The 517,500-nt window shown below is 33.4% G+C and overlaps 4 protein-coding genes across 6 annotated transcripts in view; 3 read left to right on the top strand and 1 right to left on the bottom strand.

The window, feature by feature from the left end:
• LOC145268286 (kelch-like protein 9) overlaps positions 1–13,066 on the top strand; it is a 109,300-nt gene extending 96,234 nt beyond the window's left edge. For both annotated transcript variants that reach the window (XM_080123692.1, XM_080123693.1), the window contains exon 4: positions 11,340–13,066. In XM_080123692.1, the coding sequence (XP_079979818.1) occupies positions 11,340–12,985 (1,646 nt within the window). In that variant the 3' untranslated portion in view covers positions 12,986–13,066. The remainder of the gene's footprint in view (positions 1–11,339) is intronic.
• Positions 13,067–160,967: 147,901 nt separating this feature from the next.
• LOC145268285 (BTB/POZ domain-containing protein 6-B-like) lies at positions 160,968–188,133 on the top strand. The gene is made up of 3 exons (XM_080123691.1): positions 160,968–161,124; positions 167,272–167,734; positions 186,809–188,133. The coding sequence occupies exons 1-3, from the start codon at positions 161,016–161,018 to the stop codon at positions 187,839–187,841; spliced, it is 1,605 nt and encodes a 534-aa protein (XP_079979817.1). The 5' UTR covers positions 160,968–161,015; the 3' UTR covers positions 187,842–188,133.
• A 22,546-nt stretch (positions 188,134–210,679) lies between these two features.
• LOC145268284 (cilia- and flagella-associated protein 337-like) lies at positions 210,680–387,810 on the bottom strand. 2 transcript variants are annotated; one of them, XM_080123687.1, is made up of 26 exons: positions 386,045–387,802; positions 382,168–382,641; positions 376,915–377,052; positions 373,108–373,326; positions 362,921–362,977; positions 360,006–360,091; positions 355,017–355,109; positions 347,251–347,343; positions 341,653–341,773; positions 333,173–333,242; positions 327,544–327,738; positions 324,860–324,902; positions 320,239–320,344; positions 311,887–312,044; positions 297,965–298,073; positions 294,717–294,823; positions 282,181–282,284; positions 276,610–276,670; positions 263,125–263,224; positions 259,576–259,738; positions 254,662–254,813; positions 243,594–243,738; positions 233,052–233,180; positions 226,354–226,496; positions 222,715–222,836; positions 210,680–210,860 (listed from the first exon to the last, which is right to left on the bottom strand). In XM_080123687.1, exons 2-26 carry the CDS (start codon positions 382,471–382,473, stop codon positions 210,719–210,721), a joined length of 3,162 nt encoding a protein of 1,053 aa, XP_079979813.1. In that variant the 5' UTR covers positions 382,474–382,641; positions 386,045–387,802; the 3' UTR covers positions 210,680–210,718. The 2 variants fall into 2 exon arrangements, with proteins under 2 accessions (XP_079979813.1, XP_079979814.1); XM_080123688.1 differs by lacking the exons at positions 210,680–210,860; positions 222,715–222,836; positions 226,354–226,496; positions 254,662–254,813 and having other exon boundaries at positions 386,045–387,810.
• An 18,401-nt stretch (positions 387,811–406,211) lies between these two features.
• On the top strand, positions 406,212–492,470 carry LOC145268283 (ras-related protein Rab-1A). The gene is made up of 7 exons (XM_080123686.1): positions 406,212–407,161; positions 469,234–469,306; positions 475,366–475,413; positions 478,782–478,829; positions 481,184–481,279; positions 483,594–483,725; positions 490,389–492,470. Exons 1-7 carry the CDS (start codon positions 407,139–407,141, stop codon positions 490,584–490,586), a joined length of 618 nt encoding a protein of 205 aa, XP_079979812.1. The 5' UTR covers positions 406,212–407,138; the 3' UTR covers positions 490,587–492,470.
• Positions 492,471–517,500: the final 25,030 nt, after the last annotated feature.

Below are 517,500 nucleotides of genomic sequence, written 5' to 3'. Positions count from 1 at the left end.
CTTCCAGGTTTTCCTCCTGTAAACTTGATCTGCTACTACAATTGTTATTAACTCAAGAACTCTCATTTCAATGCAACCATACTGTAAAAGTCTCATGTTTTGTAAGCATCTACCCATATTGTCCAAATTAGATTTTTCTCTAAGCTCATCATGTCTCAGCCAGGACTTGCATTTTGCATCCATCTTGTCATTCTCATACTTCTTTCCATGCCTGTCCGTAACACTCACTGATCAAATTTCACTTAAACATGTCCTTAACACTTTCTGGCCATGTTTCAGTTCCATACATCATCACACTGGATCCAAATTCCAAATAGATTCTTTTCTTAGTCAACAGAAATTTGACTGTCAAGGGATCAAAGTTCAACGATTTGACCTTTGAAAATTTTACCAAACTTTTCCGCCAATTTTGGGTCTAAACACTTGAAATTTTAGATGTAGGTTACTTGGACATAAGTCAAACTTTTTAATTTGATTTGAGCCCAAAACAATAAATGTTAAGGGGTCAAAATTGGGGACAAGGTTAAAGAAAGAGTTACTCAGACAATTTTTGGTTTAAGCATTTGAAATTTTACATAAAGTGTATTCAAACATAGGGCAAGCTTTTTAATCGATTTTTGGCCGAAAATTTGGCTGCCAAGGGGTCAAACTTTAAAAGATTTGACCGTTGCTGTCTCTAGCAAACTATTTAGCCAATTTTAGGTCAAAGCATTTGAAATTTTACATAAAGGGTATTCAAACATGCAGCAAGCTTTTTAATCAGTTTTTTGGGTGAGAATTTGGCTGCCAAGATGTCAAAATTGAAAGAGTTGACCTTTGCAGACTCTACCAAACTCCTCTACAAATTTTGAGTCTTAACACTTGAAATTTTAGCTGTAGGTTACCTGGATATGAGTCCAACTTTTTAATATATATATATGTATATATATATATATATATATATATATATATATATATATATATATATATGCACATAAAGTTATGAACAGTACATAGGGCTCTAGCAAAGCCGGGCTGAACTGCTAGCATATATATAAATTGTAAGGCGTAATCATGTTGACACACCGGCTCTCATCAGATAACCGAAGTTACCAGATGAGCGACCTTTTGGGAATTCTAGGCGCTATATTGTTGCCAGTCATCTTGAATCTCCACTTTTAACAACACTGACTCGGGAGTAATGTGGAGATTGCACAACTCATGTTACAAAAATTCCATGTGCAGGCAACCTTACAGTGGGTATCCATAGTCTATCAAGACTGAATTAAGCTTCTCTCTCTCTCATATATGTATATATATATATATATATATATATATATGTGTGTGTGTGTATATGAATGAACCCTTTTCCGGATTCAACGGCCAACTAGCATCGTGTGTGTTTGTATGTATGTGTGTGTTGGGGTGGAGAGGGCTCCTGAAAGCCATGGTGAAGGCAACCTTTCTAGGAGAAGCAAATCTCTAATTTAAAAAACCATAAACAGGGAGACCAGTACCCACATTAAGCTGGTCTGCAGTTTAACTTGTTGCTGGCTATCTTGCTCTTGCTTGTTGCTGGATCTCAACATTTTGAACTGAGAGATGATGTTACAGAGTCTTAGCTTTGTACTGTCGTACAAAGCGAAGACTCTGTAACATCATCTGTGTATAGATACTCCCTCAGGGATTTGTCTATAAAAATAATCCTGTGGCGATGGAAGTCATTTTTGGGCTCATGGACTTTAAGTATCTGAGGGAGTAGCACTCGTCTGACAAGACGGTGCAATCATCATTTTTATATATACATATATATATATATATATATATATATATATAACCCCTACAGGGCAGCTCAGGTGCACAGGCTTGGGGTTGAGATGCAGCTGTAACCAATACCTGTGGCGTTACCCGTGTTTTTGTCTAGTGGTCGAATTCGTCGTCGTCGTTCGCTCTCCGGTTCCGCTTTCGAATCAGCTTCCAAGCGGTCACCTGGGCTATCTGTGAAATATATTGCATTCAACAAGTGTGTTTTCAAATAAAGAAAAAAAGTCAAAGCTTAATTGGTTTTTCTTAACATAAAATAATTATTGCTTTGGACTTTACAAATAATAGTTACACGCTGGCTTGGTCATGCAATCAGGTGGCTGGCAATGTTTTCTTTCTTTTACCAAGTACTTCGTCTTTTCTACTGTCAGTATACGGGGAGGTCAGAGACACGCGTATCCGAGACCTGTCGGCCAGGCGCGTGGCAACAAAAGTCTGTCTCATCCTCCCCTTGCCTCGTTTTATCAATATCGCTAGCTGTAACCCTCCCCCTCACCTTTACAAATATGCCTACAAGTGGCGGTCAACCAATCAGCGGCCGCACCTTTGTTCGGAGGGGGGGGGGCAGTAAGGGCCCGCTTGGTTGCAGAAGAGAAAGAAAAGAAAATAATAAAAAGTGACCTTTACATTTATCGAAGCAAAAGAAAAGGAAAGAAGAGATTTTCCTCTCTCATCTTCTCTCCACCCACCCCTCTCTCAACACGTCAGTAAAGGGGATAATGTTTTTTCGCCAGGAATGCGAACCGTCACGTCCAATTAATCGCAAAGGTTCCCATCATGCATGTCAGCCCGCATGGTCCCTCAACACACGAGTCCATCTATTAATTTTCGGAATTATCTTTACGACTTATTCTGGCGTTGACACACGCGGTGGTATTTATTCCCAAGGGGAGGGAGGGTCATTTTTATTATCCACCAAGAAACAGACATATTCTGTTTAAAACAACATCAAACCATCATCATCATCATTAGCACCCAGCTATGCGAATTCTCCTGAATTCATGTCAATGGGCCACCCAGACTACAAGCTGTTCTTTAATCAACTCTCCCGACATTGCCCGGTCCACATCGGGTCACATATATATATATATATATATATATATATATATATATATAACATTATTTGGATTTTTCAGATTACTGTTCTTATCTTGTCCGTTATTCTCACAATGTTCTGGCCAATGTAATCTCGCTAAGCGTTGTGAGAATAGAAGAGCAATCAAAATAATACGTATCAATCCTCATCTCAAAAGTTCAAAAACATATATACAGGGTGTTTTATATATATTTATTTATTTATTTTGTATTTTTTTTTTTTTTTTTAGGAATGGTGAACCTTAAATTGACAACTCTATCTGTTTTACTTGCAAAATTAGCAACTGTCGGTTATTTTGTGTTCAGCTTGGTTTGGCAATTCATCATGAAGAAACTGACACCCAAACAGCATTTTCAAATTTTAAATAGTATAATCAATATACCGAGAGAAATATTTGGTGAATGAATAATTTTACGAAATGGACCTGTCACTTGGCCATCTTGTCCATGTGATTTTCTTTGGAGATATGGAAAGTCCCATGTCTACACTAATAAACCAGACATAATAGACCACTTTGAAAACAACTTGATGCATTATTGCCAATATACAACCTAATTAATTTATGAAAATTAAATCTCTAAATTACACCATATATGCATGAGTTACAGGAGCCATGTGTCTAAAATTGTATTTAAATTATAAATGCCAAAAATTAATCTTTAAAAAAGTCATTTGTATGATAAAAATATTTTTCTGTGTTTTATTTTAATTTAAAGTTTGCAGTCTTTAAAGAAAACTGACCCTTGTATACATGTATTAGTATTGTGATGATTAATTTGAATCAGGAATCTGAAAAAAAAATCAGAACTTTTCGAGGTATCGGTATCTGAATTGGAGAAATATTGTCCTTATTTCCGATTTCAAAAAAGATTCTTTGGAAAAAAAAGTTCTTAACACTTTTAAAATAAATTTTTTTGAAATGAAATACACAAGTATTTATTTATCTATTAGATTATTCATTTATAACATAAAATTAAAAAAACGCCAAAGACTGCAGGTGAGGAATCCCATTCGCAGATGTAGCATTGACTCTTGAGTTTAATTTATTTATTTGTTGCTGAACTATAGTAAGCTATGTAAATATTCTAGATTTCACTTCCCTATTCCTTAATCACGTGCATTTTTGCACCTATATGCTAAACGTGTAATGACACTTCTCAGAGAGTTCACAATTTAATATTAAACGATTTAAACTGCTGGATAAGTTTTATTTTATCAAATTCTTGGATAGAATATATTAAAGGGAAACATTTAAAAGTTTATCAAATTAAAAAAGAAATTATATCTACATTTCAAAGTAACACCACCACGCCTTCTAGAAAATGAGATTCTACATTTTTAGCTAATTATGTGTGAATACACTGAAAAAAAATTTTTTAGAATTTAGAGGAAGAGTTACGCCTATAAATTTTACATAAATTATTCCCTATTTCGGACCATTCTAACTTTTAGGGCAGTTAACTAAATTTTCTACCACTTCCCTTAAGCCTGAACAATAAAGTCATATCATAATTAATTGCTTTAGTTTTTGTATTACCACTTGAACTTATGGTTAGTAGTAGGAAAGAAACATATCTTTTTTATGACTTTTAAAATTAATATATTTTGTACTGAAGGTTGATCAGAAACATTAATATGGCCAAGATTTAAAACACAAAATTGGTTACATGTCCTTGAAATGCTGCCTGGTCCAAAAGATGTGATCATTTTACATTAAATTTATATATGAAACTGATTTTTGTTATTTCATTTTATTATTACCGCTAAGTTTTTCAAAATGTTTACATGTAATCGTTTAAAAATAGAGAATCGCATCTTTCTTTTTGGGTGAATTAGCATAGCATGCAGAGCTATAATATCTTATTTTCTTTCAAAACAGTTAAAATTACCAGTTGATAAAAAAGAAAAGGAAAACGAGCAGCCATATTTGAAAAGCACCAAAAAATGTTTTAAAATGAAATAAAAATATTTTTTTTGTCAAAAAAAAAAAAAAAAATGTTGATAAACATTTATTCCAAATGATAAAATAAAAACTAAATATGAAAAGATTTATTTTAAAATTTACAGTGCAGGATTATTTTCATGAAATTATCTTTTTCTGAGACAATCTAGCATTTTCGAGAAATTAAAAAAAAAAAATTTTTTTTTCTTTCAGATAAATTCTGTGTGTTTATTTTATTTATTTTTTGTGGGGGTTACTTTTTTAAGTGATTACGCAAGGTTTTACAACACAGCAAATTAGACTTAGGGTTAGTGGTTAGAAATTTAGTGAACACAAAATTAGTGGAATTTTTTTTTTTTTTTTCATTTTTTTTTTTTTATTACATTTTCACCCCAAACAAGGCACATTGCCACTCAGGTGTAGGGGGCTACTATCAGGGTCAGCAACTACTGGGGCACTATATAGGGATTTGGGCAGCAAGATGTCGGTTCACGTTGCACTTGAACTTCTGCATGTCAGTACAGTTAGGGAAGCAGGATCCTGGAATGGAATTCCAGAGTCTAGCAGTTCTGGGGAAGAAACTACTGGAGTAGAAAGATCTTTTACATCTAGGGATCTCTACTGTGTGGGGATGGGATTTAGCTGCTGCCTTTTAAATGTTAATCGATATTTTTTAAGTTTTAAATTTAGAAAATAAATTTTTAAAATTTTGGTTTTAATATTAATGGTACTTATAAAAAAAAAATTTTAATTGAAATTAGATTTTAAATTTAATAAAATCACCACATCCAATAAATAAAGGGGGGAGGGGTCACAACGTGAACTCGTAATGTATATATATGTTTCCACTTCCGGTTATAAAATAGATGAGTATTGGCTGAAGAGAGCTTGATATGGGTATCTAAAATGCTCCCTAATTATCGGGTTTGAAACCGACGGTACCAATGATTTATCTCCTCTAAGACTTTCTGTAAACAAAATATATATATATATATAGTAATTTATAAAATATATATGGCGATTAAGCTACACTGAATATTCCGCGTAATTATAGTTAAATATATATATATATATATATATATATATATATATATATATATATATATATATATATATATATTAATGGTGGGATGATTACTCAAAATGGAAATCGGAAAAATTTGAACTTTTTGGGGTATTGGAATAAAAAAAATGTGTGCCTATTTTTCGATATCAAAATTGATTCCTTTAATTATCTTTTTTATGTGGTTTTGATTCAAGAAAAATACTCTACTGCTGGTAGTAATAATAAAATAATAAATATTTATTGATTTAAACTTCCAGTAAAACTAAAAACTATGTAAGTGTGTTTTCGCGTTTGAGAAAACATATGCACATTTAAGATGTGTTTTTACGGTAATCAGGACAAAATAACCTTTTTATAGTTAAATTAATTGGAGATTTATAAGGCATTAGAATCTGTAATTGTATCGTAATCGGGAATTTAGTACAGAGTTTGCAATTGTATCAAAATCATGAAAAAATGTTGGAATTATTCCATCACTAATATATGTATCTTTAGCCAACATTTTTTCTCTTAAGCATATTTCATTAAATAAAATAGACGTTTTTTGTCTATTAATTTTTTTTTCCGATCCTTTCCATCTTGTAAATGACAGTCTTCACTTCTGGTAGGAACTGGCTGATGTAATCACTATATTTCTCATAAGTCTGACTACTTTCCAATCCTTTAGGATTCTTCGTCAGGTACAGATTAATCTGACTGGTTGTGAACAATTTATATACTTTTTTCCCCTTCTTTTTGGTTAATTATTGTATTTTTCATTAGTTAATTATTTTATTTTATTTATTTTTTTATTGGTTAGTAATAGTAATAACAGAAGTGAAGACTGTTATTCAGAAGTTGGAAAGGATCGGAAATAGAAGCAATGGACAAAAAAACGTCTATTTTATTTAATAAAATATATATATATATATATATATATATATATATATATTGGTATATTTTGGCAGCAAGTCATTATTCAAGCATATCTGATTGAACACAGATGTACCGCTAGAAAGTATTTGAGAAGAATATGGTTGGAAAACAACTTTTGGGTGCCATTTTATACAATATGCCAGCTCAAAAAAAAAAAAAGACCACTCGGTGAATTGAAAAGACATCCCAAAAACTTGGAAAAAAGAATAACTTTGTTGTATTCAATTAGACATGCTTGAATATATATATATATATATATATATATATATATATATATATATATATATATATATATATACATATACTTGTTTATTGTTATATAAACATGCTCACATCCTGCTGCTACAAATAGCCACTTGTTTTAATCAAACAACAGATATCATCAGGCAGCGACTTGACTATTCAAAAGTTCAATGAATAATAGTCAATAATAGTTGAATAGTCAAGTCGCTGCCTGATGATATCTGTTGTTTGATTAAAACAAGTGGCTATTTGTAGCAGCGGGATGTGAGCATGTTTATATAACAATAAACAAGTATTATCAGCTCTTTTTATTGAGCACTATCTAACAACCTCGTTGAATTCATTAGTCCATTACTTTTGAATATAAAAAAACCCGAGTATATATATATATATATATATATATATAGAGAGAGAGAGAGAGACATTATAATTTAAATGTTTAGATGTAACAGCTATATTCATTCCAAAAAAGAACAAAATTGCATCATGTTCTGTTCAAATCTTTAACGGCCATATGACATCAAAACATCTCACTCTCCATTTCACGATGCTACATACATTTTTGAATTGCCAATGGCCTTTTTCATTCTGAAATAGAGACAAACACATCCTTTTCACATCACAAACAAATGTATAGTTTCAAATATTGTACCTATTTACAATGCCTCCCCATGGGACAGAGTTAGACACCAGGGTCGTTTTTTAACGCGGAAAAAAGGTAGAAAAATATTTAAAAAAATGTCTCAGTCATGAAGGACTGCTCCTCCACCGAAAGAGAACAAGAAATGGAAGTGCAGCATCTGAAGAACAGATACTACACTTTGTAGGCCAAGTAATGATGTTTTATTTTCTTCAAATTATTCATCCCGAGGCGGTCTTAAAATAAAGGTGAAATGTTCATGTTTTATTATATACTAGCAGGGGTACCCGGCATTGCCCGGGTGTTTGTAGGTGTGTGTGGTGTTAAATAAAAAACAAACAGGGGGGGGGGGATAGGATCAAACCCAAAACCCTGCGGGGGGAGTTTGAAAATAAAATCGCCCAGCCAGAATGAGTTAGTGAAAGATGTTTGAAAGTCATCGAGCGTTACGACGACGACGATGTAAGCATTGTTATAAGCGAAGTAAGAAAAGAAAACAACGTTTTAATTAAGCAAGGGGGGGGATAATCAAAACATTAAAAAAAACACAAAAAAATCTAATGTAAGGCAAACGAACGATGAAAACAGAAAAACGAACACGTGGAAAATGGCTTAAATAAGCCTGTTTCGATATTAAAATTAAAAAAATCGGTGGATACCCGGGTGTTTTGGGGTGTCGCTAAGAATAAGCAAAGTAAAAAAAGAAAAAAAAAACAGGAAAACGAACGTTACGTAAAAAATGGCTTAAATAATAAATTTAAATTTAAAAAATCGAAAAAAAAACAAAAACATCTCACACCACGATTCGAACCCAAAACGTTTAGATAATGAACAAACACGCTAATCAACTGCGCTAAAGCGACGTAGATGAAATGCGTTCGGTTTTTCAACTATTTAAAGTAAATAAGTCATGACGTCATCTGACGCATGCGTAAATCGGTCATCGTTACGAGAAACCCGTTTTTGTTGAACCCCCCCTGTCGAAAATTGTCGATTTCGGAGTGAAAAAGTTAACGTTTTTGGCCAGTTTTTCGATATTTTTCAAGCGAAGGATGGGGCTTCGATAAGATACCAAGTTTGTGAATTTTTGTCGCGTCTGTTTTAAGCAGACACACAAACATACATACATTTTCGCTTTTATATATATATATATATATATATACACACACACACACACACACACACACACACACTGCTTCACTGGGAACAACTCTCATTTTTATGGTCATCTCAAAAAAATAGGATCAGTTCTATTTACTATACAAACATACAATTTTTTCGGCCCTTTATTGATATTTTTATTTATGATAATTTTCTGCATTTTTTTTTTTTGTTATTCTTATATCAATGGGGCACTCCTCATCATTAAAAATATACATAAAAACCAAGTAACAAAAAGTCACATTGACTTAGAGATAGCTCTTCTTACTGACAGTCCGATACATTCACAATTTATCTCCGAATGGTTGAGATAAAAAAAATTTTATTTCAACCATTCGAAGATAACATTTAACAGCATGCAAATGAATAGATTGACTGAAGTAATGGGAAGCTTTAAAAGGGAGCAAAAAAAAGGAATATCTGCCTTACTCACAGCAAAAAATGCTAGTTTTATTTTGGTGTCTCTAACCCCCCCCCCTATTTTTGCTGATGAGAAAACTTTGTTTAAAGAAAAACTTTTATCAAATTATTGTTCAAGACATATTGTCTATTGCAGTAAAAAACAATTTCCGAAACAATCGTATGCTCGAGTTGATCTTGTTTGTTTTTTCCTTATGAAACTGATTTTTAATTCACAATTATGAATAATTTTACTCAATATTAATATCGCTCTAGGATACCTATACCTATTGAGCTTATTATATATCTAAAGTACAATGGGCACCGTTTTCTTTTAAAAGTATTAATACATTTACTAATACATAAAAATAAACTTTGCTCTTTGGACTCCAAGTCTAATTTTCTATAAAATATAAAACGTTTATTTATATATATATATATATATATATATATATATATATATATATATATAAAATGATTTTTATGGGTATATACTTTTATTAAATATTTGAATAATACTGAGAGCTATGCTATTATTACTAATTGTTGAGCTATTTTTTTAATAGTTTTAACATATATTATTAAAGAAAAAGTCTGGTACAAAAACTAAAAAAACTCTTAAAGTTTTTTTTTCTCCTTTACTCCAATTCACTGTGTCAGTAAAAAAAAAAAAAAAAAAAAACACACATTAAATAAAGGCTAAAAAAAAAGGGGAGAGAAGTAGAGATATTGAAAAACATACTCTACTAAGGCATCTTTCGTCCGATACTTTTCAAAATAATCCTCAGCGATAAGGGACAACATTGCTAGTAATTTACGTTTTTTTTTTAACATGTTTTTAAACGATGTTGCCCTATGTTGCCAATGATTATTTTTAAATGTGTCTGTTCAAAGATGTCTTAGTAGAGTCTTTTTTTTTTTTAATCTCTCTACTCCTCCCCTTCCCCCCCCTTGTTTAATGTGTTTGTTTTTTTTTGTTTTTTTTGTTGCTGTTTAAACATTGAATTGGAGTGAAGGAGAAAAATTTTTGAGGTGTTTTTTAATTTCTGTTTATCACACTTTTTCTTTAATAACATATATTAAAGCTATAAAAAGAATACCTCAGTTAATAATAATAGCATTGCGCCTAGTATTATTCAAATCTTTAATATGTGTGTGTGTGTGTGTTAATCATTTACTTGAAACATACTCGGTTTGTTTATACTAATTGTAAAGAATTAAAAAATCTTTCTCATAAGTAAAGTTTTTCTATAATGAAAACAGATTTTGCTTTTATATATAAATTTAGAAAAAAAGATCCAAGCTCAATGAATACCTTTTTATTGGTTTCCAGAGCATATATAATGTAGTATAATAATTCTCCGATGAAATAATACATTTCAGCTTTGAAAATCAAAATAAATCTTTAGTTATCTCACAATTTTCAGATAATTACAAAACATTTAAAAAATCTATTAAGGTGTACTTGTGTAATATACTCCCCACCCCAGAGTGTATATTTTATGTTTCCATATACATCACAGACCGCCTGAAACGCGCGTAAACGATTTCAATGACTTAGAAACATTATTACAATGATCCAAACATAACTCTCAATGAAAAACCAAGACACGGAATAATAAAATAATGTTAAAAAATACACATTGTTGGTGACTACTCCCTTATTTATATATATATATTTATATATATATATATATATATATATATATATATATATATATATATATATTAGTATTGGGATAATTAATCAAAATGGGAATCAGAAAAATTTGAACTTTTTGGAGTATTGGAATAAAAAAAATTTGTGCCTATTTTCTTATGTCAAAAACGATTCTTTAATTATCTTTTTTTATGAGATTTTTATTTAAGAAAAATACTCCACTGCTTGTAGTAATATTAAAATAATAAATATTTATTGATTTAAACTTCCAGTAAAACTAAAATCTATATAAGTGTTTTTTTTATGTTTGAGAAAATATATGCACATTTATAAAAAAATATATAAAATGCTGTTCTTTTTTGCAAATGCATGACATGTTGTATTATAATGTACTACTGTTGTTCTTTCTTGCAGGTCACAAGTTCCATGTGCACCGAGTGATCTTGGTGTCTTGTTCTGATTACTTCCGTTCAATGTTCACTGGTGGGATGAGAGAAAGCCATCAGAAGGAGATCGAACTCAAAGGTGTCACCAGCAAAGGGCTTGACAAAGTGCTAGAAATTATCTACACATCCACAACAAGTTTGGAAGGCGATGATATTTTTGATGTCATCGCCGCAGCCACCCACCTGCAAGTGACTCCGGTCATAGAGTTCTGTGAACGCAACTTCCTCAGTGGCATGACAACCACAAACTTCTACGATTTCATAAACACAGCCAAACTTTACAGCATGAACAATGCTCTAAAACAGATTGATGTCTTCATCGCGAAGAACCTGATGCAAATTGCCCGGGAAGGTACGCTGCATCTTCTGACTTATGAGCAGATGCTGAATTGCTTGAATAGTGAAAATTTAAGTCTTAGAGAAATAGATAATTTCACTATTACTTGGGACTGGTTGCGACAGGACAGTGCGCACGAGAGCCATGCGGTCAGTCTCATGAAATTGATCCGATTCCCATTAATTAGTCCATCTGATCTGGTGCAGCATGTCCAAAATGTGGACATGATGATGACCAATTCTGAACTCCGACAAATGGTTTTAGATGCTCTTAACTATCATGTTGTACCTCATTCACAACCTTTAATTACCTCCCTCAATGTCCAGCTACGTTCATTCGTCGAGAGATTAGTAAGTGTCGGAGGGAGAGAGATACATCCAAACCCATGTGTCCACGATGAAATTTTCATTTTTGACTCTAAGATCACGGCGAACAGTTTGCTGAACCGCCAGGAGATCGCTTCCCTTCCCAGCGCGCTCAGTCACATGCAGGTTGTCGTCTTCAATAACTTCCTGTACGTTCTCGGTGGTTGCACGACACAATGTGCACATGGGGAATCCGCTGTGAATCTTGTCCTGCGATACGACCCCAAATTTGACAACTGGTATCAGATCTGCCCGATGTTGAACAAAAGGGCTTACTTTTTTTCAGGGGCTCTACACAACAAAATTTACGCAGTCGGCGGCAAGTACAAAGATGGCAGTCTTGCGACGGCGGAATGTTACGATCCTTCCGATAACACTTGGGACTTGATCGCCCCGATGCCCATGTCCTACCATGCTCATGCGGGGGCGGTTTTTGGCAATTATATTTATGTTTCAGGTGGTTATAGTGGTAATCACTTCACTCCCGACATGCAACGGTATGACCCGCTTACGAACCAGTGGGAGGATATGGCCACAATGCTCACGCCTAGAGGCTGGCACGTTATGTGCGTTGCTCAGAATAAACTGTTTGTCTTCGGAGGCTGTAATCTTAACGCAAACCAACAAGCACAACCTGTGATGCAATCTGAATGTTACGATCCCGCTGTTGACCAGTGGACAATTATTGCTCCGTTGTCCATCTCGCATAAAGAGGCTTCTTGTGTCGTCTACAATGATCAAATATATGTACTCGGTGGCTATAATGTTCAGACAAAGACTGGCCAAAAGTTAGTTTCCCGGTTTGACGTCTACACTGGTATTTGGGAAACCGTTGGTGCTTTGCCCCGTAGCCTTACAGGTGTCGGCTACTGTACCCTAAAGTTACCCTCATATAACATTGATGATATATGAGAGTAATAGGAAAGGCATTTTAACTATTTGTTTATATACACACACATATATATATATATATATATATATATATATATATATATATATATGTATATATATATATATATATATATATATATATATATATGTATATGTATATATATATGTGTGTGTTTGTATATGTGTATATAGATGTATGTATGTGTGTATGTATATATATATGTATATGTATATATATATATATATATATGTATATACATGTATATATATATATATATATATGTATATATATTTTGTCATGGGATGTAAGTAAGAATTTAGAAAGAAAAAGAAAAATGGGGGAGGGGGGGGGCTGAAAGGGGGAAAAAATCTGATCTTCTCACTCTCTTTACCCGAATATACAAATTGAATAATTTTAAAATGAGGAAGAAGAAAAAAACAAAAAACTGCTGTGAAATGTTTGTCCTGCTGTACTTTTTATCGTACAAATTACAGGTTGTGTAGGATTTTCTAACTGGCATAATATCAAAGATCCAGATGGGTGAACTAATGTTTGGAATAGGAAGCAAAAGAATGGGATCTCTCTCTCTCTCACACATACATACACACACACACAGTCTGCAGTATATATATACATATACATACACACATATATATATATATATATATATATATATATATAAAAACCTTGTTAAATTCATTGGTCTTTATTTTTTAATATTCTTAACCTGGAATAATATATATATATATATATATATATATATATATATATATATATTCTTCCCATCCTTGAAGCTTTATTTATTCAAGCACATAAATCTACCATCAACCAAGCTCAGTACAAGAGTGGAGAAGTAATATTAAAATATTTGTAAAATGTTTTATATATTATTAAAATAATAATTATTATTAATAATAATACGCTCTTCTTTTTGGATTTTCTTTATAATTGAGCACTCTGCTGGATTTCTTCCCCCCCCCCCCAAAAAAAAAAAAACTGATTATATACATTTTCTCTCCTCATCCTTGAAGTGTTATTCATTTGAGCTCATAAACCTACCATCAACCAAGCTCAGTACAGCGGTGGCGAACAAATATTAAAATGTTTGTAAAACGTTTTAAGTCTACTTTCTCAATAAATTCACTAATTTTGGCTTGTAACATCATGTGCCTAAGATCGACACATGTGTAGTTGAAAGCACTTGCAATTATACCGGGTTCCTGCTGACATTGAAACATAGCATCAGATCAGTGATCTGCCAACTGGAAAGATTGGATCAAAAGAGAAATGAACAAGTTATGCTTTCACTTCGTATATACCATTTATTTATGACTCAAGATTAAATCTTTAGTTTGGATCTGGCCAACTGAAGAGTCCAAGGGACGTTGAAATTTGAGTCTTGGATTTTTACTCTGTGGCTTTCATGGTTTTTCTGGGCTGCAGTGTTGTCTGCAGTTTTGTGGAAAAAACAATTATATCATATCTTACATTCAATGTAATGTATAATTTAAGTTTTGTCTGAAGTAATAAGTATGTTTTCTTGGTTTTTACATAGCTGTAAAGTATATATTTTACTGAAATATATGAATTAAATAGAGCCTTTTTCTATTAAGCCATATATATATATATATATATATATAATATGGGTATATGTTATGCTGCTTCTTTTTATTATCAATACTAATGTTTTCACAGGTAATATCACTAATGAAAGGATTTATTTAGGCCATAGGCCTGGAAACAAAGAATACTTCAAAGTGAAAAATGAGACTTGTTTATTTCCAGCCCCATAAACTAAAATCCTTTAGTTAGTGATGCTTGTAAAAAATGCAGCATATTACATAATATACTGTCAGAAATAATTGCCTATATATATAATATAATATATATATAATGTTATTCTAAAATAGTTACTGCTCTAAACAGTTAAGAAATACAGGAAATGTATACATATTTAAATATATACTTTTTACTTGATTTACATAAACATTAATGTGTCACTAGATATCCATGAGCATGTTTCAGTCAGCCATTTAAAAAGAAAGAGAATATGCAAAGAGTTCAAATTACCTTCTAGAGAGCACCCTTATCCCTGAGTGGCTTCCTGGCTTTGATAAGTGGTGACCACCGTATAAAAAAAAAATCCTCTCTTCAACCTCTCCGAACAAGGATTTATCAAGAAAACATAACATGGGGATACTTAACCGTACAAGACCACTCTGACACAATATTACAAATAAGATAGAATTCGAAGTGGAGCAAGATATACTTTTTATTTGTTTTGTGGACACCCTGTATATATAGATTATTTGTTTTTCCATAAGCATTATTATGTCGCTACACATTCATGAGTATGTTTCGGTCAGCCAGTTACTAGTAACTAGAGACCTCTTCAGGTAAAATTGCTTATACAAAAGCTTAGTCCGTACATAAATGTATACACACACACACACACACACACACACACACACATAAAAAAAGAAGATTAATTCCTTTCTCCCTCTTACTTTTTGTGCAAGAAACTGGAACATACACACACAAGAAAAAAGCAAATCCTATTTACTTACAAGGAAAGTGTAGGGAGACAGGGAGCGTCATCATTTTTATGCTTCCAATTCCATTCAGAAATCTTCCTAAGATGGGAACAAGTTGTACAAGTGAATTTGACCGCCAAGTCTTGTCTGTTCTTTACCTCTTCATTGCTTTTTTTTAAAAAACTTTTTTTTACTCGCCTAATTTTTCTCAATCTATGATCTTCAATGTTTTGCGTTTGTTAGGTTTTGACAAGTGGTCACATTTAAATAGGACTTGCTTCTGTAATTATTACAGGACAAAACAATTTATATAGTATATCGGTAGATTTAAGAAGGCTGTGTCAATATAATGCAAGAGGTTGTGAGCACTGAGACGATTCTAAAAAAAAAAAAAAAAATGAGAGTAACAAAACGATAAAGACTAGGGTTTTGGTTTTTGAAAAAGGTATTATCCTTGGAATATCAGAAATAACATTGATGCTGTAGAACATATGAATAATTGAAACAGAAATATTAAGTAAAAAATAAGAATAAAATTATCATCCATAAATACCAAAACACCATGTATTGGCTTTTTTTTTTTGTTTTTTAATGTCTTTTTATCGCGTTGTTTCTTGTCATTGAGTTGATATTTCTCGCCTCTTCCAGCCTTCTCAGTGTTGATGTCTCTTGCATGACATTGTCACGGATTTCTGAAATCTTTCTCTATGCTTCAAGCAAACTACTCTTAGTTTATATAGCTTTATTAGTTGCTATTTTTATAACGGGAGTACTCAAAATATATATATTATTGATGGGATGATTGCAATATTTCCCCCCGATTCCGATACAGTTATGGATTCCATATTAAATTCCCGATTCTGATACAATTACCAATTCTGATTCTTTCTAAATCTCTAAATATTTAACTATAAAATTGTTATTTTTACCCAATTACCGTAAAAACGTGTTAAATGTAAAGATATTTACTCAAAAGTAAAAACAACTTGTTAGGGTGATCTATAGATTTTTGTTTTACTTGTAGTTAAAAATGACTGAATATTTATTATTATTTTATTATTATTATAGCAGCAGTGGAAGATTTTGTTTTAACAAAATCAAATTAAAAAAAAAATTAATGGAATCGTTTTTGGCATCGGAAAATATGCACAAAATTTTCCGATTCCAATACTCCAAAAAGTTCTGATTTTTCTGATTCCGGTTAATCGTCCAAACATATCTTAATTAAATTGGCAGTAATATCTAAAAAGTTTATTATTGCTGAAAATTAAATTTAAAGTAATTCATAACTTATGGTGATCGTCTGAGGAAGTTTTGAGCTGGTTTATAGCATTACTTCAAGGGAGGAATAGTAAGTGTATGTTTGACATGAATTTATAGTACCTATCCATTTCCCTGAAATTATTGGATAGTGCTCTAGAAGTAATGGAAACTGAAACGCATATGACTAAATTAGAAATTGACATAGTGAAATTAGGTAAAACAATACTAATTAAATACATCAATAAATATTGGACTAGAAAAAAATAGAGAAAAAAACTTTGATATTATGATGGGTTTCTCTGATTCTGCTCAGATAACAGACCTTGAGGGTCTTTCTTAAGGAAATCAATAGTAAAATACCAGGTATAAGAGAGGGTCGTAATAGAGATGATGTGCTATTCTTTATTGCTGGTGATAGAAATTTAGAAAGAACTAAATAAATGTTTCATAACCTCTTTAAAGGTATTGATCTAAAAATAACTATTGATACTAGCAGGACCTGTGGAAATTCCACAGTTGCATTTTTCAGATGTAATATACTGCTGCTGGGCATTCTGCATGAATGGAAATCCTATGATATTATTGCAGCCCTTTTGTTAAAACTGTAAAAGTATTTATCTAAGTAATCTGGTTAATGTAGTGTTGGAATTAGTGTTGGGACGATTAATCGGAATCAGGAATCAGAAAAATTGGAACATTTGTTGGAATTGGAACAATTAGTGCCTATTTTCCGATGACAAAGCGATTCTTTTTATATTTGATTTTAAAGCAAAATCTTTGATTGCTGGTAATAATGATAAAATAATAAATATTTATCGATTGTAAAATAACAAGTAAAGCTAAAATCCATAGATCATCCTCCACAAGTGTAATTTTATGTTTAGGAAAATATCTGCATATTTAATTTGTTTTTATGGAAATTAGGGAAAATAACAATTTTATAGTTAACTATTTAGAGATTTATAAAGAATCAGAATTGGGAATTCAGTACAGAATCAGGAAATATATTGGAATCATCCCATCACTAGTCAGAATATATCTGGTTATTACGGTTTATCTTATTCTTATAGGAGTCTGTGACATATGTCCATTGTATGGATGCCCGATGCGAACGGAAGCCCAACGATATTATTATACCATCTTTAGACAGAACAGATCCTAGCCAGAAGACCAAGAAGTTTAGTTTGAAGTACAGCCCAAAAGTGACATTTTTGTTTTATTTAATTTTTTTTTTTAGATTGCATCTTTGGTGATTCTATTAAAAAGGAGGAAAGAAGATAACATGGTACGAAAATTAAATTAGCATATCTATATAAATTAGCATATCTATATAAATTAGCATATCTATATACTAATTTAATGTTTGTAGTATGTTATCACCTTCTATCCTGCTTTTTAATAAATAGGATCTCCCGATTGAATAATTTATAATCCAGAAATGTTGACACACATACGTATGTATTACCGTATTAATATATAGATTGACCATAAAGTAGTAAACTTTACATATGTGTGTGTGTGTGTATGTTTGTGTATATATATATATATATATATATATATATATATATATTGCCAATGTTAAACAACATGGACTGTTTTTGTTTGAGTAGACTGTTTTTTGAAATTTTAATATTTTGGTCAAGTTGGTGTATATAAGTTCTATGAGTGTTCCCATTTTTCTTTTTTCTTTTCCCTCCGAGTACTTTCGATTTGATTAATAATTTGCATGTAATTGCATTCACATGCACACATCTCATCACTACAGATGCTCATTTTGAAGTCATAAATTACTAGCAATTAAAAAACAAATTATTTTATTCAATTTAGGCAAGCAAAATTATCATAAGTCGCTACAATATATTTACTGTTTCAGTCTTAAAAGATATCGCCAAGTGACAATAAATCTCCTGCCTTACTCAAGACCAGTCATTTAATTATTAAATCAGGCTGTCTGAAAATACTGGCTTCCTGACCAAAAATGCACCAAACATTGATATTGTCTTTTTCCTTCTCCTTTAAAAAAAAATCAATCATGTTCTACAAAGTCAAAAACACAAACAATTTTCTTTCTACAAAATAATCAAACTGAACATCATCAGTAATTACATGGCGATATAAAGAACTTGAAGAATTTTTTACAGAATCCGAAATTAATGCATTTTGCATTAAATAACTCTAAAAGAGTTGATATGTGATGAAACGAAATCAATAACTAAATTACCATCAGAAATTTTTAAAAAATTGACAAATTCACTTACATCTGTTCCAAGAATTTAACAGAAACATTAGTTAAGTATATGATCGCTTCTGAGATGGCATGAACCCTTATTGATACCAAGTCATGAGCACATATATTAATTATATTAATAATAATAATAATAAAAGCATAAGACAGTGTTCAACCACCTTTACAGGTGCAATCCCATAGTCATCTAGACCGATGAATACCAACAAATAAAAGCATATATAAACTCCATGGAAGAAAATGTTGTCATCTTGACTGCTATTCGAGCAGCGTTTCAGACGATGTAACCTAACTTTCTTCAGGTTTAGTAAGGACCTGTGGCATAATGGATAACATATTAAGTAAAATTCATTTCTAAGTGACACAAACTTGGAGGTTGAAGGTTCAGTCCTCAGTACAGGTGATACTATAAATAACGTGGTGAATTGCTTAAAGACATTCGCCTAGTTATGACAAGTAGAGCGAGAGAATGCTACCCTTGCGAATTAAATAAAGGGTTCCGGTTGAAATTCTATACGAATTCCCAGAAATGATTGACAGAAAAAATTTCAAAGTTCAACCAGATACACCTGAAGAAGGTCGAAAGTTACATCGGCCAAAAAGTGAAAATAATACTCAACATGAGAACAGTAGTCCAAAGAATCCAGATTCTAGAAGAAAAAAGAATATAAAAATATAAAATTAGAGATGCATACAATATATACAATAAATCTACTAATGTGCAAATCCATATATATATATATATATATATATATATATATATATATATACACACACATATATATACTAGCAGTTCCGCCCAGCTTTGCTCGGGCCTTATGCACTGTTCATAACTTTATGTGCATATGTATATATTAAAAAGTGTGAATATGTATGGTAATGCCTTTCTATAGGCTTCCTTAATTACCATAGAAAAAAGTTGGTAGAGACCGCAGACGTCAACTTTTTTTAAGATTGACCCCAATTTTGACCCCTTAACATTTATTGTTTTTTGCTCAAATTGAATGAAAATGTTTGACCCATGTCCAAGTAACCTACATCTAAAACTTGGCATAGGAGTTTGGTAGAATCTGCAAAAGTCAACTCTATAAACTTTGACATCTTACCAGCCAAGACCGAAAATTGACAGAGTTATTTGATAGGAAAGTATACACAGACAGACAGACATACACACACACACACACACACACACATATATATATATATATTCTGAGTGAATATATAAAATGTATACTTTTTAAGGTGCATATTTCATATAAAATCGGCAAAATTGTCACAAAGATTTATTATCGCCTGTATATTCGAGTTACCACAAAAAATCAGTCCACAATCATGATATTTTTTATTAATATATAAACTAATATTTATATCTACTTTTTCAATAAGTATCTTCCTTATACATGCAATGAAAATTTACAGTACGTAGGTGTGTGTATGTATATATGTATATATATATATATATATATATATATATATTACATTGACAAGCTAGTTCTCGTCAGATCACCGAAGTTAAACAACACTAAGCCTAGTTAGTACCTGATGGGTGACTATTTAGGAATTCTATGCACTGTTTGTGCTCTCCGCTTATCTCGGCATGGTTTCAAAGCTTCCTGAGCCTTCACTTGCCACTGGTGTTTAATAGTGCTGTGGGAGTGGGTATCCATAGCCTATCAATGCTGAAGGAAGCTATCATATATAATCAAGAAGTAAAAATTAAGTTTACAAGCCAAAAGCTCCTGTAAATTTAAAGAGGATATCGATATTAATATTTATATAGTGATCCCAACCAAGTTAAAAAAAAAAAACTCAATTCAACCCAGATAGGAAATAGAGCTTGTCATAAAAGAACACAATTAAAAACTATTAATTATAATTTCCAAAAATTTATTGCTTGACAGGATACTCAAAAATATCTCTTTTTTTGAGTATCCTGTCGAACAATAAATTCTTGTAAATCATAATTTACAGTCTTAAATTGTGTTCTTATATATATATACATATTGTACATTTCGGCATATAAGGCGACCATTAGATAAGACAAGGTACAAAATTGGAGAAAATTTTCATAAATTTATTATATATCAGTTGTATAAAATGACTTGACTTCTAAATCACAAAACCATATTTGTTTAGCCTAGGCTAGAGATTACAACACCTGGTATCTTATGAAATATTAGTTTTTAGAGATGATTATTTAACTTTAAGGGTCGTCTTATATGCCAAAATATACAGTGTGTGTGTGTATATATATATATATAAGTTATGGCTAGAAGTACATAAATTGTTTTAGAACATTATTCTAGAATTCATGTCGACAATAATCCGGAGTACAACCATTTCATTTGGAATTATCATATATGCCAGTTATCAAACACTATTAATTTTATGTTTTCACCCTTTCAATTTATAAAGTTTTCTGATTAAGGCCACATCGATTCTATTATATTGTTCCATACACTTGGATATGAATCTACAGAAAAGAAAAGATGAAGTTGAACCGGAGAATGCGAAATTGAGTTGCCAATCTACTTACACAGATGATTTTATTATACTATTGTTAGTTATTTCATTTTTAGTAACCAATTTTTTTTTTTTTTTTTTCAGCATTGCTTGTGTATTATATAAAAAAAAATAATATTAATTAACAAACAAGGTACCCAATTCTTTAATATCAATAAGTTTAGCAGAAAAAAATGTATATAAACAATTCCCGTCCCTCAAATAATGGACTAATTCAAAATAAATTCTTTGCAATTTAATTTATTTACTATTTATTTAAATAAATATATTTCGCATGTATTATATTCAAAAAAAAAAAAAAAAAAATAGCACCAGAGCAATATGCATAATACAAAATTAAGACAACTTGTAAAATGTTTTACTTTTTTTTTTTTTTGGTTTACTGTTATTTTTTTAATGTTGAAATGATGTTGTTGATTTATTTTATTTATTTATTTATTTATTATGCCATTTCATTTTTATAGGGATTCTTTTCCAAAATTCCTCCCATGTTGAAATCAACAAATAAAGAAAAACTCTGTACGATTTACATACTCCTAATGAAACAAAAATATCATATTTCAAAAATCATATTTTTAAATAAGAAAATCAAATTTTATGAGTAACAGGAGACCAGCTGTCTTGTCCATCATTTTGAAAACAAACTTAACAAAAGAGAGAAATAACTCAATAGTTCAAATGTGAAAGGTTTATATTATAACTAGCAGGGGTACTCGGCATTTCCCGGGTGTGGAGAGGTTTTATGGTAAGTGTATTGAGTAATGGAGCCCCCCCCCTCCTCAAAAAAAATTTAACCAACACCCTGAAAAAATAATGAAAATAGCAGCGAGTACCCATGTGAGCGGGGTGGGGGGATGTAGTAAGCAGGCAGGCAGATAAGCTTGAACTTGTAAAGCTAAGAGGAAAAAGAAGTGAAAAAAAAAGCAAACGGCTTAGTCGCCGCACCCACCGTGATATAGGATGCCGACGCCGTTCAAATTAAGCTTCGTCATTGCAAGGCATATGATGACTTTGCAAAAATATCGACAAAAAAACGGCCCAGTTGACGGTGAAAGAATTAATGCTTTTGCCCAATTTTCTGATATTTGTCGGCCATGAGACCGAGCTTTCAAACTATTCCAATTTTGTCAATGTTGGTCGCGTGTGTCAAAAGTTTTAGCGAGACATACAAACATACATCCATACATTCACACTAACAGACAGGTAAGATTTATGTAATAGATTAGCGGGGGGTACCCGGCGTGGCCCGGGTGTTTGTAGGTGTGTGTGTTTGAAAAAATAGTGTGTGAAAATCGGGCAAATTAAATACACACATGACCCCCGTTCTTAAGTCGTAGATATTATCATTTAGGCGTGATATAAAAAGTTTTAAGAAGAAGCGAGCCAAGCGAGAAGGCCGACGAAAAAAGCCTTTTACAGACATATACAAAAAAGCGAACATACATACATACACATTTTCGCTTTTATATATATATATATATATATATATATATATATATATATATATATATATAAACTAGTGGGGGGTACCCGGCGTTGCCCGGGTTTTTGGGGGTGTGTGTGTGGATTTGGGTAAATCAAAACACCCGGGTGTTTGTGTCAGGAGGGGGGGGTAAATTAAAAAAAAAAGTTTTGGTAGGTAAGTATGAAGGATCGAACCCAAACCCTTGAGTCGAAGTTGGAAATTAAAGTGTGAAAAAAAACATGCGACGTTAACTACTGTGCCACCACGAAATACTAACGGAAACATGTTTGAATTTATTTAAGTATTTAGAATTGACAGGTGCCTGCATTTAATTACTTAATGAGATCAACTTTGACTGCGGGGCAGTATTTTATTTACTGCGAGAAGGTTTTTTTTCTTTTTTTTTTGTTTCCACAAGATGTTTGGGGGAAACCAGCTCCCCATAAAAAAGGGATTATCCAAATTGAATAGCAATTGTCTGATATAAGGAAACACTCCACATTGATCGCGACCGGAAAATACTGTCAGAATTAGTTTCGATTTTATCATACGCAAAAGCCTAACCCGCATGTGGCGAGTGAAAAATGTTGAATATTTATCTTTTCAAAATCGAGCAAATTAAATAGACAGGCGACCCTTGTTAACTCGTAGATATTATCATTTAGACATGATATAAAAAGTTTTAAGAAGTGATTCGACCGATCGCTTCTCGGAAAGAAGCCTTTCTCGGACATACACAAAAAGTGAACATACATACATACACACATGAAGGACTGAACCCAAACCCTTGAGTGGAAGTTGGAAATTAAAGTGTGAAAAAAAACATGCAGCGTTAACCACTAGGCCACCATGAAATAGTAACGGAAACATGTGTGAGTTTATTTAAGTATTAAAACTTGGCAGGTGCCCGCACTTAATGAGGTCAACTTTGACTGCGGGGCAGGATTTTTTTTTTGTTTTTTTCCCAAGATGTTGTGGGGAAAACTAGCTCCCCATAGAAGAGGATTGTCTAAATTGAATAGCAATTGTCTGATATAAGGAGAAACTCTACATTGATCAAAGCTGATTGCTTTTGGATGTTTCCGGAAAAATGCCGCCAGAATTAGTTTCACTTATATTATCCGAAAAAGCTTAATGCACATGTGGCGATCGAAAACTGTTGAATATTTATCTTTTCAAAGTCGAGCAAATTAAATAGACAGGCGACCCCCTGTTGTTAACTCGTAGATATTATCATTTAGGCACAATATAAAAAGTTTTCAGAAGTGATTCGACCGATCGCTTCTAGGAAAGAAGCCTTTCTCGGACATACACAAAAAGCGAACATACATACATACATACATTTTCGCTTTTATATTTATAGAAGATGCCTACAAATTCCTATTAATCTCTTAAAAATGATTTTCTTTATAAAAATAAAACTACTTGATCAATTTATGTGAGCTCTGGAATATGATATTTTCATTTCGTCATGGGTATGTAAACTTTAAGTTTTTTTTTTGTTTCTAAATATAGGAGAAATTCTGGACAAGACCCCTCCTTTTTTCTTTCTTTTTTTTTATTTATTTATTTATTTTTTTTGCGCATTGATTCATATAAAGTTAAGATGCCGTTGTGACAAAACCATGCCATAAAGATTCTGAATGAATGTTTTTTAAAATTTTAACCAGGTACATACATACATGCAGACAAATGCCATTTTTATATATATATATATATATATATATATATATATACATACAGAGTGAGAGAGAGAGGGATTATTATAAGGGAAATATATATCTTATAGTTAACTCGTACCTGATATATAAAATTACTAGCCTAGGTGCCTGGTGTTACCCGGGTGTTTGGAGATGTGTGTTGAAAAAAAAAAGTGGAAGTAGGTGAGCAGGCTCAAACCCGTACCCCGAAGGAGGAAAAGAATGTGAAAAAACATGACGTGTTAGCTGTTGCATCCATCACCAAACCGGAAGTGGCAAAGGTTTGAATTAAGGCTAGTCAATCAAAAAAAGGGGATGACTTCCGAAAATATCGGCGAAAAAAGGACCCCCTCCTTGTAGAAAAGTGCCCAGTTGAGGGTGAAGGAATTAATGTTTTTAGCTAATTATTCAATATTTGTCGTCCAAAGGGTTGATCTTCAAAACAATACTGATCTTGTGAAACTCTGTCGCCTCTGTCAAAAGTTTTAGGCAGACATACATACATACAAAGATACGTTTAAACAGACAGGTGAGATGTATATTATAGATGACAGCCTGCTTTTAAAAGTGAGACCTAAATAGCATTTAAGCTGATAAACCAAACTTTTATTCTTGCTAGCCAATTTTTATTTGTTATTGTTCTACCATGTTATTAGCAATAAATTAATATCTATCACTAATTTATTAAAAAAAAATTACTTAATCCGGTTGAGTAGTTTGCTAATTCTTAAGCATCTAAAAAAAATAAAGGAAGATCATCTAAGGGGAATAACTCTTATTTGTTTAGTAAGAGTTAGCCTTCCTATTTGCTTTGATTTATCACTAGCGGGGGCAGGGGGGTACCCGGCGTGGCCCGGGTGTTTGTAGGTGTGTGTGTGTTGAGGGGGGGGGGGATCAAAACAACCCTGTTTGAAAAAAAACGTTGGCCAGGTGTTTGGAGGTGTAAAAGAAAAAAAGTTTTAGTAGGAAAGTAGGCTTGAACCCCGAACCTTTGACGTGGAGATGGAAAAGAAATGGAAAAAAACCCTGGGACCTAGCCATCTCGGCCACAAAAAAAGAGGAATGAAAAACCTCTTAATTCAGTTTATAAAATGAAATTAATAGGTGCGAGAACCTTAAGTCGCGTGATGTTTGACCTTGAAACATGACGTGGCTGCAAGCCAGTTTTCGCTTGTTTTATACTGAAAAGCGAAAGATACATGGGACGCTCTAAAAATCTGGAAAAAATAGCACATGGAAGTTGAGCAAATTAAATAACAGGCGACCCCCGTTGTTAACTGGTAGATATTATCATTTAGATGTGATATAAAAAGTTTTAAGAAGGAATGAGCCGACTGAAAAGTCCAGCGAAAAAAGCCTTTTACAGACATATACAAAAAGCGAGCACACATACATACATACGTACACACACACATTTTTGCTTTTATATATATAGATTACGGGTTATAGAACATAGAAATATTTTAAAAATTGAATATAATGGATCCCGGATAACATACAAATGCTTAATTATTCATAAATTTCATATTCATTCAATTTATTAAAATATATGTGTATATATATATATATATATATATATATATATATATATATATATATATATATATTTTTTTTTTTTTTGATAAAGGAGGGAGGATTGTTCGAGATACTAAAACTTATATTAACACCTAAGTTATATGCTTTTATGTTTGTTTGTGTTTTTGCTACTGTGTTGCTTGGCTTTTATCATGTGTATCATTCATTCACATTGCTGTTTCTTGCATATTTAATGTTAATTATTTGTGTATTGCATTTGCTGATACACAATACACAATCAGACTATATATGGCATAATCACATTGACACACCGGTTTCCAATAGATCACCCATGTTCAGCAGCGTTGAGCCTGGTCAGTACTAAAATGGGTGACCATTTGGGAATTCCAAGTGCTGAATGTGCTCTCTTTTTTTTTTGTTTACATAGAGGTCACCATTTATCAAGGCCCAGGAGCCACTCAGGGATAAGGGTTATTTTGTGTACAGTAATCAATGGGATAGTGTTGCAGTATTCATTAGTATTGGAGATTTGATAAAGTGTCATTACTTAAGGGGGCGGTTCATCAGGAATTTGTTTATGTTGGACTTGAAGACATCCATGTTGAAGTCAGGAGGGAAACAAGCAAGCGGTAGAGAGTTCCACAGGCGTGCAGTTCTAAGAAAGAAGCTTTGTTCATGGAATCTACGTTTTGATTTAGGCACAGATAAAGAGCGGGGATAATTAATGACTGGTTTCAGCTAGACGAGTGTTTATCGTGAAAGATTGGCTAGGGGGGGACCAGAGATTGGAGCTCAGCGGGCACTTGCCATGGAAATAAGGAACGATAAAACAAAGATAAGCTCGCAACGTCTCTTCTGTGAATCTGTTTATCTCAGCATTGTTTTCTGTCATCTTTGACTTCTTGCTACTGGACTAAAGCAGTGCTGATTTAGGAGAGGTGTGGTTGGTAATTGTGCAACCCTTGCCTCACAATTACATGCACAGCTATTGTTACAGGGAGTATCCATTGTCTTTTGAGACTTAAGAGGCAATGATATGCGCTGATGTTGATACATAATTGAATCCAATGGTGAACTGGTTATTTTGATGTGCTTTTGTGTTTTTTTTTTTTTTTTTTTTTTTAATTTGTGATTAATCATGCATAATATGACTTGATAAGAAATCTATTCAAAATACGATTTGTACGAATGTTCATGTCACACGCAGTTGCTTACGTTACATCGTGCGTGATTGTTCGTGAATTTGCAAATTAACATCAATATGATTAGTTTAGTAGATTTACAAGACGAGACAAAAGAAAAGGGAAGAAAAATAGAAAAAAAAGAAGGCAATAGAAAAAAGATAGGGGAAAAGAGAGAAGGAGATAGAGGAGAAAAAAAAGGGAAGAAGAATAAAGAGAAGAGAGGTGGAGATAGAAAAAAGAAAGGGGAAGATAGAGAAAAGAGGAGATAGATGAAAAGAAAGGGAAGAAGAATAGAGATGAGGAGATAGAAAAAAATATAGGAGAGAAAAGAGAGGAGGAATAGAGAAAAAGAAAGGGAAGGAGTAGAAAAGAGATAGGAGAGAAGAATAGAGAGAAGAGAGGAGGAGATAGATAAAAGATAGGAGAGAAAAAAGAGTAGAAAAAGAAAGGGAAGAAGAAAAGAAAGGAAGAGATTGAAAAAAAGTAGGGGAAAATAAAGAAAAGGGGAGAATAGAGGAGATAGAAAAAAAGAAAGGAGAGAAGACAAAGAAAAAGAGAGGAAAAGAATAGTTAGAGAAGGAGATGGATAAAAAATGTAAAGGAAGAAAAATGTAGAGAAACATCAGTATGCACAATTAATCAACCACGTTAAACATGGAGGAAAAACATCCCAATGAATTAATGGCCAGTTCACCAGTATTCAATAAAATGTTTTTCTGTTAAATGAAAGCTAAAAGAAACCGATAACCAACTATACACAAATTCAACTTACCAGCATTCATAATAACTAGTTTGCCGGCTGTGCCTATTTGTGCCAGTTCAGTCAGAAGTTGCACTCTTTCAAGTATTACCTCCTCTTTAAGGAGTTGGTTTTGTACTCAAGCATATTTTATGCTGACTGAGCACTTTGTTCCAGCTGGTTTTGCTAATCTGTGCATAGATTTTCCTGCCCAAGGAGCCGTTATTTTGGGATGGTGCTTCCTAGATATTGGAAGTGTTCCATATTCTTCAACTGAGTGTTGTCAGAGACAATGGTCGGGGGGGTTGGTGGCTTGTTTCTTACGCAGTTGACAAATACCTCCAGCTGATTGTTTGAGTTCAAAACTGAAAGTGTACAATGTAGTGGTCCTCCCATCCCTCTTCTACGGATGTGAGACTTGGCCACTGTACTATAAACACATGAATTAAAAATTGGAAAAATTCCACATGCATGCATGCGATATATTCCATCCTTGGAATCCGTTAGCATGACTGTATTACTGATCTTGATGCCCTAGGCCTAGCCAAATCATCAAACATAATATATGCTCATCAGGACCCAATTACAGTGGGTGCATCATGTGATCCACATGGAAGAATGCTGCATGCCAAGGCGCTTGTTGTACAGAGAACTTCAGAAAGAAAAAAGAAAATATGGCCAGACAAAAAAAATTCTACAAAGACACCATCAAGACCAATCCACAGTTGTGTGAACTTGGACCAAAGGAATTGGAAGACTGTGCCAGTGATTAATCAAACCGGTAAACAACCATCTGCTCATCGCTAAAAGTTCTTTGCTACCAGAGATAAACGCCACAAAGCATCAACAGTAGTGATACAGGCTACAAATCTTCGGTGCTCCTACTGTGCCTCCAGCCTGGGGTTGTGCAGCCATCTCCAAAAACACAGATGAGTTGCCAAAATGAAGCGCCTTCTTCAAACATGATGAACTACCAACAACAAGAGGTTAGTTTTATTGCCGATTATCTGAGCCGTCCACCTTCAATGGCGATCGTTGAACCCAACCAGAGTGCAGCTGATTTTCCTCACCAGAATTCAGTATGCTGTCCTGTTTTGTAAATGCTAAAAAAACTAACCTTTATCCTCAAGTGGCCTTCAGGCCTTGATAAGTGGTGACTCCCTTGTGCAAAAAAAAAAAAAAAGAATGATAATGAATTATGTACAGGGCTAATTTACTAGCACTGCAATTAGCTGGGTTCGTATCATCCGAGAATAAGTACATGACAATCACTCTAGCTAGGACAGCCTTTCTTTTGTTGGAATCAAGTATGATTTGATTTGATGCTAAGAAATTCACCCTCTCAGGCATTACCTCCAATTTCAGGAGAGGGATGCTATTATTGATTACTTACCGGGGAATGCTGACGAGTCTGCTCTCAGTTATTTTTGTACCCAAACAAGATGCCCTCCCCCCCCACACACACACACACTCAGAGGAGCTGTTTTTCCCCAACTTTCAACCTTGTGTTATATCTTGCCGCTGAGGGTATTCTCATTTATTTTTTGTACACGACCATAGTGCTCCAACCTCCCAGTCTTGTGCCACATCTTGCTGTGATGGGAATCAAGGAAATCTACAGTTCTTGTCCAGAACTACCCCTGTATTAAAAAATAAGAATTTAGAAAAAATTTTATGCTGTATGTATCCATGACAAAACGAAAATATCATATTCCAAAAATCATGTAAATTGATTAAGTAGTTTTATTTTTAAATATGAAAATCAAATTTTATAAGTAACATAAGAGTAGATGTCTTGTCCGCTATTTTGAAAAAACAAAAAAAAAAAAACAAATTGAGATAACTCAATACTTAATACGTACTAGATTTATATTGTAATGCTAACGATTTACCATTAATCTTTTATATATGATTTTCTTTATTATAAAAATAAAACTACTGGATTAGTTTATATGATTTTTGGAATATGATATTTTCGTTTCACCATGGGTATGTACATCATGTTTTTTTAATATACAGGGAATTCTGGACAAGAACTAAATTCAGCAGTGCCTATTTCTCCAACATTCAAAATGACTGTTAAAATTAATTGACATCACTTTGAAAACCTCGAGACTGTCCTGCTTGTGAGCAAAATGAGATATTTAGTTTGGTTTGTTCCAAAGAGATACACATCCCCCCCCACACTTTTTTTTCTTTTTTAAATACTATAGAGTCACCACTGATAATGGGTGATGACAGTAGAAATTGGGTAGGAATTGATTTATTTAAGTGGAGAGTTCATAAAAAATTTGTTTATATTGGACTTGAAAATGACCACGTTAGAGTCAGCAGAGAAACAGCTCGGCGATATTGTGTTCTACAGACCAGCAGTTTTGCTAAAAAAAAAGAGCTCTGATGGAATTTTCGTTTAGTTTTAGATACAGATATATATATATATATATATATATATATATACTAGCATTTCAGCCCGGTGTTGCCCAGGTGTTGGAGGTGTATGCTGAGCAAAAATAACAAAAAAAAAAAGGGGTAATTTTTTTAACTTTGACCCCTATTATGACCCCTTAAAATTTGTTTTGGGCTCAAATCAAGTTATTAAGTTAGATCCATGTCAAAGGAACCTATATCTAAAATTTCAAGTGTGTAGACCCAAAATTGTCGGAGGAGTTTGGTAGAGTTATCAAAGGTCAAATCGTTGCACTTTGACCCCTTAACAACGAAATTTCTGGCCGAAAACCGATACATCGATTTTCCTAAATCTCAGTACCCTGTATATCAAATTTCGAGTCTGTAGACTTAAAATTGACAGAGTTATTGCGTAGGGAAATGTACACAGCCAGACAGATACACAGACACACAGACACGTTTACTTTTATAGATATATAGATTATATATTCTGATATGTATATTATATATATATTATGTACATTATATATTATAATATATATATATATATAATGTATATTATAATATGTATATATATATTATTATATAAATATATATTATTACATAGTAAAATGCAAACATGAAAAGTAATATGGCTAAGATTTAAACATGGAAAAGTAAAAGGACTAGTTGTTAAAACTGGAAAAGAAAGACAAGTATTCTAGTAAAAATATAAATCTATAACTGAAAATATTGCAGCATTTAAGAATTTTTTAAAAAGGTCAATTTAACCTTATATAATCAATTAATACTGCAATATTATAAGTTATAAATATATTATATTTTTACTAGAATATCTTTTTTTCTTTTCCAATTTTAACAACTAATCCTTTTACTTTTCCATGTTTAAATCTTAACCATGTTACATTTCATGCTCACATTTTTCTATATAATCCATGATTTTTCCGGCCTTTGCTTTGAAATAATATTTTCTCTCTGTTTCACTTGTGATCTGTGAATTATTAGCAACAATACAGCTTAGTGACAGATCAGGACAGCGGTGAATTATAAGCGACAGTTTTTTTTTATATCCTGTTACACCATCATTTCCACCGTTCCCAGCCGATTTAAGGTAGCATAATATCATAATATATATATATTATATATCATAATATATATATTATATATCATAATATATATATTATGTATCATAATATATATATTATATATTATAATATATTATATATCATAATATATATATTATAATATATATACTATATATTATAATATATATATTATAATATATTATATGTATGTTACCTTTAAGAAAAATAAGGCTATCAAGATGATAAAAGCTCTACCGGATAAGGCATGCAGTTTATATAATCTATATATATATATATATATATATATATATATATATATATATATATAAAAGCAAAAATGTGTGTGTATGCATTTTTTCGTTATGTTCGGCAAAGGCTTTTTGCGGCTGGTTCTCAGCTTGTTCGTTCATTCTTATAACTTTTTATATGCTATCGAGATGATAATATCTAACAATTACAAAACGATGTCGTGAAAATCTTTTATTTCAGCCACTTTTATCTTACAGAATTCATACTGTGAATTCATTTTCTCTCTACTGCTCCTCCTGCTACTGCGATGGCATGAGATTTGACCTAGAAACCCACCTGGGTTTATAAACACTTATTTTCGACTTATCTGAAGTCACTGCCTTTGTGGTGTCGTCCTATGTCATCAGACTATTAACCTCAAGGCTTTGGGTTCGAGCCTATCTTCTTCTCAAAACTTTTTTTGCTGTTTTTATTTTTTTGTTCATTTTTTTTAATATTTAAACAGGGTTATTACTTTTAGTTTCCATCTACCCCTGCCAACACACACACACTTATTTTTTGCGAAAGTGTTTTTTTTTTTTTTTTGTTCCCAGATTTTTTTTAAGAAGTTTTAACATTGTTAATTTTTTTTGGGGGGGGGGGGGCTCCACTCCATCACGTTCGCGTTTTCTGTTTTAGTTTTTCTAATTTTAAGAAAATTTTAACATCATTCGTTTGGATCACGTTCGTTTATTGTTGTTTTTTTTTATAATATTTAAACGGGGTTATTACTTCGCTTATTCTTTTGTTTTGATTTACCCACCACCACCACCACAACACACACACCTCTGGACACCGCCGGGTACCCTCACTAGTAAATAAATAAAACCTCAACCCGATTGTACAGGGATATTCTGGAGAAAGACCTCCATAAATCTGCAGATTTGTGGGAACAATTTCGTGTTTCAAGACGACAATGATCCCAAACATACTGCCAAACTAACCAAAGAATAGCTTAAAAATAACGAAATTGATGTTCTTATTTGGCCCAGTCAATCTCTAGACCTTAACCCAATTTAAAATTTGTGGAAAATATTGAAGATCAATGTTCACAAGAGGAATTCACAAAATATTCAACATCTAGAAGAGTTCTGCAAAGAAAAATGGTGCAAAATACCTGCAAATCTTTGCAAAAAAACGTGTGCAACTGTAGAAAGCGACTGGAAGCTGTTGAATGCAACAGAGGCTATGCAACCAAATATTAAATTAATCTCTCCAATACTTTTGCATTTGTTAATTTATATTTTTCCTTAAATATAAACATTTCTAAACTTTGATTTAGTAATTACTACCCCAAATATTAGTTAGAATAATAATAGGAATATACTAACCAAATTTTAGGTAAAATCTTGAACCCTAATTAGAGTTATGGAGAAAAATGTAATGTATCCAATACTTTTGCATGGCACTGTACATATATATATATATATACAGTAGAACCCCAGGATATGGCATTAATCGATTCCGACGTTTGGATCGTAAATTGAAATCGCCATATGGCGGGGCTAAACAAAATTTTATACAGTACATATTAAAATTAGTAACAAAATACAGTACAATATATAATACACATAACATTATAAATAACACCTTCAGGCGGTATTCCACATCATAACTTGGAAAAAAATATTGTGAGGCTACTGTATCCTGGGGTTTTACTATGTATATATATATATATATTTATATATATAATATTAGTAATAAACAAAAGTGTCCAATTAAAGAAAAATAAAGTTGAAAATTTTTTCTGCTGTAGAAGATCTATCAACAGTTATCTTTAGGCAAAGATCATCAATGCTGAAGTGTCCAGCAGATTGGGACAGGAGAGAGACATGAGGCGTCTTTCTTTGTTGCTTGTTGGGTTCCCTCTGCTGCCTGATCCTGTCGTGCATGCTGATTGGTCAGTATGTGACCAAATCTCCTAGGAAGGACATTGATTCACAAGAGAAGATAAGTCTTTATTTTATTTACAACTGCTACACGTTTTAGCTGGCACTCTTAGGATTAAATTATTTGTTATTTTAAGTATGAAATAATGATAGCAGTAGTTTTTCAGGATGGCTCAACTTGGATTATTCTTTGACCACATGAGGCTATTTTTGACCTTTTTACCCTTGAGCCATCCTAAGTATGTTTTTACCCTTGAGCCATCCTAATTGAAGTGACTTTAATTTGCAGTCATTAAATGGCATTCATTTTAAGATTTGAAGATAGTCCAAGTATATGGCATAATCACATTGACACACCGGTTTTAATTAAATCACCAAAGTTAAGTAATGTGGAGCCTGGTCAGTACCAGATGGGTTATCATTTGTGAATGTTAGGCGCTGTATGTCATCTTCCCAGCTGCTTATGAATTTGATATTCACTTGGAGCAAGCCAGCATAGATCGCCTAGCACTAATAACATTACTGGTTTGGTTCCTTAAGAGTATAATGACTACAATATTTAAAACAAAACCCAGAGTCAGTGGTAATATATCTTGTTTGGTGTAAATAGAAGTAAAATAATTTAAAAAAATGAAAAAGAAAGAAAACTTAAAAAATTAGTCTATAATTTGCCTTTATATACACACACACACACACACATACATACATATATATATATATAAATGTAATTTGTCAGCTTATGTGCTATTTAGGTCCAACTTTTAAAATCTGGTCAACATAATTTTATATATATATAATATATAATATATAATTTTATATTGAAATACACAGCAAAAATCTTCTATTCAATTTGACTGACAAAAATGCTTTTACTTTAAAATTATAATAGAAAAGACTATTTTTGGTAACACGGACAACTTAATAGCACTAAAAGGATTTCATTTCTTTGAGTCATAAAGCTTGGGTTATTTTATTTATTTGTTTTTTATTTTTACTTTAAAATTGTAATAAAAAAGACTATTTTCGGTAACACAGGCAACTTACTAGCGCCAAAAGGATTTAATTTCTTTGAGCCAAAAATGTTTTTTATTTGTTTTTTTTATTTATTTATTTATTTTGCTTTAAATTGTAATAGAAAACAATTCAAATAGCATCTGATGATATTTTCTGATCTGCAGTGACTTCATAAGGTTTCCGTTCAAAATTCTGTGTAGATTTCCAAATTTGACAGAATGATTCGGAGTTCAACAAGATACACCTGAAAACAGTCAGGAGTTACATTGGCTGAAATGTAGCCTGAATAACACTCAAGATGAGAACAATGGTTCGAATAATCCAAATAATAGAAACTAGTGGGGCCTGTGAAAATTCCACAGGGGACTCATTCATATGTAATATATTGATGTTGGCATTCTGTAGATGTTCAGTGTAAATGGAGACGCTCTGATATTATTGTAGCTCTTTTGTTAAAATTGCAAAAGTATTTATCTAAGCTAGCATGAACGCCTGGCAAAGCGTGGTAGTAAAGTACGCTTAAATATGATATTTTAATTCTTGCAGATTTTGTATATCTTATTATAGACTTAATGTTCTATCGATTTTTATATATTATAAAGTGGCGATTTAAAAAAAAATATATATATATCCATATGAGTTGGGTGCATTAGCTTGAATCAAAACCGAAATAAAAACTTATAAAAAAATATATGTATATATATATATATATATATATATAACTACTTCATTTACTCACATAAATTTAATATACGAAAGTATAGATTTATGCGTAAACTTTAAGTATTTACTTCAACAGTGCTCAATACGTAGGTAGAGCTAGTTAGTAATTTATAAAATATATATGGCGATTAAGCTACACTGAATATTCTGCGTTTCATCCACTATAGGATTCGTCAGGCTTATGCGCATAAGCCTGACGAATCCTATAGTGGATGAAACGCAGAATATTCAGTGTAGCTTAATCGCCATATATATTTTATAAATTACTATATATATATATATATATAACTTGAGTTCCTTCAGTCAAAATCGAAACTGAAACCAAAACTTATGAAGAGTTCTTGATAAAATTATTTATAAAAAAACAACAACAGATTACTGGAGTGCCATCAGCTATAATTGAAACCGAAACCAAAACTTACGAAGAATTCTTGGTAAAATTATTTATGACAAGAAATGGAAGTACATAACAATTAAATGACCCGGATGTAAGTGTGAAAAATAACACACACGCTATCGTATTAATATATGGATTGTCGATCCTCATCTCAGAAATTCAAAATCATTACACCTTGTACTTTTTACCAGAATCTTTTAGTTGAGGTTTGACATATGGAATTGCAATTTAGAATCTTATTTTGGATTTTTCTTTATGTATTTTCACTTGTCTGATGGAGAAAACCCAAGATTAGTCAAGAATATAAAGGTTGAGTCGACAATGAAACCTTATTATCTGACCTTAGTAGAAAATATGTTAGTTATCTAACTTGGGCTGATATTATTCACTTATGGCCAGGTAGTGCTGGGTTTTTGTGTTGCATACTGGGGGATGATATATGGAAAAAAAATTATGCTTCATACCTTTCTGACCAGACGTCCTTTGTCTTTTTGCTGCTGGACGCTATGATGACTGTCCACCATACTGACACATTAAGACGATTGAGACATACCTGGTTTTTCTTTTTTGTGAAACACAGAACAATGACTTTATATTTTATGAATATAAATTTAATTCGGATATCTCTGTGTTCACTGGAGTCTCCTACGTGTGTACATGTTGTGTTTGTCTAGCCTCGCTTCCCGGTCTTTTGAGTACGTCTGCACACTTTGGTGACCAAATCCAAACTCTCTGCTCTGTTTTTGGTAGTTGGTTGGTTGTTTTTGTTTTACGGCATATCAACCTTTTCAGGTTATTTAATACCAAATCTAGTTATTTTGAGGAACGATTTTTAATGGAGTATATTTTTTTTTTTTTTTAAGTCAGATTCTATTTAACCCATAGTTGGGACCCTAACAGGTACTACCACTCCGGGTCAGAGTGGACCTGGGAGCAATGGCAATTAAAGAGTGGCTCCACACTCCCCAAGACCCGCAAGATGGGGCCTCACCATCAGATATAGTTTTAGGTCATATCCAAGACTGTTTTTAACCTATCAATTCCAGTGACATAGCCGATTAAAGGACATGTCTCGTTAAACGAGAAACAAATCAACGCAGACCAGGCACATGTGCAATTGCATTCCATAGCCAACTATCACAACAACCCCACCCGTGTCTCTCTATCCCCACAACCAATGCCTGGTTGTCGTAATAAACTTTTGTAAACACAGAAAAATTATATTTTGTTATTGAATGTGGCGGATATTTCAACAAGCACGTTTCACTAAGGTACAGAGAAACTGACAGATAGGAGCATATACATTCATACGCACGAAAAAACGTGCTATGCAAATTTATACATACATTTATTACACTCCTTTGTAATACAACTATGTACTTGAAATTTTCCTCAAATGGTACCGTTGACTCAATGACAGAAACTTTTTTGTTACTTAATGAGCCAAACGGCAAGAGTCAGTAGATACTAAACTGTTCACATTTCGGTTGGGAATTTGAGTCAGTGTTCTAGATTGGATGCAAAGTCTAATCATGATATCATACTTTCATACTGCTTATGTTTTGTTTTGTTTTTTAAACTCTTATTTCCTCTGAGGATTGAATTTTCAACCTCCAGTTTTAAGTGACACTCTTCTGGAGGTTGAAGTTCAGTGGACCTGTGGCGTAAGGTAAAATTCAATTTTAAGTGACACTTTTCTGGAATTTGACGAAACATGACTATAACATACAAGATGAGAACTGTAGTCTAAATAATCCACTTGGACTTTGTTGGTTGAGATTTGGTGTATACAATTGCAATTAGAATCTTATCTTGGATTCACTTTTTTGTGCATGTCTGATGGAGGAAATCCAAGATTAGTTAAGATGCAAAGGTTAAGCTGGCAATGAAACCTTGTTATCTGACCTCAGTAGGAAATACATTGGTTATCCAGTGATTTTTGACACAATAATTCTTGTAGATCTGCATATTTTTTTTAACATGATATGCCTAATTGAAATTTTCCGTAAATGATACCAGGCAATGACAGAAACCTTTTCTTTTTTCTTTTTTTTTTAACTTAATGGATCAAACGACAATATTTAACAGAAACTGTTTGCATCATTTCAGTTGGGAATTTGAGTCAGTGTTCTAGATTGGATAAAAGGTCAAACCATATAAAATACTTTCATACTGCTTAGGAGGTTTTTTTTGGGGGGGGGGGTTACACTGCTTAGGAGTTTTTTTGGGGTTTTTTTTTTACACCCCAAAAAACAAGGCACACTATCTCTTAAACACACTTGAAACCAAATCTACAGGGACACTATGTAAGAAGTTGAGCAACAAGATGTCTGTTCACATTAAACTTGAACTTCCGCATGCCAGTACAATGAGGGAGGCAGGAACCTAGGAAGGAATTCCAAAGTGTATCAGTTTGAGGGGAGAAACTCTTTAAGAGTAGAAGTCTTTCTAGCATCCAGGGATCTCCAAAGTGAAGGGCTGTGATTTTGGTACTGTTGACTCACTGACAGAAACTTTTTTTCAACTTAAAGGATCAAATGACTATAGTCGGTGTCATGATCAAGTGTATGTGTATATGCAAACTGGAGGAAAGGATCGTATCAATCACGATTCATCAGAAACATGGTATTGATGTGATTACAGACGCTTTACTTGCTCAGTGTCTTGGCTGGCTTGGATATGTACAGTATACCAGCTTTTTTTTATCAACTCTTATAATGTATCCTGGATATCCCAGATATTATCAGGAAGCATCGTAGACTGAACAAGACATGGTACGAAGCAATCTGGTTGCATACAAACTGACCGATGCCACTTCTTTTGGTTGAAGTGATTGGAGAGTAGGTGCCAGATGTTGCTTGTTCTTATTTATTTTTTTTTTTTTTACACTTATCAAGGCCTGGAGGCCACTCGAGAATAAGGGTTAATGAGTGTACAGTAGTTATTGGGACAATATAGTTATCATTAGTAGTGGAAATTTGGTAAATTTGATTACTAAAGAGGACGGTTTATCAAGAACTTATTCACGTTGGACTTGAAGACGACCATATTGCAGTCAGTTAGTAAGTAGGAAAACAAGAGAATTCCATAAGTATGCAGTTCTAAGAAAGAATCTACGTTTAGGCTTAAGCACAGATGAAGAGTAGGGGGGTATATATAGTCTTTGAAGTTTTTAACCTTTAAAACTATACAAAAAAATATTTTTTATCATTCGTTAGAAAACCATCCAGTCAGTAAGTTATTTAATCACCTGCAATCACTGCATCAACTCGCTCTCGAATTTACTATAATACCAATAATTTCTTTTTCAAGGGATCATCAGTTGTTTACCATGAAACACTGTTTCGGGTATTTAAAAACAAAACAGTATATTACATCATGGCTCCCCAGCAGTGTTGATCAAACGCCACCACCCTTAATCTTAGGAAGAAGACATGTTACAAACATTTGATCCAATTTCATATTCTTAATTGCAATTACTAACCTTTTCATATTATAAAAATGAATTTCTTACCTGTGCGATTTATCAATTTCCACATTTAAAATGGATACATTTTTTGATTTTTTGATTTATCAGTCTTGTATTTATAAGATTAGGATTAATCCATTTAACTACTTATCACCCCCACTATGATTAGTATTTAGTATATTTACATTCTTATTTATTTTAATTATATTATTTTAATTTTTGAGATGAGTAATTTCCTGGAGTTCATAAAAGTCTGAGTACCCGCTTGAAATACCAAAACCAATTGAAGAATATAAAGTGTTAAATTAAAACTTTGTGATATTCAAAAAAAAAAAAAATTTTTTTTTTTTACAAGCCAAAATGTTTATAAATGTGATGGTATACAGCATAACCATGTTGACACATTGGTTCCTGCTAGATCACTGAAGTTCAGCGATGTGGAGCCTGCTTAGTACAAGATGGGTGACAATTTGAGAATATCAGGTGCTGTATAAACTCTTCTTATCTCGATATTGTTTCCAGTTGTCCTGGACTTTTCCTTGCCATTGGAATCATGCAGCGTCGATTCATGAGAGGTGTGGTCGGAGATTGCGCAACCCCTCGCTTCACAATTACCCGCGCAACTACCTTTGTACATGATATACATTATCTCCCAGGAAAGAATGGAGGTGATAAGATATGTAGTTAACTTTTTTTAACCTAAAAAACAGTATTTCCCCCTATCAAATTAACTAAATAAAATTGTCACATGAAAATATCAAGTAATTTCTAAAAAAAAAAAAAACAAATTCTGTAATTGTTCTCCATTTTTTTTTTCTTGATTGGTCTTAAAGTCAGTGTGTTAAGCATGAAAAGCAATTAATGCCACACATCTTACGCTTACTCTGTTATTTATTTACTTTTTGTGATAAATAATCATCAAATTCTCATCAGGCTTTAGTATATTAGTATATTCAATCTTACCGACAGAGTATCAGAGCTGATATGCCAGGCCTAATCCAATCCTAAGTACGGCATAATCACATTGACACACCGGTTCCCACTGGATCACCGAAGTTAACTGTTGAACTTGGTCGGTACTAAATGGGTGACCATTTGGAATTTCCAGGTTCTGTATGTGCTCTCTGCTTATCTCGGCATTGTTTCCAGTCGTCCTGGACTTCTCCTTGCCACCGAACTCAAACAGTGCCGATTCAGGATAGGTGTGGTTGGAGATTGTGCAACCCTTGCCTCACAATTACACACGCTACTGCCCCTAAGGGGTATCCTTTGTCTTTCGAGACTGAATGAAGGTATTGGATTGGATTGGAATCCAACCCAACATGCAACAGTTCTAAAATACAGTTATTTAAGAGTAAGATAGACAGGGAAAATCCATTCTTTCCTTATCCTCCATATTTTTTATGGCCTTGTGCCTGATTTGTAAATGAATGTTACAATTTTGTGCATTAATCTCTATTTCTACTGTTATATAAAAGTCACATTGTGTGTGTGTGTGTGTGAGTTCCTTTCTTATAGGTTCTGAAACGGCTGAACCTATCTTTTGCAAATTTCACACAAAGGTAATTTATGTTTCTGGCAGTGTTCTCTGCCAGTAGATATGCTTTGTACAAAAATTCATCCAATAAGTATCGATAATCAAAAAAAAAATCCGATATTAAAAATAGCTTTTCTTCATTTATAGATAAAAAAGAATTTTTTACAGGGGAATATTTTACGTTACACCGATACAACCTTGGCTGGTGTAACGTAAAATATTCTTCTTTTTTTATCTATAAGAGAAGAAAGACTATTTTTAAGATTGTCAAGCCCAAATATCAGCTGACGTGATATTGTAAACAAACACAGACGGAATTTGATGAACGACATTATCATTGTTATTTTTATTTATTTTTTTTTTTTTCCAAATTAGTCCACCGGGCAAATTATTTCTCATAATATATAATAATCAATAGAGGATTGATTCTATAATAATACATATGCAATCTGCATAAATTGAAATATCATATTTAAGCGTATTGTATGAGCGAGCAATGCCAGGCGTCCAGCTAGTTTAACTATACATCTATGTTGGCGAATAGGAATAATTTATCATTTTCAAATAATCGTCATCATCATCATCATCATCATCAGGAATCCGCCTGACTCTTTTATGCTATCTCGCTCTATCCGCCATCACACCAGGTAGGTGCATTGTGAATCCTGTTGTGTTAGTTGCCTGACACAGGTTCTGTGCAGCCTCCCAACTGAACCGCATCCAAATTTTGGCATCCGCAAAAGATCACCACCGACACTTTCATTCTTAGCCCTCTAGCAATAATTAGCAAGTCTGTCTGTCTGTCTGTCTGTCTGTCTCTCTCTCTCTCTCTCTCTCTCTCATTCTCATTCTCATTCATATATCAGGGGTGAGATCTGAGGAAGAATAATGCATACTTAAAAAAGCATAAAAACCCTAATAGGATTACTGATTGTATATTCTTGGATCCTTTTGTAAATTCAAGGTTGAATTCGAAATATATTTTCAAGAAATCAAAAATATCCTCCTTTGGATGAAAACGGTATAAAACGTATGTAATATATAAATAGTTTGTCTTTATTGTCTTCTAATTGAATAACCGTTTTCTTTTTCTTATACATTTTAACGTATTTTTTCTTTTATATAATGGATGAACACGTAGCATTCTGGATGAAAAGACTCTTTCCAGTTTCTAGTCAATTTACTTCTGGTAGTTTCAATTCTTGGTTTCTTTAGTTTTTTTTTTTTTCCTGGACAACACCGGGACAAGATCAAAGTGTAGTATCTGTTCCGGCAGATACTGCAAGCAAAGACCAGATGTGGGGGCAACCCCACATGCCTGACCTTTAACCAGCTCCCATTTCCCACCTCTCGGGAGCTGGTCCCCTTTTTCCCTTCCCCCTCCCTTCACTCCTCACATTAAAAATCGGCCTTGTGCCTAATTTGCTCGGTGGGGGAGCAAATAAATACCATCTGTTCTTCAGATGTTGCACTTCAATTTCTTGTTCTCTGTCAGTGGAGGAGAAATCCTTCACGACTGAGACAATTTTAATTTTTGTTCCTTTTCTCCACATTAAAAAACGACCCTGGTGTCTAACTCTGTCCCGTGGGGAGGCATTGTAAATAGGAACACCGAGACACAAGTTTCGTTAGTATAATATATAGATTCGGTTCAGATCATATTAAGTTTTGTTGAACATAAGCTGTTTTTCTCCCTCTGGTATTATAGTGAAATATGTACTCTTTTAATTTGTTTCATTTTTGCCTTCTTTGGCATCTTTTTAATCAATTTAAATTTCTATAATGAGCAAACAAACAAACAAGAACCACTGCATATTTATGTATTTAACTTTGTGTGTGAGTTCTTTCCTCATAGGTTCCAAAATGGCTGAGCCTATCTTTTGCAAATTTTACACAAAGGTAATTTATCTATCTGGCAGTGTTCTTAGATATGTTTTGTGCAGAAATTCATCTGATAAGTATTGAAAATCCAAAAAAAATTTGATCTTAAAAATAGTCTTTCTTCTTTTTACATGGGAATATTTTATGTTACACTATGTAACCTATTCCCCTGTAAAAGAAGAAAGACTATTTTTTAAGACGTCAAGCCAAAATATCAGCTGACGTGATATTGTAAATAAACACGCGTCCCAATTTGATGAACAACATTTCACTTTTTCTCTATAATTACTGAGCTGATTTGGCTGAAATTTTGTAGATACCTTTTGATATAATAAGGTATTGCAACCTAAGTATTATGGTATCCCTTTGATTAATAGGGATTAGTCATCACCTAAAAATTGTTTTTTTTTTTTAACGTCTTATATCAAGTGGCTTTATGCTGTGTCTGGAGCGGTTTCCATAAAAAAAATATTTGTATTTGGATTCTTTGGACTATTGTTCTAATCTTGAGTGTGATTTTCAGGACGTTTCGGTTGATGTAACCTCCAACCTTCTTCAGGTGTATCTTGTCGAACTCTGGAATGTTTCTGTCAAACTCAGGAATTTGTAGTAACAGCAATGCGTATCAAGAGGAGATGGACAGTTTAAGAGAAACTCTTCACCGGAACAACTAGGTTAGGCATGATATCTGAACCAGACACAAAAGACACCACTCAAAAACTCACCACAGTTTGTATACCATACATGAAGGGCTTCTATGAAAAACTTCAACAAATATCTAATCCATATGACATCAGGACAGTAATCAGGAGTGATTCAACTCTCTGGAAACAGCCTGTGAGAATCAAACCCCCTACAGAAAAAAAACATGACTAAGAACTGTGTATATGAAATCCCATGTAAATGTGGAAAACTATACAGAGGTGAGACGTGTCGTCCGTTGAAATTACGGTTAGAAGAACATCGAAAAGTTGTAGTATGTGGAGAGGTTGAAAAATCGGGTATAGCTGACCACATCTGGAAAGAAAAGGGAAACCATCTACCATTATAGAATGAAGTAAAAATTATAAACAGAAGAATGGTAGAGAATAAGACGACTCAAAGAAGCAACACATATGTTAAGGATTAACCAATTACTAAGTAGACCTAGTATGGAATTTAATACAATATGGAAACTGTTAATTATAAATAATATATACAAGTAATAAGTAAAAACATTAATCTATATATATATAAAAGCCAAAATGTTTGTTTGTGTGTGTGTGCGTTTTCGTGTATGTCCGAGAAAGGCTTTTTTCCGACGCCTTCTCGTGGGTGTTGCTTCTTAAAACTTTTTATATCACATCTAAATCATAATATGTACAAGTTAACAACGTAGGTCGCCTGTCTATTTAATTTGTCTGACTTTCAAAAGATAAATATTCTACATATTTGGATCACCGCATGTTGCTTTCACTTTTCAGTATAAAAACAGCAAAACTGGATTCAAACCGTATGTAAACGTCACCGTCAACTATCCCGCAGTAAAACGATTTGGCCTCATTAAAAACTGGGGAAAAGCGTGATGTTTGACATTCACTTTTTAATTGCTCTTACATTGACTGTCGCTGTAGCGCAGATGTTCAGGCTCAACCTATGGGCCTCAAGGCTCCGGGTTCGAGCCGACCTATCACCAAGCCCCCCCCCCCCTTATATATTTTTTCCATTTTTAAAATCGCTGTTTTTTATTGTTATATTTTATATTTAAACAGGGTTAAGTTTCCTTTTTTTTCTTCTTTATCCCCCCCACCTCCGAATGTATACACCTACAAGCACCCGGGCAATGCCGGGTACCCCATGCTAGTGTATATATATAGCAGGGAAACGACGTTGCCCAGGATTGAATGATGATCAATATTTCAAACTCCTATATTTTTGTCATCGAAATCCGTGAAATCGCCTGGGGGGAAGCTTCACATGCCTGCATGCAGTAACTTAGTCCAAAATATATGTTATTCTACATTGCACTCTAGAGAACCTACTGTTTCTTTTATAAAATTCTTTATATAAAAACTTCTTTCCAGTTAACGAAAAAAAACATTAAGAAACTTATGTGTGAGGTTTGAACCTACAGATCACGTCATGCAAAAAATAAACAAAAAAAAAATACATGTAAATTTTCAAGTCTTATAAAATTCTATGCAGTTAATGAAAAAAAAGTTAAGAAATTTATGTGTGGAGTTTTAACCTACAGACCACGTAATGCAAAAAAAAACATTCTATCAACTTACCCGCAGTAGAATTTTCACGACCCATTGTTCTATCATTGTTGCTAAGCAACGACATGGAAAAAATGGCTTTACTGATGATAGATAAATTAAAATAACGGTTTTGATTATCGGTAATTATCAGGGGTATTCTGAGACAAAGCTTAACTAAGATCACTTCCAGACTTATATACTGAAGTTCTGTAAATTCTAAAGAAAATCTGTTCAGCCATTTCAGAGTGTATTAGGAACAAACTCACGCACACAACTAGAAATAAAAATAGATTTAAGGATCCTAAAATTTGTACTAAAATTTGTCCGCAATGACTTGTTTTGCAGTGGTTAGAGTACTAGGAAAAATCATTTGTAAAAAGTAATATTCTCCTGAAGGTTAAAGCTTCAATTCTCAGTGTGGGTGACCGAAAAATACAATTGCGAATTACTTAGAACCTCTATCCAATCATGGCTGACAGAACAAGAGCATGCTACCCCCATGAAGTAAATAAAAATTCCATCCAAATTCCTGAGTTAAACAGAAACATTCTCAAGTTCGACAAGATACACCTAAAGCAGGTCGGAAGTTACACCGATTAAAGCGTTGTAAAAAATCACACTCAAAATGAGAACAGTAGTCGATGTATCCAAATAATACGAATAACCAATCTTCATATCAGAATTTCAGGAATATAGCAAAAACAAAAGTATATAGCATCTTTATTTTAGAAGGTTGACATAAAGTCCTCATTCTAAGTCCATAGCTTTTACCAATTATTAACGGATGGTAGTTCATCCTAAGAATTCCAAAATATTTTTATAATTAAGATATTTGCCAAGAAGGCTGAATCTGTTACTAAGTTTGTTTGCATACAGCCTACCCTTTACATCGCTTGACCAATCACCAAACTTGATATAGATATTGGTTTTATTTGGAGTTGATTTAATTTTAGGATATTTAGATCACCTTAGGTCAATAATCTTAGTTCTGTTCCTTGTTGAGATTCATGATTTAGTCCGTATCATAGCAAATAAAGCTTCTTCATCTTATATGACCTTAGCCTTAAAAAGTATGGTCAATTTTGACAGAATTTCAGCTTTTCAGCTTGTGGTCGGACAGCTGACTTATCTTCATGTCTACTGGTTTACTCATTTTTCTTTGTACACCCTAATTTTAATATATCAATTTGCATATATCTCTATTGGTACCTTATTTGGTAAATGTAGAGATAATCGGTTTAAAAAGTTTCTTAAAAATATTTGAATAAAAATAGTGTGTAGGCGATAATACACACATTCATATTATGACATTAAGAAAATATTGGAGTTAAAATGAATACAGTATTACCTAATAATAGGAACAAAAGAAGCTTAAAGATTTCTTTTGACTTGAGCAATGCAAAAAAAAGAAAAAATCCTCATTTAATATTTAAAAAAAAGAAAAACAACACAAAACCATTTTATCACTTGTACACAATTTTTCTATCACATTATATTTAGACCTTCGACTTTTACATCTACCTGTTATTCTATATTAGATCTTATAAATTCCTTAAATTCAAAGGATAACTAAAACGTTTTTTAAAGAGGAAATATTAGTATGACCATGCACCCCACCTCCCAAAAAAACACCCCCTTCCATTTTGTGTGTTTGACAAAATATGTCAGTTTAGTTGTAATATTTTAGGGACCATTGGAATATTGTGCTTATTTTGTTTAGTTTGGATCCAAAATATCGGTCAAATTTGGGTCAGATTTATTGATAAACAAATTGAATAAAATGATTGATAAAATTTGGATCAAATTTATTGATCATTTAATCTGAAATAAGCAGTTTAATTTACTTTATAATATTTTATACATATGAAGTTTTGTTGAATGTTTTATTGACAATATTGTTAAATTATCAACTAGTATGTTTCAACATCTTAATATTTTTATTTTAAATTCTGTTAAACCTGTTTTGTTTTGTTTTGTTTTCTGTGTGTGTAAAATGAATGTTAGTAGTTTATTTTATGACAAGTTATTTTTTAGGTGTGAGGAGGGCAGTGTATAATAAAAAGGAATTTAAGTATAAATATTTTTGTATATATATAAAAAAATCAATATGGCTGCCAGTAATTAAAACATTTAATTAAAGTTACATTTTCAACGTTTTAAAAGTAAGTTAGAATTTTATTTCAGGACAGGAAATAATTTTGAAGACCAGTAAATTTAATCTGAAAATTGGGTGAGAATCAAGCATGTATTCAAAGTCTTTATACTGCAATTAAACATGTCAAAAGCTATATTCAATAAAGTAAAACGAATTTACTGTTAAATATTTAAACATTTTATTGTTTGAAAAAGTCGATCAAAAATCTTTCTTTTTTATATATTAAATTTCTACCTCTATTTTATTACATTCTATATTCAGCCCAGTCACGGTTATCATTTTTTTTAGCCCATTTCTCCTCACTCTACTCTGCTTCTTTCTTCCGTCCCTTTTTTTTTTTTTTTTTTTTTTTTTTTTTTTGCTTGTTTATTTTCATTACTTACTATCGAATATATTATTTCTAAAAAATATTTCTGAAAGAAAATGTAAAGATAATTTAATGAATTATAGCAAAATTTGTTAATTTTTATTTTTTATTTATTAATTTTTTTTTTAGGAGGGTTTAGATTTTTTGGTTTGTTTCTTTAAGATTAAAAAGGAAGCATTTTGTTTTAAATAAAACAATTTCCCTTTTTTTTTTTTTTTGTTGTATTAAAAATATCTTGAATATTTTTGATATCTGGATGGAACTGTTTGTTTTTTTCTCTATAAAATGAAGGTTAAGATTTCAAAAGACTTGGACTGTCAAAAGAAAAACAAAAAAAAAAAACAAATGAATAATAATAATTAAAAAAAACTAATAATCAAAATAAAATAAAACGAACAAACAAAATACACACAACTACAATGAGTTCAAGAAAAAAAAAAAAACACAGACTGATACTTGAATTACTCAACATTTATTGCTCTCACCTGAGCCAAGTTTTCAAAATTCCACATGTAAACTAAGTATGAACTACATGCTTAGAGTTGTATATACATGAAGACAAACATTTTTTTAATCAATTTTAAAATCAAATATGAAATCAAAGACAGAAAAAAGACAAAATATGATCTTTTATTGGTGTTTGATTATTATTGTTTTTTTTATTTATCATTAAAACCAAAAAGGTCACATTGACATTAACAAGTACAATCTGGTGATGATATTCATGTTCTTTCAGATATCTGAACACAATAAAAACTATTTAAAAAAAAAATATATATATATATTAAAAAAAATCAAAATAACAAAATTCTAATTATCAATAACTATTTGCTTTCTTATTTAAAAAAAATTCTTTTCTTTTTTTTTTGTGGTGGTGGGAAGCAGTGTTGTTAAACGTTTTATTTTCTTTTTTTTTTCTTTTTCTTATATATTTATGGAACTTTCGTTCCTTTCAAGTATGTGGTTGCTGATGTGTCCTCTCAAAGATTAAAAAAAAAAAAAAAAAAAGGACCTGATGGCTATTTGCTAAAAATCCAACATTATAAAGAGAGATTCAAAGGTAAGTGTAGCAGACAGGAGGAAAGGTGGTGCTCTCCCTTATGTATTAGCATAGTAGCCAATTATATATGGGATAGTCACATTGAATCACCAGTTCTCATCAGATTGCTGAAGTTAAGCAATATTGAGCCTAGCCAGTACCAGATGGGTGACTATTTAGGAATACCAGGCAATGTATGCACTGAATGTAGTTGACACTTCCGACAGCTCCTGCATCTCACCTGGCTTCCAGCTATCTCAACCCTGTTCTGCTGCTGGATCAGACTGGTTGGGACAAGAAAATAAGATTGACTGTCAGTTTGCCTCAAACTCTACCTTGGACCCAGCAAGCCATTCTCTCCCTAATTTTCCTCTGCGGACAGAAATCACGCTAGATGATCTGAAGATCATGCCTTCCCAAGTATATGATATTATAAAAAACCTAGACACCTCAAAAGCATGTGAACCTGACCTCATCTCGGCTGTGCTATTAAAAAAATGCTTCGCTGAGGTCACTCCTGTTCTTTCTAAACTCTTTAACAAATGCCTTAACGAATCTTGCTTTCCTGGCTACTGGAAAACTGCTTCTGTGGTACCAGTTTACAAAAACCCTGGCGAAAGAACTGACCCTTTAAATTATCGCCCAATTAGCTTCCTCCCTCTTTTTGCCCAAATATTTGAGTCCTTAATTAATCAAGCTCTAGTCCACCACCTTACAGCTGCTAAACTTCTGTCAGAATACCAATATGGATTTAGATAAGCCCGTTCTACTGCAGGTATTTTAACTGTAATCTCTGAACGTTTATATCAAGCACTGGATAAGGCAGGAGAGGGTAGGGAAGTAGCCCTTGATATATCTAAGGCTTTTGACAGGGTATGGCATGAGGGTCTTCTGATGAAAATTAAATCCTATGGTATTACTGGACGAATGCTTAGCATAATTAGATCCTTCTTAAATGAGAGAAGAATCCAAGTTGTCCTCGATTGGCGTACATCCAAAAAATTTGATATAAATGCGGGTGTGCCTCAAGGATCGATTCTTGGACCTTTGTTATTTCTGATATTCATAAATGACTTACCTGATAAAATTGTCTCTGAGATGGGTATATTTGCCGACAACACCATGCTCTATAGCAGGCACATGGGGAAAACTAATGAGCACATATCTAAGGTAATGGCCGAAACCCTAGAGGAAGACCTTCAGTCTGTAGTGGAATGGGGTCAAAAATGGATTGTAATATTCAACCCTGCCAAGACAAAGCTCGTTTCCTTTAATAATTACAGGAAACCTTACCAACCATTAATAGCTATGGCTAGAAATACTTTACCTGAGAGCACTTTGGTCAAGCTCCTTGGCTTAACGTTCACAGGAAACATGAGTTGGAATAGATACATCGAGATCATTGTTAAGGCTGCTGCAAAGAAGGTGGGCTCTCTTTATCGTGCTAGAAAGTTACTTACGCCTGAAAGTATCCTGTACCTCTACAAAGCCACCATTCGCCCATGTATGGAGTACTGCTGTCACATTTGGGCTGGTGCATCTGCTACTAGTCTCTCACTCCTGGACAGGGTTCAAAAGAGAGTAGCCAACCTTATAGGTCCCAAACTGTCATCTAAACTTCAGCCCCTGTCCCACCAACGTAATGTTGCATTCCTCTGCCTGTTTTACAAGTATTTTAATGGTGGATGCTTTGACGAACTACATGCCCTCATACCCCCTCGGCGAAAATACCCCCGACAAACCCGACAAGCAGTGAAGACCCACCCCTACACAGTTGTGATCCCTAGATGTAAGAAAGCCTTTTATTCTAATAGCTTCTTTCCCAGAACTGCAGGACTTTGGAATTCTCTTCCGGTTTCCTGCTTTCCCAACTGTACTGACATGCAGAAGTTCAAATGTAATGTAAACAGACATCTTGCTACTAAACTCCCTACATAGTACCCCTGCAACTTAGGTCCCTGATAGTAGCCCCCTACATCAAAGTGGCAACATGCCTTGTTTGGGCTGAAAGTGTGATAAAAAAAAAAAAAAAAAATTTTTAAGCATATAAATTGGTCAAGTATTTTTATTTGTATAAAGAAAATCATTTTTGGATGATTAATGGGAATTTGTAGACATTACAACATATATCTAGTAAATAGGAATTATTGTTAAGTTATCCCCTTTATTCCTTGAAATTTTTTTTCCGAAAGGGCAGACGAGATAATCACTCTTTGGATAAATTTTTCTTATTTAAAAATAAAACTAGTTGGTCAATTTATGTGATATTTTGGAATATGATATTTTCGTTTTGTCAGGAGTACAGACATCATAGTTTTTTTTTTCTTAATTTTTGCTTTTTCAGTGGACAAGAATCCAATTTTACAGTCCCCACAGAAGATAACTAAATAGAATTCCCCAAAAAAGCTCCAACCTAATATGTCTCACATGGTCTGCTCACCTCCAGCCTCTGTCCCATCACTGCAACGTTACATCTCTGTGCTTTTTTTTTCCAAGTTTTTCAACAAAATGTGCTCCAATGAACTTGCTGCACTTGTGCTCGCTCAACGTAAATACTCCCCCACCCCCTGCCAACCCGACAATCACCAAAATCCCACCCCTTCACTGGAAAATGTTCTCCTATGATAACTTATTACCCCCTGTGAACAAGCGTCTTGCTGTACAACTCCCCACTTAGAATGGCCCCATAAATTCACTGTAGGCCCTTATGTCTTAGCAGCAGTGGTTGGGGTAAATGGAAGTAAAAAAAAGGATATATATATATATATATATATATATATATATATATATATTGATCAAATTATGTTTTTTTTATTATTCTTGCATAAAATTCCTCAAAAGCTTAAGAAATAAAAGAAAAAGTAAAGTTCCAGAAAATTTTACCTTTATGTTTCGGAATGTTTGACTATCTGGACTTCTATTTTTGTTTTTGATATTATTTTCACAGCACAACATCTTGACTGGTGTAACCTCTTTAAGGGCATCTTGTTAAACTCAGAAATTGGGTTTGTTTTACAATCCACAGAGATTCGAAAAAGTGGTGAAAGTTCAAATCTATAACAAATAAATGTTATCAAAGGCAAGATAAGTTACTCTTCTACCTATCTGGAAAATCTTTTTAGTGCTTTTGCTCACTTTAAAATGTTTAATTAGTTCGAAAAACAAAGTGTCCAGCGTTTACATGAGAGCAAGAAAAATAGCTGCGTTCTTGTCTCGTAAAATTCAAAATTTTGAAAATGAGTTAAAACTAAAAAAATTATACAAAATATTGCTAGAAGCCCTCCCAATCTATGTTACCATGCCATATATTCAAAGCACACATTTGGCCCCTGAGGCAGACCCTCCCTACCTCTTACTGCTCTCAAATAGATAGTAATCTTTGTAGCCTCAATTCATTACGTGTGGAGATACTGATATTTTTGCTAGACTAACAGGGTTTCTTGGAGGACACCATGTTTTGGGTAGCTAAACAGATTGCTTCTCTTACAATACTTAACATACACGATTTCTTCTTAATGTTAGAGGGAAATTTACCTCCAATCCTACACCTATTTATCTCTATATAAATAAAATGAACTCATTTTTTCCCGTCGGATTTTGACCTTAATAGGATTAAAAATCAAGATATTTCATGCAAATATAATATGCACAAACGGCAGAACAATATCTGAGGTGTGTTATAGGCTTATTATTTCTCAAATTCCTCGATAATCTTAGATTTCTATACTTTTTCTGCTGAGAAGTCACGGCCAAAATCGGTTAAGATCAATGGAAGTGGTAAAATATTTTCTCTCTAATAAATTCCTCCTCCCCCTGCCACCACTTAACACCGTTTGGGGATCGTTCACAAGGAACAGTTGAGGAGAGAACACCGGTTTGGCTTCGTAGTTCTTTCATGTGAAGTTATTTAAAATCACTAAACTAAGCTGCAGTGCTCTGTGGCGTAGTGGTTAGCGTGCTGGACAATTCCCATTATATTTTCACGTTCGCGCCGACCTACCGTAGTCGTTTTTTTTTGTTTTTTTTTTCCTAAACAACTGGAATGGACTTTTCTTGGTGGCCGAACTGTTAACGTTGCAGATGTTTGTTTTTTTTGTTTTTTTTTCACACTTTATTTTCCTACTTTTACTCATGACTCCGGGTTTGATCCTTCCTACTTACCTACCATAACATTTTTTAAAACTCCCCCCCCCCCGTCCCGGAAACAAACACTCGGGCAACGCCGGGTACCCCCGCTAGTTTAGAATAGAGCAAAACTTTAAATTAAGATACATCCATGCGGTTACGCATATGGTTACTCTTTTCAGTATGCTGGACCCAAAGATCTTGTCAGGTTATCCATCTTGTAGGAGAAGGAAAACTATGATATTAAAACTCAGTCATGGTCAACAACCTTCCTAGAACTGGTGACTCTAACAAATTCCTCGGTTTGCAAACCTAAATTGCTTAAGGAGTAGATAGACTGGCTTTGACACTCCTTCTTTATCACTTAGCCAGACACAGAGATCTAATACCAGGGACTCACCAGAGGTTTTTGATTAGCTTGGCAACATCACGTACAGATATACGTATATCACATAGAGTCCAGTCAGAATAGTAATGTTCTTTCCTTTGATTTAGAAAACCTGCAGCTTTAGACATATCCATTTTCTTCAGGCCTTAGAAGAAAATATCTAGTTATAGTGATAGACACTTCCAATTCAGTCTTTTCTAGTGAGAATATTTCCCACATGTGTCTTCTCTCCTGCAAGTTGGTATTTTTCCGATATATTTAACTGCTAAGTCCTCGAGAGATTTCTTGAATTTACTTGAAGTGGATTTCTCTCAGTGAGATACGAATTCGTCAGGTAACTTAGACACAATCATTTTAGCATAATAAACTTCGCCAGGTAACTTACACGAGTTCACTTCAACATTTTAACGTCCTGTTTAGTCAGAGAGAAGATAGCACATCAACACATTTCAAGTGTCCAGTCCGAACTGCCAACTTCAGCTTAAATTTTATCACAAAATGCAGGAATGCACAGATCAATCGAAAGGCAGAAATTAGTCACATCACCAACAACATCAGCAGTAGTGAAACACACTCAAGAGAAAGGAAGAAGAGGAAAAAAAGAAGGAATATATCCCCCCTCCCAAATTTCTACATATGTGCTACAAATGATAAAGTAAAACCTGAGCCCTGCAACTTTTGCTAATTTACTTAAAAACGTAATAATAATAATAATAATAATAACTAGCAGGACCTATGAAAATTTCACAGCATCATCTTTTATATGTAATATATTGCTGCTGGGCATTCTCTGGAAACCCACAATATTATTGTAGCCCTTTTTTTAAACTGTAAAGTATTTATCTAAGTAATCTGGTTAATGTAGTGTCAGAATATATCTGGTTATTGTAGCTTATCTCCAATATCCTTACAGAAATCTGTAACATATTTCCATTGTATAGGTGCCTGGCATGAACGGATACTCCACAATATCATTATACCATCTTTAGACAGAACAGATACTACCCTTGGATCCTAGTCAGAAGACCAAGAAGCTATATTCTAGTTTCAGATATGGCTTAAAAACAACATCATTTTCTTTTTTTTAATTTTTTTATTTTACATTGCATCTTCAGTGATCGGGAGATCCTATTTATTAAAAAGGAGAATAGAAGGTTATAACATACTATGAACATTAAATTAGCGTATGCATATACTAATTTAATATTCGTAATACGTTATTACCTTCTACGCTCCTTTTTACAAAATAGGACCTCCCAATTGAACAATTTACACACGACACATGTAGGCATGTGTGTTAAAGGTACCACGGTATTAATACATAGATAAATGAAATTCTCCTGTTTTTTTTTTTTTTTTTTTTTTTTGCTGCTGTTGTTGTTGTTGTTGTTGTTGTTGTTTTTGGTGTTGTTGTTTTTTTGGGGGGGGGTGATTACATGTAAAGGGCCTGAAAAAGGTAGCATTAAAAAAAAAAAAAAAAAGAAATGACACAAACGAAAACCATAAACTTTATAGTGGGAGATCACTTTCAAATATAAATATAATGTAAAATGATCACCCATTTCCAGGCAACTAGATAATCGCTGCCACAAATAATAAAGTAAGACTCAAGTCCTGCAACCTTTGCTAATTTAGGTTTTAAAAAAATAATACATGAGATTCTACTGTTAAAAAACAAAACAAATAAAACAAAAAAAAAAAAAAATATTTACAGTGGAGAATCACTTTCGAATATAAATATAATGCAAAATCTAGCTGATTAGATAGCGCTTCTCAAGACTGACCCTTTTGAAAACTAGAACATGGCTGGCCATTGATCCAGGATTCGTCTTGCGGAAAAACAAAACTAAAGGTCATGGCATGTAGATCACAGATGAAGATGAGAAGGAAGGAGTAGTCCTACTACAAGATGCATAAATGAGCCAACCCATATGATTATGGTCTGATGTGTAGTAGTTTTTGTAGAGCATCGGAAAGAAAGGTAATAGAGGCATGGCTACTATCCTTTAATAATATGAGTCCGTGTTTAAAGAGTCAAAAAAGTAATTATTTCATTTATAACAAATTTTAACTCATTAGGTACTGGCATGAGGATACTTTTTACTGCAAGTAAACTTTGACTAAATATTGAAATTAACAGTATTCACGGCCCCAAATATGATCTCCTCAGTATAGCTAACTCACAGACTTTTACAAGGAATGGTGCACCTTGCTTCAAAACCTAGTAGGTGATGCATTCTTTTCTTCCCTGCAGCCTCTTTCCCACATAAGAGACGTGAGCCTGTCTCTGCACTATTTATATTTTCATGGCAAGAACTCGTCTGGACTCCAATCTATGCCCCCCCCCGCTAAACTTTCACAAAAAAAAACACTCAACTAGCTACAACCACTGTCAACAGTTTCTCCCACTCTCTATCTGTGCTTAAATTTAAACTCAGATTCCACAAACACAGCTTCTTTCTTAGAACTACCTGCTTGTGGAACACAGTTCCATTGGTCTGTTTCCTGACCAACTACAGTATGGTAGCCTTCAAATCTAATGTAAACAAGTTCTTGTTTAACCGTCCCCATAAATAATCAAATCGTACCTAACTTACGCCATTAACAATTACAACACTACCATCTTACATTCATTAACCCTTATCCTTGAGTGGCCTTTGGGCCTTGATAAATGGTGACTCTCTTGTAAAAAAAAAAGTGATGTTTTCTCAAGTAACAGCAAGAAGCTGGATACTCCACCAGACTAGATGAATTCTTGTCCTGGAATTAGTAAGACCAAGAGATCACAAGAAAGATACGCTATAATATATTTAAAATGGTCAATTGGATAGAGGGAAGTAATATTCTAAACTTTTTTACTAACTTGGTGTTTGAGAGGTAAAAGAGAACTTAAGATGGAACATTCGAATATCTGTGCATCTCATACAGCGATCAAGTGTTATACAGGGATCAAGTGTTAGCCCCATGAAGGCAACTCCTTGATTTTTGAGAACTTTGAAGTAAACTGGAAAAGAAAAATGGGGGGAAAAAATAATGGAAAAGAAAAAAAGAAAAATGGAAAATGATATTTATATGGAAAAGAAAAATGGAAAAGAAAAATTGAAAATGATATTTATATGGAAAAGAAAAATGGAAAATGATATTTATATGGAAAGAAAAATGGAAAAGAAATATGGAAAATGATATTTATATGGAAAAGAAAAATGGAAAAGAAATATTGAAAATGATATTTATATGGAAAAGAAAAATGGAAAATGATATTTATATGGAAAGAAAAATGGAAAAGAAATATGGAAAATGATATTTATATGGAAAAGAAAAATGGAAAAGAAATATTGAAAATGATATTTATATGGAAAGAAAAATGGAAAAGAAAAATGGAAAAGAAATATGGAAAATGATATTTATATGGAAAAGAAAAATGGAAAATGATATTTATATGGAAAGAAAAATGGAAAAGAAATATGGAAAATGATATTTATATGGAAAAGAAAAATGGAAAAGAAATATGGAAAATGATATTTATATGGAAAGAAAAATGGAAAAGAAAAATGGAAAATGATATTTATATGGAAAGAAAAATGGAAAAGAAATATGGAAAATGATATTTATATGGAAAGAAAAATGGAAAAGAAAAATGGAAAATGATATTTATATGGAAAGAAAAATGGAAAAGAAAATGGAAAATGATATTTATATGGAAAGAAAAATGGAAAAGAAAATGGAAAATGATATTTATATGGAAAGAAAAATGGAAAAGAAAAATGGAAAATGATATTTATATGGAAAGAAAAATGGAAAAGAAATATGGGAAATGATATTTATATGGAAAGAAAAATGGAAAAGAAATATGGAAAATGATATTTATATGGAAAGAAAAATGGAAAAGAAATATGGAAAATGATATTTATATGGAAAGAAAAATGGAAAAGAAAAATGGAAAATGATATTTATATGGAAAGAAAAATGGAAAAGAAAATGGAAAATGATATTTATATGGAAAGAAAAATGGAAAAGAAAAATGGAAAATGATATTTATATGGAAAGAAAAATGGAAAAGAAAATGGAAAATGATATTTATATGGAAAGAAAAATGGAAAAGAAAAATGGAAAATGATATTTATATGGAAAGAAAAATGGAAAAGAAATATGGGAAATGATATTTATATGGAAAGAAAAATGGAAAAGAAATATGGAAAATGATATTTATATGGAAAGAAAAATGGAAAAGAAATATGGAAAATGATATTTATATGGAAAGAAAAATGGAAAAGAAAAATGGAAAATGATATTTATATGGAAAGAAAAATGGAAAAGAAAATGGAAAATGATATTTATATGGAAAGAAAAATGGAAAAGAAATATGGAAAATGATATTTATATGGAAAGAAAAATGGAAAAGAAATATGGAAAATGATATTTATATGGAAAGAAAAATGGAAAAGAAATATGGAAAATGATATTTATATGGAAAGAAAAATGGAAAAGAAAAATGGAAAATGATATTTATATGGAAAGAAAAATGGAAAAGAAAATGGAAAATGATATTTATATGGAAAGAAAAATGGAAAAGAAAAATGGAAAATGATATTTATATGGAAAGAAAAATGGAAAAGAAAATGGAAAATGATATTTATATGGAAAGAAAAATGGAAAAGAAAAATGGAAAATGATATTTATATGGAAAGAAAAATGGAAAAGAAATATGGGAAATGATATTTATATGGAAAGAAAAATGGAAAAGAAATATGGAAAATGATATTTATATGGAAAGAAAAATGGAAAAGAAATATGGAAAATGATATTTATATGGAAAGAAAAATGGAAAAGAAAAATGGAAAATGATATTTATATGGAAAGAAAAATGGAAAAGAAAATGGAAAATGATATTTATATGGAAAGAAAAATGGAAAAGAAATATGGAAAATGATATTTATATGGAAAGAAAAATGGAAAAGAAATATGGGAAATGATATTTATATGGAAAGAAAAATGGAAAAGAAAAATGGAAAATGATATTTATATGGAAAGAAAAATGGAAAAGAAAATGGAAAATGATATTTATATGGAAAGAAAAATGGAAAAGAAAAATGGAAAATGATATTTATATGGAAAGAAAAATGGAAAAGAAAAATGGAAAATGATATTTATATGGAAAGAAAAATGGAAAAGAAAATGGAAAATGATATTTATATGGAAAGAAAAATGGAAAAGAAAAATGGAAAATGATATTTATATGGAAAGAAAAATGGAAAAGAAAATGGAAAATGATATTTATATGGAAAGAAAAATGGAAAAGAAATATGGAAAATGATATTTATATGGAAAGAAAAATGGAAAAGAAATATGGGAAATGATATTTATATGGAAAGAAAAATGGAAAAGAAAAATGGAAAATGATATTTATATGGAAAGAAAAATGGAAAAGAAAATGGAAAATGATATTTATATGGAAAGAAAAATGGAAAAGAAAAATGGAAAATGATATTTATATGGAAAGAAAAATGGAAAAGAAAAATGGAAAATGATATTTATATGGAAAGAAAAATGGAAAAGAAATATGGAAAATGATATTTATATGGAAAGAAAAATGGAAAAGAAATATGGAAAATGATATTTATATGGAAAGAAAAATGGAAAAGAAAAATGGAAAATGATATTTATATGGAAAGAAAAATGGAAAAGAAAATGGAAAATGATATTTATATGGAAAGAAAAATGGAAAAGAAATATGGAAAATGATATTTATATGGAAAGAAAAATGGAAAAGAAAAATGGAGAATGATATTTATATGGAAAGAAAAATGGAAAAGAAAATGGAAAATGATATTTATATGGAAAGAAAAATGGAAAAGAAATATGGAAAATGATATTTATATGGAAAGAAAAATGGAAAAGAAAAATGGAAAATGATATTTATATGGAAAGAAAAATGGAAAAGAAAATGGAAAATGATATTTATATGGAAAGAAAAATGGAAAAGAAATATGGAAAATGATATTTATATGGAAAGAAAAATGGAAAAGAAAAATGGAAAATGATATTTATATGGAAAGAAAAATGGAAAAGAAATATGGAAAATGATATTTATATGGAAAGAAAAATGGAAAAGAAATATGGAAAATGATATTTATATGGAAAGAAAAATGGAAAAGAAAATGGAAAATGATATTTATATGGAAAGAAAAATGGAAAAGAAATATGGAAAATGATATTTATATGGAAAGAAAAATGGAAAAGAAAATGGAAAATGATATTTATATGGAAAGAAAAATGGAAAAGAAATATGGAAAATGATATTTATATGGAAAGAAAAATGGAAAAGAAAATGGAAAATGATATTTATATGGAAAGAAAAATGGAAAAGAAAAATGGAAAATGATATTTATATGGAAAGAAAAATGGAAAAGAAAATGGAAAATGATATTTATATGGAAAGAAAAATGGAAAAGAAATATGGAAAATGATATTTATATAGAAAGAAAATGGAAAAGAAATATGGGAAATGATATTTATATGGAAAGAAAAATGGAAAAGAAATATGGAAAATGATATTTATATGGAAAGAAAAATGGAAAAGAAAATGGAAAATGATATTTATATGGAAAGAAAAATGGAAAAGAAATATGGAAAATGATATTTATATGGAAAGAAAAATGGAAAAGAAATATGGAAAATGATATTTATATGGAAAGAAAAATGGAAAAGAAAATGGAAAATGATATTTATATGGAAAGAAAAATGGAAAAGAAATATGGAAAATGATATTTATATGGAAAGAAAAATGGAAAAGAAAATGGAAAATGATATTTATATGGAAAGAAAAATGGAAAAGAAATATGGAAAATGATATTTATATGGAAAAGAAAAATGGAAAAGAAATATGGAAAATGATATTTATATGGAAAGAAAAATGGAAAAGAAAAATGGAAAATGATATTTATATGGAAAGAAAAATGGAAAAGAAAATGGAAAATGATATTTATATGGAAAGAAAAATGGAAAAGAAATATGGGAAAATGATATTTATATGGAAAGAAAAATGGAAAAGAAAATGGAAAATGATATTTATATGGAAAGAAAAATGGAAAAGAAATATGGAAAATGATATTTATATGGAAAGAAAAATGGAAAAGAAAAATGGAAAAGAAATATGGAAAATGATATTTATATGGAAAGAAAAATGGAAAAGAAAATGGAAAATGATATTTATATGGAAAGAAAAATGGAAAAGAAATATGGAAAATGATATTTATATGGAAAAGAAAAATGGAAAAGAAATATGGAAAATGATATTTATATGGAAAGAAAAATGGAAAAGAAAAATGGAAAATGATATTTATATGGAAAGAAAAATGGAAAAGAAATATGGAAAATGATATTTATATGGAAAAGAAAAATGGAAAAGAAATATGGAAAATGATATTTATATGGAAAAGAAAAATGGAAAAGAAATATGGAAAATGATATTTATATGGAAAGAAAAATGGAAAAGAAAAATGGAAAATGATATTTATATGGAAAGAAAAATGGAAAAGAAATATGGAAAATGATATTTATATGGAAAGAAAAATGGAAAAGAAATATGGAAAATGATATTTATATGGAAAGAAAAATGGAAAAGAAATATGGAAAATGATATTTATATGGAAAGAAAAATGGAAAAGAAAATGGAAAATGATATTTATATGGAAAGAAAAATGGAAAAGAAAAATGGAAAATGATATTTATATGGAAAGAAAAATGGAAAAGAAATATGGAAAATGATATTTATATGGAAAGAAAAATGGAAAAGAAATATGGAAAATGATATTTATATGGAAAGAAAAATGGAAAAGAAATATGGAAAATGATATTTATATGGAAAGAAAAATGGAAAAGAAATATGGAAAATGATATTTATATGGAAAGAAAAATGGAAAAGAAATATGGAAAATGATATTTATATGGAAAGAAAAATGGAAAAGAAAATGGAAAATGATATTTATATGGAAAGAAAAATGGAAAAGAAATATGGAAAATGATATTTATATGGAAAGAAAAATGGAAAAGAAATATGGAAAAGAAATATGGAAAATGATATTTATATGGAAAGAAAAATGGAAAAGAAATATGGAAAATGATATTTATATGGAAAGAAAAATGGAAAAGAAATATGGAAAATGATATTTATATGGAAAGAAAAATGGAAAAGAAAAATGGAAAAGAAATATGGAAAATGATATTTATATGGAAAGAAAAATGGAAAAGAAAATGGAAAATGATATTTATATGGAAAGAAAAATGGAAAAGAAATATGGAAAATGATATTTATATGGAAAAGAAAAATGGAAAAGAAATATGGAAAATGATATTTATATGGAAAGAAAAATGGAAAAGAAATATGGAAAATGATATTTATATGGAAAGAAAAATGGAAAAGAAATATGGAAAATGATATTTATATGGAAAGAAAAATGGAAAAGAAATATGGAAAATGATATTTATATGGAAAGAAAAATGGAAAAGAAATATGGAAAATGATATTTATATGGAAAGAAAAATGGAAAAGAAATATGGAAAATGATATTTATATGGAAAGAAAAATGGAAAAGAAATATGGAAAATGATATTTATATGGAAAGAAAAATGGAAAAGAAATATGGAAAATGATATTTATATGGAAAAGAAAAATGGAAAAGAAATATGGAAAATGATATTTATATGGAAAAGAAAAATGGAAAAGAAATATGGAAAATGATATTTATATGGAAAGAAAAATGGAAAAGAAATATGGAAAATGATATTTATATGGAAAGAAAAATGGAAAAGAAATATGGAAAATGATATTTATATGGAAAGAAAAATGGAAAAGAAAAATGGAAAATGATATTTATATGGAAAGAAAAATGGAAAAGAAATATGGAAAATGATATTTATATGGAAAGAAAAATGGAAAAGAAAATGGAAAATGATATTTATATGGAAAGAAAAATGGAAAAGAAAAATGGAAAATGATATTTATATGGAAAGAAAAATGGAAAAGAAATATGGGAAATGATATTATATGGAAAGAAAAATGTGAAAAGAAATATGGAAAATGATATTTATATGGAAAGAAAAATGGAAAAGAAATATGGAAAATGATATTTATATGGAAAGAAAAATGGAAAAGAAATATGGAAAATGATATTTATATGGAAAGAAAAAATGGAAAAGAAATATGGAAAATGATATTTATATGGAAAGAAAAATGGAAAAGAAAATGGAAAATGATATTTATATGGAAAGAAAAATGGAAAAGAAATATGGAAAATGATATTTATATGGAAAGAAAAATGGAAAAGAAATATGGAAAATGATATTTATATGGAAAGAAAAATGGAAAAGAAATATGGAAAATGATATTTATATGGAAAGAAAAATGGAAAAGAAATATGGAAAATGATATTTATATGGAAAGAAAAATGGAAAAGAAATATGGAAAATGATATTTATATGGAAAGAAAAATGGAAAAGAAAAATGGAAAAGAAATATGGAAAATGATATTTATATGGAAAGAAAAATGGAAAAGAAATATGGAAAATGATATTTATATGGAAAGAAAAATGGAAAAGAAATATGGAAAATGATATTTATATGGAAAGAAAAATGGAAAAGAAATATGGAAAATGATATTTATATGGAAAGAAAAATGGAAAAGAAATATGGAAAATGATATTTATATGGAAAGAAAAATGGAAAAGAAATATGGAAAATGATATTTATATGGAAAGAAAAATGGAAAAGAAATATGGAAAATGATATTTATATGGAAAGAAAAATGGAAAAGAAATATGGAAAATGATATTTATATGGAAAGAAAAATGGAAAAGAAATATGGAAAATGATATTTATATGGAAAGAAAAATGGAAAAGAAATATGGAAAATGATATTTATATGGAAAGAAAAATGGAAAAGAAATATGGAAAATGATATTTATATGGAAAGAAAAATGGAAAAGAAATATGGAAAATGATATTTATATGGAAAGAAAAATGGAAAAGAAATATGGAAAATGATATTTATATGGAAAGAAAAATGGAAAAGAAATATGGAAAATGATATTTATATGGAAAGAAAAATGGAAAAGAAATATGGAAAATGATATTTATATGGAAAGAAAAATGGAAAAGAAATATGGAAAATGATATTTATATGGAAAGAAAAATGGAAAAGAAATATGGAAAATGATATTTATATGGAAAGAAAATGGAAAAGAAATATGGAAAATGATATTTATATGGAAAGAAAAATGGAAAAGAAATATGGAAAATGATATTTATATGGAAAGAAAAATGGAAAAGAAATATGGAAAATGATATTTATATGGAAAGAAAAATGGAAAAGAAATATGGAAAATGATATTTATATGGAAAGAAAAATGGAAAAGAAATATGGAAAATGATATTTATATGGAAAGAAAAATGGAAAAGAAATATGGAAAATGATATTTATATGGAAAGAAAAATGGAAAAGAAATATGGAAAATGATATTTATATGGAAAGAAAAATGGAAAAGAAATATGGAAAATGATATTTATATGGAAAGAAAAATGGAAAAGAAATATGGAAAATGATATTTATATGGAAAGAAAAATGGAAAAGAAATATGGAAAATGATATTTATATGGAAAGAAAAATGGAAAAGAAATATGGAAAATGATATTTATATGGAAAGAAAAATGGAAAAGAAATATGGAAAATGATATACTCGAGTACTATATGGAAAGAAAAATGGAAAAGAAATATGGAAAATGATATTTATATGGAAAGAAAAATGGAAAAGAAATATGGAAAAAAAGAAAAATGGAAAATGATATTTATATGGAAAGAAAAATGGAAAAGAAATATGGAAAATGATATTTATATGGAAAGAAAAATGGAAAAGAAATATGGAAAATGATATTTATATGGAAAGAAAATGGAAAAGAAATATGGGAAATGATATTTATATGGAAAGAAAAATGGAAAAGAAATATGGAAAATGATATTTATATGGAAAGAAAAATGGAAAAGAAATATGGAAAATGATATTTATATGGAAAGAAAAATGGAAAAGAAATATGGAAAATGATATTTATATGGAAAGAAAAATGGAAAAGAAATATGGAAAATGATATTTATATGGAAAGAAAATGGAAAAGAAATATGGGAAATGATATTTATATGGAAAGAAAAATGGAAAAGAAATATGGAAAATGATATTTATATGGAAAGAAAAATGGAAAAGAAAAATGGAAAATGATATTTATATGGAAAGAAAAATGGAAAAGAAATATGGAAAATGATATTTATATGGAAAGAAAAATGGAAAAGAAATATGGAAAATGATATTTATATGGAAAGAAAAATGGAAAAGAAATATGGAAAATGATATTTATATGGAAAGAAAATGGAAAAGAAATATGGGAAATGATATTTATATGGAAAGAAAAATGGAAAAGAAATATGGAAAATGATATTTATATGGAAAGAAAAATGGAAAAGAAAAATGGAAAATGATATTTATATGGAAAGAAAAATGGAAAAGAAATATGGAAAATGATATTTATATGGAAAGAAAAATGGAAAAGAAAAATGGAAAATGATATTTATATGGAAAGAAAAATGGAAAAGAAATATGGAAAATGATATTTATATGGAAAGAAAAATGGAAAAGAAAAATGGAAAATGATATTTATATGGAAAGAAAAATGGAAAAGAAATATGGAAAATGATATTTATATGGAAAGAAAAATGGAAAAGAAAAATGGAAAATGATATTTATATGGAAAGAAAAATGGAAAAGAAATATGGAAAATGATATTTATATGGAAAGAAAAATGGAAAAGAAATATGGAAAATGATATTTATATGGAAAGAAAATGGAAAAGAAATATGGGAAATGATATTTATATGGAAAGAAAAATGGAAAAGAAATATGGAAAATGATATTTATATGGAAAGAAAAATGGAAAAGAAAATGGAAAATGATATTTATATGGAAAGAAAAATGGAAAAGAAATATGGAAAATGATATTTATATGGAAAGAAAAATGGAAAAGAAAAATGGAAAAGAAATATGGAAAATGATATTTATATGGAAAGAAAAATGGAAAAGAAAATGGAAAATGATATTTATATGGAAAGAAAAATGGAAAAGAAATATGGAAAATGATATTTATATGGAAAGAAAAATGGAAAAGAAATATGGAAAATGATATTTATATGGAAAGAAAAATGGAAAAGAAATATGGAAAATGATATTTATATGGAAAGAAAAATGGAAAAGAAATATGGAAAATGATATTTATATGGAAAGAAAAATGGAAAAGAAATATGGAAAATGATATTTATATGGAAAGAAAAATGGAAAAGAAATATGGAAAATGATATTTATATGGAAAGAAAAATGGAAAAGAAATATGGAAAATGATATTTATATGGAAAGAAAAATGGAAAAGAAATATGGAAAATGATATTTATATGGAAAGAAAAATGGAAAAGAAATATGGAAAATGATGTTTATATGGAAAGAAAAATGGAAAAGAAATATGGGAAATGATATTTATATGGAAAGAAAAATGGAAAAGAAATATGGAAAATGATATTTATATGGAAAGAAAAATGGAAAAGAAATATGGAAAATGATATTTATATGGAAAGAAAAATGGAAAAGAAATATGGGAAATGATATTTATATGGAAAGAAAAATGGAAAAGAAATATGGAAAATGATGTTTATATGGAAAGAAAAATGGAAAAGAAATATGGAAAATGATATTTATATGGAAAGAAAAATGGAAAAGAAAAATGGAAAAGAAATATGGAAAATGATATTTATATGGAAAGAAAAATGGAAAAGAAATATGGAAAATGATATTTATATGGAAAGAAAAATGGAAAAGAAATATGGAAAATGATATTTATATGGAAAGAAAAATGGAAAAGAAAATGGGAAATGATATTTATATGGAAAGAAAAATGGAAAAGAAATATGGAAAATGATATTTATATGGAAAGAAAAATGGAAAAGAAATATGGAAAATGATGTTTATATGGAAAGAAAAATGGAAAAGAAATATGGGAAATGATATTTATATGGAAAGAAAAATGGAAAAGAAATATGGAAAATGATATTTATATGGAAAGAAAATGGAAAAGAAATATGGAAAATGATATTTATATGGAAAGAAAAATGGAAAAGAAATATGGAAAATGATATTTATATGGAAAGAAAAATGGAAAAGAAATATGGAAAATGATGTTTATATGGAAAGAAAAATGGAAAAGAAATATGGAAAATGATATTTATATGGAACGAAAAATGGAAAAGAAAAATGGAAAAGAAATATGGAAAATGATATTTATATGGAAAGAAAAATGGAAAAGAAAATGGAAAATGATATTTATATGGAAAGAAAAATGGAAAAGAAAATGGAAAATGATATTTATATGGAAAGAAAAATGGAAAAGAAATATGGAAAATGATGTTTATATGGAAAGAAAAATGGAAAAGAAATATGGGAAATGATATTTATATGGAAAGAAAAATGGAAAAGAAATATGGAAAATGATATTTATATGGAAAGAAAAATGGAAAAGAAAATGGAAAATGATATTTATATGGAAAGAAAAATGGAAAAGAAATATGGAAAATGATATTTATATGGAAAGAAAAATGGAAAAGAAATATGGAAAATGATATTTATATGGAAAGAAAAATGGAAAAGAAATATGGAAAATGATATTTATATGGAAAGAAAAATGGAAAAGAAAAATGGAAAATGATATTTATATGGAAAGAAAAATGGAAAAGAATATGGGAAATGATATTTATATGGAAAGAAAAATGGAAAAGAAATATGGAAAATGATATTTATATGGAAAGAAAAATGGAAAAGAAATATGGAAAATGATATTTATATGGAAAGAAAAATGGAAAAGAAATATGGAAAATGATGTTTATATGGAAAGAAAAATGGAAAAGAAATATGGGAAATGATATTTATATGGAAAGAAAAATGGAAAAGAAATATGGAAAATGATATTTATATGGAAAGAAAAATGGAAAAGAAATATGGAAAATGATATTTATATGGAAAGAAAAATGGAAAAGAAATATGGAAAATGATATTTATATGGAAAGAAAAATGGAAAAGAAAAATGGAAAAGAAATATGGAAAATGATATTTATATGGAAAGAAAAATGGAAAAGAAAATGGAAAATGATATTTATATGGAAAGAAAAATGGAAAAGAAATATGGAAAATGATATTTATATGGAAAGAAAAATGGAAAAGAAAAATGGAAAAGAAATATGGAAAATGATATTTATATGGAAAGAAAAATGGAAAAGAAATATGGAAAATGATATTTATATGGAAAGAAAAATGGAAAAGAAATATGGAAAATGATATTTATATGGAAAGAAAAATGGAAAAGAAATATGGAAAATGATATTTATATGGAAAGAAAAATGGAAAAGAAAATGGAAAATGATATTTATATTGAAAGAAAAATGGAAAAGAAATATGGAAAATGATATTTATATGGAAAGAAAAATGGAAAAGAAATATGGAAAATGATATTTATATGGAAAGAAAAATGGAAAAGAAATATGGAAAATGATATTTATATGGAAAGAAAAATGGAAAAGAAATATGGAAAATGATATTTATATGGAAAGAAAAATGGAAAAGAAATATGGAAAATGATATTTATATGGAAAGAAAAATGGAAAAGAAATATGGAAAATGATATTTATATGGAAAGAAAAATGGAAAAGAAATATGGAAAATGATGTTTATATGGAAAGAAAAATGGAAAAGAAATATGGGAAATGATATTTATATGGAAAGAAAAATGGAAAAGAAATATGGAAAATGATATTTATATGGAAAGAAAAATGGAAAAGAAATATGGAAAATGATATTTATATGGAAAGAAAAATGGAAAAGAAATATGGAAAATGATATTTATATGGAAAGAAAAATGGAAAAGAAATATGGAAAATGATATTTATATGGAAAGAAAAATGGAAAAGAAAAATGGAAAATGATATTTATATGGAAAGAAAAATGGAAAAGAAATATGGGAAATGATATTTATATGGAAAAGAAAAATGGAAAAGAAAAATGGAAAAGAAAAATGGAAAATGATATTTATATGGAAAGAAAAATGGAAAAGAAAAATGGAAAATGATATTTATATGGAAAAGAAAAATGGAAAAGAAAAATGGAAAATGATATTTATATGGAAAGAAAAATGGAAAAGAAATATGGGAAATGATATTTATATGGAAAAGAAAAATGGAAAAGAAAAATGGAAAAGAAAAATGGAAAATGATATTTATATGGAAAGAAAAATGGAAAAGAAAAATGGAAAATGATATTTATATGGAAAGAAAAATGGAAAAGAAAAATGGAAAATGATATTTATATGGAAAGAAAAATGGAAAAGAAATATGGAAAATGATATTTATATGGAAAGAAAAATGGAAAAGAAAAATGGAAAATGATATTTATATGGAAAGAAAAATGGAAAAGAAATATGGGAAATGATATTTATATGGAAAAGAAAAATGGAAAAGAAAAATGGAAAAGAAAAATGGAAAATGATATTTATATGGAAAGAAAAATGGAAAAGAAATATGGAAAATGATATTTATATGGAAAGAAAAATGGAAAAGAAATATGGAAAATGATGTTTATATGGAAAGAAAAATGGAAAAGAAATATGGAAAATGATATTTATATGGAAAGAAAAATGGAAAAGAAAAATGGAAAAGAAATATGGAAAATGATATTTATATGGAAAAGAAAAATGGAAAAGAAATATGGAAAATGATATTTATATGGAAAGAAAAATGGAAAAGAAATATGGAAAATGATATTTATATGGAAAGAAAAATGGAAAAGAAATATGGAAAATGATATTTATATGGAAAGAAAAATGGAAAAGAAATATGGGAAATGATATTTATATGGAAAGAAAAATGGAAAAGAAATATGGGAAATGATATTTATATGGAAAGAAAAATGGAAAAGAAATATGGGAAATGATATTTATATGGAAAGAAAAATGGAAAAGAAATATGGGAAATGATATTTATATGGAAAGAAAAATGGAAAAGAAATATGGAAAATGATATTTATATGGAAAGAAAAATGGAAAAGAAATATGGAAAATGATATTTATATGGAAAGAAAAATGGAAAAGAAATATGGGAAATGATATTTATATGGAAAGAAAAATGGAAAAGAAAAATGGAAAATGATATTTATATGGAAAGAAAAATGGAAAAGAAATATGGAAAATGATATTTATATGGAAAGAAAAATGGAAAAGAAAAATGGAAAATGATATTTATATGGAAAGAAAAATGGAAAAGAAATATGGGAAATGATATTTATATGGAAAAGAAAAATGGAAAAGAAAAATGGAAAAGAAAAATGGAAAATGATATTTATATGGAAAGAAAAATGGAAAAGAAAAATGGAAAATGATATTTATATGGAAAAGAAAAATGGAAAAGAAATATGGAAAATGATATTTATATGGAAAGAAAAATGGAAAAGAAATATGGAAAATGATATTTATATGGAAAGAAAAATGGAAAAGAAATATGGAAAATGATATTTATATGGAAAGAAAAATGGAAAAGAAATATGGGAAATGATATTTATATGGAAAGAAAAATGGAAAAGAAAAATGGAAAATGATATTTATATGGAAAGAAAAATGGAAAAGAAATATGGGAAATGATATTTATATGGAAAAGAAAAATGGAAAAGAAAAATGGAAAAGAAAAATGGAAAATGATATTTATATGGAAAGAAAAATGGAAAAGAAATATGGAAAATGATATTTATATGGAAAGAAAAATGGAAAAGAAATATGGAAAATGATGTTTATATGGAAAGAAAAATGGAAAAGAAATATGGAAAATGATATTTATATGGAAAGAAAAATGGAAAAGAAATATGGAAAATGATATTTATATGGAAAGAAAAATGGAAAAGAAAAATGGAAAAGAAATATGGAAAATGATATTTATATGGAAAGAAAAATGGAAAAGAAATATGGAAAATGATATTTATATGGAAAGAAAAATGGAAAAGAAATATGGAAAATGATATTTATATGGAAAGAAAATGGAAAAGAAATATGGGAAATGATATTTATATGGAAAGAAAAATGGAAAAGAAATATGGGAAATGATATTTATATGGAAAGAAAAATGGAAAAGAAATATGGGAAATGATATTTATATGGAAAAGAAAAATGGAAAAGAAATATGGAAAATGATATTTATATGGAAAAGAAAAATGGAAAAGAAAAATGGAAAAGAAAAATGGAAAATGATATTTATATGGAAAGAAAAATGGAAAAGAAATATGGAAAATGATATTTATATGGAAAGAAAAATGGAAAAGAAATATGGAAAATGATGTTTATATGGAAAGAAAAATGGAAAAGAAATATGGAAAATGATATTTATATGGAAAGAAAAATGGAAAAGAAAAATGGAAAAGAAATATGGAAAATGATATTTATATGGAAAGAAAAATGGAAAAGAAAAATGGAAAAGAAATATGGAAAATGATATTTATATGGAAAGAAAAATGGAAAAGAAATATGGAAAATGATATTTATATGGAAAGAAAATGGAAAAGAAATATGGGAAATGATATTTATATGGAAAGAAAAATGGAAAAGAAATATGGGAAATGATATTTATATGGAAAGAAAAATGGAAAAGAAATATGGGAAATGATATTTATATGGAAAGAAAAATGGAAAAGAAATATGGGAAATGATATTTATATGGAAAGAAAAATGGAAACGAAATATGGAAAATGATATTTATATGGAAAGAAAAATGGAAAAGAAATATGGAAAATGATATTTATATGGAAAGAAAAATGGAAAAGAAATATGGGAAATGATATTTATATGGAAAGAAAAATGGAAAAGAAAAATGGAAAATGATATTTATATGGAAAGAAAAATGGAAAAGAAATATGGAAAATGATATTTATATGGAAAGAAAAATGGAAAAGAAAAATGGAAAATGATATTTATATGGAAAGAAAAATGGAAAAGAAATATGGGAAATGATATTTATATGGAAAAGAAAAATGGAAAAGAAAAATGGAAAAGAAAAATGGAAAATGATATTTATATGGAAAGAAAAATGGAAAAGAAAAATGGAAAATGATATTTATATGGAAAAGAAAAATGGAAAAGAAAAATGGAAAATGATATTTATATGGAAAGAAAAATGGAAAAGAAATATGGAAAATGATATTTATATGGAAAGAAAAATGGAAAAGAAATATGGAAAATGATATTTATATGGAAAAGAAAAATGGAAAAGAAATATGGAAAATGATATTTATATGGAAAGAAAAATGGAAAAGAAATATGGAAAATGATGTTTATATGGAAAGAAAAATGGAAAAGAAATATGGGAAATGATATTTATATGGAAAGAAAAATGGAAAAGAAATATGGGAAATGATATTTATATGGAAAGAAAAATGGAAAAGAAAAATGGAAAATGATATTTATATGGAAAGAAAAATGGAAAAGAAATATGGAAAATGATATTTATATGGAAAGAAAAATGGAAAAGAAAAATGGAAAATGATATTTATATGGAAAGAAAAATGGAAAAGAAATATGGGAAATGATATTTATATGGAAAAGAAAAATGGAAAAGAAAAATGGAAAAGAAAAATGGAAAATGATATTTATATGGAAAGAAAAATGGAAAAGAAATATGGAAAATGATATTTATATGGAAAAGAAAAATGGAAAAGAAAAATGGAAAATGATATTTATATGGAAAAGAAAAATGGAAAAGAAATATGGAAAATGATATTTATATGGAAAAGAAAAATGGAAAATGATATTTATATGGAAAAGAAAAATGGAAAAGAAAAAAGAAAAAGAAAATGGAAAAGAAAAATCCTTTTAACTAAAATGAAAAAGAATATGTTTATTTACAGGAATTTTTTTTACATATATATATATTTTGAAATGAATAAAATATGTTTATTTATAGAAATAATTATACTGAAAGTCAAATTAAAAAAAAATTTTAAGATAAAAAATTAAATTAAATAAATAGAAAATAAAATCAATACATGTAAACTTAATATAGGTTAGAAAATATAAATTGTTTATATGTAATAAATTCAATACAATAAACATAATCAAAAGAAAAATTGCATTTATCTAAATATAATCAAACAATATAAATATGAATCCAATAGATGATATTGACAAAAAATTAACTTTAAAAAATTTTTTATTACATTTTTACCCAAACAAGGCACAATGCCACTTTGATGTAGGAAGCTACTATCAGGAGCATAAGTTGCAGGAATACTATGTAGGGAGTTGAGCAGCAAGATGTCTGTCCACATTACACTTGAACTTCTGCATGTCAGTACAGTTGGAGAAACAGTAACCCGGAAGGGAATTTCAAAGTCTAGCAGTTCTAGGGAAGAGACTATTAGAGTACAAGGCTTTCTTACATCTAGGGATCTCTATTGTGTTGGAGTGGGACTTTGCTGCTTGTTGGGTTTGTGGAGGGTATTTACATCGAGGGGGTTCAAGGGCTGGTATTCATCAGAGCATCCACCATTAAAATACTTGTAAAACAGGCAGAGGGGTGCAACATTTTTGAGGCAAACTGAAGGGCAAGCAGGACAGAGGTTGAAGCTTAGATGACAGTTCAGGACCTATCAGGTTGGCAACTCTCTTTTGAACCTTATTCAGGAGTGAGAGACTAGTAGCAGATGCACCAACCCAAATGTGACAACAATACTCCATACATGGACGAATGGTGGCCTTGTAGAGATACAGGATACTTTCAGGTGTAAGTAACTTTCTAGCACAGTAGAGAAAGCTCACCTTCTTCACAGCAGCCTTGGCAATGCTCTCGATGTAGCTGTTCCAACTCATGTTCCCTGTGAACATTAAGCTGAGGAGTTTGGGCGAAGTACTTTCAGGTAATGTATCTTTAGCCATAGCTATTTGTGGTTGAGAAGGTTTCTTGTAATTATTAAAGGAAACGAGTTTAGTCTTGGCAGCATTGAACGTTACCTTCCATTTCCCCCCCCCCATTCCACTACAGACTTCCTAGAGGAAGACCTCCAATCTGTAGTGGTATGGGGTTTTCCCTCCATTGTTTTGGATATATGTTCATTCGTTTTCCCCTCGTGCTTGTTATAGAGTGTGGTGTCATCAGCAAATATACCCATCTCAGAGACTATTTTATCAGGGAGATCATTTATCAATATCAGGAATAATAAAGGTCCTGCATTTATATCATATTGTTTGGACCTACGACCATCAAGGACAACCTGGATTCTTCTCTTATTTAAGAAGGATTTAATTATGTTGAGTATTCGTTTAGTAATACCATAGGATCTAATTTTCATGAGAAGACCATCATGTCAAAATCCTTAGATATATCTAGGGCTACTGCCCTCTCCTCCCCTGCCTGATCCAAAGCATGGTATATACGTTCACAGTTAAAATATCTGCAGTAGAATAGGCTTGCCTAAATCCATATTGATTTTCAGACAGAAGTTTAGCAACTGTGAGGTTGTGGACTAGAGCTTGATTAATTATGGACTCAAATATTTTGGTGAAAAGAGGGAAGAGGCTAATGGGGCTGTAATTTAATGGGTCAGTTCTTTCACCAGAGTCTTATAAACTTTTGCCAGAATTCTTGAAAACTGTTACCACAGAAACAGTTTTCCAGCAGTCAGGAAAGCATGATTCATTAAGACATTTGTTGAAAGGTTTGGAGAGAACTGGAGCAATCTTGGCGGAGCATTTTTTTCGTAGTACAGATCAGGTCGAGCATTTTTTTAATGGTATAGATCAGGTCCACACGCTTTTGAGGTGTCTAAGATTTCTATGATGTCATGAACTTGAGAAGGGGTGATTTTCAGATTATCTAGTGTGGTTTCTGTCTGCAAAGGAAAATCAGGGAGGGAGTGGTTTGCTGGGTTCAAAGTAGAGTTTGAGGCAAACTGAAGGGCAAGCATGTTAGCTTTCTTGGTTGCCGTGCAAAAAAACCTTATGATTATTGGATAATGGGGGAATTGTTAATTGCCCATTATTTACTACACTGTTGTAGATTTTCCAGAAATCATGAGTTCCTAATTTTAACGCTGCAATGTGTTTTCTGGTGGTTTCGGTATATTCTCCGAGCTGTCGCTACTTCTTTCTTACAATTATTTCATATATCTTTATTCATCCAGCCCATTTTTATCACTTCCTTCCATATTTACCTTTGCCTTCCCCTGTAAACTGTTCTTGCTACCTCAACTGTTCAGATCTAAGCCTGTCTTTAATCCTCACATCTTTTTAATTGTCAAAATGTTTGAAGGTGCCTTGGTATCTTTCAGCAAAACCTCCGATAGCTAGTCTCCAGTCTTCCTGTATTATTTAAACTGTATACATTTTTGGTGCAACCACACTTAGCATTCACATCATCAACCTGGAACTTCTGACTGCCAAGAAACTCTTTGAAAACATGTAACTAAATAAACATCAGTCGCTTTTTGTATTATTTGGATTCTTCAGACTACTGTTCTCGTCTTGAATGTCATTTCCACAATGTTTTGATCAATGTAATCTCTGATCTTCATCAGGTGTATCTTGTTGAACTCGGGAAGAATGGACAGAATTTTGGACAGAAACCTTTATTTACTCCACGGGGTGGGGTAGGGGATAACATGCTCTTTTTCAGTCAACCATGACTGGATAGATATCCTAAGTAATTTGCAAATTGTATTTGTCAGTAATCCACACTGAGAATTGAACCTTCAACCTTCAGGAGAATATCACTTTTCCAACTGATTTTTTTTTTTTTTTCATGTACTCTAACCACTGCGCCACGAATCCTTGTGAACCAATCCTCATCTCATGAATTAAGAGACGTAATTTTCTTTTTGTTCACACCAAACAAGGCATATTGCCAGTTGGACGTAAAGGGTTACTACTTGGGATCGTGTCTACTGAGGACTATGTGAGGAGATGAGTAGCGAGATTTCTGTTCACATTACATTTAAGTTTCTACATGTTAGTACGATCAGGGAAGCAAGAAACAGGAAGAGAACTCTAAAGTCTAGTGGTTCAAGGCAAGAAACTATCAGAGTAGAAGATCTACGGACCATTTAAAAAAAAAATTTTTTATACATAGGAGAGTCGCCACTTATCAAGACCCAGAGGCCACGCGAGGATAAGGGTTAAAGAGTGTACACTAGTCAATGGGACAATATCATAGGAATCATTAGTAGTGTAAATTTGGTAAATTGTATTACTTAAGGGGAACAGCTCATCAAGAACTTGTTTATGTTGGACTTGAAGACAACCATATTGTAATCAGCTGGAAAGCAGGCAAACTGAAAACAGTTCCGCAGGTGTGCAGTTCTAAGAAAGGAGCCTTGTTCATGGAATCTACGTTTAGGTTTTGACACAGATAAAGAGTGGGGGAAATTATTGAGAGTGTTTTCAGCTAGACGAGTGCTTCCTGTGAAAGTTTGGCGAGGGGGGATCATAGATTGGAGCTTAGATCAGCACTTGCCATGAAAATAATGATAAAGCAGAGACAGGCTCGCAATGTCTCTTCTGTGAGAAAGAAGTTGCAGGGAAGAGAAAAGGGCATCTTTTAATAGGCTACAAAGTCTATTTTGAACTGTCAAGGCAGAATAAGTCCTTTCTAGCAGCTCCTTCCCAGATGTGGCAACAATACTTCATCTTTGAACATACCTCGCTCTTATATAGATAGAGAATTGCATCAGCAGTGAGCTATCTACTGGATCGATAGAAGAATCCTACCATTTTTCCAGCGATCTTGGCAACAGATTTGATGTACGTGTTCTTTTTCAGATCAGTAGTAAAGGTCAAGCCCAGAAGCTTGTCAAAACATGAGGCCTCCCCAAGACGAGAGCCATTCATTTCAGTTGATATCAGATAGGGATAAGAGCGTTGATGATGTAAAGATAGAAGATTGGTTTTAGATGCATTTAAAGTAACTAGCCAATTGTTTCCTCATTGCACCATGGCTCAAGATCAGAGGAGAGAGCATCAGAGAGAACTTGGTCGTTTATGACCTTTGATGTGCTGCCATAGATGGTAGTGTCGTCAGCATAAATATCTACGAATGATCTAAGGATGTGATTTGGAAGATTATTGACATAGATCAGGAAGAGAGTTGAACCCAGGATGGACCCTTGAGGGACTCCAGCATTAATACTGTGAGCTTCTGATTTCTGCTCATCAACCAATACTCTTAGGAAGCTATCAGAGAGAAATGATTTAATAACTGAGAAGACATTTCTAGCTATACCATAGCTGGAGATCTTGTGAAGTAGACCTTTATGCCATACTCTATCAAAGGCCTTTGATATGTCAAGAGCAATTGCCCTAGAAAGGAAGCCTCTGCCAAGAGATTCGCTAATCCTATGAAATATAACTGTAAGCACATCTGCTGTAGATCTAGCAGAACGGAAACCATATTGCATGTCATTTAGAAGATTATTTTTGCTGAGATGGTTGACTACTCTATTTAACACAGATTCCAGCAACTTACTCATGACGCAAACAAGACTTATTGGTCTGTACTGAGAGGGAGATGACGATCACCTGAATTCTTAAATATGGGGCATACTGACGAGATTTTCTAGATTGTTGGGAAGCAATTCTCCTTAAGACAACGCTTAAAAAGCTTTGTAAGTATGTGAGCTAGTTCTGGTTGAAGCTTTTTCAGCACTATAATTTGAATGCCGTCAGGGCCAGTAAAGGGGTGGGATTTTGCTGCTTGACGGGCTAGTCGGGGGGGGGGGCGGGGTATTTATGTTTAGGGGACACAAATGCTATGAGTTCATCATATCACATTCCATTCTTGTAGAAACAGGCACAGGGATGCATCATTGCAGTGATGGGACAGGGGTTGGAGCTTGATTGATAATGAGGTGCATATTAGGCCGGCGACTCTTTTTTTTTGGGGGGGGTCTTGTCTAAGAGGGACACACTAATCGTAAATGCATCAGCCCAATTCTCTGTACATGGGAAAATGGTGGGTACTCTGAGGAATTGTTACATGATAAGGGCTGTCCCCTTTTCATGTAAGTATAAAAATAGAGAGATTTAGTTAAAATTAAAATGAAATAGAATAGACGAAATTCGAACCTCGTAAATTAGGTTTAGAAATAGATTACGAGAGAGAATTAGAAAATGGAATGTAAAACAAACCATTGTTTAGCTTAGAGATAAAATAGTTTCAAGAAAAGAATGTGCGTTGTCAATTCTGTTATGAAAAATTCAATTGAGGAATGCAACTACAAGATAATTTAATAAACATGTTTTTAACATATTGGAAATATAGGTTACTGGGAATATAGGTTAAAATTCCTTTTGTAAACAAAGGAAAAAGTTTTGGACACACATGTCCAGAACACATGAAAGAAGACACATGTTTTAACATGTGTATGACGTCATGGAAAATGGGAAGTTCTAGATATAGTTAGAAACTTGAGAGATCTGAGGGAGAAACTGAGAGAGAGTCTGAGGACGAGAGACGACAGTCCAGACATGGGATTCGAACGTCTAGAAGCGAGACGGTCACTTTTGAAACTTAGAATGTGAAGCTTTGAATTCTTGACTCAGAAAACCATGGCCGGTCGTGAGAAGAAATAAACCCATCATGTGTTTTTATAAACGTCGTCTTTGTGTTGTAATTCTACCAAAAGGTAAAGTGAAAATTGTTATTATATGCCTTGTATATCATGTGTTTTAAAATGTCTTTACATACACGTCTCGACATCTCATATCTATAATGTGAACTCTACATCTCATATCTACACTTCTAAGTACAAACATTTTAATATAAATATGAATCTCTTTACAACATCTGTCTCTCTAAGACACAACAACATCCCTCTTAATAAAAGACTCTCTCTAAGACTGCACTTTAATAAGACTCACTTTTAACAAACGAACAATATAACAACAAGAATAATAATGAACTATATATACTAGAGGTTGTTATCATGATATGCACTGTAATAACCTCTGGTATACTATTCCAGGGAGCAGAAACAGGGCGGGGAATACTGCCTTTCCTCTGATGTGAGGAAAGCACCTGTGGTATGTCTTTTGTTAAGTCCCTGGAGACTATGATTTGGACTTGGGGTTAAAAACTTCTTGAAATATATATCTAAATTTCTGTTCATGATGTTTCTGAATACTGGTTTATTGCCAATAACATGGCACAACAATAAAATATGATAATTGGATAGTTAGATTCAAAGCTTGAGGCGCAACTTTTAAAATTCGGTTGAAATTATTTTGTAAAAATAAACCTTTATTCATTGTATTCATACATGTATGAAATTATTTCGCTATTCATAACAATGTCATTGGATATTACGTTTCTGAATTTTGGAGATGAGGATTGATAATTTCGATTAATCAGACTGCTGTTCTCATCATTAGTGTTATTTTCACAATGCTACAGTTGATGTAATCTTCGAGGTACTAGTGCACTTATTGATTTGTGCTGAAATAATAACGTTATTATTTAAAAAGACATTCTTAACATGGTAGGGGAGGATGTTTTGTACCTATTCTATACTTTAACCTTACAATTGAATAAAAAAACATATCATAAAACTTTAATTAAACTTGGAAATACGATTTTAAAAATAGCTCGGATCAGTAAGTGCACTAGCACCATCTTCGACCTTCTTTAGGTGTAACTTGCGGACTCGTGGCAAAGTGGATTTTCAAGACTAAGATCAATAGTCATCTCCTGTCTTTGCAATAACCAGCTTTCGTTTTTGTTAGCTTCTTACATAAAATGGCTTCATGCCTTGACTCGAGTGATTTCCATAGAAATAAACCTCACTTCCCACATCTGTGTGTATCCATTTGATTAGCATCTCTTCACAACAATCCCTAACTATACGATCAATTAACTACAGAGATTGCCTTATCATTCCTCTATTTACAGTTCAGTACTCATAACAAAACTAGATGTTAATTTTTTCACAGCTTCAGTACGTGTGGAAGAGATAGACACATGTTTGTCTGCTCGTGAACGTTTCCCCGTTTCCAGATCAATCAGTCATCAGCGAGTTCAATCAGTATAAAACAGGTGCGTTTTTGACACTGGCCAGTCACTTAGAGTTTACTACCAAACTCATAGATTTTCCAATAGCCTTGCCTCTAGAATTGATATCAGACGACATGATGCCATCGTCATGATGATGATGAAAAATTTTGGGTAGTAGCAGACAAGAAGTTTTCTTGTCCATTACCAATTTACAACAACAGCAGCAGCAACAATAGTGATGAAGATTGCCAGGTTCATTACTGCAGCAGGACTCTTTCTATGATGATGATGAGCGGAAGTAGCAGCATGAGCAGTATGCATCCAATCGTGCTGGGGAGGGGGGTCTTTCATCCCAGCGACAACAATGAGTAATGCCAAGAATATCACAGATACTGCCATTAGTCTTATAACTCACAGAATCAATAGTAGCTCCGTTCCTATCTGCAACTAATAGCAGCAATCATTCCATTTATAACTAGTAATAATTTTCGACCCTGGCACCATCACCACTATCTACAACTGACAGCAGTAATCCTGATCTGTACGTCTTCCCACATCGTCGTCCTCATCATCATTATCATCTGTTTCTATCCACAACTTGTAGCAGCAGCAACCCTGCCCTCTAAGACTAGCAGCGGTTTCCGATCCTGGCCGCAGCAACTTTATCATTATCGTCATACACTCAGGCAGTATTAAAGACGTATTCATTTCAAATTAAAACATAAAGAAAAAAAAAAATACTCTTATCTCCGCGTTAGTCCACCTGATTTTATTGTCATCATCCATCACATTTTCCATTCATTTTTTTTTCCTTCCTTTCTTTCTTTCTTTCTTTCTTTCTTATCTTTGTGTGCGTTTTATGGTATACTTGAACATCGGATCCTGTTACCACATCTTGCCAGATGGTGAGCTTAGAGAAGAATGATTTAAAATACAGCCATGTTTATAATTATTTTTAGATAAGATTTTTGAAAATTTGTCTGGTCTTATTTTACTTATTTTTTTTATTTCAATAAATATTCGGTCATTGATAAATAAATAAAAACATAATTCAAGTACGCATTTATCAAAGTTTTGCAAAAGCAAGCAAACCACGAAATCTTGTCTTATCCTTTTTTTTCTTTTCTTTTTTTTTATTGTTTGTTTTCAACATCTTGTCTTGGCAAGATCAATTCTTAGATTCTTTGAAAAAGAGGGTTTGGTAATTGAGCATTATGCGGTAAAAATAAATAAATGAAATAACAGCTTCGAACTTAATTTTACGAAAAGTTCGATAGATTTAAAAAGTTAATTATATTTTAGGTAAAAACACAAAAATGAGAAACTTTAAAAATAAATACAGAAGAAATATGAACGTGTCAATACTCCCAGGCATCTCCGGATCAGGACAGTTGTTTATTTTTAAAAACATGATATTAATGGAAAATTATATTTGCCCTACAAATATATAACTATATTCTTTTGAAAACACTACCTTTCCAAAAGAAAGTTTTAGATGTCATATATTAAATAGGTCACAGTCACCTATATTTTCCGAAATATACTTATAAGAAAATATTGCATTTAGAAACGTTCATGAAAATAATTATAACTATTATCAGCCATTTTTTGGTCATGTGTTCGCAAATATGTTTTTATAATTCACGTTTGACTTGTTATACTTGCCTGGTGTTGCCCGGGGGGAAACATATTGACGTAAAAGAAAGATTTTAAAATATAGTTACGTTTACATTTTTTTTTTTTTATGAATGCAGTTAAAAAAAATGATTTATCTTTTATTTTTCATTTTATTTCCATATATATTCGATTTTATAGTAGATTGAAATTAATAAGTGAACGTATATTTATAAAAGTTACGTATCGACGAGAAACTTATAAATACAAAACTGTTGTTTGTTTTTTTTCATTAATTCAGACAAGGTACAATTTAATTCTGCTCTTCAAGTTTTCTCACTACAAATAAACTTTTATTGGTGTTTTTATTATGGGGTGTCTAGCTACACATTTATGGGGACAATAAAACAAAATAAACGCCCTTTTTAGCCTTTTTAACATCGTTTCGTTAAATATCAAGATATTCTTAAAGATAATTTGAAGCTGAAACAGTAACAAAACAAGCAAAACCAAAAAAACTAATTCTAATGACTTCATTATGTACACGGTTATTCTAACAGTTCGTGATGTAGACGACTATTTGAATCAATTCCTTTGTAAACAACTATTCGTAGACGCCTGTGGGAGGCAATTTATTGTACACGCCTATTGTAAGAAATTAATTTTTGCAAACTATTGTTTATGATTCTTCGTAGATGACTGTTATAGGCGATTCTTTACAGACAACTATTATAATCAATTGTAGACGACTTATTTAAACAATTGTAGACGGCTATTGTAAACAATTGTAGACGAATATTGTGAACAACTGTTGACAACTATTGTAAACAATTGTTGACAACTATTGTAAACAATTGTTGATGGCTATTGTATACAATTGCAGATGACTATTGTGAACAATTGTTGATGACAATTGTATACAATTGTTGATGACTATTGTATACAATTGTTGATGACTATTGTATACAATTGTTGATGACTTGTACACAATTGTTGACATAAAGAATTGTAGCTGTCTATTGTAAACAATTGTTGGCGATTATTTTTTACCCTTGTGGACAACTATTGTTGGCAACTATTGTAAACAATTAGCGACAACTGTTGCGAATATTTGTGGCCAACTATTGCGAACAATTGTTGATGACTGTTGTAAGCAATTGTAGATGTCTGTAGAGGACTAGGATATATAAATCCTAATCCCGTTACAGAAGAAAATAATGAAACGAATGGAATGAAGGAAACAAAAACTCAATTGCTGGATAAGATGAACGTGTCGTTTATTTACTGTTGAAAGAATGAATGTTTTAGATATAACACGTGTTCATGTCCGCGCGGGTGTAACCATCGTTTGTTGCGGGACCGGTAGTATAGAAAGAAAAAGGAAATGTGTGTTCATCTCACGTTTGGGTCACTATGTAGTGTAAAATGGAAATGATAGTCCAGCATGTAGACAAAGAAAAGGATAGAGGGTTGACATGTTAGCAGTCAGCTACGCGAAGGTATTCTCAGGGACAAGTTGTATATATATATAGAGAGAGAAAGAGTGAGAATGTCAACCCAGTGCATGGAGAGAGAAAGCATATAAAGTGTACGTACAGTCTGTTAGCTTTTTGTCCCACATAGTAGCGAGTGGCATAGACCGCTCACCTTGGAAGGCGAGTTGGAAAAGGAAGAAGCAGCTTATTGATCTTGCTTTTATAATTGTTTCCGGTGGTCTTTTGCGCATGTGTGGATTTCCTTTGAAAGGGAAAGTGACGTTGCCCATGTGTGCGTACGTGTGCACGTATGTGTGTATGTTAGCGTGTGTGTGTAAACACGTGAATGTGAGTGTATATACGCGTACATGAATATATGTACGTGTGTGAATGTGCGTGCGTATGTTTGTATGCGCGTATGTATATGACAAGTAATATAGCTTGAGATGTGAACACGTGTTTTTGTGTGAAACTAGAAAAGGCTCGCGCATGTCTATTGTAAACAATTGTTGGCGATTATTGTACACACTTGTAAATGCCTATTGTAGACACTTATTGGCGGTTATTGTGTAGCGACTAGCTAACCCTAATCACTCGTCACATTAACAAAAGAATGCATATGGTCGGAATCTATTCATCACAGGGACATTTTGTTTGTGTCACTGGACACCCATGCAAATCTGTACTGTGTAAGGAAACGTGGTTGTAATGCGTCACCTTGACACACAAACTCATGGTACTACATTTTTATCCCTTTGTTTATGAATATGGTAAACAGGTTAGAATGCCAGTATATAAAGATTAACACGCCAAAGTTTAAACAGTCCAGAAAACACCGGTAATCATCACCACTGCCCATGGTTATCACATATGCCGAACTCTATCTATTCAGATGTAAAATAGCATCAACACGAATACCAAAGACAAGAGGGAGTTCTCCCAAGATACTATTGTCACCATCTGTAATGCCGCTGGAATCTAACTCTGAAGGACGGTTAAGGACTACCAAATTCAGACAGCCATTCCGCAAGTCCCAGAAATGATTCCCCGATCTACAGACAGTCTTCTGCAGACTGAATAACCAGCTCAAAATTATCACAATGTGTACTCAACTGCTAGTACACAAATCAGTATGGGTTAAAGTGTCAGATAAAAACTGCAAACGAACAAAATATTCTATTTCTCATTAAGGAAGCTAAAGCCAGTAATAATGTATGAATATTCTATGCCTACAAGCTATTTCTCCACAGTATTCAACGTTCGTAAAATTTTCTTTGTTAAATTACACTAACTTGATACCTTCCTCAATCTCAAAAGATTTCTTCAATCACTTAAAAACTATTAGTCATGCATTCACAATTAATTAATATTCTTTTGCCACTCGAAGGATGTTCCCAAATCTTTGCCTTATAAAAGATATCCATCTCACCGCATCATTAACAGGCGCCAATCTTTTTAATTTCCTCCATGTGAGGAGACAGAGTACATTGAAAGGGGACCTCTAACTTGCACTGCTTGCACTAAAAAAAAATGATTTTCTTCTGGTTAATAAAAATTATTTTAGACATTTGTAATTGTTACAGAGTCGTACGTGTTTTGCCTACCCTCTCAACTTTGTCATGAATTCAGAGACTGGTCGCCATTTTTAACATAGCCGGTTGTGAAAGGCTATTCTTTGAAGACAACTATTGCAGACAATTATAAGCGGGTTTGTCAGGGATATGTATGTCGAGGGGAAACAAGTGCAATGAGCTCATCAGAACATATTCCATTAAAATATTTGTAAAACAGTCACAGGGATGCAACATTGCGGCGATGGGATAGGGGTTGGAGCTTAGTTGACAAAGTGGGACTTATTAGATTGAAGACTTTTTTTTGGACCCTATCCAAGAGGGAGAAGCTAGTGGTAGATGCACCAGCCCAGCTTTGGCACTCGATACATAGGCGAATGGTGGCGTTGTAAAAGTACAAGACACTCTCAGGTGTGAGTAGTCTTCTAGCTGGATAATTTTATATGTTATATAAATTATTTGTTGAATGTTGTAAACGAATCATCATAGACAACTATAATAATATATATTATAATATATATATTATGCAGTTTGATATGCATTAATTTGCATATCAATGAATTAGCAGCCGTAAAAAGACATTATAAAAAGACATTATAAAAAGACTGAAGGTGAGAGGATAGTGAAAAGTGTTTGGCCCAAAAGATATGAGATGTGATAAAAAGCTGTAGGGGAATTTAGGCAAAGAACACTGGTTTATATAGTCGCTGGGGAGGGACTTCCCTTGACACACAGACACAAGAAAAACGTGTTTGAGTATTGAGAAGGGAAGCCATGTTAACACCCCGTGGGCATAACACCCACAGGACAAAAGACAGATATTTCGGCCTTGACAATTATAAGAAATATGAGACAAAGTAGGACTTTAACCACTTCTAGGTGAGTACCAAATTATTGTTGTTCTGTATTGTTTTATGTTTGTCAATTTGTAATAAAATGTGTATTTATATACTTGCAAACTATCTGCATTTGTTAAGGAGTTTAAAATGTGATTTGGTTGGATCTTATGAAAAAGAGTTGTCACTTTTAAATAAAGAACTTAAGATGTTATTAGGTTGGATTTTATGAAAAGAGTTGTGGGAACATGATGAGAATTAGCAGCGAACCGGATGTTAACGCATCCACCATGAGAAACAAAATGAAAAATCGTCATTTGCACAATAAGATAACCACAAAATAATTATCGACCAATGGCAGAGCTCCGCACCTAAAATAAACACCTCAAATATCACAGTAACTGGGAGCCGGTTTGCCACTATAAAATGAGGGGACCAAAAAGAGGAAAGAGGAGATTTGCCCTGCTGCGTCAGTGAAAGCACAGACGGATTCTCCCACCCGACCTAAAGAGATGAAGAAGAAAAAGAAATAAGGCACCAGTGAACTGAAACCGACTACGCTCTCATGTTATGGGCCAAACGCCTTCAATTCTAAACAATGCCTAATTCACACAAACCAAAGAAGAGATGAGGAAAAGGAAGACGAAGACGCCGGGCTGCTAGCTGCTGATGAAAAAGTCACTCGCTTTCCAGTTACAAGCCAGGACACGCATCATCGACAGCAGGATGGCCGGCCTACCCTAACCCTTTCCAATGTCCAAAAGATAAGTTACATTTTACGAACATTCATTCCTTGTCAATTCATACATACCTACAAACATTTTACGAACATTCATCTTCTTTGTTAAATCACATTCCATCCTACGAACACTTTGCCTCTCCTAATACAAATTGTTGGTAGTAAATAAAGTCGGTTCTCAACCTTCAATATTCGTCTGTCTTTAATTATATGGAGTCAGAATCTACACTCTTCCAACGTTATTCATTTCATGTATTCTTGGTTGTGGCCTCCATGGCATCCTTTCCTACCCCTAATCCTTTTTATAAAAACCGAGGCCATAGAGTCATTGCTGTTAAATAAAAATTTTTAAATACAATTAGAGCTGTATATATATATTTACATATATATATATTTATATATACATATATATATATATATATATATATATATATATATATATATATATATATATATATATACACACACACACACATATATATATATATATATATATATATATATATATATATATATATATATATTACATTTGTCATGTAGTGAGTAATGAGTACTAGCTATGTCTTACCATATAGTGAGTGCTAGCTGTGTCTAGCTATGTAGTGCGGACTAGCTGTCTGGAAGCCCTGGGTATTGGTTTATGGAAGATAATCTGCAATGATCATAGGGCGTGTAGTTTGATATGCATTAATTTACATAGCAATGAATTAGCAACCCTAAAAAGACATTATAGAAAGACCAAAGGCAGAGGACAGTGAGAAATAATTGTCATGAAAAATATGAGACATGGTAAAAAAAAAAAAGTCATGTGCATACTAGTAGTTATTTTTTTTTTTAATTAAACCACAACTTCTACATAAAGGATTGTTGTGAACAATTTGTTTTAGCCAACTATTATATAAAAAAAAAAAAAATGAGATTTGAAGATAACTATTGTAAACAATTATTTTGTAAGCACTTATTGTAAATGATTTTTCTGTAAATGATCGTTGTAAGCAATTAATTATAAACAATTCATAGCAACTAGTTATTGTTGGCATTTACATTTTTTTTTTTTTAACTCAAAGCTTCTTTAGGTTTTTAGATTTGTATGGCTAGGTTTCCTTTCTCTTATCTATTTGCCTGCCTGGTACCAAAAGTACTTAAGCTTTTATGCATTTTTATTCTCATAAAATTTATATGCTAATTAACATATTGCAAAATAGATCTTATAATTTTATCATTATTAAATTTACTTATATATATTATTAATATTTCATTTTTTTTTTTTATAAATTACTATAAATAGTAACTGTATTGTATCAACATTTTGTTACTGGGGACGTGTTATTTTCCACTGGAGAGCCATGTATTTTACAGCTGTTATGTTTTTAAACTTCTGTAACAGCTACATGGTAAGCAGCTAATAATCCCCGTTTTCTATTTAACAATTTTAGTTAAGTTTTTTTTTTTTTACATCCTTATATAGTTGAATTCTATTTTGTAATTGTAGACCTTTTAGAAGGCTTATGCAAATGCTAAGTCTACGATAGGCTAAAAAAAATTAGCGGCGGGGGGGGGCGGGATTTAAACTGCATTTTTAATTTTTATTTTTACATTTCTTTTTTACTCAAAGCTTCTTTAGACTAATATATATATATATATATATATATATATATATATATATCATTTGTCCAGGGGTCAGAAAAATTTTGCTATTTTACAAGCTCTTTTTCTAGTTTTTATAGTGCAGCAAATCAACTGTCTCAAACTTGCACTGTTTTGTTTGGTTCAATCCCTTGCTTCAAGTTTTCTTTCGCCGGCTAACTTTCCTGCAATTCAAAGTGTCTCTCTGTGATGGGTTATCTAAAACGATGAGCACTCCACATAACTAATTCATCCTCAGAATAACCTCTATGCTGGGCAAGTTTAGTGCTTTCAGCAAATCCGCCAATCCGATTTGTTGGATTTGGTAAGATTTCAATTTCACGTACCAGGTCTATCTGATCATGAACTAGCTTCAGGGTATTCTCATCTGTGGTAGATAATAAACTGAGGCGCAAGATGAATGAGCATAATATAAAAAAGGTTCAAATCTGCTACGAAATTCAGGAAACGACCTTGTTGTACTGCTCCTGCTGTTGGGTACTACATTTAGTATTCATACGAAGTGCATCTCGATGTAAAAATCTGACGCCAAACTACCATGAAGAAGTCAAAAAGGAAAGAAGAGAAAAAATAAGTCGAATGAACAAAGAAAGAAAAGGAGTAGCTTACTATTATGCATGTTTGTCTTGTACATCGATTTGTAATGTACCACACATCAAGTACCATCTTTTTGTAGAAATGACCATCAATAACCACAAGTTACGCTATTGTAAGCATTGCATGTAACATCCTTCCGGCATACAAAGGGTAGCTCCACACTCCCCAAAGCCCACAAGGTGGGGCCTCACCATCGGATATAGTTTTAGGTCATATCCAGGATCTCTGGTCTTATGGGTGCTCATTATACTATATAATTTTCTGATAGCTTCTTCCGTGTTTTACGCTTTGAAAAAAGTCAAATTCAGTTTCTGAAGGTCAACCTGGTTTTAAAAAAAGCCAAATTCTCAAAATTTGACTTTAAACAACCTTTAACTTCCAAACCGTTTTTTGGTATTTTCAGCTTAGCTTTTAATTATCCCAAGAACACACCAGTAATGACCAAATAATCAGTGTAGAGTAGCTTCCAACCAAAACTCTATTGACAGTGCCTCTAAAACTATAATGAAGAGTAAAGGTTTAAAGTAGTGATGGGACAATTCCAATATTTTTTCGCAATTCCGATACAATTACCGATTCCGATTCTTTATAAATCTCTAAATGTTTAGCTATATAGCTGTATTTTTTTTTTCCGATTACCATAGAAACACACATGTTAAATGTGCAGATATTTTCCTAAACGTAAAAATATACTTGTGGGGGAAGATCTATCGATTTTAGTTTCACTGGTGGTTTAAAATTAATAAATATTTATTATTTTATCATTATTACCAGCAATGGAAGATTTTGCTTTAAATAAAATTAAATAAAAAAGACAATTAAAAGAATCGTTTTGGCATAAGCAAATAGACATCGATTTTTTTCCGACTTCCGATTCTGATTGCTCGTCGCAACACTAGTTTAAAGGCAACTGGTAAACTCCAACCTTGGTATTGGAGCTATCACTGCACATGTCATCTACCTGCATTCTACTGTATACCTTTGGTACCATAGTATCTTTCTGAGGATTCTGTTGAAAGATTTCTTCAGGTCTATGAATGGCATGTACAATTTCTTTTTTACTGCTAGCTGGTGAGAGGGAAAGTCTATTGTTGTAGAGAGAGAGAGAGAGTGAGAAAGTCAATCCAGTTTGGCGCGCATCTCTCACTGTTAGCTGATGAGAGGGAAAGTCTATTGTTGTAGAGAGAGAGAGAGTGAGAAAGTCAATCCAGTTTGGTGCACATCTCTCGCCGTTAGCTTGTGAGAGGGAAAGTCTATTGTTGTAGAGAGAGAGAGAGAGTGAGAAAGTCAATCCAGGCCATGGAAAGAGAAAGTGTATAAGGTGTACGTACTGTCTGTTGGCTTTTGCCCCACACATAGTAGCAGGGAACGTGACACGCATGGACACGCGCCCCGAAAGGGAGCGGTTGGTCCGTCGACCGCTCAGCTCGGGAGCCGAATCGAAAAGAAGGAAACAGCTCAAGTCTCTTGCTTTTGTAGTTGTTTCCGGTGGTCTTTTGCGCATGTGTGGATTTCCTTTAAAGGGAAGTGACGTTGCACATGTGTGCGTTTGTGTGCGCGTATGTGTGCGTACATGTGTGCGTTCGTGTGCGCATATGTGTGCGTACATGTGCGCGTATGTGTGCGTACATGTGTGTACGTTCGCGTGTGTGTGTATGCATGTGAATGTTAGTGTATGTACGTGAACATAAATATATGTACGTGTGGGTACGTGCGTGCATATGTTTGTGTGCGCGTATGCGTATGACAAAAAAAGTGGCTTGAGATGTGAATGCATGTTTTGTGTGAGACTAGGCTCGCACAACCCTTTCTTTTATTTGTTTCTTCATGAAATAAATTCTAGTTCGTTTATTTCAATTTAACGCGTTGTTCGTTCCTTTCTCAATTCAATTTATTTTACCTATTTTGTACGACTGGGGGATATATATAATATAACCATCAGTCCGCTACAAAGTTCTCCGAAAAAAGAATTCACTTAATTTATCAAGTAGTTTTTATTACAGTGGAAAAACAATTTGTTATGACAACGAGTTGAAGGTAGCTAAGTTTGAATTTTTAGACCACAAGGAAGAAAGGGGGCGCCACAGGAAGATAACTCAGTCTAAAGTCTCCTCATGTTAAATAATAGCTTCTCTTCCTTCCTTGTGGTCTAACAATCGAAACATGGCTAACTTTTGCTCGGTGTCATAACAAATTGTTTTCCTGTAAAAAAAAACAAAAAAACTGCTTGATCAAATTAAGTGAAATTTTTTTTTACAGAGAACTTAATTCCATAACGGATCCATATAATATAACTTTTTTTCAATATTTTCATTTTTAAATGTCTTGATTAAACTGTACAAGTACCCAATAAATCGCTCCACAACAGAAATAATGAAGAACAATAAAGGTGAAGAAACTGATTTGTTTTGTCACCATTTCCGGTAGCGCTACACTGGAAGTTAGGAAGTAGGTTAGCTGACTATTATCACAGAATTTCTAAACCTAGTAGGTCTCTCACTGTCTGCCAAGCTTCAGACCCTGTTTCATCATCGCAATGCTGCATCCCTTGTTTTATAAATACTTCGTCTTGAGCGTAGAACCATTCTTGTGATGCAAAATTTAGTTGTTCTAAGCAAAGGAAATGGCAATATCAATCCAGTCAGAGAAGTTTTTCCAAGTAAAGATTTAATCCAGTCAGGATCAGCAGAACGTAGTGGTTCTTTCATGTCAAGATGGAAATTATCACTGAAGAATTCAAAGGAATTCATTACATTCTATAAAACGATTCTAGCATCGGATTGGTTCATTTCTTATCACTTCTGGTTATATATATAATTGCTCAAGTCTTTGTGGTCATATCCTCTTTACATGCCCAAACTATTACAACACTTCCACGGAACTTACAGCGCTTTTACCCCACCCCCTCGATGCAAACATTCCAACCCACTCGACTAGCAGCAAAATCCCACTCCTTCACTGTTGAGTAAATGAGAGTTGTCTCCCTCTGCACAATGACAAATCGTAAAACACCACCACCTTTTTTTTTTTTTATCAGACTGCTTGTTCTTGGAATTCTCTCCCTGTTTCCTTTACCATACCAACATGCAGAAATCTAAATGTAATGTTAACAAACATCTTGCTGGCCAGTTCCCTACAGATTGCCCCTATAAAACTAGCCCCTATCATAGTAGCACCTCATGCTTCAGTGGTAGTATACCGTGTTTGGGTCGAATAAAAGTAAAAAAAAAAGTAAAATAAATAAAAATAAAAATGTTTGAATCAGTGATGAGGTGAAATTTGTCAAATGGGATTTATACAGGTTTGAAATATGTGACTGTTCCTGCTGTCTACAGAGTGGAACGATAAATTTGTCACCCTAAAAAAAAACAACACTACAGCGTTATTTTAAAACTTTTATTAAAAAAAATAAATTCAGGTAACTTGATTATGTAGCAGAGCTGGCATCTATTCAATGTAGCCGCCTTCAGCCTCAATCACCGCCTCAATACGGGTCTGGAATTGGGAGCATGTCTTTTTCACAATCGCCAGTGGGAGCTCAGTGAATACTCAGCGAATAGCGATGATCAGGCTGGCTTTGGTGTTATGGGAGGTCATGTTGGTGATGTTCTCAACGTATGACCAAACGAAGTAGTCCAGCAAGTTCAGGTCGAGGGAGAAGGGGAGCAAGTGAGAGAAGGGTGGAAAGTTATAGCACTCTTTCTGAAGCCAAGCCTGGGTCTGTTTGGACTTGTGGGTCAGCGCCAAGTCCTGCTGTTACACTCAGGGACTGCTAGTGGCCAACTGATTGCACCAGGGGATCACCACACTCTTCAGCACATTTAGGTACATTTTAGACTTTAAAGATATGAGGTAGCATGATGTAGGCCCCTTGTAACCATGGCTAGAAACTTTGGTGAGCTGTGCCCTCATGTGTTAAACTGTCCAGATTTGCATTTTGGGGGTGCTGGCAATGGTCCTGTTGTCATAACTTGGATCGGTAGAGAGCATGAGTTCTACCAGCATACGATCTTTAAAATGTGTTTTCAAATTACTTATTCTTAACCTAAGTAATCTGTAATATGAACTATTTACACATGGCCATTCGTGAAACAGCAAACATAAAAAATATGATGCTATCCATGTATTAATTTTTTAAATTTTGACCTCTTAGCAGATTCCCACTACTTATGTTTACTACGCTATAATCACATTGACTAATGTATACTCATTGACCCTTATTCTCGAGTGGCCTCTGGGCCTTGATAAGTAGTGATTCCTGTGTAAAAAAAAAAGCCCTTTTTCTTGATGAAAATGGATTAAAATCTTTTCCACATGGTTGAATATCCTATATACCAAATTTCAAGACTGTAGATAAAAAATTTGTTGAGTATATAGGTTGAGAAGTGTCCTCACACACACACATGCACATTCTCACATTTTTAGATATATAGATTCATTTTTTTTTTTTAGCTGACATTGCAAGAATGGCTCTAGATTCAAAACATATTATAAGGGCAAAGAAGGATTCTGAGATAAACTACATTTTCTGAGACATAAAAAATAGTAAGAAAAAGGATGAGAATTTGGTAGGAAAATCTACTGTTTAAAGGGTTACAAGGAAAACAGAACAAGGGAATAGAGTAGCAAAGTGTATTAGCAAGAACATCCAAATGAACAACCTCGGTTAGTCTCCACCTGAAGTCGACTCCCGCCTTACAGCCTTGTCTTCCAGTATTTTATTGTATGTGGATCAGTTCATTTGTAGGTAACACAGAGGTGTGAAAGGGAGAGAAGAGTGAGCAAAGGCGAAAAGCTAGAAAGAAAACAACACATATATGGATAATGCATACAATAAACAGGTGTTGAAGTCAGGGCCATGTAGATATGTGTGCATGTGTTATTGTAGCCATGTTGAGTCCATGGAGCTTCTAGTTGAACACCGAGGGTGGACGGTCCGGGTGGGCGAGTGTGTGTGGAGGGTAAGTAGATTAAGTATTGCCCTTTTTATCAACTTCCATCACATACACAGCTCATCTGAGCGATAGTCACTGATTGGCAAGCAAGAAAGGAAGTCAGTGCCGAGCTTAGAAACCAAATGCAGATTCTAAATCGTAAATCGTGAGCTGTCACCGTTGCAGTTGTCTGTAAGCGCTACTGTTGCTATGTACATATGCAATCACAATATATATATATATATATATATATATATATATATATATATATATATATATATATATATATATATATATATATGTCGCATAAGCCTGATGAATCCTAGCGTGGATTAAACGTGGAATATTCTGTGTAGCTTAATTGGCATACATATTTTAGAACTTACTACTATATATATATATATATATATAAGAGCAAATAGTTAATAAAACATGTTAAAAAACACTTTGAAAAAGAGTTAAAAACATATTTAATCTGAAAAGGAAACACTTAATAAGTAGATAGTTCTTAATCTGCGGAGTTTCAAAGAAATACTTTCCTTCTCATCAGAGGGTAGGAATTAGCAAAATGCGGGATCGGATATTTTTTTCATGAGTTTTTAGTTTGGTTTTGATTCAAGCTAATGCACCCAAATCATATGAACATATTTTTTTTTTATTTTTGAAATTGCAACTTTATAATATATAAAAATCGATAGAATATCAACTCTATAATAATATATATGAAATCTGAAAGAATTAAAATATCATTTTTAAGCATACTTCATGACCAAGCTTTGCTGGGCGTTCATGCTAGCTTAGATAAATACTTTTGCAGTTTTAACAAAAAAAGCTACAATAATATTAGAGCTTATCCATTTATACTGAACATCTACAGAATACCAACATCAATATATTGCATATGAATGAGTCCCTTGTGGAATTTCCACAGGTCCTGCTAGTTTACATTAATTTAGGAATGTAACTTTAAAATTATCATAACAATTTATTTGACAACTTAAAAATAATGATCTGTAAAAACAGCAGGTGATTATCTTAGTGATGTATACTAATGACGTCAGTTTGAAGGCGGGGGATGATCTTTTTGAGATACGTGGAAATTAGTTAGAGAAAACAGTTAGAGCCAAGAGAGAGAGACAGAGAGAGACAGAGACAGAGACAGAGAAAGACAGACAGACAGACAGACAGACAGACAGACAGACAGACAACAGATCGTGATGGCTCCGAGTAGAGGGGGTGGGTCAGAAATGGCAATAGCAGCTTTCAAGAGAAAAAAAATACATTCTAGATTAAAATTGCTAAAAGTATTTCAAATTGAAGCTCAAATATAAAAGAACAAATTAAATTATGATCAAGGAATGTGGTGCAGTGTAAATATAAAAAAAGTCAAAACAATAAGACAGAGTGAAGGAACAAAGTCAGCGACATATTTCTGCCATCGGCCATACCAACCAAGTCACACACCACCACCTCTACTAACATGAAGTCTTTCATCTGTCAAATTATCATTTTGTAAAATAAATAAACTTTGTTGATTTAAGAAGTTGTTGATTACAGAATGTATACATTTTATAAAAGTGCATCCATAAAATATATAGACGAAGCATAACAAATATACCACAATTTTGTATAGAAATGAATATACTTTGATATCGATCAATCTATATAATATTCTGCTTGTCTCTTCCTTATTTAGTCTGTACGTTACACTTTGAAAAAGGCTGAATACAATTTTTGAAGGCCAAACTGTTTTTAAAAAAAAAAGCAAAATTCATAAAATTTGGCATTAAGATGGCTAATCTGGCAAACATGGACAAGAATGTGACAGTGACTTCCCTTTGATGTAGCTTCATTTTCGTATATTAATGTAATAATATATATATATATTTTTTTTTACAAAAACTATCAGTCGTTCTACTCAAAGTAGCTTAATTTTCGGCTATATTATTTCCAAACAGAAAATTAAGTATGTAATATTGTTTTTGCTTAAAACGACAAGAAAAAAAAAGAAAAAAAGAAAAAAAAGAAAAGAAAAAGAAAAAAAAGGAAAAAGAAAAACAAGAAAGAAAAAAAGAACGAAAAAAAAGAAAGAAAAAAGAACGAAAAAAGAAAGAAGAAAAAGAAAGAAAAAAGAAAGAAAAAAAAAGAAAGAAAAAAAATGATAATTGTTATAACAGTGTGAGAAAGGAACATAATAATTTCGACATGCAGTGGCTCTTCATTTAAAAAAGAAATCACAAAAAAGGGGAGCGTTCACAAAAAGGGAACATTCAAAAGAAACAGAGCAAAAAATAGAACATTGTCTGTTAAGAGGTGCTAGACTGAAGAAATAAATTAAAGATTGTCTCTTACAATGTTATTTTATCATTTGTATTGAACTATGTAGCACAGTATCACTTTCTGTTTATTAGTAGTGATTAAAAATACAATGGACTCTAGTTTCATAGGAATGCTAATAAACTCATATTTGCTGCATGCTATTAATTTTTCTGTCCAAAAGCTAAATTTTTTACGCTATCCACAAAAAAATGAGATTTATCAAAACACATTTGTTTATTAAATATATTTCTCATTTTGTGGAATTTCCATGTATTTTGCTAGTTTATAATATGTTTCAAGTGTCTGAAGTAAGCAAAGAAATAAAAGAAAATTTTTAAATGTTTCACCACTTTTATGATGAATGAGTGTACTTTTTAAAAGTCTGCTACCACTCCTCTACGGGGAATTTCTGTTATGAACTTTGGAAACCAATTACTAGTTTCCTTTTGTTAATTTGCATTCCGGAACGAATTGAAAAAATTGCAAATATGATAATCTGTTGTCAGAAAAAATGAATATCTATTATAATATTATAATATATATATATGAAATAAAATGGAGGTGGAAGGACCTGGATACTCAACGTTTCGCCCGATTTATGCGGGCTTCTTCAAGAGGGATGGTCATTGACGAGAGAGTCGGAGGATTGGGGCTATATATAATGATGGGGGAGAGCAGCGTGTTTTCCTTATGTAAATTAGATGTCATATATACATGTATATACATTTTATGAGAGAAGAACTAATTAGAGTAAACTAGTGTAGTGGATTACGTCTAAAAGATAAAATATCGTAGAGATTAAAAATTGTGTTTGGAAATATAGCGGTGATAGATTAAATAAATAAAATGATACGAGATTACGAAAGAATCGTTTTTTTTTTTTTTTTTTTTTTTTTTAAATTAGAAATAATTGAATTGGGATAAAACAGCGCAGTAACTTAAAAGATGGTATTTAAAAATAAGAATAGGAGGTGATAAAATGGAGTCTAAAAATAGATAATGATAAAATACAGTAAATAAGTAAAATAAAAATAAAATTAAGTGAAATTACGAAATTTTTATATATATATATATATATATATATATATATATATATATATATATATATATATATATATATATAAAAATTACACTATATGCGTTAAAGAAGTAACTAAAGCACTAGAAGGTTTTATTATGTCTATGGTAAATAAATATAAATTAGCACAGTCTACGTTTGATGCATGGAAAAATAGTATACTTGAATGCGTAAATGAAAAGGTTAAACATATAAAACAATTTAAACATCCTAGAAAAACCAATCCTCTTTTAAAAAATTCAGAAATACGGGAGGAACTTAAAATACTTCAAGAAAAGTTTGTAATATTTCCGATTGATAAAGCGGCAAACAATATAGCTTTTATATGTAAAAAATATTATATACAACGTTTATTGATAGAAGTAGGACTTATAGGAAACGTTTTGGACACTTATAAAGTAAGTAATAGTAATTTAGATAGCATTATTTTGAATAATAGTATTATTAGTGAAAAAGTAGGATTAAAGTTAGAAGACAAACACAAAATCTTCCATGTATGTATTGGATACCTAAAATGCATAAAAATCCAGTTGGTGCTAGATTTATTGTAGGTTCAAAGACGTGCATCACTAAACCTTTAAGTAAAGCTATATCTAAAATATTTAAATTAATTATAAATCGAATAAATAATTTTCACCTAAAAAGTAAATTCTATAGTAATATAAATCTATTTTGGGTAGTAAATAATTCCCAACCAGTGAAAGAAAAATTAGATAAAATAAATTCCAGAATAAAAGCAAAATCTATAACTACTTATGATTTTAGTACGCTATATACTAAAATTCCGCACGAAAAACTTATAAAAGAATTAAATGATACTGTAGATTTGGCTTTTGAAGGTGGAAAAGGTAAATATATAGACTTTTCAAACTCTAAAGCTTTCTGGTGTAAAAATAAAAATATCAAAACTAATGTTTCTAAAGGTATTTTAAAAATACTTGTAAGTCATCTTATTAAAGAATGCTATTTTCAAATAGGAAATAATATATTACTCCAAACGATAGGTACCCCAAGGGGATTGGATCCTGCACCATTTTGGGCAAATTTGTATTTACATAGACTCGAGTATATATATATGTCATCACTATTAAAAACAGATATATCTAAAACATATAACTTTCATGGATGTAGGAGATTTATAGATGACCTTATATGTATCAACGATAATGATGAATTCGAAAAAAATAAACATCTTATATATCCAAACGAATTAAAATTGAATTGTGAACATAGAGGACAACAGGCTACATTTCTGGATTTAGATATAAAAATTGAGGATGGGATTTTTCTTTATAAAATATTTGATAAAAGAAACACTTTCCCCTTTAAAATAGTACGTATGCCCCATAAAGATAGCACCTGCCCTGTTTTTGTGTTTTATGGAACCATTATGTCAGAGTTTTTGAGAATAACTCGCGTTACTTTAAAACTAACAGACTTTATACCACCAGTTTCTAGTTTAGTAATAAGGATGATAAAACAAGGTGGGGATAAAAATAAAATATTTAAACAGTTAAATAAAGCATTTGTTCGTTATCCTGATGCTTTTGAATCGTTTAAGATAAACCAGACTAAATTAATAAAGGAAACCCTAAACTATATTAGCAATGTATAAAATGTATTTATAATTACATGCAATAAATTTATATAAAAAAGAAAAAAAAATGTATATGTGTAAAAATATTTTTAACCTTTATATATCTAATTTTAAATAAGAATGTAAATATACTAAATACTAATCATAGTGGGGGTGATAAGTAGTTAAATGGATTAATCCTAATCTTATAAATACAAGACTAATAAATAAAAAAATAAAAAAATATATCCATTTTAAATGTGGAAATTGATGAATCGCACAGGTAAGAAATTCATTTTTATAGTATGAAAAGGTTAGTAACTGCAATTAAGAATAGGAAATTGGATCAAATGTTTGTAACATGTCTTCTTCCTAAGATTAAGGGTGGTGGTGTTTGATCAACACTGCTGGGGAGCCATGATGTAATATACTGTTTTGTTTTTAAATACCCGAAACAGTGTTTCATGGTAAACAACTGATGATCCCTTGAAAAAGAAATTATTGGTATTATAGTAAATTCGAGAGCGAGTTGATGCAGTGATTGCAGGTGATTAAATGACTTACTGACTAGATGGTTTTCTAACGAATGATAAAAAATATTTTTTTGTATAGTTTTAAAGGTTGAAAACTTCAAAGACTATATATATATATATATATATATATACATATTGTGCCAGTTGACACGGTTAAGATTTGGATTAAAAATTGTTATAAAAATAAATACAATTTAGGCGCGCAGTATAATTATGATTATGTTGGCGCGTAAAAAAAAAACAAAAAAAACTCCCACGCAAATTCCGGCGTGGCCTTATATATTAAATCGACTCAAAATGAGCGGATGTAGTACAGAGCACCCCACGTGATGTTTCTGTCCAATGGGATTTCTCCAAGGACATTTTTCTAAACTTTTCTTCTTAAGCTCGCTGGGAGCCGGTCCAAATAGTATTTAAGCACACACAAACATCAAATCTCTCTCTCAACTGCATTCTCATTCGGACGTTCCACGCGTGTTACTATCACTCTTCCATTTTCACCGTTCCGCGCGCTTCATACAATTTCACAGGCGAACATTACCTATTGCCTCTCTTAACATGTTTTAACATATGAACAGTTCAATGAAAAAAGACATTCTCCTTTTTTTTATATGAACACTTAAAAAGGACTTCTGAACTCATTATAAAGAGAATTATATTTTATTTGTTAATAGTTGGTTTCTGTGAATAAACCTCCATTTGTTTTGCATGTAAGTCTTCTTTTTTTATTTTTATTTATTTGTGGAGGAAGTGAGTTCCTAAAAAGGCCTGACGACCCTCACAAGTTGGTGACCCGACTTAGAACATTACATGCACAACGGAATCTCCTTACAAGCTACACGTGGTTTCCTAACCTACTTGCTATATCATGCGTGCGGTAACACTCAAAGGAAGTAAAAAGACGACGCGAATCTCAAGGGATGATACAAGCCGTCAAAGGAAGCGTGGATCTCAGTACAATATAGCAACAAATTAGTGAGTTATGCCGATAGGCGCTATAAAATCGAAAATTAAACGAATCATGACTCAGCGTCAAAATAGCACTTTTGCTCATCAGGCACCCCCCAACAACGAGTTGGTGATAAATAACGTGTAATGAACACACACAGCTACAATTCAGCCGATCCAAACGTGAACACGAGTGTGTAAAACCCCTCGGAAAATGATCTACTACAATCTCGAACTTCACTCGGCAGTTTAACAGACCTCAGAAACACAGACCCTAGCAAAAGCAACATTTTTTTTTTTTGATCACGATTTCAAGCTTTGCGTACTCGAAACAAGTCAACCGACAGTTTAAAGGCTTTAAAATCACTTTCAAACGGAAAACAGAAAAATGGAAATTCCCCGTGCTGAAACACCTCTGGCTACATTAACGCTAAATATACCAGTTTTTAATCCCACCAATATAAAGACGTGGTTTATCCAGATCCAGGCCCTTTTCGACGCAAAACAGATTACATCTCAGCGAACCAAGTATTGTTATTTGGTTGAAAAACTCCCGGTAGACGTCGTCGAAGAGGTGACTGATTTATTGGAGAACGTACCAGAAAATAATCCATACGATAAACTTAAGGAGGCCATTTTGAGACGGACTGGCTTATCAAACGAGACAATGTTACGCAATCTCTTCACCCAAGTAGAATTGGGAGATCGCACACCGTCGCAACTTTTACGATACATGCGATCATTGCTAGGGGACAACAAAACAAAATGTCCGAAAATATAATGAGAAGTTTGTGGCTGGATAAACTCCCAGACACAACAGTACAAATTCTGGCACCCACAACGGAAGAGACAAGCACTGAAAAGCTCGCCGACATGGCAGACCGAATTCATGAAAATCTGAGGAACCGCAAAGTAAACTCAGCACAAGCACAGCCAAAACAGATGACAGACGACGAAGTAGCCGGACTAAAAACTACGGTCGAAAATCTCACTCGTCAATTGCAGGAATTAATGCAAATAAACCGTCGTTACTCATTTAATAAACAACCTAACTACCGAAAACGAAGTTTTAGTAGAGGTCGAAACAACACACGAGAATGAGCGAACAAAATCTGTTTTTACCACAAAAAATTCGGCACAGAAGCGAGGCGCTGCACTTATCCTTGTTCTTTTAAAAACAAGAACCAGGGAAACGATCATTCCAGCCAGTAGTGACGACAACTGTCGCTGGATTTTCCACTAAAGGTCGTCTATTTTATATTCGTGACAGTAATCACGGATATAACTTCTTAATAGACACTGGAGCCGAAATAAGCATGATACCACCGCTACGTAAACAGAAGCTACTCTACAGCCTTACCACCTCCAGGCAGCTAATGGCACACAAATACCGACATACGGTGAAAAGTACTTAAGCGTCAATCTCGGCTTGCGTCGCACATTTTCATGGATTTTTACCATAGCCAACATGGCGACACCAATATTAGGAGCAGATTTTCTAGCACGATTTAATCTATTGGTAGACATGACTAATCGCACACTGACTGATAACCAAACAAAAGTCGTAATTAAAGGTATCACCACAAGATACCAGTCTACTGGGATTAGTTCTGCCTTACCTGAAGAGACATACATTCGTCGGCTGTTTCAAAAATACCCACAACTTACTCAGCCATTCAAAGTCGGGATAATATTAAACAGGCATTATATTAAAACGAATAGACAACCCGTCTACGCCACCCCCAGACGTCTGAAGCCGGATAAGTACAAAATCGCAAAAGACGAATTTCAACGCATGTTACAACAAGGAATTATCCGACCTTCCAAAAGTGCGTGGTCATCTCCTCTACATATGGTACAGAAATCAGACGCGACAACATGGCGTCCTTGCGGCGATTTCAGGAGATTAAATGCACAAACCATACCGGATAGATACCCTATCCCACACATTCACGATTTCGCAATCGGACTGCAAAATGCCATGGTATTTTCCAAACTGGATTTAGTAAAAGCATATTACCAAATACTGGTGGCGGAAGAAGATATCCATAAAACAGCACTGACCACACCATTTGGACTTTACGAATTCGTCAGAATGCCATTCGGACCTAGAAACACTTGTCAAACCTTCCAAAGGTTAATAGACGAGGTTTTTAGGGACCTTCCATTCGTATTCGCATACGTGGACGATGTCCTAATTGCTAGTAGAAACCTCGACGAACATAAACAACACTTGGAACAAGCTTTCCAAAAACTGTCCCATTATGGTTTAAAATTAAACTTGGACAAATGTATTTTCGGTCAGCAAGAAGTAAATTTCCTCGGACATTCAATTGATAAGGATTGTATATCACCATTACCCGAAAAAGTAAGTGCCATTACGAATTTTCACAACCTACGTCTGTTAGACAAGTTCGTCGCTTCATAGGTGTAATTAATTATTACAGACGATTTTTACCCAACTGTTCCACAATCCTTGCACCGTTAACGTCATTATTGAAGAACAAAACGAAAAACCAACAATTAAAACTGGAAGGATCAGCTTTAAAAGCTTTCCATCAAGCTAAAACTGCCTTAGTCAATTTCACAAAATTGAATTATATTAAGGACAGTGAAGAATCGAAAGTTACACTTACAACAGACGTATCAGACATAGCTGTAAGAGCAGTTATACACCAACTGACAGGGGATACAATGACCCTTATATCGTTTTTCTCAGCCAAACTGAGCAAGACACAGACAAAGTACAGTACCTTTTCAAGAGAGCTATTAGCAATTTATTTGTCAATTAAACATTTTAGACATCTGTTAGAAGGAAGAAACTTTTGTATTTACACTGACCATAAACCGTTAACGTATGCACTGCATACACATGTAGATAAATATGGCCCAAGAGAAATCAGACATCTTGATTATATTGCTCAATATTCCACAGACATCAGATACGTCAAGAGACAAGAAAACGTCGTGGCGGACGCATTATCACGAGCTGCAATAACTTCGCTAAATTCCAGTTCACTGAGTATGGAATTAATTGCACAAGAACAAAAGACGGACGAGACACTCACTGACGTACAACAGAAAACGTCTTTTGCAACTGAAGGAAATGCCCGTACCTTTTAGTACAACAACATTTTATTGTGATACAGCAAAAAAAAACAACCACGTCCATACATACCGCCAAGCATCAGACGACATGTTTTTCAACATTTTCACAATTTATCTCATCCAGGCAAACGAGCCACTGTAAAAATAATAGCAGACCGCTTTGTTTGGCCGAATATGAATACAGATATTCGAAATTAGACCAAGACATGTGTATCTTGTCAAAAGAATAAAATACACAGGCACACAAAGTCACCGCTGGTCACTTTCAGTACGCCCAATGCTAGGTTTACCAATATCCATGTTGACTTGGTGAGGCCATTACCCCCCTCAAAAGGACACACCCACATTCTCACCATAGTCGACAGGTTCAGCAGATGGCCAACAGCCATACCCGTGAAGGACACATCGGTGGCGACAGTAACTGGAACAATACTAAAACACTGGATAGCGATTTTTGTCCACTGGCCGAAACATTTCAAGGAATACATTACATATTAAAAAGGAATACATTACATATTAAAAAAAAAAAAAACTTTTCTTCTTAAGCTCGCTGGGAGCCGGTCCAAATAGTATTCAAGCACACAAAAACATCAAATCTCTCTCTCAACTGCATTCTCATTCGGACGTTCCACGCGTGTTACTATCACTCTTCCATTTTCACCGTTCCGCGCGCTTCATACAATTTCACAGGCGAACATTACCTATTGCCTCTCTTAACATGTTTTAACATATGAACAGTTCAACAAAAAAAGACATTCTCCTTTTTTTTTATATGAACACTTAAAAAGAACTTCTGAACTCATTATAAAGAGAATTATATCTTATTTGTTAATAGTTGGTTTCTGTGAATAAACCTCCGTTTGTTTTGCATGTAAGTCTTCTTTTTATTTTTATTTATTTGTGGAGGAAGTGAGTCCCTCAAAAGGCCTGACGACCCCCACAATATATATATATATATATATATATATATATATATATATATATATATATATATATATATATATATATATATATATATATATATAATTAATAATTCATATAACTAGATCTGTCTAGACTGTTAAAAACCGAGTAAAAGTTATAGTCCGTTGACTAGGAATGAGTGCTTTATGTCAAACTGATGGGGGAATGTGGTTAAATTTGGGCTCATTTTTACATTAAACATTAATCCCTATTAATCCCTAACTATGCATTAAATAGATACCATAATACTTAGTTCTTTGCACCTTAAGATCCATACAAAACTTCAGTCAGATCAATGCAGTAGTTTCCGAGGAAAATTGGAACAAACAGACAGACAGACAGACTAAGAGAAATATAATATAGATATTTTATTTGATAAAAAATAAAAATAAATAATTTTTTTTGTCATTCAAGTATTCTTTTATAAAATCAACTGAGTATTAAAAAATCTTTGAAAACGAAATGTTTGTTTTTAAGATTTTCAATTTTTACATTACAAAATGTTTTCTAAGATGTGAAACACTAGTTGTATCAGAATTTTTGTAGGAATTTTTGACACCCCTAACACGAAACTGCGAAAAAAAACCAAAAAAAAAAAACCGTAATTTCTCTTTTAAAAGTGGGTTGTTTATTTTCTTTATGGATTATACTTCCAAAATAAACTATTAAAATTGTTTTAAAAGTAATAGAAATTTTTTTTTTTTAAAACAGTAATGAAATTAATTGAATTTTACGAGCTCAGTATTTTTCAATTTTTAAACTTTAAAAATCTATTAAAATTTTTCTATTGATTCAATTTTTACAATATTTTCAGTGTCAATGTGAAATGTTATGCTCTTTCCAATAAACCGAATATAATATTTTAGACAAACGTTTTTTTTTAAATTCACGCCCCACCCCCATTTTCAAGTGTCTATTAAAAAGTAAATAATTAATTTACTCACCAAAGTTTTATATATCACAAATTGAAGATAAAAGATCAATAAATAATATATTCAAATTTAAAACAAAAAAGTAGTGTTTTTTTTAGAAATTTACCTGTAAAGTCCGAAGTTTAAAACCTTTTTTAAAAAAAAACAAACACGTTGCTTGTTTTTCCTTTTTTTTTTTTAAATGAAACCTTGGCCTTTGCTCCTTTAATTGAAAAAAAAATTAGGGTTTGAATTACATTTTTCGAGTAGTTATAAGCTTGGAAAGACAGGGGGCCGAATTAATTCACGCCTCCCCATTTTGAAATGTCTATTAAAAAGTAAATAATTAATTTACTCACCAAAGTGTTATATATCACAAATTGGAGATAAAAGATCAATAAATAATATATTCAAATTTAAAACAAAAAAAGTAGTGTTTTTTTAGAAATTTACCTGTGAAGTCCGAAGTTTAAAACCTTTTTTAAAAAAAAAAAACACGTTGTTTTTTTTGTTTTGTTTTTTAATGAAACCTTGATCCTTGGTCCTTTAATTGAAAAAAAAAAATTAGGGCTTTTTTTTTTTTTACAAGGAGGTCACCACTTATCAAGGCCCGGAAGCCACTCAGGGATAAGGGTTATTGCATGTACAGTACATTGTACATTAGTGTTGAGATTTCATAAAGTGTCTACTTAAGAGGGCGGTTCATCAGGAATTTGTTTACGTTGGATTTGAAGACATCCAAGTTGTAGTCAGGTGGGAAACAGGCAGATGGAACAGAGTTCCACTGGCGTGCTGTTCTAAGAAAGAAGCTGTGTTCATGGAATCTACGTCTTGATTTAGGCACAGATAGCGAGTGGGGAAAATTTTTGACAGTGGCCAGACGGGTGTTTTTCGTAAATGATTGGCGAGGGGGGGGGGCAGAGATTGGAGCTCAGACGAGCACTTGCCATGGAAATAACGGTAAAACAAAGACAGGCTCGCAACGTCTCTTCTGTGACAGAGACGTTGCAGGGAAGAGAAAAGGGCATCCCCCACTAAGCCACGAAATCTATTTTGTACTCTGTCAAGGCAGGATAGGCTGTTTTTAGCAGCTCCTGCCCAGATATGGCAACAGTATTCCATCCTTGGATGTACTTGGCTTTTATATAGATAGAGAATTGCATCAGTAGTTAGATATCTTCTGGAGCGGTAGAAGGAACCCACCATCTTTCCAGCGACCCTGGCAATAGACTTGATGTACGTGTTCCATTTCATATCAGGAGTGAAGGTCAAGCCCAGAAGCTTGTCAAAACATTGAGCTTCTCCTAGGCGAGAGCCATCCATTACAATTGATGCCAGATGGGGATCAGAGCGTTGATGGTGTAAAGATAGGAGCTTGGTTTTAGATGCATTAAAGGTAACCAGCCACGTCTTCCCCCACTGAACTACACGCTCGAGATCAGAGAAGAGAGAATTACATTTTTCGAGTAGTTATAAGCTTGGAAAGACGGGGTGGAATTGTTCAATATTTTTCACAAAATTTCTGACACACCTAGTGAAACACACTACTAATTTTGATTATTATAAAGTAGATGCAGTTGTGGTTCTTTTATAGAATTGTGGCTCTTTCAAGACATACCGTTTTTAGAATCTTATATATATTTTTGGATTGGTGTTTGCAAAGTATTTTCTGACTACAATTAACGTTCAAAAGTTGAGTAAACCTAAGATTCTACTTTTTAGGCGATAACGTGTAAACACGCAAAAAAACTTTTAAAAGTTTTAAGTTACCGTATAATGGAGGTAAGCAAAACCAGATAGCTTCTGGCAAGCCATTTCCTGTCTCTTCACCTGATATTTTATGCAACCATTTTTTTTTTTTGTTTTAAATACAGGGTGGAACGATAAATTCATCTCCCTAAAGAAAACAACACTACAGCTTTATTTTAAAACTTTTATTGAAAAAAATCAATTCTGGTAACTTAATTACGTAGTAGAGCTGAAATCTATTCAGTGTAGCCAGCTTCAGCCTCAAAAACTGCTTCAATACGTGTCAGGAACTAGGAGCATGCCTTTTCCACAAGCGCTGGTGGGAGCTTGGCAAATACTCAGCAGATGGCAACGATCAGGCTGGCTTTGGTGTTGTGGGAAGTCATGTTGGTGATGTTCTCGACGTATAACCAAATGAAGTAGTCCAGCAGGTTCAGATTGGAGGAAGAGGGGGGGTGTCAGTGAGAAAAGGGTGTAAAGTTGTAGCACTTCTGATTGTCGTAGTGGCCACCTGATTGCACCAGGGGATCACCACACTCTTCAGCACATCCAGGTACACTTTGGTGTTGACTTTCAAGATGTGAGGTGGCATGATGTGGCCGTCATGTGAAACCACACAAAAACCATAACCATGGGCTGTCCGATGTGTTCAGCTGTGCTTAACTGTCGGATTTTGCATTTTGAGGATGCTGGCAATGGTCCTGTTGTCATAACTTGGATTGGTAGAAAGCATGAGTTGTACAGTGGCACATCTCCGATCTCGCTCGTTGAACATTGTATTACTTTCAAACATAATAGAAGGCTCTTATCGTTCTTAGGATTTGTACACAACTTGAAAACTTGTAGATGGTCTGCAGCAGCCACCTGGTTGCACCAGGAGATCACCACACTCTTCAGCACATCCAGGTACACTTTGGTGCTGACTTTCAAGTTGACTTTGAAGATGTAAGGTGGCATGATGTGGTCCTCAAAAGCCAAACCAAAAACCATAACTGTGGCTGGAAACTTCATTGAGCAGTGCCCTCAAGCGTCGAACTGTCCAGATTTGCATTTTGAAGGTGCTGGCAATGGTCCTAATTTGGATCAGTAGAGAACACGTGTTATACAGTAGTACATCTCTGATCTTGCTTGTTGAACATTGTGTCCCTTTCAAACATGATAGAAGGCTCCTATTGCTCTTGGAATTCGTACACAACTGGCCAACTAGTAGATGGTCTGCAATGAAAAAAATAAAACGGGTTTTTATCAGACAGAAATAGAATCATACCATCTTTTCTAGGGCGACAATTTTATCATTGCACCCTGTAAACCTTTTCTTTTATAAACAATAGCTTTCAATTTTTTTTTTATGGAAATTGCTCCAGACAAGGCATGAAGCCACTTGATGTAAGAAGCTAACAAGAATGAAAGATGGTTATCGCAAAGAGAAGGAATGCCTATTGATCTTAGTCTTTAAAAGGAAAACAGTCAACAGGAAAAGAGTTCTGCAAACCTGCAGTTCTTGGGAAAAAAAATCTTCTGGCGTAGGAAGCTGTATTACAATGAGGTATCAAAATAGTGAATTGATGGAGACCACTAGACCAACGAGTTAAATGAGCTGGAACAAAGGAAGCAGGAAATAGATCAGACAATTCTGAAGAACATATGCTATAACAGTTTTTATAGAAAAGATGGGGACCATCAGCATCACGTCTGTGCGTGTGTGTGTGTGTGTGAGAGAGAGAGAGAGAGAGAGAGAGAGAGAAAGAGAGAGAAGTTGCAAAGAAGAATATAGGGTTGAGCCAATCAAATTACAGATACATTTCTTCACCTTATCAAGAACCTTCAAATGCGGCAAAGATTTGCTAGCCTAAATATGACAACAATACTGCATGGTCAAATAGTAGATTCGTAGAGGTAGAAAATAACCTTAGGTGTGAGAAAGTGTCTAGATATTAACAAACGAAATAAACCCAGCTTCATCATGGCGACAGTGAAATGGAACATGTAACAGTAGTTTTTTTGCTTTGTTTTTTTTTTTTCATTATTTAATAGTATTTTTATTAATTAATACTTTGTAAATAGTTTAAAAGTTTAAGATGAAGACTGAGGAAAAAACATTTTTAGTTTTGTGTGCAATGAAATTGTCTGATTATGAAATCAAATGTAGGATGTTATCATCATCATCATCATCATCATCATCATCATCATCATCATCATCATCATCATCGTCGTCATCGTCGTTGTTGTTGCGACGTCGTCATCGTTGCGTCGTCGTCATCGTTGCGTCGTCGTCATTGTTGCGTCACCATCGTCGTCGTCGTCGTCACCATCATCGTCATATTCGATTTAATGTCCATTTTACATGCTGGCTTGCCGTGGACAGCTTTAAGGAATTGACTTTCAATATAACCTATCTCTGACCAGGTTTTTATTAATCCCTCTTTCTATCAAGTTCATTCTTATTACAATACAATATGCAGTGAGAAAGAACACAGCTACTACCTGCTACCTTAACTATTCTACCTCTACTGACTCTAGAACTTTCATCCATCCTTTAAATGTGGCCAAACCACCTAAGTTTCCTGCTCTGCACACATCTCTGTACTATCAAGATTTAATTTTCCTCTGAAGTCATCTAAGACTGTCTAAGACCCAAATTACACATCCATCATATCGTTCTCATATCATTTCTCACCATGCAATGCATGTCTTCAACCCTCATAACCATATCTCGCATTCATACATTATCACACTATGTACACTTATATATCAGACTCTTCCCGAAAGTGGTAACGCTCTGCTGGTTAGTAATAACAGATGTTCCCTGAACTTACTCTTAAAAGTAAAAAATTCAGTCTCCTTGATCTTAACTCCGTGGTCTGCTGGAACAGCAAAATCTACAATATGGCAGGACTTTTCCTTCTTGTTAACTATTATGACATCCGGTCTTCTTGCTTGGATGGGTTTATCCGTTTATTATGTGCTATAGGATCTTGAGACCTTTCTTTTCCAGTACTGCTGCCGGTTTGTGCTTCTACCATTTGTTTGCGTATTCAAGATGCAATTGTTTGCATAATTGCCAATGTACTGCCTTCACCACTTGATCGTGTCCATTTTTATATTCTTTTTGGGCTAGTTTGCTGCATTCATTTATTATGTGATTTATTGTTTCGTCTCTTTGTCCGCAAAGTCTGCATTTTGTGTTGTCTTGTGTCTTGTCGATCCTTGTTTTGATATGGTTAGTTCTAATTGTATTATCTTGTGCAGCTGTTATTAGTGATTAAGTTTTGCTGCTTAGTTTTCCTTTTTGTAGCCATTTCCAAGTGTTTTCGTTAGTCTCTTCTTTTGTAATCCTTATGAATCGTTCATACAACTGTTTCTCTTTCCATTTTTCTTTCCTTGTCTTATTCCTCATCTATTTTTCTATCTTGTTTGTTTCTTCCTTGTCTTTTGCTGCAGTAATTATTCTTTTGGTGTATTTTTCTAATCCTTTTTTTTTTTTGTGTGGTATTTATACAATCTTCTGTACAGACCAGCCCTCTTCCTCTGTCTTTCCTTTTCACATATAGTTGGTCAGTATCATCCTTTGGGTGTAGCGCATTGTGCATGGTCATGAGTTTCTTGGTCTTCTGGACGAGATTCCTTAGTTCTTCTTTGGTCCAGCTTATAAAGGGTTCAGAGTATCTTATTAATAACACTGCACACGTGTTTATTCCTTTAATTAGGTTTTGGCTATTTAGTTTAGTTTCAAGGAGTTTTCTTGTTCTTCTGGGGTATTCATTTCCTATTTTCTCTTTCATTTCCATTGCTTTAATGGTGCTCCCAAGTATTTGTAGCTATCATGTTCACCTAGTGCCCTCATTTCTGTTTGATGGGCAGTACTATACTTTCTGTTACTTCCCTCCTCATGGTCAGCAATGCACACTTTTCCATACTAAATTCCATTTTAATATCCTGGCTAAAGATTCTGGTCGTGTTTATTAGTGTTTCTAATTCTGTCTTTGTTTTTGCAAACAGTTTTAGGTCATCCATGTACATTAGGTGGTTCATTCTTTCTTCTGTGTTAGTGAACTTGTATCCAGCATGGCATTTTCTTAGGATGTTGTTCAGAGGCATCATGGCTATAATAAACAATAATGGTGATAAGGAATCACCTTGGAAGATTCCTCTTTGTATGTTGATTTCAGTTATGTATTGTCCATTAGCTGTAAGTTCAAGTCTCCATTTTTTTTCATTGCATTTTCTATCAGGTTGGTTATATTACCTGATACCTTGTACATTTTCAGGCATTCTATTATCCATGCTTGTGAAATTCTATCATATGCTTTCTTATAGTCTATCCATGCCATGGCTAAATTCTTTTTTCTACTTCTGACCTTCATTTCGTCTATGTATAATAGGTCATGTGTTCTTTTTTTCCTTTTTGGCATCTTTTCTGTTCCCTTGGGAGTAGTTCGCAGTAATGAAGGGACTGATAAATTTGTGCTCTCAGTTGTACTGTCAATATTTTCCACATTGTAGATAGACAGGTTATAGGCCTATAGTTACTGGGCATGGTTCCTTTTGTGTGTGTCTTTTTGCACCTGTGCAGCTTTGGTCATTCATTCTCATACATGTGCTTCATGAATGCATATTTTCAGTCGCTGAACTATCCTTTAATTTAGTGTTGATGCTTCTACCGCTCCAGAAGATATCGCACTGCTGATGCAATTCTCTATCTATATAAAAGCCAAGTACGTCCAAGGATGGAGTACTGCTGCCACATCTGGGCAGGAGCTGCTAAAAACAGCCTATCCTGCCTTGACAGAGTACAAACTAGACTTTATGGCTTAGTGGAGGATGCCCTTTTCTCTTCCCTGCAACCTCTCTCCCACAGAAGAAACGTTGCGAACCTGTCTTTGTTTTATCATTACTTCCATGGCAAATGCCTGTCTGAACTCCAATCCCTGGTGCCCCCCTCGCCAATCTTTCATGATAAACACCCGTCTAGCTGAAACCACTGTCAAAAATTTTCCCCACTCTTTAACTGTGCCAAAACTAAAACGTTGATTCCATGAACAAAGCTTCTTTCTTAGAAGTGTACGCCAGTGGAACTCTCTTTCATCTGCCTGTTTCCCTCCTGACTACATCTTGGATGTCTTCAAGTCCAGCATAAACAAATTCCTGATGCCCCGCCCCTTAAATAAGATACTTTATCAAATCTCCAATACTAACGATTACTACGATACTATCCCATTGATTACTGTACACGCAATAACCTTTATCCCCGAGTGGCTTCTGGGCCTTCATAAGTGGTAACTTCCATGTAAAAAAAAAGAGCATGTATTCTGTCATGATCTGGTACTCTCCAGTTTAACATTTTTCGTAGAGTTCTCTAGGGCTTCTTTGCTGATTTCATTCTCTGTTCCTTTGCTGATTTGCTGTGATTTTTTTCAACCATTCTGCTTCTCTATTACGATCCGTTCGTTCTTCCCATATCTAGTTCCAGTAGCGTTTTGTTTCCGTTGGGTCTGGTTGTTCTGTTTTTATTTCCCCCCCCCATTTACATTTTGGTAAAATTGGCTTTCATTATTTTCAAAGTCCTGTTTTGCTTGCACTGTTCAGATTCGTATCAGTACTGTCTTAATCTCACCTCTTTTGCTGCTATTTTTTCTTTCACTTACTGTTTCTTGTTGAGCCTTTCTACTTTTCCATCCTTTTCTAGTTATTTTCATCTTGTTTATCACTTTGACTTCTTTCTTTAGTTTGTTGATCTGGGTTTCCAGCCTCAATTCTCATCTAGGTTTTCTTGGTTCTTTTGCTTTCTCAGTCTTTTTTTTTTTTTTAACTTAATAATAAGTGTCTTGGCATCTGCATAGATTAAATTATTTAAGTCTGTAATAGTATCTGCTGGGATGCATGGAAGGAGTTTGTTCACCTTCTCTGTTTCGGTTTTTTAGTTTTATTCCACTCTGGGATTCTTAAAGATGGAAGCTTTGTTTTTTCCTCGTTCATAAGTTTCTTGATGTTTTCTACTTCAGCTAATTTATTTTCGTTATGTTCTATTGTTTCATAGGTCTTAGTCTCCATGTTTCTTATATCCCAAATTTGCAGTACTTCTGCTTCTGTAGTTCCTGTTTGGGGCTTCTTCAAGGGGCATTTCCTCGTCTGTTACATCATTTGCCTTTTATTGTATTTCATTCAGTTCTAGATTTGAAAGCCAGCCTCTCTTCAGGATAAGTTTCGCTTGGTATGCAATTTTTTGTTCTGAAGTATGATAGTCACTGGACAAGACCTGTAACTCTTTCATCCATTCGCGATATCCTGGGTTTTGGGGTGACTTCTGTAATAGCATTCCATTACCAAGCTATTATCTTTTTTTGCCCATTTCTTCCTTCGGTTTTTGGGTCGGTGTTATTTTGGTTCTCCTGAGTTTTTTCTGCATTGTTTTGGTACCTGAAATTAGAAGGGATACTTACATGGTCTGTGTAGGTGTTATTGTTTCTGAAATTATTATTATTATTATTATTATTATTATTATTTTTTTTTTTTTTTGTGTGTGTTATTATTATTGTTATTATTGTTGTTGTTGTTGTTGTTGTTATTATTATTAATTTATTATTGTTATTATTATTGCTATTATTGTTATTGTTATTATTATTATTGTTATTATTATTATTATTATTATTGTTGTTGTTGTTATTATTTTATAACTGTTATTTTTATTATTATTGTTATTATTTTTATTATTATTATTATTGTTATTATTATAATTATTGCTGTTATTGTTATTATTATCATTATTTTATTATTATTGTTTCATTTTGTATTTATTTATTTATTTTCATTGCATTTTCACCCCAAACAAGGCATATTGCCTCTTTGATGTAGGGGGCTACTATCAGGGATCTAAGTTGCAGGGGTACTATATAGGGAGTTTAGCAGCAAGATGTCTGTTCACATTACACTTGAACTTCTGCATGTAAGTACAGTTGGAGAAGCAGGAAACCAGAAGAGAATCTAGTCCTGCAGGTCTGGGGAAGAAGTTATTAGAGTAAAAGACTTTCTTACGTCTAGGGATCTCAACTGTGTAGGGGTGGGACTTTGCTGCTTGTTGGGTTTGTCAGAGGTATTTTCGTTGAGGGGGTACAAGTGCTTGTAGTTTGTGAGAGCATGCACCATTAAAATACTTGTAAAACAGGCAGAGGGATGCAACATTTCGTTGGTGGGACAGGGGCTGAAGTTTAGATGACAGTCAGGGTCTATTAGGTCGGTGACTCTCTTTTGAACCCTGTATAAATTTTACAAAGTAAGGTATAAAAATTTAATTTAAATTGGATCAAAAAATTACCTTAGATTTATTTTATGTAATGTACATTTTGTTGCAATTTAAAAATATTATCTTTCATCTGGCAATTAATAATATAGATATAAAATTTTCAATGATTTTTTTTAAAAAGTGCAACAGAATGTACATTACATAAAATAAATCCAATGTAATTTTTTGATTCAATTTAAATTAAATTTTTATACCTTACTTTGTAAAATTTATAAAAGTGCACTTTGAAGATAGACTGTGTTTATCGAAAGAAAAGTCGCTCATAATTTTATATCAATTAGATCTTCTTGGAATTTAAAATTTCCCTAGTTTGTAAACATTTCGTTAAGAGAGTTAACCAAATGTCTTTTATTACTAAGACTATGTCCGAATGTCAAGTCCTCAAAACCACGTTTAAGTGCCTAAAAAAGTAGAACGCCCACAACCACACAAAAATTTGATTTGTTTATTCTGTAGTAAATAAAAATAATGTCCAATTATAAAAACTAGTTTGACTTTCTTATGTGTTAATAATTAAAAAAAAAAACATGGTAAAAAATTATTAAATGCTCAAAAAAGAATAAATGCATTTGATCTGAAATATAATGGGTAACAGTTTTTTGATAAACATCGCTCTCCAATTTCTAATTAAAAAAAAACAAAAAAACTCGTAATCAAATAGACTATTTCTGTTTCGCCCAAAATTTTAAATAGAATAGAAATGATGAAGTTGGATACCATTTAGAATTCAAGAATTAAATGGTTGGGGGGAAGGGGTTAGTTTTGTTCACCCCAATCAAGGCATATTGCCACCTGGATGTAAGAGGCTACGGTTATTTGGGATCATGTATGCAGGGAACTTATAAAAAGGTTAGTGAGATATCGTCTCACATTTCATTCTTCATGTCAGTACAATCAGGGAAGCAGGAAGCAGGGAGGGAGTTCCAAAGTCTAGTAGTCCAAAAATAGAAGCTATTGCAGCTTTTTAGCATCTAAGGACTTCTGCAGTGAAGAGTTTGTGTTTTGAATTTGTTGTTAAAGTCATGAATTTTGATGATGATGATGATGATGATGATGATGATGATGATGATGATGATGGTGGTGGTGGTGGTGGTGGTGATGATGATGATGATGATTCACTTCATTTTGAGATCCATCGTTAGGCAGTGTCCAAAGTACCCCTCAAGTTCACATCGGAGCATGCCTCGCTTAAGGCACAATCTGTGAGGATGTGTATGATAGTCTGCACATCAGCGCTGCAGGGATACTGAGCATCCTGTACATAGCTCTACTTGTGCAGATTTTTACGTGTTTTTGGCAACTTTTACTCAAGCCCAGTTGAGTGTTACCCACTTTTTCCGGGGGGAGTTCAGAGGTAGCTGGGAGGTCTTCTTTTGGTACCAGAAAAGCCTTGTTGTTGTCTTTGACTGATTCATTACACCAATACAGGCAGAAGGACGCTGGTGTTGTTCGTCCAAGGCCTGTGACAATGGAAAAGCTCTTGCAGGATGGTAGTTGCTGCAGCACCTCTTGGTAGGGGATGGCAATTGTCATTGCTTTGCTTGTCACACTCTGCCTTCACTATTGCCTCTCGACAGATCTGCATCAGAGTGATGCCGGACATTCTGTAAACAAATGGAAGGTTTGTCGATTTCAGGTTGCCAATAATCATCCTGTATGCTTTGTTGAGCTCAACATTAACCTTTGCAGCAGAACAAGCCCCATGTCGCTACACAGTATTTCACTGTCGAGTCACACAGCGCTAAAGCTGACAGGCGTAGTGTCTGTGCCTTGGCTCACCAAAAGCTCTTAGCCAGAGTTAAATTTTGATAAAATGGCATAATGACTAAAATTTGCCACTTCTGGCTAAGAATATGATAGATGACATTTTAGCCATCAGCCGGGAGTTTTCTCTCAGCACCAAAACATACAGAGCCTAGAGGATTGTTCAAAGGTCTTGTTCCCTTTTGACTGTGGTAGATGGATAGTACTGTGTAGTTCTAGGAGGTCCACCATCCCAGCCAGAAAAACAGTAGAGAGATAAGTTATATGTATGAGAGAGAGAGAGAGAGATTAAGACAGAGAGAGAGATTAAGACAGACAGACAGCTCGTCTTGTTACACCCTATACCATGTGCACTGCTCCTCCCCATTATTGAGGACAACTCTCAAACACGTTCGACTTGCCTGAAATTTAACAGCCAAAGAGCAAGAAAATCCTATTCAGGTTTTACATAGTTTCGTTGACTTCCATTCTGAAGATCCTTGACCTTTAGAAATGTCACTTAAATTTTTCCACCGTAATTTGATTAGACTCACCTTTTCTTCTTCTCTGCATTTTCTCTCTCTCTCTTTTCTCCCCTCTCTCCTTCTGTCACACACACACACACACACACGCACACAGACACACACACGCGCACACACACACACAGACGTTGTTCATCTCAGTCTTTTCTATAAATACTATTATAGCATGCATTCTTCAGAATTATCTGATCTATTTCTTGATTCCTTTGTTCCGGCTCGTTTGACTCGTTGGTCTAGCGGTCTTCATCAATTCCCTGGTTAGATACCTCATTGTAATACAGCTTCCTATTCCAGTAGCATCTTGTGGAACTCTCTTCTTAATATTTTCCTCCTACCTATAACCTTGTTTTTTTTTTAGACCAACGTCAATAGGCATCTTCTGTCTTTGCAATAATTAGTTATTTCGTTACTGTTAGCTCTTTACATCAAATGGCTTCATGCTTTGTCTGGAGCGATTTCTACTTTAAAAGCCCTCATTATGTAACAATAGTAGAAAGTTATATATATATATATATATATATATATATATATATATATATATATATATATATATATATATATATATACTGTATTAACAAAACCAAGACTTCAAAAAATGAATTGATAGCAACAGAAAGTGTATTTCATTTTAAGTTACAATTGTTTCATACCAGTCGGACAATTATTTCAGGCATTATGGCGTTTGAAAATTTTCACATAACCAGCATTTCTTCAGACTTCTTGAATAAAAAAACACTCTTGACAATAGAACATTGTTTAAAGAAAATTCCCTTAACGGAAATGAAGCATGCGAAAACATTTACCCTGGAGTCATCCTCCGTCAAATATATATATATATATATATATATATATATATATATATATATATATTACTTGGGAGTCACCACTTATCAAGGCCCGACGGCTACTCGAGGATAAGGATTAATAAATGTAAGGTGGTAGTTTAGTAATTGTTAATGGTGTAAATTGGGTAGAATTTGATTATTTATGCGGACAGCTCAACAAGAACTTGTGATTGTAAGAACAAGTTATTGTAAACTATTTTTCTTGACAACCAACAGATGTCCCTTGTTAGGATTTATAGTAAACCCTGTGGTTTAATGTATGCCATAAATTGCATCCGTAATGAGATACATCGAGTTACTTACGTGTAAGTGTCTAACTTTGTCGATTGCAGAATAAATATATATACCCATTAAATCCTTATCCAAGTCTTTAATTGATATTCAATACCCAATAATACTTTATAGAAGTACAAATGGTCGGTTATTTGTCCATGTTGTGTAAAGAGAAAAACCGCCATCTTGTTAGAACAGAGAGAGAGAGAGAGACAGACAGAGAGAGAAAGAGAGAGAGAGAGATGGGAGTGGCGGTAGAGATTGAAAATAAAATAATCTTCTTACAAAATTATGAAGAGAAATGGAAAGTCTACAGGAAGGAAGGAGCAGAGGAATTATGTTCTTTCTTTTTTGTTTTTACATATGCATGAAGGCCCAGAGGCCACTGGAGGATAAGAGTTAAAGAGTGTACAGTAGTCAATTGAACGATATAGTAATGGAAATTCGGTAAATTTGTTAAGTTAAGTGGAACGGCTCATCAAGAACTTGTTTACGTTGGACTTGAAGGCAACCATATTGTAGTCAGCTGGAAAGCGGGCAAACGGATATTCAACATTGTTTAACATTAATAAAATAATACTCCCCTCCGTTCTGAAACAGTTGTTCCATAGCCGGAAATATCACGTGGAATCTACTAAATTCTTAGTCAAATTGTTGTGTTTTATATTAACAGTTTAGCACTAGTGTTATTCAAGTATTGATTTTAGCTTATCCAGGTAGAATAGTTTGAAGCACAACTTATATCGCTTTTCCACCATCCTCGCCCCCCCCCCCAAATCGACAGAGATTAGACCATTCCAGTACTGATCTTGTTACATAAGAAGGACTGTCCCCTTCTTATGTAAGTAAGACGGCAGACTAGATAAATGATATTAGGAAAAGGTTAGAATCGAACCCTGTAGGCAAGTGTTAAAAGATAATGTATAAATTGAAATCCTAGGAATGCAGTCGATTGTTAATTCTTTTAGAAAAAACTGGATATTAAATATGTCAGTTAAAAGAATGGACAATGCCAGTTTATAGATAATGATTAAAAATAGGTTAGGTATTGAGCAATTAAAATTGGAAATTCTTTGTTTGGCGAAAGTGTGTTTGGACAGACATATGTAAAAATCCACATTAAATTTACACACGTTGGTTAACAGCACACCTCTGACGTCACAAACAAAGAAGATTCTCGATATATTGAGATGAGGTTCGAAGTTAGGAAGATCACAATCACAGTCACAGTGATAGAGTCAGTTAGAGATGAGAGTTGGGAGCGACTTAGTGGAACTGATCCCCTTAGAGGCGAAGGGGGAGAAGAGTAGACCATGTAGTCATATAAGTTTGAATTCCTTATATCATCAATCGGCTGACAGATGAATAAAGAAATCATCTAATATTTTGTAACTGGTTGTCTTCATGTCGTCATTCTCGCCAAACTTTCACAAGAAACACTTGTCTAGCTGAAACCACTATCAATAATTTCCCCCACTCTTTATCTGTGCCTAAACCTAAACGTAGATTCCATGAACAAAGCTTCTTTCTTAGAACTGCACGCCTGTGGAATTGTCTTCCGTTTTCTTGCTTTCCAGCTGACTACAATATGGTTGTCTTCAAGTCTAACGTAAACAAGTTTTTGATGAGCCATTCCACTTGTTAACAAATTTACTGAATTTCCATTTACTAACGATTACTATATCGTCCAATTTCTACTGTACACTCTTTAACCCTTATCCTCGAGTGGCCTCTTGGCCTTTATAAATGTTGATGCCTATGTAAAAAAAACAAAAACAACTGAATGGTAAGCGTGCTTTTATCACCATCATTAATGAACTTTGTATAACTCCCTCCTCAAGTAATGTGTCCCCTCCTCTATGTTAACAAGAACTGTATAAATGTTCCAGCTCCGTAATAATAATATGATGTCCCCAAGAATCGTCATAGTCATCGTCGTGTGTGTAACCTATATAAATGTCACGTAAATAAATGTCAAGTATAAGGAAACTTCTCTGTAAATGTAATTGACGCGAGAAGCCCAGCGAAAAAAAAACTTTCTTGGACATACAGAAACGTATGCACTCATTTTGCCTTTTATATATAGACTAGGGGGGGGGGGTAACCGGCGTTGCTCGGGTGTTTGTAGGTGTGTGTAGGGGGGGGAGTAAGTAATAACCCTGTTTAAATATTATAAAAAAGACGATGTTAAAAAATCGGAAAAACCAAAACCAAAACGGGAAAAAAATGGCATAAATAAACCTGTCGGATCGAACCTGCAATCTTAAGATAACAACGCTGTGTGTATAGGGGGGGGGGGTAAACTAAAGAATAAGCGATGTAATAAAAAAAAACGGTGCTCGGGTGTTTAAAGGTGTAAAAGAATAAAAAGATAGTTTTGGTCGGGAGGCGGGATTGAAGACAAAAGCCTTGACGCACAGGTGGAAACAAAAGCCAACCACTTAACCATCTCGACCACGAGTGAGAGTAATTGATTAGCGTGTTACGTGTTAAGTTAAGGCTTATAAAGCGAGTGAAAGAGGTTTGATTGACAGGTAGACACTAAATGAGGTCGTCGCGGGATCGTTACGATGACGTGGCAGTATTTTTAGTTTTTGCTTCCCCAAGATGATGATGGGGGGAAGTAAAGCAGTTCCCCAATTAAAGGGGATTGTCAAAATCGAATAGCAATTGTCTGATATAAGGAGAAACTCCATATTGATCAAAAGCTGATTGCTTTCTGGACGTTTCGGCACGAAAACCGCAAACACAAACTGTTGGAATTTAGTTTCACTGTATTTATACTAAAAAGCAGGACAAACAGGGGACAGAGCGAAATAACACAAATCTTATAAAAGTTGATGTAAATAAATCTAGACGCAACGCGCATTCGCAAATCGTAAATATTATTATCTAAGGGGTATATAAACACTTCTAAGTGATAGTACCCCCCCCCTCGAAAATGGCAGGAGAAAAAGCCTTTTCGAGACATACAAAAATGTGTACGCCGCATTTGCCTTTTATATATATATATAGACTAGGGGGGGGGTACCCGGCGTTGCCCAGGCGTTTGGAGGTGTGTGTGGTTTTGGGTATATCAAAACAAAAGAATAATAAAAAATCGTTGCCCGGCTGTCCGCATAAATAATCAAATTCTACCCAATAGTTTTGGTAGGTAAGTATGAAGGATCAAACCCGAACCCTTGAGGCGAAGTTGGAAATTAAAGTGTGAAAAAAAAACGTGTGACGTTAACCACTGGGCCACCATGAAATAGTAATGGAAACATGTTTGAATTTATTTAAGTATTAAGAATTGGCAGGAGCCCATATTTAATGACTTAATGAGGTAAACTTTCACTGCGGGGCAGTATTTTATTTACTGCGGGGCAGCTTTTTTATTTTTTTTGTTTCCTCAAGATGTTGTGGGGGGGGCAGCTCTCCATAAAAAGGGGATTGTCCAAATTGAATAGCAATTGTCTGATATAAGGAGAAACTCCACATTGATCAAAGCTGATTGCTTTTGGACGTTCCCGGCGATCGCACCGGGAACGATGTCTTAAGCTTTGTTTCACTTTTATTATTATACAAAAAAGCCCAATCCACACACAGCGATCGAAAAATGTTGAATATTTAGCTTTTCAAACTCAGGCAAATTAAATAGACAGGCGACCCCCATTATTAACTCGTAGATATTATCATTTAGACGTAATATAAAAAGTTTTAAGAAGAAGTGAGCCAACCGATCGCTTCTTGGAAAAAAAGCCTTTCTCGAACATACACAAAAAAGCGAACATACATACACACACACATTTTCGCTTTTATATATATAAACTAGCGGGGGTACCCGGTGTTGCCCGGGTGTTTGTAGGTGTGTGTGTTTGGGGGGGGGGGGGTAAAGCAGAACAAAAAGGAAACTTAACCCTGTTTAAATATAAAAAAAATTATGTCAAACTTCTTTAAAAAATAAAACAAAAAACAGCGATTTTAAAAATGGAAAAAAAAATCTTTTGTAGGTGTAAAAGAAAAAAACAAGAGGGATTGGTGGCAGGTAGGCTCGAACCCGAAGCCTTGAGGCCAATAGGCTGATGACATACACCTGTGCTATGGCGACAGAAGAAATGTAAGAGGTTAAAATTAGCGATTAAAAAGTGAATGATTTCAAATTGAGATTAAACATCACGCTATTCCGCAGTTTTTAAGTGCGTGTTTAATGAGATCAAATTCGCCGTTAATTTTACTGTGGGATAGTTCTTTTGAATTTTTTTTTTTTACCCAACTTTGTCTGGTTTTGTTTCCCTAACTTGTTGGGGAAAACCAGTTCCCTGTTTATTAGGAGAGTATCCAAATGAAAGCAATTGTCTGATATGATGGTGAAAAAACCGACATTGACTAAATGTCCCGTAGGCCGAGAACTGCGCCTTAGTTTCATCAGTTTTGCTTTTATACGAAAAAGCTGAATCAAGACGAGATGGGCTGAAATAGCAAGAATTGTGTAAAACTCGCTGTAAATAAATCTAGCCGCAACGTGCGTTCGTAATTCATACATATTATGATCTACAAGGTATATAAGAAGTTCTAAGCGATAGTAACCCCCCCTCCCCCGAGAACCCCCCCGAAAAAAAGCCTATCTTGGACATGCAAAAACTTTTGCCTTTTATATATATAGATGTCATTAAGTCAGTTTTTTCTTTATCTGCATATTATATAATTCTTCTCTTCTGATAAGAAGCATTTAGCTTCGAAATGTCATGGCCTAAAGAGGTTTTTTTCTTAATTTTCCTCTTATTGTTCTGATGATATAATAAAATTATATGTAGCTTTTATTCTCTCTTTCATTTAATATTTTTGTTTGCTCCTCTTAATAATGTTGAGCTTTTTTATCTTGATAAGTTTTGCTTTGTTAAAAATTTACTCTTTGATAGCATAGCAGTATTATATATATATTATTTATTTGTTTTTGTTTTGCGATACTTTTGAATGAAATTCAATTATTTATATGAAAGTACATTTTTACTTAAATGCAAGTTGGGAATTATTTTCTCTTTTGCCAATTTGGTGTTAGCAGTTAATTATATTTTAAAAAACAATATATATATATATATATATATATATATATATATATATATATATATATATATATATTGTACAACAGAGTCTGGAAAAACTTTAAAAAGTGCACAAAAATCAGTGTGTACAGAGCCGTAGTACTCTCCACCTTCCTGTACAGCTCTGAGTTCTGGACAATTTACCGCCACCAATTACGACTCCTCAAACGCTTTCATCAGTGCTGTTTCCGCAACATTCTCAACATCCACTGGAGTGACTATGTCACCAATGTTGAGGTCATCGAGCGGGCGGAAATCACCAGCATCGAGGCCATACTGCTGAATTCACAGCTATGCTGGGTCGGGCACATCTCCAGAATGAACGATCATCGCCTGCGCAAGATAGTCCTATATGGCGAACTCTCTACTGCCATCATGACAGAGGGGGCACCGAAGAAAAGATATAAAGACTCTCTGAAGAAGTTCCTTAGAGACTGCCATATTGACCACCTCCAATGGTCTGCTCTTGTTGCTGACTGTGATACCTGGCGACATACTGTCCACAAGGCTGTCGCCTCCTTTGAGATCTCCCGCACAGAGAATCTGCGGGAGAAGTGCTACAGGAGGAAGATTCGGGAAGCCTCAGCAGCCACACCTGACGTGACTTTGCTTGCTCCGCATCAGGCTTTTCAGCCACAAGCATGTTTGCAGTCAACGTGGACAACGCCCTTCATAGAATTATCATTGTCGAAGTACTGCCGAGAAGATTATATATATATATATATATATATATATATATATATATATACTAAAAACGGAAATATTAGTCCCTTTAAAGTCGTCTTTAATTTTAAACACTTATCATAAGCAAAATTGTTTGGTAGTCAAGTAAGACAGTTGACATTCTATTTTGACATTTATTCTAAAACTAAAACTCCTAGTAAGAAAAAGGTTAAATTCACCTTCCGCATCCCCGGGTTTACAAAGCCATTTGGTGGAAGTGACGTCAGACAAATTTTTAGCTATGGATGACCAAAACTATATAAAATGTATCTTTCTTTAAGCAAATATAAAAATAGAAGTTTTATTTAAACAGTCTTTATTTGAACTTTTATATAACCTTTCTAATAAAAATATGTTTATGAACTGTTTTTTTTTTTTTTTAATATTTATGAACAGTTTTTTTTGTTTTGTTTTTTTTTTAAACACATTTTGTTTAAAAAAAAATTATGAACTGTTTTTTTTTTTTTTAATATTTATGAACAGTTTTTGTTTTATTATTTTTTTTTAACACATTTTGTTTAAAAAAAAATTATGAACTGTTTTTTTTTTTTCCAATAATCAAATGAAATGAGATTTTAATAGTCATCTGCCAGAATCCCTTCACCGACATTTACCATAAATTTATTTTTTCTCAAAATATTTTGTGTTCGGAAAAAAAAAAAATCCGTGTATTACTTATTTGTCATGTTATTTGACTGAGAAGAAATTGACGTTTTTTTTATTTTTTTTATTTAGTTATTTATTTCATTTTCAGTGAATTTTATTCAGATAGAAGAATTAACGGTAAATGTTTCATTTAGGTCCACCTCCACAATTTTCTTTAAAATGACGACATTTATAGGTTTTCGACTATGTTGAATACGAAAATCGCATTGAAATGTTGCAGAGATAAGTAGTTATCAAGATAGAAAAAATGCATTATGCACGGTAATTTTGGTGGCCATTTTTTTACGCGCATGCGCGCGCGCCCTAAGCAATCAGAATTTTACACGAAGGAAAAAAAACAAATGGTCGCCAAAATTACCGTGCCTAATGCATTTTTTTCTATCTTGATAACTACTTATCTCTGCAACATTTCAATGCGATTTTCGTATTCAGCATAGTCGAAAACCTATAAATGTCGTCATTTTAAAGAAAATTGTGGAGGTGGACCTAAACGAAACATTTACCGAATTAACAATTTTGTTTTAGTAAGAAGGATAACAAAACATTTTAGTAAGAAAGATAAGGAAATAGTTATTCGTTCTTACTAAAATAATAACAGGGGAAATACATCTTTTCTGGTAATAATAAAAATAAATTTTGTTTCATTTTTTTTTTTTTTTTAGTTTCCGATTCGATCTTTAAGTTTGATGGACGCAGACGATTTTTTTTTAGATGTTATTTGCCCAGGGTATTCCGATATCGACGTTTACTCAACTTTTGCTATAAAAGTTGTATTTTTATACTTTATTATTTATAAAAATTACCAACACCTGATGTTTGGAAAACTGTTCATAATATAAATTTCATTATAAAAGTTCTATTTTTGTTTGAGAGAAAAAAAAAAAAAGAAAAACAGTTTGTAAACATATTGGGGAAAAAACAGTTCATAAATATAAAAAACAGTCCATAATATATTTTTATTTTATATTTTTATTATAAAAGTAAAAAAAAAAAAAAAACCCCAAAAAAACAATACATGATTAAAAAAAAAAAAATTTCATAAACATAGTATTTAAATTTTTATTATAAAGGTTATAGTCTTGTTATAAAAGTTCAAATAAAGACTGTTTGAATAGAGCTTCTATTTTTATATTTGCATTTAAAAAAACAAAAAAGGTACATTCTATACAGTTTTGGTCGTCCGTAGCTAAAAATTTGTCTGACGTTACTTCCGCCAAATGGCTTTGTAAACATGGGGATGTGGAAGGTGAATTTAACCAAGGGAAAAGTGCAGCAGTTATATCGCCTCTGTGGTTGAAAGATAAGTGTCCACTATCCTCAGGTACAGAAATGGAGCATGTAGATAATGACGAATTTGTATGCAGACAGTTCGAAAGTTATAAATCAAATTTCCTGGTGTTGAAACGTCACTAAGTCATGAGAAATAAAGGTCATGGAATTTACAGGGCTTCTGAGGGTTCAGTTTACGAACAGAGTAGGTTAGTCGAAAGTATATGTAACAAGTGAATAAACAGTGCTTGCGTTGGATGGGAAGACTGCCGGATATAAATGATAAGGTTAAACTATATTGTGACAAAAAAGGGGAATATAATAATTGTTACATAATATGTTGATATCTGATTAAGTCAGAGGCACAGATAATTGTTTCAAATAATCTCACCAAAAGAGGCTGAGCTGTTAAAAGACAAAAGAGAGCAGTTAAAAGTCCAAACAATAGACTATATTAACTTATGTTGTCTCGAATAATCTTGTCACATGGGGTTGATCAGTTAAGAGATGAATAGGACATAGAACTATGATGCCTCCGTTCAATCTCAAAAGACAAAGGATAACCCCTGTGGGGGCAACTGCGCATGTAATTATGTCGCAAGGGTTGCGCAATCTCCAACCACACCTCTCCTAAATCGGCACTGTTTGAGTCCAGTGGCAAGGAGAAATCTAGGACGACTGGAAACAATGCTGATATAAGCAGAGAGCACATATAGCACCTGGAAGTCCCAAATGGTCACCCATCTGGTACTGGCCAGGCTCATCGTTTCTTAACTTCAATGATCTGACGGGAACCGGCGTGTCAAATGTGATTATGTCATATAATTATAGAACTATGCAAAGGTTACGCTAATTAGTTTAGTCAAGGAATTAGGAGAGGAAGCTTTAACAAAAAGAAAATTAATTGGGAAGTCGGCAAAAAAATCTCTGATCAACAGAGTACAAGGAAGGAAATAATAATGTTATGAGAAAAAAAAGCACACAATGATCTAAAAAAAATCATAATGATCTAAAAAAAACAAAACACAATGATCTAAAAAAAAAAAAGTGGTGCTTCTACACTATTGGGACGAAATTTCAGAAATCAAAGAAGAAATCAAGAAGGCAGAAGATTGGAAGGATTGGAGAACACTGGTTGCCAGGTCATCCTTAATTCCTAACGTCATCCAGATCACAGGACAGGTGATGATGAAATGGCGCTACTACACTATTGGGACGAAATTTCGGAAATCGTAATCCTGAATTTCACATGAAAACAATGGTATCTACATATTTCTTGTATTTTTAAGATGATTATCTCCCAAAATTATGAAAATCGCTAAGGTAGAAAATTATTTATTAAAGAAAAAAGAAAAATGGAATTTGATAAAAACGATCGTAAAACAGAGAATTCAAAAGGGAGATAATTTTCCGTTTTAGTTTAAAACAAGATGGCAGAAAATTTTCACCTGCTAACACGATTAAAGTTGTTTTGTTTAATAATTCAATAATATTCGGTTACTTTCAACTGCATAATTTGGAAGCTAACATTGTAACTTATTAGAATTGACAAAAAATCAGTTGAAATCATTGTTTTTTTATCTGAAAACTCCATTTATATTGACTACCAAATCTCGTCCCAATTCTGTAGAAGCACCAAAATTAATGAATCTTGGAATACAAAAAAAAAAAATAAATAAAGCATATCTGTTATGAAAACTGTTGAGTTAAGCAATAAACTGACTTTATTATAAAAATACAAAAAAAAAAAATGCCCCATTAAAGTTTGGGGGAGCTATCGACACAGGACCAACAATCATCAAAGACTGTTTAATAGAACTTGGATGTCGTCTTGCCTCAATTTAACTGGTCTTTTAACCTATAACCTATTGTATAACCTATTGTTAACATTCAAAACGCTAATCTTGGACAACCGAGCTGAAACATTTTCAGCGCTGATTCAGTCAAATTTCTTAAAATACAAAAACTACATTCTTACTATTCAAATAGTTAACTGAGTTTTTGCCCTTTCCAATGTATTAAAACGTTGTCTTTAGATATTTAGAACAATATGTTGGAATTCCTTCTTTTTATTTTCACAAAAAAAAAAAAGAAAGAAATAAAAAATAATTCTGAGAAAGAACGGTAAAATGAAAAGGTCGAACAAACTATGCACTGACATTTCAGTTGGGTTAATTTACTCATGTTTTTTTTTGTTTGTTTGTTTGAACTTTTGAGTTTTTTTTATTTTATTACCTCGGTGCAGGTTTTATTAAATTCTTGTAGAGGTATGTAACAGAGCCACTGATATATTTTTAGCAGCAGCAGCAGTAGCAGCCGTATGACGTGCATACAAATATGACCTTGCTGGTGTGCGAGCTTATGTTACAGCAGATGGAAGAGGAGGTAAAGAAAAGCGGAGAAAAAAAAAAGGGACACACGTGGGCAGCAAGCAATGGAAAGGCATGTATGCAGCAACAGTGATCAACTATGCAACCAGACGATTTAAAAGCATGAGTAAGTGCGAGAGGAACTTTCAAAACCATATGCAATGCATTATTTTAGAAAGTACCATGAATAAATATCTTTTATTTCAACTAGAAAAAGCTGAGTCAGATTTCTTTTCTCTTGTTTGTTCCTTTGCGATTGTCTCTGCATGCAACGTGTGGGTCTGTGTTAGCATGCAGTGCCAACATTACGAATGGTTAGAAATTCCATGTAGTGTTAAATGAATGCCTCGTTAATATGGAAGAGAAGAGTGTTCATTTCTGAAGAAAGAGTGAACGTTTTGTTTGTAAGAAAAGCAAGTATTCATTTATAACACACACGAATGTTGAAGCCAGGCTCATATATTGAACGAATTGGGTTACAAAACTGTCTCATCCACCATACTCTCCAGACCTCTCACCCACTGACTACCATTTTTTCAAGTATCTCAACAACTTTCTGCATGAGAAATGCTTAAAAACCTGCAATATCAAAAACGCCTTTGGCGGTTTCATCGCCACCAGAATGCAAGATTTTTATGTTATTGACATAAATATACTTGTTTCACATTGGTAAATGTGTGTTGATTCTGATGGTGTTTGTTTCGATCAATAATTTTTTGTTTAAGCCAAGATATGTTCATCTGAATTTAAAAGTTAAAAACAAAATAAAGTTGTTGCGGTTTTTAACTTTTAAATTCAGATGAACATGTCTTTTGTAATGAACATAATAATGTAATGAATATATATATAAATAGAAAAATAAGGACTATCCACTTATCTAGTGTTTCCTTTTCAGATTAAATATGTTTTTAACTCATTTCAAAGTATTTTTTAACATGTTTTATTAACTGTTTGCTCGTATATATATATATATATATATATATATATATATATATATATATATATATATATATATATATAATTTTAATTGTCTTCCGTTTTCCTGCTTTCCAGCTGTCTATAATATGGTTGTCTTCAAGTCCAACGTGAACAAGTTTCTGATGAGCCGTTTCACTTAAGTTAACAAATTTACCAAACTTCCATTACTATTGATTACTATATTGTCCTTTTGACTACTCTACACTCTTTAACCCTTATCCTTGAGTGGCCTATCGGCCTTGATAAGGGGTGACGCCTATGTAAAAAAAAAAAAAAAATATGGTAAAACTGGTAATTAGTAAAAACTTGAAGAGAGTGCTCAATGCTATTGCAGAGCAAATACGTGTTTTATTTTTTTATTACCGTTGGATCGTAAACATGGTTAAATGAAACATATGTAGCCAAACAGATAAAACGGTAATAAAAAATAAAACATATATATATATATACATATATATATATATATATATATATATATATATATATATATATATATATATATATATATATTACTAATTCCTGCCCTCTGATGAGAAGGAGAGTATTTCTTCGAAACTCCGTGGATTAAGGACTATCCACTTATCTTGTGCTTCCTTTTTAAAATCAAATATGTTTTTAACTCTTTCTCAAGATGTTTTTTAACATGTTTTATTAATCATTCGTTCATATATATATCTTTATTATTGATTAGCAAAGACCGTATCCATTCAGCTACCGTTAACCGTGTGAAATAACATTGAAATTAAACATTTTATTTTTAAATGTTATTTTACGTCAGTGAGAGTGATCTAATCATTATATGATGATCCATGCATAAGAGCTAAATTGACTGACTTGATAATTCAACTGAAAGGGCTCAACGATAAGAAACGAGCTTCTTAAAGGGGCTGGCATAATTATTTATTATAATAATTAAATATCTACAGACACTAGTGTTTCATCCTTTTGGGAATCTTCAGTGCAGTGTGTCACGATTAACACACACACACACACACACACACACACACACACACACACACACACACACACACACACACACACACACACACACACACACATATATATATAACAGATTATTAATTAGAAGTTATATGCCCTTTGTTTACATTTTTTTGGGGCGTATTATTTGTAATTATTAATATTATTATTTTAAATATTTAAATACTTTTTAATATTTTTACGTGCGTAAAAGTAAGTTATCCATAGAGATGCATGTTCCGAATTAAACAAATGATACTTAGAAACATGCATGTCTGTGGATAACTTACTTTTTTGCAAACAGGTTTTTCAGTTGTACTCAGATCCAAAGGAAGCTTGAATGATCTGTGAGCTGTTCGATCTCCAGGGAGTAAAGTTGCAGTGATTCCAGAACTTGCTACAGTTAAGGCTATTTCATTTTCTCTGCCTGAGTTTGGCCAGCAATGAATTGGTGGCAAAAGTTTTCTAGTTCCTCTTGGTGCATATAAAATATGTAATCCTCCTTTCATATCGGTCACTTGCTCAATGATTGTTCTATATGCATATTGTTGGTATGGCAAAAGTTCCAGCACTTGGTCATCTTTGAATCTGGTCATCGAATCTATATCATATGAAGTTCTCACAGAACATCTGTGAGTTATCCACTCCATATCGATGAGTTTCAGGTAACCCAGATTTGTAGAGCTTGTCCTCTCCCATGGCGATCACATGGTCTTCAATAACAATTAACACAGAACTATATATTTCTTCGTTAAATCCTATTTCTTTACGGTCCTGGATATGACTTAAAACTATATCCGATGATGAGGCCCCACCTTGCGGGCCTTAGGGAGTGTGGAGCCACCCTTTAATTGACATTGCTCCCAGGTCCACTCTGACCCGGAGTGGTAGTACCTGTTAGGGTCCCAACTATGGGTTAAATAGAATCTGACTTTAAAAAAAATATATACTCCATTAAAAATCGTTCCTCAAAATAACTAGATTCGGCATTAAATAACTTGAAAAAGGTTGATATGCCATAAAACAAAAACAACCAACCAACCTATTTCTTTCTCAGGGAATCTTTGTTCTTGCTGATATTTATAGTTCTTCTCAGATAAATCATGCTTATATTTCTGCCACAATGCTAATGGATTACTTACTTCACAAGTTTTAAGAATTATTGCAAAAAGGATTCTTAGAGAAACAGGTTTGTGTGTGGCACTGACGCCTCAGCCATAATTCTGTCCTGTTGATTGTGATTTTCTAATAAATTTAGGGTCAAACAGGCTTTCCTGTAATTGTCAACAGTTTGTCCATCAATAGTTCTTAGAAAGGTGCACAGAGTCAACTTTTCCAATTGTAGTGTCAAATTTTACACCTGGATCACCCTCAACATTAGCCCTTCATTTTCTCCTGTGGCATATGTAGTTACTCCATGTTTAATAAAATGGAGCCTGATTATACATTAGAATTTTCGCAAAATTATCTCATTCACACAATTTAAAAGTGAGTAAGAGTTGTGTCTTTTGAATTTAGGGTGACTTTGGTAGCATTTTCGTTTGTGAAATAATCCCTCTGACCGTTTTCAAGATGAACTGTAAACTGCTGGATTAGAGGAAGCCTTTCATGAATAGGAAACCCTAAAATACACCAAAATGCTTCATTAGTGCTGATATATCGCGTAACTTCCTGACTAACATTTTTTGTAAGGAAAACATGGCGTCTTTAGATCCCTTATTTATTTAATTGCAAATATATTTAATATACCAGAATCGCAAAAATAAACATTGATTCGGTGAGCATTGAATGTCTTTGAAAGTAAGGGAGTAATCCAGCTATTGTCAACCTCATGCGTGCCAACCATAGTTTCAAAACCACCATCTTCAGACGATCTTCTCTTATAAGAGAGATATCCTCACTAAACTAAGTTTCAAGTAGAAAGTTTTTAGGATATCTTTTTGTACATTGGCCATCAACCATGCAAGGTGAATTTCTATTGATATTACCACAAGACCCATGCACCACGTGATTATTTCAAATAAGGTTGGCTTAGTTTGTATATCAGTTAACTCAACTGATATAATGGAATCAATTTGATTGGAGTTGACTTTCCTGGTAAGCTACAATAATATATATATTGGCTACAATATAATTGGTCTTTTGGCCAAGATCCCAACTAGGAAGCCTCCAAGATCACTGCCCCCTCCTATCTGCAATTTTTCTTTTCATCCCTCACTCTAAATCTCATCCATCTTGGAGAGAAAGAAATCAATCACTAACGCTCCATCCCTCACCCACAAAATTTTCTTTTCTCAATTTCGTCCCATCTATAGAGCATCCCCACTTAGAGACTGGCCTGCAGGAGCCCAGGTTCCTTTACAAACAGAAGTGAAACAGGCGGTCTATCAACTAGACAGGGTTGGGGAGGTCCTACTAACCACTTTTGTATTGTTTCTTCGCCTGCCCTCGACACAAATGAATTATTGTATCATCATTATTGTTATCTTTTTTGTTTTTACACGTAAATAAAAAAAATAAACTAAAAAAAAAATGTTTTAAAAATTGGGTTCTAAGTAGGACGTCCCCCAATATGAAAGGGTGAATGCGGTATTATGGTAAAAGAAGATACTAGCTAAGAGGAATTTTTTGTTTAGTTCTGGAGTGACAAGGATAACCAACGACCCCCATTTCTCCTCCCTTTTGAGTTGGCCTTGTGCCTAAGTTTTTTGTTCAGTTGAAACTTACATTGTAATTTTAGCTTGAATAAAGAATTTAATATCTCAAAGTGCAGATGCTGCACTTCCATTTCTTGTTCTCTTTCGGTGGAGGAGAAATCCTTCACGACTGAGACAATTTTTTATTTTTGTACCTTTTCTCCACTTTAAAAAACGACCCTGGTGTCTAACTCTGTCCCGTGGGGAGGCATTGTAAATAGGTATAATAATATATGCACATGAGGCAAGTCTCTCTTTTGCCACTCAGTTGTGTGCATGTAGTAGAGGGCCAACGATTTCTGACTTGTTTATCAGATTCATCACTTTGATTATCTTCAAGTGAAAACACCTTAGCCAATAGGTCTTGTTGATTGGTGTATGTTTATCCAGGTAAATGTTAATTTGAATTTCCTTCCACTTTGGATTTAAAGTGAATGTGATAAAAAGCTCTGGGTTTGCATAATTTCTGACATTTCATCGCGTCTTGCATCCTTCCAAGCATATATGGTCGACTACCTGTGAAGCTAGTGGGTAAAATGTATATCTAACCTGTATCTCTTCCTTATTATTCTTTGTTATTTATATGATCTTTGAAATGTATGTAGGAATCTACTTTTAGTTTGTTTTGATGAGTTTTTATATATAAAAGTCTTTCTGCTGCAACTTTCGTAAATATATCAATTGCAAACTGATGGAAAAGATTTTGACTTCTCTGAAGATGATTGAAGGAATTGTTTCTGATCATAAAATGGTACACATAAAAATCCATACATGAAACATATTTTGTGGTATTTCAAAACTGTGGGATCCCCAAACAGTATCCATCTTCTCCATATACAAACAGTAAGGGATATTGAAGGTTGTCATAAGATCTGTGAGATTCACACATTTCAGCATGTTATCTCTTGAATGAAGAATTATATCCCGATTACCAAAATTTTCATCAGCTATAAAAGGTGCCACTTCGTTATATGTTGGTAAATTACATCGCCTAACATGCTCATTGAATTTTTTTTTTAATCTGCATTAATAACTACTCAAAACTCTGTTGATGAACTTTTCTCGATAGTTGTTTTAACGTTAAATGAGGTGTTTATCATAAAAACATGAAGCAGAGACTTGGACCACATATGCTCGTCACGAGAAAAGACTGAACGTCTACCATCTCCAATGCTTGTGACATATCATTGGGCATCAATTGGTGGGATAGAATCACCAATGAAGAGGTGCTAAGGCGTGCCGGCAGCCGCTCCTTGTTCCAGACACTCAAGATACGACGATTGCGCTGGCTTGGACACCTGCGTAGAATGCCCGATGGCCGTCTCCCTAAGGATATCCTCTACAGCAAACTGGCAAATGGATCAAGAAGCCGTAGTCGCCTGGTGCTATGATTTAAAGACGTGGCCAAACAGGATCTGATCGCTCTTGGCATCGATGTGAATGTGTGGGAGGAGCTAGCCGAAGATAGACCAGCATGGAGGCATGCCTTGAGTAAGGGTGGCGCAGAGAAGACAAAACTAGTGACTACGTTTACTGTTGCTTGCATTAATCTTTCGTAGATTGCTTGCCATTACATCATAAAAACATAATTTGTGATTCGATAAAAGATATTTGTAATTGTAAAAACAAAAATACACACATCTATTAAAAATCATTTTGAATCAAGCGAGATGTAATGTAAGAATTATAACAAAACAATTATTTTTTTTGTATTTCTAAATTATTTTTACTCAAAAAAATGTTTTAATTCTATCAATCAAATAATAAAAATATCTTTGAAAAGTAAAGAGATTTCATTTCTATGCATTTGAAATTTTCAAGAAATCATTTAAAAATATTTGTAAATAAATATGTTTGTGAATAAATAATTCCAAGTGATCTATCATGGGGGAAAAAAAAAAGAATTTTAATTTTATTTTCAAATGAATAATTTAAAATTCAGTATCTGCTCTTTTCTCATCAATCACAGAACAAATCCTTTTCAACTGAGGCAATCTTCATAAAATTGACCTTGTGTTTTATTTTGGCCTACTCTATCTATCTCATTATTTAATTGTTTTATTTATTTAATAATATTAACTGACTCGCAATTTAAAATATAAATGGCCTTTTTTATCTCTATATAAATAAAATGAACTCATTTTTTCCCGTCGGATTTTGACATTAATAGGATTAAAAATCAAGATATTTCATGCAAATATAATATGCACAAACGGCAGAACAATATCTGAGGTGTGTTATAGGCTTATTATTTCTCAGATTCCTCGATAATCTTAGATTTCTATACTTTTTCTGCTGAGAAGTCACGGCCAAAATCGGTTAAGATCAATGGAAGTGGTAAAATATTTTCTCTCTAATAAATTCCTCCTCCCCCTGCCACCACTTAACACCGTTTGGGGATTGTTCACAAGGAACAGTTGAGAAGAGAACACCGGTTTGGCTTCGTAGTTCTTTCATGTGAAGTTATTTAAAATCACTAAACTAAGCTGCAGTGCTCTGTGGCGTAGTGGTTAGCATGCTGGACAATTCACATTATATTTTCACGTTCGCGCCGACCTACCGTAGTCGTTTTTTTTGTTTTGTTTTTTTCCTAAACAACTGGAATGGACTTTTCTTGGTGGCCGAACTGTTAACGTTGCAGATGTTTTTTTTGTTTTTTTTTTCACACTTTATTTTCCTACTTATACTCATGACTCCGGGTTTGATCCTTCCTACTTACCTACCATAACATTTTTTAAAACTCCCCCCCCCCCCGGCTCGGAAACAAACACTCGGGCAACGCCGGGTACCCCCGCTAGTTATTAAAATATAATTGAATTACAATAAGTTGTTTAGAAATATTGTCAAAACCACTATAGTTGACTGAAATAGGATTTGACCAATATTTAAATAATTTAAGATAAAAAAATGGAAGGGTTAAACTAAACGCCTTTAAGTAACTTTGATATTTTATAAAAATCTGTTAATTAAAGAGGACAAGAAAACTCAGCCAGAAAATAATATCCAATAGTTTACCATTTTTAGCATAAATTATTTAGATACTAGCAGGAGTCGTTAACCGGTGTTGCCCGGTAGTAGCATACACCCCCAAACCCGGCATAAAAATTTCAAATACGGTTGTTATTTTTGTTGTTGGCCAAATATTAAAAAAAAAAAAAAAAAAAATTAAATTACTAAGGTCCGTACTGCCAAAATAGCCTAATCAGTTGTTTTATTTTTTTAATAAGTGTAATAATAATATGTAATAATAATATGTACCTCCAACGCTCGCCACAGCTTTAACCCCCCCCCCTGTATGTAACACTATGTAAATGTAATTTAATATTATCATCCTAACTTTTCTACCATTTAAAAGTTTTAAATAAACTACTAATAATTTTTACAAATTTTTTACAGCATACAAAAATAATGAAAATGCGAGACAAAAATCATTCCTATGTAGTGATGTTTTTGAAGCCATAGACATACCCATGTTTAAGAAGTCTAGAAAAAATATGAATCTTTACATTGAGTATGCATTTTTGGTACAGCGCTATTTGCATATAGGGTTTTCAGGTTAACTTCAAGTTTCACGCTAATTTTTTGAATACTGACAAAACACCCTCCCCTCCCGAAGGTGAAAGTGGCTTTGTAAATAAAAACAATAGCATTTCAGCACGGTACTAAAAATACATAAGTATCAAAGTATTCTTATGTGCATCTATATCAAAAACCCTTGTAAAGTTTTTATTTTTATTTTTTTATTTCCATTCTTCGGGACCAGGTGCGTATGCAGACCCCACAATTTTAATGAACCACCACTGTTCAAAATGTAACATACGCCCATTTTTGATCCTTGATACCTCTTCTATCATGTGGTCTGTTTAGTTTAATAGTAAACCATATAGGAGGCTATTCGTGTACACACACACGCGCGCGCGCGTTTAGCTTCATTATATATATATATATATATATATATATATATATATATATAGTGAAAAATATATATAATTACTAGCATGGATACCCAGCGTTGCCAGGGTCGACATGAAGTTCTGTTTGGACACACCTGCTATACTAAGAATATTGACCAGTTTTTCATTATTATATGTCAACTCCATCGTTACCCCAACAAAAATTTCAAAAATAAAAGAACGAATGAAAACACGAAAATTGCCCCCCCCCCCCGGAAAAAAATTAGAAGTACGTGACAAACTCTTCACGGGATATTTCGGCAGAAGGGATGCGAAGAGAAGCTATTCTCCGGATATTGAAGCACCTTTTATGACTATATTCCAGTTTAAGCGAATTTCTTTAATGCTGCCTCTGTCTAGAAAGATTTATTAATACGGTCTGTTGCAACGAAAACAAACTGTAAATAATTCAGTTTCAAAAATACCAAAATAGAATTTGTGTTAACCGAAATACACGTTTTTATGCTATAAAAAATGATGAGTTATGACTTATTGTGCTATTAAAAGAAAAAAAATTAGCAGTTACGATGTCAAAAAAATGTGAAGAAAAAACTGTCAAAAAAACGTAAATGAAAGTTTTTTTGTTTTTTTTGTTTTTGTTTTCAATAAAGAATTCATAGTTGAATTGGATTTTTTGTTTATTTTAAAATAAAATTTCACTGGATTGCGAAATCACGGAAATTATTTTATTTGAACTGATTCCAAAAATAATGCTTGAAAGTTTGTGTGAATTATTTTTAGTTGGATTATCCGCCGAAAAAGAAAACAAAAACAAAAAGAAGAAAGTTAGCGTCCAAGGGAAATAACTCAAAACTCAAATAACTGAAATCGGTTTATAAAAAAAAAAATCGATGTGGGTAAAAATAAATTAAATTAAATATGTTCTCAATATAAATCAAATTTAAATAATAAACTTAAATAGAACACTTAAAAAAATCCTCTCACTATAAACAATAACTAACACACTGCTATTTAATAATCGATTTCCCTTAATGTAATATGCAAATGATGTCATCTCTTAATCGCCTATTTTGCAAGAATAATACTATATATAGGAATGAATGAATTGTTAAATTAATTTACCTTTTGTATATATATATCAAATTGTGAACAAACAAACAAACAGACAGGAATACGAATTTATATATATAGATTACTGCAATTATTTTTAATTTTCAATACCAATTTTTTATCCTTGATACCTCTCCTATCATGTGGTCTATTTAGTTTTATAGTAAACCATATAGAAGCCTATTTGTGTATATACTCGCACACACACACACACATGCACACACACGCGCACACGCACACGCACACACACACACACGCACACACACACATGTTTAGCTTTATTTATATATATATATATATATATATATAATTATAGTAATAATAATATATTTATATATATATATAATTATAGTAATAATTATATATATTTTTCACTGTATATATATATATATATATATATATATATATATATATACAGTGAAAAATATATATAATTATTACTATAATTATTTTTAATACCTACAGTGTTCTATCCTTTCAGGAATCATCAGTGCAGGGAGTCACGATTATTGCCAATCGGGAGGCCCAAACCTAGCACGAAGCAATTTCTGACTCCATTAGCAAGGAACAAACTACTCAGCCAATGTTAACCGTGGCAAGAATATAGTGGAAATTAATATTTATATAAATCATAAGATGTGTTGAAAAGAAATCATGCGTCATTTTTTTTTTTTTTTTTTTTTTGTTCACCAAACTTTGATGCATCTAACCACGATTGATCATTTGCTTGATGAGGGAAAACGTTGTTCGGTAATCTCTGTTGCTAACCCTAATTCCAGCATAACAGGCAATGTCCTAAATAAAGCTCTGCGATATATCACAACTTGTACAGCACTCAAAATGTCTGCCATATGAATCCATGTTTGAAATTTTTTAATTATAAGTACACAGAAGATATTGCCAAGTCAGCTGCAAAGAAAGTAGGCTTCCTCTACAAAGCTAGAAAGTTTCTCACAGTAACCTATATCTCTCCAGAGTCACCATTCGCCCGTGCACGACCCATTCCTTCACTGCAGATGGCCCTAGATGGTGGGAGGTTTTCTATTTCTTATTAGCTTCTTTCCTTGGACTCCTTGCCTCTGAAAATTCCTGATAGACTGCTTGAGTTGCACTTTGCTTCTCATATGCAACAAACACACACATTGTCCAAACCCACTCTAGCAAATAATAATAAAATTTCAGAAAAAAAAACAATAACAAAATAACCTTCTCTTTTGCAGCTCCTTTTCACAAATATCTATAGACTTAGAACAAATAAAATCCTTTCTCCCAGAATGCCGGGTGATTTTTCTATTCTAATAGCTTCTTTTCTTTCCACTGCCCAACTTTGGAATTTCTGACCATACCAACAAGTACAAATTAGTCCAGCCGCGGGGGAGGGAGGGGGGGGGGAATGTATTTTCCTTTTTGATTTTGGTATGATGCTTGTCCTGTGCAGTTCTAGGAGGTTCACCATTACAGGCTTTGCCTTCTCTCTCATTGAAAAGGGGTTAGTTTATTGCTATTCGTCTGAGGCTCCTCTAACCCTTATCCTAACACTAACCTTTCGCAAAAATATCTGTAGACTTAGACTAAACCTCGTGATATAAAATCCTTTCTCTCTAAAAGCCGGATAATTTTTCTGCTTTGATAGCATCTTCCCATTCAACTGCCTAACTTTGGAATTCCTGACCATACGAGCAGGCACAAATTTAAATGAAATGTGAATAACCATCTTGTTCCAAACTATAAATGTAACTATAAATTTAATTGTAGCCCGTTATACATCAGTGGCAATATGCCTTGTTTGAGGTGCATAAAGTAAACCTTAATTTTACTTTCAGCAGCCTTGTAACTCTCACTTCTCATAATTTTGTCCTTTAATTCTCACGTTTTATGAGTGTTGTTTCTGACAAAGCGGGAAGAATTGCTGTTTTCTGGGTTGGAATCTATCCATATGACATTAATTGTTAGTTAGCTTTGGGCTTTGAAGTAGGATTTTTTTTCAGCTCCTTACATCAAGTGGATTCATGCCTTGTCTGGAGTGATTTCCATAAAAAAAAAAAAATCTAATTTATAGAACTCATGATGTGTGTCTATTTGTCTGCTTTCATTTTTTTCAAAGTGCATCTCCACCGAGACACAAAGTCCTAGAACGATATGGGGCAGGTCAAGTGATTGTATTTTTTGTAATACCGTTGTTTTACATATATAAAAGTCGGTAAAAATAGCTGCTTAGGGGTCAAAATTAGAAAAAAAAATTGAACTTGGCAGGTGTAAGTCGACTTATATGCATGCACAAAATATCTCATTCCTAAGTTAAAATCAGTTTATTTTTAACTATTTTTTATCTGTCTGACGATAGCTCAAACGATAACAACTAAGGTTGGGGCGCTAAATGTTTTGATTTCAATTCTAGCTGATGGCACCCAAGTCAAATTTTTTTTTTTTCTAATTTTGAAATCGCTATTATATATTGGGTACAGTATATTAAACAATAGAGAATTGGCTCTATGATAATGAATATGAAATATGCATAAATTAAATTATAATATTTAAGGGTATTTTATGACCAGGCAATGTTGGGAGCCCTGCTCATAAATAAATATATTTTTTTTTTAACTTTTATAATCTCGACCTTTTGAAAGATAGTGTAATGCCTTACAGTGAGGTAGATAGTCAAGAAATAATGTCCAAAAGCCTCCTTCTGGTGTATTTTATACGCACACATAAAAATTATATTATTGTAATATCATCCTTAGTTAATTGTTATAAAACAGCTCCAGTCTGGCAGACTGTTTTATAATATTTTAATTTATTTATACCAATAATACTGTGCGGTCTGAGTTTGTGTCTAATATATATATATAGTATTAGAAGTTTCTTTAAAACTTTTAAAACTATATAAAAAAAAAATTGTCCTTCGTTGGAACATTATTTTGTGAGTAAGTCAATAATCTCCCGTATTGCTGAATAGTTTTACTTACATGAACAAACAATAATAACAATGTTCTTAAAGGGATAATCAGTTGTTTTCCGTGAAACACTGTTTCAGGGATTTAAAAACGAAACAGTATATTAAATCATGCCTCACCAGCAGTGTTGATCAAACACCGTCTCCTTTAAAACACATGAACAATATATATATATACACACATATATATATATATATATATATATATATATATATATATATATATATATATATATATATATATGTAAAATGTTTTTGACCTGTAATGGAGGTATGAGACGAATGGATTCGCCAATCATTTTTATAACCAACGGCTGTGCTAAACAACCAATGAAAACGTCCCCAAAATTATTATAAAAATTGTCGAATTTTGGATTCAATCAGTTCGCCGTTTACCACGTCACGGACTGCATTTAATTCTTGGCCGCCATCTTGGTTACTGATCTGAACTACGCCGCCATCTTTGTTCAACACAATATCTCAGAACTTAAGAGGTTACCTACGCGACAGACCGCATTTGATTCTTGGTCGCCATCTTGGTTACTGATCTGAACTATGCCGCCATCTTTGTTCAACACAATGTCTCAAAACTTAACAATATATATATATGTAAATTTTATTAGCAAAAAATAGGAAAATGCGGCAAGGCATGTAAAAGACAAAAGATATTGAATCTATATACCGTGATATTGGAGATGCGCCACTGTACAACTCATGCTCTCTACTGATCCAAGTTATGACAACAGGACCATTGCAAGTACACTCAAAATACAAATTCAAATGGTTTAATAGCTGAGGGCATAACTGAAAGAAGTTTCCAGCCATGGTTATGGTATTTGGTGTGGTTACAAGTGAGGGCCACATCATGCCACCTCACATCTCCGAAGTCGGCTTGAAAGTCAACGCCAAAGTGTACCTGCATGTGCTAAAGAGTGTGGTAATTCCCCGGCACAATCAGATGGTTACTGGCAGACCTTGGGTGTGGCAGCAGATTTGGCGCCAGCCCACAAGTCCAAAGAGACCCAGACTTGGCTTCAGAAGGAGTGCTACAACTTTGTACTCTTCTCTTACTGGATTACCTCCTCCCTCGACCTGAACCCGTTGGACTACTTCGTTTGGTCATACATCGAGAACATCACCAACATAACCTCTCACGACACCAAAGCCAGCCTGATCGTTGCCATCTGCTGAGTATTTGCCAAGCTCCTGCCAGCGCTTGTGGAAAATGCATGCTCCCAGTTCCTGACCCATATCGAGGCAGTTATTGAGATTAAAGGCGGCTACATTGAATAGATGTCAGCTCTACTACATAATCAAGTAACCTGAATTGATTTTTTCAATAAAAGTTTTAAAATAAAGCTGCACTGTTGTTTTCTTTAAGACGACCAATTTATCATTCCACACTATATTCTGTAGGCGGCTGAGAAACCACAACTAGATTTTGGGTTGAATAATCTGCATTTTTTTGAAAATTATTTTTGCTTGGTAAAATTTAATGCTTATCACAAAGGTGACATTGGTTCAGTGGTTAACGACACAGATTGATGACCTGTGTGTCACAAGATCGAATCCAGTTCGTTCCACCAAAAAATCACATTCACTTAGGATGTTGGCAACCTTCATGTGGTCTCCATCGTGTACCCGATGTCTTTATAAAAATAATTCCGACTAGATAATGAGTAGACTATTAAGGGATTCCTAACTTCCTTTCTTTCTCCAATTTTTTTTTTTTTTCTCTCTTCTTTCAACACTCAAAAAAAGAAAAAATCTAATCTTTAGTCAATTGTTATAGACACGACTTCAATAAATGGAATCTGTTACACTGAAAGCATTAATTCTGATCAGGGATCATGTCAGCATAAACTTAGCATCAGTCGATCGATCAAGTAACTTTAATTGGTAAAAAAATAAAAAAATAAATAAAATAAAATAGCAAAGTGCATTGAGCCATGCAAAAAGACAAAAGATATTTGCATCTATATATGCGATCTGGATGTTTGTCAAAGTTGAATGCAAACCCTTGAGATGGTAAGCATAATGATAACCTCTTCAGACAGATTGTTTCAAAGATCTGAAATAATATTGTGATCTCTGTATTCGCGCTTAGTATTTATAAAAAAGGAAATACGTTTTACTGTTATTTAATTCATGTCAATAATATTTTAACTTATTCATGCCAATAATATTGTAGGGCTTGAGTATATATATATATATATCATACTTTCGAGTAATTGTGCCAAGTCTGGGGTAATTGCACCAACTAGCTAAAAGTGCTCTTTTGGCAACCACGCATATAAAGAGCACTTTTCTTTAGTTGGCACAATTATCCCAGATTAGGCACAATTACCCCAAAGTATGGAATATATATATATATATATATATATATATATATATATATATATATATATATATATATATATATATATATATATATACATATATATATATATATATATATATATATATATATATATATATATATATCAACACAGGCTTCACAATATTATCAGTATGAATAAATTAAAATATTGACATGAATAAAATAAAAGTAAAATATAATTCCTGAATTCGTGAATAAATAAATAAATATAATAATCTACTACCACTCATGAAAATAAATAAATTAACAACTCCCAAGGAATGTCACCCCTATTCCCCTTCCCTTCCCCTCACCTATCTTCCTACCCCCAGCAACACTAACCTAAACACCCAGCTGCCGACCCGACCTCTCCTCCTCTCTCACATCCCGCCCCTACAGTAGTTGATGGACGCAGCCCAGTAGCGACTCAAGTGACCCAGAAAAGCAGAAACACCCACACATCAACAGAAAAAAAGAAAAAGAAATAAATAATAGTAATAATGATAAAGACAACATAACAGAGAACAATAAAAAAGCTCATGCTAAAACAAGTTATAAACCAAAAAAAATAAATAAATGAAATAAAAATAAAGACAAATAAATAAAAATAAAAATAGCAAATTTATAAACATGTTAATTACCTAATCATACCATACATAAATCCCCTACTCACATTTGCCCCAAGGCCTCACATAGCTACACAACTTCCGGCCCTTCATCCAGCATGCTTTGAATTGACCTGTTAAGCACACCATTTGAAAAGGGAAAATTTTTCCAAAATTAATAATGGAATATGTCGCATAGACTTACAAGTAAGACATTTTACCATACAACTGAATAAATATATATATATAAAAAAAAAAATATATATATGTATGTACTTATTGATTTGTAAATCGCCACTTGTTCTCGTCTCCTCTTACCAACAGCGACTATAATTCATTCCTCGCATTGTGACAGCCTTCTAAATCTCTTTTACACACACACATATATATATATATATATATATATATATATATATATATATATATATATATATATATATATATATATATATAGTCATCCACATACAGTACTATTTCACTATTTCACAGCTCATCAGTGCGGATAGACAAGCAACCATCAAATGATTATGATATGTATATTTTGTGGGTGTCATGACTAGATTTGAGGTGAATAATCTGTAGTTGTTTGCTTGGTAAAATTTAATGCTTATCATGATAAAAATATCAGGGAAACCAATGCCAACAATAGAATCTTTGGATTCATATCATATGATGATGATGATGATGATGATGATGATGATGATGATGATGATGATGATGATGATGAATGCTTCCTTCCTTTCTCTCCATTTTGTCCTTATTCTGTTCTTTTCTTTCAACACTCAAAAAGTAGAAAAAGCATTGTGGACGCCTTCTTGGCCATCCTATAACGCTCACTTATTTTATTCTGTCCCTCAGTCCTCATTTACAATGAGCGATGTTTCTGACAAAAGGGAGAAAATAGCTGTGCACTAGGCCAGCACTGTTTTATTCTGAGCAGTTGCTTGAGATGTTCTTATTTTCCCTTTCCTATTTCTATCCTTGTGACCATGTTACTAATAAGGGTGCTGGAGATAAACTGAAGAAACAAAACAAGATTAAGCCCAGAACTCCAACTTCCAACTTAAGCCTCCCTACCAGATCTCCTTCTCTAGCGTCAAGAGTTTACATTCTAACATTTCAGAGGTTGAAATCTAATTACAGGACCTATTGTTCTTGTGCAAAACATTGGACAGACTGTTTCCCTAGATTAAAGGATACTCAAACTTGTCATCAAAATCTGACCCCCAAAATCGTCATGGGCATGGAATATATGCATACATTAGAAATGGCTTTCCATGTGATAACAACATCTTCAAAGAAAATCCTAATTTGCCCTATATGTGCTTCAAAGTAGCACTTGCTTGCAGCACCGCATTCATATTTGCCCTCTATTGCTTCCATAACAGCGGATTTACTATCATTGAGGGTACCTCTGAGAAAATTGACCAGATTCTGTCTACCCATCCCTCGGCTAGCATTCATGTCTGCAAAGACTTGGCTAGTTCACTTAAACAAGATGGATGATTAGGAGAAGTACTATCATGATTTCTCAATCGCTTATAACCTAATACAAATTGTGAACGAACCCACTAATATGCCCAACTCCGACAGACAATATGTAAGTCTCCTTGACCTTTTTCTTACAACTTGCACAGAAATGTGCTCATCCTCCATTCTGCCTCCATTGAGATCTTCTGGTCACTCAGTCATTTCGGTTAAGATAAAAACAAAGCATAATAAGTACTCAAAGTTCAAAATAGACTTTGTAGCTTAATGGGGGGATGCCGTTTTCTCTTCCCTGCAACCTCTTTCCCACAGAAGAGATGTTGTGAGCCTGTCTCTGCTTTATCGTTATTTTCATGGCAAGTGCTCGTCTGAGCTTAAATCTATGGTCCCCCCTTCCGTCAAACTTTCACAAAAAACACTCGTTTAGCCAAAACCACTATCAATAATTTTCCCCATTCTTTATCTGTGCCTAAACCTAAACGTAGATTCCATGAACAAAGCTTCTTTCTTAGAACTGCACGCCTGTGGAACTCTCTTCCGTTTGCCTGCTTTCCTACAATTGACTGCCTTCAAGTCCAACATAAACAAGTTCTTGATGAACTATCACACTAAATAATCCAATTTACAAAATTTCCACTACTTCTGTATACCCATTAACACTTATCCTCGAGTGGCAGCCAGGCCTTGATAAGTGGTGACTCCTTTGTAAAAAAAAAAAAAAGGTTCTCAGATGTACTTTTCCATTGTACTGTGTATCGATATTCTATGGCTGATTGGAATAACTTCCGAATATTTATATCAGATATACCTCTGCACTTCATGTTAAAAAAGAATGTGTCCTTTATAGTATCTGACCTAATTATTGGTATAGACTGCTTCATACCCTCCAAAAAATTCCAGCAAAAGCCCAACAGTCAGCTGTGGTTCACCCCAGAATGTGCCACTGCCATTGCGCACAGAAATCGCTATTTCCATTGCATCCAACGTAATGGACAGTGTGAAACTAAAGTCACTTTTAGGACTGCCAGCAATCACTGTAAGAGAGTAATAAAGAATGCAAGATTTTTGCATCCTCAGTATGTCAAATTTAAAGTAGCTGAGCAGCAACTTGGTTCCCACCAGTTTTGGCAAATAACATACAGGGTCCTGAACAGAAGCATGTCCTCTATCTCTACTATAGTCAATGGATCTGAAGTAATTTTGTTAGCATATGACAAAGCAAAACTTTTGCCAAAAACTTTTCAGCAAATTCTACACTTTGTGATCAAGGCTGCCTACCTGCCCACCCCCGTATTTCCTCCTGTGACTGAAAACTCACAATGCAACATACAAATATCTGTATATGAGTTTGCCAAATTTATCAAAAACCTATATTTCCAGTAAACAACTGGCCAGACAGCATTCCAGTCATAGTGCTCGAAAAAATTAAACCAGAACTAGCTCCCATATTTACAAAGCTGTTTAAATTTCACCTTAAAGAGAAATGCTTCCTAACACCCTAACTTTATCATCTCCCAAATCACATTCTTAGATCATTCATAAACATTTATGCAGACGACACCACAATCTACTGCAACACTTCAAAGGCCAACAATTACCAAGATTTTTCTGATTCTCTTTCTTCTGATCTTGAAAACATGGTGCAATGGAGAAAAGGGTGGCAGGTGAATTTTAATGCATCAAAGCCCAAGCTTCTCTACATCCATCATGACCACTCTGACCCCCATCTGGCCTCAATTAAAATGAATGACTCTTTGGAGGAAGCTCCATGTCTTGACAATTTCTGATCTGAAATGAAACACATACATCAAATCTGTTGTCCAGATTGCTGGAAAAATAGTTTGATCATTCTACAACTCCAGTACGTATCTCACTGCTGATAAAAAATCCTCTGTCTGTATAAGAGCCAGGTGCATCCTAAAATTGAATACTGTCACCACATCTGAACAGAAACTGCTCAGCACGCCTTATCCAGCCTTGACAGAGTTCAAAACTGGTTTCAAAACCTAGTAGGTGATGCCCTTTTCTCTTCCCTGAAATCTCTTTCCCATAGAAGAGATGTTGCAAACATGTCTCTGCTCTATCGTTATTTTCATGGCAAGTGCTCTACTCAACTCCAATCTATTGTCCACCTTTGTGAAATTTTCACAAAAAACACTCAACTAGCTAAAATCACTATGTACAATTTCCCCCACTCTCTATCTGTGCTCAAATCTAAACACAGATTTCATGAACAAGGCTTCTTTCCTAGAACTGTCCACCTGTGGAACACTGTTCCGCTGGCCTGCTTCCCAGTTGAATACAACATGATAGCATTCAAGTCCAATGTAAACAAGTTCTTGTTGAGCTGTCCCCATAAATAATCAAATTCTACCTAATTTACACTATTAACGATTAATAAACTATTACCTTACATTCGTTAACCCTTAAACTCGAGTGGCCTTTAGACCTTAATAAGTTGTGACATCCAACTCAAAAAAAAGTGGGGACAAATGGAAAAATCTAAAATGGCTATGTGTGGTTTTACTAGAATTGAAATTTAAATATTTGAATTTATTTGAAAATCTGTTTAAAAAAAAAAACAGATAACAGGATGCAGGATTTCTTTTCAAGTTAATGAATTATTTATTATCTTCTTAATCCAATTTTTCAGCCTTCATAAAGCCTTCCTCATGGTGACAGAAAACATGATGATATAAATAATTATGTGAAAATATGCTTTCTCTGAGATAAAAGTGTTGTTTAAGTGCAAATTTAAAATTTAAGTTTAGTAAGCCAATTCAACACAGATTTTTTTTTAATTTACAAATATTTACTTGTTTAGTTTCAGCCAACTAATATATAATCTTACCTGTCTGTTTAAATGTCTGTATGTATGCATGGTTTGTATGTCTCACAAAAACTTTTGACAAAGGCGACGGATTTCACAAGATCAGTATAATTTTGAAACTCGACCCTTCACACAACAAATATCGAAAAATTGGTCAAAAACATAAATTATTTCACCCTCAACTGGGCACTTTTCTCCAGGGAAGGGTCGCTTTTTTTGGCTGATATTTCCAAAAGTAATCGCCTCTTTTTGATTGTGTAGCTTTAATTTAAACCTAGTTTTGCAATATTTTTGAGTTATAATGAAGGTATGGTCCTTTACAGTTGGGAGATTCTATTTATAAACGATGCTGCTAGGAACTGACAAATCAAATTAATTCACATTCTACTACCAACCAATCAGAAACCAGAATTGCTCCATAGAAATTTAACCTTTTTCTTTAACAACCTTGCATATGTTTCCTTCATGTCAACACGGGAAGAATCTTTTGCTCTGTAGATTCCCACATCCTGTCTGCTCATCCTTCCGCTAACATCCACATTTGTGGTGACTTCAATGTCCACAATGTGGAATGGCTTATCCACTCGAACAAGACAGATGATAAGGGGAGATTCTGTCATTATTTTGCCATTGCCTATGACCTCCCCCAGATTGTTCACGAACCCACCCATGTGCCTAATACTTCCGGTCAGTACGCTAACCTTCTAGACCTTTTTCCCTCAACTTCCTCTGAGCTATGTTCATGTTCCGTTCTGTCTCCTCTGGGATCTTCCGACCACTTGGTTGTATCAGTTAAGATAAAAACGAAATGCAATAAGTCTTCAGACGTACCTTTCCACCATACTGTATATCGATGCTCTATGGCTGACTGGGATAGCTTACGTACATTTATATCTGATCTACCTCTGCATTCCCTGTTTAAAAAGGATGTGTCCTCCATAGTATCAGACCTGACCGAATGGTTAATTATAGACATAGACCGATTCATACCATCCAAAAAATTCCACAGAAATCACTTTTTCCATAGCTACCAACAGAATAGATGCACTGAGATTAAAGATGCTTTCAGGACTACTAGCAACCACTGTAAAAGAGTAATAAAAAACGCAAAAGAGATATATGCTCAGTCCATTAAATCCAAAGTAGCTGGCAAATAGCAAACAGGATCCTGAACAAAAGTGTGAGTTCTATCCCAACCATCATCTCGTCAACATCAGACAAGGCCAAACTATTTGCCAAAAACTTTGCAGCTAATTCTACCCTATGTGACAAATGCTATCGACTCCCAATATTTCATCCTATATCAGACAACACACTATGCAACATACAAATATCTGTGCATGAGGTCGCTAAGCTAATCAAGAACTTTGATTCCAATAAATAAATGTACGTAAGCTATCCCCTGACGGCATTCCAATTATAGTGTTGAAAAAGCTTCAACCAGAACTTGCCCCCATACTTACAAAACTGTTTAAGCGTTGCCTTAAGGAAAAGTGCTTTCCAACACCCTGGAAAACCTCATCAGTATGCCCTGTATTTAAGAATTCAGGCGATAAGTCGTCTCTCTCTCAGTATAGACTAATAAGTCTCCTGTGCGTCATGAGTAAGTTGCTGGAATCCATATTAAATAGAGAAGTAGTCAACCACTTCAGCAGAAATAACCTTCTTAGTGACATGCAATATTGTTTCCGTTCTCCCAAATCTACAGCAGATGTGTTAACGGTTATATCTCATAGGATTAGTGAATCTCTTGATAAAGGCTTCCTTTCTAGGGCAATTGCTCTTGACATATCAAAGGCCTTTGATATAGTATGACACAAGATTTCCAGCTATGGTATAACTGGAAATGTTTTCTCAATCATTAAATCTTTTCTCTCTGATAGGCTCATAAGAGTAGTGGTTGATGGGCAGAAATCAGAGGCCCTCAGTATTAATGCTGGAGTCCCTCAGGGGTCCATCCTAGGCCCAACTCTCTTCCTGATCTACATCAATGATCTCTCAAAACACATACTTAAATCATTCATTGACATCTATGTTGATGACACAACCATCTATGGCAACACATCAAAGGCCATAAATGACAAAGTTCTCTCTGATTCTCTCTCCTCTGATCTTAAGTGTGTGGTACAGTGGGGAAAGATGTGGCTGGTTGCTTTTAATGCATTTAAAACCAAATTCCTATCTTTACATCCTCAACGCTCTGATCCCCATCTGGCATCAATTGAAATGGATGGCTCTCGTTCAGGGGAAGCTACATGTTTTGATAAGCTTCTGGGATTGACCTTTACTCCTGATCCGAAATGGAACACGTACATCAAGTCAGTTGCCAAGGTTGCTGGAAAAATGGTAGGATCCTTCTACTGCTGATGCAATTCTCTATCTATATAAAAGCCAAGTACGTCCAAAGATAAAGTACTGCTGTCATATCTAGGCAAGAGCTGCTAAAAACAGCCTATCCTGCCTTGACAGAGTACAAAATAGGCTTTGTAGCTTAGTGGGAGATGCCGTTTTTTCTTCTCTGTAACCTCTCTCTCACAGGAGAGACGTTGCGAACCTGTTTTTGTTTTATCGTTATTTCCATGGCAAGTGCTCATCTGAGCTCCAATCTCCGGTCCCCCCTCGCCAATCTTTCACAATAAACACCCGTCTAACTGAAACCACTGTCAAAAATTTTCCCCACTCTTTATCTGTACCTAAATCAAAACGTAGATTCCATGAACAAAGCTTCTTTCTTAGAAGTGCACGACTATGGAACTCTCTTCCATTTGCCTGTTTCCCACCTGACTACAACCTGGATGTCTTCAAGTCCAACATAAACAAATTCCTGATGAACCGCCCCCTTAAGTAAGACACTTTATCAAATCTCCAATACTAACATACTGTACACACAATAACCCTTATCCCCGAGTGATTTCCGGGCCTTGATAAGTGGTGACTACCTTGTAAAAAAAACAAAAAAAAAAAACTCAAGAACTGTCTACTGAGAACCAGTCACCTCCAGAATTTGTATAGAACAACTAATCATCGGAAATTGTTCTGAAACTAAACATAGCTTTCAACTCAAGATTAAATGTAAACTAAATTATAAATAAATTAAATAAATCAACTTTAAATAATATTTCTAAATAGAACAGTTAAATAAATTCTATTGCAACAAATGATTAATAATATCGAGCTAATTAGTAAAATAGATTTTCTTTAATATAATATGCAAATGAGGATACTCGTTGAATGTAGATTTGTTTTGAATACATAATATATACAGAAATAATGCTGGAAAAAAAGTGTGCATAATTCCGTTTTCATCCGTTTTCAATATGAAAACTAATTTGTGAAATAGTGTACCTTTCGTACATACTAATTAAATTGGGAGCAAACAGGGAGGAATACGACATTTTAAAATATATTTTAATTACATGTTCATCCCAAATAAGGCACTGTACCACTTTGCTGGAGGGGGCTACTATCAGGGACATAATTTGCAGGGATACTATGCAGGAAGTTGAGCAGCAAGATATCTGTTCACATTATACTTGAACTTCTGCATATCAGTACAGTTGGGGAAGCAGGAATCTGGAAGGGAATTCCAAAGTCTAACGGTTTTGGAGAAGAAACTATTAGAATAGAAGGCTTTCTTACATTTAGGGATCTCTACTGTGTAGGGGTGGGAATTTGCTGCCTGTCGGGTTTGCATTGAGTAGGTACAAGGGCTTGTAGTTCGTCAGAGCATCCACCGTTAAAATACTTGTAAAGCAGGCAGAGGGATGCAATATTTCGTTGATGGGACCGAAGCTGAAGCTTAGATGACAGTTCAGGACTTATCGGGTTGGTAGTTCTCTTTTGAACTCTGTTCAGGAGTGAGAGATTAGTAGGAGATGCACCAGCCCATTGTGACAACAATATTCCATACATGGGCGAATGGTGCCTTTATAGAGGTACAGGATACTTTCAGGTATAAGTAACTTTTTAGCATCGTAGAGAGAGCCCACTTTATTATAATCCCTGTTTTCTATTTCCAAAATTTTAGTTAAGGTTTTCTCTTTTTATCCTTATGTAGTTAAATTTCGTTTTAAAATTGAATACTTTTGCAAAATCGGCTTATGTAAGTGCTAAGTCTATTCCTATTTAACAATTTTAGTTAAGGCCTTTTTTTTTTTTTTCATCCATATATAAATGAATTCTCTTTGGTCATTATAAACTTTTCAGAAATCGGATTATGTTGGTGCTTAATCTGCGATAGGTTAAAATTAATATTTTTCCTTCCGGGGGGGGGGGAGGATCTAAACTGCATTCTCTATTTTTTTTTTTGCATTTTTTTATTCAAAGCTTCTTTAGACTCTCTCTCTCTCTCTCTCTCTCTCTCTCTCTCTCTCTCTCTCTCTCTCTCTCTTTAATAATTAACGGCACCTATAAAACTTGTGCAATGATTTATCACCTCTATGAAACTTCTATAATAATTTATGACACCTATAAAACTTGCATAATCATTTATAATGTCTATGTTTAATTATTTATTACCCTTATCAAGCTTCTGTAATAATTTATGACACTTATGTCAACAAATTATTTTTGAGCTGCTTGTGTATATGTGATATATGTGATATCAAACACAAACTTCACCAATTTGGGATTGTACTATCATAAACTAGACTTTTTAGCGGATTAAAAACGGGGGTGGGGTATGACTTAGAATGGGTGCTTTATGACAAATTGATAGTTGAATGCGGTAAAATTTTTGCTCATTTTTTGCATTAAATACTAATCCCTATTAAGCCTTAACATTGTATCAAACGGATAACATAATGCTTTCGTTTTTCTTTTTCTATTTTTTTTTTTTTTTTTTTTGCAAAACTCAATTTTTGCTACTTCCGTCCTGTTGCAATATTTTTGACTCATGATGGGGTAGTTATTTAATTGCCGCCCACATCGGCAATATTTGGCACAAGGCCTGGAAAGTGGGAACCCCGCAGGCTCCCCTAAAGGAGGGGCACTCCTGGAGTCTTAAAAATTGCCCGAGTAACCCCGTCAGCATTCCTTGGTCGGGGCGCCTCAGGCAGCAAGCAATAAACTTGCCCCACCGGAAAGCCCGGTGGCAAGGCCTGGGAGGGTGGACCTCCTAGGTATTACCCAGGCGGTGTACCTCAGTCCAACAGGTGCTGAGCCGGTTCCCGGCCCCTCACCTGTTGGGCTGAGTGTCAAGTGACGAATCCTTGACGTGTACTACCCTGTCTCACTGCAGCCGAGGCCGCTAGGAGACATATCCCATCACACTGGACGTATAATGGGGTATGGTCCCTCACAGTTGGGAGATTCTACTTATAAACGATGCTGCTAGGAACTGACAAATCAAATTAATTCACGTTTTTCTACCAACCAATCAGAAACCAGAAATGCTCCATAAAAATTGAACCTTTTTTCTTAGCAACCTTGCATATGTTTTCTTCGTGTCAACACAGGAAAAATCTTTTGTTCTTTGGCTACAAAATTATAATGTCAGGAACCTGTAATAAACAACTCTCTACTGAGAACCAATCATCTCCAGGACGTATAGAACAACTGACCATTGGAAACTGTTCTGAAACTAAGCATGGTTTCCAACTCCAAACATTCAAAAACTGTTTTCATTAATAATTAATTTTCTACCTGATCTTTTTTTTTTTTTGTAATTTTTGGATATGTTCATCACTATTACATGACAATTAAGTAGATACCATTAATTTTGCTTGAAATTCAATATTTCAATTGTCGAAGTTCAATATTATAAGGGAGAAGAACCAACACTTGTACCTGTGCACATATGGTTAAAATAACAATCTGTTTTTATAGACTTATGGTAAAATTTTCCTCGTATTCACTTTTGAACTTTTAATATACACTTTCTCTGTCTGTCAGACACATGGGCATTTAATCTCGTCTTTACTAAACCATTTAAGTTATTTATTGAATGGAGATGACAAATAAGGTCGATAAATATATGTTAGAAAAAAAACATTGTCATTCAAATTATTTGTGATAAATATCCTGTTTTATAAGCCTGTGTGGAAAATTATTTTCACTATTTTATTTTGTCCCGTCTATCTTTTCTTCTTCCTTCCCTCTCTTTATGTTTCGTTCTTCCTCTTCCTCTCCTACATCATGTGATTCCATTCTGCTCACTGATTGGGCGAGCCTCTCTTTGCACACCTAAATCTTCCACATGGGGTATTTTTGAAAGAGAAATATCAGTTGCTGATTCTACTCCGTAAGGAAAGGAATTGTTGATTCTACTCCATGAGGAGAGGGGTTGCTGACGCCTTCATAATGAAAGGAGCGATATAACATTATTGTTTCCAGGGAGCTTTACTTGGTTGAGGAATGTCCTGGAAATGCAACCAGCTCCCTGCAAGAATAAACGATATCAAACGATAGGCACATGGAAACATCAACAGGTCGATATGAGTCTTCATTGCACACAGGTAGCGTTTCCATCAGCAATAAATGGCAGGGACCGCACACTGAAATTTAATGCTTGTATAGAAATAGCGAATAAATGCATTTTTATCAAAATATAAAAATTTATTTTATAATAATAACATAATAATATAATAATAACAATGTTATAATAATAACAATGGAGGACTAGATTTAGTCGTTGACCCATACATGTGGCCAAACTGCTATGGTTGTGCGTCCGTTCCTACAAGGTGCAAGCTTCAACTGTTTAAAACAATACAATCATATTAAATTCTATCTTTCTTCATTGAAAGAGATAAAAAGGGAGTGAGAGAGAGAGACAGAAAGAGAGAGAGAGAGGGAGAGAGAGATAGAGAGGGAGAAATATGCGTTTCATGCAATGTTTTGTTTTTCAAATTCACCTATCCGCATGCAAACCTGACCTTTCTCAAAAACTTCTGACGCTGCCAAATTTTCATAAATACTTGTCAGTAAAACCTGGTTGATATATTCTAACATTTTCAAAATCACAAAGCACCTGCCTGATAGATCTGCACTTCAGCACAAGTACAGAGCAAGTTAGGCACAAGGTTTTATTAATGTATAAGCTTTCAGCTTCCCCAAAACGGGAGGCCTTCATTGTGCGACAGCGATGCTGGCAAGTCATCTTACTGATAAGACGAGTTTAAGTTAATTGACATATTTTTTCGAGGTCTTGGGCAAAGAGAAAGAGACCTGAAATCTCTGTGGACAGCTTCTCTGTTTTGACAAATGGTTGGAAAGAAAGGAATTGCTGATTTAACTCTGGAAGATATGTCAAAGTCACCTGACATGTTGGAACGAGTCTCAGGCAAATTCAAGACAAGGAATTTGTGAGGGAAGCAACTACTCTGTCTTAACTAGGCATTAAAATAGTTGGAAATATGTGGCGAATTATGAAGACATTAATATCCAAGGATAAAGGGAAAACACAGGATCCGTAGTGGTGGTTTTTAAGTTACTGGAAACCCTATTTCGGACTTCGGCCCCGAATTCTGAACTCTTATAATACCTTTCCACTATGAGGGGAAGATTAAAAAAGGATTATTCACCCTTTGGTTGGTGTTACCTTAGTCGGAATCACTTGGAAGTGTTGCAGTCGCACGCATGAAAATCCATCCTGCAAAAAATTTTTGTTAAAGAAGTAAATACAGTTTTGTGGAAGAACTGATTACTGCTTAAAAAGGAAAATGTGATGATTATTCTAAAGAGGACTCGGAATAAAAAAATACACATTCTAAAAAGGATTTATAAAAACTTTGATTTGTCTTCAGTAAGTGAACTCCACCCCTCACCTCCTCCTCCCTCTCTCTTTCCCTCTCTCTCACTCCTTTTCCCTCTCTCCCTTCTCTACCCTTTCGAAAATGTTATGATACAAGGATTTCGTTTGAACCCTCAGATGGGACAGACATTCATCAACCTATCTATGAGAACAATGCTTGGTCTGATAGTAGATTTGTAGAGATAGATAATAGTCCTAGGTGTGAGAAAGTGTTTTACGGCGATAGTGAAAACTGACTTTACGTGAAGTAGAAAAAGCAATGGATTTTATATATGAAACACAAGAACGATTTGATGAGAAAGAAAAAACGACAAGTTTAATTAATCTCACATTTCAGTTTGAGACAATACATTTGTGCAGCTATATTTGCAGTTAAAATAATCTATGTAATATTCTGCATGTTCCTTTCTTAGTTAGTCTGTACGTTACGCTGTGAAAAATAAGTCAAATACAAATTTGATGGCCAAAAGCCAAATTCATGAAATTTAGCTTTAAAAAGCAACCCCGGACAAAAATATGACAGTGCTCACCCTTTGATGTAGCCTCGTTTTCGAATACCATTATAATAATTATATATGATCATAGTTGTAATAGATTGAGAAAGGAACTCACAGTAATTTTGAAGCACAGCAGTTCTTCACCAAAGAAAACTGTCAGTGAAACGTGATATGTAAAAAAGGGAACAAACATGAAATTTCCTTAGAAAAGAGGTTCTCAACCAGGGGCAAATTTACTCTTAGGGAGTAAAAAATTATAAAGTCGGGGGTAAATAGTAGCTGAAACCACTGTCAATAATTTTCTCCACTCTTTATCTGTGCCTAAATCCAAACGTAGATTCCATGAGCAGAGTTTCTTTCTCAGAAGTGCACAACTATGGAACTCTCTTCCGTTTGCCTGTTTACCACCTGACTACAACTTGGATGTCTTCAAGTCCAACATAAACAAATTCCTGACAAACCGCCCCCCCCTTAAGTAAGACACTCTATCAAATCTCCAATACTAATGATTACTATAATACTATCTCATTGATTACTGTACACGCAATAACCCTTATCCCTGAGTGGCCTCCGGGCCTTGATATGTGGTGACCCCCATGTAAAAAAAAAAAAATAGTTGAAGTACCTGATAATTTAAAAAATAATTATATCTTTTCATATCGTGTCATGTCTAAGAAATGTAATACAAATTAACTTCATAATTTTCTATTTAGAAAATTTTTTGATTTTCTTTCTTTTTTTTTTTTGTGATACGAATGTATGATATTTTTTATACAAAAACTAAAATTCTAAACAATAAAAAGGTTCTTTTTTGACCTTCTTGTTTTTCGGTTACTTTATGATGGCTATGAATATTTTTGTACAGGAGTAGAGGGTAAATGGAGAAATATATAAAGGCGAAAGGCATGGAGGAAAGGTCGACAATGGCTGCCTTAGCATATTATTTATATAATATTCTGCATGTTCCTTCCTTAGCAAATCCGTACGTTACACTTCGAAAAAATAGGCCAGACACAATTGTTGAAGGCCCAACTGCTCTAAAAAAAAAAAAAAGAAGCCAAATTTACGACATTTGGCTTTACAAAGCCAATTTAGCAACCCTGGACAAAAATATGAGAGTGATCTCCCTTTGATGTTGTTACATTTTCGAATATTATCATAATAATATATAGTCATTTTTGTAATGGTGCGAGAAAAGAGATCATGGTAAATTTGACATACAGCAATTCTTCAAAGAAAGGATTCAGCAAAATATTATGTCAAAAAAAAGGAACTGCCGAAGAAGACAGGGCAATAGATTACAGACTTTTTCCTATCAGGACTTTCACCTTGATAAAAATCATTTCTTTCAAGTTCTACTTTTTTTCTTCTTCATATTCTTTTCTCCATTGAATGTTTCTCTCTTTAATGTTGCGAGTATAAAGCTAAGAAGAAATACCTTCCGCAGGACATAGCGAATAAAAACTTTCTTCACCTGCCATGTTTGTTACTGAACTATTTTAGCATGCCAGTGACGTTAATAATACAAAAAATCCTTCTCCAAAATAATAATAATGTTGTTAATAATAATAATAATAACTAGCAGGACCTGTGAAAATTCCGCAGCAAACTCTTTCATATGTAATATATTGATGTTGGCATTCTGTAGATATTCAGCGTACATGGACACGCCCTGATATTATTGTAGCTCTTTTGTTAAAACTGCAACAATATTTATCAAAGCTAGCAGGGACGCCAAGCATAACCTGATCATAAAATATGCTTAAATACGATATTTTCATTTCTACAGATTGCATATATATTATCATAGAGTCAATTTTCTGACGATTCTTACATATTATAAAGCTGTGAGCCAAAAATAAAAAAATATATCTATATGACTTTGGTGTATCAGCTTGAGTCCAATCTGAAACCGAAACTTATGAATATATATATATATATATATATATATATATATATATATATATATATATATATATATATATTTAAAGGAGATTAGAACAATAGTCTAAAGAGCTGAGTGTATTTTAATGTAACAGTGAAATTACTAGTTTAATTAAAATACAGGAAAGAGAAAGTGCTCGTTGTAATTTAGATATATAATAAGCTCGATAGTTAAATGTCCTAGAGCTAATTCAATATTAAGTAATGTGATTGACAATTTAAAATTTGAAAATCAAATTATAATTAAATTAAAAATCCGTTTCATAAGAAGGAACAACAACAAAATCAATTATCTGTACGATCGTTTCGGAAAACAATGCTTTTTATTGTGGTATACATCAAGTTACGTACAATAATTACATATAGTTTTTTTAATAAGCAAGGTCTCCTCGTCAGCAAATTTTGAAGGGTTTTTATTGAATTTAAAAGACACTATAAATAATATATATATATATATATATATATATATATATATATATATATATATATATATATATATATATATATATATTCTTTTATTAATATTATTTTTTCCTTGTACACACTTTTTTGTGAATTATTCCATGGATTTCTGCCTTTGGATTATTATGGACCATCTTCTTCCAATTACGGGATTTCTTTGCATTTTACTTGTACAAATGGAAATTCTTTTAACTTTCTTGAAGTTTTACATTTGGATTTTAACCGTCACTGGATTTTTTATCTTCCCCCAGACTATCCATTAATGTGTAATCACCTTTTTCTTTACCATATTCCCTCTGCTTAACTTATTTTGTTTTCAAGTAAGATCTTTGACTTATTTGTTGTTTCATCAAATACTTCTGCATGCAAAATCCGATCCTGCATTTTGCTAATTCCTACCCTCTGATGAGAAGGAGAGTATTTCTTCGAAACTCCGCGGATTAAGGACTATCCATTTATCTAGTGTTTCCTTTTCAGATTAAATATGTTTTTAACTCATTTCAAAGTGTTTTTTAACATATTTCATTAACTGTTTGCTCATATATATATATATATATATATATATATATATATATATATATATATATATATATATTAGACATTAAGAGGAGATTATAGATAGATATATAAATTCCCGTTCACATACACCTTTCAGGATAAAGCTAGAACCCAGAATTAGATAGAATCGAGCAATTGCATCGACATATATATATATATATATATATATATATATATATATATATATATATATAACTTGAGTTCCTTCAGCTAGAATTGAAACCGAAACCAAAACTTATGAAGAATTCTTGGTAAAATTATTTATTACAAGAAATGGAAGATTAAAACATCAAAAAATCACTTAAAAATATATATATGGAAGTGTGACACACAAAATAACTCACACGCTATCGTATTAATATATAGATAATAATAATAATAATAATAATAATAATAATAATAATAATAATAATAATAAAACAGCAAAAACAAACAAACAAAAAAAAACACTCACACATATTCTCCCTTTATCCTACTACTAACCCTAAGGTGGCAATATGAAAAAAAAACAAACAATTTTTAATCTCTTAGGATCTGCCTTATGGTTTCTTTTTTTGTTTTTTTTTTGTTTTTTTGTTTTTGTCGTTGAAGTTATTTATCTTACGAGTCTATCATAAACTTTTTCAGCATACCGATAACATTAATAATACAAATATTTTTCTCCAAAATAAATTTTTAAATTTATCCCTATCATTAATGCTAAGTCCAGATGGCAATGGAGAAACATATAAAATCTTTTACTAACTATCTCTTTGATAATCTTTTCTTTTTTTTTTTGTCATTGAAGTTGTAGTGCCCAGCTAAATCAAGTCACTTGTCATGTGAATAGAAGAATCTATATGGCCAGAATTTATTAATTTCAGGAATAACTTGATTTTGTCACCGGTCACCAATGCAAATCTGTATTGCATAAAAGACACAGTTGTAATGTATTATTTTGACACACAAATCTACGGAACTATATTTTTATATCTTCACGTATGAAGGCAGTAAACAGGTTGGAATGTTCTCAAAACAGGATATAAAAGGCTTAGCCTGCCAAAATTAAATCAGTCTAAACAATGTTTCCGCGAGTCACCATTGTCACCATCCATGATGTCGCTCACGTTTAACTCCATCCAAAGGATGTTAAACCGCTCCAAGTCCCAGCAACGATTCGTGATCTTCAGCCACCTTTTCGCAGACTTATCACCATTCGGATCTCAACTGCTTACACAAAAAAGTAGCACAAATAAAAGTGTTATATAAAAATTGTAAACGGACGAAATACTCTATCCCTTACTAAGAGAGCTACACAAACAACGATGAATATTCTATGCTTACAAACTTTTTCGGTGCTACTACAGAATTAGGATGAGATTTTCGGAAATTGTAAAACTGAATTTCACAGGAAAACAATGGTATCTACTTATTCCTCATATTTTTAAGATTATTATATCCAAAAATTACGAAAATCGATAAGGTAGAAAATTATTTATTAAAGAAAATAAAAAATAGAATTTGATGGAAACAATTGTAAAACACAGGAGAGTTCAACAGAGAGGTAATTTTCTGTTTCGATTTAAACAAAGATGCCGGCTATTTTTCATCTGCTAACACGATTAAAGTTATTTTTTTAATAATTCAGTAGTATTCAGGTAATTTTGACTGCATAATTTGGAAGCCACCATTGTAATTTATTAGAATTGATGAAAAAAATCAGTTGAAACCATCTTTTTTTTTTTTTTAATTTGAAAACTCCATTTATCGACTACAAAATCTTATCCTAATAATGTGGAAGCATCGATTTTTCTCCCTAGTATTTTGCATTCATAAAGTTTTCTTCGTTAAATTATGCTGGCATTAATAGCTTCTTCAGTCTCAAAGGATTTCTTCAGTCATTAGAAGCTTTGTGGAAGGGACAGGATGGTCTGCTTGTGTGATAGATGATCCCGTCCCCGTGTGTATGGTGAATATATTGAATGGTAGAAGCATTGATAAGCAAAAGGTTGCATAATGATGACGAACAACATACCGGTATAAATCAGCTACGGAATGCAATTTATTTACATAAATATACATGAGAAATATTAAGAATACAGATAGAAAGAATGAGAGTTCGTTGAGAATAAAGTTCGTTAATTGCGATTGGTAGCTGCGAGAGGCTGACGGTTAGTCAGAACCTAACATGTAACGAAGAGTCGCTCCTGTTGGTGGCCAATGCCATCAACAGGAGCGACTCTTCGTTACATGTTAGGTGCTCGAGAGTTCAACGTAAAAGAGAAAGAAATATGACAAACAGGAAGTCACATGGCTAGGTCGCTCTCTGGTTATCAGAGTTAAAGGGCGACAATCGAGTTAGCCTGGGAATTTCCATTCCCACAGCTTCCAGTAATACGTTTACAATTATGCAATATATCTTTTTCTACTTATGAAAAAAATACATATCTCACCACATTATTAACGGACCCAATCACCCACATGGGGAGACAATGTACATGCAAGAAGGACTCCGATTTACATATAAAAAATTTACACAAAAAAAATAATTTTCTGGTCAATAAAAATTGTTATCTTAAATGTTTGTAATTGTTCCTGAGTTATCTATTTACTGATTTTTTTTTTTTTTTTTTTTTTTTTTGTCTCTTGCTAAAGAAAGTAGTTTCGATCTATGCTCTCGACTTTGTCATGAATTCAGAGACCGGTCGATCCCCCTTCCCTCTACAAAGTTATTTGTGACTAAATGTCCTGTTTTACAAGCCCACTATGTTTATTACTGAACATTTTTTTTAGCGTGCAAGTGACGTTAATAATTCAAAAATCTTTCTCCGAAAACAGCCCCCCCCCCAAATACACGCACACATTTCCTCGCGTACCCCTATCCTCAATTCTAAGTCCGAGTGGCAATACGAAAAAAAAAAAGATTTTTTTTTTTTTTTTAATCTCTTACTATCTGTCTGATGATTAGTTTATTTTTTGTGGGTCGGCCATTTTGTTCGAGATCATTCAACATTTACAGATCTTTACAGTTCAATTTCGCCGATTGATCACAAATTCTTCTTGATGCTATTAATAATTAATTGTATTTTAACTAAGAGAAAGAAAAGTGTGTCAAAACTAAATCAATTCGTCTTTCCCAGTTATGTGCCCTTGGTTCGTAAACACCGAAGCCAGCAGCAGGAGCTGCAGTGGTGCATGATGGGATTGCTCTCTCGCCGTGAAAGGCGCTCAACACCTATTTTCCTGTCACTCTGTGGTTGTACGCCTTTCGAACGAATCGCAATAGCCACCAAATATTTCAGAGGTAAAAAAAAAAACAAAATGACACACAACTTGAGAACTGAAATTGCTTGACCCTTCTTTTGTGGCCTTGTTCATTTTTTTATGTACATATATATGTACCATCTTTGTTTCTATGTCGTAACGTACACTTCTTGTTATGCACGAACACACAGACACACTACACACTGGTGATATGTAACAGTTAAAAACCTCACCGATTTTTTTTCTTCTAATTTTACTTATAAAATAAGCGTTACAATTAGTTGCGTTTAAATTATATTTGCATACTTGTTGATTTCTGTGTAATTTGTTTTATTTTTGTTTAAAGAAAAAAAGAAGAAAAAAACTAAATTTAGAACATTCTTCATTCGAAAAAGAAGTACTCATTATTTATGAATACAGAAACGAAAAAGTAAAAATAATGAGTTTTTTTATTGGTTTGATTTTGTACTTTAGTTTCTGAATGGGTTACTGAATTTGCAGGAACCATATAAATTCTGTTATTTATTTGTGCGATTTAAACTAAACAAACAAACAAAAAAGTAAATGATTTCTTATAAAGGATCTAAGATCTTCTGTTGTTGTTTAATGTTTATTAAGTCGAGAGGAAAAGGAAGTCGCTTGCAGTTGTTTTTATTTTGCGAAGTGGGTTTCTTATTTAGATCAGTGGCTGGCTCTCCAGGGAAATACTCTGCCTCTGAACCATAATCAACTCGCTGCTTTCTATTCGCCAGTTTGAAGGCTCCAAAACCACTTTCGAATTCCCAGCGGAGTTACTTATGCAGAATAATACGGACCGTACTATTTTTATTTTATTATTTTTTTTTTTTTTTTAGATGGGATTTTCAATTTTGAACGGTACCTTTTGTTTAATCAATTGTTAGGTGAAAGTACAGAATAGTTACAAAACGTCCTCCCCATGCTAAAAATGTGTTTCTAAATCGCATTATTTCTGCACAAGTATCCACCCCACCCCCACCGATCACACACACAAAAAAAAATCGCATACAAGAATTGTAATTTGTTTGAAACATCGAAGTATATGGTCATTTATTTATAGTATAAATACTCATATATTTATTTGCCAGTAGTTATATGTGGTTTGTCGTTGTACAACTCATCAGCGTGGCTAAATATATCGAGATTCGAAATTTGTCAAAATCAAAATATATATACTAGACCCTTTTTTTAGCATGTTAAAAAGTGGGAAAAGTCAAAGCCTGTTGACTTAGAATGAGTGATTTATGCCAAATTGTTGTTTGAACATGGTTAAATTTGTACATTTTTTTTTTTTCATTAAATACTTATCTCTAATTGTGCATCGTAAGGATACCATAATACTTAGTTTGATGCACATTATCACGAAGGTCCATACAAAATTTCAACCAAATTGTCCAGTAGTTTCCGGAAAAGTGGAACAGACAAAGAAATATAATATGAATATGTCGCATTCAATATCCATTGACAAGGGAAAATTCTTGCCAGTTAGGATTTCTGTAGAATGCGTTCCATTCAGAAACATTTCGAACAGAATAAACACATGGATCATCACACGCACACACACACACACACACAAATATTATCTTCTCCGTGACAAATTCGAATGTGATTTAGAAGCCTTTAATTTGACGAAACTAAATCACTAGAATAAAAGTATAGGAATATAAGTATTGTGGTTCCACTGGTTCATATCTACATTAGGATCACAGGTTAAAAAAAATCATGTACGGAGGCCTCTAATTAATAAAATAAACACAAACAATAGCAAAATAAATAAATAAATGTTGCTTCTCTTATTCAATGTAGTGTCTTTCGGACATCCGTAAAAATTATACACACTTTTAAATTAGACACAAAATGATGACGTCGCTAACACTGCGTAAAACGTTGGCGATTTTACGCAAGAATTAGGAGGTGCTTACAGATTAACCATAATACTCCACTTATGATGATTCTTTGGTTTAGTAGTGTAGTGTAGTGTACTGAGTATTCCTTAATCAAAGAAACATCGTCTTTCTCGGAGGAACCGTTGCTCTAAAAAAATAAAAATAACTAAATTATTTTGTGAAAATCGTAAATAAATCACCAGTTTTGTATTTAAAAAAAAAAAAAGTTAAATTTATTATAATTTTTTTTTATTACATAAATGTTAATTCATTGTTGACAAAAATATAATTGTTCTTTTGGCCATTTTGTAGTATAATCAAGAAAACGGAAAAGTGGTCAAAAACTTTAGATATACAACAAATAAATGTTACCAAGTGCAAGATAAATTACTCTTCTACCTACCCAGGATAAATTTTTTGTGTCTTAACTTATTTTAAAGTTTATTGCCTTTGGAACACAAGTAGTGCCGGATGTTTGGCTAGAACAAGGGGGGAAAAATGCTTAATATGAGATGGTTATCTGGGAAGTCACGATAATCGCTCTAAAACCGAAAATTAAACAAAATACTAGTAGAAACTGGCCTAATAAATGTCACCAATCGTGCATAAATGTAATGTTCTATCATGTTCTTATAAATTTTTCACAAACACTTGCTTGTAAATAAAATATTTTTAAAGCAAATATCTGTATGTGATGTTGCCAAGCTAATCAAAAACCTTGATTCCAGTAAAGCAACCAGTCCTGACGGTATTCTGATTTTAGTACTCAAAAAGCTTCAACCAGAACTAGCACCCATACTTACAAAACTGTTTAAATGTTGTCTTAAGGAGAATTGCTTCCCATCACCCTGGAAAATCTCATCAGTATGCCCTGTATTTAAGAATTCAGGTGATCGCTCATCTCCCTCTGTACAGGCCAATAAGTCTCCTGTGCGTCATGAGTAAGTTGCTGGAATCTGTGTTAAATAGAGAAGTAATCAACCATCTCAACAAAAATAACCTTCTTAGTGACACACAATATGGTTTCCGTTCTGCTAGATCTACAGCAGATGTGCTTACAGTTATATTTCATAGGATTAGCAAATTGCTAGACTGAGGCAACCTTTCTAGGGCAATTGCTCTTGACATATCAAAGGCCTTTAATAGAGTATGGCATAAAGGTTTACTTCACAAGATCTCCAGCTATGATATAGCTGGAAATGTCTTCTCAATTATTAAATCATTTCTCTCTGATAGGTTCATAAGAGTAGTGGTTGATGGGCAAAAATCAGAAGCTCACAGTATTAATGCTGGAGTCCCTTAGGGTTCCATCCTGGGCCCAACTCTTTTCCTGATCTACATTAATGATCTTCCAAATCACATCCTTACATCATTCCTAGACATTTATGTTGATGACACTACCATCTATGGTAGCATATCTAAGACCGTAAACGACCAAGTTCTCTCTGATTCTCTTTCCTCTGATCTTGAGCATGTGGTACAATGGGGAAAGGAGTGGATGGTTACTTTTAATGCATCTAAAACCAAGCTTCTATCTTTACATCATCAATGTTCTGATCCCCATCTGGCATCAATTGAATTAAATGGCTCTTGTCTTGGGGAGGCCTCATGTTTTGATAAGCTTCTGGGTTTGACCTTTACTCCTGATCTTAAATGATACACGTACATCAAATCTGTGGCTGCTGGAAAAATGATGGGATCCTTCTATTGATCCAGTAGATATCTCACTGCTGATGCTATTCTCTATCTATATAAGAGCCAGGTACATCCAAGGATGGAGTACTGTTGCCACATTTGGGCAGGAGCTGCTAGAAAGGACTTGTCCTGCCTTGATAGAGTTCAAAATAGACTTCATAGCCTCATTGGAGATGTCCTTTTCTCTTCGCTGGAACCTCTATTTCACCGAAGAGATGTTGCGAGTTTGTCTCTGATGTATCATTATTTTCATGGCAAGTGCTCGACTGAGCTTCAATCTATGGTCCCCCCTCGCCAAACTTTCACAAGAAACACTCGTCTAGCAGAAAACACTATCAATAATTTCCCCTACTCTTTATCTGTGCCTAAACCTAAATGTAGATTCCATGAACAAAGCTTTTTTCTTAGAACTGCATGCCTGTGGAATTGTCTTCTGTTTTCCTGCTTTCCAGCTGACTACAATATTGTTGTCTTCAAGTCCAACGTAAACAAGTTCTTGATGAGCCGTTTCACTTAAGTTAACAAATTTACCGAATTTCCATTACTGACTATTGCAATATTGTCCAATTGACTACTGTACACTCTTAACCCTTATCCACAAGTGGTCTCTTGGCCTTGATAAGTGCTGATGCCTATGTAAAAAAAAAAAAAAAAAAAATTGGGAATTATACAAGTAGGTTGGTAACCCATAGAGTGAATGTGGTATCTGGGGTTAATATTGAAAAATTGTATGACACTCCCTCCTAGAAAAACCATTAAGGCAGCCGTTCTTAACCTTTCCTACATCCACTGACCCCCTCCCCCATCGGTTTTATATATTTCTCCATTTATCTCTACTCCTGTACAAAAAAATTAAAACAAATTCATAGGCATCATAAAGTAACAGAAAAACAAGAAGATCAAAAAGAACCTTTTTTATTGTTTAGGACTTTAGTTTTTCTATAAAAAAATAGTACGATACATTTGTATCTCCAAAAAAATAAAGAAAATCAAACGTTTTCTAAATAGAAAATTATGAAATTAATTTGTATTACATTTCCTAGACATGACACAATCTGGAAAGAAAATTATTGTTAAATTATCAGGTACTTCAATTACCCCTCCCCCGAGTATATATTTTTTTTTACACCGTAGGGGTAAATTTACCCCTCGTTGAGAATCTCTGCATTAGGGCTTCATGCCTAAGGCAATAAGTAGACTTTTAATCTTGTTGTTGGCCTTCGGGCCAGGATCAAAATGTAGTATCTGTTCTGCAGATGCTGCACTTAAGATAATTTGTACCAGTCAATGGAGGGGAAATCTTGGGACAATTATTATTTTTGGTAACCAGAGTGCCCCCTTTTTGCCTACTTTTAGGGGAGCTGGTTTTTACCCAACATTAAAAGCGGCCTTGTGCCTGATTTGCTTTGGTGGGGAAGCAAATAAATACAATAAGTAGACTCTTAATCTGTATTGACACAAACAGTATAAATTGTTTAACTATTTGAAATTTGTAGATAAACATCATTATAATTGTACCTTCTTTTTTTGTCTAAATAAAATACTAAGCTGAATTAATCAACGTTTGTTTTCCTAAGTTTTTTTGTTTTTTTTACTATATATTTTAATCTTAATCATACAAAAATATATGCTCAAATATTCCTCAGTTTTGGGATTGCACTATGTTAGAATTAAATTTACCCCTGGTTGAAAATCTCTGAATTAAACCATATCTAATTTTATAGTTGGAAAATGCAGACACATCGGTTATGTACTGATTTCCCCTCTTTTAATCATAATCACACAAAAGTATATGCTAAAATATTCCTCGGTTTTAGGATTGCATTATGTTTAAAGAAAAAAAACTCCCATTTGAATTGCTCTAATTAGCCACAACTTGCAATTAACTCATTAAATGATTCGTCTTTTACTAAATTTCTATCGATCTTTTGCTGTCTGTAGTTTGAATACCCTGATTTTATTGTATACTAGTGTGGGTGCCTGGCATTCCCTGGGTGTTTAGAGGGATGACTTTCGAAAATATTGTCGGAAAAAGCGACCTTCCTTGTAGAGAAGTACCCAGTTGAAGGTAAAAGAATTGATGTTTTTAGCCAATTTATCGATATTTGTCATCCCAAGAGTCAAACTTCAAAACGATACCAGTCTCATGAAAATCCGTTGCCTCTGTCGAAAATTTTAGGCAGACATAAAAACATACATACATTTAAACAGACAGGTGAGATTTATATTATGGAAGGGATCCTGATATTTCATCCCTCATGTGCCTATTGCTTAATGTCATATTCTTTTTGTTTACCTTGCACCCTTCTGATGAGAAGCATTAGACTTTGAAATGCCCTGGCATAAAGAGCATTGATAACATCTATTCCCATTTATGTATCTTCCTTGTTGAATGCATAATTATATCTAGTATATATTTTAGTATTGTCGATATTTTTTCCTCTTGTATCTGAGCTCTACTATGCATGTTGAGCTTTTTATCATCTTGATAAGTTTCCATTTAAAGAATCCTTCAATTTGATCTTTGATCCCCTCATATAATATATATATATATATTTGCATTAACATTTTTAAAACGATTATTTCAGAGTTGATGGCCAAGGCGACCACCATGTCTGAGGGAAAGCAGTGCACACCGATAAAACAAATAAAAGATGAAGAAGTTAATCAAGAAGTGCCACAGAACTATGTACATCAGAAGAATCCACCAAAATCTTCAAAGACACAATCCGAGGTGAACACAAGTTCTAATTGGAAGGACAGGGCTTCCTCCCCAAAGACATTACCTACCTCAAAAGCCAGCCAAGAGGTTAACTGGCAAGCGTCCATGACTACAGTGAGGGCACGAAATGCTGTTATGTTCAATAATCCTTTGATGTCAGACGTACGCTTTGTGGTCGGTTCGACTACGATATGTGCGCACAAGTACGTGTTGGCAACTGCAAGTTCCGTGTTTTTTGCCATGTTTTACGGAGCCATGGCGGATCAAAATAGTTCCAATGAAATACACATTACGGATATACAACCGGATGCATTCTTAAATCTACTGCGGTAACTATGATTTGTCTTTATTATTTTTACTTTTTCGTATTTGTAATTTTTTTTAACCAGGATTATAAATATTATTAGTGCTTATTTAGAATCAAACTTATTTTAAAAAACTAAATTACAGAAAAATCTTTGTGATTTACGCACCCATCACGGAACAAAGATGTCATATTCCAAAAATCATATAAATTGGTCACATTTTATTTTATTTTATTTTTATATACAAAATCATTTTTTTTTTACTAAGTAATTGTAGCCATTACAAAACTGATTTGGATCTTGAGAGTTTGAATTGTTTCCCCCTTATTTATAAAACACTAGCGCGGATACCTGATGTTGCCCGGGTGGACATGAAGTTCTGTTTGGACGCAGCTGCTATATTGAGCAACCCCCATAAAAGAACGGAAGAAGTAGAAAAAATTAAATGAATCAAAACTTTTTTTCAATCGAAATAGCAGCGAGTGCCTGTACAACTGCAAAAAAAAGAAAAAGAAAAAATTAGCCATGGCAAGCAGGCTCAAACCTGAAACACATAAGAGGAAAAGAAAAGAAAAACATTTCTGGCAAACGCTTTTGCCCACCAGACCACGACAACTTATGACATCATGACCTCACAAAATAACATTTTTAATCATACTTTCAATTTGCCATGTGTACATGGCTTGTAATCGCGAAAAGTGACCCTCCCTCTTGCATGAAAAGGTTCAGTTAACTACCACAGAATTAATCTTTTTCTTCTAATTTCCACATATTATGTGCCCGAGGGATTGCTCTTTCAGATGGTACCGGTTTTGACCCGGTCCAATGCAGCTGACATAACTTTTAAGCAGACATATGAAAATACAAAAACATGAACAAACGAATGTTTGAGATTTATGCCCGGTTGTTTAGGGTGTGTGTTGAACAAAGAAAAAGTGGTAGTAGGTAGGCAGGCAGGCTCAAACCCGTACCGCGAAGGAGGTAAAGAACATGCCAAAAAAAAAAGTGACGTTTTTGCCATTGCGTCCATCGCCAAACCGGAAGTGGGGAAGGTTTAAATTAAGACTAGTCAATCGAAAAGAGGAAATCACTTTTGAAAATATTGGCAAAAAAGACAGCCCCTCCTTGTAGAAAAGTGCCCAGTTGAGGATAAAGGAATTTATGTTTTTAGCCAATTTTTTATATTTGTCATTTGAAGAGTCGAGCTTCAAAATGATAATGATCTCGTAAAAATCTGTCACTTCTGTCAAAAGTTTTAGATATACAAACATACATACATACATACATTTAAACAGACAGGTGAGATTTATATTATAGATGACGGATCAAAACATAATGTATCGCTTCCTTATAAAATTTAATCTTCTTAGTGAAAAAAAAACAAAATCTACTTGACCAATTTACATAATTTTTGGAATATGACATCTTTGTTCCGTGACAGGTATATACATTATAAAAGTGCTTCAAACATGTTTCTGTTTTTTTTTTTTTTTTTTTTTTTATTTTGAAAATAGGTTTAATTCTCGATAAGCACCGAATTATTTTACTTAAGTATTGTGGACTAGTAAGGGTTCAGAAGAAAGACAAAACTTGGTATTTAGTCAAGACAAAATATATTGAAAAGAAAAGTGATGATGATGATGATGATGATGATAACTTTCTGTCTCATGAGACAATGGCGATCTCACCTAGTCTGGTGCAGTGCAGCATCTGCTGTGGCTATACAGTCTGTGTTGTTTTTATGCTTACAACGAAGCTGGAGTGACCTCTCCAGATGCAGGTCTGAGTGAGTGATAAGAAAACCTATGTTTGCTTAGTAGGGTCCTCCTCTTGGTGTGCAGAGAGAGTCTGACGGAAATGCAAGCCAATTTAGTCAGTGCCAGCATAGCTACAGGTATTGCCAGAAAGGTGTTGCAGAGCTTCACCATCTGCCTATCAGAACTCCAAGCCAGATTTTTGACAGGGTATACTCCCTTAGCCTTTGCTTTTCCCAACGCATCTACAAGGCAGTAGAGCTATTTGCCTATAGCTGGGGGGTTGTTTTAGGTGCACCAGAGCACTGATGGGTCTGTGTGCTGCATGTTTGGGAATCAGCTGCCTCAGTTCCTTGCAGTTCATCTTGTGCCCACAAGGTGCTATATGCTAGCAATAAATAAATTAGAAAAAAGATATTATGAAACGAGAATTTAAATTGAAAATACTATTTGAAAAAATAGCACGGTAACATAAGTTTGGTTGGTTGTTTTTGTTTTACGGCATATCGACCCTTTTCAGGTTATTTAATGCCGAATCCAAAGATTCGGAAGAAAAATTTTTTAATAGAATATATTTGTTTTCAAGTCGGTTTCTATTTAACCCATAGTTGGGACCCTAACAGTTACTACCACTCCGGGTCAGAGTGGACCTGGGAGCAATGTCAATTAAAGGGTGGCTCCACACTCCCCAAAGCCCGCAAGCTGGGGCCTTACCATTGGATATAGTTTAAGGTCATATCGAGGACTGTAACATAAGTGTATAAGCACCCAAATAAATGTTACCAAAGGCAAGATAAGTTACTCTTCTACCTAGTTGGATAAGTTTTTAGTGTATTTAATGTAAAACTTTTGTTTATTTCGAAAATTAGTGTCGAGCGTTACACAAGAAAAATAACCACATGATATCTCATGTCTTTGAAATCTTGACAATGACTTAAAATTATAGAAAATAATGTTAGAAACCCAACCAATAAATGTCCTCGTTACATTTATTGGGTGGGTTTCTAATAGTATTTTGTATAATTTTTTTTTTTTTTTTTTTTTAACTCATTGTCAAGACCATTTTTTTCAAATCTGTAAAACAAACCTGTTTTCTTTTTAACTGAGGATATCTAAATAATAATAATAATAATAATAATAATAATAATTAGGCGGTTCGATAAAGAATATCATTGTGATGCATTTTGTAAATTTTTACCTTGTTTCCATCTTAACATTTTTTTTTAAAATGACTACCTCCTAAGGTTTTCGAATATGCTGAAAACGAATATCACATTTAAATTTTCTGCAAATAAGTAGCTTTCCAGTATTAAGCAATGTCATTTCTTATATTATTGCTGCCGGCCATCTTGGTACACGCATTTGCTCATAGTTTCTCGAGGTTGTGATTGCACGCTCGTGCTTACCAAGATGGCCACCAGCGATAACATAAGAAATGACATTGCTTAATATCCAGAAAACTACTTATTTGCAGAAAATTTAAATGCGATATTCGTTTTCAGCATACCCTAAAACCTATAAAAGTAAACATTTTAAATGTTAAAGTGGAAACAAGGTAAAAAATTACTGTTTTATTTCTTTGTCTACATAGTTGAATTTTCAGTAAAACAACAATAGAAATTACGAAAATTACCATCAACTGGTGAATATATAGTTGTTGCTTATCAGGATTCATGGTATCCTGGTACTATGAAAGCTACATCGAGGATTCATGTAGAGTACGATTTATAATTGCATCTCAGAAAGTAGAGGGTATATTTTGGGCCAGATAGAGAGGATTTACAAAATTGAAAATTGGACTGGTCCCAAAATGCATAAGTTCTGGTCGATTATGGGAATTTCCATCTTTTACAGAAATCCAAAATCTATATGAAAAATTTTCTTCGATTTATTTCTGAGATAATTCATATCTACTCAATTTTTTCTTTTCTTTGAGGGGAGTGGTAAATTCCGGCCATGAATGCTCTTTAGGCATTCAATGGCTACACCTCAGATTAAGCTCTCCTTTGGTGAGGAGGCAGATAAATACTTACTCTCAATAAAGCTATCTTTAAATACCAATATAATACTTAGTTTTGTTCATGAATAGACACTCACTATATGATACCATGACCCCCCCAAAATATATAAATTTGTACATCTGAATTTATCATTCATGGCTTATGGTAAAGAGATACATCAAATTTGACTGCATAATCAGAAAGAGCACGCAATTTTACATAAGAGTGCCAAGTTTTATGAGAATAGCTTGGAAAATAAATAAATGGTGGTGAAATTACTGAATTTCTTGAAATGTTGAGTATCTGTAATTTAGCCCATTTTTTCTAAAGAAAAATGTCCACGGAAAAGCCTAACTTTTGGTACTTAAAATTCTCATAATTTTTTAAGGTATTTGCATAATTCAAATGGTTTTAAGCATCTTTTACATAGCTCTTTTCATGCAAGTTGATAAAATAACAATTATCTAAAAAGAAAAAATCAACTTGTAATGCTATTTTTCTACTTCCTTTTGCAAAACTTAATTGTGTTCTGCAAAAGCAAAAACAACAACCCACCTTTTCCCCCCTTTTCTTTCTTCTCATTTGCCCTTTCTCTTTATACATCCCTCACTTCCTGACTGGTTTCCTAACTTAAAATGTACCATATATTAATACTGTAACCCTTTTTCCTCTCCCATTGTAAAACTCATTCATGTTCTGCGAGGCAGGGAACAAAAAAACGATATAATCCACTATAAAACAACCAAACCAAACACTACAAACTAGCAATTGAAGATACAAAAAGCTTGAAGAATAAAAACCTTCTACAAAATAACTGAATGCAACATAAATACTAGTTCCAAAATGACTGGATTCAGCATTAAATAACCCGAAAAGGGTTGATATGCCGTAAAAAAAACCCAACCAAACCAAAATCTGTTGATCTCTTCACTGCTGATGCAATTCTCTATCTATATAAGAGCCAGATACGCCCAAGGATGGAGTACTGTTGCCACATCTGGGCAGATGCTGCTAGAAAGGACTTATCCTGACTTAATAGAGTTCAAAATAGACTTTGTAGCCTCGTAGGAGATGACCTTTTTTCTTCCCTGCATCCTCTTTCTCACAGAAGAGATGTTGCGAGTTTGTCTCTGCTTTATCGTTATTTTCATGGAAAGTGCTCGACTGAGCTCCAATCTATGGTTCCCCCCCCTCGCCAAACTTTCACAAGAAACACCCGTCTAGCAGAAAACACTATCAATAATTTCCCCTACTCTTTATCTGTGCCTAAACCTAAACGTAGATTCCATGAACAAAGCTTCTTTCTTAGAACTGCACGCCTATGGAATTGTTTTCCGTTTTCCTGTTTTTCCAGCTGACTACAATATGGTTGTCTTCAAGTCTAACATAAACAAGTTCTTGATGAGCCGTTCCATATAAGTTAAAAAATTTACCGAATTTCCATTACTAACGATTACTATATTGTCCAATTTCTACTGTACACTTTTTAACCCCTATCCTCGAGTGGTCTCTTTGCCTTGATAAGTGTTGATGCCTATGTAAAAAAAAAAAAAAAAAAAAAAAAAAAAACTCTTTCCTTGTTAGTCGTTTTCTATTCTAAATTCATTCTCCTAGAAAATGCTTGATTGAGCCAGGATTGCTTCATCAAAAATTAAATACATGGAACCTTCAGCAATTATAAGAATGGTTAAAATTTAATTCGAATTGTAAATATTTTCAATTTTCAAAGGGTTTGCAGAGAGGTAGTTATATGTCCTTTATGATCCCTCTTCTCTTCTCTCCAGCAACCCTTTAAAATACTTAAAAGAAATTTAAATTTTGTCTGACCTCCGTTCATCAGCCCCAACCACCCAGCCCATCCCACACCTGACTAAAGGAAATAAGAGTATCAAATGGATTATGACAATGGAACCTATGGTTAAAATTTCATACAAATCTGAACTGTTCAAATTTTCAAGGTGGGTGGTTGTACTCCTTGTAAACACCCTCACAAACATTTAAAATTTTCTGAAGGAATTAAAATGTTGGGTTCTTGCTCAATTGGTGTCTAATACTTTCAAAATCAAATTTCATTGGCTCACTTAGCATTATGGTGTGTTCATGTTCACTAATGGGCCAGTGGACTGAAGTTCAATACTCAGCCACGTCAGACTAAAAACTTTTTAAAAATGGTACTTGATGCCCTTTTGCTAAGCACTCCGTATTATAAGGGAACTAGCATGTATACCCGGCATTGCCCGGTGAACACAAAGTTTGATTTGGACACACCTGCTATACTAAGGATATTGAGCACTTTTATCAATACCCTGACAAAAATTGCAAAAATAAAAGAACAGAATCGTTCAAAAATAGAAGTAGGTGACAACCCCACCCCCACCCCACCTATTCCAGCAGAAGGGATACGAAGAGAAGCACTTTTGTTGCCCGTGTGCTGGAATTCCCCCCTCTAAAAAAATAATAAATAAATTAATCAAAACAGCTTTTCTTTTAATCAAAATAGCAGCAAGTGCCCGTGCAACTGCAAAAAAATAAATAAGAAAAAATTAGCCACGGTAGGCAGGATCGAACCTGAAACACGAAAGAAGGAAAGAAGGGAAAAAAGTTACCAGAAAACGCTTTTGCCCATCAGATCACAACGACTTATCACGTCATCAATCTGCAAAATAACGTTTGTTACACGTGCATGACTTGTGAAAAACACGCTGCAAAAAGTGACCCCTCCCCCTCTTCCAAAAAATGGTCCATTTAACCACCACAGAATTAATCTTTTTTCACATATTATTCATCCGAGGTATTGCTCTTTCAGATGGTGCCGGTTTTGACTTGTCAGATGTGGCTGATGAAAGTTTTTAGTAGACATACATCTTTCCTTTATATATAACTAGCGGGGGGGTACCTGGCGATGCCCGGGTGTTTGGAGGTGTATTTGGTGTTAAATAAAAAAGAACCTGGGGGGGGGGATCGAACCCGAACCCCTGAGGCGAAGTTTGAAAATAAACTCGGCCAGCCAGAATGAGTTAGTGAAAGAAGGTGCGCGGCCGGAAGTCGTCAAGCGTTACGACGACGATGTAGGTTTGTTTGTTATAAGTGAAGTAAAAAAAGAAAACAACGTTAACACTAAGCGGGGGGAAAAAAACACAAAAAAAACTAACATAAGGCAAACGAACGATGAAAACAGAAAAACGAACACGTGAAAAATGGCTTAAATAAGCCTGTTTCGATATTAAAATTTAAAAAACGGAAAAAAAAAAAAACCCATCTCACACCACGATTCAAACCCAAAACGTTTAGATAATGAACCAAGGCCTTAACCAACTGACCTAAAGCGACGTACATGAAGTTTGTTCGATTTTTCAACTATTTAAAGTAAATCAGGTCACGACGTCATCTGACGCATGCGTAGAATTGGTCATTGTCACGAGAGGACCGTTTTTGTTGACCCCCCCCCCTGTCAAAAATTGTAAATTTCGTGGTGAAAAAGTTAACGTTTTTGGCCAATTTTTCAAGCAAAGGATGGAGCTTCGATGTGATACCGAGTTTGAGAATTTTCGTTGCGCCTGTCGAAAGTTTTTAGCAGACATCCAAACATACACACAAACATACATACATACATTTTCGCTTTTATATATATATATAGACTAGCGGGAGATACCCGACGTTGCCCGGGTGTTTCGAGGTGTGTGTGGTCGGGCGGTGGGGAGGTGGTGGGTAATCAAAACATAAGAATAAGCGATGTAAAAAAAACTAACGTAAGGCAAACGAATGATGTTAAATGTAAAAATGAGAAAAACAAAAAAAGAAAACGCGAAACAGAAAAACGAACGTTAAAAAATCTGAAAAATAAAAACCCTCCAAAAAAAAACACGTGAAAAATGGCTTGAATAACCCTGCTTCAATATTAAAATTTAAAAAATCGAAGAAAAAAAAAGACATCTCACACCACGATTCGAACCCAAAAAGATAATGAGACCGCACTCTAAGCAACTGAGCTAAGATGACGTCGCCAAAATTGTGTCGCTTTTTCAAATATTTAAAGTAAATCGTGTTCCGACTTCGTATGATGCATGCATAGAAGCAAACTCGTCATGAGAGGACGGTTTTTCAAATTTAAATGTGTTAAGGGCTTGGGGACTTTTGTGGTTAAATGGGAGGGAGTGGGTGTGGGATAAATGAACTTAGTCATTTCTTTTTTTGCATGGTGCAGAACTCAAATTTACATATGTTGAGGCCTAAAACTGCACTGTTTGTTCATTTTCACCAGGATTTGACGTCCCCTGGGGACTTTTGGGGCTAAATGGGAGGGGGAGGAGCAAATGCTGAATTTAGTCATTTTTTTTATGCCTGGTTCACTGCACTCACGGGGGACCATGCAAGCTTCACTTGTTAATTATATAAAGTGAATGGTTGGAATTTGTGTTAATTGATTTATTTTTTTACTTTTAGCTTCGATAAGTTATAACTGTTTAAAAAAAAAAAACTTACTAATGAGTTACCACTTATAAAGGCTTAAGAGCCATCTGAGGATGAGGATTTTTTAGGGGTTGCTTGTTCAAAGAGAGGTAATAGATCGAATTTTTTTTAATATGACTTTTAAGCAAAAACGATATTACTTATTTAATTATGTCGAAAATAGTAATATATCCAAAAATCATTAAAATTTATCTGGTAGAAAGTTATTTATAGTTAAAAGTAATTTTTACGGAAAATTGGGGAACATTGCATTTTTCAGATATGTTTTAGAGTAGAGTTTGAAGATTGCAAAAACAGGGGGCATAACTCAGAAAGCCTATTTTAGATTACACCGTAATAACCTCCAACATGTAGTGATATCAAAAGACATTTATTTTACTAAAAACACAATAGCAGTTGATCTACTTGATGAATTTTCATAATTTTTGGATATACTACTATTTTCGACATGACAATTCGGTATGTAATATTGGTTTTGCTTAAAAGGACATATTTGAAGAAAAAAAAAATCAATCTGTCGACTCTCTTTGAACAAGCACCATTTTTTGAAAGTCACAAAACTTTAAAATACAATTTAAAAAACAAAAATTTCTTTACCCACCTGAAATACCATTATGTATTAAAAAAAAAAAAATTAAAGAAGAAATAAAGAAACCAATCCAACCGAATACTACTGCAAATAACCTACACATAAGGACCTACAATAAATAATCTTTTAAGGCATTAAATGATCTAACAGGATCAGTATGTCGTAAAAAAAAAAAAAAAAAAAAAAAAAAAACATTTAAATGTAAAATCAACAGTTACCTGAGATCTTCCGTACATGTTTAATAGGAGTGGCCTCGATCAAGTGGGAATTCTGAGCATGTTTGCTCTCCTTGCTCAATGATGTTTCCAATAGTTTGGCCATGTCAGGCAAATGGACAATGGGGAGGGGGGGGGGTCACAAAGGATATTCTATACAACTTGCCCCAGGCTAGCAGGAAGGTTTCTCCTACTCTACAAGGATGTCAGCAAACAAGACATGAGGTGGCATCAACCACAGCAACCGGCTATATCTCAGTGGCTGTGCATCAACCCAACAGGCTGGAAGTCTGTGGTTGAAGGCCACAGTCACGGAAAAAGTGCTGCGGAGGCATGCTCCAAAAGGAGATGACACCAGCAATGGAGGAAGAGAGGGGAAAAAATAGATGATAAAGGGCTGCAACAGACCTCTTGCAACCAGACAACACCCACATCTGCGACATTTTCAATAGAGCATGTTGATCCAGGTAGGCTCTGCACAGTTACAGCAGACAATGCAATTTGACAATGAACTAATCTGAGGTGCAGAACTTCATTGTCCCTTGAGACACACAGATGCCATTCCCCAAAACTTGGAGGGGAGACAAAAACTAGCAGCTATGGTTTCAAATGATCTGAAATAAGAGCAAGGGGAGACTTGATTCCAAATATTTCTCATATATTATATCTCTCCTCTTTTGTAAATAGAGTACAACTATGAATGCCTCCAGTATCAAATAATCTTTATACACTGAAATTTACTTTATGTATGAAAACCAAAGAGGGGAGATATAACATATGAGAAATATTTGGAATCAAGTCTCCCTTTGCTGTTATTTCAAATCATTTAAAACCATAGCAGCAAATTTTAGTTTCCCCTCTGTTAAGGCCATGGGTTTTGGGGAAATATCAGATATTTTGTAATTCATATGCAAAACTAGGACAACAAATGACTATGATTGAAATATTAGTAAAGGTGCAGTATCTTTTCACTCACAAAAAATCCTTTAAAATTACCACTATTATAGGTTTTTGAGGGTGCTGAAAATGAAAATTATGTTTAATATTCTAGGAAGAGAATAGTTTCCAAGGCATGAATAAATTATAGTTTTAAAAGTGGGGGATCACTTTTCTATACTAAATTAGTGTAAACTGAACACTACTATAGCCACCTGGGGGGGGGGGGGGGGCTCTGTTATTTTTTTTTAATGATGGTGTTTATTTGGTAATTGTGCCAAGAATAGGCTCTAGATGATGAATAATCCCCTTAATGTGCGGCAAATGTCACATAGCCCACTACACAATTCAGATCATTAGCTTCATTTGTTAAATTCTGATCAATAGTCACTGAGATTTGGAACTTATAAAATTGCCAAAAAGGTGGTACATGTTATCGTTCTCTCTATCTATAACTATCAATACATATATATATATATATATATATATATATATATATATATATATATATATATATATATATTGTTATTGTTTTTTTTTGTTTTTGTTTTTTTGTTTTTTCAAGCGATACATACGGTTAATATTGGCTCCGCCTCGGAGCTCATTTTTTTTATTTACTTAAAAAGTCGACCTTTTTAATTTGGACATATATAACATTTTTATTTATTTATTATTTTTAAAATAGTAAAACTGTTTTAAAAATAATAAATAAATAAAAATTTTATATATATATATATATATATATATATATATATATACTTATAGCCAAACTGAATATTTAAATGCTCATATGTTTGGTTCTATGGGATGAAACATGAAAATTTGCAGGCTTTTTGAAGATTATAATACTATTCTATGGTTAAACGTTTATGACAATTGGTAAAAAGAACCTATATTTTCTAAACCAATAAAATATGCCCAAATTTGCCTAAATTTGTATGCATATAGTATCCTGGCAAGCCAGCTTTAGTTTTGCTACTTTAGGATAAATTTTGCTTAGGATTTTTTTTTTGCTTGGTTATTTCCCCTGTGGCCTTGCCAGGTCACTAACATATATAAATATATTATTTAGTGGTGTGATGATTCCAATACAATGACTGATTCCGATTTTGTATAAATCTCTAAATATATAACTACAGAGTTGCTATTTTTCACGATTACCATCAAAACACGCGTTAAATGTGCAGATATTTTCTTAAGCGTAAAAATATAGTCATGGGGATGATCCATATATTTTAGTTTTACTGGTAGTTAAAAATTATACATATTTATTTTTTATTGTTACTACTAGCAGTAGAAGATTTTGTTTTAAAAAAAAATAAAAGGAGACAATTAGAAGAATCGTTTTTGGCATCAGAAAATTAGCATAAATTTTTCCAAATCCGATACCAATTCCAATATGACCAAAAGTTCTTTTTTTTCTCATTCCAATTACTCATCCCAACGCTAATAAATATATATATATATATATATAATGTACTAGACTACCCATGACCCATTGGGTCAGTATATTAGCTATGAAATTAATGTATGAGCGTGACACTTGCGACGTAAAGAAAATAGTTTTTTGTGACATTACAGAAACATTTCCATGAAAGTATATTAAAATGAAAAAAGAATATAGCTAAATGTCTATGAGTCGTTCTGTTTATTATAATTGATTATTTTTGAAAAAAAAAAATTTACATTTACTGAATTATAAGTGGTTTGCCATACTTATAGGTAAATGTGCACTGAACAGATACCATAATACTTAAAGTTAAATTCAAATTTTGGTATATCTTTTAATTTAAACGCAAAAAAAAAACAATTGGGATGCTGAAAACATACACAGTAAAACAATACGTTTTATTGTTGCGTTGATTATTTATTTGTAAATATGTTTTTTTTTTAATTTGCGTTACAAATAAATAATCAATGCTAGAATAAAACGTATTGTTTACTATGTACATTTTCAGCATCCCAATTTTTTTTTTTTGCATTTAAATTATCCAAATAAACAATTGCTAATACTTTCTGCTTTTTTTTTTTTTTTTTACATTGTTCATTTTTGTATTACGTTATGGCTTTATGTTTATGTATGCATGTGCAACCAGAAGTAAACCGGATGTTGTGTTACAACACTCGTTACAAGGTCATTTGAGTTTTATAATTTTATATATATATAATAAATTCCACAGCCAAATAGCGTTGCAGCCCACAAGAGCCATGACAGTCAAAGAACCGGAAGTCCAAGATTCGAGTTTCGCCCTCATTTGGGTTCATCAGTTAGACACATCCGAACTCAGGATTCGAAACCCGAGCCTCTTGCATGCAAGGCAAGCACTCTACCAACTGAGCAAACGCCCTGCACACAAGAATTTCTATTAACCAACACAGATCAAGCAAACCGCCCCTTGTTGAGACGTAGTAGGTTCATTTAACAGTCGGATTTCGGCGTGGTTTGCTTGATCTGTGTTGGTTAATAGCAAGAGGCTCGGGTTTTGAATCCTGAGTTTGGATGTGTCTAACTGATGAGCCCAAATGAGGGCGAAACTCGAGTCTTGGACTTCCGGTTCTTTGACTGTCATGGCTCTTGTGGGCTGCGACGTTGTTTGGCTGTGGTATTTATTATATACAATCTCTCATATTCTGAAAAATCATATATATATATGAATGATGGAAATAGTATTCCGACAAAATAGAGAAAATAAAAAGGAACAAACCGTATTATGTGTTCATCAACATTTCGTCTTTATTTTGAGACTTCCTCTGGATGAATGAGATTAAGAAACAAAAATACCAGTACAAAATATTTGAAAATGTTTCACGTGCAGTGTGACGCAGTTCTATTTCAGAGAAACGGAAAAAAGACGTTGGAAATTCAAAAAGGAGGGGGAGGGCTGGCGCTGTTAAAGAGAAGAAATTTTAGTGACGTCATATAGTCGCTAATGTAATTTTAAAACTATGAACGCAAGTTAATATTCTTATTGGGAAAAAGTTTACTTATTATTAGTGCACTATTAAACAACGTGGAGGTTTCTATAACATAGCGTCATTAATAAGTAAACTTTTATTAAAAGAACATTATTTAACTGTAGACACAGGTTAACTTTCTCACACCATTCAAACACCCCCTGTAATAATTAACACATAATCTCAATCAATAAATTACATAAAAAACACTCATTTTATTTCAGTTACAAACTTATATTTGAATTTCAACAGATATATCTTTTTCCCCAATAAGAATATTAACTTGCGTTCATAGTTTTAAAATTACATTAGCGACTATATGACGTCACTAAAATTTCTTCTCTTTAACAGCGCCAGCCCTCCCCCTCCTTTTTGAATTTCCAACGTCTTTTTTCCGTTTCTCTGAAATAGAACTGCGTCACACTGTGCACATGAAACATTTTCAAATATTTTGTACTGGTATTTTTTGTTTCTTAATCTCATTCATCCAGAGGAAGTCTCGAAATAAAGACGAAACGTTGATGAACACATAATACGGTTTGTTCCTTTTTATTTTCTCTCTCTCTCTCTCTCTCTCTCTCTCTCTCTATATATATATATATATATATATATATATATATATATATATACTAGCAGGGAGACTTGACATTGCTCAGGATTGAATTAAGATCAACAAATGTTCCACACTTCCAATACTTTTATTGTCATTGAAATCAGTGAAATTGATTATTTTTCAATCTGATCGATTGATTGCCTGCTCTAGTCAGGAACCTATCACAATACACTGAGAGAAGGCTCCACATGCCTCTCCACAATGATTCAGTCCACAATAGATTGTAGTCTACATTGGACTGTAGAGAACTTACGGTTGATTTTATAAAATTATTTCACATAATGGCTTGAATTAAAGTTAAAAATGCAAAAGTCAAGTATCATGGTTCAGCTGTGCTCTAAACAGAGCATTCATTTTGAACGTGCCCCTGTCATATCAAAGACCCTACTTTGGATTTTATCCTTTGGGCCTTTTTGCTTGTGCAGTGATAAAACTTCTCAAACTCACTTGTGATGTTAAATTGTATAAGGGTGTTAACTTTGATCAAAACCGGACTCTTCCTTCTTTAATTGGATTTTTCAATAATCGATTCTTATCTAAGAACATTGCCATGGGCATAAAGTACATTTGTGTGAAATTTAAAAAAAAATTAGACCAGCCGTTTCTGAATCCATAGGAATGAACTCACACACACAGTCACAAAACGACATATATATATATATATATATATATATATATATATATATATATATATATATATATATATATATATATATATATATATATACAAAAACAGATGAGTATTGGCTGAAGAGAGCTTGATATGGATATCAAAACGGTCCCTATTATAACGTTTGAAACCGACAGTACCAATGACTTATCTAAACTTTCTGAAAATAAAAATATAAATAGTACGCTCTTATTTTCAGAATTTTATATATAATAATAGAGCACTCTGCTGGAATCCTTTTTTTCCTAAAAATATAACTAATATAATTTTTTAAATTTTTTTATTTTACTTCAGTCAAAGTTCTCAGAAATCAAGGCCCACTACCTGGAACTCTATATGAGATACATAGATATTTGAATGTTTCATTAAAGTTCTTTATCTCTCTAAGTTAGTAAAGAAATTGGGAATATAATTTACCTCTCCCCAATTAATCATTTTTATATGTTGTAATATATCTTTTGTTTTGGTCTCTTGGTCTTACTGGATTTCAGGACTAGAATTTATCTAGTCTGGTGGAGTATCCAGCTTCGTGTTATTACTTGAGGTAACATCACTTTGAGAAGGTGCACCATTCCTCGGAAAAGCTAATGTGGGTTAGCCATAGTGAGGAGATCTTATTTGGGCTGCGAATACTATGTGATTTTGAATATTTGGTCAGGGTTTACTTATAGAGAAAAAGTATCCTCATGCCAGGTTGTTCTGACAGACTCCTGTACAGAGAGACCTTAGATATTCGAGGACAGTGTCTAGTAGGCATTCAAGTTCTCTCTCTCTTCTCTCTCTCTCTCTTCTCTCTCTCTCTCTCTCTCTCTCTCTATATATATATATATATATGTGTGTGTGTGCATGTGTTAAATAACAGCATTCTCTGATTAGTTATACCTTTTTTACTTTTCCAATTTTTCTAAAGATCATTTTTTTGTTAAAATCGAAAAGATAAATCTATATTCCATACGTATCACAAACGTTTTCGATTCTTCATCTAATCGTCTCTAGGTGACAAATGGAAATAAACTAAAAAGCTGAAGAAACGAAGAGAATTACAAAAAATAGTGTAGAAAAATGCTTGTGAATTCTTCAAAGCACTAAAAGAATGGTCTTGCATTGTTCCAGGAAATATGTTGACAATTTGAATTTTTTTGCAATGCTAGAATTTTTTTTATGTAGGCATCACCACTTATCAAAGGCCAGAGGCCACTCGAGGATAAGGGTTAAAGAGTGTACAGTAGTCAATTGGACAATATAGTAATCGTTAGTAATGGAAATTTGGTAAATTTGTTAACTTAAGGAGAACGGCTCAAGAACTTGTTTATGTTGGACTTAAAGCCGACCAAATTGTAGTCAGCTGGAAAGCAGGCAAATAGAAGAGAGTTCCACAGGCGTGCAGTTCTTGTTCATGGAATCTACATTTAGGTTTAGGCACAGATAAAGAGTGGGGGAAATTAGTGATAGTGTTTTCAGCTAGACGAGTATTTCTTGTGAAAGTTTGGCGAAGAGGGACCATAGATTGGAGCTCAGACGAACACTTGCCATGAAAATAACGATAAAGCAGAAACTCGCAACATCTCTTCTGTGAGAAAGAGATTGCAAGGAAGAGAAAAGGACATCCCCTACGAGGCTACGAAGTCTATTTTGAACTCTATCAAGGCAGGCCAAGTCCTTTCTAGCAGCTTCTGCCCAGATGTGGCAGCACACAGAATAACATTGTATTGTGTTAAGCATTTGACTTCATGGTATCTGATTTATTTGTTGGGAATTTATTTTTTACTATTGGATCTTCAGTCTGACATTCTAGCAACTGAGCTCTTTGGACTTTCTTATAAATGAAACTCAAAACATACCTAAACAAAATAATTAAAGCTTTGGCGTCGCGTCATAGATTAACATTAATTCAAACCTAAGTGATAAAAATTAAATGAATAAATGTGTAAACATTATGAATAGCATTGGAATACTAGTAGGGCGCCATAATAAAGCATATGCATTGACTTTGGGATCTTCAGGCTTTTAAAAAGCTCTTAAAACAATGAATTAACAAAAACATTATAGCTTTGACGTGACATCATAGATTTTTGATTTACATCATGTTTGAAAATATTAATTCAAACATAAACAGGGCCCTGTCGGTGGGGCATTAGAATACACCGACTGCCCCCCTGCAGAGGGTAAAAGTCCCTCAATGGGGGTCCTCGATATGACTTTAAACTATATCCAGTGGTGAGGCCCCAGCTTGTGGGCTTTGGGGAGTGTAGAGCCACCCTTTAATTACCATTGCTCCCAGGTCCACTCTGACCCGAAGTGGTAGTACCTGTTAGGGTCCCAACTATGGGTTAAATAGAAACCGACTTGAAAACAACAAATATATTGTATTTAAAATTTTTTCTTCAAAATCTTTGGATTTGGCATTAAATAACCCGAAAAGGGTTGATATGCCGTAAAACAAAAACAACCAACCAACCAACCAAACATAAACAATAAAAAATAAATAAATAAATAACTCAATAGATCAACATTAATAAAAGCAGTTCAAATTATTTTGATTGTCCAAAACAATTTATTTTTCTTTAACTATGTATTGGTGTTAAAGCAATTTAATATTTAATATATACTGGAATTTGTGCCAAGAGGGTCCATAATTCTAGTTGCTATAGAAATGGAATTTTCCAAAAGTAAAAGAAGAATTATGGAATATTCCGCCCCTCCTAATTATTTGTTTTACAGTCTATTTGAATTTTATTAGTTTTATTTTATTAATTTTTCTTTTCCGTGAATATCATTTATAATTCTTTTCCATGAATATTATTTTTTTTATTCTTTTCCTTGAATATCATTTACTTATTCTTTTTCCATGAATATCATTTATTTATTCTTTCCATAAATATCATTTATTTATTCTTTTCCATAGATATAATTTATTTATTCTTTTCCATAGATATAATTTTTTTATTCTTTTCCATGAATATAATATATTTATTCTTTTCCATGAATATAATTTATTTATTCTTTTCCATGAATATAATTTATGTATTCTTTTCCATGAATATCATTTATTTATTCTTTTCCATGAATATAATTTATTTATTCTTTTCCATGAATATCATTTATTTATTCTTTTCCATGAATATCATTTATTTATTCTTTTCCATGAATATACTTTATTTATTCTTTTCTATGAATATACTTTATTTATTCTTTTCCATGAATATCATTTATTTATTCTTTTCCATGAATATACTTTATTTATTCTTTCCATGAATATCATTTATTTATTCTTTTCCATGAATATCATTTATTTATTTATTCTTTTCCATGAATATCATTTATTTATTCTTTTCCATGAATATCATTTATTTATTCTTTCCATGAATATCATTTATTTATTCTTTCCATGAATATCATTTATTTATTCTTTTCCATGAATATCATTTATTTATTCTTTCCATGAATATCATTTACTTATTCTTTTCCATGAATATCATTTATTTATTCTTTTCCATGAATATCATTTATTTATTCTTTTCTATGAATATCATTTATTTATTCTTTTCCATGAATATCATTTATTTATTCTTTTCCATGAATATCATTTATTTATTCTTTTCCATGAATATCATTTATTTATTTATTCTTTCCATGAATATCATTTATTTATTCTTTCCATGAATATCATTTATTTATTCTTTTCCATGAATATCATTTATTCATTCTTTTCCATGAATATCATTTATTTATTCTTTTCCATGAATATCATTTATTCATTCTTTTCCATGAATATCATTTATTTATTCTTTTCCATGAATATCATTTATTTATTTATTCTTTCCATGAATATCATTTATTTATTCTTTCCATGAATATCATTTATTTATTCTTTCCATAAATATCATTTATTTATTCTTTTCCATAGATATAATTTATTTATTCTTTTCCATAGATATAATTTATTTATTCTTTTCCATGAATATAATTTATTTATTCTTTTCCATGAATATCATTTATTTATTCTTTTCCATGAATATCATTTATTTATTCTTTTCCATGAATATCATTTATTTATTCTTTCCATGAATATCATTTATTTATTCTTTTCCATGAATATCATTTATTTATTCTTTTCCATGAATATCATTTATTTATTCTTTTCCATGAATATCATTTATTTATTTATTCTTTTCCATGAATATCATTTATTTATTCTTTTCCATGAATATCATTTATTTATTCTTTTCTATGAATATACTTTATTTATTCTTTCCATGAATATACTTTATTTATTCTTTTCCATGAATATCATTTATTTATTCTTTCCATGAATATCATTTATTTATTCTTTTCATGAATATAATTTATTTATTCTTTTCCATGAATATAATTTATTTATTCTTTTCTATGAATATACTTTATTTATTCTTTCCATGAATATCATTTATTTATTCTTTTCCATGAATATCATTTATTTATTCTTTTCATGAATATCATTTATTTATTTATTCTTTCCATGAATATCATTTATTTATTTATTCTTTTCCATGAATATCATTTATTTATTTATTCTTTTCATGAATATCATTTATTTATTTATTCTTTTCATGAATATCATGTATTTATTTATTCTTTTCATGAATATCATTTATTTATTCTTTTCCATGAATATCATTTATTTATTTATTCTTTTCCATGAATATCATTTATTTATTTATTCTTTTCATGAATATCATTTATTTATTCTTTCTATCAATATCATTTTTTTCTTTTCCATGATTATCATTTTTTTTATTCTTTTCCATGAATATCATTTTTTTTTTCCATGAATGTTTTTTTTTTCTATGAATATCATTTTATTCTTTTCTATGTATGTCATTATTTCCCCTTATTCTTTTTTATTTTATTTTGCAGATATATTTATTGTGATGAAATCCAGCTAAATGCTGACAATGTTTGGTCTACTTTATATGCAGCAAAGAAATACCTGGTCCCTTATTTAACAAAAGCTTGTGTGCAGTACATGGGTACCACCTTGAGCGCTCGAAACGCATGTGTTTCCCTTAGTCATGGATTATTTTTTGAAGAGGAGGAATTAACACAACGATGTTGGGAGGTTATCGATGCCCAGGCTGAAGAAGCTCTCAAATCTGATTCCTTTTGTGAAATTGACCATGCAACACTTCGCTCAGTTCTAGCTAGAGACACTTTAAATGTTAAAGAATTATCAATATTTAATGCCGCTTGCCAGTGGGCAGAAGCCGAATGTATTCGGCAAGAACTTCAAGCCAACCCAGAGAATAAAAGAAATGTTTTAAAATCAGCAATTTATTACATACGTCTTCCTGCCATGTCGCTGGAAGATTTTGCAAATGGACCTGCACAGTCTGGCATTATCAGCTTGAAAGAAACCACAGAAATATTCTTGCATTTTACAGCTCGTAATAAACCTCGTCTACCATTTATTCATCATCAAAGAACTGGGCTCCGACCACAAAAATGTCGACGCTTCCAATCCTCGGCTTATCGGAGTAATCAGTGGCGCTACCGAGGTCGTTGTGACAGCATTCAGTTTTCTGTGGACAAGCGAATATTCATTGTTGGTTTTGGGTTGTATGGCTCCAGTAATGGTGCTGCAGAGTATCAAGTGAAGATTGAATTGAAGAAAAATGGTTCTATTCTAGGGGAGAACCATACGAGTTTCTTCTCGGATGGTTCTAGTTCTACGTTTCCTGTTATGTTTGAGAAGCCAATCTCTGTAGAGGCGGACATGTTTTACACAGCCAGTGCTGTCCTGGACGGAGCTGAGTTGAGCTATTTTGGACAGGAAGGAATGGCTGAGTGTCAGTGTGGAAAAGTGACCTTTCAGTTTCAGTGTTCGTCTGACAGTACAAACGGTACAGGCGTTCAAGGCGGACAGATACCCGAAATAATCTTTTATTGCTGACCTCTATGAAACGTTCAGCATTGCTGACCTTCGATTTAACACACATGACAAATCTCGATGATTTAAATCCACACATTTAAAAACAAACAATTCATCCTGACAAAGGAAAACAGAATCTCATTTTCATTCAATATTTAATGTATTCGTCTCCCGATTTATGGCGTAATCATCAAAAAACAAAAAGACGCAGCAACTATTATCATAAGGAATCTATGTAATAATTCTGCATGTTCCTTTGTTAGCACCAGGAACACATTTAATAATACATTATTCAAGATTCACCAGTACTAAATCATATTTGAAACATTTTCATTGTCTAACACTCACCCTTCTCCTCTCTCTTTTTTTTGATAAGTGATTTACCAATAGATTGGGAGGGAGGGAAGGAGGGAAAAATCACCCATTATATTATAAAAATACATAGTCCATATAATATATATATATATTTTTTTTTTCCTTTTTAAAGGGTTATAATATAGAATTTTACTTGATTCTTCGTATTTATTATTAATTTGCAAAAAAAAAAAATAAGTCGAGATATACACAAAATAAATATGAGGGGAGAAAATGCTAAGAAGAAACAAAAGGGAATAAATAGTTCGATACGAAAAAATTTATTCAAGTATAAATTTATTTGATGAATTAAAATATCTGAATGAAACCCTGAAATTCTTAAAAATAAAATAAAAAGCAGCAAACATTTTGGGATGATGTTTCCAATATTTGCTTTTTCCAATTACCATGGCATTATTCTATAGAACAACATCATGGTAATTTCAGTTAATTTTTTTCATATTTATTCCTTTTTGAATACTTCAAATTCCTTTCTAATGAATATCATTTTCACTTTAAAAGAAACTATTATTTTATAAACAGGGTGTCTTAAAAAAAGAAATTCATTCACACTTCAACTGCTATCAGCGTTGTCTGAACAATACCGTCATCGATCTGGACATTTGCAAACATTATTCTTCAATTACATTTGTCTTCTGTATTCAAAGTTATTCCATTTCACTCTACGTTCATAAATAACGGTTCTACTATCATTCGAAGTGTGAGTACATTTTTACATTTTTTTTTTTTTGAGACATCTGGTATAAAGTAGAGTCAGTCAATTTACTGTTTCTTTGACGTTTAATAACTTTTTAATACAAGGTAGAAAATTAATTCTGTTTCGTAAGTCAGTTATGGCAAACGGTCTGCATTTTTAAAAAAGAAAAAAATGTTTTTCTAATTAATTCTAATATTTCTATATTTAATTATTCTATTTTTTTTTTTATTAGTTACATTTAGAGGAGGAGGGTAGGACTTTCTACTCTCTCACTCAGATCTTTTCCCACTGTCACTCATAAACATCAGGAAACATATTTAATAAAACATTTTTTTGATATTCACAGGTACTAAATCATATTTCAAGCATTTTCATTGGTTAATACTTCCCTTTCTCCTCCCTTTTAATGAATGATTTACTGATAAATTTTGGGGGAAAACCCTGATTGTATTATAAAAATATATAGTCTATATAATATATATTTTCCTTTCTAAAGACTAATGCTATAGACATTTACTTATTTGTATAAACACCAGAAAACCCATTTAATAAAAGATTTTTCCATATTCACTGGTACTAAAATCATATTTCAAGCATTTTCATTGGCTAGTACTCCCCCTCTTCTCTTTTTAATAAACAATTTACTGGTGAAGTTTTAGGGGTAAACCCTGATTATATTATAAAATATATAGTCTATATTATATATATTTTCCTGTACAAAGACTAATACTATAGAAATTTACTTCATATTTATTTGCAATAAAATAAAAATGACAAACTCTTTCATCTCTTATCTTGTTCCGACTAATTCAATCCATGCAACCTCCTTCCTTTTATTCCGTTAATACTCATACTCTCCTCTTTCAATCGACCAATGAGATTACCAATATAATGTTACAGGAAATATATAAAGACACTTTGGCTTTCAGCATAAGAAGAATGCTAATGCTAAAAGTGCATATGGTAATTATTACAGAGTAATAAATGTTAATATTTTTCATTATGGAATTAATTCTAGTTAAAAAGTGATTAAGGAGAATTAGTAGAATTCAGCCTTTTTCTTTAATTGGCATCAAAGAAATCTTATCGCAATTTTTTTTTGTTCTCTTCCAGAATTCCTCCTATATTTAGAAAAAAAGAAAGAAAAATCTCTGACGTACGTACTCCTGACTTAACGAAAATATCATATTTCAAAATCTACATACATTGATCAGATACTCTTATTTTAAAATAAGAAAATTTAATTTTATAAGTAACCAAAAAAACGGCTGTCTTGTCCACCATTTTTAAAACCATCTTTTTTTTTTTTTTTTTTTTTTTTTTTGAATGATGGAGATAACTCAACAATAATTCAAACTTGCAAAAATTTATGTTGTAAATACAAATTCGCATTAAACACTTTAAAATAAATTTTTTTTTTATAAAAAAAAAAAAATTAACTACTTGATCAATTTATGTGATTTTAGGAAGGTGATATTTTCGTTCTGTAAGGGGTATGAACATCATACAGGGTCTGTCTTTATATCAATACAGGCTCATATCAACTTGTTTCTGTTTAATAAATGCATCGCAAATGTTGATTTCTAATGACTACGGTTTATTAGAGAAAAAAAAAAAAAAAGGCAAAAGCATTTTCCACTGTTCACCAATAAGAGCTATTGTTAAAATAGATCTGAAGATGGTCGGAGGTTACATCGGCCGAAACGTTGTGAGAATAATCTCCATGATGAGACAATCCAAATAATCCATGTTATCAATCTTAAAAAATCAGAAATATTATAGTATTTTAATGTTATATGAACATTAGTGTATGGTCGATTATCGGGAATCGGAAAAATTGAAACTTTTTTGGGCATCAGAATCGGAAAAATTGTGTTTATTTTCCGATGCCAAAAACGATTCCCTTAATTATCCTATTTTATTTGATTTTGTCCAAAACAATATTCCACTGCTGGTAGTAGTAGTAGTAGTAGTAGTAGTAGTAGTAATAATAATAGTAATAATAATAATAAATACCAGTACTTGTACAGTTTAGTCAAGACATTAAAAAATGAAAATATCGGAAAAAGTTTAAATTGTATGTATATTGTTATAGAACGAAGTTCTCCGGGGAAAAAAGTTTTTTTTTTTTTTTTTTTACAGCGGAAAAACATGTTTTTATGAAAGCGTGTTGAAGGCGGCCATCTTGGATTTATAAAAAAAAATTTGTTTGAATTTTAGAAATAACAAAGGAAGATAACTCCAGTTAAAGCGCTGACACCCCTTCCCATCTTTAATACTAGCTAAATCGAACATTTTGCTCGGTATCATAACAAATTGTTTTTTCGCTGTAAAAAAAAAAATCTACTTGATGAAATACAGTGAAATTTTTTTTGGGGAACTTTGTTCCATAACGGATACATACAATTCAAACATTTTTCGATATTTTCATTTTTTAATGTCTTGACTAAACTGTACAAGTACCTAAATACCTAATTGATTTTAAACTATCAGTAAAGTTAAAATTCATAGATTACCCCCACAAGTATATTTTTTATGTTTGAGAAAATATATGCGCATTTAACATGCATTTTTTTTTTTTTTTTTTTTTTTTTTTTTTTACTGTAATCAATAAAAATGATAACTTTATAGTTAAATATTTAGAGATGTATAAAGAATCAGAATCTGTAATTGTATTGGAATCGGTGAAAATATTGGAATCGTCCCATCACTAATGATCACACCACAGTATTTGTAGATGACGCATACCATCTTGGTTTTCTTCAAGCAAAGTCTGCTGACGGTTACTGACACCCCTATTTCGAATTTGTGTTTATAGGACCGTTTCTCACTGAAATAGATAATTGAACACTAAAAATAATTAAACTGCAAAAAAGTCAGACTTTCTTCAAGCAAAGTCCTCCAACGGTTGTTGCGGGCCTTTCAGACTAAGAGTTTTATCTCTTAGTCTGATAGGCCCGCAACAACCGTTGTTTCATAAATATATTTTTATTATAAACTAGTGGTGGGGGGGGGTACCCGGCATTGCCCGGGTGTTTGTAGGTGTGTGTATGGAGGGGGGGGGGTAATTAATAATCCTGCTTAAATATTATAAAAAAGACGATGTAAAAAAAAATATCCAAAACGGAAAAAAAATGGCATAAATAAACCTGTGTAGGAGGCGGGGGGGGGGGGTTAAACTAAAGAATAAGCGAAGTAATAAAAAAAAATGTTTGGTCGGGAGGAGGGATTGAACCCGGAAGCTTTGACGCGGAAACCAATGCCAAGTACTTAACGGTCTCGACCACGAGTGAGAGTAATTGATTAGCGTGTTAAGTTAAAGCTTATAAAGCTAAAAGAGGTTTGATTGACAGGACGACGCTAAATAAGGTCATCGCACGATCGTTATTTTTAGTTTTCACTTCACCCCAGATGATGGTGGGAAGGGGGGAAAGCAGAGCAAAAGCCGAGAAGCCAACGTTTTTCACTGTATTTATACTATAATGCAGGACGAACCGGACACAAAGCGAAATAGCGCGAATCTCATAAAAATCGACGTAAATAAATCTATACGCTACGCGCTTTTCTAATTCCTAGATATTATAATATAGGACCCATATACACCGTTTTAAGCGATAGTAACAACCCCGGGAACGCGTGCGAAAGAAGCCTTTTGAAGACATACATGAAATGATCACACACATTTTGCCCTTTATATATATAGATGTTCAAATAAAAACTATTTTCTATTTTCTTTAATTTCAATAAATCACTTCTTAGTCTGACAGGCCCGCAGCAATTGTCGGGGGAGTTTGCTTGAAAAGAAGGCAAATTGTTTTTTTTTTTAATTTAATTTTTTTTTTTTTTAATTTAATTATTTTTAGTATGCAATCATTTATATCGCATGAGAAACGGTCCACTGGATGATGTCTTACAAACACAAATTCGGAAAAGGAACGTCAGCAACTGCTGGGGAACTTTGCTCGAAGGAAGCCATCATTTTTTTGTATATGATCCATCAAGTGTCTAGTATCCAATAATTTGATCCATGTCTCATTCTTGAGAGTAGCTTTTCTGGATTTGCTGAGAAAGTTGACCAATAAGCGCATTCATGTCCAGCCAGTGCCAAATGTCGGCATTAAACAACTGCAAATATGTGTGGAGAGCAATTATACAACATTTTGCTTGTCTCACCAAGATATGCATCATGATGCTGTCTACCATTTTTCATGTATGATCTATTAACTTACTTAGATTGAGCAACATTTACTTAAGCAACATTGAGTCTTGCCTGTGCCAGATGGGGTGACCATTATGTTATCTTTCTTTGGCGTATACTTGTGGCTTGGGATTAATTGTGGATTTGATATTCCCTTTAAACTTCCTCCTTCAGAAGAAGCTGGCATGATCTAACCCCAGGCCTGATACCACACCAGGTATTACCAGTTTGTTGAATGATACAGCATTTTTTAGGTGGTCTTGCCATGATCTATCAAGTTTCTTTAACTGATCAACATTTAGTGTTCAAGAATCTGATTTAGAGATTAAGATGGAGTCGACTGATGTCTTGAAAACTTTGCATTTGTCTTGAAAGCAGCTTTCTAGATTTTGTTGAGATTACCGATGCCTAAAATTATTCTTAAATAGCTATTGTATGTATATTTTATGTTTCAGGAAGCAACTAAAGTTGTATAAACCATGAACATCACAGAAAACAAAAAATTTCTAAGATAACATCACTTTTGGTAATTTTAATGTTTTACTTGTTTTAACCTAAAAATCAAATAACTACACTTAGTTTTCTTGTACAGACTGACTCAAAAAAAGTGAAAAAATAAATAAAAATATGCTACCCACCCTTGGAATTCTTAATAAAATTCAGATATTTTGCTTTTTTGTTATTTCTTTAAATTAGTCATCCTGAGAAGATCCTGAAATAAATATAAAACGTTGAATATATGATTAATTTTGTTTCCCCTTTGCATATATATATATATGTATATATATATATATAGAGAGAGAGAGAGTATATCTCCTAAAATTAAAAAATTTTGAACCATTTTTTTTATTTTTCTTGCCGGATGAGATCTATTATGATCGAAACAATCTGCACATTGTAGCAAGATATGACTGTATTTACATAAAGAATACTATATATATATATATATATATATATATATATATATATATATAGTAAGTTAGGAAAATATATATGGCAATTAGGCTACACAGAATATTCCGTGTTTCATTCTCATGAGAATTCATTGGGCTTATGCAAAAAGTTGTGGTTATCGCAAGTTTATATACACGCACATGCTATTGAATTTTCTAGTTAGCCAATCAGCTTCCTAGTTGCCACTGTGCCAATTGGCGGGCACTTACAGGACAAAGGCACAGTTGACCTCCGATTCACCCCTTCTCTTTGCCTGACGAACTCTCACGGGAATTAAACAGAATATTCTGTGTAGCTTAATTGCCATATATATTTTCATAACTGACTACCTAGCTCTACCTATGTATTGAGCACTATTAAAGTAAATACTGAAAATTTACGCATAAAATTATATCTTTGTATATTAATTTATGTGATTAAATGAAGTAATATATATGTATATATATATATATATATATATATACACACACACACACATTAGAATATATATATATACACACACACACACACACACACACACACATTAGAATTTTCAGAATGGGAGAGATATAATTAATTCGATCGGATGTTGGTTGATTGTGGAAATATATATATATATATATATATATATATATATATATTAAGAGGTATATGTGGTAAAAAACAAAGATAAAGAGTCATATATATATGACTTTCTTAAAGTTATATTTTTGGATTTTACCGTCACTGGATTATTTATCTTCCACCAGACTATCCATTCACCTGTAATCACCTTTTTCTTCACCATATTGCCTCTGCTTCACTTTTTTTGTTTTCAAGTAAGATCTTTGACTTACTTGTTGTTTCATCAAATACTTTTGCATGCAAAATCCGATCCCGCATTTTGTTAATTCCTACCCTCTGATGAGAAGGAAAGTATTTCTTCGAAACTCCGCGGATTAAGGACTATCCATTTATCTAGTGTTTCCTTTTCAGATTAAATATGTTTTTAACTCATTTCAAAGTGTTTTTTAACATGTTTTATTAACTGTTTGTTCGTATATATATATATATATATATATACGAACAAACAGTTAATAAAACATGTTAAAAAACACTTTGAAATGAGTTAAAAACATATATATATATATATATATATATACACACACACACTAGCAGACATACCCGGCATTGTCTGGAATTGAATGATCAACAAGTGTTTCACACTCATATTTTTATTGTCATGAATATCAGTGAAATCGCCCATTTTTCAACTGAATTAATTGCTTGCCTGCTCTAGTTGAGGACCCATCGCAGTGCACCAGGAGGAGGCTTCACATGCCTCCCCACCCCACCCCCACAGCGACCCAGTCCACTATGTATTGTAGTTTACATTGCAATCCAATCGTTTGGTACAAAAATATATTGGTCTATGCCAGACTTGGCCACCAAGTTTCAGGCATAAATGTCCAACAGTCTTTGTTATGGTGCTGTTCAGTGATGTGGGGTGGGGGCACTTTGGTGATAGTCTCATTGGTAGGAAGTGTGATGCTGAATTAGTTTTAATGCCTACCAAAGCAGGTTTAGTTCGCAAGGGAAGGCCAAGAAAAAACATGGGAAGAAATGATAAGAATGGACTTGAGAGAAAGAGGGATGAATAAAGACCTGGCCTGAGATTGATTGATTTTGTTTTGTTTTTTTGTTTTTTTCTAAAAACCATCTAATATATGTCAACATGTTAAACCAAATATGATGATGAGTAACAATCCGCAAACTCTTGCTGAAGTGATGATGATCATCATAGCCAGAATCAGGGCAGTGCCAAGAAAAGAGTGTTCAGTGAGGGTGCCCAGCGTTGCTTGGGTGTTTGTAGGTGTGTGAAAAAAAAAGGTGTTGGTAGGCAAGCAGGCTTGAACCCGTGACGCAAAGGCGGAAAAGAAAGTAAAAGAAAAGCTGAGAGTTTACCGCTGCACCATGATGCGAGCGGAAGTGTAAAATGTTCAAATTTAGTGATGAAAAAGAAATGAGTTCACACACATGCAGAAATGAATATCTGGCTGTAGGCCAGTCAAGTTTTCCGCTTACCTGCCGTATTTGTTTCAACATGATGTTGGGGAAAACCAGCTCCCCCCGAAAGGGGAGGAACTCTCAAATGAATAGCAATTGTCTGATATGAAGAGTTTCCCCTACATTGATGCAAGCTGATTGCCTTTAAGACATCCCGGTCAGGATGGCTAGGCTGTTGGATTTACTTCAATGAGTTTCGCTTATTTATACGAAAAAGACAAACACTGGTAACCAGGGAATTTTTTAAAAGTCGATCAAAGTAAAGATAGAGACGACATCCGTTTTCAAATCAGAGAAATTATAATCTAGGAAGTATGATGAAAGTTCTCCAAAATAGTAACCTTTTCGATAAACCTCAACAATGAAGCCTTTCTTAGACATACACGAATGCACGCTCCCATTTTGCCATTTATATTATAGACTAGTGAGGGGAGGGTATCCGGCATTGCCCAGGTGTTTCGAGGTGTGTGTGTGCTCGGGCAGGGGTGGGAGGGGGTGTTAATCAAAACATAAGAATAAGCGAAGTAAATATATCCAAAAAAAAAAATTAACATAAGGCAAACGAACGATGTTAAATGTAAAAATGGGAAAAACAAAAAAAGGAAACGCGAAACAGAAAAACGAACGTTAAAACTTCGTTAAAAAATCTGAAAAATAACCCCCCCCCCAAAAAAACACGTGCAAAATGGTTTAAATAACCCTGTTTCAATATTAAAATTTAAAAAATCAAAAAAAAAAAAAAAGAAGACATCTCACACCACGATTCGAACCCAAAATCTTTAGATAATGAGGCCTTGTTCTAAGCAACTGAGCTAAGACAACGTCGATGAAATTGTGTTTTTTAATATTTGGAGTAAATCATATTCCGACATCGTATGACGCATGCGTAGAAGTGAACTTGTCATGAGAGGACAGTTTTTGCTGACCCCTCCCTGTAGAAAACTGATGATTTTAGGGTGAAGAAATTAATGTTTTTTGCTAATTTTTCGATATTTGTCGGGCTAAGTTTGAAATTTTAAAATGATACCGATCTCATGAAAATCCGTGACCCGTGTCGAAAGTTTTTGCGAGACAAACACACATACATGCAAACATACATGCACACACACATTTTCGCTTTTATATATATATATAGACCAGCGGGGGGTACCCGGGTGTTTGGAGGTGTGTACTCTTAAACCAAAAAGAAACACGGGGGAGGAGGGGGGGGGGTAAAAAAGTTTTGGTAGATAGGTAGGATCGAACCTGAAGCCCTGAGGCAAAGTTGGAAAATAAAATGTGAAAAAAACATGACACGTTAACCGCTCGATCAGTAAAAAAGAGTATCCGAAAGACGTTTTAATTTATTTAAATAGGAAGAGTATTGACAGGTGCCGGCACTTAATGACTTAATGAGGTCAAGTAGAAGAAGTCGCGGAGTTAATATTTTCTGCAAGCTTTACGATGACGTTAGCAATAGCTATTCAGCAGTTAACATTTTCTGCGGGACAGTTTTTAATGAGGTCAAAAATCTGGTTTGTTTTTACCCAACTTTGGGGAAAACCATCTGCCCTGTTTATTAGGGGAGTGTCCAGACAAAAGCAACTGTCTGAGATGACGGTGAAAAGCCGACATTGACCAAACGTTTACATCACTTCCCAGAGGCCACCCGGCCATGGGCAAGGGAACTGCCGATTCGAATCCAGTTTCGTTTTTCTATACTGAAAAGTGATAGAAACACGCGGCAATCTAGAAATCTGAAAAAAATAGCGCATGAAAGTTGGGCAAATTAAATACATACGTGACCCCTGTTCGTAACTCGTAGATATTATGACTTAGATAGCATATAAAAAGTTTTAAGAAGGAGTGAACCGACCGAGAAGCCCAGTAAAAAAAGCCTTTTGCAGACATACGTAAAAAGCGAATATACATCTCACAGAAGAGATGTTGCGAGTTTGTCTCTGATGTATCGTTATTTTCATGGAAAGTGTTCGACTGAGCTTCAATCTATGGTCCCCTCTCGCAAAACTTTCACAAGAAACACTCGTCTAGCTGTAAACACTATCAATAATTCCCCCCACTCTTTATCTGACTAAACCTAAACGTAGATTCCATGAACAGAGCTTCTTTCTTAGAACTGCACACCTGTGGAATTGTCTTCCGTTTTCCTGCTTTCCGGCCGACTACAATATGGTTGTGTTCAAGTCTAACGTAAATAAGTTCTTGATGAGCCGTTCCATATAAGTTATCAAATTTGCCAAATTTTCATTACTAATGATTACTATATTGTCCAATTTCTAATGTACACTCTTTAACCCTTATCCTTGAGTGGCCTCTTGGCCTTGATAATGTGGTGATGCCTATGTAAAAAAAAAAAAAAAAGGAAGAAAACATACATACATACACTTTTGCTTTTATATTTATAGATTATAGATGTTACACATCACATATTTGGGTTCTCTCATGACAATAAAAAAAAGCTGTTGGGCATCTATAATCGAAACTTGGTAAACACGTCAGACATAGACTTGTAATTTATGTGTACCAAATATGATTGGATACAGAGAAAGGGTCATGAATTTTATTAAGAATTCCATAGTTGGCATTTTTTTTTTTTTTTTTTTTTTTTTTTGCAGAGTGGTGGTGGTCACTATTTCTTATGCCGTTTTCTTTCAATGAGCACAATTTTATTGTTTATCCTGAAAAGGATAGGTCAGTTGATTTCTTTTATTTTTAAAAAAAATTTTTCTTGTTAATCACAAAGTGAAACTGTCCATACAGTAAACCAAAACAGCTATAAACATCTAACCAGGAGTGCACCAATTAATCGGCAGGTAATTAATAATCGGTCTTATCAGCCACTTTGCCCAATAATCACTAATCGGTAAACTAATCGGTAATCGGCCAATTATCAAAGGTTGGTTATTCGGTAATTGACCAATTTGATTATCAGTGCATCCCTAAGACTGAATTTATAAAAAAAGGAAAAACATTTTTGGTACTCTATTGTATATGTATGATTTAAATATGACATGAAATGACATTTTGGTTCATTCTTGACAATTTCAGCTTTTAACGGTGGGGCATATGTCTCGGCAGTCTTTTATGGTGGGACATCTGTCCCCCGTTGGTATTCAAAATAAATTTTATGAAAGAGTTGCAGCATTATGTCATAATTACTACCAAAGTAACAACTATTGTTTGGTGTTTGTTCAGAATTACCCAGACATAAACGTAAAAATAAACGAAAATAAAGAAAAATCTGTATGATGTATGTGCCTGTGACGGAACGAAAAGGTCATATTCCAAATAATCATGTAAATTTTAGTAGTTTTATTTTTATACAAGTTCTTGTCCCCCTAAGTAATCCAATTTGCACAATTCCCACTACTTATGTTTACTACGCTATAATCACATATACCCATTAATCCTGATCCTCGAGTGGCGTCCGGGCCTTGATAAGTGATGATTCCTGTGTAAAAAAAAAAAGTCCTGTCCGTATGCCGAAAGATGTTACCGCGACTGTATACAGATAGTGCTAAATTCCATTGACATGGGCAAATAACTTTTTCGACAAAAACGAAACGGCTCCAAAACCTTTATTTTGGGCTTTTTGTGTGACGGCGTTGTTCGTTACAAACCATATATAGATAAGGACAATCTAGGGACTCGCACCTTTCAGAGAAAAAAAGAATTTTTCAATTCGGTGCATCCGTTCGAAAGTTTTATTGGTATATATACACACACACATAAATAAATAAGCATTTAGAATTTTATTAATAGTATAGATAACAAAATCAAATTTTATGAGGATCTGCAGAGGGACTGTCTCGCCCACCATTTTGAAACAAAGAAAGATAACTCAACAATAATTCATATTTACTAGATTTATGCTGTAATGCCTATAAATTCACATTAATCACTTTAAAATCATTTTCTTTATCAAAATAAAACTACTTGATTAATTTACGTGACTTTTGGAAGGTGATATTTTCACTTTGTCACGGATACATACATCATACAGATCGTTCTTTATTTTTTTATTTATTTTTTTTTTTTAATATAAAGGGAATTCTAAACCAGGACCTATTTTTTTTTTTTTCTGTATTTTGTTGAACACTTCTTAAAAAAAAAAAAAAAGCATCCCACCAAACAGCAACAGTATGGTAAGTTTCAACCATTATTTTAGAATATCAGGTTAGATTTGCAGATGAATTAACAGGCAAGAACTTAATGATATATTGCTGTTGTTGGCTAAACATGGCTTCACCAACAGTGATTATCTTGCCCAAACTTTTATTGACCAATTGTATGATGGTACAGGATAAAATCCTGAAGATCTGAATGCTATGAGAGATTGTGGCACTTTATTTATTTATTTATTTATTTTATTCTATTATTTATTTATTTTTTTTACTACAAAGTTCTCAGAAATACAAAGGCTCCCCGTCCTGGGCTAACACTTGATTTCCATATGAGATACATAGATATCTGAATATTCCATTAAAGTTCTCCTTGATGCTCAAATGTTGAGTTCGTAAAAAAGTGAAACACATTAATTTTCCTCTCCTCTCCCTAATTGACCAGTTAATTGTGTTAAAGTATGTTCTTTTTTGTGTGTGGTCTTTTGGCTTTAGCTGATTCCAGGACAAAAATTCACCTAGTCTGGTGGAATATCTAGCTTCATGCTCTTACTATAGGTAAGATCACTTGGAGAAGGGGCACCATCTATAATATAAAGGGAAAAAATCTATTTAAATGTATGTACGTCTGTATGCCGGCCTAAAACTTTCGTCAGAGGCAACAGATTTTCATGAGATTGGTATCATTTTGAAGCTCGACCCGTCGGATGACAAATATCGAAAAATTGGCCAAAACCATTTATTCCTTCAACTGGGCATTTTTGTACAGGGAGGGTCGTTTTTTTTTTCGCTGACATTTTTTTGCAAGTCATTCAACCCTCGCTTCCCCGACGTTGTATAAAAGGCGTTATTTCGACTGCCCGTGGCATCACAACAACGGTGGACACATCGGTAAGACAGTTTTTTGGGGTTTTTTTCACCTTTTTCTTCTGGCGTGATATGGGTTCGAGCCTGCTTACTACTCCTTTTTTTTTTTTTGCGCTTGCAATTTTCCTTTTTCTTTTTTTTTTTGCTTGCAATTTTCCTTTTTTTTTTTTTTGCGCTTGCAATTTTCCTTTTTCTTTTTTTTTTTTTTGCGCTTGCAATTTTCGTTTTTCTTTTTTTTTTTTTTTTGCGCTTGCAATTTTCCTTTTTCTTTTTTTTTTTTTGCGCTTGCAATTTTCCTTTTTCTTTCTTTTTTTTTTTTGCGCTTGCAATTTTCCTTTTTCTTTCTTTTTTTTGCTTGCAATTTTCCTTTTTTTTCTTTTTTTTTTGCGCTTGCAATTTTCCTTTTTCTTTTTTTTTGCGCTTGCAATTTTCCTTTTTCTTTTTTTTTTTTTTTTGCGCTTGCAATTTTCCTTTTTCTTTTTTTTTTGCGCTTGCAATTTTCCTTTTTCTTTTTTTTTTTTTTGCGCTTGCAATTTTCCTTTTTCTTTTTTTTTTGCGCTTGCAATTTTCCTTTTTCTTTCTTTTTTTTTTGCGCTTGCAATTTACCTTTTTCTTTTTTTTTTTTGCACTTGCAATTTTCCTTTTTCTTTTTTTTTTGCGCTTGCAATTTTCCTTTTTCTTTCTTTTTTTTGCTTGCAATTTTCCTTTTTCTTTCTTTCTTTTTTGCGCTTGCAATGTTCCTTTTTCTTTTTTTTTTGCGCTTGCAATTTTCCTTTTTCTTTTTTTTTTGCGCTTGCAATTTTCCTTTTTCTTTTTTTTTTTTGCACTTGCAATTTTCCTTTTTCTTTTTTTTTGCGCTTGCAATTTTCCTTTTTCTTTTTCTTTTTTTTTGCGCTTGCAATTTTCCTTTTTCTTTTTCTTTTTTGCTTGCAATTTTCCTTTTTCATTCTTTTTTTTTGCGCTTGCAATTTTCCTTTTTCTTTTTTTTTGCGCTTGCAATTTTCCTTTTTTTTTTCTTTGTGCTTGCAATTTTCCTTTTTCTTTCTTTTTTTTGCGCTTGCAATTTTCCTTTTTCTTTCTTTTTTTTTTTGCGCTTGCAATTTTCCTTTTTGTTTTTTTGTTTTGTTTTTTTTGCGCTTGCAATTTTCCTTTTTCTTTCTTTTTTTTGCTCAACCAACACCTTTATACACACCTCCACTTTCTTTTCCACCTTCATGTCACGGGTTCAAGCCTGCCTGTTTATTACAACTTTTTTCACACACCTCCAAACACCTGGGCAATGCCGGGCACCCAGGCTAGTTCTTCACCAGTGTAGGATAGCCATACTGAAGGGATCTTAGTTGGACCTTGAATACCATTTTATTTTTAATGATTGGTCAATCGGTCAATACATGATCAGGTTGTCCTGACAAACTCTGTACAGAAACAATAAAGACACTCGAGCACAGTATCTAACAGGCATTTAAATTCTATCCAGTAGACATTCAACATTCAAATTCCTTTATATATATATAATTATTTACTATAATAATTATCAAATACCTATAGACGCTAGTGTTTCACCCTTTCGGGAATCATCAGTGAAAGATGCCATGTTTAACACCAGTCAATAGATCCGAACCCAGCAACAGAAGCCATCTTTGGCTTCACTAGCAAGGACCTAATCCATTCGGCTACCATTAACTGCAAGAAATATTGTTGAAATTTAAACATTTAATTTTTGAATGTTTTTTAACGCCTGTCAGACTGATCTAATCATTATATGATGATCTGCACACACACACACACACACACACATATATATATATATATATATATATATATATATATATATAAAATATATTTTAGTCATCGACATACAGACCTGTTTCGCTGCATCACAACCCACCAGTGCCGCTAGACTAACACCTCTCCCAAACCGAGGATCGAACCCAGAACCGTCGTGATGACAGCCGGCAGTCCTACCCCTTGACTATGGAATCGGTGGCCGAAATTAACCTGTCCGAACGATTATTTAAATAAACATCCGTCCGCTACTCGTAGAGGGCTCAAACGTTTGTTTGTAAACAAATCGCGAGCTTCGCATTATTTCAGCTAAATTAAGTAGCGAGTAAGATAATTTACGAGAGTGCTCTACCAAAGAGGGGAGCTTTATAAAATATATTTTAGTCATCGACATACAGACCTGTTTCGCTGCATCACAACCCACCAGTGCCGCTAGACTAAGTGTTGGAATGATTAATAATCAAGAATCATAATTTTTGGAATATCGGAATTGGAAAAATTTGTGCCTATTTTCGGATACCAAAAACACTTCCTTTATCTTTTTTTTATTTGATTTTGTTTTTAAAAAAATCTTCCGCTGCTGGTAGTAAAAGAGTAATAAAGAATGCAAGTGATTTGTATGTCAAGTTTAAAGTAGCTGAGCAGCAGCTTGGTTCCCACCAGTTTTGGCAAATAACAAGCAGGATCCTGAACAGAAGCATATCCTCTATTCCTACTATCATCAATGGACCCGAGGTAATTTCGTCAGCATTGGACAAAGCAAAACTCTTTGCCAAGAACTTTACAGTAAATTCTACCCTTTGCGATCAGAGTCGCTTACACCCTCCTCCACTCCCATATTTCCTCCTGTGATTGAAAACAAATTGATTGTGATTGACATACAAATATCTGTACATGATGATGCCAAGCTTATCAAAAACCTTGATTCCAGTAAAGCAACTGGCCCCGACAGCATTCCAGTCATAGCGCTCAAAAAGCTTCAACTAGAACTAGCTCCCATACTTACAAAGCTGTTTAAACGATACCTTAAGGGTAAATGCTTCACAGTATCTTGGAAAACTTCATCAATATGCCCTGTATTTAAAAAATAATGCTGTACATTATGAGTAAATTGCTGAAATCTGTGATGAATAGAGAAGTGGTCAACCACCTCAGCAAAAATAACCTCTTAGATAAAGTCCAAAAAAGAGTTGTCAATCTAATCGGTCCCTCTATCAACTAAGCTCCAGCCCCTGTCCCATCGCCGCAATGTTACATCTCTCTTCCTGTTTTACAAATATTTTAATGGAATGTGTTCTGATGAACTCGTTTCACTTGTACCCCCTCGACGTACATATCCCCGACAAACCCGTTTAGAAATAACATCTCACCCCTTCATTGTTGATGTCCCTATATGCCAGGAAAGCTTTTTATTCTAATAGTTTCTTCTCTCAAACAGCTAGACTTTGGAATTCCCTTCCTGCTTCCTGCCTCCCTGGCTGTACTGATATGCAGAAGTTTAAATGTAACATAAACAAATATCTTGTTAATCTTTCCTAGACATGGCCCGAAATAGTAGCCCCTTACGTCCAAGTGGTGATATGCTTTGTAAGGGGTGAACATGAGTAAAAAAAATATATCACACAGGGTTAATGAATCTCTTGACAGGGGCTCCGTTTCTAGAGGAATAGCTCTTGACATATGTCAGGCTTTTGATAGAGTATGGCATAAAGGTCTATCTCACAAGATCACCAACTATGGAATAGCTGGAAATGTCCTCTCAATTATTCTCTCTGATAGGCTTATAAGAGTAGTCATTGATGGGCAGAAATCAGAAACTCATAGTATTAACGCTAGCGTCCCTCCAGTGTTTACCAATGTATTTGAAAAATACAAAGGGCGGCAGACTCTGTGTTGAACACGTACAGTTTGGGGAAAATGAATTAAAACTGAAAAACTGTACAAAATACTGTTAAAAACCCACCGAATATATATGTCAGCCTATGTCACGGTAACACATATTGAGTGAGTTCATGATAGTATTTTGTATAGTTTTTTAGTTTTAACCCATTTTCTCAAACTGTACGTGTTCAACAGAGAGTCCGCTGTCATTTTTAGAGCTGAATAAACATTTTACATTAAATAAAAACACTAAAAACTTATCCAGTTAGGTAGAAAAGTAACTTATCTTGCCTTTACTAGCATTTATTTGTTACATATTTGTTTTTGACAACTTTTTCGAATCTGTGTGTATAGCAATACAAACCCGTTTCTTTGCCTATTTTTTTGGATATTTTCACATATTGCAGTCTTCACTTCTCCAAGTATGCAAGGTTTCCCAGAGATTGGAGTTCAGACGAGCACCTGCCATGGAAATAACGATAAAACAAGGATAGGCTCGCAACGTCTCTTCTGTGGGAGAGAGGTTGCAGGGTAGAGAAAAGGGCATCCCCCACTAAGCCACAAAGTCTATTTTGTACTCTGTCAAGGCAGGATAGGCTGTTTTTAGCAGCTCCTGCCCAGATATGTCAACAGTATTCCATCCTTGGACGTACTTGGCTTTTATATAGATAGAGAATTGCATCAGTAGTGAGATATCTTCTGGAGCGGTAGAAGGATCCCACCATCTTTCCAGCGACCTTGGCAACAGACTTGATGTTCCATTTCAGATCAGGAGTAAAGGTCAAACCCAGAAGCTTGTCAAAACACAAGGCCTCACCCAGACGAGAGCCATCCATCACAATTGATGCCAGATGGGGATCAGAGCGTTGATGGTGTAAGTATGATGTAGGTATGTTCTTGTTAACATATTTTGCTACTCCATTCCTGTTTTCTGTTTTTCTTGTAGCACTTTAAACAGGGTTATAACAATTCTACAGATATGCGCGAGCCTTTCCAAGTCTCACACAAAAACATGCGTTCACATCTCAAGCTATATTACTTGTCATATACATACGCGCACACAAACATACGCGCACATGTCCACACCGTACATATATTCACGTTCGCGTATATACACACACATTCACATGTATACATACACACGCTAACGTATACACAAGTACTCACGTACGTACGCACACACACGTACGCACACATGGATAACATCACTTCCCCTTTCAAAGGAAATCCACACATGCGCAAAAGACCACCGGAAACAACTATAAAAGCAAGAGACAAGCTGTTTCCAGCCCTTTTCGGACCAGCTTCCAAGGTGAGTGGTCTACGGACCAGCCGCTGCCATTTCGGCAGGCGCACCTCATGCCACTTGCTACCATGTGGGGCAAAAAACTAACAAACAGTACGTACACCTTATATGCTTTCTCTCTCCATGAACTGGATTGACATTCTCATCTTTCTCCCTCTATCTACAACTTGTGCCTGAGAATACCTTTGCGTAGCTGACTGCTAACATGGCGCACAGCTTTACTGATGTCAACCCTCTATCTTTGTCTTTGTCTACACGCTGGACTATCATTCCCATTTCCACTACATTATTCACTTCTCTTCCCATGTGCGAACAAACGATAGTGACCCGAACGTGAGATGAACACACATTTCCTTTTCTTTCTACACCACCAGTCACGCAACAAACGATGGTTACATCTGCGTGGACATGAACGCGTATTATACCTAAAACATTAATTCTTCAAAAGTAAATAAACGACACATTTATTTTATCCAGCAATTGAGTTTTTGTTTCCTTCAGTCCATTCGTTTCATTATTTTCTTTTTTAATGGGAATAGGATTTATATATCCTAGTCCTCTACAGACGTAAAGCTATTGAAAATGAACCCTCTACGGATTTTGTTAACGGCAGCAAAATTTCACTAAGATTCATATCAGATGATACTTTTCTTTTTCAAGTTTTTTTTTTTTTTTTTTTTCATAGGCATCACCACATTATCAAGGCCCAGAGGCCACTCAAGGATAAGGGTTAAAGAGTGTACAGTAGAAATTGGTCAATATAGTAATCATTAGTAATGAAAATTTGGTAAATTTGATAACTTATATGGAACGGCTCATCAAGAACTTATTTACTTTAGACGTGAACACAACCATATTGTAGTCAGCCGGAAAGCAGGAAAACGGAACACAATTCCACAGGCGTGCTTTTTATGGTTGGATCATTCTACCACTCCAGAAAGTATCTCACTCCCAACGCAATCCTCTATCTGTATAAGAGCCAAAAACCGTCCTAAGATGGCATACTATTGCCACATCTGGGGAGGCACTGCTCGGAGCGCCTTTTTCCTGGCTTGACAGGGTTCAAAACTGACTTTGAAATAATGTCCCCCCCCCCTATTTATCTCTTTCTTGCAGACAGATGTTGCGAGTGTCATTTTCATACCAAGTGCTCAACTGAGCTTCAATCTACAGTCCGCCTAACGGTAAAACATTCATAACAAGTACTCGTCTAACTACAACCACTGTCAATAATTTTCCCTACTCTCTATCACTGTCTAAAATTAAATGCAAATTCCATGAACAAAGTTCATAACATATCATTTTTTTTTTTTTTCTTAACTGCGCCTTTCCTCTTGTCGCGGCCCCCAAAATATAAATAAATGAAAGTGAACTGTTAAAAAGAAACTCCCTGTATAGGTAAATATGTGACATCGCTGGATTCATATAAGATCACTAGGCATCTCCACAGTTTTGTGTAAAACGTCAGCGTTTTACCACGGCTACCGAGAGAGCAGGCCAAGGAACATGACAGCGTGACGTCATTACCAGATCAACATGCAGGTAAAGGCACTATATCGCAGTGGCCGTGGTTTTACACAATAACAGCAACGTCATCATTTAGTTTTATTTTAAAAACAATATTTATCGTTTTGTCATTTGTATCAGCAATAGAAAATAAAGTTAAAAATAAATTAACTAATAAAAGAATCGTTCTTTTTTTTAATTTTACATAGGCATCAACACTTATCAAGGCCAAGAGACCACTCGAGGATAAGGGTTAAAGAGTGTACATTAGAAATTGGACAATATAGCAACCGTTAGTAATGGAAATTCGATAAATTTGTTAACTTATATGGAACGGCTCATCAAAAACTTATTTACGTTAGACTTGAAGACAACCATATTGTAGTCAGCTGGAAAGCAGGAAAACGGAAGACAATTCCACAGGCGTGCAGTTCTAAGAAAGAAGCTTTGCTCATGGAATCTACGCTTAGCTTTAGGCACAGATAAAGAGTGGGAGAAATTAGTGATATTGTTTTCTGCTAGATGGGTGTTTCTTGTGAAAGTTTGGCGAGGGGGGACCATAAAATGGAGCTCAGTCGAGCACTTGCCATGAAAATAATGATAAAGCAGAGACAAACTCGCAACATCTCTTCTGTGAGAAAGAGGTGTCAGCAAAGAGAAAAGGACCCCCCCCCCCCAAGGCTACGAAGTCTATTTTGAACTTTATCAAGGCAGGATAAGTCCTTTCTAGCAGCTCCTGCCCAGATGTGGCAACAGTACTCCATCCTTGGACGTACCTGACTCTTATATAGATAGAGAATTGCATCAGCAGTGAGATATCTACTGGATCGATAGAAGGATCCCACCATTTTTCCAGCAGCCTTGGCAATGGATTTAATGTATGTGTTCCATTTAAGATCAAAAGTAAAGGTCAAGCTCAGAAGCTTGTCAAAACATGAGCCATCCATCACAATTGATGCCAGATGTGGATCAGAGCTTTGATGATGTAAAGATAAAACCTTGGTTTTAGATGCATTAAAAGTAACAAGCCACCTTTTTCCCCATTGTACAACTTGCTCAAGATCAGAGGAGAGAGAATCGGAGAGAACTTGGTCGTTCTTTTTTTCATTGGAAATTAGGCTAAAAATGTTTCAATATTTCTGATTAATAATCAGAGCACTAGTAATAAACAACATCACATCCCATGAACGGGCACAGTTTAAACAACTAGAATTACCTAGATGCCGTTTTTCTGGATTCATAGGCACCTCCACAGTGTTGTGTTTTACACAATAACAGCAACGTCATAATTTCGTGTGTTTACTATTTTGCGATCATTTTCTATGGATGGGCATTGGCGCTATAATGGTTAATGGAAGTAACATTTTTTTTTTTTTGCTATCGAATTTTCATATTTACATGGTAAAACAAATAGATTTTTTTAACGAACTACACAGACGAGTTAATAGAATAAAATTAATTTTAACGTCTTCTGTAGACACTTATGTATCTAAAGATAATGTTGCTTAAAGGCCTTCTGTACTTTTTTGGAAAAAAGCGCAAAAAATAAAGTTCACCCTCTATCAATTTAAATAATCAAATTGAAACAAATTTTTTTAGGCCGATTTTGGGTTTTCGATTTTTATTATATTAAGAATCATATATTCTATTATATATATATATTATATTCTATTATATGAATATATTTTATTTAATATTGGAAACCTGTTATAAAAAAATCTTTGTTTGAATTTCATATCCCAGAATATTGGAATATCATTTAAAGCTTTTTAAAAATAATTATTTTTTTAGAATTCTGTTTTTTTGTTGTAATTCAAATATATTACCAAGATAAAAATATTATTAAGAAAAAGTGTTTATTTATTTATTTTTTTCAACATAATAATATTGATTGTATGTCCTATTTTATTTACAACTTTAAGGTAAGTGAAATAAATAATGGAATTATATATATAGTCTTTGAAGTTTATATATATATATATATATATATATATATATATATATATATATATATATATATATATATATATATATATATATATATATATAGAGAGAGAGAGAGAGAGAGAGAGAGAGAAAATAAAAAGGAACAAACCGTATTATGTGTTCATCAACGTTTTGTCTTTATTTCGAGACTTCCTCTGGATGAATGACGATGAAAAAACAAAAACAAGAAAATAAACAATGGAGGAAAACAAAAAAATAGAGAAAAAATAAAAATAAATAATGAAGGTAAAAACAATAAAAATAAATAATGGGGAGAAAAACAATAACAATAAATAATAAATAAAAAAATAATAAATAATGAAGAAAAACATTCTTCCTCTCGAAATAAAGACGAAACGTTGATGAACACATAATACGGTTTGTTCCTTTTTATTTTCTCTATTTTGTCGGCATACTATTTCCATCATTTTCATCATATATATATATATATATATATATATATATATATATATATATATATATATATATATATATATATATATATATATATATATGTATAACTTTTTAGTTATTTGATCTTTTCAGATTTAAAAAATATTGAAATTTTCATAGACCTACATTTATTTTGTTTAGTTTTCGTAACATGAAATATAGGGGGTTAGAACACCAAAAAAAAAAAAAATTATTTTCACTAATATATTCAACGAAACCTACTTTTATTTTGTAAGTTTATTTAATAATGAATAAATATCGAAAATTTCAGGAAAATATGATGATTATTTGATTTTTGCTAGATTTTTAAAACATGGGTATGTTTATGGCTTCAAAAACATCACCACACCACACTACATAGGAACATTGTTTTTAAGCGTCGATAACGTAAACACGATTTTAGTCTCGCATTTTCATTATTTTTGTATGCTGTAAAAAATTAAAAAAAATATTAGCAGTTTATTTGGAGATTCTTCTTTAAAATGGTAAAAAAAAGTTAGGATTATAATATTAAATTAAATTAGAGTTATATCGTGTTACATATAGGAAGGGTTAAAACTGTGGCACGCGTGAGAGGTACCTAAAGATAACACATTTCTTTATCAAGTTTTCTACCTCGACTAATTTCCGGTCACGCTTAAAAAAAATTTTTTTTTTATTAACTTATAAACCGCTGTCATAAATATAATTGTCACATAAAATGTATCTGGTCTGCTTTAATGGAGACTTTATTCATAGATATAGCTAGAAGTCTGTCCGAAAAAATCCTTCCTTCTTTCTCAAGAGGCATGCTGGTGTCGGCATGTCTGGGATGCTGTTCATTTCATGGTAGTTAAGAGTCTTATATATTTGTCCAAGCTCAGCCTTCTTTTTCCCATGTTTTAATCTTTAAAAGAGAAAAAAAAGAAGAACAAATAAACAATAATAAATGTTGGAGGTAAAAATAATAAAAATAAATATTGGAGGGAAAAAACAGCAGCAAATAAAATAATAGAGAAAAAACAAAAACAAGAAAATAAATAATGGAGGAAAACAAAAAAATAGAGAAAAAATAAAAATAAATAATGAAGGTAAAAACAATAAAAATAAATAATGGAGAGAAAAACAATAACAATAAATAATAAAGAAAAAAAATAATAAATAATGAAGAAAAACAGCAATAAAAATATATAATGAAAAAAATAATAAAAATAAATAATGAAGAAAAAACAATAAAAATAAATAATAGAAAAAACAAAAAATAAATAATAATTTAATAATTAATTATTCATTAATTTAATAATAAGGCAATAAAATAAATAATGAAGAAAAAAATAGTAAAAATAAATAATAAAAAACAATAATGGAGAAAAACAATAAAAATAAATAATAAAATAAAAAAAATAAAAATAAATAATGGAGAAAAAATAATAAAATAAATAATGAAAAAAACAATAAAAATAAATAATGAAGAAAAAACAATAAAAATAAATAATAGAAAAAAAATAAAAAATAAATAATAATTTAATAATTAATTATTCATTAATTTAATAATAAGACAATAAAATAAATATTGAAGAAAAAATAGTAAAAATAAATAATAAAAAACAATAATGGAGAAAAACAATAAAAATAAATAATAAAATAAAAAATAAAAATAAATAATGGAGAAAAAATAATAAAATAAATAATGAAAAAAGCAATAAAAATAAATAATGAAGAAAAAACAATAAAAATAAATAATAGAAAAAAAACAAAAAATAAATAATAATTTAATAATTAATTATTCATTAATTTAATAATAAGACAATAAAATAAATAATGAAGAAAAAAATAATAAAAATAAATAATAAAAAACAATAAGGGAGAAAAACAATAAAAATAAATAATAAAATAAAAAAAATAAAAATAAATAATGGAGAAAAAATAATAAAATAAATAATGAAAAAAAAACAATAAAAGTAAATAATTAAGAAAAAACAAAAAATAAATAATAAAAAAAATAAATATTAATAATAATTTAATAATTAATTATTCATTAATTTAATAATAAGACAATAAAATAAAAAATGAAGAAAAAAATAGTAAAAACAAATAATAAAAAAACAATAATGGAGAAAAAACAATAATAGTTCATATCAATGACTTTTTTAAATTGCTTATTTGCAAAAGAATAGGAGAAACACACCTCTGGAACTGTTTTCCATTTGCTTGCTTTTCAGCTGACTACAATATGGTCATCTTCAAGTCCAATGTAAACAAGTTCTTGATGAGGCGTTCCCCTTATGTAATCCAATTTACCAAATTTACACTACTAACGATTACTAAGATATTGTTCCTTTGACTACTGTACATACACTCATTAATCATTATCCTCGAGTGGCCTTTGGGCCTTGATAAGTGGTGACTCCTATGTAACAAAAAAAAATATTCCACAAATTCGACATAGGGCCTTCAAAAGTGTGGAGAGAACTGGAGGTGGAGTGGAGTTCTGTTGTCATCTTTTGTGTATCCTTTAGTCATAACTAAATGCATCTTTACCAATTCGTCCAAACATGGTTCCTCTCATTCTTTCATTTGCCTATGACTTTCACTTTAGCTGTCACCAAAATACCACATTTACTCTATAGACTACCTTCCTTAAAATATCTACAATGGTTTAAAAGCAGTTTTATTCACAAAAGATGCATATTATTTAGGTTATTCGGACTAGAGTTCTCGTCTGAAGTGTTATTCACACAACACTTTGGTTGGCGTAACCTCCAACCCTCTTACGGTGTATCTTGCTAAACTCGGGCATCTTTCTGACAAACTCGGGAATCTGTATAGAATTTAAAATGGAATCTTTTTATTTAATCCCTGGGGAGGAGGAGTAGCATGCTTTCATTCTGTCAGCCATGACTGGGTAGAAGTCTTAAGTAATTCACAATTGTATTTTTGGAGTGTTACCTGCACTGAGGATTGAACCTTCAACCTCCAGAAAAGTGTAACTTTTACAACTGAACTTTACCAAGTATGCAATCCACTCTGCCATGAGTCCCTATGAACAATTCTAGTATGAATTTTAGGATCCGTGAAGGGAATTTCAAAATCTAGCAGTTTGAGGAAAGAAATTATAGGCTTTTCAGCATCTATGGACTTCAATAATGAAGTAAGGGAGGGGATTTTGCTGCTGGAGGAGTTAGTTAGAGTATGTATTGTAAAGGGGCACAAGTGCAATAGGCTCATCAGAGTTACGTTTAAACCAGAACCAAACTCAAAGAAAACCAACCTGCCTCCTCCCTTGAGACTTGCATTTACGAATATCGCGGGCTTAGAACTAACTTAGATGATGTTGAGTCATTTCTCCTTGTAAACACCCCAGATATCTTAGCATTAAGTGAAACTAACCTTCACTCCTCCATTCCCTCTAACCAATTTAACATGCCTGGTTATCTCCCACTCTACCACTCTAAGGACTCGGACAGACATATGCATGGGCTTGGAGTCTATATTCGTAACACCCTCCCCTGACTAGAGAAATAAAACTAGAATCAGAGGACAAGGCCTTTATGTGCTTCAGACTAAATATGCAACATAATATTAACTACTTGTATTTTCTTTACTGCTCTCCCTCAATCCAAGACTGTACCCTAATAAACAAAGTCTCAGACAGTATAGATATAGCACTCTCCCTCGATACTAGCGCACAAATACATGTATTTGGTGACTTCAATGTCCACCACAGTAACTGGCTAGGATTCTCAAATCACACAAACGTAGCTGGTAGCACAACACATAGCTTCTCTATACCCCATTCCCTATCTCAGTTGGTTACATTTCCAACACGTTTCCCAGACCAGCAAGATCAACATGCCTCACTTCTAGATCTCCTTCTGACAACGATTCCCAATGACTGTACAACAAATGCCCACAGCCCACTCGGGAATGCTGATCACGCTGTGATAATGGTAGAAATCAGCCTAAATTCTCGCCCTAAAACTGAAGACCCACTACTCAAAACAACAAGGTATTACAAAAAGGCTGATTGGGAAGCCATCAGGGAACTCATCAGAGATGCCCCATGGCAAAATATCTTTACTCTTCCAGCGGAACAGTGTGCAAATGAGACCACTGAATGGTTCAAAACTGCAATTGAAGCACATGTTCCCGCACGGAAATTCTATAGCAAGCCCCACTCTCCCCAATGGTTTACTTCTGTTTCTGCAGCTGCCATTTGTCAAAGGCAGCATGCATTCCGCAGATTCAACCGACATAAGTCCAGCTCAAATAAACAGAAGTTTATAGAAGCTAGAAATAATTGTAAGAGAGTGATAGAGACAGCTAAGACAGATTACTCTGAAACCACCAGAAAACGCATCGAAGCACAGAAATTAGGAACCCGGGAGTTTGGGAAAATCTACAACAGCATAGTAAATAATGGACAGTCAACTATTCCCCCACTATCAAACAATCATGAGGTTGCTTGCACGGCAACTGTCAAGGCTAATCTGCTTGCCAGTCGGTTTGTCTCAAACTCCACACTGAACCCGGTACACCACTCCCTCCCTGATTTTCCTCTGTGAACAGACGCCACACTAGACGATTTGAAAATCACCCCTCCTCAGGTACATGCTATGATAAAAAACCTAGACACCTCAAAAGCATATGGACCAGATCTCATCCCGGCTGTGCTATTAAAATAATTCTCTGCCGAGGTTGCTCCAGTTCTCTCCAAACTTTACAATAAATGCCTTAACGAATTTTGCTTTCCCGACTGCTGGAAAACCGCTTCTGTGGTACCAGTCTTCAAGAATTCTAATGAAAGAACTGACCCACTAAATTATCGCCCCATTAGCCTCCTCCCGCTTTTCGCCAAAATATTTGAGTCCTTAGTTAATCAAGCCCTAGTCCAGCACCTAACAGCCGCTAAACTCCTGACTGACAAACAATATTGATACAGGTAAGCCCGTTCAACAGCAGATATCTTAACTGTAGTTTTTGAACGTATATACCGTTCATTGGACAAAACAGGGGAGGGTAGAGCGGTAGCCCTTGATATATCTAAAACTTTGGACAGGGTATGGCACGATGGTCTTCTAAGGAAAATTAGATCGTATGGAATCACTGGAAGAATTCATAATGTAATTAAATCCTTCTTAAGTAATAGAAAAATCAAAGTTGTCCTCGACAGTCGTACATCTAAGCAATATGACATAAATGCGGGAGTACCTCAGGGCTCTATCCTTGGACCTCTATTATTCCTGATATTCATAAATGACCTCCGTGATAAAATTGTTTCGGAGATGGGTATATTTGCTGATGACACCACTCTCTATAACAGATATAAGGGGAAAACAAATGAACACATATCCAAGGAAATGGCAGAAACACTAGAGGATGATCTCCAATCTGTAGTGGAATGGGGACAAAAATGGATGGTCACATTCAATGCTGCCAAGACTAAACTTGTTTCCTTCAATAATTACAAGAAACCTTCTCTACCACCAATAGCAATGGCCAAGAACACATTGCCCGAAAGTACTTCTTTTAAACTCCTCAGCCTAACGTTTACAGGGAATATGAATTGGAATAGATACATTGAGAGCATTGCCAAGGCTGCTGCAAGGAAGGTTGGCTCCCTCTACCGTGCTAGAAAACTACTTACACCTGACAGTATCCTGTACCTCTATAAGGCCACCATTCGCCCATGTATGGAGTACTGTTGTCACATCTGGGCTGGTGCATCTGCTGCTTGTCTCTCGCTCCTGGACAGGGTTCAAAAGAGAGTCGCCAACCTGATAGGTCCTGAACTGTCATCTAGGCTTCAACCTCTGTCCCATCGACGAGATGTTGCATCCCTCTGCCTGTTCTACAAATAGTTTAATGGTGAATGCTCTGACGAACTGCAAACACTTGTACCTCCTCGACGTAACTACATACCTCCGACAAACCCGACAAGCTACTAAGTCTCATCCCTTTACAGTAGAGATCCCTAGGTGCAAGAAAACCTTTTACTCCAATAGTTTCTTCCCCAGAACTGCAGGTTTTGGAACTCCCTTCCGGGATTCTGCTTTCCCAACTGTACTGATATGCAGAAGTTCAAGTGTAATGTGAGCAAACATCTTTCTGCTCATCTCCCTTTAAAATGACCCTGCTTATTAAGTCCCTGATAGTAGTCCCCTGCTTCAAAGTGGCACTGTGCCTTGTTTGGTGTGAAAATTGAATAAAAGAAAATTTTTAAAAAGAGCACATTCTGTAAAAGTGCTCGAAAAACAGGCACAGGGATGCAACATTGCAGCGATAGGACAGAGGTTTGAAGATTGATTGATAGTGCAGAACCTAATAGGTTGGAAACTCTTATTTGGACCCTGTTTAAGACTGAGTAGTGGTTGATGCACCAATCTGGATGTGGTAACAATACTCCATGCATGGGTGGCTTTGTAGAGATACAGCATACTCTCAGGTGTGAGTAATTTTCTAGCATTGTTAAGGGAGCTCACCTCCTTTTATCCTAGTTAAATATTTTTCACTTGTGGCAAGCATGTTATTTGCAAAATAAGGCTGATGTGTATTGCTATTGAATCATAAGAATTAGACATCAAAGTTATCAGACACTGGTCTTGGGTCCTCTTCCACCTTACAGGGATTGGAAAGAGAAGATGTTCATCTCAATGTACAGGGTTTTGTATTATTTGTTCAAGATCTGAAGGAGATTACTGTAAGAAGTAAATTTAAATCCCAGAGCAATTAATGGCGTCATTTGTTGTTCTTTTCTTATTGCTTCTATTATTTCAGCCACTAAGAGATTTCAGAAATTGTAAAGTGAATGTGACTAGCACTTCTAACCTCCCTTACCTCTACTCTTCATTGTTTAAAGTTATCAGACACTGGTCTTAGGTCCTCTCCCACCTTAGAGAGATTGGCAGGAAAAGATGATGTTCATCTCAATATGTTGGATAGCAGGGTATCAAATTATCGATGAACCATGTTTTGCTTAAACTGGACTGAAACGATGGCGCGGATATATCGACATGTTATTTTCAGGGGATAACAAATATTTGTACATGAGTGGGCTTCAAATGGCTAGAGGTGGCAATGTTCCATTGATGGAGAGTCAGACAAATGTTCTTTGGTGAAGAAGAAGAAGAAGAAGAGGAGGAGGAGGAGTGTCTATAATAGCAACAGTCTATATAATAGACAGTCTGTGAACATTTAAGAGTTCGATCAACATTTAATATGACAGTAAAAATCGGGACGAATACACAAACCTGTTTCTTCGAAAGATGACACCACACAAAGTTATACTTCATATAATATTTATTCACACACCGTGTCAACATTTCGGAGATTACAACGTTTTGACTTCACATTTTGGACCTTGACCTCACTGGCTTCCATGGTGTCTTCTCCCCGGTTTCTCATCTGACTTCTTTGACTGACTTTTTAACTACCAAATAACGTCCGTGTATATATTGAACTATTTCTTTGTGATTACGACATTTGCACTTCCACAAAGAATCCTATCAGCTGACATCTGTATCACATAACTAGGTATTATTATTGTTAACGCACATTCCTTTTTTCTGAAAACATATCTGTTTTTATTTATCTAAAATTCCTTTTTGTTATTGTTTATAGAATTTAGTCAAGTTAAATTTCTAAAACGTCATTTAACCATATTTGTCGTTGAATTGTATTTTTCTCTTTAAAACAAATCTAATTCAATCTATATGATAATAATCTTTTTGTTCAGGTAATTTGGTGATATCCCTGGAATGCTAATATACAACAAATGTACTTGCAGCAAATTACTGTAAGAAGTAAATCCAAATCCCAGAGCAATTAATGGAGTCATTTGTTGTTCTTTTTTTATTGTTTCTATTACTTCAGCCACTAAGAAAAGAAAGAAAAAAAAATCAACATCTCTGCAGTTGCTACTATTACTATAAACATATTGTTTTTATAGAAAGTAGAAATGATTCATTATTTATTTATTTATTTATTTATTTATTTATTTTTTATTTTTTGGTGTAGAAAAATCAAATTTTTGATGATCAAACCCCGGGCCATAGATGTTCCCTTCTTCTTAGTGGTCCTTCTTCTATTGGTTAAATTTGTTTCACTTGCAGCAAACCTGTTAATTGCATACATTGCAACTATGCAACACGTTAAACATGAAACATTACACATATTTACAATTGTTACTTGATAAGGGCTGTCCCCTTTTCATGTAAGTATAAAAATAGAGAGATTTAGTTAAAATGAAAATGAAATAGCAATAGACAAATTCGAACCTCGTAATTTAGTTTTAGAAATAGATTACGTGTGAGAATTTAAAAATGTAAAACAAACTTGTTTAGAATATAGATAAAATATTCAAGAAAAGAATGTGAGCTGTCAAGTTGTTATGAAATTTTAAATTGAAAGAATGCAGCTTATAAGATAATGTTTTTAACATATTGGAAAAATAGGTTACTGAGAAATAGAAAAGTTTTGGACACGTATGTCCAGAACATGTGAAAGAAGGCACATGTTTTAACATGTGTATGACGTCACGGAAAATAGAAAGTTCTAGGGATAGAGAAAAACTTTAGTTAGAGTTAGACAGTCAGTGAGAAAACTCAGAGGGAGGCATTCCTCTAGGGAGCGAGACGTCACGTTGAAACTAAAATGTGAGACTTTGAATTCTTGGTGATGGAAACGGCCGGTCGTGACGAAATAAACCATCATGTGTTTTGTAAAGCTCGTCTTGTCTTATGATTCTTACGAAAAGGTAAAGTGAAATTGTATTATATATTTGTGTTATAAAATGTCTTTACATACACGTCTCAACATCATCATGTCTACACAATGTCTGAACAGTGAACACTATTCCCTTCACTCAAAGAGTTTCTTCTTCAACACAATTAAGGAATGAACATTTAAAATATAAGAATCATAACATGAAAAATATCTCTAAGTCTCTTTCTACAACTTATCTATCTCTCTGAGTCTTTCAACATCCCTCTTAATAAAAATGAAACAAGACAAACTCTCTAAGACTCTCTTTTAATGAAACGTGTTATCAGCTTATATAAATAATTTAAAATATATAAAAATAAAAATACATTAAATAAATCGACTAAACCAAACAATGTGTTATATAAATATTAAAGCTGTTCTATTACTGAACCCAAATAATAGCGCATAAATATTTAATTTAATGGATTTACTTTCATGTAATAAGCAAATGAGGTGACTTCTTAATAGAATATTTCCTTTGAATTAAGAGAGTATATAAAATAATATTTACGTGACCTTTAGAAACGTTTGTTTTCGATTTGAAAATTTGTGAAAAAAGGCTACATTTTGTATATATTAATCAAATTGTGGATAAACAAAGAAATAGACAATAATACGATTTTCTAACAATATATACATTGGCGGCCATAATACATGGAACAGATACATAGTATTGCTGAGAGAAACGGCTTCAAACTAAATGATGTATGTTGACAATCTTCTGTCTAATAAGACAATGGCGTTCTGCATCTAGTCTGGTGCACTGTAGAGTCTGCTGTAGCTATAGAGTCGAAGCTGGAGTTGCCTCTTTGGATGCAAACCTGAGCAGGTTATAAGGAGACTTAGGTTTGCTCATTTACAAGCATCTCCCTCTTAGCGTAGCAGACAAAGTCCAACCAAATGGCAAGTCAGTACTTGTCCTTGAATTGCATTTTTCTCTTTAAAACTACCAACTAACGTCCATGTATATATTGAACTATTTCTTTGTGATTACGCCATTTGCACTTTCACAAAGAATCCTATCAGCTGACATCTGTATCACATATCTAGGTATTATTATTGTTTACACACATTCCTTTTTCTGAAAACATATCTGTTTTTATTTATCTAAAATTCCTTCTTGTTATTGTTTATAGAATCTAGTCAAGTTAAATTCCTAAAACGTCACTTTATCATATCTTTCCTTGACTTGCATTTTTCTCTTTAAAACAAATCGAATTCAATCTGGACGATAATAATAATCTTCTTGCTCAGATAATTTGGTGATACCCCGGGAATGCTAATATGCAGTGCTTCACCATCTGCCTATCAGAACTCAAAACTGGATTTTTTGTCGGGGTTTACTCACCTAGTTTTTGGCTTTTACCAAGGCATCCACAAGGCAGTGGAACTATTTGCTCATAGCTGGTAAAAATTTGAAAATATTTCCAATTTTGACGAAAATAACAGAGATCCTCATCGTAGTTATGGTTGTATGAAAATGGAAGTGAAATCATTAACTGATTCTTTTAAAGAAGAGTCAGACAAAAGAAATTCTTAAACATTGAAAAACTAAGTACAATATATATATATTCTGTCTTTTTTACCCCTAAACATGTGTTGTTCAAATTGCAATGGCAACAACTGTATTCTTTATTATTTAATTGGAATTCATTATTGAGATGAGTATTATTTATTAATTTATTTATTGCAGACTATTATCCTCATCTTTCTTAGTTGCTGTTTCACGACGTTTTGTCCAACTATTCGCATCAAGGTTACCACCTGATGAAGGCCAGAGGAATAGTTGGCTAAAACGCCGTGAAACAACAACTAAGAAAGATGAGGATAATAGTCCGCAACAAATAAAATTAATATAAATAATACTCATCTCAATAATGAATTCCAAGTAAATAATATATAGATGTGTTTGATACCTAGAAAAAGCAAAATAACCAAATATCAATGCTGCTTCAGAAAAAAAAAAGTGAGTACAAATGACCATTTAATTAGATTGGAAATCTTTATCAAAGAAGCTTACATAAAATGTTGCTGTCTTTTTTTGGCATAGAAAAAGCATATGACACCACGTGGAAACATAGGATCCAAAAATTTTTACACAAACTCAGATTAAAAGGCAGACTACTAATGTTTATTTAAAAGAATCATTAGATGTAAAAATAGGGTCAACCTTATCAGAACAAAGAAATCAAATTTAAGGACTCCCACAAGGAATCATACTTTCAGTCCGCAATAAATAAATTAACTGTATTCTTTGTTTAGTACTTATTTCTGAAGCTCTTTCTTTGTGTTTCGTAACTCCTTTTAATGTTCTACCTTGATGAATCATTCAATTAGAAATAAATCTACATTATTGAAATCAATGGTTTCTCCTTTATTATCTTTCCCTTATTTCCAATTTGTGTTATTCCAATTTGTGTTATTCACAATAAAGCCACACACAAAATGGTGGCCGTGTGAGTGAGAATGTGATTCACTAAAATTTATAAAGTTAAGAAGATAAAATATTCTTAACTTTTCAAGTAAGACATAAGAGCAGGTGTAATGAAGAGCAAGCCGACTGAGGTTAAACATGCTTTCTAGTGCAGGTGGAATCAAGGGGTCAAACGAAATCAAACTGGTTGACTCGAGCTGAAAACTGGAACAATCTTGACAATGATGAGCGTTGAGTGCATAATGACGTGTCAGTGACGTAGGGACCCATATCCCTTCTTTATCCCTAAAATATATAGAAACGTACATGGGACATTTTTAGTCAGTCAGTTAGAGTTACTCTTCAGTTCGTGTTTAGAGTCGACAGTTTGAGTCTGACAGACACAGTCGCCAGAAGATGATGACTACTCATAGAAGTGAGGGGTAGCGATGTATGGCAGATGAATCGATAGAGAAATTTCCACCCTCCTAAGGATAGGCAAAGAACAGGGATGCGACATTCGACCGTGAAACGAATAAAGTACCAATTCTCCAGAGACATAAAACTTGCATTGTTGTTATGCATGAGAGAGCTATTGTTCCAGGAGCTGATGTCGGGACACAAACTACTCAAGGACACAGAAAGGAATGTGAAGAAGATAATAAAAGGTATGTTCTGCTTTTCTTTTATAAACCACCCAAAAGGGCTGATGTGCCATAACATGAACATTTGATGCAAAATAAGCTGACACCCTTCCCCACCCCACAACAAAACACAGGTGGCATCCACCCAATAAGCTTGAAGTTTGCATATGCTGGAGAAGAACTGCAATATAACGATTTGCTGTACTCTGCCTAATGCATGACTTTTCCATTTGTCTCCCTTTTTGTCCATGAGATTCATAGAATTCTCTTTAAAAACTATCTCTGCTGCTTCCAAACGATCTTCAGCCACCTTCGTTACTGTCCAACATTCACAACCGTAAAGGAGAATTGACCATATGTACGTCTTCAATGGATTTTGCCATTGTGATTCTTTTCTTGATTTCCACATCACTCTTACCATCAGATGTAATAGCACAACCAAGGTATTTGAGTGTAATGGTCTCACCATTACATTTGATATTATATTTTGGTACTTATTTCGGCCCTTTTTGGAGATAACCATGCGTTCTGTCTTTTTAGCATTAAGTTGTAGAGTAGTGAAGAAAATAGAAACCAGCTGAGGATGAAAAGGAGAGAGAGCACAGATGACAGAGGGCAACAATAGAGCTCTCAGAACCAGGCCCAACCGACATCTGTCACAACAGAGCCTGTCGATCCAGGATAGACCTACACAGTCACAGCAGATGCTGCAAATCAGAAATGGACTAAACTGAGCTGCAGAACTCCACTGCCACCTGAGACAGACGGATGTCAACATATATGCCACACTCTATTATAGTACCAGCGTTGGTAGTCAAAAATAATGAAAGGTTTAATATCGTTTCTTTTACATAATATTCTGCATTTCGGCTACAGATGTGCAAACTGCAAATACACAATCGCCACTATAGTAAGAATCAGCAAAGAATTTTTTCTCTTACCTTATTCCTTTAGCAACGCCAGAACATTCTGCTTTCAGCTTGGCAACCATTGCCTCATCCAAAGAACACACTTGCTCTTTGGGTACAGAGACACCATCAGCTGTTTCAGTCAGTGCTTCCTTCTAAAATATAAATAGGGAATTTGGAAATCAAGTTTGCATTCATTGTTTGGATTTGAAATCTTCATCATCATCATCATCATCATCATCAAATTTGATTTATTCCATTTATCATTTTAAACCCTCTTCTTCATCATTCAGCTAAGTTTATCCATCTTACTTAATCCTTTCTCCTCGAGTGGCTCCATTTAGATTTAATAATGGGTCATTTATTAGTGGAAAAAAATAAAAATAAAATAAAAAGGAAAATTCAATCCTTTAAACAAACATACAAACAAAAAATATTTGACCGGAACGTTTACATTGTAAATACAATATCAATATTATGTTATGCTAAAAGTCTTATCCAATAGCTAACAAAAATGCACTCTTAATTCTACATTCACATTTTTAAGTCTCCGCGATTACACACAAAAGGTGTGTAATCGCGGACCTGCTCCGCCCGGACAGAATAAATGACAGGAAAGAACATTTCACAGCCGTCACCGCTTTGTAAATGCTGATGCATTATCAACTATTCATAGAAACATGACGTTATGATGTAACCATATGCATACATAAAAGCGAAGGAACTATATCCCAAGGATGGAATACTGTTGACATATCTGGGTAGGAGCTGCTACAAACAGCCTATCCTGCCTTGACAGAGTACAAAATAGACTTCATGGCTTAGTGGGGGATGCCCTTTTCTCTACCCTGCAACCTCTCTCCCACAGAAGAGATGTTGCGAGCCTATCCTTCTTTTATCGTTATTTCCATGGCAAGTGCTCCTCTGAACTCCAATCTCTGGTCCCCCCTCGCCAATCTTTCACGAAAAACACCCGTCTAGCTGAATCCACTGTGAAAAATTTCCCGCACTCTATATCTGTGCCTAAATCAAAACGCGGATTCCATGAACAAAGCTTCTTTCTTAGAACTGCATGCCTGTAGAACTCTGTTCCGTCTGCCTGCTTCCCTCCGGACTACAACTTGGATGTCTTCAAGTCCAATGTTAACAAATTCCTAATGAACCGCCCCCTTAATTAAACACTTCATCAAATCTCCACACTAACGTAATGTACTTGCAATAACCCTTATCCCTGAGTGGCTTCCGGGCCTTGATAAGTGGTGATCACTGTGTAAAAAAAAAAATTAAAAACAAAAAATTTACGCACCCTTGCGCTTGAATACGGTGATCAGTCCCGAAGCAGCAGGCAGACACTATAAAGACATTTACCAACCAAGATCAAAGCAGTTTTTCTTCAAATTCTCAAGTGCAACACGTGTTTGAAGAAGCTCTGTCTTTGTGAGACGTTAAAACACCCGTTATGGTTTTATGCGGGCCGCAGATTAATTACATTGTGGAAATTTATGACATCCAGCAAGAACTCAATCCTCCTTTTAAACATTCATATTCCAAACCACTGTTCTTACAATACGAACACACCCACATATTCACTTAATTGGATTACTAGTCTTGGTGCCGGGCGTTGCCCGAGTGTTTGAAGGTGTGTATTGAGCAAAAATTAAAATGTGGTAGTAGGCAGGCTTGAACCCATACCGCAAAGGAAGAAAAGAATGTGAAAAAAAACGTGATGTCTTTGCTGCTGCATCCATCGCTAAACCAGAAGTGATGGCGGTTTAAATTAAGGTTAGTCAATCAAAAAAAGATGATGACTATCGAAAATATCGGTGAAAAAAGTGACCCCTTCCTATAGAAAAGTGCTTAGTTGAGGGTGAAAGAATTAATGTTTTTAGCCAATTTTTTTATACTAATGTCGTGAAAATCTGTCGCCTCTGTTGAAAGTTTTAGTCATACATACATACATACATACATACATACATACATACATACATACATGCATATATACATGCATACATAAATACATACATACATACATACATACATTTAAACACACAGGTGAGATTTATATTATAGATGAACTGTTTCTACCAGAAAATAGTCATATTGACACAAACCACTCCCGCGCCTATCATAACAATCAGTACTTTCAAGTCTTGTGCCATCCACACAAAATCTGCACACCAATAATCATTAAAACATTCAAACACAAGAAAACACTTCTATTGGTATGAATAAATTAAAATATTATTGGTATGAATAAATTAAAATATTATTGGTATGAATAAAATAAAATATTATTGGTATGAATAAAATAAAATATTATTGGTATGAATAAATAAAATATTATTGGTATGAATAAATTAAAATATTATTGGTATGAATAAATTAAAATATTATTCCGATGAAGGAATTAAAATATTGGTATGAATAAATTAAAATATATTGCATGAATGAATTAAAATATTATTGGTATGAATAAATTAAAATATTATTGACATGAATGAATTAAAATATTTTGGTATGAATAACATAAAATATTATTGGTATGAATAAAATAAAATATTATTTGTATGAATAAAATAAAATATTATTTGTATGAATAAAAAAAATATTATTGTATGAATAAAATAAAATATTATTGACGTGAATAACATAAAATATTATTGGTATGAATAAATTAAAATATAATTGGTATGAATAAATTAAAATATTATTGGTATGAATAAATTAAAATATTATTGGTATAAATAAAATAAAATATTATTGGTATGAATAAATTAACATATTATTGGTATGAATAAAATAAAATATTATTGATATGAATAAAAAAAAATATTATTGTATGAATAAAATAAATATTATTGGTATTAATAAATTAAAATATTATTGGTATGAATTAATTAAAATATTATTGCCATGAATTAATTAAAATATTATTGCCATGAATAAATTAAAATATTATTGGTATGAATTAATTAAAATATTATTGGTATGAATTAATTCAAATATTATTGGTATGAATTAATTCAAATATTATTGGCATGAATAAATTGAAATATTATTGCCATGAATAAATTAAAATATTATTGCCATGAATAAATTAAAATAATATTACCATGGATAAATTAAAATATTATTGGTATGAATTAATTAAAATATTATTGCCATGAATAAAATAAAATATTGTTGCCATGAATAAATTTTAATATTATTGCCATGAATAAATTAAAATATTTTTGCCATGAATAAATTTTAATATTATGGGTATGAATAAATTTTAATATTATTGCCATGAATAAATTAAAATATTATTGGTATGAATAAATTAAAAAGAAAAGTTAAGCCTTTTTATTTTTTTATGAATGCTAAGCATGAACAAAGACTTCATAATATTATTTCTGTCCTTTGGAACAGTCTGCCAGAGAGGGTTGTGAAGATACATACGATATCCAGACTTAAACTAGCCTTGCACAATCATCCAAACTCTATATGAATGCAAATATATTGTTTTTTTTTGTTTGTTTGTTTTTTTGTGTCCCCCCCCCCTCGTTTGTTGCACTTTGTTATTGTTTATGCTAATAAATTTGATTTGATGTAATGTGAGATTCTTATAAAGAATCAAATGAAGCCAAAGGTTTTCCAGTATCTTCAAAGATTAATGAATAGTTCACTTACATCGAGGGCATCTGTCTCTGCGCTTTTCAGAATAGGGTGATCAGGCAAACTGTCCGGATGTATTAACACATCAAAAGGGATCATTGGATGTTGAAAAGTTCGAGGTTTATTAATATTCCACTTTTCAGCTTGTCCAAACACCCCTGGAAAATATAGGTATAATTCAGAATATTAGTTTATTCTCATATGTCTCTATAGTAACTAAACATTTTTTTTTAACAAGTCCCCATTTGTAAGTTGTCGATGTAGGAATCATATTTTCAATAGCATACATTACAAGAGCTTTTCGTCGTTCTAAATTCTTTTAATAATTATGTTTAATTGTGAAATAGTGAAATTTATTTCTGACAATATATTAAGCATTATGTAGCTTTTTTTTTGCTTTTTTTTTTTTTGAAACTGATGCTTGTGCTGGTAATATCGTTTTTTTTAATTTTTTTTTTATTTTTATGTTATTTTCAACATTAACCCTTACCCAACCCTAAATTATGTACTAATTCATTGCCAACAACCAAAATGCTTTTGAATAACAACAACCAAAATAAATTTTTTAAACTTAAAAAAAAATACAATTGCGAATTACTCAGGACCTCTATCTAGTTATCGGAACAAGAGCATGCTACCTCCGTCAAGTAGATAAAGGGTTTTATATGGGCTTTCTTTTTAAATGTTCCAACCCATTCACCGTCTATATGCAAGTAGACAAAAATGCTGAGGAAATTATTAATTTATGATGAAAAAGGAATTTATGAAGAAAACCCTGCGAATGAAAAATACCAGTTTGTAAGTGTTGTGGTTGCAAGGTTGAACAATAATTAGTAAGGAAATACAATGAAGACGCAAACAACAAGATAACGCAATAATAAGTGTATTAAAGAAAAGGTATATTTACAATATGTACAAATATACGGTGTTGAGTCAGAGAGTCTTGGTGGGAGGACATGTACGCTCTTCGGCGTCACTTCCGGTGGCATTTGAGTAAGACACACCAAGGCCAACCTAGGCTTGCCATTTATAGTGTTATGTTATTCGCATATGCAAATAAGTGGTTGCCACCACAACACCCCCCCTCCCAAGATTTGAAGTCACACAGATTTCAATATCTTTTTCTTTTTGGGTTTACCATTAATGGTTCATTCACTTTTCTTTTCCTACCTGATCTTCGGGGTTCAGGTGCATTTTGAGGCGGTTCCAAATTAAAAGATTCGTATATAATATCTATGGTGTCCTCCTCTTCGACTGTTGTCATATCATCATCATCTTGGATATGACATTTTTTTATCTGATTTAGGTGCCTTTTATGTATATTCTGTGGACCTTTAATCATGTATGTACAATCACCAATGCGTTTATCCACTACTCCACATTCCCAGTAAGATGTGTTATTTCTGTAGCACTTAAAATATACTCGATCTCCCGAGTTATATTTCTTTCTTCTCGTGTGTGTAGTGTTTCGGATAATTGCCTGCCTTGGCAATAGTTTGTCAAACGCTGATTTTACCTTTCTGGCAAACATTAGATCAGCTGGTGATATGTTTGATGGTGTACTAGGATGTGGTGTAATCCTATATACTTGCAAGAATTGTTGCAAAGCTTTTTCTGTTGGTGTTCCAATGGATTTCTTTAACGCTCGTTTTAGCGTGTCCACGAACCTTTCCGCGAGGCCGTTCGACCTTGGATGATACGGCGGAGTCGTGATGTGCTTCACTCGGAACGTGTCGCAAAATTCCTTAAACTCTGCGGATGTGAACTGCGTTCCGTTGTCAGTGACCAGTGTGTCTGGTACACCAAATCTTGCAAACAACTCGTGTAGGAACCCTATTGAGGTGTTCGTTGTTGGATTCCTGCAACGCATTACCTCCAGCCATTTTGTGAAACTATCCACTACAATTAAATAATAGTTTTCACCTACTGAACCAGCGAAGTCCATGTGGATTCTCGACCATGGTTGGTCGGTTTTCGGCTAAGGTTTGTGTACTATAGGTGGAGATTTTGCCGCTAACTGGCATCCTTTACATTTATCAATTGTTGTCGCTATGTCAGTGTCCATGTTACGCCAGTACACGTAGCTTCTCATTAACGACTTCATTCGATTTATCCCCGGATGTCCTGTGTGGAAATCTCTTAACATCCTATTCTGCAATGTTTTGGGTATTACCACTCTCTCGCTGTACAGTAACACATCGTCACATATGGAGAAAACTTCCTGCACCTTTGTGTCCGTTATAATTTTCTCTTTTATGTCCTTTATATATTCGTCTTTCTCGGCTTCCCTTTTAATATCCGACAAAGTTACGGGTAGTTCCTTAATGATGTTTGCTACCATATTTTTTACTTCAACATTTGTCCGAATTGCTGTAATGACTGATTCTTCCAGATTGTGTTTCTGTGGTATCAGTCTTGACAGTCCATCCGCATGGCAAATCTTTTTTGATGCTAGATGTTGTAGCTGGAAATCGTAATTAAGTAGTATTGTACCCCAGCGCAGCAATCTATTTGCGGTGTATACCGGCAATCCTTTTTTTGATCCATAGATCGTGACTAACGGTTTATGGTCGGTTTCAAGTATGAATTGTCTACCATATAAATATCGGTGGAATTTAGTCATGGCAAAGATTATGCTCAACGCTTCTTTTTCGATTTGTGAATATGCCCTTTCGGCTGGTATCAGCGTTCTCGAAGCGTGCGCTATTGGTTTTCTAGACCCATCCGGCATAATATGTTGAATGCATGCTCCTAAGCCGTAGGAGCTAGCGTCACTAGCGACGACTATTTTTAAGTTTGTGTCAAAGTGCGTTAAGAATAATTCGGATGTTAGTACGCTCTTTATTTTGTCAAAAGCGATTTGACATTCTTGCGTCCAGTTCCACGGTGTATCCTTTTTAAGCAGATTATTTAAGGGGGCTCGCAAGTTATGCATTCCTTCAATAAAAGATTGGTAATAATTTGCGAGTCCCAAGAAACTCTGCAAGGTTGTTACATTATCGGGTGCTGGCATATTTTTTATTGCCGCAGATCTGTCTGGGTCTGGACGTCGTCCATGTTTGTTTATTATGTGTCCAAGATACTTAATCTCGCTCATACAAAAGTCACATTTACTTTCTTTTACTTTAAAGCCGAATTCTTGTATTCGAGTAAATACTTGTTTCAAATGTTCCTTATGTTCTTCTAGGGATTTGCTCCTGACAACAATGTCGTCCAGGTATGTATATGCGCACTCAATACCACTTAGCATGGTGTCCATCACTTGCTGAAAGATGGCAGGCGCTACTTTGATGCCAAAAGGCAATCGGTTGTATTTGTATAATCCCTTATGCGTATTGATGCATAGTATTTTTGAGCAATTCTCCTCGACCGGTATTTGCAAATACGCGTCGCTCAAGTCTATCTTGGAGAAGATATTACCCCCATTCAACTTCGTGAATATTTCCTCTGGGCTTGGTCGGGGGTAATGGTGATCTTTTAATAGGGAGTTGACCCCGGTCGAAAAGTCTGCGCACACTCTAACTTCGCCATTCTTTTTCTTTACGTATACGGTGGGGGCTGCCCACTCGCTGTGTTCTATTTTTGATAGAATTCGCGTCTGTTCCAATCTATTTAATTGTTTATCAATCTTTTCCAACCCAGCGAACGGAACATTTCGCTTTTTTCTAAAAATTGGGCTGGCGTTTTCTTTAAGTTCAAACGAGGCCTTGAATTTATTGCAGCGACCTAAGTTAGTCGTGAATGCCTCAGGAAATAATTCTTTTAAATCGTCTTTTATATTTACTGTTGTTGGAGAAGAACATTCTAATTTTTTACAGAATGTATTGATTGGCTTATCCCATAGTCCGAATTCCTCAATTAAATCTATTCCAAACAGATTTTCACTATTTTTTAGTACGAATAATTTTAATTTCTTCGAAATCCCTTTCAATTTTATCGGGAGGACAACTTCTCCTTCAAATTTTATACCACCACCAGTTACCGTCCAGGCTGCTTTACTAGTTTTCATCATGGCCGGTTTTCCCAACTTTTTCCACGTATTCAGGTTTATTATAGAAACATCGGAGCCGGAGTCGAGTTGTAACTTTATTGATGTTTTAAATATTTCCACTTTTACGTATTTTCGCCGATCTTTGTCTAATTTTGTATTTGATTTTGTTTGCTGTACTCTCTTTCTGGTGTAATCTTTATATCTGCAGCAATCGCTTTTGTGTCCCACCTTCTTACAAATGTAGCATTTTTTCTTCTTATAAGGACAATCTGATTCCCAATGCTTTTCTGCACATCTCTTACAGTTATATCTAGGAAGAGGCTTGTTATATTCTGTATTATATTTATGGTTATTATCTTTGGAATATCCCGTTCCATTGCTTTTCTTTGTAAAGTTCTTGGTTGGTGCGTATGGTTTTCAAACTTTTCTTACATATGCCACTCCGGATTCTTCTATATTTTTTGAATCCTTTTTTAGTATAATGGCCCTTTCACAGTCCTCTGCTAGTTTCTGGAGGGTTAAATCTTGCTCAGATTCCAGCTTAGACAACACTCGTCTGCGTATTTCTGCATTTTTTGTGGAAACTAACCCTTGAGCGAAGATTAGACATTTAAAATCTTCTACCGTTAGTTCTGCAAGCTTAAAATTATCGCAGTTTTTATTGACAACTGATGCGTATGTCAAATAATCTTGGTTGTCCATCTTTCTTAGATTCATGCACAGCCATCTTTTATGAAAAAGAGATATATTTGGATTAAATAATTCTTTTAGTAATTTTACAGCTTCCATGAACTCTAATTCCGCAGTTTTTTTAGGTAATATGTAATCTACGAATTTGCTGTGTTCTGATGTACCCAATTTTCTGAGTAAGAGGCTCACTTTCTGACTATTTGGCCAATTTTTACAGTCCAGTTGAAAAACATCCTCGTATCTTGTGTAGTATGCTTCAAAATTCTTCTCTTCCTCAGGCACATAATGAAATGTGTCCATGCTATTAAAAATAGTTGTATGGGAGAAATTAACACTATCGACATTTTCTCGATTACTCTTTAGTAGTTCCAGTGTTTTAGCAAAACGTTCATCTTGTCTTTCTTAATATTCCAATTGTAGTTTCTTATGCCTTTCTTCCTGTTCCAATTGCAGTTTTTTCTGCTTTAATTCTGCCATTTTCTGCTTTTCTTCTTGTTCCTGCTGCCATTTCAAAATCTGTCCTCTCTCTTTTCCTCGCGGTCAGCCTGTGCCTGTATTTGTGTTTGCAAAAGCTCGTTTTGTGTAGCTTGTCTGCGTTCATCCCGCTCAGCCTGTGCTTGTAAAAATTGCATGAACATTTTTGATAAGTCTTCCATGTTTTTTTGTTTTTTTTTAGTATGTAGTTAAAAAAAATATTGTGCCATGTACAATATACACCGGTTTGGGTTACAACAAAAAAGCAAATTGCTGTAAGCTCCTGTTTTCAATAATAATATCGCTGCTTGCAATGATATATTCTTTTTGCGAGTCACGCTGCAAAAAAAAAAAATAAAACAGGTTTATCTGGAATCACGAAATCGAATTGACTTTCCGTTTTTAGGCACTTACTAATAAGTAACTCTTTCCACAAAATAAAAGTTTGGGTTTTTTTTTTTTTTTTTTTTTAAATAGTTCTTCGTCAAACTGTTATATTTGACGCTTCATATCTCGTCGCCAACTGTTGTAGTTGCAAGGTTGAACAATAATTAGTAAGGAAATACAATGAAGACGCAAACAACAAGATAACGCAATAATAAGTGTATTAAGGAAAAGGTATATTTACAATATGTACAAATGACGGTGTCGAGTCAGAGAGTCTTGGTGGGAGGACATGTACGCTCTTCGGCATCACTTCCGGTGGCATTTGAGTAAGACACACCAAGGCCAACCTAGGCTTGCCATTTATAGTTATTCGCATATGCAAATAAGTGGTTGCCACCACAACAGTAAGCGAAAAAAAAAAAAAAAATACTCATCCATTGTTGTTTGCATGAGATTCATTAGTACAGGGATTGAGTACTTTGTCCGTTTACAGGCTGAACATGACACTCTTACTAGCGCAGATTTTGAACGTCATGTGATGGAATCAACATGTGTGAAAATTTCGAGCAGTGGCTATTCAGCCTGCAAAAATCTGGAAAGTCTGGAAATCATGGAATCATTGCTGAGACTTAGTGCAGTTTTAACGTGCTTTGGACAGAGTCTGACGCAAGCAACAATTACAGGCAGCAACGATGGTGACTTGTGGAAACACTGTCTAGACTGATTTGTTTTTTTCTCGAATGTTCCAACCCATTCACTGTCTACATACGCAAGTAGACAAAAATATAGTCCCATGGATTTGTGTGTAAAACTGATGCATTATAGCTGAGTGTCTACGCACTAAAATAATTCCATAGGCGACCAGTGAAAAAATTACATTGTTTCGGAAATGAATACATTCCGGCGGTATAGATTCTTCTGCTTATGTGATGAGCGACTTGATTTGATTTAGCTGTTCACTGCACATATAAATGCCTGAGTTCGATGAGATGTACCTGAAGAAGTTCAGAGGTTACATTGGCTGAAATATTGTGAGAATAACATCCAAGAAAAGAATAGTGTTCCAAACGGTACAAATAATACAAAATAATTTTTTTTAATATGAGTTATGGTAAAAAGTAAGACATAGAAAGTTAAACAATGTATACATTCAAAATCCAACATTACTTACCAACATAGATACCTTGGATAGTCCACATTCGTACTGTGCAGTCACTTGAAGCCGTTATTAACATTTCATTATTATCTATCAATACAATATCATTAATTGTATGTGTATGACCTCTCCATTTTCTAATCACTAAAACCAATGAAATAAAAGAAGCAATAATAATAATAATAATAATAATAATAATAATAATAATAATAATAATAAATCACTGTATTTGGCAAAATACGTTTTATACAATTACTATATAAACGCTAGATTATTAAAATTGATATTATCTGTGCCTAATTCAAAACGTACATTCCATGAACAAAGCTTCTTTCTTAGAACTGCACGCCTGTGGAACTCTCTACCGCTTGCTTGTCTCCCTCCTGACTTCAACATGGATGTCTTCAAGTCCAACATAAACAAATTCCTGATGAACCGCCCCCTTAAGTAATGACACTTTATCAAATCTTCAATACTAATGTATACTGCAACACTATCCCATTGATTACTGTACACAAAATAACCCTTACCCCGAGTGGCTTCTGGGCCTTGATAAGTGGTGACCTCCATGTAAAAAAAAAAAAAAAAGAAGCTCTTGGAAGCATCATTAAAAATTTTAAAACATTGAATAAACAGACAAAACTATTTTTAGAGCACGTTAAGATGCAAAAATTTTATTAAAGGAAGGAAAAAAAAATTCAATTTCTTTTTCCTTTTGCCTAAAGTTTTTTTACATTTTTAATGATGCTTCCAAGAGCTTTAATACTAATTTTTATATCTTTAAAGCGAACACGCACTAAAAAAAAAAAAAAAAAAAAAAAGGTCACACAGAAGAGTTCTCTATGACACTTCACGCGTTTAACAACAGCAACAACAGCAAGCCTTGGATTCAACAACACAAGGATTTTGCTTGCAAGAAAATAAAGCAAAACAAGCAATAGAACAATAAAAAATAAAAAAGGAAAATAAAAAATAATAAAAAATAAAAATAAAAAATAAAAATAAAAAAAATAAAATAAAAAAATAAATAAAAAAAGAAAAAAGAAAATAAAGGAAAACAAGCAATAAAACAATAAAAAATAAAATAAAGGAAAATAAAAAATAATAAAAAATAAAATAAAAAAAAATAAAGAATAAAAATAATAAAAATAAAATAAAAAGATAAATAAAAAAGAAAAAAGAAAATAAAGGAAAACAAGCAATAGAACTCTTTTGTTCCTTGAAGATGGACCTGTCATAGTTCGAAATTAATAAGAAATGTTTCAACTTTAAAAAAGAAAGGAAAGCAAAAGGAAAAATGTTTAATTTTTTTTTCCTTCTTTTATTAAAATTTTTGCATCTTAATGTGTTCTAAAACCAGTTTTGTCTATTTATTCAAAGCTGTTAGATTATTATTTCTAATTATTTTTATTTAATAATCTTTTTCTTTTAGCTTTTTATTGCAATTATAATGTGAAAAAATGTAACATTTGATCTTCTTCAGATCTTTGTTCAAATTAGTTTTTTTTTATTTTGCTTCTTTTCATGAAAATCTCTCCAGACGAGGCATAAAGCCACTTGATGTAAGCAGCTGACAAGAATGAAAGAGCATTATTGCAAAGAGACGAGATGTTTATTGACTTTAGTTATTGGAAAGATCAAGGTTATGAGTAGAAGGAAAACAGTCAGTAGGAAGAGAGTTCCACAAGGAAATAAGCTACTGAAAACAGTCAGCAGGAAGAGAGTTCCACAAGGAAATAAGCTACTAGAATAAGCAGGAAGAGAGTTCCACAATGGAAAAAAGCTACTGGAATAAAAAGCTGTATTACAATGAAATATCAAAACAGCGAATTGATGAAGACCACTAGACCAACGAATTAAATGAGCTGGAATAAAAGAAGCAGATAATAGATTGGACAATTCTGAGAAACATATGCCAGAATAGTATTTATGGAAAATCTGAGACGAGCAACATCACATATGTTACAATATTTTTGATAAGAATGTGAGGGTGCGATTAAAGAAAATTGAAAGATTTTATTCATAGACATTGATGGTAGGAACTGACCAATTAAATAGAGCTACGCTCTGCTAGCAACCAATCAGAAACTGGATTTACTCCATAAAAATAGTGAATCTTTTAGAATTCCCGTACATACTTTTTTGAACAAACTCTATTCTTCATCTCAGGACTTATACAATTTGGCTGCCCATTGGAAACTCTTCTAAAATTCAAAATGGTTTTCAATTCAAAAACATCTGTAGCAGCCGACACTCGCTACAAACACATTCTCACAATTCGAGATTTGAAATCCATTTCCTTCTGGCTTGTCCAATCACAAGCCAGCTATCTATCACATGACAAGAGTATATAAAAGGTGAACTCTGAAACCCTCTTCCTCTCTTTCTCACTGCTTTGCCCAGAAGCACACATCGCCTCGGGCTTCTGTCCCAGATAGAATGTGAGTACTACAAGCTAACATGGCGACCTTTCAAACTCTCATTTGTTTCCACGTGTGGTACCTTAACGAACATTCTTTGTCATGTTAAAGAACATACACTGCCACACACACACACACACACACACACACACACACACACACACACACACACACACACTTTTTCTTACCACGAGACACTAACCCCTTTGCCCTGTCTCTACTAGTGAGTGCATGCTCTTACATACGTAAGTCTTTGCCCTTTCTTTCTCTTTTAACCGGCTTCCTTCATACCGACAGCTACTAGCCATAAACACGTGTAAACTGAACTGAATTATTCTCTCCTTCACCAGCCAGCATGATATTAAATCTATCTATAAACACATTGAACATGTTTCTCTCTCTTCTACTAACGCTACTAATGAGGATAACAAATAAAATTGTTTATTAAATGTTAAAATCAGACTTCCTTTCGTTGTCTTCGTTATTAACTAAACATTATTAACTAATCATTATTAACTAATCATTATTAACTAAACATTATTAACTAATCATTATTACTTAAACATTATTAATTAATCATTATTAACTAATCATTATTACTTAAACATTATTAACTAATCATTATTAACTAATCATTTTCAACTAAACCTCTGTGAGAGAGAGGTTACAGAGAAACAGAAAGGGATGGGGCCAATTAAATTATAGATAAGTTTCAGCACCTTAAGGAAAACCCTCGAATGGGATAAAGGTTTGCCAGCCCAAATATGACGGCAATACTCGATACATGGTCTGATTTGTAGAGATAGAGAATAGCCTCAAATATGAGAAAGTTTGTAGGACTATAGGGAGAACCAAATTTTCAAGAAGCCGAAAGAGCAATGGATCTAATGTATGCACTCCCAAGAAAAATTTGACGAGAAAAAAAGGCCAAGAAGTTTCAGAATCGATTTCTTCTTGTAAACAAAGCCATCTTTGAGAATCTCAGGAAAAGGTACACACATATGCCGAAAGACATGAGCTGAAGAATCTTAACATGGTTAAACAAGCTAATGTGTATCCCACTCAAAACTGTACCTTTATTGAATCTGATGAGAAGTGGTGATAGTGGTGATGTGTCAAGTTGAAATCCATTTTTATTTACTATGGATGTTGGCAACCTTCATGTGGTCTCTCCTGTAAGTATTTGATTCTAGAAAGAATCAAAGAGATCAATACCAACAACAGAGTGAGCTTTGAGTTTACTTTTGGCTACTTTGTAACTCTTGCTTCCCTTATTTTGTTCTTTAGTCCTCGCATTCCATGAGCAATGTTACTGACAAAGGAGGAAGAACTGCTGTTTTCTGAGTCAGAGTCTATCCTTCTCATACTTATAGTTAGTTAGTTTTTGACCCCTTTTTTCTAAGCTCCTTACGTCAAGTGACTTGGTACCTTGTCTGGAGCGATTTCTATAAAAAAAATTGTGGGGCGCAATTTCAATATCATGGATTTTAAAACTTTCAATATCTTAATTAAGTGAGAATTTTCTAAGAATTTAAAAGTCAGTTTAAATAACTTTTTATTCAACAGTTTAAATGCTTCCAAATTCCGTTAACATTTCAAAGTTTCATGAATGAAATCATTGTTGTTTCTGACAAAGGGATAAGAATCGCTGTTTTCTTGGTTGGAATCTATTCATATGACAGTTGAGTGTAGAAAGTAGACCTTAGGTTTACTTTCGTTATACTCGTAACTCTTGCTTCTCTTATTTTGTTCTTTAATCCTCACATTCCATGAGACATGTTTCTGGCAAAGGAGGAAGAATTGCTGTTTTCTGTGTCTGTTTGTCGATTTGACCAAGACGTGGTAATTTCTTTTTTTTTTTATTTTAGCTCCTTATATCAAGTGGTCGCACGAGCGATATCTGCTAAAAACAGTACCTATTTACTTGCCTTCCCAAGAAAATAGGGCTAAATGTGACACAAGGTCAGTTTTTTAATGTGGAAAAAATTCAGCTACTCCAAAAGAGACATTCTAGATTGGGGCAAGAATTTAAATTGTCCTAGTCTAGAATGCTTTTTTTTCTTCGCTGACTGAGAAAAGAAAAGATGAAGTGTAATATTAGCACAAATACTACCCTTTGATCCTAGCCGAAAGGCCATGGAAGCATCAAGTTAGTCAGAAAAAATCGTACCACACAGATTTATACAAATTTATAATTTTTAATTTTTATTATAATAATAATAATAATAATAATAATAATGGTAAGCGGCTATTGCAATAATGCAAAGTCATTTGCAAAGGTTATCGAAAGAGATGGAGAATACTGAAAATCTGGGAAGACTTGTTATCACTCAGATTCCAAGAAACATAAACTGCTTATTATCAATGAGTAATCTCTAATAATGACCTGAGTGAAAACTTCTAGCAAGTAAGTAAGTAAGTAAGTAAGTAAGTAAGTAAGTAATAATAATAATAATAATAATAATAATAATAAGAAGAAGAAGAAGAAGAAGAAGAAGAGTGGTGACTGTGCTGAAGTGGATAATGATACAGGCTGTCAATCTGGGTGTGGCATGTTCGAATCTAGTTGGTTCTATGATACCATTTTCATGTTTGTTGGCAACCTTCATATGGTCCCTTCTGGAAATACCTGATGCAGGAAAGGAATCAGGGAAACCAATGACCAAAAATAGAATAAAGCTGATCAGAAAAATCCGTATCATGTGGATTCATAAGGGCAGGTAACTCCCTTAACGTTCAAGCGAGCGTAATAATTAAATACCACAGAATCACTAATAAAAAAGTAAACAAACAATAGATCTTACATTTAAAAGCGATAAAAATCGTGCATAAAATTTGACGAGGTATCGTAGCTTGGTGGAAATATATCAGGCTGCTGATCAGACTGTTATGAGTTCGATCCTTGTAAAAAATTTAGCCATGCTGATGATGGGTGTTACCCCGAAACATGTGTCCATGGATAACTTTTGTGCACGAAAAAATATTTGATAAATATTTGAATAAAATATTCAAATATTTATTAACTAAACTTAATAATAATAACAAAAGAATATGTAACAATTAAATACCACAGAATCGCCAATAAAAAATAAATAGATCCTATATATATATATATATATATATATATATATATATATATATTATATATATATATATTATATATATATATATATATATATATATATATATATATATATATATATATATATATTAGATAAAGACATCTTCACATTAAACTCATAGTCCCTAACTTAGAAGCAATCTTTAATTTATAGCTACCCATTCCGCAATTATTCTGTGACACCTACTGATAATTTTATCATTACTTATCTAGTTTAACTTTTCCTGCCTTAATTCTTGCACCATTACAACGTCATTTTGTCTGGGTCATTGTGACATTGCTTTTTCTGTTCTAAAAATCTCTGTTAAATGTTACTGTTTTCATTTCTAATTTTCAAATTAGCCTCGGCAGTAGCATGGTGAAAACCTACCACTAATCCATTCTCCGTACAATTTTTTTTTTATATATAATATTATGTTGAACTAAATTTTTTTTCTTATACCCATTTGTGAACTATTTCACAGAATTCTGTTTTTTTGGGGGGGGGGTATATCTCCCAGTAATGGGATGCCTTTGGATTCTTTACACCTAGACACTCCAATTTGACGAACGTTTCTGGACTTTACCGTCCTTGGATCTCCCATTCTGCAATCAAACATCCATTCACGTGAAATCATTTTTCATTTTTTCCCCATTCCCTCTGCTTCACTGTTTTTTTTTCTTTAACTTTTAGCAAGTACGCCCTATAGCTAACTTGCAGTTTCATTGAATAAGCAAAATCTGATTCCGCATTTAGCTAATTCTTCTCCTCTGATGAGAAGGAAAGTATTTCTTTTGAAACTCTGTGGATTAAGGACAATCCACTTCTTTTGTGTTTTCTTTTTGGAAATTAAATGTTTTTAACTCTTGTTAAAGTGTTTTAAACATATTTTATTAATTCTTTGCTTATATATATATATATATATATATATATATATATATATATATATATATATATGAAATCATCCACATACAGTACTGTTTCGCTGTTTCCCAGCTCATTAGTGCGGCTAGACAAGCCATTGCCTCAAGCCAGGATATATATATATATATATATATATATATATATATATATATATATATATATATATAAACAAATTTATGCGGTAGTGACACTGGACATTCTAATATTTCGGACAAATAATCGGTTAAAACCAGAAGTTCTCGTCAGGTGACTTAATAAATGATTGCTTTCCATAGAAGATTGTATCTTCATTTTCCCTGCACTTAAATATTTTGAAGTCATAAATATAAATATGGCAGTTTACTTAGCAGTGGTAAGCTCTCCTGTGTCTTTTTCCATTGCTGGAATGAATTATCACCCCTTGCGAGTAATGATAAAGCTACATAATGACCAAGTTCTTGTGTGCACTTATGAATAAGGGATTTTTTTTTTTAGTTTAAAATTTTGCTTCTTGTATTTCTGTTGTAGTTGCGGCTGCTGTCACCAGGTTTAACTCAGCCTAATTTTGGATTTGTTACTGTAGACTTGTTTAAAGCTAATTCATCAAACAGGTTTGGAAGAGATACAGTTGTAGTTTCACTTTGATCTTTTTAACCTTCAACAGAGCTTGAGGAGCTGTATTCTGATTCTTCATTATCATCAGTAAAAAGTAGACGCAAAATCTAATTCTTAATGGTGTTTTCAATGTAATTTTTTGAAATTGAAATGTGAATCTTGGATGTAGGAAAGTAGTGTTGCGGACCAGGATATAAATACCCTAAACTTGCTACAGGAAAAAATAATGAAACGAATTGAATGAAGGAAACAAAGAACTCAAATGCTGGAATAAAATAAACATGTCGTTTATTTTCTGTTGAGAAATGAAAGTCTTGGGTGTACACGTGTTCATTCAGCCGTTGACGACTACGCGCGTGGAAGGAAAGGGGGAATGCAATAGAGAAACGCGAAGTGGCAAGCCGGCCTGTAGAAAGAAAGGGTTAAGCTCAGTAGAGAGTTGCGCACATGTCTGTGCTGATGGACCAAAGCAAAAGGAGAGTTAGAGTGAGAAAGTCAATCCAGGTTATGGAGATAGAAAGCGTATAAAGTGTACATACTGTCTGTTAGCTTTTTGTCCCACATAGTAGCAAGTGGTGTGAGGTACGCGCATGCCGAAAAGGCACGCTGCTGGTCCGTAGACCGACCAGCTAGGAGGCTGGTCTGAAAAGGGCTGGAAACAGCCTGTCTCTTCCTTTTATAGGTGTTTCCAGTGTGTCTCTTGCGCATGTGTGGATTTCCTTTGAAAGGGGAAGTGCCGTCGTCCATGCGTGCGCATATGTATATGACAAGTAATATGGCTTGAAATGTGAACGCGTGTTTTTGTGTGAGACTAGAAAAGGCTTGCGCAGTAGACACACAAGTTTTTATCATTTAGATAAGATGAAAATCTTATTTCCATTGATTCATTGAATTGTTTAACAATGGTAAGGATTCCACTAAAGTCAGAAATATCAGAATTAGATTGGACAGCTTTTGAAATAAATAATCTCCAAGCTAAAATTGTAGGTATTATTGATATGGTTGAAGCTCTGTTACTTGCTTCTTTGACGATTTCTTCAAATGAACTTCATAACTAGACAATTTTTTTAACAATTCCCCATTGGTAAGTTGTTTTTATCAGCAGAATACATTACAAGAGCTTCTTTTAACATGTTGAATTTCACTCTGTGGTTACATCTTCAATGAGCCTTTTATAAATTAAACTGATTCTATATTTCAGTTAATTTGTTAATTGCTAATGGAGAGTGATTAAAGTAAGAGTCTATATTCCTGTTATGATTGTCTTCACAGCCGGTTGGGAAAATAATGAGTCATTTATTGAGAGTTGTAATGAAGCTTGATAATAATTCTGAACCACATTTCCTGACACCAGCAAACATATTTGCTCCTGAATCCTGCAAGACTAAAAAACACTTTATTGAAGATTTTATACTCATTCAGAACATTGTGCGATTCTTCACTTGTTCTTTCACCTGCGATTGTGCCAGGGAATGGGACAACTCTAAGCACAGATCTACACTGTTCAGATCATTTGAAAGCCATTGGCCTCTTAAACTCAGAAAGGGAGTGTTATCTGTAGTAGCTATTCAAATGTCTGTAGTCAAAGAAATGCCGATAATTTCGTTGAGATATATGAATTTTTGTTTTTACTTTTGTAAATATATCTGAAATTATTTTTTGCAGTGAAGTATTTTTTTTTTATGAAATACTGTAACTTATAATATTAATATTAACAGCAATCGTTTCTCCTATCAGATAATGGATCTCTTGTAACCTATTACCATTAATATCCCAAATTTTCTTCTTGGCCAATATTCATTCTGTAGTAGTTTGGTGTTTTGCTGGCAGCTTGTAGTTGCTGCTACTTGTTTCTGGAATATCTATCTCTGAACATCTATTAACGTTTCCTTTTCTTATTAGCAACTTTTGCTTCTTTGGGATAAACTTCTTTGGGATAAACTTTTCTATTAATCGTGTAAAAGTTTTTGCTTATTTGCCACCCTTTGATGTGATGGTTTGACATAACTTGCAGACAGATGTATTCTTATTCTTGGGATTGACATCAATATATTTCCAGCAGAAACTGGTTGCCATAATGGTTGAAGGTTATTGTTAATATTTAAGTAATTTTTTATGTATTTTAATTGATATCTAATTAGTAATTTATTTCAATAAAATATGCATTATTTAAACCAGAAAAATAAGAATATACTTATGTAACGAAGTAAGGGTGTTGATGCCCCCCCCCCCCGTTAGGAAGAAAAACAAAACCACTTGGTGTCAAGTTGTTTATTTAAGAATCACGAGAACTCTGTGTGTTAGAGGTTAAAAGAGAAACTGTATTTACTAACTGTTTATTTGAGTTCGATCAGATCTTTGAAGCGAGCGATTGTTTCACTTTTAGAAATGATGATTCAGATTATGGACTGAGAGCAGAATTTCGAAACAAAGAGAAATAATATTCGCGTGATGTTCCGAGGGCGAACATGAATGTTTATATATATATATATCAACAAGTTAGAGAGATACGGGGGGGAATGCGCAGAAGACAGACTCTCAGATGGACAGATAGAGAGAACACAGGAAGTCAGAGCAGAGTGGGCTTTTGACTTAAACACATTTCTTCAGATACCTAGAGACTGACACTCCACAAGGTTACAAGCTGACGCCTTCGACCATATTCTTAGAATAATAACACATCGCTTCCTTCAGGACTCTGAAAGAATTATAAGAACTGTACTTTTTTTTGGAATATATATTTGTGTGCAGAATCGTTTTATCCTGTTTTCTTTTACTACACTAAAAATCCACGGCTCTCTTTCGATAACGTTCGTCGTTAAGAGGGTACACAACGAATTGGTCCAGGATATATATCTAGACGATCAACCGATAATTCGGTCACTTCCCCATACCAGTAACTTTAGACGGCCAAGAATTATCACCGGCAGTGGAAGGGTTCGGAGGTCGACGATCGTCCTCAACTGACTGGTGAAGGAGTGGGGGCGACACTTATAATGGTAACACGGGTCCAAAAACGAGGAACAAGAGTATGACCTATGAAGAATGCTTTATTTTCGGTTCACACATGGTCGCAATTTACTGTACAATTCCTTAACATGAAAACTGAAAGATAGAGTAATAATTTTCTTTGACCGTGATTTAAAGAAAAAAATAATGTTAATTCAATATGTAGCAAAAGGAGAAAATTTTTCTTTATGCTTACATCTATTTGCCTCAAATTCAGCATGCCATTCTTGTTTAAAAATATCGTGTAGACAGTGCATGTCCCTTCGGTGAAGTTTCACCGGCAAGCAAAAAAAAGGGAGTTAATTTGTGTTCGTTTACAATATAATTAAATTAATATTAGTACCATTTATGACAACAAAATTTGCTGACAAATCGGCATTAGAAAACCTGTTAATCAGCCGATTAATAGATAATCGGCTGCGATTATCAAAGGCCGATAAATCGGTAATCGGTTAATTTGCTTATCGGTGCATCGCAAGTTTCTAAATTACGTTATTATTTCATCTTACTTGGAGGTGGATCCGTTTCTTCACCTAGAGAACAAAAATCATCTATGTCCCAGGTACATATGAATCCCATGGAATCGGCTGAGTATAGAACTGTGTTTGCTGAGTTGAGAACCATTGTCGTTACATGTGCTTCCCTTTTCTGGCACTGAAAATATGTGAAAGTTGGAACAAGAAAAAAAAGAAAGGAGAAAAAAAAACAATAAAAATTAAAGGAAGTTACAAGCATTAAAAAGTATGCTATGCTGTTATGAAGTATATTAAATGTTCCATAATCAAAAGATAAATGAAATATATATATATATATATATATATATATATATATATATATATATATATATATATATAGACTACTGGCTGTTTCTGTCTGGCGTTGCCTGGAATTACTTTAACCTTCAATAATAATTTGCATGACTCCAAAAAAATGACTTTGCGTGATCTTTAAAAATCAAAAACATTTAACCCTCTATGACCCGAATTATGATGTAGATGATTAAAAAACAATCTTTATTGTTGATTTTACTTAGTTTAAAAGCTAATGATACTATGATTGTCTTCAAACTGTAAAAAAATATGAAGTTTAATAGTTAAACTACAACTGACAATTTTTGCATTTCATAAACTTACCTTGATTATTATCCATCGTGCTTGAAAAAAGTGTGTTTATGACAACAAACGAAAATTCTCTAGTCTGTGAGACAGATGGCGCAGTCTGAAGATATCTGGCATATACCCAAATACTGATCTAATACGTACAAGGCGTGTTTGAATAAATTCCTACTTTAATTATGCCATTTTATTAATTTGTTTACGGCTGAACAAATTAGTTCAACCAGATCATAAAGGGTTAAGGCATCTCTCCTTAACATTTAATCCAAAACATATAGTATCGTGGCAGGTAAGTATAAGAAATACTAACACCACCACCATTACTATGAGAATAGCGGTAAAAAGATGGTTAAATATTTCTCTTGGTTTCACCAGATTATAATCCTCCCCCACCACCCCCGCTATTTTTTATATTTTCCTCTCAGTCATTCTTTTTCCCTTTTAACCAATCAGATCAAAGATCATGAATAAAAAAGTAAATAAAAAATTTTAAAAAATGTAAGTTCGGCCAGGTAGAAAAGTGGAACTGGCGAATCCACATCGCCTTAGCGTAACACTATCTAAGTACAGCCTCTACATGTAAACTTGGATCTTCCGAGCTTCTCCTAAGCCAAGCTATGTCAATTCGATAATTCACACATATCAAGGCGAACGTGCACATAAAAGGTTATTTTTCCTTTAAAAAAAAACAAAAAAAAAAAAAAAACAAATGGCCAGATATAATTACATATCATAAGGAACACTTTCATCAAAAACATTCAATTAACCCTTTTTAATCTTGGAAAACAGAAAGAAATACCAAAACATAAAACTATATTAGACTAAAAAAGACTTTGTATTATTTAAAAAAAGAAAACAAGAGCATTTAAGTCATCTCTCTCTCTCTCTCTCTCTCTCTCTCTCTCTCTCTCTCTCTCTCTCTCTCTCTGACATTTACCCCCTCTTGTTTTTATTTATTTATTTGGTTCTTTTGGTTTGTTTTTTTTATTTATTTCATTCTTTCCAGCACACGGACAACAAAAAGTGCTCAATATCCGGAGAATAGTTTCTTCTCTTTGTATCCTTTCTGCCGAAATATCTGGTGGAGAGGGTATCACATGCTTCTTTTTTTTTTGGGGGGGGGTGATTACATTTACATGTTTTTATCTGTTCTTTTATTTCGGAAATTATTGTGGGGGTATCACCGTTGCTCATGATGAAAATGATGATTAATATCCTTAGTATAGTAGGTGTGTTCCAAACGGAACTTCATGTAGACCCGGTCAACGCCGGGTACCCATGCTAGTATATATATATATATATATATATATATATATATATATATATATATATATATATATATATTTGTTTACTGTTTTTTGAGAAAGAATTCCAACAAAGTGCTCGATTACAAAGAAAAACCTTTTCAATATAAGAACTTAATATTTATTTATTTAAAATTGTACAGAAGGTCAGAAAAACATTGGTACCGTCGGTTTCAATCCTAACATATAGAAAATTGATATTAAAATAAAATAAAATATACAGAAATAAGGATAAGCTATAGTTAAATAAAAATGAACATCAATATATGCGGTCCTGCCAGAAAACAACATGGCTGACGAGAGCCTAACATTATTTACGATTTAGGATTAACTGGTTCTCCTTATGTTAGGCTTGAAACCGACGGTACCAATGTTTTTCTGACCTTCCGTACAATTTTAAATATATATGTATATATATATATATATATATATATATATATATATATAGAGAGAGAGAGAGAGAGAGAGAGAGAGAGAGAGAGAGAGATGAAAGGATGAAACACTAGTGTCTGTAGGTATTTAATTATTATAGTAAAAAAATAATTATGACAGCCCCTTTAAGAAATTCGTTTCTTATCGTTGAGCACTTTCAGTTGAATTAAAAGTCGGTCAATTTAGCTCTTATGCGTAGATCATCGTATAACGATTAGATCACTGTCTGTCTGGCGTAAATGAACACTTAACATTAAGTTGTTTAAAATTCAACGTTATTTCAAGCGGTTAATGGTAGCCGAATGGATTGGGTCTCCGCTAATCGAGCCAGAGATGTCTCGTGATACGGGGTTCGGATCGTTCGACTGGTAGTAATCGTGACACCCTGCACTGAAGATTCCCGAAAGGATGAAACACTAGTGTCTGTAGGTATTTAATTATTATAGTAAAAAAATAATTATATATATATATATATATATATATATATATATCTATATAATACTAAAACTCTATGGATCTTGTATGTTTGCAATCAGATTTCCGGTTTTCAACATCCGGTTGCGCATGCGTAAATAGCAACGTCTTCAATCCGTTATTCCAATTCCGGAATTTTTATATCGCTTTTAATACAAACAATTTCATTTAATTTGATCAAATAGTTTTTTGGTTTTTTTTAACGGCTAAAAACATTCAACTTCGTAAAGTCTGTCGCAGTTTCAAAAAAACTTCTCCCTTTTAAAAAACAAAAGTAAACAAACAAGAAAAACAACACTCATTATTAATAGAAGCAGCGGCGGTGAAAGAAAACACCTCTCACTTTCCCTCTAATAGATTTCAACACTCCTACTCCCTCTGTTTTCGTTACGTACGCGAGAAATCTTTAATTCATGTCATTATAAATAAATAATTTTATAACATCAACCGTAGTTTTTTGTTTTTTTTTAACGGCTAAAAACATTCAACTTCGTAAAGTCTGTCGCAGTTTCAAAAAAACTTCTCCCTTTTAAAAAACAAAAGTAAACAAACAAGAAAAACAACACTCATTATTAATAGAAGCAACGGCGGTGAAAGAAAACACCTCTCACTTTCCCTCTAATAGATTTCAACACTCCTACTCCCTCTGTTTTCGTTACGTACGCGAGAAATCTTTAATTCATGTCATTATAAATAAATAATTTTATAAAATCAACCGTAGTTTTTTTTTTTTTTTTAACGGCTAAAAACATTCAACTTCGTAAAGTCTGTCGCAGTTTCAAAAAAACTTCTCCCTTTTAAAAAACAAAAGTAAACAAACAAGAAAAACAACACTCATTATTAATAGAAGCAGCGGCGGTGAAAGAAAACACCTCTCACTTTCACTCTCATAGATTTCAACACTCCTACTCCCTCTGTTTTCGTTACATACGCGAGAAATAGTTACGTGTATGTGTGAGAGAGAGAAAAAGGGAGCGATGTAAAACTGGATAGAGTTATCCCCCTTAACTAATGCAGATCTTTTTACTAGAGGGCGTTATTACAAAAAAATTTCTTTTTCTTCTTCCCATGTTTTTTAAAGTCGTCTGCTTACATTTCCAAACGGAAAGCTGAATCGGTAAATGCACACATTTCTATTACATTAAATAGTGTTTTCCTTTGTTGTTTTTAAACAGCAAATATTTGAATCATATGTTTTATACATATTAAATCCATTTTTTAAATCCAATATATTTTTAAAATCCAATATTTTAAATTCATCAGAAGTTTTTACACAAAAACGGAAAGCCGCATTGCTAAATGCACACGTTTCTATTACATTAAATAGTGTTTCCTTTTGTTGTTTTTTTTAACAACAAATACTTGAATCATATGTTTTACACATATTACATCCATTTTTTAACACATTTAATATTTTAAATTTTTCAGAAGTTGTTACACAAAGCTGTAACAAATTATTTTACATTCTTTGTAGAACTTTACTAATATGTCACACAACCAAATAAAAAGTAAAAAACCCAAAATCAACGATGAAACCAATGTGGATCAGCAACAAGCTGGTCCCTCTGGCATGCCACAACTTACTGAAACTGAACAACAAAGACGAACTCGACTGATTCGTTCTAGAGAAACGTATAAACTTCAAAGAGCTTCTGAAACAAGTGAACAAAGAGAAATTCGCTTGAAAAAACAAAGGGAAAAAGATTATAGATATCGAAATTTAGAAACGCCGCAGCGAAGAGAATACCGACTGAGCATGCAAAGAATGCGAACACAAGAGACAAGAAATAATGAAACAACAGAGAGGAGAGAAGAGAGACTGAACAGGCAGAGAATTAGAGCTGAGCAAAGACGAGCTAGCGAGACAGCACAACAAAGAGAAGAGAGACTGAGTAGCCAAAGAATAAGAGATGAACGAAACCGAGGTGACGAGAATGTTGTGGAAATAAACAACATACTTGCTTTGCGAAATAGTCAATATAATTTACAGCGCAGAGCAAACTTACAGGGAAATGTTGGAAATTTGAATAAGCTATGTTCTCATTGTAAAGCAAAACTTTTTGTTGGAGAAACTGCACATTTTTGTTGCATAAATGGCAAGGTTAGATTGCCAAAGTTGCATAAGTTGCCACATGAACTCTATTATTTGTATGCTGATCAAGGTGAAGAAGCTCGCCACTTCAGAAGACACCTGAGACAATATAATAGTCTGTTTCAAATGACATCTTTTGGTTGCAAAGAAATCAAGCCACAACACGGATGGAATCCATCTATAGTTATTCAAGGGCAGATTCATCACTATATTGGATCATTATTACCTGAGCCAGACAATCAAGCTCAGTTTATTCAGATATACTTTCTTGACAAAGAATATAGTATTGATGTTCGGATGAATATGTACCCGAACATTGAGTTACGTCGGAATATCATAGAAAATATTGAGTATATTCTAAGACGTGCTAATATCTATGTGACTGCATTTCAACAAACTAAGGACATGATATACAACATACCTAATGCAGTTATTGTTATAGATCCTACGAGGAAACCGATTAATGAGTATGAAAGGCGATACAATAATCAGATTTTTAATGAAGTAGGAATTATTATTCAAAATAACAATGAACAGCAAACAACATCACACCACATAATATTGAGAGAAAAAGGTGGTCAGCTTCAAACAATATCGGAATATCATCGATCATATGATCCACTACAGTATGTACTGTTTTTCCCTGATGGTGAGGATGGCTGGCATCCCGAGATGACAATGACAAATAACCGGAAATTAACTGCTATGCGTTATTATGCCTACCGCATTATGATCCGTGATGATGAATTTAACCAAATATTAAGAGGTGGGAGATTGTTTCAGCAGTATGTTGAGGATATGGCAGGAAAAATTGAAGTAGATCGTTTGAACTACATTAGATTGAATCAATCCTCTCTTAGATCTACAACATACAGAGGTTTTGTCGATGCGTTACATGATAATGATGATCTTAGTAACATAGGCAGAAAAGTTATTTTGTCATCAACATTTGTTGGTGGTCCACGATATATGATGGAAAGATGTCAAGATGCTATGATGTATGTTAGAAAATATGGGACTGCAACTTACTTCATCACAATGACATGCAATCCAAATTGGCCTGAGATTAAGGATAATCTCATTGAGAACCAATTTCCTCACGATCGACCAGACATAATTGCAAGAATTTTTGATTTAAAAAGAAAACTTTTCATTAAATATTTAACAGGAACACAAGGTCTGTTGGGTAATTGTATTGCCTACGTTATAAGTGTTGAATACCAGAAAAGAGGTTTACCACACCTACATTGCCTGCTATGGATGGAAGAAGAATCTAAACCCAGACCCCAGAATTATGATGATTTTGTTCAAGCTGAAATACCAAATAAAGTCGAACATCCAGAAGAACATGAATTGGTATTGACGCATATGATACATGGACCAAACTGCAACAGTACATCTCTGTGCTGGAAAAATGGGAGCTGTTCAAAGAGGTACCCAAAACCATATAGTGATGAAACAAGATGTGGATATGATTCCTACCCTATTTATAGGCGAAGGTCACCAGAAATGGGAGGTCATCAAGGCTATAAAGAAGGTAGAAATGAACCTATAACTTCCAAATGGGTTGTACCTTGCAACATGACTCTCTTGAAGTTATTTAATTGTCACTTAAATGTAGAAATATGCACTTCTGTAAAATCCATTAAATATGTAATTAAATATACATTAAAGGGAAGCGATCAGGCAGTTTTCAGTGTAAGCAAAGACGAAATTAAGCAATACTTGACAGGAAGATATATTGGACCATCAGAAGCAGTTTCGATGATACTGGGATTTCCAATTCATGTTAGAGAACCTGCAGTTGTTCGTCTTCAGATACATCTCCCTGATCAACATATGATCTATATTCAAAGGACAAGCAACAGAGACCTTAATAGAAATGCTTCTTGCACAACTCTAACAGAGTTTTTCAATATTTGCCAGAATGATGAATTTGCCAGAACACTCTATTACTCGGATGTCCCAAAATACTATGTGTGGCAAAATAAGAAATGGCAAAGAAGAAAAATGGGTAGAAGAATAGTTGACCACCCAGGAGTTTTTGAAGCAAATATTCTTGGTCGTATGTACACAGTCTCACCAAATAGTGGTGAATTGTACTTTTTGCGGCTACTACTTCACCATGTAAAAGGACCTAATTCTTTTGAATCTCTGCGAACTGTAGCAGGTCATATATGTCCATTATTTAAAACTGCTTGCAAAGAAAGAGGATTACTGCTTCATGACAACCACTGGATACAAACAATGGAGGATGCAGATAAAACGAGAATGCCAAGAGCGATAAGGGATCTGTTCATTGTGATACTTTTAAACACAGAATGTTCAAATCCTCTTGAGTTGTGGGAAAGATTTTCCAACTCCATGGCAATGGATTACTACAATGCAATGCAAATCCAAGTCAACAATCAGAACATGGTCAATAAAAATGCCATCAACAACACGTTGAGGTACATAAATGATAAACTTTGTGCTGCTGACAAATCACTGCAAGATTTTGGATTGCCTTTGCCTCAGAATTTACCTAATGTGATTCACATAAATAGAGCCATAATGGATGAGCAAAGTTACAATATAGCAGAGCAAATGACATATGTAAAGACACATCAACATTTATTAAATGACGAACAATCGATCATCTACAACTTTATATGCAGTTGCTTAAACACAGACTCTTCTTCATTGATTTTCATCGATGCTCCAGGAGGCACAGGAAAGACCTTCTTAATAAAACTTCTTCTTTCAAAAGTAAGGAGCTTAGGACAAATTGCACTGGCTGTAGCATCATCAGGTATTGCTGCAACATTGATGCCTGGTGGTCGCACTGCTCATTCCAGATTCAAGCTTCCTCTCAATGTAAGAGAAAATGATGTTTGTAATTTTGATAAACAATCAGAAACAGCCAACTTGATAAGGGCAGCAAAACTTATTATTTGGGACGAATGTCCAATGATAAGAAGGGAGAGTTTAGAGACGTTCGATAGGACTCTCAAGGATATATGTGGAAACAATGAAACATTCGGAGGGATATTGACGGTGTGCAGTGGTGACTTCAGGCAACTACTACCAGTCATAAAAAGAGGAAATGATGCTGACATTTACAATGCTTGCATCAAAGAGTCGTTTTAAGATTTTTTATTTAAAACAAAACATGAGAGTTCAAGATGATGATGATGAATACTCTAAATTTATTATAAAGATTGGTGAAGACAAACTTGAAAAAAATGAAAATGGTGAGATTGAACTGCCTGAAGATTTGATAATCCGTGCAGATAATGTTGACCAATGCATTGAATACATTTATCCTTCGTTTGACAATCTAGAAATGTTTGCGGAAAATTGCATATTAGTACCATTTAATGATACAGTTAGAGCAATAAATCATAATTGTATTGAAAATTTCCTGGACAAGTCAAAGAATATTTGTCATTTAATTCTGTTCTTGAAGGAACAGAAGCTACACATTACCCAACAGAATTTCTTGATTCGATAGAGTTATCAGGATTACCTCCACATAAACTTGAACTCAAGAAAGGAGCTCCAATCATATGTATGAGGAATATTGATCCACCACGCTTATGTAATGGTACAAGACTAATAATAGAGGAGCTGTATAATAATTTGATTGTTGCTAAAATTATTGCATCACAGTTTGAAGGAGAAATCGTTTTAATTCCAAGATTGAAAATGGTCTTATCTGAAGGTGACAATATTCCGTTTGCCAGAGTCCAGTTTCCTATACAATTAGCATTTGCTATGGCTATTCATAAGTCTCAAGGACAGACCGTACATAAAGTTTTAGTTTATCTAGACAAACCTGTCTTTCAACATGGTCAACTATATGTTGCACTCAGTAGAGTTAAGCGAAAGGAAAACATAAAAGTTTTTTTTAAACACTCAAATTGTACAAAAAATGTTGTAAATAGAAAAGTATTATCTTAGTTTTAGTGACCTTATTATTAGCATATGAATACAATATTTATTTTCTGTACAATAAGTGCTTAAGCACCCGTGCTTTTCAGCGATACACATTCAATAAAATAAATTGATTAATATAATTAATCTGGATATAAGAGAGTTAGAACCTGATAAGAAGTCTCAATTAAGCAAAAGGATAACAAAAGTTTTCTTTAAAAAAAATTAATTGTACAAAAAATGTAAATAGAAAAGAATTGTATTAATTTTATTGACCTTATTATTAACATACAAATTAAATATTTTACACAATGGGTACTGAATGTTTGCTTAAATTAAATGAAAAAAGTTACATTTTATTTTCATTTTCTATTTAAAAAGCCATTATTAACATGTGGAGAGTGTTTTTTTTATTATTCTGTACTTTCAACTAACAATTTCATTTAAAAGATGATATATCAAAATTTGAATTTAACTATAATAAGGATTATGATACCTGTTCAGTGCATATTTACCTATAAGTATGACCAACCACTTATAATTCAGTAACTGTAATTTTAAAAAAAATAACAATTATAATAAACAGAACGACTCATAGAAATCTATCTATATTCTTTTTTCATTTTAATATACTTTCATAGAAATGCTTCTGTTATGTAAAAAAAAAAACTATTTTCTTTATGCCACAAGTGTCACGCTCATACATGAATTCCATAGCTAATATAACGTACTGACCCAACGGGTCACGGGTGGTCTAGTATATATATAAAGTTCGGCTTCGGCTTCGGCAAAGTATCTTCAAATTTCTCCATTTCTTCATTCTATGCACAATTTATCTTTCTTTTAATAATATTTTGAACTCACTTGTACACATTTGTGAATTATTTCACAGAATTCTGCCTTTTGGATGACATTGAAATATCTTCCAGTAACGCGATTCCTTTGGATTTTTACTTGTGGATACAAAACTTTTACCAATTTTACTTGGATTTTACCGTTATTGGATATTCTACTCTTCACCCGACCATCCATTCACATGAAATCATTTTTTGTTTATTTCCCCATTCCCTCTGCTTCACTATTTTTTTTTTACCAAGTAAGCTCTATAGCTTACTTGCAGTTTCACTAAATACTTTGCAAGCAAAATCCGATTCTGCATTTTGCTAATTCCTACCCTCTGATGAGAAGGAGAGTATTTCTTTCGAAACTCTGTGGATTAAGGACAATCCACTTAATTTGTGTTTCCTTTTTAAAAATTAAATATGTTTTTAACTCTTCTTAAAGTGTTTTAACATGTTTTATTAATTATTTGGTCTTCTCTTCTCTCTCTCTCTCTCTCTCTCTCTCCCTTTCTCTCTCTCTCTCTCTCTCTCTCTCTCTCTCTATATATATATATATATATATATATATATATATATATATATATATATATATATATATAAATCATAGTAAGAACAAAGCTGTAATATAGAAGTTAACAATTAGTTTTTATTATTTGGCAGAATGCTCCAAAACTGCTGTGTTAGATAGCACTTAATCTGCGGAGTTTCAAAGAATGCTTAATCTTTTCATCAGAAGAAAAAACTATTAGCAAAATAATCAGATAGGAATGCAGATATTAACATTTCTATGCATTTGCTGGTTACTGCATGAGATGAAATTAAAAATTTGATGAGTTTTAGTCATAAAATGTAAAAAATATAAAAATGTAAATATAAATAGAGAAATAATTTCAGAAATATTTTTTAGAAAAAAGTCAGTTAGTTGCATATAGGCTTATATTCAATTAGTACATATGCATATACATAAGAACACGCATGTACATATATAGATCCATAGGTATATTTGATTCAGAGTTCAACATTAAGACAAAAAGCAACCAACCGTATATTAAGAAAAGTCCGTAGTGATGGAGGTTATTAGTTGTAGGTCATAATTTATATATATATATATATATATATATATATATATATATATATATATATATATATATATATATATATATATATATATAAAGAGAGAGAGAGAGAAAGGATAGGGAAAGGAAGGAAGGAAGACAGACAGACAGACAGACAGACAGATAGATAGATAGATAGATAGATAGATAGATAGATAGATAGATAGATGTGAATAGCTATAACCGTGAACTGAATGAATGTCCTTGCTAGATAAAAGAACAAACCTTCTTTTCAACATAAACAAAAACCCTATCTACCATTTAAAAAAAATATGATCCAAATCTTACAGCTGCAAACTGTGCTAGAAGTTGACCCTCATTGAAAGTATTCCAAAAATGTATGCTTGCATATGGTCCGCTTGAAATGAGTTGAGCCTTGCATTGTTTTGTGGACCGATAGTCGAGGAACAAGAGCTTCTGTATAGTAAGATCACTTTCAGCTGAAACAGAAGAAATGATATATGCTGGCAAATTTCTTATAATAGGTAAAGGTACTGGTACAAATTTGGTAAATGTTTATTTTAAATGTAACACAGCGCCAACCATTCTTGTGTGTTTTTAGGCGTTATCGAGGCCGCTGAAAACGAATCTGGCATTTAAACCCGTCGCAAATTTACCGTTTGCATGGTATTAATCCCTGGACCCTGGGACTATTTTGCGTCATTTCACTGCATTTGTTAACGCTTTTCTTTCATGATGCATTCGCATAATAAAGTGACTTGTCACATTTGCGGAGGAATCTTTAGTGGACATTTGAAATAAGAAAGTTTTCCAAAAACAAAAAAATGTATTTCATCTTTTTTGTGCTGTTACGTAGTTTTTAATGCTTTTTAACTTGATCTAAAAAATGAAGTTTTCACAAACGGTTTACAAAAACATTTTATGTTTTTCGTTCTTCGGGGGATATCAAATTATATAACTTGTATAGTTTTCAACAAGTGCTTCTGCAGTTTAATTAACCGTTTTTCGACATTAACCGAGCGGAAGAACCGTTTAATATTTCATACAAATTCTGTTTACTTTGGACGGGGGGTGGGGCGGCTATGATCAAACTAAATGGACTTTTCCTTGGCTTTTTCGGACTGTTTAGATTAATAGCTGGAAGGTTTAAATTGGCGATTGTCAAGAATTTTAACAAAGAAAATAAAGGGGTGAAAAAATAGTCAACAAATAAGTCACCAAAGGCAATAAAATAGGTTAATGTTAGTTTAGAGTTAGGTTAGGGTTGGTTCAGAATTAGGTTAAAAAAAAAGTTCGGTTTTTGTCTCGTCCAAAAGCTAGAAGAATACCGAATTCTTCTTTTCTTATTTAACTTTCTTGTGAAAAAAATGTTTCATTATTTTTCTTGCGTAAAAAAAATGCATGAAAATACACAGACAATAAGTGTTTCTCTTGCTTTAAATATCGTTTCGCTATTTCATTTTATTTTTATAACGTTTACTTCGGTTCGTTTCAGATCAGCGAAGGAGTGAGGACTCACTTTTATTATGTCTTCTAAGAAGGAGACTTAGGCGCTAACATTAGTGTCTTCTTTACTTCAGATCTTAGCCATGGATGAAGTATAGAACATATTTGTAAAAGCCTATGAATTAGGCTTACTTATAAGACAGAATACCTACAACCGCATTACGGACTTTTCTTATCATTGTGAACTTTTCATCTTCGGTTATTCAGCCTGCTTACGTTGTTACCAATTTTTTTAGAGATATGAGGTCTGTAGCAGAAACAAATGGGGCTTTTTCTTCCTCGAATCAATGCCTCTCCCCTGTGCTATTCGGCCACATCTTGACCAGTCAGGGGTACGGCGCATTGATACCTATCCCCAAAGGAAATCGGCCAGCATCCGGTTTGAAGAAGAACAACTCATTCTTTTACGCAGAGAGACACCAAACGGAACGGACCTCCTTTTCTTCTCTCTCTCTCTCCATCTCGGTGTTATCTCTACGGTATCGATGATTCCACTGGAATAACTACCGCGATAATACCAGGTGCCGGAGTCCAGCTTTCTAAAAGGAAAATGCCACATTCTCCTCAGTAAACCTTTTCTGTGACCTTTTATGAAGTTGTTGCGTTTGTCATTTCAGAAGCTTGTACCGAATAATTTATTTTATTAGGGTGTGCCCTAAAAGCATTACAAACCCAAGAGGTCCAATGGAACATGGCTAAATTAATCCTTCTCTGCAACAGACTACGACAGCATACAGATTGCAAAAGGACTAAAACTACCGCTTCACTGAAGCAAACTACCAGCTCCACAACGTTGGACGCAAGATGGGCACACTATTTTGCAATAATATCCTGTGTACCAATAAAGTTTGTCTTGGATTTTACGGGTAGGGTTTGTTGTTTTGTGATTGTCTTATTTCTTGCTTTCAACAGAGAACATCGAACATGTTAGTTAAAATTCCCATCTTGACATAAAATAATTCCTACACTAAAACATACTGTAAAAATTATAGGAGGGTAATTCTCGTTCAGGTCCTCCAACTTGTGAAATAATATTTTCAAAGATATGAGCAATTTTCTCTATGTAAAACTCACAATAATCCAATCACGCAATCCATGTCGATTTCAGACTTACAGCAACTATTAACTTTGCTTTGCGGTATGGGTTTGAGCCTGCCTGCCTACTACCACTTTTTTGTTGTTGCTGTTGCTCAATACACACCAAACATCCGGGCAACGCCGTGAACCCAGGCTAGTCTATAATATAAATCTCACCTGTCTGTTTAAATGTATGTATGTATGTATGTATGTATGTATGTATGTATGTATGTATGTATGTTTGCGTAAAAATTTCAACAGAAGCGACGGATTTTCATGAGAACTATATTGTTTTGAAGCTCGACCCTTCGGATGACAAATATCAGAAAATTGGCTAAAAGCATTAATATCTTTACCCTCAAATGGGCACTTTTCTACAGGAAGGGGTCGCTTTTTTTAAAGTCATCCCCTCTTTTCAATTGACTAGCCTCAATTTAAACCTTCGCCAATTCTGATTTGACGATGGATGCAACAGCGAAGACGTCATGGTTTTTTTTTCTTTCACATTCTTTTCCTCCTTTGCAGTATGAGTCCGAGCCTGACTACCTACTACCACTTTTTTTTTTTTTTGCTCAACACACACCTCAAAAAACCCGGGTAATGCCAGGCACACAGGCTAGTCTATATAAAATATTGCAGCATTAAATTTTTTTTACAATTCAATTTAACATTACATAATCAATTCTTAATGCTACAATATTTTAAGTTATAAATTTATTATATTTTTTACTAAAATATCTTGTCCTTTTCTTTTCCAGTTTTAACAGCTAGTCCTTTACTTTTCCATGTTTAAGCTTAACCATATCACTTTTCATGCTCGCATTTTTCTATTGTATATATATATATATATATATATATATATATATATATATATATATATATATATATAATATTTTACGTGTAATATGCTCTTATTTGCATTGTATGGTTAACTACTATATTCATGTTGCAATATTTAGGGAAGTCTTCCCTTTGTTAGGCATGTGTTCAATTTCAAATATGCACAGTTTATTTAATTAATTTTTTTATGCATTTTCAACTCAAACTAAGCATATTGCCACGGGGGGGGGGCGTGAGAAGTTACTAATCGAGATCATGTCTACAGAGGACTATGTGAAGAGTTGAGCAGTGAGATGTCTGTTTGTGTTACATTTAAATTTCTGTAGATCATTAAAGCCAGGGAAAGAAGAAACAGGGGTGGCCATTCTATGGGAAGAAACTATTAGAGTAAAAGGCTTTTTGTCATCTATGGGTCTCAACAGTGAAGGGGTGGGATTTTGCTGCTTGTAAAGCAAGCACAGGGGCACAACATTGCAGTGAGGGGACAGGGGTTGGAGCTTAGCACTAACAGTGCCGGATCTATTAGATTTCAGACTCTTTTTTGGACCCTTTCTGAGAATGAGAGAGTAGTGATAGATGCACCAGCCCAGATGTGGCAAGAGTATACCATGTATGGGTGAATGCTGGCTTTACAAAACACAAGAGTTAACAGATTATCATATCAAAGTCCTCTATCCATGAGAAATCTGACTAAAAATTTAATGCAACAAAGTGCCTTCAATAATTTCCTACACTTTTTCGTATGGCCACTTTTATTGGTAGTACACACATGAAACTCTACTCGCCTTCAAAGTAATCTCCTCTGGCTGCAATGCACTTGTTGTACCGTTCCAGCAACTTCTGGGAGGCCCCAGGAAAGTCCTCTTGCGTGAGCATGTCAATAACCCTAACCCTAACCTCTTTTATTTCCTCAATTGTCTCACAACAACAGGTTTTCCTTGAGTTTAGGGAATAACCAAAAGTCACAGGGAACAAGGACGGGACTATAGGAAGGGTGACAAACTGTCTTGATGCTCATCTTTGTCAAATAATCTATGATAAGGATAGAGCACCCTTGGGACAAATTTCGCACAAATTTTCCGCATCTTCACTTCTAAGTGAATAATTGTGTGTACAGTTCCTACACTGACATCAAAATGTGCATTTATCTATGAAATTCTTTATTTGGCAAATCAACTCTGATGTTCTGACTTCCTTACTCCTCCTACACCTCTCATCATCCCTCACAGACTTCCTGCCTTCCTTGAATCTCTTATGCCACTCAAAAACTGATGCTTGATTCATGCAAGATGATCCAAAAGCAGTCTGAAATATTCCATACGTTTCTGCGGCAATTTTTCTAATTTTAAAACAGTTTTATAGCATATCTCTCTTCTAAAGCGTCCTCACGTCCAGATCGCATTTTTGAAATCAGCTGTGACAATCAGGCTTTAGAAGGGTGCATTCCAATTCCTGCTGTAGCTGTTCATTTGAACCTGAAATCATAAAAAATTTGGTCAGTCCTCTCATAAGATGTATAGCAATAACATACTGAATTTTCAAGAGTCTACGGCAATTTTAAACGCCTATACAAAAAAAAAGTCTGGAAACTTATCGAAGGCACCTCATATTTACATTTTTTTAACATTTTACTTGCTTTAAAATTTGGTGCATACTTTCCAGGCAACCCGATAATTCAAACAATTTGTATTTTGGGATTAAATAATGGTGTTTTGGGATTAAATAATGGTGTTTTGGGATTAAATAATGGTGTTTTGGGATTTAATAATGGTGTTTTGGGATTAAATAATGGTTATTTTAAATGCGTAGGATCCTTACTTGAATTACTCTTGTATCCATGTGGAACAGGTGCTTGTAAATGGCAGAAGATGTGGCCAGACATCATTTTCCATACAATAATCTCTCCATCGTGACTGGCTGAGGCAAGCATATGACATGGCGACTGAGCAAGGCACACAATTCCTTCTCGATGACCATTTTTCTAAGAATTAAATAAACATAATGTAATACATTTGTTAATACCGTTAATATGCAGCTTCAATCGAACAAGGAAGTTTCTAAGGAATGATCGCCCATCTGGTATTGACTATGCTCAACATAATTTTGGTGATCTAACAGCATATAAACTAAAATTCCGTTCACTCATAGAGTGCTTAATAGATGTTTACATCATGACTGTCCAAAAAATCTTTGCTTTATTAATGTTCAATGATAAATGTATCCGCATACGGCGTGCAAAATTGTCAACAATAACACTGCAGGGAGATCAAGGTTTGGTGAGTGTAAAACCCATTCAGAATCATATCCTCTCTGATGAGATGATGACCAAAGTGTCCTTACGTATCATTGAACGATGATAAAACAAAAACTTGGATTTTGTACTTTTTTTTTTTTTCTTTTAATCCTCTTGCAATGACACTTCATAAATTCTGTACTCATTCTTTTGCGAACTATTATTCTCAACTTCATAGTTGCTTAATTACGTGGGTGACGTCACGGCTGTAACAAACAGGAAATAAACGTTGTTGTTACAAAAAAAAAAAAAGAAGTGAGTTGAAGTTTTCTTCTATTCTTTGTCTATTTTGCGACTGAGATGACAACGTGTGTAAAAGTGTACAACGCTACCTCTATTTCTCATAACATTTCTTAGTACTAGGACTGAATAAAATGCATGTGATAGACAGTTATCAAAATCCTTTTCCCCATGTTAAGAATAGCTTTCTAACAGAGTTCCTTTTCCCCTATGTTAAGAATGGCTTTCTTTCTCCCCATGTTAAGCATGTCTTTCTAACAAAGCTTCTCCTTTCCATGTTAAGAATGACGTTCTAACAAAGCTCCTTCTTCCCCATGTTAAGACAACACTAGACCTCTGCACAGCACTACTTTCTGGTCAACCAAGACCGTCCGAGAAACATATTCATTATTAATAATATTAAGGATGTCTATTAACTTTTATCACATCTGTGTATACTATTTCGCCCATTTCTGGGAAGAGACGTCTAAAACAAAGAAAATAAAAGTTAATTTACAACCCTAACATAATTTGAACACGACATGTCAAACTTAGTTCAGATTTTTATGCATTACACCATTTGATACTTTTATATCATCATAGGCATTACCTCCTCTTTTTTGATGGGGGTGTATCTGTTTTGTTGTCATGCGAATCATTACCTCTTCCTTTGGAAAATGTTAGGATTGGCAGCAGTTTTCTTGAATTTTTCCCAAGCAATACAACAGGGAGTAATGATAGCACATTTTGCAACCACCACCAGTATTTAATATATCGCCCAGGTAGCAGGGGGTAGGTACAACATCAAGTCGGGAGCTGTCCACATCCATAAGCACCAATGTTTGACTATTTATTGGGCGAGGAACATCCATACATCTACAACAAATATAATTAGGGTCAACAACCAGTCTCTCAGCACTTTTGGTGCCGTTGCTTAACAGACACCCAAAGATTTTCACACATGAGGTACATATGATGTAAGCAGTTCCGACTATGTGCAAAGCTGAATAAAATACATGTGACAGATAGTTAACAAAATCCTCTTCCCCATGTTAAGAATGGCTTTCTAACAAATCTCCTCTCTCCCCATGTTAAGAATGGTTTTCTAACAAAGTTCCCCTCTCCCCATGTTAAACATGAATTTCTAACAAAGCTCCTCCCTCCCCATGTTAAGAGTGGCTTTCTAACAAAGCTCCTCCCTCCTCATGTTAGGAATAGCTTTCTAACAAAGCTCCTCCCTCCCCATGTTAAGAATGGCTTTCTAACAAAGCTCCTCCCTCCTCATGTTAAGAATAGCTTTCTAACAAAGCTCCTTCCTCCCAATGTTAGGAATAGCTTTCTAACAAAGCTCCTTCCTTCCAATGCACTCCCCATGTTAAAAATAGCTCTCCAACAAAGCTCCTCCCTTCCTATGTTAAGCATGGCTTTCTAAATAATGATGTCATTATTTCAACACCGTGCATAAACCACCCAAGTACCAAAAACAAAAAAAACAATTACTTTGTACATTAAAGCTGTTGGGCAAACTCATGATCGTTCATCATTTGTCGGGAATATTTGATGAAACTTGGCATTCATGACGAAAGTATTGATATTTTCTTAGATATCTATTAAGCAACTGCACATCTCCACAATGATGATGTACTGTTGTCATATCTGGGCACAAGCTGCTAGAAGCTGCTTATCCTGCCTTGACAGAGTTCAAAATAGACTTCATAGTCTAGTGGAGGATGCCCTTTTCTCTTCCCTGCAACCACTTTTCCACAGAAGAGACGTTGCAAGCCTGTCTCAGCTTTATCGTTATTTTCATGGCAAGTACTCATCTGCACTCCAATTAGCAGCAGGAGCAGAAAAGCGCACATATGTAAATTAGTAAGTGTGTGCGAGAAGAGAAAGGCAAAAGAGAAGAAAAAATGCACCACGTGCTTGGGCAGAGAAATGAAGTCGATGTAGGAAGAAATGGACATATGAAGTCGCAGGCGAGAAATGGCTGGCTAGTGTGAGGTTGGGGAGAGGAAGAAGGTCGATGTCAAAGAAAATGGACGTGTAAATAGCGAGCACAAGAATGGGCCAGTTGCAACCGGCATACGGTTGGAAGAAAGAGAACCAAGAACCTGGTAAGATAAACATGTGGCAGTGAGAGACTTTTTTTAAGCGTTGTCAAAAGTACCGGTAATAAAAACATTTGTTAAAAAAGAAAAAAAATACTGACTCAGCAATCCGTTTTGTATAAAGCACCCCCCCTTCGCAATAGCTAAGGCCAGCCCTGCATGTAGGGAATCTGTAATAACTACAAAATCGTCTTCATGCCACTCCCAATGTAACATTGTGCATATGAGTGCATGAAAATATCAGCAGTAGCAAAGGATAGTTTGCTTGCCATTTTTCGTCTACAACTTGACACATCCATTTTCTTTGATGTGCACTTTGCTGCTGCCCTGAGCACATGGTACAATTTTTTTTTCCTTTTATTCCTTTTTCTTCTCACTCACACTTCCCAATTTGCATATGCGTATTTTTTGGCTACTGCTGCTGCTGCTGCTAATCTCTTCACAGCCAGCCATCCTTTGCTGCCGCTGCTGATACATTCCCATGCGCTCATATGAATTATGTCACACCAATGGACACCAACACAGAACTTACAGAGCAAATTCCTGAATCTCCTTCTCCAAGTAAATAAACAGTAATACTGCAGTGATGGGACAGGGGCTGAAATTTGGTAGACAGTGTGGGGCATATTAGGTTAGCAACAGTTTTTTTTTCATTTTTTTTATTTGCACGCTGTCCAATAGTAGGGAGGGGCTTGTGCACTAGATGGTGAGTTTATTGCAAGCAAGTAGTCGAAAATGACCTACCAAATCCTCGTTCCAGTACTTTGCAGGATGATGGACACCTGATTCCAAATTATCTTCGTAGATATTTATTCTTCTATCCCACCCAGCAGACACAATAAACCTGGAAAGAAATTAAAGGAATCATCGAAATAAGAAAGTCCTCGTTTCAGTACTTTGTAGAAATAATAAAACAACTAAGAATACCATTATAATCAACTAACACTTTTTCCTGGTCATTTTTCACTAAACGATAACAATTTGCCCCACCCCACACCGCCCCGGACTAAATAAGAAGTTTGGTCTGAGTTTTTTTTTTTTTAATGGAAATCATTCCAGGCAATGCATTTTTCCAATTCCCGATTAATCGTCCCAACACTAGTATCTATATATATCGGAATCACATGTTGTGTCCATGTATATTTCTTATGATGCATATGTGTAAATGCGGTATAATCACAATGACACACGGATTCTCGTCAGATCACTGAAGTTAAATAATGTTTGAGCCTGGTTAGTACCAGATGGGTCACCATTTGGAAATTCTAGGCGCTGTATGTGCTTTCCGCTTATCTCGGCACTGTTTCCAGAACCTCGACTTGCTATTGGTATTCAACAATGTCGACTCAGGAGAGGTGTGGATGGTGATTGCGCAACTCTTGCCACAAAAAATTCATGTGCAGGCACCCTTACAGTGCGTATCCATAGTCTGTCAAGATTGAAGGAAGCCTATATGTATATATTACTGTCGGGATGATTAATCAGAATAAGAATCGGGAATCGGGACTTTGTGGAGTATCGGAATCGCTAGGGGAATCAGAAAAATTGGTACCTATTTTCCGATGCCAAAAACGATTCCTTTAATTACCTTTTTTACTATTTGATTTTTGTTTAAAGCAAAATCTTCCACTGCTGGTAGTAGTAATAATGAAATAATAAATATTTATTGATTTTAAACGCCCAGCAAAACTAAAACCTATAGATCACCTCCACCTCTCCTTCTGCAACTTATGTTTTCAGGTTTGAGAAAATATCTGCACATTTAACACGTGTTTTTACGGTAATTGGGAAAAAAATAACAAATTTATAGTTAAATATTTTGAGATTTAGAGAGAATTGGAATAAGTAATTGTATCGGAATAGGGAATTTAGTATGGAATCGGTTATTTAATTGGAATCGGGAAAAATATTGGAATCGTTTTATCACTAATATATATGTGTAAGTATACAAAATCAAAATTTGAAAAGTATATATGTTTATATCTTTTCTATTTATTTCTTTTTTAGTGACATGTACAAAGACAAAATGTCTTATATATATCATGGACACCGTTAAATATATTGAGGAAGCGGAAACCCAACTCAAAGACACAAATTTTTACAAAACACTCCCGGAAGACCCAACATTCATCTATAAAATAGAACTCACGAATCTTATCAAAAATCTTACTCCTTGTATCTCCAAGATAATTACTTCCCTCATTCCCACAAATCCTAAAGCAGCTAACTTTTATACTACTCCTAAACTACATAAACTTCACAAATTCATAACAAACACAGACACTACCACCGCTACACCTCAAACTTTGGCCCTCAACCCTGACAACATTTATGAACTAGCGAAATCCCTTAACATCTCACCCCCTGGCAGACCCATAATATCAGGTGTTGGCACCCTAACAGAATATATATCTGGATATATAGATAAAATTCTAACCCCCTTATTACCCAACATCCCTAGCTATATTAAGGACACCACACATTTCTTCAACACTATTGGACAAATCGACAATCTTTCACAAGAAATTATTTTAGTCACATTAGACGTATCAGCTCTATACACTAACATCCCTCATGACGAGCCTGTAGAACATTCCTCCTTCAAAATAATTTCCCCAACGACAAAATAGAAAATATTTGTAAGCTTATATACTTCATCCTCACACATAACAATTTTAAATTTAACAATCAAAATTATCTTCAAATAAAAGGAACCGCCATGGGCACTAAAATGGCCCCTAGCTATGCCAACGTTTTTATGCATATGCTAGAAACCAAACTCCTTGAAAACTTCCCCCTCGAACCGTCCCATTATTGCCGATACATTGATGATATTTTTTTCATATGGCCACATGGACTAACCAACCTAAAGAATTTCCACGAATACATCAATGATTCACATAACAATATAAAATTTACCATGGAACACTCATACAACTCCATCCCATTCTTGGATGTCACTATCATATCCCCTAACAATAGACTATCTATGTCCCTCTATATTAAACCCACTGACAATCAGACATTTCTCAATTTCTATAGCAACCATCCATTAAACCTAAAAAAACTCTATCATTTACAGTTCATGCATACGAATAAAACGCATCTGCTCTGACCCCCTAGACTACATACACTGTATCACAAACCTTACGCAAAAATTCATCAATAATCAATATCCCATTAAGTATATTAAATAAGCCATAAAAAAACTAATAAAATTTACAGATCCCCTCTTCTCTAGTACAAACAAAAAGAACATTAACAAACGCATCCCAATGGTTTTCAACCATGGCCAACACAGCCATAAAATTACAACGCACCTAAAAAAAAACTTACAACAACCTAAAAAATAACTCCATTAAGTCTATATTTCACCTTCTACCAATTAATGCGATCAAACAACCACCCAATCTCTCAGTCAGACTCACTTGCAAACACACACAGGACACACAACAAAATGGCAATGATAGATGCAATAAACCGCGATGTCTTATATGCATACACCTAAATACCACACCACTATTCAATATACCTGAATGTAACACTCACATGAAACCACTGCGTCTAACATGTGACAGTTCTAATGTGATATATTGCATATACTGCTCCATTTGCAACAATGGAAGATATATTGGCAAAACTCTGACACGTTTTCAAATCCGCCTAAACAATCATAAGATGACAATCAGACAAAAATCCCCCACCCCACTAGCAAACCACTTCAATTTACCTGGACACACTATAGACAATATTAGATGCCTCCTAATAGACTGAAATTTCCCATCAACAAAAATACAAAAACAAAAAGAAATATAATGGATCATCTGACTAAACACTCAGAAAACAGGTCTTAACAGAGACCTTGGCCAACTTAAATTCTACAAATACTTAAAAAATAATTAAGTAACACAATCACCTACTCATACATATATACTTATACGTATGTATTAACCTGTTCTTGTTCTATATTGATTCCAATATGTATATTACATCTTTTCGTTTTATAGCTTACACATGCATTATTCTCTTGTTATTCTTCTTATTACTTTATCTTCATTATTATTTTTATTATTACTGTTATTATTATCATCATCATCATCATCATCATCATCATCATCATCATCATCATCATCATCATCATCATCATCATTACTACTATTATTTTCGTTATACCGAACATTCTATTTGCACCATTTTCCTATATATATATATATATATATATATATATATATATATATATATATATATATATATATATATATATATATATATATATATCGGTGTTTACATCGTTAACTTCATATCCCTACTTATTCACTCACTTTATTTTATACATGTCTTTAAATAGTAATTGATAGTTGTGTAATTTCCTGTCCTTTTCTCTCTTACTTTCCCTCTCTGTACTGCTCTAACCAAGTATGCTGACCTGTTCCACAAATCCCAAAACCTCAACATAAAACATCTCCAGAAAAAAAAAACTTGAATAAACCTAGAACCCCATCTTCCAATGTAGACCCCTACTACCATGTCTCCTTCTCTTCTTCAACATCAGGGGTCTACATTCCAACCTTCCAGAGGTTGAAATCCAACTACAGGAGACGACACCGGACATATTCTTTCTAAGCGTAACTGGAATAGGGTCGACCACTTCCCTAGATGAGTTCATAATTAACGGATACTCTAACTTAACATCTAAATCTGACCCCCAAGATCGCCAATGGCATGGAATATGTGCCTATATTAAAGATGGCTTCCCATGTGGCAGGGATATCTCTAGAGAAGATCCTAATTTACCTTATATGTGCTTCCGGGTTGAACTTGCTTATACCACTGCATTTATATTTGCCCTCTATCGGCCTCACAACAGCGGAGTTACTATCTTTAAGAGCATATCTGAGAAAACAAATTCCTGATGAACTGCCCCCTTAAGTAGACACTTTAAATATCCACACTAACGTACTGTACTTACAATAACCCTTATCCCCGAGTGGCTTCTGGGCCTTGATAAGTGGTGACCACCTTGTAAAAAAAAAATAAAAATAAAAATAAGTATGTGTATATGCGCCTATATATGTAGGTATGTGTTTATATGAGGATATGTATACATATATCTGTACATATATGGTTTTATATTGTTTATATATGTGTATATATATGTGTATGTACGTTCCTGTCCATGTAATGCATAATTATTTTGATGTGCACATCTTTATGCTGCCTTACATGCTCTTGTATTTTGGTATATGCTTATATATTTGTATATGTATGTATATGTATATATGTGTATTTATGTGTATGTGTATTTGTATATTCTATATGTATGTATATGTATATGTATATGTATATATATATTAATTTTATTTATACAAACATTAATGGCTACATATGTGCATACATGTTTCTGTAATCACCCACGTTGGGGGATTACGTCTTCAGGCCAAGAACTACCTTCAAAAGTGACATTTCCACCAAATACATTTTTCTACTTCGTTTATCAAGTTAAAAATACAACCTGGGTGGGAGTCAAAAAAACAAAAAACGGTAAAAGGATGAGTGAGGTCTCTGAAGATGATAAACATCTTTTTTCTTTTCCCCTTCCTCCATGTAACCTAACTTTTGGCTTTTTATGATATAGGGTACTTGAGAGTTTAGTTTTCTTGTCTTAGAGTCTGTAAGTTAATAACCTTAGCTATGGTCAACCAAGTACTGACCGGTGCCTTTTTAATCTACCTCCACCCATACATACACGCAACACACACATAACACATCCATACACAGACACTGCCAACACACACATACACACATTAATCAATATATTCAAAAGCGAATCCATGCTGAACACTCTTTGTTTTATTTACTGAAACTATACAATGATTCTGAAACTACATAGAGGATAAAGTAAAAGTTACATTAAGGTAAAAAAAAGGATATAAATAAATAAAAATAAAAATAAAATACATAAATAAATAAATAAATAAATAAATAAAAATAAATAAAAAATATAATAAAAAATAAAAAAATAAATAAAATAAAAAATAAATAAATAAAAAAATAAAAAATAAAAAAATAAATAAATAAATAAATAAGAATAAAGTAAATTTAATTAAAACAAATAAACCAACAAAATGTGAATAAATATAAACCCGAAAGTTTTCTAAACCCCACATGTACCTATATGCGTGTATCAATACACTTATAAATGTCTAACATTTATCTACACCCGCGCATATATACATACACACATTACAGACATACAGAGACAAATAATAGTATTTTTCTTTACTTATGCAGCGTGGTAACATCTTCGTATATGCAATATTATGCTACCCGACTACAGACGGGTGTACATATATATACATATATATATACATATATATATATATCTATATACATACATATACACATATATACACAAACACACACATACATACATACATAAATACATACATATACATATATATATATATATATACACATACATACATATAAACACACACACAACAGACATACATATACATATCAACACATACATACATATATAACATATATATAAACAACATTCAGACATCCATACATTTTTGTAATCTATATTGTTACAACAATTCTATACGAGGCAGCCTATTCTAATAGTTCAGAAATATACGTGTGTATACATACATCCACATACAATAGACACAGAGACACATCCACATACAAACATACACACCGATACATAGATACAGATATACATATATATATAAACATACAAACATACATGCATACGTAAAATACACCTATATATCCACAAGTCACACAAATATAGACATATATATATATATACATGCATACATGTACCGTGCCACCAAATGATACATCTAAAGTAGAAACAGACATGAATAACCTACTGTATAAATTCACTTTTTCTATCAAATTCCACATCTCTAGTTATGTTTCATGGCCCCTTCCGCTTGTTACACTTTCTTAAGTTGTAGGTTTTTACCGTAAAAATTGACACTACGTAAAAATTTATATTGAATTCAGCATGAAGTTCATAGGGTTATCCTCATATTTAACAAAGATTCTTTCGATGGTAAGGCAGATATACATAAGATGTATCACGACACAATAATAATATATAATAACATATGACAGAAATCAGAGTATTTAGGTTATATAAACCTAGTATATAAGCTTATATATTGTAGTACTTACCTTCATCTTTGCTTATTCACACTAATACCCTTATTCCTTTCTCTTCCATTCACCCTTCATTCCTTACTTTCTTTCATCTATTTATTTCTTCTATTTTTTTTTTTTTTTTTTTTTTTTATATTAATAAATTATTTTTCCTACACGGGTCTATAAAGATCATATATCCATACATGCACACACCCAAAAATATCCATATGCATACATTATTTCGGGCTTCACTCAAAACGATCTATTACTCATTTAGTTCAAATATACCTTCATACAGGTACTTATTTCGGCTAGTAATAACATAACTGCTCGATGAAGTAGAACATTAAGTGACTTACGTAACCCATATGGGTATGATTATAGTTGTGACCTCACTTATCCTCTTTGTGGGGGGGGGGGTTTATTTGATGGGGGTTAGTTGTACTTATAGCAGTTCCATTATCCTAATTTAGAGTTCCTTAAGTGCATGTATTCTGAAATGTTTGCAGGATATAGCAGTTTCTTGTTTAATATTCAATAATTTTTCTCGGTCTTTAAACCTAGTTATCTCAAGTTTTTCTGATAAGCATAATAGACATGGTGAGTTCAATGAGTGGCAAGTATTGGCCCTTCTAATAATATTCCATTCTATACTAGGTGTTTTATTTTCTCTAACTAATTTCCAGTAATATAACGATAAGGAAGTGTCCTTTTCATATGTTTGATTATTCATCGAGCGTGTATGTCCATAGAATCTATTTTTGAAAGTCATTTGGGTACTCCCTATGTAGAATCTTTCGTCCCTTGGGTTCTCCATCGGGAATATCCTTGCTTGGTATACCACCGATGAGGTCAGACATTCATTTTTTATTGGGCATTCCTCAGGTTTTTTACAGTTACATTTATTCACCGCAGTGTTTGCACTAGTATTCTCCCCTTCTCTATTAGTCGTCTTTAAAATTCTTCCATTATGCTTTTTTATAATCCTTTCCAAATTATCACTACAGCTGTAACTTAATTTTAATGTATTTTTATTAAATATCTTATGTAATGTATTATTTGGTGGGAAATGCTTATTAATAAGTTGTAAAAATTTTGCACCAAGTTTTGTTTTCAACATAATGTTAAAGGGGGGTGTGAACCAAATAATTTTCCTACCACGATTTCTAGATCCATTTGTGCTAGTGTTATTTATTTTATATTTTATCTCTATGTCCTTATATCCACTATTTTTAAGTGCTGTATTATAAATAGCTTTGCAATTATTGAAAGTTACTTCATTAGATGAATTGTTACTTATTCTACTTTCAATAGATAACGGTATATGTTTAATAATAGATGGTGGATGGTTAGACTGCGGGTGTATATAAATAGGATTAGCGTTATCCTTCATATATGGTTTATAAGCATTTAAATCCAGATCTAAAGTAACGTCAAGGAAATCAACCTGTTTTAAGTTAGCATTAACTTCTACTTTTAGGCCAAAATTTTTCATGTCCCTATGGATTGCTCTCCTAATTTGATCGCATTTAACACTTGTAGCATTCTTCACTATTATCAGCCCATCATCACGATATAGGCCCATGTCCCTTCTATCAATAATATTATCGTTCGTTAAATTATGAATGATATAAAGTCCAACGAGATCTGTTGCCTCTGCAGAGTCCAGCGATCCCATTGATACCCCGAAAAAGTTGTTTTGCCCATTTTTTGCCCATTGTTCCCCGTTATAGACAAGGACAGTTGTGCGGCATTTCATAATAATATCCAAATCCTCCTCGGAGACATTAGTATAGGTCTTGGCAAATTCAATTGCCTTTCCAAAGAGATCCTTTGTGATTGACGGGTAGTAATCCATAATGTCAAATTGCACAAAGGCGCAGTTTTTCTTGTTGGCAATGTTAAGAAACCATTTTACCGGATCCGCCGTATTTATCCATAGGTTCAGGTTGAACTGCAGTTTTAATTCTAGATTGATTTTCTCTAATATTCTTTTACTAATCTTTCCAATTTCGGGTCTGGTTGGGTTAATCAATCTTGTTGTTGGTTTTGTGTTGAAGCTAGGTTTATGATCCTTTAAAAGGATATACGCTTCGTTTTCTCTAAGTTTATTTACTCTATCGCTGATTTGTAATTCATCCGTGATTTTTTTACTGTCCTTATTTATCAAATGAATTACGTTGTTATTTTTTACCTTGTGATAGTCTTTTTTCAAATTCTTCTGGACCAGGTCATTATATTTCTCCCTGTCTAATTTGTAAAAGTTTCTAGTCTTATCAGCCTTAACAAGGATATGTTGTGACTTGTTGATCTCCTTTACAATATCGTCGAGTTTTTTTTGGAATTGATTTTTAGTTTTGTGGAATTCTAAATTTCTAATTAGTGAATAGAGATCCTTCTCAAATAGCACTAATTGTGGGATTACTGGTGGTGATTTAATGCTTTTAAATCCATATCTCTCTTTCTTGGTGTTATCATTTTTATCCAATAGAAAAAAGGTAGCTTTCCATTTCATCCTTTTGAGTAAATCATCCATTTTCATTATTAATTTATACACATAAGCACATACACATGAATATATATATATATGTATATATATATATATATATATATATATTCATGTGTATGTGCTTATGTGTATATATGGTATGTGTGTACATGTGCGCATATGGGTATATGTGCATGCATGTATGTATGCATATGGGTGCACGTATGCATGCCTGGACCTGTACATGTCATTGTATGCATATACATGTGTATTGATATATATGCGTGTATGTGTGTGCATATCTGTTTATGCATATTATTATTTATATATGCATTATATGTATGGGGGGTGCATACATTATATACATATGGCCGTTGAATATGACTGTGTATTGGTATGTATGCGTATATATGGATGTTAATTGTGCATGCGTATATATACCTGCACCCTTATGCATATGTTTTTTTTATGTAAAAGCTACTATTGGTCTAGGGTTTTAATATAAATATTATTATTTATACTTTTATTGTTATTATTATTATTATTATTATTAATAATAATAATAATAATAATAATAATAATAATAATAATAATAATAATAATAATAATATTTTATAAATATTGTCATTATTATCAATACACACAGAGTGAGTTTCGAGCCAAAAGCACATACATTTAAGTACCTGCTCTGATATTATCCTCGGTCTGTGTATGAGAATTCCTTCGGGACTGAGACAATTTTCCTTCAGGACCGAGACTTTTTGTATTCTCATTTAATTATTATTATTATTATTATTATTATTATTATTATTATTAGTAGTAGTAGTAGTAGTAGTAGTAGTAGTAGTAGTAGTATTCATTTATTTATTTATTTATTTATTTATTTATGTTCGTCCCATCTTTATTGAGGGAGAGACGGAATTTACTCACCATTAAAAAAGCCGACATTGTCTCTAACTCTGCCCTCTTCAGTAGTTGTTTTATTCTTCTTCTTCTTCTTCTTCTTCTTCTTATTATTATTATTATTATTATTATTATTATTATTACTACTACTACTACTACTACTACTACTACTACTACTACTACTACTACTACTACTCATAACTAATAATTACATTATTTTTACCATTTAACAATTTCGTTTCTATTCCATTATCCATATTGAAATCAATTGCGGCTCATGTTTGCCGTTTGATTTAAACCCTTTTACGTTGCAACATTAAACATTAAAAAAAAAACAATCTTCTCCCACAAACGGCTAAAATAATTCACGTGAACTTTTTCGACAAATTTCCAGTTCTTTCAACTGTTTTCTTTTTCTTTTTCATTTCGATACTTTTTTGTGACCAAGAGCAGCAGGTCCGCTTGAAATATAAAAAATAACAATAAAAATATTAAATACAAAAAGTAACATCGTTTTTCATGCTTCAAAAACCCTCATAACCTTTAAATCACTGTCCTAGAAGCATACGTGAACTTTAACATTTATATATATATATATATATATATATATATATATATATATATATATATATATATATATATATATATATATATATATATAAAAGTGACCTTGTTTGTCGATGTGTGCGCAGAATGGTCTCTACCAGAGTACTCTGTCAATTTTTGATCGATAGACTTGAAACTTGGACCTGTAGAACAAATTTGATTTGGTTTTTAGCCAATAAAAATAGTCGTTAAGGGGGAATGGAAAAAAAAATGAAACTTGGCAAGCATAAGTTGACTAAACGTGTTACTTCTATGCATGCGGAAATATACAATTATATCTTTTACAACATTATTTTTTTTTAGTTTTTATATGGCCATGGATTTAGTTCAGATGGCTACAAATAAGGTTGGAAAGTTATATGTTTTGGTTTCGATTCTAGCTGATAGCATACAAGTCATATTATTTTTTCACTTTAGAAATCACCACTATATATTGGGTACATTACAATAATCAATAGCGTATTGACTCTATAATAATAAATATGAAATCCGTATAAATTAAAATATCATATTTAAGCATATTTTATGATTGGGCAATGCCAGGCGGCCTGCTAGTAAACTATAAAAGTGAACTCGTCTGTCTGCATGCAGAATGGTCTCTAACAAACTACTCTGTCAACTTTTGGGCTACAGACTTGAAACTTGATATATGGGGTATTCAAAATTGATTTGGTTCTTTAGCTGGAAAAATAGCTGCTAAGGGGTAAAAATTGAAAAACTATAACTTGGCAAATATAGTTTGGCGTAATGAGTATGCTTTATGCATACGTAAATATATGTTTGTACATTTAACTGCATTAATTTGTCAAGTTTTATACATGTGTTGTTAGTTCATATGGTACCAAATACTACTACAGAGCTAAATATTTTGACTTTGATTCTAGCTGATGGCACCAAAGTCATATTTGTTTGTTTTTTTTATTTTGACTCTTGAAATTACTGCTATATATTTGGTACAATATAATAATCAATAAAGAATTGGCTTTATAATAATAAATGTGAAATCTGCATGAATTAAAATATTATATTTAAGCATATTTTACAACCAGGCAACGACCTGCTAGTACTAAATAAATATTCTTCTAAATTTCTATACAGTAACCACATAATACGTTTGTGGCTTCCAACTTGATATTGCAAAAAAATACCTTGTCGTCCAAAATATACATGTCATCAGCTGCACGGCTACTAATGGCGGGGGGGGGGGATAAACACACGCAAAACGTACCAGATTAGGTTGAGGTGGGGAAACTGTTGTCCAGTTTGTGGTGTTATGAAACCATTACAGTTCAAGGGGACAACAATTAAATCCAGGTGAATTACAGAGTCTGGATAGGGAGGGAAACAGCACTAGAAATTAAGAACTTTAAATTAGCGGATGGTAATCGACCAAATTTGGCGGGCACAACCTTTACTTGAAAAATTATATGTACACAGAAGCTGCCCAGATGATAAAGAAGGGGCAGAGAGAAAAAGATAACTGTTTTTTTTTTTAAATGATACAATCATAAATTTTGACACCAAAAGAGTTGGAACTGTTAAGGATGAGAGGGAGGTTTGATGTGGAGAGATGCAATAGGCGAGATCTTGATGTATACAGATAAATAAAGCGAATGACTTATCCAGACTGTGCGCCTGCTAATTATTACTCGCTTATAAATGTGAATATTCAACACAGGCATATGTTTGAAAACAAAAAAGGGGGATGCACTTATACATGTATATGCATTTATCTGCTCAAAGAATTCTAGGATCAATCATACACAGGTGCAGAGTGGGAGGGATGAGGTCAATGTAAATTTCCATAGTTACGCATTCAATTTGAATATCGAATGCAGCAGTAAGTCCTGGGAACATGTTTACCAGAAACAACAGTTGGAAATAAGTCATACACCATCCACTATAGACTATGCAATTCCTACAACTGCATATCTAGAAAACGGAGCTATTCAGCCTGACATAGTGATATGGGACAAGAAGGAGAAAGAAGCAACCTTAGTAGAAGTCAGTGTCCCCAATGATGCACAGTTAAACAGAACTGAGAGGGAAAAGATAACGAAATACCAAGGTGTTATGTATGACATGAAAAGAAATTGGAATCTTAGGAAGATCTCCAGTAATTATAGGAGCAACTGGACTCATGAAAAAGAATTAAAAAAAAAATAAAAACTATCTAGCAAATATACACGTGGGACCAAGTTGGAGCAAAAGAGATATAAACGATTGCACTTAAAGAGACGATTAGAACCTTAAAAAGATATTTCGGTTAGAATGTGCGAGATAGGGGGTGAATGTCTGGCAATGGGTAGGATGGCCCATCCCCAACTAAAACCAAAGGATAAGAAAATTGAAAAAAAAAAAAAAGAAAAAGAAAAATCTCACTGTGTTATCTCCATACTACAAACCTGTCATTTGAACTATACTGAACATGTTAATTTCCATATGCATATGTTATAAGCATACTTATTGGTCAAGAGGGAATAACTGAGTATGACAGTTATTTGCCCTTTTGGGAAGTTTTACTAATTTCGACATGATGCGAGAGTGCGCAATAGCATTTTTGCCTAAAATGCATTTTTCGAAATCAAATTATACTGTTCAATCACCATAACATAAATGCTTTACTTTATTGGAAAATAGTAAAAACAGTAGTGATGGGACGATTCCAATATTTTTCCCGATTCTGATACAATTACCAATTCCGATTCTTTTTTGTTATTTTTTTCTGATTGCTGTAAAAACACATGGTGAATATGCATATTTTTTTTTTTTCAAACATAAAAACACACTTGTGGGAGAGGATCTATAGCTTTTACTGGTAGCTTAAAATAAATAAATACTTATTATCTTATTATTAATACCAGTAATAGAAGATTTTGTTTATAAACAAAATCAAATAGTAAAAAAGATAATGAACAAAAATCGTTTTTTTTTTTTAGCATTGGAAAATAGGCAGAAATTTTTCCGATTCTGATACCCCAAAAGTTCCGATTTTTCCAATTCTCGATTCCGATTAACACTAAAAAATAGTAAATAAATAAAAAATATGTATTTTAAAAGAAAAAAATAATTACTTGCTTCTTCTGTTCATTTGTACAAAGAGAAGGTCATTAACTTCTGATTTATTTTCAGCTTCTAAAAAGAATAAAGATAAAAAAAAAACACTTTTTTTGTTCAGCTTGTAAAAATCAGAGACAAGATGCAACTAACAATTTATTGGATTGGGTTTTTCTTTTAACCACCAGAGTTAAACTTTTCTTAAAAGACTTGAACATGCCTGGCTTTATTGCTACTCTCTCTCTCTCTCTCTCTCTCTCTCTCTCTCTCTCTCTCTCTCTCTCTCTCTCTCTCTCTCTCTCTCACACACACACACACACACACACACACACACACACACACACACACACACACACACACACACACGCGAATGAGTGCTTTCCAGATGCGTACACACACCAAATGCACACACATCTGTCTCTTTATATATATATATATATAGTTATGTCTCGGAAGTAGAGTGAAAAGCACATCTTATTTTTCTTTTATTAATATTTTTTTCCTTGTACACATCTTTGTGAATTATTCCATGGATTTCTGCCTTTAGATTATTATGGACCATCTTCTTCCAATTACGGGATTTCCTTGGATTTTACTTGTACAAATGGAAATTCTTTTAACTTTCTTGAAGTTTTACATTTGGATTTTACCGTCACTGGATTTTTTATCTTCCACCAGACTATCCATTAATGTGTAATCACCTTTTTCTTTACCATATTCCCTCTGCTTAACTTATTTTGTTTTCAAGTAAGATCTTTGACTTATTTGTTGTTTCATCAAATACTTCTGCATGCAAAATCCGATCCCGCATTTTGCTAATTCCTACCCTCTGATGAGAAGGAGAGCATTTCTTCGAAACTCTGCGGATTAAGGACTATCCATTTATCTAGTGTTTCCTTTTCAGATTAAATATGTTTTTAACTCATTTCAAAGTGTTTTTTAACATATTTCATTAACTGTTTGCTCATATATATATATATATGTATATATATATATATATATATATATATATATATATATATATATATATATATATGTATTTGTTTTTCAATTGCAACAACTGAATCGAGCACCTGCCATGGTTCATTTACCTGCAAATAATAACCTCCATTACACTGGACTCCTTTAATTGCGGTTGTTTATTTTTATTTTAATGTTGAACTCCGTATGAACTGTTTTCTATATTTATATTCTTATGTTCTTTTAAATTTTGTGACTACAAATCATAAAACTTTTAGTTTCATCCTATGAGGTAACCAGCAAATACATAGAAATGTTAAAGAAAATTTTAGCGTGACTGATTATCTTGCTAACAGTTTTTCCTCTGATGAGAAGAGTTTGCATTCTTTGAAATTCCGCAGATAAAGGAGCACCTATAATAAAAACTTTTTGTAAATTTCTACTCTTTACATCTCCGTTCTTATTATATATATATATATATATATATATATATATATATATATATATATATATATATATATAAAATAAATTCTTTTTTCTCTCTTCTTCTTCACTCATTTTTTTTCTCTCATCTCCACTCATTTTTCTTAATTATGCCTTGCCTCGGCAGCCGAGTCTAACACATATCTTATCGTTCTTTTAATAATATTATTGGAATTCTTTCCCCATTTCCTTGTACCTATTTGTGAATTATTTCACGGATTTCTGCCTTTTGGATTAATTTGGACCATCTTCCAATTATGCGATTCCCTTGGATTTTACTTGTGTGAATGGAAATTTGACTAACTTTCTTGGATTTGCGTTTTTGGATTTTATCGTCATTGGATACTTTACCTTTCACCAGACTATCCATTCACGTGAAATCACTTTTTTCTTCACCCTATTCCCTCTGCTTCACTTTTTGTTATCAAGTAAGATCTTTGATTTACTTGTAGTTTCATCAAATACTTTTGCAAGCAAAATCCGATCCCACATTTTGCTTAATCCTACCCTCTGATGAGAAGGAAAGTATTTCTTCGAAACACCGCGGATTAAGGACAATCCACTTATTTAGTGTTTCCTTTTCAAATTAAATATGTTTTTAACTCTTTTTCAAAGTGTTTTTTAACATGTTTTATTAACTATTTGCTCTTATATATATATATATATATATATATATATATATATATATATATATATAAGAAAAGATAGGAGATAATAATTAAAATTACATCATCATGTCAATAAGGATAAGGGTGATTACAATAAGTGAAAGGGAAACGAGGAGGTAGGAAACATCTTTAGGCTATAGCATTTCAAAGCTAAATGCTTTTCATCAGAAGAGGAGAAAAAACAGCATTGTACAAGAAGACAACACCGATTTTATATGCAAATGTAACTTTAATTATTATCTCTTTTCTTATAAATTGCTCTTCTTAATTCAGCAGAGCTTCATTTATCCAGACAGATTGGCTCTTCCCTCCCCAATATATATATATATATATATATATATATATATATATATATATGCATATATATATATATATATATATATATATATATATATATATATAAAGTTAACTTAAAAATATAAAAAATGCAAATATAAATTAAAAAAAAATGGGTTTATAACATTTAGATATGAAATGATTATGAAAGAATAGGATAATATGGTAAGAAAAAAATTAAAAAATATTAAAAGTAGGTACAATACATAAGAATAAATTGGAAGACTATATATGTAAGTAATACTCTTTGAAAGAGTCTTCACGCAAGCTGCAGTTTTATGCCCGGTCTGTTTTAATTATTTTTTACATTTTTTCACTCGTTGTTTTTAAAGGACACGTACATCTTTGCAATTTATTTGCCAGCAAATTCTAGCATTGCTACAAATATAATTTGCTGATTTCTTTCTGTCCTCTAATGAGAAGAATAGTAAGAATAGCAAGAATAGCATTCTTTGAAACTCTTCTTTTTTTTTTTCCTTTTTTTGGCACGATAACAAGTAAAGTTTTTATTTTTTATTATTTATCTTTTTATCTATTTTCGAAAGAGTGCCACGTGCAAGTGGAGAAGGACAAAACAGAGTTATGCCAAATTTGTGTCGAGAATTGTCTTAAGTTCCGACTTCTTTTTTTTTTTTGGCTTCCACTTTAATAAGAACGTGAATTTATGAGCTGAATTTATTCGACACAACATGATTCAACTCAAAAAAATAAATAAAAGCTAACTTGAATTAAGATTAAAGTTAAGGTGCTATTGTAGACCTTCACCCCTTTTAACTGACAGATTTAATTTCTTATATACATATAAGAATACATATAACTAGAAGAATAAGACTCGGATTTGAGCTCATCAGTTAGACATATCTGAACATAGGATTTGAAATCTGCGCCTCTTGCATGCGAGGCGAGCAGTTTACCAACTGAGCAAACACACCACACACAAGAAAGCCTATAAACTGGCACAGATCAAACAAACCATAACGAAATTTGACAGTGGATTGAACCTATCATGTACAAAGCAAGGGATGTGATCATCGCAATCAGCTATAACCCAAACCGGCGTCTAACAAGTAGGAATTTTATACTTGTAAGGTTGATACCATCACGACATGCTAAACTAGCAAGCAATCAGTAATAGAATCTTCAGAATGCGATAGAATATATAATTATTTCCACAGCCAGACAACGTTGCAGCTGACAAAAACCATGACAGCCAACAAACCAGAAGTCTAAGACTCAAGTTTCGCCCTCATTTTAGGCTTATCAGTTAGACACATTCGAATATATATATGTGTGTGTGTGTGTGTGTGTGTGTGTGTGTGTGTGTGTGTGTGTGTGTGTGTGTGTGTGTGTGTGTGTGTGTGGAGTTAAAAGATTGATAATTTATAATTAAAATTAAAAATCGGTTTCAAAAGGCAGAACAAACAAAATCAATAAATTGTACGATCGTTTCGGAAACGATGTTTTTATCGAGACAGACAATGCGTCTTGGACAATAATTTTATCATTTGATTTTATAAAACAGTCTCCTCATCAGCAAAAAGGAGTGGGTGGGGGTTTAAAGGCACCAAAAATAAAAATAGCATTTTTTTAAGTAAGGCAGATATATCTGGAAAATATTTAAAATATAAAAACAGTTACTTATTTTGATGTGGATAAACAAAGTAAGATAAAATAAAATAAAATCGGATGGAAAAGTAAGATTAAGGGCGGGGGGGGGATATCTTTAATATTTCTAATAAAAATATATGTATGTATGTATATATAATAAAATAATTACTGAATTGTGTTTGTATTTAGTTATAGGGATAGTATTTTGAAATTTTTAAAATGGTGAAGATGAAAGTGTATATTTATTTATTACGGACTATTATCCTTATCTTTCTTAGTTGTTGTTTCACAACGTTTTGACCAACTATCCCTCTGGCCTTCATCAAGTGGTAACCACGATGGGATAGAAACTCTGAATCTACTAACTGCATTCCTAGCAATTACTGTCATCCATAGTTGTTGTCGTCGTCTCACCACGTTTTGGCCAAGTAAGTCTCTGGCTGGTTTTGGGTAGGATTGAAACTGCTATCTTCAGACAATTCTCACTTGGAACCGTAGAGATTCAACGTCTCTATCCATTGCGCCACGTCGCGGTTACCACCTGATGAAGGCTAGAGGAATAGTTGGCTGAAACATCATGAAACAACAACTAAGAAAGATGAGGATAATAGTCTGCAATAAATAAAATTAATAAATAATACTCATCTAAATAATGAATTTCAATTAAATAATATATATGAAAGTGTATTTTCACAAAACGCTAATTGGAACACTATCAATAGTTTTATTTACGACTATGGAAACAAAATTTCAGACAAAGATTTTTGTACTACAGACTGGATGAATTGGGCCGATTTTAAAATGGTTTGGTTACTATTAAGAACGTCGGGTATGACTGAACACACCAAATTCGTCAATTTTATACTATTACAAAAAAACTTATCTTCTCACCACCAACACTCTGATCCCCACTTGACCCGTTCTTTTGATTATTCAGAGCACACTTTCTTTACCTGACAGTGTAGAAAACCAGCTTCGAAATCTAGTGGGAGATGTCCTCTTCTCTTCCTTACTACCTCGTTATTTTCAGGACAAATGTTCGGCTGAGCTCCAATCTATCGTCAATTCCTCTTAAAACATTCACAACAAACACTCGTCTAACTATAACCATTGCCAACAATCTTCTTACTCTCTATATGTACCTAAAAATGAACAAAAATTCCCTTAGCAAAGCTTCTTTCCAAGAGCTGCCTGTCTGTGGAACACAATACAATGGGGCTGCTTCCCAGCTGACTATAACACGGTCGTTTTCAAGTCGAATGTAAATAAATTCTTGTTGAGCCATCCTTGTAAATAATCAGTTTCTACCCAATTTCCACCGTTACCGTTTATCATAAGTATTAAGGCCCAGAGGCCACTCGAGGATGAGAGTTAACGAGTGTACGGTGATCATGTGATAAATGGTAAGGGTGGAAATTGGATAGAAATTGATTCCTCTGTAAAAACCCTCCCCTGCAAAAGAAACACACAAAAAATCATTTCATTAACTGGTTTTTGTTAACTGATTTTTCAAGCCGAAAATCATTAACTTACCATCATAGGAACTGCCTTTATGTTTTTTACAGAGTTCTTTAAGACATAATCCTGTGTTATAATTCCAAACTCTGATCCTACCATCTTGTCCTCCAGTTATCAATCTAAAAGTAAAACAAATAAAATGAAATTAATTTAACAAACACATTAAAAAAAAGAAAGAAAAGAAACTGTATTTATATACTATAGAGTCACCATTTATCAAGGTGCGAAGGCCACTCAAGGATAAAGGTTAATGAGGTGTTGGTAATTGTGGAAATTGGGTAGAAATTAATTATTTAATAAAAACCGGATCAACAAGAACTTGTCTATGTTGGACTTGAAAACGACAATATTGTAATCAGCCGGGATGCAACTCCATGGTATTGTGTTCTGAGAAAAACACTTTGCGCGTGAAATTTTTGTTTAGTTTTAGGTATAGATAGAGAGTAATGGAAATTGTTAATAGCGGTTGTAGCTAGACGATTGTTTGCTGTGAATGTTTTACGAGGGAGGACCATACATCACATTTATTCAACTCCCCATGAGGTCAAAGTTGACAGAAGAAAATTCAGAGATCCGTAATAGTGATGTGTGCAAAAAAAAATAAACCTTATCACAAGTGATGGAACGATTCCAATATTTTTCCTGATTCCGATACAATTACCGATTCCGATTCTTTGAAAATCTCTTATATATTTAACAATAAAGTTGGAATCTTTTTTTACGATCACCGATCACCGTAAAAACCCATGTTAAAAGTGCATATTTTTTCTCAAACATAAAGATAAATTTGTGTGGGGAAGTGATCTATAGATTTCAGTTTTACTGGGAGTTTGAAATCAATGAATATTTATTTTATTATTACTAGCAGCAGTGGAAGATTTTGTTTTAAACAAAATCAAATAAAAATATAATTAACAGGATCGTTTCCGCATTAGAAAACGGGAACAATTTTTTTCCGATTCCGATACTCCAAAGAGTTCTGATTTTTCCAATTCTCGATTCTGATTAATCGTCCTTACACTAGTTTACAACCTTTGGCACTCCTCACAAATAGAGGTGCTACGTATAAGCGCTTTGTCTAGTCTTGGTAGCATTGAATGTTACGGCACTTCTGCATGTCAGTAACATATTAGCAACAGAGACGAGTTATCAACCCCTGTTCTTCAAAAGAGAACTGACGTCTAGCGACCATTATGTGAAACTCAAATATAAACAACTGTTTACGATAACACAAAAATATATAATAACAAAATAAATAACACAAAAATATATAATAACAAAGTAAATAACGCAAAAATATATAATAACAAAATAAATAACGCAAAAATATATAATAACAAAATAAATAACGCAAAAATATATGAAAATCGAAACATTTATTGCATAAAAAATGTATCAAAATATAATTTTAATGTATTAATATAATTTCTTTTCAATGAGTGATTCATAATTGAAAATAAAATGATAAATATGATGATAAAAACACAAGACATTTATAGATTGTTTTTAGAATTTGTTCTTTTTTTCACAGTAAGTTTGCATAAAAATGTAGCAAAATATAATTTTAAAAAAACATGAAACATTTATAGATTGTTTTTAGAATTATTATTTTTTATGGTAAAGTTGTATAAAACTACAGCAAAATATGCTTAAAAACATGAAACATTTATAGATTGTTTTTAGAATTATTATTTTTTTATGGTAAGGTTGTATAAAAATGTAGCAAAATATACCTAAAAAACATGAAACATTTATAGATTGTTTTTAGAGTTATTATTTTTTATGGTGAGTATGTAGAAAAATACAGCAAAATATACTTAAAAAACATGAAACATTTATAGATTGTGTTTAGAATTATTTTTTTTTTTATGGTAAGGTTGTATAAAAATGTAGCAAAATATACTTAAAAAACATGAAACATTTATAGATTGTTTTTAGAGTTATTATTTTTTTATGGTAAGGTTTTATAAAAATGTAGCAAAATATACTTAAAAATATGAAACATTTATAGATTGTTTTTAGAGTTTTTTTTATGTTATGGTTGTAAAAAAATATAGCAAAATATACTTAAAAACATGAAACATTTATAGATTGTTCTTAGAATTTTATTTATTTTTGGTAAGGTTGTATAAAAATACAGCAAAATATACTTTAAAAACATGAAATTTTTATAGATTGTTTTTAGAGTTATTTTTTATGGTAAGGTTGAATAAAAATACAGCAAAATATACTTAAAAAACATGAAACATTTATAGATTGTTCTAAGAGTTATTATTTTTTATGGTAAGGTTGAATAAAAATGTAGCAAAATATACTTAAAAAACATGAAACATTTATAGATTGTTCTTAGAATTATTATTTTTTATGGTAAGGTTGTATAAAAATACAGCAAAATATACTTAAAAACATGAAACATTTATAGATTGTTTTTAGAATTTATTTTCTTTATGCTAAATTTGTATAAAAATGTAGCAAAATATACTTAAAAAACATGAAACATTTATAGATTGTTTTTAGAGTCACTATTTTTTATGGTAAGTATGTAGAAAAATACAGCATGTTCCATGTTTTTTAAGTATATTTATACTTAAAAAACATGAAACATTTATAGATTGTTTTTAGAATTATTATTTTTTTAAGGTAAGGTTGAATAAAAATACAGCAAAATATACTTAAAAAACATGAAACATTTATAGATTGTTTTTAGAATTATTATTTTTTTATGGTAAGGTTGTATAAAAATGTAGCAAAATATACTTAAAAAAATGAAACATTTATAGATTGTTTTTAGAATTATTATTTTTCATGATAAGGTTGTATAAAAATGTAGCAAAATATACTTAAAAATCATGAAACATTTATAGATTGTTTTTAGAGTTATTATTTTTTTATGGTAAGGTTGTATAAAAATGTAGCAAAATATACTTAAAAATCATGAAACATTTATAGATTGTTTTTAGAATTATTATTTTTTTATGGTAAGGTTGTAGAAAAATACAGCAAAATATACTTAAAAAACATGAAACATTTATAGATTGTTTTTAGAATTATTAATTTTTTTATGGTAAGGTTTTATAAAAATGTAGCAAAATATACTTAAAAAACATGAAACATTTATAGATTGTTTTTAGAATTATTAATTGTTTTATGGTAAGGTTTTATAAAAATGTAGCAAAATATACTTAAAAAACATGAAACATTTATAGATTGTTTTTAGAATTATTATTTTTTTATGGTAAGGTTGTATAAAAATGTAGCAAAATATACTTCAAAAAACATGAAACATTTATAGATTGTTCTTAGAATCATTAATTTTTTATGGTAAGGTTGTAGAAAAATACAGCCAAATATACTTAAAAAACATGAAACATTTATAGATTGTTCTTAGAATTTATTTTTTTATGGTAAGGTTGTATAAAAATGTAGCAAAATATACTTAAATAATACAAAATATTTATAGAGTGTTCTTAGAATTTTTTTTTTTTATGGTAAAAATGTAGCAAAATATACTTAAAAATCATGAAACATTTATAGATTGTTTTTAGAGTTATTATTTTTTTATGGTAAGGTTGTATAAAAATGTAGCAAAATATACCCTTTTTTTACATGGGGGTCACCACTTATTAAGGCTCGGAGGCCACTCAGGGATAAGGATTATTACGTGTACAGTAATCAATTAGATAGTATTGTAGTAATCGTTAGTATTGGAGATTTGATAGAGTGTCTTACTTAAGTGGGCGGTTTGTCAGGAATTTGTTTTTTTTTTTTTTTGATTTGAAGACATTCAAGTTGTAGTCAGGTGAGAAACAGGCAAACAGAAGAGAGTTCCACAATCGTGCACTTCTGAGAAAGAAGCTCTGCTCATGGAATCTACGTTTGGATTTAGGCACAGTTAAAGAGTGGGGAAAATTAATGACAGTAGTTTTAGCTGGACGAGTGTTTCTCATGAAAGATTGGCGAGGGTGGACGAGAGATTGGAGCTCAGACAAGCACTTGCCATGGAAATAACGATAAAACAAAGACAGGCTCGCAACGTCTCTTCTGTGGGAGAAAGGCTGATGGGAAGAGGAAAGACCGTACGACACGCTGAAGCAAGCAATCCTGCAACAAACCGGTGTTTCAAATGAAGCCATGCTTCGTAACTTATTCACACAAGTTGAGTTAGGAGACCGTATGCCTTCTCAACCACTTCGCCACATGCAAGCCTTGCTGGGAGACAACAAAATGTCGGACAGCATCATGAAGAGTCTATGGTTGGGTAAATTACCCCCAACTACCAAGCAAATCCTCGCTCCAATGTCGGAGGAGACGGCAACAGAAAAGCTTGCCAACATAGTCGACTGAATTCATGAAAGTTCCCGGAGCCGACAAGTATATGCCCACCAATGGCAACCAGACCAAAACCGAGACGAGGAATTAGCCGAATTAAAGTCTACGGTTGAAAAGCTTTCAAAGCAACTAGCCGACGTACTTCAAACGCGTTGACATTACCCCAGAAACTACAATGACACGTGACGAAGTTACAGGCGGAGAAGTTTAAGCAGGAACCGGTCCACGCCACGACATAAACAAGATGTTTGTTTCTACCACAGGAGATTCGGCGTCCACGTGAGAAAATGCACTACACCCTGCGTGTTCAAAAAAACAGTGCAGGGAAACGAACCTTCCAGCCAGTAACGACAATGACTGTAGCTGAAGCACAAAAAAAATGTCGTCTGTTTTATATCCTTGACAAAATCCACAGATATAACTTTTTAATAGACACCGGAGCGGAAATCAGCGTCATACCGACACCGCATGGCCACTTTTTCAGCCTACAAGCCACCAACAGTACAAAAATACCCACTTTTGGCGAGAAAACTTTAAATTTAAACCTTGGAATGCAAAGGAATTTTTTCTGGAATTTCACCATAGCCAGCATGACCACTCCAATCTTGGGGGCAGACTTTTTAGCTCATTTCAACCGACATGACTCATCACACATCAACAGATAACGAAATGAAGATTTCGGTGAGAGGAACTACCTCGAAATTTTTAACCACCAGAATCAGCACTGCCCTACCAGAAAATTTACACGTCTGCCGGTTACTCCAAAAATTTCCTCAACTTTCCCAGCCGTTTAAAAACAGGGACCCCATCAAGCATAGCACTAAGCACTATATTAAGACAACAAGACCACCCGTCTATTCAACACCCAGATACTTGAAACTGGATAAATACAAATTGGCAAAATCCGAGTTTCAAAACCTACTCCACATGGGGATAATACGGCCCTTGAAAAGTGCTTGATCATCACCAGCCACATGGTGCAGAAAGCTGACAACACCACATGGCACCCATGCGGAGATTTTAGATGCTTAAGCACGAAAACAGTTCCGGATAGATATCATATCCCCCATATCCATGACTTCACCAATGGACTCCAAGGCGCCACAATTTTCTCCAAACTGGACCTTGTAAAGGCATATTTTCAAATTCCAGTCGCAGAAGAAAACATTCATAAAACCGCACTGACCACACCATTTGGTCTTTATGAGTTCCTAAGGATGCCTTTCGAGCTGAGAAACGCCTGTCAAACTTTCCAACTTTGAGTGACAAAGTTTTCAGAGGTCTGCCGTTCATATTTGCATATATGGACGATGTTTTAATCACCAGTAGAAACCTCGAAGAACACCGGTTACACCTGGAACAAACTTTTGAAAGACTGTCACATTTCGGTCTGAAACTAAACACCGATAAATGTGTTTTTGCCCACAAGGAAGTTCAATTTCTCGGTCATTTAATCGACAAGGATGGAATCTTCCATTTGCCTGAAAAAGTAAGTGCCATTTCAAATTTCCCTCTACCGACATCTGTCAGACAAGTACACCGTTTTGTAGGCATAATTAACTATTACCGACACTTTTTGCATAACTGTTCCACGTTACTCGCACCTTTAACGAACTTGTTAAAAAAACGAACCAAAAACCAACGGCTAGTTTTGGAAGGACCTGCACTACAGGCCTTCGAACAATCGAAAACTGCTTTGGCAAACTTCACCAAACTTACATATATCCAAGATAGCGATACAACGGAACTTACACTTATGACAGACGCATCGGAAATAGCACTAGATTTCTGACAAAAAAATGACCCCTATCTCATTCTTCTCTGAGAGTAGACTAAATATAGCACTTTCTCGAGAGAGTTACTTGCAATTTACCTTGCACTTAAAACATCTCCTCGAAGGCAGAAAATTTTCCATTTATATGGATCATAAACCCCTAACATTTGCACTACACACACCTGTTGACAAATATGGTCCACGAGAAATTCGACATCTGGACTATATAGCTCAATATTCTACTGATATACGGTACGTAAAAGGACAAGAAAACGTTGTAGCTGACGCTTTATCTCGCGCAACAGTTGCTTCTTTAAATTCCACTCCACTAAGTATGGAATTAATAGCACAAGAGCAATTAACTGATACCACACTCCCAGCTATAATGGACAAAACTTCTCTGAAGCTAAAAGAAATGCCAATACCGTTCGGAACAACAACTTTCTATTGCGATGTTTCACAGAAACACCCTCGCCCTTATATTTCACCCAGCCTCAGACGACAAGTTTTCCAGCACTTCCACAATTTGTCCCACCCAGGAAAACGTATCAGTGTGAAATTAATAGCGGAACATTTTGTTTGGATAAATATGAATACGGACATCCGTAGTTGGACTAAAACTTGCATTCCTTGCCAAAAAAACAAAGTTCACAGGCACACAAAATCGCCTTCAGGAACTTTCAGTGTACTAGGTTTACTCATGTTCATATCGACGTGGTTGAACCCTTGCCCACTTCAAAAGGACATACCCACATCCTTACTATAGTTGATAGATTCAGCAGATGGCCGACAGCAATACCAGTGAAAGACATATCAGCCGCAACAATAGCCAGAGCTATTTTACAAGATTGGATAGCGATTTTCGGAGTGCCCTCCGTAATCACAACGGACAGGGGCTCACAGTTTCAATCAACTCTTTTCGCTGAATTCAACCATTTGTTGGAAAAGACTACTGCCTACCACCCTTATGCAAACGGTATGGTAGAACGGTTTCATAGACAAGCCTCTTTGGCTATGAATGAAAACAAAGCGAACTGGTCAGACAATTTGCCACTCATTCTCCTAGCAATTCACAACACTGTGAAGGAAGATTTGCAGAGCACACCTGTAGAATTAGTTTTCAGATCAGCACTGATTTTACCAGGACAATTCTGCGAAAACAATACAGACATTTCCCCAACGACAACTTTTGTGACGGATTTAAAACATAAAATGTCACGATCAAAATTCACCACAACCAAAAAGCCAGACACAAACATTTTCGTTCCAAGCGATATTCACACCTGTAAATACGTTTTTATCAGGAACGATGCAGTCAAAAGAGGACTATGTCCAAATTATTCTGGACCTTATCTAGTTCTCGACAGAAGTGAAAAGTACTTTACCATATTAAAAAGAGATAAAAAAAAAGACACTATTGCAATAAACAATACATAACTTATTAAAAATATATATATATATATACATAAAAACAAAAACGAAATACGTTTCTCTTTATATATATATATATATATATATATATATATATATATATATATATACTTGTTTATTGTTATATAAACATGCTCACATCCCGCTGCTACAAATAGCCACTTGTTTCAATCAAACAACAGATATCATCAGGCAGCGACTTGACTATTCAAAAGTTCAATGAATAATGGATTTTTATTTTAGGTAGGAACTCTTTAAAAGTTGGAGTTAAAAAACTTAAAACACAGAACTTTAATTATAAGATGTAAAGAGGGAGGGGCAATTTAAATAAAGTTAAAAGATTATAATAGAGAGAGAGTGATTTAGAAGAGAAAGAAAAAAAAAAGAAATAGAGAAAGAAATAGAGAAAGAAAATAGAGAGAAAAAAAAAATATATATATAATATGGAGAAGAAAAGAAAAAAGATATAAATGGTTATTATAAAGAGAATAAGGACTAGAAGGGAGAGGAAAGAAAGATGGGATATAGTTAAAGAGAGAAAGAGAGAAAGTAAGAATTTGACAGTATATAGAAAAAGAAAAAGATCTGCGTGTCAACCAATTTATGAACAATTATAAAATTCAGTAATGAAACATGTTATTACAAATACAAACAGAAGATACAATCCAAGCGTTAGAAATGAACATGTCAAAAAAGACAGCGAATGTATCCAGCCAACATATTTATCATCTCACATACGTCCACGAGTAATATCAACGCAGTTCAAACATACGTCTACAATTAATTAAGCCCTTTATACTAAATGATATGAGTTTAAAGTTTTCGCGTTTTTATTAGATAAATATATAAATAAAAGAAAAAAATAATGATAAAACAATATTAAAATTATTATTATTAATAATAATAATAGTAATAATAAACATAATAGTAATAATAATAATAATAATAATAATAATAATAAAAACAGAATAAAATTAATATTTATTATCTTTTTAATATAACATATTTAGCCATAAGAGGGGATTAAATAAATTAAATAGGACTAATAATTATAAATAAAAATCTACTAATATTTATGTATATAAAAAGAATACAATACATATATATATATATATATATACATATATACATACATATATATATATATACATGCATATAAGTAAAGGTGTAACTATACTATTAAGTTGAAAGTTTAAGCTATTTAAGTATAGATATAAAGTCATATTAAATCACAAATTAATACATTCAAGACAGTATTACTAAGAACACAGATACAAGTACACTTACATATAAATATATAAATATATTCAGGCAAAAGAGGTAATTAAATCAACAAAATACTCAAAAGTAGCGACACACAGGTAGATAGTACCCAAATTAAAAATAATAAAATACATATGTATATACCCACAGGGAACCAACAGGCATACAAATAAACATATATATATATATATATATATATATATATATATATATATATATATATATATATATATATATATATATATATAATTCTATGTATACACATACATACAAAAAAATACACAAATATATGCACACAGTCATATACTAATATACAACAACGCACACACACATATATATACGCACACATAAATATGTATAATTTACATAAACTATATATATAGAAATACATATGAATACAAATTATTTGGCAAGAGTACAGATAGATGCATACACACATAAAAGCATACAAATGGATTGAATAAACATGGGAGGGTATACAAAATAATATAGAAATATATAAATCTAAGTACAAACGGTCATAAAGTAAATACATAGACACATACATATACACATAGACACACAGATATATAAGATAGGGAAGTAAAGAATGAAATCAGGCGAGGAGAAAGTATATTAATAGTATTTTAATAAATTATAGAAATCAGTGACAATTTTAAATTTATTTAAATTTTATATCTAAACTAAATTACTTAAAAGATGGTTTTTATAATGTTTGCAATTAATTGAATTTTCGTGCTTCTTATTTAATAATTTATCTCTTTCTCTAAAAGTAAGTATAAATAATTTCTCATAAAGACAAGGTGAGTTTAAAGATGAACAGGTTTTAGCTTTCTTTAAAATTTTCCAATTTACTATTGGGGAGTAACCTTGCTCTACTAGTTCATTGTAATATTTAGACAAGGAAGTTCTATTTTTGTACTCATTATTTTCAAAAAAGTACTTGTGACCGGTAAATCTTTCTTTAAAATTATTATTTGTCATTCCTATGTAATATTTTTTTTCATTCGGATTTTCCTTAGTAGAAATAGTTGCTTGGTACACTACAGAAGTAATTTGACAATTTCCTTTAAGAGGGCATTTTGATTTATTGAGCACTATCTAACAACCTCGTTGAATTCATTAGTCCATTACTTTTGAATATAAAAAAACCCAAGTATATATGTATATATATATATATATATATATATATATTTTCCCCCCAGGAGGGGGAGTCTTGTTCGAACTTGTTTTTCCTCACATATACACATCCACATGTACACACGCATGTACGCACACATATACACATCCTCATACACACACACATGTACGCACGCACATACGCACAGAAACGTACATATATTCACGTTCACGTATATACACTCACATTCATGTGCATGCACACACATGCTAACATGCGCACATGTACGCACACATGGGAAACGTCACTTCCCCTGAAAGGAAATCCAGACATGCGCAGTCAGAACACTGACCTCGGTATAAAAGTCAACAACAAACATTCAACTTCCTCTTTCTTCCCTTTTGCCTTGGTTTGTCAACCAGACAAGTTCACGTCCACAGGTCTTGACTTGAAGACTTTTCCACGTGGACGGCTGCTATCATGCTCACGCGGCTTTGCTGAGGCCAACACTCTCTCTCTCTTTCCCTTTCTACATGCGGGACTGCCATTTCTCATTCCTCTACTTCATTCCTGTCTTTTCCACACCCGTAGTCGTCAACAACTGAATGAACACGTGTTCCACCTAAACCCCTTTATTTTCGACAGAAAATAAATGACATTTTTATTTTATTCAGCAATTGAGTTTTGTTTCCTTCTTTCCATTCATTTCATTATTTTCTTTTGTAGTGAGTTAGGATTATTATATCCTGGTCCACAACAAATGTGAACCGACATCTTGCTGCTAAACTCGCTACATTGTATCCCTGGAACTTAGGTCCCTGATAGTAGCCCCTACATCAAAGTGGCAATGTGCCTTGTTTGAGGTGAAAATGTAATTTAAAAAAAAATGACAAAAATAAAAACATTTGCAGAGAGATTTTTTTTTTAAATCGAGACTAAAAAATTTTCAGTCTAAAATTTTACATTTAAATTATTAACTTGTTACGAATTTACAAATAAAGTAATTAGTCATAATTTCATCTTAAGTTTCTACAAAGTCTATAGAAATGATAAAATGTGGATCGAAACATTTAAGTTATCGTGATTAAATTTTGTTTTAAAAAATGCGGCACTGATGGATGGTTGTCTCATCACTGATCGGAGGAGAAAACTCTATTTTACTAAGAAATTAGCGTACAGTGAGCACTCACATTTTGGCTACTTATTCCATATGTTTGTTTTATTGGTACTTGTACAGTTTAATCAAGACATTAAAAAATGGAAATATCGAAAATAGGTTATATTGTACATATCCGTTTTGAACTGAAGATTTCCGAAAAATGTTTTCACTTAATTTGATCGAGTAGTTTTTTTTTTGTTTTTTTTTTACAGCAGGAAAACACGTTTTTATTTATGACAGCACGTTGAGGGCAGACATCTTTGAATTGTTTTAATTTTTGTTTGGATTTTAGAACCGCCACGGGGAGATAACTCAGTTTAAAGCACCGACAACACTCCTTCCCCATTTTTAATACTAGCTTTTCTTCCTAAAAATCGAGCCTTTTGCTCGGTATCATAACAAATTGTTTGTTTTTTTCGCTGTAAAACAAAAACTACTTGATGAAATACAGTGAATTTTTTTTTCAGAGAACTTCATTCCATAATGGATACATATAATTTAAAGTTTTTTTTCGATATTTTCATTTTTTTTAATGTTTTGATTAAAATATATAAGTACCGTTTTATCTTATACATTCCTGTAAAAAATATTTTAATTTTTTTTTTTAAAGAAACAAAAAATCGAATCGAATCCAAGATTCTTCAGGAAATGACACAAAAGGTTTTAGTATGATTCTTTAATTAAAAAAAACAACAAAAAAAAACCAAACAAACAAACTTTCTTTCATTTTCATTTTTTAAACAATTTAAAACTTCATTTTTTCATATGACATGTTGGGACCCTAAAACCAACACAAAAGATCTATCATTAAAAAAACATTGATAACATAAAAGAAACTGATATTTGGGCTTGACAATGAATTTCCAGAAAATTCATTGTCAAACCCAAACATCAGTTTCTTTTTTTATTTGTTTCTTTTAAATAAAAAATAAAAAAAAATTTCACAGTAGTTAATAAGAAAAAACAAACATACAAAATAGGGAGCTAAATAGACCAAAAATTGAGTGCTCACTGGACGCTAATGTCTTAGTATAATAGAGTTATCTGCTTCAGATCAGTGACGAGATATTCAACAGCGCCAAAAATGCAACCTCCAACAAAACGATATTTGGACAAGCAAAAGAAAAAGGTTTTTTTTTTCTTTAAAATTGATTAAATAAATAACTCGATTAAAAGAATTATGAACCTATACAGACATATAATATAAAAACAGCAGATTTAGATTAGAGAGATTGCAGTAAATACACTAACCGAAATATGGCAACACTATGCATCAATGAATGATGGTTTTATAGACCTAGATTACTGGCAGGTGTAAAAAGTCTTCTAGCTTGGTAAAGAGGGCCTACCTTTGTTTGCAGCAGACTTGGCAGTGACACTTTAAGAATATCATTGAATATTTTCTCTCTCTCTCTCTCTCTCTCTCTCTCTCTCTCTCTCTCTCTCTCTCTCTCTCTCTCTCTCTCTTGACTTACCGTCTTTGAGTTCTATCAAACTGCATGCAAGAAATTGCAAATTTCCCATGTGCTGAGCCAAATTGGGAAATAAATGTCCCGGTAAACAGGTCCCACACTTTCACCTCCTTTTATGTAAAAAAAAAATAAAAATAAATAAATAAATAAAGGAAAAAATAAATACATAAATATATTTTATGGTAAATTAGAAATCAGTGTGCAAGATGAACGATCATGATAAGCTACCCCCTCTTCCTTTCTTTGTTCTTTGCCTTACTTCTTTTTCTTCTTTCTTTTTCACTTCTTTTATTGTCATATTTTTCCACATGAATGCCAAAAAAACGCAAAAGGCTTTGATTGTTTTACCCTCTTTCTTTCAATTCCCAAAATCTAACAGCCTTTTAAGATGAAAGTGTTAAATCCAAGAATTTTTAACTCACTGGAAATATTTCCAAACATCAAAAAGTAACACCTATACGTGAATGTAGTAATCCAATGTGAAATTCTACAAGCCTATAAAACAGTGGCTTGATGAACAGAAATTCCTGGACACCACTATGCCTGCCTCCAACCTTCAAATGCCCATCCCAGGCACTGACATTCCTTTAAGCTTTCTCAATTTCCAGTGAGCACATGCCACCCAGAAGGTAAACTCTTTAACACACACACACACACACACACACACACACACACACACACACACACACACACACACACACACACACACACACGCACGCACGCGTGCACACGCACACACACACACACACACACACACACGCATGCACACGCGCGTGCACGCGCGCACACACACATACACACTCGATTAAAAAAATTATGAATTTATACAGATATATGATATAAAAACAGCAGATTCAGATTAATTTTTCTGTTATTTTAATGTAGTCGATCAATTTTTTCATTAAATGAATGCAGACTACAGCAGAAAATTAGAATTGACTAGGTCAAATAAAAGTAAAAAAAACTATTCATCTCCTTCCTTCGTTTTTTTTAACTTCTAAGCCCCTCCTCCTCCTCCTCCTCCTCCTCCTCCTCCTCCGAAATGAACTTTGTCAATTTCCTATTTATGAACTTTAAAACTGCTCAACAAATTTTGCTCTTTCAAAGTATATTCAACATTTCTGTAAAAATTGTTTATATATAAATATATTTTGTTCATTAATTAATGTTTTCAGACTTCGTTCCCAAAATCCCGTAGTCGAGTTAGCACTTGTTAACTGTTGATCCATTCATGTTTTTATCCATCTTTTAATTTGCCAATTTAACTACATATTTATTAATTGTTAGTGCTGTTCTTGGCACTTTCCAAATGCGCCAGCAAAATACACTATACATAGCGAATGCTAAAAAGCAATTTGCTTGAATGGCAACCCTTTTTCTTTCTCTGCTTTGCTTTGGGACACTTTGAAGCGAACTTTCTGATGCTCTTGTCTATTTCTTATTCAAGAACTTGGCAACAAACTTTATTCTTTTAAAGAATATTTCATATCTCTGTAAAATTGTTGACACAAATACGTTTTTTTCGGTAATTGTCCATAAGTCAGACCCTAACTTTCAAACACACCAGAAGCAGGCACCCGCATCTCTCATTTGATGTATGGAAGCAAAAAATGGATACAATTTTCAAATATATTCTATTCCCCCCTCCCTCTTATAATAAAAATATATAAAAATATGTAAATATTTTTTATCAATTAATTTTATTATTTTTTTGATTGCATATCTTTTCAAATAATTATATATACTTAAGTTAATATGTTATATGGTGACCCCGACGCGATCTGAACATGTAACCTTCTGACTCCAGAACTTATTTAGAAATGAAGATACATAGACATGTATAAGCTGAAATGGGAAAAGGGAAAAGCTGAAACTCAAGAATCCATCTCAACGTTTCTCCTAACCCTTTGGCAATTGCTAGATTGGTGTTTATTGCGTTTCAGATTCAAATTATTCATATATATCTTCTTTTTTCATCTTTGTTAATAATATATGTAGCAAAATTGGATGCTGGGTATGTAAAAACAAGGTTAATAATGTAAAAAAAAAAAATTCCAAATAACGTTAGTTTAAGCAAGAATATGGAATTTTCCCCTAGAAGTTTAGTAAGAATTAGACAGCTACATGTACAGGAAATTGTATTGTAGAAGGAACTATGCTGCAGATAATCTGGAAAGTTACAACCTCCTTACAAGTGTCCTCTTTTTGACGCAAACAATAAAGTGAGGCTAAAAAAAGAGTACTTGTGCTGTTTATGCACCACGCTATTTGTTAGATGTTCGGCATAGTCACGTTGACACACCAGTTCCTGCTGGATCACCAAAGTTAAGTAACATTGAATCTGGTCAGTAATAAATGGGTGACCATTTGGGCTTTCCAGGTGCTGTATGTGCTCTCTGCTTATCTCAGCATTGACTTCTTGAACTTCTCCTTGCCACTGGACTCAAACAGTGCTGATTCAGAAGAGGTGTGGTTGGGGAATGTGCAACCCTTGCCTCCCAATTACATGCGAAGCTGCCCCTACTGGGGGTATCCTTTGTCTTTTGAGACTGAACGGAGGCATCGATTTGTTAGATAGAGTTTGTTTAATTTAAATTCAATTTTCACGGAATCTCTCTCTCTCTCTCTCTCTCTCTCTCTATCTCTCTCTCTCTCTCTCTCTCTCTCTCTCTCTCTATATATATATATATATATATATATATATATATATATATATATATATTACTTATGCAAAATACTGACCATACTATTTATAGATAGAATTTTCAAGTTAAATTCAATTTTTACAGTATCTTCTGGTCATTAAATTGGCAGAATAATTTACAAGACCCCCCCTCTCCTGAGTCCCTCATGTTAAGTATGGCTTTATAAATAATGGTGTTATTATTTTAGATATATTTTTTACTAGCAGAACCAGTTAACCGGCGTTGCCCGGTGGTAGCATGCACCCCACCCTGCGTAAAATTTTCAAATACGGCTGTTATTTTTGTTGACCAAATATTAAATTACTAAAGTTACTTATGCAGAATACAGACCATGCTATTTATAGATAGAATTTTCAAGTTAAATTCAATTTTTACAGTATCTACTGGTTATTAAATTGAGAGAATAATTAATAAGAACCCCCCTCCCCAGTTCCTCATGTTAAGTATGGCTTTAAAAATAATGATGTTATTATTTTAGATATATATTTTATTTAGTTAAGCACAGTCCATAAATAGCACAAGTATCAAAGAAATGAGTTTACTTACTGATCCGTCTGATGCTGTAACAACATGGTTAAATAAACTGTTGTATTGAAGGTTCGAGACGGGATCGATGTGTGATAATGTCAATTCAATGCCAAACAAACAAGGTGGCCTAAAATAGCAAACAAGAGAAAAGAAAAAATATTGAGCAGGTTTTAAAAAAAATATCATGCATAAGTACATAAGATAGTATCGTTTATTTATTACTAGCGGGGGTACCCGACGTTGCCCCAGGTGTTTGGAGGTGTGTGTTGAACAATAAAAAAAAAAGTAGTAGTAGGCAGGCAGGCTCGAACCCGTACCAAAGCAAGAATATGGAATTTCCACAAAGGAGAAAAGAACGTGAAAAAAAAAAAGAGGATAGTGAATTAAATGAGTTGGTAATTAATTTTTGCCCGGGTGGAGGATATTGGCACAAAGACAAAATAAAAAAAAAAAAGATAGAGAGAAGGGGGATTGAACTCGAAAACATAGGGTAATTAGTCTTTCTTGCTAACCATTACGCCATAGCAGATAACGAAATCAATGAACTTAAGAATCATAGGAGTCGCCACGCATGCACAGAAATGAACGTTGCTTTTAAATCTGGCCTGAGGCCAATTAAGCTTCCCGCTTTCTACCATTTTATTTATTTGTTCCCCCACGAAAACAAATTAAGGTCTTTTTTAATATATATTTTAATTGGAATTCATTATTGAACGAACTGATGAAGGCCAGAGGAATAGTTGGCCGAAACGTCGTGAAACAACAACTAATAAGGATGAGAATAATAGTCTGCAATAAATTAATTAATATAAGGTCGTTTTTAATGTTGGGGAAAACCAGCTCTCCCCAAAAATGGGGCACTCTGACAGTATCCAAGTAAATAGTAATTGTCTCAGTATGAAGTACGTTTGTTTGATCAGTTTTGCTTTATTTATATGAAAAAGACAAACTAATACTCAAAACGAGGGAATTTTTTAAAACTAAAAAAAAAAAAAATAAAAGATAGAGACAATATCCGTTTGTGAATCTGGGATATTACGATCTAGGAAGTATAAGAAAACTTCTCCCAGAATCTAACTAATGCGAAAACCCTCAACCAAAAAGCCTTTTGGGGACATACACAAACGCTCGCGCCCATTTTGCCTTTTATATAATAGACTAGTGTAGGTGCCCGGCATTGCCCGAGTGACTGAGAGTGCGTGCGGAGGAAAAAAAAAGAGTTGATAGATAGGCAGGTTTGAACCCGTGACGTGAAGGCAGAAAACCCGATGTTATAACTGCTGTGCTATGGTGATAAAGGAAGTGAAATCTGTTTAAATTTAGTGATTAAAAAGTGAAGTGAATGAATTCACACAGGTGCATAAATTTAACGAGGTCAAACATCACGCCATAGGAGATGGAAATTACGCACTTAACTTTGGCTTCAAGGCAGTTAAGCTTTACGCTCCACAAGATGTTGGGGAAAAGTAGCTCTCGATAAGGCGATCAAAATAAATGTAGACGCGACGTGCGTGTGCAAATCGTAGATATTACAATTTAGACAGTATATAAAAAGTTCTAGGACATAGTGACCTCCCCGAGAATCCCCCCCCCCTTCCCGAAAAAACCTTTACCGGATATACAAAAAAATTGCACACACACAAACACACATTTTCGCTTTTATATTATTTTCACTTCTCTTATGAGAGTCTGGTGTTGGATTTTTACATCGAGATGCAATTCAGACGAATGCTAAAAATGAAATCGCTTGAATTGCAACCTTTTTTCATTCTCTGCTTCGTTGGAATAAAAATCTATGGAAGTCGCTCAAGACAAACATGAAGCCACTTAATATAGGGAGCTAACAAGAACGAAGGATGATAATTGCAAAGATAGAAGATGCCTATTGATCGTAGTCTTGTAAAGATCAAGAATATAGATAGGAGGACGAAAACAGTCAGCAGAAACAGAGTTCCACAACCTTGCAGTCCTTGGAAAGAAGCTGTTAGAATAGGAAACTGTATTACAATGAGGTACCAAAATAATCAAATTGATGGAGACCACTAGACCAAAGAGGAAAATGAGCTGTAAGAAAGGAAGCAGACAATTCTGAAGCATATATACCATAATAGAATTTAAAGAAAAGACTGAAACTAGTAACATTATGTTTACGAGAGAGGAGATGCAGAGAAGAAGAAAGGGTGGGGCGAACTAAATTACAGATACCAAGAACCCTCAAATAGAACAGAGATTCACTAGCCCAGAAAATCAACAGAGATTAGAGCATTCCTATAATGATCTGGTCCCTGTTGATTGCGGCAGAATGTTCTGCGCAGTTCTAGGGGTTCCACTTTCTCAGGCCTTGCCTTCTCTCTTTGATAAGGGGTTAGTTTATTGCTAATCGCCTGAGGCGCCTTAACGGGGGAATGCCGACGGGGCTGCCCAAGCACTTTTTGTAGGTCACTGACTTCTCAATCAATGGTGTCCCAGTTCTTGCAGTAGCCTTCACTAGCCTAGATATGACAACAGTACACCATACATGATCTAATAGCAGATTTGTAGAGATAGAGAATAGTCTCGGATGTGAAAAAGTGTTTCGAGCAATTGAGAGAACCGAATTGAAGACAAGCAATTTCTTTTTCTTTTCCTTTTTTTTTTTGTTCATCCCGATCAAGTCATATTGCAACTGATACATAATAGGCTACTGTGAATTAGGGGCCAGATTTATAGGTGAAGAGCTGTTGTGCAGCAAAATTTTTGTTCACATTACATTTAAATTTCTGCGAGTTGGTACAGTTGGGGAATCAAGAAGCAGGTAGGAAATTCCGAAGTCTAGTAGTTTGAGGAAAGAAGTTATTCGAGTAGAAAGGTTTTCGGCATCTATGGAACCTCTACAGTGAAGGAGTGGGATTTTGCTGCAAGTCAGATTCGTCAGGAGTATTTATGTTGGGTGGGAGTACAATCTATGGAAGTACTTGTACAGTTGGGGTATAATGGAACAAGGTGGGAATTCCACAGGTAAGCGGTGTGAGGATTAAAGCTATTCGATTAAAAAACTTATCTATATAAATAAAACAGTAGATATAATTGTGTGTGATGTTTGTCTGTGTGTAAATATTTAACCGATAAACTGTTAAACTACTGGTCACATAACACTGAAATTAACAGGAAATAGTAATCATGCACCAAGGATGGTTTCTTTGTTTGGATGGATGAATAATGCATACACATATATAGGCAAACTGAAATGCAATACCAGCTGACAGTGGACATTGGCTGTGTCTATTTGCGACTGGTTATGGTCTTGCTTGATGGTTTCTTTCCATGTCTTCTGGCTTTCTTTTTGCTGTTTAGTCTTAGGTCTTTGCAAGTGCCGATATACCCATTGCTTTTTTTCAACGTGTTTGAAGCAACAAAGACAATTTGTTTTTAACAGGACATTAAATTTACAGATGGCCAAAATCTTAAGTCACCTATGATGAGGAAGATATCATGCCTTGATTACATCTTGAAGTTGATTTTTTTTTGTTTTGTTTTTTTTACAAAGAAGTCACCACTTATCAAGGCCGGGAGGCCACTCACTCGAGGATAAGGGTGTACAGCTGATGGGATAATATAGTAATCGTTAGTAGTGGAAATTTGGTAAATCAGATTACTTAAGGGGAATGGCTCATCAAGACGACCATATTGTGGTCAGTTGGAAAGCAGGAAAACGAAACAAAGTTTCACAGATGTGCAGTTCTAAGAAAGAAGCTTTGTTCATGGAAACTATCCTTTTCATTGTTATTTTGATCATTAGTGAGACATAACATTGAATAAGAAGTGGTCAATCTCACTGTTATTGAGCGTTCATTAATAGGTGTCCATTCCTCAAGACCACTGCTGGAAGTTTTGTCCATGATGATTGCAACTCCGCCTTGATGAATCTCATCCTGTCGACCTGAGAATAAAATGGTGTTGTTCCCAGTTGTTTGGTTTCTGATATTCTAAAATTATGATTGGCATTGAACCAAAGTCCATATTATCTGATGAAAAACGAATCTGATGACTGCCACATCCGTTTATCTTACAAGAAATATTTTCAAATATAAATATCTATATTACTGAAAAAAAAACCCTTTAGTGGCACAATAAATTTCAAAATTGATCAGTGCAACTCTCCCTTCATGAATCCTATTTTGTCGACCTGAGAAAAGAATGGTGTTGTTCCCATGTATAAACTTCCCAGAATCAGTTCATCAATCTTTGCTTAGACCAAGGAAGTTTCAAATTGTAATTCTTCATTTCTTGGAGGATTTGGATGATTGATAGAGCGTCTTTACGTTTCAATAACCAATGTGCGTGATTTTTTTTTTTGGTTTTTGCAGAAAGAAGGGGACGTTGTTCTCCTTACTGAGGTTTTCATTGGCATCTGTCATATGATCGCTGGATGGAGACAACCAATGTTCTGACTGCCTTGAATTTGGCATACTTAGATCGTTTATATAGCAAGAATTTTTTACAGGGACAAGTCACTAATCTGAATCTAAACTAGTTATAACAGCAATAGAATACATACATCAAATCCATTGCCAAGGCTGCTGGAAAAATGGCAGGATCTTTCTACCGCTCCAGTAGATATCTCACTCCTAATGCAATTCTCTACCTATATAAAGGCTAACTGGGAAGTCATCAAAGATTTTATCAGAGATGCCCATGGGAAAATATTTTTTCTCTTCCTGCTGAACAGTGCGCAAATGAGACCACTAATGGTTTAAAACTGCAATTGAAGCACATGTCCCCATGTGGAAATTTTATAGCAAGTCCCACTCTGCTCAATGGTTTACTTCAACTTGCACAACTGCCATAGCTCAAAGGCAGCATGCATACCGCAGATTTAACTGACATAAGTCCAGTTCAAACAGACAGAAGTATATAGAAGCTAGAAGTAATGTTAAGAAAGAAATAGCGACAGCTAAAAGAGAATTTACTGAAACCATTAAAAAACGCATCAAAGCACAGAAATTAGGATCTCGTGACTTCTGGAAAATCTGCAACAGTGTAGTAAAGAATGGGCAATCAACAATTCCCCCACTAACCAACAATCACAAGGTTATTTGCTCAGCAACCGAGAAGGCTAACATGCTTGCCAGTCGGTTTGCCTCAAACTCCACACTGGACCCTCTCAACCACCCCCTACCTGACTTTCCTATGGAGACAGACGCCACGCTAAACGATCTGAAAATCACCCCTGCTCAGGTGCATGCTATCATAAAAAACCTTGACACTTCAAAAGCATGTGGACCCGATCTCATCCCAGCTGTGTTATTAAAAAAGTGCTTAGCTGAAGTTGCTCCAGTTCTCTCCAAACTCTACAACAAATGCCGTAATGAATCTTGCTTTCCGGGCTGTTGGAAAACTGCTTCTGTGGTACCAGTATTCAAGAATTCTGCCAAAAGAACGGACCCAGTAAATTATCGCCCCATTAGCCTCCTCCCACTTTTTTCCAAAATATTTGAGACCTTAATTAACTATGCTCTAATCCGTCACCTTACAGATACTAAACTTCTGACTGACCAACAATATGGATTTAGACAAGCCCGTTCCACAGCAGACATCCTAACTGTAATCTCTGAATGTATATACCACTCACTGGACAAAGCGAGGGAGGGTAGAGCAGTAGCTCTAGATATATCTAAGGCTTTTGGCAGGGTATGGCATGAGGGTCTCCTCAGGAAAATTAGATCATACAGTATCACTGGTAGAATACTAAACATAATTAAATCCTTCTTAGATAAGAGAAAAATCCAGGTTGTTCTTGACGGTCGTACATCTAAATAATATGATATAAATGTGGGAGTGCCCCAAGGGTCTATCCTTGGACCTCTTTTGTTCCTAATATTCATAAATGACCTCCCCGACAAAATTGCCTCTGAGATGGGTATATATGCTGATGACACTACACTCTATAATAAGCACAACAGGAAAACAAATGAAAACATATCTAAAGAAATGGCAGAAACACTAGAGGATAACCTCCAATCAGTAGTGGAATGGGGACAAAAATGGATGGTCACGTTCAATGCTGCCAAGACTAAACTGGTTTCCTTCAATAATTACAAGAAACCTTCTCTACCACCAATAGCAATGGTCAACGACGCTTTATCTGAGAGTACATCTTTTAAACTCCTTGGCTTAACATTCACAGGAAACATGAGTTGGAACAATTACATTGAAAACATTGCCAGGGCCGCTGCAAAGAAGGTAGGCTCTCTCTACCGTGCCAGAAAATTACTAACACCCGAAAGTATCCTGTACCTCTATAAGGCCACCATTCGCCCATGTATGGAGTATTGCTGTCATATTTGGGCTGGTGATTCTGCTACTAGTCTCTCGCTCCTAGACAAGTTCAAAAGAGAGTCGCCAATCTGACAGGCCCTAAACTGGCATCTAAGCTTCAGCCTCTGTCCCATCGACGAAACGTTGCATCCCTCTTCCTGTTCTACAAGTATTTTAATGGAGAATGCTCTGACGAACTGCAAGCATTTGTGCCCCCCATGACGTAAACATCCTCGACAAACCTGACAGGCAGCTAAATCCCACCACCACACAGTAGAGATCCCTAGATGTAAAAGATCTTTCTACTCCAGTAGTTTCTTCCCCAGAACCACTAGACTTTGGAATTCCATTCCAGGTCCCTGCTTCCCCAACTGTACTGACGTGCAAAAGTTCAAGTGTAACGTAAACAGACATCTTGCTGCCCAAATCCTCACATAGTACCCCAGTAGATGCTACCCCTGATAGTAGCCCCCTACACCAAAGTGGTAATGTGCCTTGTTTGGGGTGAAAATGTAATAAAAATTAAAAAAAAAAAAAGTCATGTATGGCTAATGATGGAGTACTGTTGACACATCTGGGCAGGAGCTACAAAAAGCAGCTTATCCTGCCTTGACAGAGTTCAAAATAGACTTCATAGCTTAGTGGAAGATGCCCTTTTTCTCCTCCCTTCAACCTCTTTCCCACAGAAGAGACATTGTCCTTTGTAAAAAACAAAAAAATGTTTTGTTTTCACAGTTATATGCAAATAAAACTTGGAATTTCAAAATCAGTAAAGAAAAGAAATTAAATGTTTGATTCCAAGTGCCTTAAAAAGATCCTAGGAATCAAATGGAGTGGTTGAACTACCAACTAAGAAGTCAGAGACTCCACTAACCAACCGGTAGTATGGTCAATAATCTGCAAATGACATCGAGGTTGGGTCGGACATGCCCTAAGATTGACCAAAAGAGAATATCCAACCAAGTTCTCCAATAGAAAAAGAAAGGAAAGACCAAAAATGAACTGGAAATGAACAACCAAGAGAGATTTGATTGCAATGAGAGGAAGCTGTGGATCTGGCCTCAGATCGCAAATCTGTTTGTTGATCTAGGAGCCATGTTTTGCTTTTTCATTATTTTGGCATGTTAGATGGATGCCAGCCTTTTCGTAATAAGGTATGGTTGAAATCTGTTACGAGATGCATCATCCCAGGTAGTACCTTCTCTTCTGTAAAGGATATGGTTAATTACCAATTAGTGTGACATCGCTACTTTCAATTACAACAGATCCTTCTCTGTTGGTTCTGGATATGACCTTAAACTATATCCGATGGTGAGGCGCCAGCTTGCAGGCTTTGGGGAGCGTTGAGCCACCCCTTAATTGCCATTGCTTCTTGGTCCCCTCTGACTCGGAGTGGTAGTACCTGTCAGGGTCCCAACTATGGATTAAATAGAAACCAACTTGAAAAAAACAAAACAAATATATTCTATTAAAATCTTTTTCTTCAAAATCGCTGGATTCGGCATTAAATAACCTGAAAAGGGTTGATATGCCGTAAAACAAAACCAACCAACCAACCTTCTCTGTTATTTTCTTTCTTCTGCGTCATTTTTTTTTTTCAAGTTAATCAATCTTTTGTCACATCTTGTTTTAGTTATTTCTATTAATAAAAGTAACATAAAACAGCAGCAGTAACGTATTTAATCTTGTTTTAGTGTTAATCTCATAAAATTACCTACCAGATTGCCTCATGTGCGGGAGTTCCTAAATTTAAGTAAAGTAAATTTCTTAAGTAGAACGTCTGAACTAATGCTCCAGCTTTACATTGTATATCCTCCTAATTATTTCTCTGTGTCGGGCAAATGAGACCTGGGTGAGAGTCCAACACTGATTGTTGTATAACATCACGCCTCTTATACAGTTATCATAAACTTTACAGCAGTTAATAATTAGGATGGCTTTCTATAATAAACTAAAGAAAATTGGCGGGGGATGGCATAGTAAGGTATCAAACGATGGTCTAAAACTTAAGAGGAACTGGAACAGCACTGACAAAACTGTGGAAAATGCTCTTAAAATTGTACTTCTTTCTGGTCCGTTCACATCCACCTCGATTTTCTTATTGTCGTGCCATCTCATCCTTTAAAACATGTCGGTGTTGCTTATGCGTGCACATGCAAGTCACTAACATTTACAAAAACTCACAAATTTGAGCATGCATTTATTCGATCAATGAAAAGAAAGAAAGACGTCATCAATCAGCACACATAACTGATGCAGATTACGCAGACGATATTGCTTTGTTCGCGAACAACACTGCTGATGCGCAAACACTGTTATGTAAACTAGAAAAGTCTGCAAATGACATTGGTCTCCACATAAATGCGGATAAGACAAAGTTTATGACTTTCAATGTGAAGGGAGAGATCAGGGCTTTGGTTGGATCAACACTGAAAGAAGTCGCTGAGTTTACGTATCTGGGCAGCAACATAGTTTCCACGGAGAGAGATATTGGAATTTGGTAGAGTCTGCCCTTGTTTACGGTGCTACAACTTGGACACTCATCAAAAGATTGGAAAGAAAACTAGACGGCACATACACCCGTATGCTAAGAACAATATTAAATATATCTTAGCAAAATCATCCCACAAAGCAGCAACTTTATGGCAATCTACCTGCCATAACTAATACCATCAGAGAAAGACGCCTACGATTTGCCGGTCATTGTCAGAGGAGCAAGCATGAATTGGTGAGTGATGTATTGCTATGAACTCCACGATACGGACGCGCAAGCAGAGGACAACCTACGTACATCCAACAAATAGCACATGACGCCAACTGTGAACCTGAAGATCTGAGGCAACTGATGCAAGACAGGAAACTCTGGAGAGGAAGAGTCACATTGGTCCGGGCAAGGAGCCCGTCATGATGATGATGATGATTTATTCGATCTGGCAAATGATCACTCAACAAGCATCATGAGGCACTTTGAAACACGTAATGTTTATCTCTTATCGTCACATTTATCAATAAGAATTTTTTTTTTTTTACATGGAGGTCACCACTTATCAAGGCTGGGAAGCCATTCAGGGATAAGAGTTATTGCTTGTACAGTAATCAATGGTATAGTATCGTAGTAATCGTTAGTATTGGAGATTTGATAAAGTGGCACACTTATGAGGGCGGTTCATCAGGAATTTGTTTATGTTGGACTTGAAGACATCCAAGTTATAGTCAGGTGAGAAACAGGCAAACGGAAGAGAGTTCTACAGGCGTGCACTTCTAAGAAAGAAGCTTTGTTCATGGAATCTATGTTTTAATTTAGGCACAGATAAAGAGTGGGGAAAATTAATGACAGTGGTTTCAGGTAGACGGGTATTTATCGTGAAAGATTGGCGAAGGGGGACCAGAGATTAGAGCTCAGACGAGCACCTGCCATGGAAATAACAATAAAACAAAGACAGGCTCGCAACGTCTCTTCTGTGGGAGAGAGGTTGCAGGGAAGAGAAAAGAGCATCCCCCACTAAACCACAAAGTCTATTTTGTACTCTGTCAAGGCAGGATAGGCTGTTTTTAGCAGCTCCCGCCCAGATGTGGTAGCAGTACTCCATCCTTGGACGCACTTGGCTTTTATATAGATAGAGAATTGCATCAGTACTGAGATATCTTCTGGAGTGGTAGAAGGATCCCACCATTTTCCCAGCAACCTAGGAAACAAACTTGATGTATGTGTTCCATTTCAGATCAGGATTAAAGGTCAAAACCAGAAGCTTGTCAAAACATGGAGACGAGAGCCAACCATTTTATTCCATTGAATAAAATTGAATATCAATTCATTTAATTAATTATTCAATCCATATTTATTTTGTAGCTACCATTACATTTATTTAATCAACTCAAGTAATTAAAAAAAAAATAATAATATTCTGTAGATGTTTTTTGGTAAATTTTTGTAAATTAATAAGAAGTAAAAATTTATTTAAGATTATGTTACTAGTCTTTTATTTTTTTATTTACCCTTTCACTTTTTTTTTTTTTTGCTTTCATAGTGCGTTGTTCAGCTTTTGTAGTAAGTATGTAGCAGGCAAGTGAGCGTGGACTAAATCGCAAAGTGATTCCAACAAATGGTTTCAATTGCTACCCTTCTTCTTTCTCCACTTGCTGGGATTCGTTTTCTTCGTCATTTCTAAAGTCAAGTAAGTTTTCACAGGAACATGTAAACTCAAAACATTTTTAACTAATGAAAATCGTTTCAAACCCCAAAAGTAATAAGTTTATGTGAAAATAATAAGTTGGTGCAAAATTAGAAACTTGTATAAAGCAGGGGTGGGGACAAAAAGCAACAAAGAGAAAGATAGGGAGAGAGATTTCAGCCTCATGAACAGGACTCCAAGACCGTACGCTTTCCTTTCCTATGACTCTGGTTGGGGGAGGAAAAGCAAGGAATTTTCAATGACTCACATACAAGCCTTCCTCATCTTGTATACATTCTTGCACACCAGCAACAGTCGGGTGAATAGAAACGAATTGCTATTCACAGCTGTATAAGCAGTAAGAAGAACCAGTTAAATTAACACACATACACAATACCATGCTGCCAAATACTCACATACACATATTACTTACAAGCGCATATTATTTGCTCTATGAACATTTTGACTTGTGACTGCTAATCCAATTTTCTTTATCAAACATAAGCTTGTATAAATGAACAGTTACCAATTGAAAATAACTTTTATAGTCTTATAAAATTGTAATATAAAATGTTTTGTTATAATGTTTCCATTTTTTTTTTTTTTTCTCAAATCTTCATTTACAAAATTCTGTTCACGTCTTTAATTAGCACTTGCTGACTGGTGACCCTTCACTACTCTTTCCTTTTTTCTTTTGCTGAAACATAACTTTTATAAACAATTTATATTAATTGTTGGTGTGGAAATACATAAAGACACTATTATCATCCAAAGATAGCCAGGAACCATACCACAAGGGAAAAAGAAAGTTTTTTACGCATCCATATTTTAAAATGGGTTCGTGTCCACACATGCAAATTACTTACATCTATAAAAAAAAAAAAATAAATAAAATAAAACTATGCTTTTATCCCTCTTCCAAACGGCTACTCTATAAGCAAGACATTGTGGGCACTTCAAATGCAGCAAGTGTTTATAACTATCGTCATAAATATAAGTTAACTAGACTACCCGTGACCCATTGGGTCAGTATGTTATATTAGTCATGGAATTCATGTATGAGCGTGACACTTGTGATGTAAAGAAAATAGGGTTTTTTTGACATAACAGAAACATTTCTATGAAAGTATATCAAAATGAAAAATCACAGACGGATCACTCAAACATGAAAAAAAAATCCTCCATATTCGTGTAAAGTTACCTATTTTTCCGAATAATCGCTCAAAAATTGAAAATTAAACATGATTTTCCTACAAATCGAATGCTGACAAAAGTCATTTAGCAGCAAAAATACACATGAACCTACCGATGAGAAATATAAGAATGAAAAACCGATATTGGAATCCTTCAACCAAGTTATAGAAACTTAAAATCTAAAAAAAAAAAATTAATAAAACCTGAAGCAAAAAAATAAAACCTAAATAAATAAAATAAAATAAAACTAATATAGAAACAGATTAGTAAATATGTCAACAAATTCACCGTTCTCACACAATTATTTTGTATCTAGAAATGTAAACAAAAAATAAAAAAGAAGGAAGGAAAAGGGAGGGATAGAGAGTAGTAGTAGTAGTAGTAGTAGTAGTAGTAGTAGTAGTAGTAGTCTTGGCTTTACTACAATCATTCTTATGTTTGTCAACGGGTTAAAGTTGTTTAGTTGTAAGAAAATAGCAACAGTATAGTTGTAATAAAGAATAGTTGCAAAACACCCCCACTCTTCCCATGTTAAATAATAATTTCGAAATAATAACGTTAATATTTCAGTGTGCAGGTCAGAATCTGCAAAAGAAGCGATTTGTGTTTATTTGTTTATGTTGTTATGGGTTAATGTTTATGTGCGCATGCGCAACTGGATGTCGTAAACTGGAAAGTGGGTTACATTACTTGTTACAAGGTCATTTGAGTTTTATAATTATGTAGATTTTCGATACTTGTGCAGAATACGGACCATGCCAAAAACAATAACGTTTGTATTTCGAAACCGATTTTAACACGGGGAGAAAGGAAGGACGCTTTGGTAACTATTCGGTAGTTTCACCTAACAATTCAATGAACAAAAGATACCTTAAACATTTGATTTAATTTGAAAAACCATATCTAAAAAATAGCATGGCTCATATTCTTCATAAGTACCTAATTTTCTATATAAATAAAACAATAGATGCATGTGTGTATCTGTATGCATGTAAATATTTAACCGATAAACTCTTAAACTATCGGTCACATAACACTGAAATTAACAGGAAATAGTAATCATACACCTAGGATGGTTTATAACAAGTAAAATCTTTGTTTGGATGGATGAATAACGCATACAGAAATATCAACAGGTGGAAATGCAAAATGTTTGTTTCAATCTGTCGACATATTTTTATTAGTTTTGCACATACGCAAATCCATTCATAGCTCGAAGTGGTTTAATTTTAAATCTTTCTTATCTCTCTGTCAACAGTTTAAACGGTAGGGAACACAGCTGGGGTGCTAAATGTTTTGGTTTCGATGCTAGCTGACGGCACTCCAAGTCATTTTTTTTTTTTAACTTTTAAAGTAGTACTATATATATATATATATATATATATATATATATATATATATATATATATATATATATATATATGTAGAAATATATGTAATTACAGAGCAATATAGAGAATAAATGACAAAAATCTATATTCCGAAATTCATGATGTTGACCATCTTATAATTTATTCCTTTAATTCAGTTGACTTTTACAATTCTTGAATTAAAGGAATAAATTATAAGACGGTCAATATCATGAATTTTGGAATATAGTTTTTTGTCATTTGTTTTCTCTCTCACACTCTCTCTCTCTCTATATATATATATATATAATATTCAATAGAAACTTGGTTCTGTAATAAATACTATATCTACATCCCCCCCCCCGGTAGTTATTTAAAAAAAATAAAAAATAAAATAAGAATTTCAAGAGCATGTTACTTGATGCTGAAATATGTCGGCAAGTTGAAATGCAGAATGTTTATTTCAAACTTTCCCACATGTTCCTATTAATTCTGTGCATGTGCAAATTCATTCAAAGCTTTAAGTGGTTTAATTTTTAATCTTCCTTATCTATCTAGCGATAGCTGAAATCGTAGAGAACACAGCTGGAGCACTAAATATTTGGGTTTCGAATCTAGCTGATGGCACCCAAATCATTTTTTTTTAACTTTTGAAATCAGTACTATATATATAAAATATTCAATAAAGAATTGGCTCGGTAATAATAAATACAAAACCTGCAAGAATTAAAATATCTTTAAGTGTATTTTCCGATTGAGCAAGGACAGGCGCCTACCGCTAGTCTTAAATAAATTGTGGATTTTTCTCACCCACATTATTGGCAACATGTTATCTATATTGTTCTTTCTTGTAACACAATTATTGCTGCAAACGTTATAAATATGGGTCAATTTCTAACAAGAAAAAAACTCAAGATTTCTGACTTACTTGAATCGTGTCTTCAGGCTAAGAGCTGCCATAACATTTGTAGTAAATGCCAAAGTTCTAGAAATAGGTGAATAATAAACAGCACTTAGTTCTCCACGGATTCTATGAGATTTCGGCCGAAGTGTATAGTAGCAGCTGAAGTCAGTGCCGTGCCAAACCTGGGGGGAAAAAATGGAAGTATTAATTAAGGAAATAAAATTAGTATGACAGAGTGACTTCCCCTTTAGCAAGGGAACAAAATAAGCAATAGACATTATCAATATCAGCATGAATCACTACACATATTAAGATAATTTCTTTGCAAGAAATTCAGACTTGTACAACTTTGTTCTACTGATTATTTTCTTCCATCCAAAATGTTTGGTCTTTTCAAGATTAAGGTCTGCTGTTCTTTTGTGATGATCACCTTTCAAGCTTTCCAAGGAAATAAGCTATTAGAATAGAAAACTCTTTCAGCACCTAAAGACTTCTTTAGAAAAGTGGTGTGATTTTGTTGGTTTCCTTAGACAGCTTGCTTTTTGGAATTCCCTCAGACAGGACGGGAAAATGAAACTCACAAAATCATCTGCGACGTGAGGGTAATAAACTCATCTAAGCATGAAGATTGGGTGTCATAATCTAAGAGACGTGGGAAAAACACCTAAACATGGCTGAGAAAAGGACACATGAATAGTGAAATGGAATCGTTACTGACAGCTGCACAGAACAATATGGTTTAACATGCCGACATGTATTGTATGGCGTTTGGAAAATAGACTCCCAAAATTTATCTTTTGTCAAATTTCTTTGATTGAGGCAAGCCTTTTATAGCCAGTGAGATGATGGAGACCAGTACTTTTATCGAGACATCATCTCTAGGTGATTGTGTTTCACTTACCCTTGTTGTTGTTGTTGTTGTTGATGATGATGATGATGATGATGATGATGATGATGATGATGATGATGATGATGATGATGATGATGATAGTGGTGGTGGTGGACATAATCATCATCATCATCATCTATATATCTATAAAAGTGAAATTGTCTGTATGTCTGTCTGTGTGTGAACATTTCCCTACCAAATTACTCTGTCAATTTTCAGTCTACAGACTCAAGATTTGACATAAGGGGTATTGGGATGTGGGAAAAAATTTTTCAATCGGTTTTCGGCCAAGGGGTATATATACGAGGTGCCTTAAATAAGCTTCCAGACTTTTTGTGTGCAGGCATTTAAAATTTAAAAGATTAGCTATTTTAAACATCTAAGACAGTTAGACAAGCCATTGCCGAGTTATGCAAATGTTTTTTGCAATCAATGGTAAATTCTCTGTTAAGAAATGTACGAATAACCTCCTTAATGGCTAGTTTATCATTTAGTCCTCACATTCCATTAATAATGTTTCTGACAAAGGAGAAAGAATGACTGTTTTCTGGGTTGGAATCTATTCATATAACATTTATTGTTGGCTAGTTTTTTTGTTTTTTTTTTACCTTGAAGTGGTATTTTTCTTTAGTTCTTTACATCAAGTGGTTTCATGCCTTGTCTGGAACGATTTCCATAATATCTATGTATCTATAAAAGTGAAATTGTCTGTGAGTGTACATTTCCCTACTAAATTACTCTGTCAATTTTCAGTCTACAGACTTGAGATTTTCAGTCTACAGACTCGAGATTTGACATAAGGAGTACTGAGATTTTGGAAAAATCTTTTTAATCAGTTTTCGGACAGAAATTTGACTGTCAAGGGATCAAAGTTCAACGATTTGACCTATGAAAACTCTACCAAACTCCTCCACCAATTTTCGGTCTAAACACTTGAAATGAAACGATGTTTATTTTATTGTACCTATTTACTATGCCTCCCCCACGGGACAGAGTTAGACACCAGGGTCGTTTTTTAACACGGAGAAAAAGTACAAAAATAAAAATTGTCTCAGTTGTGAAGGATTTCTCCTCCACCAAAAGAGAACAAGATATAGAAGTGCAGCATCTGAAGAACAGATACTACCGAAGGCCAGGTATTTATTTGCTCCCCCACCGAGCAAATTAGGCACAAGGCCGATTTTTAAAGTGAGGAGTGAAGGGGAAATGGGGACCAACTCCCCGAGGAGTAGGGGAGCTGGATAGTGACAATTGGTATATAGGGTTTCCCCTACATTGACCAAGGTCTTATATGTGGGGTTTCCCCCACATATGGTCTTTGCTTGCAGTATCTGCCGGAACAGATGGTATTTATTTGCTCCCCCACTGAGCAAATTAGGCACAAGGCCGATTTTTAATGTGAGGAGTTAAGGGGAAATGGGGACCAACTCCCCGCGGAGTAAGGGAGCTGGATAGTGACAATTGGTATGAAGGGTTGCCCCTACATTGACCAAGGTCTTATATATGGTCTTTGCTTGCAGTATCTGCCGGAACAGATGGTATTTATTTGCTCCCCCACTGAGCAAATTAGGCACAAGGCCGATTTTTAATGTGAGGAGTGAAGGGGAAATTGGGACCAGCTCCCCGGGGAGTAGGGGAGCTGGATAGTGACAATTGGTATGAAGGGTTGCCCCTACATTGACCAAGGTCTTATATGTGAGGTTGCCCACACATATGGTCTTTGCTTGCAGTATCTGCCGGAACAGATGGTATTTATTTGCTCCCCCACCGAGCAAATTAGGCACAAGGCCGATTTTTAATGTGAGGAGTGAAGGGGAAATGGGGACCAGCTCCCCGGGGAGTAGGGGAGCTGGATAGTGACAATTGGTATGAAGGGTTGCCCCTACATTGACCAAGGTCTTATATGTGGGGTCGCCCCCACATATGGTCTTTGCTTGCAGTATCTGCCGGAACAGATGGTATTTATTTGCTCCCCCACCGAGCAAATTAGGCACAAGGCCGATTTTTAATGTGAGGAATCAAGGGAGGGGGAAGGGAAAAAGGGGACCAGCTCCCGAGAGGTGGGAAATGGAAGCTGGTTAAAGGTCAGGCATGTGGGGTTGCCCCCACATCTGGTCTTTGCTAGTCATAGCTAGTCATAGCTTGCAGTATCTGCCGGAACATATGGTATTTATTTGCTCCCCCACCGAGCAAATTAGGCACAAGGCCAATTTTTAATGTGAGGAGTGAAGGGAGGGGGAAGGGAAAAAGGGGACAAGCTCCCGAGAGGTGGGAAATGGGAGCTGGTTAATGGTCAGGCATGTGGGGTTGCCCCCACATCTGGTCTTTGCTAGTCATAGCTAGTCATAGCTTGCAGTATCTGCCGGAACAGATGGTATTTATTTGCTCCCCCACCGAGCAAATTAGGCACAAGGCCGATTTTTAATGTGAGGAGTGAAGGGAGGGGGAAGGGAAAAAAGGGGACCAGCTCCCGAGAGGTGGGAAATGGGAGCTGGTTAATGGTCAGGCATGTGGGGTTGCCCCCACATCTGGTCTTTGCTAGTCATAGCTAGTCATAGCTAATCATAGCTTGCAGTATCTGCCGGAACAGATACTACACTTTGATCTTGTCCCGAAGGCCAATGTAGAAATATTGTAATTGACAATAAGTATTAACAATAATTTGACAAAAGTTTTGCCCTTTCAACATAGTTTCCTCTTCAGCAAAAATGGGGGGGGGGGTAAAGACTCCAAAATAAAACTAGCATTTTAGTTGTGAGTAAGACAGATATTCCTGGAAATATTTAAAAACAAAATAAAGAAAACGAAGTTATTAATTTTATATCGATAAATAAAATAAAATAGAAAATTAGGAATAAGGTTAAAAGAAAAATTATTTATATAAACTCTAAGTAATTGTTTCAACCATTCGGAGACAAGATATAACAGCATGCCAAAAGATAGAGTGATTGAAGCTTAAAACAAATTTTATAATGGTGCTAAATAAGGTATATATATATATATATATATATATATATATATATATATATATATATATATATATATATATATATATATATATATATAATAAAATAAAAATTACAATTAAATTTACCAAAATGATCCAAGATGGTAAAATTAAAGTATATTATAAATATTAAAGAATTAATATTTATGAAATTATCTCAGCCAGATGTAAAAGCTCGATAAAAACAAATAGGAAATAGAGCTTATAATATGAACAAACAGTTAATAAAATATGTTAAAAAACACTTTGAAATGAGTTAAAAACATATTTAATCTGAAAAGGAAACACTAGATAAATGGATAGACCTTAATCCGCAGAGTTTCGAAGAAATACTTTCCTTCTCATCAGAGGGTAGGAATTAGCAAAATGTGGGATCGGATTTTGCATACAGAAGTATTTGATGAAACAAAAAGTAAGTCAAAGATCTTACTTGTAAACAAAAAAAGTGAAGCAGAGGGAATATGGTGAAGAAAAGGGTGATTACACATGAATGGATAGTCTGGTGGAAGATAAAAAATCCAGTGACGGTAAAATCCAAATGTAAAACTTCAAGAAAGTTAAAAGACTTTCCATTTGTACAAGTAAAATCCAAGGAAATCCCGTAATTGGAAGAAGATGGTCCATAATAATCCAAAGGCAGAAATCTATGAAATAATTCACAAAAATGTGTACAAAGAAAAAAGAAAAGATTCCAATAATATTAATAAAAGAAAAATAAGATATGCTTTTCACTCTACTTCCGAGACATAAATATAAATAAGAAAGATCAGGGAAGAGAAAGAGGAGAGAGAAATATATATATATATATATATATATATATATATATATATATATATATATATATATATATATATATATATATATATATATATATATATATAGTGATGATCATATTTATTGGCACGGTAAAATAAAAGTTAAATTTTGTCTAATAAATTCTAAAAAAGGGATTAAATTAAAGAAAATAACAAAGTATATTATGTATTTTTAACTGGCCTTTCCGATGCAGCAATCGGATTTTAGAAAAAAATAAATAACAAAGGAACAACAAACATAATTGCAAAAAACCCTTGTTCAAAATTATTGGCACGATTTATTTAATAATCAATTGTATAGCCTTTGGCCTTGATTACCTTCCTCAGTCGCTTTTCATAGTTTACAACCAAGTTGTTGCACTCTTCAGTAGTAATTTTAGCCCACTCTTCCTGACAATAATCCTCCAATTGAATAAGATTCTTAGGCTTCCTTTGCATTACCCTCAATTTTAATGTTCTCCATAAATTTTCAATTGGATTAAGGTCTGGGCTTTGTGATGGCCACTCCAAAACATTAATATGATTGTCCTCAAGCCATTTCTTAGTCAGTTTAGCCGAATGCTTTGGGTCATTATCTTGCATGAACCACCAACGACGACCAAGTGAGAGCTCTTTAGCAGAGTCTTTCAGATTTTCATCCAATATTTTAACATAATCTTCCTTTTTTATGCTACCTGTGACCTTAACAAGTCGCCCTGGTCCAGAGGCAGCAAAGGATCTCCAAAACATCAAACTGCCTCCACCGTGCTTCACTGTGGGTATGGTGTTCTTAGGCAGGAAAGCTTCGCCAGATTTTCTGTAAATATAAGACACTTTATTATGGCCAAATAACTCTATTTTCGTTTCGTCAGTCCATAGAACACGTTTCCAGAATGCAACATCTTTATCAATATGACGTTTTGCAAAGGCTAGCCTTGCTTTCAGGTGCATAGGCTTCAATAAGGGAGTCTTTCTCGGACGACATGCTTTTAAACCAGCTCTCTTCAAAACTCTACCAACTGTATGTCGAGATACATTCACTCCAGAGGTGCTCTGTTCATCAACAATCTCCCAAACAGAGATCCTTGGGTTTTGTTTTACTTGTCGAACAATTTTCCGTTCATCTCTTGAGGAAAGAATCCTTTTTCTCCCTCTACCCTCTAAACTCATAACGTGGCCTTGCGATTTGAACTTGTTTATTATGGCTCTAACAGTGGATTTGGGAAGGTTTAGCTTCTTTGAAATCTTATCATAGCCCTCCCCATTGGTATGGCATGCTACAACAAGCTTCCTGACGTCTTCGCTGTGTTCCTTAGTTTTAACCATGGCGATTGAAAATTATAATTTAGTCACTTATAATAGTTTAAATAAATCGCTATCTAAAAATTATCTGAAAAAAATTATTAACTGAATTAGCGTTAAACAAGCATAATATGGCTATAAAAAAGTTCAGAAAGCACGTAAACCGGAAATTGATTGATATTATACTGATACTAAAAGAAAAACAAAGCCGTGCCAATAATTTTGAACAAGGGTTTTTTGCAATTATGTTTGTTGTTCCTTTGTTATTTATTTTTTCTAAAATCCGATTGCTGCATCGGAAAGGCCAGTTAAAAATACATAATATACTTTGTTATTTTCTTTAATTTAATCCCTTTTTTAGAATTTATTAGACAAAATTTAACTTTTATTTTACCGTACCAATAAATATGATCATCACTGTATATATATATATATATATATATATATATATATATATATATATATATATATATATATATATATATATATATATATAATCAGTTTTCTTTTAACCTAATTCCTAATTTATTTCCTCGTTCTTTTATTATCACAGTGATCGTACCCTCTGGATTGTCATCCAGGCCTCTCATGTGACCTCAAACGTTATTCCCGTTTCTAATGTGATCTTTTCAAAGTCTGTATTTTTTTCTGAAAGTGACGCCATTTCACATGCATTTGCATACGCACGTCCATGCTATGTTGTAGTCTTCCTTAATCTATTTTATTTGTCTATTCTACTCGTAGCTAGAATCATTGCAGTCACCATGATACCACATATACTCTAGAAGCCATCCTATTCAAAACATTCCGAAAGTGTTGCAAAAATATAAATTTTATTCATAAATATATGTTTATAAAAATTCATTAGAACTGGACAGTAGGACAATAAAAGACAAAAGCTGGTTTCTAAAAAATAGACCTGCCACTGTTTCTAAAAAATAGACCTCCCACTGTTTCTAAAAAATAGACCTCCCACTGTTTCTAAAAAAAATAGACCTCCCACTGTTTCTAAAAAAATAGACCTCCCACTGTTTCTAAAAAATAGACCTCCCACTGTTTCTAAAAGATAGACCTCCCACTGTTTCTAAAAAATAGACCTCCTACTGTTTCTAAAAAATAGACCTCCCACTGTTTCTAAAAAATAGACCTCCCACTGTTTCTAAAAAATAGACCTCCCACTGTTTTCTGCTTTGTTTAGCGAAAACAAGTAGGAGTAGGGCTTATATGGGAGAAAAAGGAAATGGGGCGGAGCTTGGAAGTAGGCAGTGCCCTTCCTTCCAAGATGAATTTAATTTTGTGAGGTCAAGGTCAAGGTAGGTGTGGGAAGTGGACATCTTACATGTAGGGCTGGTGTCTGATAGGAGTAGGAACCGCATGTACCATGCTCATACAAGGAACATATACTCATACTCGACTCCTTTTTTATGTACATACAAGCTAACAACTTATATCCAGCTTTTTTTTTTTTTGCAAATCCTAGGAAATGTAATAATGTTTTATTTTGATTTTCAGCTAGAGTTTGACAAATGCAATCAGATTCTGGTCAGAGACAGATTCAAACTTTCAAACTTCTTTCAACTTGTATTCATCTTTTTTTCGAATTTGGAGGAATGTAATCTTTTTCTATCACGTCTGATCTTGAACGTAAGCTGGTGCTTGAAGAACGCGATCAGATCCTGATCAGCAAAAGATTAAAACTTTTTGGCTTCTTTCAACTTGTATCCATCTTTTGTTATATATCGTATTTTGAAGAATGTAATCTTTTCCTATCACGTCTGATCTTGAACTTAAGGTGGAGCTTAAATAACACAATCAGACCCTGATCAGCGAAAGATTCAACTCCTCAAGATTTCACACTACTATTTGAACAATGATCAGGATTTCAAGAAGCACCATTCTCTCTCTCTCTCTCTCTCTCTCTCCCCCCCCTCTCTCTCTCTCTCTCTCTCTCTCTCTCTCTCTCTATCTATCTATCTCTCATTGTCCTGTGTCAATTCAATGTTGTTAATTAAAAATTAGACCTTTATTTTCTCTTTTCAAATTAGACCTTTATTTTCTTTTTTCAAATTAGACCTTTATTTTCCATTTTCAAATTAGACCTTTATTTTCTCTTTTCAAATTAGACCTTTATTTTCTCTTTTCAAATTAGACCTTTATTTTCCCTTTTCAAATTAGACCTTTATTTTCTTTTTTCAAATTAGACCTTTATTTTCCATTTTCAAATTAGACCTTTATTTTCTCTTTTCAAATTAGACCTTTATTTTCTCTTTTCAAATTAGACCTTTATTTTCCCTTTTCAAATTAGACCTTTATTTTCTCTTTTTAAATTAAACCTTTATTTTCTCTTTTCAAATTAGACCTTTATTTTCTCATCTTCGTCTTACCTTGATGCATTTATCAGAGGACATGCTAAGCATCCAATTATCTTCCCCTCTATAATGGACATAAAATATTGGAGAATCATGTCCATGCAATATATCCGTTGGTTTTCTGTTGAAAATAAAGGAAAATGTACCTGAGGTTTTATTGTTTAAACATGATTTAATTATTTGGATGTCATTGGCACAACGTTTTGGTCGGAGAAACCTACAACCTTCGTCAGGTGTACAATCCATGTTTTGCTTTTTTTGGTTTTTGGTTTTTTCAACTAAGGAAGAAGCAACGACGAAGGTTGTAGGCTTCAACAACTGCAAACGTTGTGCCAATAACATTCAAGATGAGAATAATTGTCCAAATAATCAAACTAATGCTGATCATGGGTTTAAATCCTGTCATAGTTAGCCATGCTGATGAATATTAGTGACGACGAAACATGTGTCCAAATAATCAAAATAATACAAATATTCATACCTCATCTACAAAATTCAGAATTGAATTATTTGAATATATTTGAAATATTCAAAATCAAAACTTAATGGAAACTTTTACAGCCACAGATAAAAATAATGCTATGCATGTTATTAATATTTATACGTCTCATATTAATATATACTAACAGAACCCGTGGAAATTCCACGGTAGTTGAAAATTTAAAAAAACACACATCAGTAAGAAACATCTTATCACATAATCAAACAACTACATTGGGGTTAGACCATGTACCATTAAAGACTTAACTAAATCACAAAGCTCTGGATTTTTTTCTGTGTGACACAATAACACAAGATTGCTTCCCAACTGACTGCAGCATAGTCGTTTTCAAGTCCAATGTTAACAAATTCTTATTAAATTATTCTTTTTAATTATCAAATTCTGCCCAGATCCAATCATCAGTCTTACAATCCTCATGGTACTTGTCTCGTTTTACATAAACTATTAACTTTTTTCCTTGAGTGGCTTTTGTACCTTGATGAGTGATGAATCATTAATGAAAAAATTGTTTTAAATTTTCTCAAGCCCACAGCAAGGTATATCTATCATCCGACATGGCGTTTCTAACTAATCTCCATTTCCTAAAAAAAAAAAAAAGAAAATATGCAAATCAAAAAGCCAGGTTTCATCCTTCTAACTTCACACTGCGGTCAATTTCTTGTACACGGCCCTCATGGCCCAGATAACAAGATCAAAGTGTAGTATCTGTTCCAGCAGATGCTGCAATCAAAGACCATTGCCCTTCTGGCAATCAGTTGCTAGTCCATGTAGGGGCAACCCTATATACCAAGAGGCAGCACTACCAGCCCCCCCCACCTTCGGGGGAGATGGTCCTTCTTCCCCTTCCCCACATTAAAAAACGGCTTCATGCCTAATTTGCTCTCGTGGAGAAGCAAATAAATACCATAAACTTCAGTTGCAGTCGATGAAATATTTATTGCTGATGGAACATTTCTTGTCGCATAATGATCCTGTTCACACGACACAGATACAAATGCACAATTTACAACAACAATGAAACAACGTTAATAGCAACAGTAATAACTATCGCCCTTACGATAGCAACAAAACACTACATTTATTTCTTCTTTATGACATCAAATCTGTTGCCAAGGTCGCTGGAAAAATAATGCGATCATTCAACCACTCCAGTAGATATCTCACTGCTGATGCAATTCTCTACCTGTATGAGAGCCAAGTACGTCCAAGGATGGAGTATTGTTGCCACATCTGGGCAGAAGCTGTTAGAAAGACCTTATCCTGCCTTGACAGAGTTCAAAATAGAATTAATAGTCTAGTGGCGATGCCCTTTCTCTTCCGTACAACCTCTTTCCCACAGAAGAGACGTTGCAAGCCTGTCTCTGCTTTATCGTTACTTTCACCGTAAGTGCTCGTCTGCGCTCCAATCTATGGTCCCCCTTCGCCAAACTTTCATGAAAAAGTCATCTAGCTATCAATAATTTCCCCCACTTTTTATCTGTGCCTAAACCTAAATGTAGATTCCATGAACAAAGCATCGTTCATAGAATAAGAACTGCTGCCATCTTTAACGCGTGACTGGCAACAAATCACTTTGAGTTAAGCTCAACCAATAATGTGCATATGCTTCAGAGCCACGATGGAAAAATGGGACATCATCATCTTAATGAAGTACATTTGCAGAAAAGGTGACTGAATAATCTAAAAAAATTTTGATGTTTTCGTTTTCTTATATATATACATATATATATATATATATATATATATAACTACTTCATTTACTCACATAAAATTAATATACGAAAGTATAAATTTATGCGTAAACTTTAAGTATTTATTTCAAAAGTGCTCAATACGTAGGTAAAGCTAGTTAGTAAGTTATAAAATATATATGGCGATTAAGCTACACTGAATATTCTGCGTTTCATCCGCTTTAGGACTCTTCAGGCTTATGCGCATAAGCCTGAAGAATCCTAAAGTGGATGAAACGCGGAATATTCAGTGTAGCTTAATCACCATATATATTTTATAACTTTCTCTCTCTCTCTCTCTCTCTCTCTCTCTCTCTCTCTATATATATATATATATATATATATATATATATATATATATATATATATATATAGTAAATGTTTCAATTTAAAAAAAAGAAAACATTTTTAATCTCATAAAAGAATGGTCCATAAAAATCCAATCATTTGCGGTCCCTAATGCTGCTCTGTGACTTTTAGTTTCAGAAGTGATACAGTTTGAAAATATGGAGACAGATAGATAGACAGACAGACATAGTGAATTTTATGAATTAGATTTTCAAGTTAATTCTTTCAATTTAAAAACATCAAATTCAATATATTTTTACAGAGGCTTCATTAGTGAATTTTTTTACTATCAGAATTAAGCCATAAAAGAAAATGTGCAATTGTTAACATTCAAAATTGTTATTTTAACTTATTTGGCCCTGTTTTTATACATAGATAAGTGTTTCAATATATATATATATATATATATATATATATATATATATATATATATATATATATATATATATATATATATATATATAAGTACTTAATTTACTCACATAAAATTAATATACGGAAGTATAGATTTACGCGTAAACTTTAAGTATTTACTTCAAAAGTGCTCAATACATAGGTAGAGCTAGTTAGTAATTTATAAAATATATATGGCGATTAAGCTATACTGAATATTCCGCGTTTCATCCACTCTAGGTCTCCTCAGGCTTACCTGAGGAGTCCTAGAGTGGATGAAACGCGGAATATTCAGTGTAGCTTAATCGCCATATATATTTTATAAATTACTACTATATATATATATATATATATATATATATATATATATATATATATATATATATGAACACATGTTTCGCCGTCACTAATATTCACCAGAATGGCTAACTATGACAGGATCTAAACCCATGATCAGCACTAGTTTATGAGTTAAAATAATAGTTTAACTATTGAAGAAAACATAGACGAAATATTTCAATAGAAATTCAAAATTACATAAAAATAGCGGTACTTATGCAGTTTTATGAACCATGCTATTTTTCGATAGGACTAGAGGGCTTTGCCTGGTCGTAAAATACGCTTAAATATGATATTTTAATTTATCTAGATTTTGTATATATTATTATAAAGTCGTGATTTCAAAAGGAAAAAAAAAATGTATTTGGGTGCCATCAGCTAGAATCGAAATTAAAAGCAAAACCGTAGCATTCAAAGCTGGTAATGTTACCACTGTACCAACATAACACGCATATGAACTGATTAAAAATAAACTAAGACGAATGTAAAAAATGTATAATAATTTTTTCAATTTTGACACATTTTTGATCCCTTAAAAACTATTTTAACTAGCTAAAGACCCATAAAAGAATGGTCCATAAAAATCCAATCATTTGAGGTCCCTAATACTGCTCTGTGACTTTTAGTTTCAGAAGTGATACAGTTTGAAAATATGGAGACAGATACATAGACAGACAGACAGACATAGTGAATTTTATCAATTAGATTTTCAAGTTAAATTCAATTTTTACAGTATCTTTTGTTTATTTTAAATTGTTAATAATACATAATAATGTTATTAAATAGGTCACACACTATCGACCAAACTTCAACCTCTGTCCCATCGCCACACTGTGCCTGTTTTACAAGTACTTTTATGGAATGTTCTTTAATGAGCTCATAGCACTCGTGCCCCATGGACGTAACCTAACAGCAAAATCTCACCTCGCACTGTTGAGATCTCTATATGCTGGAAAGCTTTTTACCATTATAGTTTCTTCCAGATTGCTAGATTTTAGAATTCCCTTTGTGTTTCTTGTCTCCCCGACTGTACTAACATGCAAAAGTTTAAATGTAATGTGAGCAGACATCTTGCTACACAACTCCCTACAGTCCCCTATTAGACACACTCCCAATTATTAGCCCCTTACGTTCCAATAGGCAATACAACTTGTTTGGGATAAAAATTGAATAGATATATGCATTATTTCAACATGGTCCATAATCTGCATAAGTACTGAAATGCCAAGTGAAGAGTTTTTTTCTTTTACTTTTTCTTTTTTTTCTTTCTAAATTTGTATCTATTTTACACAATAAAAACAAATATATGTAATAGAAAACTCACCCAGGTACATAGGTATTCCATATTCTAATCAGTTTATCCGTACCTGAGAAAGAGAATGACAATAGAGATGCTTACATTTGAGTTTTTTACTTAAAATCATTCATTTTTTTTTATTTATGGTCTATCATATCACGATGGTCACCACTTATCAAAGACATGTGACCATTTCCAGGATAAGGATTAAAGATATAATCAGTTGGACAATGATTGTCAACACAAGAAGAATGCAAACAATAGGTGCAATGGGCAGAGGATTACTTACGAGGAATTGATTATCCAAGATGACCACTAAACAAGTATTTATTTGCATTAGACTTGAAGACGACTATGCTGCAGTCGGTTGGGAAGTAGCCTTGCTATATTTTGTTCCACTGATGAGATGTTCTAGGAAAGAAACTTAATTCATGGAAGTAGTAGTGGTGGTGGTGATGGTGATGTAGAAGTTAAGAGACTTTTTTTTATTTTTAGTTATACAGGGTGGAACGATAAAATTGTCATCCTAGAAAAGACAAAATGGTTCCATTTTCATTTGATGAAAATCGGTTTTCTTTTTTTTTTTGGATGCAGACCATCTATCAGTTGGCCAGTTGTGTAACAAATCCCAAGTGCGATAGGAGCCTTCTATCATGTCTGAAAGTGACACAATGTTCAACAAGTGAGATCAGAGATGTAATGCTGTACATCCTATGCTTACTACCAATCCAAGTTATGACAACAGGACCATTGCCAACACCCTCAAAATGCAAACCCGGATGGTTCAAGACTTGAGGGCACAACAGTTGTGATCTTTGGTGTGGTTTCAATTGAGGGCCACATCATGCCACCTCACATGTTCAAGTCGGCTTGAAAGTCAACAACAAAGTGTACCTGGGTGTATTGAAGAGTGTGGTGATCCACTGGTGCAACCAAGTGGCTACTGGCAGACCCTTGGTGTGGCAGCAGGACGAAAAAGACCAAAGAGACCGAGGCTTGGCTTCAGAAGAAGTACTACAACTCTGGCCCCCTCCTCCCCTGACCTGAACCTACTGGACTACTTCGTTTGGTTATACGTCGAGAACATTACAAACATGATCTCCCACAACACCAAAGCCAGCCTGATCACCGCCATCTGCCGAGTATTCGCTGAGCTCCCACCTGCACTAGTGTAAAAGGCATGCTTCCAGTTCTGAACCTGTAATGAGGCGGTGATTGAGGCTGAAGGCGGATACATTGAATAGATGTCAGCTCTACTACATCATAATCAAGTTATCTGAATTGATTTTTTTCAATAAAAGTGTAAAAATAAAGCTGTAGTGTTGCTTTCTTTAGGGCGATACTTTTATCGTTACACACTGTAGAATACACAGTGGCAGTTGTTGTGACCCAATGATATATAAATACCAGACTTTTTAGCTTGTGAATAACGGGGAGAAAGTCATAACCCGTTGATTTAGAATGAGTGCTTTATGACAAATTAATGGTTGAATAAGGTTTAATTTATATATTAAATACTAATCCCTATTAATCCCTAACTGTGCATCGAACAGATACCATGATACTTAGTTTGCTGCACCCTATCATAGAAAAGGTCCATACAAACTTTCAGCCGGCTCAGTTCAGTAGTTTCTGAGAAAAGGTGGGACTGACAGACGGAGAGACAGACAGAAAAAGAATTGAGATTCCACTGAAACATGTATGCACATATGTAACTAATAATGTTTGTATAATAAACATGCTATATATACTTGCTTTGTCCCCAATCGAGCACTCTTTAATAAACACAGAAGTTTCAGTAGATTCTACATCTCGAAAACTAAACTGTACAACCATTACATATGCTTCCTGTCTTGGATTGAGCATATTGGGAAGTGATATACAAACTGCCATCAACGTATTAAGTGACGCTCTTTGTGTAAACACATTGAGCGTAGGTAAGAAGCCTTGACTGTCATTTGGGCGGTCGGGTTTCATTCCTGGCTTGTGGTAGTTATCTATTCCGCACTAATGAGCTGTGATACAGCGAAACAGTACTGTATGTGGATGACTATATATATATACTAGCAGGGGTGCCCAGCGTTGCTCGGGTGTTTGGAGGTGTATGCTGGGCAAAAAAAGCAAAAAAAACAAAAAAAATGGTTAATTTTTTAAAACTTTGACCCCTATTATGACCCCTTAAAATTTATAGTTTCGGGCTCAAATCACTTTATTAAGTTAGATCCAGGTTCAAGGAATCTATATCTAAAATTTCAAGTGTCTAGACCCAAAATTGTCGGAGGAGTTTGGTAGAGTTCTTAACGGTCAAATCGTTGAAATTTGACCCCTTAACAGCCAAATTTCTGGCTGACACCCGTCACATTGATTTTCCCAAATCTCAGTACCCGGTATTTCAAATTTCGAGTCTATAGACTAAAAATTGACAGAGTTATTGCGTAGGGAAATGTACACAGACAGACAGACACACAGACACACAGACAGACAGACAGACAGACAGACACGTTCACTTTTATAGATAGATATATATATATATATATATATATACGAATAACAAAAAAACCTTATAACTCTTTAAAAATGCTAAGATAGCAAAATAAATAAATAACAGTGTTTCGAAGCTGTTAATGTCGCTAAAACAACAACAACAGATTATATATATATATATATATATATATATATATATATATATATATAAAACAAATCTTGCTTACCTCCAGTTATTAAAAGATTTTTCTTCTTACTAAAGTCAAAACATTTCACACCTTTGTCGACTTTAAAGATAGTCTGATCTTGTTCAGCTCTTGTAATATCATTATTAATTGGGACTGTACCCGCTCGTGACATATTTCTCATTTCCTTGGCTGATTTCATTTGAGGCTTAACAACAACGCTGCTCACAGTACAACCTTATAGCAAAACAAAAAAAAATTAAATTAAAATAAAAGGGTATACAGATAGTGATATTAATCTACCCCGGGTTACGCCGGCATATTGAAAATTGTGATTTTGCTATGAAGGTTAGTTAGTACAAAAAGAGTTCAAGGATTAATGTCAAACTTTGTAGTTGAGGTCGAGGATAGCACCTGAAATAGGTCATTCAAGTTTGTGTGAAAGAGAACGTGGAAAGAAAGAAAGAGTGAGAGTATGAAAGTGTTGCGGGCTGGTGGTACATAAGGAAATGCGTGTTCATTTCACGTCGGGTCACCAATTTGTAGTGAACTGGTGGATATATTATACATATCCCCCCAGTCGTATAAAATATGAAAAATGAATTGTCTTGAGAAAGAAAAAATGAATTGCTTTGAGGAAGGAGCGAACAACGCGTTTATTTGAAATAAACAAACTAGAATTTATTTCGTGAAGAAACAAATGAAAGAAAAGGGTAAAGCACGTGTTTAGTTTGGCGTGCGTCTCTCGCTGTTAACTGGTGAGAAGGAAGGTCTATTGTTGTAGAGAGAGAGAGAAAGAGAAATTAGCAGGTGACGTGAGGCGCGCGGGCGCGCGCGCCCTGAAAGGGGCCGGTTGGTCCATTGACCTCCCAAGTCGGAAGCCGAATTGAAAAAAAGAGAAACAGCTTATGTCTCTTGCTTTTATAGTTGTTTCCGGTGGTCTTTTGCGCATGTGTGGATTTCCTTTAAAGAGGAAGTGACGTTGCCCATGTGTGCATACGTGGGTGTATAGTGTGCATACATGTGTGTATGTTAGCGTGTGTGTGTATGCACATGAATGTATGTGTATGTACATGAACGTGAATATATGTATGTGTGTGTATGTGTGCGCGTATGTGTATGACAAGAAAAATGGCTTGAGATGTGAACGCGTGTTTTCGTGCGAGATTAGAAGGGCTCGTACAATAGTTAGTTTGGCGTGCGTCTCTCGCTGTTAACTGGTGAGAAGGAAAGTCTATTGTTGTAGAGAGAGAGAGAGAGAAAGAGAAAATTAATCCAGGCCATGGAGATAGAAAGCGTGTAAAGTGTACGTACTGTCTGTTGACTCTTGCCCCATGCATAGTAGCAGGTTATGTGAGGCGCGTGGGCACACGTACCCCGAAAGGGGCCGGTTGGTCCGTCGACCTCTCAGGTCGGAAGCCGAATTGAAAAAAAGAGAAACATCTTATGCCTCTTGCTTTTATAGTTGTTTCCGGTGGTCTTTTGCGCATGTGTGGATTTCCTTTAAAGGGGAAGTGACGTTGCCCATCTGTGCGTTCGTGTGCGTATAGTGTGCGTACATGTGTGTATGTTAGCGTGTGTGTGCATGCACATGAATGTGAGTGTATGTACGTGAATGTGAATATATGTACGTGTGTGTATGTGTGCGCATATGTTTGTGTGCGTGTATGTGTATGACAAGAAAAATGGCTTGAAATGTGAACGCGTGTGTTTGTGCAAGACTAGAAGGGCTCGTACAAAAGAAAGAGAAGAAGATATCTTTTTTCTTGAATGCAAGCCCAGACTGGTTTCTGATTTTGGCCGGAACAGACGCAAAAATGCGTCGGAAAAGAAACACAAAGAAACTTGAATCAACAATGCAAAGGGCTCCCCAATTCACTTGTAGATGACATAAAATAATCCATGCTAGGAAATCGGCGTTATGTTTTCGTCTTATGTTCTTTACAGCTCATCGACCAGTGACAGGAAGAATTGATCCCAGAGAAGACCAAAATAACAGAAAAAAGGTATGGTGAACTTTATCACATATATATATGCACAGACACACACTTGGTGTATCATGATTACATATATAGACACAAAGCGACACACATAGTATGATATACATACAACAGACAAACTCCCCCCCCCAGAATGTTACAATAGTTCTTAATTCATGCATTGCTTATCTAAAATGTCATCAATAGTGCAATCTAGTTGACAGAGGTAAAAAGATGTTGAAGAAAACAAATTTACAACAAATAACTTTTACCAAATGCAAGAAAATTTAATATTCTATCGGTCTGTGTAGCTTTTCAGTTTTTGAGCTTTTTTAAGGTTTTGGGGTTTTTTTTCAGATTTTCTAGCGTAGTCTCGAAGGCTTTGAAAAACAAAATGTCAGCCATGCAAGAGCAAATGGTTTGGTATAACACAAAATATTTTTGTTCAAAGACAAACTAATGAAACATCCGTATGATGTATATATCTGTGACAAAACGAAAATATCATATTAAAAAAATCACCTACATTGATCAAGTAGTTTTATTTAAAAAAAAAATACTTTAAGCGATTAATGAGAATTTGTAAGTATTACAACATAAATATAATATCATTATTGAGTTATCTTGCTTATCTCTTTGGATATTTTTCAAAATGGTAGACGAGATAGTCACTTTTCAGATAATCATAAAATTTGATTTTCTAATTTAAAAAATAATCAATTTCTATGATTTTGGGAATGTGATATTTTCGTTTAATCACAAGAACGTACATCATACATATTTTTTGTTTGTTTTTTTTATATGGGGAGGGGATTCTGGGCAAGAACCAAAATGAAATGAAGAACTTAAAACAGTTTCAGTAAATTAAAAATATACAGATCGCTTGAAAAGTAAATATTTATATTTAATTTTGGATTTTTCACTTGCTAAACATATGACAGTGAAGCATCACATCAGTCAGCCATTTTGATTTTTTTTTCAAATCTTTGAGACATGATAAAAAATCAGAACCCCCCCCCCCCAAAAAAAAAATCCAGTTTGCAAGCGATCGAGGAAGAAAGATTATTTCAAAGTATTAAAGTTAGTTTTCAATTAGAGATGGAGGAACTGGTATAACACCGTGAAAAATTTGTAATGGCAGAAATATGTAACCATTGTATAACCTTTCATAGTTATGACTAAAAATACATTACCTGAAAGTACTTCATTCAAGCTCCTCGGCTTAACGTTCACAGAAAACATGAGCTGGAATAGATACATCAAGAGCATTGTGCAGCTGTTGCAAGGGAGGTGGACTCTCTCTACCGCTCAGTGATCTGGTGTGGAAGTCAGTATTAGCCAGTGGTAGACCGGTGAAATTGTAGTTCTTCTCATATCTTGGTTTTAGTCGAGACCCGTGGGTTAAAATTGGTTGCTCTCCTTGGGTTTGAAATTGAGTTCTCAACTGACAGGGATTCATGTGGCGTGCACCGGGCTCTATCAAACCAGTCTCCCTCCATCAGCTGAGCTCCTCTCTATTTAAATGTAAACATAGCAGGTGCCCGGCTCTGAAGGCAAGTCATTTCTGATTGGTCAAAGTTGGATTTTTACAGCCAATCAAATTGTTGGAAATTAACCAATCAGAATTGAGCATTTTGGTATTTTGTAAAGATTTGTAAATATTGTTGTTTTTAGCTGCTGCTGCTGCTGCTGCTGCTGCTATTATTTGTCATGGTTGGGGCTGTTCCTTCTAATTTCTAATGTATTTGCTGCTCCTGCTAATTTGTTGTTTTCTTTGCGAGAAAGCTTCATAAATCGAAATGAGATCTTGCACTCAACTTCGTAACACCCAGAACGGCTAGACTCTGAAATTCCCTTCCAGGTTCCTGCTTCCCCAACTGTACTGACATGCAGAAGTTCAAGTGTAATGTGAACAGATATCTTGCTGCTCAACTCACTTCATAGTATTCCCGCAACTTATGTCCCTGATAGTAGACCCCTACATCAAAGTGGCATTTTGGGGTGAAAATGTCAGTAAAAAAAATTTTGCATTTTTAATCTTTAATTTACTTTTTTCATTTTTCATTTTTTTTTCCTTCCTTTCATGAACTCTTTGCACTAGCGTTGTTTGCATAAATTCATATAATGCAGTTTCAATTTATGTCAGTACTATCAAATTCATAGCTTCACTTTAATATTCATTTGCTAATATTTTTCCTCTGATGAAAAGAATGCATTCTTTGAAACTCCGCGGATTAAGGAAATCTTAATATTTCTTTTTTAGTATCCTGTCGAACAATAAATTCTTGTAAATTATAATTTACAGTCTTTGATTGTGTTCTTTTATGACAAGCTATATTTCCTATTTTGGCTGTACTGAGCTTTTTTATTTTATGGGGATTGCTTATATAAATATTATTATTTATATTCTTTTTAAGTTTACAGAAGCTTTTGGCTTGTAAACAAGTTTTACTTTTGATTTTGTCTATGCTCCTTCTTAGTTGAGTTTTACGATCCCCTCCAGATATGTTCGACAGGGAATACCTCCCACTCTCTGCTAAAAACATCCCCATCCCTACTAGACAGGCATACACACATAAATTTGTTCAGACCTTAAACACTTTCCTGAAAAACGTAAGATGGACAGCTTACTATTGCGATCTGAACTCCAATAATAAATTTAAAGCTTCTATTTCTACGGATGCTCCATCACACCCAGAATCCCTAAAAGATGCACTCCCAATTAATTCACAGATGGGAACAAAAGTGGATCGAGAGGAGAGCGGCTGATTTCTATGGACTAAAAACATCACACTTCAATCACAATCCTCACCGTAATGACTTTGAAAACTCTATGATAGGTCATATGGTAGTGGGAGACCGCTAGAAAGCTATATGTTTTAGGGTACAATATAATAATCAATAGAGATTTGGTTCTATAATAATAAATACAACCGGCCAACTCCAGGTGGCCTGCTCATATGAAATAAGTTCAATTAAGGATAATCTTTTTTATCTTTATTATTTATTTATTTATAAAAATGTTAATTTATGTATTATATAAATATGCATGGAAGTAAATACACCAAATTTATTTGTCTACTGAAACTATTTTTAAAAAAAACAAAAAAGAAAACGGGAATTCTAACCGCAAGCAGTATGAAGAAAGAAGCTATTAAAGTAAAATTTTTGGAGCATCTAGGGATCCCAACAGTGAAGGGATGCTGTTAATGGAGTAGATCAAAGGAATTTTTGGTGTAGAGGGGTACAAGTGTATTGAGTTTATTGGAACTGTTGCAGTATTTTTGAGTTATAATGGGGTATACTCCCTAAAAGTTGGGAGATTCTATTTATAAATGCTGCCGATAGAAACTGACGAATCACATTAATTCACGTTCTGTTATCAACCAATCAGAAACCAGAATTGCTTGATAAAAATTGAATCTTTTAGCATTCCAGCACATAATTTTTTCGTGTCAACACGAGAAGGATCTTTTGCTCTTTGCTTGCAAAATTATCAAGTCCAGTGTCTGTACAGAACAGCAACCCTCTGAAAATTCTTTGTATCCGGGATTTGTGTAGATTAGCTACCCATCAGGAACTCTTCTGAAATTAAACATGGCCTCCAATTCAAGAGGAACGCATTTCATGGAAGTACTTGTAGAACCAGCCAACAAAAATGACAATTAGTAAAAGGATTTATTAATACATACCCATAACAAGGGCTGTATTGGGATCATTGCAGCAGGATATCACTTGCATGGTATCGGGACAATATTTTACCTATGAAAAAAAAATTTTAAGTAAAAAGAAATTAAAGATCAAATTGTTCTTGACGCATGGATTCTGTAACACAAAGTCATCATCATCATCATCATTGTACATCATCATCATCGTCGTCGTCATCATCATCATCAGCATCATCATCAGCATCTTCATCATCATCATCGTCATTACTACCGTCATCATCCTCATTACAATCATCATTACCTTCATCATCATCAGCAGCAGCAGCATCTTCATCATCGTCATCGTTATTATCATCATCAGCATCTTCATCATCATCGTCATCACTACCATCATTATCCTCATTATAATCATCATTACAATCATCATTATCATCGTCATCGTTATCATCATCATCATCATCATCATCATCATCATCATCATCATCATCGTAATCGCTATTATCATCATCAGCATCTTCATCATCATCGTCATTGTCATCACTACCGTCATCATCCTCATTATAATCATCATTACAATCATCATTATCATCGTCATCGTCATCATCATCATCATCATCATCATCATCGTCATCGTCATCGTCATCATCGTCATCCTCATCATCATCATTGTCATCATTATTGTTGTCTTCGTCATCATCATTGGTTTAACATCGGCTTTGCATGCTGGTATGCATTGGACGACTTTAAGAAATTAACTTTCAAACTAACCTGTCTATGGCCAGATCTTTATCCCTCTGCCTCTCAAGTCTATCTTTATCACATTCTCTCATGTTTCCTTGACCTTCCTCTGTGAACTAGACCCACTACCTTTACTGTTCTACATCTACTAATCCAGTCTTTCAACTTGGCTTCACCATTTGAATTTTCTGCTATGCACACATCTCCCTGTGCAATCTAAACTTAATCTTCCTCTTTAAGATGATAAACAAATTTATCTTTCAAAATCCTATTAGAAAAACGACATCCATTGTAGATCTGAATATTAGTTTATTATTATTTATAAATTACTACTTATGTAGAATAAGGACCGTGCTATCTTCACAATTTTTGTCAAAGACTAAAAGGTGCCAAACAAAAGTTTTGTGAACTGTTTTTTTTTTCACAAATGTTAGCCAATTTGTTTTTTTTTTTTGGTTTTTTGTTTTTTTTTTCTTGAAAAATATATCATTTTCTGTTATCGTGGCGAGTGATGTTTACACTTCGGCATTCAAAATGAAAATTTCTGTGCAAAACAAATAATATCTTTTGAACAATCAGAGGATTTTCTGAATTTATTCAAAATGGTCTTTCTGAAGTCACATCAGTTCGGCATCACTCTGTTGGGCCTTGGAGCTGCTGCTATATCTCAACTCATGTGTACAGTCATAAGCATACACATGCAGACATTAGCGAACGCACAGATACTCAACACTTAACTCTTCCATTATTGTCTGCTTATTTAAAACCAACTTATTCATTGAAATATGCATAACCTTTCTAATGGAACATTCTTTCTAAGATGAAACCAAATGAATATTGACCCTTATAAATAACTTTTAATGAAATATAATTGTATAATTGAGAGAAGATTTGATTATGATTTTTAGATGTGTGGATAATGTGACCGTCTCAGAGGGACGGTTGAGCTCCCAAAAGAAGGGGGCGAAAACTCAAAATACACTGGAGAAAAACGGGCAGATGTGACTTTTTATGAATATTGGTGTGCCCGGGTGACAGCAAAAATCTTGCTGAGAAAAAGAATAATAATATACGATTTTATTTAAAAAATCGACAAACAATGTCATCTTGAGAGCTATATAAAAACATATTTTGTAAGGAGGTGCAACAGAGTGATGACTTAAGGTTTAGAGAAGAGATATTTAGATTTTGAGTACAGTTAATTCGATCTGAGGTTACAGACGTGACTGAAGGGTCATGAGAAAACCGCTTGCAGGTTCACAGGTGCAACTCATGGTAGAATCCCCACTTTCTGAAGGGCCTAATCGAAATATGCCAGAAGTTGACACTGTTGTGGGTGATTGGTTACAGAAACTACCCAACCTACTTCACCCCAATATATATATAAAATAGCAGACTGTGTATAGAATTCTTGAGCTGAAGACTCAGTCAAATTATCAACAAGTAAATCGCTCCCCCTCTCCATGACTCCCCGTTTTGCCACGACCTCAACACTAAAAAGAAAAGAGAGTGTAAGATTAAATTACAGACTAAAGAGAAATCGTGAATTGTAAGGACTTGTTTAAACACTGTATTTGTAAAGAAAATTTGTGTATATATATATATATATATATATATATATATAGCCAGTAGAGTTTAGTTTCCTAGAAGTACATCCAATGAAACAACATGTGTCTACCAAAATAGTGCTCAATGAGTGAACAGAGCAGGTATATTAATTTTATTTATACAAACATTAATGGCTACATATGTGCATACATGTTTCTGTAATCACCCATGTTGGGGGATTACGTCTTCAGGCCAAGAATTACCGTCGAAAGTGATATTTCCACCAAATACATTTTCCTATTTCGTTTATCAAGTTAGAATGCAACCTGGGTGGGAGTCATAAAAAACGGTAAGAGGACGAGTGAGGTCTTTGAAGATAATAAACATCTTTTTCATTTCCCTTACGCCCATCCAAGCTAACTTTTGGTTTTTATGGCATAAGGTACTTGAGAATTTAGTTTTCTTGTAGCCATTAATGTTTGTATAAATAAAATTAACATATATATATATATATATATATATATATATATATATATATATATATATATATATATATATATATATATATATATATATTACTTAAGTAGTGTAGAAACAAAAACGAAGTTTGTCTTTTTTTGTGAACAGATGGCGATCTGTTGTGTTACTGTTTTTCAGCATACGATCGACCTGTAAAACAAATGGCATATCAACTTTTGACTCAAGGAGAACTGAGAAACCCCCAACATGATTGAAGACTGACCGGGTGTGACCAGGGAAGCGATCAGACTGGGTTCTGCTACATTTTTTTTTCTATTTACATGGTAGTCACCATTTATCAAGGCCCGGAAGCCACTCGGGGATAAGGGTTATTGTGTGTACAGTAATCAATGGGATAATATTGTAGTACTCGTTAGTAATGGAGATTTGATAAAGTGTCTTACTTAAGGGGGTGGCTCCAGGAATTTGTTTATGTTGGACTTGAAAACATTCAAGTTGTAGTCAGGTGGGAAACAGGCAAACGGAAGAGAGTTCCAAAGGTGTGCACTTCTAAGAAAGAAGCTTTGTTAATGGACCTATGTTTTGATTTAGGCAGAGATAAAGAGTGGGGAAAATTATTGACAGTGGTTTCAGCTAGACGGGTATTTTTCGTGAAAGATTGGCGAGGGGGGGGGGGACCAGGGATTTGAGCTCAGACGAACACTTGCCATGGAAATAACAATAATAAAAAATTGAAATAGAAATACGGCTTGCAACGGCTCTTCTGTGGGAGAGAGGTTGCAGGGAAGAGAAAAGGGCATTCCCCACTAAGCTACGAAGTCTATTTTGTACTCTGTCAAGGCAGTATAGGCTGTTTTTAGCAGTTCCTGCCCAGATGTGACAGCAATACTCCATCCTTGGACGTACTTGACTTTTATATAGATAGAGAATTGCATCAGTAGTGAGATATCTACTGGAGCGGTAGAAGGATCCCACTATTTTTCCAGCGACCTTGGCAACAGACCTGATGTACGTGTTCCATTTCAGATCAGGAGTAAAAGTCATTCCCAGAAGCTTGTCAAAACATGGAGCCTCCCCAAGACGAGGGCCATCCATTTCAATTGATGCCAGATGGGGATCAGAGCGTTGCTGATGTAAAGATAGGAGCTTGGTTTTAGATGCATTAAAAGTAACCAGCCACCTGTTCCCCCATTGTACCATATGCTCAAGATCAGAGGAGAGAGAATCAGAGAGAACTTTGTCATTTACGGCCTTTGATGTGTTGCCATAGATGGTCATGTCATCAGCATAGATGTCAACGAATGATTTAAGTATGTGTTTTACAAGATCATTGATGTAGATCAAGAAAAAAGTTGGGCTCAGTATAGACCCCTGAGGGACTCCAGCATTAATACTGTGGGCTTCTGATTTCTGCCCATCAACCACAACTCTTATGAGCCTATCAGAGAGAAATGATGTAATAATTGGAAAAACATTTCCAGTTATACCGTAGCTGGAAATCTTGTGAAGTAGACTTTTATGTCATACCTTATTGAAGGCCTTTGATATGTCAAGAGCAATTAATTGCAGTAGCAAGGAAGCCTTTGTTGAGAGATTCACTAATCCTATGAGATATAACCGTTAGCACGTCTGCTGTGGATTTAGCAGAATGGAAACCATATTGCATGTCACTAAGAAGGTTATTTCTGCTGAGGTGGTTGACTACTGCTTTATTTAATATGGATTCCAGCAACTTACTCATGACACACAGGAGACTTATTGATCTATACTGAGAGGTAGATGACTTTTCACCTAAATGTTTTAATACAGAGCATACTGATGAGGTTTTCTAGGGTGCTGGGAAGCACTTCTTAAGACAATGCTTAAACAGTTTGGTAAGTATGGCGCCAAGTTCTGATTGAAGTTTTTCCAACACTATAATTGGAATGCCGTCAGGGCCAGTTGGTTTACTGGAATCAAGGTTCTTAATTAGCTTGGTGACCTCACGCACAGATATTTATATGTTGCATAGCGTGTTGTCTGTTATAGAAGGAAATATGGGGAGTTGATGGCCTTGTTCGCATAGGGTAGAATTAGCTGCAAAGTTCTTGGCAAATAGTTTAGCCTTGTCTGATGCTGACGAGATGACCTCGGGTCCATTGACGATAGTTGGGATAGAACACATGCTTCTGTTCAGGATCCTGTTTGCTATTTGCCAAAATTGGTGGGAACCAAGCCACTGTTCAGCTACTTTGGATTTAACAAACTGAGCATATAGCTTGCATTTTTTATTACTCTTTTACAGTGGTTGCTGGCAGTCCTGAAAGCAGCTTCAATCTCAGTACATCTATTATGTTGGTAGCTATGGAAAAAAAGTGATTTCTTTGCGCGATGGCAGCAGCACATTCAGGGGAGAACCTGTTAAGCTTTTGCTGGAACTTTTTTGATGGTATGAATCGATCTATACCTACAATTAACCATTCGGTCAGGTCTGATACTATAGAGGACACATCCTTTTTAAACATGGAATGCAGAGGTAGATCAAATATAAATGTACGGAAGCTATCCCAGTCAGCCATAGAGTATCAATATACTGTACTACATGAGGAGGTCACAATAATTCATGGCCTTTGCATTATCAATTCAGATTTCTTTGATATCTCAACTAAAGAATCTTCTTTTGTTTTACGGAGACTCCAAAAATATTAACAAACATTCTATGTTTTCTTATTTATGTACTCTTCCATTTTAAATATATATAAAATATCTCTTTTGTGAAATTATGCCTCCGACCTCGTTATTTTTTTTTCTTGTGTTTATCGATAACATGGCTCTGGCTTTCTCACGTTTCATTATAAACCTAAAAACGTTTTTCACTGAAAATATTTCTCTGAAACTGGCTCATCCCAAAAATATCTCACCCACATTGGAACCCATAAAAAACATTAAAAACAGGTAACTCTAAAAATGGGATCATACAAATTGTTATCAGGTTGACAATAAACTTCTTGCCGATTTTAACTTAAATTCAGATGAACATATCTCGGCTCAAACCAAAATTTATTGATCCAAATAAGCGTCATCAGAATCAACACACTTCTTTTGGTTGTTGTTCAATTCATGAGACACCCATTTATCAATGTTTGTTTTTTTTGTCTTTCCACTCTCTCTTAAGCAGTGGAAAATCGTCGTATATGTTACGTCGAATTCAAAAGCAAGTTTTCAAACAGTTGTTTGTGGATTGTCTTCGACTAAGGCTCTTAATTGATTGTTATCAACATCTGATAGCCGAGCACTATATTTATCATCTTCAAGACTCTCGTCGTCTCCACAAAATTTCTTAAACCACCATTGTGCTGTGCGTTCAATAGTGATCCCCGAGCCAAATGCTTTGTTGATATCGCGAGCTGTTTCAGCAGCTTTTCGGCCCAGCTTGAATTGAAATAAGAAAATTGTGCGAATTTGCTTTTTTTCAATCTTGTATTCAACGTTCCGAAAAGATGGAATAATTTCTTTAAAACGATTGTAATTTAAACGATTACATAGGGTGGAAAACGCTCTTTAAAATGATATATAAAGTAAAGGTATTATAATGAAAACTTATTTGAAAATATATCATTTGAAATCAAAATTAAAAATTCCGAAGTAACCTTCTTGCTAACCTAATACAAAGATTATTCAATGAAAAATTAATTGAAAAACGCAAACAATATTCTTTTTTTGTTGTTACAAACGAAAATGCAATGAATAATTATTGGATTTTTTTTTCCCTGAAAATTTAAGAAAATCAAAATTAAAAAAAAATACTTATTATAAAATACTGGTAGGAAACAAGAAAATGTTTTTGATTTTTTTTTATGTGATTTTTTTTTCTGAGATTTTGTTTTCTGTTCAAATCAAGATAAATATTTATTTTTTTATAAACCAATGATAGGAAATAAATGTTTTTTTTATAAACAAATGATAACAAATAAATGTTTTAAATAATAAAAACCAATAATAGCAAATAAACCAATGATAGCAAATAAATGTTTTCTTAAATGACATTAGCTGCTGCGATTTCACTGAATCATCATTTTGGCACCTGTCAGCGTTTTATGTCAACTGCCCTCAAAATTCTGACTTTTCTGCATAGGTACCTTAACTTTTAGATTAATTTTTGTCTTCCTTCAGATCTGAATATTAGCATCTGATTATTTATAAAATTAAAGCATAATAATATCGAAAGTATTTTTGTAATTTAAATTTCAACATTCTTTAAGAAGTTCGATCGATTTTCATTACAAAAACAATTTTTTATTTTGACTTATATATAGTCATCCATTGAATTACTTGCGCCCACCTTCCCCCAAATGCAAATAATTTCTCATGAGAAATTAAGAGAGACACACAAAAAGCAAATGGGAAAAGGGAGTAATGAAAGAAATTAGAATAAAAATATTTCTGGGGCGACACCAAGGCGGACACAGCTAGTGAACCATCATTTACAATTCACTAACAAAGCGAACCATCTATTACTAAGATTTTCCCTATCATTCTCCATCTCTGTTCACTGCAAGAAAATGTGATACAAGATCAGAAGGTGGAGAGAATCAAGTTAGCACCCCTAAAGAAGGAGCACTCTGTCTTAGCAAAAATTGCCTGGGCAGCCCCAACAGCATTTTCTGGTTAGGGTACTCAAGTAGTAAGCAGTAAGAGTGTGTGGAGTGGGAGCAAAGCCTGGAAGGGTGGACCTCCTAGAAATACTCAGCAACAATACCACAGCCCGACAGATAAAAGGTCACCGAAATCGCTCAATTGGATCTTCAGAGTCTCTAAGCAATTGAAGCTGTAAAGATCACTGTTTGCTGCTTGTCTTACCATCTCCACTATTAATTTACAGTCTTTCATTCCACTTTTTCTTCCGTGTCTCCTCCTCTCTATATTAATAAAAAGTAAAAATAAATAAACCCGGTAAACATGCATATTAACTTATTCAAGCTTGGTCTATGTAAATGGAAGGCCATTACACTAAAGTCACGTGACCTGTTGACGTCGCAGGATAAAGGTTAGGCAACAGACGACTATTACGAGGATAGTTATTTTCTGTTTCAATTCTCATAGAAAAGAAAAAGAACTTTCTCTCTAAATTCTGCCTTAACAGCATCTAGTCTAGTAAAATAATAATTTCAAATATTATTCTTTTTTTATTGAACTTAAAAAACAAAAACGACACCCAAACAAAAGCTGTCATTATAAGATTTCTGTTTCGCCACTTCGGGGGAGTTACTAGATTCTCATGTGCATGAATTGAATTTTCTTTCAGGGCTAAAATTTCTAAGCAGGTAAAATAGATTGGAAATTGTTTTTGTTTTTTATAAATTCTTTTTATCATTCTTCGTTAACTGTTTTTTTTTTTTTTTTTTTTTTAATATTTTTCTTTTGAGGTTTTTAAGTACTTAGAAATTATCAATGATCCTATTAAATTGTACAACGACACGCCCTTTATATACTGTGTTGTTAAAAAAAACAAACACTTATTTTAAGATTCAGAGTTGACCAGCCATTTTAATTTTTTAGGGGTGTTCACTATGGTCAGAATGTTATTCTATTTATTTTGAAAATACAGTAGACATAATTTCCTTTTTAAAATCTATGAAAATAAAATGTTTATCAATCGGCCTTCAATTGTACTTCTCAGCTGCGATTCATGAAATCATTACTTATCCGGATCCAAAAGGAAACATTTTTCTGAAGGATTAATGAAAAGATCAACTCACCTGTTGAACCCAGTCATTGTGGACATTCCATCGTTGGAATTTTACATTTGGATTTGCCAGGGCTGATTTTAAAGTAATGCTTGCAATGAAATTTTCATGCTTCGGCATCTTCTCCCATAATCTGAAATAAAGTAAAAATATTCTGTTGCATAATTAAGATATATATATATATATATATATATATATATATATATATATATATATATATATATATATATATATATATATATATATATATATATATATATATATATATATATATATGTGTGTGTGTTTTTTGTTTTTGTTTTTGCGATACGTTTTGAATGAATTCAATTATTTATGAAAATGCATTTGTACCTAAATGCGAATTCGGAATAATTTTCCCTTTAACTAATTTGGTGCCCCCATATGGGGAGCGGCATATATATTGTTTTTAAAATATAATTATCCACTGACACATGTTTCACTCATGAAAATATATTTTAAAAACAATATATCTATAATATAAAGCTGAACGTCTGTGTGTGTGTCTGGTCACGAATAGGCTTCTATATGGTTGACTATTATAGAAAACTGATCACATATAATGATAGAAGATGTATCGAGACACAGGAGTGGGTATTTTGATCTAGCATAATGATGATTCATTAAAATTGTGGGGTCTGTGTACGCGCCTGGTCCACAAAGTATGGAAATAAAAAATTAAAAAAAAAAACGTTTACAAGTGTTTTTGATATAGATGTACATAATAATACTTTGATAAGTATGTTTTAACTTAAATAGAGATGGTATAATAAAATTGTGGGGTCTGCGTTCGCGCCTGGCCTCCATAGAATGGAAATAGGCACAAACTTTAATAAAGACTTTTCATATCTATCTGCGTAAGTATACTTTGATAATTATGTTTCAGCTTGAAGAAATATGGTATAATAAAATTATGGAGTGTTCGTTCGCGCCTGACCTCCATAGAATGGAAATATGTCACAAAGTTTAACAAGGTTTTTTTAATATAGATCCACAGAATATTGTGATGAGTGTTTCAGTGTTAACAGGTATGGTATAATAAATTATGGGGTTTATCTATTTTATTTTTACTTTCATCATATTTTGCTTTGGTTTTGATACCCACCAAATTCGAAGCTATCTCTTTACAACCCTTTCTTTTCATAACCTATCATTCTTTCATAAATCAGAGTCCATTTTCTGTAGGCTGTTTTTGAACCCAGTCAACGACGGGTACTTTTACTAGTATATATATATATATATATATATATATATATATATATATATATATATATATATATATATATATATATATATATATATATAAGAGAAAAGAAATTAAAACTGTGAGTTCAAATTTACAATCAAACTGATGAGAAAAATAGCAAGAATAGTATTCTTTGAAACTCCATGGAATAAGGACTTTGTAAATTGTTTTTGGGGTATTTAATCAAACAATAAATTTGATTGTTTTAATTTCTTTCCCCTTATTATTATACGTATTATTATTATTATTATATTATTATATGTACTCTGTATTGTGTGTGTATTGAGATTTTTATTTGGTTAGGATTAAAATATCTATATTTAAATACTGGTATTTATACTAGATTAAAGTTTACCATTGTTTACATCAGGTAAACACTGCATCTTTTTTATTTCATTATCTCTCTCTCTCTCTCTCTCTCTCTCTCTCTCTCACTGTATATATATATATATATATATATATATATATATATATATATATATATATATATATATATATATAAAACATAGTCTCTATACTGAACATCTAATGTTTCGGACAATAGGTTGGCAGGAACCAAAAGTCCTCGTCAGGTGACGTAATAAAGTTTATGTGCCACTGAAGGCATCTGGTTCTCAAATGGAAGAAATGAAATATATTTTTTTTTATTTATAAAAATAAAATGCTAAAATGCTAAATTTAAATGGGAGGGTGGTAAGTTAAGTGACATTTTAGACTCAAAACAACGGAAAACGGCAGGAGGAAAGAGAACGTCAAGACTTAACAGGATGAAGAGGAGGAATAAAAAGGAAAACGAAAAAGAAACAGAAAATATAGAAAGAACAGAGAAACAGGAGAAGGAAAAAGGGGTCAACATGATTACACTGCCACAAGGAATGAGAGGGGAGTGAAAACATTTGAAATCATTTTTGGTTAAGGGTTAACCTGTCAAAAACACGAGTTTTGGATACCAGGAAACAGAAAGAAAGAAACAAAGAAAGAAGTCGGCTCAAGGGGGCGTGGACAAAGACAAATTAGCACATAGGGTATCCGGTACGGTAGATACACGCACACACTTATGTGCGTATCACACACACACACACACACACACACACACACACACACACACACACACACACACACACACACACACACACACACAAATACATATATTATAAAATTTTATTTTGTATTCTTTATTTTTTAATTTTTTTTTTTTTAATTAGGATCCAATGAGATTTCTATGTGTCGATCTATATAAGTAAAATAAAGAATAAAGGATAAAAAAGTGTGCGAAAGAAGAAAAATACAACAAATAAACGTAAAAAAAAAAATAAGGTAAATTGAAAAAAAAAGTATATAATTTGTATACGAGAAGTGAAAAGTGAAAAAGGATGCTGACTAGTGTTTTGGTACTGGTGGGATATATTCTACTAAAGACAGTCAAATATTTATGACCAATCAAAGCACGACACCTGCTCCTGCTCATTCTCTAATCGTGTGATGTATAGGTATGGCAAATTTAGGTATCATAAATTGCTCTTGCTGTTTTTTGTTTGTTTGTTTGTTTGTTTTTTGTTTTTTTTTTGTTTTTTGTTTTTTTTTTGTTTTTTGTTTGTTTTGTTTTTTTTTTTGTTAAAAATCTTTGTAAAAATAAACAAGACTTTTTTTTTTAGATTTGGGGTATATAAAAAAAAAAAAATGAGTCAAACATAAAAAGAAAACGTTTTTCCCCCTAAGTTAAAACGGGAAAAATATTTAATTGCTTTTTTAAAATCGTAATTTTTTTTTTTTACTAATAAATGTTTACCAAAAAAAAAAAAACAGAAAAAAATGACAATGAAAAGTAAATATATCAACAAATTAAATTACTTAATTCTCCAAATCTAAGTCCGTCAATCTGAAAAAATAAGAAAACTTTTGGTTAAAAATATTTTCAGTAAAAAAAAAAAAAAAAAAAAAAAACAGCATGCCAGTCCGTCTAATTTAAAATCGGTTGCTTCTTATTGTTCTTGACATAAGAATTCCAGGTTGCTTGAATGACGTGCCTAAATATCATGCGAATAGATAATCAGCATGAGTAGGTGTCGTGCATTTGATGAGCCTTAAATTGTCGTAGATAATTAATAAGACCCACACATTTCATTTCACACACAGTAGAACACAATTAGAGTATTTAAATGTAGTTAACAGAACTAAAAAGTATGTTTGAATGTAGTTAAATGAAGGAAAAAAGGAGCGAAGAAACCAAATCAAATATACAACAAATAAATGTTACCAAAGGCACTCTTACTCTTCTACCTACTTCGATAAGTTTTTGTGTGTGTGTTTTAACTTATTAGCAAAAAGTAGGAAAATGCAGCAAACCATGCAAAAGGACAGAAGATATTGCATCTATATACTGCCTGTATTTTTGTCCCAGGCAATTCTAAACCTTGATATGGTAGGCATCATCATGATCTCCTCAGGCAGGCTGTTCTAGGGAGCAGAACCACGGACACAGAATTCTCCTGTGACTAGATGTTGAAATGACAAACTCCTCTAATTCTAGATTTACATTCCTGCTGATTTGCGGTATGCAAATTAGGACCCATCTCACCCTTTGCTGCTCAAGTGAAAGATATTGTCTTTGATGCCGTTCTTTTGTAGGTAAGTGTGTGCAACTAATGACTTTTGGGATCAGTAGTGTAGCTCTTGGCTGTGGATAGTGTAGTTATCGTGATAGTAACGTTTTCAAAAGTGCCAAAAACAGATCTAGCAGTTTATATACATGGAGTTATATAGGCAAATGAAAAAGATGGATAAAAACATAGATGTTACGAATGGGTCACCAGTTGGTAAGTGCTAACTTAACAACGGGATTTTTGGAATGAAAACGAGGAAACAGGAATTAACAAAACAAAATATATTTTTCTGTCAGCAATTTTTACAGAGATGTAAAATATACTTTGAAAGATCAAAAGTTTATTGCGAAGTTTTAAAGTTCTCAAATAAGGAGTAGGTAGAAGCGAGACACACTGGAGGTGTTACCAGGAAGAATTCTGAACTCATTGATCAATTCTTTGTTTTATTAGAGACTTGACTAAGTTCAGACAGGATTGTTACTTTGTAAGTTTAAAACGATTTTTATTGGTTGTAAAATACTTTGAGTTCACACATTTCTGTAAAAAGTTACTTGTCTTTGAATTGATGAAGAAAACGAATCCCAATCAAGTGGATAAAGAAAAAGGGTAGTAATTCAAGCCATTTGCTTTTTGGCATTCATTCGAATCGTATTTGATGTAAAAATGTAAAAATACACATTGTATATTTATTTATAAGATTCCTAACACTATGTGTTATTGTATTTCTGCTATGTTTAAAAGAACGACGATAAACTGACATATAAAAATTACAATGATATATCTTTATTGCCAATAGCATTGAAAAAGCAGGGATTAACAAGAAAGAAGGAAGCACAAGAACTGACGGAATTATTTTCTCCCTGATAACTAATTGGCAACCAATATCAATTTCAGGTTAAATTATATAATTTGTGACACCCATGCACACACCGGTAAATGTCTATTTTGAGATTTTGTTTATGCTGTCAAGCGCTAGGGTATTTATTTAGTGATCGAGTATTTCCGTCTGCAGCTAATCTTTTTTGGATAGCATAACCTTTGCAGGTGGTATTTAATACAATCAACAATTATTTTATTTTCGACAGTTGATTATATTTTGTTTCTTCTGATCATCAACTGGGGTTTGTTTCCTCCGGCCAGGTGTGTCTATGTCGAATACATTTTTTTTTCTGTCAAGTGACATTTCCAGCACGCTTGGCTTGGATATTCCCTGGTTTGTGCGTTTGTGGGGATGCATAGCAAGCGAGATTATTATTATTATTATTATTATTTATTATTATTTTTTTTTTTTGCAAAGGAGTCACCACTTATAAAGGCCTGGAGGCCACTCGAGGATAAGGGTTAATGGGTATACATTAGTCAATAGGATTATGAGGAGTGGAAATTTTATAAAATTGGATTACTTAGGGGGACGGTTCATCAAGAACTTGTTTACGTTGGACTTGAAGCCAGTCAAATTGTAGTTAGCTGGAAACCAGGCAAACGGAAGAGAGTTCCACAGGCATGCAGTTCTAAGAAAGAAGCTTTGTTCATGGAATCTATGTTTAGGTTTAGGCACAGATAAGGAGTGTGGCAAATTATTGATAGTGGTTTTGGCTAGACGAGTGTTTTTCGTGAAAGTTTGGTGAGGGGGGGGGCCATAGATTGAAGCTCAGAAGATAGCAAAAAATGTGTAACTACCAATGCAAAATTATTATATAAGTAAAATTGTAATCTTATTAAAAGGAAGGCTAATCTACTTACCGTAAACATTCTCTTACAGATTTAATAGTCAAGATGTTAATCTGTCCTTCCATGTCTCCGAATATTATAGTGCATTCATCTTCTCCAGTTATGCTGCAACAAATAAAATATGATACCAGAAAAGATTAAAACATTAATTGTGATGTTATTGTCAAAATGTTTTTGACTCCTAATGGGGGTATATATTTAAATGCTGCCCACATCAGCATTATGTGGCACAAGGCCAGAAAGTGGGAACCCCGCAGGCTCCCCTAAAGAAGGGGCACTCCTGCAATTTTAAAAATTGCCTGAGTAACCCCGTCAACATTCCCCGATCGGGGCGCCTCAGGCAGCAAGCAATAAACTTGCCCCACCGGAAAGCCCGGTGGCAAGGCCTGGGAGGGTGGACCTCTTAGGTATTACTCAGGCGGCGTACCTCAGTCCAACAGGTGCTGGGCCGGTTCCTGGTCCCTCACCTGTTGGGCTGAGTGTCAAGTGACGAATCCTTGACTTGTACTACCCTGTCTCTCTGCAGCCGAAGCCGCTAGGAGACACATCCCATCACAATGGACTTCTAATGAGGGTATGACTCTAATGATTTCGACGATCGTTTTTATAACCACAAGTTATAACAATCAACCAGTCAGAAGCTTCAAAAGTTATAAAAAATGTTGAATTTTGGATTCAATCCGTTCGCCATCAGCTTCTGTCTCAAAACGACTCAAGATCGGGACTGCATTGATTCTTCAACACCATCTTTGTTACTAGAAATTACTTAACACTCGAAATCGTGACTGTATTGATTTTTCGCCGATTTGATTTAATGGCGCAATCTTTGTTCAACATAATGTCTCAACACTTAACAGCTATTTTCATAAATATAAGTACCGGATTACAGTTAACTATTAGTGCTCCTTTACATGTAAATAGGTTTTCTGCCTAGTGTGACCCACTGGGATGACAAAACCTACTTATTGGACAGATTTTCTCCTTGTTGATTATTATTCTGAAAAAAAGTTTGTTAAGATCAACCTAAGAAAACAGTTATTTCCCTTGGATGGAAAAAGGGTGACTGCCCTTGGTTGGAGAGGTAAAGGGAGTCTGTAATGACCGATATTTACCTCTCTCCTACCGTGAGAGGGTGTGACACAAGTTCGGAAGATTGGAAAATGAGTCAGTGCTCCAAGAGGAGAACCTCGGCTCTGCAAAAAGATATGCCTGAGTAGCCCTGTCGGCATTCTCCAGTGAGGGCGCCTCAGGTAACAATCGATAAACTTGCTCCTTCCAAAACCTAGGAGGTAAGGTCTAGAAGGGTGGACCTCCGAGGGTTACACAAAACATTTTACATCAGTCCGACAGCAAAAAAAGCTTTTGACATGGCCAAGTTTCTGTTGGACCGATTTTCGAGGTTGGAACCTCGACCTACGTGTACTGCGAAAGTACACAGACGCCTTCAGACACTTTGAGACACAGACACGAGGCTATAACCCGAGAGACTATCATTGCACATCCAGTGGTCTAAATTATCATAATTTCTGTCATCACTTGTTCCTATTTACTTGCCTCCCCACGAGGGCAGGGTTAGACACAAGGTCGGTTTTTAATGTGGGGGAAATTCAGCTCCCCAAAAAGGGACATTCTGGATTGGAACAAAAATTAAAATTGTCTCAGTCTAGAAGGATTTCTCCTCCACTGATCGAGGTCAGAAAAGGTGAAGTGTAGTACCAGAACAGATACTACATTTTGTTCCTAGCCAAAAGGCCAAGTATTCACTTGTTAAATAAATCTGTAAAACGTTTCACTTTGTTGTTGCGTCATTTTTACGTGGTCATTTGCACAGACGCCTATTTTTAAACAGGTAAGAAAGTTATAGGAGAAAAAAAAATGGAAAAAGAGCGAAATAAAACAAGTCTAAAATTCAAATAAGGAAAAGGGAAAGAACATAGATTAACAATTGCAAAAAAAAAAAAATAAATAAATAAAAAAAGAAAAAGAGGAGAAAACGGAAACGAGGCTAAAAATCAAATTAAAAAATAAAAGCAGTTAGAAAGGGATATCTTATTTTATAAGGAAATTTTAAATGTATTCCAGGAAAGAAGAAAAGTTTATTTTTTTTTTATTATTATCATTATTTATTCTTACAAATTTAAAGTTATTTTCAAGGATAGTCACCGTTGATCTTTAAAAAGATTTACAAAATAAAAATGTTACAGAAAGTTTGAATTTTTCAATGAAAAATATTTGATAAAGTTTAAATATTTAAAGATGTTTTCTAAAATTAAATATTGTAATTTTTATTTTTCTTCATTCCAATTTGTCTAACATTAATGCTCTATCTATAACATTGAGCATCATTATATATATATATATATATATATATATATATATATATATAAGTAACCTTGACTGCTTGCCTGTCTGTCTGTCTGTCTGTCTGTCTGTATGAGGAACGGTCTCTTACCAAATTACTCTGTCAATATTTTGGTCTACAGATTTGAAACTTGATATAATATTCGATTTGGTTTTTAGCCAATAAAAATAGCTGCTAAGTAGCCAAAATTGAAAAATAAAAAAATGGAACTTGGCAGGCATAAATCAAGTAAATGTGTTATTTCTATGTATGAGCAAGTATACATTTATATATTTAACAACGTTATTTTTTTTTAAAAGTTTTTATATACCTATAAACTTAGATCAGACGGTTACAAATAAGGCTGGAGAGCAAAATGTTTTGGTTTCCGTTCTAGCTAGTGGCACCCAAGACATTTTTTTTTTTACTTTTAAAATAACTACTATATATTAGGTACAATATAATAATCAATAGAGTACTTACTCTATATTAATAAATATGAAATATGCATGAATTAAAATATCATATTTAAGCGAATTTTATGACCAGGCAACGCCGGGCAATATGCTAAAAGGTAATTGCAACTTCTCTTCACATTTTTCGGATTTTGTAATTGTGGTGGTCTAGGGTATAAAAGGAAATGCGTGTTCCTCTCGCGTTCGGGTGTCACCAATTTGTAGCGGACTGGTGGATATATTATACATCCACCAGTCGTACAAAATATGTAAAATGATTTGAATTGGGAAATGAAAAATGAATTGCTTTGAGGAAGGAACGAACAACGCGTTTACTTGAATTAAACGAACTAGGATTTATTTCATGAAGAAACACATGAAAGAAAAGGGTACAACACGTGTTCATGTCCGCGTTCATCTCTCGCTGTTTACTAGAGAGAGAAAATGAGAAAAAGTCAATCGAGGCCATGGAGAGAGAAAGCATATAAAGTGTACATACTGTCTGTTAGCTCGTGCCCCATACATAGTCGCAGGGGACGTGACGTGCACCGGCACGCGCCTCCCAAAAGGGAGGCGGCTCGTTACCTGAACCTCTCAGCTCGAGATCTGGTCCGAAAAAAAGGGCTGGAAACAGCTTGTCTCTTGTTTTTATAATTGTTTCCGGTGGTCTTTTGCGCATGTGTGGATTTCCTCTGAAAGGGAAGTGACGTCGTCCATCTGTGCGTACATGTGCGTACGTTATCGCGTGTGTGTATACACGTGAATGTGAGTGTATGTACGTGAACGTGAATATATCTACGTGTGTGTACATGTACGCATATATGGGCGTATATGTGAGTACATATGTGTACGTTAGCGTGTGTGTGTATACACGTGAATGTGAGTGTATATACGTGAACGTGAATATATGTACGTGTGTGGACGTGCGTGCGTTTGTTTGTGTGCACGTAGTATATGACAAGTAATATAGCTTGAGATGTGAATGCGTGTTTTTGTGTGAGACTAGAAAAGGCTCCCACATAATCATGCCAAACTACATTTTATTTTCTTTTAATTGATTGATAATTGCTATTTCTTCTGAAGAGTTAAGGGCAGAATAGATTCATTCATTAATATAATAATTAAATGAATGATTTTGTGCTACGAAACAGTTGCTGTCAGGAATTGTGAATGCCAACATAATTAAAGGAATAAATTGTAAGATGGTCAATATCATGAAATTTAGAATATAGACTTTTGTCATTTGTTTCTTATATGCTCTGTATTTACATTGAGCTTCATAAATTAAGGATTAGTATATAAAAAAGGTGAAATATAATTTTTAAAAATCATATTTCCACAGAAATATATATATATATATATATATATATATATATATATATATATATATATATATATATATAAAAGAGGAAAGGCCCATCACAGAACAGGCGGAGACCAAAAGACTATTCAGGAAGGCCACACAACAAAATTCAACAGACCATCAACACGACATACCGACCTTCACCTGTGACATCTGCAACCAACAATGTTGATCGAAGATAAGCTTATTTAGCCACAGAAGACAGAGTTCAACCACCTCCACAGGCGCAACCCCGTAGTCTTCCAGACTGACGAATGCCAACATATATATATATATATATATATATATATATATATATATATATATATATATATATATATATATATAAAATAAGAATTACCGTTAAGTTTACCAAAATGATCCAAGATGGCAAAACTAAAGTAAATTATAAATATTAAAGAATTAATATTTATAAAGTAATCTCAACCAAATGCAAAAGCTCGATAAAACCAAATAGGATATAGAGCTTATAATAAGAACAAGTTGTTAATAAAACATGTTAAAAAACACTTTGAAAAAGAGTTAAAAACATATTTAATTTTACTCCGCGGATTAAGGACTATCCATTTATTTAGTGTTTTCTTTTTAAAATTAAATATGTTTTTAACTCTTTTTCAAAGTATTTTTTAACATGTTTTATTAACTACTTGTTATATATATATATATATATATATATATATATATATATATATATATATATATATATATATATATATATATATATAGTTTTAAATAAAATACTAGGCGGAAGTTTCTCGAGAGCTCTTTCGGCTATCATCTCGTCAGGAGTAAATCGATAGCAATCTAAATAATATTGTAACGAAAATAAAGAGTTCTATTGGGGAACTTATTTAATGCGCCAACGTTCGGGGACATTAATTAAATTTATTTACGTTTAAAAACGATTAAAAATGTTGGCACAACGAGGGAGAAAAAAAAAAAAAAGCGGGAGAAAAAATTCAAAGTTCCCCAAAGAGAAACAATGCGTTTGATGTTTCTTTTTGCCGGCACAAAGAAGGTTGACGCACCGCGATAGAGACGGCCTCCAAAATCTTTAAATGGTTTTTGGAGTCCGCTCTATGTAGCACCTCGAACCAATCTATTTTATATCTATCGGCACAGCACGGGTTGTCAACCAAATGCTGGCCAATAGCAGAGTCCAAGGCTGCAGAAGGAGGGAGACCACCGAACCCCATCCTCCCTTGTCTGATCTTCGATGGAACATGCTGGTTTATACGAGTCAAAAGGTGCCAGGATGTTCGCCCAACATAACCAGCATCGCACTGACATCTAAACTGATATACAATATTACTATTTTGGATGTAAGGCAAACTATCCTTGCGGAAAGACGGGAAAGCAGGTCTCATAGTATATACCACACGCAAGGTCACCGAATTGAAGCATTCATAAATACTTCTTCGAATCTGTTTTGAAATTCTATTACTCCCCTCCCCTATCCACGGTAATTTAATATATATATATATATATATATATATATATATATATATAATGTTAAAGTCCACGTATGCTTCTAGGATAGTGATTTAAAGGTTATGAACGTTTTTTGAAGCATGAAAAACGATGTAACATTTTTATATATAATATTTTTTATTGTTATTTTTTATATTTCAAGCGGACCTCCGCTCTTGGTCACAAAAAAGTATCGAAATGAAAAAGAAAAAGAAAACCGTTGAAAAAACTGGAGATTTGTAGCGTGGACAGCGTTCATTCCTAGCAATCATGTTCGAAAAAGTTCATATGAATCAATTTAGCCGTTTGTGGAAGAAGATCTTGAGCGCATGGTACAATGCGGGAAGAGATGGCTGGTTACTTTTAATGCATCCAAAACCAAGCTTCTATCTTTACATCATCAACGCCCTGGTCCCCATCTGGCATCAATTGAAATGAATGGCTCTCGTCTTGGGGAGGCTCCATGTTTTGACAAGCTTCTGGGTTTGACCTTTACTCCTGATCTGAAATGGAACACGTACATCAAGTCTGTTGCCAGGGACGCTGGGAAAATGGTGGGATCCTTTTACCGCTCCAGAAGATATCTCACTACCGATGCAATTCTCTATCTGTATAAAAGCCAAGTACGTCTAAGGATGGAGTACTACTGCCACATCTGGGCAGAAGCTGCTAAAAGCAGCCTATCCTGCCTTTATAGAGTACAAAATAGACTTCGTGGTTTAGTGGGGGATGCCCTTTTCTCTTCCCTGCAACCTCTCTCCCACAGAAGAGACATTGTGAGCCGTCTTTGTTTTATCGCTATTTCCATGGCAGATGCTAGTCTGAGCTCCAATCCCTCGTCCCCCCTCGCCAATCTTTCACGAGAAACACCTGTCTGGCTGAAACTACTGTCAATAATTTTCCCCACTCTTTATCTGTGCCTAAATCCAAATGCAGATTCCATGAGCAAAGCTTCTTTCTTAGAACTTCATGCCAGTGGAACTCTCTGCCGCTTGCCTGTTTCCCACCTGACTACAACTTGGACGTCTTCAAGTCCAACATAAACAAACTCCTGACAAACTGCCCTCTTAAGTAAGAAACTCTATCAAAACCCCCAATACTAATGATTACTACAATACTATTTCATTGATTACTGTACACGAAATAACCCTTATCCCTGAGTGGCCTTCGGGCCTTGATAAGTGGTGACCCCCCCATATAAAAAAAAAAAAAGATTCTGTTTTTTTTTAATATTTGTTAATGTTGCAACATAAAAATATAAATATAAAAATATATATATCGAGTCTGCCTGCCTACTACCACTTTTTTTTTTTTTTTTTATTCAACACCCAGGCTGAAGGCAAAATGGGCGCAAGCATTTGTGTATGTCAGCGAAAGGTATTTTGCACCGGGGTTCTTGCGCCGGACATTGTCTCTATCTTATTTTTTGATCGAGTTTTAAATATTCCCTCGTTTCGAGTCTATGTTTGTTTTTTTCGTATAAATAAAGCAAAACTAACTGAACACAACCGCCAACTCCCAGCCTTCGCCTGGGTAGTATCTGTCCTGTAATTGGTCCTTGGTCAATGTAAACCCTTCATACTGAGACAATTACTATTTATTTAGATACTACCAGAGTACCCCCTTTTTTGAGGGGAGCTGTTTTTCCTCCACATTAAAAACGACCTTTGTAGGAAGTTTAAAAGGAACGCCATTTCTGCAAGTCATCTTTTTGATTGACTATGTTTAATTTGAACGCTTTATACTTTCAGTTGCGTCATGACGTAGCGGTAAGACGTCAGGTTTTCTTTCACTTTCTTTTCTGCCTTTACGTCACAGGTCCGAGACTGCCTTTTTTTTTTACATCTACAAACACCCGGGCAACACCAGGCACCCAGGCACCCAGGCACCCAGGCTAGTAAAAACTAAAATGGAAGAAAAAAAAAATCACAAAACAAGTAACTTACATTAAATCAAGTTTCCACCAGAAAAATATAGATATTTATGTCTCATTCATGCAACCATCCCTTTTTATATATATATACATGCATATACATGTACATATGCATATGCCTACATACATACATACATACATACATACATACATACATACATATATACATACATATATACATACATACATACATACATATAATGAGACAGTACTTACCTATATTCTAGACGCAGAGGAATACTATCAAAATGACTTATTTGACAATGTGGATCACAAGATTTTATTTCAAAAAAACAAATTTCTTGGTTTCTGAAAAAGAAATGGACAAATCAGAATAAAATATTAAAATGAATAAAACAAAATTAATTAAAAAAATTGTGACAAACAAGAAGATAATCCTCCAAAATGATTTCAAGTCTTTTGTGCAATATCTCGTTAATGAAGTTGTTGTCGTCGTCGTCGTCGTCATCGTCATCATCATCATCATCATCATCATGCAAAGTGGAGACGTAAGTCCATCCATTGTAAACCCCGCTGCAGCTCATGATAAAAAAAAGAAAAGAAGTTGGGTATCACAAAGAAGAGCTTGCTTATAGTTTCTCTTCATAAGATGACCCTTGCTGATAACTGGCTATCCCTAAAGCAAACATTGTTGATAACTGGCTATCCCTAAAGCAAACATTGTTGATAAGCTACCTATCCCCAAAGCAAACCTTGTTGATAGCTGGCTACCCTTAAGACGAACTTTGTTGATAGTTGGCTATCCCTAGAACGCCCTTGCTCATAGGTGAACCTTGTTGATAGCTGGTTATCCCTAAGGCGAACCTTGTTGATAGCTGGCTACTCTTAAGGCGAACCTTGTTGATAGCTGGCTACTCTTAAGGCGAACTTTGTTGATAACTGGTTATACTTGAGGCGAACCTTGTTGATAGCTACCTATCCCTAAGGTGAACCTTGTTGATAGCTGGCTATTCTTAAGGCGAACTTTGTTGATAGTTTGCTATTCTTAAGGCGAACCTTGTTGATAACTGGTTATACCTAAGGCGAACCTTGTTGATAACTGGTTATACCTAAGGCGAACCTTGTTGATAGCTGGCTATTCTTAAGACGAACTTTGTTTATAGCTTGCTATTCCTAAGGCGAATCTTGTTGATAACTGGTTATACCTAAGGCGAACCTTGTTGATAGCTGGTTATATCTAAGGCGAACCTTGTTGATAGCTACCTATTCCTAAGACGAACCTTGTTGATAGCTGGCTATTCTTAAGGTGAACTTTGTTGATAGTTTGCTATTCATAAGGCGAACCTTGTTGATAACTGGTTATACCTAAGGCGAACCTCGTTGATGGCTACCTACCCCTAAGGCGACCTTTGCTGATAGCTGGTCATTCCTAAAAAGTCCCTTTCTGCCAGTTAATATCCCTAACATGTAATGTCTATCTTTTACACCTTTTTTTATTAGTAGTATATTAGCTCCTTTCATCAAATGTCTCCATGCCTTTTCCGGGCTGACTTTTATAAAATAAATAAACAAACATTTTATTTTTAAATCATCATAGAGTCAAGCCACATCTGATTTTAATGAAATTATCTTCAATAAATTTGACACTTGATAAAGAATATTGATTTTAAAATTTGACAACTGTGAGATTTAAAACAAAAATTGTTTGGGCCACATTAGCACACATACACTGAAACATTATTTTTATATAGGTTGCTACTGTTAAAAACGGCTCTATATAAATTTTCGATATATTTTAAGCAACTGGATAAAACTAAAACTAACAAGCCCTCTCAAATGCTATTAAAACTATAATTTCCAGAACTATCCAAGGATTTTTATGCATCCTGTCCTCCCTGATAGGAATAAGAGGTGAAAATTGTTGATAACTGGTTATACCTAAGGCGAACCTCGTTGATAGCTACCTATCCCTAAGGCGACCTTTGCTGATAGCTGGTCATTCCTAAAAAGTCCCTTTCTGCCAGTTAATACCTAATGATAGCGCTAGCTTTATATATAAAAATGAATTTTTTCAAGTTGCAATCTGCCGTTCTTAAATGCCAATGATCTAATAATCATAAGATACAGAGTGATCCTGTAAAAATGCCATTTATGGGATCCCTAATAAAATTCAGTTTTTTCTACAATCTAACTATATCCTTGTTTTGGAGACGCCCACTAATCAACATAGGTGGGTGAGTGAGATATAAAGGTATCAATCGCCAATACAACGACCGCCAAAAAGGCAAGACACCTATGTTGCCTCCAGTAAGACATGCAACACGTCACCTGCCGGAATATCTCCAACTGAAGTATATCTGAAGACATGTATATATGTATATAACTTCTCTTCCTAATATATTATTGTTATACCTTTACTTTCCATGTTCTTGTTAATTATTTGTGCAGACACAACAATCCTGTAAAAATAAACTTTTATGAATGCCATCAAGTTTCACTAATAAATGTCGAACAGTCCTTGTTTTCTTCTTCTTTTTTGTTTTGCCGATGTGAAAATTTTTTAATAAAGCGACTAACACTTATGTATAAAAATATAATGGTACATGCAAAGGTAATTTATAGAATGCAGAGGTGTAACGGATTGACAAAGCAAATCAAGACATATAACGGTGGAACGAGCTATGTAAATTCACCTTTCATTAATACAATATACAATATATATATATATATATATATATATATATATATATATATATATATATATATATATATATATATGTATATATGTATGTATGTATTTTTAAAATACTTTTATAACATTGTATTGTGTTCTTACGTGCGTCAGTGTGGTCTGATGGAAACTCCGTATGATAATATTTTGGGAAAATTTCTCTTCTTCAGGTATATGTTCGACTTTAGTTCAATAATGGTACATTTTTATTTTTTGGTTGTGGAGAATGAATGGAGCGAGGAGGGATGGGGAGAGTACAGAAATTGACTCCTTGAATTTGATAGCCAGTTAATATATCATTTTTGGACACCGACAACTTCAACACTCATTCCAGAATCTTGTCTCTGCACTTCATGCATACAGCCCCCTCACGAGACGTGGCTTATATTTATTTTATTGTTGTAGTGAATAAAATATTATAGTAATATGATACAACAAATGAAAATTGACTAGTAAGAAACAAGGTTTGATTTGTTAGCTTAAATGCTATTTGAGTTTGACTTTAAAAAATCTGATGAGATATGTTAGGTATATTATTATTATACACTGTAGATATGTAGTTTCAATGAATACAAATGAAGTTAATCACATACTGAATTAAATATCTCATATCTTATATTTGCAGTTTTTTTTATCATCTACCTGTGGGCGCATTTGGAAATAAAGCTGTATACCAAGGTCCAACAAATTTCCTCAGGTAAGATTCTATGTAATATGCAATGGAGGTATTTTATATTAGAGTTGTATATTGTTGCTGTGCTTAAATGAAGAGTGAGAAACACTTATGTATAAAAAATACAATGTTATATCAATGAAGTATGTCATTTTAACTGGTCATTCTGACTGGTCTTTAAACCGTTATATTTTTCAACTTTCAAATGTATTCAAACAGTGGAAATACTTTCATTCATAAATCACACGTGCATGCAAAAACAATTGCACTTAAAGGGGCGGTCAGAATCTTGAAAAGATCTCTCGGTTGGAATATCTTAATTTAAAAAGAAAAGTATTGTTTGTATTTTCTTGGTGAATACTTTTATATAGGTCGACAATTAGAATTTTTAAAAAGAAATGTTTATTTAAAAATATATACATTTTGACACTAAAGCGTTATATTTTATATAATGGTATAATTTTATTACTTGGTTTCGGTGAACGAGTATAGACAAAGAAAGTAGAAGAAGGAGTTGATGGAAATTAATCTTTTGTATTCAACCTCAATTAATATAGCATTTTTGGGCACCCATCTATCCACAACTGCAATGCCCATTCCGCGATTTTGTTCATGCACTCAACATAGTCATGCCTTCCTAAGAAACGTGGTATCTATGGCCTCAGTATTTATGAAAGAATTAGGGGGAGGAAAGGATGCCACAGAGGCCACAACAAAGAATACATAAAATAAACAACGTTGGAAGTGTGTAGATTCTGACTCCATATAATTAAAAACAGACGAATATTGAAGGTTGAGAACCGATTTTATTTACTACCAACAACTTGTATTAGGAGAGGCAAAGTGTTCTTAGGATGGAATGTGATTTAACAAAGGAGATGAATGTTCGTAAAATGTTTGTAGGTATGTATGAATTGACAAGGAATGAATGTTCGTAAAATGTTTGTAGGTATGTATGAATTGACAAGGAATGAATGTTCGTAAACTGTTTGTAGGTATGTATGAATTGACAAGGAATGAATGTTCATAAAATGTAACTTATCTTTTGGACGATGGAGAGAGTAAGGATAGGCCGGTCATCCTGCTGTCGGTGATGCATGTCCTGGCTTGTAACTGGAAAGCGAGTGACTTTTTCATCAGCAGCTAGCAGCCCGGCGTCTTTGTCTTCCTTTTCCTCCTCTCTCCTGGTTCCCTAAAAACCCTCGTTTTATAGTGGCAAACTGGCTCCTAGTGACTATGATATTTGAGGTGTTTATTTTAGGCGCGGAGCTCTGCCATTGGGCGATAATTATTTTGTGGTTATCTTATTTTTTTCTTCCCAAGCGGAAGCGATGCGTGGAGCCATGTGTAAAAGACGATTTTTCATTTTGTCTCTCATGGTGGATGCGTTAACATCCGGTTCGCTGCTAATTCTCATCATGTTCCCACACATCTATCCATTTTATTGGGGTTTTTTGTTTAGCAACAGGTGTATTTCCCTCTGTAGATGACCTTTACAGGTGATCTTTGCAATGATTTTTGCATCAAATTACCGGACATTTATTTTCCAGCCAGGTGTATGTCTGCACTAATCAGCTGGATCTTAAGTTGTATGTGCTGTAGTTCAGACGCAATATTCAGTGATTGTACTCACAATTACATCGGTGTCTTCCAACTACCCCATCAAAAACTGATACCTCATTTCTACTTGCTTTTTAAAATGTCCAAATTAAATTGTTAGCATTGAATATAAAGTTGTTACAACTGGCTCAGTTGATATCGGTTACTAATAACCTTTTTGATGTCCACTACGATTTGGTCTAATAATTGGATAAAAAAAATTTTGATTTGTTCTATTTACCCTGTGCCGATCATTAATTTATTATATTTGGGCATCACCAGAAAATCTGTTATCCATTTCGGGGTGCGTCTCTCTAAACTCTCGCCCTGTAAGAAAAAGTATATATATATATACACATATATAGATAAGTTTTCAGATTAAATATAAGTTTGGGGGCACCGGGTAAATTGAAAGAATGGCTGGATGAGAAACAAGATGATAATAGTCTTAAAGAGACAATATCTAATGTAATAATTTTCTTTTGTTTTTTAATTAATTAGATCAGTATAATACACTTTTGATTGAATTTTTTTTTTAAATGTGAGGGATGTGGGAATAGATAATTGTAGGAGAGTAAAAATCTCTGCAACCTTTTTTTATGGAATATGTAGTTAGAAGAAGCAGCTATTCCAGAATGAATGCAAGAAAAGGTGCTTGTGCAAAACTTGAACCAAACGTAACTAACCGTCTGTTCGGAACATCAGTCAGGCGCTTCGATTTGTCTATAATCTGACATAGGACACCAATCAGCAAATTAATGCGCTTCAAAGGAACAGACGATCTTCGAGGAAAATATTAAAAGGAAAAAAAAATCAATAAATTAAGTAAACAACACACCCTCCAACGCCCGTTCCCAACAACTTTATACAAGATGAATATCCCCACCTTGAATCAACAGTTGCAGACGCCGGTTGTTTCACAAGAAGCAGATGTGGAAGGAAGCCAAACAACAGAATAAAAAAGAATGCTGGACTAACCAGGGGTTCCTCGAAGTTATCTTTTTGAGTTTATGTGGAGACAGAAACTTGGAAATGATACTTCTGTTTCCAAGGGAATATCTTAATTTAATTTAATTTTAATATAAAAATTTAATTAATTTAATTAAAAAAAAAAAAAGAAAAGAAAAACTGGTTGCCTAGTCTCACCCCACAGGAAAAATTTGTTCATGAAAAGAAAGAAATAACAAAAAAAAAAGTTTACTTTACATTAGTTACAATTTTTTTTAATGCAAAAATAAAAAAATGCACGAAAAATACATAAAAAGTTCTTTTTTTTTTTTTTTTTTACTTTTGGGTAAAAAAAATATATGAAAAACACAAAAAAATTTTTTTATTAATTTTGTTCAAATTTTTTTTTTTTTACCTCCACCCCCACCCCCACTCCCGAAAAGAATGGTTGAAAAAAAATTCAACTAGTTTATTTTTTCACTTAAAATAAATTTGTTACAAAAATAAAACAGAAATTATTATGGTAGGTCGCTGTTTCCATTGTTATCTTTTCTGGTGATTTTATTATATTTAAGTGTTTTCTTCAGTATTTTTCTTGAGTTGTGTTGTTATGCTTTGATAATCAGCAATGCTCGGCAAAAGCCGGCAGTTGACGTTATGCTCCAAGCAAAGCCGAACAAAGCCGAGCGGCCAGTTAGTTACATCTGGTTAAAATTCTGCACAAGTACCCAGGAAATTTTGAAAGAAGACGAAATGTACATATATTTTCTTAAAACACAAATTAGGAAATGCCCTGAGTGAATAGTGAAATATAAAGTTTCTGGTTGAAAATAGTCAAAGCAGTAGGAGAAACATCAACTTTACTTTATTATAGAGAAAAGAGAAGAAGAAGAAGAAGAAGAAGAAGAAGAAGAAGAAGATCCTATATCTTTACAAAACCACAGTTCACCCATGCATGAATTATTGTTGCCACATCTAGGCTGCTGCATCCATTACTAGTCTTTCACTCTTAGGGTCCAAAAAGAATCTCAAATCTAATAGGTCCCATAATATCGATCAAGCTCTAACCTCTGCTTCATCGCCACAGTATTGTATCTCTGTGCCTGCTTTACAAATACTTAAATGGAATGCGCTCTGATGAACTCACAGCATTTGTGGCCCCTCCCCTTGACGCACAGGTCCTGGATATGACCTAAAACTATATCCGATGGTGAGGCCCCACCTTGCGGGCTTTGGGGAGTGTGGAGCCACCCTTTAATTGCCATTGCTCCCAGGTCCACTCTGACCCGGAGTGGTAGTACCTGTTAGGGTCCCAACTATGGGTTAAATAGAATCTGACTTAAAAAAAAAAAATATACTCCATTAAAAATCGTTCCTCAAAATAACTAGATTCGGTATTAAATAACCTGAAAAAGGTTGATATGCCGTAAAACAAAAACAACCAACCAACCAACCAACCTTGACGCACATAATCCTGACTAACCTGACACGCAGTAAAATGCCACCCCTTTACTATCAAGGTCCCTAGATGCTAATAGTTTCTTCCCTCAGATTGCTAAACTTTGGAATTCCCTCCCTGTTTCCTGCTTCCCTGGCTGTATCAGCCTGCAGAAGTTTAAATATAATGTGAACAGACATCTTGCTGCTCAACTTCCCAGAGTTCCCTGTTAGACACAATCCCAAGTAATAGTCTCTTGCATTCCAAGTAACAATATGGCTTGTTTGGGGTGAAAAAGAGTTAAAAAAAATAAAGAAAGAAAGAAATTTGTGTAATCAATTTGAATCAATTTCTATCGTTATTTTCAGTCCAAGTGCTCGACTGAACTCCAATATATGGTTCCCTCTTGCCAAACTTTCACAAAACACACTCGACTAGCTACAAACGATTTCCCCAACTCTCTATCAGTACCTAAATCTAAACGCAGATTCCATGAACAAAGCTTCTTTCCCAGAACTGCCCGCTTGTGGAACATTGTTCTGCTGGCTTGCTTCCCAGTTTAATACAACATGGTAGTCTTCAAATTCAATGTAAACAAGTTCTGGTTGAGCCGGCCCCATAAATAATCAAATTCTGCTCAATTTACACCATTAACGATTACTACACTATCATCTTACATTCATTAACCCTTATCCTTGATTGGCCTTCAGGTCTTGATAAGCAGTAACTTCCATGTAAAAAAAAAAAATTTGAATGAAACTTTTACTTACCATTCTCTTTTTGTTTAGCAACCTTAATTTTGGTGTCCAGAAACAAAACATTCCTTGCTGAGAAATGAAATAAAACAAAAGGTTAACATTAATATGCATTTTTTTTTTTTTTTATATCCTGTTTTGTTTAAATCTATGCCAGTATTTGTTAAAGCAGAAAGTGAGGTGGAGATGAGAAGTGGGGGAAGGGGGACTGTGCATCCTTTGGAATGATGATGTAAAAATTTCACAAGAACACATGAAAGCCAACAAGAAAAAAATATACATTTTTCTTCTTTTTTTTAAACCCCTCCCCCAGCAACACATTTTTTTTATATCATTTTGAACAGCCTGTCTCTGCTCTATAATTATTTTCATAGTAAGTGCTCGTCTGAGCTCAAATATGTGGTCCTCCTTTCAAAACTTTTACGAAAATCACTCCTCTAGCTGAAACCACTAGCAATAATTTCCCCTACTCTTTATCTGTGCCTAAACATAAACATGAATTCCATGGACAAAGTTTCTTTCTTAGAACTTGTGGAACTCTGTTCTATTTGCATGCTTTCGAGCTGACTGCAATATGGTCGTCTTCAAGTCCAACGTAAACAAATTATTGATGATCCGTCCCCTTGAATAATCCAATTTATCAAATTTCCACAACTAACAATTACTACACTATTATCCCAATGACTATCGTACACTCATTAACCCTTATACTCGAGTGGACCCTAGACCTTGATAAGAAGTGGCTCCTTTGTGAAAAAAATAAATAAATAAATATGAAAAATAAAAGAACAAAAAACAACAACAAAAGCAACAAAAAAAACCTAAAAGAACAAAAAAAAAAAAAAAAATTCAAAATAAGAACAGCACAAAAAAAGCCTTCAGATCTCTGCAAAATTTCAAAACAAATTAGATATCAAAGAGAACTTACATTTCCCTTGCTCTAGCATTTAACCACCATGCACAAAATAACTGGTAGCTTAGAGCTAATATATCATAACATCTAATATATAATATATACCACTAATATATTTTTAATTGTTTACTAGCAAAGACGCAGACGCCTCGCCCAGTCGTAAAATACGCTTAAATATAATATTTTAATTTATGCAAATTTCATATGTATTATTATAGAGTAAATTCTTTATCGATTATTATATATTATATTGTACTCAATGTATAGTAGTGTCCTCAGCCAACTAAGCCCAGTATTTTTATCATCGGCCCAAAAATCAACAGAGATCAGACCATTCCTGTAATGATCTGTGCTCTGTTGATTTTCTTATTTAAAAATAAAACTACTTGATCAATTTATGTGATTTTAGGAATATGATATTTTCGTTTCGTCACGGGCGTGTACATCATACAGATTTTTCTTTAATTTTTATTATGGGAAAATTCTGGACAATAACCATATAGCTTGCTAGTTTATAAATATTTGAAAATACCAAGAAATTGAAGCTAACACTTCTATCAAAGTTCAACATTAAATGACCCCCAAAAGTGTTGATATGCCATAAAACAAAGCTACCAAACCAAACATTGATAATTCCATTGTGTCCAAAATTCCCTCTATAGATATGCTGCATGAGAAATCATAAGAGAATAATATAAGGGATGTGTAATGTGAGCCCTAAAAGTCTTAAAGACAGGTTTAATTCTTATAACCTCAGAGGAAAATTAAATCTGGACAGTTTGTGCAGAACAAGGAGACTTCATAGGAATTTTTATCCTCGACCCCAAAATCAAGAGATTAGAGCATTCATGTAATGATATGGTCTCTGTTGGTTGTGATGTGATGCTGGTTCTGTGTAGTTCTAGGAGGTCCACCCTCCAAGGTTTTGCTTTCTCTCTTTGAGAAGGTATACAGTAAGAGACAATGAAATGGAGTTTCATTTTATATTAAAAAAAACAACTTTAATGTCATCTTTGTTAGTAGCATGTACAAGAGAGAAACGGCTTAGTAGCTGGAAGTGTTCTTGTGTGTAAAGATAGATTTAATATTATGCCGGCTTGTTGACGGAGAGAATAGTTCGGTTTACACGTGTTTGTAGTCAATAGTAGTTGGAATAAAGAATTAGACAGTTCTGCAACATAAATAAGCTAAGCTAAGCTAGTTAATGGAGAAAGAAAGGGAAAGGTATTAAGTGTATATCTAGTCTATGTATTGACGTGAGTAGTCCTATAGTTTGAAAAGAAAGTTTGTGCGTATACCATGTGTTGTGGACAAAGGATTAAAGAGTCCTGTGATGTAGATTAGATATCTGACAAGCTTATAGAAAGAGAAAGAAAAGTGTTCAGTGTATACGTGTTGTAGGAGCATGCATCCAATAGTAGAGACAGGGGCAAAGGGTTAGTGGCTTGTGGTAGGAAAGAGTATGTATGTGAAGTGCACATGGAAGCAAGTTTTGACAATAGCCATGTTGGCTTGTGGTACTCATGTTAGCCTCGGCCCAAAACCCCAGGCGGTGTTTGCTGCCAGCCAGCAGAGAGAAAACGAGGAGGAGTGTTGCTGATTTCAAGTTTTACATATTCGGTCACGTGACTGGGACCTGGCTTGTGATTAGGCAAGCTAGGAAGAAAATGGATTTCAAATCTCCAGCCGTGAGAATTAACTCCTGCAACTATGCTTGTTGCAAGTTTGTCTGCTACAAAAGGGTTAGTTTATTGCTAATCGTCTGAGGCGCCCTGCTGGGAATCCTGATGGAACTGCACAGGCATCTTTTGCAGATGGCTCCTTCTCTGGAGCACTGACTTTTTCAATCTGTCTCCAGTTTCTGTCTGCACTATTTGTCTGCATGTTCAAAATGCAGTCATTTGCAGAGGTTCCGGTATACTGCTTTCACCGTGCAGTTGTATCTGTAGCTCTTCTATTTTTTGGGGGGGGGAGGGGGGGATAGTTTGCAGCATTTACCATTTCGTCTCTTTGTCAACAGAGTCCTCACTTACTGTTTTCCTGGGTTTTATCTATTTTACCTTTAATGTGGTTAGTTCTTTTTTTTTTTTTTTACATGGAGTTCACCACTTATCAAGGCCCAATGGCCACTCAGGGATAAGGGTTATTGTGTGTACAGTAATCAAAGGGATAGTGTAGCAATAGTATTGGAGAACTAATAAGGTGTCATTACTTGGGGGGGGGTCATCAGGAATTTGTTTGTGTTGGACTTGAAGACATCCAGGTTGAAGTCGGGAGGGAAACAGGCAAGCGGAACAGAGTTCCACAGGCGTGCAGTTCTAAGAAAGAAGCTTTGTTCATGTTATCTACGTTTTGATTTAGGCACAGATAGGGAGTGGGGAAAATTATTGATAGTGGTTTCAGCTAGTCGGGTGTTTTTTGAGAAAGATTGGCGAGGAGGGACCAAAGAATGGAGCTCAGACGAGCACCTGCCATGGAAGTAACGATAAAACAAGGACAGGCTCGCAACGTCTCTTCTGTGGGAAAGAGGTTGCAGGGAAGAGAAAAGGGTATCCCCCACCAAGCCAAAGAGTCTATTTTGCACTCCGTCAAGGCAGGATAGGCTGTTTTTTGCAGCCCCCGCCCAGATGTGGCAACAGTACTCCATCTTTGGACGTACTTGGCTCTTATATAGAGAATTGCATCAGTACTGAGATATCTTCTGGAGCGGTAGAAGGATCCCACCATTTTCCCAGCGACCTTGGCCACAGACTTGATGTATGTGTTCCATTTAAGATCAGGTGTAAAGGTCAAACCCAGGAGCTTATCAAATCCTGGGGCCTCCCTTAGACGAGAGCCATCCATTTCAATTGATGCCAGATGGGGATCAGAGCGTTTATGATGTAGAGATAGGAGCTTGGTCTTAGATGCATTAAAGGTAACCAGCCACCTCTTTCCCCACTGTACCACATGCTCAAGAACTCTGCACAGCTGTCAGTAGCTGTTGAAGTGTCCTTTTCTTAGCCATATCCAGGTGTTTTCATGATTTTCTTCTCTTCTTATGAAACGTGCACATGGCTATTTCTCTTTTTATTTTTATTTTCTTGTCTTTTTGTTTTTGGTTTTGCTGCTTCTTCATTTTGACAGTATCTTTTGCTGTGGTGATCAGCCTTTCAGGAAGTTCATGATTTTTGAGAGAGTGATAGATCTGTTCTCTTAGTTGTACCATAATTGGTAAACAGAATATTGATCGGTGCTTATTTGAGATTCTTACCATTTTGTCATTCTTCCTTTGGCCATCCACTCTGGCACATTTATTTTGTAGACACATTTTTTTCAGTTTTTGTGTCAGTCTTTCATGTAGACTCATAGAATCATGTTTTTTTTGTTTGTTTTTTTTATCAGCATCCATGTGTTCCATTGTGGCCTGGGGCTTTCCAGTTTGTCATATTTCTTAGGGTTGTCATAAATATTTTTTTCATTAATTATTTCCTGTTCTTCATCAGTTTTCCTCAAAGGAAACAGAGTAAAAGAGAACCTTCTCCTCCTAAGACAGAGATAATGGGTCTAGTGGGGATCGGGCAGTCACAGATTGCTTTGCTGGATTCTTGTCACAATATAATCAGCTACAATTTTTTCTTTTGTTTTACAAAAGGATCGCCACATATTAATGCCCAGAAGCCACTCAAGGATAAGGATTAATGTGAGTGTATGGAAGTCATTAGAACAGTAGCGTAGTAATCGTTTGTGAGGGAAATTTCATATAATCAGATTATTTACGAGAACGGTTCAATAAGAACTTGTTTACATTGGAGTTGAAGATGACAGACAATATTGTAGTCAGCTGGAAAGCAGAGCAGTGGAACAGAGTTCCACAGGTGGGAACTTCTAGGAAAGAGGCTTTGTTCATGGAATCTACATTTAGGTTTGGGCACTGATAGAGAGTGGGGGAAATTATTGATAGTGATTTTGGCTAGACGGGTATTTTTTGTGAAAGATTGGCGAAGGGATTGGAGCTCAATTGAATACTTATCATGAAAATGATGGTAGAGCAGAGACAGGCTCGCAACGTCTCTTCTGTGGGAAAGCAGAGAGAAGAAAAAAGGGCATCACCTAGTAGATTTGTAACCAAGTGATTCCTTTTTGCTCACCAACTGCCTACCAGACGTAAGAGTAATTAATTGTTATTTATTTCTTTATGCTTGAAAATGATCTTTGCTCCTCAGTGGTATAATTTTGATGATCAATTTTGGACGGTTCCTCTCTTTGATCTTCCACAACATGGGGAGAGCGGTAATATGACGGACCTGAAACCTTCGACGTCTGCGATCTTCATCAGAGCAGCAATCTCTTTTTGCAAGCAGGTATCAAGCGACCAATTGAAACTCAGGAATTGACCAATTTGCTGACATCATGAGGAGTAATGTAAGTCAGTATCATCCTTTGGCGAAGTGTGTTGTGCAACAGTGATGTGCAAAGAACTTTTTCAGGTCAGGTGCTCAAGTGAAAAAAAATAGCAAAAATATAGCGAGGAACACCGTGTCGGTAGGGTACAAAGGTGTAATACATTTCTTTGAAAAGGACAATTTTAAAACAGGAGTAACAGGGGCAGGTGCTTGGGTACCCCAAGCATAGCCCCCCCCCCCTGCTCTTTGCGTCTCTGCACGTTCCTGTTGTGCAAATTCATTAACTTTATTCGAATTCTTCTTTCTTTCCAGTTTATGGAAAGTACAAAATGTATTTCGAGTGTTTTTTTTTTTTACACTCCTCTTTACTCCTCTTTACTCCTCTTTACTCCTCATGTATGACTTTTAGTCCCAAGTTCTTTGCACCAATTTATCTCTTTTGCTTTTTCTTCATTTTATTCCAGAATGCCCAGGTATTTGTAGTCATTTACTAATGCTGGGACGATTCAAATATTCTTTTTTTCAGCCTCCCTAACAATTACCAATTCTGATTCTTTTTAAATTTCTAAATATGTGTTGTTGTCCGTGGATCAACACACGTTGTGTCCAGATTTAGTCAAAAAGGAGACCAAGAACAGGAAAGAACTCCAACTCACTTTTTCCTTTGTAACAATGACACTTATTTCCGCATTGTTACAGCCGTGACGTCACCCACGTGATTTCGAGCGTGATCTCATTCCGTGCTCCTCGTCTCTCACATAATCAGTTTCTTTCTTTTTTTTTTTTATAATCTTTTTTCTGTACTGGTGAAGTCCTTTCGCATGTATTTACATATGCACATCCACACTACGTTACAAATGTAGTGTTTTTTTTTGTTTTTTTTTTGTGAAGAGGAATTGGATTAACGTCAAAACCCATGTGATAACTGCATATATTTTCGCAAGCATAAAAATACAATTATGAGATGGGTGAGCTTTTGATTTTCGTTTTATTGATAGTTAAAAATCAATAAATATTTATCATTTCAACATTAAATATGAGCCATGCAAAATTAAATTTTGAGCACAAACAAATAAAAAACACTCAAAAAATATTTGCACATATTTGCTGATTCTGATACCCCCAAAAGTTCCAATATTTTTGATTCCCAATTGTGATACCGATTAATGGTCCCAGCAATATTATTTACGTTCAACAAATGTCCTCATCATGTCTCAGTTAGGTAGTTCTGTGTGTTTTACTGTTTTCGGTCTTTTTCTCATCACAAGATGACAGTAGTCAAATGGTTAATGACATGGACTGACGACCTGGGTGTTCCAAGTTCAAATTCACTTTGTTCCATAAAACTCACTTGGCAACCCTCATATGGTCCCTCCCATAAGTACCTGATGACTTTCTAGAATTATTCTGACTAGAAAAATATCAGGGAAACCAATGCCAACAATAGAATCTCCGGGTTCATGTGATATGATGATGATGATCTTTGATATTTGGGATATTATCAGTTAAACCCTAAATTTTCGGAATATAGCAGACTTTTTTTAATCAAATTTAGTTATTAATCTTTTTATGTAAGTTTGATATAAACTTTTGGAATATTAACAGACTTTTTTTAATCAAATTTAGTTATTACTTTTTCTGTGTAAGTTTGACATAAACTTTCAGAATATAACAGACTTTTTTTAAATCAAATTTAGTTATTACTTTTTTGATGTAAGTTTGACATAAACTGATCCTTTTGGTTTCAAAGTTTTTCTCTCAAGGTTTTCATCCTCTAAATATTTTTTAAAGATTTGTTTTTGTGTGAGCTAGGGAAGGGGGTATACATTGTAAACATTCACCAAATAGTTTTTATAAAAACTCAACTTTTCACATAAATTAAATTGTAAAAATAAAAACTGAAAAAAAACTGGGGGTGGGTAGGAATGATAAACTGGACATTCTACAAGGTGATCCTAATGTATGGACAGGTGGGTTTGGTTTGATTTAGTTTGATTTGGTTTGGTTGTTTTGTTTTTCAGAATATCAACCCTTTCTGATTTATTTAATATTGAATCCGGTAATTTTAGAAAAAAGGTTTTATGCTTCAAGTTTTTTTTTTTATATCTTAAAATAATTGTTCATGATGTTTGGTTTGATTGCTTCTTTTCAAGGAATGTTGTTTTTTCTTTTGAGCTTTGCAGAACATGATTCAATCATATTATTTGGATTCTTCAGACTACTGTTCTCATCTTGAGTATCATTTTCATAACGTTTCAGTTGATATAACCTATGACCTTCTTCAGGTGTATCTTGTCAAACTCGGGAATGTTTCTGTCAAACTCTGAAATTTGGATGGAATTTGGAGCGGAACCTTTTATTTATAGCATGTTTATGTTCCATCAGCCATGACTGGATAGAGGTCCTCGCTGAGAATTGAATATTCAACCTTTTTTTTTTTTTTTTTTTTTTTTTTTACACAGTGATCACCACTTATCAAGGCCCGGAAGCCACTCAGGAGAATATCACTTTCACGATTGATTTTTCCAAGTAGTCTAACCACTGCGCCACGGGTCCTTGTTATTCACAGTGTGCTACAGCTTTTCAACGTTCTTCTAACCATCCTTTTAATGAACGACACGTCTCACCTTTATATAGTTTTCCACATTTACATATGGGCGACCGAAAGAATACAAATGCGAATTACTGAGGACCTCTAACCAGTCATGGCTGATGGAACAAGAGCATGCTACCCCTGTTAAGTAAATAAAGGGTTTCATTCAAAATTCTGTCCTAATTCCCGAGTTCAACAGACATTCCCAAGTTCGACAAAATACACCTGAAGAAGGCAGAGGTTATATCGATAGAAATGTGAAAATGACACTAAGGATGAGAACAGTAGTCCAATGGATCCAAACAATATGAATAACCAGTCCTCATCTCCAAAAATTCAGAAACGTGATAACATTAATGTTTAGTGCATGTTAGGTCAGGAGGCCGATATCTTCGGACAGCCTGATCTTGTAGCAACGGGGACACATAAGTTAATTAGATATTTGTCAGCTGCCGTTACTAACCTTGGTTCATTTTGGTATCATTGTTGCAACCTATCCCGTCGTCAACAGACATTGCTTCCCTTTCTTGAAATGAGGTATGGTCAAGCTCTATCCTAGGGGGTTAATCCTTCCAAGCATTACCGGCCACTTTGATGACGGGAGGGGGCTTATTGCCAATCAGCTACCAGGGAATGCCAATAAGTTTGTTCTCTGCTAGTAACCACTCATACGACCCAGTTTTCTATATTACCCTTCTTGAGCGTCCAATATGTAAACCCTTCCACCTAACAGTCACGGGCGATATGGATTGGAATTAATACATAGAAGACGGTGGCAAGTCTGCTGCAAAAAAAGATAGGCTCCTTCTAATAGGCTAGAAAACTTCTCACACCTGTGAGTATCTTATATCTCAACGAAGCCATTATTCAGCAATGCATGGGAGTAGGAAGAAAATTGAGATTATGGTTAAAAAAAAATGTAGTAATAGTAGTAGTATGAGGAGGAGGCAGAGGAGGAGATATGTTTTATATTTTTTTTATATTTTTGCTGTCACATGTACACTAGCGGGCAACTGTTGAGAATGAGATCTCAGAAGGATTTAATTGCTATTGCTCCCAGGTCCACTCTGACCTGGAGTGGTAGTACCTGTTAGGGTCCCAACTATGGGTTAAATAGAATCCGACTTAAAAAAACAAATATACCCCATTAAAAAATCGTTCCTCAAAATCACTAGATTCGGCATTAAATAATCTGAAAAAGGGTTGATATGCCGTAAAACAAAAACAACCAACCAGCCAACTCAGAAGAATTTGTTCGTAATATCTCATTGTTTTGAGTAACAGCACTTTGTTTTGAGGGGTTGATGGTTTATAGTGGTATCAACCATTATTACAAGGTGATCAGCATTCCCAAGTGGGCTACGATGGGCATATGTCACTCGTCTCGAACAGTGTTGTGAGAATAAGTCGAGAAGTTAGGTTAGCTGGTCCTCACAATTCTTGAGGGATAATTTTAATAATCTCCTATATTTTAAAATCATCTCTGCAATGCAAGAATTGAGGGCCAACACATTACAGAAGAAAAAGAAAAAAGAAGATGATATGTCCTGCGAAAGGGATGTATGTGTTTAAAGTAGCTGAGTGGTGTTGGTGGCAATATTCGAGTAATAATCTAGTAAGTTGCCTTAATAAAAGAGCATTTGCGGTCGGAGCTGGTAATATCCTTAAGCATGCGGCTTTCAGTGTATCTTTTGCCATCTCTTAAGCTGGTCTACCAGCCAATCATGCGAGGAACATTCAAAAAGTAATGCTTCTTATTGTTCTTATTGCACCCGAATGGATCAGAGGAAATTGCAAATTACATCTTTATAATGACTGAACTTGCGCATTCATGACCTGAAAGCTTCATCTCTCTGTTGCAGATATTGACGGTGTGAGACTCTAAGAAAGCAACCCCTGTCATGGACATGCATCAAAAGCGAAGATGCGTCATTGAATTCCTCCATGCAGAAAAAATTGAACTGATCAACATTCACCAGCGCTTGTTAAATGTTTATGAAGCCGATGCAGTTTATGTTAGCAGAGTTAGGAGATGGGTTCGTCGATTTCAGAGTGCCAACAGTGATGTGAGTGACAAAGTGTGCTCCAGATTTTTACAACTGATGCATCAAAAGAGGCTGGCAAAAGTGCATTGAAAATGGTTTTGACTATGTAGAAAAATAAATTCTGGAGCACAAAAGGCCGCTCGTTTTAATGGAATCATTCCCGTCTTCGTAGCTCTTCAATGTTTTAGTTTTAGTGAGGAGGAACCCGAATGTGCTCATATTCCATGCATCAGAAAAAGAAGAAGTGGAATATACTTCAAACTCACCTCACTACAAGTAATGAGAATCCCGTTTAAATTCTCAGACATCTTGCAAACTGATTCCACATGGGGTAGTTTTTCAGACGTTGCAGGCAACACAAATTCATCAATCTTTGGTAAAATCTTGGCATGGCAGAGAAGAATGTATGTGCAAAACTGATCCAAAGTTATTATGCCGAAAGCGTGGAAGTCAATTTTCTTGAAAAGGTCATCGATCTCATCATCCTGTGAATAAAATAATAGTTGCTATTAAATATTATCCTTACTTTAAACCTAAATAAATTAATGCATGCATGGAATTATGAGTAGATTTACATTTGGAATATTAATGTGATACTATCGATATCACCCCCACCCCCGCACAAAGTGTTAGGAAGTAAAAATCAAAAGAACAAAGGTATAGAAAGTAAGGCAAACATATCTGTCCCAGTTACTGTCACACCTTGATTAACAATCCCATTTCAACTTTCTTTTGTGTGCATTGATGAACCACTTCTCTTTATCTTTCATCTAACTTTATATATATATATATATATATATATATAGTCATCCACATACAGTACTGTTTTGCTGTTTCACAGCTCATCAGTGCGGCTAGACAGGCAACTGCCTCAAGCCAGGATCGAAACATGACCTCCCAAATGACAGTCAAGGATTTATTTATTTTCAGAATTTTAGATAAGATAAGTCGTTGATAACGTCGGTTTTAAACTTGACAATAAGGAACCGTTTTGGTTCCCAATATCAAGTTCTCTTCATCAGAAATGAGGTAGATCGAATATCGAGAGCTTGATATTGGGTACTAAAATGGTTCCCTACTATCAGGTTTGAAACCAGCCGTACTGATGGGCTATCTTATCTAAACTTGTGAAAATAAAATATAAATATTACGTTCTTATTTTGCAATTTTTTCCCTTAAAATAAAGCACTCTGCTGGAATTCTTTTCCCCAAAACTATAATTAAGTGTATATATATATATATATATATATTCTAATTATTCTAAGTTATATTCCAACTGAAACCAATTTCCCTCTTTCCTCATTCGATTCTTAGCTTTTAATTTATCATTCTGACGTTTCCTCTTAGAGGGTCAGACGATAAGGCCTTAAGGAAATTTTAACAATTCCACCTGCCGGTTTTTTTTTGTTTCTTTGATCTTTTTATTTAAATTAAATTATGTTTCCTCTGAAATTTCTCCTTCCATTTTGCTGTACCAAGAATTTACTTATTTAATTATTATAGTAAAAAATAATTATATATATATATATATATATATATATATATATATATATATATATATATATATATATATATATATATATATAGTGGTAATTTTTGTTATCATTATGATATTACATTTGGGCAATTTATTTGGATTATTTTGATTTACTACTTCCAGTTTATTTAACTTTATATGCTAATAATATATTTTATTTGATACAGTAATCTCTATAAATAAAAATTAAATTTTTCATGCTTTGTTAATTTAATTTAACTTAATCTATGTTTCTAATCAGGTTTTAGTCGAGACAATATATACTTAGATCTATGTAAACAGTTTCGAATTACTTCCTGGCGTTTATTAAGAAGGTTAACTTTAGATATTATTATGTGATAAGATTCTTGATTGCAAAGGTTACATCGGCCAGACTTATTCGGAGATTATTTATTAGCACTTCCTAGTATCGACCATTTCAATTTGCATTCAATTTTATTTATTCTTAATTCCCTAATTCAATTTATTAATGATGTTTTTAAAGTTCAAAATGGCATATGTAAGCAAATAATAAGGTAATTGCAGCTTCTCTTCCAATTTATGGATTTTTTAATCATGCCCAAAGGCATTTTATTTCCTTTTGGTGGATTGATAGTTGTTATTTCTTCTGATGAGTTAAGGGCAAAATAGATTCATTGATTGATATAATAATAATTAATTGAATGATTTTGTGCTACGAAACAGATACTGTCAAGAATTGTAAATGTCAACTGAATTAAAGGAATAAATTGTAAGATGGTAAACATCATGAAATTTTGAATATAGACATTTGTCATTTATTCATAATATGCTCCGTAATTACATTTATTTATAAAAAGGAAATATAAGTGAATAAAAATATTTCCACAGAATATATATATATATATATATATATATATATATATATATATATATATATATATATATACAACTTTCAATTATTATATGTATATCTTCACATAACTGATGTCAAACGATATTTTGACCTTTTCATTTCTGCACTGCTAACTTCGTATGCTGAATAGAAATGGAAGAACGGTTCGGTTATTTATAAAGTGACAAAGATAGCAGCTCAATCAGACTAAAACATCTCCTTTCCCAACAAAGCATATTTGCGTTTCAGTTTGGTAACTTGAGAAAAAACAAACAAACAAGCAGCATCAGCATAACAGAAAGATATGGTGGAAACAAGTGACAACAAGATCATCATGAATGAAAAGAACAGCAGCATCAGCAGGAAGGTGATGGCGGCTGACAACCTTGATGTACCAAGTTCAAATCCAGTTCGTTCCACAGAAACACTTTCACTTAAGAATGTTGGCAACCTTCATGTGGTCCCTCCAGTAATTACCTGATATCTTTCCAGAAAGAATTCCTAATAGAAAGATATCGGGGAAACGAATGGCAACAAAAATTATCATCATCATTAATGATGATCAACAAACAAACAAACAAGTAGCAGCAGCAGCTTAATCAATCTCCTCAGCTTTCAAGGTCAGCGTTAAGGGGTAATGTTAAGAGTGCAGCAGCAGCATCAGCAGCAGCAGCATCAACAGCTTATACTCGAGACTTAAGATTTTGAATCTTTGTTTTATAACATCGTTGCTGATTGCTTGTAGCAGACAACTTCCTTTCTGTCTTGTCCAATCAAAGACCATCATTCAGGCAAGTTGACCACATGACTAAATTTATAAAAGATTAAAACCACTGCAAATTCCCGTTTTTCTTCTTGGCTCTTGCTTGACCACACACTCTGCTGTTAAGGTGCAACTAAGCCCGGGTCTTTGGCCCTGGGTTGACAAGAAGGCAAGCAAGCCAACATGGCTAATGCTGCACACGGACTTGAATGTGGTGCACACACAAACTGGTTTATCTTCTCATGGGATTCTCTAATGTTTCATGACGCACGCTTCTACTAACTTCAACATGCATCCATGAACTCTCTCTTTCATCAACGTCCAAATATAACTCTTTGCATGACTAATCCTCTTCTCTTTTTCTTGACAATCATACTGATGCGTTCCCCAGCACTCTCTGGCCAAAAACAGATGCGAAACAACTTATAGAAAAATAAACGTCTTTATTCTTTTTTCAAAATGCTGCAACTACTAAAATCACTGTTTGCATATAGTACGAGAAAAACTTAGCGACGACGTGGAACAGAGGTGAGGGGCAGTTGACGGTGGTCGAAACAATCGAGCGGCGTTTCAACAACCAGGTGCGTGTCTGTCTTTTTCTCCTTCTGCCGACAAACTGCCCGCTTTTGTTTATATCAGAGTCGAGTTTCTCAATGCACCTGCAATGTCAACGACTTTAACCTGTGATTCCATCAACGAGTCCATCCGGCCTCTGCTACCGTTGACAAGTCAACACCTGCAAGTGTTTCCGCACAGTGCATTGTGCGACAATACTAACAAAGATAATCAATGAAGTTGTGATTAAATATTAGAATGATACTCTTAATTCTACAAGGGTAAAAATTAAGTGAGTATGACTGATGGAAACAGCCAGTAATAGGAGATGCTATGTCAACATCTAGAAACAAAGATTTACTTACATTCGTTGTAGAACCCAATAAATTTCGTAAAATGGACCGGAATTCTTCTAATCTGATTTCCAAAACCGGTTTCGTTTTTGACAACTTGAATCCTTTGCCGAGTTCTTGCACAATTTTTTTAGTCAACCGACTTTCAATCTGCAAATTGAATAAAAGGCAAAATCATATTTTTTAAAGCATTAAATTAATTGATAATTTTTTTTTTTTATTAATTTTTATATTTTTAATAACTGTTAATGATAAAAATAGTTAATAAAAATGGATTTGCTATAATAAATTAATTTTTTATGTTTTTAATTAAAAATAATTTCATTTTTAATTGTTCTAGATTTAATTACATAATTATATAATAACTAAATTAAAAACGGGCAAAAGTTATAGGTCGTTGGCTTGGTATGAGTACTTTATGTCAAACTTCTAGAGTAAATGTGGTATTGTGGTGTCTACTCCCTCTTAACCCTATTAGTCCCTTACTGGGCATTGAACGGATACCATAATACTTAGTTTGCTGCACACAAAGGTCCATATAATACTTCAGTCATATTAGCCTAGCAGTTTCTATGAAAAGGTGAAACGGACATACAGATAAACAAAGAGAAATCTATATATATAAAAGCGAAAATGTATGTATGTATGTATGTGTGTATGCCAGGATCAAAACCCCACCACCCGTACGACAGTCAAGGCTTTGACACATTACGCCAATCAGCAGCTGCTGTGCGAGCAGTGAATTAACGATGTTTTGACATCGTCCGAATACCTAAGCTTGATTTGTTTACACAAAAAGCATCGCTTAATACGCTAATGGTATATCATGTATCACTTTCCAATATGCTCAACTCAAGATAAGGAGTGTTATAGTCATCCACATACAGTACTGTTTCGCTGTATCACAGCTCGTCAATGCGGGTAGACAGGCAACTACCTCATGCCAGGATCGAAACCCGATATATATGATGAATCCTAGCGTGGATGAAACGTGGAATATTCTGTGTAGCTTAATTGCCATATATATTTTATAATTTACTATATATAAAAAAAAAAAAAATCCAAGCATCTGTAAATCATATTAATTGGACTGTTGTTTTTCGTCGATTCGTACGTTGAGTTATTTGGAAAATCATGTGTGAATTTGTCAACATCATCATAATCATTATCATGTACTGCATATGTGTGAGTCTAAAACAAAGTTTTTATTAAAAAAAAGTCCAAGCGTCTGTAAATCATATTAATTGGACTGTTGTTTTTCGTCGATTCGTATGTTGAGTTATTTGGAAAATTATGTGTGAATTTGTCAACATGATCATAATCATTATCATGTACTGCATATGTGTGAGTCTAAAACAAACTTTTAATTTAAGAAAAAAAGAAAGGAGGAAAAAGATCAGGAAGGAAAAGGGACAAAAACGGTCCAGCCGCTGATCACTTAATATGTATGACTTTTGGAATGTTCCTGCATGTGTATTTTACATGTATATATGTGTGTACGTATGTATAGACATATGTATGTATGTGTGTATATGTGTGCCTCTACATGATTATGGTTGCATGTGTGTGCACATGCATGCATATGTTGGCGTACATCTGTATGTACGCATGTGTTTATTGTCATGTGTATGTGGGGTGGAGAGGGCTCCTGTAAGCCGTGGTGAAGGCCACCCCTCTAGGAGAAGCAAATCTTGGATTAAAAAAAAAACAAAAAAACATAAAGCGGGCGACCAGTACCCGCATTAAGCTGGTCTGCAGTTTGACTTGTTGTTGGCTATCTTGCTCTTGCTGGTTGCTGGATGTCAACATTTTGAACTGAGAGAGAGATTTAGCTGTCGTACAAAAAACTCTGTAACATCATCTGTGTATAGATACTCCCTCAGCCATGGAAAAGTTGTGATGCGTGTAGGCCTGAAATGCTGGAAGCATGTATTAATTGATCTGCCATCATTATATGTATATATGTATGTATAGGTGTATGTATGTTCATGTACAGGTGTATGTATATGTGTGTATATCTATATGTATATGTATGTATATGTGTATATGTATATATGTATGTGTGTATGTATATACGTATATATATATTGCTTGTATGTATGTGTATATATGCATGTGTGTGTATGTGCATATGTGCATGTGTGTGTATGTGTATATATGCATGTGTGCATGTATGTATATGTATGCATGCATATGTGTATGCATGCATATGTGTATGTATGTATGTGCATGTTTCTGTATGTGTGCATGTATATGTAGGTAAGTGTATGTATATATATATGTGCATATGTGTACATATGTGTATATGTATATATATGTGTGTATGTATTTGTATATGTGTGTGTGTATTTATATGTATGTACATGTGTATGTATGCGTGTGTATGTATATGTATGTATGTGTATTATACATTGTGTATGTATATATGCTTACAGATAAGTATGTGTGTATGTATATATATATGTATATTTGCATTTATATATAGATATGTATGTATGCCATTGACCGTCTTGTGTAGGTTTATGTATGTATATGTATGTGTATTATGTATTGTGTATGTATGTATGCATATATGTGCATTATATGTATGTGTGTATGTGTATATGTGTATATATGTATGTATGCATGCATGTATGTATACTAATGACCATCTTCAGTGTCATGTTTGTTTGAGCGTGTGAATTTTGCCAGCAGGACTAAAGTCATTTTCGGCTCATGGACTTTCAGTGCCTGAGGGAGTGGCACTCGTCTGACAAGACGTTGCAATCATCATATATATATATTTGTAGTCATCGACATACAGTCCTGTTTTGTTGTATCACAACTCATCAGTGCCGCTAGACTAGCACCTCTCCCAAGCCGAGGATTGAACCCAGAATCATCGCGTTGACAGTCAGCAGTTCTACCAATCGACCTACGGGAGCAGCCCCGTAAATAATCTCGCCAAATGTCTATTTAAACAAACATCCGTCCACCACTTGTACAGTGCTCTAATCACTTTATTTATAAACAAAGAGCAAGCGTCGCATTTTTTTCAGCCAATTAAGTAGCGGGTGAGTTAACTTACGACAGTGCTCTACCCAAAGAGGGGGGGGCTTTAAATATTTATAGTCATCGACATACAGTCCTGTTTCGTTGTATCACAACTCATCAGTACCGCTAGACTAGCACCTCTCCCAAGCCAAGGATTAAACCATATATATATATATATATATATATATATATATATATATATATATATATATATATATATATATATAAATGTAACTCTTGGTTCGTTCATAATTAATAGTCTAAATAATCACTGGAAAGACTGCTTCGGCATTTTAGTATCATATGTTTACTGTACCCATGCGGGTTTTTATATATCTCTTTTTAATTATAACATTATACTTATTTTTTCTATAATAAATAGGTGGTTTTCTTTGTATGTATGGGCCATTTTTTTTTATTTGAGTACAATTATTTCACACCGCATGCCATCACATGACATCACTAAACGGAACTTTTATATACCAAACTGACATTTTTCATTTAAAAATGGAATTATTTCTCTTTCGTTAATATATATATATATATATATATATTTTTTTTAAATATTTCGTGTTTTATATATAAGGTACAATTGTTGAATGTTAATCTTTTGATTGTATTTGTTTGGGAGAAGCACAATTAAAAAAAAAGATTAAAACAGATTAAATTTCACTTAATTTCATCAAGTAGTGTTTTTTTTGTTTTTTTTACAGCGGAAAAAACACGTTTTTATGAGAGCGTGTTGAAGGCAGCCATCTGGGATTTAAAAAAAATTGTTTGAATTTTACAAATGCCAAAGGGAGATAACTCCAGTTAAAGAGCTGACACCCCTCCCCATTTGGTCTTTGCTCCTTTAATTGAAAAAAAAATTGGGGTTTGAATTATATTTTCAAGTAGTTATAAGCTTAAAAAAATAGTAAGTTGAATTATTAAGGTTCTGATCATCATTTTTAATGGCCACTTTCTGATACACCTATAGAACCTCTCCCAAATATACTGACAATAATTTGGTTTCGTCCTTCCCTTCAGTGTTTCCAATAAGGGGGATTGATTTACTAGGATTTGTATTAGAAGCTGGGCACTTATTAAAATTATTTAATTGTTGAATTTTTTGCATTTTGGTTAAATTTGTTAGTTTGCTAGCGCTAAAAGCCCACACAAAAAATTGAACAAAATACAAAATTAAAAAGAATGGTACTCATGCAGAATTTACCCCTCCCACCGCACCGGATTCCAATTAGTTTAGGGTTCGACCGGCAATCACCGGATTCAGTTGAGCGTTGTTCAAATGTTGAAACACTAAATCAACATTTTATTTGTTTTTTTTTGCATAATTAATTAATGATGGGAGTATTTTTTCTGTTTATTTTCTTAACATCTATTGACAAAACAAATTTGTACATTCTCTTGAAAAAAAATCTAACTTTTCTCTACTTTCACCTAACTATTTACAGTGCTCATATAAAGCATTCATTTTTTCTTTTTATAATAAAAATTCTGTTTTCAAAAAGAAATGTTTACTGCCAACTTTCTTTTAAAAAAAAAAAGTGCAAGTTTTCCTGAAAAAAAAAAAAAAAAAAAAATTTCACCTAACAATTTATGGTAAATAATTCACCTTCTCTTAGGGAAAAAACAACTTTTATTGATAAAAAAAAAAAATTGCAAAAATAATAAAATAAATAAACAATACAAAATGCAATTTTTTATGAGGAATGTGTTCCATTTTAACAAACTGAGCCACAGCAACGTGTGGCCGGGTACAGCTGGTATATATATATATATATATATATATATATATATATATATATATATATATATATATATATATATATAAATTCCCTCTCCTCCACTATTTGTTACCAAGTAAGATCTATGACTTACTTCTAGTTTCATCAAATACTTTTGCAAGCAAAATCCGATCCCGCATTTTGCTAAATCCTACCCTCTGATGAGAAGGAAATTATTTCTTCGAAACTCCACGGATTAAGGACTATCCACTTATTTTATGCTTCCTTTTTGAAATTAAATATGTTTTTCACTCTTTTTCAAAGTGTTTTTTAATATGTTTTATTAACTACTTGTTCTTATGTATATATATATATATATACATATATATATATATATATATAAATATATATATATATATATATATATATATATATATATATATATATATATTTTCAACTATTATTTGTACTTTATTGTTCCTTTTGTTTTTATTGTTATACATACCTTGGATTTTGGTCTTATAGCCTTTTTTTTCCTCTGTTTGGTGATGTAATCCAAGGTGATTCTCTTGTCGATTAAGACTGTGTCGGATATGGTGAACCGTAAATCTTCTAACTCCACTTTATCTTCGTCATTTTTTAAGTTAATTATTTTTTCCTTTTTTTGGTGAGAAGAACCAGCACTCGTATCCGCATTTGCGCCTCTCGTCGATTTAGTGTCAATTGTATGTCTGTAAGTCATTGGATGGGTTTGTAGTTTTCCTTCGGCTGAACTTGCCCGCACTTTTCTAATATTTTTTGATGGCAGCATGTTTTTTTTGTTTTTGTTTTGTTTTGCTTTTTTTTTTTTTTTTTAAAGCAATTTTTTATATTAGGGTAGGGGAGGACTATTATTTATTTATTTTTTTTTTTTTTACTTTAGTCTTCAATTGCAATCGACTGTGTTCTTAAATAATCCAAAAATGAGATCCTTTTGACACTGTTAGAATAAATATAAAAGAATATCAAAGAAGAATGAAAAATATGAAGAAAAAAATGAAAGAAAAATGAAAAAAGAAAAAAATGATTACCATGGACAAGAAAAAGAAGACGAAAAACAATTATGAAGAAAAAAAGAAAAAGAAAGAGAATGATAGGATCAAGTAAAGATTAGATACCCCGGTAGCAGACGACAAAGATAGGCACACATTTCAAGTGACACTGGTTGTTCGACCTTGACATTTGTAAACACGTCAAATAGCAGACATGTCCAAATGTTCGCGAGCAAGATTTTTTTAAAAAATATATTTACAAATTTTTTAAGATTTAAAAGAAAAAATATATATTTACAAAACATTTTCTTTAATATTTACAAAACTTTTAAGGATTAAAAAAAAAAAACTTTTCTATTTGCACAAAACTTCTTAATGTAAGTAATAAAACGAACGCATTTAAACAAAATATATTTAAATAAATGAGTGTCTTTCTAGGTGAGTTCTTTTTATATATTTACAGAATTTTTTAATAAAATTATTATTATTATTATTATTATTATTATTATTATTAATTAATAATTATTATTAATAATAATAATAATGAGAATTTCGGATGATGTCAATTAAAAAATACAATTAAAAAAAATTAAATGAAACGAAACTTATTAATAGCAGAAACAAATATAAAATAACTGACTTGTTCAGATTTTTGCGACCAAGATTAATTTTTATGTATTGTGTGTGTGTGTGTGTGTGTGTGTGTGTGTGTGTGTGTGTGTGTGTGTGTGTGTGTGTGTGTGTGTGTGTGTGTGTGTGTGTTTATCTTTCTTTGTGCGTTTTTAATACAATTCAATATTTATTTAAAGTGCGATGTATATAGGTGGTCAGTGAAAGGAGAAATCCTTCTAGACCGAGGCAATTTTAATGCATAATAAAATCACAAGTATAAACAATCGAGACTTTTATTTTTATAAAGATGAAGTGTAGTATCACAAGATACAAATCTTTTTATAATTTTCATTTTTATTAAAAAACAAAACAAAAAAAAATTTGCTATTTGTTTGCTTCTCCATAAAGACAAATTAAATACAAGTAAGTTTAGCGTCCGAAATTTTAAGTTTCTAATGTTTTGTAATTAATATAGTTCATTCTTTTTATTTTTTTCATTTTTATTATAATTATTATTATTATTAGTGTTATTAAAGTTCTGTAAATATATTTAAAAACCGCACTCAGAAAGACTCCCATTTATTTTAATATATTTTGTAAAATTTTTTTTTTTTTTTTTTTTTACATAGGCATCACCACATTATCAAGGTCCAGAGGCCACTCAAGGATAAGGGTTAAAGAGTGTACAGTAGAAATTGGACAATATAGTAATCATTAGTAATGAAAATTTGGTAAATTTGATAACTATATGGAACGGCTCATCAAGAACTTATTTACTTTAGACTTGAACACAACCATATTGTAGTCAGCCGGAAAGCAGGAAAACGGAAGACAATTCCACAGGCGTGCAGTTCTAAGAAAGAAGCTTTGTTCATGGAATCTACGTTTAGGTTTAGGCACAGATAAAGAGTGGGGGGAATTATTGATAGTGTTTACAGCTAGACGAGTGTTTCTTGTGAAAGTTTGGCAAAGGGGGACCATAGATTGAAGCTCAGTCGAACACTTTCCATGAAAATAACGATACATCAGAGACAAACTCGCAACATCTCTTCTGTGAGATAGAGGTTGCAAGGAGGAGAAAAGGACATCTCCTACGAGGCTACGAAGTCTATTTTGAACTTTATCAAGGCAGGACAAGTCCTTTCTAGCAGCTCCTACCCAGATGTGGCAACAGTATTCCATCCTTGGACGTACCTGGCTCTTATATAGATAGAGAATAGCATCAGCAGTGAGATATTTACCGGATCGATAGAAAGATCCCACCATTTTTCCAGCGGCCTTGGCAACAGATTTGATGTACGTGTTCCATTTAAGATCAGGAGTAATGGTTAAGCCCAGAAGCTTGTCAAAACTTGAGGCCTCCTGAAGACGAGAGCCATTCATTTCAATTGATGCCAAATGTGGATTAGAATGTTGATGATGTAAAGAGAGAAGCTTGGTTTTAGATGCATTAAAAGGTCGTTTACTGTCTTAGATGTGCTACCATAAATGGTAGTGTCGTCAGCATAAATGTCTACAAATGATGTAAGGATGTGATTTGGAAGATCATTAATGTAGATCAGGAAAAGAGTTGGGCCCAGGATGGACCCCTGAGGGACACCGGCATTAATACTGTGAGCTTCTGATTTTTGCCCCTCAACTACTACTGTTATGAACCTATCAGAAAGAAATGATTTAATAATTGAGAAGATTTTTCCAGCTATACCATAGCTAGCGATCTTATGAAGTAAACCTTTATGCCATACCCTATCAAAGGCTTTAGATATGTCAAGAGCAATTGCCCTAGAAAAATTGCCACCGTCGAGAGATTTGCTAATCCTATGTGATATAACTGTAAGCACATCTGCTGTAGATCTAGCAGAACGGAAACCATATTGAGTGTCACTAAGAAGGTTATTTTTGTTGAGATGGTTGATTACTTCTGTATTTAACACAGATTCTAGCAACTTACTCATGACGCACAGGAGACATTGGCCTGTTCGTTTCGTTACTTACACAAAAAAGTTTTGTGTAAATAGAAAAAAGTTTTTTTAATCCTTAAAAGTTTTGTAAATATTTAATATTAAAGAAAATATTTTGTAAATATATATTTTTTCTTTTAAATCGTAAAAAGTTTTTGCGAACATTCGGACACGTCTGCTATTTAACGTGTTTACAAACAACCAACGACAATGTGAAGGTCGAACAACCGGTGTCACTTGAAATGTGCGCCTATCTTTGTATTCTGCTACCGGGGTATCTAATCTTTACTTGGTCCGGATGATATGGTTGAAGAAGAAGAAGAAGAAGAAGATGAAGAAGAAGAAGAAGAAGAAGAAGATGATGATGATGATGATGATGATGACGACGACGACGACGACGATGATGATATTGATGATGATGCTGGTATAAATGATGATGCTGATGATGATAATAATGATGATGATGATGATGATGATGATGATGATAACGATGATTATAATAACGATGATGATGATGATGATGATACTGATGATGACGATGATGATGATAATGATGATATTTATGATGACAATGATGATGACGATAACAATGATGATTACGATGATGATGATAACAGTGATGATGATGATGATGATGATGATGATGATGATGATGATGACGATGATGAAGGCGACGACGATGACGACGATGATGATGATGATGATGATGATGATGATGATGATGATGATGATGATGGTGAAGTCAAAGAAAAATGTGCTTGATATTTATTATTATTACCTATGAATAAGCTGATCAGATCTTTCTCTTTTTACAAAACCGCTGACTAGTTGGGCTTATAGATAGTTGATGTCTCCCATTTTAACTTCAAACTCATTTGAAATCTTGGATTCTACAAAATTTAATATCTATTATTATTATTAATGGGATGTGTTGGAGGGTGTGGCAGCGTGATTTATGCCGTTATTTATTCATTAGTTGCTGTATTTTTCTTTTGTTTAGGGGGACACAATGAACACATTGCTGAACCTATTTTAAGAATTGACTGTGGAGGGGGTGTAAATTCATACCTTTTGCCAAAGATTTCAGAAGATATGTCAACTTAAAAGATATAGCAGTTCTTGAAGTCAACTAGCAAATTTTACAGTCTGCATTGATGGCTTAATCAGCACAGGACGTTTTTTGCAATTTTGCAAATATATGTTGTAACAATATTGGACTTTGGATGCGTATAAATAATGTAAAGAACAGTATTTTCGATATAACGATAAATTAAATAAGTAAGTAGAAAATTCTATTAGAAGCTCCACATTTTAGAATTAAAACAACGTGGCAGGATATGACGTTATGGGAAGAAGTCACTAGTGATACATGGTGAATAAGCTGATTAGATCTCTCTTTTTTTTCAAATCTGAAGATCTTTTATTCGCCACACCTTGAAATCCCAGCCTGGATGTAGATCATTATTCCTGAATTTCATGTGAAAACTTTTTTTTTTTTTTTTTTTTTTTTTTTTGCTAAAGTTCATTCTGATATTATTATTACATACAAACTAATACATAGAATGCTTCTGAATTTTTTAGATGAGGATTGATAATATTATTTGGATAATTCAAAGTACTCGTCTCATCTTCAGTGTTATTTTCACAATGTTTTGAAACCTTTTATTTATTCCAAGGGGTTAGGGTAGTCTTGTTCCGTCAGCCATGACTTGGTAGAAATCTTAAGTGATTCGCAATTGTATTCTGAGTGTTACCCACACTGAGGATTGAACCTTCAACCTCCAGAAGAGTGTAACTTTACAAGTGAATTTTACCAAGTATTTTATCACTCAAAATACAATTGCAAATTACTTAGAACTTTTACCCGGCCATGACTGACAGAACGAGTATATGTTACGACCATGGATTAAATAAAGTTCCATTCGAGTTTTCCTAGAGATTCTTCGGTTTAACAGAAAGATTCCCTTTTTTTTTTCTTTTTTTTTTTTACTAGGAGAGAGTGGTTTGGTTTTTATATAAGTGCTCTCTTTCCCTATGGAGGATAGTCTGGAAGGGGGGGGGGTACTGTGAAGAAAAATATTTATCATCTATCAATTAATAATTATTCTTCAAATTTCAGTTTCTTTTGAGAATTATATATATAAAGGCTTTTTTTTTTTTAATGTAAATATCATTCCGCTTGAAAACTCAAATATTTCAGACTTGCATGGAGTTGGATCCAATTAGGCAAGATTGTCTGAATTTCAATTTCCTGTGAAGATTCCTTAAACTTAGGACTTATTTTTATTTATTTATTTATTTATTATTTTATTTTATTTATTTATTTATTTATTTTTGACCAAAGAGGGAGGAGGAAACGTGAAAGTGTCGTGGTCGTCGTCTCCCATCTGCCCTCATTTAGCACTGACCAAGCTGAGCATTTCTTAACTTTGGTGATCCGACGAGAGAAAACAAAACCGTAGTAAAAAAATAAATAGGTACTTGTACAGTTTAGTCAAGACATTAAAAAATGAAAATATCGAAAAAAAAAAGTTTAAATTGTATGTTCTCCGAAAAAAAAAAATTCATTTAATTTTATCAAGTAGGTTTTTTTTTTTTTTACAGCGAAAAAACAATTTATTATGATACCGAGCAAAATGTTCGATTTTCAGGAAGAAAAGCTAGTATTAAAGATGGGGAAGAGTGTCAGCTCTTTAACTGGAGTTATCTCCCTTTGGCATTTCTAAAATTCAAACAATTTTTTTTTTAAATCCAAGATGGCTGCCTTCAACACGCTCTCATAAAAACGTGTTTTTTCCGCTGTAAAAAAAAAAAAAAAAAAAAAAAAAAAAAAAACACCACTTGATGAAATTTTTTTTCCGGAGAACTTCGTTCCATAACGGATACATACAATTTAAACTTTTTTCGATATTTTCATTTTTTAATGTCTTGATTAAACTGTACAAGTACCAACAAATAAATAAATAAAAATAAGAAGTAAATAAATATAAATATACAGTTACTAGCCGAAAAGCTCATCTAACTTTTACTTGTTGGATTAATGAAGTGTTTTCCATTTTGAAAACTAAAAACAATATTTTTTTAATTAGGTCAAACTTAAACGTTACAATTTTGCATATTCGTTTTCTACAAAGTGGGACCTGTGATAAACTAATAGTATCGCAGTAAAATTAGTTAAATAAATGGAAATGAAAGCGGCATAACTTAAAATTAAAAATAGTACTTATGTATTTTTGGTACCGTACTGAAATAATAACGTTATTATTTAGAAAGCTATTCTTAACATGTGGAGAGGAGGGCTCCCACCTAACGATTTAATAATAAAAAAGAATTTAACCGGGAAAAAAAACTATTTCAAAATAGCGCAGTACCAAAAATACATAAGCATCTTAAAAATTCCTTTATTTTAAGTGATTCACTTTTATTAAAATGCATGGTGCTTGTCCAAAATTTCCAGAATTTCCCTTAATATTAAATAAATAAATAAATAAATAATTAAAAAATAAATAAATAAATAAAACTGAAAGAATAAAACTATTAACTGTCGTCTGCTATATTGGCCGAACGTTTCGACGTATTTCGGCGTTTTATGTAAGCTGTGGAAACATGCCGAGGCAACATTCACGGAAAAATGGGTCATTCTCTGCATAAGTACTCAAATTTCTTCAAGAACTACATCATTTGCGCCCTATCTTAGATAAATTCAGTGATTGTCTTCCCTTGCTTTGGCGGGGAGGCTATTGTGCATAAATTAAGCAGTAAGCGAAAGAATAATAAGAAAATTAAGACTACAACAATAATGAAGTGTTGTTTTTGTTGTTGTTGTTGTTGTTGTTGTTTTCTGGTTTAGTATCCAATGGTAACAGTTAACAACAGTAATTTAAATGTCTTACTTACTTATATATATATATATATATATACATATAGATTTAACAAAAAAAAGTTAATCCAAGTTCGCATAAACCGAAATTTAGGTCACGTATAACCTCCGCGGAGAGATGAGGTGAAAATCAAAATCAAAGACAAGGATTAAATGGTGTCTTTAAATTGGTGCCACGAAACGAAACTTTTGTTTCTAGAATAACTGAAAAGAGAGAGAAAGCAAGAAAGAGACTCTATTGTGACATCATAGATCATAGATATGTGTGTGTGTGTGTGTGTGTGTGTGTGTGTGTGTGTGTGTGTGTGTGTGTGTATATATATATATATATATATATATATATATATATATATATATATATATATATATATATATATATATAACAGTAGCAGCAGTCGCGTGTACGTTTATTTGAAAGCAGCTGCAGCAGCCGCAGCTACTAATCGCATTTTTTTTTTCTTTTTTTCGCTTTTTCATCCCAAGCAAGGCATATCGCCATTTCGACGTAAGTGGGCTACTATTTAGAATTGTGTCGAACATTGGACTGGGAGGAGTTAAGCAGCAAGCTGTTTTTACACAGTGTATTTAACATTCTGCAGGTTAGTACAGGGAGGGAATTCCAAAGTCTAGCAGTCTGAGGAAAGAAACTACAAGGGCCGTTCTAAAAGTAACGCTTCCTATTTTTTTTTTTTTTTTTTACTTTTACTGAAAAAGTTAAAGGATTACGACTACAGGAGTGGTACCATTAAAATGAGCGACCTTTAGTGTTACAGAATTTACTTTTCTACATAGTCACTACCGTTCTCAATGCACTTTTGTCAGGAATTCAATCACTGCTTCTGACACACGATAGGGGTTGCTTTTTTAGAGTTTCACACCATCAATATCTGCAACAGAGAGATTAAACTTTCAGATCAAAAATGAATAAGTTCAGTCATCATAGCAATGCAATTTACAACCTCGTCTGATCCATTTGGGCGGAATAAAAAAAAAGTAGAAGGAATTACTTTTGGAACGCCTTTCATATTAGAGTAGAAGGCTTTCTGATATCTAGGGACATCAAGGGGTGGGATTTTGCTGCTTGTCGGGTTAGTCAAGAGTATGTACATCAAGGGGGCATACATCAGAGCACATTCCATTAAAGTACATGTAAAACATGCACAGACATGCAACATTGCAGCGATGAGACAGATGTTAGAGCTTGGACAATAGTGTGGGGCTTGAGACTTTTTTTTGGATCCTGTCTAACAATGAGAGTCTAGTGGTAGAGGTGCCAGTCCAGATGTGCCAACACTACTTCATGCATTGGCAAATTGTGGCTTTGTAAAGATATAGGATTTTTTTTTTTTTTTTACAAAGAGGTCATCCCTTTATGAGGGCCTGGAGGCCACTTGAGGGTAAGGGTTATTGAGTGCACAGTAGTCAATTGAGATAATTTCATAGTAATCGTTAGTAGTAGAAATTTGGTAAATTGGATTATTTAATGGGACGGGTCATCAAGAATTTGTTTACATTGGACTTGAAGACAACCAAATTGTAGTCAGCTGGAAAACAGACTAACAGAAGAGAGTTCCACAGGCGTGCAGTTCTGAGAAAGACGCTTTGTTCGTGGAATCTACGTTTCTGTTTAGACACAGATAAAGAGTGGGGAAAATTATTGGCAGTGGTTTCAACTAGACATGGAGCCTCCCCAAGACAAGGACCATTCATTTCAATTGATGCCAGATGGGGATCAGAGCATTGATGATGTAAAGATAAAAGCTTGGTTTTAGATGCATTAAAAGTAACCAGCCACCTCTTTCCCCATTGTACTGTGTGCTCAAGATCGGAGGAGAAAGAATCAGAGAGAACTTGGTCATTTATTACCTTTGATGTGTTGCCATAGATGGTAGTGTCATTAGCAAAAATGTCTACGAATGATCTAAGTATGTGTTTTGGGAGATTATTGATGTAGATCAAGAAGAGAGTTGGGTCAAGGATGGACACCTGAGGAACTCTATCATTAATACTGAGAGCTTCCGATTTCTGCCCATCAACCACTACTCTTATGATCCTAAACCTATCAGAGAGAAATGATTTAATAATTGAGAAGAGATTTCCAGCCGTACTGTAGCTTGAAATCTTGTGAAGTAGGTCTTCATGCCATACCCTATCAAAGGCCTTTGATATGTCAAGAGCAATTGCCCTAGTAAGGAATGAAAACCATATTGCATGTCACTAAGAAGGTTATTTCTGCTAAGGTGGTTGACTACTTCTCTATTTAACATGGATTCCAGCAACTTACTCATGACACACAGGAGACTTATTGGTCTGTACTAAGAGGGAGATGGCCGATCACATGAATTCTTAAATACAAGGCATACTGATGAGGTTTTCCAGGGTGTTGGGAAGCACTTCTCCTTAAGACAACGCTTAAACAGCTTTGTAAGTATGGGGGCAAGTTCTGGTTGAAGCTTTTTCAGCACTATAATTGGAATGCTGTCAGGGTCAGTTGTTTTACTGGAATCAAGGTTTTTGATTAGCTTGGCAACATCATGCACAGATATTTGTATGTCGCATAGCGTGTTTTCTGATACAGGAGGAAATATGGGGGTGGGTGATGACATTGGTCGTATAGGGTAGAATTAGCTGCAAAGTTTTTGGCAAAGAGTTTGACTTTGTCTAATGCTGATGAGATTACCTCAGGTCCATTGATGATGGTTGGGATAGAGCACACACTTCTGTTCAGGACCCTGTTTGCTATTTGCCAAAATTGATGGGAACCTAGCCGCTGCTCAGCTACTTTGGATTTTACAGACTCAGCATACAACTCTCTTGCATTTTTTATTACTCTTTTACAGTGATTGCTGGCAGTTCTGAAGTCAACTTTAGTCTCAGTACATCTATTATGTTGGAAGCAATGGAAAAAGTGATTTCTGTGCATGATGGCAGCAGCACATTCTGGAAAGAACTACGGCTGACTTTTTTGATGGAACTTTTTCGAGGGTATTCAACGGTCTATACCTACTATTAACCATTCGGTCAGGTCTGATACTATAGAGGACACATCATTTTTAAACATGGAGCACAGAGGTAAGTCAGATATAAATGTACAGAAGCTATCCCAGTCGGTCATAGAATATTGATATACTGTACAATGGAGAGCTACGTCTGAAGACTTATTACATTTCATTTTTATCTTCACTGATACAACCAAATGGTCAGAGCATCCCATTGGAGACATAACAGAAGTTGAACATAGCTCAAGGCAAATTGTGAGAAAAAGGTCTAGAAGATTTGCATAATGACCGTCAGTGTCAGGCACACGGTTGGGTTCATGAACAATCTGAGTGAGGTCATAAGCAATGGTGAAATTGTGGCAGAACCTCTCCCGATCACCTGTCTTGTTTGAGTGGATTAACCATTCTACATTGTGGACATTGAAGTCTCCACAAATGTAAATATTAGCTGGAGGAGGAGCAGACAGGATGTGGTCAATTTTCTTAGATATGCTCTTAAAGATTGTAACTCCACTATTATAGGGGTGATAGAGGGCAAATATAAATGCAGTGGAGTAAGCAAGTGTAACCTGGAAGAACATATACGGTAAATTAGGGTCTTCTCTGGAGATGTCCCTTCCACATGGAAAGCCATCTCTAATGTAGGCACATATTCCATGCCCATGGCGATCTTGGGGATCAGATTTGGATGTTAAGTTAGTGTATCCTTTAATTACAAACTCATCTAGGAAAATGGTCGGTCCAATTCCAGTTTCACTTAAGAATAATAAATCCAGTTCAGTCTCCTGTAATTGGGTTTTAACCTCTGGAAGGTTGGAATGTAGACCCCTGATGTTGAAGAAGGTGACATGGTAGTGAGGGTCTACGTTGGAAGATAGAATTATGGGTTTATTCGTGTATTTTTTCTGGAGACTTTTCATGGAGAAGTTTTGGGATTTGTGGAACAGGTCAACAGTCTTGGTTAGGGCAGAGTAGAGAGGGAAAGTAAGAGAGAAAAAGAAAGGAAGATTTTTTTTTGTAGCATATGATAAGTAAAGCCGTAACAATTACCCATTAATCCCATTAATATTGCATCAAGAAGCCCCACCAGAAGCTACTGCATGGTCCAGAATCCATTCACCAAATGGCAATACAGCAGCCCCAGTATTTTGCACCTGCTGATAGAACAGCCTCTTTAGTGGTTACTCCATGGTTCGGGTCTTTGACTTTCAGGCGGTTAACGTCAGCCGAGATAAAACATTTACCTCTAGCACCCTTACTAGTGACATGGCCACCAGAATAGTCTATATCTTTATTTCATTGTTTTATTAATTGTGTAATAGGCTCTCTCATATCAGTAGTTTTCTAGCATGGCAGACTGAGCCCACCTTGGCAGCAGCCTTGGCAATGTTCTCAATGTACTTGTCATGCAATCAGTGATGGAGTATCAGAAGAGATTGTAAATTGCATTGATATGATGACTGAACTCATGCATTCTTGATCTGAAAGTTTAATCTCTCTGTTGCAGATATTGATGGTGTGGAACTCTAAGAAAGGAAAAAAGCTTAGTCTTGGTAGCATTAAATGTTACCATTCCACTTATGGTGCGATTCCACTACAGGTCGGATATATGTACATTCGTTTTTCCCTCATGTCTATTATAAAGCGCTGTGTCATCAGGAGATATGCCCATCTTGGACACAATTTTATTACAGAGGTCTTTTATGAATATCAGAAATAATAAAAGTCCAAACACACACACATACACACACACACACACACACACACACGCACACACACACACACACACACACATGTATATATATATATATATATATATATATATATATATATATATATATATATATAAAGTTATAAAGATATATATGGCAATTAGCTACACAGAATATTCCACGTTTCATTCTTGCAAGAATTCGTCCAGCTTATGCAAAGACTTGTGGTTACCGTATGTTTTTATATATGCACATGCTATTGAATATTTAGTTAGCCAATCAGCTTCCTAGTTTCCACTACATCCATCTTAATCAGCCAATGGGTGGGCACTTTCAGGACAATGATGCGGTTGACCTTAGTTTCACCTCTTCCTTTGTTTTTAAGGAGAAGATATCTAAGTAAGCTGACCTATTTTCAACCTAGGTGTAGTTAGATATTTAAAAAAAGAAACACACACACACACACACACACACACACACACACACACACACACACACACACACACACACATACCAAATAGAATTAGAGGAATTCTTTAAAACGAGACTTATCAGGATGATGCAAAGCTCACCAATTGAGGAGGAGCTTAGATAGAAGAGAAGAATAAAAGAACGACAATATAAAAATATATAAATTTTATCGCTGATTCATTACGGAGATTGCATCAATTGTATCCTACATCCCCAATCGATGTCATCTCCCTATTGAATCAACGATAAAATTTATATGCATTAGTATATATTTTTATATTGTTGTTCTTTTATTCTTCTCTTATATATATATATATTAAATTTTTCTGAGTCTGTCAGCTTGTCTGTTTGTTTGTCCCATTTTTTCCCCCTGAAACTACTGAGCCGATCTGGCTGAAATTTTGTATAAAACCTTGTTATGATAACGGGCAGCAAAGTAAGTATTATGATATCCATTTGATCCGCAGTTAGGGATTAATAGGGATTAGTCACCACAATACCACATTTACTCTAGAAGTTTCCTTGGAAACTACTGGATCGATCTGTCTGTAACTTTGTATGGACTTTTGTTATGATATGATGCAGCAGACTAAATATTATGGTGCCCGTTTGATGCAGAGTTAGGGATTAGTAGGGATTAGTCATCAAAATATGGTATTTAGTCTAGAAGGTTTCAGTAACTACTGGTCCGATCTTACTGAAATTTTGTATGAACCTTTGTCATAATAAGGCACGGCAAATTAAATATGGTTTTTGTTTAATTTACAGTCAAAGATTAATAGTATTTAATGCAAAAATGTGCACAAATTTAACCATATTCAGCCATTAATTTGGCATAAAGCTCTCATTATAAGCTAACAAGCTGTAACTTTTGCCTGTTTTTAATGTGCTAAAAAGTAATTAATAAATAAATTTTTATATACCCTGCATAATGTATGTAATTCATTTTCATTCCTTCTTCTTCTTGTCCATTTTCCTTCTCATTTTGAATTTTATGCATGTATGATGCAAATGCTTCAGTACTTATGAATAAAAAGAGTTCAATCTCTTGTTGTCAGCATAATTCAGGGGAGACAATTGTAATATGGTTCAAGGAATGGTAACTCCTGAGCAAACTGAGCGGGCATCAGTAATATCAAGTGTAAGATAAAATACTTGCCAGCTAGTTTGCCAAATCATAACCAACTTATCATCACCTCCAGATGCCCGGTGTTTTCCACTGTGAGACCACCTTACACAATTCACACAACCTAAAACAAAATAATAAGATAAAAAAAAAAATGCTTCAATGAATCCAAACTAAAGTAAGCAAAGCAAGACTTTCACAGTATGGCAGGTGTCTGGTGGAAGATGTTCGGTTGATTACACGTCTTTAAATAGTATCTGAGTTGTCAACATTCAAAACAAAATACAAGTGCCAGACTAATGATGCTAATTATCAGTGCAGTTGTACCATAAATGTATAAAGTATTGGATGTGTATTATAATCCACAGAGGTACGAAAAATGGGCAAAAATTAAAAAAATATAACAAATAAATGTTATCAAAGGCAAGATAAGTAACTCTTCTACCTATCCGGAAAAGTTTTTAGTGTTTTTTTGTTTTTTTTTACAAAGGAGTCACCACTATCAAGGACTGGAGGCCACTCGAGGATCAGTTAATAAGTGTACGGTATCAATGGGGAAAATATTGTAGTAATTGTTAGTATTGGAAATTTGGTAAATTGGATAACTTAAGGGGGCGGTTCATCAAGAACTTGTTCACGTTGCACTTGAAGACAACCATATTGTAGTTAGTTGAAAAGTAGGAAAATGGAACAGAGTTCCACAGGCATGCAGTTCTAAGAAAGAAGCTTTGTTTATTAAATCTGCATTTAGGTTTAGGCACAGATAAAGAGTGGGGAAAATTATTGACAATGGTTTCAACTAGACGAGTGTTTTTCATGAAAGTTTGGCCAGAGGAGACCGTAGATTGGAGCTCAGATGAGCACTTGCCATGGAAATAATGATAAGGCAGAGACAGGCTTGCAACGTCTCTTCTGTGGGAAAGAGGTGTCAGGGAAGAGAAAAGGGCATCCCCCACTAAGCTATGAAGTCTATCTTGAACTCTGTCAAGGCAAGATAAGCTGCTTCTAGCAGCTCCTGCCCAGATGTGGCAACAGTACTCCATTTTTGGACATACTTGGCTCTTATATAGATAGAGAATTGCATCAGCAGTGAGATATCTACTGGAGTAGAAGAACAATCCTACCATTTTTCCAGCAGTTTTGGCAACAGATTTGATGTACATGTTTCATTTCAGATCAGAAGTAAAAATCAAGTCCAGAAGCTTGTTGAAACATGGAGCCTCCCCAAGATGAGAGCCATTCATTTCAATTGATGCCAGATGGGGATCAGAGCGTTGATAAAGAAGCTTCGTTTATTTCTCTTTCTTTATCTCCCTCATAAGATCATTGTTAGAGTATGGTATCAAAGCCTCTTCCCCATATCTATGATGTGATATCCCGCATCTGGAGAGAGTTAAAAAACTGGCTACTCAAACGGTGCTGGTTCTATGAGAGCCGTATAATGATAGCCAATTCAAAATAGCCTTTTCTCCCTTGAGCGCCGATGATTATGCAGGGATCTGATTTTGGCTTACAATCTCCTCAATGGGTAATATGATATATCTCAAGACTTATTATTTACTCCTGCACCAAAAAGAGGACTATGCGGATACTACATGAAATTTTTTCACCGTCGATTTTGATTGAATTGAAGGAGGGTTCCATTCTCAATCAGAATCACTGAACCACTTTATTCTTTTATTCACATTCACCCCTAAAAAGGCATATCACCACTTGGATGTAAGGGGCTGCTATTTGAGAACATGCCTGGGAAAGATTAACAAGATGTTGGTTTACATTACATTTAAACTTTTGCATATCTGTACAGTCAGGGAAGCAGGTAGCAGGAAGGGAATTCCAAAGTCTAGCTGTTTGAGGGGAGAAACTGTTAGAGCAGAAAGCTTTCTTGCATTTAGGGGCCACAGCAGTGTTACTAAATGGGTTTGTCGGGGATATGTACGTTGAGGGGGCACAAGTGTAATGAGTTCATCAGAACACATTCCATTAAAATATTTATAAAACAGGCACAGAGATGCAACATTGTGGCGATGGGACAGGGGTTGGAGCTTAGTTGACAAAATAGACTTCCAAGTGAAGTAATAAAAGCAGCAACACTGCAACAGTTTAAGGCAAATTTAGACAGGTACTGCACTACTGTGTCCTTGTCTTCGTAAATTTTTTATCACCTTTTCCTTAGATGGACTAGGGCATTGAGCACTTTTCAATTTTGCATATACCATTTACCAAGTGGCATAATATATTCTTACACACACTTGCTCTATCTGGGGTATTAAGCACTTTCTGATTCAATATGCACTACTTACTAAGTATTAATGTTCAATTGTTACACACCTTCTCTATCTTGGGAATTGAGCACTTTGATTATTACTGTATTGTTACTATTATTACTCCCAAGCGATCTTATTACTAAAATGAAAAACGTTGAAGCTATTGCTTCCAATATTACAGCATTTAAACTAGTGTTGGGACAATAAATTAGAATTGGAATCGGAAAAATCGGAAGATTTGGGGGTATCAGAATCGATGTCGGAATTGGAAAAAAATTGATGCCTATTTTCCGATGCCAAAACGATTTTTTTAATTGTCTTTTTTTTATTTGATTTTGTTTAAAGTAAAATCTTCCATAGCTGGTAATAATGATAAAATAATAAATATTTATTAATTTTAAATACCAGTAAAGCTAAAATTGATGGATCATCCCCCACAAGTGTATTTTGACGATTAGAAAAATATCTGCCTATTTAACGTGTATTTTTACAAAAATTGGGGAAATTAACACTCTTCTAGTTAAATAATTACAGATTTTTAAAGAATCGGAATTGGGATCGGTAATTATACCAGAATCGGGAATTTAGCATGGAATCAGTAATTTAGCATGGAATCGGTAATTTAGCACGGAACCAGTAATTGTATTGGAATTGGGAAAAATATTGGAATCATCCTATCACTAATTTAAACATACCTGGCCTATCTGGAGCATGGATCACTTTTGGATTAACATATAACACTTATTAAATATAATCTAATATATAAAACTCATATCTGTATGTCTGTCTTTCTCCATTTTTCAAACTACATCTCACCCAAGACCCCATAACATCGAGATGCAAGGTCACAGAGTGGTACAAGGTGGGTCAAATGATTGCATTTTTTTTATATGGTAGTCACCACTTATCAAGGCCCACAAGCCACTTGGGAATAAGGGTTATTGCATGTACAGTAGTCAATCGGATAATATCGTAATAATCGTCAGTAATGGAGATTTGATAAAGTGTCTTACTTAAGGGGGCGGTTTATCAGGAATTTGTTTAAAGGCATCCAAGTTGTAGTCAGGTGGGAAACAGGCTAATGGAAAAGAGTTCCACAGGTGTGCACTTCTAAGAAAGAAGCTTTGTTCATGGAATTAATGTTTTAATTTAAGCACAGATAAAAAATGAGGAAAATTATTGACAGTGGTTTTAGCTAGACGGGTGTTTTTCAGGAAAGATTGGAGAGGGGGAATCAGAGACTGGAGCTCAGACGAGCACTTGCCATGGAAGTAACGATAAAACAAAGACAGGCTCGCAACGTCTCTTCTGTGAGAAAGAGGTTGCAGGGAAGAGAAAAGGGCATCCCCCACTAAGCCACAAAGTCTATTTTGTACTCTATAAAGGCAGGATAGGCTGTTTTTAGCAGCTCCTACCCAGATGTGGCAGCAATACTCCATCCTGGAACATACTTGGCTTTTATATAGATAGAGAATTGCATTAGCAGTGAGATATCTTCTGGAGCGGTAGAAGGATCCTACCATTTTTCCAGCAACCTTGGCAACAGACTTGATGTACGTGTTCCATTTCAGGTCAGGAGTAAAGATCAATCCCAGAAGCTTATCAAAACATGGAGCCTCCCCTAGATGAGAGCCATCCATTTCAATTGATACCAGATGGGGATCAGAGCATTGATGGTGTAAAGAGAGAAGCTTGGTTTTAGATGCATTAAAAGTAACCAGCCACGTCTTCCCCCACTGTACCATGTGCTCAAGATCAGAGGAGAGAGAATCAGAGAGAACTTTGTCATTTACGGCCTTTGATGTGTTGCCATAGATGGTCATGTCATCAGCATAGATGTCAACGAATGATTTAAGTATGTGTTTTGGGAGATCATTGATGTAGCTCAGGAAGAGAGTTGGGCCCAGGATGGAACCCTGAGGGACACCAGCATTAATACTGTGGGCTTCTGATTTCTGCCCATCAACCACTAATCTTATGAGCCTATCAGAGAGAAATGATTTAATAATTGAGAAAATATTTCCAGTTATACTATAGCTGGAAATCTTGTGAAGTAGGCCTTTATGCCGTACCTTATCGAAGGCCTTTAATATGTCCAGAGCAATTGCCCTAGAAAGGAAGCCTTTGTCAAGAGATTCACTAATCCTATGAGATATAACCGTTAGCACATCTGCAGTAGATCTGGCAGAACGGAAACCATATTGCATGTCACTAAGAAGGTTATTTCTGCTGAGGTGGTTGACTACTGCTTTATTCAATATAGATTCCAGCAACTTACTCATAACACACAGGAGACTTATTGGTCTTTACTGAGAGGGAGATGACCTATCGCCTGAATTCTCAAATACAGGGCATACTGATGAGGTTTTCCAGGGTGTTGGGAAGCACTTCTCCCTAAGGCAACACTTAAACAGTTTTGTAAGTATAGAGGCAAGTTCTGGTTGAAACTTTTTCAACACTATAATTGCAATGAAGCTTTTTTAACACTATAATTTTGCGGGCCATTCTTTTTTTTTTTTTTTATAGACCTTTAGCCGGTAAAAACCGCTGCTAAGGTGTTAAAATTTTTTTAAATTGGAACTTGGCAGGCCCAAGTCAACTTAAAGTGTTCTTGTATGCATGAGCAAATGCACCTTTACATGCTATTGCTCAAACGTTAACGACTAAGGCTGGAACACTATATGTTTTAGTTTGATTCTAGGTATGGCATTCAAGTCATTTTTTTTTTAGTTTTGAAATAACTACTATATATTGGATACATTATAATATATAATAATCAATAGAATGCTGACTCTATAAGAATAAATACAAAATCTGTATAAATTAAGGTAATCTCCAAAAATACGGATCACGTGACTCTTCTGGCGGCCATGTTGTAAGCCCTAACGGTATTTTTGGAGATTACCTAAATTAAATTATCATATTTAAGCATATTTTACCACCGGGCAGTGTCGGATGTTCAGCTAGTAGTGTGTATTAGTAAAAAGGAGAAGAAAGTTGCCCAGGATTAAATATAAACAGACATATGTTGAGCTGGGAGGAGAGTGGGGGAGGGTAACTTGATGACTCCCCCCCCCCCGGAATGCGGCTTTATTACACTCTTGATTTGGAGAAAGAAGGAGACAAGAAACTCGCTGTTTCCCAGTAATAAATATAATTACTTATCTGTTTCATTAAATTCTTAGGCTGGGAGTGGTGTAAAGCAAGATACTCGATGTTGCCCGGAAATACATTAAAACAAATATAGGTTTCATTATTTTTTATTTATTTATTTATTGGAATCCTTTAAGATGAGTAATTTGTGTATTTATTTATTTATTTATTTGTGAACTGTTATCTTCATCTTCATAGTTTCTGTTGCTTCACCATGTTTCGGCCAACTCATCCTCTGGCCTTCTTCAGGTGATTAACCGCAACAGGATAGGAATACTGTGTTTCGTAACTGTATCCCTTGTAATTACTGCCTTCCATAGTCGTCGTCTCACCATGTTTTTTGGTCAACTAAATCTCTGGCTTGCTTTGGGTAGGATTGAAACTGATATTTTCAGACAATGCTCAGGAACCGTAGAGATTCATCGCATTTATCCACTGTGATATGGTTGGCAAAACAACAAAAACAGCAACTATGAAGATGAGGATAACAGTTCAAAAATAAATAAATATAAAGGTTTCATTATGTTATTGATAAATAAAGGGAAGGAGACATGGAACTTAGTATTGTCTGGCAATAAATATAAGCAAGTAATTGTTTTACTAGAGCGTTGAGCTCAAAGGGAGGAAGGCAGAATACTTAGCATTTCCCAGGAATACATTAAAACAAATAGCGGGTTCATTACATTATTTATACTGTCAGAAATAACACGGATGAAATGGGATTCCTGATTGGTTGATATTATAACTTCCACTGAAATACAGAGATTGCACCTTTCGCAGGAATTTTGACTTGGAATCAGTTGCTAACAAATCTTTGGGCGAATCCAGCTCATTTTATGTTCTCCATTTGAACTTAATTATAGTTCTCTTTAATCATCTAATTGACGATTGGATTGACAAAGAAATATAAACTCTCTAAAGATGGCGGGAGTTATATGCTTTAAAAAAAATATTATTATGCCAATTAATGGAAATTGAACAATTGATTAATTATCAAACTATTTATGCATGCTTCTTTTTTTTTCCTCAAACTAACATGTCCACGATGACATAAACTATCAGGCTCAAATTGCCAACTAAATTACTCATTTGATTTAGCAATGACTAAATCAGAACAGAGGAAACCACCAGGAGGTAAGTCTTTGTTTTTTTTTTTTGTTTTTTTGTTTTTTTTATCTCAGGTTATTTCCAGCAATGGCGGCACTGCTTGTTTTAGTTACTTCTCACAATAAAGAGGAGGAAGGAGACTAGAAACTTGTTGCTGCTAGGGAACAAAAAGGAAACGGGTATTTGTTTTTATTAGAGTATTAAGCCTTGATTAGCCTTGAGTCTTCAAGTCTAACGTAAACAAGTTTTTGATGAGCTGTTCCATATAAGTTAACAAATTTACCGAATTTCCATTACTAACAATTACTATATTGTCCAATTGTCTACTATACACTTTTTTTAACCCTTAATCTCGAGTGGCCCCTGGGCCTTGATAAGTGGTGATGCCTATGTAAAAAAAAAATAAATAAATAAAATTAAGCTCGGAGGGAGGAAAGTGAGATACTTAGTGTTCCTCAGGAATACATTAAAATAAATATAGATTACGTTATATCATCTATACAGAGCAGGAAGGAGATTAAAAACTCTGCATTACTCGGGAATAAATATAAACAGGTATTTGTTTCATTGTAGTGTTGGTTGAGCCGGGCGGAGGGGGGGGGGAGCAAAATACTTTACATTGTTTGGGGCATATATTAAAACAAACATAGGCTTATCTGTATAAGAGCCAGATATGATGGAGTACTGCTGCCATAGCTGCTGGGAGCACCCTATCCTGCTTTGACAAAGTTCATAACGGACTTCGAAATCTAGTAGATGATGCCCATTTTTCTTCCCTACAACATCTTTCCCACAGAAGAGATGTTGCAAGCCTGTCTTTGTTCTATTCTCATCTTCATAGCTTGTCTGAGCTTTAATCTATGGTCCCACCTCCTTGTCAAACTTTCACAAAAAAACTCATCTTCAAAGACCATCAATAATTTCCCCCACAAATTCCATTAACAAAGCTTCTTTCCTAGAATTGCCCGTCTGTGGAACTCTGTTTTACTGGCTTGCTTTTCAGCTGACTACAATATGGTTATCTTCAAGTTCTTGTTGTGTCGCCCCCCCCCCCCATTAATCCATTTCTATCCCATTTCCACCACTATTAATACACTGTTGTCTCAGTAACTACTATACATTCATCAGCCCTTATCCTTGAGTGGCTTTCAGGCCCTGATAAGAGGTGACTCCTATGTAAAAAGAAAAATTAACAGCTTTAAGGCTAAAAGCTCAAAGGAATTTTTACATTTTTGTTGCCTTAACAAATCTTGTTTTCCAGGCTGCTGGAAAATTACTTCTGTGGTACCAGCTTTTAAGAATTCTGACGAAAGAATTGACCCATTAAATTATCGCCCCATTAGCCTCCTCCTGCTTTTTGCCAAAATATTTGAGTCCATAATCAATCAAGCTCTAGTCCATCACCTTACAGCTATTAATCTTCTGACCGACAAACAATATGGATTTAAGCAAGCCCGTTCCACAGCAGATATCCTAACTGTAATCTCTGAACATATGTACCATTCACTGGACAAAGAAGGGGAGAGTAGAGTAGTAGCCCTAGATATATCTAAGGCCTTTGACAGAGTATGGCACGATGGTATTCTCAGGAAAATCACATCATATGGTATCACTGGAAGAATACATGACATAATTAAATCCTTCTTAAGTAAGAGAAGAATCCAGGTTGTCTTCAAGGGTCATACATCTAAACAATATGATATAAATGTGGGAGTACCTTAGGGGTCTATCCTTAGACCTTTATTATTCCTAATGTTCATAAATGACCTCCCTGATAAAATTGTCTTTGAGATGGGTATATTTGCTGATGACACATGCTCTATAAGAGGCACGAGGGCAAAACAAATGAGCATTTTTATCGTTATTTTCATGGAAAGTGTTCGACTGAGCTTCAATCTATGGTCCCCTCTCGCCAAACTTTCACAAGAAACACTAGACTAGCTGAAAACATTATCAATAATTTTCTCCACTCTTTATCTGTGCCTAAACCTAAACATAGATTCCATGATCAAAGCTTCTTTCTTAGAACTGCACGCCTATGGAATTGTCTTCCGTTTTCCTGCTGTCTATAATATGGTTGTCTTCAAGTCCAACGTGAACAAGTTTCTGATGAGCCGTTCCACTTAAGTTAACAAATTTACCGAACTTCCATTACTATCGATTACTATATTGTCCTTTTGACTACTGTACACTCTTTAACCCTTATCCTTGAGTGGCTTATCGGCCTTGATAAGTGGTGACGCCTATGTAAAAAAAAAACAAAAACAAAAAAAAAACATATATCCAAGGAAATGGCAGAAACATTAGAGAAAGACCTCCAATCTGTATAGGGACAAAAAAAGATGGTCACATTCAGTGCTGCCAAGACTAAGCTTGTTTCCTTCAATAACTACAAGAAACCTTCTCTGACACCAATAGCATGGGTCAAAAACACATTATATGAAAGTACTTCTTTTAAACTCCTTGGCCTAACATTCACAGGGAACATAAGTTGGAACAGATACATTGAGAGCATTGCCAAGGCTGTTGTGAAGAAGGTGGGCTCTCTCTACCATGCTAGAAAGCTACTTACGTCTGAAATTATCCTGTACCTCTATAAGGCCACCATTCGCCCATGTATGGAGTACTGTTGTCACATTGGAGCTGGTGCATCTGCTACTAGTCTGTCACTCCTGGACAGGGTTCAAAAGAGAGTCGTCAACCTGATAGGTCCTGAACTGTCATCTAAGTTTCAGCCTCTGTCCCATAGACGAAATGTTGCATCCTTCTGCCTGTTCTACAAATATTTTAATGGTGGATGCTCTGACGAACTAAAAGCCTTTGTACCCCCTCGACATAAATACCCCTGACAAGCAGCTAAATCCCACCCTTACACAGTAGAGATCCCTAGGTGTAAGAAAACCTTCTACTCCAATAGTTTCTTCCCCAGAACTGCTAGACTTTAGAACTCCCTTTTGGAAGATCTAGTGTAATGTGAACAGACATCTTGCTGCTCATCTCCCTATCAGTATATCTCTGCAACTTATGTTCCCGATAGTAGTCTCCTACTTCAAAGTGGCAGTGTGCTTTGTTTGGGGTGAAAATTGAATGACAAAAAAAAAAGTGGGGAGGAGGTAGAGAGGGGGAAGAAGAGGTTAACGAGAAAGAGAGAGAGAGAGAGAGAGAGAGAGAGAGAGAGAGAGAGAGAGATGAGGAGGAAGTTTTAAAAGCTGTTAGACAAACTTTTTAACTTCTTTTATTTTGTTGTTTATGGCACCGTGCAACACCAGATAACCCCGATAGCTTTTAACAAAAAGAAAATAAAGGTATTATTGTAGCTTAATACTCTATGGGTCAATTAACTTTCTAAGAAATAACTGAGATTCTACTTTTTTTAGGCCATTACATTATAACCCTGAAAAACTTGATGTACAATAAAATAGTTTAGAATTTAGAGTGAAAGGCCAGTTTCGCATATAAATAAACTTATCCTCCATTTCCGATATAATATATTTAATTAATTTAATTACCCTAAAACGTTAGAATATATCGGATATATTCTAACGTTTTAGGGTAATTAAATGGGAGATAAATTATGTGTGTTTTGGGAGTTTGGGAATGGGGCTACTATTTTACGAGATTACCTTTGGTTTAATTAGATTGCTAGTCGAACTTAGGGATAGTGATAAAAGAATGTTAACTGTCCTAAAAAGTTAAAAGTGGAGTGGAGAGCGGATGTGGGGAATAATTTTACGCTAAATTTATGGACGAAACTGATCTCTCTTTCTAAATTCTAAAATATATATTTTTCTTTTTTCTATCAAGTCTTTCAGAGTGTTTACACATAATCGCCTTAAAAAAAAAACGTAGAATTGCATTTGGGGGCGGGGTAGCTGAGGGTGCTAATCTACAAATTTACAACTTAAATACTGTTTCACGGAACATTCACGGAAGTGATTGTCACTTGTAAGCTAAATTTTGGAGTAAAATTTTCTTTTTCTTTAAAGGATTGGAGAGGGGAATAATACCTGTTTGCTTTTCTATCCTTTTCACGTGTCTTTTAATCTTTAGATTTAATGAAAGAGAAATAGAAAAAGAATGTTTTGTTTAATTTAAAACTGTCCTACGCACACAAATATTTAGGAAAAAAGAGCGGGGTATCCTCTTTCAACTATTGTCAACTGTACTCTTTCTCTCCCTTTTCTTCCAACTGAAAGAGGGAGAGAAAGGAAGGAAAAGTGAGAGAGAGATAGAGAAAACTAAGGAGAAAAAAGGTGGAAAGAGAAAGAGAGCGAGATAGAAATAAGAGAAAGAAAGAATCATATAGATTTTTTTTTCCGTGTGAAAAAATCTCGTGATGCCACGTCGTGCGATGACGTCATAGGCCATATTTCAGCGTTAGAACAGGAAGCCATCTTTGTTTTTTGAACTCAATCGTTTGATACTGACTTCCTTTTCCCACAAAACATCAGCCACACTAAATATTATTACTAATATTAGTACTCCAATAAATTAACATGCGAAAATAAATCGAAGGAGTAGAAATATACTAAATAATTTTGTCTTGTTTTTTTAAATACCCCGTTCGTTCGCAGCTACACATACAGGTGACACACACGCGCAATTACCTACTACTCCTTTTACACACCCACCAAAAAAAGTACTCTTGCCTCGTGCGTATAAATGTTTATACGCATGAATATATAACTGTGTATATGTTCACATTAGTAATACTATTGTGACGGGCTATTTATTTTTGTTGTAGATTTAAATTAATATTTAAACATCCGTGAGTAGTAGCGACAAATACGAGTTAATACTTGATAAAGGAGAGGAGTAGTGATAGGAATAAATTGTATTTGACGCTCCTGCTACTACGACTTTGGTTAGTAGTATTAGGGGTAGCAGCAGCAGCTGTCCTTAGAGATTAAAGAAGGAGGAGGAGGAAAAGGAGAGTAGTAAGAGGAGGAATATACACAAAAAAAGAGAAGGAGAAAAGTAAGAGGAGGAGTAGACAAAAGAGAAGAAGAAGGAGGAGGAGAGTTTCCCCCTTTTACACACGCACGCATTTTCCAACATATTCCAGTCCTTCCTCACATCGTTTGTCCAAAACACACACCCAGCTTGAAGAAGGGAGAGAAAAAAAAAAACACTTCAAAGATTGGCTGTTCGTAGAAAATGTCTACCATGAATCCAGAGTAGTGAGTATTTTTATATTTCAAAACATTATTTCTTAATTTTTTTATACTCTGTCTTTCTTTAACAAACACTTTCTAGGTCCACTCCCCAAACCGTATTGGCTTTTTTTTTTTTCTATGACTGTAACATTTTGTACTCTCTAATTTAATTTTTTTTTTTTATATTGTACTTCACAATTTTTATTTCAACTTTTCTTTAACTTTGTTATAAAAAATATAAAGCTCCTTTTCTTTATTGCTTGGGGTATTTGTTATAACTAGGTAAAAAGAAACTATTTCGTAGTAATTAGTGAAAATTGAAACCTAGGGGGGGAAAAATTGGTAAGTTGACAACGTCACCAATGTAATATGGACACAAAATCGGGGACCACCCTCTCTCACAATTTCATATTATTATTAGTCCATCAAAAATGGACAACAACTGTGAAACCCTTTACTGCTATTTTAATTGCATTCTCTTTTCTTCCGTGCATTTTTAATTACTCGCAAATAAATCCAACCAAACAAAAATGAATGGTACCGTTTCTAAATTTTTTTTTTTTTATCTGTGTTATTTAAACTGTTTGCTTGTTGTAAATAATGTCGGGTCATCTTTTTGTTTTTCCCGAATTTTATTTTTATTTTGGACACTTCTATAAAACAAAGCAAGCTGCCTTTTATTATTCCAGTGTCTAATATTTGGCGATTTCTCATATTTTATTAATAAAATACCCACTGTAACGGCTTTAAAAAAGATAAAATAAAATTTAAATTTTTTTAATTTTTTTTTTTTTAATTAGAACCCTTAAAATTTTCCAGTTTTTCTTGGAAATTTTAATGTTTTCTTTTTTTAGGCATTATATATTTCAAAACTTTATCCTTAATTCGATAAACATTCATTAAATTGCTCTAAATTGACAAAATTTGATATTTTTCTAGACAAAATTTCAATTTATTTTTTCTTGGTATCTGGAAATTTCGTTTAAAATTTTTATCCTTATTTTTCCCCCCTTATTTTTTTTTATTAATTAGTAACATTTGTACTTACATAATTGTATCTAAAATACCTTTATTTTTATTTTTTTAAGCTGTCTTGTTGGTGTATTAAAAAAGTGCCAATTTTAATTGAATTAAATAACTAAATTTCTCGTCGAGTATTCAAACGAATTTTTAAAAAAGTACGCTATGTAGGTATATTGTATGTTCGCACTTCCTGTGCAAACAGTTTTTATTTTTTATTTTATTTTTTTTTTTTAATAAAGTGAATTTTATGAGTTTGTTTAGAAATCTTAAAACAAATCCTGAGACGAAGCTAGGAGATTAAGGTTTTACTTTTAAAAATTCTCGGGTACCCAAATTCTTTATGAGCGATTAAAATTTCATAACTTTTATAGGTTAGTATTTTCTTCCATCCGTCTTATTATTGAAATTTGGTTAAGTACTAAAACAATAGAAAAAATTGCGACTCAACAGTTTGTCAGTTTTGGTGGCGTATACAACGTAGAAAGCCTTCCACAATAACGACTGATCCTCGTTGCAGTAGTAACACAACTACTAGTGTCATAATATTAATAATAATGGACACTTATTGCTCTAGTTCTATATATTAACCTTGAGACAGTAATATTTTTTTTTTCTGGTAGAATATTTTCATTGTCAAATAATCCCAAAATTTGTTGACATGTGTCATTCATAGCCCTCCCACTGCCACCACTAAAGACCATGTTTCCCCCATTATACCCCCCTCTTTTTTATGGCTCCCCTTTTTATCGTCCGATTTGATCAAAATGAAAGAAATATGGAAAAAAGGGGAGCGGCGATTGTATCATCACAAATATTTCTATAGCATTTTCCTCCCCCCCCCTCTTTTTTATTTTATTTTTTTATAATTTCATTCATAACCCCTCCCGAAACCAGAATTGTATACGATTTTTATTTATTCCTATTTCTTTTTAATGTTTACTTAAAAAAAAAAAAAAAAAAATCTTATGCCAGTTGTAAAGAATTGTATGAATTCATTCCACACGAATTTGGATTAGAACAATCTTAAATTCTTCTGGGTATTTGTTCTCGTCTCGTTAATACTTAACACGCCCCCTCGACTTTATTGGCATGAGCAAAATTAAAATAGCAATTGTCGCTTTTGAAACGTATTTTTCTCTATGCATTAAAATACATTCACATCTTTAAGTTCTGATTTAAATGTTAATACTTTCTTTTATAAGTCATAAATTACCATTCTTCAGTTTTTTTTTTTTTTTTTTTTTTTTTTTTTTTTTGTCACCTGGTCACAAAAGGGGGTGACAACTCGAACTGTCCTGAACACATTTAACTTTCATCTTGTTTTCTATACTCGATTTATTGAAATGAAGCGTCGACGTTTTTATATAGAGTAGTTACTCCGCCGAGAAATATTGTTTATATTTAATTCTAGCAGTAGAAAATTATGCAAATACCATTCGACTTTGGTCCATAAAATTTAATTATTAGACAGAAATTCCTATGCTTATGTATTTTTTTGTACCGCGCTATTAAAAAAAATATATTTATTTTTTATTTTTTCGGGTTAAATTCAAGTTTCACGATATCTTTAATTAAATTGTTAGGTGGAAGCACAGAAATAGTTACAAAACACTCCCCTCCACATCTTAAGAATGGCTTTCGAAATGTTATTTCAGCACGAATTGGAGGTTTTAAGCATATTAGAACTTTTCTTGGGCACAATAAACATCGTTGCTGGACATGTTTCAATGGGGATTTCGAAAGAGACTTTGTAACCTTTAAAAATGTGCTATAATTAAAACGTATAGGGCAAAGTCTAGTATTGTTAGGATTAAAAAAAAAAAAGACTTGGGTGAGCTCCAATTATGGGTAAACAATCACTATTTAAAAGATAGTGATTGTTTACTTTTAAAAATGGTTTAAACTTTTTTCTATTCATGGAAGCAAGAATTTTATTTTGTAGATGTTATTTGAATTAGTGTTTTTTTTTTTTTTTTTTTTTTTTTTCCCCCCTACTGTTTCTTTATACGCTATACTAAATTTTGATCCTTTTTATGGGCGATTATATGTAAACAACCTAAAAACGTAGACTTTCCCTTTTCTTTTTAGGTCAATTAGCGTAGGGTCCAGAGAGTAAACAATAATACTGTTCTATCCTATCCTGTCACTAATTATGTATCTAGATTCCTTGAATATAATCATTTGGCGGCCATTAAAAAGCAATTTCATTATGAATATAGGTTTATTAGTTGATTCCAACTTTTTCATTTGGTAACAAATATAAGATTGAAGTACAATTTTATTGATAACGAATTTGTGCTTGTATTTATTAGAAAATAAGCTGGCTTAAAACGGAACAATCCTAGTATTCAGAAAACGAAAAAAAAAATTTTTGAATAAAATCCTATTCCTTCCCTTTCCTATATGTCCTATAATAAAAAAAAAAAATAAAATAAAACTTATTCTGAATTACAACAGCTGTCCCAAGTTGGAACAGCTGCTGGTTGTGTTTGGAGACAACAAAACTCTAAGCCTACTTCTCTATTTACAAAAGTGGTCGTGCTGGAGAGAAAAAAAAAAGTTAATTTATTAAAGGTTAAAACTGCACCTTTTTGAGTAGAATACTTTAGCGAGTTATTTAATCAAAATTTGTTTAACTTGTATTAATTCTTGTCAACTTTTAAATCCATAACATAATTCTTGCAACCATCACTTTTTTTTTTTACCTGTTTATGTGTTCAGTTGTAATATTACTGCTTTAGTCTTTTAAACAAACATTTTGACCTAGTAACTTTTGTGGCGTTCTAATTTGCATCATGAATTTCTACCTGCATAAAAAAAAATTCCATAGGCTTTAATTGGTGTAGTTTAAAAATAAGTGTAAATCATTAATGTATACTAAAATTAAAAACTTCATTGAATATTTTCAAATACATAATTGTTCTAATGCTCATTTTTAAAGTAAAAAAAAAAAAAAAAAACTATGACTATGAAGCAGACCTTCCACATTATCAATTTTGACAATTCGTAAAAAAAAAAAAGGTATATAAACAGCTTTTTAGACATGAAATTATTCTGTTTTCAGTATTTTGCTTTTTACGGATTATTTCGTCTTTTTTTTTTTTTTTTTTTTTTTTTTTTTACTGTACTAATTATATTCCCTTATAAATTTATTGCACAAAATCTTTTCATGATCAATATCGGTTTGCTTTTTTTTTTAATGTAAAATTCGTTCACAATTGTAGTTTCTTAACTGTATTATAAACTATAAAGTGATCGACTATAGTTGAGGGCAACCCAAAAGCTCCCCCTTTTTGAAGCTATTACATTAAGGAGGTAAGGATGTCGCTCTTATTCCAGGATTACTCCACTTACTCTTTATCTTTGCCTTTGTAATACTGAGTCTTTAACAAAAGGGAATCTAGTACTTTTTTTGTCTTTGCTATTCCTCTATGGAGAAATGAACACTGATCTCTTGGCCCATTGGCATTCATTATGCCAAAATATACTTTAAAAATGCTTTATACCGGTTGTAAGATTTTACTTGTGGCTTAACTACAACTAATGAATTAAGTATATTATTTAATGAAGTTCAAAAATGCTGCCAGTATTTTACATTTTATTTAGAACAACTTGGCCCTATCAGAAAGTTTCTTTACTGATAGTAAAATCTTGGGTACATGTAATTATAGGATTTGGTTAAGCTTAAAATTGTTAATATGACTTATAACTAAAACCAATGGCGAGGCAGTTTGTTTTTGTTTTATTCTTTAGGTTATTTTCAAAAGTAGAGCTGATTCTGATCACTTCAAAAATTCTTAAACCTAACTCCCATTAGTTGTGAATTTACAAAACGGTCAAAATCAATTTGAAATTTGCTTGTAAAACAACCAGTACTGATAAAATCAGCTTCTGATATCCACCCTCTCCCACAAACTCGCACTTAACTCTAACCACCTCGCATACACATGTGCTCGTCTGAGCTTCAATCTATGGTCCCCACCTGCCAAACTTTCACAAAGCTACAGCCACTATATCAAAAATTTCCCCCACTCTATCTGTACCTAAATCTAAATGCAAAGTCCATGAACAAGGTTTCTTTCCTAGAACTGCTCATCTGCGGAACAGTTACACAGGCCTGCTTCCCAGCTGACTACAACATGGTTGTCTTTAAGTCCAGTGTAAACAAATTCTTGTTGAGCTATCCTCTTAAATGCTACTTAATTTTTTCCACTAATGAGCACAAGGCTGTTGTCTTGGTTACCACTGTATACTTATTAGTAAACCTTCTTCTAGAGTGGACTTCACCCCTTAATAAGACGTTACTCCTTTGTAAAAAAAAAAAAAAAAAATCCATGCCAACTTGTGAACTTAAGTTTTCCATGAAAATTTCTCCTTCGGCAAAGCTGGTTCAACCTCCATGGGTGAAAGTTGCTGACATTACATTATGAACCTATGCATAACATATACAATTCTTAACTAAAATGTAGCTTAGACAATCTTATCAAAAAAACAATCTATGATTGATATTCAACTTTTATTTGACTAAGAAAATTGGTCTTTTTATTGTAATAAATTAACCATGTTTCACTTTTGTAATGTTTAAAACTTGAAATGATTTCAAATGTTTAGTTTCGAATATTTGAATGATTATGCTAAAAAAGGTAAAAGAAAAAAAATCTTATACATATAAATATCTTTCTTATTGCATAAGTGTTCACTTGGTTTAACACCTTTCTGTTAACAATCAACATTGTTTATGGTTGTCAGTCCACAAATCCGTTTTAAAATTATAAATATTAGCTATGTCATAGTAATTAGGGGAAGAATAGTTTAGTATATTATGTTCATTTGCAAATGACTCTGCATTTCGACCTCTTCTGGTAATACTTTGACAAGTGTCTGCTTTAATTGCATCAATTTTCTTTTTATTAAAACTTGTTTTCCAACTATTGTTAATACAAGTTTTTCAGCCTAACAACATTTGGCTGCCATTTGTCAAAGTAGCTTCTTTGAAGCACAAAGATTGGGAGTGAAAATGGCTGCCCCAGAGAATCATTCTAGCTGCTTTCAGAAAGTATGGTCTTTATAGCACCATTCTTGCTGCTAGATAACTGTCCCTCTCTCCAAAAAATAAATAAATGGAGGTGGTTATTATTTTCTTTTAAACTATGTACTTTTTTTTTTTTAATAAAAATATTTTTAATTCATTACAACTTAAATATTTTATTCTGAAATTGCTATAGATATGATTCATTGAGAAAGTTATGACTGTTGATAACAAACCACCTGAATGTAATTGGTAAGGGGACTTAACTCTTAATTTCTTTTAAAAGCTATTGAATCTCTTTGCATTTTCACTTCACTAACGCTGAATTGTTTCTTTGTGTGATTCCAAAGATGAAAAGGAAATATTTGTATTTACAATCCTGTTTCAAATGCTAAATCTTGTTTAATTTAACATAAACTAGTGATATAAAATTCTTGAATTGAAAAATGACACTTTTTTTTTTCTTTTTTAAATAATTTAAATATCTAAAATTTGAAATGATCGACTTTGATTTCCTTTCAGCAGAGAAATTTAATTCCATGGCTTTGGAGTTGGAGTAAGTTAATTCCTTTAGGAGTCTGTTATTACCTCCACATGCACAAAAATGAATTTTTGTATCGGTTAAAAGGAATTTGAAAGCATTTAAACTGGTTTTTAAATTATGAAATCCTCATTGAAAGTTTTGGGAACTATTCCGATCCAGTTTTATAATGATAAAAAGCACTTCCATTATGAAAGTTTTATAACACATGGCTCTATGGACAAACTTATCTTCAGTTGGCCTTTGACAACTAAATATTTTCATTTACTAGCTAAACCCACATGATTTTTGGAATATGACCTCTTTTTTTCATGATGAGTATGTACATTATAAACATTTTTTGGTATTTTTTAAAATAAGTAATTCTAAATATGCACTGAATTTTATGTTGAGGCTTGAAAATTAAAACATTTGGAATTTTTTCATTTTTTTTTTTTTTTTTTTTTTTTTTTTTTTTTTAACGGCCTTTGTTAAAGTATATTGCTCTAAACTTTTATTGTTTAAATAATTTAACTTTGTTTCTTTTTATTAAAAAAAAAACAAGTTAAAGATATTTTCCACTCAGTAGTGAGCTTTAGAAGATTGTCAGCGAAAGAAATACAATCGCCAAAAGATAAGCATTCATTATTTCTAGTCGCCACTTTGAAAAATCACTCGCAAATGCGACTGTTTCACTCGCAATGGAGAACCCTGTAACAATTCAGCTCAATTTTAACTTTCAAAACCTTATTTCAAACAAATAAGTAAAGACACTGATTAGATACAACCAAATAAGTTGAAATAAATGAGATTGGTATATTTTATATAAGCTCCAAGAATTCAAGCAAAAAATATTCAGTGAAACCTATTTTAGAATATTTTTTTGTATTATACTTTGGAGAATTCCAAAAGAGTTTTCAACAGCCCCCCCCCCCCATAACATCACATAGAAGTTAAGCAACAAAAACAAATTTTACTATTTTATCCAGTAAAGAACACACTTGTTTAAAAAAAAAAAAAAATTGTGTAGCTTTCATTGCTTGCAAGTTGTCTAATTGCAAATTCAGAGAACTTCTACCATTACCAACAGCATTACCACTGTCAACCAAAGGGAGTTCATCAAATATGCGTAAGCAGTGTCATGTATAGAAGTAAAACCTGTCTAGTGAGGGTTGAGGGGATGAGGACATGTTGCATGGAGAGAAAGTGTATGAAAATGACATGGCTATGTAATGTAAATCTTAAAGGCTACCTTTGTTCGGTTAACCTTAGTAAGATTTAATCTGGTGAGGAGAGGAAGATGCATGAAGAACAGGAGACTTTGATGGTATGGCCACATTGAAAGAATGAATAAGAATTCCTGTATCAGTAGAACAACTAAACTAGTAAGTCCAGTTTACAAAAGAAGACGATGGAAAACATGGAAGTTTCCGATAATGGACTTGAGGGAAAGGAGTGATGGGTAAAGACCTTGTCAGTTGGTTTGGAAGTCATTTTCTTAAAGCGATCCAATGATGAAAATTAAACCAAATATAACTACTCTTCCTTGTCAGTGATCATTTTCACTGCTCTCACATATTAGGTGTGACTCTTATTGTATGCCCTGTTGCATTGAATTCAACCCTTTTATCACCCCTAATCTTCATAGGAAGGCAGAAATTAAGCTTTCTAAACTATTCTCATATTTCCAAAGATTATGTATCTTTTATCATTCATTAGATGGGTAATGTTATTACATTGACTTCCATTATTTTGGAATTAAGAAATTTCTCTTTGAAGTGTTAACTCTTTAGAATTGAATCTAAGAAGAGGTAACTGACGGTTTCACAGTTACAGATATTTATATACACTGTAGTAATTATTATCATAGCTATCATTAGATGCCTCCTAGATTTCAACTTGATTGTCAAGAATTTGGTGCCATTAACAAGAATGATTAAAGAAAATTGTATTTCAAAAGGAATAATTGTTCTAATTGCAATATCATGACTTATGAATATATTCCGGATTTATTAAGGTTTTCTGATCTTAAAGCATCAGGCCTTAATCTTCACACAACTTGGGTAGTTGATTGTATTCTGATTAGTTTTCCCCCAAAAATTTATATTGTATAGATATAGTCTTCAAAAGCATTTGAAATCGTTTGTTTTTCTTAAATTTAAAACTTCCTAATCCTTTAAAAAAAAAATTCTACAATATATATATATATATATATATATATTAGTTCTTAAACATGTAAGTTTTATTCTTGGTAAAGTCTCAATTGTAATCAGCACCTTAATCCGTTACGCTATAGATTAATTTAGACCATTTTAGTATGAATTTTAGAAGCTTCAAGCTTCATCTTATTGAAATGTGTAAAACTGCTATTTAGAACAGCTGAGGAAGCAGACTTGATTCAAAGAGGTTAGTTGAATTAGCAGATTCAGTACCATACTGTAATGAAGCAGCACTCACCCTAGGCAGGCTGAAATAGCTTCCTTCAAAAGAGGAAGTTTCATGGGAATACCAAATTCTCTAGTTGCTTGTATATCCCAGTCAAGGAGGATGATGACGTTAAATTTTTGCAGGGAGGTGACAATGTCCTCCTACATAAAGCACCTGGTATTTCCAAATGGTCACCCATCTGGTACTGACCAGGTTCAACATTGCTTAACTTTGGTGATCTAACAAGAACCGGTGTGATTATGCTGCATATAGCAGGTTCAGGACACGAGGGAAGACAAAGGAAAACAGGATGTTATAAGAATGGATTTGAGAGAAAGATACAAACTTGGCCAGAGATAGGCATCCAACACGTGCCAGTATGTAAAATGGACGTTAAAGAGAATGACTTTTGCTTGTCTCATGAAAGTGTTACCATGGATACACTCGCTAAACAGGGACTATTTAGGTATTCTTGTTCCTATCTAGAATGGCCCTTTTAAGGAAAGACTTTCTCCATACTAAAAACGGACTCGGAGGAGTTGGAGACCATGTGAAGAAAGAAAGTTTAAACGTGCCTTGTCCTCTCTTTTTCTTCTGCATGTTCTTTATAGAGGCAGGCATTATGATTGATCCATTCATATAAGTTGTCTCCTTATCTGGCTTTCATATTAATCTACTCTTGACTTTGTTAAATAGTAGAAAAACATTCATCTTCAAGGGATTTTTAATCTTTAATAATGTTTAAATATCTGTTGGAGATAAACAGCTATTTCCAGACTATTTGAACTAATTCTTATCTTTTATTTTCAGTTTTTGATATTTGTAACTTCTGCACTTTCTCCAAGCGCATCTTTTCTTACTCTGGAACTGAACACTTTGTTTTACCATGGAGGTAGATTGTTCTTGTCTTCTCAGTCATGACTGGGTCATGTTATTCGGTTAGTACCGCCTGTAGTAAAGAGTAAACCTTCAGACACGCTTAGAACTGATTTTTAATCATCACCTTTATCTGTTGCACAAGTTCTAGTATAAATCTTTGCAGAGATGCAAGTTTTTTTGTTTTTCCTCATAAAATTTATACACAAAAACAAAGTTGCAGGCAACTGTGGACCACTTCTGAAATTGGTATTTCCATGAAACTTCCTGTGCTAATTTAGAATTGCACTTATTTAAAAAAAAAAAAAAAAAAAAAAAAAAAAAAAAAAAAACAGCTAAATCTTCATAATATATTCATCATGTAATATCATCTTTGAAAAATCACATATATTGATCAAGTAGGGTTTTTTTTTTCTTTAAGTAAATGAAAATGTATGATTTTTTAGCAATTTGACACTTTTTATACTAAATGTATCCATAAGGCTAATTTTGATCTCAATAGTTCAAATTGAGTTATCCCCCCCCCAGTATATATGTCTTGCTAAATCATGAAATTTAATTTTCTAAGTTAAAAAATAAGTACTTGATCAATTTGATTTTTTTTAAATATATCTCTGTTCCCTGACAAGTACGTACACTTTTTTTCTTTTTCTCCCTTTAACTGTAATTCTAAAATGCCAAACTTCATTGTGAAAGAAAAGCTGGTTCAACTCTCCTAGGGTAAATGCCATTTCAGGACAATCATTGCTTTAATGCATGAAAATCTAAGCAGCAATTATCTTTTACAAGTCCCTGTTCACTTGCCTCCCCAAGAGGGCAGAGTTAGACATAAGGTCTGTTTTTAATGTGGGGTAACTCCAACTCCCTGAAAAGGGGCACTCTGGATAGGAACAAAAATAAAAATTCTCTCTATCTAGGATTTCTCCTCCACTGATCAGTCAGAAAATGAGGTGTAGTATCAGAACAGATACTACACTTTGTTTCCAGCCAGAAGGCCAAGGAATACTCCATCTACTCCCATTGTTTTGTTTTGTGGCAGATCAACTCTTTTTCATCTTATTTAATTTAAAATCCAATTGTTGATAAAAAGTATTTTATGCTAAAAATTCTGAATATCACCAATATCATGATCTAAATCTATGCTTTGTATATTTTGTTTAAAGATTTTTTAAATTTTTTTATTTTTGGGCATCTATAAATGATCCTATTTTAACTTAATTGGAACTTTGACAGGTACTTCCACGTTGGGAGAGAATGAATTTGAATAATAGCAACTAACTCCAAGCAGATCTAGCTTTGTATTTTACTCAGAACAGTTGCAAGCAGAGGTACTTAATATTGATGGCTGATTGAAAATGTAAATTTTGTTTCCCTTATTTCGTCCTTTAGTCCTTGCATTTCATGAACGCTCTTTCTGACAAAGGGGGAAGAATTGCTGTTCTATGAGTCTATCCTTCTCACACTTATTGTTAACTTTCTTTTCTTTTTATTTTCCTCACATCAAGTGGCTTCATGCCTAGTCTGGAGCGATGTGCTATTAAAAAAAACAAAAAAAAAAACTTTAAAAAAAGGATGGGAAAGGGAGGTAGCGGGGTCTTTACCAAGGATATCTGGAGCTAAGTTGTGCCTTGCATTTATTATCTTTGTGAGTTTTCATTACACTTCGTTTAAATGAAATCTAATACTAATGTTAAAGTAAGACGTTAATTCTCAATATTCGAAAATACATTGTGTGTATGTAAAATAGTTTTTATGACTTTATTGAACAAAATACAATAGACAATCGCAAAAGTATTATATAGTTAACAGCGTAAAGAAGGGGGGGGGGTATCAAATATACAACAAAATAATCAATTCCAAACAAGAAAATTTACGTTTCTGTTGGCTTGCATGGTTTTAAACTTTTGTAAGTTTTGTTTATTAGCAAACTTTTTTTTTTTTAAAGTTTGACAGAATCGCATAAGTGAAAGTAAAAAAAACAAATTTTGAAATGACAAAAACTTACAAATAGGTTCAACTTTTAAAACTATGCAGGTGGATAGAAAAGTAAATTAGTTTTGTAATGGTTATTTATATTTATATCCACCCTACTTTTGTAGCAGGGCTCTACATTGCGAGTGAATTTTCAAAGTGGCGGTTAGAAATAATGAAATCCTTATCTTTTAGCAATTGTATTTTTTCTGACACTCTTCCAAGGCTCACTACTGAGTGAAAAATGTCAACTTTTATTTTAATAAAAGGAAAAAAGTAAAATTATTTAAACAAAAGTTTCATAGAACAATATACTTTTTTTAACGAAATCTGTTTAAAGAACATCTGAAGAAATCAGAATGTTTATACCTTCATGTATCAGCATAAAATTTGTATATTTAGAATTACATTTATTTAAAAATATACAGAAAAATCTTTGTACATACTCGTCATATTCTAAAAAATAATGTGGGTTTGGCTGGTAAACAAAAATATTTAGTTGTCAAAGGTCAACTAAAGATAAATTTGTCCGTAGTACTTATACTTTTTTGCCAGTCCAGTTTCGGAGCTTTTTACTTGTTTCATTTTTCTTCAAAGTTCTCAGAAATCAAGGGGCCCTCACCCTGTGGCTAATGCTTAAACTCTATATGAGATGCATTGATATACAAATGTTCTGTCAACATCTTTTATGTCTTAAATACTTAATTAGTAAAGTTAAACAATTTTCCTCTCCTCAATCAACCATTTTAATGTTATAGTATATCTTTCGTTTTGGTCTTACTGGATTCCTGGACAAGAATTCATTGAATTTGGAGTATCCACCTTTGTGTTGTTCCTTGCAGAAACATCACTTGGAGAAGGTGTACTATTCCTCGTAAAGGTTAGCTTTGACTACCCATACCGCGCAGATCTTATTTGGACTGTGAATACTATGTGATTTTGAATATATAGTCAGGGTTTACTTATATGCATGTTCTGACAAATCTGTGTACAGAGAGACCTGAAGACACTCGAGGATATCTGTGTATATACACAGATATCCTCGAGTGTCTTCATTGGGCACACAAAGTGCAGATGAATACTGTTAGGTTGAGTCAATAAGAAACCGGTTTGTAAGGCGGAGGAAATGCATAACTCTGTAAAGAAATTATCTTTGGATGGCGAAGCTGCTGAGGTTGTCCAGAAGTTTAACCAGAATGATAGCATTGGAGCACAGAGGAGCTGGTGTGGTTGCCGGGGTGAGGAATGAACAGAATAAGTTCTACGAATTACCATCATTACTAACTAGTAAAGCATTGCCACTGTAGACGGGGGCTCTATGGACAAATTTATCTTTAGTTGACCTTTGACAACTAAATATTTTCGTTTACTAGATAAATAGAAAAGTTACTAGCGAAACCCATATGATTTTTGGAATATGACATCTTCAGTCTGTGACGATTATGTACATAAAGTTTTTTTTCTGTATTTTAAAATTAAATTTTTTTAATAAGGGTAATTCTAAATATACAGCAAATTTTATGTTGATACTTGAAGACGTAAACATTCTAATTTCTTCAGATATTTTTTTAAACAGCTTTTGTTAAAAAAAAAAAAGTATATTAAACTTTAGTTTAAATTTAATTTTGTTCATTTTATTTAAAAAAAAAAAAAAAAAAAAAAGTTAAATATATTTTTCACTCAGCTTTGGAAGATTGTCTGTGAAAGAAATACAATCGCCAAAAGATAAGTTTCATTATTTTTAGTTGCCACTTTAAAAAATCACTCACAATGTAGAGCCCTGGTAGATCAAGACATGAGTCTATCAGGAATGTGTATGTAGTTTGATATATGCAAGGGACACCTAACCAGTGAATTGAGGATATGCATTGCATGGAGAGAAGTATGAGAATGATTGGAATGGTGTGTAATGCAAGTCTTAAATATGAACTGTGTGTGTGTGTGTGTGTGGAACAGGAAAGTTTGATGGTAGAGCCATGTTGAAAGAATGGACAAGAGTTCTTGGATTAGATGTAGAACTGTTGTGGTTACAGAAAGACCATGGAAATGATATGCATAGACCACTAGAGAATGAGGGGTAAAGGCCTGACAAGAAATGAGGTACTTTTAAAATCAACTTCTAAAAGTAGTCTGTTAAATATGATGTAATTATCATGCACATATATATATATATATATAAATATATATATATATATATATATATATATATTTTTTTTTCTTTTCATAAAATGAGGTTAGTTAGTTTACTTCTCCTTTTTTATAATTCTAAATGATTTTTTTATGAAAATCAAAACCTGCAATTTCTGGTTTGCAAATTCAAATTTTGGTTTAAATTAAAACTGACGCCAAAAATTTAATTTTTCTTTGAAATTTGGAGAAATGCATTGCTAATGTTCTTAAATCAGCAAATATCAGTTTTGTCTTCATAAAAGCATTTCCTTTTCTTTCTTTTTTTTTTGTCTTCTATACCTTTTGGAAAGTGATCATTCTTTTTGGAATCTTCCAGGAGGACAAATAAAAATTGAATTTCTTATAGAAAGTCTTCAAAAGGATGTTTGTGTTGAGCAAAATTGGTAGTAGGCAGGCTCAAACCCATACCACGAAGGAAGAAAGGAATGTGGAAAAAAAAAGTGACGCCTTTGCTGTTGTGTGCATCGCCAAACCGGTAGTGGTGAAGATTTAAATTAAGGCTAGTCAATCGAAAAGAGGGGATGACTTTCAAAAATATCGGCGAAAAAAAAAAAACATATATATATATATATATATTTTTTTTTTTTTTTAACGTTCTTTTCCTCCTTTGCGGTATGGGTTCAAGTTTATCCTTCCTACTACTACTCTTTTTTTATTTTATTTATTTATTTTTTTGCTCAACACGCACTTCTAAACATCCGAGCACCCAAGCTAGTTTAAATATATACCTTGTAATCTCTTGATCTTACTAGTTCCAGGACAAGAATACATCTAATTTGGTGGAGTATCCAGCTTAGTGCTAGATACTCCGCCAGATTAGATGTATTATTGCATAGGCAATATCACTCAAAGATGCACTATTCCCTGTAAAAAGCCAGTGATGGGTTCTCCATACCAAGATCTTATTTGGACCATGAATATTTAGTCAGGGTTTATTTATAGAAAAGAAGTATCTTAAGCTGTCATGAGAAACCCTTGTATAGAAAAACCTTAGATACTCGAGGACACTGTCTAGTAGGCATTAGCAAGATGTTGGTCGAAATATTGATTTTTATTTCTCATGTGCAATATGTTGGATAGATCATTTAAAGGTGTTGACAATCGCACCTGAATCATGTAAAAGACGTTACGATCCCCAGCAATTGTTATGGTAAACCTGTTGACAAATGAATACATTGTGTAGGTCGTTGATGTAGAGAAGGAACAGAATTTGGCTAAGAACTGACCTTTGGGGACGTCACTCGCCTAATTCACACGATGTGTTCAAAATCCACTGCCGATGTAATCTATCTGTATAAGAGCCAGGGATGTCCTAAAATGGAGTACTTTTGTAACATTTGGGCAGGAGCTGCTTAGCACACCCTATCCAGCCTTGATAGTTCAAAACTGGCTATGAAACCTAGTAGGTGATGCCATTTTCTTTTCTCTTCAACCTCTTTCCCACAGAAGACAAAAAAACAATACCAACAACTTAAATAAAAGCCACTTCGGCGAACTCGGAGAGAAGTACCTACAACACAAAGAAATATACACTGATGCAGCCAAAACGAAAAAAGGAACAGATGTGGCATGTACAGATGGACAGAACCATCTCCAAATAAGATTTCCCATCGACGCATCAAGATACACAACAGAACTACAAGCAATCAAAATGGCACTTGAATTAAGAACAAGAAAAAATTATTAAATATGCCGATTCTTTGTCATGCATCTTAGCTTTAAGAGAAGAACTAGAGCATCCTTATATATTAGATATAATGAACAAATACAATGAAATTATTGAAAAAGGAAAAGAAATAATCTTAGCCTGGATACCAAGTCATGTTGGCATTCCAGGCAAACAAAAGCAGAATCGGACATACCAAATTAACACACTCGTACCTAATCAAAGGAACAGAAAAACCAAAATGCACTTTTTGTGACAAACAGATGACAATAAAACATTAACAGAATGTCAAAAATACAAAACTACCAGAAATAAATATTATACAGTAAACAAAATCAAAGAATTGTTTCACAAGGTAACACCATACCAAATCATCAAATACTTTAAAAAAAAAAAAAAAATACAACTCTTCAAATCACTTTAAACCGTAAAAACTCAAAAATTTTAAAAATACATAACTCTGACAATAATAATAATAAAAAGAAAAAAACAAACAACAAAAACTATCTCAACTAAATACATAGCTTGGCATTAAATGACCCACAGTGGTTGATATGCCGTGAAGCCCCGATAAACCAACCAACCAACCCACAGAAGAGACGTTGCAAGCCTGTCTCTACTCTATCATTATTTTCATGGCAAGTGCTTGCCTGAACTCCAATTTATGGTCTCCCCTTACCAAACTTTCACAAAATACTCAATTAGCTACAACCACTATATACGATTTTCCCACCTCTCTGTGCCTTAATCTAAACGCAGATTCCATAAACAAAGCTACTTTTGTAGAACACTGTTCCACTGGCTTGCTTTCTGGTTGAATACAACATAGTAGCCTTCGTTCAATGTAAACAAGTTCTTGTTGAACAGTCCCCATAAATAATCAAATTCTACTCAATTTACACCATTAACGATTACTACACTACGACCTTACATTCTTTAGCCCATATCCTTGACTGCCCTTCAGACCTTCATAAGTTGTGACTTCCAAGTAAAAAAAAAACAAAAAAACTAGAACTCGATCCACGACTGATAGATGCGTATACATAGGCATGACCATGATTTATAAAATAGTTTTGTTTTGTTTTTCTGAAAATGGAATACCCAGTTTCCCTTCATCCCCACGATTAAGTGTGTGCGCCCCTACTTGGCTTTGTTTGTGTGGGTATATTCTTCGACCTCAAAAGTTGAGCTATAAGCAATGGCCTATATATATATATATATATATATATATATATATATATATATATGTATGTGTGTGTGTGTATATATATATGCACACATTTGTCACTTAATAAGGCCCTTAGTCACTCGAGAATAAGGATTGAGGTTTGAAAACAATAAAATGAACAAAATTTGATTTTAAATTGATGAATCAACAAATACTTGTTTACATCACTTGAAAACTTGTCTGCGGGAATCTAAAATGACCTTGTCTGCCAGTGAGGAACAGTTTCTACAAAACTACTCTGTCAATTCTTGGTCTAAAAACTTTAAAACTTGATATACAGAGGATTTGGATATGTGGAACAAATTCGATTTGGTTTTTAACCAGTAATAAATTGCTAAGGGGTCAAAAAAATTTGAAAACTTGCAACTTGGCAAGCATAAGTTAACTAAACATGTACTTTCTGGGCATGCACTAATGTTCATTTATGGAGTAATGTTGATTAATTTGTACGGTTTTCTTACCCATCTGTTGTTGGCTCAAATGTTAACAATTCTGGAGTGCTAAATGTTTTGGTTTCAGTTCTAGCTGATGGCACCCAAGTCATTTTTTTTCTTTTTAATGTATTTTTGAAGGCATTATTATATACTGGGTACAATATAATAATCAATAGAGAATTGGCTCGCTAATAATAAATACAAAATCTACATAAATTAAAATATATTTAAAATGTATTTACAACTGGGCAACACTGGGTGGCCTGCTAGTATGTTCTAAAAATGAAAATTCTTGAAGTAGTTTTTACTGTCTGCTAATGGTGATGTGATTGGCAGGGAGCCTGCTAGTGCTCCAACTTTCAAGAGGTACGATTTGTATTTAAAAAAAAAAAAAAAAATCCTTTAAAGACATTGAAAATCCAAGGGGGGTGTAATCACATGTTTGGGATAACTTTTTTTTTTTTTTCCCCCTTTCATTTCAGAACCCTTTTAAGTATTTAATAGTACTAAAATGTAATGACTGTTTCTGTGTACTGTTGATGGATTTGAGAGCTGGAAAGCACTAGTAAATCTGAAAATGGTGACTCAAAAATTGGAAATCTTAGCTACAACTCCATGCGATGTGGGCTGGAGAATTGTGACAAATATGGACGCATTGGCTAGCAGGAAGAATCCTAGTAGACATTCTGATTGTCTGCAAAACAATTGATCAAAGCTGCAAAAAAAAAAAAAAGGCTGCATCAAGATCCAGGCAAAGGAAAAATGATCTTGATGAGAGACAGATGGATGTTGAAGTGGCGACTGACGAACTGAAGGTTACTCCTCATACAAAAGTTTCAAAGGTGACCTACTCCTTGCCAAAAACGAAGATTACCACTTTATGAAAGCAATGTGAAATTCCCCAACAAGATTAAATGCCTGGCTGAGCCAGGACTGCTCTTCTTGAGACCAATTGTGCAATTCACAGCACGGATGGTTAGCTTACAGTTTACACAAAGTCTAACTTTGAAAATCCAATAAGATAGCTTTGTGTTGGATATCTTTTAGCATATTTTCAGAAAAGGTGATTTTTTTTCTAGTGATTCTTGGTCACTGGGCCAAGACTGGAATCTCTTCTGTCAGAAGTTCTTGACGAAGGGCAATTTTTAATTTTATCCTATCTAGAGTGTCCCTTTTGGAGAAGGTGGAATATTCCTCATTGGCCTTGCATCTAACTTTACCCTTGTGAGACAAATAAATAAAAACTTTAAGTGTTTCTTAATGACTTTTTTTTTTTTTTTTTTTTTTTTTTTTTTTTTTAATGCAAAATAATGAACATGCTGTAATGATAAATCTGACTGAAATATCAATTTCTCAGATGCCATACTGTATAGGTCTAAGTTGATGGATTTTTCTTTATATAATATTAGATTTATATATTAGGTATATATTATCTAAAATGTTTCTTGGATAAAACCTTTTTTCCTGTTTGAATAGTAAAAGCTAGCCTTATGGAAAATATAAACTATATGAATTATAAGTGTTTAGATACTTAATTTTAATGTCTGACTGTCCTCAATCAAAAAAAAATCTATCAATAAAAAGTGATCAAATAGGAAGCTTATGAAAAACTAAATTTTTGACTTAACTGATTTGATGCCAGTTGGGAACACTTTTGATAAGATAATTCAACACTCCAGTTTCATGGTATGATCACTTTATAAAACTAGTATGGCCTGGGCTTGCTGTGCCGATTTTGAATTCTGTCAGGGTTATATAATTTTCATTAATTACCTTGAAAGGTATGTCTTCAATAGCCTTAATTATGAATTAAGTAGGGTAGACCTGAGTCTTGGTTGTTTACCTCCAGTCTACACTATCAAGTACTACACTACCACCTTATATTCATAAACCCTTATCCTCGAGTGGTGACTCCATTGGAAAGGGGAAAAAGAAAGAAAAAAGCCTTGGGGGCAAAAACTCCAAAACTACACATGTGTCTGCTTATTCCTGGATTGTTTCATCGTCCTGAACTTCTCATTGCCACTAGACAAGCAATGTTAGATAAGAATGGGTGGTGTTGGGAATTGTACAACCTTTGCTCCACTGTTGCCACCCTTTTTAGGTGGATGTTCGGTATCTTGAAACTGAAGTCTTTTATCCTCTCAAATATCAAGACTTATTTCTCAAAGGTTCTGTTCCGATTTTGTTGTGATTATCTATTTGACAGTGGCTGATAAGGTTGACTGGCAGTTGCCAAAATCTGTTGGCATGTGTTTGTTTGAAAGCAGCTGTAGCTATAATTGCTAGTCGCTACTGCTTTATCAACAAATATCAGTAAATTAAATATTTACTTGACTATCCAGGCCAACACAGGGAGTTCCCAACCTTATTTGTTTGAGGGCTATTATAAGTTCAAATGTATTGCATTAAAAATTTTTTTTTTTTTTTTTCAGATATATATATATATATATAATGAGAGAGAGATTTTATAAGTTTGATTATATATAAACATAAGGCCCTATGCGGAACCATCTACATTTCAATAACATTAACTGTCGTGTCAGATGTTCTTTCTATTGAAACCTTTGCAAGGCAGTTAAGGTTATTAAAATGTAGATTGATCCGCATAGAGCCTTTCCTGAAGTTTATATACTTGTATATTAGTTTGTCATTGAATCAATGGCCCACATTTAAAGAAAATTTTGAGTGGGCACCCCAGCCCAAGTTCGAAAGATATGAAGATCAAGAACAATGTATCAAAAACGGCTGGAAAACTGTATTTCCTATCAAAGTCTGTTGCCAAGATTTTATTTTTAATTCAGTCTTCATGTTCTCAAATAATTTTATCCTTTTCACATCAGACAATCGGAAATACATAAAGAAAACACAACACGAGGCAACTCCATAAGCGTGTACATGACAATTCTACAGGGGGTGATAATCCAACAAAGTCTGGTAGTACAGCAAGATATCGCTGGGGCACTTTGGGGTAGTGTTATGCCAAAATTTTGTTGAAAGCAATGCTGCTGTACAAGCAGGTTATTTTATAAACATTTTACAAACGAGATGTTTCTGTGTCGGTTAAAAACTAACAATGATTCAATTTCCTTGTGTTACTGACATAAACTACAAAGTTTGGAAATGTCTATAAACACATCTAAACTAAATAACTTTGTGGACCCAGTTGGAAATTCATGACCCAACGGATCGTCTATATCCTGTTTTTAATGCACAATTTTATCTTTATTACGTCAACATTTGACAAAGAATATTGTATATCTTCAACCTGTTTTAATGGATGACCTCACGCTTTTGTCATCAAGTGTACATCAGGATAAACCTGCAAAATCCAGTTTTAATTTTATACTAGACTGCCAGTTGGTCTAGAGTATTCTTCAGCTCTGTTTTCGGAATTTAAGAAAAGTGGTTAAATTTAGCGCAAACACAACATTCCAACTTCCGATCGTCAAATGCTCTCATAACTCTTTACTCGGCACATTCCGAGATAGGCTCCATAGACACTTAATTTTCCCAAATTCTTGCATTAATTGCCGAAAGAAAGATACTAGACTATGGGGTTAAGGTAGATTTTGTGATTGGATTTGGATCTCTTGACCAGTAATTATCACTCCCTACACTGATGACTACATAAGAATGAAACTCTAGTGTGTGTCGGTATAAAAATATTTATTTGAAAAATATTACATACTAGCTGGCCGCCCGGCATTGCCCGGTTGTGTAATATGCTTAAAATTTTAATTTATGCAGATTATGTATGATTTATTATAGAATCCATCCTCTATTGATTATTATATATTACCAGGAATAATTCACCTGGTGGACTAATTCACAAAAAAGTCAAATTCCGTCTGTGTTTGTTTACAATATCATGTCAGCTGATATTTAGGCTTGACAATTTTAAAGTTTTTTTTTTCTCTTATAGATAAAAAAGAAATTATTTCCCTTAGCGTAACGTAAAATATTCCCCCCCTGTAAAAATTCTATTCTCTCAGAAAAAACTTAAGATCGGATTTTTTTGATTTTCTATACTTACAGGATGAATTTCTGTATAAAACATATCTAAGAACACTGCCAGACATAAATTATTTTGTGAAATTTGCCAAAAATAGGCTCAGCCTATGAGGTGTGTGTGTGTGTGTGCGTGCACACACAGTGACTTTTATATAATAGATATATAACTATATTTTCAAATAAAATTACATCCATATGATAAAAACTCAAAGAATTCCTGTTTATAGAAGAGTGCTTTAATAAGTAGGTTTTTATTTATGCAAACGTGTGTGTGTATAAGTATATCACACGCGCACACACACACAGGGCGCATTAAAAAAGTAATGCCTCTTATTTTTTATTCCATGTTAAGACCGGATTGCAAATTGCATTTTATGACCTGAAAATTTCATCTCTTTTGCAGATATTGACGATGTGACTTTAAGAAAGTCTCTCCCCCCCCCCCCCGATCATGGGAGTGCATCAGAAGCAGAGATGCATCATTAACTTCCTGGCAAAAGTGCATAGAGATAGGTGGTGACTATGTAGAAAAATAAATTCTAGAGCACAAAAGATTGCTTATTTTAATAGTACAGTTCCCATCTTCATAGCCCTTCCAACTTGAGTTTAAAAAAAAAAAAGGCTTTACTTTTGGAACGACCCTCACGTATGTGTGTGTGTCTGTCTGTCTGTCTGTCTGTCTGTCCCCGCCCGTCCGTGTCCAACTTAGTTCTAAACGTAGATTCCATGAACAAAGCTTTTTTATTAGAACTGCACGCCTGTGGAATTGTCTTCCGTTTTCCTGCTTTCCGGCTGACTACAATATGGTTGTCTTCAAGTCTAACGTAAATAAGTTCTTGATGAGCCGTTCCATATAAGTTATCAAATTTAACAAATTTTCATTACTAATGATTACTATATTGTCCAATTTCTACTGTACACTCTTTAACCCCTTATCCTTGAGTTGCCTTTTTGACCTTGATAATGAGTTGATACCTATGAAAAAAAAAAAAAAAGAAAAAGTCCAATGTGAACAAGTTCTAATTGAATCGTCCCCCTAAGTAATCCAAGTTTCAAAATTCCCACTGTTTACTATGCTAAAATCACAATGACTAATGTATACCTATTAACCCTTATCCTTGAGTGGCCTCTGGGCCTTGATAAGTGGTGACACCCTTGTTAAAAAAAAAAAAAAAAAAAAAAAAATTGGTGTTTAAATCTGTCAACCGGTAAAACTTTCATCAAACCCTTTTCCATCTATTGAACAAAAAAATTTGTGTCCTTTGATGCATACTTTGCAAAAACTACTCGGACAATTTTTATTTATTTTTTTTTTTTTGTCTTGATATTTTGTTGAATATATGATCACTGGTGGAAACTTGTGTTCGGCTACTATCATTGCTTGACTATTTGTGGAACAGCTCTGTGAGCTGCTCTCATGTGTTTATTTAGCCATGCTAGACTTGCATTCTTTGGCACAGATGTTAAAAACACTAACATTTCTAGCATGCGGCTCTTTAACACTGACTGTATATAATTAGCTTGTTTTGTTGCAGCACTCATGCATTTACATATTTGTTGCAATGCCCTGTCGGCAGGGCCATAAATTTGCAGACTTCAATTTTATAGTGAAGGGTAAAGCGCCACCACTTGTAGGCAGTGAGTGGCGATCAGTGATTCCTTAGTACAGGATCCTGTTGGTTGAACCATTCATCTACTTTTGCTAGATAGGTCAAAGAGGGCTGATCCAATCAGTCGGGAGGTCACATCATGCTGTGGTATCTACTATTCGCAACCATATTGTTCTGGATTCTTCAAAGAAAATCCGAACCCTATTTTTTTTTTTTTTATATATCTTAATCCCAAAACTGTCACCAGGGTGGAATTCACTTGCTGTAATTGAGGTGGTTGTGTAGCTTCTATGTCTGACAGCGTGCCTCCGGTTTGACACTCCCAGTAGCTGCAATGTTTTGCATAACATGACTAAGGGTGGTTGTGTGGATGCTTCCATTAGTTTTTGCTCCTTGGCTTATTTCGGATGAATTTCTTCCACAGTTATCTATTTTGCGTGTTGTCACCTGGGTATCTTTTCTGTGTCACTTGTACAGTTTGTGGTAGTGTGATAGGATTATTTTTTGGCAGTTAAGTTTTGTTTTATATATATATATATATATATATATATATATATATATATATATATATATATAACAAAAAGGGCTTATAGCTCTTCAAAAACTATTAAGGTAATGGGAAAAAAGCATTTCAAAGTTAATATCGCTAAAAAACGTAAACAACAAATCTTATCTCGCTTTTCGTTACCTTTTTCAAGGTTTTCTAAAGTACTTTTTAAACTGCAATTTTCATTTAAAACAGCAATAATGAAAGAAGAGTTGTGTTTTCGTTCAAAAGTATATATTTTTTTTTAATTTTAATTAATTTAGGGTGAAATTCTTCTGGATGTTGCCTTTCATGTTAACAAAATAAAAAGGGTAACTATTCTTAGGGTTAAACAAACCAAACGCTCTTTACATGTGATATTGGTTAGATTTTTGTAGATTCAATTCTGAGGTGTTTTCTGATGGCTTTTCAAGTCAACTTAATTCAAATGCAGTTGGTCACGTATTGTGTGTGCGCGTATGCATATATGTATATACTATGTGTGTGTGCGTATGCATATATGTATATACTAGCTGGGATATGTAAGATTGTTCTTTTACGCACAAACTATAGCATTGGTTTTTTATCATTGATTTTATCAGTTTTGGGGATTGGGGGTGGGGAGGGGTTTAAAGGCTTTGATCTTCTAAAATAGGTTATTTCCAGAAAATCAACAAAGGACCCCCCCCACCACCACCACCACACCCCACTCCATGCATTTCATTAATACCATGCATGCAGCTTTGTTGTTGCATCTTGGCTGGTGCATCAACCGCCAGTCTCTCTATTGGGTAGGATACAAAAGTTTCTAACCTAATAGGCACCATTTTTACTTAACTCCAGTCCCTGTTCAATCGGAATGTTGATTTACAAATATTTCTACAAAATATGCTCTGAACTAACCGCCCCCCCCCCTTCCGTTCCCGACCAACATGACTAGCACTGTCAAAGATCCCAAAATGCTGATCGACCTCTTCTTCAGGGGATTAGGCACGAGGTCAAGTGTGGGTTTGATGAAAATGTTTGTGAAACTAACTGGATTCAAACTTAGCACACTTAGGTTTAGAGCCCATGTCATTTAACACTTGACCTCTGTCATCACCGAAAAACTTTATTTATAAAGGTTTCTTCCTTCAACCACTTACCTTTGGAATTCTCTCCATGTTCTGTTTCACAACTGTACCAACATCCAGAAATTTAAATGCAACAGGAGTGAACCTCTTGCTGCACAACTTGGCAACTTAAGATGCTCTCTATAACTTACTGTAATCACTTTAGGTTTCGGTGGTGATATGTTTAGGGTGAAATAATTTTTAAAATTTATTATAAGCAGTATTTGCATCAGTCTTGTGCTTAGTATATATATATATATATATATATATATAACAGGCCGCCTGCAATTGCCCAGTCATAAAATACACTTAATATTATATTTTGATTAATGCAGTTTTCTTGATCGATATATAGTAATGATTAAAAAAATTAAATAAAAACTGACAACCTAGAATTTAGCTTACCATTTACTTTTTCCTTTGACATTAATGCCTGAGCTCTGAAGACATGTTTGCTGTAAGGCTAAAAAATTAAAACCTGAACCAATAGCTACTACGTTACGCATGCATATTCATAATGTCGTCGTTCGATATTCACCTGACAAATTCTCTTTTTTTTTTTTTTTTTTTTTTTTTTTTTTTTTTTTTTAAATTAACTTTTGCAGATTTTCCTAGGCTAAAACCAAATATAAAGTTTTGCATGGGTTCGAATATCTTATCTATCAAGTTTCATGTCTGTAGACCAAAAACTGACAGGAGTTTGGTAAGCAAAATTTTTTAAACGCATAAGGTTTGCGTTTACGCAAATATTACACAAATATAAATCAAGTAGATCTGTATTAATATAATTACATGTAATAGTTAACTAAAGATGATCGTTCCATAAGAAAACCGAAAACTAGTAGGGAATTAAAATGAATGCTTAAAAGAATATGCAAATTAGCTTTGTCTTTTGCAGATGAATGCAGTTTCATGACCCATATATAACAGTTGTATTTTTTTAAAATATAAAGGTTATTACTATAAATATTAATACGCAAAAAAAAAAAACAAATTTATGAGTTATATATAATATATATATATATATATATATATAGACAATTAAGATTTGGGAAATTTTGTACCTATTTCCTGAATGCCAAAAGCAATTCTTTTAATTGTCCTTTTTATTAGATTTTCTTTAAAACAAAATCGAACACTGCTGGTAGTAATATTAAAATAATAAATATGAGCAGAACCCATGGAAATTCCATGGTAGTTAGTTTCAAAACCTATCCATAATATAAAAGCAAAAATGTGTTTGTGTACTTTTTTTTTTTTTTTTTTTTTTTTTTTTTTTTTGTATGTCTGGCAAGGGCTTGAGGGGGGGGGGTCACTATTTCTTACAACTTTTTATGTACTTGCTAGATTATAATATCTCCGATTTACGAGACGAGGTTATGTCTATCTTTTATTTAAGCGACTTTTATGTCACAAAATTTGCGCTGTGATTTCATTTCTCTATGGCGTGATGTTTGACCTAGGAAACCACACGTTGACGTTCGTTTGACCACCTGCTTTTTAAACGTTTAATTTCAACCAATATCACTCCTCTGCCCTCGCAGCAAGTTATCAGGCTATTTACCTCAAGATTTCAGGTTCAAGCTTACCTCCCTACCAAAACTTTTTATTCTTTTACACCTAAAACACCCGGGCAACGCCAGGCACCCCCCGCTAGTTATGAATAAAAGATAAAATAAAACAAATGACTAATTTAAAACAATTTTTTAGTAAATTCTTGACCTTTGAAAGCTAAAAGTATTCAATTTAAAGCTTTTTTTTTTTCTTTCTAATGAAAATTCAACAACACATTGTTTTGTATTTTCTAAATTTTTAATATAAATCATAAACGAACAGATGTCACTTGCACTTTTTTTTTTTAATTTAAAAAAAATCTATAATTAAAAAAACTTAGTCTCCTAACGTTTTTAAATCATAAAATAAAATAGCCAATTTGAAACTATAAACAGCCATGTTTTTATTGTTTTAAAAATTTTGGGAGAAAATCGTTTTTATGATTTTTAACTGAAAAAGAGAGACTGTAATAGGAGGTAATTCATTTCTCTTTATTTAATGTTTGCAATGTTTTTTCGGACGTCAGACGAGTAAATATTTAGATTTATTGATTTCAAACTACTAGTAAAACTAAAATCTATAAATATACCCCGCCAAAGTGTATTTTTGTTTGAGAAAATATCTGCATATTTAACATATTTTTATGGTAATCAGCCAGCTTCCTACATACAAAGGATATCTACCTTTCCCATAAAAACAGAAAGGGAAAAGGGTGAACCTGAGGTCAACTGTACTTTTGTCCTGTTAGTGTCCAAACATTAGCTGATTAGGATGGGCACGGTTACAACTAAGCTGATTGGCTAACTAGAAAATTCAATACCATGCATTTTTTTTAAAAATGCGCGATAACCACAACTTTTTGCATAAGCCTGATGAATTCTCACGAAGATGAAACGTTGCTAAAATTGCCATATATTTTCATAACTCTCTCTCAAAAAATTATTCGCACACGGCCCGGCATGGCCTGATTGTATAATACATTTAAATATATTCTAATTATGTAGATTTCATATTATAGAACCAATTCTGTATTATATCGTACCTAATACAAAAAAAAAAAATTACTTGGGTGCGATCAACTAGGATCGAAACTAAAACATTTAGTTCTGCAGTGTTATTTATTATCATCTGAGCTATCGACATATGTATATTAAAATTTTAAAATGAACAGTTGATTGTAAAAATGTATATTTGTGCATGCATAGAGGAGCATTTAAAGTCAACTGTCAAGTTCCAATTTTTCAATTTTAACCACTTAACAGCTATTTTGACCCGCTGAAGACAAAGTTGAATTTGTTCTACAGGTCCAAATCACCTACATACAGGGCTTAGTCTGGGCCAAAAATTAAGTTTGATTAGACAGTTCTGCATGCATGCACACACACACACAAGGTCATATATTAGCATTACAAGTGTATGCTGTATTTTCGTGGACATCAGCAATATTATATACCTAATGGGCTTCAACAAGTCATATCTTTTTTATTTGTGGGTCAATTTTTAAAAGAATTACATTGATGAAAAGAGAATAGAACAATCATTCAAATGATAATTTTGCTTTTATGTGTTCCATGGTTTTATGCTCAAAGTTAAAAATGAAAAAAACAGTAAAAAATGACAACAGCAAAAAGGGAAACTGTTTTTTCAGTGTTTACATTCCATACGTTACATTTGGATACGCATGCGTGGGGTCAAATTTGATTGAATATGGCTGAAATTTTACAGGCTATATAAATATAGAAGTCCATCTCTACTGGACTTTTGATTTATATTTTTATGATCACAGGAAGTAAAGTTATGACCAAGCAAAGTTGAAGAATATTTCAAAATTGATAAGATAAATTGGCATATATCATCCATTTTCATATAGATAATAGTTTCAGAATTATTTTCATGTATAATCTATATATCTATAAAAGTGAACGTGTCTGTGTGTCTGTCTGTCTGTTTACATTTCCCTACGCAATAACTCTGTCAATTTTTAGTCTATAGACTCGAAATTTGAAATACCGGGTACTGAGATTTGGGAAAATCAATGTGACGGGTGTCAGCCAGAAATTTGGCTGTTAAGGGGTCAAATTTCAACGATTTGATCTTTAAGAACTCTACCAAACTCCTCCGACAATTTTGGGTCTAGACACTTGAAATTTTAGATATAGGTTCCTTGAACCTGGATCTAACTTAATAAAGTGATTTGAGCCCGAAACTATAAATTTTAAGGGGTCATAATAGGGGTCAAAGTTTTAAAAAATTAACCATTTTTGTTTTTTGCTTTTTTTGCACAGCATACACCTCCAAACACCTGAGCAACGCCGGGCACCCCTGCTAGTATGTAAATATTTGATAATTATTAGTTGTGTGGAAATTTCTTTAAAATATTATCTTTTTATAGAAATTCAAATTCACTTAATGAGAAAACGGCTCACTATGCGCTAATTATGACTTTGTTTTAGTTTTTTCACAGCAAATATATTTCCTTTATCTTCTATATAAGCTCCAAATCATCTATATATTAATACAATAGCATGTGTATTATTTTCTGTGTCACGCTTACATCCAGGTCGTTTATGTACTTCCATTTCTTGTCATAAATAATTTTACCAAGAATTCTTCATCGGTTTTGGTTTCGATTATAGCTGATGACACTTAAGTCATCTTTAAGTCATTTATTTTTTTATAATTTTATCAAGAATTCATAAGTTTTGGTTTCGATTATGGCTGAAGGAACTCAACTTTTTACTGTTTCGATTCAAGTTGATGTACCCAAGTCATATGGATATGTTTTTGTTTTGTTTTTTAAATCGCAACTTTATAATATATATAAAAATCGATAGAACCTTAACTCCATGATATATACAAAATTTGCAAGAATTAAAATATATTTAAGCCTACTTCACAACCGAGCTTTGCCAGGCGTTCGTGCTAGCTTAGATGAATACTTTTGCAGCTTTAACAAAAAAAAGCTACAATACCAGAACATCTCCATTTACACTGAACATCTACAGAATGTCAACATCACTATATTACATATGAATGAGCCCCCTGTGGAATTTCCACAGGTCCCACTAGTGAAGTATTACATTTGTGCACTTTTTTTTTTTTTTTTTTTTTATACTAATTTTTTTCTCTTTAGAAAAATCATCATATTCATATAATCTTGCTATCTAAATATACTTTGTTTACATTCAAGTTCTCATTCGTTTTCTATTTTCTTGCACAGAAATTGTTTATCATTTTTTGACTTCCCTGGAATTTTTAATAGCATTTGTATAACTTTTTTTTTCTTCTTTATTTAGGAGGGATGGGGGGGGGCTTTTTTTTATTGTTGTAGTAAAATATATTTTAAAGAATTATTTTAGATTGGGGAGGGAGTTCACACAATATGCCTAAATATATTTTAATTCATGCAGATTTTGTATTCATTATTACAAAGCCAACTCTATAGTACAGATTTCAGCGGGTTTTTTCTGACTATTTTTTGTTCTGAATAAAACCCTACTTTTCACAACAAATATATTCAAATATTATACTGGTATTTTTCAATTTATTCATCCAGAAGTCTTACAATAAAGACAATGTTGATTGACATGATTTATTCCTTTTTTTATCTCTTATATATATATATATATATATATATATATATATATATAAAAGATAAAGAATGACTATGAAAATATATATTAACTAGCATGGGAGTACCCAGCGTTGCCCGGATCCACATGAAGTTCTGTTTGGAACACACCTGCTATACTAGTGATGTTGATCACTTTCATTGTGGGCAATATCGATACGCCCCCCCCCATAACAATTTCCAAAATAAAACAGATAAAACACAAATATAAACACTCAAAAAAAGTATGTGACACCCTCTCCACCAGATATTTAACAGAATGGATACAAAGAGAAGCTATTCTCTGGATATTGAGCAATTTTTGTTGCCTGTGTGCTGGAAAAAAAAATTAAAATAAGTTAAAAGAAAAAAAAAAAAAAAACTTGGGTGAAATTAGCTAGAACCAAAACTTTTAGCACTCCAGTTGCGTTCCCTACTGTTTTAACTTACCCAGCAAGCAGATAAGAGATTAAAAATTAAACTACTTGAAGCTATGATTCAATTTGCGCATGCATAAAAGTAATATGTTGGTAAGTTGAAATAAACATTTTGCATTTAAACTTGCCAACATATTTCTGTACACGTTATCCATCCATCCAAACAAAGATTTTACTCATAAACCATCCTTCGTGTATGATTACTATTTCCTTTTAATTTCAGTGTCATATGACCGGTAGTTTAGGAGTTTATCAGTCAAATATTTTAATTATTTACACATGAACATGCACATTTGCAATTTATATTTGAGGTAGTAACCTAAAATAAACTGAATTTTAAGAATTCTGTAAACATTTTCAAAAATTTATTCAAATAAAAGTTTTAAAAAGTTTTGCATGTTTAGAAAAGTTAACATATATATTGAAAAAAATTGGAAGTTTTATTTTCTTTCTAGTCAATTATAAATTTCTGATTTCAATGAATATGTAAAAGCAATTAGTCGGGAGAAGAGACTAGATTGGATAAATATTTAGTAAATACTCATGCCTGAGAGTATCCTGTACCTTCACAAGGCCACCATTCAGCTATGCATGGAGTATTGTTGCCACATCTGGACTGGTGCATCTACCACTAGTCTCTCCCTCTTAGATAAAGTCCAAGAGTTGTCAATCTAATCGGTCCCACTTTATCAACTAAGCTCCAGCCCCTGTCTCATCGTTACATCACTGTGCCCATTTTACAAATATTTTAATAGAATGTGTTCTGATGAACTTGTTTTACTACAAGTGAAACAAGTTCATCAACCTCCTTGACATACATATCCCCGACAAACCCACTTGGCAATAAGATCTCATCCCTTCACTGTTGTGGTCCCTACATGCCAGAAAGCTTTCTATTCTAATAGTTTCTTCTCTCGAACAGCTAGACTTTGGAATTCCCTTCCTGCTTCCCTGGCTGTACTGATATGCAGAAGTTTAAATGTAACAAACAAATATCTTGTTAATCTTCTTAGATATAGCCCCAAATAGTAGCCCCTTACATCCAAGTGGCAGTATGCTTTGTAAGGGGGTGAACATGAGGTAGTCTAAAAAAAAAAAAAAAAAAAAAAAAAAATCAGATTTTTTTACTTTGGAGTCATCACTTATCAAGACCTGAAGGCATCTCGAGGATAAGGGTTAATAGATGTATGGTTGTAATGCAGTAATCATTCTTGGTGTAAATAGGATTGAATTAGATTATTTATGGGGATGGCTCAACAAGAATTTGTTTACATTGGACTTGAAGGACACCATGTTGTATTCAACTGGGAAACAGGCTAGCAGAACAGGGTTTCATAAGTGGGCAGTTCTGGAAAAGCTTTGTTCATGGAATCTGCATTTAGATTTAGGCACAGGTGGAGAGTGAAGGAAATTGTATATATTGGTTGTAGGTAAAGTTTTTTTGTGAATATTTGGCAATCATAGATTGGAGTTCAATCGAGCATTTGTCATGAAAATACATTAAAGGTTTTTTTTTTTTTTTTTTTTTTTTTTTTCTTATACTCCAAAAAAGGTGCATTTCTAATCAAATTGCTAGAGCCTTCCATAGATGAGTTATTGGTTTCTAGCTTGAAATATGCTTATTTTTATTTTTTCAAATAAGTTTTTTGTTTTTCTTGAAGACTTTATGCAATTCATGGAGTAAGAGTATATTTGTTTAAAGAAAAAATGCTTCCTGTCTTTTAATTTTGACTGACTGGAGTTGCTTAGGAAAAAAAAAAAATTTGGTGTGATTTCTCTCTCTCCATCCACATACACTACCTGTCATCATCGCCCCCTCAGATTGGGAAATTCCTTCTGATTTCATTTTATTTTTTGCCATTGCTTATGCACATCCTGATAGTTATTAAAACATTTAAGTTTTGTTTTTGTTTTTTTTTTGTTTTTTTTTACAAAAAATAGAAATTAAATATCTTGAGAAATTATAAAACAAATTATTACATCTGGTTGGCAAAACTTTTCAGATATCATGGGAGTACTGCTATCGGTAATATCTCATACTCTCTACATATGAAAAAAATTGAATGTAAACTAGATATTATTTCATAAATTTAGTTTAAATACATTTGTTTTATTTAACAAAACATTGATTTGTGCCATGTATATCCCAGCTCTTCAGGTTTTTAGTCACTTAGGCTACATGCACAGGCATTGGTTGAAATGCTATCAGTCGAGCCATAGCATGGATCAAATAAGTTTGAAACGATTATATATCTTTCACTTTATAATGACAAATGTGTATTTGTACGTAATATGAATACGTATGTGTTAGCGAGTGAAAATTAAAAACTGCTTGACAAAGCCATTTCCAGTGTTTAGAATGGGGAGAAGCAAATAGCAAGTCACCCCCACCATCTGAAATGAATTTAGAAACAAATCCATACTATTTCTATAAAATATTTTTTTTTCCTTTCTATACAAATTGATATAACTTTGTTTAGCTTAAGTACTAATAAACAGAAAGTAATATTGTGCTACATAGTTCAATACAAATAATAAAAATCTTCAATTTACTCCTTCAGTCTAGCACCCTTTGACTTTTTTTTTTTTTTTATTTGAATGCTCCCTTTTTACACTTCACTTTGTTCATTAAAAGAACTGCTGCAATGAATTCCTTTCTCAAATGATCGTTCAAAAATGAGGTTACATCAAAGGCAGGTCACTCATTCTTGTCCAGGGTTACCAAATTAACCTTTTTAAAGCCAAATTTTGTGAATTTGGCTTTTTTTCTTTTAAGCAGCGTGGCCTTCAGAAATTGTATTTACGTTTTTCAAAGCATAATGTATGACCTAAGGAACCAGCAGAGTATTATATAGATGAATGTTAATGTGAGGACTGAGTATATTTTTTTTTTTTTTTTTCTAATGTACATGCACATTAAATTTTTTGTAAAGGCGTTTTTCCTATATATTTTAATCAAACAAAATACAGGTTAAAATATTCCCAAGTTCTCGAATTCTGAATTTTTTTTTTTTTTTTTTTGTTCCCCACGGACAAAGGAAGGATTGGACTTAGTTAGTAATAATTCACTCCCGTGCATTTGTTCGCACTTTTTTCAATAACCACGCCTTGGATGTTTTTGAAGTTTTGCACAAAGATTAGTTATGGTAAGAGTAAAGTTTTGCCAGAATGAATTTTCCAGGATGACTCTGGTTGCCTCCCTAGGGGCTATCATAGAGGTAAAATTGCCCCCAAATCGTTCGTCCAGTAATTTGTTTACTTTTCTCAATAACCACGCCTTTACAAAAAATTTTTTTTTTTTTGGTTAATTTTGCACAGTCATGGTGAATGTAATTTGTTCACTTATATATGGGCTCCCTGTACGCTTGACTTGTTTTTATTTAATTATAGTAATGAAGTCATGTTTTTATGATACTGGCTGGAGGAATCAACTGTTACTGTTACGCTTTCTGTGAATTTTTCTCTTTTCTCTATCATTGCTTTCTTTAACCATTCTCCATCACTCTTTGTATATTGACTGATGAGACAAGAGGGCTGCAACAGCAAAAATTGTACCAGTCCATTATAAACAAAACTAGATATTGTCATATCTAGTAATACTATTTAACCTGTAGCTGGAAATAGATTGTGTGTACTACCATGCCTGGTTATCACTACTAATTTTTTACCATCAAATAGGATATAAAAATATTTGTGAAACCACTAATTTTTTACCATCAAATAGGATATAAAAATATTTGTGAAACCACTAATTTTTTACCATCAAATAGGATATAAAAATATTTGAATCTTTAAAAGATTCATGTCTTCTTGAAATTTTTACTTTCGATCATTGTGCTATGAACAATCCATTTGCTGTCAAATGATTTTAAGGCTAAGGAAATGACGGTGACCTAAAAACACAGCATCCGAACTCTGGATATCACCAGGCATGTCCAACCCTTTTTCAATCACTTCATACTAGTGTTTAGACAATTAATTGGAAAAATTGGAACATTTTAGGGTATCCGAATCGGAAAAACTTGTGCCTATTTTCTGATGCCAAAAACAATTAAGACTTTTTTTCTACTTCATTGTTCTTATTAAAGCTAAAATCTATAAATCACTCACAAAAGTATATTTGCAAAAATATACATGCGTTTCTATGGTAATCTATATATATAAAAGCGAAAATGTATGTATGTATGCTTTTCCTCGATGTCCACAAAAAGCTTCTTTCAGAGAAGCGCTCGCTCGCTTCACAACTTAAAATTTTTTATATCATCTATAAATTGTAATATCTCACACTTAACCACGGAGCTCACCTGTCTATTTAATTTTATTGACTTTCAAACATTAATTATTCGACATTTCCCGCATCGGCACGCGTTATATTCGGTTTTCAGTATAAACAAAAAGCGAAACTCGACTCTAATCACAGGCTCAGAGCCAGTGGTCTCTAGAGAGCTAAGTAACGTTTGGTCAATGTCGACTTCGTCATATCAGACGGTAGCTTTCATTTAGAGACGAGGGAGCGGGTTTTTATTGACCTCATTAAAAACTGTCCTGCACAAAATGCTAACTGCTGAATAGCTATCGCCGTCATGTCAATCAAAAACGCGCGCGCTTTTTTTTTTTTTTTTTCACACTACTATTTTCCAACTGCGCGTCGTCAAGGCATTGGAATCGTCTCATCACTATTTGATGCACAACAACTAGTATTAGTTATTTCACGTCAGCATGTTCTGTTTTTATGGTATATTTAACTCCCTAAGTTTTTGACCTCTTCTGAAACTTTCTGCTGCCATGTGTACATGTGAAGCGTTTGATGCAGAGTGCATATGATACAGTGCCTCTGTTACTCTTCTACAAAACGTACGGATCTGTATTCTTATAGTTTGAGATTATTCATATTTAGTAGGTCATCAAAGAAGGAATGATATTACCAGTGGTTCTATCGCTATTGAAAAATTTTACTAGTTTAATTAGTTCAATATCATTCTGCGTTGTCTACCTGAGAAACCAACTGCTCCCTCTTGGACATTCTCAAATCAGACATTCTTTTACCTTTTTTCTGCTTTCTTTGGAGAATAACTTGATTGCTCACCAGACCAGCTTAATTGACTTGCGGGTCTCTGATAAATTTCTTTTGTACACAGACTAAGTTCCATGTCTTTGATTAACCACTTGGTGCCAGACTCGATATCTAGGCACGCTTTTTGGATGATTCCGTTGGGTTGTATTTCTCCTCACTGTATGAAGACTTAGCTTCCTAACGGTAAACTTCTCCACAACTGAAGAAATAGGGAGCAACATGGTTCCGGGTTTTGTGTGTAAAACCTACTTTGAAAAATGGTACTCCAAGCAGCTACTGTTGCATTTATTCAATTAGATGGGGAGAATCTCGTGTACTTGCAAAGGCTACAAAAGACAAGGTAACAAGCAGTTAGCACCAAGTCTTCAGTCTGTTAGACGGATCTTTTGTTGATAGATACAATTCCATCAATGACTACTTTCTGCACCTCCATATGCCAACAAGTTGGTGGGCTTGTATAGAACAGCAGGATTAACTAACTTTTCATTTGCTAATGGATTCATGTTATGCCAAATGGTGAAGCAGTACTCCTTGATAGTACTCACAACTAATGAGCTTCTCATTTTCACCCATGTGAACAGATTGCAACAGGTTATTGGCGGTGACCTTGGACAGAACAAGAATGGTAATGGTATTCATTAAAGTTCTAGTAGACTTCAACCCCCACCCCCCACCCCCAATTTATCATGAACAAGCCTACACCAGATATCATTCATTCAGGATATCATAAAACCTTGAGACCTCTGAAGCATGTGAACCAGGTTTTATTTCTGCTATTGTAATAAAGAAATGCTCTAAGTTAACTCCTGTTCTTCGCAAATTCTACAACAATAAATGGCTTGTGAAATCTCGTCTCCTTGGTGGCTGGAAAATTGCTTCTGTGCTAACGGTCTTAAAGATCTCTGCCGAAAGGACTGACCTGCAAAATTATCTCTCCATAAGTCTTCTCCCACTCTTTGCAAAGATTTAAATTATTAATCAATATAACGATAGTCCAACACCTTGAAAATGCTATTTAAATTTTTTTTTTTTTTTACCAACAGTATGGATTTAGACAATCCCTTTCTACTGCAAACTTCTGAACAGTAATCTCTTTCAGTTTATAGCTATAGTGGAACTGAATAACACTGAGGTTATGAAATGTGCACAAGAATCACTGCCTTTATATACGGACTTTTAATTGTGACAGTACCACGCTTTGCATATCTTTCTTCCCTTCTCTTTTCCTTGTACTGGATGGATTCCGAGTTCAAATGACGGTTCTTGTGCACATCAATTTGTAACCTCAGTTTTATTCAATTCCGCTACAACAGCATACACTAAGGTGGCCTAAAACTAAGGCAGTAGCACTTGATATATGCAAGACCTTGGACAAGGTTTGGCATAAAGATCTCATGAAAATTAATTTGTACCGTGTTACTGGATAATTATTTAATATAATCAGATACTCCTTAACTAAAAAAAAAATTATCTAGGTTATTAATTGCTGTATACACAAACATCACAATGTGAGGTGAATAGTAGAACCTTTTATTATTCTTGATATTCATGACCTGCCTGATGTGATCGTGCTGATGACCCGACTTTCTATTCTTTACATGTGCACAAATCTAACACCCACATATCCAAGGCAATGACGGAATCCTTGGAAAATGACCTCCAGTTTGTAGGAGAGTGGGGGCCAAATATTGATGGCTACATTTAATGCTACTAAGACAAGACTCCTATCCTTTAACAATAAGGAACCTTTCCAACCGGTGATTGGCATGGCTGATAGTCTCCTTCTCAGGAGTCAAATCTTCCAACTCCTTATTCGCAGGCAACATGAATTGGAATAAATGCATAGAAGATACTGCCAAATCTGTTGCAAAGAAGGTCGGCTTCTTTTACTGAGCTAGAAGAGTTCTCACACTTGCCAGTATCTTATACCTGCATAAAGTCACTATTACTCCATAGACTATTGTATCAGGGCTGGTATACCAATCACTAATCTCTCCTTGGACAGAGTTCAACAGTCCTTTACCTCTATCCAAAGTTTCAGTTCGTCTTGTTGCCACAATGGTGCATCTCCGTCTTTGTTTTACGGAATGTTCAGACTTATTGTAACATAAATACTCCTGACCAACCTGGCTAATAAAATCCTATTCCCTTTGTTTGGAAATGCCGAAAAAGTTTCTACTCCAATAGTTTCTTCCTTCTGGCTGAGTGTTTTTGGAATTTCCTCCCTTCTCCCGATTTCTTTTATTGCACAACTCTTCCCTTAGGATGATCCATAATGAAAAGTTTTGAAGTTATTTATTTTTTTTAAATTACACATATTACATTTGAACTATTCCCCCACTGTATGTGTTTGTAGTTTTTTTTTGTTTTTTTTTTCTATCATCTATTACTCTAATGTTTCCAGATTTCTGAATTAGAAGATGGTGGCTATAGGGTCAATCTGTATAAAGTAAAGACTGACATGGTTGGACTTTGCTATCTGTTTTTCTATTCTCTTGGTTGGTAAAATAAGATCAAGGATTCAGTCCCCTTTAAGTAAGAGTATACTACCCCGTCTGTCTTCTACAAAGGAGAATGGGTTTCCTCATGTTTTCCATTTACATTGAACTCCATCGTGAGTAGAGTAGTGATGATGAAATCCTACAAATATTTAAATGACCAGTAAATCAAGAGACCATGCACTCAATCTGATTCAGATACTGAAAATAAAGAAAACTTCCAGAGATTTATCACTCTGGAAACGAGACAAGACCCGACTAACAAAACTAACCCTAATTTTCATACAAATATACTCTCTACAAAAATTGTTAAAAATTAACAAAATGGAACAATTTAGTGGAAGTAGAAAAAAAAAAAAAAAAAACATGCCAATATTTTACTAAAAATAAGGATGCAGAATAAAAAATATATAATCTTATACATGTTGGAAAAATGGATACATAAAAGGTTTTTTTTTTTTAATTTTTTATTCAAAATAAATATCTCTCCAGATGTACAATAGATGAAATAAAAAAGTCTATTGCGGTCTAATAGATATCAAGATTGTCCATAAAAAAAAAAAAAGGATGAAACGCTTGACCTTCAATATATCAAAGGCCCCAAAAGATAAGAATTGGATACTGAATAGAAAAGGTTGAACTATTCATGCTAAACCCTCTTTGGTGTCAGAGATGCCAAAAGTTCTAACCACTACAAAAACCTTTTGTACTAATAGATTTTGAATCCTAGCGAGCTATGGTGCAGTAAGATAAAGATATATATATACAACCAGCCACTATGCAGTAGATGTTCTAAAAAAAAACGAGCACCCTAGACGCAATTGTGCAAACTAGAGGATCACCTGGCCTTTGAAGGGATCTGTGATGTATGGAAGAAAATGATATAAAAACTGTAAAACACTACATCTTTATCCTGAAGTAGTTAACTTAAAAACAAATATGCAAGCGATTCTAATTACAACACTGCATGAAGCAGTAATCTTCTGTTAACTATATATACCCAGACTCCAATTGAAGCAATAGATGAAACGGAACTAAATGATTTAACTCAACAACTACAAAAACCTTTCATATCAGGTTTTAAATCCCGAGCTATAGCGCTGTAAAAAAAAAAAAATTGCTTGCTCAATAAAAAAGAACACATACCTACATCCAGCAATAGGTACTCAGCAATATTAGCATAAAGCAGGTTGAAGAAAAATGATTAACTTTGTCAAAAAGGAAAGTACAATCAACCATTCTATAGAACAAGATATTTAAAAAGCAATATATATCTCTGTAAAGCAGTTAGCCATAAAATCTATTGCCAATTTCTTTAAAAAAAAAAAAAAAAAAAAAAACTACCAAAACCATACCTAAACTGTGCTACAAATATATGAAATATGGAGGAATAACACCCACCCACCCACCCAAAAAATGCCATACAGATCCAATAGATTCTCGACCCATTAAGTTGCTTGTGCAAAACCTTCCAAAGAATGATTGAGACTAACATGGTATCTTAAAACTTAAAAACCTGGTTATAGAATATCGGTCAAGTTTCAGAAGAAGCCCTATTGACCATGACGCGAAACCTTCATAAGGGAAGCCTTTGTCAAAAAGGAACGCTCCTGATAGCAAACTTTTTCTTTTTCTTGAAAAAAACATACAACACTACCTGGAAGTGTGACATTAAGAGAAACCTACTGAATTTGGACTTGTAGGTCGGATAGGCACTTTGAAGTACAGGTGGACAACATGCTTTCAGCTGAAAAGAACGAGAAATAGGCATACCCCAAAGAATCGTCTCGTCTGTCACCCATTCCAGTATAAAAAATAAACAACATTAGTAAAAACATACAGGGATTCACTCTACCATGTGTGTAGGTGATTTACTTATATGCTATTAATCAAAATATATACCTACTGCTGAATGCAAACTCCAGCAACGATAAAACCGTGTATACATATATGCAAACTCTGAAGGGTGTGTCATGACTCCATCTTGAAACTGGACAATAATATACAAGTTGTACAACACATACTTTGGCATCATATGCAATAAAGTAACCTGGTATTTATACCATATATTAAGTAGCTAAAAACAAAATGTCACAAGACCAATCAACTAATCAAAGTGTTTCACACACTGACTAGGTGTATTATTTTTTATTGGAATCCTTTAAGATGAGTAATTTGTATATTTATTTGTGGACTGTTATCCTCATCTTTGTAGTTTCACGTTTTGGCCAACTATTTCTTGGTCCTTCGTCAGGTGGTGCAGTGGATAGGTGTTGAATCTCTACGGTTCCAGGTGAGCATTGTCTAAAGATAGCGGTTTCAATCCTACCCAAATCTAGCCAGAGAATTAGTTGGACAAAAACTTGGTGAGACAACAACTATGGAAGGCAGTAATTGATGAGGATACAATTAGGAGATTCAGCATTCCTATCCCGTCCAGGTTAACGACTTGACGATCGGCAAAGGAATAGTTGACCGAAACATCATGAAACAACTATGAGGATGAGGATAACAGTCCACAAATAAATAAATACGCTGACTGGGGTGCTGAAAAAAACTATACCACTAAAAGAAAAAAAAAAAAAAAAAAAACTAACTTGGAACTAAGGATGGGTATAGACTATAGATGCTACATAAATGGAATGACCAGAAAGTAACAAAAAAGATTTAAATATGATACATCAGTAAGGATTAAGATTGGTTTTAGGAGTTTCCAGAATCTCCTTGGTGGAAAGAAACCAACAACCTACCATTGACGTTTAACTCCAACTTTAACAGAAAATATACAAGAGCTTTTAGTATTGTCAAATCATGCACATCAATGTCTTCAACATGCAAACCTATTCAGCGAAAAAGAAAGTACTATCAAACCATAGTTTTTCTTATAGGAAAAAAAAGAAAAAATCACAAACTCAAATAGACAATAAAAATTCATTAATCCACCACATCAAAAACTCCACCTTAAACAAACATCCATAATATTAAAATTAAGTACTCTAAAATAAAAACTTATTCCCTCAACTTTTAGTACTTTTATCACTAAATAAAAATGAGATTCCCTCATTACAAAACTACTAAACAGGATAAACTTTAATAGTAAAAATAGATATAATCTTCTACAGGATTCTGGGCCATATCATTACCTATATGAATAAAAAAGAAAAAGGCGATAAAGCTGCAAAAGAATCATTACAACTAAACATGATAGAAAAAAATGCTTTATACAGATTTGTGTGTATTTTATGTGTGTATATCTTGTGTGTGCAGAATGGTCTCTAGTAAACTGTCAATTTTTGGTCTACAGATTTCAAACTTGATATACAGAGGATTTGGACCTGTTTAACAAATTTGATTTGGTTTTTAGCAAGTAAAAATAGCTGCTATGGGATTCAAAATTGAGAAATTGAAACTTGGCAAAAGTAAGTCTACTTAATGTGTATCCTCTATGCATGCACAAATATACATTTAAGTGCCTTAATTTGTACAGTTTTGATATGTCCTTGGGTCAGGTGGTAGCAAATACTGCTTAAGAGTTAAATGGTTTGGTTTCAATTCTAGCAGATGGAACCCAAGTTTTTTTGTTTTTTTTTAAATCACTATATATTGGATACAGTAGAAAATTGATTCTTATAATAAATACAAAATTTACTTAAATTTAAATATATTTTAGCAACTGGGCAAAGCTGAGCGGCCTGTTTTTTGTGTGTACACACACACACACACACACACACACACACACACACACTGTACCCTGCCATGCATTGCTTTGGCACAATGGAAGAAGTTCCAAAATGAGAAAAAGCATGTTTCTTATAGGTTTAATTTTCCATTTCGTATGGCTACACAGTTTTTGTTCTTCCATTTTCTTAGCTGATATAGAGATTTTATGGTTTGGTGATTCTTGAATATGTAGCAAATTGTCCATGTGAAAAAAAAGTGTAACTGTAAGCCACACAATGGTAAAGATTGTTCCCTGTGCTTTGTTGATGGTTATTGCAAACAACAATAAAACTGGAAAGTGCAATTTCCTAAAGTGTAATGATGTATCCGGTGGAATCCTAGGAATGGATGGATGAAGATATATTCATCTGTAAAAAGTCCTGTTATGATTGTTTCTATGATATTGTTTGTTAATTTTTTTTTTTTTTTTTACTGCAAGCCATGTGCCTTTGCAAAGCTTGGATTGGTTTATATTTCACAACATAATTAGTACGCCAAATTTCAGTTGCAAACATGCGGTGGCATCTCTGGCAAATATAACTGTTGGATAATTAACTACTTTATCTGCTTTCACAAGTGTCGATGGATTTGTATTTGACTACCTCACTTGGAATTTTACATTGAATAATAGCGTGGACATCTTTGTATTGACCTGCAAGAATAGCTCGTTCACTCAGTCAAGTGGAATTCTTATAATTTGAATATCTGCAAAAACCTTTTAAACTAACTCTTTTGATGTAATAAAATTACAGAAGTTAAAAGTCAAAGAATTTTGCCCTTATCTCTGATTAGCTGGCACTTTTCCGTACCCAATTTCCCACAAGTGATGCAAAAATTTATGTGCGGATCGAACAGTCTGCAACTGGATATGCATATTTTGAGTTAAGTTTAATGTCTTCACATGGAACAAAAAAGTAGAGTATTTGAGGCAAGCATTTATTTCATCTGCTGGTGTTGATTGAAAAATAGCAGGTAACATTTGTCTGAAATCTCCTGCAAGCAATATTACTGCATTCCCAAATGGTCTGACATTGCCACGCAAATCTTGCAAGGATCGACCAAGAGCCTCAAATGATTTTTTGCGTACCATTGTGCATTCCTCCTAAACAATAAGTTTGCATTTCTGCAATATTTTTCCCCATATTGGATGTTTGGGAGATGCCGAACATGATATTTTTGAAAAATTGAATGTCTCAAAGTAGAATAAATAATTCTACTTGGCACCAAGGTCGCAGGTATTCCTCATGCAGCAAGGGTTAAGGCTGTCATTTTGTTACCGAATGGCTGCCAAAATCAATTTAATTAGAAAGGTTTTACCAGTTACTTCTGGTGCTGTTCAAGGTAGTAATTTCCAAATAACTTCTATTCTCACAGTCAGTAAATTAGGTGACTAAAATAGGATTTATCCATGTTTTGACAATGCCTTATTCACTAATTAATTTAGGAAACTAAAATAGGATGAGGGATTAGAGATGGACAGATAGAGGAAGATATATAGATAGAAAAGAAAGTGAGAGGAAAATAGAGATAAAGGGATTGATAGACAGAGAGGGAGAGTTAGAAACAGAGGAAAAGAGAGATAGAGGGAGTTAGAGAGAGAAAGGGGCTCTAAAAAGAGATGGCGAGGGTGATATAGAGAGAAAGATAGATTGAGAGAGGGAAAGGGAGAGGGATATTGAGAAGGGGGAAGGGAGAAACAGAAGGTGAACTACACCAGTTTTTTTCCTCGTTCAGTGGAGAAATCTTTCGAGACTGAGGCAATTTTAATTTTTTATTACTATCCAGAGTACCCCCCCCCCCCCGAGCTAGATTTTCCATACATTAGAAACCAACCGGGTTATCTGTACTTTCATCTAACAAATTAATAAATGAAAAAGATATTGTAAAATTCGAATTTAACGTGAAAATACTATTTTAAAAAATAGCACGATAACGTAAGTGCATAAGTGCCACTTTAGGTACTCCTTGGACGTTGAGTTCCATGGCGACCAGCATAATTTAATGGTCGCTTCCTTAGCCCCCCCCCCCCCCTAGTCAAGGCTAATGTATGCGCACGTAACATTTTTTATTTACTGACGTTGGCTTAGTAACTAAACGATTTATTGATAATTTCCTAACCCTTAAACACATGCCGGAAGATTTAAATTGGTTCATTATTGTTGTAATGAAAAGTTTCATTCAACACAAAACCAAAAACACATTAATGATAAATGATTTATTATTCTATTCATTAAAAATTTACTAATTTTTAAATAAAAAAAGGTTTAAAAAAATAGTTGCTTATGTGCGCATGTAAAAATGTTTGTAAAAGTGAGAAATTATTTTAATCATTTTAAAAAAAAACTTTTTTTTTTTTTTTTTTTTTTTTTTTTTTTTCAAGATTAGGTCCACCTTATTACCCCCAACCCCCTCATCTTAAGAACAGCTTCCAGAATAAACACCGTTTTTGGAGAGGCGGGAGTGAAAAAATATTTGCAAAATTTAACTGATGTTTGTTGTCGGCATACCCACCTGAAAATACTATTTAAAAAAAAAATAAAAATAATAATGAGGGGTTCAGTGCCTGTTGCAGAGAAGTAGATTTATTTATCAATAAGTCGTCATTGAAAAAAGAAAATTGTGGAGGTGGACCTAAATGTAAATATTTACCCCAAAAATTATCCACTCATGTAAATTAAAAATGTCTGTAAAAGGGAGAAATTATCAATACATGTTTTTTTTTTTTTTTATATTCATGAAGAGTTAAGGCAACGTAAGTAAATGCATGAATTACAAATGTTTGTAAAAGTGAGAAATTATTAATAAATGTTTAGTAACTTTTTTCTTTTAATATTCATAAAGAGTAAAACTTTTTTCCAATATTCATGAAAAGAGTTAAGCCAACGTAAATGTTTGTAAAAGTGCGAAAGGCAACGTAATTAAATGTTATATGCGCATGCGTTAGCCTTGACTGGGGGGGGGCTAAAGGAGCGGCCATTAAATAATTCTGCTGTTCGCCATGGAACTCAACGCCCAAAGAGTACCCCACTTTATTTTAAATATTTATTTTTCAAAGGACTGTTTGAATAAATCAACAATGAATAAAATTTTAAGTGTTGTGTAATTATTTTCGCAGCGTTCAGCCCGACAATGCTAGGAAAAGTAAAGTAACATTTTAAATGTAGAAACATCAACAGAAAAAAAAAAAACTACCGTTTATTTGTATTTCTTAAATGTTTGTAGAAAATGTAATTTTCTTTTTTCTTTTTTGTTGAATAAATTTCAAGCAATTTTTGCAATAAGTAATAAGATAGCAACTTTGTTAATCTTACAACTCGCCCCAGCATATTATAAACACCCTAACCTCCCCATATTAAAACGGCTTTCGGGATGAACACCCCCCAACCTCCCCATGTTAAGAACGCCTTTCGAGGTTTGTGGAAGGCCGTGTTTAATTTGAAAGCCATTTTTAACATGGAGAGGTTAGGGTGTTTATATGCTGAGGCATGTCGTAAAAATGAAACCGTTTAGAAAAAGTTAAAACAAACTTTTTTATCTAAACAATGCTGTGAAAGAAACTAAACAATTAAAACGTAATGTTTCATGAGTAAAAAGCCTTAAGATAACCAAAGGGATTTAAAATTTAAAAAAATTGGTAAGATACGTATTTAAATTTAAAAAATAGGGAATTTTTTTTTTTTTTTTTTTTTTTTTTTGTGCTACTGCAGTGTGATCCGCTATTTTTTAAAATCGTATTTCCATGTTTAATTGTTTTTTATTCAATTGTAAGGTTAAAGTACAGAATAGGTACAAAACACTCCCCTTCCCATGTTAAGAATGGCTTTTTAAATAACATTTCAGCACGGATCACTCTATGCATGAGTACCTTCTTTTTTTTTTTTTTTTTTACTTATCTGGTAATTCGAGTCGTTGAAACGGAAGTTACCGGAAATAAAACCGAGCAGTCTCGCAGAAACGACTTACAAAAAATATTTTTATTTTATTAATTAATATTTTTATAATTCGCAATGTTAAATTATTTTAATAACATGCAAGCATTCCTTGACTTTACAGATAGATTTTCTGAAAATTTCAATTAAATTGGTAATGTAAAAATATGGTTTTATCGATTTTGAACGAACCAAGAATTACATTTTTATTTATATATATATATATATATATATACACACACACACACACACTCCTATAATTTTTTTTTTTTTGTGTGTATTGATATATTAAAACCCTTATTTTTTTTTTTTTTCTATTTAAAAAGAAAATACAACTTGGGTTGTGCAATTGCATTCTTCTGCAAAAGATCTAGCTAATTTGCATCTTTTAAACAATTTAATTTTTTATTGAATGATCATCTTTAGTTAACTATTATGTGTAATTATATTCATATAGCTATTCTACATGATTTATACTTGAATAATATTTGCGTAAAAAGGTTATAGCAAACACAAACCTCTTCTATATATATTTATGTATGTTTGTTTAAAAAATTTGCCTACCAAACTCCTGTCAGTTTTTTGGTCTACAGACATGAAACTTAATATATAGGGTGTTCGAAACTTTATATCTGGGTTTTAAGCGGGCAAAATCAGTGCAAATATATGAAAATAAAAAAAATGAAATTTACTAGGTGACAGTCGAATGACGGCATTACGAATATGCATGCGTAACGTAGTAGCTATTGGTTCATGTTTTCCTTTTTAGCCTTGCAGCAAATGTCTTCATAGCTCAGGCATTAACATCAAAGGAAAAAGTAAATCTTAATCTAAACGTTTTGGTTTCAATTCTCTGGTGGCTCACTTTTAAAAGCAGTAATATATATTGGGTTCAATATAATAAATGGCCCTGTCGGTGGGGCATTAGAATACGCCGACTGCCCCCCTGCAGAGGGTAAAAGTCCCTCAATGGGGGTCCTTAAACTATATCTAGTGGTGAGGTCCCACCTTGTGGGCTTTGGGGAGTGTGGAGCCACCCTTTAATTACCGTCGCTCCCAGGTCCACTCTGACCTGGAGTGCTAGTATCTGTTAGGGTCCCAACTATGGGTTAAATAGAAACCGACATGAAAACAAATATATTCTATTAAAAAAAATTTTTTCTTCAAAATCTTTGGATTCGGCATTAAATAACCCGAAAAGAGTTGATATGCCGTAAAACAACCAGCCAATATAATAAATACGAAATCTACATCAAGCATAATATATTTAAGCATATTTTACAACTGGGCAATGCTTTGCAGCCTGCTAGTATCTTATATATTTGTAGTCATCGACATACAGTCCTATTTCGTTGTATCACAACTCATCAGTGCCACTAGACTAGCGCACCTCCCAAGCCAAAGATTGAACCTAGAACCATCGTGTTGACAGTGAGCAGTTCTACCGATCGACCCATGGTAGCAGCGCCCGTAAATAATTTCGCCAAATGTCTGTTTAAACAAACACCCGTCCACCACTTTTATAGTGTTCTAACCGCTTTGTTTATAAACAAAGATAACAGAACAACTCATGTTTTTCTACTGAACACCCAACACTCATTGGAAGCTGAAGGGACATGATGAATCGTCAAGCATTTTTTTTGTTTTGAATTCGTATATTTATCGCCAAAAAATTGGTTGCAGGAACAATGGAACTTGTGTATAGAAAATATTTTATGCAAAGTAACACCAATCATCTATAATATAAATCTCGCCTTTATGTCTGCCTAAAACTATTTTCATGAGATCAGTATCGTTTTGAAGCTCGACCCTTCGGACGACAAATATAAAAGAATTGGCTAAAAACATTTAATTCCTTTGCCCTCAACTGGGCGTTTTTCTACAGGGAGGTGTCACTTTCTTCGCCAATGTTTTCAGAAGTCATCCCCTCTTTTCGATCGACTAGCCTTAATTTAAACCTTTGTTACTTCAGGTTTGGCAATGGATGCAACAACAAAGATTCCTTTTTTATTTTATTTTTTTTCACATTCTTTTCCTCCTTCATGGTACGGGTTAGAGCCTGTCTGCCTATTTTTTATTTATTTATTTTCTTAACACACCTTCAAACACCCAGGCTAGTCAGAATAGATGACACAAAAACACCTCTCAAATAGGACACACTAATGGTACCGCATATTTATGCATGCATACATTTATGCATGCATGCATTTATGCATTTATGCATACATACATACATACATGCATAACATGCCAAGAACTATACACAGTACAGCATATACTAACAGGCTGTGTGGATTTTGAGCAAACTTAAATGAAACGCGAAAATAATTTAAGATATTTAATAAGGTTGGCCAAGAAAAATAAAAAAAATTTGAATTCCTAAAATCAGCAGATATAACAAAAATAGTCAGAAAGATCCCATTGAAATAGTAACATTCAACTTTCATCTATCATATTACAATTAATGTTTTGGCATTGAATTATCCAAGAGATTGATATGCTGCGAATTAAACCAAGCCAAATGTCAAATATATATATATATATGTCCATCAAACAAAACAATTTCTACAATACAGTAATATTGTTTGACCTATATAGTTAAGAGAGAAATAGAATTTTTTGATTTCTTGAAGCTCCAATTTACCCTGGACATTTATATTTTCTTATGGAATACCAATACATTTTAAAAAGACCCATTTCAGATTTTTCCTGTTCTGGATTTTACCATCTTTCACATTGGCTACATAAACCTAATGTCATCTCCCCTAATGGGCATATACATGCAACTGGGAATCTCTTGTGAATTTCAGTCCCATAAAACTTCCTCCTTTAGCTTGAGGTGAGTACCACTGGACTACAATAGTAGAACACTGCATTGAATTAGGGTTTGTGGTAGTTTGACTTCCCACTGGACACATACACACTGGACCATCTGTAAAAAGTTGAATATCGAATGGAGCAGCAATTCCTGGGAACATTTACCAGGAAAAACAGTTGAAAATAAGTTGTACACCATCCACTATGACTATACAATTCCTACGACTACGTACCTAGAAAACAGAGCTATTAAACCTGACATGGGATGAGGATGAGAAAGACGCAACCTTAGAAGTTAGTGTTCCTGATGATGCTGGATTGGAGCTGAAAGGGGAAAAATAACAAAATAGTAAAGTACAACATGAAAAGAATCTGGAGAAGATCTCAATCATTCCAGTAACTATACGAGCAACTATGCCCATTAAAATTTTTTAAAAAAAACACAAAAAAAAAACTGATAAATATATCCAGTGAATGATTAGAATCTTTAAAAGATGAATGTCTGGCATCCGGTAGAAATAAGAAAATTGAAAGAAAAAGAATTAAAATTGAATCCATGGGGTTACTATGTCTTAAAACTGTTTATATACCCCCTAGATCATAAAGATTTGTTATTAAATTTGTCCGTAGAGCCCTGTTTATCTTTAGTTGACCTTTGACAACTAAATATTTTCTTTTACTAGCCAAATAGAAAAGTTACTAGCCAAACCCATATGATTTTTAGAATATGACATCTTAGTTCTGTGATGAGTATGTACATCAAAGATTTTTCTGTTTTTTTTTTTTTTTTTAATAAGTGTAATTCTAAATATACAACAAATTTTATGTTGATACTTGAAAGTATAGAAGTTTTAATTTCTTCAGATATTTTTTAAAAAGCCTTTGTTTTAAAAAAAAATATTCTATTAAACTTTTATTTAAATAATTTAACTTTGTTCATTTTATAAAAAAATAAAGTTGAAAAGATATTTTTCACTCGGTAGTGAGCTTTGAAAGATTGTTTGTGAAAAATACAATCGGCAAAAGATAAGCATTTCATTATTTCTAGTCGCCACTTTGAAAAATCACTTGCAAATGCAACTGTTTTACTCGCAATGTAGAGCCCTGTTAAAAACAAGTTTCAGAATGAAAGATATCCAAAACAATGATTTAAATTTCAAAACTATTCTGAAACTTCAGACTAATTGTAGTTTATAATTACATATGATAATTGTAATTATCGTATGTAATTATATCAATCCTTTATTCTATAGGAACTTTAGTTTTAAAGATGGAGGAATATCAATTAATTACTAATTCCTCTGTTTTGTTCTTAAAGTCCTCTTTAAATACATTTTAATTTCGTTTATATATATATATATATATATATATATATGTATATAAATAAATGCTTTCATTCAGTCTCGAAAGACAAGATACCCCCTGTAGGGGCAGCTGCGCATGTAATTGTGAGGCAAGGTTACACAATCCCCAATCACGCCTCCTAAATCGGCAATGTTAGTGTCCGGTAGCAAAAAGTCCAGGATGACTGGAAACGATGCAGAGATGAGCGGAGAGTACATACAAGCACCTGGAATTCACAAATGGTCATCCATTTAGTTAGTACTGACCAGGTTCAATGTTGCAGCACTCCAGCGAGAGCCGCTGTGTCAGCATGATTATGCCATATGTGAGATATATATATATATATACATATACACACACACAGTAATGGAACGATTCCCAATATTTTTACAGATTCCAGTCTAGATTCCAATACAATTACCAATTAGGATTCTTTTATATATATATATACTAGCATTTCAGCCCGGCGTTGCCCGGGTGTTTGGAGGTGTATGTTGAGCAAAAAAAAATAGCAGTCAATTTTTTTTAACTTTGACCCCTATTATGACCCCTTAAAATTTATAGTTTCGGGCTCAAATCACTTTATTAAGTTAGATCCAGGTTCAAGGAACCTATATCTAAAATTTCAAGTGTCTAGACCCAAAATTGTTGGAGTTTGGTAGAGTTCTTAAAGGTCAAATAGTTGAAATTTGACCCCTTAACAGCCAAATTTCTGGCTGACACCCGTCACATCGATTTTCCCAAATCTCAGTACCCGGTATTTCAAATTTCGAGTCTATAGACTAAAAATTGACAGTTATTGCGTAGGGAAATGTACACAGACAGACAGACACACAGACAGACAGACACGTTCACTTTTATAGATATATATATATATATATATATTCAAAACATGACTGTTAAAAGATCACACAAGTGCAATATTTTTATTTTATATTTAATTTAAAATTTCTTAATTTTCAACTTGTACCAAAGCCCTCATCAGGAATGTTTAGACAATACATATTTTTCCTTAAGCAGAGACAAGTTAGAAATTTTAACTAAATAAATATTTAAAAAATAAAAAAATATTGTTCGTATCTGATCTTCAAAGCCATGTTTTGAATTTCATTTTCACCTTGCTTCTTAACAATGGATTTGTATTGATTCATTTGTGTGTGTAATGTAGTTATTTATTACTTTTCAGATTACCTTAAAAGCCTGTGTAATATATGCATATATTACCGAAAATGCAAAGCTACGCTGGTGGGAGAGGATCTATGGATTTAAGTTTTATTAGTAGATTAAAATCAATAAATATATTCATGATTTTATTAGTATTATCAGTAAATGAAAATTTATTTATTTTTTTAGACACAAAATAATTAAAAGAATCTTAAAATAAACATTGTTTTGAAATAGACACAAACAACTGTAATACTTTACTCTTTATTTGAAACATGATTTACAAATTATACTATTAAATGTGTTAGTCCATATACAGTAGTTTAGCTGTAACATGTCTTTTTGGTGTGGTTAGCAATTGGCAAATGCTTCCGATTTGGATTCAGAACTGATTGCATTTTTCAGCTGTTGAGCATCATACTGGCACAGAATTGACGTGTTGAGCATCATACTGGCACAGAAAACGTAGAATACTTATTTTTCTTCAGGATATAAATTTTATTGGTCCCCTGACAGAGGAGGGATTGTAACTAGTAATTCACTCACATTCGTTTGTTCACATTTTTGTCAATAACCACACTTTATAATTTTTTAAATTTTGTGCAAACATTAGTTATGGTGAAAGTAAATTTTTGCCGGAGTGGATTTTCCAGGATAACTCTGGTTGTCCTTCTAGGGGGCCGTTGTAGGGGTAAAATTGCCCCCAAATCGTTCATTTGTTTGCACTTTGTTCAATAACCATGACTTGAATTTTTTATAAAATTTTGCACTAACATTAGTCATGGTCAAAGTAAATTTTTTCACGCGTGGAGTGGGGACTCCACCTGCTTGGCTTGTTTCCATTGTATCTATTAAAAAAACAAAATTGATAATTATAGACACGTATCTTTGCAAAAAACAATATCAAATTTATTTTAGTAGCTAACTCGGCCACCAAATTATGGCCATTCAAGATTTGTTGAAAATTAGAAAAATCTGTTGCCTTGTATACTATTAGCTTAGAAGCGAATTTTCAGTATGTAAAATCTATTTTTTTCATATTCTTATTCCTGTTATTCATTTAATGCCTGTTTTCACTTATTCGGGGCTCAAATATATTATATATTTACTCAAGCTAACTCCATTTCTTTCTCCTGGGTCAATGGGTTAGCAGTCGTGTCCAATCACTTGTTTCCTAGGCCAACTAAATTTCTTACGGTTGAGAACATTCATGCTTCTGCAAGGGTTTATTAGCAGATGAACATTTCACATGACCATACCAGTGTAATGAATTCACCCTAAGGATAACTGCCATGCTGTGCACGTGTAGTGCTTTCAACAAATCCTCTGTGTTGGGTTTGGTCAGATTTCACTATGGATCTATCATTGTGCTGCAAACTGTCACGAGAGAGCTTGCTAATGGCTCAGCATTCATTGGAATATCATAACTCTCCTGAAATGCTTACTATACAATTTACCTTTGGAGGGGGGGGGGGGGCATGTGATATCAATGACTTGCAAAATTTCAACCAAGCTGTCCTTGTGGTCGTACCACCTGCACAGTATATCTCCTAGTTAGTAGAAAGAGTCTACTACCACCAGGAATTGTCATTTAGTGCCATCTCTTTGTGCGGGAATGACCTGTATCTTGTACACTTTAAATTGGGATTCAGGTCTAACTTACTCTACAGGTCGGTACACTTTTTGGGGATCCACAATAGGCACCACAGATTATAGTGTATTACATTGTTTCGGCACATAACAAAGATACTAGTTCCTTTTGAGGGTTGTAAACCAAAGTTACGTCACTTTAGTTTAAAACAAGTTAATTCTCAAATCATTGCCCACCCTCCCCCATTTTGACTTTCTTTTTACTATTCCAAAATAATCTATACTCCTATAAATTTTTTTGTGTGTGTGTATCGATATTCACATTGACCCCCCCCCTTTTTTTTCTATTTATTTAAAATGAAAATACAACATTGTTATACGAGTTGTGGAGTTGCATTCATCTGCAAAAGATCTAGCTAATTTGCATATTCTTTTAAACATTTTAATTAATTCCCTATTAGTCTTTTCTTATGGGATGATCATTCTTAGTTAACTATCACATGTAATTATATTCATGCTGATATTCTACATGATTTATACTTGGGTAATATTTGCATAAAAAAGTTTATAGTAAACACAAACCTTTTCCTATATATGTATACATATATTTGTTTAAAAAGATTTTGCCTACCAAACTCCTGTCTGACAGGGTATTTGAACCCATGTGAAACTTTAGATTTGGGTTTTAGTCAGAATATCAGCACAAAAATGCAAAACTTAAAAAAAAAAAAAAAAAAGTGGAATTTGCCAGGTGAAGGTTGAATAACGACATTATGAATATGCATGCGTAATGTAATAGCTATTGGTTCGTGTTTTAATTTTTAGCTTTTCAGCAAACATACCTTCCATAGCTCGGGCATTAGTGTCAAAGGAAAAAGTAAATCATGAACTAAACATTTTGGTTTCAGTTCTCGATAATGGCACGGAGTTTTTTTTTTTTTTTTTTTTTAATCATTACTGTATATTGGGTCCAACAAAAACCGTCCTCATGACAAGATCGGTTCTACGCATGCGTCAGATGACGTCATAACCTGATTTAGTTTAAATAGTTGAAGAACTGACACAATTTCATGTACGTCATGTTAGCTCAGTTGGTTAGAGTGTTGGGTCATTATCTAAATGTTTTGGGTTTGAATCGTGGTGTGAGATGCCCCCCCCCGGATTTTTAAAAAAATTTTTTATTAAAACGGGCTTATTTAAGCCATTTTTCACGTAACGTTCGTTTTTCTGGGTTTTTTTTTTTTTTTTTTTTAAATTACTTCGCTTATTCTTGTTTTCATAAACACCCCCACCCCCGACTGACCACACACACCCAAAAACACCGGGTACCCACCGATTTTTTAATTTTTTTAAGCCATTTTTCACTTTTTTTTTTTTTTTTTTTTTTAAATCCCATCAATTTACATACATTAACTCCACCTATGCAATATCATTTTTTTTTTTTTTTTTTTTTTTTATATATATATATCCTTTTCCCTGCTGACTGGGGTTAAGGTTGCAATGTTCTGTATAATCTAATGGGGTCTAGGCCTCTAGGCTTTTACCTTTCGGCTTTTGGGGAGAGGGGATGTTAAGCTTATTGCTTGCTACCAGCAAATGCAAACAGGGCTGCTAAGGCAATTTTTTTGCTAGGCTAGAGTCCTCCTCATTTAGGGACACAGACTTGAAACTTCCCTCACTTTTCTGACCTTGTGTCACATCTCCCTGTGGTAGGACGGAAGTAAATACCTGTTTTCGACTGATCTTCATTTCCGCTAGTGTGGATCATAACATCTAAGACAATTTTGAAATATATTAATTTGGTCCTTCACTGCATCCAAACCATTTTAAACCAGTTGTAATGGACTTTACAGGACTGCAATGCTTGATAACAAAGTTTTTTTTTTTTTTTTTTTTCGTTCATTTGTTAGCAGTAGTTCCCCCCCCCCCTTTTTTTTTTTTTTTTTTTTTTTTTTTTTTTGTACTAGCCTGGGTTCCCGGTGTTTGTAGGTGCTGAGTAGTGGCAGGCAGGCTTGAACCTGTACTACAAAGGAGGAAAAGTGGGGGGGGGGGTGACGTCTTTGCTTGCCGTTGCATCCATTGTCAAACCAGAAGTAGTGAAGGTTTAAATTAAAACTAGTCTATTCAAAAGAGGGAATGACTTTCAAAAATATCGAATGTGTAATTTTGTGATTTTCGTATTCTTTATAGTGTTAAAAATGGTATTTTCTTTTAATGACTGAAAATTGTGATAAAATTTCACAAGTTAGTTTAGTTTTCTAAATTAAAGCAGCTAATCTTTATACTTGAAATTATACAACAAATCAAGACATTCCTTAAACTACGACTAAGTGCCTTTTTGTAAAAAATTTTCTAGAGACAATAATGGAAGGTGGAAGGGAAGCATGAAGGGGACTAAGAAGAATCTCCCTTAAAACATTAAATATATTCTAACTTAAATTTTATGTATAAAATGGAAACCATATATAGGTGGTCCTGAACCCATCCTCCTAAGCAAGGGGTATTCAAATATCCACATTCAATCTTAATGAAATTTTAAATCTTGTGCATGAGACAGTAATTTCGAGCTTTTACTATTTCTTTCTTCTCACTATATTAGGAGGCAGAATGAGGGGGAGTGAAAAAAAATGCATGATATATTGTCTTGATGCATACCATTTTATTTGCATTCTAAAATAGAAATATTCAAACATTTCACCTGGCAGCATTTTCAAAGTAGATCTCATAAGTATGATGCTGCTAGTCTTTAGTCTTTTCTATAAATACTGTTATGGCGTTTGTTCTTTAGAATTATCAAATCTATTTTCTGCTTCCTTTGTTCCAGCCTGTTTGACTTATTGGTCTAGTGGTCTCCATCAATTCACTGTTTTGATACCTCATTCTAATACAGCTTCCTATTCCAGTAGCTTCTTTTCAAGAAGTTCAGGATTATGGAACCCTTGCTTTGTAACTGTTTTCCTTTTACCTTCTTAAGACTAAGGTCAATAGGCATCTCTTGTCTAAAAGATAATCATCTTTCTCTAGCAGGACCTGTGGAAATTCCACTGGATTGATTCGTACGTAATATATTGATGTTGGCATTCTGTAGATATTCGGCGTAAATGGAGATGTTCTAATATTATTGTAGCTATTTTGTTAAAACTGCAAAAGTATTTATCCAAACTAGCAGGGATACCCACCATAGTCAGGTCGTAAAGCATGCTTAAATATGATAGTTGCGATTTCAAAAATAAAAATATATATCTATGTGACTTAGGTTCATCAGCTTGAATCGAAACCAAACCAAAACTTACACACACACACATATATATATATATATATATATATATATATATATATATACTAGCAATGCCCAGGTGTTTGAGGTGTGTGGTTTTGGGTAAATCAAAACAAAAGAATAAAAAATCGTTGCCCGGGTGTTTGTTTAAAAAAAAAAGTTTTGGTAGAGGCGCAGTTGGAAAATAAGGTGTGGAAAAAAAAAAAAAAAAAAAAAGTGCGCCGTTTCTATTTGATCTCATTAGTGAGGTCAAATAGAAGTAACGGAGTTAACTTTTACTGTGGGGGCAGGGTTTTATTTTTTTATTTTTATTTATTTTTTTTACTCAACTTTTTGGTTTGTTTACTCAACTTTGGCTGGTTTTGTTTCCCCAAGATGTTGGAGAAACCAGCTCCCCATCAAAAGGGGATTGTCCAAATTGAATAGAGATCATCTGATATAAGGAATTTTCCTTGCATTAAAGCTGATTGCTACGTTCCTGGCACGATTGCCGAGAACAATGTCTTAGCTTTGAATTAGTTTCGCTTTTTATACGGAAAAGCCGAATCAACATCCGAGACGCCAAAATAGAAATTTTGTAAAAGTCGCTGTAAATAAATCTAGATGCGACCCGCGTTCCCAGATCCTAGATATTATTATCTAGGGAGTATATGAACACTTCTAAGCGATAGTACCAACCCCAGGCCATCAGCGAAAAAGCCTTTACGAGACATACAAAAATGCGCGCGCCGCATTTGCCTTATATATATATATATATATATAAATTACTAGCAGGTGTTGTCCGGGTGTTTGTAGGTGTGTGCAGGGGGGGGGGGTAAGTAATAACCCTGTTTAAATATAAAAAAGGACGATGTTTAAAAAAAAAAATGGCATAAATAAACCTGTCGGATCGAACCTGCAATCTTAAGATAATAACGCTGTGTATATGGGGGGGGGTAAACTAAAGAATAAGCGAAGTAATAACCCTGTTTAAATTAAAAGGTGTAAAAGAAAAAAAAAATAGTCGTGGTCGGGAGGCGGGATTGAACCCGGAAGCCTTGACGTGGAGGTGGAAACAAAAGCCAACCACTTAACCGTCTCGGCCACGAGTGAGAGTAATTGATGAGCATGTTAAGTTAAGGCTTATAAAGCGAGTGAAAGAGGTTTGATTGACAGGTAGGCGCTAAATGAGGTCATCGCGGGAACGTTACGATGACATGGCAGTATTTTTAGTTTTCGCTTCCTCAAGATGGTGGGGGGGGGCTCCCCATTTAAAGGGGATTGTCCAAATTGAATAGCAATTGTCTGATATAAGGAGAAACTCCACATTGATCAAAAGCTGAAAGCTGAGAACACGAACCGTTTGAATTTAGTTTCCCTTTATTTATACTAAAAAGCCAAACAAGCGACAGAGCGAAATAGTGCGAATCTTATAAAAGTCGATGTAAATAAATCTAGACACGACGCGCATTCGCAAATCGTAGATATTATTATTTAGACGGTATATAAATAGTTCTAAGACATAGTAACCCCCGGAAAATGTCAGCAAAAGCCTTTGCGAGACACATAAAATGATCACATTTTGCCATTTTTATATATATATATATATACTAGTGAGGGGTATCCAGCGTTGCCCGGGTGTTTGGTGGGGGTTAAAAAAAAAAGATTAAGCATGAGAATCGAACCCGAACCCTTGAGGCAAAGTTGTAAATTAAAGTGTGAAAAAAAAAACGTGGGATGTTAACCATTGCCCCACCGCGAGATGCTAACGGAAAGACGTTTGAATTTATTTAATTACTTGGATTTAGCAGGTGCCCGTTTTAATGAGGTCAACTGCGGGATAGTATTCATTTACTGCTGAACGCTTTTTTTTTTTCTTTTTCCCCCACCCCCAAGATGTTATACGAAAAAGACTAACCCACATGCGGCAAGCAACAAATATTGAATATTTATCTTCCCGAAATCGAGCAAATTAAATAGACAGGCTAGCTTCGTTGTTAACTGTGAGATATTACGATTTATATGTGATATAAAAAGTTTTAAAGAGTTGTTAAGCGAGCGACCGCTTCTCTGAAAAAAGCCTTTTGTTGTCATACAGAAAAAGCGAACACACATACATGCTTACACACATTTTCGCTTTTATTTTTATATATATATATATATATATATATATATATACTAGCGAGGGTTACCTGGCGTTGCCCGGGTGTTTGGAGGTGTGTGTGTGAAAACTTGGGGGGGGGGTAAAATTTAAAAAAAAAAAAAAATGTTTTGATAGGTAAGTATGAGGATCGAACCCAAACCGTTAAGGCAAAGTTGGAAATTAAAGTGAAAAAAAAAAAAGTGCAACGGTTTTAACCATTGGGCCACCGCGAGATGCTAAAGGAAACGCGTTTGAATTTATTTAATTACTTGGATTTGGCAGGTGCACGTTTTAATGACTTAATGAGGTCAACTTTGACTGCCGGATAGTATTTCATTTACTGCGGGAATGCTTTTTTTATTTTTATTTTCCCAAGATGTTGGGGGTGGGGTAAAACCAGCCCCCCCCCATTGTACAAATGTAATAGCATTTGTTTGATATATGGAAAATATTTCCACATTGATCAAAGCTGATTGCTTTCAGACATTTCCGCCGATAGACGGAAAATACCGCCAGAATTAGTGTCGCTTTCATTATAGGAAAATGACTAATCCACATGCGGCGAGTGACAAATGTTGAATATATATCTTCCCGATGTTGAGCAAATTAAATAGACAGGCTAGCTTCGTTGTTAACTCTGAGATATTACGATTTATGTGATATAAAAGTTTTAAAAAGTTGTTAGGCGACCGACCGCTTCTCTGAAAAAAGCCTTTTGTAGACATACAGAAAAAGCGAACACACATACATGCATACATACATTTTCGCTTTTATATTTATAGACTAGCGGGGGATACCCGGCGTTGCCCAAGTGTTTGGTGATAAATCAAAAGGGGGGGGTAAAATAAAGTTTTGGTAGGTGAGTATGAGGATTGAACCCTTGAGGCAAAGTTGGAAATTAAAGTGTGAAAAAAAAACATGCGACGTTAACCATTGGGCCACTGTGACATACTAACGGAAACACGTCTGAATTTATTTAATTACTTAGAATTTGCAGGTGCACGTTTTAATGTCTTAATAACTTTGACTGCAGGGTTTTTATTTTTATTTTCCCAAGATGTTGGGGGGAGGGGGCAGCTCTCCTTGTCCAATTTGAATAGCAATTATCTGATATAAGGACATTTCGGACATTTCCGGCGATGGCAACTGGAAAAATACCGCCAGAATTAGTGTCGCTTTTATTATAGGAAAAAGCCTAATCCACATGCGGCAAGCGAAAACTGTTGAATATTTATCTTCCCGAAATCGAGTAAATTAAATAGACAGGCGAGATTCGCTGTTAACTGGAAGGTATTATGATTTATGTGATATAAAAAGTTTTATTAAGTTGTGAGCCGACCAAGCACTTCTGAAAAAAGCCTTTCTTGGACATATACAAAAAGCGAACATACATACACACATTTTATCTTTTTATATATATACTGGGGGGGGGGGGGGGCTGGTGTTGCCCGAGTGTTTGGAGGTGTGTGGTTGTTAATGAAAACCTAAGAATAAGCAAAGTAAAAAATGAAAACAGAAAAACGAACGTTAAAACTTATCTGAAAATTAAAGCGGTGGGGGGGGGGGCGGTAATCAAAACGTCGAGAAAAAAAACTAACGTAGGGCAAACGAACGATGTTGAATAAAAATCGAAAAAAAACAAAAAAGAAAACAGAAAAACGAACGTTAAAACAAACAAAAAAAAGTTAAAAATGGCTTAATTAAGCCTATTTAGATTTTAAAATTTAAAAAATCGGTGTGTACCCGGGTGTTTTTGGGTGGGTGTGTCGGTTGGGTTGGGGGTGTTAATTAAAAACTAGGAATAAGCGAAGTAAAAAAAAAAAACAGAAAAACAAACGTTACGTGAAAAATGGCTTAAATAACACTGCTTCAATATTAAAATTTAAAAAATCAACAAAAAAAAATAAAACTCACCACAATTCAAACCCAAAACGTTTAGATAATGAACCAACGCTCTAACCAACTGAGCTAACACGACGTACATGAAATTGTCAGTTCTTCAAATATTTAAACTAAGTCAGGCCATGACGTCATCTAACGCATGTATAGAACTGATCTCATGAGAGGACGGTTTTTGTTTATCCCCCCCCCCCCCTGTAGAAAATTGTCGATTTCAGGGTGAAAAAATGAGCGTTTTTGGCCAATTTTTTTGATATTTTTCGGGCGAAGGATGGAGCTTCAATATGATACCAAGTTTGTTAATTTTTGTTCTGTCGAAAGTTTTTAGCAGACACACATACACACATTTTCGCTTTTATATAGATAGATATATATATATATGCTTTAGTTTCTTCAGCTATAACCAAAACCAAAACTTCTGAAGCGTTCTTGATAAAATTATTTAAAAATATAGATTATTGGAATACCATTAACTATAACCAAAACTTATCAAGAATTCTTGGTAAAATTATTTATTAAAAAAAAAAATAGATGACTTAAGTGCCATCAGCTATAATCGAAACCAAACAAACAAAATTATGAAGAATTCTTGGTAAAATTATTTATTACAAGAAATGGAAGGTCATGACCTAGAAAATAACAGCACTATCGTATTAAGATTCTTAGTTACTTACATCAAATGGCTTTATGCCTTGTCTTGAGCGATTTCCATTTAAAAAAACAAAAACTTATCCTAATCCACATCTTTGAGAAAAAAAAAAAAAAAAAAGGTGGTGCCATAGTGGCAATGTGGAAATTTCTGAGTATCTTATGCAAACTTTCAAAAGAAAGTTCAAAGGCCTTGGAGATGCATTAGGTTCCAAAAAATTCACTAGTAAATGCATTTCTACAGTCAGTTTAATAACAATTGTATTAACTGATCCAGCAATTCAGAGCTATTTAGAAACTTTTGTTTCTTTATCATCGGTGCGTGGAAAATTAGCCAACCATGGAATGAATATTTATTGAAAATAGATTTTTAGGATGAAACAAAAAATTTTTTAAATGTATATTCCAAAATATGTTTTAAAGCAAATGAAATGGATTATTTTAAAGTTAAATGTTCATTCTAAGAACACGATTCTTGTATCTTTTCAAATTATGCTTAAAAAAAAAAAAAATTATAATTAAATCCATCATGCATTTCGGTTTTGGTAAATGTAGAAAATCAACTTGTTTAAATATTTTTCAAAAATTCAAATAAAATTAGTTTATACACGATACTTATAAATATATTTGTAATTTAAGATTGACATTAACAAGGGTTTTAATTTAAAATTTATGCATAATATAGTGATGGGGGTTAAAACTTGAACAATAAAAAAAATATTTTAATGGCTCGAAGAGCAATACTTCCGATTCTGTAAGACTATTTTGTTTAAAAAAAAAAAATTAATTTTTTAAAAATCTCAACATATTTATACATTTTAAATGCGTTTTTCTCCAGATTACATGTGTAATTACTAGATATTAACCCTAAATGGTTCTCATTAATAATATAAAAAAAAACATATATATATATATATATATATATGCACAATTTATCACATATTTAGACCAATCTCAACATTTATTATTAATGTGCATAAAAATATACATTAATAGCTGAGTTTAATGTTTTGTTACTCTGAGGTTTTGTACATACACTTTTATTAGATTTTTATTGAGATTTATTAATGATTTCAATGGATTAAAAATGTAATGTTAGCATTTCGTTTACTAATTATTTTTAGTTTGTATGAAAAACTTTAAAAATCTTATTAAACCTTACTATATGTCTGGGTCTCTTTTGATATGAGACTAAAAAATCAAGTTTTATATAAAAGACAGAATTTGTACATTATAATAAAGAGAAAGTGTTGGATTTTACTTTAAATTTTATCAAAATAATCCGAAAAATAAACTAAATATTTAAAAGAAAATCGGCTATTCATTGCATAGGGTTTCTTTTTTTTTTTGTTCTGAACTCTTTCAATTTTGACCAAATTATTCAAAATAAAATGGGTCATTGTGACTTTTTTGTTTTGTAATATTTCATAATAGTCAATTATTGAAATTCTTTTACTATATATGATTCTTTAATATTTGAACTTATGTAAAGAAAGTTTGAACGTCTACTAAATTTTTAAGTTTTCTGATATCTACTAAATCATTTTCATTATTAGTTTATTAAAATTCAATTTAATTTTTATATATACGTAGATAGTACTTTATATAGCGAATTTTTAATTAAAATTTGCTTTTTGTGTCATTGTGACCTATATATTGCAGAATATTGCTGTGAATTCCATTTGAGGTCTATATCATTTGAGTCTTTTGAATCTACTTAAACTGTTTTTAATTTAATAGATTTATTACCTATTCAAATGCTAATGTTTTCTTTTTCTTGTTTTCAGTGATTATTTGTTTAAACTTCTTTTGATTGGTGACTCTGGTGTTGGAAAATCCTGTTTGTTGCTTCGATTTGCGGTAAGTATTTTGAAAGCTTTTATGATAGAAGTGTAGTTTTTGGCTGTATTTTTCTCTTGAGTGTACACTATAAATACTATAAGGAATCGGTTAAAAAAAAAAAAAAAAAAACTCCCCTATGGCTGATTTTTTTTTTTTTTACCTCATTAAATTTATGAACCTGTGTGAACTTGTTCACTTAACTTTTTAATCGTTTAATTTCAACCATTCTCATTCCCGCTGCCCTCGTAGTGCCTCAAGGCTTCGGGTTCGAGCCTACCTACCAAAACTTTTTTCCCTACACAAACACACGGGCAATGGTTTTAGGAGGAGACTTGCCACTCTACCTAGAGCTAGACATAGGATTAAGCAAGTTTTTTTGTTGTTTAAGAGAATGTTTGGCACCCATTGTGAAACTTTACAAGAATTACAACAAAAATACTTGTTATTTAAAACAAGTGACGTCACTAACAGAAAACATGTTTGGAAAAGTATCAAGTATTTTTTGTCCCACCTATTTAAATACAAAAAAAACTTTTGCTGAAACTGACAAATTAAAAAAAAATTTGAATTTTATTTTGATTTTTCATGTCTTTTTCTGTTTTTATTAACTGAGCACCTCCTACAAATATTCAAATATCGATTTGTTAGGTTTTTTTTTTTTTTTTTTTTTTTGTTTATAATTGGGTAGATTAGTTTCCATTTGACAATAAATCCACTGAAAACATTTTTAAAGACGAAAAATGGAAGTGTTGTACCGCTCATGCACGTGAACCAAAACAACCCTATTTTACATCTTCGGTTGTTTAGATATTGAAAAAAAATTTGTTTTTAAATGTTTATATGGTTGATAATAAAATAGCTCTAACTAGACATGTATGAAAAGTTTTATTACCAGATTTTCAATTTAAAAAAATTCGATCTGGAATAAAAATCCACAAAAAAAATGTCTGTTTATGCCATGCTATTGCTGCTGCTGCTGCTACTACTAATACTACATCAATCCAAAAACGCCATTTTATGATGTTCACATTTTTATCACTTTATTTGCTCTGTAAATATATAATGCACATTATTAATTCATTTGAAAGTACATTCATTTCCAAACAAAAAGGTGGTATTTTGAAAACTTAGTGCTTTGGTTTTTAAAATATGACTATTTTAGCAGAACTCTCTTGAAATCTGATTATCCAAAGTGTTTTATCGTCCGTGTGTATTGCAATAAGGCAATAATTACTGGTGATAACTTACAGGATTCGGTATTCCTATCCCATCGCGGTTAATCATCTCGAGAAAACCAGAGGATGAGCTGGCTGAAACGAGGTGAAACGACTGTGGCGAGGAGGATAACAACAGTCCACAAAAAGAACAAACACATTTTTTGCTTTCATTGTGTTCTGATTTATGACAGTGACCTCACAAAAAAGCATGTCAAAATGTTTTAAAAAAAAAAAAAAAAAAAATGAAAACAAAAAGATGCAAGATTGTTCTTTGTGCAGAAATGTCATCATGGTCAGTCTTATACTGTCCAAAAATGGAAGGAACGAATCATAGAAGGTTGTATTTAAAGTGTTCATGAGTCACAAATTGACCGCCTACTTATTGTTTTAGTGGCATGGTTCAGTGAGATGCACTTTAATAGCTAATCCTTAGACAAGAGAATGAATGGCTTTTTAGAAAAACATGCTAAATTTGAAATGTTAGGTATGCAAGGGGAAAAGGGGCAAAGCAAAATAAAAATGGTCATAAAATTGCCCAACTTATCAGTTTTTTTATTTATTGTATAACATGGCTCAAATAATGTATTAATTCAAGTGCAGAAGTTAGAAGAAATAAGAAAAACTGTTACTACAATAAAAACCACTTTCATGAACGTTTCCCAGCAGATAATGAATAGAATCAGGATATGCTGAAACGTCTAACCAATCAAATTCAAGTAAGCAGAGTATAAAGTAATATCAATTTGACAAAGTTATGAGAACAAGCAATTTAGTGACAACAATTTAAAAACCACATGGAATGAATAGTTTTCTTAGAACAAAATACTAAATTTGAAGTGAAGGTATGAAGGGAAAAATGACAAAAAACTTAGATTGTCCAATTTAGCAAGGATCAACGTTTACATAAAGCTAGTGTGGGAGTTAGAAGAAAGAAACTCTACTGAGTTGCAATAGTGTCTACTGTTCACAATCTAAATTGATTTGAAAAAGTAAAAAGACAAATGTTCAATAAATGTTACCAAAGGCAAGATAAATTACTCCTCTACCCAGCTGGATTAGTTTTTATTTAATGTAAAATGTTTATTTGGCTTGAAAAACAAGTAATATCAAATAGTACATGAGCACAAGAAAAATGGCTGCATAACAAATACATTGTAACCATTTATTTTATTTATTTTTTATTTTTTTTTGCCAAATAAACATTTTACGTTGCATTAACACTAAAATCCAGCTAGCTAGAAGAGTAACTTATCTTGCCTTTGGTAACATCCTTTTTTTTTTTTTTTTTTTTTTTTTTACCACTTTTTAGAATCAATGTGTATTGTAAAATGAACCCATCTGCTGTCTAATTCATCCTATCACCATAGGTCCTTTAGCATACAGCTATTTTTGTTTCATCTTGTGCCTCTTTCGTGTGTCTCTTTTTGCATCTTAAAAACTATTCTGGAGCTCAACCTTGCTCTTGTGGTGGCATGTTAATAAGGACACCACCTGTCTTTCTAATAGCAATACACATGAAAAAATTGAAATAGCTTGAAATATTTCAATATTGGTATGCATAGAAAGAGCTTGATGAGCTAAGAAAGAATCTTTTTAAATTTTTTAAATCTGATTAAAATTAAGGAAGTTATGGCTATTTTTGTGCCTCACACGTTTGGATATTTTTCCCTCTTTAAGACCATATGCGTTTTGTCACATTTTTTACACTACTTTTTCAGTAAAAATGTCATATCTTTGTTAAAACACAAGACTAAGAAATGAAATTTACCATATAAGTGTATTTTTGTACAAGGAATCAGAATATGCAACTGAAAATCTCACAAAGTTTATGGTTTCCAAATAATCTGCAGTAAATGTGCATAAATATGCAGCAATTCCTTAAAAATGCCATGTATTCATAAACAGAAAAGAAGTTGGAAAACTCAAAGTTGAATTGTAATGTACTTTATGTACAAAAAACTTAAATCTAAACATAAGACCATTTAAAAATGAATATATTGCAATGTTTCTTTGGTATTATTGTAGATTAACACCTTCTGTTTAACCCCACTCAACTCCTTCTGACCACCCCTCCAAAATGTGATTCTACCTTTTTAGGAAATTATGTATAAAATGCCATGAAAAACTTTAATGAAAGATAAACAAATTATTTTAGAATTGAATGTAAAATTTCCTATTACAGGTCATTCTAGCATTTTAGGGCAGTTAACTGTTTTTTTTTTCTATGGGAAAATATGCATGTTTTTTTTTTTTTTTTTTTTTTTTTTTTAAGATGATTATGTGTAGTTTTAAGAGGGTTCCTATGCAATGAGAATATGGGGAGGGTTGCCATTTGGACTTTGAATTAATTGTAGGGCTAAGGAAAATTATGTGTAAACATACTGAAAACTTGACAGAGACAAAGCTAACAAAAACAATATTAGAGGAGGGAGCGGTTAGTTTCACAAAAATTTAATGTAAAATAATTCATCATTTCCTGGCCGTTCTAGCATTTTAGGACAGTTAACCAATTTATTTTTATGTGTATTTTTCTTTAAGAAAGGATCTATTTTTGTTTGTTTGTTTTAGATGCTTGTATGTGGCTTACAGAGGTATTTTGTTGGGGGGGGGCTTGCCACTCGAACTTAGTGTTATTGTTAGGGTTAAAGAGTGTTTTAGGAGGAGACTTGCCACACATAATTTGTATTAGAGGTGAAGTTAAGAGAGCTTTTTTTCAAAAAGAGCGTTCAAAAATTTGTTGATTTCTATTTTCGAGGTTGAAGGTGTTAATTCCATAGGCCGTTTATACTACGCTGGAGCAGGTTGTAAAAATATCTTTCGCTTAATAAGTAGAAAAAAAAATAACGAAATAAAAAGCTTCCTAATTGTAGTTTGATGTGTTTTCTAACTGCTTTTAAAATTTCAAGAATATTGATATAGATTTTGAGGGTTTGTATTACAATACACATAGATTTGAAAAAGTTGTCAAAAAAACAAATATATAACAAATAAATGTTATCAAAAGCAAGTTACTTTTCTACCTAACTGGATAATTTTTTAGTGTTTTTATTTAATGTAACATGTTTATTCAGCTTGAAAACAGTGTTTACCGATGTTTTGGAAAATTTAAAATGGCGCTCGACTCTCTTGAAACGGTAAGTTTGGGGAAAAGAGTTAAAAATAAAAAAGTAGACAAAATACTGCTAGAAACTTGCTCAATATATGTTACCGTGACATAGGCTGACATATATTCGGTGAGTTTTTAACAGTATTTTGTATAGTTTTTTTTATTTTTAACTCCTTTTCTTAAACTTACCGTGTCAAAGAGAGTCGGGCCGGGCGCCATTTTTAATTTTCCACGGTAAACACTGTATTTTTTTCGAGCTGAATAAACATGTTACATTGAATAAAAACACAAAAAATATATCCAGTTTGGTAGAAAAGTAACTTATCTTGCCTTTGATAACATTTATTTGTTATATATTTGTTTTTTGACAACTTTTTCGAATCTATGTATAAACGAGATTTTGATACTTATTTTGATTTTGAAAAAAAAAAATTTGTGGCTGTTCGCAGTAAAACATTGTTTTAATTCGCTGTTCAAAACTAATTTAAAGAATAAAAGTGCATGCAAGCTATATATCTACAAAAGTTTTTGTTTTTTTAACCATGTTTTTAAATTTGACGAGATTTGTGAGAAATTGCAACAGATTTATAATGCCGAATTGGTTAGGATTGTTATTATATATTCTGAAAACCGAATAGTTCTAAACTAATGTTATTCTGATAACAAAATAGCTCTAATTAAACATAAGAACATTTATATTCATATTTTCATGTTTTTCTTAATTCGTTCTTGAATAAAAATTAAAGAACGCGTGTTTGTTTACAACTGTGCTATCGCTGATTCTACAGGCTGGAGCTGCTGCTGCTTAAACTTCATTTGACCAAATTCGATTAAAAAGAAACAATTTTTTTTTTTGGGTAGGTCCTTTTAAATTATCAATTACCGCGGTCCTACTCAACATAAAACAATACTTTTAATTGATAAAGATAGTAAAAAGATTGATTTACTTACTACTGGGTGTCCGAATTTTTTTTTCAAAATGTTCAATACTCGTCATATTAAAGTCTTATTTTTAACACGACAAAAAAAGAAATGGTCAAAAGTATTTTGGACACTTGACAGTATTAAGATTAACACCTCTTCTAATTGGTTCCCAAATTTCATGACGAAATTCTTCATACAATCACGGTACGGACCTTTAGAAAACGGGGGGTCATTACAAAACCTTACCGAAAACGCCATTTTATGACGTTCACATTTTTATCACTTTATTTGCTTAAAACTCTTAAAATATATAATGTACATTCATATTTATTAATTCATTTGAAAGTATATTCATTTCCGAACAAAACAGTAGTAATTTGAAGACTTGAAGTGCTTTGGTTTAAAAAATATGGCTATTTTAGTAGAACTACCTTGAAATCTGTGATTATCCAAAGCGTTTTTTCGTCCGTGTGTATTACTATTTCTAAAACTTTTCAATTATATAACACTAACTGAAAAATTGTTTATAGTTTGCATATTTAGCTTTGTGTGGTGATTTCCAGTGGTTGCCATGAAACTGAAGGTATCAATGGAAGATCAAACTAATGTAACTAATTAAAGTTTTAAATTCTTACAGGAGTAATTGAGTGCTCTGGTTATTTCTTCAATGACACTAAATTACGTATGTTTCTTTGGAATGGGATGTCAAGAAAACTAAAATATGCTAAAAACATTCATTAATTTCTTGTATTTTTATCAAAACTTTAATTCCTTGCAAATATTATATTGGGTTATTTATTCCAACTTATTCTTTTTTTTTTTTTTTACAGGACGATACTTACACAGAAAGTTACATCAGCACCATCGGAGTCGATTTTGTAAGTAGTATTTACTATGATTTTATGCTTACATGTAAAATGTATTTTTTTATTTTTTTTTTATTTCATTTTTTTTATTTCATTTTTTTTATTTCATTTTTTTTATTTCATTTTTTTTATTTCATTTTTTTTATTTCATTTTTTTTATTTCATTTTTTTTATTTCATTTTTTTTATTTCATTTTTTTTATTTCATTTTTTTTATTTCATTTTTTATTTCATTTTTTATTTCATTTTTTATTTCATTTTTTATTTCATTTTTTATTTCATTTTTTTATTTCATTTTTTTATTTCATTTTTTTATTTCATTTTTTTATTTCATTTTTTTATTTCATTTTTTTTTTTCATTTTTTTTCATTTTTTTATTTCATTTTTTTATTTCATTTTTTTATTTCATTTTTTTTACACTAGAAAATTTCTTGAAACTGTTTTTTTATAAACGAGCTGTCACTTATCAAGGCCTGAAGGCCACTCGAGGATAAGGGTTAATAAGTGTGCAAGGTGGTGGTGGTAAGGGAACGGCTCAAGAACTTGATTACATTGGACTTTTGAGAGCTACCATATTGTAATTGGCTGGGAAGCAAGCCAGCGGAACAGTGTTCTGCATGTGGGCAGTTCTAAGAAAGAAGCTTCGTTCATATAATCTACGTTTAGAATTAGGCACAGATAGTGGGGGGGGAATTGTTGATAGTGGCTGGTGTTTTTGTAAAACTTTCGCAAGGGGATGGGGACAATATATTGGAGCTCAGACGAGCACTTGCCATAAAAATAATAGAGCAAAGACAGGCTCATTCACGAACTTGTAAACATGAAAAAAAAACAATTATCTATATAAATAAAGTGGTGTATGTGTGCCTGAAAGTATTTAACTAATAAACTCTTAAACTACCAATCGCATAGCACTGAAATCGACAGGAAATCGTAATCCTACACCAAGGATAGTTTATAATGAGTAAAATGGATAAATATGTACAAACATATTTGCAAGTTGAAATGCAAAATGTTCATTTCAACTTATACCAACATATTTGTATTTCTTTCTGTGCTTTATTAGATTCAGTTCATTTATTCATTTAATATCAAATCTCAACTCTCTTTCAATGGTAACAAGGTAGGTGTGCGGCTGGATCTCTAAATTTTTTCCACTTTTAAAATCACTGAATTAGGTACAGTATTTCAATAGAGAATTGGCTCTGTAATAATATGAAATTTGTATGGGTTTAAAATTAGTGATGGGACGATTCTGATGTTTTTCCCGATTCCGATACAATTACCGATTCTGATTCTGATGTCTAAATATTTAACTATAAATTTTGTTATTTTGTCCCGATTACTGTAAGAACACATCTCAAATGTGCTTATATTTTCGCAAACGTAAAAACACTTGTGAGCTAAAGATTTTAGTCGTACTGGAAGTTTAAATTAATAAATATTTATTTTATTGCTACAAACAGTGGAAGATGTTTCTTAAATCAAATAAAAAGGATAATTTTTAAGGAATCAGTTTTGGCATCAGAAAATAGGCTCAAATTTTTCCGATACCCCAAAAGCTTCATTCCCCCCAATTCCGATTAATCATCCCAACACTAGTTAAAATATATTTAAGCAAAGCCGGATGACCCTCAACCCAACCCAACCCAACCCCACACCACACCATCCCCCCCACTCGTTTATTCATATGGACATTAATATTTTGGTCATTTTAATATTAATTTTATTTATCTTTTAAATGTGGCTGTAAAGAAGGGAAAAGAAAAAAATAATTTGCCATTTTCATTTGAAATTAAGTAGATTACAACTTGTTTAAAGTAAACGTTTGAGCACAAGTGCTAAATATTTGTCCACAAAATGAAATTGTATTGTGAAGCCATTATATTGTGAAGCGGAATTGTTATATTAAAATTTTTGACTTTAAAAAAAAAACAAAAAAAAAAAACTTCATTACTTGTAACAAAATGACTTCAGGTGGGCGGTGACCAAATTTATCATATATAGGGGTCCCTGAGATCCTTTGTGTGTGTGTGTGTGGTGGGGGTGGGGGGGTAGTGTAAGACTGAGAACTAGGTGTTTCTCGGCCCATTTTCTTCGAGCTTCACAATTTATGGGGAAATTGATTGCATCATACTTACTTTTAATTGAAAAATTAATTCAAGAATAATACCCTGGAATATTGACAAAACGGTTCTTGTACAGTTTAGTCAAGACGTTAAAAAATGAAAATATCGAGGAGAAAAAAAAAAGGTTATATTGTACGTATCCGTTTTGGACTGAAGATCTCCGGAAAAAAATTTCCATAAATTTGATAGAGTAGGTTTTTTTTTTTGGTTTTTTTTACAGCGGAAAAACACGTTCTTATGAGAGCGCTTGAAGTCAGCCATTGTGAAATTTGCTGAAGCTGAACAACATGCCACGGGGAGATAACTCAATGTAAAGTGCCGACACTCCCTTCCCATCTTTAATACTAGCTTTTCTTCCTAAAAATTGAACCTTTTGCTCGGTATCATACATTGTTTTTTCGCTGTAAAAAGAAAACTGCTTGATGAAATTAAGTGAAATTTTTTTTTGGGGGGGGGGACTTCGTTACATAACGGATACATGAAATATAACCTTTTTTTGATATTTTCATTTTTTTAATGTCTTGACTAAACTGTACAAGTACTGACAAAACTATATGAATAGTTATTTTCACTTTATGTACTCCAACTAACGTTATTAAATGAGGATGCATGTAGGGAGGGGAAGTAGGTATCTGAGTGTTTGGGGGGGGGGCTGCTTTAGTGAATATCAAATTGTAATAATTGTAAACACTTTTTTGGTTCTTGTCAAGAATCAGAATTTCTCATATGTAAAACAAAAAAAAACATTTTTAAAAATCTGTATGTAAATCCCCGTGACAGAACAAAATATATTCCTAAAATCATGTAAATTGATGAAATATTGTTTAAAAACTCTTGTGTCCCCCATCTTGAAGAAACAAGGACAGATAACTACACAACAATTCAAACATGTGAGATCAGCCTTGTAATGCTTACAGATTCTTATTAAAAATTATTTCCTTTATAAAAATAAAACTACTTCATCAATTTACGTGATTTTTGGAATAAAAAAATATTTTCTTTCCGTTAGAGATACGTAAGTAAAAGTTTTTGGGGACTTTTTTTGACAAGTGTTAACATTTCTCATCAACAACCTTTATGTTAATAGATTTATTTATTCTAAATCTTTTTTTTTTTTTTTTTTTTTTTTTTTAAATTGTCAGGATTTTATCAAATATTATATTCCACTCGAGCTAAGTTAAACAATTGTTTATTTCTTTTTTTGTTTTCCACTTTAAATCTTTCATGCAACATTTTAACTTTTTGATTACAGAAAATCCGAACCATAGAACTTGACGGCAAAACTATAAAGTTACAAATAGTAAGTTTTTCTTTTTTAAATTTTTTTTTTTATTAACTAAAAAGAAAACCTGAAAGCTTGCATATACTTTCAGACGTGTTAACAGCTGAAGAAAAAAAAAATCTGGATATTATTTCGACAAAATATTTTAATTTTCACTAAAGGTGAGATTAGAATATTTTGGAAAACACTTTCTTGATTAAGTTCAAAATATTGATTTTCAATGAACATTATTGTAATTTAAATTTTTAGTGCTTTTAAAAAAAAAAAGGGTCAAACTATAAATAATGTTGCCACTTGCATTGTCACTTTTTTTTTTTTTTTTTTTTCTATTTATTTAAAAAACAACTTTTATGTATGGGTCATGGAATTGCATTCATCTACAAAACCTCTAGCTAATTTTCATATTCTTTTAAGCATTCATTTTAATTAATTTCCAAATAGTTTTTTTTTTTTCTTCAGTTTTTTTATGGGATGATCATCTTTTAGTTAACTATTACATGTAATTATATTCATGTAGATGTTCTACATGATTTATATTTGCGTAAAAAGGTTATCAGAAACACAACCCTCTTTCTATATATATGTATGCGTATATATTTGTTTAAAAAATTTTGCCTCCTGTTTTTGGTCTACAAACTTGGAACTCAATATGTAGGGTATTCGAACCCATGCAAAACTTTATATTTGGACTTTAGTGGGGAGGGGATGCAAAAGTAAAAAATTTATAAAAAGAAAAAAGAAATTTGCCAGCAGTACAAATATGCATGCATAACGTAATAGCTATTTGTTCATGTCTTAATTTTTAGCCTTGTAGCAAAATGCCTTCATAGTTCAGACATTGACGTCAAAGGAAAAAGTGAATCGTAAGCTAAACGTTTTGGTTTCGATTTTTGGTGGTGGCATACAATTTTTTTTTTTTTTTTTTTTTTTTTTAATCATTAATATATATTGGGTCCAATATAATAAAATATGAAATCTGCATTAATGAAAATATCGTATTTAAGCATATTTTAGGACCAGGTTAATGTCAGGCGACCTCCTGCTAGTGTGTGTGTGTATATATATATATAATATATATATACCACACACACACTAGCATATGTATACGCTTTCTTAATATACTAGACCTTTGTCTAAGTTGTTAATCTAGTATATGTAATCATTATTCACCTACAGCTTATGTCCGGTTGCTTAATTGGATGTTATTTTATTTAACTAATACCTCCCACCTACCTATTATAAATAACATGTAAAAAAGAAAAAAAGACATCTCTTTTATGATAAAGGATCTTCTGTTGTCTTCTGCCTATTTTCGTTTTATTTTATGTCCCGATCCTTTAATGCCATCCAATGTGCATAATGCAACAAGCCATGCTTGTGTGCCTGGTGATAAAGTTGATTTTTAATTGAGAAATTTACAAAGGCTGATATTTTGAACATAAAATTCAACCATTAAAGCTAATAATATAAATATATTTGATTATAAAGTTAATATCATTTAACAAAATCATTTTGGAGGTTAGTGATGAAATGCACCACTTTTTGCATTGAAACTCTATACACACACACACACACACACACACACACACACACACACACACACACACACACACACACACACACTGGTATAAATCATACCAGTCATTATAGGAGCAACCGGGCTAATGAAAAAAAAATTTTTTAAAACTATCTGGTGAATATACCTGGTGAACCAAGTGCAAAAAAAATATAAACAATAGTACTTAAAGGGATGGTTAGAATCTTAAAAATATCTCTTGGAGTAACTAAACTAATGAGAGAATGTTTATCATCCGGTAGAATGCCCCATCCCCAGGAAAAACAAAAAATTATAACAAAGAGAAACATGTGCGCACACAGTCTTAGACAACCCATGTTCAGTTCCTTTTGTTACTACAGCATTTCTGAGGTGATATAAAGCAACATCTCGAGTCATGCCAAGGATTACTCCCACCATTGTGTGTGTGTGTGTGTGTGTGTATATATATATCTTCAATTTTCTGAAGATGTTTTACTATTCAAAAAAATTGAAAGGAAAACATTTTTCTTTTAATAAATAGTAATATTAAAGTTTCACGCTCGTCTGGCCTTTCTAACTGTTAAATCTTAAATTATTGAGTGTTTCAAACAGTGAATTCCTTTTGGTTTCAACTTTGTAGTGTTATAACTCTTAAGATGTCATTGTTCATGAAGGCAATGAAGATTTTTGTTTGCTTTTTTTTTTTTTTTTTTTTTTTTTCTGTAAAATAAAACAAAAACGATTTTAAGGGGGACAAGTATTGTTTTTTAAAAATCAGTTTGTAATTAAAAGCCTAATATTAAATTTATGTGAATTTACACTTTTCTTTTTACAGTGGGATACAGCTGGTCAAGAAAGATTTAGAACTATTACGTCCAGCTATTATAGAGGTGCCCATGGAATTATTGTAGTCTATGATGTCACTGACCAGGTAAAGTAAAATAAAAAAAAAAAACTCTTTAATTGCATGCACTTTATGCTTTCCAGCTCACTATAATATGGTCATGTTCAAGTCCAATGTAAACAAGTTCTTGAGTCGCCCCCCCCCCTAAATATTCAGTTTCTATCCCATTTCGATCACTACCTATTAATACTGTTCTGTGATTACCATACACTTGTTAATCCTTATCCTCAAGTGGCTTTTAGGCCTTGATGAGTGGTGACTCCCATCTGTAAAATGACACAAGAATAAAACTCCTTATCACCCGTGTGAAAGAAATAACCTTTTTGGTATTGAATGATCCAATAAAACCTGGATCTGTCCACTGTTGTACAAAAAAACATTTCAATAATAATAATAAAGCAAAAAACAGTTAAAAGGATAATATTTTCAGTATATTACAAATTTCTTTTAATAATTACTTCCGGAATATAAATGGTAACTTGTAGGTCATAAATAGAGCTCTAAGAGAATATTCTTTTATTTTGACCCTCGAGTATGTATCGGTTAATATCATGTTTCTATGTGTCGGATATATACTCGAGTCAAAACAATGAAAAGAATATGCTGTTGTCATAGCCCTAGTCATAAATATACAGGAACATATCAAAAAAAAAAAATATATATATATTTATTGCTACTTCATTTCAGTACTTGTACAGTTTAATAAAGACATTAAAAATGAAAATATTGAAGAAAAAAAAGGTTATATTGTATGTATCCGTTATGGAACAAAGTTCTCCGGGGGGGAAAAAAATTTCACTTAATTTCAATAAGTAGTTTTTTTTTTTGTTTTTTTTTTTTTTTTTTGTTAAGAAGAAAAGCTAGTAATAAAGATGGAGGGAGTATCGGCGCTTTACATGGAGTTATCTCCCCCTGGCGTGTTAAACAAATTCCATAATGGGTGACTTCTACACGCTCTCATAAGAACGTGTTTTTCTGCTGTAAAAAAAAAAAAAAAAAACCCTACTCAAATTAAATCAAGTTTTTTTTGTTTTTTTTTTTTCGGAGATCTTCAGCCCAAAATGGATACGTACAATATAATCTTTTTTCGATATTTTCATTTTATAATGTTTTGATTAAACTGTAAAAGTACCTTTATTTCTATACCAGTCTTGTGGTTAGTGGTGTCCTAGTTTTTCAATATTCATCTCGATTTATCAGTTATAACTGACAATCTCTGTACATCCAGTTGATTACAAGTTTTTTATGCATGGTGCTCTGTTACAGACCACTTCATGGTGCAGTTAAGATGCACCTCTATAATTCTATCAACAGATTTTAATTATTCAGAGTACTGTTATCTTGGATAACCTCAAGAGCCTGTAGTGTAATGAATGTAAATGCTAAGTGACAGTCTACTAGAAATTGATGGTTCAGGCCAAGTAATACTATTACAAATTACTTATCCTAGTTTGTAAGGTGTTCTTTGATTCTATGGAGTCTCTACAGCGTTGTGGTTAGATATATACTACATATTTCCTGTAGTATATGCTGGTCCATCTGGAGTATATGATCTGATTGGATTATATTTGCTGTCTACTTGCCAAAATGTAACCGTTGCTTCTGTTGCCTACAGATTATTTCATGATTGTTGCCCCATTGCAATGCTTAACTACTGCCCTGTGTTGCTGCTGAACAGACCAAACCTGCATCAATGTACATTCACGTTAGGCACTCTGCATAATCACACTGTTTAGAGATGTATCGGCGATCTCCTTTCACATTCCTGAACGTGCTGCCTCAAAATTGTGTAAATGAATATGTATCGCTGTCACATTTTCACAGTTCTCTATTGGCTAACTATCGTATTCCTAAGTTTTATGTATTCCCTAATTAGCTTAGTAACCTCTGTCCATTGGTAAGTTTTTATTACCATGGTTTAATAAAGCGGGGAAGGGGTTTAAACGTGTATTACTATTATGATGCAACTATTCCACTTTTTAACCATATATTTTCACAAGCATAAATACACTTATGAGAGTTGGATTGTAGTCTTACGGGTCATTTATTATCAATATTTATGATTTTATCATTAGTACAATGAAAAGAAGATTCATTTTTAAACAAAGACAAAATCCTTTTTGGTATCGGAAAATATGCATAAAATTTTCTGATAGTCCAGAAAGTTCTGAATTTTCCAATTCCGGTTGTCCAAATTTAAAAATGTCTATTGCTAGGAACTAAACAAAAAAAAAAAGCGTGGGTGTAAATATGAGGAAAGCATTAATTGTTGAAAAAAAATTTTAATATATTTCAGTAACTCTACATGTATCAAATTATTTTATTTTTTTTTTTTTTTCAGGAATCCTTTAACAATGTAAAACAATGGCTGTGTGAAATTGATCGTTATGCCAGTGAAAATGTAAATAAGCTGCTGGTAGGCAACAAGTGTGATCAAACAACCAAGAAAGTAGTCGATTTTACTACTGCAAAGGTAAGAATTGGTGCTTGTTAAGATAGCCGACAGGTTGGTTGTTTTTTTTTTTTTTTTTTTTTTTTTTTTTTGTCGTTTTAAGCAAAAACAATATTACATACTTAATTTTCTGTTTGGAAATAATATAGCTGAAAATTAAGCTACTTTGAGTAGAACGACTGATAGTTTTTGTCTTAAAAAAAAAAAAGTCTCCCTATAAGTTAAAAATATTGGGAGCTACAAACAAGTCATCTAAAATATTTGTTCAGTTATGTCCCCTATGTGTGAACTCTTTACTGTCTACTCTGTTACGACTAAGAAAAATGCAATTTTACCCAAATTTCTGTAAAAAAAATTACTTTTAATCATAATTTTCTACTCAATGGATTTTCGTAATTTTTAGATATACAATTTTCGACATAAGTATATAATATTGTTTTTGCTTTGAACAACACTTTAAAAAAAAAAAAAAAAAATTGATCTGTCAACTCTTAACTGATCGAATAGAATTTAAAGCAGCCCAGAATGAGCAACAACACAAAAAGCATGTTTTATTAATATACTTTGTATTACTTTCTAATAAAAAGTCAATGGAGTAGACCTGAAGGCGTCTTTCATTTTGCTTATTTTCTGAGATCCTTCAAACCTAATTGATCCGACAGGCCATGTAGATAGCTTCTTCAAACTGTATTACAATTAGATAACACTGTGACGAACCAAGTTTTCATATGTTCCCTGCCTAAGGTTTTATCAAACCCCTATCGCAGTTAGAAAATTCCCTTAACTATTTGTAGAAAAGAGTACTACCCTCCTTTTTTTTTTTTAATTTTTTTTTTTATTTATTTATTTTTTTTTATTTTTTTTTTTTTATATACATCTTTTGAGATGCCCACTCTCCATTAGTAGAGAATGCTGTGTTAAAAGGTAGTCAGATGTTTTCTCACATACAATCAATACTCTTTGGTAGTCTATAAACTCAATTATTTGTGCTGGTAATTCAAAGTTGTATGCAACAAAAAACAAGGAATTGTAATTTTGAGATTTTTTTTTATTTTGATATTAAAGACAAATTGGGTTCAATTAATATTTTATGACCAAGCTATGTCGTAATAATTAGGATATATTATTACACATGCATATATCACATAATAGGCATTTTGGATCAATTAGGTTTCAAGAACCTCAGAAAAAAAAAAAACTTCCCTATATTAAAAATTGACTTTGTGACGAAAAACCAAACAACTCCAGTTTATTATCTGTCAGGTTTACACATGTCACATGCATTGAAAGTCTATTGACATAGACATGAAGTTGTCTTATTTTGTTTATTTTGAGGAGTCCTTCAAACCTAATTGATTTTTTAATGCCAGTCTCTACAGACAAATTTATCTTTGACGACTAAATATTTTCGTTTACTAGCCAACCCACATGATTTTTTAAATATATCTTTATTCTGTGATATCAACGATTTCTTCTTTTTTTTTTTTTTTTTTTTTTTTTTTTTTTTAAAGTGTAATTCTAAATGTGCACCAAATTTTATGTTGAGACTTGAAACTAAAAATTTAAATTTCTTCAGATATTTTTTAACGGCATTTGTTGAAAAGGAGTATATTGTTCTATGAACTTTTGTTTAAATAATTTGACTTGGCTCATTTTAGTTAAGCAGAAAAGGTTGAAAAGACACTTTTCACTCAGCAATAAGCTTTGGAAGATTGTGGAAAAAAAAAAAAAAAAAAAAAGCAATCCATTAAGTGTTTTATTTCTAGTTGCCACTTGAAAAAAATCACTCTTAAATGCAACCATTTTAATTGCGACATAAAGTTCATGCTTCGGTTTATTGTTTAAAAATATTTTAAATTTAAATATTTTATTTTATACTTTTGTAAATTTGGAATTTGTAGATCTTGCTGGAGGAATTTCAGTAAATTTTATTAAAATTAAAAATGAGTTCATTGTTTTATTCACAAAAAAATTATCCAAACTTTCCAAGCTTTTTTTTTTTTTTTTTTTTTTTTTTACAAAAGAAGCCATTGTTTATCAAGGCTTGCAGGCCACTTGAGGATAAGGGTTAATGAATATATGGTGGTAGTATAGTAATAATAGTGTAGATTGGTAAAATTTGGTTATTTAAGGGAACGGCTCAACAATAACTTGTTTACATTAGACTTGAAGGCTACCATACTGTAGTCGACCAGGAAGCAGGCCAATGGAACCATGTTTCATAAGGAAAGAAACTTTGTTCATGGAATCTGCATTTAGATTTAGACACACAGATAGTGAGGGGAAATTGTTGATAGTGCTTGTGAGCTGGTCTTTTTTTAATGAAATTTTTGCAAGGGAGGAGCAATGAAAGTAACAATAGAGCAGAACCAGGTTCGCAACATCTCTTCTGTGGGGAAAGAGGCTGCAGGGAAGAGAAAAAGACCTCACCTACTAGGTTTTGAAGCCGATTTTAAACTCTGTCAAGGTATGATAGTGTTCCAACCAGCTCTTGCCAATCAGATATGATCTTTAAGAAATACATAAGCATTCACCATCCAAAACAGTATCCAAATATTGTGAAAAAGTAAACAATTATCAAATGTTGAGGGGGGGGGATGTAAACAACGGTTACTATACATAGTTTTTTATTTGGGAAGGAGGGATAGCGATGTGAAACCACCATGAATAAAGCAGCATCAAAATGTTGAAGTGAAGAAATTAAAGCTATTTCTGATCTTGTACTACAAAGCCTCCATGAGAAATAATGAAATAATGGTAAAACTTTTTCCTTATTAAAAATGTGCCTACAATAAACATGTTTGTTTTTTTTTCTTTTGATATAATGCTTCTATAAAAAAAAAAATTTTTTTAATAAATCTTTACATAAGCAATTCCTTATATGTAATATAAGGCGTTGCTAATGTGTAATATAAGGCGTTGCTAATGTGTAATATAAGGCGTTGCTAATGTGTAATATAAGGCGTTGCTAATGTGTAATATAAGGCGTTGCTAATGTGTAATATAAGGCGTTGCTAATGTGTAATATAAGGCGTTGCTAATGTGTAATATAAGGCGTTGCTAATGTGTAATATAAGGCGTTGCTAATGTGTAATATAAGGCGTTGCTAATGTGTAATATAAGGCGTTGCTAATGTGTAATATAAGGCGTTGCTAATGTGTAATATAAGGCGTTGCTAATGTGTAATATAAGGCGTTGCTAATGTGTAATATAAGGCGTTGCTAATGTGTAATATAAGGCGTTGCTAATGTGTAATATAAGGCGTTGCTAATGTGTAATATAAGGCGTTGCTAATGTGTAATATAAGGCGTTGCTAATGTGTAATATAAGCCGTTGCTAATGTGTAATATACATAAGCACTTCCTTATATTACATAAGCACTTCAACTGAAAGTTTAAAAAAGGTCTTAAGGCAAAATGTGTCCTTTTGGTTGTTGCTCATTTTGGGCTGCCTTCAATTTATTTAATCATTTAACAAACAGTAATGTTTTGGAACAAGTGGTCCTTTTCTTTACAATTCACTTTTTTTTTTCTTTTTGTTTATTAAGTTGGCAAAGTTCTTAAAGAATCTTTTAATTTTGATTTCAAATAATATATTTACAAATAAGTTTCTGTTATATCTTTACTTTATATCATTTTAAAGAGTTTTTCGCTCTAATCCTATAAATTACAATCGTTTTAAAACAATTGTCTTTTTAGAACGTTGAATACAAGATGGGGGAGGGGGCAAATTTGCACAATTTTCTTATTTTAATTCGAGCTAAGCTAAAAACCTGCTGAAACAGCTGGCAATATTAACTAAGCCACTTCTGAATGCAAAGCATAATGGTGGTTTAAGAAATTTTGTGGTGGCAACAAGAGTCTTGAAGACGATGAGCATAGTGCTTGGTTATCAGATGTTGACAATGATCAATTAATGATCAATTATTAAGAGCCTTAATTGAAGCCAATTCATGTACAACTTTGAGAATTTGCTTCTGAATTAGACTTAAATTATACAATAAATTCCAACCACTTGAGAGACATTGGAAAGTAATGAAGTGTCATCTTTTACACAACAAGAACAACCTACATCTCAACCAGGTTGTGACTTGTGATGAAAAGTGGGTTCTTTAAGATAACCGGCAACACTGGGCTCAGTGATTTGATGCCGACAAAGCTCCACGACACTTCCCAAAGCCAGAGTTGCACCAAAAGTTCCTGATTTTGAATGCAGGTGAAATCGTTACAGTAGAAAAGTACTGTCAATAAATGGATGAAGTGCATCAGACACTTCGACAACAACACCCAGCATTAGTCAACAGAAAAGCCCCAATTCTCCTCCACAATGCTGCTCAACCGCACATTGCTAAACCCTGCAGAAGTTGAACAAGTTGGTCTATGAAACTCTGCCTCATCCTCCATACACCAGATCTCTCACCTACCAACTACCACTTTTTCAAGCATCTCGACAACTTTCTGCGTGAGAAATGCTTCAAAAACATCTTCACCACCAGAATGCAAGATTTTTATGTTAATGGCATAAATACATTTGCTTTGTGATGGCAAAAGTGTTTTTGATGGTGCTTATTTTAGACAGTTTGGGTGGAGAGTTTTTTGGGGGGTTTTTTTTGAAGTAGTAGTAGGCAGACAGAAAGGAGAAGAAAAAAAACAACAAAAAAAAAGCGTAACATCTTAGCAGATGTCTCCATCGTGCAACCTAAAGTCGAGAGCGTTGAAATTAAGCATAGTCAATCCAACAGTGATGATGACTTGTTAAAATGTCAGCAAAAAATGCGCCCCCACCCCCCTGTACAAAACTACCCGGGTGAAGGAATGAATGTTTTTGGCTAATTTTTTCGATATTTGTCAGCCGAAGGATCGAGCTTGAAAACGATACCGATCTCATGAGAATCCATCGCGTGCCAAAAGTTTTTGTGAGACACACACACACACACACACATTTTGCCTTTTATATATTAGATTAATATTCTTTTGATTGGAGCTTTAATAGAAATGTGTATTATGAAGAAAAAATAGCAATGGAAGCTTTATTTATGTTTTAGTTTTTAACAATCTATTAAGCTGTTTTTAACAATCCATTAAGCTGTTTTTAACAATCCATTAAGCTGTTTTTAACAATCCAGTAAGCAAATTTCTAAAAAGCACAAATCAGTTCAATTATTCAATTTTACAAAATGGATTAGTTTGTTACATTTAAATTTTTCAGGCTTAATTGATAAATAGCCAATTCATTTTTACTACTTGTAAGGATCTTTACTATACCATTAGAAATGTATCTTGGCCAGTTATCATTTGAATTGTCTGCTCAGCCAATATTTTACTGTAAATTCTTGTGCTGTTAGTGCAATATATCCTTTTTTATACTTATTTATATGTATTTACTTGCAGGGGGAACCAGGCATTGCCTGGGTGCTTGGTGTTTGTGTTAAAAAAAATTTTAGTGGGAAGGTAGGATTGAACCCCGAAGCCGTGACGCAAAAGTGTGTGTGTGTGGGGGGGGCACCTAACCATCTCAGCCACGAGGGGAGAAGATTCGAAGACACTACGAGCTGGTAAAAGTCGGGCAAATTAAATACAGGCAACCCCCGTTAACTCGTAGATATTACGATTTAGATGTGATATAAAAAGTTTTAAGGAGCGAGCAGACCGAGAAGGGCGACGAAAAAAAACATACATACATACACACATTTTCGCTTATATATATAAACAAGCGGGGGGTACCCGGCGTTGCCTGGGTGTTTGGAGGTGTGTGTTGGTAGACACAACCTGTTAAAAAGAAAAAATTGTTGCCCGTGTATTTGGATGTGTAAAAGAGAAAAAAAAAAAAGTTTTAGTAGAAAGGTAGGCTTGAACCCTGAACCTTTGACGCGGAGGTGGAAAGGAAATGGGGGAAAAAACCCTGCGACCTAATCATCTCGACCACGGGAACAGATGAATTGATAAGTGTTAAGTTGACGTTTATAAAGTAAAATTAGCAGGTGCGAGAAAGTCACCTGATGTTTGATCTAGTTTTGCGCTGGAAACCAGTTCTGTTTTCCCCCCGCTACGCTCGGTCACAAAATATCTCTAAAATAGCTTGTAAAAGTCGGGTAAATTAAAGATAGCTGTGACCCGAGTTCCTTAGTGGTAGATATTATTATTTAGACAGCATATAAAAGGTTTTAAGAAGGAGCAAGCCAACCGAGAATCACGGCGAATAAAGCCTTTTGTAGACATACAGAAAAGGCGAACACACACGCACACATACACACGCATACATAAACATACATACATACACGCATACATTTTCGCTTTTATATATATATATATATATATAGATTAATGATGCTTGTACATTTTTAGTTTTTAGAGGGGGGGGGGTTAGTGGCCAGTGAATTTTAGGGCTGAGTTTACTTACCTCCTTCTCCACATATTTCTCTTCCCTTCCTCTTTCCTCTCCTGTTTGTAGTACTTTAGATGTCTCCCTTTCTTTTTTCTTCCCTAAAACATTTTTCTCATACATTTTTTTTTTTTTTTTTTTTCTCATATAAACAAATTGTTCTTGAATTGGGCCGATCGGAAGTACTCTCTATCTACTAACCAGATGTAGGATCTCTGACTAGAGATCACTACAGAAACATGTATGCATATATGTATCTAATAATGTTTGTATAAATAAACTCATATTTATATTTGTTAACAGGAATATGCAGATACACTTGGAATCCCATTCCTGGAAACCAGTGCAAAGAATGCAACCAATGTGGAACAGGCGTTTATGACTATGGCCGCTGAAATCAAGAACCGGATGGGTCCGGTTACAGCCGCTTCGGACAGTAAACCTAACGTGAAAATAAATAGTAGTACTCCGGTGAAGCAGTCCTCTGGGGGCTGCTGCTGAGTGCCGATATCATTCAAGAAATTAGAGACGGAATATTTTGGGGTTTCAATCGATTGGGCAACAAGATAAGAGAAAAGAAAACAAGCAACAATCATTGTAAAAATTTCTACATAGCTGGGAGGACTTGATGTAAGTCATCACACCAACAGGGACCTTAATACCTAATAATAAATCTTTTCTTTCCCCCCTCTTTTGTTTTTGTTTTATCATATTATGCCACAATGGTTACCTGAGTTGACTTTGTCATCCGAATTTGAAATGTCTGTTAAAAGTGCCTGTTTAGTTAGAATTTCGCAAAGCTTTTGCTGTAATATCATCACAATTATATCCAATTCTGCAAAAACTATCTTGTTTTCTTTATCATTCTGCTGTTTTTTTTTTTTGTTTTTTTTTTTTTAAATATAACCTTTCCATCTTATCTTTATTTAAAAAAAAAAAAAAAAAAAAATGAAATTTATTTTTTTCTCAAAATCTTTTCCTAGCGGTAAGATTAACTTGATTCTTTGTTTTATTTAGGAATATAAAAATATTAAGTTATCACTTTCCTCCTCACCTTGTTAATAACGCGGGCTGGGGTGGGGGTCTTTTCTTCTTTTTTTTTTTTTTTCATTTTTAACAAATGTGTTCAACTATTTCCTCTTTTTGAAACTATAGATTATTGTTGCTGTATAACCAACTGTTGTGGCTTATTATGATTAACCATTTTTATGCATTATTAATAAAAACCATTACTAGTATAACTTCTACTCTTAAATAATAACTAGTACATTTCTGTTTAGTAGCAAAGCACTTTTTTTTTTTCTTATATATCCCCATTGTTATGCTACTCGTATCATGGGCAAAGATTATACACTGTATATTGTGACTGCATCCGGCAGCCATGCACTGAATGCAACAGCCCGCAACAATTCTGGTTAAAGGTATGGCAGTTCTAAACCAACAACTATAATAAGTGATGTAAGAATGAAAAGCAACAAAATTGGTTCCTCTTATGAACATATTTTTGGATGCACAATATTAAGTTTTTATTTTCCCATCCCCCAACTCTCCTAAAAAAATAAAGACAAAAAAAATTTTATTTTATTTTTTATTTTTTTTTTATTTTTTCCTCCACTGACTGTATTTGAGCAGTGCATCAATTGTTAAGATTAAGCTGACATCGATATTATGAAAATAAAGCTCATTGAACTTGAAGTGTTACTGAAAAAAAAAACAAAAAAAAAAAAACTTATTTTTTAAATATTGCTATAACTCTTTCTTTCCTTGTCTCTTAAATTTCTCAAATGACTTTGTAGCATATCTTGTACAATTGTTGGGACCAGATTATATATGTAATATATATATATATACACACACACACACACGCATACATGCGCGCACGCATACATGTATGTGTAACGTAATCCAGGTTAGGAATTTATTTATAGGATAAAATCCAAAGAATATCCACTGGGTTTACATAATAGTGCTCAATAACAAATAGAGCGATTTATATATTAATATTGGTTTATCCAGACATGTACAAATTTTGGTACATTAGCATGACAATGTTTCGCTCTGTAGTTGTCAATAACTAAGATTTTGTCAGGTAAAAAGTCTTTAGACGTTCAGACTTTTTTTTTTTTTTTTTTTTTTTTTGCCTGATGGATCTTAATTATTAATAACTATAAATTGAAACCTTGTCATGCCAGTGTAGCAAAGCCTGTACATGTCTGTATAAAGATGTGTGTCTCTGGAACTTATGTTTCTCCCTTGTACATGAAGCAGCTGTCACCTTCCCAGTACATCAACAGAAAAAATGGCTACTAATTGATTCTTCAAGACATCTGGAAAAATTAAAATAAAGTAAATGGTTATCTGGAATAAATTTGGCTGCTTGCTGTCTATTCTTTTTATTTTATTTTATTTATTTTATTTTTTTTTAATCCAATCTTCAGCTTTTTTCAGTCTAATAATGGCATGGAGCCTTTTTTTTTTTTTTTTCTCTCCTATATTTTTCTTTACGGCACCAACATAACCCTAACCCCCAAAATAATGGTAAATAAACTTAGCCCCCCTACCCCTCCTCTTGTATCATTAAAATTGTATAGAAAAATTTTTTTTTCTCATTTGTCAAAGGAACTAGTAGCATATCAACTTACAACAGGTAATGATGACCCATTTGTTCCCATGATTTCATTATGAAAAGTCTAATAATATAGTACTTTTGGTGCGTGGTTACATTTGCAAGAAAAAAAAAAAAAAAAACTGGAAAAAGGAAACAATAAAAACTGCTGTGAGATCTTCTTTTTGCTTCATAAATGACGTTACAGATATACCAAACCGTCTCTTCAACTTGTATAAATACACCTTGAATGATATAGATCTCGAGTTTGGTGAACAATGTCTCTTTACATGAAGTGTACACTTGTGCAAAATTCAGGAATTCATCACATCTCGCCTTCATTTTTGGTGAGTGTTGGTGTTTTTTTTTTTTTGTTTTGTTTTTCTTTCTTTCTTTCTTTCTTCTCTCCTCTTTATTTAATCTACACTATTGTTAGAATTTCATTTGTTTGCCTAGCAAGAGTGTACATTCCGAGCAAGTTTTGGAATAGGGAATTGCTTGATCAAATTCTTTTGCAACCTAAATTAAAATTTATGTGGGGCAATCAGTTCTTTAGAAAGAAAAAAAAAATCTTTTTATCAAAATGTATGATTAGCAGGAACCTGCCCCCACCTTCTCTTTTACTCCTTTTTCTCAAACATTCCTTCAAAATAAGTCGAATGCTGCCACAAGGAGTTACACAATGGCACCTGTGTGCATACATGCACATATTATAAAATTACAAATAATTTAAGATCTTGAAAAAGTTAAGCTGATGACACAGTGGCAGTTTTCGTTTTCTCTTTGTCCCAATCCAGAGTACCTTTTTGGATCTGGATTACATTAAAAAAAAAAGGCCTTTTGTCTAAATATATTTGCAAGGAGAGGCAAGAGACATATTGAGCAGTTATGTCATTTTTGCTGTATTTTATTTACTAAGCTCCAAACCTGATAATTCTTAACACTGAAATCTCTATTTAATGAAACATTGTAAAAGTAAATGCTTTCTATTTCAAAGAAAGTTCTAAGCATACTAATATATATATATATATATTTTACCTGTGTTTGCTTGGGGAGTATTCCACCTATCAGATAGCTGTTTAACTCATATAGCCAGAATGTTATGGCTATTAGGACAAGTTTCAAGTTTGTCAGAGAATTTTTCTATAATACAATGTTAATTTTTTTTTTTTTTTTTTTTTTTTTTTTTTTTTTAAGGGATGCAGGTTCTATATCAACTAAATGACTTTTTTGTAAAATACAATTGTATTTACTTTCAAACTATTTCAATAAATAAGGAAGCAGCTAAATCTATTGCCACCTAGCTTGCTAAAAACTAACCTTATTGCAGCCTTTTTTTTTTTTTTTTTTTTTTGTCATGATTAAAAAAAAAGAAAAATTTTCTCTCTCGCAGATTTTATTGTTTTATTTTTTCTCCTTTTCTTTTATATTGTTATAAATAAAACTTTAAAAAAAAAAATTCGACTTGCTATATAAAAAGAAAAATCCTCTGTTTCTCCCCCCTCCATACACATTTTTATTTCTTTTATAGGAGGGGATGTAATTTAATTATTTACTATTAAAAATGTTTAAAAACATCAAAGCAAATTTTTTCTTCAGTACTTTTCTTTTTAAAAAATTTTTTTTATCGATTCCAAGGTGTGTTCATTTCAAATTTCCCTTTTTTTTTTTTTTTTATTCATTTTTTCCTCGTGATACTATTTGGTAAAAGAAACGGCCTACTTCTGCTTAAAAAAAAAATCAAAAATAGACAAGCAGTGTTCATAAAAATAAAAGTCTAGCATTTATGGAGACTGGAACGGTTTCATCAGTGTTTATTTATAATACGGTATGTGTTTGAAATGCATATAAGTAACATTAAAGTTCTACAATTGAGTCATTGGGTCAGTATTAAATATTAGTTTCTTTGATAGTACCCATTAGATATTTAGATTGGATGTTTGTTTTGTTTTTTTACACTAATACTTTAAATAGTTTATGAACTTTTTTTCTTTTTTAACCACCATCTTTGGAGTTGCTGTATTTAAAAAAAATTTTTTTTTCTTAATCAAGACCAAATGAAAGTATACAAAATGTGTTTTGCCTTTTATATATGTGAGACTTAATGGTCGCTTAGCAGAAACGTCTGCAGAGACTGGGACAGTTTCATCAATATTTATTGAAAATACACATAAGTGACATTGTGCAGTGAGTCATTGTACCAGTATTAAATATCAGATTCTTTAGTTAGTAGTACTCTCTCTCTCTCTCATATATATATATATATATTAGTGATGGGACAATTCCAATACAATTTCCGATTCTTTATAAATCTAATTATTTAACTATAAGATTGTTATTTTCCCCGATTTTTATAAAAACACATTAAATATGCAGATATTTTCCTAAATGTTAAAATACACTTGTGGTGGATGATCTATAGATTTTAGCTTTACTTGTATTTTAAAATCAATAAATATTTATTTCATCATTATTACCAGCAATGGAATATTTTACTTTTAAATAAATAAAATGAAATAAGACAAAAGAATTGTTTTGGCATCGGAAAATAGGCATCAATTTTTCCAGTTCCACTACCCCCCCCAAATCTTCTGATTTCCCCGATTCTGATTAATCATTCCAACACTTATGTGTGTTGGACCCCCCCCCCCCCCAGGCAAAAACACACAATTTAAACCCCCCCCCCTCCGCTCACCTGTGATAGTCCCACTGTAGTTTACATAATATATTGCACCAGATGCACAAAGGGTAATTATGTGGGGGGGAAACCAGGCAGAGTTGAGTTTACAATTCAACAACCACAAACAAACAATTAGGGACAAATCCACACAGCACACAATAGCAATGCACTACACCCTCCCAGACTACAGCATAGACAACATGCAATGCATACTTACAGCCTCCAACTTTCGGACACGGAGAAAAAGAAACTCCTCCTAAGACTTAATACATCCATCTCCGGTCTCAAAGATTTGGGACCACTAAATGAATACTCTTTTCATAAAAAAATAGAAACCTACCAAAGACATTTCTCCACAGGGCAGAGTGAGTATGCACGGTGGCAGAACAGTTTAGCATTCTCCACTAGAAGTCAGTTTTTGTTTCCGTAAGGCCTTTTACTTTATTTTATTTTATTTTTTTAGCTTCTACATATTTTAATTTCCGGCACATATTTAAGTCCATTTTCTGAGCACGCATACGTGCGCACACAAATACACAGGTGTAGACACGTGTGTGCTGTCCCTCCCCCCTCACAAACCCTATATACTATAGTACTCCTCTATGAAGATATACAGGATTGAGTTTATTACCATAATAATTAATATCATTATTATTAGTGCTATTGTTATTATTACTGTTATTACTATGATTATTAGCATCGTATTATCACATTATTATCACTAATATATATATCATGTTTACAATCCAACAGCCTCGTCAGACCTTACAGAAAAGGTTTTCTGTAAGGTCTGACGAGGCTGTTGGATCATAAACATGATCCAACATCTGAAAGATATCTGACCAAGCAGATAAAATGGTAATAAAAAAAAATAACACATATTTGCTCTGCAATAGTATTGAGCACTCTTTTCAGGTTTTTACTAATTACCAGTTTTAGCAAATATATATATATATATATATTGTTTTTATTCAACTCCTCATTTAAGCATTGCAATGCATCTTTCAGTTTCATTTCCAATATTGAATGTTATTAACTTCTGATTTCTCCAACCGGCATATCAAGCTTCCAATTTTTATGATGGCTTTCACCCTATACCTGCCAATTTATGTAGGAGTATATATGTGCATATGGGTGTGGGAGAAGAAAGAAAAAGAACAATCGGAATATTTTAATGTTTGAGCAAAACTAGGAAAAAATTAAGTAAATGATGATCAAAAGAATATTCTCCGTTTATTTAGTTATTTTATTTTTTTTTCCAAAATATGTTCACATATATTAACGAAATCTACAGTAGCGTTTTAAAAAAAAGTGTGTGTGTAGGTGGGTCTGTACGTGTAGACAATCCAGACAACAGCACGTCTTTGACCTTGTCTATAACCTAGAACCACAATAAATCTATAAGTCCAAGCTCTTGGAAAAAAGATTCTACTTAGCTTATCACTTACATCTGCTCATCAATCTCCAGCTGTATATGTACACGCGTCTATAATCCTGTGTACGTATCCTGTGTATGTATAAGTACGTGAAGAAGCATAGGTGCTAGTGCTCAAGTGTATATACATGTATGTCCATGGGATGCGTGGGTGTCCAATTTAAAGTTTTATGAAAGACTTAGTTTTGAATAGACGCCACACAAGTTGCTGACCATTCCAAGTCAAAAATGCTGGAAGGGTCATATTCAAATAGATCTTTACCTTAATGGCTATACCCGTGCCCCTCCTGTTGCTAACTCTGCCCGCACGATCACGTTTTCTATGATTGTATTTATTTGCTTCCCCACTGAGCAAATTAGGCACAAGGCCGTTTTTAATGTGGAGAGAGAGGGAGGGGGGGACCAGCTCCCGAGAGGTGGGAAATGGGAGCTGGATAGTAACTGTTGGTATGAAGGGTTGCCCCTACATTGACCAAGGTCTGATATATGGGGTTACCCCCACATATGGTCTTTGTTTGCAGTATCTGCCGGAACAGATACTACACTTTGATCCCGGCCCGAAGGCCGAGAAAGGCATATACGTTTTCTATGATTCACACTGAGGAAGATCAAAGGATCGGTTGAAAATATGTGCTTTTGAAGGAAACCTTTTTTTTTTTTTTTTTATTTTCCGAAAGACTTTTTGTATTCCTACACGTCAACACACAGGAAATAAATGCAGAAAAGATATATAAAAGTTATATATTTTTCGTATTGATTTTTTTTATTCATACGTATTTAAATATATATATATATATATATATATAAATATTTTGGCTGTGGAATTTATTATATATATATATATATAAATATATATATATATATATTTATTATATATATATATATATATATATATATAAATATATGTATATATATAAATAAATATATATATATATATATATAACACTGCTTGTCAATTTCCAATTTTAAAACTGGAAGTCATCAAGTACCCCACTATTTTCTTTCCTCTCAAAGGAAAAAAATAAAGTGTATAGATTTGTGAAATGTTTAAATCCCTTTAAAGTTATCAAGATGAAAAAAAAAAAAAATGCCCGTTTTTGTGCTCCCCCCCTCCCCACCTACACACTTATGTTAAATCTATCTAAAACTCTGTATGTATGTGTGTGTGTGCAAATATGTAACCGATAAACTCTTAAACTACCAGTCACACAGCACTGAAATTAAAAGGAAGTAGTAATCATACATTCGAGAATGGTTTAGTAAAATTTTCGTTTGGATGGATAACACGTAGAGAAATGTTGGCAAGTTGAAATGCAAAAATGTTTGTTTCAACTTGCGCAAAAATAGAAATATGTTGGCATGTACAAATTAATTCATAACTTGAAATGGTTTAATTTTAAATCATCTGTCAATAGCTCAAACAGTAGGAACATGTCTTGAGTGCTTAATGTTTTGATTCTAACTGATGGCACTATAGTTTAACTTTTTGAAATCAGTAATATATATTAGGTACAATATAATATTCAATAGAGAATTAGCTCTATGATAATAAATATGACATCTGCATGGATTAAAATGTATTTAAGTATATTCTATGATCAGGCAAGGCTGGGTGCCTCACCACCACCAGTAAGTAAATGCATATTGTTTTTTTTTTTATTATATTTAACTGTACATTTGAACAAGAAAGGTAGAAGTAAATATTCAGGGGGGGGGGATCTTTGGGGTTTTTTTTTTATTACTCCAGATGAGGTCCATAATTTATGCGTAGATTATTCGGGCCGCTATTCTCACTTCGGATGTTATTTTATTTATTTTCCTTTTTAAACTTTTTGATTGTAACCTCAAACCTCCTTCCGGTGCAATTATTTTGAACTTTAATTCACAGGGATAAATTGTTCTCATTTCATTCTGATAAAAGTGCTGATTAATTGTTAGCATGTCACTTTAGACCTGATTGTTAATCGATGCTTCACTTTCTGTTTATAATCTTCATCAGATCACCAAAGTTAAGCAATGTTGAGCCTGGTTAGTACCGGATGGGTGACCATTTGGGAATTCTAGGCGCTGCATGTGCTCTCCGTTTATCTCGGCATTTGTTTCCGGTCGTCCTGTACTTCACCTGCCACTGATATTTAGCAATGTCGACTCGGTAGGGGTGTGGTTGGAGATTGCGCACCTCCTGCCACAAAAATTTCACATGCAGGCACCGCTTCGTGGGTATCCAGAGACTGAAGGAGTCTGTTTTTTATTTGTTGCGGCAATAATAATTTTAGGATTTGTTTTACAATCCACAGAGGTACAAAAGTTTACAAAAAGCAAATATATATAACAAGTAAATGTTATCTACGTAACTGATTTAAGTTTTTAGTGTTTTTATTTAATGTAAGATATTTATTCAGTTCAGAAAACAAGTAATATTGAGAGCTCCCGAAGAACAAGAAAAATGGACCTGAGGTACTCTCGTCAGTATCAGACAAAGTCAAACTTTTTGCCAAGAACTTTGCAGCTAATTCTACCCGTTGCGACCAAGGCCGCCAACCCCTAATATTTCTTCCTGTATCAGAAAACACGCTATGTGATATCTGTACGTAATGTTGCCAAGCTAATCAAAAACCTTAATTCCAGTAAAGCAACTGGCCCTAACGGTATTCCAATTATAGTACTAAAAAAAACTTCAACCTAAACTAGCGCCCATACTTACAAAACTGTTTAAACGTTGTCTTAAGGAGAATAGCTTCCCATCACCCTGGAAAATCTCATCAGTATGCCCTGTATTTAAGAATTCAGGTGATCGCTCATCCCCCTCTCAGTACAGGCCAATAAGTCACCTGTGCGTCATGAGTAAGTTGCTGGAATCTGTGTTAAATACAGAAGTAATCAACCATCTCAACAAAAATAACCTTCTTAGTGACACTCAATATGGTTTCAGTTCTGCTAGATCTACAGCAGATGTGCTTACGGTTATCTCATAGGATAAGCAAATCTCTCAATGGAGGCAACCTTTCTAGGGCAATTGCTCTTGACATAACAAAGGCCTTTGATAGGGTATGGCATAAAGGTTTACTTCACAAGATCTCTAGCTATGGTATAGCTGGAAATGTCTTCTCAATTATTAAATTATTTCTTTCTGATAGGTTCATAAGAGTAGTAGTTGAGGGGCAAAAATATGAAGTTCGGTATTAATGCTGGTGTCCCTCAGGGGTCCATCCTGGGCCCAACTCTTTTCCTGATCTACATTAATGATCTTCCAAATCACATCCTTATATCATTTGTAGACATTTATGCTGACGACACTACCATTTATGGTAGCACATCTAAGACAGTAAACAACCAAGTTCTCTCTGATTCTCTCTCCTCTGATCTTGATCACGTAGTACAATGGGGAAAGGAGTGGCTGGTTACTTTTAATGCATCTAAAACCAAGCTTCTCTCTTTACATCATCAACATTCTGATCCACATCTGGCATCAATTGAAATGAATGGCTCTTGTCTTCAGGAGGCCTCAAGTTTTGACAAGCTTCTTGGCTTGACAATTACTCCTGATCTTAAATGGAACACGTACATCAAATCTGTTGCCAGGGCCGCTGGAAAAATGGTGGGATCTTTCTATCGATCCAGTAGATATCTCACTGCTGATGCAATTCTCTATCTATATAAGAGCCAGATACGTCCAAGGATGGAGTATTGTTGCCACATATGGGCAGGAGCTGCTAGAAAGAACTTGTCCTGCCTTGATAGAGTTCAAAATAGGCTTCATAGCCTCGTAGGAGATGTCCTTTTCTCTTCCCTGCAACCTCTCTTACAGAAGAGATGTTGCGAGTTTGTCTGATTTATCGTTATTTTCATGGAAAGTGTTCGACTGAGCTTCAATCTATGGTCCCCCCTCGCCGAACTTTTTCAAGAAACACTCGTCTAACTGAAAACACTATCAATAATTCCCCCTACTCTTTATCTGTGCCTAAACCTAAATGTAGATTCCATGAACAAAGCTTCTTTCTTAGAACTGCACACCTGTGGAATTGTCTTCCGTTTTCCTGCTTTCCAGCTGACTACAATATGGTTGTCTTCAAGTCTAACGTAAACAAGTTCTTGATGAGCCGTTCCATATAAGTTAACAAATTTATCGAATTTTCATTACTAATGATTACTATATTTTCCAATTTCTACTGTACACTCTTTAACCTTTATCCTTGAGTGACCTCGATAATGTGATGATGCCTGTGTAAAAAAAAAAAGTCTTGATAAAGACTTCAAAATAAGAAATAAAACAAAATGTAGGTAGAAACTCGCCCAATAAATGTTACCATGATATTTATTGAGTTTCTCTCACCATTTTTTTATCTTATTTATTTATTTTTTGTGATTATCGAGATTTCAAATATGTAAAGAGACGTTGCGGCCATTTTTTTTCTTATTTGGTAGCTCTCAATATTACTTGTTAGTCGAACCCTAGCATTTGTGCACTGTCACAGGAAATCTTTTTTGGTTTCAGTTTGGAGAGCGCATATCAGAAGGGGAGACAATTCAGGAATTCACTAAAGTCTTCTAATTGTCTAGAACAATTGTTTAGCCTAATAAAAGGATGGCATCCCTGAAAAGAAAACTCCAATAATGATTGATCAAACAATAGATTTTAATTATTTATATTTTATTTGTTAGGAAAATTTCAGAATTTTAACTGTTACACAAAATTGGGAAAAATTGTGATGTTATAATTTTGGCCCTTTTCGTTATAATAGCAAAAATGGATATATTGAATTTCAAGTGAAACGAATGGAATTTACTTATGTCACGGTAATGAACATATCCAAAAATTACAAAAAACAATAAGGTAGAAAGTTAATTATTAATGAAAATTGAGTTTTGCTTAAAAAAAGTTTGTATTGTAACAAAGGAGATAATTATTTTCTGAAGATTTTCAGAAAATGTAGAGCTCGCCTTCCTTGTAGAAGTGACAACATGCTACATTAGGAGATATATATATAGAGAGAGAGAGAGAGACACACACTCACACTAATATGTTATGCTTATGCAATCAGCAGTATAGGATAACAATTCCTGTCGGTCATGACATTCAAACCCAACTATGATGTCACCTTCTCCATTTGCTGAGCATCAACCTCAAGGCCACCAAACAATTGCTACAGAAAGGCAGGATGTATATATTAGTATTTTCGTGATGATGGATGGAAATTAGAAGTCAAATGTTTAGTTAAAAAAAAAAAAAAAATCGGCATTTTGTCTGGTCTTTGAACCATTTATATATTTTTCAAATTTTAATACATTCAAACTGTGGAAATATTTTTACTGCGTGTTCTTTTTTTTTTTTTTTTTTTATTTTACTTCAGTCGCAGTTCTCAGAAATCAAGGGGCCCACTACCTGGGGCTATCACTTAAACTCTATGAGATACATAGATGTTTGAATGTTCAATTAAAGTTCTTTATCTCTCAAACACTTGAGTCAGTAAAGAAACTGAGACCATAATTTTCCTCTCCCAATTATCCATTTTCATATGTTATAGCATATCTTTCGTTTCAATCATGTTTGTGTGAGTTTTTTTTTTTTTTTTTTTTTTTTTTAATGGAAATTGCTCTAGACATGACATGAAACCACTTGATGTAAGAAGCTAACAAGAATGAAAGAGGATTATCACAAAGACAGGAGATGTCTATTGGCCTTAGTCTTGAAATGATCAAAGTTTAAGGTGGGAGGAAAGCAGTTAGCAAAGAATGCATTGAAATAAGCTGTATTACAATGAGGTATCAAAACAGCGGATTGATGGAGACCACTAGAGTCGAATGAGCTGAAATAAAGAAAATCTGGAATAGATCTCCCCAATTCTAAGTCTGTCTCAAATCCCTTTTTATTGTTTATTACAAGATTGTTTTACGATATTTTATGCTGACTGACCCAGTAGATTGCCTGTGTTAAAATTGCTTTAATCAGCAGCAGCGGCAATTGTATATTGATTGTCCCTAATTTTTAGTTGTACAATTTTAGTAAAACCGGTCAATTAATCAATATAGAAAAAGCACGTTGAGCTGGAGTTTTCGTTGTTAAATGCATAGAGTGGACGACATATCTACAGATTATCCAATTTTTTTTTTTTTTTTTTTTTTTTTTTTTTTTTTAATCTTTTCAATTCAAGTCATCATCAGGTAGGGGTTAGGTTTAGGGTTACTTTTTACTGTTGAGGTTTTTTTTAACTAAATTACTAGCTGTTAAAAAAAAAAAAAAATACCCAACCATAAAAACAGGTTTTTAATCCCTTCAAACCAAGTTCCTTAACCAAGAGTTCAACCTTTACTGCAACAGCAACGGTTAAGAACAACTCCACAGATTTAGAAAGTCACTGATATAATAATATAAAATGGAAAATGTGTGTGTGTGTGTGGTTTTTTTTTTTTGTATGTCCGGCAAAGGCTTTTTTCGGGGGTGGGAGTACCTTTTCTTAGAACTTTTTATATACTCCGTAGATTATAATATCTCCAATTTACGAAAGGAGGCCGTGTCTATCTTTTATTTGACCAATTTTTATGCATTTAGTATAAAAGCGAAATTGAATCCGTAGCAAACAATTCTCCCTGGCACGTGCAAGAGATGTCTAGAAAGCAATAAGCTTTGATCAATGTGACCAAAACCCGTCATATCAGACACTTGCTATTCATTTGGATATTCCCTTTTTTCTGGGGAGTTGGTTTTCCTCCAACATCTTGGGGAAACAAACAAATATGCAGAAACTGGCTTGCAGCCAAACTTAAGTGCATGATTTCATATCCCTACGGCGTGATGTTTGACCTCATTAAATTTACGCACCTGCCACTTTTTAATGTTTTAATTTCCACCATTCTCACTTTCGCTGCCCTTGTAACGTCGCAGTAAGTTATCAGGCTATCACTTTCTTTTCTGCCTTCGCCTCAAGGCTTCAGGTTCAAGCCTAACTGCCTACGCACAAACGCACACCCACAAACATCCGTGCAACACCGGGCACCCCTGCTAGTCTATAATATAAATCTCATCTGTCTGTTTAAATGTATGTTTGTATGTCTGCCTAAAACTTTCGACAGAGGCGACGAATTTTCACAAGATCAGTATCGTTTTGAAGTTCAACACTTCGGACGACAAATATTGAAAAATTGGCTAAAACATTCATTCCTTCACCCTCAATTGAGCACTATCTACAGGGAGGGGTTGCTTTTTTCGCCGATATTTTCAAAAGTCATCCCCTCTTTTCGATTGACTAGCCTTAATTTAAACCTACGTCATTTGCGGTTTGACAATGGCGGCAACAGTAGAGTAATCACTTTTTTTTTTTTCTCAACACACACCTCCAAACATTCAAGCAACACCCGCCACCCAAGCTAGTTGTTCCTTAAAGAGCTAGGATTCAGGATCACCATGGATAACAATTTTATTAGTGTATAATTCTTAGACGCCACCCTGAACCTAACTAACAACTCCATTAGACCATACCATAAACCGACTGAGCAACTTAGGTATGCCAACTCCATAGTCTTTAAAAACCTTATACCTAAAATAAGTATGAAAATTTCCCACCTTTCATCCAACCATTATATCTTCCAAAGAAGCTGCTCCATATTACAACAAAGCCCCCCCTCCCCATAAAAGCGGCTATAAAGAAACAATTACTTACACACCCACCCAACATACCAGACAACATAGACACAATAGGAAAAGAAGCATTATCTGGTTTACCACTCCCTGCTCCTTCAATGTTAAATATAACGCAAGTATATAATTCATTCAGTTAATAGATAAAAACTTTCCACCTTCCAATAAGCTTCACAAATTCTTCAATGAAATATGCTCCAAAGAAGTTATTCATGCTACCCTCCATAAGATCCCCACTTGTCTCAAAACCAACAACTCCAATTAGTTTTATAAATCCCAATTGTTCATGCAGTTTGTCCCCTAGGAGGAGATTGCACTATCAGGTCCATAGTGGACAAAACAAAAGTCATATCAGGTGTGTGGAAGATCCGTGTAAAGTTTTATTACCGGTTGTATAGCTGGATCCCCCCTTTATAAACTGCATGTAGAATCTGGTTACTGTGTTCGATAAGTTGGATGTCGTTTGCAGGTAATTTTTTTTTTTTTTTACATAGGCATCACCACATTATCAAGGCCAAGAGGCCACTCAAGGATAAGGGTTAAAGAGTGTACAGTAGAAATTGGACAATATAGTAATCATTAGTAATGAAAATTTGGTAAATTTGATAACTTATATGGAACGGCTCATCAAGAACTTATTTACGTTAGACTTGAACACAACCATATTGTAGTCAGCCGGAAAGCAGGAAAACGGAAGACAATTCCACAGGCGTGCAGTTCTAAGAAAGAAGCTTTGTTCATGGAATCTACGTTTAGGTTTAGGCACAGATAAAGAGTGGGGGGAATTATTGATAGTGTTTACAGCTAGACGAGTGTTTCTTGTGAAAGTTTGGCGAGGGGGGGACCATAGATTGAAGCTCAGTCGAACACTTTCCATGAAAATAACGATACATCAGAGACAAACTCGCAACATCTCTTCTGTGAGATAGAGGTTGCAAGGAAGAGAAAAGGACATCTCCTATGAGGCTACGAAGTCTATTTTGAACTCTATCAAGGCAGGCCAAGTCCTTTCTAGCAGCTCCTGCCCATATGTGGCAACAGTATTCCATCCTTGGACGTACCTGGCTCTTATATAGACAGAGAATTGCATCAGCAGTGAGATATCTACCGGATCGATAGAAAGATCCCACCATTTTTCCAGCGGCCCTGGCAACAGATTTGATGTACGTATTCCATTTAAGATCAGGAGTAATGGTCAAGCCAAGAAGCTTGTCAAAACTTGAGGCCTCCTGAAGACAAGAGCCATTCATTTCAATTGATGCCAGATGTGGATCAGAATGTTGATGATGTAAAGAGAGAAGCTTGGTTTTAGATGCATTAAAAGTAACCAGCCACTCCTTACCCCATTGTACTACGTGCTCAAGATCAGAGGAGAGAGAATTGGAGAGAACTTGGTTGTTTACTGTCTTAGATGTGCTACCATAAATGGTAGTGTCGTCAGCATAAATGTCTACAAATGATGTAAGGATGTGATTTGGAAGATCATTAATGTAGATCAGGAAAAGAGTTGGGCCCAGGATGGACCCCTGAGGGACACCGGCATTAATACTGTGAGCTTCTGATTTTTGCCCCTCAACTACTACTCTTAGGTAATACAGCAAAATTAAAACCAACGATAATGGCACGTGTTATGAGTATAGAAATGAAGCACACTGAAACAAGATCATATATTTACATATGTACAAGGAATATTTATTTACACAGAAAGGTTACGAATGTTACAGAGTGTTTGCATGTTTATAAACTAACATGCATGTAAATAAACGTTTGTTGCATGTACACGTGCGCGAATGTATGCGAGAGTTCGTTGAAGCATGTGTTGGAAGTTCATTGTGTGTGTAAGAGTTTGTTTATACAAATTTCATTCTTATCTTAAGAAAGGTAAACGCCCTGTCGAGGCATGGATGTAACTTGCATGCCACTCACATTGGAGGTTTGAATTGAAGGAAAACGTGTTGTCAGCTTGGTGTCGAGTGGGAAGAGAAAGAAGAGAGAAGGAAAACGGAAGAGAAAATGGAGAGCATCACCTGTTGTAGAGTTTACCACAAGGGTGACAACCAATGCGTTGTTTAAAATGTGTATGCATGGATGTGTGTGCAATTGGATTAAAAAGGCATGTTCCTATAGGTGTAAACCTCATGAAAATAGAAATGTACATTGGCACAAAGAACTTTCAAACAGAGGATATTTACATCCAAAGTAGCACTTTCAAATACAGTAGAAGCTGGTATACGGCATTAATCCATTACGGGGTTGGGATCGTAAGGTGAAATTGCCGTATGGCAGGGCCTAAGCAAAATTTTATACAGTACATATTAAAAATTAGTAACAAAATACAATACAGTATATAATACACATGTATGTAATCAAATAACATTAAAAAATAACACCATAAGGCTGGACAAATACCATAACCAGGATCCAGAAAAACATATTCCACATCGTAACTTAAAAAACTGTATCCTAAGGCCACCATGTCCTGGGGTTCTACTGTATCTGGGAAAACATAGCATCACCTCCCAGCAACCTCAATATGGAAGTTCAAAGAATCCAATACACACTATTAAATTAAATGAAGGATCATCAATGATAAAAAAAAACAAACTTATAGCATTAACTCTAGGAATTGCCCACTTATGTACTACAGAAAAACTTCAGGATCCTACAGGCGATTAATAAGCCTTGTAATATCTTTAACAATAAAAAAAAAGGGAAATAACTTTTTGTATCACAAGGATTACAGCCCCTGGGGAACATCAAGGGTTTTTATTTGGAAAACATAACAAGCGTTCATCTTTTCTCTCTCTCTCTTCTCCTTAATCAATACCCAACCTGCTATCTCACCGTGGTAGTAATCGATTATATTTAACAAGTATCGATTACTTCCAATAAATCACACTCTTCATTTCATACAGAAATATACATATCCCCCCCTATATTGTGTTTATACCAACCAAATATAGCCTACATTCACATGTTTATAATGTCTACTAATCACAAATAACATATCAGGTTGACGAGAAAGTTCTTGCGGTTTTTAACTTTTAAATTCAGATAAACATATCGCGGCTCAAACAAAAATTTATTGATGGAAATAAGCATCATCAGAATCAACACTTTTGACAACAAAAAACAAGTGTATTTATGCCAGTAACGTAAAAATCTTGCGTTCTGGTGGCAATGAAGTCGCTGAAAGCGTTTTTATATCGCTTAGGTTTTTGGGGTTGTTTTTAAGCATTTCTCATGCAGAAACATGTGATGCTTGAAAAACTGGTAGTTGGTAGGTTAGAGGTTTCGGGAGTATGGCGGATGAGGCAGATTTTGATAGCCCAATTCATTCAACTTCTGCAGGGTAGGTTCAGCAATGTGTGGTTAGGAGAATTGGACATTTTTGGTTGACTAATGCTGAGTATTGTTGCTGAAGTTTTTGATGCATCCATTTGTTGACAGTATTTCTCTGCCGTAATGATTTCACCTGCATTCAGAAGACTGTAATGGATGAGACCGGTCACAGACCACCAAACAGTCAGCATGACCTTCGACCTTCTTTTGGTGCAACTTTGGATTCTGGGAGTGTCATGGAGCTTCGTCAAGGTCTAACCACTGAGCTGAACATCGCTGGTTGTCGTAAAGAATCTACTTTTCCTCCTAAGCCACAACTCAGTCAAGAAACGGGTCGTTCTTGTTGCATAAAAGAAGGGAACATGACATTTCATAACAGCATTTCTTTTGATTATCCTTCAATTCGTGAGGCAACCATTTATCAGGTTTTTTGTCTTCCCAATCTCTCTCAAGTGGTTGGAAATCATTGTATACGTTACGTCCAATTTAGAAAAATGTTTGCAAACAGTTGTGCGTGGATTGACTTCAACTAAGGCTCTTAATTGATCGTTGTCAACATCCGATGGCCAAATATATTTATTGAGTACCATTAAACTTCATAAAAAGATATATTATATGACCAAGATTTAAATATACGGCATAATCATGTTGACATACCGGTCCCCCGCTGGATCACCGAAGTTAAGCCACGTTGAGCCTGGTCAGTACTAAATGGGTGACCATTTTGGAATACCAGGTGCTGTATGTGCTCTCTGCTTATCTCAGCATTGTTTCCAGGCGTCCTGGACTTCTCCTTGTCACTGGATTCAAACATTGCCGATTCAGGATAAGTGTGGCTGAAGACTGTGTAACCCTTGCCTCACAATTTCAGTTTCTCCTTGTATCAGAAAATTGCTATTCAATTTGGACAATCCCCTTTTTATGGGGAACTGGTTTCCCCCCAACATCTTGGAGAAACAAAACCACCAAAACAAACCCAAAAACTGCCCCGCAACCTCATTAAAAAAGTGCCCCGCAATAAATGTGAACTCCGCTACTAATATTTGACCTCATTATCCTACCTACCTACCAAAACTTTTTTAACCCCCCCCCTCCGACACAAACATCCGGGCAACGATTTTTTTAAGAAGTTTTAACATTGTTTCTTTTTATATAATATTTAAACAGGGTTATTACTTCGCTTATTCCCCCCACCCCGTCTGAGCACACACAACTCTAAACACCCAGGCAACGCCGGATACCCCCGCTAGTCTATATATGTATAAAAGCGAAAATGTTTGTTTGTGTGTCTGTGTGTGCGTTTTTGTGTATGTCCAAGAAAGGCTTTTTTCCGACGCCTTCTCATGCGTATCGTTTCTTCTTAAAACTTTTTATATCACATCTAAATCATAATATCTACTAGTTAACAACGGGGGTCACCTGTCTATTTAATTTGCACGACTTTCAAAAGATAAATATTCCACATATTCGGATCGCCACATGTTGCTTTCACTTTTCAGTATAAAAACAGCGAAACTGGATTCGAACCATATGTAAACGTCACCGTCAACTATCTTGCAGTAAAACGATTTGACCTCATTAAAAACTGTGATGTTTGACATTCACTTTTTAATCGCTCTTACATTGACTGTCGCTGTAGTGCAGGTGTTCAGGCTCAGCCTATGGGTCTCAAGGCTGAGGGTTTGTCACGAAGCCCCCTTCCCCTTATTTTTTTTACCATTTTTACAATCGCTGTTTTTTATCGTTTTTTTTATATTTAAACAGGGTTAAGTTTCCTTTTTTGTTCTTGTTTACCCCCGCCCCCCAAACGCACACACCTTCAAGCACCCGGGCATTTTTGTATGTCCAGCAAAGGCTTTTTTGGGGTGGTTCTCCAGGGATTTATTATATCTTAGAACTTTTTATATACCTACTAGATCATAATATCTACAATTTGTGAAGGAACATTGTGTCTAGATTTATTTTGATCGACTTTCATAATATTCTGTCGCGTGTTTGTTCGGCTTTTAGTATAAACTAACGGGGGTGCCTGGCATTGCCCGGGTGTTTGGACGTGTGTGTGTTGATGGGGGGGGGGAGATCAAAGCAAAAATAATAAGCAAAGTAATAACCCTGTTTAGATATTTAAAAAAAAAACGAACAAAACAAAAAAAAAAAAACAGCTAAAAAACTTTGGGAGGGAGGGAGGGAGGTAGGTGCAATGTCCTTATCTAAATAAAAGGGATATAATCCGAATGTTACAGGAGTTACGGCCCCTGGATCATCCGGGTGCTTTTCGGGACTCTGGGAAATTTACCAAAGCTGTAAACACGTGTTTGTCTTTCTTTCTCTCGATAATCGATAAACATCCTGATATAACCACCGATATTCAGCCGGTATACATAAACACCACAGTATGCTTGAACCCAAAGCCTTCAGGTTAATAGTCTGATGACATAGCATGATGCCACAAAGGCAGGGACTTGAGAACAGTCGAAAATAAGTGTTTAAAAATGCAGGTGGTTTTCTAGGTAAAAAATTATGCCATAGCAGTGCGAATTTTGTAAGATAAAAGTCACTGAAATAAAAGATATTTACAACGTCGTTTCTTAAATCGTACATATTATAATCTAAGGAGTATATAAAAAGTTTTAAGACAGTAACCCCCTGGAGAACTTGCTCCAAAAAAGCCTTCGCCAGACATACAGAAAAAATGCAGAAAAAATGCAGACACACAGACACACAGACACAGACACACACCCACACACACCCACACACACACACACACACACACACACACACACACACAAAAACACATTTTGGCTTTTATATATATACTAGCGGGGGGTACCCGGCGATGCCCAGGTGTCTTGAGGTAAATCAAAACTCCGGGGGGGGGGGGGGTAAATAAAAAAAAATGTTTTGATAGGTAAGTATGAGAATCTAACCCGTACCCTTGAGTTGGAAATTAATGTGTGAAAAAAAAAAACCGGGCGACGTTACCCATTAGGCCACCGCGACATACATACAACATACCCAGGTTTGAATTTATTTATTGAACTATAAAAGCAGGCGTGCGCAATAAAAGTTAACTCTGCTGCTTCCATTTGACCTAATTAAGAAGGTCAAATAGAAGTCACGCAGTTGTTTACCCAAGTTTGACTATTTTTGTTTTTTTCCCCCAACAGATGTTGGGGGGAGGGGAACCAGCTCCCAATTGTCCAGATTGAATAACAATTGTCTGATGTACAACATTGATCAAAGCTGATTGCTTCTTGACATTTCCCGGCGCAATGCCGAAAACGTTGTTCGTTGTTAACTTTGAATTAGTTTCGCTTTTTATACGAAAAAGCCTCATCAACATGCGAGAAGCCAAAATAGCAATAATTTTGTAAAAGTCGACGTAAATAAATCTAAATGCGACGCACTTTCCCAAATCGTACATATTATTATTTAGGACCCATATAAACAGTTGTAAGCGATCATAACGACATCGGAACCGTGTGCGAGAAAAGCCTTTTGAAGACATACACGAAATGGTCACACACATTTTGCCTTTTATATATATAGATTAGCGGGGATACCCGGCATTGCCCAGGTATTTCGAGGTGTGCGCACTTTAAATTAAAAAGAAACACGGCGGGGGGGGGGGATTTAAAAAAGTGTTGATAGGTAGGTAGGATTGAACCTGAAGTGCTGAGACGAAGTTGGAAAATAAAATATGAAAAAAAACATGATACGTTAACCGCTTGGCCAGCAAGAAAGAGTTACTGGAAGACGTTTGAATTTGTTGACTTAATGACATGATTTAATGACTTAATGAGGTCAAATAATTAGGTCACAGTTAATATTTTCTGTGGGATAGTTTTTAATGAGGTCAAAATCTGGTTTGTTTGTGTTTACCCAATTTTGGGGAAAACCAGCTCCCCTGTTTATTAGGGGAGTGTCCAGATGAAAGCAATTGTCTGATTCGACGGTGAAAAGCCAACATTGACCAAACGTTTACATCACTTTCCGGATACCACTGGGAACTGCCAATTTGAATCCAGTTTCGCTTTTTTATACCGAAAAGTGAAAGAAACATGCGGAGATCTAAAAATCTGGAAAAAATAGCGCATGAAAGTCAGGCAAATTAAATACACACATGACCCCCATTTGTAACTCGTAGATACTATGATTTAGATGTGACATAAAAAGTTTTAAGAGGGAAAAGCCCAGCGAAAAAAGCCTTTTGCGGACATACACAAAAAGCGAACATACATACACACACACATTTTCACTTTAATATTTATTGATATATATAGACTAGCAGGGGTACCCAGCATTGCCCGGATGTTTGTAGGTGTGTTTGTTGGGAGGTGGGTAAATCAGAACAAATCAGAACAAAAAAGGAACTTAACGATAGCGATTTTAAAAACGAAAAAAAAATGGAGGGGGGTTGGTGGCAGGTAGGCTTGAACGCGGAGCCTTGAAGCCAATAGGCTTAGCCTGAACACTGTCGCTACGGCGACAGTGGCAATGTAAGAGTGATTAAAAAGTGAGTCAAGTCAACAACGAGTAAAGTCAAAGAGGTTTGATTGACAGGTGGCCGCTTAATGAGATCATTGCGGGATCGTTACGACAAATTCAGCAGTGAATTTTTTAGTGCGGGACAGTTTTTAATGACTGTTTTTTTTTGGGGGGGAAGGAAGGAACGAAGGGAAAGCAGCTACCTCGTTTATTATAAGGGGAGGAGTAATAAAGCAATTGTCTGATATGACGGCGAAGCCGACATTGACCAAGCGTTTCTTGTTCGAATTGTAATTTCTTCTGCCTTTCTTCTTGTTCCATTTGCTATTTCAATAATTTCTCCTCTCTACGTGCATCTAGCTCGGATTGCGCCTTTTGTTGCGTCTGCAAAAATTGCATTAATATTCTAGATAAATCTTCCATTTTTTTTTTTTTGTATGTGACGTTTTACTGTCTTATATCCGTTATCTAGTGACAACGTTAGACTAAAAAAAAAAATCTTTCCTTGATTTTAGTTTAACTGTGCTATTTTTTTTTTTTTTAATACCGCAGAGAAAAATTTGGTTTACCAAAAAGTCTTTGGTTGGTATTTACAGCAATTTAGGAAATCCACTGGTGAACATTTTTTTTTCGTATGTTACTTCCTTGTAATTTAGTAATACGAATCTGTTCTTCATAATTTAGTAACACGAATCTGTTTGTCGTTTTACAAAAATTCACTTTTACAGTTTGTTATTTTTTTTTAAGATGGATTCCAAGGTTTCATTAAAAAAACAAAAAAAACAGAAAAAAAAACAAACGTGCTTTATTTAAAAAAAATGTTTTAAACTTCGGACTTTACAGGTAAATTTCTAAAAAACACTACTTTTTTTGTATTAAATTTGAATATATTATTTATTGACCTTTTATCTTCAAGTTGTGATATATAACATTTTGGTGAGTAAATTAATTATTTACTTTTTAATAGACATTTCAAAATGGGAGGCGTGAATTATTCGACCCCCTGTATTTCCAAGCTTATAACTACTCGAAAAATGTAATTTAAGCCCTAATTTTTTTTCAATTAAAGGAGCAAGGACCAAGTTTCATAAAAAAAAGAAAAAACAAACAACGTGGTTAAAAAAAAAAAAGGTTTTAAACTTCGAACTTTAAAGGTAAATTTCTAAAAAACACTAATTTTTTTTTAAATTTGAATATATTACTTATTGACCTTTTCTCTTCAATTTGTGATATATAAAACTTTGGTGAGTAAATTAATTATTTACTTTTTAATAGACACTTGAAAATGGGGGGCGTGAATTAAAGAAAAACGTTTGTCTAAAATATTATATTCGTTTTATTGGAAATAGCGTAAAATTTTACATTGACCCTGAACATATCGTAAAAATAGAATCAATAGAGAAATTTTGATAGATTTTTAAAGTTTAAATATTGAACAATATTGAGTTCGTAAAATTCATTACTGTTTTTGAAAAATGAAAAAAATATTTCTATTACTTTTAAAACAACTTTAATAGTTTATTTTGGAAGTATAATCCACAAAGAAAATAACCAACCCACTTTTAAAAGAGAAATTACGAGATTTTTATATTTTATTCGCAGTTTCATGATAGGGGTGTCAAAAATTCCTACAAAAATTCTGATACATCTACTAGATTGGAGTGTTTATTCGTTGTAAACGTACCCAACAACCTATAAATGTCGACATTTCCAATGTGAATGGTAAGCTGGACTTATGTAAAAAATAACACAAAGATATACCAAACTGACGTTTTCGTTTAAAAATGGAATTATTTCCCTTTCGTTATTAACTTTTTTTTTTTTTTTTTATAAATATTTTGTGTTTTATATACATGAAGTACAGTTGTTGAATGTTACTGTTTTGATTATATCCGTTTGGAGGGGGCACAATTAAAAAATTCAGAAAGATTAAAACGAAGCGAAATTGAAGTTTCCGTTCCATTTTTACAACAACCGACAAACAGCGAATACTCAGAAAGTTTTATCTTAATTTATAAGCATAATGTTGAAACACTACATCAACATTTTATTTATTTTTTTGCATAATTCATGATAGAAGTATTTTTCTGTTTATTTTCTAAACATCTGTTAAAAAAAATAATTTGTACATTCTCTTAAAAAAAGGCTCAAACTTTTCTCTACTTTCACATAACTATTCACAGTCTTCATGTAAAGCATTCATCTGCTCTTTTTATAATAAAAATTCCATTTTCAAAGAGAAACGTTTACTGCCAAAATTCTTTAAAACAAACAAAGTGCAAGTTTTCCAGAAAAAAACCCTTTCACATAACAATTTATATTAAAAATTAATCTTTTATTTTGGGGAAAAATAACAACTTTTATTGATTAAAAAAATTACAAACAAAAAAATAAAAATAAATAAACGAACAAAATGCAATTTTTCTTGAGGAATGTGTTCAATTTTAACAAACTGAGCAACAGCAACGCGGGGCCAGGTACAGCTAGTATATATATATATATATATATATATATATATATATATATATATATCTGTATATATATATAAATGTATATATATATACATATCTGTATATATATATCTGTATAGATACATATCTGTATATAAACATATCTGTATATAAATATATTTGTATATATATATATATCAGTATATATATATATATCTGTATATATATCAGTATATATATAATTGTATATATATATCAGTATATATATATATATCTGTATATATATCAGTATATATATGTATATATATATATATATCTGTATATATATATCTGTATATATATATCTGTATATATATATCATATATATATGTCTATATCCGTATATATATACATATATATCTGTATATATATATATCTGTATATATACATATATCAGTATATGTATATATATATATATCAGTACATATATATATATACATATATACATATGTATATATATATGTATATATATACCTGTATATGTATATATATATCTGTATATGTATATATATATATATATATATATATATATATATATATCTGTATATGTATATACATATATATCTGTATATATATTCATATATCTTAATGCTAAATATTATTGTCGTGAAGACGTAATCCCCCAACGCCGGTGATTACAGACACATGTATGCACATATGTAGCCATCATTGTTTGTATAGACAAATTTAATATAACTGCTCTGTTAACTCATTATTTGGTAGACACATGTTATTTCATTGGATATACTCCTGTGAACCTAACCTCTACTGGCTAAATATGTATATATATATATTAATATATATATATATATATATATATATATATATATACATGCATATATATATACACATCTGTATATGTATATACACATATATATGTCTGTATATGTATATACACACATCTTTATATGTATATATATATCTGTATATGTGTTTATATATATATATCTGTATATGTATATATATATATATATATCTGTATATATATCTGTATATGTATATATATATATATATATATATCTGTATATAAATATCTGTATATAACTATACATATACATCTGTGTATGTATATATCTGTATGTATACATATATATATATCTATATATATATATATCTGTATATATATACATATATCTGTATCTATATATATATCTGTATATATATATATATATCTGTATATATATATATATATATATCTGTATATATATATACATATCTCTGTATATATATATCTGTATAAATATGTATCCGTACATATATATCTGTATATATCTATATATGTATATATATATATATGTATCCGTATACACACATATATATAAAAATATCGGTATACACACACATGTATATATATATATATATATATCCGTATACATATATATATATATATCCGTATACCCATATATATATAGCCGTATACATATATATATATATATATATATATATATATATATATATCTGTATATATATATATGTATATATATATCCATATACACACATATATATAAATATATATATATATCTGTATATATATATGTATATATATATCCGTATACACATATATATATCTGTATATGTATATATATATATCCGTATACACACACACATATATATGTATATCTGTATATTATATATATATATCTGTATATATATATATATTATATATTTGTATATATATATGTATATATCTGTATATATATGCACATATATATATTATATTTGTATATATATATATGTATATATCTGTATATATATGCACAGATATATATAGATATGTATATGTATGTATATATATCTATATACAAATGTATATATATATACAAATACATATATATATATCTTTATATATATATATATATATATCTGTAAATATATATCTGTATATACATCTGTATGTATATATCTGTATATATATATATATCTGTATATATATATATCTGTATACATATATATGTATATATATGTATATAATTATATATATATAAATGTATGTATATATATCTGTATATATATATATCTGTATATATATATCTGTATATATATATGTATATCACATATATATATGTCTATATCTGTATATATATATATGCATATATATATATCTGTATATATACATATATCTTTATATGTATATATATCTGTACATATATATATACATATATACATCTTTATATACATATATATATATGTATATATACATATCCGTATATGTATATATATCTGTATATATATATCCGTATACACATATATACATATACAAAAATTATTGTCGTGAAGACGTAATCCCCCAATATCTGTATATATATATCTGTATATATATATTATATATATTTATCCGTATACACATATATGTATGTAAATATCCATATACACATATAAAAATATATATCCGTATACACATATATATATCCGTATACACATATATATATATATATATATATATATAAATATCCGTATATATATCTGTATATATGCATACATATATATATATATATATATATATATATATATATATATATATATATATATATATATATATATATTAAGTAAAGTGATTTTCAATTTACAAATTTAAAAAAAAAAATTTTAATTTTAAAATAAAATTTTAATTAAATTAAAAATCAGTTTCATAAGAAGGAATAACAACAAAGTCAATTATCTGTACGATCGTTTCGGAAATCCGTGCTTTTTATTTGTGGTATACATGAAGTTATGTAGAACAATTATATATAGTTTTTTT

Source organism: Euprymna scolopes, chromosome 43 (genome assembly GCF_053919585.1).
Source record: "Euprymna scolopes isolate OS-2025 chromosome 43, ASM5391958v1, whole genome shotgun sequence".
In the NCBI taxonomy this organism is placed as follows: domain Eukaryota; kingdom Metazoa; phylum Mollusca; class Cephalopoda; order Sepiida; family Sepiolidae; genus Euprymna; species Euprymna scolopes.
This window is presented reverse-complemented; position numbering and strand designations above follow the sequence as displayed.

What these genes read in the sequence shown, in the direction of transcription:
- LOC145268283 (XM_080123686.1), top strand. Translation starts at nt 407,139, where the DNA reads ATGTCTACCATGAATCCAGAGTA. An exon ending in TCTACCATGAATCCAGAGTA is followed by an intron (nt 407,162 to 469,233) that starts GTGAGTATTTTT and finishes TCTTGTTTTCAG; the next exon opens with TGATTATTTGTTTAAACTTC. An exon ending in TCGATTTTACTACTGCAAAG is followed by an intron (nt 483,726 to 490,388) that starts GTAAGAATTGGT and finishes ATTTGTTAACAG; the next exon opens with GAATATGCAGATACACTTGG.
- LOC145268285 (XM_080123691.1), top strand. Translation starts at nt 161,016, where the DNA reads ATGATGGGATTGCTCTCTCGCCGTGAAAGGCGCTCAACACCTATTTTC. An exon ending in AGCCACCAAATATTTCAGAG is followed by an intron (nt 161,125 to 167,271) that starts GTAAAAAAAAAA and finishes CGATTATTTCAG; the next exon opens with AGTTGATGGCCAAGGCGACC. An exon ending in GCATTCTTAAATCTACTGCG is followed by an intron (nt 167,735 to 186,808) that starts GTAACTATGATT and finishes TTTATTTTGCAG; the next exon opens with ATATATTTATTGTGATGAAA.
- LOC145268284 (XM_080123687.1), bottom strand. Translation starts at nt 382,473, where the DNA reads ATGCTGCCATCAAAAAATATTAGAAAAGTGCGGGCAAGTTCAGCCGAA. An exon ending in AAATTAATGATCGGCACAGG is followed by an intron (nt 355,110 to 360,005) that starts GTAAATAGAACA and finishes TTTCTTTTTCAG; the next exon opens with AAACCAAGAAATTTGTTTTT. An exon ending in AAATCTTTTAATAACTGGAG is followed by an intron (nt 324,903 to 327,543) that starts GTAAGCAAGATT and finishes TCTCTTTCTCAG; the next exon opens with GTACGGATAAACTGATTAGA.